Here is a 564399-nt window from a genome sequence, read left to right as displayed (position 1 = left end):
ATAAAGTTAAAATGGCGCGTTAGAACTCATTTTGTACGCATTCTGCCTACCATCGGCCATCTTACCTCTTTGATTGACTCAACCCAGAATAGAATCCGAGACTGCCAAAACATAGAGAACGTCAAAATATAGACGTAGCCAAATAAACTAGTATTTAATAAGCCTCGAAGTCAAAAGATTTAATTACTTGGAACATAAATTAGAAACTAAATTGGTCTTAAACAGTCTACTTGAAGTTTATATGCCACTATTTGGATCACATATTGCAAAAACAACCTTCCAAACGGTAATAAACCCTATTGGTTCAGTAATAAGGTATAGAATGCTTTGTCGGGAATCGAACCCTGAACTTTGTACGTGTCTTTCTTTATATGTTATCACCTGCGCTTGTAATTGACATTTTTGGGTGGTACTATGTGTTGTCTATTCGAACTCGATTGTATTTTTTTTTAAGAAAATATTAGCCATGCTAATCAGGACTAATATTCCCCTTTCCTCTCCAACTAAGCGTAAAGCTTGTGCTAGGAGTAGGTACGACAATAGTGCAACGGGCGGGGTTTGAACCGCCGACCTTTCTAAATTCAGTCCGCTCCTCAACCGTTGAGCTATTGACGCTCTAATTTCATCTCGATAGACGCATAAAGTCTGATTGTTTATAGTTTGAATAGGTATATATTTTAAAGTCAACAACCATTCATGAACCTCTAGAGTACTGAGTATAAGAAAATATTATGTTTGTCCCGAAAAATTGTCAATTAAAGACTTGTAATAAATTCACTTCATAAACAATAATCATAAATATTATTTACGCGATATTATAGGTACTTACTACTTCTATAGTTTTCAAAGGATGACAGATTGTGTATTTCAATGTACATAATTGAATATTTTGTGAATTCAAAAAAAACTAAGAGCGTTGATAGTCGAGTTTCATAATCATAATCATTTATTTTTTTTGCTTGGATATGGTACATGTATATTATTTCTTCATAATATACTCAAGGGAGTGTGAAGTCTGCCAATCTGCACTGTGCCAGCGTGGCAGACTTCTCTTTCTGAATGATCAGTAGCGACCCAGCGATGGGTTGATCATGATTATAATTATAGGTACTATATCTATCTAAGGTGTCACATCTTGCACATTGAAATCACATTTAAAGTTAAAATCGAGTTACTATCGAGTTATCGTCACTCTTCAACACGTGGTAAGGGACCCGTAATGATCGTGAGTAAAATGGAAGATTTAATTTGACGTTACGAAGACCTTTTATCGTTCAAAGTACTCTATGAGTTTAATAAGAAAGATTTTAGTATCAAGAAAGTATTTTAGTTCTAGTAATAAAAAATTTAAATTAAAAAGTATTCTAAATATAAAAGAAAAGCTGACTGATCTACGATGATGATACGCTCAGCTCGAACTACTGACGCGGACGGTTCAAACTACTGACGCGGACGGTTCAAACTACTGACGCGGACGGTTCAAACTACTGACGCGGACGGTTCAAACTACTGACGCGGACGGTTCAAACTACTGACGCGGACGGTTCAAACTACTGACGCGGACGGTTCAAACTACTGACGCGGACGGTTCAAACTACTGACGCGGACGGTTCAAACTACTGACGGTTCAAACCCCACCCGTTGCGCTATTGTCGTATCCACTCTTAACAACTTGATAAACACTATTAACAATGCGAAATATTCCTTGTAAAGAAAAAACCGGCCAAGTGCGAATCAGACTCGCGCACTGAGGGTTCCGTAGATCTAGATCTCGTTCAACCCAATTTTCGGTGGAAGTTTGCATGGTAATTTACATCATATATTTTTTTTTAGTTTTATCATTCTCTTATTTTAAGAAGTTACGGGGGGGGGGGACGACAACGACACATTTTACCACTTTGGATTTTCGAAGTGTCTCTCGCGCAAACTATTCAGTTTATCCCTTATTAGGAACCCTCGTAGCTTTAGTTTTAAGTTTGCGTAATAATTAGAAAAAAATTATCTAAGAAACCTCAATATCATTTTTGAAGACCTATCCATACATACCCCACACGTATGGGTTTGATAAAAAAAAAATTGAGTTTCAGTTCTAAGTATGGGGAACCCCAAAATTTATGGTTTTTTTTTTTCAATTTTTGTGTAAAAATCTTAATGCGGTTCACAGAATACATCTACTTAACAAGTTTCAACAGTATAGCTTTTATAGTTTCGGAGAAAAGTGGCTGTGACATACGGATGGACAGACAGACAGACATGACGAATCTATAAGGTTTCCGTTATTTGGCTACGGAACCCTAAAAAGTTCGGTTCACCTTTAAAAAAGGACCGTACTTTTGAGATGACAGTCAACATGGCGGGTGAGAACTCATTTTGTACGCATTGTACCAGGCGTCCATAAGACACAAGAAGTCGTAGTTAGGCGGGATTTGTGGGTCTTCCTACACTATTGATCCAGTTATACTCACACGTTCTACACTCGTGTGTGTGTCGACCCCGGCTTAGCTGGTACGTCTTTGTACTGGCTCCTTTGATGAGCCTTCTTTGCGGATGCTAACAAGGGTTCCGTATGCCAAAAGAAATAAAAAAACCGGTCAAGTGCGAGTCAGGCTCGCGTACCGAGGGTTTCGTATTACAATCGTATTTTATCGACGTTTTGCACGATAATTCAAAAACTATTATGCCTAAAAATAAATAAAAATTTGTTTTATAGAAGCAGGCGTTACTTTGCGGAAGTCCAAATCAAACCAAAACCTTAATTTGCTATAATCCTGAAACAGGATTTTTTTTTTAGAAGAAATTTTCTTTGCAATTGCACTCCACCACTCCACTCCAGCTCCGCCCACTTCCGTTGCAGGTCGTTAATTGGTGCAAATATGAATCCGCATCCGTAAAAGCTCCGCATTAATTGATGCGGATGCGGATGTTCCGCATTTGCGGATGCGGATGTGAATATCCGTAACACCCCTGCAGGGCGATTCAGAACCCTTCGATAACATACCGTGTCGATACGATTTGGTATCGATCTCGTATCGAAATTTTTTTGTCGTGCAATTCAGAACGTTTGATAGAAGGATACGATTCGATGTCGATTACGGTATCGTTATCGATAAAATACAGTGCGATTACATGAGCATTTACAAAGTATGCTGTTTTACCAAAATTTTACTTGTTTTTAAATTCATGTTAATCATTAATAAATTACTTTTCATCCTGAAGGCAACTAAAGTCATAATTTAAAATGATAACCTAATAAATTGTTGATTTCAAAAGAAAAACATCGAAATATAGTTACTACTACAGTTTTAAGTTTTTATTAAAGCTATCCTCGTAAATACCACACAGATGTCAAACATCTGTCAATCAATTTTAAGTTTGAATTGTAAATTTTTTCGGGCGGTTTTTAGAGTTCCGTACCCGAAGTGTGCCAACGGGATTTTATTACTCCACAGTCCGTCCGTCTTTCAGCGGTCTGTATCTCGTGAACTATAATAGGTAGAGAGTTGAATTTTCCTTGAATGTGTATTTCTATTGCCACTATACAACAAATAATATAAATTTCAAAATAGTCGCCATGAAAATCTAAATATATAAAAGAAAAAGGTGACTGACTGACTGACTGACTGACTGATCTATCAACGCACAGCTCAAACTACTGGACAGATCGGGCTGAAATTTGGCATGCAGATAGCTATTATGATGTAGGCATCCGCTAAGAGGATTTTTGAAAATTCAACCCCTAAGGGGGTGAAATAGGGGTTTGTAATTTGTGTAGTCCACGCGGATGAAGTCGCGAGCATAAGCTAGTTAAAAATTAATAAAAACTCTAGTACGATGGGACGGAAGTTCCGTACCATTCCACGGAACCCTTCGTGCGTGAGTCTGATTCGCACTTGACCGATTTTTTTATTTTTGCATAATTATTAAAGTCTCAGAAGACTTGTATAGTCTTCGTTTCATCTTCTTAAGACTCCTTAAAATTGTGGCCCCGAACATTTTTTTTTACGAAATAGCAATATCTAACGCGGTACGTAGGATATCCGATGCCCTGTAGCTTTATAGAATAGAATAGAATAGAATAGAATAAATTTTATTGCATTAACTGTGTAGGTACATTAGGTGTTATACTTGTTATAAAGTTCTAACAGTTTGCCACTTTGTGGCGTGCAATACTGGTTACATACAATTTTTTATTATTACAATTTTTAACTATTTTGTTTACTAAACTAAAAAACACTACCTAGGTACTTACATACTATACTTACATCAATAATTTTCATAAAAATACTCATTAACATTATAAAAGGCCTTACTAATTAACCAATTTCTTAATTTATTTTTAAACATATTGCCTTCTGTTTTTTTAATATTGAGTGGTAAATGATTAAAATTTTTAATACCAAATGCAAATGCGCTTTTTGAGAAAGTGTAGCAGTTATTTTGGGGTACAATTATGTTGTATTTATATTTTGTACGCAAGTTGTCTCTTTTTGTGTTATTTCCCACAAAATACTCAGTGTTGTTTCTAATAAATATGCATAGTTCCAAAATATATATACAAGATAAGGTAAGATACTTTTTATCTATAAATACATTTCTAACAGATTGATCAGATTTTATGTTATAAATAATTCTTAAACATTTTTTCTGTAGAATAAAGGTGGACTGTACATTTACAGAGTTTCCCCAGAATATAACGCCGTATGTTAATAGAGGGTATATATAACCATAATAGCCATTTTTTGTAATTTGTTCAGATGTAATATTTGATAAAACCGATAGAGCGAAACAATAACTTGATATTTTTTTGTTAACTTTTAGAATATGGGCTTTCCAGTTTAAATATGTATCTATTGTCATTCCAAGAAAATTTATATCTGTTATTTTATCTATTTTATTAACGCCATGCGTAACTTCTAGATTTAAAGGACTTTGTTTATATTTTAAAAATTGGATCACGTTTGTTTTCTCTAAATTGACTTTTAAATTGATCGATGATAGCCAGTGTACTAGTATATTTAACGTATTTAACTTTCGATAAGTAATCATCCAAAATTATCGGACGTTCGGATAATCTTATTCGATTAAGTTGTTGTGAATAGCGTTTGATAGTCGTAATCGTACGATATCTACGTAAGTTCGATTCGGTTTCGGTTTCGACAACTTTACTGTCGATACGGTTATTCTGAATTGAAAATACATCTTATCGTACGACAACTTACCGAATCGATCGGTAATTATGTTATCGAAGTGTTCTGAATCGGCCTGCTGGACTCCAAAGTACTAGACACTCATAAACCATAAGCAATACCTTGTAAGTTGTACATAACAGTAACTATGACTCAAGCTCGTACAATACCGCAAAGCACGTGCCATGTATTTGGCAACGGCCGACGCCGTAGCGTCGTAGCGTGTCTACGCAACTGCTACGACACACGCTACGTTATGATACCATGTACTACATGAACATGTGCGTTTGATTTAATAGCCACAGGTTGTGAATAAAGTAAACTCAAGCGGTGATATCCTAGGACCTAGTGGCGTCGGAAGAAGATGGTGATTCGGGAGGTCAGAGATTCGATCCCGGCCACGCACCTATAACTTTTCGGAGCTTTGCGCATTTTAAGCAATTAAATATAATTATTCTTGCTTTAACGGTAAAGGAAAACATCGTGAGGAAACCTGCATGCCTGAGAGTTCTCCATAATGTTCTCAAAGGTGTATGAAGTGAAGTTTAACAATTCGCACTTGGTCAACGTGGTAGACTATGCCAAACACTTCTCATTCTGAGAGGAGACCTGTTCTCAGTAGTGAGCCGGCGATGGGTTCATGGTGATGATGATGATGATGATGAATGGTTTCATAAAAATCCTGTGATATGCATACTAATGTATAGTATATAGAGTGTATATTATTCCATATTCATACTAATATTGTAAATACGAAAGTGTATTTGTCTGTCTGTCTGTCAATCTGCTAGCTTTTCACGGCCCATCCCTTCAACAGGTTTTTATGAAATTTGGTACAGAGTTAGCTTGCATCCCAGGGAAGGACACGGGCTACTTTTATCCCGGGAAATCAAAGAGTTCCCACGGGATTTTTAAAAACCGAAACTCACGCAGACGAAGTCGCGGGCATCAGCTAGTAATTTATAAATACGAAAGTGTATTTGTCTGTTAACTTTTAACAGTCTGCTTAACCGATTTTGTCGTTTGAAATTCCTCCTTTTTAGGAAGTCGGTTCAAAATAACTCTAGAAAGGCTCTAGAGATTTCCCTACGTGCAAAATAGGCAATTTTAAAATGTCCTTACCTTACACAGCATTGCCAATAGATGGCGGCATTAAAATTCATGAATTTCTACACAATTTCAAGGGTTATATGCATAAATAAGTACACTCGACAACTTCCTGTTTACAACTAACATATCTCACGCAAATCTCACCTTTATCACTTATGTATAAGGACTAAAATTGGTTGAATCAGTATTAAATTCAAGTGTTCTTCACCGGTTTGAGATGTTCCCGATAGATGGCGTTGTATTTAAGATGCGGTGATAATACGCGTACACTTAAAAGTGATTTTCGAACACTTTTGAGTTTGTCTCCTGAACTTGAAGATTATGAGAAGTACGTTCTTCTACGTAAAAGAAAGGGCCTTTTATATAGGAATTAGGGCTGTTTGTTTTCAACTGAAGAGATTAAATATAATAAAAATTACTTCAAAAATCGATTCAAGTGCAAGTAGAGTCTCGCTGTTTTAAGGTTCCGTACATAATTATGAACAATTAAGTATTATTAATTTCCCAGCTAGACATCGCAACAGACGGTAAAAGAAATGAGAAATTTCATTTAATTTTTTTTAATGATTTTCTAATATAATTTTTTCTTATTGTATTTCAGTCGTCGATATTTTTTTGTTCAGATGCAAGTTAGTCCTTGACTGCAATCTCACCTGTGAAAAAACACCACAAACACAAACATAAGTAGAGTTAGTGCATTGTCTATGTGCGCAGTGCGCAGTGTGGTGGACACTCGATCCGGCCACATAAGTGTACTTAACTATACTTACATATGCAAGTAACTCGACACGTCATACAAGGCTGCGCAACGAACGGACGCGCAGGTGGACTGCTAGTATGTTATATGTATTATATTATGTTAAATGAGGTCATCAGGTAGGGGTCAGATCACGTGAAATTCTCATATTATGATATTTTCTGGTTGGTGGCTTCGGCCATAGCTAGTTACCTACCGGCAAAGCCGTTCCGCCAAGCGATTTAGCGTTTCGGTACGATGCCGTGTAGAAACCAAAGCGGTGTTGGTTAAAATAATAAAATATCCGCCATACACCTTTCAGGTTAGCCCGATTTCATCTTCGACTGCATCATCACTTACCGCCAGGTGAGATTGCGGTCAAGGGCTAACTTGTATCTAAATGAAAAAATTGATATTCAGGCTTTTGAGCAACACGTGCCGTGTTTCAGGATTTATGGAAATTGACCACCCTCTCACCGATTTTCAAAAATTTGACTCGAGTTAAGCGGGGTGAGCCAACTAGTATGTCAGCACCGATTCCTTTGTCTTTCTAATTTTAGAGTATTCGCATCCTCTTCTTACTAATGTAATATGAAAAGGACAGACGCAGTTTGACAGTTCTAAATTTAATTTTTAGATGGTAAAACCCGTGATTTTAGCGCGCAGTCGCGAACCTACTGTTTAAATTTGTATTGTGCACTAAAATTTAGAGTCTTTAAAGTCATGTTCCGTTCCTTTTTTAGCATTAGTAAAAAGAAAAGGATGCAGATACTCTAAATTTAGTTTAGAGAGAGACTAGAGAATCAGGGCCATAATCTGGTTATGACATATCAAGTATCATTAATATCAGAGCACCATGACACCACGGTGGTGGGTGTAGTCGGTGGCGTGTCGGTGACGGGTTCATTGATTTTGATATATTTGTGGGGTCGGGGGTCGGGGGTCGAAGCTTTGTGACCTGCGTTTGATAAATTAGGGTGCAAACTTAGTTGACCGGGAAATATGCTCACTTTACTGGAATGCTGAGCCTTCGGGAAGGCTTTACTATTGTTTATATACACATATACAGTTCTTGCAACTCACGAAGGCGAGTGAACTTTACTTGTGGTTCCATTTATGGGCATTGCGTACAGCACGCGGATGAAAGTAATGTACATCGACCTTTAGCAAATTTGTAGAGCACTGTCTCTGTCGCTGAGACCGACAAAACGTCATATAGGTATGAGTGACAGAGACAATGCTCTACAAAACCGAAATGTCATTCTAAAGACCGATGTACATTAATTTCGGCTGCGTACTGTACCCACTGATTATTAGTTCAATGAGTGTACCCCCATATTTTGGCAGGATTTGCCGTTCCAGTTTAGACTTTTAAATCAAAATCAAAATCAAAATCAAAATCTATTTATTTGTTGAAATAGGTAGGTATATGTAAGGTGTTGGTACAATTTTTATGTCACTCTATTTCATGCCTATGTGAGGCGTACAAATTTTTATGTCACTCTATTTCATGCCTATGTGAGGCGTACAAATTTTTATGTCACTCTATTTCATGCCTATGTGAGGCGTACGAATTTTTATGTCACTCTATTTCATGCCTATGTGAGGGGTACAAATTTTTATGTCACTCTATTTCATGCCTATGTGAGGCGTACAAATTTTACCCTTAAAACTATAAAACTATACAATTAGGTACGTCGACATAGGTTGCGCTAACAATCAACTATATTATTATAATTATTATACATCTAATCTATAAGCTAACATTAGTTTTAAATTAATTTTAACTATTACTTTAATATTTACATACTTTAATTAATTTTAACACGCGCCTGTGTTTATAACAGGCCGCGAGCCGGATAGCGGGTAGCGGGTAGCGGGTAGCGGGTAGCGGGTAGCGGGTAGCCGGATCTAGAACTAGCAGCTATCTGCTTCACGAGCGATACATTATGCAGGGCTTCACCTTCACGGCGCGGGCAGCTTTTTGTTAGGGTTCCGTAGCCAAATGGCAAAAAACGGAACCCTTATAGATTATATATATTCGTCATATTGTCCGTCTGTCTGTCCGTATGTCACAGCCACTTTTTTCCGTAACTATAAGAGCTATGCTGTTGAAACTTGTTAAGTAGATGTATTCTGTGAACTGCATTAAGATTTTCACACAAAAATAAAAAACAATAATTTTTGGGGTTCCTCATACTTAGAACTGAAACTTAATTATTTTTTTCATCAACCCTATACGTGTGGGGTATTTATGGATAGGTCTTTAAAAATGATATTGAGGTTTCTAAGATCATTTTTTTCTAAACTGAATAGTTTGCGCGAGAGACACTTTCAAAGTGGTAAAATATGTGTCCCTCCCCTGTAACTTCTAAAATAACAGAATGATAAAACTTAAAAAAAACACATGATGTAAATTATCATGCAAACTTTGAAAAATTGGTTTGAACGAGATCTAGTAAGTAGTTTTTGATTTATCGTGCAAAATGTCGATAAAATACGATTGTACCACACTTGGCCGGTTTTTTTGTTTACACAGAGTTGGTACACAGTGGCGTGCAACTCATAGAGGCATAAAAGCGCTGCTTACCCAAGAAATAGTTAACTCGGTTGAAATTGCTCAATGCTCATTATTCTTTGACTTGCTTACCTAACAACTGCTTACCCTGGCTTTAAACCCTATGCACGCCACTGATGGTACAGCTGGTGAACTAAGTGCTGTTAGATAGGGAGCGGGGGACCTAGACTAGATGTTGTCTATTGTATTTGGAGGCTCAAAGGGACAACCCTCCACCTCTCATGGCCCCACCAACCTCTCGGTTATATGGTGAATCGCGGGAGGGCGCCCGTTCGCTCTTGGCGTTTTCCCGGGACACCTTCTTGACCAATTATTTGTCTCCTCCTTGTCCCCTTTGCTCACGTCACTGGCACAGCTGAGACCCCCGCTGGTGTCCTCCGCGGTGCCGCTTGGCACCTGCACGCTCCGAGCTGCTTCGCCTCTTGTGCCAACGGTGCGCGAATTCCCGTATCCACTTGTAGACCTCAAAGGGACAATAAAACGGCCAAGTGCGAGTCAGACTCGCGCACCGAGGGTTCCGTTCCGTACCTACTTCATTTTTTCTGTATTGCGTGTAAGTACTATCCTACACACCTAGTTTCTCCTTTCACCAAAGGTTGCCTGGTAGAGATTGCTGTGAGCAATAAGGCCGCCTTTGCATACAATTATTTTTTAGTTTTAGTTTTTTGTAATAGTTAGGTATGTAATATTTTTTGTGTGCAATAAAGTATTTCTATCTATCTATCTATCTATCTACTCGGGTATTTTTTGTATTTTGTACGATAAATTGATCCTCAATAGCTCAACGGTAAAGGAGCGGACTGAATTCCAAAAGGTCGCCGGTTCAAACGTCACCCGTTGCACTGTTGTCGTACCCACTCCTAGCACGAGCTTTTCGCGTAGTTGGAGGGGAAAGGGGAATGTTAGTCGATTCACATGGCTAATATTATTTTTTTTTTTAAAAAAACTATTATGCATAAAAATAAATTAAAACTTGTTTTAGAATGCATAAAGCCCTTTCATATTTGTGATACCCACTTGGTATAGTTATGCACTTGGCGGCTCGGCTTTGCCGATAGGATGGTAACTATAGCCACGGCCGAAGCCTCCCACCAGACTGCTTCTTTTGTAATATTTTTCTTTTGATTTTTCAAAAAATTGCAGTTCAAATACCATTCACTCTATATTCTATCCAAATATCGGTCAAAAATGGCGCCGCGATCCACACAGGAGCATGTTAGTTTTAGTGTATAAGGCCTACCCCCATCCCCCCCACCCCTCCCCCCACATTAGGCGCCCGCTCTCTGGTATTGATCCTCTAGTGCTAAACTTATTTCTCTATTTTTACACATTTACTACGAAACTAAGAGAAAAAGACTTTATTTTTAGGTTACCATACCAGTCATAATATATTATAAGCTGTCTGAGAGTTCTCCATAATGTTCTCAAAAGTGTGTGAAGTCTACCAATCCGCACATGGCCAGCGTGGTAGACTATGGCCAAAACCCTTTTCACTCTGAGAGGAGACCCGTGCTCTGTAGTGAGCCGGTGATGGGTTGATCATGATGATGATGATGATGAATTACATTGCAAAGGTACTTATTGTGACCGGACCCGACTGGAGTTTTATGAATTATAAAATTCTAAATCCCTACCGGGAATCGATCCCGGGACCTCTCACTAATAAGACCACAGCGCTTACCGCTGCGCCAGAGAGGTCGTCAACTATCTAGATAGCTGTAATATCTAGACCTAGAAAATATAACAATACGCAATATAAGAGGTACCGTTGTTGCAAGGAGTTATGGGACCTCTCATGGTGCTTTGTCGTCGGTTACTGAACCATATTTACGGGTCAAAAGGTCATCATCATCACTATCACATCACTACAGTAGATCGCCTTTATAATAGGAGTGCTCTGAAGAGTTGTTTGATCTCATTCCACCCTCCTTTTTCTACAACCGCACCGCACGCCACCGCAAACAATTTCACCCTTACCACCTGGGTGTCTGGTGCACTTCGACCGTCCGTTGCGCCAGATCCTATTTTCCACGCACGTGCAAACTGTGGAACCAACTCCCATCGGCGGTGTTCCCACTAGATTATAACATGGGGTTATTCAAGGGGCGGACCAACAAATTCCTAAAAGGCCGGCAACGCATCGGCGGCTCCTCTGGTGCTGCAAATGTTCATGGGCGGCGGTAATCACTTAACATCAGGTGACCCGCTTGCTCTTTTGATCGCCATTTTTATTTATAAAAAAAATTAATTGTGTTTAATTAATATGTAAAATATGAAGTCGTAACTTTTTTTGAACCAACTCCTCAGAAGATCTTTTTAATTATAAGTCCCGCAAATTGCTATTGCGCCAGAACCAAGTCTCATTAACATCGAAACGACGTCATTTTGAAGTCAGCCGAAAGAAAAATATACCATCAGCTCGAAACTTCAGTCTAGTGCTGACGTCACTAAAATGGTGGCCACGCGCTTAAGCAATTTGCGGGACTTATACGTAAAACACTTATACGTAAAACACTTATACGATTTCAATAGGGAAATGAAATGATGTGTGGGATGACACTATTTAGAAAGATCCAACTAGTTACTTACTAGTACCAATGCCACAGGTAGGCAGCCTACCTACGTTTCTGCAACAAAAGTGCTCGTTAGGCGCAAAGCACACCTCCAGAGGGGAGTGGAGACGAGGCGCCGCATCCTTTACCTATTGCAACTTAAATTGAACTAAGCCTTCCAAATGTCATATACCTGTCAGTGTCAAGTCAAGAAGTGAATAGGCATGTTCTAGGCATGCGCGCTCCATCTTATGCTGCATCATCACTTGCCAGCAGGTCTGATTGCAGCCAAGCGCTTGTCTGTAAATTAAAAAAAAACTTCATTTACTTTGTAAAATCAAAATCTTTATTTATCGCCATTTTTTGAAACACGCCCGTATGTATCAAAAGACCCAATATATTATGTGTAGGTACAGTACGTCCGGCGCTTCTTCTACTTGAGGTCTTTTGACTTTACTACTCAAGTATTAGAGGCGCCGCCGCGGCCGGGATAAGCTAACCAGTTCTAACTGGTAATGTGTGGTTTTTTCTTTCTTTCTTCTTTACGCGGTCGAAAGTATGTAGGTACATCGACCTTTAGAATGACTTTTCGGCTTTATAGAGCGTTGTCTCTGTCACTCATACCGACGTGTTGTCGGTCTCAACGACAGAGACAGTGCTCTACAAATCTGCTATCTCCTGCTAAAGGTCTGTGTTGCTAGGTACGCGTATGTGTCTACGAATTTGTCTTCACTTTTTAAAATATATTTGTATGAGCTTTGCCAAAGTATCTGGAGTTTAATAATATCTTTGGTTTATGTAAATAATTATAGATCCGTAATAAAGAGATCCGTTTCCACTGTACTCGGTAGGTGTGCGTCGAGCTTAATGCAAGTTTACGAGCACAGGGCCTGTGTGTGATTTGGGCGCGTGTTGACATCTGCCGATTCGGTCGCGAATATATCGGTACGATAAGAGAAATTACACGTGTGTATTTTGCAGCTCTTTATAAATGATACGATAAGTCGTACGATACGAGTATCGAGTACTAATCGTATGTCACTTAAAGCACAAGCATAATATCATCATCATCATCAACCGATAGACGCGCATTGCTGGATATAGGTCTGTTGACTTCCACACGTCTTGCACCGCCGCCGTCCAGTGACTTCTGCAGATTCGTTTGATGTCATTATGAATGAATGAATGAATGAATGAATGAAATAATTTATTTGTGTGAATATGGGAAGACAAGGTGTTTACAATAGAGAGTTGCCAACATATCCAGTCAGGAAGCCCTGACGTGCAAATGTTTTGACAAAGTAGGCAGTACATCAGATAAGAATATCATATTGTGTCAAAGATATAAATGTCAGTCAATAATATTAATAACTTAATCAAATTCATTCTAATTCTTGTGCTTAAATTCTAAAAACTCACCAACAGAATAAAATACATTTTGCGACAGCCACTTTTTTAATGCATTTTTGCATTTGTTTACTGGTAGTGCAGTTACAGATTTAGGAATTGCATTATAGACTTTTACACACATGGCACTACAATTCTTTAAATACGTGGCTGTCCTGGGCGTCTTGTTTAACATCAGCCTTTCCCTATTTCTAGTTCCGCGCGGAAATACCTCCCTTGCAGTCTTGAAAAGATGCATGTTGGTTTTAAGTCTACCTAGCGCAGCGGGGGAGTCTTCCAAGGCTGCGCTTTCCGGTGTGAGGTCGTCATTCTAGCACGTAAATGATAAAAAGCATGGATTTTATTCGCTGCAATACAATACGGCATAATTAGCTAATGCCCACGACTTCGTCCGTTAGGAATTAAATTTTTTAATATGGGTAATGATGTTATGGTAAAATGAACATTTCAAAAGACAACCGCTGAGTATTTTGGTGGTTCTTCTCGATAGAAATGGCATTCTGAACCAGTGATAAATTCAATAGTAAAAGTTTATTTGAATAGAATATCCTTCTAATCTATTCTATTCATCATTGTCGTATTCATATCGTGTCGTCGAGTACAAAAGCGCTCGTAAGAAATTTTTCCATTTGTCGTGTGACTGGGGTGTTACGTTCCCATCAAGGCAAGGTTTATGGTTATCGAACTGCTGAGATAGCATGTGATCCTGGCACATGAAGGGTAAAGCCATGGGAAAGCTCGCTGGATATACACAAAAACACGTAGATTTTTGTGTACCTATATACAGCGACACACACAAAAAGACGTAGGTTTAAATATTTTTTAATCATCATGACCATCATCCCATCATCCCATCATTCCATCATCCCATCATTCCATCATCCCATCATCCCATCACCCCACCTCTGAACGACCTTCCTGACGCAGTGGTGAGCGCTGTGGTATTGCAAATGGGAGATCCTGGGTATGATTCCCGGGCAGTTTGGGAATTCCTAAATAGTCTCCAGTCCGATCTGGCGGGAGGCTACGGCCGTGACTAGTTACCACCCTGCCTGCAAAGCCGAGCCGCCAAGCGATTTTAGTGTTCCGGTACGATGATGTATAGAAACTGATAAGGACTGCCACCCCTTCCAAGGTAGCCTATTTTCCGGTTAACAGCCTCACCTGGTGACAGAAAGGTTGACCAACAAACCAACAAACAAACACATTTTCGCATTTATAATAATATGGGTACTGATTTTCAAATTTGCAAGTTTGGTTTTGGTTGTCAGACGTTAAATCTTAAGCTCCTGCAATATTTTTTGTCGCCATGACGCCAGTTAACGATGGTTTAACGCCAGAATATAAAGTACAATTAATTTGTAATCGCCAACTCCTAAGTCCCGAGCTAGTCGCCAGATGATGTCTTCATTAAATACTCATTAGAGTTGCCACTGTGACAGACTTCAGCCCTTATATTTATGTTGCTAATGTTTTACTTTCCAAGTTTATTCATGCCTGACAAAAATAAAACCAACTAATTGCGAGTCGGATTCGCGCACCAAGGGTTCCGTACTATCTTCTAAATATATAGAAGGAAAAGGTGACTGACTGACTGACTGATCTATCAACGCACAGCTCAAAAAACTACCGGGCGGATCGGGCTGAAATTTGGCTTGCAGATAGCTATTATTAGGCATCCGCTAAGAAAGGATTTTTGAAAATTCAACCCCTAAGGGGGTGAAATATGGGTTTGTAATTTGTGTAGTCCACGCGGACGAAGTCGCGAGCATAAGCTAGTATACAATATAACTCATTTAGTTATGAAAATATAGATAATAAGCATAAAAAGCTCCGTGAATATAATTCCCCCCCACAGTAATCTGTGGACGAGCCAAAGCACGATAACATTGGATTGGCGCAAGTTTTTCACGAAGCTTTCCACACGCCACGCCGCGACGTCTCCGCCTCCTCGCTCCTCGCTTCTCGCTCCTCGCCTAGATGGAGATAGTATAGCTAGCGTAGGCCGTGAGTCGGCAGGGAGATATTAGCAGGTTTTTGAACTATCCTATAGATAGTTCAACTCAGTTGTGCGCGCGGCCCCATGTGTGCGTGGCCTTGTAAATATACAACTTTCATTCGTGTGGCAGTGACGCGGCAGTCGTCGTCCGAGCAAGACGTGTTCTTATCGCTTTTTCTTACGGGTACAGTCGTTTACGAAAATGTCTAGGTCTTCACGGAGAAAATGTGGCACGGCATGACATCCAAAAACTACAATTTTCCTACCTAAAAAAATTACTCAGATACCGTCAAGAAAATCGGTGTATAGTATATTATACAGATGAGAGCTACATCTTAACTAATCATGTGCAAAACAAAGGATGGGGTAATAAAGATGGACCACCTTTAAAGAGCAATCTCTCTTCGAAAGGACAAAGAATTATCATTGTGCATTGTCGACTTGTACAAAAGAAAGAAGAAGAATATTATAGACATTTTGACATGGAGTCAGAAATCCTATTTAACCTTGGTGAGAGCAGCGAATCCGAAAATTCATCATTTGATTTTTCAAGTAACGATTCAGAATAATGTTCAATAAATAAACATTAAATTACGAAATAACTGTTTTTTTTAAAAACCCGTGTATAACCCGTAAATAACTATATTTGTATTTGTACCCGACTGTACCTCTTGTCACGCACACAAAGTCACTGTATATGTACAAGGTGTACACACACATAGGGCCGCGCGCACAACTGAGTTGAACTATCTGTACAGGTTTTCGCTTGGCTGCCATCACACCAAAAAGGAGACAATACAGCCATAAGGCCACAAGGTGCATAATATTCTCACTTCTTTTATCATACGTTTCTGGGGAGTGCTCTGAAGAGTTGTTTGATCTCATTCCACCCTCCTTTCCACCGCACCGCACGCCACCGCAAACAATTTTACCCTCACCACCTGGATGTCTGGAGCACTTCGACCGCCCATTGTGCCAGATCCTTCTTTCCACGCACATGTAAAGAGTGGAATCAACTCCCTTCGGCTGTGTTCCCACTAGATTACAACATGGGGTTGTTCAAGGGGCGGACCAACTAATTCCTGAAAGGCCGGCAACGCATTGGTGGTTCCTCTGGTGCTGCAAATGTTCATGGGCGGCAGGTGGGTCGCCTGCTCATTTGCTTGCCATTTTTGTTATTAAAAAAAATCACACTAATATTATAAAGGCGAATTCTAACTCGAACTCAAATTATATGTATATTCAGAATACTTAGGTAAAATTTTACGCTTCCTGATGGTCAAAATAGTTAATTTGTAAGATGATATTATAGTTGTGATATTTAATATGTACTTAAAACTAAAGCTACGAGTGAGTGAGAGGTCCGAAAGAATGTACATGTGTGATGTGTGTATGTTATTTGGATGAAAACAATGAAGATTGTTTGAATGTTGATTTGGGTATTTATTATAAGATATTTATGTAGTTTATTAGATTCTAGTACCGTAGACCTATTCCACTTCTTGATACGCCACTCACAACCTTGAATGGGAAGCTGGAAGAAATCTCTGTTTAGAGATAAGCATTTCCAATGTAACTTAATTTATTATTACTTTGTAACTACAATTTTGGTACATGAAAAATAAAAATAAAATAAAATAAATAAAGTTTTTTTTTTTTAAGAATATAAGCCATATTAAATGACTAATATTCCCCTTTCCTCTCCAACTAAGCGTCAGGCTTGTGCTAGGAGTAGGTACGACAATAGTGCAACGGGCGGGGTTTGAACCGTCGACCTTTCGGTTTTCAGTCCACTCCTATACCGGTTGAGTTATTGAGGCTATAAAATAGCTGATACCCTAGCTTAGCACATACCTACTTAGGTTACTGTTTATCCTGGAAAATCAAAGAGTTCTAGCGGGATCAAATCTAGTATTTTAAGTTATGATTATAAGTTATTGGTAGATAGGTTGTAATTTCCCATTACTTCTTAGCCTATAAACTCGATTATCGATTCAATAATTAATAAAGCAAATCCAGTAGAGAGCCGAAACGTCACGCAACCTTTCATTTGTACCGCTATATACTCAGCTATCATTTATACCGCTATGTACTTAGCTATCATTTATACCGCTATGTACTTAGCTATCATTTGTAACATTCAGGTATAATTCAAAATTAATGGGTTATTCACTCGCGAAACTACAAAAATTAATGCAAAAAGTTTCGTTAAAGAAAAGCTGCAGTTTTAAATACTGCTCAAAAACTTTGAATAAACTTTTATTAGTTAACAGATTTTATTAAACCCTCGCTGGGCGGTACGGCTATGTCGGTAGGGTGGTAATTAGCCACGGCCGAAGCCTCCCACCAGTCCAGACCAGAAAGGAAAAATTATAAAATTCCAAACCCCTGCCGGGAATGGAACCCGGGACCTCCCACTAACAAGAGCACTGCGCCACGGAGGTCGTCAAAATAACAATCAATATTATCACAGTATAGACGGAGCGTCGCCTCTATATTTGTTTATCATTGCTCCAAGTAGGCCGGCGACACAGAACTCTAGAACAACCTAATAGAATTGGTGGTCTCAATAAGTGAGAGGTCCCTGCGGGAGCTACCCTCCTACTCCCATGGCCCCACCAACCTCCACCAACCGAACCAGAGGTAAATTGTTTTGACGATTCATAAGCACTTGAATAAAAATATATTCTACTAGCTTATGCTCGCGACTTCGTCCGCGTGGACTACATAAATTTCAAACCCCTAATTCACCCCCTTAGGGGTTGAATTTTCTAAAATCCTTTCTTAGCGGACGCCTACGTCATGATAGCTATCTGCATACCAAATTTCAGCGCGATCCGTCCAGTAGTTTGAGCTGTGCGTTGATAGATCAGTCAGTCAGTCAGTTACTTTTTCCTTTTATATATTTAGATTCGGTTATACAGACCGAATCGCGGAAAAGCCCCCGGTACTTGCTCTTGACTTGTTTTCTGAGGACATCTTTTTGACTCCCTACTAATTATCTGTCCTTAGCCCAGAATGGAAAGAGTGACATATTATCAAGGAAGCAGAAAGAAAAGAAGTTATAGGGAGTCAAAAATGCCACCGCAAAGAATTTAAAGCAATCAAAATCCGGAGCGGAATTAATTCCGCAGTGCGCGTACTTACCTATATGTAGTTCTATAGTTCACAGATTTGGTGGAGCAAAAACGTATACAGAAAATTACAGTAGTGCGCGCTAGCTCTTCGTCCACTATTTCTTTTTCAATACTACTTCTATGTAGCTTCAGTTATTCCTGAGTTTTGCGCATATTGCCTAAAGTCTGTTTGTGACAACAACGCGCACTGGTGTATCACTGCACATCTGTGCGGGCAGCTTTACCACTTCTATAACGATTGTAATTTCTGTGACCGGAGCAGACCTTGAGACGTGAGTGCCATTTGATACAACAACTCTATAGGGCTCACGATCTCATTTCATCTAAATCCATACTAATATTATAAATGCGAAAGTGTGTCTGTCTGTCTGCTAGCTTTTCACGGCCTATCCGTTCAACCGATTTTGATCCAATTAAGCGTAAAGCTTGTGCTAGGAGTTGGTACGACAATAGTGCAACGGGTGGGATTTGAACCAGCGACCTTTCGGTTTTCAGTTCGCTCCTTTAACCCTTGAGCTATCGAGGCTATAAATTACTTACTATACTATATAATAGGTCGTTGTGCTCCGTTTCCGTCACATTTGCAAGGTTTATTTACTGTCACCCTATTGGTCAGCCTCCACAATCCGAATCAGTACTTAGCCATAAAAATATATGATCTGGGGATGTGTGGCGTCCACGTGGCGTCCACGTGGCGTCCACGTGGCGTCCTACACAATCGATACCAGGCAGACTCGGTGGCGACGCCTTGTTTATCTGCCTCTCATAATATAAAGGCTTCTTAGGGATCCGTTTTTTTTGGGCAGTCGTGTAAAAATACGGGAAGTTTTAGTAGAAATAAAATGGATAGAATTATGGATATCTGAGAGTTCTCCATAATGTTCTCGAAGGCGTGTGAAGGCTCCCAATCCTCCGTGGAGCATCAGCGTGGCGGACTGTGGCCTAAACCTTTCTCAATCTCAGAGCCTCAATAGCTCAATTGCACTATTGTCGTACCTACTCCTAGCACAAGCTTGACGCTTAGTTGGAGAGGAAAGGGGAATATTAGTCATTTAATATGGCTAATATTCTTTAAAAAAAAAAAAAAAACTGAGAGGAGACTTGTGCTCAATATTGGCCCGGTTGTGGGTAGAGTATATTAAGAGGGTACTGTAACAACTAACATAACTAGGTATTAGGAAACCGTATCGTATTAAAGAGTTAACAAAACTAAAAAACTCTTGGTGGAAAGCAAGGAAAAATGAAAACTCCGGGAAAAACTCATTAATCCATCGTCAAGCTAACTACGCGTTTAAATTTTCCCGCCAAAAAGGTAAAAATTTAGCCGAGCAATTTGTCAAAACCTTCGTCGGTACCTACCTAGTACCGACGCCGCCTGCCCTTGATGGGTTAAATATTCAAATGTTCCACATTAATCACGCTTCGGTCCCTCACGGAGGACATGTGACGTCACCGGGAACACGTGGTAATGTGACTTTCAGAGGACATCACAAAAATTAACGTTCTAATTTGGCAATTTGCTTGCAAAATTGCGTAAAGGTTAGCCTACTGCTATAAAATGTGCTGGCAAGTTAAAAATACATATCTAAGTATATCATCATCAATCCGGCTCACTACCGAGCACGGCTCTCCTCTCACAGTGAGAACCGCCACGCTGGCCAAGTAGGTACTCTTGATGGGTTAAATATTCAAATGTGGCACATACATCACGCTTCGGTCCCTCAGGGGCACGTGTGACGTCACCGGGCACACGTGGTCATGTGCCTTTTGAAGGACATCGCAAAATTTTAACGTTTTATTTCGGTAATTTGGTTGCAAAATTGCGTAAAGGTAAATTACTCTAATATTAGCCCACTCAAGCTGCTATGAAATGTGCTGGCAAATAAAAAATACTGTATATAGGTACCTAAGTTTATCATCAACGCATATCGGCTCATACTGAGCACGGCTCTCCTCTCAGAATGAGAAGGATTTAGGCCGTAGGCCGCCACGCTAACCAAATGCTCTTGACGGGTTAAATATTCAAATGTTCCCCATTAATCACTGTTTGGTCCCTTTTGGGGAACTTGTGACGTGGATATAATGTGCTTTTTAGAGGACATCGCAAAAATTAACGTTTTAATTGAGCAATTTGCTTGCAAAATTGCGTTACACCTGATATTAGCCCACCGAGCTGCTGGAAAATGTGCTGGCGAGTTACATGTACAATATACCCAAGTATATCATCGACCCATCACCGGCTCACTACAGAGCACGGATCTCCTCTCAGAATGAGAAGGATTTAGGCCATACTGGGCTGCCACGCTGGCAAGTGATTTTTACGGGTTAAATATTCAAATGTTTCACATTAATCACGCTTCGGTCCCTCGCGGAGGACATGTGACGTCACCGGGCACACGTGGATAATGTGCCTTTTAGAGGCGTTTTACATCGGTAAATGAACGTCACCGGCTCACTACTGAGCTCCTCTCAGAATGAGAAGAATTTAGGCAATAGTACGCCACGCTGGCCAAGTGCGGCTTGACAGAATTCACACACCTGTGAGAACATTATGGAGAACTCTCAGGCATGCAGGTTTCCTCACGATGTTTTCCTTCACCGTTAAAGTTTAATTTGCTTTATTTAGGGGGTTAAAACAAGGATTGAATTTTGTATAAAAAATCGTAATTGTTCAAGTTTCATCTGAAAATTGGTATTTGGGCTATTCTAACAATGAAGAAGTAGGTACATACGTGTTTCAGGATTTTTGAAAGTTTCACCCCCTAACCGTTTTTCAAAAAATCCACACGAGTGTAGCCTTAAGTAAAGCCTGTAGTGAAACGGTGACCGACTCACTGACTGATATCTATCAACGCACAGCTCAAACTACTGAACGGATCAGGCTGAAATTTGGCATGCAGATAGGCCATTATGAAAATACAACCCCTAAGTAAAATAGGGGTTTGAAATTTGTGTAGTCCAAGCGGACGAAGTCGCGGGAATAAGCTAGTACTAATGAGACCCCAAATCGTAGTAAATCACGAGCACAAGTCACACAACTGAAAGCTAGATGTCTAAACAGCCATAACTCTGGACCTAACGCCAATAAGCTAACTCACGAGCTGCTCGCGGCGACCGAACAAACAAACAAACAGACATACTAACAGCTATCGTAAATCCGGCCGCATTATGCGGCGCGGCGTGCAGTGTGTACGCTTCTTTATCCTCCACTAGCGACCCGAGCCGGCTTCGCATGGCCAGAGATTATCTGGACATATACAAAGACTGATCAACCTGGTGCGACCTCCCCAAGGGGGGAGAGTGAGCGTAAGGGACAAGGAAGAGACAAAATAGTTTGTCGGGAGTCAAGAAGGCGCCCCGAGATAACGCCAAGAGCGAGTACCGAACGGGCGCCCTCCCGCGATTCGCCATATAACCGAGAGGTTGGTGGAGAACCGTCGTGAGGAAACCGGCATGCCTGAGTTCTTCATAATGTTCTCAAAGGTGTGTGAAATCTGCCATGCATGGCCAGCGTGGTAGACTATGGCCAAAACCCTTCTCTCTGAGAGGAGACCTGCGCTCCGTATTGAGCCGGCGATGCAGAACCGATCATGATGATGATGATGATGATGATGAAGATGATTAACCCATCGCCGGCTCACTACAGAGCACGGTCTTCTTTCAGGATGAGAAGGCTACGCGTAGGCCATAGTCTACCACGCTGGCCCACTCCCAAGAACATTATGGAGAACTCTTAGGCACGCAAGTTTCGTGTGATATTTAATAATATTATGATAAAAAGACTTGTCCGGACTGACTGACTGACTGACTGACTGATCTATTAACACACAGCTTAAATTACTCACTGGAGTTAGAAACTTGAAATTTTGACAGTAGGTACTTAGGTTTCTTTTCATTTTAACGTATTTTTTTGAAAATCCTTCCCCTAAGGGGGTTTAGGTACTAGGGGATGAAAGTTTGTATGAAATACAATATACGGAAAGCGGAGCGTAGACCCCCACGAGTTGGCGAGAATCCCTACAACACGGTCTATGTCCAGCCGTGGACGTCTATTGGTTGACAATGATGATGATTACACATGTGTCTGTCTTTTACCTCCACACGGCCTATCCGCTCAACCGATTTTGACGAAGTTTAGTACAAATATAGCTTTCATCCCGAAGAAGAACATAGACTAGGTAGGTACTTTTATCCCGACTAATCATATAGTTTCCGCGGGATTTCTAAAAAACTAAAATTCACGCGGACGAAAAGCATGGAAAACTCTAATTCATTTTTTGTAAGCTCTGAATTTACAGACCTACCGTTTTTTACCTACCGTAGGTACTACCTAGAGGTACCTACCTCTACCTATAACCTACCCAATACATAAACTATCATCATCAATGTAACAGCTACCATTCAATATCTTCGTAGTGGAATGAAAATTCATTAATGTAAGTAGTAAAGTAAATAACTAATAGACTTTGCTCGTAACAAAACTTTTTACATTAAACTAACTTCAAGTAAATTGTTTTCTATAAATTCTTATTAGTGCCGTCTCAACTCGATGAGAAAATCAATAAACGCCGTTTTCTAATATAATTTATATAATTAAAACCTTATTTATAGCGTAACAAAGCCTATAATACTTTGAACGATGATATTTTAAAAGGAAGTTGTGTCTTTGGTAATTGATTTGGGCGATACCTAGCGGTATGTGGTGGTACTAAGACACTTCTTCCTTAACATGCTTCCGTTTACTCACCAATAGATGGCGTTGTAATTAATTTATTGTATTTTTGTTTCAGGTACCTAAAACTTGGTCCGTGGTTTGTGCGGTGCCCATAATGCTATATAAAAAGAAAAGAAGGTATTTTTGTTAAGTTAAAATAGTCCGTAACTATTATAAAAAAATTAACTAAGAGTTTTTACTTTTCATTACTTTTATCAGGTTTTTTTGATAATTTTAAAAAAAAATCTTGACCCGGTTATTAGGCAAATACCACACTAACGACAAAAACATCTAGAAAATGAAGTCACATTCATAATGACAAAGTTATGCGGAAGCAATCTTGGAAGCAATGCTGAGCTTTCAGTTGATTAGTAAATTGTTTGGTAGGTATATTATTATTGAAAATATTGTAACTTTTTATGATTTGAGGAGAGTAGCTGCTCAGTTTCTTGCTGGCTCTTCTCAGTAGATCTGCTTTCCGAACCCATTGAAGAGATATGCTACACTATTATTCCACATGCAATAGGTAAATAAAATAAAGTTTTAAGTTCTTTTGTAAAATTGTGATTATTGACCGACTTCAAAAAAGGAGGACGTTCTCAATTCGTCGGGATCTTTTTTGTTTAATACACAGCTGAGTTGTGTTTATAATTTAATCATACTTATTACAATTCACACATTAATACATTGAGAAGATTTTCTTAAAACTTAAATAAAAAATACCTAAGTTAATTTAATGGTTGTAGAATAAATGGCTATTTTATTTTATATTTTATTTAATAAAGCAAAGTTTCAGAGGCCAAAATGGTGACATTTTCATGTAAAGCTGGTCGCCTGCAAAAACTGAATTAGGACAATAAATAGAACCTTGTTAAATACGCCGAAATGTAGGTCAGAGACGAAACTAAGAGACAATTTCCATTCATAACTCCCAAATGAGGTGCAAAGCTCAAATCAAATACTCAGTAGCTAGAGTTTGCAAGACTTCAGCTTTGCTAAATCTATAAAACTACGTAAATTTTTAAACTTTATAGGACAATGACAGAATTTCTATAGAACCGTAATCCATTTTCTAAATATATAAAAGGAAAAGGTGACTGACTGACTGATCTATCAACGCACAGCTCAAATTACTGAATGGATCGGGCTGAAATTTGGCATGCAGATAGCTATTATGACGTAGGCATCTGCTAAGAAAAGATTTTTGAAAATTCAACTCCTAAGGGGGGAAATAGGGGTTTGAAATTTATGTAGTCCACGCGGACGAAGTCCCGAGCATAAGCTAGTTATTATAATATATTTAACTTGATGATGCTCGCGATTTAAAATCCCGTGGGAACTTTTTGATTTTCCGGGATAAAAGTAGACTATGCCTTCCCCGGGAATCAATCTATCTTTGTACCAAATTTCTTCAGAATCGGTTGAACGGATGGGCCGTGAAAAGGTGAAAAGTTAGCAGACAGACAGACAAACTGACACACTTTTGCATTTATAATAATATTAGTATGGATGGATAGCAAAATATTCTTCTGTTCTTTACCTAATAATCATAGACATTTTTTTATACAAATGTAATTTCAAAAGGCAAAGGATAAGTTCCTATACAGCAAAATAAATTTTACTGCAATTTTCTATTAGTTTTCTTTATGTAAAGAAAGTCGTTGCCTGTTGTTCAATATTCTGGAGCAGGATGCTCTTTGCCTGAGGCCCCTGAGGGCATCCTTGGGCTCTGTAAGGACTGTATGAGTCAGCAAAAGATGAAGGTTTTTCACTGCGAAGTTTCTATTTTGCCTTACAATGGCCCGTGCCATATTTACAACGCTTCTATGACGACTTACTTTTAGATAGAAAATGTTTGGCCCTAAATACCTAGGTAGGTACTTTTACGTAAAATTGTACCTTATTTAAATAATATCGTAGAAGCTTTTGTCTTATTTTTTTGGTATAAAAATCAAAAATAAAAATAAAAAAATTATTTTAAGAAGAATGTGCAAATTAAGCTCTAAGTTTGGAAAAGCATTATTTACAGTAGAAGAAGCTGTGACAGACGGACGGACGGGTGAACGGGAGACCGATTTTTACCGTTTCGGTACGGAACCCTAATGATGTGTCAAGTACATTTCTTTAATATTTATTTGAAATCTCCTAAAATCTCCCTAAACACTGAAAGGGCGGACACTGCCATAGATTGATAAGTACTTAATATTAATGATACCTTGCAAATGTGTGCAGTTATTGTGCCAACTGTTGGCAGAATCCATTAGAGTCAAAATAATAATGTTTGATTATAAAACTCCACGTAAAACTCAGCAACAACAGACTAAAAAATCTTTTGAGTGAAATAAAACAAAATGGGAAATATTACAAAATGTATTGCATTTCACATTTCACAGTTTGCTTAGGTAGGTATCTACTTAACATTAAAAAATTCAAAATAAGTATAACAGCCACACTCAGAGTCGCTAATCATTACTTACTTAAGATTGAGTTAAAACGAGACAGATTTATGTGAGAGATATATAGCTCTGTCTCGTTTCAACTAAACTTAAGTAACGATTAAGCGACTCTGAGTGCGGCTGTAAAAGATAGTTTAAGGTAGGAACCTAATATTCAAACACTAGTTACAATGGTAAAACTAACTGATGCGCGACTTTAGATTTAACATTTTTAGAGAAAAACTCACCGCGTCGATGCGTTGCTCCATTGCGACGTGATTGAAGGACAAACAAACACACTTTCGCATTTATAACATGGGTTGGGGGATCTGGATCTACTCGTGTCCAGAATGCAAGATCTCTGGCCACATTTTGTCTAGATCTGTTCAGTGTAGCCGCGACAGACACACTTTCGCATTTATAATATTAGTTAGCATAAATAAACACAAATTAGTAATAAAGCAAGTTATTAATACTTGTGGCCGTGAGCTAATAACTCTGCCACAAACTAGAAACGCCGAGTATCATCGCTAAATAAACTCCCACGACGATAATGGTCTAGAATAATTAATTACCTAACTAACTAAACTATGCACTATATCACAATACTAGCTGACCCGCCCCGGCTTCGCTCGAGTGGAACGGAAACCCAAAACCTTTATTAGTTTTAAATGTAATAATCAATTTAAAATAATCGATTAAACTAAAAAAAAGGACGTCAAATGATTGTGACGTCACATGCCGGGATTTCATAGAATCTCGCATGCTTGAAGTTTCATAAAAAGTTACCAACTGATTTGACTAGTTGTCAAATACCGTATTGGGCACAGATAATTTGTCCAGATGTGGTCCAGATATATATGCAACTAGTTACTAGCATGGCCCCCTCAGTACCTCTCGCTCAAGCTAGAGGTACCTACTTACTTGTGAAATGTTATTCCGTCTATTTTACGTTCGCTTCGGCTATTGTAGCCTAGTTACTAGTATACTGCAACCCACCATTGCACAATAACTTCAAAAACGACAAAACAAATTAATTATTTCTTTAAAATACTTGAGTCAACATATTAACCTCACTTCGCGTTGTTTGCCAAAGTCTCACGTACAAATACATTTTGGCAAACAAAAAAAGTGGCCAAGGTGATAAGGACAAAACATAATCATTTTGTCACGTTCTAATAAGAGCTTAAATGCATTTAGCTATCTCGCTCTAACAGTAAGTGTCACAATAGGGCTACTTCGAATAGTCCTTATTCTGAGGTATTGGGTATGAGGCGACGCGACGCCCGCACGTCTCCCGCGCCATCTCGCACAGGGATAGTGCGGGGCCTGTGCGGGTTCCCTTCCTGATTGCCATTTGGACTTGTCGCGTACTATACTTCATCACCATCATCATCAGCCTGTGGACATCCACTGTTGGACATAGGCCTTCCCAAACCACCACACCGGCGCGGGCGGGATGATTACGTATCTCGTATCGTAGGCGTAAATCTCGCGATCATTGCTGTCAAACGTCCGGCTAGAGTGAGACAGCAATAGCCACAAAGCAAAATAAGAAGAAGAAGAAGAGAGACAGCAAATGAACTGTCGGATTGCTACTGCTGTCGCGTTGCTGTCGCTACTGCAACGTTTTACGTAATCACCCCGCCGGTCCTCAGCCACTTCCCGCCAGCCTCTTTATATCGTCAGTCCACCGTGCTGGAGGGCGTCGCACACTGCGCAGTCTCCACTCAAGGACTTTCCGGCTCCAACTATACTATACTTAGTAGGGCAGTAAATAGGCGTAGAATTTTTTTCCCCTAATATTCCCCTTTCCTCTCCAACTAAGCGTCAAGCTTGTGCTAGGAGTAGGTACGACAATAGTGCAACGGGCGGGGTTTGAACCGGCGACCTTTCGGTGTTCACTCTCCTTTACCGGTTGAGTTATTCAGGCTCAAATTGCTGACCTCCTCCTTTTATAAGTGCAATAATGAATGAACCCAACTGAGGCAGTATAAAAGAGCACTTTATCATGAAGCCCGCCCGCCCATCGTCACCAACAGAAACAAAAGACATTCTCGGCACTTTTTGCTGTAACCGCCCTAACTGAAGCCTGCGTTTTATGACTATTGAGACCCAGAATATACTTATCATAATATGTTATACTTGATAATATCTGCGTTTGATATTCGGTTTAATGGCTTGGATATAACCTGCGAGTGGCTTTCGACGCCGTATCGAATGCGTCAGTTAGGGTTCCGTACCTCAAAAGGGAAAAAGGAACCCTTATAGGATCACTTCGTTATCTGCTCGAAGAAAACCTATAGGGTACTTCCCGTTGACCTAGAATCGTGAAATTTGTTAGGTAGGTAGGTCTTATAGCACAAGTAAAGGAATAAAAATAATAAAGGCGCAAGACCGTGGCGTGTGGAAGTCCCTACAAGAGACCTATGTCCAGCAGTGGACGTCTATCGGTTGATGATGATGATGACAGTTAAAGACCTACTTTTTATAACGGAAAAATCAAAGAGTTCCTACGACCTAAATCTACGCGGACAACATCGCGGGAATCAGCTAGTTACCAATTTATAAAAACACGATTGGTTCCGAAACCATTAATGTAATAAAAACTTATAAAAAAAGGTCATTAGGTAGGTACACAAGAAACGTCGCATCATGATCGAAAATGTGCCAATAAATGGGCGCTGAATCTCCCGTCGTAAATATAAGAACTTCCAAATCGCTTGTGTAAAATTACATCAGTTGCCATTACGTAAATTGACAGCGTCATTAGTCCACAGTCCACCACCATCCCACAGTCGATGGAGCAAATCAATTCGATTTCACTTCTCATGCTCGTAAAGTTCTTCTTTAAGCTGCGTGCAAGCGGACTGAAACAAGTTCTATAGTGTCTGAGCCTAGCCTCCTATGCTCGTATGCTCTCCTGGTACTTTATTCTTGTGAGCTACAGTCGGTGTCGCGTCAAAGGGTCTCTGACCTTGAACTTGCGCAGTGGGATATTGATGTTTATGATATTATGTTTGTTATTCACTCCAGTAGTCAGTATTAAAGCGACGGTTAATGCCATCTAGATTCTAGTAGTGACACTTTGCAGTTCTATGTATCGAATTTATGTTTGACTAAGCTGACCCGCCCCGGCTTCGCTCGGGTGGAATTTAGAAAATCGAGGTGGGGGATGAATTTCCAAAAATCCTGGAACACGTATTTCTTCATTAGTGACCGAAAACCCAAATACCACAATATTCATGCAAATAACTTGAAAAATGACAGACTTTCATACAAACTTTCATCCCCTATTTAACCCACTTAGGGGTGGAATTTTGATAAAATATTTCTTAGTGGATACCTACTCTTTACAATGAACACACCCTCAAAATTTCATGTCTCTAGGACCAGTGGTTTAGGCTGTGCGTTGATATATAATATGTCAGTCAGTCAGTCAGGACTTTGAATTTTATATATATCGATGTATGTATTCAAAAATTATTTAGATACCACATGTCATCTGAATCGTCCCCTAAAGAAGCCCCTATGTTGACTATCAGCTCCAGTGTTACCTACGGGCACGCCCTTATCAATTTGCGTCACCGACATGACTCGATAGTTTCAATAGTCTCGCTCAAATTGATGTCGCCATTCGCCAATGTAGACTAATGAACTCCGAAGAGATCGCTCGGCGGGGAAAAAAGGCAAAAAATACCGGCCAAGTGTGAGTCAGGCTCGCGCAACGAGCGTTCCGTACTACAGTCGTATTTTTTCGACATTTTGCACGATAACTCAAAAACTATGATGCATAAAAAAAATAAAAATTGTTTTTAGAATGCACAAGTGAAGCCCTTTCATATGATACCCCATTTGATATAGATAATTTACTTCGAAAATTGAAAAAACTAATTTTTAGTTCATGACCAATTTAATAAATCAATGAATAAAAGGGCTGAAATTTGGCATGAAATATGACGTAGGCATTCGCTAAGAAAGGATTTTTGAAAATTCAACTCCTAAGGGGGTGAAATGGGGGTTTGAAATTTGTGAAGTCCACGCAGACGAAGTCGTGAGCATAAGCTATTTCTTAACTTATGTGCTAAGTGACATCCCTAGCTGCCTGTCAAGTCGATAGCATTCGTAGAATCCTGAAGGCTGAAAAACCAAGTGACAAGAACAGACAGATAGATTGACAGAGTCGCACCACTTTTTTATCATTTTGGGTACACGGAACCCTAAAAAGACTTAAAAAGAGCAAGTGGGATGACAAAAACTATTGCGTGTAACGAGACGCGGAAACTGTAGACTCATCTGGGGGACACTTTTCCACTATCAATCAGGATTTAAGCGAGATTTTCCTTTTTCTTTTGTAATGCAATGAGGAGGTTTCGTAGATAGATCTACGGGAGGTTTCCAGGCAACGTTCGAGAAAATTTTCATAGATGGCGGTGAATACTACCACCACTAAAGATGAAAAATAAATACCTAGGTATATCTATATGATCTATGCTTTAAATTTTTAAATTTAAATCGGATGCGAAATTAATTAATTATTTACTATTATAGTTCACAGATTTTGTTGGGAAGAAACGTAAGGTAAAAATACTTTTCATAGCTTTCTTTTTTCTGCTACTATAGTAAGTAGACGTCCTTAAAAAGTAGGTTAGTATAGTACGCGACAGGTCGAGATGGCAATCAGGGGTATGAGGCGGGAGGACGCCCCGCACACCCGCATGTCACCCGTGCTATCCCGCATCGGGTGAGCGCGGGGGCTGTGCGGGTGTGCGGAGCGTCCTCACCCCGATTGCTATTTGGACTGTCCTACCTACTATACATATACTTTTTAGGGTTCCGTACTTCAAAAGGAAAAACAGAACCCTTATAGGATCACATTGTTGTCTGTCTGTCTGTCTGCCCGTCTGTCTGTCAAGAAACCTACAGGGTACTTCCCGTTGACCTAGAATCATGAAATTTGGCAGGTAGGTAGGTCTTATAGCTGACATTTGGGGAAAAATCTGAAAACCGTGAATTTAGGGTTAGATCACACAAAAAAAATTAATTGTGGTCATGAACTAATAATTAGTATTTTCAACTTTCGAAGTGAGTGACTATATCAAGTGGGGTATCATATGAAAGGTCTTCACCTGTACATTCTAAAACAGATTTTTATTTATTTTTATGCATCATAGTTTTTTAATTATCGTGCAAAATGTCGAAAAAATACGACTGTAGTACGGAACCCTCATTGCGCGAGCCTGACTCGCACTTGGCCGGTTTTTCCTTTATCTACTCGATTATTGTAATAAAATCATGAATGATTTTTCTATGGATTTTACATAGGAGAGGATCCATCTTTAAAATTGATTGTTTTTTTTTCATTTTCGAAATCAAAATTCATTTATTTAATATAAGACTGAGGACAACCTAATATCTCTTAAGCTTATTAACCGACTTCTTTCATATGATTTCAAACTACGGGATTAAAGCCCGGACAATATTGGCGTTCCCAACATTCGTGCCAATTTGTTTAATTCGTACCAATTTTTACTCTAAAAATTAGTACGAATAGTGTGAAATAAACTTTATGCTACGTCTGTGACCTCAGAACAACTCTACTGGTGTGACCCAACCACTCGGTTCGGAATGTCGATTCTATTGAGAAGAGCCAAAAACTCTTGACTTTATTATTAGAATCATTTTAGAACTTTTCAAAATGCTTTTCATTAAAATAATCGGGGGCTAAATAGCTAAATTGATATTATTATTGATGGTACCTACCTATTGCGGTGGCTGTATTCGTAGGTATTGATCTTAAAATTTTCTCCATCTTTATCTCACTCCATACTCTATGATACTTATTCCTATGACGTTACACGTTACCATAGAGAGCATAGAACGTAACGTGCATCGTAGAACAAAAAATCGCATCTTCATACAATTACAATAATAACATTGTAAAATAAATATTAAATTAAATTAAAAATCGGTCATCGTACAAGATGTACCTACTTTTTATTTACATGGCGGCCATTTAGAATTTTCATTATTTGTTATAACAGCAACAGAAATACCAACTCTGTGAAAATCTCTGCCTATTACGGTTCATGAGATACAGTCCGCTGACAGACAGACAGATATACGGACGACGGACAGCGAATGCTCAATAATAGGGTCCTCTGCACAGACAGTAATTTATAAAAGAATGTTGTATGTAAAGTAATTAGCCATATTAATTTCTAACTTTGCTTTGCTAAGTAACTCGGATCGATTCCCGAGCGGAAAATTTATGGAACATGGCAAATGTTTGCAGAGAGGGCGTGTTCCCTCGTAGCTCCTCAACATAGCTACTTACCACTTACTTTGAATTCGTGTTACATGTTACATTTCAGCCCTTCATTGTTTAACTTAGTTACAACATACACTAATGTTTTCATAAAATATTTATAAAGGTGACATGAGTACGGGCTTATATTTGACTTGAGACTTATGTGTCAAAATTTACATTTGGTTGGTGCTAACTCTGCTATCTCAATTTTGTTAAGACATGACTTGTGTATAGAAACTTTAAGTAGACCTTGGAAATAGTAGTGGAAGGTTTTGTTACTACAGTTTGAAGTTCTTCGTAAGTAGGTAATACTATTTCGTATACCTAAGTTATTTATTTAGAATATCATTCAAACTAAAACTAGTTTTACAAACGTTGTAAGTATCTTGAAAAAATTGTAGTTAGTTGCTAAAATGCCATTGGATTGAGTTGAACAATTTACTAAAACATTTATGTTTGTATTTAGCTAATACTTCCTTAAATTATAATTAAGTCTTTTTTTATGTTTTCAAACATTTAATATTCAGAGTTGCCAATATAATATACCTGACTAAAAATGCTAAAACGAATTCTAAAATCTATAATAATTCTTTAAAAATACGTTTGTTTTATAAAAAAACCTATCAAAGGCATTCAAAATAAAAAACGAGATAAAATAAGTGAAATTCCATCACAATGAGATCTTATTGTGGGTGATCCCATGGTAACAAGCTGAAAAAAGTGGGGAGAGTTAACATAAATTCGCACGTCCACCCCAAAGGAAGGAAAATGGCCGTGGCGCCGTCGGATGCAGCCAAAGATGGCGCCACGCATGCGCCCTGCGCCGCTCGATACATGCACCTTATGGCTGTTAAACCCATAAACCATTAACATCACTATGGTCTCATTTATAATCCCATGGAATAATATATTGCTGTAATGTGAAGATACAAACTTTTTAAACAGCGATTCAAATGATTGAATATAACAAAAAATTAAGCCTTATCCAAATCGAAAATCTAAGAGTATAATTTAACTAAAAACGAGCTTTTCTAATAATTTGCAGGTCCACACTAAAGTGGTATCTACGACATTGACTCCATGCAATTAATCAAACTACACGGTAGACAGTAGACACCCAACCCATCAAATCAACATAATACCAGAACAAAGCATGCAATAATGTATTAACACTGGCACATTGAAGCAACCACTAACACTCATATCATGCACTATAACACTATAAGATCGATCGGAGAGCCTGGAGTCCGCTGCTCCCTAAAACACCAGACAGACCTGTAAAAATAGCACACAACACAGAAATTTGTAATAAAGCAGTTTGAGCAGGTCAGGTGATGTAAATCTAACACTCATGCACTGTAACACTCGAAGATCGATCGCTATGGAGTCTGGACTCCGCCGCTCCCTAAAACAACAGTCAGCCCTGCGAAAAGACAAAACACGGCACGGAATTTTTTGGAATTTGACAATTCGGTCGTAGCTGGTGGGTGGAGATGCAACGTCACCACCGGCTTGTCCCGGCGCAGCAGTAGAATGCACGTACTGCTGTGACAGGACAATATGGCGGGGACGCGCGACGGTTGCGGCGGGCGTCGAACAGCGTGTGACTCGAAGCAGCGTGACCGCCGCGCCCCGCCGCCTCGCGCGTGCGCGGAACCCACCCCGACCCTCCCGCGACCCTCCGGCAACCCCCTTCAATGAACGCCACCCTCAATCAACTATCGATTTTCCACTACAAAAAAATGTTAATTCATTATCTGTGCATCTTTTCACACCTCAATCCCACTCGTTTTGATACCTTCGCCGACTGCGAGACACGAATCCTTGTCTATGGCCAGCATGGCCGCGGACTGGGAATTAGGTTATAGGTCATCGACCCCCGTCGATCCTCCCGCACGAGCGAAGCGATTTGCGAGCCCGTTGTCATGAGTTTCGTCGAGTGGATCTCGCTGGTATTCCGCTTCAAGTGAAGTGTAATTCACACTACAGTCTGGCTGTAAAAGCTACTGAGCTTCGGCACTGGAAAATTGCTTAACCGGGCATTATTTTGCAATTTTCTGCAACTACGACAATTGTAACAGTGAAATTAAAAACATAATCGTAAGCGAGAGCATTATTAAATTGTTCTTTAACAAAACATTTAGCGGCCGGTTTCGCTAAATAGAGCATTTAAACAGTTACATAGCGACAAAAGCACGGAAGTGCGGAACAATTAATTTTGTACCGCTTTTCCTTTTCCAGCTTTTGATAGGACTCCCATGTGAGCTGATAACCATCTATTGTATACGGTCTCGATTGTTAAATATGGCCAAGTTTCCAAATATAACCCAGCTAAAACTCAACACCCGCATACAATTTGAAATCAAACTAAATAATATTATCTTCTTTAATATTATCTTCTTTAACTAAGATATTGTTAAAACTATGATATGGGGCTATTCAAGTGGTGGTTCTTTTGAAACAAATTCTTTAAAAAGCCTTCTATAAGCCGGAAACTCATTCTTCTTAGTTCCACTGATGATGTTGATATTCACTGTCAGTGGTCGATGGTAAACATCAGATAAGACTCATCTACTGGTTTAGTATTTATATTTTAAAAAATCTGAGCAAGACCGAGAGAAAAAAATGGGTATTTTTAAATCACGCTGCTCTATTTTTCCAACCAACGCGGGTATAATTATTTCCTTATTAATTTAAACCGAATGTTGACATCATTTCGTCGTTAATTAAAACGTGTTACGTGTTCCAGGTTTTTACTAATACCAAACAACGGTATGAAAAAAGGATAAAAATTCCGACTTTAGATGTTTAAATAAACTACAGCTGTTTTTTGAACTTTTGGACTGATTCGGAGTGATAAAGGTCTGTTGAATAGTTTCAAAATGTATGGGATCAAATTCGAATCGAATTAAAAATAATGTACTTTGAATTATAAATGAATTTATTTAACTCTGTCAAGGCTCTACCACCCATTTTGGACCGAGAAGAACCGGCAGAATCTCAGCAGTTTCTCTTTAAAAAACAATATTGGCCAAGAAATGAACGTACAATATCTGATTCATTTTCAAATTAGTTACCTTCTGCTGAATTTTTTGTCGGCTTTATCATAGAGTCTAAACATAATATATTACGACAGAGACAGACTAGTTATGTACGTGAAATAAACAAATATTTTTCACTTTATGTATTTCTCACAACTTGTTCCTTTTCCTTTTGTTTATTCCTTTTTTTAACAATTTAAAAGTAATTCTTGATAATATGTAATTTTTATTTTATAAAAACACTAGCTGATGCCCGTGACTTCGTCCACAAGGTTTTACATTTTTCAAAATCTCGCAGGAACTCTGATTTTCCGGGATAAAAAGTGGCCTATGTGTTAATCCAGGGTATCTCCATCCCAAATTTCATTCAATCAGTTTTTGCGTGATTGAGTAACAAACATCCAAACATCCACACTTTCACATTTATAATATTATTAGGATTAGGATTACGATTTTCAAGCAATTCAGTATTCAAGTGAAACAGGCAACGTTATTGAGGTGACAAAATAGGTTTCCGATGCCAATCGTTTACGTCACAAATTGACTAATCTCGAACGCAACGAATCACTTGGCTCAATGAAATCAGTCAGAGGTGAAACTGGAAGGCAATTTGTTGTAGACGGATTTGTAGAGGTATCGATCTGTAACTTTGTTTCACTGTTTACTAATTTAAATTTAGACATAATTCAGCTTTAAATGTGAGCTACTTACAACTTTTCTGTTAATTTTATCTGTAATGTAACAATAGCTTCGAATTCTTAATAGACAAATCTAAGATTCACATAACTAATTGGAAAATAAATTATTTTTGTTAAATTATGAAACATTTTGTTTAATCAAATCATATGTACTAGATACAGGTACTTTTACTCTACTCTTACTTTCTCGATTTTTTCTTTCATATGAAAATATTTTTTTTAATTTTGTCAGCTTGAGAATTGTTATCTGGCTCATCATTTTTCACGCTCATTGTTTTTATAATTCCATTGAAAACGCTGGAATAGTCATTATATTTTTATCACAAATGGTTGGAAGATATTTTTTTGTTCTTGAGCACTTAATTAGTCCTTAATAATTAAACTAAAGTTCTTCAAAAATGTTACCACCTGGAAGATTTTGAAGCTTATTTTTCTTAATTATGTAGGAATAAAAATCAAGATTCACTTGACTTTAATATCTTTCCTAATCTAGAGGTAGGTACTTATTGCATTCAATTCAAAGCGTGGTAGGGCTCAAAACGAAATGAAAGATTCTCTCCCACATTACTTTCAGAAAAGATAAATGGCTCGCGTCCGCACTGATTTATGGTCGGAAAAGGAATTCCTAAAGAAAAGATCTTTCACTGCCGGGACATCTATCAACCAAGTTTGTGAAGGCAGATTAAGGGTGGAACCACACTTCAAACCTGAGAACACAGCGCGTTGTATATTAGTACTCTTAATGTGATTTTGTAACAGGAAGTACTATACGATTTAATTTTTAAAAAAATATTGACCATGTTAAACTTGACCACTTTACCCTCCAAGTAAGCATTAAGCTTGTCCAGTATAGCTTCCAGCAAACATCCCCGATTGGTGGTTGGGACAACACAGCTCTAATTGGTTGCGAATAGCAAGTGCATGTGTTTGGTGAATACGGGAAGCAAATACCGACTTCCTAATCGTATTATTCACCCATTTTTCCCACTTTACCGCATTGTGCTTGAGTTATTTGCCAAGGTGCCCTAAGACTTGGAGCCTTAAAGCTTAAAACTTCTACTTAACTCTCTGGTAATGATGTAACAGCCCATTTGACTGAGCATTATATTTAACAACATCCGTGGTGTTGGAATGTGGTGTTATCTTCAAAGTGAGAAGGAGAGGAAGTCAGGTGGTTCTGGGTGCAATTCAATTTAGGAATTCATAATTTCTAAATTATCTCCGTGTCATGGTCTGGTCTGGTGGGAGGTTCGAATTAGATGCCATCCTGCTGGCAAAGTTGTGTTACCGTTTAGCGTTCTGGTACAATGCCACTTAGAAACCGAAAAAGAAAGAGCAACCGACGAGTTTCTTGCTGGTTCTTCTCTGGAGGAACGGTAACTAGTTAACGATTCAAAAGCACTTATAATAAGTCTACTTGAATTTTAAAAAAAACCAATAAGAGTTGGGAGAGAGAGGGTTGAATAATAACTGCCATAACCTTCCAAGTCTATTTTTTTCATCTTAGACTGCATTATCACTTACAACATAGGATTAACTTGTCATAGAATTTTGAAAATATCCATCCGAGAAAAAATACACAAACAAATTACTGACAATACAGGCCAAACGGCCTTTAAAAAAAGATTTTTCACTGTCTGTACATCTATCAAGCAAGTTTCTGACGGCAGATTAGCGGACCTATTCTTTGCTTTCACGGATTCATGTAAATCCCTTGAATTTTAGCAGGTGCGCCGTTTCTACTTGAATAAGTACTTTTAAAGGCCTGCTAACAATATTTTATACATACTTATTGTTTGTATCTTGTTTTTAGTTATTCATCTTTAGATTGTTTCATTTAGACCTTAGTAAGTAATTTATTTCATCGTCATCATTAGGATATGAAGATTCCTGTTGGCCAATACTCTCCTCTAGGCTCTATCATAGAAAAATAGTCTACATCTAGTGGTTCAGCAGCATAATATAAATCATAATTTCTAGGGTCAGCAGGTTGCAACAAAAGTGTGTTAGGTTATTGATCAAATAATAATAATTATTATTGGATGTTTTAGATCAAGCAAAGCGGGGGCGACAATGTAAAAAGCGAAGTGGGCGGCAAATTTGTGCCTTAATCTAAGAAGAAAGCGGACTCCACCTAAGTGGGACAACGCTAAATCGAAGAAGTACCTACAAAGAAGAAAATATAGGAACGAACCACGCAACACAATGTTTATTGAAATAATAAACACCTAAACTGTAGCACATAAACGTGTAGGTAGAACGTAACCATCCAGAACGTAATATTGGATTTTGTGTACGAAACAACAATATATATTGTAAAGCAAACATTACAAACATTCTTTAAACAAATAAAGTCAAATATTTAAAGACCGAAACCGCACGTAAATATGTACTAGGAGTTCATACAGACAAGAGAGTTCACCCACTCTTCCCTTTTGTAAGCGAGAGGGTGTTAAGATACCCTACGAAAAACAAGGCGAGAAAAGGAGCGTTATAGGTCCAATGTGCAAATTCTTCGTGAGGAAAAAAGATAGAAACAGCCCCATCCACCCGGTGAAGATGAAATGCGCAACATAGGAGGGTAATTTCTAGGGCTGCCTATAGTAATTAATATGTACTTTATTTTGGAAAAACTTATTTCCATGTGTTAAGAGACATGAAACTACTTGATTTTCTGTATTTTTATGACCATTTATTGGCTCTGTACTTGTAATATCTCCTAAACTACTTATTATTTTATTTGATGAATGTATCATTGACTGTTTCTTAGCATAAAGGACATACCTACAGGTGTCACAGAGCGCCGCACAGAGCACACCACATAATTGGGGTCGAAACGTAATGGAACACACATGACAATGAAATACACAAAGAAATAATAAAATTAAAACAAATATACCGACACATCACACAAACAAATAATACCTATACCTGAAAATATAGATTCAATTTACCTAGTTAAAAATAAACCATCTTATTTATCAAAATCTGATTGTTTTTGGAGATACGAGAGCACAGACAAACAAATCATTTAAACTTCAGATATCTACCGTAATCAGCTAACAATTACATTTATCCCTCCGAAAACAGTTGGCAACCCTTGTAATTTCTGTAGAGCATCTGGACTTCACGGGAACAAGTTTATTTTCAATAAAATAACGACTTTTCCCGGCGGCGCTGTTTCCATTACATGGGCTTTTGAGTAGGAACTCATTTTCCGACATATGCGGGGATCTTAATAAACATTCACAATATGGAAACTCCCAAGTTAAGTCCCAAGTCTACTGTTCCTTTGAACGAGCAAAGTTACGTGGAAAAAATATCTGGATCTATTTAGACGGGACTCTAGATATTTGTACAGACGCTGGCATTCTCAGTAAATGTACCTAGGGCTTACAACTTAGAACATAATATAATATATGAATATGAAATATTGCTAACTAATATATTTCAATTTTTCTATTAAGTAGGTTAGGCTTTCTGTGAAACCATATAGGTACCTACCCCTCATATACCATTATTTAAGGTACTAACTGGCATACCCCAGCTTCGCTCGGGTGTAGTGTTTGAAAATCTTAACAAAACCCACGTAAAAAGTTTAAGCTTCACCGCCCGGTTCAATATTGTATGTACATTAATATAGGTAGGTAGGTATAAGTAATTAGTTAATTTTACTTATAATTCATAAAATTAAATATCAATAAATAATTAGTTATTAAAATGTAAGAAAAGCTGTTTGATTTACCTATTTTATTCCCCGTGGACCCACCTGTTGGTCGACGTAAAAAGTTACATTCTATTGTAATTATACCTATCAATGACACTTGAGTCTTGACCGCTCCCCGCTCCGCTCGCCGCACTTGACAGAAACAAGTGTCGTGCAAATCAAGTGCAAATCGTGATCAAAAACAATAATTTTGTTTTATTTTTCTGCACAGGTCTTTTTTTTGTTTGTTTTTAAATGGATGAATCTGTTGCCACCCCGGAGGATAACGCAAATCCCTTACAATATCCATATTATCTTTTAATTCAGGTTTCAATTTTAGAAAATAGGTATGTACGTTTATGCATAGAGTTACCTACCATTAATTTTGAAGTTTTTAGTAAGATTGTTTTAGATAGCTATCAGCTATGTCAAAGAAGTTTCTATTACAAAGGTGCTGGCCGTTCAGAAAAAAAACGTAAACAAAACAAATACCGTTCGATTTTCAAATTTGAAAGCGCGAATTGCAAATCGAAATCGACGCCAACTCGTCCGTAAAGAAAACACAATTGGTGTTAGAAATTACGTAAAAATTGTCAATTTACCGTTGGAATCTTAGTTCTTATACCTCTTAGTGGTTTTATAGTGTTTAGGAAGTGTAGTTGTGTTGTTTTGTGGTGTTAAAATGATGATGTATTCCAGCGGCGCGCTGGGCGGTTTGGAGGTGGTGGAAGGCGGGCTGGTGGGCGGTGAGCTGGCGCACGTGCTCAGCGCTCAGGCGGCCGCCCACGCCGCAGCCGCTCACCAGCAGCAGCAGCACCAACAGCAGCAGCAGCAGATTGCTGTGCAGCAAATCAGTGAGTAATTTGACCACTTTTACTGTTATCCATATTCATTCTATTGTTATTATAAATGCGAAAGTATCTTTCGGTCTGCTAGCTTTTCACAGTCCATCTGTTTAACTGTGTTTGATGAAATTTGGTGCAGAAATAGATTACATCCCAAGAAAGAACAAAGGCTACTTTATGTCCCGTAAAATTAAACAGTTCCCACAGGATTCTTAAAGCCCTTAATCTAGATGGACTAAGTTTTATTTGGTACAGAGATGCATCATGGAGTCAGGCATAGGTTTTATTTGGTACAGAGATGCATCATGGAGTCAGGCATAGGTTTTATTTGGTACAGAGATGCATCATGGAGTCAGGCATAGGTTTTATTTGGTACAGAGATGCATCATGGAGTCAGGCATAGGTTTTATTTGGTACAGAGATGCATCATGGAGTCAGGCATAGGTTTTATTTGGTACAGAGATGCATCATGGAGTCAGGCATAGGTTTTATTTGGTACAGAGATGCATCATGGAGTCAGGCATAGGTTTTATTTGGTACAGAGATGCGTCATGGAGTCAGGCATAGGTTTTATTTGGTACAGAGATGCATCATGGAGTCAGGCATAGGTTTTATTTGGTACAGAGATGCATCATGGAGTCAGGCATAGGTTTTATTTGGTACAGAGATGCATCATGGAGTCAGGCATAGGTTTTATTTGGTACAGAGATGCATCATGGAGTCAGGCATAGGTTTTATTTGGTACAGAGATGCATCATGGAGTCAGGCATAGGTTTTATTTGGTACAGAGATGCCTCATGGAGTCAGGCATAGGTTTTATTTGGTACAGAGATGCATCATGGAGTCAGGCATAGGTTTTATTTGGTACAGAGATGCATCATGGAGTCAGGCATAGGTTTTATTTGGTACAGAGATGCATCATGGAGTCAGGCATAGGTTTTATTTGGTACAGAGATGCATCATGGAGTCAGGCATAGGTTTTTTTATCTCGGAAAATCAAAGAGTTCCCACAGGATTAAAGAAAACTAAATCCACACAGACAAAGTCACAGGCTTCATCTACTTGTTTATTGCCTGTGCTAGAACTAATTATACTACCAATAGTAACACAGGTAATTTGATTACCCTTCTTAATCAGTATTTTAAGAGGAGAAACTATTGACTGATAATATTATGTTAAGTTAACATACAGCTCAAATTGCTAGATACATGAAATTTCTCATGTAGGTTATCTAAATATATGAAATAAAAAAGTGACTGACTGACTGACTGATCTATTCACGCACAGCTCAAACTACTGGACGGATCGGGCTGAAATTTGGCATGCAGATAGCTATTGTGACGTAGATATCCACTAAGAAAGGATTTTTGAAAATTCAACCCCTACGGGGGTAAAATAGGTGTTCGAAATTTGTGTAGTCATGGGCATAAGCTAGTTTCTTATAAGTATACAAGAAAAAAAAGAATTTGAAAAATTCTAATGGGATTTAAAAAAATCTAAATCCACACAAAGTGATGGGTATCAGCTAGTCTATCATCATCATCATCATGATCAACCTATCGCTGGCTCACTACAGAGCACGGGTTTCCTCTTAGAGTGAGAAGGGTTTGGCCGTAGTCTACCACACTGGACATGTGCGGATTGGTAGACTTCACACACCTTTGAGAACATTATGGAGAACTCTCAGGCATGCAGGTTTCCTCACGATGTTTTCCTTCACTGTTAAAGCAAGTGATATTTAATTAATGGAAACGCATATAACTTCTCCATAATGTTTTCAAAGGTGTGTGAAGTCTACCAATCTGCACATGGCCAGCGTGGCCTATAACCCTTCTCATTCTTAGAGGAAATCCATACTCAGTAGTGGGCCGGTGATGTGTTGGTCATAATGATACTTGATACAGGAACCAGCCAAGCTATGCTAGTAGCATATGTAACTAGACAGTATCTAGCCTCTCACCAAACTAGACCTGAGCTAATCTAGAAATTATAAATTCCTTACTGCCCCTGCCTGGAACCAAACCAAAGACTTCCCAATCTCACTCATGCCAGGAGGCATAGATTTTAATTAATTGCTCCTGACGATCTCCCTGGTGCAGTAGTCAGCGCTGTGGTCTTATTAGTGGGAGGTCCCGGGTTCGATTTCTGACAGGGATTTGGAATTTTATATTCTCTAAATTTCTAATCTGGTCTGTGGGAGGCTTTGTCCGCGGCTAGTTATTACCCTACCGGCAAAGCCGTGCCGCCAAGCGATTTAGCGTTCCGGTACGATGCCGTGTAAACACCAAAGGGGCATAGGTTTATTAAAAACTGCCTTACCCCTTCCAGGTTAGCCCGCTTCCATCGTAGACTGCATCGTCACCACCACGTGGGATAGCAGTCAAGGGCTAACTTGTATCTCAATTTAAAAAAAAGTATTAATTTTTTTAACCCTTCCTAACCCCACTATTCAGTACAGGACTTCTCTCAGAATGTGAAGGGTTTAGGCTATAGTCAACAATGTTGGCCCAGCATGGATTGTCAGACTTTACACACCTTTGAAAACAATATGGAGAACTCTTAGCCATGCAGGTTTCGTCACAATATTTTTCACCTGATGTTAAGTGATTACCGCCGCCCATGAACATTTACGGCACCAGACGAATTGCCGACGCGTTGCCGGCCTTTTAGGAATTTGTTGGTGCCCCTTGAATAACCCCATGTTGTAATCTAGTGAGGACACCGTCTTATTATTGACCTATTATTATCTCCTCACCAGAAAACTCTCCATCATCAGGGCGGTCCACCCCCGTAGCGACCACAGCAGGCACCACATCCCCATCACCGTCGAAGCTGTTCGTGGGAGGGCTGAGCTGGCAGACCAGCTCGGAGAAGCTCAGGGAATACTTCGCCATGTTCGGGCCCGTCACAGATGTGCTCATTATGAAGGATCCCGTCACACAGGTGAGGCGGCGCTAGTTTAGATAGTCTGCTTATATAAACATTTGGGTTTTATATAATAATTTTAATCAACTTTAAAACAGAACTGTAATCATTTTCCAATATGACTACTCATGTGCAGGTCATAGAGACATAAAAAAGCGGCCAAGTGCGAGTCAGACTCGCACAGCGAGGGTTCCGTATTTGGGTATTTTTTCCGACATTTTGCACGATAAATCAATATGCATAACAGTAAATAAAAATCAGTTTTAGAATGTCCCTTTCATATGATAGCCCACTTGGTAAAGTTACCTTACTTTGAAAGTTGAAAATACAGTTTAATTTTTTTTGTGATGTAACCACAAATTCATGGTTTGTACCATACATTTGTTTGTTTAGACTTTAGGCGGGAACCCTCGGTGCGCGAGTCTGACTGGCACTTGGCTGGTTTTTTAGGGTTCCGTACCTCAAAAGGAGAAACGGAACCCTTATAGGATCACTTTGTTGTCTGTCTATCCGTCTGTCTGTCTGTCTGTCTGTCTGTCTGTCTGTCTGTCAAGAAACCTACAGGGTACTTCCCGTTGACCTAGAATCATGAAATTTGGCAGGTAGGTAGATCTTATAGCTGACATTTGGGGAAAAATCTGAAAACCGCGAATTTAGGGTTAGATCACACAAAAAAAATTAAATTGTGGTCATGAACTAATAATTAGTATTTTCAACTTTCGAAGTGAGTGACTATATCAAGTGGGGTATCATATGAAAGGTCTTCACCTGTACATTCTAAAACAGATTTTTATTTATTTTTATGCAGCATAGTTTCTGAATTATCGTGCAAAATGTCGAAAAAATACGACTGTAGTACGGAACCCTCGTTGCGCGAGCCTGACTCGCACTTGGCCGGTTTTTTTTTATTGTATAAAATCTATGATATATGATTCTTCATATGAAATATGGATGGAACAGTCAAGTAGTTTTAATAATAACTAGCTTATCTGCCCCGGCTTCGCTCGGGTGGAGTTTAGAAAATTGAGGGGGAGGTTGAATTAAATTTTTCTCTCCGTGTAGTGAACCATCCTCGTACTTCAAGGAATATTATAAAAAAAGAATTAGCGAAATCGGTTCAGCTGTTCTCGAGATTTGCGATGAGCAACACATTTGGCGATTCATTTTTATATTATAGATATCCTGGTTTTGAAGTTGGTTAAAACAATTACTTTGGTTTGAAAAATGGGTGTACACAAAACTTAATCGATAAAATAGTAATAACCTGCCTAAGTACTATTTAAAAGTTTAATTTAATTTCTAAATTTTTGTATGCAACCAAAGGACCAATGCTGAAAAGAAATAAAAAATAAATAATGTGGTCAATTCTCTTGAATACAATCTCTAAACCAAATTAAATTGACGGATCAAAATGTATTGCTATCCCGCTCGTAATGCTCCCAGCAGAACAGTATAGCACTAGATATAGACCTGTAAATTTTGTTTAGTGCAGAGATTGGGTACAACAGAATTAGCCACATTGTGGCTGTTAAATATTCAGGATGTTATTAATTTCCTGATAATTTAATCCAGTTTTAATTTTTTTTCTAATACATATTCATATTAATATGATAAGTGAAATATGCTTTTCCATATAATTTGCCAAATAAATTTGATGTTGTACAAAAAAAAATTTCTTTCTACTTAATTTTGAGTAATTTTTAATTCATAAACAATTTTAAATATTAAAAAAAATATTTTTCACATGTTCTCAACTCGATTCATTAATATTTTGAATTAAAAATTACTTTGAATTAATAATATTCAACGTTTCACGTTTAGAAAATAAGTTTAAAAAACAAAAATATATGATCAACTTATAGGCGGCCATATTGAAAGCACAGATAATAAAGTGTTGTTTCTCCAAAGACAGCCATAGACTAAACGAAGCCGGAGCCATGTTGGGTCAGTGTCTAGATTTGATTGTCTTTTGGACTATCGGTTAGGTTAGGTAGATGTAGGGTCTGCGAGTGGTTTGTGTACCATAAACAAAATGCTATTTTTTACTTTTGAATGTAGGGTAGTTGTTTAAAATAAAAGCACAATTAATAAAATATCAAGGAGAAAATATGTATCAATTGGTCAAATTTTTATTGATTTTATCTAGCATATTTATTTAACTTTTAGCATTTTTTTTATTTGAGAAAAAAATACTAAATTATTTAACTACCCATCAGTGTCTAAGGGTGCATGTCCATTAAATCGAAGTAACGCGGAGATGTGTTTATTGTTTTAACAGAATATCAACATTAAAGTAGAAAAAGTTTTCTTTATTTCTTTTTAATATGTTGATTGGTCTGCTGAACACTCTCCACTCTATTCTGCTTGAGTTGACAGGCATCCTAAGTTCAATTTTCATAAATATATATAATTGTCCAAATCTTGATACATGATAAAAAGATCTTCTATTTTTTTTATAATGTATGTAAAATTTCTACTTTTTTGTCATTATAAATGTCAGGAGAGAATAATAATAATAATAAGTGTTTTTTTAACATATTTATTTACTGTAGGCAAATTTCTTTTTGAAAAATTCCTGATGTTTTTCAAGTACTTAATTTTTTTTTTAATGTAGGCAAAATTTCTGTTGTTCAACAGTTATATTTTTAGACCAGTTAACCAAAGGACCCAAGGCTTCAAACATTTAAGTTTTCGCACTACACTTTGAAAAGCAGGTGTCTCTCTATTTGTCTTTGGTAAGGAAACGAGAAAAACAGCTATTTCTTTGAAATTTTGTTTATGGTACAGTAGACAAGTAAACAATAGTTGGGCTATGGTTGAAATGACGTATTTATGTACACTAAAATATACATGAAATAGTCTATAATGGCATGCTAGACTCACTAACATTCTAGAAATTGTTAGGTAATAGACTAATCTTTCTAACCTCTTGACCTGTCTCTATATATACAATTTGACGTCTACGGTAGATTCCCGTTTTGTAAGTTAGTGTTGCCATATTGAAAAATCAATATTCAATGTAGCTTTTTTATGTAAAAAATATCATGAAATTTTTAAAGTAGATTGTCGAAATTGTAAATCAATCCTTGTTTCTGTTACTTTAAGTACTTGTTTTTATTATAGTTTTCTTTGATTTTCGCTAATTATAATCATAGAACGAAAAAATTACCTCAATCATTCTTTAACTTTACTAATTTGCATGTAGCAACACTAACTCCAAAATTTCTGTGTTTAAAAGGTGTACATTTCACTCATTAGAAATATAGCTAATTATTAAGCAGGTTGTTAATCTAATACCAAAATAGTAATAAAAAGTACTTTTAGTATAGCAACACGGGGGTAATTTTTAATAATACTTCCAAATTGGTAGAAATTTGTGACAATATGGGTGATATTGCTTGGTAGGATTTTAGACAATTTTGCTAGCTAAATAGTTCTTTCGTCGGTATAATATTGTTTTGGGTTGTCATATATAAAAATTACCATATGTATGGTAGTAATTTAATACCCGTTTGTCGTTTTTTATTACAATTGTATAACATTTATTATAACAAGTAAATCTTTGTTCTATAGTATTAAAAATAACCGTATGTTTACGTCCTCTAGTAAAAGTTTTAGTAACTAAACTAATAACTAAGCATGAAAGTAATCTGTTATCATATCCCGTAAAGATCCCTGACTTTGAAAATTTTAACCAGTATGTAGGTTATTGTAGGTAACTTCTGGTTATTGAACTAGTTTTCTATTAACATTATAATTTTTGTTGCTCCCAATATTACCTTTCAGTCATGCAAAAATTTTTGTATCCCTTTTCATTAAAAAACACTACTTAATGAAGTAATTTTTCTGAAGCCGAGAAGTGAACTGAAATTTTACAAAAAAAAAAAGGTGAAATTTAAAAAAAACTGCATTACAATATTAATAACCTGTGAGCTATGTCCGATGTTTTTGTGTTAACTTTAAATGCAGATTTTTCTTTAATACTTTTCACTTTACACGTTTCTTTTACTAAAATTCCCTAAATGGAATAACATTCATTTCTGGCCTCGCAGCCAAAATCTTATCGGTATATGCGAAATTCGATCTGGATTTAAAATATTCAATTTCAGTATCACATCAAAAAAATTGAAATTACCCTCCCAAAAATTTTTGCATGCAAAGTACCCTCGACTGGAAAACTGAAGGTCGGCCGCGCGCAGCGTTCGCGCGGCTTCGGTTTCATCACGTTCCAGGAGGCCGCGTCCGTCGACAAAGTGCTCGCGGTCCCCGTGCACACGCTGGACGGCAAACGCATCGACCCCAAGCACGCCACGCCGAAGAGCGCGCCCAAACCCGCCAAAACCAAAAAGATATTCGTCGGCGGAGTCGGCCAGGACACTTCGGCCGACGAGGTCCGCGCGTACTTCTCCCAGTTCGGCCTGGTCGAAGATGCCGTGATGTTGATGGACCAGCAGACGAAGCGTCACCGAGGATTCGGCTTCGTCACCTTCCATTCCGAAGAAGCGGTCGAACGCGTGTGTGACATACATTTCCATACGATTAAGAATAAGAAGGTGGAGTGTAAGCGCGCTCAGCCCAAAGAAGCGGTTGCCGCTGCTCCTTTAGCGTTGGGGAAGAGGTTGGTGTTACGTCCCGGAAGAGGTTTGGTTTACGCAGCGGGTGGGGTCGGGGCGGTGCCCACGGTCGGGGCGCACGCGTACAGGTATGCCCCGTACGCTCTCCCGACCGCGGCGACTACGACGACCCTGGTGGCCCCGCCTGCCCCGGCCCCGGCGCCCACTTTGCCCCAATTCGGTGCGGCGTATTCCCTAGCAGGAGTCGACATGTCTTCTTTCCAAGGCGTCGACTGGAGTGCGATGTACGGGGTCCCCATGTACATCTAAGCGTCGCCGCAACATCCCCCCGCCTGAAGAAGTAAAGAAGGTCAGCTCACTGCGCTCGCAGCTATTTTTTTTCTCTCCGAACAGTTCCTATATGATTGTTTTCGAAAACGTCTTGCCACGTTAAATAGACGCGCGCGTGGTTTTCAGTATTTGTAACTTAAGGCTCATCGACATAGGTTAAGGTCAATTTCTCGAAGCAATATTTTTTGGCCCGCTAACGGTCTGAAGCAAAGATACGCATTTTTTTGAAATAAATACTTAATTAACGTAAAGTTAAGGCGAAGATCTCAGATAATTTAGTTTGTCCTTGATATTACGAAGAAACAAAAACGTTTTTTTTCTCTCTCTTATATTAATTACTTATTGGTAGGTACTTATATTACTTGACTTGGATTTATTTTGTAATTGTAGTGATTAGTTAGTGCACGATCGTTGGCAATATGATGATTATTAATAGTATCAATATAATATATATGTAATTATTTATAGTGAAGTTGTGGGGAGTGTACACGGTGAATCTCATTGCAGCTCTGTATTGTTATTTTTTTTTAATAATAATTATAAAAATTACGTATTTTACGAACGCCGCGTGACGTGTTGAAAACTAAATTATTGACAAATATGTAAATTATATATACGTACTTGAATCAGTATTACAAATTTCGTGCCATTTATATACAAATTGTGCCAAATCTCGTTTTCCCAACAACTTGCGACGTTTTGCGCCATTCATGTTGTTATTCTGTCAGCTGGCTCTGATTTCTTAAATCCCTTTGTATTATCAAAAAAGTATATATTTATGTCCCCTTATAACTTTTTGTCTGTAATATCTGTCAGTATATACGTAAATACATAATATTATAAAATGCGTTTGCAATGGAATTAATATAACCGGGAATGCTAATTTATAAATTATAATGTTATATGTAAATCAAAAATACGCCCATTAAAAATATGTAACAAAAGGAGCTACCCACAAAATTAGATTTAAAATAAAGTCATATTTGATCCTAATTCCAGACTCCCAACATACGTTTATGCCGATTGGCATGAACGTAAATAACGATTGATTAATCGTAAATTTCTATTAAGAAAAGCTAGCTCAAATGATCCAAAAGGATGTTTACACGATCTAAAAGTATATTTATGTCAACATGACATGTTTATGTCAAACCGAACGTATATTTACGTCAACGCAACGTATACAGGCTGTAACCAAAACAATCATTTGCCAATAACCATTTGCCTTATCTTGTAGTTTTTGTGATTTAGTATTTTTCAAACCCGCAATGTGTAGCGTGCAAAACTCGGGTCAATGCCCCACCTACGACGCGGCATTGACTCCGTGTTGCCTATTTACGTAACGTTCGTTGACCTCTAGCGTCAGTCAGATGTTTTATTTGCAATATATAGTGAACTTTTAAAAATTTTGCAAATCGGTCCAGAAACCTCGGAAAAATCAGTGTACATACATAAAAAAAACAGGCCGAATTGAGAACCACCTCCTTTTGGAAGTCGGTTAAAAATACAGGATTTCTAAAAAAACGCGTTTTTTGTGGTATCTTATCAGTAACCAAAATCATCAGTACTATCACCTGTCTTCGATTTGGGCAGCGTTCTGGCTACACCCTGTATATGAACGTAGTTAGACGTGACGTCACGCGGCGTCGGCAGCTCGCTCATGATACATATCTAAAGTCTAAAGCAATCATTACTACTGCATTGTATGACTCTTGTATGTATGAACTGTAGATTTGTATGACGTATGGACCCGGGGTTGCAGCGCGTTTTGAGATTTTCTACCAATAATAGTACCTATAATCTTTTAAAAAAGCGAATTTTTTTAGTTATTTTGTTTTTTTATAACTATGGACTTAAATAATATGGCTAATCATGTTGTATACAATCTCCCGGAACCAACCGGAAGGAAATATTACATATGGAACTTTAGAAAGAGATAACGGTTTTGTAGAGTCTGTGGTTGAGACCGACAAAATCTCGCATAGCAATGAGTGAGAGACAACGCTCTACGAAGCCGAAATCACTTTCTAAAGTTCGATGTGCAATATTTCATGCCGGGTACTGTAAACTAAAATGGAAGGTCTAAATATTTTCTCTATCCCTTTCGGACATTATAGTTTAGTTGAGAAATTGTGTACAACGGAGTTAGCCAATTTAATTAGTCATAATTTCTAGTAAATATTTGAAATAATGACTTCAAAATATATATTGTACAATCACACATATATACATGACTTTGATTTCAATTTGAATGGTTAAAACGTTTTATAATTCTATGAATATTTAATAAAATAAAATTAATGTATATTTTACTGTATTCATTACACGTTAATTTTTAATATTCAAAATACATTATAGTCATTTTTAAAAAAAAATTGAATATGTATTATGCATTATGTTTCCCTTCCTCATAACTCACAGACACAATGAACTTATTTTTTTGACATAAGAATTCAAAGTCCTTTTTCAATCCACCGTAACTGCACAAATATGTTATATATCGACGCAAAATATACAACATATTTAAGATGTATACACAAAATATTCTCGTTAACATACAAATATACAATTATACATGTATATATTTGGAAAACAAAGCGTAAAACAAAGAGGCTCGAGTGAGTAAATCTCAAAACCGCTGCAATCACCACGATGCCGCGATAACACACATCCATATATATGTGGAGAACAAACGAATATATACCTCAACTGTATGAAACTAGAGTTGGGAATCGTTTGGCTCGACAGATTGCCCATATATGTCGGGAACAAACGAATATATACCTCAACTATATGTCACTAGAGTTGGAAATCGTTTGGCTCGACGGCTTGCGAGTGAACCATCAAACCGCCCGTTTTGGCGGAGATTAGAACTCTTCCGATTTTACGATGCCATTACTCCTTTTATTTCTAGAATTTTCCGCGGAAAAATAAGCTTGGGATATTCTGCGAAATCCATTTTTATGCAAATCGAACTAAATGTACGGGTTTACAAAATATCAGGTCGTGTTTTACATTTTGGGAGGAATTGTACTATTTACGTGTATAGTAATTCCCAACGAGTCACACTGTAGCTTGGGTGTGACTCGATGGGATATTTTTTTTCGATGGATTCCCAACGAGTCACAGTGTGACACAATTCAGTGTGACTCGTTGGGAACCCATCTTTCTAACCTGTCAGTTTAATTTAGAGCCTATTTCTCAATAGCGTGACGAATTTTGTACTTAAAAAGACTAAAACGTGGTTTGATGGTTGCGTGGCATCGTCTATGGGGTCATATTAGTGCGTATATATATAGAGCGTACAAAATGACTTCTCACACACCATCTTAATTCTATGGGTCAACTGTCATGTCAAAAGTACGGTAAGTAAGGACTAAAATCGTACTTTTGACATGAAATCTGACACATAAAGTTAAAATGGCGCGTGATAAGTAATTTTGTCTGCATTATACTTAATTAGTTTAGCATATTATAAGGGAATGCAAAACTAACACCCCCCGTGTATCAGACAATAAGCTATATATTAAGCAGTTGAAATTGCCGCTTGTCTATGCCTGGATTCCTTGCTTCCTGGGCCCCGATTGGGCGCCAGTTGTGTAGAAATTAATATTTATCTACCCCCCTTTAACTAAAAAAACCTTTTATTTATAATTTTTATGATAGCGTTTTACCTACAATTCAAAAATTATAAACAATTTTAAATAGATATCAAAAGTTACGGAACCGGCAGGATTCGAACCTGCGTCCCCCTCGGTATCGCGCCCGGAGCGCCTTGACTACTAGGCCACAATTCACTTACTAACTCGGCACTCAAGCGACTAGTAATGCCATCTAGTAGTGGCACTTTGCCGTTATCGAAACAACTTTCAAAGGCCTATATTTCAATACAGCTCTTTGAACGAGAAAATAGCTAACACATGGCACTGGGGCATTAAATGAACCGTGGCCTAGTGGTCAAAGGCGCCCCGGGTGCGATACCCGGGGGAGACGCAGGTTCGAATCCTGCCCATCCGCGATTTTTCAGATGCATTTAAAATTATTTGAAAAGTCCTCTTCACCGTTCTACGACGTATAACCTAAATACCTTCATGACAAGGTAAAAAAACTTTTCTTAAACTTTAATAATGCCTTGGTTTTGAAACATGTGACCCTTTATATGAAATTGTAAAACATATTGTATGGCTATTGTAGTTTGTAACAAAAATGGGTATATTTATCATTATTTCGTATATTATACCAAAATAGCGTTGGTAGTTTTCCGGCATGACATAACACCGACCGCATATCATCAGAATTTGTCTGTCAGAAAAATCTGACGCGCTCTGGATTCAACGAGACCGACCAGTTTTGGGCACAGTTTTGTTGCAGAAAAAAAAAATTATTGAAAAAAATTCTTCATTTTATGATAAACTAAAATCACAAAAAATAATTTGAATTTACAGTTGCTAAATATAGAAAAATATTAAAGGAAATGTCTGTGTTTTTGTCGAGATTATTACTTGTATTGTGGGATGTTGCACAGTAGGATTTGATATTATTATATTATGTTGGATGTCCAGCAGTGGACGTCCATCGGTTGATCATGATGATGATGATGATGAAGAAATAATTTATTTTTGACATAGTTATCATATCATAGATAGTAGGTACAGTCAGCAACAAAGCTAGGTATGCACCTGTCCATAGTCGCTTGTACTGGCGAGTGCATACCTAGGTTTGTTGCTGACCCTACGAGTATATGGAATGAGTACTATATAATAATATAGGATGCGTCAGAAAGTTTTCTGACAAAAAGATTCTGATGATATGCAGCGGGGTTAAGAGTGATCTTTGCAGCATCTTCTGAATAGCAGTGTGTTTGAATGCAGCTGCAGCTTGTAGGTAGGTACTTGTCTTTGTTCGGGAGTAGCTGCTAGCTGCTAGCTGGTGCGGGGCGAGTGACCCAGATTGACAGAATGGAGGCTGTATGCGCTTTTTACACTTCCATGCTTCAAAAGGAAAAATCAGTCAAGTACGAGTCGAACTGCACGCGAAGAGTTCCGTACCATCATAAAATAAATAATGCTTTATCTTATTTTATTTAAATTTTCATTTCGAAATTCTTATTATTTGTTGTTATAGCGGTAATAGAAATATACATTCTGTGAAAATTTCAACTGTCTACCTATAACGTCGGTTACGCACTCATCCGATCCGATCCGAGTCCGAGAAAATACGTTCCTTTTTGTTTTGTATGGGAGCTTATGACATATGTCGTAGATAATCGCTGGTATTGTCACGGATGACGGAAATGCAGTGCGTAATCGCTCTTATGGTTTACGAGATACAGCCCGCTGACAGACAGACGGTTGGACGGACGGACAGCGGAGGCTTAGCACCCTTCGGGTATAGGAACCCTTCAAGGTACTTGCCGTTGACCTAGACTCATGCAATTTGGTGGCAATAGCACAAGTAAGGATAAAAATCCGAAAACCGTAAACTTGTGGTTCCATCACAAGAAAAAAATTAAAATGAGTTCACAACACGAACAAGTAATTAGTTAACTAAATCACATTATAGATGGCGCTGTCCGTAATTAACTTGCAGTGTTGCACATAAAATGTTATATTATCTTGTACATGATACGGAACCCTTCGAGTCAAACTCGCACTTGACCGGTTTTATCCTAACACGTCGTATTCTGCATCACGAAGATAATGTTTTGTTTGAAGACGCGAGCTACGAAGGCATCTGTTTGTCTCTATTGCTCACCGGGTGCTGCGAGTTTGTGAAGTGTCAGTCAGTTATTTGTATGGAAATGTGTTATTTTTGACCTATTTCAAAAAAAACATGATACAACCCTTCTTCTTAAATCTTTGGAACCTCTCGCACTGCCAAGGGTCACTGGTAGAGGTCTCTTATAGAGATAAGTGCTTCCCTGTCCACTTTTACTCTCTTTTTCTCTTTATTGTAAACTAGCTGATGCCCGCGACTTCGTCCGCGTGGAATTAGGTTTTTTAAAAATCCCGTGGGAACTCTTTGATTTTCCGGGATATAAAGTAGCCTATGTCACTCTCCAGGTCTTATCGATACCCATGCAAAAAATCACGTTAATCCGTTGCACCGTTGCGACGTGATTGAAGGACAAACCAACAAACAAACACTTTCGCATTTATCTGTAGTCTGTCCGTATGTCCGCTTAAAACTACGCAACGGATTTTAATGCGGTTTTCATCAATAGAATGGTTTATATGTATAGTTTAATATTGCTTTGGGTTAATTTGTTGAAATATGACGATAATTGTTCAAGATGTCTGAACAAATCAAACCGACTGAGAGCCTTATATATAGCTATACTGCCTTATTATTTTGAAATATAACAAAACTAGCTTATGCTCGCGACTTCGTCCGCGTGGACTACAAAATTTCAAAACCCTATTTCACCCACTTAGGAGTTGAATTTTCAAAAATCCTTTCTTAGCGGATGCCTACGTCATAATAGCTATCTGCATGCCAAATTTCAGCCCGATCCGTCCAGTAGTTTGAGCTGTGCGTTGATAGATCAGTCAGTCATTCAGTCAGTCAGTCAGTCAGTCACCTTTTCCTTTTATATATATAGATAGATAACCATAGTGGCACTACATCAGTATCTGCGTGACGCCCGTGCGAAGCCGGGGCGGGTCGCTAGTGGCATATATATCTAGACTGACATAATTACAAACAAGAGGAAGACTTGATTACAAAGAAAAGGTAGTAATTGGACAGGATGAAAGGGGAAGCCACTGGGGTGATTTGCCAAATTACAGTTATATTTTTATCCCTTTCTACCCTTAGGATGGATACATACTTTTAACAAGACGCGATTTGAAAAAACCCGCCAAGTGGCCGTCAGCCTCGCGCACCGAGGGTTCCGTACTCAGTCGTATTTTTTCGACATTTTACACGATAAATCAAAAACTATTATGCATAAAATAAATTAAAACCTGTTTTAGAATTTACAAGTAAAGCCCTTTCATAATACCCCACTTGGTGTATTAATCTTACTGAAAGTTGTTCATGAACACAATTTAATTTTTGTCTCGATAGACATAACACTATTGTTAAAAGTATGTTTCCATTATGTTTTCCCAGTAGGCTTCAAGTTTAAGTTTACACAAAAAGGTACTTAATTTTTCATTCGCATTAGCGTAGGTTAGGATTCTCTAAAAGCAATACTCGAATCTTTATTCTCTGTGATTAGAAAGTATTAATAACTATTAATTATTATTATTATAATATAAAAGACGATTGATGGTTGTGTTTGTGCAATTCCTAGTTTTTAAGACGAAATTTTTCTCCTTTAGGACCTGGTCCTTTGATTTTATATGATCTGAGTACTTAATAAAACTGAGGGTAGTTTTGAAATGATTGACATTGCTATAACTTGCTTACGATGAGTTTCAAATTATTTATTTTTAAGCTCAAAAGGGCTAGAACCCAGAGCCGAAAAGCCAGTTAAAAAATATTTTCATAATGTAAATAACGGGTACTTAACTCGTTGATTTTGAATTATCGATATTTCGAGCCAGTTGCACGAGTCGTGGTCGCGACGGGACTGCACTCTGCGGTGCTGCGAGAGATGAAGTTCGAGCTGTCACGGGCAGTATTGAACTACCCGCTTTCTTGTTCTTTTCGCTGGAACTTTACTGAACTAGATTGAAATATCGATAATTAAAAATCATATTAATAGTGCGTAACCGTTATTTCCATAACCGTAAGCCCGTAAATACGTGTAACCGATGCGATTTGACCAGTAGGGCGATTGTCTAAAACCTGCATCAATCATTATTACAATCTCAATTGTTCTGATTGGCTGAATTTGTGCGATTCTTGCTGCAACAATGCATTGTGGCCAATAGTGAGCGAGCATTAACCAATCCGAGATGATTGCGATCGTGACATTGTAGCTGTCAAACAACCGCGGTAGAGCCACTGGAGTTGTTTTGTACTCGTAACTGATTCATTTCATTGTCATTTCGCGGTGGCTACGTCAAATGGGCCACTTGTTGTTGAATCTTGTTTACCTTTTAGGTCAGTTAGGAACAAATAGATTATATTTTATTTAAACAAACTCTGTTGGAAGGAATTCTTTTATCGCAGTTTTTGCATAAAATTTTGCTGAAGTCATAAGTGAAGTTATAGTAATGACAATACTTGTACTTAGATATTATGAACATTACTTGCCATTTTATTTACAATCCCACGCAAAGACAAGCGGCAGTACTAGTAGAGCTAAATGCATGCGGTAGTTTGGCCGACCTCATTCCCGCCCGGTCGGCTCACTTCATACCCCGGCTTGTAGTTTACATATTTCTAGAATTTCCGGCTTTCGGGCGATACCGGGCTTTTCGATATCGTTATAATCACACAACGTTATTTTGTGTATCTAGGCTTAAAACTTAACGATAATAACGATAACATAATATCGTTAAATAGACCATCTAACGTTGCAATAACGGTATACGCTTTATTGCGTTCCGATATATGAATCGTTATGGTATTTATAACGATATACACCGGTTTGAATCGGTTTTTTGCATCGATATGAAGACCTGGGGCGAAAGTTTTGCTTGATATAGAATATTGCTCTCTAACTTTGAAATTGCGGGTATATTTGAAATCTGCAAGCCGGGGTGCCCGAATGCTATATCACATTGTATACACATCCCTTTATTATTATTATTATAGCAGTATTCTTTATAATATTTAAGTAGGTTAGAACCTTCTGAGATTGCCCGCGCATGCCGCGTATTCTATGTCTGAGATTCCTTTGACTGCTTTTCAAGTCTAAAGTTGTCACTGTTTTTTTTTGATATAATGAGAGTATCACGTTTTGTTTAACTTGAAAGTGTTTTAAATAGTTTATTTTTTGTGATTTAATACGGAAACGCGGCATGCGCATCGCCCGTTCGATAACACCTTTTGTATATTAGCATTTTTTCCTAAATTCTCAGTATTAGATGGTTGGATTAATATTAATTGTGATGTCTCACTTAGTAACTTAGAAACCCCTCCGCGGGCAGCCGTGCGTCTTGCCAAAGTACTGATGCGTCGGCCACGCCCTCTAGTTATATGTACTTAATTTTTTTATACCTACCCACATGTATATTCGAAGTTTCAACGCCCGTTTCGGGCGATGAGACTTCAAATGCTAACAAGAATATATTTATATTTTTTCTTTTTATAAAACACTGTATTAGTTTGGTAACCAGGCCGGTAAGTGGTGACTGATCTAGGGACCTAACTCCTATGACATTTTAGTGGTAACTATACTTTGTCTGCGGAAAGGAGTTAGTATAGCGCTCTCTCTGTTTCGTAATCCCATACAAATGATAGAGGCAAAAATATCAGTGGGCGCTAACCATTTTGTGTCACCAACCAATCACAAACGAAATTATGTTTTCTAATTTAATTTCGAATGTTTTTTGAAAATATATTTGTGATTGATTGGTGACGCAAAATGGTTAACGCCGACTGAGATTTTTGGATATATCATTTTTATGGGAATACTTGACAGAGCGCTATACTAATTTCTTTCCACGGATATTCGCCAGTATACCCTATACTGGCGAAAAAGTTTTCACAAATGTTATAGGAAGGACCTAGGTCTGTCACGCAGGCTGGCTTTTAGTAGTAGTTTTGTATTTAGTGGTGTTAGTGTTTGTCCGTACATAATGTATGTAATGGAGCACCGACTAGTAGATACCCGATGTCATTACATGGATAATATTAGAACAATAAATGTGTGTTTTATTTCTTAGAACCGTTTTTTGGGAATAGTTTGGCTGGGTTTTTACTTTCACGGAATCCTTTTAGCTTAGAGTGCACGTTGATTACCTTTTTTGACGTAGATTGAATGGCGGGCCCGGGTTGGGCGCCAAATGCTTTCTTCGGAATGGGGTTTCTTGAAGAGATGGTAAGTCGGCGTAGAGTACACGGTGAAATTTTAGTGGCTGCAGAGCCGTGGCTGAGTGAATCGCCTGAAGCAGTGCTATCGACTACACTTGTAAACCACACTTTTTTTAGACAAAAAGTATATCTCTATTCTCGACACAAACTCGAATCTGTGAGAAGCATTAGTAGTAGCCGAGCGCCACGTAATAACCGCGCTGTTCTGAGACAGATTGACGCGGCGGGGTACTACTACTGGTTCGCGAATTTTACCGAACAATAATTTCTCGCCTCAATTTTTTTTTAAGACTAGGGTCAATATATACTGCTTTAGGCGTTTCTCCTAGCCACAGTTCGAAAACCATTAAAATTTCACCGTGTATGGTTAGTAGTTACACTCATGCAGGCATGTGTACCTACCCATTTGAACAGTAGAACTCGTGACTAACAAAAATCTCAATTTCAACAGGCATGGTTGGCATGCAATATTCATACGTAAATACATACATATATCTTCCAAATTCACTGTCAATTGTTTCAACAGGCGTTTGCCACACGTTGGTTGTGAAACGTGCTATTACGGTGTTTGTCTCGAGGCCAAGCGCGTTGGTTGCGAGACAAATATCAGGGCCCTCGCTCTGTGTGATGTGAAAATCGAAACTACCCGCTAAAAAAATATTTGCGACGGTGTTAAGTTTGTCGTTACAAATTGTATACCCTATAAAGAAGTTATTATAGCGCTATTTCTGTTATGTAATCCCATACAAATGATAGAGACAAAAATCTTAGTGGATAGTAACCATTTTGAGTTTTCAACCAATCACAAACGAAAGAATGTTTTCTAATATCGAATTTCGAATGTTTTGTGAAAACATGTTTGTAATTGGTTGATGCCTCAAAATGGTTACCGCCCGCTGAGTTTTTTGCCTCTATCGTTTGTATGTGATTGCGTAACAGAGAGCGCGCTATACTAACTTGTTCCGCGGATAGAGTATAATGAGGGGTGGTTTAGATTAGAATGTCACATGGAAGGACCCGTGACCTAGACACGTAGTGTAGCCCTTTGTAGTGACGCTTCGCTTGAGGCCTACAGTCTTCCTGGTTTGACTCTAATTTGCCAAAAATAGGCCAAAAGTTTGCATTGTTTGCTCAAATTAACAAATCTTAAGTAAGGCCGCTGCCTTAGATGAGAGATTAGAAAAGTTGTTTGGCGGTTGTTGATCGCGGCCATTTTGTGATAGAATCAAAATGGCGGACGGCCGCGACGAGGTGGATGTGTGAAGGTCTAAGAACTGGTAGAAAATTTTGAGGAATTCCTTTATAAAAGTTGGATTTTATAACTTATAACTAAATGCTTATAATATAATAACTTTGGCAATCTACTGCTAACTTCACTTACAGTAAGGTTGTAACATTGGCAAATTGTTATACTATATCTATATCCACAGAGAGAAGGTAATTCTCTGTGGATAAAGTATAGGTTCTACGTAGTCCCATAGAAATGACAAAGACAAAAAGTCAGTGGGCGTTAACCATTTTGAGTGACCAACCGGTCATAAACGAGCCTATGTTTTTCGTACTAACTTGTTTTCGTGGATGGATTAGTACAGAAAACAGAGGCTCGTTTGTGATTGGTTGGTCACTCAAAATGGTTGACGCCCACTTAGTTTTTTGTGTTCTTCATTTGTACAGGATAACGTAACCAAGAGATCGCTATGTTAATTTCTCTTGGTGGATAGATTATAGTAAAGTTTACGGAAGGTGTCAATGTCATACTTATGGTATTTGGACGGCGTAATACCTCTACATTCCTGAGTATTTGAATCTGGAATCTGAGCAGTGGATTCTCAAAACTTTTTAACAAGTACCCTCAAATTTTTTGACCGGCTTCCCGGCCGTCATAGGTGTTAGCTAACAAGAGCCCGCAGTAGACCCGAGTAGTTTAAGGATAAGACAATAATAAAGGGAGACGTTGCCAACTAAGACGCTACTATTACTAATTTTACGCGCAATATACAACGCGAGCGAAGTGAGCTGGACATTATTAAATGAAAAGACTTGTTGCAATGTCAGCTAACTATACCCTATCCGCGGAATGAAGTTAGTATAGCGCTCTCTCTGTTACGGAATTCCATATAAATGATAGAGGCAAAAATCGCAGTGGGCGGTAACCATTTAGAGTGCCAACCAATCACAAACACAAACAGAAAACATTGTTTCGTTTGTGATCGATTGAAGACTCAAATTGGTTACTATCCACTAAGATTTTTGCCTTGTATCAAATTGTATGGGAAAGAGAGAGCGCTATAGTAACTTTACTCCACATATAGGTTATAAAGCTTAGGTTCTTTCGCGTTGGACATTGCGCTTTACGCCATAGTCGAAAAAAATACATTCCTCTCTAGTCATTTTAATAAGTTAAGATTCGAAAGTTGTATGGAGAGAAATTCTACAAACTATCTTGCTCAACTTATTCTCGCCTAATGACCGAGGGCCCGCGGTGAACAGATCTACGTTACTGTTTCTAATATCGTTACACTGACATACAGTGCGACAAGGCTATCTTGGCGCGTGGTGAAAATCGGAACTAACGTTGCCGTCAAGTGTCCCCTTTGTTCTTGTTTGAATATTCCAAGCATTTGTTCTCCAACAGCGCCCCCCTGTCAATGTCATTCAAGTGCCAAGAGAGCCTTGTCGCATTGTAGGTAATATTTTACTGACGTCGATAGAATTCTAGTGTCAATATGTTACAAGTGTTAAAGTAAAATGGATCTTAAACACATTGTTTTAATGCTCAAGTTTGTCTATACATCGGAAATGTTGCGAAATTAAAGTCGGTACTAAATTTTCGACTGTAAATCAAAGCCGTTTAGGTTTATTTTACTTCGATGTTGTTGTGTTTCGACACTCGAATTCTATCGCTGGTAACTGTAGCGATATTCGCGAGCTCTTGGTCCAAAGTTGTAGTCTGTCTCTATTCTATGAAGAAAAGCTTAAGCAGTAGTGATGTGCCATACACGATACATGCCATAGCACGGCAATAACGTCGCACGAGGAACGTTCCCACAATATCGTTACACGGATACGATATAACGAATAACGTTCCCACATTGCTTCGCGATTCCAGGTTCACTGGACCAATGTACTTAAACAGAAGTAAATATAAAAGTACTTATATTCTTAATTAAATGATAAGGTTACAATATATACATGGATTAAATATACAACTTTTGGATTGGTATAATATAAAGTATGTTATGAAAAAAAAATACGTTGTGTGTTTTAAATGTACGACAGAAGCTAGAGTAGTGACGTAGTGTAGTGATTTTGAAAATTTACATATTATATGATATTATTAAACATAAGTAAACTAACCGAAAAGCAATAACATTTATTATTATATTATTATTATAATTAAAACAGCACGCGCGCGCTGCGGCTATGACACTGTATGTTGAGATAACTAAGTATATAATATACTTAACATATTATGCTCAGGGCCATGGCTTTGCCGTATAAGTGACATTGCGGTGTGACAGGCGATAAACAAATAGAATATAAAAGGTGTTAGATAATGTGTGTAACATCCCGGCAAGCTGAGTTTAGGAGTTAGGACCAGTATAGATGTCAAAAAATAAAGGAGCCTCGTAGCGTGATACCCGTGGGATACATGAGAACTTAAAGAATTTGTTTAGAACTCCAATGTAACAACCCTGCAGACTGCTGATCGCGGAAACGCGCTCGTAAACAACTTGAGTGTACTCGAAGGACCGTTTGAACGTTTTTCAAGTAAGAGAGACTGACAAACTGCTGTATCACCTATAAAACGTGTACCAATTGCAATAATAAATTGTGATTATGATTAAGAATCTACGGCACTAACTATTTGGTACTACATGCCTCATTTTGTAATGGTATATAGTCCGTACAGAATGACTCCTCACGTGCCATTTTAACTCTATGGGTCAACTGTCATGTGAAAGTACAGTATAAGGACTAAATCGTACTTTTGACATGAAATTTAACACAAAAAGGTTAAAATGGTTCGTGAGGAGTTACATTTTACGCGTTATATGAATGTATGAAGCCACGACTCGGCGAACGTATGCCGCTTTTCGCGTGGCAAATAGCCATGGCCCTTAGTTTAAGTAACGTTGCAACTTGCACTCTTTCAAGCTAAAACTAAAAGATGGCGGACACGGCAGCGCGCGCAAATACATGTTAGATTATTATTATACACACATGCATACGAAATATTACAATATTTTTGTATAAATAGGATTGGTGTATTCAGTAGTGAGTTGGTATTTGTATTTTTAAAGGGTTAATCGTGATAATTATTCGGTATCGGTATCGGAACGTTCGATAATCGATATTTCGATACACTTGTTGAATAAGTGATGTGATTTAATGAGGATTCAATGTTTTAAAAACGTAGTGCGTGGGAATGCGCAGCTTGAGGCGTGCGGCCATGTTTTTTTTCGACCATAGACTACAGGCTACGCGTACTTTTATAGCACAGATAAATAACCCCAGTTTAAGTAAGTAGTAATGAAGTCTAGCTATGCCTAGGCAAAAGAGGCATTTTATAAATAGCATATTATGCTTATATGTTGGTACATTACGCGTGCATATTAATAGTTATATAATATGGGCGCGCATTTTGATAACGTTTAGTAAAATGCTATTGTGTTTTTCCGCGAAAAAATACGTCTCGATATTACAAGAGTTTTACGATAGTTATAACAGTATCGATTTTTCATTTGAATGATTGTGACAATATGACGAAAATATGTATATCTAAGTACCTAGTTAAATTAATTTCGAGTACTCAAAATTTGGATTTATCGACATTTGAAATCTATTACCACCAATTTTGGCTTTAAAATCTACTAATTGACAAAATCAATTTATCGATAGGTACTACTTTAGTGCTATTGTTACTAACAATAAATTCATACTTGCTTAACCAATTTAAAATTTTGACGAAAGCTACAGAGATAGCTTGTATTTCGGAGATGGACATCCCGGAAAATCCCCCGGAGTTCCCACGCGAACGAAATCGGGTACATGATCTAGTAATAGTATACAAGTAGGTATAACTATATGCTATCTTGTGTTCAAAATTAATTTAAAAAAGTAATAAGGTAGCTCTGGGTCACCCGGTTACACAAAATTGAAGTCTAGAAGTCTAGAAGTGGCTGTTTAAAAGTCAAGAATGTCATAGTATGTACGTGAGAGTGTAAAAACGTGTTAAATTACGACCATCTCACTGTCGTAGTGTGAGTGTGGTGAAAAATAAAGCCTCATTTACATAGAGGAGAGAGTGTCTAGGACGTCGTCGGTTTGTTGGCGAGATGGTGTAAGCTTTTGTCATACCTACCTCAGTAATAACCATCAGAATGTCATCCGAGTTTCAGTGGAATCTGATTTGTATTTCGGATATGAATGTGTACTAACGGCCGATATTGATAATCAATCCTATCTGTGATCTGTCGATAAGTTGCTTAGCAACGTCGTTATTTGTCGATGTTGCTAAGTAACTGACTGACAGATTACAGATAGATTGATTATTAATTCGGCCGTTAATAGATACGACACATTAATGTTGTGTTGTGTGTGAATCACTTTCAAAGGTCCGTAATAATTAAGCTCTTTAAACGAGAAATGACATATTGTTTAAACTGAACCTTATAATTTTTATTTTGTTAGTGTTTTAGCGGTTTATCCTACCGGTCAAAAGTGCTCAGGGCGCGATACCCAGAAAAACGTAAAGTTCGAATCCTGCTGGGTCCGCAATTTTTTTTAGTGTACTTATTCAAAAATTATTTCAATAAAAGCTAATTTCCTTCGACGTGTAGGTACACTACAACAAAATAAAAATTATAGTCTTTTACTCTCTTTACGTAAGTAAGCCTTAAAATTTCGCGGCGAGGAAATGTTTTCGTATAAACAGAGTTTAAAAGACATCACACAACTATCGTAAAACCCTTTTATAGAGGCTGGATTGACATTCCTTTTATGTATATTATTATTTGGGATCTTCCATTGATTACGTCATACGAATTTTGCAAAATTTTTATCTCGTCCCGATGATATTAAAAGTAAAAAAGATGTAAGTAAGTTGCATAACTATATGAGTCTAAATTGAAAGCTTAAAACAATCGCATTTGAATGATGTTTGTAGATTGCTATCTCTTCTACTCTCGTGCGTTTTTGTATTTTGCGTCTTACTCATAAGCGAGACCGCATTTTATACACCAAAGTTATAGGATCGTAATATATATGGTATTATATCATTGCTCGAACCTAGTTACATATTTAAGACATGAATTGACGACCTTTGTCGTATTGTATAGTTTTAGGACAGTCCATTTCTGTTATTGTGGTGTCATTTATATTTTTTGAAATCTTTTTTAGGAATTTTCCGAAATCAAATGACGTAATCAGGGAATGGTCCCGGGTTGATTGCATTTTACGGTAGCACCTATTTAAAAATAGATATCCAATAGACAACGTAGATATGGGCTGTTATTTTAAATCACAGACTGCTAATAGAAAGAAGATTGTGCAATATGTAATGAAATTTAATAGTGGAGTTTTTTGTGTAATTTGTAAAGAGGATGCCCCGTAGTTTGGGATTTGTAGGGTATTTTATATTTTGTAGTTAAGGGTAGTAGTATATTTTTTTCTTATAAGAGAACTAATTCAGGAGCATAGACAATGTTTATTGTTATTCTTAGTGCAATATTAAAAACATTAAATTTTTAGCTTTCCAAAAGAAAAAGATTGAATATGTACACAGTAAATAAAACAATAAGAAACTGTTGCTGTCGATTTTTCGGTGTGTCTATGCGAATGCAATATAAAAGTTCTTACTTTGCTTACTTTGCAGAGTAAAAATAATACTGAATGTTTATAATATAATAGCTATCCAGTATAATCCATATTATATTATGTAGATTTGTATGTATTTCTTGGTATTGCGTATTTATTGGTAGTAATGTGTTTCGCGCCCTCATACATTATAAAGGACTTTGGAGAATGTATAGACAATTTGGTCATAGATGGTCGTATTTAGCTAGTGGACGCTGTAGATTGCGTGTTCGCAGGTCGCGCGCCTCCTTCAACGCCTTTAAATATCTATGGTTCATCTACACTTAGTCGAAAATTAGAAATAAATGGTAAAAAACACAGCTGATCTTTCATTTATCGCTTTTTCCCTACATTTTTTAATTAGTATTCGAATATTTTTTACGATTCGAAAGTAGTCTTAGAAGGAGCTTTAGGTCCCGAATTGGGTGCCAGTATTTTTTGATTTCTTTATTAGTTAGTTTCATGAACCCCAGTTTTTTGGTAGACCTTAGATCAATGGATAGTTTGGATTTTTCAACCCCCTACGGATATAGATGCATGTGACGAAACGAAGCAGTTTTAGCGGTGAAGTGTGCATGAGTCGGTGTCTTCGACTGAGCGGGACTGCGTGCCTCGGAGAAGACTCGAAGATCCACAGTTTCCGTTCCGTAGTGTGAGACAATACTGATTTTCTCGTCAACCTCTCCATGAAAGTTTGTACCGTTATCGGAACCACACTCGGAGAGGACTCCTCGCCGACCAACAAATCTTCGAAAGGTATTTTGTACGTAAATCTCAGTATTGTCTTTCATACTCCACTGCTGTTATTTGCTTAGTTTTTATTTCTAGTATTAGTACCCTTTCTAGTAAAGTGCATCCCAGTATATAGTTACGTAGATCATAGACGAACGTGGTTTTGGGTGCTGGGTTTTTGGATTTTTTAAAATCGTAATGTAGTTGAATGGTTTATCTAGTCAGTTTTTTCTTTATTACATAATTTAATTAAAAAAATGTGATGATATAATAAAGTAATTGGAGATGCTTGTAAAGAATTTATTTTTCAAATCTTGTAGACGATTTTAGAAACGTAGTTTAGATGGAAAATATCGAGCATATCATCCGTGTAAACCAAAAGACACAAACGCATTTGTGCCTTAAACATTAGGTTTTTGATTTGTGTTGAAAATAAAAAAAAGTTGTTTTTGTCAATAAAAAAGCTAGCATTTTAGAACGTAGAATACGGACCAATGTTAGTTTGGGAAATGGAGACAATATTTTTTGTACAATTTTATTTATCCCGTTGAATTTTGAGATGTGATCGAGGTCTTTGAACCAACGAATTAGCTCTCATCGGTAGTGTATGTTAGTGAACTTATACTAAAACAAAAATATATAGAGAACCCCTTCTGTAGAAGTACAAAGTATGAAATAAGTGTTTTGTAACATTTGTAATGTCATTGACATGTCTTCCTTGACAAATGATAGACTGATATTTAGTCACCTGTTATGTAATTTCTTTTAGTTTTCGAAGATCCCGTTTCGCTGGGATGCACTAGATTTCGTTTAACACAACCTGTAAGGGCACTTGTTTAGATTTATCTGTCAGCCGCCATTAAATTGTCAATGAATTTATGAGCTATCAAAGTTGGCGCCATTTTGGCTTTTGACGTGAATTTAAAGATGATTTGTCTAAAAAAGTGCTTTTTCAAAGTAAAAAAATATTATAGAATGTTTTTCTGATGTAGTGTAAAGTGTGTTCAGTAGTTTAAACCTTTGTAACATTACATTGAAAATAAGCTGAGTGCCTCGACGTGTGACAATATCTTAATATCACACTAATTTTCCAATGCATTTTTAAACTATATCCAGTATTATTTTGAAAATATAACCTTTCCTTAACTCATAATGTTTGAATTTAATGCTCTTATAATCTGTGAGAAGTTATTTTGAACGCTTGTTATATAGTCTAGTCAACAAATGAATTGTTATTTATGATATTTTGTTTTTGGTAACCATAGTTTAGTTCGTAATTTTTACCTACGCATATTTTAACGGTTTGCGCGATTCCATTTTTGAATCATGACCATGAACAATTTTTTTTGAATTCGCGTAAATATTAATTACATAGGTACGAGTTTTTTTAGTTAGATTTGACTGTAAATAAATAGATTAAGATTGTTATTTAAATTATTGTGTGTATTTTAATGTACCTTCTTCGTAGGGTTTTAGATTAAATCTTTCTCTTATTTCGTCGTGGAAAATAGTGATTTATATTGGTAGACTCTTGAAAGATGATATTTGTGTTTGCTAGCAAAAACAACTTCATTTTTTTTAAATGCTCTTTTGTTTTTGCTGTCAAAATAATTCTTAAAAATTTGTTTCGTCTTTAAAATTTGCTATGCATTTGTTTCCATTGTTACATAACGTGATTATTCACGTTTATTTCATATCATTGGGAATTTTATAATTCCCAATGATAATTATTAATTATTATTTTTTTAACTGTCAAAATATTTTTATTAAGATCTGTTTTCGCTAGCAAACGCCAGTTGGCAACTGAATTGATATTACAAAAAGTGCTCTACGAATTTGTATAACATAAGTAAGCTCATTATAATCAAAATTAACGTATTTACATCTTATGCTGACTATACATTACAGCATGCGTCGCAAATAACGCGTTTTAGTTTGACGCAGCCGATGTAGCCGACGCGTTTGTATCTTCACCACAAAAATGCGTTACGTTTGACGCGTACTGTTGTGTACAATCAGCTTTAGTAGTAGTTTGGATTTGTATTTCATACATTACCCTGGAATGTATAGATTTTTTACAACATTAAAATATGGTATATACTGGCAACACAGTTTAAAACAATTTTAAATCTTTAAAAAAACTTAATTATAGCTATAAATTATCAACAATAAAAAATCTTCGAAATATTTCTTATAAAAACTTTTTTATACAAAGTTAAGTATGAAATTGGATAAATCGAAGGGGTATTTTTCAAAACTGTGTTGCTATATGAGGAATCGTGTGCAACGACCATTTGACAGTTCTCGGTACTGGCAACTCTACAATAAACTATACAGGGATATGGCCTAACGATAATAAGCAACAGAATAGAACCCACTACGTGTCTAGGTCAATTTTTAGTAATTCTTGACTATAATAAACTAAATATTAGGTATCATTAATAATAAATAATAATAATTAGTCACTCTCTCAATAATTAATAATGTCAAGTGATAACATAACTTTAATATTATAATATAACACGTTACGCGCCGCGCGGCCGTTAGCTTCAAATTCTTATCACATTTTTAACCGACTTCAAAAAAAGGAGGAGGTTCTCAATTCGTCGGAATCTTTTTTTTTAACATCTACCCTCATTTGAAAATACCCGCTAATAAAAAAGTGCTTGAATTTTGAGTAGATACAATAATCAAAAGTCATAGGAAAGAATGTTTTTTCCTTTTTAATACAATAGAAAAACAAGGAAGCAAGTTTGTTGGATTGTCAAAACTATGTTTTAAAATTTCAAGTCTCTAACTCATCGGGAAGTTAGCTTAAAAACAATTGCAATATTGATTATTCATTGTGCCGAATAGAAAAACAAACGGACCGACAAGAAAGCGATATAATAAATACGTGTTACAATTAAATTAAATTGTGAAAGTACAGTACAGTTGGTATACAGTTAGTTACTGAGAGATTCCTCTAAAAAACTGAGACAACAACAGGGTTTTGAAAATTGAAATAAATCTAAAAGGAATATTACCTCAAAATTCTAGCAGGGTGACTTAATAAAAATTCCATCTAAGTAGCTTACAATATTCAGTATACAATTATATAATGTGTACAAAATGACTCCTCACGCACCATTTTAACTTTTTGTGTTACATGTCAAAAGTACTATTTTAGTCCTTATTTTAAAGGTGGTTCGTACTTTTGACATGACAGTTGACCCAAAGGGTTAAAATGGCGCGTGTGGAGTCATTTATACGGACAACAACTACAAGGGACAAAATCTAAACTTACCTAAAAACCTGAAGAAAACTGCATACTTTTTCGATGACTATAATCATTTCTTAACTACCCGCATTTATATAAAAGTAGTTTCCTTTTTAACCTATTTTGAAAAAAAATAATGGTCCTTTCACATGATATCCGTTAATTTAGTCGACGGTAGTTTTTTATTGTGACAAAGATATTGAATGTACTTATTGAGAGTTACTTAGCTTCGATAATATTATTTATTCGACGAGACGCTCTGTGGTGTGGACGAACTAAAAACTAAACGGTTTTAAATAAATGGTTTCGATTTCATGCTGTGGTTTTATTGCTGCGCTGTTTCGGGGAATCCCCGGCCTTTTTATCCAGCCTTTGACTTCTCTTGATGACCTGTATAGGTATAATGCATACATTTAGAGATCTCACTCGTCATTTTAGCTCTGTGTCAACTGTCATGTCAAAAGTATGTTTTTGGTCCTTAATGTAAAAGTGAACTGTACTTTTGACACGGAGATAAAATGGCGAGTAAGATCTCTATATTTACGTACTATAACAGCGATCACGCACTCATCCGATCCGAATCCGTGAAAATACGGATATAAAAAATATCTACGATGTCATAAGCTGCCACACAAAACAAAACGAAACGTATTTTCACGGACTCGAATCGGATGAGTGCGTAACCGTCGTAAGAGTAATCAACGTACCTATCTAAAGGTGTCTGTCAACTAAAGTGGATACGGAACACCGCGCACCAATCAGTTAACTTGATAGTCCGTACAAAATGACTTCTCATGCGCCATTTTTACAGTTCAAGTTTAGTTCATTATGGACTAAAATCACACTTTTGACATGATAATTGACACAAAGTTAAAAAGGCGCGTGAGAAGTCATTTTGTACGCATCTTTTTCTATTTAATAATGTAAGGTTCCACGCATGCACGCTCCACCGCACTTCAGTGGACTGCAGACACCCTACATGCTGAAGTGGTTTGACAAGCCCGCTGGTTGCTGGGAAGAGGACGACGACCGCTGAAGTATCAGTATTTCTATTTCCTAAGTATTTCTACCGTAAGTATGATATTTGATGACAAGCTAATCTTTGTATGAAACAACCTCATTGGCGCAGTGGTGAGCGCTGTGAGGTGTAGGGTTCGATTCCTGGCAAAGGCAATTTCGTAATTTCTAAATTGTCTCCCCCTTCCAAGTTAGACTGCGTCATCACTTACCACCAGATGAGGTTGCAATTAAGGGCCTGGGATGGATTTTTTAGGGTTCCGTACCGCAAAAAACCTATAACCCGTTGACCTATAGAATCATGAAATTCGGCAGGTAGGTAGGTCTTATAGCACAAGTAAAGAAATAAATCCGAAAACCGTGGATTTGTGGTCACATCACAAGTAATTAGTATTTTCAAAGAAAGACAACTATACCAAGTGGGGTATCATATGAAAGGGTTTAGCCTGTATATTCTAAAACAGATTTATTTATTTTTATGCATAATAGTTTTAAATAATTTAATATATAAATGCGAAAGTGTGTTTGTTTGTTGGTTTGTCCTTCAATCACGTCGCAACGGATCGACGTGATTTTTTGCATGGATAATATATATAGTTTACGACCTGGAGAGTGACATAGGCTACTTTTTATCCCGGAAAATCATCATCATCATTTCAAACCTAAATCCACGCGTACGAAGTCGCGGGCTTCAGCTAGTATATCATAATTGCTTACAGTATGAGCATTCGCAAACATCAGCGACGCATTGTAGAACCTCGGCAGCAGCAATCTGAATACATTATCTATATACCTATATAAAAATGAATCGCTGAATGAGTTGCTGATCGCAAATCTCGAGAAGAGAATCTGAACCGATTTCGCTAATTCTTTTTTCATAATATTCCTTGAAGTACGAGGATGGTTCTTACTAAGAGAAAAATTGCCTGAAAAGAATCGACTGTTAGGCGGTACGAAGTTCGCCGGGGCAGCTAGTTTTTTATAAAAATTAATTGTTGAAAATAGGCTGCGGGTTGTACTGGGCCCGTAATGGTAACTATGGATCTACAAGCATCTACAAGCTTTGTTGAAAAAATCCAATTACCCTCACGAGCGTTTAATATTTGTTAGAAAACAAAAATGTGTTTGTGCCGGGGAAGCATAAATCGCTGAAATAATTCCGAGCTCTTAATTGCTCTGAGGTAAAAAAATCAAAGGACATTCGTATTTCGTAGTACGTGGGAACAATTCAAATCGCGTCGTTCGGGCGCAGCGCAAAATAAGAAGTATTTGGTTGGCCCGCGTGTAGCCGCGGGTTTCCATTAGATGACGGCAAACGGCACGGCATTTCTGCCAACTAAAAAGCAACGAACTCGTCATGCCAGATTTTCACGTGCCGGCCCCACGAACTTGAATACTTTAATATTACCCTTTACAATAAATTCAAAAGTGTGTTTGTTTGTTTATGTTGGTTTGTCTTTCAATCAGGTCACAACGGAGCAACGTATTGACGTGATTTTTTGCATGGGTATAGTCAAAGACCTAGAGAGTGACATAGGCTACTTTTTATCCCGGAAACCCAAAGAGTTCCCACGGGATTGTTAAAAACCTAAATCCACGCGGACGAAGTCGCGGGCGTCAGCTAGTGTTATAAAAGTCACAAGTTGACTCAGAATACATACCAACAGGCTCTATCAGTTCTGCACTAAGACCTTTTATTGATAAAATTAAATTCTGCATAGGTACTTAGTTAATAATTTTTGTTTTTTTTTAAAATTCAGATATATAAGTTAGCCTTTGACTGCAATCTCACCTGTTAACCTGGAAGGGGTACGGCAGTTTTTTAATAAACCCATGCCCCTTTGGTTTCTACACGGCATCGTACCGGAACGCTAAATCGCTTGGCGGCACGGCTTTGCCGGTAGGTTGGGAACTAGCCACGCCCGAAACCTCCCACCAGACCAGACCAGAAATTTAGAAATGATAAAATTCCAAACCCCTGCCAGGAATTGAACCCGGGACCTCCCATTAATAAGAGCACAGCGCTTATCACTGCGCCATGGAGGTCGTCAATCTTATTAATACCCATACTAATATTATAAATGCAAAAGTGTGTCTGTCTGTCCGTCTGTCTGTCTGTCTGTCTATCTGCTAGCTTTTCACGGCCCATCCGTTTAACCGATTTTGATGAAATTTGGTATAGAGATAGCTTGCATCCCGGGGCAGGACATAGGCTACTTTTGATCCCGGAAAATTAAAGAGTTCCCACGGGATTTTTAAAAACCTAATACCACGCGGACGAAGTCGCGGGCATCAGCTAGTAAAATATAATGGAACCGCACCACCCGCATGCCGCTCACGACATTTTAAAAATATTAAAAACCACGCCACCGCCATTACGGTGTATGTTCAGAAACGGGACGACACCTGTATCATACATACGTACATACACAATGAGACGTCGCACGCAGCACGCTGTGGAGTTTAATTGTTTTGTTTCATTTCGCGGCGAGATTTACTTAATTGTTGGAAAAAACGTTGAAAAACTGTTATATTTTCAGACAAACTCTTCGCTTTTATATATTTCAAACTCGTTTATTCTCTAGTCACCACCCATATTATAAAACTAGCTTATGTTCGCGACGATCGTCCGCGTGGACTTCACAAATTTCAAACCCCTATTTCACCCCCTAGGGGTTGAATTTTCAAAAATCCTTTCTTAGCGGATGCCTACGTCATAATAGCTATCTGCTCCTGTCCAGTAGTTTGAGCTGTGCGTTGATAGATCAGTCAGCCTTTTCCTTTTATGCATTTAGACTATTTAGGCGTCGGTTTCTTCGCGACGTTAAATTATTTAAGTAATATAAATTAATTCCTCAAAACGCTTTAGACATACAACTCGAGATCGAACCCCCGACCTCCCAAAAGAAGGCCGACGTCTTAACCACTAGGTTATCACCGCTTTTCCACTACAAAAAAATATTCAAACATCTATTGAGTAAAACGTTATCTATAAATACTATCTGTCCCGGCTTACTCACGTGTGTAGTCGACGTTAGCCCGACTAGTTTCGAACCCATCCGGGGTCCTTTTTCAACGGAGTCCGTCCGCGCACGCGCCGCGGTTTTGACTGAGACCGCGAGTCAAAACCGCGGCGCGTGCGCGGACGGACTCCCTTGAAAAAGGACCCCGGATGGGTTCGAAACTAGTCGGGCTAACGTCGACTACACACGTGAGTAAGCCGGGACAGATAGTATTTATAATGGAAATCACTCACGGTAGTTTAAACGCTAAAATAGTTATCTATAAAGTTGAAATAATCGTAGAGCTGATAAATTGATAAATAAATGACAAAGAAAAATTGTCAATGTCCCCTCTCTCCGCCATGTTTCCGCAACTCGACCACGAAAAGGAAAAAAACCAATTTGTTTCCTGACATTGACAGTTGCACAATTTTTCCCGCCGAGAGCGCAGTGCTGCCAACCGTGAAATGTCGTGTCGCGAGCAAAACTACGCGCTTTGAATTATTAGCTAAGAGCGAAAGCTTTTTATTTCTGCATTACAATATCAAATGGAAATACTATGGCTTCTGAATAGGTACCTACTTAGAAGAAGAATACTTTGCGGAATCCCATGATATACAAGGAACTACATAACTTAGCAGGAAATATTGTACATCGAACTTTCGAAAGAGATAGCGGTTTTGTAGAGTATTGTCTTTGTCGTCGAGACCGACACAACGTCACATAGGTATAAGTGACAGAGACGATGCTCTACGAAGCCAAAACCAGTTTCTAATAGTCGATGTACAATTTTTCATGCCGGTTAATGTAGAAGCTTCAAGTTTGGTACAGCTGGATATAGGTATCTTGTCGGGACTTCCACGCGCCACGTCTTTGCGCCGCCGCCATCCAGCGGCTCCCTGCGATTCGTTTGATATCTAGTAGAGGGTCTTCCTACGCTGAGATTTCCTGTGAGACCCTAACGTCTATCGGTTGAACGAACTATGTGCCCTGCCCATTGCCACTTCAGCTTCGCAACCCGCTGAGTTATGTCAGTTACTCTAGTTCTCCTACGGATCTTCTCATTTCTGATTTGATCTAGTAGAGAAACTCCAAGCATCCGCCCGCTAAATGACTCGGTTCTACATACATGAAATACTCAAATTCATTTTAGGCGCACTGTTATTTAGATTTTTTAAATACTTATAGGCAATGATAAAAGCCGTTAATTCAAACTTTTAGTTAATACCATTAACCGATATCTATTGGTGACTGCCGCAGGTCATCGCGACCGTTTCCCGCGGAACATAACTCATAAATTAGCACATCATTTCGCGTTATCTGTTCACGCGCCATTTAACTAAATGTGGCTAAATGTACGACGGCTACATTTACCCCGCGTTATTACAGGGTTAGCTATTGTAGGGTGGAGATTATAAGGAAAGACCGCCATTTTAGAGTCATTTAGCCTTTGTTTATTTCAAGTCTTCACGAATATTTTAAAGAAGTAGGTAGGTACCTAATGTTTGTAAATTGGATGTCCCTACATAAGTATTATATTGGATACTAGCTTTTGCCCGCGACTTCGTCCGCGTGGACAACACAAATTTTAAACCCCTATTTAACACCATTAGGGTTACCCACCACCAGTCCAGTAGTTTGAGCTGTGCGTTGATAGATCAGTCAGTCAGTCAGTCAGTCAGTCAGTCACCTTTTCCTTTTAATATAGATTAAAAAATTTCGCAATTCTAATTTCAAAACTGACAGAGTTTCATACAAACTTCAAACCCCTATTTTAATCCTTTAGGGGTTGAATTGAGAAAAATCCTTTCTTAGCGGATGCCTACATCATAATGGCTATCTGCATGCCGAATTTCAGCGCGATCCGTTCAGTAGTTTGAGCTGTGCGTTGATAGATCAGTCAGTCAGTCAGTCAGTCAGTCAGTCACCTTTTCCTTTTATATATATAGATTTGATGACTAACTACTTAACTCTCTGGAAATACCTACTTAAGGATTCCATTTTGAAAATTATTTCATTGATAGACAGCTACATTTACCCCAAGTGCTATAAAATGCAAAAAATGTCCCGAGTAAAAGCTAGTTATTCATAAAACATCATTTCACGTTATCTGTTCACACGCCATTAAACTGAATGTTGCTAAATGAAAGATGACAAGTATAAAATATGCGAAAGAAGTCGCGGAAAAAAGCAAGAGGAGAAACTGACTGACTAACTGACAAATCAGCCCCCAGGTACAGAAGGACATTCTGCAAAGATGTTAAAATGAAAAACAATAAATTGGGATAAAAATATTAAGTACGTTTTGTATTAATTTTCGTAAGATTTTTGTTCGTGATTTAGTACAGGCTACTCACTGTAAGGTAGGTATTTTAGGTAAGTATACAAAAAGGCTTTATACGTAATTTTTCTTAATGTATTTGTGAAATGTATTTCTATTCTATTCTAATATATAAATCGTCAAATGGCACTCATTCTGAGCACAACCTAATTTTAGAGTGTTCGCATGCTCTTCTTACTAATGTAATATGAAAAGGACAGACACAGTTTGACAGTTTTAAATTTAATTTTTAGATGGTAAAACCCGTGATTTTCGCATGCACTCGCGAACCTACTGTTTAAATTTGTATTGTGCACTAAAATTTAGAGTCTTTAAATGTGAAAGTCATGTTCCGTTCCTTTTTTAGCATTAGTAAAAAGAAAAGGATGCAGATACTCTAAATTTAGTTTAGAGAGAGACTATAGAATCGGGGCCATGGCTAACTAAAAATAAGAGTAAGTACAGTACGCAGCAGAAAGTAATGTACATCGAACTTTAGAAGGAAAAGGTAGATTTTTAGAGCATTGTCTCTGTCGTTGAGACCAAAAAAAACGTTATGGTACGACCGTATGAGTGACAGAGACAATGCTCTACAAAGCCGAAATGTCATTCTAAAGGCCGATGTACATTACTTTCTGTAGCGTACTGTTAACTACTCATCTAGTAGCATAAGGTAATCTAAGGTAGCTAAACTCCGTAATCTTGTATAATATTAGACGATTTATTACCCAAAGCCCAGTCAGGTGCGCCGTCCGTCCGTCCGTCACGCCGGCTATCCGTTACTTGCGATGATTTATAATGCCCTGGTACCTGCATAATTAAGATAGCCCTAATAGCCTAGTGGTTAAGACTTCAGTCTGTTCGGGGTTCGTCTGCCCCAGAAAGGGGAAAAAGGCAAAAAGGGACAAGGAAAGGATAGAAATAATTTGTAGGGAGTCAAGAAGGCGCCCCGGGAAAGAGTCATCGAGCAAGTACCGAACGGGCGCCCTCCCACGTTTCGCCCCATATAACCACGAGGCTGGTGGGGCCATGGGAGGTGGTGGGTTGTTCGGGGTTCGATCCTGGCACGGGTTCTCTCTTAGGATGAGACCGGTTTACCACCTGGCCAACTATAGATTACTAGACTACTAGGCTTGCTTGCTTTAATTTTATTTATTTACTAGCTTATGCTCGCGACTTCGTCCGCGTGGACTACAAAATTTCAAAACCCTATTTCACCCCCTTAGGAGTTTAATTTTCAAAAATCCTTTCTTAGCGGATGCCTACGTCATAATAGCTATCTGCATGCCAAATTTCAGCCCGATCCGTCCAGTAGTTTGAGCTGTGCGTTGATAGATCAGTCAGTCAGTCAGTCATTCAGTCAGTCAGTCAGTCAGTCACCTTTTTCTTTTATATATATAGATTTATAATGTATTTTATATACATAGATTAGCATCCAAAACAGATTACAATAATTATAATTATAACCTAATTCCACAATACGACGTTTCGTTCTTATTGTAACCCTAAATGGTTGCACAGCTTAGCCAGAGTTTAAAAATATAAATATACGCGCGTGTATTATAAATAAAAATATAAATAATAACCTAATAATTAATTTAATTAAGTAACATAATTTAACTTTAACAGCGAAGGAAAACATCATGAGGAAATAGTAGGTATAAAGGTTTCCTTCCGTGGGAACTCTTTGATTTTCCGGAATAAAAAGTAGCCTATGTCACTCTCCAGGTCTTTAATTAACTATATCCATGCAAAAAACACGTCGATCGGTGTCTCTGTTGCGACATGATTGAAGGACAAACCAACAAACAAACAAACAAACACACTTTCGCATTTATAATAAGGGTAATGATAACCACACTGACATCGTAATTAGTATCTACATAGCACCCGTGCGAAGCCGGGGCACGCCGGGGCGGGTCGCTAGTCAAGTAATAATACGTTTTAAAAGGGAAAAGACAATAAACATTCTTAATTATACCCGATCTTTATGTGTAGCTATCCGGTGGCCGTTTGTTTGTACCTCGAGCCGCCATTCCGTGGCGCTGTGCCACAGTTATACCGCGACGAAATGGCCGCGGGAAATGACCCGTGAACTGATAACACGCGGCTGTGAGTACGCTGACGAGAGGAGCGGACCGACATATACAAGGTGTTTAACCAAAACGCTAGCAAAATCGAAGACAGATGATAGTACAGTGGCTCTACCGCGGTTGTTTGACAGCTACAATGTCACGATCGCAAACATCTCTGATTGGTTAATGCTCGCTCACTATTGGCCACAATGCATTGTTGCAACAGAAATCGCGCAAATTCAGCCAATCAGAACAATTGAGATTGTAATAATGATTGATGCAGGTTTTAGACAATCGCCCTGCTGATGATTACTGACATGATAAATACTTAGTAATATTATGTGACTAATTTTATCAAAACGATGTACACATTGTTAGGTATATCATAACATATTGCATGCTAATAGGCAGAATTTGGCTCTACCTTTTTGTTTTGTAATATAAGCACTGTTTACCTACCCATATTCGCAATAAAGAAATTTGAATTGAATTGAATTGATAACACCAAAAAAACCTCGAAAAAATTCTTTATTTTGTAAAAGTTAATGATATATTGCAACTAAAACATCTGACTGACGCTAGAGGTCAATAAACATTGCGTAAGTAGGCTACTCGGAATCAATGCCGCGTCGTGGGCTGGGCATTGACCCGAGTTTTGCACGCTATACATTGCAGGTTTGAAAGATACTAAATCACTAAAACTACAAAATGGGGCAAATGGTTATTGGTATAGGATTGTCTTTAGGTAGTATAACAAGAACGCTAAGTTTTTGCTAGTGTTCTGGTTACACCCTGTATATTAAGAAGAAAGACACTGGGGCTAATTTTGAGCACAACCTAATTTTAGAGTATTCTCATGCTCTTCTTACTAATGTAATATGAAAAGGACAGACACAGTTTGACAGTTTTAAATTTAATTTTTAGATGGTAAAACCCGTGATTTTCGCATGCAATCGCGAACCTACTGTTTAAATTTGTATTGTGCACTAAAATTTAGAGTCTTTAAATGTGAAAGTCATGTTCCGTTCCTTTTTTAGCATTCGTAAAAAGAAAAGGATGCAGATACTCTAAAATTAGTTTAGAGAGAGACTAGAGAATCGGGTAGTCCTACTCTGTGCTGTAGTGCTCTCAAATCGCGCTAAGAGAAATTTTACTTCAAAAACTTTTTTACAAATAACATCCGCCCCGCTCATGTACCGTGTCCTCGGGCGAACAAAGGAGCGATTCACTGGTTTTCTATTAGCACTTATCAGTCGGGTTAAATGGCTTGTTTCGTCGCCTGCCGATGTGCTGACGCGCCAAACTCCACACGCCTGTCAGTGTCACACCAACATGATCCTAAAACACGAGTAGGTATCTACCCAAGTACCTACCGAACCAATAAAGTAAGAGCAGACCAACAAAACGGTGTACTGAACGAAAATAATAATATCAGCATTCTCTCTCCGTATCTCGCACTGACGGCAAGTGAACCGCTCCGGTATACCGAGGGGGACGTAGGTTCGAATCCTGCCGGTTCCGCAATTTTTGATATCTGTTTAAAATAACAATAACGCTAACTATGGGCCTCATAAGAAAGCTCAGTCACTCAGCGCGCCATGGAGAGAGCTATGTGCGGAGTTTCTCTACGTCATCAATGAGGAAATGAGGAGATCCGTAGGAGAACTAGAGTAACCGACATAGCTCATATCCGTATAACGGGTTGCGAAGCTGAAGTGGCAATGGGCAGGGCACATAGTTCGTACAACCGATAGACGTTGGGGTCCCAAGGTGCTGGAATGGCGACCTCGTACCGGAAGACGCAGCGTTGGAAGACCCCCACTAGGTGGACGGAAAACATCAGACGAGTCTGCGGGAGCCGCTGGATGGCAGCGGCGCAAGACCGTGGCGTGTGGAAGTCCCTACAAGAGACCTATGTCCAGCAGTGGACGTCTATCGGTTGATGATGATGATGATTTAAAATAACAACTATTTACAAATTAGCTGATGGCCGCCACTTCGTTCGCGTTTAGATTTTTAAAAATCCTGTGAGTACTTGGGTACAATCATACACAGGTTCCTCAAACAATATACTTATATTGTACTAGCTTATGCTCGTGACTTCGTCCGCGTGGACTACACAAATTTCAAACCCCTATTTCACCCCCTTAGGAGTTGAATTTTCAAAAATCCTTTCTTAGCGGATGTCTACGTCATAATAGCAATCTGCATGCCTAGCCCGATCCGTCCAGTAGTTTGAGCTGTGCGTCCATAGATCAGTCAGTCACCTTTTCCTTTCATATATTTAGATGTATTATAAGGTCCAAGACCGGGAGCCGCAGCAGAAACAGCTGAAAACGGCAAGCGGCGCAAGTATGCCTCTCTTATCAACAGTTACATTTTTGTTCCGTTTGCTGTGGAGACCCTGGGGCCATGGAGTCTGAGTGCAAAAAAAAATTCACCGCGATTAATAGCCTCATCTGGTGACAAAAGGGCTGGCTCATTTTTTGCGCAACGGATCAGCCTGGCTGTCCAGCGCGGAAATGCAGCCAGCACCATTCTTGGCACCATTCCACGCGGGCAAAGGCTAACTTTAAGTTTTATTGTAATATTTTCATTAAAAAAAGAAAAAAAAATAAGGTCCATAGAATTAAATAAAACACAATATTTAAATTAAATAACATTTTATTTGACAACACACTTTTCACTATATTCTACATTAATTTTATTTTTAGTCTGTTCGTGTAAAGTAGCCAATAGCTCGTGAATGTCCAATATCTGCGGCGCCCGGGGAGCTTCGCCCCCGGCGCTCCGGTACAGCTCATAGCGGGGCGGAGTCTCCAGTGCGGAGCGGCCGCACACTATGATGTAGGGGTAGCCCATTCTGTTAACAAAAATTTTAAAATCTAAAACCCGTAGATATATATTAAAAATTTAAAACACCCTTATTCTAAATATATAAAAGGAAAAACTGACTGACTGATCTATCAACGCACAGCTCAAAGTACTGGGCGGATCGCGCTGAAATTTGGCATGCAGATAGCTCTTGTGACGTAGGCTTCCGCTAAGGAAGGATTTTTTAAAATTCAACCCCTAAGGGAGTAAAATAGGGGGTTGAATTTTGTGTAGTCCACGCGGACGAAGTCGCGAGCATAAGCTAGTATAGTATAAAACGAAAAGGTCTGACTGACTGATCTATCAACGCACAGCTTAAACCACGGGACAGGCCGGGCTGAAATTTGGTATGCAGATAGCTATTATGACGTAGGCATCCGCTAAGAAAGGATTTTTGGAAATTCGACCGCTAAGGGGGTGAAATAGGGGTCTAAGATGTGTGTAGTCCACGCAGACGAAGTCGCGAGCATAAGCTAGTTTAACATAAAAGGTACCCCCATTCAACCAAACTTACCTGTCGGCCATCATGAGTCGCTTGCCGATGGTGAGAGAGTGTCTATCGTCGATGATGACGTCATCGCGGCCGCCATTTTGTTCTATCTGTCGCGCTATTGATTGAACCTTGTCGAAGCCATGTCCGATCCACTCTTTTGAGCCTTCCTGGTAAAGAAACAAGCTGAATTGAGATCTTAGAATAATTTGGAACATCCGAAATGTATTACATGGGGCTAGTAAGTCAGTTAACGTGACCTACCTTAGGTCCGATGACGACTGCAGCGTAGGGTGCGATAGCTTTCGGCCATCTTATCGACTTGTCACTCGATAGCGATTCTATGCTGGCCGATATTAACCTGAAATCATCACATCAATATCTATATTTAACTGTTAAAAACCGGACAAGTGTGAGTCGGACTCACACACAAAGGGGTCCGTACGATCGTACAAGAAATACCTCACATTCTTATGTAGAACACTGCTGTTGACTTTACTTGTGCTAATTTCATGATTCTAATCCAACGGGAAGTACCTATTCTAAAGATTTTATTGAGAGACAGACAAAAAAAGTGATCCTATCCTTTTTTTATTTTTGAGGTACGGAACTCTAAAAACTGGTCAAAATATTATATACAGGGTTATATCAGTAATCATCAGTACTATCACCTGTCCTTGTTTTTGTTAGCGTTCTGGTTACAACCTCTATATATATTTTTGTTAGCGTTCTGGTTACAACCTCTATATATATTTTTGTTAGCGTTCTGGTTACAACCTCTATATATATTTTTGTTAGCGTTCTAGTTACAACCTCTATATATATTTTTGTTAGCGTTCTGGTTACAACCTCTATATATATTTTTGTTAGCGTTCTGGTTACAACCTCTATATATATTTTTGTTAGCGTTCTGGTTACAACCTCTATATATATTTTTGTTAGCGTTCTGGTTACAACCTCTATATATATTTTTGTTAGCGTTCTGGTTACAACCTCCATATATATTTTTGTTAGCGTTCTGGTTACAACCTCCATATATATTTTTGTTAGCGTTCTGGTTACAACCTCTATATATATTTTTGTTAGCGTTCTGGTTACAACCTATATATATTTAATTTAATTTAATTTAATTTAATTCTTTATTTAATAAGGCAACAAAGACCCATATTTTGTTAGTACACATATAATGCTTAAAAAACTATGTTAGTATATTTTGTTAGTATAATGCTTAAAAACTATGTTAGTATAAACATTTTATTATTATTTTATTTTTACAACAGCTATCCTAATAGGGCGCAAACAATTAGACTTTGGGATCACTTTCAAGCCCTCGTCCGGTCAATACTCTGCGTATTTACTGGACGAGAACTTGAATGAAATGCTGGAGAATTGGCGTATCCAGCTTTCCCGCCATCATATTCAGGATACTGTTGGAGCTCGAACGCAGCCTTGCCAGGATGGATGACGTCCTTTTCCTTATTATGGCATAGAAATCATCCGTTCGTGCTTCTGCAAACTTGCCTGACGCCGAACAAAACCGCGGCAAGCCCAACAGTATCCTGAAACCATTGTTGTATTGCACCCTCAGCGTGTCGAGTGCCTTTTGAGTGTAGTTAGTCCACAGGCCCCCCGTGTAGAAGGTTTGACAGTAAGCTTTAAATAGCGTAAGTTTTGCTTCCTTACTACATCGGGCGAACCTGCGGGCCAACATATTACACCTTATATATATTTAACACCTTAATATATATTTTTGTTAGCGTTCTGGTTACAACCTCTATATATATTTTTTTCAAGTCAATGATAATAATGACATAAATGAAACTTACCTAGTAACCCCAATGCCGTAACAGCCCATGTGCAGCGGCACGCTGGAAGAGTTCTGAGCTATGAAGTTAGCGTGCAAAGGTTCACTGTAGCGTGTGCCCAACACGAATGTGTGACCCACCTGCCAATTCAATCAAACAAATTTTTAGGGTTCCGTACCAAAATGGTAAAAATGGAACCATTAAGGTGTGACTTTCTCCGTCCGTCTGTCTCAAACTCAAATTATTTATTCAGAATAGGTAAAATTTTACGCTTACTGATGGTCCAAATTGTTAATTTGTAAGATGATATAGTGGTGACTAGCTTACGCCGCGTGGACTACCCAAATTTCAAACCCCCTATTTCCCCCCCCCCCCCCCCCCCTTAGGGGTTGAACTTTCAATAATCCTTTCTTAGCGGATGTCTACGTCATAATAGCTATCTGCATGCCAAATTTCAGCCCGATCCGTCGAGTAGTTTAAGCCGTGCGTTGATAGATCAGTCTGGATCTGGCACAATGGACGGTCAAAATGCACCAGACACCCAGGTGGTGAGGGTGAAATTGCTTACGGTGCGGTAGTAGAAAAAGGAGGGTGGAATGAGGTCCAAAAGCTCCAGAGCACGCCCCATTATAAAAGCGATAGAACACGCATAGAGAGCTAACGTCTCTCTATGCGTCTCCAGGCTTTCCAACGAGCCGGTTAGTTTGAGATCATCCACAAGTCGATTTAGGCTGTGGCAGTTGCCACAGTTGCAACTAGATGGCGCTATTTAATCGATAACATTACATGACGTAGTCCCGAACAAATGTACCGCCGACAGTACTCGCACTAACGGAGTTTTCTGCAATCTGGACTATATTAAGAAGTTTCAAGATACAACCGTCGGCCCAGCTGGCGCTACCGAGCACAACCAACCGCTCGGTGGGAGATCTCCCTTTGGTACGGTCGAATCTACACCCCCCGTACAAGGCTATTGATGATGATCGATGAATATACCTCTATGCTGTTGACTACATCTGTCCCTCTCCCGCACTTCTCGCAAGTACGACTCTGGTTGGCGAGTGCGGTGTGCGAGCAGGACGCACACACGGCGAGAGCGTCCTCGCCGGCCGCCGCGGGCAGTTGCCACTCGTGCGACAGACTACCCCCCATTTCACCCGTTGGCGCTTGCACTACAAAAAAAATACGAAAAATTCAACCCATAACTCTATTATATTTTACTAGCTTATGCTCGCGACTTCGTCCGCGTGGACTACACAAATTTTAAACCCCTATTTCACCCCCTTAGGAGTTGAATTTTCAAAAATCCTTTCTTAGCGGATGCCTACGTCATAATAGCTATCTGCATGGCAAATTTCAGCCCGTTCCGTCCAGTAGTTTGAGCTGTGCGTTGATAGATCAGTCAGTCATTCAGTCACCTTTTCCTTTTATATATTTAGAAGAAGACTAGCTTATGCTCGCGACTTCGTACGCGTGGACTACACAAATTTCAAATCCCTATTTCACCCCCTTAGAGGTTGAATTTTCAAAAATCCTTTCTTAGCGGATGCCTACGTCGTAATAGCTATCTACATGTCAAATTTCAGCCCGATCCGTCCAGTAGTTTGAGCTGTGCGTTGATAGATCAGTCAGTCAGTCAGTCAGTCAGTCAGTCAGCCACCTTTTCCTTTTATATATTTAGATTAATTTATTTGTACCAGAAACATATAGGTACATGTTATACTAGCTAATGCTCTAGTGGACTAAACAATTTTCAAACCCCTATTTCACCCCCTTAGAAGTTGAATTTTCAAAAATCCTTTCTCAGCGGATGTCTACTTCATAAGTAACATAGGCTAATTTTTATCCCGGAAAAACAAAGAGTTCCAGCGGGATTTTTAAAACCCCAAATCCACACGGACGAAGTCGCGGGCATCAGCTAGTCACCTATAAATCAAACTTACCTCTGTGTACAGGTAAGTCCAAACTTCTGAATATCTTCCTATAAGCTTCACTCACAATACTGTAAGTGTTGGTCGCACACTCGTCGGAGGAATGTATACTATACGCATCCAACATGCTGAACTCTCTGGCACGGAGGAGGCCATGCTTGGGTCTATGCTCGTCGCGGTATTTGTTGCCTATCTGAAACAATTAGCTGTTTAACCAATGTCAAAGTCAAAGTCAAAGTCAAATGATTTATTCAAAATAGGTAATAAATTACTCTTATTGATGGTCTGGTATGGTGTTAGATTTGTAAGATATAGTGGTGATAATTATTACGCAAACTTAAAACTAATGCTACGAGGGTTCCAAACGCGCCCAGGTCTGAGAAGAGCCCACAACAAACTCAGCCGGGTATTCTTTTTATTATCACCACTTTACAAAATTATTGAAACTTATTAGAACTATCACAAAGTCGTTAAGCAACTCATTCCCAAGCTTGCTTATCATTTAAATAATCCTTTACATTGTAATAGGATTTTTCAATTAGTTTACGTTTTATGAAAACTTTGAACTTGTTGAGAGACATCTCCAATATGTCTTCTGGAAGCTTCAACTGTATGTCCAAGCAAATAAAGCGTAGTTTGATTTGTTATAAAAAACTTACCTGATACAGTATGAAAGGTAACTGTTTGTACGACAACGGACCTACATCTGCCAATAGATCTGCTATTGCTTCCTCGTGAGTCTGAAAACAAATTCATTTTATTTATCACTTAGAATATAACTACAATGCGACAAGGCTGTCTAGGCGCGTGGCGAAAATCGGAACTAACGTTGCCGTCAAGTGTCCCCTTTGTTCTTGTTTGAATATTCTAAGCCTTTGTTCTCCAACAGCGCCCCCTGTCAATGTCATTCAAGTGCCAAGAGAGCCTTGTCGCACTGTAAAGATGTCATTTCTCGTTCAAACACCTGCGTTGTAATATGGACCTTTGAAAGTAGTTTCGATAGCTGCAATGTGTCGCTACTAGATGGCATTAAGAGTCGCTTCAGTACTGAGTGCACATACATATGACAAACGTCACTGGCAGCAAGCGAACCGTGGCTTAGTGGTCAGACGTCGGGCGCTATCCCAGAAGACGCGGGTTCGAATCCTGCCCGTCTGCATTTTTTATGTATATAAAATGATTTAGAATAAAACTGATTTGGAATGCCTTCATCAACATCGTGATCACAGCATCGCCGGCCCACTGCCACGGCCACAAACCTTTCAAGATATTATGGAGAACACTCAGGCATACCCAGACTATGGCCTAAATTCTTTCTCCTGCTATATCTATAACCTATTATTTTATTTGGCCAGCTAGCTTTTCACGGACCATCCCTTCAACTGATTTTGATGAAATTTGGTACAGAGATAGCTTGCCTCGGGGAAGGACATGGGCAAGATCAAAGGATTTTTAAAATCCTAAATTCACTCGGACGAAGTCGCAGACATTATCTAGTATCCTACAATGCATAGTTTGGGAGTTATAAGCAGACAGATGAACGTAATGAATCTACTAACGGGTGCTAGTAAATACTTCTTCCCATGGCGGTCCTCCACCTTGACGAGTTCTGGTCCAATGTCACCCAGTCTGCCACTCCGCTCCCACAGCGCGGCTGACGTCACACACGGCAGGGACAACCTCTGACCTCCCACCTGGAACCAACCATCTTCTACTACATCTTCTGTTCTTTTTTTTCTTCACTTTGTTTCTTTTATAAGTTGTTAGTTTTAAGTTCTTTTACACAACTAGTGCCAGGTTTCGGAACTCGCTATGATCTCATTAGCTATTGATTCAATAAAGTTATGAATAGGATAAACATCGGGACAAGGTCGGGATCGAACCCCCGACCTCTAATAAGAAGGTGGATGTCCTAACCAGTAGGCTATCACGGCTTTCTACGTACCTCCTCCAAACAGCTGTGTATTATGTTCTCGAGTTTGGTGATGGCTCTTCGTGCTAGAGGCAGGACGGTGAAGAGTCCAGAGCTGGTCGGCCTCACCAGACCACATTCCAGGAGCAGCTGGAATTTATAAACAACATTTGTTAGTCTAATACGAATGTTTTAAGTCTTTAGGACTAATATTAATGGGTCAATTTATTAACGATTTATTGAAGAGGAGTATTATTGTAACTTACTTTCTGGCTTTTACACGTTATTTCTGTGCTCTTTATCTTTGCGCCCTTGGGTATTGTGATGATCGGCTGAAATATTTGAGATAGAAATCTCATTTTACACCAATTTTAACACAAAATCACTGTTTGGTTTGTTATTTTTCAGTATTTTCGGTTAGGAGAACAATAGAATAACACCACAATAACACAGCGATCGATTTGACTTTGACAACCTACAACATTGACATTTGACAATTCTTGCGTTTTGTAACTGCAAAATACACAGACCCAAGGATTGCACCCGACTATTAAAACATAATAATTTTTCAACCAGATTTTTCAATTATTTATTACCTAAATAAGTCTAACTATACTTAAAAGAGAATAAAAGAATCTTACCAATTAATAAATGTATATCTAAAACGCAATTCCTGGACTGGTTCGTTTAGACTTTAGTTACCTACTTATTTTTCTATTTCACAGGTAGGTAGGTATAACACGTACCTATTAACCCAAGGAACATATTTAAAACATCTCACCTCATGCGCCATTCATAGACCTAGAAATAACTTTTGTGTCAAAAGGTAGGATCTTTAGGCAAGGTTGTAAGCACAATCGGAACACAAAAAGTGTCGCCTTTCACCACTCCTCTACACTTGTTAGGCAACTAACGGTAAAGGCTGTGGGATGTCAGTTGTCACCATTCCATGTACTCTCGTGGGAAACAACTAACTGCTATAGCAAATTTTAGACTTGCCTTTACACAAGTTTAAAAAATGTGTTAAAAGTATGCTCCAAAAAAAACATATTAGGTATACTGTCGAAGACTATGTAAATGATAAAAAAGCTTGGATTTGACTCGCTCCAGCAATGCACGGGGCTGCAATGACTTGTATAGTATGGTATAATAACATTGTAAATTGAAAAATTAAAAAGAGCAACCGCCGAGTAAGCTGGTTCTTCTCGGTAGGAACGGCATTCCGAACCAGTGGTAAATTAAAATTACCTGACGATTTATAAGCGTAAAAAGTTTACTTGAATAAAACATTATTCTATTCTAAGTATTCTATTCTAAAAAATAGATACGTGACGTGAGTAAAAACATTCAATTTGCGAGAGTGGTACTCGACGTCATAAGCTAGTGGTTACGACGTCCGTCTCCTATTCGGGATATCGGGGGTTCGATCCCGGGCATGCACCTCTAACTTTCCCCCGATCCGTCCAGAAGTTTGAGCTATGTGTTGATAGATCAGTCACTGACCTTTTCCTTTTTACTTTTTAGACTCAAAATTAGTATTTTAAATTTTCGAAGAAAGATAACTATATCAAGTGGGGCACTATATGAAAGAGCTTGACTTGTGCATTCTAAAACAAATTTTTATTTATTTTTTTGCATCATAATTTTTGAATTATCGTGCAAAATGTCGAAAAAATACGACTGTAGTAGGTACGGAACCCTCGCTGTGCGAGCCTGACTCGCACTTGGCCAGTTTTTTACATCTATATTTAGACTAGCTAATGCTCGCGACTTCGTCCGCGTGGACTACACAAATTTCAAACCCCTATTTCACCCCCTTACGGGTTGAATTTTCAAAAATCCTCTCTTAGCGGATGCCTACGTCATAATAGCTGCATGCCAAATTTCAGCCTGATCCATCCAGTAGTTTGAGCTATGCGTTGATCGTTAGATCAGTCAGTCAGTCAGTCACCTTTTCCTTTTATATATTTAGATTACAATGGGAAGTACCGACCTACTTTACTTTCACCGAAATATTATAAAGTTGCAAACGTGAAAGATCTAGTTATTTATTAAACTTTCACTTCCTGTGTAATAATATAATTTAATATTTAAAATTATGATAATAACCATAAATTAAACTAATTTAATTTAAGTAGACTAGTCTCATTTCTTTTTCCCGTCTAACATCTTCATCATCATCATCAACCGGTAGACGTCCACAGCTGGACATAGGTCTCTTGTAGGGACTTCCACCTGCCACGGTCTTGCGTCGCCATCCAGCGGCTCCCTGCGACTCGTCTGATGTCGTCCGTCCACCTAGTGGGAGGTCTTCCAACGCTGCGTCTTCCGGTGCGAGGTCGCCATTCCAGCACCTTGGGACCCCAACGTCTATCGGTTGTACGAACTATGTGCCCTGCCCATTGCCACTTCAGCTTCGCAACCCGTTGAGCTATGTCGGTTACCTACTCTAGTTCTCCTACTAACATAGCAACACACAAAAGGAAAAACGGAACCCTTATAGGATCACTTTGTTGTATGTCTGTCTGTCTGTCTGTGTGTCGGTCTGTCAAGAAACCTACAGGGTACTTCCCGTTGACCTAGAATCATGAAATTTAGGCAGGTAGGTAGGTCTCATAGCTGACATTCGGGGAAAAATCTGAAAACCGTGAATTTGTGGTTACATCACACAAAAAACAAACTAATAATTAGTATTTTCCATTTTCGAAGTAAGATAACTATATCAAGTGGTGTATCATATGAAAGGTCTTCATGCATTCTAAAACAGATTTTTGTTTATTTTTATGCATTATAGTTTTTGAATTATCGTGCAAAATGTCGAGCCCTCGTTGCGCGTGTTGACTCGCACTTGGCCGGGTTTTTTTGTGATGTAGCCACAAACTTGTGCTGACCTACCTACCACAGACAGACAGACAGACAACGAAGTGATCCTATAAGAGGCTGCTACATGGATATGTACGAAGTTTAGATTGCAATAATATAATTTACAATCAACGTTAAAAGGGTAACGTACGCAATACGTACGCACGAGCGAATTAACGCTCTTATTTACCTACCGTACCGTGGAGTACGTTTACATTATAACGTCACGATCATAATATTCAGCTAGTCGGAAACGGAATCGCTGCGTCAACCAGTCATCATCACCACCCATCGTCAGCTTACTACAGAGCACCGGTCTCCTCTCAGAGTAAGAAGGGTTTGGCCATAGTCTACCACGCTGGCCATGTGCGGATTGGTAGACTTCACCTTTAAGAACATTATGAAGAACTCTCAGGCATGCAGGTTTCCTCACGATGTTTTCCTTCACCGTTTTAGCAAGGGATATAGGTATAATTAGTTAAAACGCACATAGCTCCGAAAAGTAAGAGGTGCGTGTCCGCGATCGAACCCCCGACCTTCGACTAGAAGGTGGACTTCCTAACCACTAGGCTATTACAGCATGCATCAACCAGTGCTACCATTGAATTAAATAAATTATTACCTATACTAAGGCCATTACGAACATGCGAATGGGGTCATAAATCATTACGATTAAGGGTTGTATGCCGCAGAAGCCGTTATCGATAAAGGTGTGCCGGTTGTATAGGCACGATATAATGTAAACGGTCTACATCAATCTACAATGCGTTTGCACAAGCACGCTGATTACACAAAACTAAGCTCTAATTCGTTCTATATAAGATCTAAAATTCATTGTAAATTAACAAATGGCCAAGAACTCTCAGCGTGAGTTGGTAAATGACCAGTCGCCGACCATCTCGCAACCGTTGCTCGCGTATTCAGTTCAAATTTTAAAAAAGTAAGTGTCAAATTCAATTATTTTTTTAAATATTAAAGCTGGACGTGCATTGTTTTTTATAGTGTTTTCTAGTGTTATTTTTAATTTACATTTTATTTTTATTGTAACTTTTTTTGAACAAATGTAATAAGTAAATAATAATTAAACATTTATTAAACAATAATCTACATGAAATGATATTGCGATACTATTAGGTCAACGTTTTGGTTGTATGTCCATTCTCCCATGTTTTTTTCCAAGGCTGCCCATTGTTAAACTGCTATAAGTGCTTTTAAGCTTTTTTTCCTTCATGTAAGTACTAAGTTTAGAGCGCGTTAAAAACCGGTACCTACTTGGTATTGCGAAGGTGAGTTTTTGTACTTTTTAGGGTTCCGTACCTCAAAAGGAAAAACCGGCCAAGTGCGAGTCAGGCTCGCGCACCGAGGGTTCCGTACTACAGTCGTATTTTTTTCGACATTCAGCACAATAATTTAAAACTATGATACATTAAAATATTTAAAATAAATAAAAATCTGTTTTAAGAATGCACAGGTGAAGACCTTTCATATGATACCCCACTTGATATAGTTATCTTACTTCGAAAATTGAAAATAATAATTATTAGTTCATGACCACAATTTATATATTTTTGTGTAATGTAACCACAAATTTACGGTTTTCAGATTTTTTCTTCTTATGTCTGCTATAAGACCTACCTACCTGCCAAATTTCATGATTCTAGGTCAACGGAAAGTACCTACCCTGTAGGTTTCTTGACAGACAGACAGAAAGACAACAAAGTGATCTTACAAGGGTTCTATTTTCCTTTTGAGGTACGGAACCCTAAAAAGGAACCCTTATAGAATCACTTCGTTGTCTGTCTGTCTGTCGTGTCTGTCAAGAAACCTATAGGGTACCTACTTTCCGTTGACCTAGAATCATGAAATTTGGTAGGTAGGTACTAGGTAGGTCTTATAGCAGACATAAGGGGGTAAATCCGAAAACTGTCAATTTGTGGTTATATCGCAAAAAAATTAAAATGTGTTCATGGACAAATATTAGTATTTTCAACTTTCAAAGTTAGATTGCTATACCAAGTGGGGTATCATATGAAAGGGCTTTACCTGTTCTTTCTAAAACAGATTTTATATATGCATAATAGTTTTTGATTTATCGTGAAAAGGGTCGATAAAATACGACTGTATTACGGAACCATCGGTGCGCGAGTCTGACTCGCACTTGGCTGGTTTTTGTAGGTACTAATTTACGCTTGGTATAATAATTACTACGTTCAGTACATATTTATCTACTTTGTTCATTTGAATTTTAATTAAGCAGGGACCTATAACTAGGTAGGACTTTAAAAAAATATATTATATTATTTTAAAGCTGTAGCATAAAATTTATGTGTTATAGGTACCTACATAATATATAATATTATAATCGCTTTATCTGCGGTTAGGGTAAGAACCTAGCGAGTGCGTCTTAATTACTAAGTCAATTTGTGTGAACCTTTGTGCATTCTTATTGATATATAGGTACCTACTTAACGATTTATCACGAATTATTAAAAAAGAAGTAAGTAGGTATCTACCTAAGTACCTTCTAAATAGATGTTGTAATTTTTAGGGTTCCGTACCTCAAAAGGAAAACGGAACCCTTATAGGATCACTTAGTTGTCTGTCTGTCTGTCAAGAAACCTACAGGGTACTTACTACTTCCCGTTGACCTAGAATCATGAAATTTGTCAGGTAGGTAGATCTTATAGCTGACATTTGGGGAAAAATCTGAAAATCGTGAATTTAGGGTTAGATCACACAAAAAAAATTAAATTGTGGTCATGAACTAATAATTAGTATTTTCAACTTTCGAAGTGAGTGACTATATCAAGTGGGGTATCATATGAAAGGTCTTCACCTGACCTGTACATTCTAAAACAGATTTTTATTTATTTTTATGCATCATAGTTTTGAATTCTCGTGCAAAATGTCGAAAAAATACGACTGTAGTACGGAACCCTCATTGCGCGAGCCTGACAAGCACTTGGCCGGTTTTTTTTTGTGAATAAGTATAAGATATACCTAATGTCTAATACTGATTTTGATTAAGAATCGCCGTATATAATTTGTAAACCTTCAAAGCGCGAGTAAATAGGCATCATCAAGGCAAGCGAGGCCAGCTTAGACCTCATTCATACTTCCCTTGGAGTGTAGTTTGCAGCCAAGGGCAAGACTGACACGAGCTCAAAATAATCAAAATATTAACAAACACATAACCCTCCTTTGGGCTTCGCTGCAGTCGGGTAAAAACCAAGTTGAACTCTCGCACCTTAGATAATCAAATTACTACCTACTAGTATAAAGAAACTGTGATAGCCTAGTGGTTAGGACGTCCGCCTTCCAATCGGAGGTCGGGGGTTCGATCCCGGGCACGCACCTCTAAATTTTCGGAGTTATGTGCGTTTTTAAGTAGGTAATTTAAACATCACTTGCTTTAACGGTGAAGGAAAACATCTTGAGGAAACCTGCATGCCTGAGAGTTCTCCATAATGTTCTCAAAGGTGTGTGAAGTCTGCCAATCCGCACTTGGCCAGCGTGGTAGACTATGGCCAAAACCCTTCTCACTCTGAGAGGAGACCTGTCCTCTCTAGTGAGCCGGTAATGGGTTGATCATGATGATGACTTAAAAACATGGCGAGGAAACCTGCATGCCTGAGAGTTCTCCATGATGTTCAGTCCTCAGACGTGTGAAGTCTGCCCATCCGCATTTGGATAGCAATGGTCTAAGTAAACACTTCTAATTCTGAGAGGAAACCCGTACTCAGTAGTGGGCCAGCGATGGATTCAGATGATGATGAGGATGAAGTATAAATACCTAATGTTGTCTATAAAATTTTTGACTTTGAAACTGACTTGTAGAATAACAAAAATCTTTTACAATTGGAAAGTGGAAACCATTTGAGATCAAAATAAACTTTGATGTCTATATAGGAACATTTTAGGTATAGGGTTTATATTACATTACATAATACATTTTAGGTATTTATATATACAGGGTTTTCCTAGTGCAGAGGGTAGGAAACTTGTTTCTTGTGTCTAAATTCTAAATAAATTATTCTTATTCTTATTCTTATAGGTACGTGGTACCTGCTTGATGTAAAAAACATACATTTGCAATTGCTTTTAATGCCTAATGCGCATGATTGTTATAACAGCATAGCATAGACATAGCATACATAATATTATGTATTACAATATTTACTATTTACATATAAATCACTAGATGATGCCCGCGACTTCGTCCGTGTGGATTCAGGTTTTAAAAATCCCGTGGGAACTCTTTGATTTTTCGCGATAAAAGTAGCATATGTCCTTCCCCGGGATGCAAGCTATCTCTGTACCAAATTTCGTCAAAATCGGTTGAACGGATGAGCCGTGAATGGCTAGCAGACAGACAGACAGACACACTTTCGCATTTATAATATTAGTATGGAAGTATAGATTTATATATATTTTTATTTTCATAAAAATTATTGTGTGTGATTTTTGGCAGGTATATATAAAGTGACTTTTTCCCCGAGAAATCAAAAAAGGTATATAAAATATAAAGTGACTTTTTCCCCGAGAAATCAAAAAAAAATCATGAAATTTTATCAATTAAAAGCAGGGTGAAGTCGCGAGCAGCGTCCGTTTTCTGAAAATCCTTTCTTGGAATAGGTCTAGGTTATCTCAAGTTTCTAGACAGCGGTTTGAGCTGTATGTTGACGTCAGTCAGACAGTCAGTTTATCCTTTCAATTGTATATTTATATGTTGAGTAATTACCTGGCTGGTATGTGCCATACGAGATGGTATGTAGGTATACAAATACATATATATTATGTTCAATATGATCGAGTAACAATCTACACGTGAGTTAGGAATGTCGCTCCTACCGAGAAGTAAGGACTATATTTGTTTTATTTTTTATTTATTAAATTAACTAACGGCTACTTACACTAATACATTTAAAGAAAAAACTTAATTCTGAAAATATTACTTACTAAATGTAGTCGCCAATTATAAGTTAATACAACATTTACAAACATAATATGTGACAAAATAAAAATACAAACATCAATAAGATTACAGATAATACTTCCTACTCAAGACTTCCAATATGCAAAGATCTTTTCCCGAAACCTATACAAAGAGTCAGAATTAATTAATTTTTTATACTTTTAAAATTATGATGGTTTTATATTTTTATACGAACAATCGGGGTTGTTTTGTCCGTTATAAGTCCCGCAAATTGCACATGCGCGTGGCCGCCATTTTAGTGACGTCAGCACTAGACTGAAGTTTCGAGCTGATGGTATATTTTTATTTCGGCTGGCGTCAAAATGACGTCATTGACGTCGATGTTCATGAGACATGGTTCCAGCGCAATAGCAATTTGCGGGACTTATACCTAAGTACTTTATCAAAATGTAACTTTATCATATTCACAATATTTTTACCAAAACAAAAAATCAAATCATTTATTTTTAGGGTTCCGTACCTCAAAGGAAAAAAGGAACACTTATAGGATTACTTCGTCGTCTGTCTGTCTGTCAAGAAACCTACAGGGTACTTCCCGTTGACCTAGGATCATGAAATTTGGCAGGTGAAAAACTGAAAGTCGTGAATTTGTGGTTACATCACAAAAAAAATTAAAATGTGTTCCTGGACAAATAATAATTAGTTTTTCAATTTTCGAAGTATAACTATATCAAGTGGGATATCATATGAAAGGGCGTCGCCTGTACCTACACTGTAAAACAGATTTTTATTTATTTTTATGCATAATAATTTTTGATTTATCGTGCAACTTGACGAAAAATCAAAAACTGTAGTACGGAACCCTCGGTGCGCCAGCCTGACTCGCACTTGGCCGGTGTTTATGAACACAGCAACAAAGCAAGCTACTGGGTTGATACGTCACGAGCCGCTACTTCGCTATCTCTTATCAGCTCAGGTCAAGGGTTAGGTCTTAATTTATTACTAAATGCAGCTGTTATCATAATATGGCGCTAAATTATCTTGGCGGAGCAATTTGGGATCATCATCAAAGTGGGGGGAATAAGAATAAAAACCGGCCAAGTGCGAGTCAGGCTCTCGCGCAACGAGGGTTCCGTACTACAGTCGTATTTTTTCGACATTTTGCACGATAACTCAAAAACTATGATGCATAAAAATAACCTTTCATATGATACCCCACTTGGTATAGTAATCTTACTTTGAAAGTCGAAGTTTGTTTATGAACACACTAGCTGATGCCCGCGACTTCGTCCGCGTGGAATTCGGTTTTTAAAAAATCCCGCGGGAACTCTTTGATTTTCCGGGAAAAAAGTAGCCTATGTCACTCTCCAGGTCTTTATCTATACCCATGCAAAAAATCACGTCAATCCGTTGCACCGTTGCGACGTGATTGAAGGACAAACCAACAAACAAACACACTTTCGCATTTATAATAAGGATACTAGGTTATCCCGTAGTGTGAAATAAGCTTGTGGTGTACACAGTGGCGTGCAGCTCATAGAGGCATAAACGCACTGCTTACCCTCATTGTAATAAATCAATGCTTATTTTTCATTATAACCTGCCGTAAAATAAGTTCATACCTAAATGCATACCCTGACTTGAACTCCTGTGCACGCCACTGGGTGTACATCATATTGCATTGGTTACGAGTTACGACATATTATATTATTATGACTCAACAACCGGATTGCTGTATAAATACCGAATCTAGTGCTTTTCGGTCATAATATTTACATACCTAATGGACTAACAGCCGCACTCAGAGTCGCTTAATAGTTAAGTTTACTTAAAACGAGACAGAGCTATATATCTCACATAAATCTGTCTCGTTTTAACTCAATCTAAAGTAACGATTAGCGACTCTGAGTACGGCTGTAAGAGTCAGCCCGTGCCAGGCTTTCGTTATTATATAAAAGCTGAAAGTTTGTTTGCGTATTGTCCCCAACACTGGGAGGGACAATCAGCGACTATGAAGTTTGGATAATGGGGGCTTTGGGAGATATCAGGTAATAAAAGTGGGCTAGCAATGGGTTGATGATGATTATTATTGACAAAGTAATTAACTGTATGTACCTACATTTAAAAATAAAACATCTTATTATTAGCATTAAGATGATAAAAAGAGTTAACATCCAACACTTCACTACCCATATTGTAACTACAAACGTCTGTGTAACTACCCAATATTTTATTTTTATTTTATTTTATTTATTAGGAACACACACAATACATTAATTTAACGCAAACTACGACACTTATAGACAAACACAGGCTGATAAATGTATCTATAAAATGTGTACACAGCATTTGCAAAATATCTAGACAAATAAAGAGAACTTAACTAAACAAATAACTTAGGAGATGAACCCACCGTAAAATGTTAAGAGCTTTTTTTTTGAATGCAGTAGCTGAGTCATGAAATATATCGATGCCAGGTATCTTTGCACATATACGCATAATTGGGGCTTGATTTCCTAGATGAGATTTGGTATCTATATATGTAAAAGGAAAAGGTGACTGACTGACTGACTGACTGACTGATCTATCAACGCACAGCTCAATGCAAGTCTGTCAGTTTTGAAGTATCTATAAAGAAGTTTTGTAGTTTATATTTTTGCAATTAGCAGTATGACACATTTTATTAAGCTCATATGTTAAAATCTCATTGTTAAAGTTCAACCCTAAGGGTGTAAAATAGGGGTTTAAAATTTGTTTAGTCCACGCGGACGAAGTCGCGGGCATAAGCTAGTTATAAATATGCGAAAGTGTGTTTGTTTGTCGGTTTATTGGTTTGTGGGTTTGTCCTTCAATCAAGTCACAACGAAGCAACGGATCTACGTGACTTTTTGCATGGGTATAGTTAAAGACCTGGAGAGTGACATAGGCTACTTTTTATCCCGGGAAATCAAAGAGTTCCCCCGGGATTTTTGAAAACCTAAAACCACGCGTACGAAGTCGCGACCATCAGCTAGTATACAGGGTGTAACCAGTAGTGTAGCAAAAACGAAGTACCTACTGATGATTACTGATAATGATAGCACAGAAGAAAACGTAAAAAAAAAATATTTAAAAAATCCTATATTTTGTGAAAGTTCACGATATATTGCAAATAAAACATCTGACTGACGCTAGAGGTCAACGAACGTTGCGTAAGTAGGCCACTCGAAGTCAATGCCGCGTCGTAAGCGGGGCATTGACCTGAGTTTTGAATGCTATACATTGCGGGTTTAAAAGATACTAAATCACTAAAACTACAAAATGAGGCAAGTGGTTATCGGTATTGGATTGTGTTTAGGTAGTATAACAATAACGCTAAGTTCTTGCTGGCGTTCTGGTTACACCCTGTATTTACAGTATAAATAACACTTCGATAAGAGAAGCTCAAGACAGTTGGGGTCAAATGCGAGTCAGTACCCCGACTGTAGTGTAGACGTTCATTTATTTAAATACTTGCTGTTCCAATTTTAAATTTATTAAGTGCAGTACGCGACCGAAAGTAATGTACATCGACCTTTAGAAGGGATAGCAGATTTGTAGAGCACTGTCCCTGTCGTTGAGACCAACAAAACGTCATATACAGTGCGACAAGGCTATCTTGGCGCGTGGCGAAAATAGAATTAGAATTTGTTTATTAATAACTTAGTACACAATCAATTAATTTACAAAAACCACTATAATAATTAATAATCATTAAAGTAATATGTGTAAACAAAAACAACACAAACGATAGAACTGCATTAGTGAAACACTGCGTCGCAATTCTATCGCCCATCCCTCGAGTATAGTAATAGAATAGAATAGAATGTTTTTTTATTCATGTAAACTTTTTAAAAGTGCTTATGAATAGTCAGGTAGTTTTAATTTACCACTGGTTCGGTATGCCGTTCCTACCGAGAAGAACCAGCAAGAAACTCGGCGATAGGAAATAGGAACCAACGTTGCCGTCAAGTGTCCCTTTCGTTCTTGTTTAATTAATATTCTAAGCCTTTGTTCTCCAACAGCGCCCCCCTGTCAATGTCATTCAAGTGCCAAAACAGCCCTGTCAGTTGTCGCAAAAAACAACGCTCTATAAAACTGAAATGTCGTTCTAAAGGCCGATGTACATTACTTTCAGCCGCGTACTAATTATAATATAGTAATAGTTACTGGAGTAAAATAAATCTGTTTTTTACTTGTGCCACTTTATTCAGAAGTTTAAAATTCCTAATGTAATTTGTTTATGTCACTTTTATTATTAATTGTATTATTTCTAGTGTTTTTTTAATTAATGTTTTCGCTGAAAAGATCACTAGTTTCGTTTTTGGGTTTAATTCAACGGGTAAGTCAGTTTTTTTTTTAAATTACGATCGCACGGTTTTTGGTCTAAGGCTGAGATCTATAGAGCGCACTTTAACTTTGGAGACTTAAGATTGAGTTAAAACGAGACATACAACGAGATTTATGTGAGATATACATCTGTCTCGTTTTAACTCTACCATAGATCTCACCTCACCCTAAGTCGATACAAAATTAATTTGCATCCATCATCTCAGCACCTGTAGTACGCGACAGGTCGAGATGGCAATCGGGGCATGAGGCAGGGGGACGCCCTGCACACTCGCGCTCGCCCGCACCGGGTTAACGCGGGGGCTGTGTGGGTGTGCGGGGTGTCTTCACCACGATTGCCATCTCGACCTGACGCTTTTCACTCTTTTCAGAGTGAGAAATATTTAGGCCACAGTCAACCACGCTGGCCAAGTGCAGATCGACAGACTTCACACCCCTTTGAGAACATTATGGAGAACTCTCAGGCATGCAGGTTTCCTCACGATGTTTTCCTTCACCGTTAAAGCAAGTGATATTTAATTAATCAAAACGCACATAACTCCGAAAAATTAGAAGTGCGCGCCCGGTAACGAAGCCCCTACCTCCGATTAGAAGGCGGACGTTCTAACCACTAGGCTATCACAGCTTCATTCAGCATTCTCGGTACGGTGTTGTTTAAATTGGCAGGTCACGCGCAGGGTCATTGCCTCATATTAGTATGCTGAAGAGAACATACATATATGCACTTAGGTACATATTATGGCCGAAACACGTATGTAATGTTAATAGAATAACTGTAATTCAGAAATATTGAGAACTGTGGTTATACCTGTTTACGCTGCCGTCCTTTTGAAAGTGGTAAAAAGCGATAACTCAAAAAGTAGTTTACTTAATTGAGTTATCGCCAAAGAAAATAAATCATGAGAATTCAGAAAAACCTGCCAAGTGCGAGTCAGACTCGCGCACCGAGGGTTCCGTACTCGGGTATATTAAATAAATAAATAAAATAAATAAAATGTTTTTATTTCGACCAACAAGGATCATATTGGTGTTAGTAATTACACGAAACTTAAACCTAATTGTTAGTAATTATTAATATTAGTGTTAGTAATTACACGAAACTTAAACCTAATTGTTAGTAATTATTAATATTAGTGTTAGTAATTACACGAAACTTAAACCTAATTGTTAGTAATTATTAATATTAGTGTTAGTAATTACACGAAACTTAAACCTATTTGTTAGTAAAAAATCTATAACTATTTAAATTAGGACAGGATCGATTTGCCAGCACGTGAATCATACAACAGTGATTCGAGTACTGGCATAATCCTAAATCCTGTCAGAAAATACCTTCAGGCCGTTGGGGCTGGAGCGGACTCTACGCAACAGGGATATTGTATACCCCGAATTCACGGTTTTCGGATTTCTCCTTATTCTTGAGTTTTGAGACATTGTCACCTGCCACATGATTCTAGGTCAACGTTTGGGTTCCTTTATACCTTTTGAGGTACGGAACCCTAAAAGCGAATAGTTCAACATGTTTATATTTGTAGTAGATAAGTAGTGACGACACACTTGACGGTGATGCTAATGTAGAAATCCAAGCGCCAAGTGAATGTGAAAACGCTTTGTTTAGAGAAAGCCATTCTACAAATCAATCTTCACGCAGGAACTTATCATAAAAAAGAATCACTAGATGTGTTGCTGATCGCAAATCTCGAGAACAGCTGAACCGATTTCGCTAATTCTTTTTTCGTAATATTCCTTGAAGTACGAGGATGGTTCTTACGGAGAGGAAAATTTAAAAAATTTGAATCGACTGTTAGACGGAACGAAGTTCGGCAGGGCAGCTAGTATAATATACATTTCTCGTATAGAATAGAATAGAAAACGTTATTTTCATTCATAATAAAACTAGCTGATGCCCGCGACTTCGTCCGCGTGGAATTAGGTTTTTAGAAATCCCGTGGGAACTCTTTTATTTTCCGGGATAAAAAGTAGCCTATGTCACTCTCCAGGTTTTTAATTACTATACCCATGCAAAAAATCACGTCAATCCGTTGCACCGTTGCGACGTGATTAAAGGACAAACAAACACACTTTCGCATTTACAATAAGGGTACTGATTTATTTGTTTGTCCCCAGAACAAGATGAAGTCGCTGGTGGCGTTCTGTGTCCTCACGTTCCTGTGCAGCGCGCTGGCCAAGAGCAAGCGAGACGACAAGGTAAACGTCCCCATCTGCGACCCCTGTACACTACGCGGCAGAAAGTTATGTACATCGACCTTTAGAACGAGATAGCGGATTTGTAGAACGTTGTTTCTGTCGTTGAGACCGACAAAACGTCGTATAAGTATGAGTAACAGAGAGAACGCTTTACAAAGCCGAAATGTCATTCTAAATACCGATTTACATTACTTTATCCGCGGAAGGATTTACTATAGCGCTCCCTTTGTTACGTAATCCCATTCCAATGATAGAGACGAAAATCTCAGTGGGCGCTAACCATTTTAAGTCACCAACCAATCACAAACGAAACTATGTTTTTGAATTGAATTTCGAATTTTTCTAAAAACATGTTTGTGACTGGTTGGTGCCTCAATTTGCAAATTTTTTTAATCAACAGACTAAGGGATGTTTCCGTGGTGGTCCCATAAAAAATTCTGGATCCAACTCCTCAATCCTGATGCGGCAGAGTTGTAATGGTTTTGGAAGTCGGTTTTTTAATAAAACATTTTATCAAATTCAACAATTCAAGATGGACTGAATGTCACAATTCACAAGGGGTCTGGTGATGTCTTGTCTAGTTACTGACACAGTTATAGACTGCGTCTTAATTATTCGGCATTTCGAACCAGTGGTAAATTAAACTAGTTAACGATTCAAAAGCACTTGTAATAAGTTTCTTCTTCTTCAAGTGCCATCTCCTACCGAAGGTTGGCAATCATTAAGGCTAACTGGATCTTGTTTACTGCTGCCCTAAACAGTGATCTTGTACTCATGTTAAACCACTGGCGAAGGTTCTTGAGCCAGGATATTCGTCTACGGCCAGGTCTACGTCTGCCTTTTATCTTGCCCTGTATTATAAGCTGCAGTAGATCGTATTTTGGGTTGCGCATAACATGGCCCAGATATTCGAGCTTTCTCCTTTGCACACATTTAAGTAACTCAGTGGACTTCCCCATTATTTGCAGCACGGTGGTATTGCGTACACGATCTCTCCATGAGATTCGCAACATTCGCCTGTACACCCACATCTCGAACGCCTCCAGCTTGTTGCTCATCGCTTGCGTTAAAGTCCAGGCTTCGACTCCATACAATAAAACTGAGAAAACATAGCACCGTGCCAACCGCATCCGAAGCGGTATTTTTAAATTGCGGTCACAGAGAACTCTTTTTAGCTTTATAAAAGCGTTTCTTGCCTGTTCAATACGGCACCGTATTTCCAGACTGTGGTCGCCGGTTTCGTCAATCATGGTTCCCAAGTACCTATACCGTTGGACTCTTTCCAAATTTCCATGGTTGAAATACAAGGAGGTGTTCTGCACAGGTGATCGGCTGATTATCATATATTTGGTCTTCTTGCAATTGATATTGATGCCGTATGAGTTGCTTGCAGAAGAAACTACATTGACTAATGACTGTAAGCCTTCTAGACTATCCGCTATCAAGATTGTGTCATCCGCGTATCGAATATTGTTTATGGATACGCCATTTACCGTTATTCCCTGGTCAATACCGTCGAGTGCTTCAGAAAATATTGCCTCCGCGTACATATTGAATAGCAAGGGAGACAATATACACCCTTGGCGTACACCGCGTAGCACGTCCATGTAGGATGATGTGTAACCGTCGACCCTTACATTGGCTGTTTGCTCCCAGTACAAATTCTTAATAAAACGGATATCCTTGTAATCTAGGCCAGCTCTCGTCAAAACCTCCATAAGCTTTGTATGACGTACACGATCGAAAGCCTTTTCGTAGTCAATAAAACAGACATAGAGATCGCAATTTATGTCTAAACATCTCTGCATTAAAACTTGAAAGGCAAATAATGCATCCCTTGTCCCCAAGCCATCCCTAAAGCCAAACTGTGTTTTTGATATTAGTTGTTCGCATTTTGGATAAATTCTCTTGTGTATAATTTTAAGAAATATCTTGAGAATATGGCTCATAAGAGATATTGTCCTAAAATCACTGCAAGCTTTCGGATTTTTAACCTTTACTTGTAATAGTAATACTAGTAATAAGTTTACTTGAATAAAAATATATTCTATTCTATTCTTATACCAAATTTCCTGATTCCAGGTGAAGATAGCGGTGTACTACGAGTCGCTGTGCCCTGACAGTAAGAAGTTCATCACGTCGCAGCTGGCACCCGTCTGGAGAGAGTTCCGCGGCCTCGTCAAAGTCAAGCTGGTGCCGTACGGCAAGAGCACTGTGAGTATAGAGCGGTGTGTATACGCGCGAGCGGGGTGCCACCGGAGGATAGGTTCCACGGAAAATTCGTTGTGAATTAATTAATTAATGAAGAAAAAAAATTCTACACTAGCTTATACCCGCGACTACGTCCGCGTGGACTACACAAATTGCGAATTCAGCTCGATCCGTCCAGTAGGTCCAGTAGTTTGAGCTGTACGTTGATAGATCAGTCAGTCAGTTTTTGAATGTTTTTTTATGAATTTCAGAATTGGTGTGGAGTATTTGTAGGCTGTGACTAAAGTGTGTGTTTTGTTGCAGCACGACAAAAAAGACAATAAATGGCAATTCACCTGCCACCACGGCGCTGACGAGTGCTATGGTAACAAGGTGTGTATTATGCGTAGGTACAAAATGACTTCTCACGCGCCATTTCAACTTTATGTGTCAACTAGCGACCCGCCCCGGCTTCGCATGGGTGGCAGTGTAGATACTTATGTAGTGTCACTTCCATACTAATATTATAAATGCGACCAGCGCCGCCTCCGTCTCGTTTTGTTGCGCGTCATATTTGTCAATTTTCGATGGAAGCTTGATTTCTTCCGACATTTTTTTCAAATATCGTCATATTTCAACAAATTAACACAAGCCAATATTAAACTATAGTACCTATAAACCTTTTTCTTGAACCACTCTATCTATTAGTGAAAACCGCATTAAAATCTGTTGCGTTACATACATACAGACGCGGGAAGCGACTTTATTTTATACTATGTAGAGATTGTCATGTCAAAAGTACCATTTTAGCCGTACCTTTGACATGACAACTGACCCATAGAGTTAAAATGGCGTGTGAGAAGTCATTTTGTACGGACTACATCCTAGAGTAACTTTATGATCTAGCTACAGATTGAAATAGGGTAAAGTCACCAAATATGGTCACTCAATATAAATGTATTATAACTCTATTACAAAATAAATTTAAATTCTTTATTCAGGTACATTAGTGTAATATTATTACAGTAATAGTACTAAAAAGTCAAGCTTATAGTTCCTTGCAAAACTACATAGTTAAATTGTACAATTTTGACACGAGGTTGTATCGTATTGTCAGATCCAGTCGTGCATCCTGAAGGACCGCAGCCTCCAGGACACGGAGAAGATGGAGCTGGTGATCTGCCTCATGTCGCAGGCGCATCCCGACAAGGCCTTGGATGTGGTAAATATTACATGCATTACTTTTTTTCAGTCTTTATTTTCACGCCCGAAGATGCCTCAATTTGGCTTCAAATAGAAATATTTCAACTACTTCCATCCATATTCAAAATGGACGCCAAACAGAACAGGTCTTTTAAGACCGTCTTTTATCGAGGTGTTTTAAAATATTTTTAAGTCTCCCTTCTTCTTGTCCTTATCCTACGCCATGTGGGGTCTTCGTCTTCCACTCACTTCTGTCCTGTCATACGTCAATGCATTATCCACCCCTTTTACACACATATCCTCTTTCACGCAATCCATTCACCTTTTATTTCGTCTTCCTCTCCTCGTTTTCCTTCCGAATACATTTTTAAAATATTTATAAGTAAGTATATACAAGGTGTAACCAGAACGCTAGCAAAAACTTAGGGTTTTTATTATATACTACGAGTAGGTACCTTAACACAATCCAATGCCAATGACTATTTGCCTTATCTTGTAGTTTTAGTCATTTAGTATTTTTAAACCCGCAATCTATAGTGTGAAAAATTCGGAGTCAATGCGCGCCCCACATACGAGAGGGCATTGGGGGGGGATTAGGAGTGGCCTATAGTAACGTTCGTTTGACCTTTAACGTCAGTCAGATGTTTTCTTTTCAATATATTGTGAACTTTTACAAAATACAGGATTTTATATATTTTTTTCGCGTTTTTTGTTGTAGTACCTTATCAGTAATCATCAGTACTATCACCTGTATTAGTTTTTGCTAGTGTTCTGGTTACACGTTGCATGTATAATTTGTTTTTCAGTGCTTGGAGCAAGTGAAGCGTCAGTCGGAGTCGGACAAGCTGAAGCGTTGCGCGGACGGCGAGCAAGGCGACAACTTGCTGGCGTCGTACGGCGACAAGACCGACACCGTGCAGCGACCGCTCAACTTCGTGCCCACCATTGTCATCAACGAGGTAAGCTGACAAGTGACAATAATAAAGGTAAAAGTTGTCTGGTGGGAGGCTTCGGCCGTGACTTGTTACCACCCTACCGGCAAAGCCGTACCGCCAAGCGATTTAGCGTTCCGGTACGATGCCGTGTAGAAACCAAAGGGGTATGGGTTAAGTAAAAACTGCCACACTCCTTCCAGGTACAAGTCTGAGATGGGCTGCAAACTGCAAGTGACACCACTGGTTTCTATGAATCAAAGAGTTCCCACGGGATTTTCAAAAACCTAAATCCACGCGGACGAAGTCGCGGGCATCAGCTACTAAATAAGTAAATAAAATGTTTATGAGGTCACATCTATCAGTACCCTTATTATAAATGCGAAAGTGTGTTTGTTTGTTGGTTTGTCCTTCAATCACGTCGCAACGGTGCAACGGATTGACGTGATTTTTTGCGTGGCTATAGATAAAGACCTGGAGAGTGACATAGGCTACTTTTTATCCCGGAAAATCAAAGAGTTCCCACGGGATTTTTATAAACCTAATTCCACGCGGACGAAATCGCGGGCATCAGCTAGTGTATTTCATATCCCTTACTAAGCGAGCGTTTTGACGTTTGATAAAAAGTCGCTGATTTGACTATTAATCATCATTGTGCATTGTGGATATTTTGGATTAGAATTTAGATGACCATCTAGTGGTCTAGCTTAGATTCTTGGGTTCTTCGAAAATGAAAAAATTAAGGTTTCGATTCTGTTTTTTTTTTTCAGAAATTCGACCAAGCGCTACAAGATGAGACGCAGACCGACCTAAAAGGCGTCGTGTGCCGCCTGTCGCCCACCAAGCCTGGTGGCTGCTAACCAGAGCACTTACCCTACTCTCACTCCTAACTTATAAGTACATTTTATTATAATAAAACTAATTAATTAATTAAACTTTTACTTATTTAATTTTGCTTTTTTATTTTCTTATTTAATAAGGTTAAGATAAGATAGGGAAATGTTTTTGAAGTGTCTTAATTTGATCCTGAAGTGATAATAAACTACCAAAAAATTACAAAAAAATATTCGATCTACCATGATCACCGCGCCGGCTCACTACAGAGCACGGGTCTCCTCTCAGAGTGAGCAGGGTTTTGGCCATAGTTCTACTATGTTGGCCATGTGCAGATTATTATGGAGAACATTATGGAGAACTCTCAGGCATGCAGGTTTCCTCACGATGTTTTCCTTCACCGTTAAAGCAAGTGATATTTAAGTTTTCTTAGTAAAATACATTAAAATTTCAATCCATGTGACGTCACAGTCGGAATTAACATGGCGGCTGCGGTATCATGCGTTTTGGATACTTGTAGAACAGATTAAAAAAGGAGAAAATATTATGTCAATCTGTGGCTCCATGATTGACGGACAAACCAACAAATAAACACACTTTCGCATTTATAATACGGGTCGCGATGGATCAGAAAATAAATAAAACAAAATATTTCAAATTTTGATGGAATTATATTTACAATTTATTTATTTACATTACACAGACTTACAAAAATCACTAGCGACCTGCGCATACAAAAGACAAGTTTTTTTTAAATTTGAATTTATTTGGAGGATTCACAATAGATTTACTGCCGCACTTAGAGTCGCTAATCGTTACCTACTTAAGATTGAGTTAAAACGAGACAGATTTATGTGAGGGATACAGCTCTGTCTCGTTTTAACTAAACTTAAGTAACGATTAAGCGACTCTGAGTACGGCAGTAAGTGCCGATTTTTCAATCGTCAAATAACCTTTATCCTTATAAATTTGACATTTTGAGAGATTGCCTATACAAAAACTAAAGTTTTATTATATGTGTAGATTTTAATTTTTTAAAATGATTTTTGCTCTCGTTCCGATAGCGAGTAGTTTGACATGTACGTAGAAACCGACAAACATACAAACACACATTTTATATACATTCTGCTGACTATTAATATTACACAGCCTAGCTATATCTTAGCTGAGTAAAAATAAACAAATACCTCACTTTGATTCATAACTCATTACATTACAAAATAAAACCAAAGCCGTATTTATAAATCAATCAATCAAATCAACTATACGAGCGCAGTGAGCGCAAAATCTTATTTCGAGGTAACTTTAGTGTATTAAATGTACAAAACAGTAGACCCTGAGTCACTGAACTCTACTAATACAAGCATGCTGGACCTGCAATTGCCGATTCATTTTGAAGCAACTAGATTTTCGCCATTTCCTTTAAGAATGTAGAGAGAGATAAAGCCCTTTCATATCATATATAATATGATACCCCACTTGGTATATAAGAGTAGTAATCTTACTTTATAGTTGAAAATACTAATTATTTGTTCATGAACACATTTTTTATTTGTGATGAAAACCGATTCAATCCGTAAACCGTGAATTTGTGGATACATCATTAAAAAAATTAAAATGTGTTCATGAACAAATAATTAGTATTGTAAACTTTCAAAGTAAGATAACTATACCAAGTGGGGTATCATATGAAAGGGCGTTACATGTACATTCTAAAACAGATTGATTTATCGTGCAAAACTTAAAAAAAATTAACCGAGTACGGAACCCTCGGTGCGCGAGTCTAACTCACACTTGGCCGGTTTTTTTTAATCAATTTCAATCCTCGGCACGCTCGCTGGCGCACGTTTGAATCGGCTTAAAAATTAATGACATTTTGTATGGAACACCTTTTCCAGCGTACTTGTACATATTATGTCCTGTTCCAGTCCCCCAGTGTAATACCTAGATGTGATGTTTCGTCTCACTTTACGTCATTATTCTCATTACTAAGGGTCGTCACTCCTTCCATAATAGCGACGGCTTTATTGTGATGATAGTGTGATGGGATGTCAAATCCTTCAGCAATTTACTTACAGTACGCGTTCGAAAGTAATGTACATCGGTCTTTGGAATGACATTTCGGCTTTGTAGAGCATTGTCTCTGTCACTCATACCTATATGACGTTTTGTCGGTCTCAACGACCGAGACAGTGCTCTACAAATCTGCTATCTCCTTCTAAACGTCGATGTACATTATGATATGGTCAACAGCCCCTACCATAGTGATCGTGAGTGACCCCTTCCATAGTACTTTTATTGGGATATTAATACGATGGGATCCCTCAAACTTCTGGAATGAAATCTCTCATTTTTGCGGGTCATGGTCACTTCCAAAGTGGTAGGGGTGTTATCGGATTAGTATTTACATCATTATGTTCACAGTTGCGGGTGATGATGCCTTCTATTTATCACATTTCGGTTTCTTCACCAGTTTGGCCCACGCGGGCGGTTCATAGTCGTCGTCTTTGTTACGAGAGTCGTGTTTCCTCTCCTTATGTCGCTTCAAGTCGCTCCGTCTGTCCGTCTCATAGCTGCACTTGGCACAGCTATACCTCTTGCTCTTCGACGAACATATCCGGATGTGTTTCTCCAAGCTCACTTTGTAGTCCGTCTCGAAATTGCACTTTTCACACTTAAACATTGTCATACATGAAATGTTCGGTTTCCTGCGATTTTAGATTGTAGATCAAACTCGTGTTGTCTCGCTTTGTACTGCACTTGGAAATATCAAGGGGGAAAGAGAGAGAGATATATCCTAGGGTGGTCATGGTCATTGCTAAGGATCGTCACTCTTACCATAGTGATCGTGAGTGACCCCTTCCATAATAGTTTTATTGGGATACTAATACGATGGGATCCCTCAAACTTCTGCAATGAAATCTCTCATTTTTGCGGGTCATGGTCACTTCCATAGTGGTAGGGGTGTTATCGGATTAGTATTTACATCATTATGTTCACAGTTGCGGGTGATGATCCCTTCTATTTATCAAATTTCGGTTTCTTCACCAGTTTGGCCCACGCGGGCGGTTCATAGTCGTCGTCCTTGTTACGAGAGTCGTGTTTCCTCTCCTTATGTCGCTTCAAGTCGCTCCGTCTGTCCGTCTCATAGCTGCACTTGGCACAGCTATACCTCTTGCTCTTCGACGAACACATCCTAATATGTTTCTCCAAGATCACTTTGTAGTCCGTCTCGAAATTGCACTTTTCACACTTGAAAACACTTTTGTCACTCACAAATTGTCCGTTGTCGTGGGATTTGAGATGGTATATGAGACTCATGTTATGTCTTGCTGTGTACTTACATAAGTGACACTTAAACAGTTTGTCTTCTTTATGTTTCCTCTTATGTCTGACGTACTGGTGTTTGCTGGAGGTGGTATAACTGCATATCTCACACACTTGTATGACTTGTGTGGAATGCTCCTTCATATGATTCCTCAGCGCAGCGCTACTGGTAGAAGTGAAGCGACATTCGAGACAGTAGTATTCACAGAGCCGCCCCCATAGAAGCTTCGTCAAGTTGTTTTGGGACATTATGTCGACGGATTTCTTCTTTTTCGGCGATTCGGTTTGGTCGGTCGGTTTGTCGACCAGTCTGACGAGCGGCACGTCGTCCTCGTCGGTTTCGTCGGAAACTTCGACCATGTCGTATTTCGGTTCTTCGATGATCAGTTCGTCTTCGTCGCTCGAAGTTAAAAGGCTGACCGGGTCTTCTTTTCTATGGAATAAAACGAGGGTTGAATTTTCAAAAATCCTTTCAAAGTCAAATTCAAAGTCAAATGATTTATTCAAAATAGGTAATTAATAACTCTTATTGAAAGTCAGATGTTGGATTTCTAAGATATAGTGGTGATAATTATTACGCACGTAAAACTAAAGCTACGAGGGTTCCAAACGCGCCCAGGTCTGAGAAGAGCCCACAACAAACTCAGCCGGGTATTCTTTTTATTATCACCACTTTACAAAATTATTGAAACTTATTAGAACTATCACAAAGTCGTTAAGCAACTCATTCCCAAGCTTGCTTATCATTTAAATAATCCTTTACATTGTAATAGGATTTTTCAATTAGTTTACGTTTTATGAAAACTTTGAACTTGTTGAGAGACATCTCCAATATGTCTTCTAGAAGCTTATTATAAAATCTTATAGATTTTCCAATAAATGAATTGCTAACTTTACTTAGCCTGGAGATGGGCGTTACAAGTTTATTTTTATTTCTAGTATTTACATTATGACAGTCACTTTTTTTCTTGAACTTATTTATGTTTTTATGGACGTACAATAAATTTTCATAAATATATTGATTATGCACTGTCATAATTTTAACTTCTCTAAATTTAGTTTCTTAGCGGATGCCTACGTCATAATAGCGATTTGCATGCCAAATTTCAGCCCGATCCGTCCAGGAAGTTCTTTATAAATCTCGTGGGATCACCACGATTTAAGAATGCAATTCCTTACAGCATCAGGGCTGAGGACTTGGGTCCTCGAATTCAAAAGGTCTTTACTTGGTAAGTACCTCCAATATCAATTTGTTTTGTAACCGACAGTTTCTAAATCCCATCCATTTTTGTGGTCAGGTCCCGTACAGCATCAGGATTCAGGAGTTGAAAACCAAATTTTTTATGGTACAATGTCGCAAAGCTTTTCTATCGATTAAAACAAAATTACTCAAATCGGACAAAGGTAGAAAGGACCAAATTGCGACTCCCAAACTGAGTATCCATAATCCTACTTTGTACATAATAAATGTAGTTTATGGGCAAATACATTGAAATTGAAAAACACAACTCCTTTTTGAAAGTCGGTTAAAAGAAAGCCTATGTTACCCTCTGATTAACTCTCTACTTGTCTGTGAAAGTCCCGTCAAAATAGGTTCAGCCGTTCCGGATTAACCCGTTCGAACAGACAGACAGACAAAAATTTTTAAAACGCGTGATTCAGTTAGGGTACAGTTCAAATAACTATATGAGCTTAATTTGAGGTTATTTCGAAATTACAGACAGACACTTCAATTTTATTTATTAACTAGCTTATGCTCGCGACTTCGTCCGCGTGGACTACACAAATTTCAAACCCCTATTTCACCCCCTTAGGGGTTGAATTTTCCAAAATCCTTTCTTAGCGGACGCCTACGTCATAATAGCTATCTGCATGCCAAATTTCAGCCCGATCCGCCCAGTAGTTTGAGCTGTGCGTTGATAGATCAGTCAGTCAGTCAGTCAGTCAGTCAGTCAGTCAGTCAGTCAGTCACCTTTTCCTTTTATATATTTAGATATAGAGTATAGATTAGATACCATTATAATAACAACAAGGAGATCACTCACTTCTCCCCCAAGTCGATGACATCGGAGTCCCCCCCCGAAGCATCCCCCGGGTCCTCTGGGGGGAACATGAGGCTGCTGGGGTCCACATCGCACTGGACGCTCTCCAGCAGCATCATACAGTCCTCATTGGTGGTCTCGTCCACCTCACCACCTGGACAAAATCATTTCTTTATACAACAACTTCTCTTCTGTTAACCAGTTCAACAATAAATTGGACAAACATTTGGAAAACTCCGAGCACTTCTGATAGCGACGCATCGCGAAAGCTGCTTAGTCTACTAAAAAAATTATAACTATCCGTACCCTTATATAAATGCGAAAGTGTGTTTGTTTGTTGGTTTGTTGGTTTGTCCTTCAATCACGCCGCAACGGTGCAACGGATTGACGTGATTTTTTGCATGGGTATAGATAAAGACCTGGAGAGTGACATAGACTACTTTTTATTCCGGAAAATCAAAGAGTTCCCACGGGATTTTTAAAAAATCTAATTCCACGCGGACGAAGTCGCGGGCATCAGCTAGTCTAATAATAAATTTAAAAAGGAAATAGGTAACATCTAAATATGCAAGCAATCACACACTCCCACTTACACACACACACACACACACACACACACACACACACACACACACACACACTGTTGTAATTTTATTATGGTATATATTATATACATTTATTCTAAATCTTTTCTGTTAAAATAGTTTTCATTGTAATTTTAAGTAATCTCTTGTGGCCTTCTGTTAAATTTAAATTAAAATAATAATTGGGGCCGATTCTCTTGTACACAATCTCTAAACTAAACTAAAATGACACGTCTAAATCTATTGCTATCCCTTTCATAATGTTGCTTGCGGAAAAGGATACCACTAGATTTAGACTTGTTAATTTAGTTTAGTTTAGATATTGAAACCAAGAGAATCGGCCCCATTATGTAATTACGCTGTTGATTACTTTCAAATAAACAAAATAAAAAATAACACTTTTGCGTGTCTTTCAGCCCGATCCGTCCAGTAGTTTGAGCTGTGCGTTGATAGATCAGTCAGTCAGTCAGTCACCTTATCCTTTTATATATTTAGACTAACTAATGCCCGCGACTTCGTTCGGGTGAATTTATGTTTTTAAAAATGCCTTGGGAACTCTTTGGTTGCGACGTGATTGAAGGACAAACCAACAAACAAACACACTTCGCATTTATAATAATACGAGGATATTATACAAGAATCTTACCTTTCCCAACCGCAACTTCAATAAACACAGGTTCAGCTACTTCATCCACATCAATCACATCGTCTATTTCCCCGTTTCTCCCTATTTCCCCATTTCTCCCTATTTCCCCATTTCTCTCCATTTCCATATCCGAGGCCAGGGGCACTTCGATCTCTATAGACACGTCTGGGGAGTGGCTGTCTGTCGGTTGGTGCAAGGGGCGGATCTGTTTGATTTGGTAATGTGTTATTATGTCTTCAATGTCCTTGTTGCTTTCCGAGTCGGTTACTGATACTGTATCTGGCTGTTTTCTGTAACAAAAGTTACTATTGAAACTATATCTGGCTGTTTTCTGTAACAAAAGTTACTATTGCAACTATATCTGGCTGTTTTCTGTAACAAAAGTTACTATTGAAACTATATCTGGCTGTTTTCTGTAACAAAAGTTACTATTGAAACTATATCTGGCTGTTTTCTGTAACAAAAGTTACTATTGAAACTATATCTGGCTGTTTTCTGTAACAAAAGTTACTACTGAAACTATATCTGGCTGTTTTCTGTAATAAAAGTTACTATTGAAACCATATCTGGCTGTTTTCTGTAACAAAAGTTACTATTGAAACTATATCTGGCTGTTTTCTGTAACAAAAGTTACAATTGAAACCATATCTGGCTGTTTTCTGTAACAAAAGTTACTATTGAAACTATATCTGGCTGTTTTCTGTAACAAAAGTTACTATTGAAACTATATCTGGCTGTTTTCTGTAACAAAAGTTACTATTGAAACTATATCTGGCTGTTTTCTGTAACAAAAGTTACTACTGAAACTATATCTGGCTGTTTTCTGTAATAAAAGTTACTATTGAAACCATATCTGGCTGTTTTCTGTAACAAAAGTTACTATTGAAACTATATCTGGCTGTTTTCTGTAACAAAAGTTACAATTGAAACCATATCTGGCTGTTTTCTGTAACAAAAGTTACTATTGAAACTATATCTGGCTGTTTTCTGTAACAAAAGTTACTACTGAAACTATATCTGGCTGTTTTCTGTAATAAAAGTTACTATTGAAACCATATCTGGCTGTTTTCTGTAACAAAAGTTACTATTGAAACTATATCTGGCTGTTTTCTGTAACAAATGTTACAATTGAAACCATATCTGGCTGTTTTCTGTAACAAAAGTTACTATTGAAACTATATCTGGCTGTTTACTGTAACAAAAGTTACTACTGAAACTATATCTGGCTGTTTTCTGTAACAAAAGTTACTATTGAAACTATATCTGGCTGTTTTCTGTAACAAAAGTTACTACTGAAACTATATCTGGCTGTTTTCTGTAATAAAAGTTACTATTGAAACCATATCTGGCTGTTTTCTGTAACAAAAGTTACTATTGAAACTATATCTGGCTGTTTTCTGTAACAAATGTTACAATTGAAACCATATCTGGCTGTTTTCTGTAACAAAAGTTACTATTGAAACTATATCTGGCTGTTTACTGTAACAAAAGTTACTACTGAAACTATATCTGGCTGTTTTCTGTAACAAAAGTTACTATTGAAACTATATCTGGCTGTTTTCTGTAACAAAAGTTACTACTGAAACTATATCTGGCTGTTTTCTGTAACAAAAGTTACTATTGAAACTATATCTGGCTGTTTTCTGTAACAAAAGTTACTACTGAAACTATATCTGGCTGTTTACTGTAACTAAAGTTACTAGTACAGTGTACACTCTATATAGCGAAATTGAAGGGACCCGCGGGGTGATTACGTGAAACGTTGCAGTAGCGACAGCAACGCGACAGCAGTAGCAATGCGACAGTTCATTTGCTGTCTCTCTTCTTCTTCTTCTTATTTTCCTTTGTGGCTATTGCTGTCTCTCTCTAGCCGGAAGTTTGACAGCAGTGATCGCGAGATTTACGTCTGTCGCAAGCCTGTCGCGAGATACGTTATCACCCTGCGGGTATTTTACTGACAATCTAATTCGTTAATACCTACTTGTATTAGGAATATACACACACTAAAGTAAAAATACTTATCATTGTCATTGCACATCTGGGAAGAGACTGACCCCCATGACACGGGTTAACCTAGTTTGGGGGTCGAGGGTAACGTTAAGCAAAATTGTATTTGGAACAAATAAATATTTATTTATTTGTTTATTATTTGTTTTAGTGCGTTATAAAGAGTTCTCGTCAAACGGAAAGTAATTTTTCAACAAAATTATAGCCAGCGTCACTCAATACCTATGATGTAAGGCTCCTAATGATAGCCCATACATCCTAATCTGTTCACTGTTCAGGCATTTAGAAGTTATAATGGAATAAAGAAACTCACATACATACAAGAATCTTGTGAACATTACACTCCTTTTATTGGGTAGTTGTGTAAAAAGACAAAATTTGTTAAAAAAAAGTATTTTTGAATCGTCAGATGCATCTACCACTGATTCGGAATGCCTTTCCTAAGAAGAACCAGCAAGAAACTCGGCGGTAGCTCTTTTCAAAGTTTTGATATACAATATTATGCCATGTATAAGAAAAGTATTTGGAGTCAAATTCACGCTTTTTTATCGTTTAGATAATCTTCAATTGTGTAATATGCTTTTTCCAGGAGCACACTTAATAGATTTTATAAACTTGTGTAAAGGCAAGTCCAAAATAGTTTGCGGGATTTTGTTAGTTTGTGAGTTTGGAAATCCGATTTTGAAAATTCAAAACACACTTTTATGCACTAGAGCATAAAAAGCAGTTTTAGTCCGCTTACAACCAGCGTAAAGAAGAACTTTACGAGCATGAGAAGTGAAAAAAATTGTTTATACCTTTTCACGATATCATCTTCTTTAACTCCATTTCTCAGACTACCCTCACTGTCCTGTCTATCCTCAAGTCTATGGTCTGGAGAGGGCTTGCTCTGTCCTGTATCTGCATTGTCTGTGGCGACGAATTTGACTTCTTGTAATGGAATTGAATCTTCACCATCACTGGATTCTGTTTTCTCTTTTTGTGGAGACTTTGGGTTTGTGATCTGAAATTGAGATAAAAAAAAAGGTTTTTATATTTGGAGGTTCCCGTATCTCCATAAAAAAACCAGCCAAGTGCGAGTCAGACTCGCGCACCGAGGGTTTCGTCCTACAGTCGTATTTTTTTGACATTTTGCACGATAGTTCAAAATATCTGTTTTAGAATTCACAGGTGAAGCCCATACATATGATACTCCACTTGATATAGTTATCTTACTTTGATAATTGAAAATACTAATTATTAGTTGATGACCACATTTTAATTTTTTTTCAGGATGTAACGACAAATTCGCGGTTTTCGGATTTTTCCGTTTACTTATGCTATAAGACATTGGTACAGTACCCGACAGGAAATATTGTACATCGACCTTTAGAAAGAGATGGCGGTTTCGTAGAGCGTTGTCTGTGTCGTTGAGACAGACAAAACGTCACACAGGTATGAATGACAGAGACAATGCTCTATAAAGCTGAAATCTCATTCTAAAGGTCATGTCGAATTTCATGATTCTAGGTCAACGGGAAGTACCCATAGGTTTTGATTGCCGTGTTCAGGGTCACCTTCACCGAGTTGGTGATCGCGTCCAGCCCCTTGCGGCGCAGGCTGTACTGTTTGGGTGGGCACCTAGAAGACACTGGTCTCACCTTATCAAACACGCTGGGAACTACTTTCGCCTTGAGCCTCTTTTTGCCGCGTATCACCTCATACTGGTGCGGCAGAAAGTGCTGACTGCAGACCGCCGTGTCCAGGGTCACCTTCACCGAGTTGGTGATCGCGTCCAGCCACTTGCGGCGCAGGGTGCGGCTGTTTGGAAACCTGGAATGCATTTATTTATATTTAAAAATAATAATCATTGTCATTGCACATCTGGGAAGAGACTGACCCCCCATTATTATTATTATTATTATTTATTTATTATTTAATTAGAACGGCCATAAAGCCAATTACACTAATTAAAATACGAGTACAAACTAACATAAACATACTTACAAAAATTAACAACTTAAAATTATAAATTTTAAAAAGCAAAATTATAAATTTTCACAAAAGTGCAAGATCTGACCCATGAGGTCAGCCCATTTGTCAGCAAATATGTCACAGCGAGGGGACTCCTTCAGCAGTGCGTTGAGCGCAGCCAAAGTGCGCGGTATGGGTGACCTGGAACGCGCTACCGTGCGACTAAACGGACTTACGAAAAATTTGGAGCGGTGGCGGGTGACATGACACGGGTTAACCTAGTTTAGGGGTCGAGGGTAACTTTAAGCAAAATTTTAATTGGAACAAATTATTATTATTATATATCAAATTATTATTATTTATTATACAATTTATTATTATTATATCGATATTGATTGTTGACCTTTAAACCATGTGATATTTAATTTCTTACATTTTATACTTAGTAATTATTTTACTTAGTTATACTTACTTACTTATTTACTTTTACTTACATTTATTTACTTTTATTTACTTTTATTTACGTTTACTTAGTTATTTTACTTAGTTTTAGTTAGTTTTACTGAGTAGTTATTTTACTTAGTATAAAATAAAGTCGCTTCTCGCTGTCTGTCTGTATGTATGAACGCGTAGATCTTTTAAATTAAGCAACGGATTTTAATGGTGCTTTCACCAATAGATAGAGTGATTCAAGAGGAAGGTTTATATGTATAGTTTAATTCTCAAAAAATTAGAGATCCCTAGGGAAATTGAAATAATGTGAATTAGGTCAGAAAAAATCCTCTCATTTGAGAGTTTCCGAGGCGTGCGCTGCATAAATGGTCAAAGTTACACGAAATAATATATGGTGAAATTTTTTCTCTTCTAAAGTTCTACAATAAAGTCCGCGATAGCATACATGTATCTATTAAGGTTGGCTCGCAATAATCGATTTTATGATTTTCAAATGTGATCTTGGAGGAGAAACCCTTGGAGGGTTTGTTTCAGATCTAAGGCTTTTGAGGGTGTTTTTACTGACATACTATTAATTCTTATCAAAATAAAATAGTTGATCATCTGTAATATTCAATTTAGATCAAAATTGCCCTTTCCATCATTTAATTTAGAATGCCATCTTAGGAGATACCACAAAATTAAAATAAGTAATACGAAATATCGTAAGACCAGCTTATGCTCGTGACTTCGTCCGCGTGGACTACACAAATTTCAAACCCCTATTTCACCCCCTTAGGGGTTGAATTTCAAAAATCCTTTCTTAACGGATGCCGTCGTCATAATAGCTATCTGCATGCCAAATTTCAGCCCAATCCGTCCAGTAGTTTGAGCTGTGCGTTGATAGATCAGTCAGTCAATCACCTTTAGAATAGAATAGAATTTATTTTATTCAAGTAGACTTATTACAAGTGCTTTAGAATCGTTAACTAGTTTAATTTACCACTGGTTCGGAATGCCGTTCCTACCGAGATGAACCAGCAAGAAACTCGGCGGTTGCTCTTTGCTTATGTTATTTAACTTACTTGAAGTAGGTAACATCCTCTGCTGTAGGATCACATCCATCCACACAGCATATATCAGCCATTTTTATTCTGTGAAAAAAATAACACAAATTATTTTTAGTTCAATAAACAGCGCCAGAGAAAAAGTTTACACAACTGCCCAAAGAAAATATTTTTTTTAAAAACCGGCCAAGTGCGAGTCAGGCTCGCGCAACGAGGGTTTCGTACTACAGTCGTATTTTTTCGACATTTTGCACGATAATTCAAAAATTATGATGCATAAAAATAAATAAAAATCTGTTTTAGAATGTACAGGTGAAGACCTTTCATATGATACCCCACTTGATATAGTCACTCACTTCAAAATTTGAAAATACTAATTATTAGTTCATGACTACAATTATTTTTTTGTGTGATGTAACCACAAATTCACGGTTTTCAGATTTTTCCCCGAATGTCAGCTATAAGACCTACCTACCTGCCAAATTTTATGATTCTAGGTCAACGGGAAGTACCCTGTAGGTTTCTTGACAGACAGACAGACAGACGGGAAAAAGAATATAGATTCCTTTTTCCCAAAAGGGAAAAAGGAATCTAATACCCCCAGGGAAGGACATAGGCTACTTTTTATTCCGGACAATTAAAGAGTTCCCATGGGATTTTTAAAACCTAAATCCACGTTGCCGAAGTCGCGGGCATCAGCTAGTCTAAACTAATATTATAAAGAGGTAAAGTTTGTAAGTTTGTATGTAGGAAGTAATCTCTGCAACTACTGAATCGGATTTTGAAAATTATTTCAACAGTAGATAGACAAGAACATTATTCCTGAGTGACATACTGCTATATTATATTTTCAAAAAAAATAGAGATCCCTACGAAAATTGTGATAAGCTACCCGTGCGAAGCCGGGGCAGGTCGCTAGTCTAAATATATAAAAGGAAAAGGCGACTGACTGACTGATCTATCAACGCACAGCTCAAACTACTGGACGGATCGGACTGAAATTTGGCATGCAGATGGTTACTATGACGTAGGCATTCACTAAGAAAGGATTTTTGAAAATTCAATCCCTGGAGGAGTAAAATAGGGGTTTGAAATTTGTGTAGTCCACGCGGACGAAGTCGCGAGCACAAGCTAGTGTTATACTATATATTAGTGTTTGCTTTATCCGATTGAGTTGAAACTTTATACAGTTGCTGTTGGCACTTGCGTGAAGGTTTCTGTTACAGTGGCGTCAGCGTACATGACGAGTTGCGCGAGTCGCAATGCATGTGGTGGGGGCATAGGGTTTGTTTAAAAAAATTGGTGAACCAATAGGATTTGAACCCACACCCATCTATCTATAGTTGTTATCACAGCTTGCTGCCTTTACTACTCTTCTAGCTATTCATTCATTCATCAACCTATCGCCGGCTCACTACTGAGCACGGGTCTCGTCAGGATGAGAAGGGTTTAGCCATAGTCCACCACGCTGGCCAAGTGCAGTTTGGCAGACTTCACACAGCCGAAAACATTATTGAGAGCTCTCAGATTATTGCATCAGATTTGATGTGTGAGATTATAAAAAAAACTTTATTTGAACTTTGTTTTATTCTTTTAGGTACCTAATAATTATTCTTTGCATATTTATTTAAAAAAAAAACTATTAAGTAAAAATTAATTTTTCAATGCATCAGTGTACCACCGCCTTTACATTCCCCATTATAACTTGTTCCGCGTCCTTACTCTGGTATTCCAATATCGCAACGGTATCAAATCCATTTCTCGACCTTATGCCTCTAAAAATAAGGTGCCAAATACAATATCAAGCGGCGATCTAACTTCGCAAGTTTACGAAGCGATTTCCAGAGTAGGACGCGCCAATAATCAATTTCGATCACATAAAACTTAACGAAAAAGCTAATAAATCTATGTTAAATAGGCAATTCAACTTAAAATTCATCAGAAAAACTTATTTCGCGCGCAAATAGTTCGAAAACAAGGTTAGAAACTGCGAAAACAAAAATTTAAACTTACCACAATTTCCGACTCCGAAATGCTTCCGAACCACTAAACATGCATTAACTAGCTATACCATATTTTTTTAAAACCTTATTTACTCCAATAATACAATAATTACACGAATAATCTAAAAATAAGAACGTAAATTATTTACTATTAATTTCCATAAATTATTGGATTTTTGACAACTGCTAGTGTTGGGCCTACGATTGCAAATAAGCCGATGCCGAATCGATAAAGCAATAAAGCTGTGACCACGCTAGCAATTTGTTAATACGATTAATAAATATCGATAATATTTTTTTTAACTATAACAAAAACATTTGAAACTAAACTCAGGACAAAAATATCTGAAACGTAGGGAAACAGCACGGAAACCTGAGACGGAAACAGTGAATTTCTCAAAACAAGTGAATTAGTTTCAAAGAAAAAGTTTTGTTATGTTGGCAGTAATCTTTTCTGCCTGGATCATAAATCCATGCCACTGAATAAATACCTTTAGAAGTGGCCCTAATGTGACTCTTACTGTTAAAACGAGATAGCTAAATGCATAAAGGCTCTTATTAGAACGTGACAAGATGATTAATTTCTGTCCTTATCACCGTGGCCACTTTTTTGTTTGTCAAGATGTATTTGTACGTGAGATCTTGACAAACAACGTGAAGTGTATAAGGAATGACATTTCACAAGTCACTTAGATACATCTGCTTGAGCAAGAGGGACTGAGGGTGCCACGCTAGTTGCATATCTGATGATCCATGCTGTTCTCTTATATGCGGTGTTGCTAGTAAATAATCTTAAATTCACACAATTTTTTTAAATATTAGCTCTTGCCCATATATTCGTGCACAAAGGATTCCGTACCATAATATATAAATAGGGCAAAAAATCACGTTTGTTGTATGGGAGTAATTATTAATTTATTTCTATTCTGCCTTTGTATTAGGTGTTATAGCGGCAAAAGAAATACATAGTTATTTAATCTGTAAAAACTTAAACTTTCTTACTATCACGGTTCATTAGATATCGCCTGGTGACATACGGACGGACAGCGGTGTCTTAGTAATAGGGTCCCGTTTTGTCCTTGAGTACGGAACCCTCAAAAGCAGACGTAAAATCAAGATGGTCGGCAATCGCAAGTCCAGCGAACTTATAATTAGTCTATAGAGGTCAGTGGCGTATTCGACAAATTCATAGCCATAGCCGAGCCCACAGACAGAACAATTATGTGTTATTGGTCTGTGATATTGAATACCCGCTGAGGCATCGCTGAGGTGTATTATCATTTACCATCACCATTATCTATGCCGCTGAGTGAGGAGGTGAGGAGCACAGAGTAGGTACTTTTTACATAAGGAGTGAAAAGTGAAATTATGTATATCAATGTATATCTGTGATGTATATTATGAGTTGCATGTTACCACGCATGTTACTATAAAAAATTTAATTTAATATTTACGTCTTTTTTTCTGGTCGGTGATTTATGTCGAGCTCACAGACTTTTATGTGCTCACAGAGTTTATAATACTGGTTCGGGCTTGAGTTTCAAGGCAAAACAATAAACATCGACAATGCGGTGTTGTGTGCCTTTCTGCCGAAATACTTCGGACAATGTATCAGAGGGAACAGGGAAGGAGATTAGTTTTCATGGGTGAGTATATCATATTTTGAGTCATAGTCATGATGATTTCAACTCGCAAGTAATCGTAACCATTTACCATAGTCGAGTTCTCACTTGTGTAGTCAGTTCTGTGCTGACTGCTGGTCTGAGCCAGTCTGAGCAGTAGTCAGTCAGTACAGATCAGCTAGTCACGCTGGTGCTCCTTGAAACACTGTCCTGCAGCCCACTTGCAGCAAAGTGGTTATCAAATGTGTTACAGTACTTACATAAAACATGAGTATGTATAGGTGGTTCTTCTGTGAAACACCAATACTATGGGTACAGGTTTGTTATGTATAACATAAAAGGCAATTTCCAGTTTCCCCAGTGAAGCGCATCTCCGTGCTGCTTGGCTCAGAGCCCTCGGCAAACAGGATAACCTACCAGGCTCTGCTGTGGTCTGCTCGCAGCACTTTCTACATGATGACATTTATGAAACGGAAAGTGGCTTACGGCAACTTTGTACTGGTGCTGTTCCTTCAACGGTGCAGGTAACTCATAATGTCATGTTATGTATTGTTAGTTGTAAGTAAATCTAGAAGTAACCAGTTACATATGTATTTACAGGTTTGCATGATATGCCTAGACACTGACGCCAAGCTGTTTCTAATGAATAAACACAAATTGGATGAAGCATATGAAAAGTTAACTGGACATCCTGTAAGTTGTTAATGTATGATGTTCTTATGTGTTGTATACACACACAGGATAGAGCCATGTATATTGTATACACACACAGGATAGATCCATGTATATTGTATACACACAGGATAGAGCCATGTATATTGTATACACATACAGGATAGATCCATGTATATTGTATACACACACAGGATAGATCCATGTATATTGTATACACACAGGATAGAGCCATGTATATTGTATACACACACAGGATAGATCCATGTATATTGTATACACACAGGATAGAGCTATGTATATTGTATACACACACAGGATAGAGCCATGTATATTGTATACACACAGGATACAGCCATGTATATTGTATACACACACAGGATACAGCCATGTATATTAAAGTTGAATCCCTAGATAGAACCTACCTCGCTGTACACTGTCAAATGCTTTAGATAAATCTGTAAACAGTGCACGACAAACCAGGATTATTTAAGGAATGTCTGATTACTTTAATTATGTGTTGTTTCAGCTGTGTGATCTAGGAAACCTAAAACAGACACTTTGTGTACAATGTGCTCAGATATTGATCAACTTTAGTAGATTTAGAGACAAGAGCTTGAGAGCTCGTGCACTGATGATGGACTTAGTTGGAAAACATGAATTAGTGAGTACTTAATACATAATGTGAACTTCTTAGTTCTGTATTTGCTCTTAAACTTGTGTTATTTCTGTTCAAGGATAACTGTACACGTTGAATATTTAACTTGTCTCTCAACAGATATCAAAACGACATATCCAAATGATAAATGGCACAAAACACCAACTAAAGAGTAATATGGTGTTGACAAAGCTAGGACCTGACAACTGTGACTTACACGTACTAGAACACCCCGCAGAAGACAAACAAACCGAATTAGAGGAAACAGGCCACCAAGTTGTAGTGAAAACTGAAGGAAGGGATGACTCTATGTCGGTTGATGAGGACATAGATATGGTCAATGAGGATGACAACAATGCAGACAATATCAAAGATGAGCTTGTAACTTGTAATGATGAAGACATATCCCACTATAGCATTATGGTGGAAGCAAGAGCAATTGATGAAGCTCTCTACAAAGCTCTCAAGATGAAACATATGAGTACAAATGGCGAGGTGAGATAGTTTTCCATTTTTATACGCTTTCATATAGTTCTTCTTTCTTTCTTCACTCTGGGCTGGTTTCCGCAACGTTTCCTTCCGTTGTGCGTGCATTGCCCCTGCCCGCTGAAGTCTTCACTCCAGCCATCCAAGCTCGCTCCAGAAGCCGAGTAGACCGTCCAGGTTGCCGAGGACTTCATGGAATGAGGTTGGGGAACCCAAATGGCGTTCGCGTTGTTCTGCCACGCCCGTGCACTCAAGAAGCACGTACTTTAATATACATATTAGCTTTTCTAATAGTGGAGGGGAATGAATTTTTGAAATGAAAATTCTTTAGATGCAACTTGAGAGAGATTATTTGAGAGTAATTCAGATCTTTTTTTGAAGTAACATTCATACATCACTTCTGCTGGAAATATAAACAGATCAGCTGTTTTCAGACCACCACCTTTTATTGAGGTGGCCTCAAGTAGTTAGTGCCATAGATTTTAATCTTAACCTACTTTTAACCTTTTCGAGCCGGACCGCAATATAAGTTATACTTCCATTGTGCTTTAAGGTATATTTTTTTTGTATTTGGCAGAACGGTGACAGTGATGCTGAATGTGACACGTCACAAGTATGCAAGCCTCATACAGCTGTGAGCTCCAGCTCTGCACACTCTTCACTCATCACTGGGAACAAGTCAGTATACCTGCCTACCAATAACGTTTAGTTCAAGTTACAGTTAGAATACACTCGTACTAGTATCAGAAATCATAATACTCTTTCCTTTTCTCTAACCTGCTATAATATGTAGTACAACTACTTGCTGGCTGGTGCTCCCCAGTACACTCTAGATACATTCTGATTATTTCACAGGCAGGCAGGCCCCAGCCCTTCGGCATATTCTGCTCAGACCTTAGGTAAGATACGGCATTATTCATCATTTGACATTTTACATATTTTTATAAACAAGGTAATAGTTAAAATGTTTCATTTCAGTCGTTCCTCTGCCCGCGAGTCTAGCGACAAGTAACGAAATAAAAGTGCCTTCAACTGAAGAAGCCGATACAACCGTCAGTTGCCGTTACAACAAATTAACTGATTGTTTTGTCAAATTATATGATGTTTTCTCCAAGAAAGTTGTACCAATACGAGACGGTACAGCTGTTAGGTCTTGTTTAAATCAAAACATTGCATCTGAAGATATCCGTTATCAGGCAAAAAGTCACGATGACGTCTCTACAAGAGAATACGTTCAACCAGGCCCTAATACAGTACAAGTAATTGTATCGAAAACTGTACAAAGTAAAACTCAATGTTCGTTACGAAATAGTTCACACACTGAAGAAAGAGGGTTAATTTGTGATTATTGTCAAAAAATATTTACACGAAAAAGTATCTTAGTTAAACACATAAAGACTCACGCTGAAATAAGATGGTTCACTTGCAAGATTTGCCAGTACAAATGTAAATATCCCAGTGATTTAAAGACGCATATGCAAATTCACACTGGCGATAAGCCATTTGCTTGCAAGGTATGCGATTACAGATGTACAACAAATTGTAATCTAGTGACGCACATGAGAACCCACACTGGTATAAAACCTTTCGCGTGTAAGTTATGCGATTACAAATTTACACAAAATGGCCATCTAGTGAGGCACATGAGAACCCACACTGGTATAAAGCCTTTCGCGTGTAAGTTATGCGATTACAAATTTACACAAAATGGCGATCTAGTGAGGCACATGAGAACCCACACTGGTATAAAACCTTTCGCGTGTAAGTTATGCGATTACAAATTTACACAAAATGGCCATCTAGTGATGCACATGAGAACCCACACTGGTATAAAACCTTTCGCGTGTAAGTTATGCGATTACAAATTTACACATAATGGCAATCTAGTGAGGCACATGAGAACCCACACTGGTATAAAGCCTTTCTTGTGTAAGTTATGCAATTACAAATGTACTACAAATAGTAATCTAGTGTCGCACATGAGAACCCACACTGGCGATAAACCATATTCCTGTAAGGAATGTGAATACAAATGTGCATATAAAAGTAGCTTAAGGAAGCATAATATGAGAGTTCACACTATCACTGGCGAATAGCCTGTGTGCGTAATCCCAGCAAAATAATGTCGAATTTCTGGATTTGAGTTGGATAGATTTTTAGTGCGTAACGTCGTGTAATTGTGCGTGAAAGTTTTAAATTTGTGCGTCCAACCAATAAGTAGATATTCGAAAAAAACGCGTTCTGCCAGGAATACGTCATCCCAGCTACACATTTTTTTCCCAATGGACGTACGAGAAAAAAAATAGGTCCATGAATTAGTGCGTTTTAAGAGGTAAATGTGCGTGCTAAAATTAAATTTGTGCGTCATAACACTTCGAAGATATTCAGTTTTTTGCTGGGATGACGTTTAACCATTTCTTATATCTCTTAAACGGTTAAACGTATAGATGTGATTTTTTTACACATGTTGCTATGAATTTGTGCGTAATGTTTGTAAAAACAGAATTAAAAAAAAAATTACCGTTCAGTTTTTATAATTAAAAAATAAAATCACGTTATTAGGTCCTAGTACTTTAAATATGACCTCTAAAGATAAACTTATACCGTTGATTTGTCCTTTATAACGGCTCACAGTATCTTATCAAGTTTCATTGGAGTATTTTAAGTATTTATTGAATTATGAAGAAAATTACTACGACAGGACACGATATTTTTAGACATTTAATTGGTCGAGTTTTTTATGAGTTGGCTAATTAAAATTTCTACCAATAATTAGTGCGTCAGCTCATTTATCCATCTGAAAAATATAGCCCAATACACAGATAAATTATAGAGATATAATCAAAAACCTATAAGATGCGCAATACAATGATAAACCGACAAAGTTTGAATAGCCACAAAAAAGCGACCGTGTCATATATCGTGCTAACCTTCCAAAATTGATAGTATTGTACCATTACTTTTTTAGCACTTAAGTACAGGTACGTACATAATAGTTAGTGAAAATTAAAACAACAGAACAGTTCAATATATTTTAGTTTACAAGTTACAAGTTTTAGTTGATCAATATTCTGACTGAATACCAATTGTAAATAGGTAAGTAGGTAATCTAAAATTATTGTATTAACATAATTTGTCATATTAACATAACAATAAAAATAATCAACAGTAACAAAATAGTAAAAAAATCTAGAAATAGAGATAAATCACGTTGAATCAACTAGTAGCTGGTGCAGTGCCCCATATTTTCCCTAACCTACCTAAGAATTTGCGTTACCTAAGTTACGTGCGAAAAAACATCTAGGATGGATCCCTCTAAAAGGGAACAGCTGTATAAACAGCGAGCGTCGTCAAGAACTACATCAGCAAGCCCAAGAAAAGGACAATCACAAAGGACAGGAAATAAAATAACTGTTAACTCTAATTATAATAGGAAATAAAATATCTATTAACCCTCATTTATGTTTTATTTTAGTGAAATAGTAGGTAGATCTTCAAAGTTTCAAACAAGTTTTAAGTTCCTACATTCTTACGAAAGACATACCTACTAGGTACTGCCTTACATTAAGTAAGTGGGCTGTATGTGGTCAATACGTAATTTCAAAAACTAATGATTTTATGTATTTGTAATGTAAGTAGGTGCATAGTGTTTGTAAATATAACTAGATACAGCCTATAGAAAGCTGTCCACTAGTACACTTGTAGCTCTATCGGTTTATGCCACAGATTCACGGCGGATCCTAATTGCGACGTTGCCAAACTTAATAGCATGGCTTGTAAGTAAAGATGGCTGTGGTCGGAACCTTTGGTACCTATTAGTTTTAAAATTCAGTTTTATTGCCGTGTTTTGAAGACGAACGGGTGGCTTAGTTTAACAGTTTCCAGAAAACTATATTGTTTAATTATGGCTTGTGACCAGACAATAGGACTGTTTGCTTTTGTTTGTTAAAATCCCGTGGGAACTCTAATATTTCGGAATAAATGTAACGGGTCACTTATGCAAAAATCACGTCAATCTGTAACTCTGTTGCGGTGTGATGGAAGCACAAACCAACAAACAAACATATTTTATAATAATGCTCGCATTTATAATATTAGTATGATTAATAAAAAGCTTAATAATTTTGTGCGCACATGTACCAGAAAAGAAATGGCACAATACTATCAATTTTGGAAGGTTAGCACGATATATGACACGGTCGCTTTTTTGTGGCTATTCAAACTTTGTCGGTTTATCATTGTATTGCGCATCTTATAGGTTTTTTGATTATATCTCTATAATTTATCTGTGTATTGGGCTATATATTTTTGCAGATGGATAAATGAGCTGACGCACTAATTATTGGTAGAAATTTTAATTAGCCAACTCATAAAATACTCGACCAATTAAATGTCGAAAAATATCGTAGTCCTGTCGTAGTAATTTTCTTCATAATTCAATAAATATTTAAAATACTCCAATGAAACTTGATAAGATACTGTGAGCCGTTATAAAGGACAAATCAACGGTATAAGTTTATCTTTAGAGGTCATATTTAAAGTACTAGGACCTAATAACGTTATTTTATTTTTTAATTATAAAAACTGAACGGTAATTTTTTTTTAAATTCTGTTTTTACAAACATTACGCACAAATTCATAGCAATATGTGTAAAAAAAATCACGTCTATACGTTTAACCGTTTAAGAGATATAAGAAATGGTTAAACGTCATCCCAGCAAAAAACTGAATATCTTCGAAGTGTTATGACGCACAAATTTAATTTTAGCACGCACATTTACCTCTTAAAACGCACTAATTCATGGACCTATTTTTTTTCTCGTACGTCCATTGGGAAAAAAATGTGTAGCTGGGATGACGTATTCCTGGCAAAACGCGTTTTTTTCGAATATCTACTTATTGGTTGGACGCACAAATTTAAAACTTTCACGCACAATTACACGACGTTACGCACTAAAAATCTATCCAACTCAAATCCTGAAATTCAACATTATTTTGCTGGGATTACGCACACGAATAGCCTTTATCATGTTCGTGAGCCGCATGTCTCACTCCGCCACCGAAAGTCCCTACAAGAGAGTTCGTCAGTGGACGTCTATCGGTTGTTGATGATGATGATTCTATTCTACTTATCCTAAAGTAAATACTTATCCTAAATATAAGTTTTAAAATATCGTACATTTGGTTTAATGTTGTTAGTTTATAAGTATTGTTATTTAGCTTTTAATAAGATATGTGTGACGTGTAGATACCTAATGTTAACGGCTTCGGTATACGGAAAAACTATGATCATACCTGAATTTGTGTAACCTGTAAATATTTTTTCTTAAATAAATATATTTTTTATTATTATTATTACTAGCTTATGCTCGCGACTTCGTCCGCGTGGACTACAAAATTTCACCCCCTTAGGGAGTTCAATTTTCAAAAATCCTTTCTTAGCGGATGCCTACGTCATAATAGCTATCTGCATGCCAAATTTCAGCCCGATCCGTCCAGTAGTTTAAGCTGTGCGTTGATAGATCAGTCAGTCAGTCAGTCAGTCACCTTTTCCTTTTATATATTTAGATTAAAGGTCAGAATGGGGAAAGTGACCCGATGGGGACGAGGAAGTAGAATGAAAAGAACTTGTAGGGAGTCAAGAAGGCGCCCCGGGAAAGAGCCACCGAGCAAGTACCGAACGGGCGCCCTCCCGCGTTTCGCCCCATATAACTACGAGGCTGGTGGGGCCATGGGTGGTGGTGGTTATCCTAAATAGAAATAGAAATAGTTTTTATTTGCTAGAATGTGGTACAATTTGGTCTTAAATCTATTTTGCGCCCTTGACATTCAACCAATAACTGTGTGCAAATTATTATAGTATACATTATCATAGAATAATAAAGTGTGAAAATTTACAGTCAATAATCTACTTAATTTATTTAAATTTAAATTTATCTACCTAGAAAGTACCTAATGTTAACAATATGATTTTATTTAATATAAAAAACGCATGTCAATGTCAATAATTATTTAAAAAAAAAGTATACATGTTCTTCAGTTAAAAAAATAGAAATAATAATCTCAGAATAACACCACAATAGTTAAGGTCATATCAATATCAATGAGTCAGTCATATCAATCATAAATTATTAAATATAAACATTTTATCCGCCTCTTTAAAATTAAAAAAGTCACTTATATGGTTTAAAGGTCACAAATAAAACTATGCACTATCATTAGTCTTTATCATATTTTTTTTTTTATGTTAAAACAATTTACACATTTCAATATACCTTATATTAAAGTAAAGCCCGACCAGACAAAACACATCGCCATATTAGAAATTTACGGAATTAAAGGTGTCCCTTTATCCTGGTTTAAAAGCTACCTAACAGCACGTCAGCAATGTGTGAAAATCGATGACGTCCAAAGTCTGCCGAGTGGAATAACGTTCGGCATTCCACAAGGCAGTGTCTTAGGGCCGACGCTGTTTTTAACATATATCAATGATCTATGTGACATGGAAATAGCGTCAGCTCGGATAGTAAGCTTTGCAGACGACACGGCTGTTATTTTTAATGGAGACAGCTGGGAAGCTCTTCACAATAGTACAGAAATAGGTCTTAAAAACATAGCTACCTGGCTCGAGAGAAATTTAATGACATTAAATATACCTAAAACAAAATTTATAGCTTTTCATATATCTAAAAAAACGGAACCTCCCAACAATTTCAATATTAGACTTCACAGCACCACTTGTTACATTGAAGCTGTTGGTTGCTCCTGTCCCTTTGTTGAAAAAGTACAGACGATCAAGTACCTCGGTGTATATATTGATCAAAAGCTAAACTGGAAACATCATATTCAAGCCCTAAAAAGTAAGGTCCGAAAACTGCTTCATATCTTCAAAAAACTCAAATTCTTGAAGAACAAGAGTGTTTTAAAAATGGTCTACTTCGCATTATGTAACTCTGTTCTCACATACTGTATAACCTCGTGGGGAGGTGCAGCAAAAACCATTCTGAAAGAATTGGAATGTGTACAGAGAGCGTCTCTAAAGGTTTTATTCGGCAAGCCTCGTAGATATTCAACTTATAAACTACATACGGAAAACTATATATTGACAATCAGACAGCAATACTATTTACAAACTATTCTAAAGTTTCACCAAACCACAGAAGTACTTCATAAATACAACTTAGACAAAAACTCAACTAAACGTACAATACTGTGGCCAAAACCAATAACAAAAACTTCTTTTGCTCAGAGATTCTTTCGCTACACAGCACCTTTTCTCTACACAATCGCTAACAAACAACTCAATCTATTACGCAAATCTAAATATACATGTCGCAAACTATTATCTAATTGGCTCCTCCAAAAATCCTACGAGGAAACGGAAAACATCTTAAGGCATAACAAAACATAAAACGGAACTAAATTACGCATGTATACATAGCAATACCTATACAGGAATATAACATATCTAAATAAAATAATGTAAATAATGAAAAATATAATAAATTAAATACACTTAAACAATCCACCAGCATCTCAATGTTTTGCATATACTACCACATTTACTTTGTGTGCGTGGAGTCGTCACTCCACTCACCTCTGGCACTATAGTTTCAACAGCTACCTGCCTACTTCTATGAAGGAATGAACGAAATCTTTTGAATTAGATTAACTAAATTATATTGTTATCCTCTAAGTACAACTAAGTATATTCAACTGGCTTCCCGTAGCTCAGGGAATCCTAGTTCGGGGGCCAGGAATATCGACTATTAATGTTTTTTTTTTGTCTCTCTTTTATATCTACCTACATCTAATAAGAAAACTACTTATTTGTTTTAATGTTTAGTTGTTAACTGTAATCTGTTTATGTAGGTATTTATAAGTAAGTTATTCACATTAATTGTACCTACCTATTTATATTCGGGCGAAAGACTGGCTTCCCATAGCACAGGGAATCCTAGTTTGGGGGCCAGGAACTTTGCATTGCTACTACCAGGGTCATGTACTTATATATACCTTGTAAATTTTTATCAAATAAAGATTATTTATTATTATTATTATTGCGGAAAACTCCTGTTAGTTAACGGATCTAAATCTAGTGCTATCCTTTTCCGCAAGCAACATTATGAAAGGGATATATAGCAATAGATTTAGACGTGTCATTTTAATTTAGTTTATAGTTTGTGTACAACGAAATTATCCCCAATGATAGATTTGTTTTCTCTATTTAAATGTTTTATTTCTTACTAGATGATGGATGTAGGTTTTTAAGGTTAGTTTCCTGTGGGAACTCATCAATTTTCCGCGATAAAAAGTAGCTATACCAAATTTCGTCAAAATCGGTTGAACGGTTGAGCCGTGAAAAGCTAGCATACAGACAGACAGACACACTTTCGCATTTATAATATTAGTATGGATATGGATTTCTTCTTTTATGCCCCAAAGCACTTTAAAACTTGTTTTATTTCATTTTATTTATTAATTTTACTAAAGTATTATAACTCGCCAACTTTATATATTCTATGCCACTGACGTTTGGTTAGTATAAAAATAAAATTTATACGAATAAAATTCATACGAATAAAAAAGATTTTCATTTTCATTTTCATTTTTTCATAAAAGGCGGTCACTGAAAATCAGCGTTGGGGCGTCTGGTACCTCAGATATTTGCTATAGAGGTTTGTGTCCCGCGTGTGAGGGGCCCGACGTCGACGTTGCACTGCTGTACAGCCTACACCATGTATATGATACCTCGAATAAACATTATTCTATTCTATTGTTTGGCTTGATCAAGCGGCTTGATGCGCCCATCAAGCAGCAAGAGGCACTTTCCCCATTTCTTCTTACGTGATCGAGGTTCTCATTTCTTATAGGTAGTCCAGAGGGGCATAGGTTTATTAAGGCAGTCAAGGGCTAACTTGTATCTGAATAGAAAAAAAGGTGGTCAAACAGGGATTTCTGCCAAAATACAAGGGCGATTTTATTTTCCAACGGCCTCACAGGAACTTGTTGATCCGCCTCTTGAATAACCCCATGTTGTAATTTAATGGGGAGTCCGCCAAAGCAAGATTATTTTTTCAATAAGAATATTAGCCATCTTAAATCCATACTTCCATACTAATAATGCAAATGTGAAAGTGTGTCTATCTGTCTGTCTGTCTGCTAGCTTTTCACGGCCCGGGTTTAACCGATTTTGATGAAATTTGGTACAGAGTTAGCTTACATCCCGGGGAAGGACATAGGCTACTTTTTATCCCCGAAAATCAAACAGTTCCGCGGGCATCGTCTAGTGACTAATTTCTCCTTTCCCCTCCAACTAAGCGTCAAGCTTGTGCTAGGAGTAGGCACGACAATAGTGCAACGGGCGGGGTTTGAACCGTCCACTCCTTTACCCGTTGAGCTATTGAGGCTCTGAAGTCTAGACTAGTTGGTCACCACGTCTGGTCTAGAACACTCTATCCTGGTAGCCGGAGTCCTGCGCGGGCTTGGGCTGCACCCCCGGCACGTGGTGGTGGTGCCGCAGGTGGCCCGGCCTGCGAGGAGGCGCCAGGTACTCGAACATGCTCTGCGTGTGCTGAGCCAGCATGCTGGCCAGGTCGCAGGGCATTGGGTCCGTCCAGAAGAAGTCGTGGTTTAGAGCTGTGTCTGCATCATACCTGCAACAAGTTCACTTACTAGGTTTTTATTTTTTTATTTTTAGGGTTCCGTACCTCAAAAGGAAAAACGGAACCCTTATAGGATCACTTTGTTGTCTACTACAGGGTAGGTACTTCCCGTTGACCTAGAATCATAAAATTTGGCAGGTAGGTAGGTCTTATAGCTGACATTCGGGGAAAAACTGAAAACCGTGAATTTGTGGTTATAATAAATAAAATAAATAAAATAAAATAGCCTTTATTCTCTGATACAATAATTATACATCTTATATTACTAACTAACCGTATTACTAATTTCTTATTTCCTATTATTTAATTATCCTATCCTATATAATTTATTCTAAAAATTGGTAACACCAGCAATTTACAGATCAGGTTGTCCTCTTTGGACATAGGCCTCCTCTAGACTTCTCCATTTTTTCCTATCTAACGCCAATCTGCGCCAACCCTTTGGCAGGTCATCCTCCCATCTCCTCTGTGGCCGTCCTCTCGCTCTCTTCCCATCTCTAGGGTACCAGTAAGTGACCTCTTTGGTCCATTTATCCCTTGGAGATCTGATCACATGGCCCGCCCAACGCCATTTAAGTTTCTTGATTCTTTTTGAGACATCTGTCACACCTGTGATCTTTCTAATTTTAGTCAGTCTCCACTTGTCTTTCAGTTTGATGTGCAGCATGCTTCTCTCTATCCCTTGTTGGCATACCTTTATTTTCTGATTGTGAGCTTTTGTCAGACCCCATGTTTGACAGCCGTAAGTATTGGTAGGATGCACATGTTAAATACTTTACGTTTAGTTGGCATTGGAATATCTTTGTTTTTAAGTATTTCTTTCAGCGACCAGTAGCGAGCCCAGGTGTTATTAATTCGTCTTTGCAATTCTTTGTCCATCTGTAAGTTTGGTGCAATTACTTGACCTAGATAGACGTATTCATTCACATACTCTATGTCCTGATTATTTATGTTAACTTTTTGTTGATGCCTATTGGTCATAACCTTTGTTTTGGTGGTGTTCATTGTCAAACCTGCTTTTTGACTCTCTGTAGCTAGTTGTTCAAGCATTTCTTGTAGAGTGACTGGGTCCTCGGCAAATAGTACCAGGTCGTCTGCAAACCGCAGGTGTGACAGTTTACATCCATTAATATTTATTCCCCACCCTTCCCAATCTAGATTTCTAAAAATTTCCTCTAACACAGCCAAAAAAAGCTTTGGAGACAGGGGATCACCTTGTCTGACTCCTTTTTGGATCTTAAATTCCTCTCCAAGTTTTTCTAATTGTACTTTTGCAGTACTGCTGCTGTATATATTATTTATAAGTCTGATGTATTTCCTTTCTATTCCCTGGTTGACCAAGGCTTTATATATGTAGTTATGAGAGAGAGAATCAAATGCCTTATTATAGTCTACGAAAGAAATATAGTATGGTTTTCCATACTCATTATATTTCTCTACTATTTGTTTCACTACATGCATGTGGTCTGCTGTTGAGAAATCAGCTCTGAAACCCGCCTGTTCTCTTGGTTGTTCTGCATCTAGTTGTTTAGTGAGCCTGCCTAATACAATTTTTGAAAAAACTTTGTATATATTTGTCATGAGACTTATTGGTCTATAGTTGTCTATTTTATCTTTATCCCCCTTTTTGTGAATCAGTATTATGGTTGTCTTTGTCCATTGTTCCGGTACAACCTCGCTGTCTAAGATTTCGTTAAATAGACTAGTTAGTGGTTTTAGTATTGCATCTAGTGACCCCTTTAGCAATTCATTGGTTATTCTATCTTCGCCCGGGGCTTTATGGTTTTTTTGTGTCAGTATGGCTTGTTTTGTTTCATTTTCTAGTATGTAAGGAATTTCCTCCTTGTTTGGGGTTTCGATTACTACTGGTAAATCGGGTGAACTGTATAGGTTTTTGTAGAAATTCGTAGCGATTTTGCTGATCGTTGTTCTTTTAGATGTTGTATATTCCTTGTTCTCTTTATTTTTTCCCTTCATTTTCGGTATCCAAGATGAATGATCCTTGAGTTTTTTCAGCGTTCTTTTGATTCCTCCTGTTTTTTCGATCTCCGATTGAATTCTGTTGAAACGTATTTCTTTCTTATGACCTCTTATACTTGATGTGATCTTTTTACTTAGTGCTTCTATCTTTTTAATGTTCTTTTTCCTGTCTACAAACAATTTTCCTCTTTCTTTTATTAGAGTTCTGGCGTTTTGTCCTATTTTGTCCATTTTGTTTAACTTGCTCATGTGTTTTAGTTCAGTTCCTAAATTGGTTAAAATTTTTTCAAGTTTATTGTACTTCTCTTGGACCGAATCGTCATTTACAATTTTGTTCATTTGTTCTTTTACTTTATTGAGGATGTTTTCTGGGATTGGAGTTGCTATTTGATCTGTAATGTTTTTTATGTGTTTCCTTGTTCTTTGTTTGCTTGTGATTCCTAAAGTACCTCTAACCATTCTATGGTTTGTACTGAAGTTTAGTTGGTTTACTATACCTACATCATTAAAGAAGCCAGGGGTGTTAGTTAATATGAAATCGATTTCGTTTTTGGTTTTACCATCCGGTGAGATCCATGTCCATTTCCTATTTGTTTTTTTCTTATAGTAGGTATTCATGATTCTTAAATTGTATTCGAGCGCAAGGTCAATTAGTTTTTGTCCATTTTTATTACGCCTACCTTGACTGTAGGGTCCAATGATGTTAGTTTCTCCATCTTGTTGGCTACCTATTTGACTGTTGAAATCTCCCATCACAATCTTGTTTTTATTTGTTTCTTCTATAGTATTACGTAATGATGTATAAAATAAGTTCTTCTCTTCGTCGGTTGCTTGCTCTGTGGGCGCATATACTTGTATTATGGACCATGGCTCTTTTCCATCTTGGATAGACAAGTCTAAGATGGCAATTCTTTCCGATTTGCTTCTAAATTGTATGATGGCCTCTTTTAAATGGCTTTTGACGATAAAACCTACACCATGTAACCCCTTCGTTTCTCCTTTGTAGTAGAATATATAATCTTTATACTCTCTCACTTCTTCTCCTAATCGTCGTATTTCGCTCAATCCTATTACATCACATTTTATTCTTTCTAATGCATATTCCAGTTCCATGAGTCTATCGTCTGTTCTGAGTGTCCTTGTATTTAAAGTTGCTATAAATAGTTTATTTTGATCTTTTCTTTTCATTGAATTTAGTAAATGTTTAGGTTTTGATATTTTTCCTGCTTGTGTTTCGTCTTCTAGAGGGTGTTGGTCTGACGTCCCAAGGTGACCAGCCTGGTTGGGACCTTTCTTTGTTGTTGTGTTATTTTCCGTTTGTGACTTATTAGTTTTCCGTTCGTTGCTGGTGTTACTTGATTGCTAATTCGCGCTGCTAGTTCCGCTAAAAGAGAGTGATCTCGTTTTGTCGAAATAGTTAATTCGGCTCATTTTAGTCTTGTTGGTGTTCTTTGTCGTTCTCGTCGTTTGGTGTGGTTGGCGACTTTGTAGGCGACCGCTTCCTTTTATCTTTCTTTGCTTTAATTACTAGTCGGTCGTAAACAATATATGCTTCATTGCCCTTGTCTAGTTCTTCTTTTAGTTGAGCTTTTAATTCTTTCCTCTTTAATAATACTTCTTTGGGATAATCCTCTGTTATATATACATTTTCTGGTAAATATTTCTTATTTCTTAAAAGCTCCATTTTCCGCCAGTATAAAGTGAGCGTCATGCATATGGGCCGCGTTTTACCCTCGATTTTCTTTCCGATTCTTTGAACGTTACTAATCTCCCATTTGTCCCAAGCTTCTATGCCTGCTTTGTCACTGACGACGTTCAAATCTGAGATGATATGTTTCAGTAAATCAGGAAAATTAGTTTCAGTTTCCTGCACACCATGTATGATTAGATTATTCTTCCTTGTTTGTCTTTCTAAATATTGTGTTTTTGTTTTCAATGTTTCTACGTCTAGTTTCAGTCCAACTATGTCATCCACAAGAGGTTTTAGCTTCTCATCCATGGTTGTAATCATATTTTGGTTTATAACAGCTGTTTGTTGGCTCATCTCCTCTTTCATTGTATTCCAAAGTAATTTAAATTGAGGATCCATTGTTGTTTACAAAAAACTACCAAATTGGTAGCTTTTCTTGGTTTTGTGTTTTGGCAACACTTACTCCAATGTCAGATGTCAGCCGGTATGTAACTCAATGTCACTGTCAAATATGTTTACTAATGGATTCTAACCTCTAAAAAAAACGGGGTAATATCTCGTTTATTTTTCAGTCTTCTCTTTTGTAAATTAGTTTTGATCACTGTGTAATCCGATTTCGTGTCAATTTCAATGTGTAAATTCACGGTATGTATGATGATCAATCGAGTTTTAAACACTGTTTTGGAATTTAAATTACGAGAGATCTCGTTACGCAGCTAACTGTTTGACAGCCGGAAACGGAAAACCGGAAACGGAAACGGAATTTGTGGTTACATCACACAAAAAAAATTAAATGGTGGTCATGAACTAATTAGTAGTATTAGTAGTTGGTTTGTCCTTCAATCACATCGCAACGGCGCAACGGATCGACGTGATTTTTTGCATGGATATATTTAAACACCTGGAGAGAATCAAAGAATTCCCCGAGGATTTTGAAAAACCTAAATCCACGCGGACCAAGTCGCGGGTATAAGATAAATGGTTAGAGTTGCTATTTATTTCTTGAAATTGCTACTAAACTCTTTAGATTTTGCTTAAGAATTAATTCTAAACCATTGACATTTTATTTGTAAACAGAGGCACGTCAAAATGATAGGCAAAATACTACAGACGTAACAGATAATATATAGCAGCTAATCCAAAGGTCTTACATGGTGAAATTGATTTTATTATATTTTAGAAGTAAAGTAATTGTAGATTTAAATAGAGTATAATGTGGAATTTTGAAGTGTATAAATTTAAAACTAAAGTTTAATCTCTATTGTCGACTCTATTGAATTTGAGTTTTATATGGTATCATTATACTTATGGAAAGGGTAGCCAAAGGGCTATAAATGGCTCTGCTTTGACGGTAGACATGATTAATTTTCCTATTTTTAATAAGAAGCTGTGACATACCTACAGGTACGAATATTGTTGATTTTATATTTCTATTGTTATACTATGTATGTTGTTTTATGTGTTGGTTAATGTGTAATTTGTTATACATCTGGTATTCCTTTGTAATAGTTTATGCTTATACCCTATGTGGGTTGGATATGTTATGGTAATACCTACCATAGTTGTATCTATTTTTCAATAATTGTGAATAGACACCGCCGAGTTTTTTCTTGCCAGTTCTTTCTCTCGGTAGATATGCTTTTTCGAACTGGCGGTAGATTTTTCTTAAAGGAAATAATAAATTATTTAATGATAAAGCAATAAGTAATGGTAAAGATAAACTTTGATTTGGAGGGAGTTTTTCCCTGAATAAAACAGTTTATTTCCTTATACAATCTTTTATTTTGTCTCCTACCTACAACCACGCCCTAGCTTATTGATAACGAACTAAGGTTTAGGCTCTCAGTAGGTTATTTCCTGACTCTATTGTCTCTATATTTACTGATGCTAATCTAGCATCAGAAGTGGGATACGATATGGCTGAATTGTGCCTTTTCTAATGCAGTTTGTACAAGTTTCAGAAATACCGGCGAATTCGGATGGCTTTGTGAAAAGCCATCAAAGATGTTCCAACAGGCGTTGTGATGACTGACGTCCACGAGAGGTACCACAATGGACATTGGATACCCTAAATCTGGAAATCTTAATATGAAAATATGGTATGAAAAAAAAAAAGTGAAAGTGAATTAAAACTTTTTTGCAAGACAATTTTTCAGGCAGGTAGGCCTTAGAAAGTTTTATTGCGTAATCATGGACCTATTAATACTCTGTGTAATGTAGTAACACAGTTTCATAGTACCTGTCGTCATTTTATTTGTTTTAAATCTAATTGTATTATAGAAATAAAGATGTGGGTACTAAATAAATAAAATTTTTGCGGGTAATTTTGTGTTCAGTATAGATGTTCTGTTTCAATGACTCAGATTAATGTTTGAAGGTGTTTAATCGCATGATGTCCCAGCTAGTAACACAAATCGATATTACGTAAATTAATGTTAAAAATTTGCAGGTAGTTAGTTGGTATGGAATTTTTATTAAATGATCATACGATAAAATGTGGTTAAATGTCAGACTGACCGAGCGGTGAAAAACTAAAGCAAGTTTGTCAGTAAATATTTACTGATGATTAATTTGTGTTCTATTTTAATTTACGTCTGACGTCTAGCCGTATATTCGTAATTTATATGATAGTGATGTTGACATTGAATCATTGAATATTGTTTTACGAGTGTTGAGTCATCTTACTTTTTTTTTAGTTATGTTCTTGAGGCATTTCCTATGTAAGTACTTCGAGAACGAAGTACTTTTCAGGTTGGCCGAATAGATGTATATAATTTATTTATGTGTTACATAATGACAGAGAGAAAAGAAGGAAAAAAAAGAACAAAAAAAAAAAAAAAAAAAAAAAAATTTTTTTTGTTGTAATTTTGTTTCAAATTAAGAACAATACAGAAATACATATTGCATCATTCGTTAAATATTGATGATTCATTGATCAGAAACGCGATTAGCGTGGCCATTTTTGTAAATTTGCTATTGACTTTGCATCGGAGTTCTCACTCGCGAAACGTAGAGATGAAAGATTTGTGATACCTACCTACAATAATTAAGAAATTTTGTTGGAGTTTATTTTTGTAGTTTTTATATAAGGATAGGTTAGGCTGCTGATGTCTTATCCTGTTGCTAAGTCTAGTAGCTACTGATTGTTTGATGTCATTGTTTTTTTATATATACCCACCGTTATGTAATGTGATGTAATGGAGCTGCCAATCCACACTTGGCCAGCGTGGTGGACTATGGTTAAACCTGAAACTTAAATTTAGAATATTGGAATTTAGAGATTATTGACTACCCACTTGTGTTTAATATTTTTTAATGCCGTATTTTGTTGTTTTGTTTGAATAATACTTTTGATTTTTTGACGTTTTTGATGTTTGAAGTGTTTAACTATTTTTGATATTGATTACTTCTTTGACGATCTTTTTAATGTAAATTATTTTTGTGGTATTTTTTGACATTTTAGTTTTTGATACCTACCTTTATGTTTTTATTTACGATCTTTTTGGATTTTTATATTTTATTGTGGAAAAATGTTTTGGTATTTATTTAAAAAGGAAGGTTGTTGGCACATCATTGGATGTGGGAAGCAACAAATGTTTTTGTATAGTCCAAGGACTGATTGCAGATAGACAAAAAGAGATTGAATAGAAAATATTTTTGAAAGTAAATAACGATAATTAGATAAGTTTACTCTTTGATTATTTTTACTTCTTCTAACATAGTAGTTAGTTTTGTTTTGATATATCTTACATATAATTACTTTTTATATACCTACTCTTTGTTTTTGACTTTGGTACTTTAGGAGTAAGAGTCGATGGTATTTTATTATTTTTGCAAAATTATTAACTTGAAATTGAAAAAAAGTTCTTATGATTTAACTTATTTTGAAATATTAATATTTTTGTAACTTTTTCATTTTGATGGTTCTTTTTTATGAAACATATTATTTTAAATTCTGATAATTTACAATTTGTTCAGTTGCAATTTTTCTTTGTTTAATATTCATCTCTATATTTTATTGGAATTTATTTAAAACTTTGATCAAATGTTCGATCAATGGAAAAATTGTATAGTGATATATGGATCAAAACCAATGGTGTTAAGGGACAATTTTATGATGGTTTACGATGTTGCCTTAAAACCAATGGTGTTGAAGGATATTTTGTAGATGATACTTTAAAACGTTGGAACCAACGGTGTTGAAAAGTATTTTTATAATATCGCTTTAATACCAGTGGTGTTAAAAATATTTTTTGATATTGGTTTAAAACCAATGGGGTTAAAGGATATCTTGTTTGGAAACATTTATGTGCTGTGGCGAGAAAAATATTTCTTGTATTTTTGAGAGTAAACTGTGTGGTAATTTTGTATGTCACACACATGTTTAAAATGTTTTTTTAAATTTTGTTGGAAGCCACAGACATGTTGTTTGAAAAAAAAAAAAAAAAAAAAAAATGTTTTGATGTTGTTAAAAATTTACTTTACGTATTGTTTGTTTTTATTTTGTTGCTTCGAGAACGAAGCAATTGTCAGTTTGGCCGTATAAGATAAATGGTTAGAGTTGCTATTTATTTCTTGAAATTGCTACTAAACTCTTTAGATTTTGCTTAAGAATTAATTCTAAACCATTGACATTTTATTTGTAAACAGAGGCACGTCAAAATGATAGGCAAAATACTACAGACGTAACAGATAATATATAGCAGCTAATCCAAAGGTCTTACATGGTGAAATTGATTTTATTATATTTTAGAAGTAAAGTAATTGTAGATTTAAATAGAGTATAATGTGGAATTTTGAAGTGTATAAATTTAAAACTAAAGTTTAATCTCTATTGTCGACTCTATTGAATTTGAGTTTTATATGGTATCATTATACTTATGGAAAGGGTAGCCAAAGGGCTATAAATGGCTCTGCTTTGACGGTAGACATGATTAATTTTCCTATTTTTAATAAGAAGCTGTGACATACCTACAGGTACGAATATTGTTGATTTTATATTTCTATTGTTATACTATGTATGTTGTTTTATGTGTTGGTTAATGTGTAATTTGTTATACATCTGGTATTCCTTTGTAATAGTTTATGCTTATACCCTATGTGGGTTGGATATGTTATGGTAATACCTACCATAGTTGTATCTATTTTTCAATAATTGTGAATAGACACCGCCGAGTTTTTTCTTGCCAGTTCTTTCTCTCGGTAGATATGCTTTTTCGAACTGGCGGTAGATTTTTCTTAAAGGAAATAATAAATTATTTAATGATAAAGCAATAAGTAATGGTAAAGATAAACTTTGATTTGGAGGGAGTTTTTCCCTGAATAAAACAGTTTATTTCCTTATACAATCTTTTATTTTGTCTCCTACCTACAACCACGCCCTAGCTTATTGATAACGAACTAAGGTTTAGGCTCTCAGTAGGTTATTTCCTGACTCTATTGTCTCTATACTTCTGAGGCTAATCTAGCACGGGCATCAGCTAGTCTAAATATATAAAATGAAAAGGTGACTGACTGACTGATTGACTGACTGACTGACTGACTGATCTATCAACGCACAGCTCAAACTACTGGACGGATCGGACTGAAATTTAGCATGCAGATAGCTATTATGACGTAGGCATCCGCTAAGAAAGGGTTTTTGAAAATTCAACCCCTAAGGGGGTGAAATAGGGGTTTGAAATTTGTGTAGTCCACGCGGACGAAGTCGCGAGCATAAGCTAGTTAACAATATAATTCAAAAGTTTATACTACCTCTTGGCAGGGTCCAGTTGGAGCAACTTATCCAATAGGTCACAGCCGTAGGGGTCCTTCACATAGGGTTTCAGTCTTTCCTGAAGTTAAACATAAACACCATTCATCATTTTATCAATAACATATTATCTAAATATATAAAAGGAAAAGGTGACTGACCGACTGACTGACTGATCTATCAACGCACAGCTTAAACTACTGGACGGATCAGGCTGAAATTTACGTAGGCATCCAAAAGAAAGGATTTTTAAAAATTCAACCCCTAAAGGTCCTAATTTAAATAGATATAGATATTTTACTAACAAATAGGTTTAAGGTTCGTGTAATTACCAACACCAATATGATCCTTTTGTTGGTCGAAATAAAAACATTTTATGTATTTATTTTTTTATTTAAAGGGGTGAAATTTGGGTAATCTACGCGGGCGAAGTCGCGAGCTAGTTCTTTTAAAAAAAAAATGATAACTTACCTTGACCTTCCTCTTCTGTCCCTTGGGCAGTTCCATCTTATTGTACAAGTCCAGGCTCTCCACCCCGGGCCACACGTCCGGGGTGCACGAGCCGCACAGTTGGGAGATCAGGATCAGTTGCTGCTGCTCCGTGGGACCCTGGAACAGGTAACGTGAATCAAGTCTTCATTTAAGAACAATTTCAGTTGTACAAGACATGACAAGAGTGGCCATTTAATACCCTCTAAACGAGCGGTCGTCACACTTTTTTGGTCAAGGGCCACATAGGACAATGTGAGATAGTACTGAGGGCCGTAAATGTTTATTTGAGATTTTATTAGAAAACATATTTTATTTTAAGGTACTTCAATAAAAAATAAAAAAGTGAACATTTCACGAATTATGATGTTGCATTTTTTTACAATTGCTACTATGTTCGCGTCTTTGGGACTACATGAAATAAAGTCTGTTCACTAACTTATGCAGGGGCATTTATTATTTTTATAAAAGGGGAGAACACCGATGCCTATAACACGAGTGTAGAACTTATTTTAAGCATCAATGGCTTAACCTAATCTTGGCTGTAAATTTTGGTGAAAAATAAATGAATAAATCATTTATTTTTCACCAAAATTTACAGCCAAGATTAGGTTAAGCCATTATTGCGTTATTACTAGATGATGCCCGCGACTTCGCGTGGATTTACGTTTTTGAAATCCCGTGGGAACTCTTAAATTTTCCGGGATAAAAAGTAGCATATGTCCTTCCCTAGGATATAAGCTAACTCTGTACCAAATTTCGTCAAAATCGGTTGAACAGTTGGGCCGTGAAAGGCTAGCAGACAGACAGACAGACACACTTTCGCATTTATAATATTAAGTATGGATTATTATTTATTATGAAAAGTTAAAAATATGCTGCAATAGGGATGGTGCCTACTAGTCAAAATGGCAACTTTTTATCAAACATCAAAACACTCGCTTCGTAAGGGAGCTTGTATGAAATACACAGATGGCATAGATGTGATATCATAATAGGCCGGCGGGTCACAACGAATTTGGTAACAATCACTCATCTTTCAGGCGCCATAAATACTTATAGCAACCACTCGACGCAGGGAGAGTAGCATATTAGGCTTCAGAAAGTTGCCCTCTATCCGTGCAATCTAGCAAAATCCATATCTGTGATGGTTCTTCTCTCTCTGGGCTGGTTTCCGCACTTAAACATTTACGTCTGTTGTGCGTGCATTGCCCATCTCCGCTGAAGTCTTCACTCCAGCCATCTGTGATGGTTACTGTCATGTATAAAAACCTACCTACATCATTTGTTTACCTTTTTATAATAAAAAGATAATACAAGTGGGTAAGATGAAAAATGATATTGTTGTACTGTCATGCTACTTAGCTCAATAAACACGTTCTCTGATTAAATATCGTATTATTTAACATAATAGTGGCGACGAGGCGCAAATTCGATTAAAATGGATCATAAAGCAGTGAAATTTGGTGAATTTAACCCTAAAATAGATATATGGGACAATTACATCGATCGATTGAAGTTTTGTTTTGAGGCTAACGGCATCATGTTGGATGGCGCAAAACGAGCCAATTTCTTTACTGTGTGTGGAGCAGAAGTTTTTGAAACATTTTTAGCTTTGATTACACCAAGAAAAGCCAGTGATGTGACATTTGTGGAAATTGAAGCTATTTTGACAAAACATTACAGCCCAAAACCAAATGAAATTTCAATGTCATACAAATTCTATACACGGAATCAGAATACAAATGAAAATGCATCCGAATATATTGCACAGTTACGAAAAATTAGCTCTAAATGTAATTTTATGGAATTAGAACGGATGTTACGCGACCGACTAGTGTGTGGCATGAAGGATCGTCGTCTACAGTACGAACTTTTAAAAAAAGATAACCTGCGTTATCAAGACGTCGTTGATGCCATGCTAGCAGCCGAAACGGCGGGAAAAGACTGCCACATGATTCAGTCATCTACAAGTACAGACAGCAGCTGCACAAGCTCAAACGGTGCAGCAGCCACTACAAATCAAGGTTCCTCAGTGGAAGCCATGGATATTAATGCAGTACAGACTAAGACAAACATACGATTATGTTACCGGTGTGGGGACCGTCATGGTGGGGAATGTAGATTTGTTAACGCCACTTGCCGATTCTGCAAGAAAATCGGTCACATTGAGAAGATCTGTTTATTAAAGAAGAAGTCTAAGAAGAGCATTAACTTCACCGATGATGAAATAGCTACACACTTGAATGGCCTTTACAGTATTCAATGTGATACTAAAGTAGCACCATTTGTGGTTGAAGTTTTATTGGAAGGCATACCTGTAATACTTCAGGTGGACACAGGCGCAAGTTTCTCAATAGTCAATGAACGCACTTGGAAGAAGATTAAATGCCAAAACCTACACATCATTCTGCAACCAGTGTCACTTACTTTACGCACATGGACAGAAACACCTGTCATGTTACTCGGCCAAACTAAGTTACAAGTTCAATACAAAGACATCAAATGTACCTTAAATATAATTGTAGCAAAAGGGGGTGGTCCCAATCTTCTGGGACGGGACTGGTTGACCCCGTTGAATATTGCACTAAATATTAATTTTATGTCGAATAGTGATCTTATGAACATTGACAAGACAATTTCTAAATACAGTGACATCTTCAGAGATGGTCTTGGCACATTTACTGGAGATCCTATTACTATACATCTAAAACCTGACGCTACACCTAGATTTTTAAAAGCACGTCCGGTACCTTACGCTATCAAAGCTAAAGTTGAAAAGGAAATTGACCGCCTGGTGGCAGAAGGTGTACTACGGCCATTGCCCTTTTCAGAGTGGGCGACACCGGTCGTACCAATAATAAAGAAGTCAGGTGATGTCCGATTGTGTGGAGACTATCGAAGTACTGTCAACCAAGCTACAGAGTCAGACACTTACCCTATGCCGACAGCAAATGAGGTATTTGCTACAGTTGCAGGTGCCAAGTTTTTTACAACATTAGACCTTGATAGAGCATACACGCAAGTAAAAGTTAGTGACAGCACATCAAAAATATTAACTTTAAACACATGCAAAGGTCTTTATTCAGTTCATCGGTTACCTTTTGGAGTCAAAGCTTGTCCTGGAATATTCCAAAGATTAATGACAGCATTGCTAGCAGGAATACAAGGAGTCGCAGTTTTAATTGATGACATTATTGTGAGTGGTCCGACAATGCTTCTTATGCAACAACGACTCGAAGCGGTTCTAAACCGTATACAGAAGGCAGGATTTCATCTTAACAAGACCAAATGTAAATTTGCTCAGGAGAAAGTTGAATTTTTAGGTTTTGTGATCAATGGAGAAGGTATACACCCCGCTCCGAGCAAAGTGGAAGCCGTCTTGAAAACACCTGAACCTAAAAGTGTACAAGAGTTACAGGCGTTTTTAGGATTATACAATTTCTATGAAAGGTTTATACCTCACAAAGCAACTTTACTGGAGCCGTTGCACAGACTCCTTGATAAATCACAAAAATGGCGGTGGACTGAACGTGAACAAGAAGCTTTCAGTAAAGCCAAACAAATGCTTACATTTAATACTACATTAGTTCATTATGATTTGAATAAACCACTAATACTCACATGTGATAGTTCAGAATATGGTGTCGGGGCAGTGTTATCACATGTGATGGAAGACGGACAGGAACGTCCGATCGCAATGAGCTCTAGGACGTTGAATACACATGAAAGACGATACTCACAATTGGACAAAGAAGCTACCGCAATTATGTTCGGCATTAAAAAGTTCCACAACTATTTGGCTGGGAGGTCTTTTACGGTGATAACCGACCACAAACCTTTGCTTGGAATTTTTGATCCAAAAAGACCTATGCCATCTATTTTATCGCCCCGTTTGACAAGAATCTCTATAGCATTAACGGCACACGATTACAATATTGCTTATCGACCAGGAACTCAAATCGCCAATGCAGACGGTTTAAGTCGATGGCCTCTACCGGTGCCTGAGTTAGAAGAAGAACCTTTATATGAAATACTTCTAATGGCAGAAAAACTAGAAGATTTTCCTTATTCTGCTGTTGAGATAGCATCTGAAACTAAAAAAGACCAAACACTCTCACGAGTTGTTCACTTTCTACAATGTGGATGGCCAAACAAGGTTACAGATAGAAATTTACGAACTTATTGGCTACATAGAACAGAATTGTCTTTACAAGATGGCTGTGTATTACTAGGATGTCGTGTTGTTATACCACAGCCTCTTCGACAAAACATCCTAAACATGCTGCACACCACACATAACGGCATTGTCCACACAAAGGCACTGGCCCGGAGTTATGTGTGGTGGCCACAGTTGAATGAAGACATAGATGAATTGGTCAGCAATTGTGCTAGGTGCTTAGAAAATAGACATATGCCTCCAAAGTCTTCACACGAGTGGGTCATCCCTTCAAGGCCATGGTCTAGAATTCATATAGACTTTGCAGGACCATTTATGAATAAGAATTTTTTCATAGTCGTCGATGCCTTCTCTAGATGGCCAGAAGTGTTAATGGTAAACAACACAAATTCCACAACAGTGATTCACCATTTAAGGAATTTATTTGCTACTCATGGCATATGTGAAACCCTGGTATCTGACAATGCCACTTCTTTTGTGTCCAGTGAAATGAAATCGTTTTTAGAATCCAACAAAATAAAACATGTGACATCCGCACCATACCATCCGGCCACTAATGGTTTGGCAGAACGTATGGTACAGACAGTGAAGGAAAAATTACGGAAGATGGAGGGACCATGGGAAATAAAAATTCCGAACATGTTGTTAGGCCTACGCGTTACTCCATGCTGCACAACAAAGAAAAGTCCTGCCGAACTGTTGATGAATAGACGCCTTCGCACGCTAATGGATACCCTACACCCTGATAATATACAACACAGAAGAATAGAAAACCAAATCATGAATAACGCCCAACAAAAAACCAGAGAAACTAATGTGTCACAAAAGGTCATGTACAGAAACTACTCAAGCGGACCGAGATGGTTACCAGGGCAGGTTGTGGAGAAAAGCGGCCCGTCTAGCTACAGGATACAAACCGGAGATGGTGCAGTGTTAAGACGACATATGGACCAAATAATCAAAATAAAAAACAGAGAGGAAACTCATGACAGAAATGACAAAGAAAAAGAGGATGGGTTAGAAGGAGAGATAGAAAATGACCCTGCTATAGAAATACCAAGCTCTGAGACAGGCGAAGGAGAAATAGAAAATGACCCTGATCCTATAATTGAAATACCCAGCTCAGAGAGATGGGAAGAGATATTAGGAATACCTAAATCAGCAGAAATAGACGTACCGGGGGGGAAAATTAGAACAAAACGAAATCTTCATAATAAAGTTCCATATTCTAGGCCCAGTGGTTCTAATGAGAATATTGATTGAGTTGATTTGAATGATTGATTTGTAAATTGTTTGTTTGTGTACTTAGTTATCAATTTAAGATGTTAAACTTTAATTATTGTGTATTACTTACTTAGAGGGAAGGTATGTCATGTATAAAAACCTACCTACATCATTTGTTTACCTTTTTATAATAAAAAGATAATACAAGTGGGTAAGATGAAAAATGATATTGTTGTACTGTCATGCTACTTAGCTCAATAAACACGTTCTCTGATTAAATATCGTATTATTTAACATAATAGTTACCATTGTTGTGACCCTCTAATCTATAAGCATTTGACATAATTTGACGTATTTTATTATATTGATAATTTTTTTTTTTTAAAGAATATTAGCGAAGTATATCATGCTGACTAATATACCCCTTTCCCATCCAATTAAGCGTGAAGCTTGTGCCAGGAGTAGGTACGACAATATTGCAACGGGTTTGAACCCGGGTGACCTTTCGGTTTTCAGTCCACCCCTTTAACCGTTGAGCTACTGAGGCTCAATTACTTAGTTAATTGGTAAACACCTGCATAATAGGCGACCTTGTCCACATTTCAGCCATGATACATCCAGCGCCCCACATGTCCACTGGAGGCCCGTAGTTGCGGTCACCTGAAATACATACCACTTGGTAAAAGTAGAGACCTCATTTTGACGCTTGTAACGTAGCGGGCTAGATCTAGCCCCACTAGGTACATAAGGGAGAAGGGCTCGAACCTCCGTCCCGTTAGCTATTCCTAACAGGGTTGTGGGAGATTAAATTAAACAGCAATGAACACACAACACACACACCCTCGGGCGTTTATTTAACTTCTTTTAAGGTCACGTTCTCAGACATAACGGTACCATTAGCTTCAGACCATCATGATGGGCTAAATAGAGAAAGAGAAGCATTGTAGAAGAAAAAAGTCAAGGAAAAGCTGACTGATTAATCTTTCAACTCACAGCTCAAACTACTGGTGGGATCGGGCTGACATAGGATTTATGAAAATTCAACCCCTAAGGGGGTGAAATAGGGGGTTGAATATTGTGTAGTCCACACAGATAAGCTTGCAAGCATTAGCTAGTATTAAATAAAAGAGAACTAACCTAACAAAAGTTCTGGAGGCCTATACCACAAGGTGACAACTCTGTTTGTATATTTATTGGCTTGCCCCGACTTTGCCACACTGAATGCTCTCGCCAAACCAAAATCAGCTAATTTCAACACACCGTTCTTAGTAATCAACACATTTGCTGCTTTCATATCTCTATGCAATATTTTATTACTGTGGATATAGTATAGGCCATTTAGAAGCTGTTGCATTACTCTTTTGATCTCTCCTAAGCTGAATTTTACGTTTACATTAGATAAAAGACCGGCTAAATCATGTTCGCAAAAGTCGAAAACTAGATAGAACGTCGATCTATACTTATTGTGTAAAGTTGCCTTTGTTCTGCAAATTTCGATTAAATTCACTACATTTTCATGCTTTAAAAGTTGTAATATCTTTATTTCTCGCAACGCTGTGATGGGAAAGCCTTCTTTTTCGTTGTCCATTAAAACTTTTTTCATTGCAACGAATTTTTTGCTACTATTCCTTGCGCGAGCTTTGAACACTTCCCCGAAGGTTCCTTGGCCGATTTTAGCTACTTTTTCGTATTTAGAAGACTCGTCGCAGAAGGGGAACTCGAAATCTTCAATGTACTTCTCTTTTTCCCTCATATTGAGGATGGTAGAGCTCGTGCTCATCACGGGAGCTGGGTCCCGCGGAGCGCTCGCACTCTGCATTTTGGAAGCAATTTTGACGGCTTTTCAGAAACTTCTCGGTTGAAAACTGTTTCTCCTGCGTCCTTCAGGCTTTAACATCTGATTTGCACGTAGGTAAAAAACCTAAAGTTGTAAGGAATTCATTAAAAACTGACTATTTTTTTGGTAAAAAATACACAAAGAAGAAACTTTTTTGCAACTTTTTTATAAACGTCAACAATCTTTTTTTAAAACTGGTTTTACGGCTCTGGGTTCTAGAGTCAGCAACACATCAACCACAGAGCATAGCAACTACAGAACACTATTATGATCTGAATAAATATCTGTGATACTCCCATTCCTAAAGGATATTGGCATAGAGGATATTGGTCTGTGCTTCTAAGCACATGTCTAAAATCGAGCAGAAAAAAAATACCGTATTGTCCAGGCTCGTTCCCACTATCAAGCAAAATGGATCGTTAAAAAAATCCGTTCCCATTATCGACATCTGCATCTCGCATCCCTAGTTCCTTCCATAGACAACTTAGCTCTTTAGATAGTCTATGATTGTCATTTTATTTTCGGTGATTTGTGTCAAACAAATGTGTCAAAATCAAAATTTTTAAGGAATAAAATGGAATTTTACTAATTTCGTGTATTAAAATTAAATGAGTGTAGCAATTCGGTGTTTATTTACGTAAATCAGGTAAGCTAAACATGTTTTTATTTATTACACCTATGTGTAACTTGTGAACTAGACAAATTTGTGTTGCATCGGTGCATTATCGATCCTTATTTAGTTAAATGGGGCGAAAAGAAAAGGCGTTTTTAAACTTTCGCCCACCTTTCTATTGTTATCGTACGATAACGAGCTATATATAAAGCAAACAAGCGATAAGAGCATACGCCCACTTTATTATTTATCATTAAAATTACATTGCAACAATTTGGTGTGAATATTGTTTTAAAAGTAAAATTATAATATTAGTTTCGGTCGTTTTTATAAAAAGTTTTATTGGGTAGCTAAGTACGTACCTAACTAAACAATGGAATTTTTATTCATGGGAGACTTGGGTCGTGGCTGGTTGTTAGCCTACTGACAAATACCTATTTATTTCGTGTTGGTATTGGTACACTGCCGCGACGAAACCCTTTAGTACCATTGAGTAGGTAGTATGGCATTATAAAGCCATAACTCATTCAAATCCATACTATAATTGACACATTTTAAACTGAGTCGTCGAGTTATCTGTCTGTTTCACTCGCACTTACAGGTTGTAGGTGCCAGAAACCTGTTAGTGTGAGCAAAACAGACAGATAACTCGATGACTCAGTTTAAAATGCGTCGGCTATAACTGTTATTGTTATCCATAATCCATACTATTACTATAAATGCGAAAGTGTGTTTGTCTGTTTGTCTGCTAGCTTTTCACGACCCAACCGTTCAACCAATTTTGATGAGATTTGGTACTGAGTTAGCTCATCCCGGGGATGGACAAAACCTTTTTATCCTGGAAAATTAGAGTTCCCACAGGATTTAAAAAACCTAAATCCATGTGGTCTAGGTCCCGGGTATCATCTAGTAATATTAATGTGAAAGTGTGTATGTCTGTTAGCTTTTCACAGCCCATCTATTAAACTGATTTTGGTGAAATTTGGTACGGCGATAGCTTCAATCCCTGGAATGGACACAGGCTAATTTTTATCCCAGAAAATCCAGAACTGGTGATGGGTTGATCATGATGATGATTATGTATTCTCTAGAATCTAGAATCTGCCAGTTAGTGAAGAATGTACCACTACAATACAATTCTTTATTTGCATATGTATGTAGGTACATAAGGTGTTAAATCTAATAAACATAGTCCAGCACATTAGCCATGTCGATTGTCGGCGTACAAATATAGTAGACAGTTGAGTTTATTAAGTATGAATATTTTTTTTATAAAATACAGACAAATCATAAAATTAAACTTAGTAAGTACGAGTAATAAATATACCATAACATTTTACATTTTTGATAAGAACAATTATTGTAAATGTCAAAAAACAAATAAATGTAGGCACTGTAATAAATTTTAATTTAAATTAATGTCCAACAATAAAATGTTAAAATCGCTTTTTATCATGTTGGAAAAATTCTTCACTGATTTGAAATACTTTTCCTACCAAGAAAAAGTATCAGACAGGTACCTGTATAAGGAAACTAAACTACTAACTTAGTACACTAAAGTACTTAGTTAGTTACATAATCTAGTCATTAAACATCTGAGAATAACTGACATGTAATTATCCAGTGAACCAATCAATGAGTCAGCTCTATTACTCATATGGCAGATCGTGAGTTATTTTTTTGCCTACTTATATCATTGCTAGCTGACGCCCGCGATGTCGCGTGGATTTAGCTTTTTCAAAAATCCTGTGGGAACTCTTTGATTTTCCGGAATAAAAATAAGCTTTATCTATACCCATGCAAAAAATCACGTCAATCTGTTGCACCGCTGCGACGTGATTGAAGGACAAACCAAAAAGCAAACACACTTTCGCATTTATAATAAGGGTACTGATAGCCATACTAGCGATGTAGTGAGTGAGGTAATGATGCCCGCGACTCTGTCCGCGTGAGTTTAGAATTTTTAAAATCCTATGGGAACTCTTTGATTTTCCGGAATAAAATCCGGAAAAAGGAAAAAGGAAAGTATCCTGTATCCTTCCCTGGGATGTAAGCTATATCTGTACCAAATTTCATCAAAATCGGTTTAACGGATGGGCCGTGAAAAGCTAGCAGACAGACAGACACACTTTCACATTTATAATATTAAAGTCTAAAGTCTAAATATATAAAAGGAAAGGTGACTGACTGACTGACTGATCTATCAACGCACAGCTCAAACTACTGGACGGATCGGGCTTAAATTTGACATGCAGATAGCTATTATGACATAGACATCCTCTAAGAAAGGATTTTTGAAAATTCAACCCCTAAGGGGGTGAAATAGGGGTTTAGAATTTGTGTACCACGCGGACGAAGTCGCGAGCATAAGCTAGTATAAGATAAAATGGAACTGTGTGTAGGTAATATTGCTGTAGAGTTATGGCCAGCGAGAGCAGTTCTGCGGTGCTGGAGCTCAACGACGCAGACACGGAGGCCCCCAGCGTGACGGACGACGCGCACGATGCCACTCCTCTTATCATGGAGCATGGATATGATATCGCTGTTAAGGTACTTCACTACCCATATTATTAATGCAAAAGTGTGTCTGTCTGTCTGTCTGCTTGCTTTTCTCGGCCCAACCGTTTAACCGATTTTGATGAAATTTGGTACAGAGATAGCTTGCATCACGGGGAAGGACATAGGATACTCTTGAACCCGGAAAATCAAAGAGTTCCCACAGGATTTTACAAATAAGTGGCGAGGTTAGACCCGACCCGCCAACAGGGGTCTTTCACAACCAGCCAACATAACCGAATCAAGCTTTTTATAATATAAACCAACATAACTTGTACCCCGCTCCTTATACAACACCTTCTATATTTGAGAGCTCAAGTCACACCGGTTATGGGGTGGTCTGGAATCGCCAATAAATAGCTACTGTCGAGAATTCAGCCTCCGCCTTAGTTATAAGATGTAATGTGGCTTCTTTCTTGTATGATGGTACGAAACCCTTCGTGTGCGAGTCCGGCTCGCGCTTGATCGGTGTATTGTGTTTGTTCCAGGTGGACGCGCCCATGAAGCAGCTGTCGACCCTAGAGACGTTTGTGACATATAGAGTGCGGTGTGTCTGTGCGCGCTGGAGCACGCCGCCCTACGTGCGACGAAGATATAACCACTTCAAGGTGAGTACCCACACCCAGTAGAGTCAGAGCCGTCTTTACCCGGGCGCGGGGGTTCAAGAGGTGTGGTGCACCCGGGCGCAGAGTCCTAGGGAACGCAAGGCGACCGCCATAAATTTCGATAGGTAGTTACTTATTGCACTGATATCACGCGAGCGGTGCCGCGGGCACAGCCAGTAGCGTAACAAGGCAGAATGCCACTTGCCCACCGACTAACAGCCCCACAGCTCTCGAAGGCCGGGGGCTACAAGAAAAATTCGTGCTTGTTTTATCTAATTGCGAATAACCTAGAGATATGATTTGGAAGTGTGTCGAAAAGTATGGCGCCTCCCACCATACATTGGTCAGAGCCTTCAACAAGAAGGCTGCCTGGGAAGTAGTGCGGGCTTTAACGGGGCATTGCGGGTTAACAGACACGTGTACAACCTCAAGCTTCAATGCTGTAAGAATCCTATAAGGGTTTCTTTTTTCCTTTTGAGGTACGGAACCCTAAAAAAGTGTTATATATTTGTACGAGAGTACGGAACCCTACGTGTGAGAGTCAAAATCGGACTTGATCGATTTTTTCCATTGCAGTTGCTACATAAACGCTTGTCCACGGCTCACCCGCTGGTGGCGGCGCCGCCCTTGCCTCCGCTGCACTCTGCGAGACAGCAACTAGACAGATACTCCCCCGTCTTCGTCGCTGTGAGATGTTTGGCCTTACACACGTTCCTTGGTAAGAACACGCCATCATCATCATCATCATCAAAATCATCATCATGGTCATCATGATCATCATTATCGTCAGTACATGAAGTTCCCACGGGATTTTTAAAAACCTAAATCCACGCGGACGAAGTCGTGGGCATCAGCTAGTCAGTACCCTTATTATAAATGCTAAAGTGTGTTTGTTTGTTGGTTAGTTGGTTTATTGGTTTGTTGGTTTGTCCTTCACACGTCGCAACGGTGCAACGGATTGACGTGATTTTTTGCATGTGTATAGATAAAGACCTGGAGAGTGACATAGGCTACTTTTTATCCCGGAAAATCAAAGAGTTCCCACGGGATTTTTAAAAACCTAATTCCACGCGGACGAATTCGCAGGCATCAGCTAGTTATTTATAAATTTCATTGAAGTGTAGGTAAAACACTAAATTATAAAACATAGTAAAATGTTGTGATTTTGTTTGTCAGAGCGCGTGGCCAAGCATCCGATCCTGACCCACAGCGACGACTTCCGGCTGTTCCTGACCACGCCCGACGACGAGCTGGACAAGGTATGTCATTGTTTACCCTGCAACTACCATCGCCGGCCCACTACAGAGCACGGCTCACGCTAGCACAGTTCACGACAGTTAGGGAAGCTGTGATAGCCTAGTGGTTAGGACGTCCGCCTCCTAATCGGAGGTTGGGGGTTCTATCCCGGGCACTAACTCTAACTTTTCAGAGTTATGTGCGTTTTAATTAATTAGCTATCACTTGCTTTAATGGTGGAGGAAAACATCGTGAGGAAACCTGCATACCTGAGAGTTCTCCATAATATGCTCAAAGGTGTGTGAAGTCTACCAATCCGCACATGGCCAACGTGGTAGACTATGGCCAAACTCTTCTCACTCTGAGAGGAGACCCGTGCTCTGTAGTGAGCTGGTGATGGGTTTATCATGATGATGATGATGATGATGATGATGAGGGAACTTGTAACAAAAAGTCGAGGGTTTGACATTACTGGCAGGCGTCCAATGTAGTATTTGACGCAGGTAGCCCTAAAGTATCCCTATTTTTCACGTCACCATGGCCTAATATTTGACACTAGCTTATGCTCGCGACTTCGTCCGCGTGGACTACACAAAATTTCGAACCCCTATTTCACCCCCTCAGGAGTTGAATTTTCAAAAATCCTTTCTTAGCGGATGCCTACGTCATAATAGCTATCTGCATGCCAAATTTCAGCATGATCCGTCCAGTAGTTTGAGCTGTGCGTTGATACTTGATAGATCAGTCAGTCAGTCACTTTTCCTTTTATATATTTAGATATTGTCGAACTACATCAAATATAAATTATTTCTCAGTGATTATTAAATAGTGGGTCTTCCAAAATACGTAAAATCCACGCCCTTTGTTGGTTTTAAGTGTAACAACCATTTTAAATTAGCGATTAAACTAAAAAAGTACGTCATTATGATGTGACGTCACACTCTAGTATTTCATAGAATATCGCACACTAAGCGCGCGTTTTGACGTTTGATAAAAAGTTACTGACTTGACTAGTTGTCAAATACCGTATTGGGTTAGGGGGCGTCCATAAATTACGTGGTGTTTTTTTTGAATTTTTTCTTTCGAAGGAATTAGTAAATGATCTTAATCGTATTACGATAACGTTAAGATAAAATCTTAAGCATGTACAATCTAGATTAAATGGACCAAAATAGTATAATTTTTTTTTTGTTTGAATCAGAAAAAAAATTGCGTGATATTTGCCGAAACCCCCCCTCTCTCCAACGTAAAATTAGATGAGATTTGACTCGACCCCCTCCCCCCTTAAACATCTCACGTAATTTATGGACGACCCCTTACAGGATCAAACCGACAGAACCCAAAAATGATTTGACTTTGACTTTGATATACTCTCTACCCAGGTGTTCAAGAGTGAGAACAGTGCACTGAACCTCTGGGGCTTCAGTGCTGCTCTGTACGGAGGCGGAGAGTCCAAGCCTGCCAACGGAGCCAGGTAAACACTATCCATACAATCCAATCCAATCCATCAGCCTGTTTGCGTCCACTGCTGGACATAGGCCTTTCCAAGAGCGCGCCACCAAACACGGTCCTCCGCCTTCATCATCCATCCGCTCCCCAACACCAATTCATCGGTCCAGCACGCTGGAGGTTGTCCCACACTGCACTTACCGGTACGCAGTCTCCACTCCAGAACACCTGCCCATTGCCACTTCAGCTGGGTTATTCTCGTTGAGTCACACCCCCGTGTGTAACACTGTTAGTCAACGGGAATTTTTAAAAATAGTTGTACCTTACTAATCCTTTGAGCTATGTCGGTCGCTTTTGTTCTTCTGCGAATTTCCTCGTTCCGACGAGGTGATTACGTATCTCGCGACAGGCGTAAATCTCGCGATCACTGCTGTCAAACGTCCAGCTAGAGAGAGACGGCAATAGCCACAAGGCAAAATAAGAAGAAGAAGAGAGACAGCAAATGAACTGTCGCATTGCTACTACTGTCGCGTTGCTGTCGCTACTGCAACGTTTAACGTAATCACCCCGCTGATTTTATCCCTGAGAGTGACATCCAACATAGCTCGCTCCATAGCGCGCTGAGTTTTATACTATCCATAATTCCATACAATTTTTAGGGTCCCGTACCTCAAAAGGAAAAACGGAACCCTTATAGGATCACTTTGTTGTCTGTCTGTCTGTCAAGAAACCTACAGGGTACTTCCCGTTGACCTAGAATCATGAAATTTGGCAGGTAGGTAGATCTTATAGCTGACATTTAGGGAAAAATCTGAAAACTGTGAATTTGTGGTTACATCACACAAATTAAATTGTGGTCATGAACTAATAATTAGTATATTCAATTTTCGAAACTGTAAGATAACTATATCAAGTGGGGTTATCATATGAAAGGTCTTCACCTGTACATTCTAAAACAGATTTTTATTTATTTTTATGAATCATAGTTTTGAATTATCGTGCAAAATGTCGAAAAAATACGACCGTAGTACGGAACCCTCAGTGCGCGAGCCTGACTCGCACTTGGCCGGTTTTTTAATTTTTTATTGACTATTTCAGAGTGAAAGACCCGGAATTTAGTTCGGCAGCGGACTACCTACAGTCTCTGCAGCAGAAACTGACTACCCTCTGCATGCTGACCAGCAAGCTGTACAAGGGCTCCGTGTCACTCAGCACTGAGCTCATGGGGTACGTGTCTCACCTTCACTACAATTGTACAAACTTGCTTTTCCTACATGTTTAGTATGGGGAGGACTGGTGACTGGGTTTGGTATAGGTTCATGAGCTGCCATGACGTCACACGGATTTATTTCTTTTTCTTAGAGGAACACATTACAACTACAATCCATATGACGTCACAGTCGAAATTCATCATGGCGGCTCCAATTTCGTGCGTTTCGATTTTTTTATTTATTTTTTATTTGGAAAACAAACAGCTATACATTTTACATGATTTTCACCTTTGTTTGTAGAACAGATAAAAAAAACGAAATCTATAAAATTCATTATATAATTTTATAAACTGAAAGTAACATTTTTCGATTGCTTATTGCTATCTTGTTATACATTTTTAGATTTTTTCTCGGCTGGTGTAAAATACCCTATTTCCCTTTATTCCAGTATGCGTCGTGTATGCGACGCGTGGGCGGTACAAGCGGGGGGTCGCTGTGGGGCTGCGGTCGCGGGCTGCGGGGTCGGCGCCTCCGCCGCCGCGACCCCCCGCGCTCGGGCTCCGCTCAAGTACCGCGCCTCTCTGCCGCTGCTGGCGGCCTACGCGGGCGCTCATCTGGACAAGATACGGAGTAGAGACACGCTACATGGTATGTATGGTCTTGCGACGCGTGGGCGGTACAAGCGGGGGATCGCTGTAGGGAGGAGGTCGAGGTAAAAGTGGGGGAGTCGCTGTGGGGTCACAACACGGGGTGTCAACAGGGTACAAGCACGGGGGTCGCGGTATAAGTGAGGGGTCGCGGTAAAAAACGAAGGGGTCGCGATACAAGCATAGGGGTCGATGTGGGGTTGCAATAAAAATAGGGGGGTTGCGGTTCACCGAGTGGTGGCGCTCAAGTACCGCGCCACTCTGCCGCTGCAGGTGGTCTACGCTGGGGCTCATTTCGACAAAATACACAGCAGAGATGTGCTACATGGTGTGTATGATGTCTTGGAACTTGTATATACAGTGCTCTGTAGGAAAAACTTCGTTAGCGCGATCCAGGATCGAGTGAGTGGCGACATCTAGTTGCTGTGTGTGGGCGACTGCCACAAGTGGCTTTGTTTATAAAATGCAGTTCCTCTTCTTGTACCTCTGTCGGTCGCGTCTCGTCTGTCATATAGACGTGCTGCCCAGCCATTAACTTGTGTTCTATTTTTACTTTTTCTTAAAATCTGTTCAGCCTTTGAAGATTATCAGCTCTTTTTTTTATTGTTCCAGCTGCCTACGTAGCTGGGAACAACGCCACAGATGAAGTACATAACCGGTATGGACCGCTCACTATAACTCCGTCATGTTGGCACCATTGCTGTCAGGTTTTTATCTGTGTGCTGAAGGTGACTGACTGACTGACTGATCTATCAACGCACAGCTCAAACTACTGGACGGATTGTGCTGAAATCATGCAGCTTTGCATGTCAGTCAGCTTTTCTTTTTATATATTCTATATAAATAAAAATTCTATATTTCCAGATTAGAGCAAGCCTCCGAAGCCCTACGTTCAGAGCTATCCGACTGGATCCCGAAAACTAGAACGGAGATCCGTTCCTTACTCCTGGAACTAGCTGACAGACAAGTGGCCATCCACACTCAAGCCCTAATGGGCTGGGAGCACGCCCTCAAGTTGTCCACCGAAGACATCTCCGAGGTGTTCAAAACAGTATCAAAATCGGCCGTGCAAAACCTATCGCCGACCAAATGTAGAAATCTGATGACACCCGAAACTGAACGAGATCTAGATGATATTGATATAGAGAACTATAGCAACGACTCTGACATACAGGATGTTTCGCATTTGGACGTTTCCAATATACAGGATGATTTCAAAAGTGATGTCGGTGAAAAAAGTGATTTGAACTGCGACAAAAGTGTCAAAAGTGAATTGAACAGTGACAAAAGTGTCAAAAGTGATTTGAATGGTGACAAAAGTGATGTGAAAAGTGTTGCAAGTGACCAGGGGGTGTCAAATGGTGAGGAGTTGGATTTAAAGGAAGAAAGTTTAAAATTTTCGGATCCGTTGAAGGATTTTTCGGAAGTGGACTTGTCGTGATTCTGCGATTCCATTTTTTGTAATATAATGAAAGATTTTTGATTTTTCATTTACTTATTATTGTATTAGCTGATGCCCGCGACTTCGTCCGCGTGGAATTAGGTTTTTAAAAATCCCGTGGGAACTCTTTGATTTTCCGGGATAAAATGTAGCCTATGTCACTCTGCAGGTCTTTATCTATACACATGCAAAAAATCACGTCAATCCGTTGCACCGTTGCGACGTGATTGAAGGACAAACCAACAAACAAACATACTCTCGCATTTATAATAAGGGTAGTGATAATTGACTACAGTAGGTACTACCATTTTTATAACTTGCTACTACACTAAAAAGACAACTCTAAAACCATCTTCGCATTATTGCCTTTCTAATGATACTTCCAGCACATTGGTTTCAAAGTCTATAATGGACACAGGTAGAAACATTTTTTGTTCCTTCTATTCTATTCTCTTCTATTTCCAAAAAAAAAAGTGATATTGGCTAGGACGTTCTCCTTCTTTTCCGGAGGTCGGGGGTTCGATCCCGGTCACGCAGCTCTGACTTCTCGGAGTTGTGTGTTTTAAGAAATATCACTTGCTTTAACGGTGAAGGAAAACATCGTGAGGAAACCTGCATGCCTGAGAGTTCTCCATAATGTTCTTGAAGGTGTGTGAAGTCTACCAATCCGCACTGAGCCAGCGTGGTAGACTGACCTAAACCCTTCTCATTCTAAGAGAAGACCCGTGCTCAGTAATGGGCCGGCGAAAGGGGTTGATAATGATGATCACAGACTACAGTGTATATAGGAGATAGACTGGTAAGTCGGGCCGTCAAGGCGCCCACTTGAAAAGCGCCATCTAGGAGACGGGTTTGGTACTAAATACAGCCAATACCCAGTATATATACCTACCTATATACATACTTTATAGTTTCTAAATTAGGTAGGAATGTGGTGTTTGATTTGCGGGAGTTTTGAATGGATAATGGTACTTATCTTGGCAATACTGATAATTACCAATATCACAATGGCATTTAACTCCCGCCAATCAAATTTAATTCAAAAATTAAACACAACTTATTATAAGTTATTTAAACTTTTTCAATTTATTTTTTTTATAATAAATATCAGCATCACATTTAAGTGGATCTCTTGCATCAAAAAAGTGAATTTTTCCATTTAAAATAAAATTAATATCTTTGCACCAGTTATTTATAAAAAAAATGACAGTTTCCTTGGTCAAAAAATTAATAATTTTGTCTCTATGTGAGCTACATGATATAAAGTTAAAATTTATATTTGATAATAGTATTAATTTTACGTACTCTTGTATTTTATTTTTATTACTTCTGTTTTTCAAAATTTCAATTACGTGATTTTCGATCTCAGCGAAGCAATCAAAAATGTTTCTCGTTGGATAACATAGCCATACTTTGTCATTGTATTCGCTAATTTTAATATGTTTATGAAAAGCCTCCAGTTCCTTACTTTTAAACACTTCAATGCATTCAGGACAACTTTTGAAAACTTTTTTTTGCACTTTTGTCACAAGCCATCCACTGCAATATGCTACTGCCGCACACCTCTCTACATCTGTCGGAGATTTGCCTTCAATTAGTTTATTTGTATTTATATTTTCAATGTTCAAATCATTAAAATCTATTTCTATATTTTCTGTGTTTTCTTCGTTACTCTTTTCGCTACTTTTAATAAGATTTTTTAAATTGTTTAGGCAAAAGTCCCCATCTTTTTCACAATTTGCCCCGACAGAATGAGGAGATGTTAAATTATTTACCATTAACGTCTTATATGCTGCTTGAAACCCATATGCATTTGGCATATTGTTTGAATGGCCCTGTGCTCTTATTGCACCAAAAAAGTTTTCCAAGGGGTCCTGATTTAAATGTCAACAAAAGTGAAGTTACATTGAGGGACTTTAAATGATTGATTAATAACTGGAACCCTTCAATTGTTTTTATCCAGCTCGAAATTGATGGAACAGAGGCTTTTCTCCCATCCTTTGTAACAAAGACCATGGACTTCAATACTGGCAAACTTTTTCTCCATAACTGGTGATGAGGAGATTTGGGAGTTACAGCAGTTCTATAAATTTTACCGTTTCTTATTTTGCTGTAACTCCCATTTACAGAATCAAATAATTGGTCCATCAATATTAACAAATCGGCCGTGTCTTTATTTTCAGCTGGAAGTTGCCCACAATCTAAAAAGAATAAAAGGACATGTTAAATACTCATAAAATAAATTATAATAAGTAAAAATTAAAATATTCTATTCTACTAATTAATAAGAATGGAACACAATACACAAATAAGCTGGATAGCCTAGTGGTTATGATGTCGTCTCCTACTCGGCGGTCACGGGTTCGATCCAGGGCTTCAGGGATCCAACGTGATAGACTGCCCAAAACCCTTCCCACTCTAAGAGGAGACCCGTACTCTGTAGTGACCCGGCGGTGGAGTGATCATGATGATCATGATGAAGTAGAAAACCTTGCATAAAGAGTAAAATCCACTAACTTTGACAATGGTAAAGAGCGCAATGTACATCAGTATACAAATCAAGTAGGTACCTGCCATATATCCAAGAGCAACGCCGACTGTCCGACTGAATACCTGAGTGCAGTGTTTCACTTTCATTTTAGGTATTAGTTTGGGCACAACATGTTGCGCCGTTAATTTAGGCACCAAGCGGACACCTTTATAACCTGGCTGCCTGTGGTACATTTCTTCTAAATGCTGCCATTTTGCAACTTTTTGCTTCCCATCTTGGGTAAACATTAAATTTTTGTTCAACAAATTATTTCTTATACCCTTCATCAGATGGGGTGCATCAAATAAAGGAAAAATCTTTTTTTTATTTAATTCAAAAAACCCACCAGTCCATTCTTTGTTGTCTCTTAAATATTCTATTCTAGTCTCATTTAGTAAACTGTTTATAGCAGCTCGGTTTGATGCCCCCGGTCACAAACAGTGGCCACAACTTTTAAACCTGTGGCTTCTACTTCTTTTATGACAGTTTTTATTTGTGCCTTAAGCTGTCTGCTTTAGTAGAGCCTCTACAAAATGTGAAATAAACTGGTTGTTTGAATTTTTTTATGATACCTCTCACCATAAACACCAAAACATGGTCACAAATTTGCTTCTTTTTTTCCTCACCGTCATCCACCATACCAATAATTTCATCATTTTTTCTGCAGTAGGCTAAATTTGGTGAAATTGCCATTTCATCAAAGATAATCGTACAAAACTTATGGTTGTCATTTAACTTTGTTACAGGTTTCTTTAATTCTTCAAATAATTCCACGGTTTTACCTGGCTTGAGGTTTATTTTTTGTAATAAAGTAGAAAGTGTTTTTCTCTTAGGCAAAACACTAAAAGAACTTAGAAACCTATATGCCTTTGGACTGCGCTTGTAGAATGCAAGGGCAAGAATTTTTTCTTTAATTGTGAAGCGTCTTCCTTTTGCTTTCTTTCCAAATTGAGTGACTTGCATAGCAAAAAAAGTTTTTGTCTCTTCACTCATATTTTTCATCAAAAGCTCAAATGCTTCGGTCTTTTTAAGTTTAATAGCAGCCTTCTTCTTAAAGTAGTCTTTCTGTATTCAACATTTTTTTAATTGATATCTCATATTTGAAATTTCTTTGCAGAGTTCCTTCTCTTGTTTGGTGAGAACCCACTTCTTAGCTGAAAGTAAATGACATCAAATATTAAAAATTGCTGTTCATTAAGTACCATCATGATTAATCATGGTTCGTCATTAAGTGCAATCGTATAACCATTATGTTAAAAAGCGGTGACAGCCTAGTAGCTATGACTTTTCGACAGGTTGGGGGTGCAATCAATTCTAACTTTGCAGAGTTATGTGCATTTTAAGAAATTAAATATCACTTGCTTTAATGGTGAACGAAAAAATATCTTAAGGAAACCTGCATGGCAGACGATGGCCTAAACTCATCTCACTCTTAGAGGAGACCTATGCTCAGTAATAAGCTGGCAATGAGTTGATCATGACTAAAGATATTATCAATGAGCAATAAATTCTTAGGATTATCAAAATAGAGCCTTTTTAACCGACTTCAAAAAAAGGAGGAGGTTCTCAATTCGTCGGAATCTTTTTTTTACTGTTATTCTGCTGCTAGTCTTTCTGACCGTGTATAATATTGTTGTCTTGAAGTCATATTATACAGAGTTATTTAGACAACCTGGCATTTTTGGGGCAGAAAAAATATTGATCCCAACTTGATATGCCTGAGACTTTGTCCACATGAATTTGTTTTTAAAAGTGTCTGCTACAGACAGAGTATGAAGCATGGCATGATCACCACAGTAAGTTATAATATTTAACTAAGCCAAGTAAGTTATAAAAACTTTTTAGTTTAAAACTAAGGATTCTGATATACCTTTTAAATTGTCCTTTGAGTTTAACTTAATAGCAACTGCAGGTACTGCTTTACTTGATGTTGCAACAAGTCCTGCAAAATACCAAAAATAACACATGAGATAATAATACGATAATCTATACCAACCAATTTTTAAAAAATCTTTTACAAGTAGAAATCTACATTATTCCTGAGTAACATAAGCTATATTTTATTTTCAAAAAATTAGAGATCCACATGAAAACTGTAATAAGCTACCCATGCGAAGGTAAGGTCACTAGTTAATACTAAAGCTACCAACAATGGAAATGAAAAAATGATGTTTGATTTGAAAGGTATCAAACTTTCACATCAGTAGTTCATTTAAGTTATACTACACTATTCTATTAGTATCTAATTAAATTGAAATGATATGATCATGTAAATCAAAAACACTATTTTTTTGCATTTCCTATTGTATGGCATATACATATCTGCCATGTTAAAAAATAAACTTAAAGGCGATTTAAAATTATAGGGTACTAGCTTATGCTTTCGACTTCGTCCGCATGGACTACACAAATTTCAAACCCCTATTTCACCCCCTTAGGGGTTAAATTTTCAAAAATCCTTTCTTAGCGGATGCCTACATCATAATAGCTATCTGCATGCCAAATTTCAGCCTGATCCGTCCAGTAGTTGGAGCTGTGCGTTGATAGATCAGTCAGTCAGTCACCTTTTCCTTTTATATATTTAGATTTAAGATTTATAATTACCTGGTGCCATTTCCATTTCATTTGATATGAAACTGGAGCTAGTATGCGGTTCAGAAACAATTATTGCTTCAGCAGCAGCCATATTCTCTAAAATAAAAATATCAATATCAAAACCATAATAAAGTAAATACATTGAGATATGAATTATTCACATTAGAGAGTAAGACTTGTCCATGTTTCTACATAAAAAGTTCTTTTAAATAATTAACTTGAAACCATAGCTATCTGATATTCTGTGACAAGTTACATAATATCTAAAATATACCAATTAGCAAGTGACAATATTTGCTAGTTACAAAGGTACTTTAAAAATGTCTAACCAACCTGCTAAACAGAGTGATGGGATGGCTAGGGAACACAACTTTGTTGGGTACAAATAAATGTCCTCAAAATGTCTACGACAGACCCTTCTGTTGCTGTAAATGTAATCTTTATCTAATTCCGCTACATGACCCCCAATCTTCTTCAGCCACACTTGAAACAAATCAATGTGCTGATTTGGGTTGGGGAAACGGTGCAGTGAGATACCTGGAAATACATAATGAAGTAAAGATATTAAACATCAAGCTTATCTAATTATAGTGATCCGACTAATAGCTTATTTCTATTGAGAAAAGTGCTAAAAACATTAAGTCACTGTTCAAACATCAACATTTTAGGGTTTAGTACCTACATCTCACGTTTGCAATTAAACAAAACTGTGGTGCTAGAGCTAACGCATCTTGTCAAAAAGGCATCCTTGCATCACTGCATCCTTGAAATGATAACTTTCAAGGGCAATCTTCCGATTGAATCAATTGAGTATATGAGGCAGCAAGCAATATTTTCTGATATAAAACAGAACGAATTTACTTACCATCACCTGCAACAGTTGAACAGCCAGGCACACAACATACTTTTTGAGACATTTTACAAATCTAAACTTCTAAACCACTAAACAAAATCAGATTGCAACAGAGTTCAGGGGGAAAGCCAAGTTATCGTTTACACAAGAAACAGTAGTCCAAAAAACAAGCCAAAATAATAAACGTAGGGATCGTCGGAGTCCGAAAGCAAAGCAAAAGTCGTGAAATCTTTAATATCAAATAAAATTACTCCCAAAACTGTAGAACCACCGTAGAATTTCGTTATGAAATGAATTCAAATTTCAAACTTTTCTGACACTTGTCACCAGTTTTCTTGACCATAGATATGAAAATGTAGAATTTGAAGAACATTTAACTATTATTTTAAAAATAAAGCTTAATTTTAGCAAAATTTATAATAATTGAATATTTCTTTTTTCTAAATAAAAAGAAAGTATGTTTTTAATTTAATTTTTCACAATATTGGAACTTGAGTATTTTTTATTATGTTAACACTGTCATTAAAAATGACTTACATGTTAACACTGGAACATTATTTCTAAATCCAGCTCCTAGATGGCGCTATTAATCTAGTTTAGCAGCAGAGTTCTAAGATAGCATACCATGATGATGATATATTTTCAAGATTTCCATCTGAAAAATTTATTTTGCATTTGGTAAATTGTATTTATTTTGGTGATTTAGTTTTAGCAATAAAGACATTTGCATAATATTGATCTTGTTTTGTGTAAATATAATCCATACTAATTATTATTTATAATTTACTACCTGATGCCCGCGACTTCGTCCGCGTGGAATTAGGTTTTTAAAAATCCCGCGGGAACTCTTTGATTTTGCGGAATAAAAAGTAGTCTATGTGTTAATCGAGTGTATAATCTATCTCCATTCCAAATTTCATCCAAATCCGTTCAGCCGTTTTTGCGTGATTGAGTAACAAACATCCAAACATCCACACTTTCACATTTATAATATTAGTAGGATAAATGCGAAAGTGTGTCTGTCTGTCTGCTAGGCTTTCACGGCTCAACCGTTCAACCGATTTTGACGAAATTTTGTACAGAGATAGTGCATCCCGGAAAAGGACATAGGCTACTTTTTATCCCGGAAAATCAAAGAGTTCCCACAGGATTTAAAAAATCTAATTCCGCGCGGACGAAGTCGCGTTCATCATCTAGTATTAAAATAAAGGATTGTATCTGTATATAAAGGATTTACATATTTATTGAAACTAACCCATGCAATAAGTCCCGTTGATCCGTCGCGGCGTGATTGAAGAACAAACAAACGCTTCCGCATTTATATGAGTTGCAGGTAAGAGTTTTTCGGCTGTGAAATTCTCTACTAAATAAGTGATTTACTAGTTTTTTTTTTTCATAATTTTTTGTACTTTAGGAATTCGAGTATCGAGGATTATAATCCGGGTATCTTTAAAACAAGAGTGAATAGGCACCTTCTAGGCAAACGCGTCCCATCTTAGGCCATATCATCACTTTCCATCAGGTGTGATCGTGGTCAAGCGTGCGCCTATAATGAATAAAAAAAAAAAAAAAAAAAAAAAAAAAGAGTAAAGCCAAATAAAAACTATTGTAATTTCCAAAAAATCATGCCCCAAAATAAATTATTAGGTATTTTGTTATATTTCAAAAAAATTAAATATAAGGCGTTTTTTTGTATATATTTGTTCAATATGTACAGTTGATGAATTAAATTATACCAGTATTAAAACGAGTTTTTTTTGTTCCCCCAAAAATTTTGTACTGTCGCAAAAGTTCGGGTCTAAGTTTTTCTACGCGGCACCGTACCGGAACGCTAAAACGCTTGGCGGCTTTGCCAGTGGGGCGGTAAGCAAAGACTACAGTGTATAAAGGGTAAGGGTAACTCTCTCACCAGCTGGTGATTCGCTAACTCAGTTTCTAACACTGAATGATAGGCACGAAGCTCATTTTTTATTCCGTTGAAGGTTTTCTACGAAAAAATATTTTAATATCATCCAGTGAAACAACAATGTAGAACTAACCAACCTCGGTAGATGGCTATCATTTAGTGTTAGACACTGAGTTAGTGAATCACCTAGATCAGAGACAATATAGAAATAATACGTTTTTAACCGAGAATAGAACCCGGAACTCTATAAAATACACTCGATAAGACTATAGATCGCTGCGCCCGAAGAATTATTATTGACGATCAATTACTTCATCATGATCAATCCATCGCCGGCTCACTACAGATCACGGGCATGTTGGTAAAAGGTAAAGAAATAGAAGATATCTCTTACATAGTATAAAATAAAGTCGTTTCCTGCTGTCTGTCTGTATGTATGAACGCGTAGATCTTTTAAACTACGCAACGGATTTTAATGCGGTTTTCACCAATAGATAGAGTGATTCAAGAGGAAGGTTTATAGCGACATTCTCAAAAATTAGAGATCCCTAGAGAAATTGAAATGTGAATTAGGTCGGAAAAAATTCCTCTCATTTGAGAGTTTCCGAGCCAATGACACCACATTAGTATCTACAGTCTACATTGCACCCATGCGAAGCCGGGGCGGGTCGCTAGTATAAAATAAAGTCGCTTCCCGCTGTCTGTCTGTATGTATGAACGCGTAGATCTTTTAAACTACGCAACGGATTTTAATGCGGTTTTCACCAACAGATAGAGTGATTCAAGAGGAAGCTTTATAGCTTTAGCTACATTCTCAAAAAATTAGAGATCCCTAGAGAAATTGAAATATTGTGAATTAGGTCAGAAAAAAATCCTCTCATTTGAGTTTCCGAGGCAATGACACCACATAAGTATCTACATTGCACCCATGCGAAGCCGGGGCGGGTCGCTAGTGTATAATAAAGCATAATTTATATGATAGCTCGTGCTGAGAACGTCCGCCTCCTAATCAGAGGTCGGGGGTTCGAGCCCGGGCATGCACCTCTAACTTTTCGAAGTTTTGTGTCCACACATGGCACCTTCTCATTTTGGCAAACTTCACACACCTTTGAGAACATTATGGCCAACTCTCAGTCATGCAGTTTTCCTCCACCGTCGAAGCGAGTCATATTTAATTACTTAAAACGCACATAACTCCGAAAAGTTAGAGGTGCGTGTCCGGAATCGAACCTCCGACCTCCCGAAAAGGAGGCAGACGTCTTAACCACTAGGCTATCACCGCTCTACCGAGGTTAGTAAGGAAATAAAAAACATTTTATATTGGCAGCTATTTATTAGTAACATCACAGAACTTAAAGTTCTAAATTGCACTTATATAGGTAAATAACCCATCAGCGGCCAGCGCACACTAGAGCGTTTGTGCACTTATTCGTATTCGTAAAAATACGATTCAAATGGCCGTCATACAAAACATACATATTATGCATGTGCACTCGTTTGATTCGTATTTTGACGGATCCGTATTGATACGAACCAAAAGTGCACAAGCGTACGTTTAGTTTGTATGACGGCCACTGCGAATCGTATTTTTACGAAAACGAATACTCATGCCCTAAAGGCGTTTGTGCACTCATCCGTATTCGGTTCATATTCGTGTTTTTATGTGAGCAAAAACACGGTGAGCCGTATTGTTGCCTATATATATATGAACCGAATACGGATGAGTGCACAAACGGCCTAACAGTATGATAGGCAAACTATATTTTTTCTAATAACATCTTTTAATATGAATATATTATATTATGTTATAGGACATTGGACAATAATGGTCTCACCATAAAAAAACTTGAACGGTACGCGGCAGAAAGTAATGTACATCGACCTTTAGAAGGAGATAGCAGATTTGTAGAGCATTGTCTCCGTCGTTGAGACCGACAAAACGTCATATAGGTATGAGTGACAGAGACAACGCTCTACAAAGCCGAAATGTCATTCTAAAGGCCGATGTACATTACTTTCGGCCGCGGATTGTACAAAGTGTTTGTTCGGCTAACGGCCGCAATTAATATCAATCTCTGTAATAAGGAAGAATTTTCATTTTAATAAAAGGTAAAATTAAGTGCGAAATATTATTTTCTCTCCTATAAAAATATTTTAATCGTTTAAATAATAAAATAAATAATATTTAAATATAAGTTACTTGAATATCTAAACTAAAATTTGAACTATCGGACGTTTTATTACTTAAGCTATACACCCACTGTACAGCACAAATTGTGTCATGTAAAATATTGAATCATGTCATGCCCAACACAAAATGACAAGTCGTATTGAGAAATTTACAAAGAGGAGTCCAATTCTCATTTCCGAGATTAGTTTTGGAAGGAAGGATTGAGGGCAAAAGGGCTCCAGGTTGCCAAAGACGCAAATGGTTGGACGATATAAGGGGGTGGACAGGGCTTAGTTACCCAAAGCTGAAAGAGGCGGCTTTAAATAGAGAAGCTTTTCGCATGATGACCTCCAAACTTCGTTTTGAAGAAGGCACGCGATGATGATTGAGAAATCATATGCATTTTGTAAATTGAATTGTAGCGCTATTTAAAAAATACTTGTACGATTTAACAGATTCAATGTTTGCGAGCACTTTGTTAAGACTATTTTCCAAATCTGACTAATCTATCAACGCACAACTCAAACTACTGGACGGATCGGGCTGAAATTTGGCATGCAGATAGCTATTATGACGTGGACATCTGCTGAGAAAGGATTTTTGAAAATTCAACCCCTAAGGGGGTAAAATAGGGATTTGAAATTTGTATAGTCCACGCGGACGAAGTTGCGAGAATAAGCTAGTCTAATATACTGAAGCTTTCGAGAGTTACAGTCTCTAAGCCATTTTTTTTTTGCTTGTGAAACATGATGTCATTGAACATGACACATTGAAACTTTATGGACAATAATTTTTAGTAACTCTGTCACTAGTCGTGAGTCATGAGTCATGACCAATATCACATTATGTCTAGTGAGTGGCAACCTTAAAACATTTTTAGCTTGTGCAATATGACACTAGTAAGTATGCTAAAGTTTTGCGTAATTTTTGCAACATGTCGTAGGTCATGAGTCATGACCTGTCACGTGTCTAGTGGGCGGTAACCTCAAGGTTTTTTTTATTCATAATAGGCAAACGCTTGACCACAATCACATCTGATGGAAAGTGATGATGCGGCCTAAGATGGGAATCGTTTACCTAGAAGATACTTTTTCACATTTTTAGGGTTCCGTACCTCATAAGGAAAACGGAACCATTATAGGATCTGCATTTTGTTGTCTGTCTGTTCGTCCGGCTGTCTGTCAGTCTAGATGCCTATTCACTCTGCCCTAGCTGGCGGCACGTGGCCCAGAGACCAGTGTCTGCAGTATAGTGGACGCATGGCTCCAGGGCACCACGGCACACTTGACCTGGGGGCTGGGGGACGCCAGGGTCTTCTGGATCAGGTCGTCCATGGGGAAACCTTTCCTGGGGAACACTATTGCCTGCAAACAAAAAATATATAACTAGCTGATGCCCACGACTTCATCCGCGTGGAATTAGGTTTTTTAAAAATCCCGTGGGGACTATTTTGATTTTCCGGGATAAAAAGTAGGCTATGTCACTCTCCAGGTCTTTATCTATACCCATGCAAAAAATCACGACAAACTAACCAAAACACACTTTCGAATTTATAAGAATATGGGTAGTAATGTTACCTCACATCTCTACTGCGATTCAAATACACCTAGCGCCATCTAGTTTAAAACAAGTCAGTTACTATACTCACGTTAGGGAGTAAACTAGTGGCGGGACAGTAGTCATTCCTGCCATCGCCCGCGTAGACTATTCTCTCGTACTCTCGCGTCTGCGGCCAATGCGTTAGCGCGAGTGACTTGCGCAAGTTGTTGTGACAGCGCGAGCATATCAACTGTCCTGAGTTTCTCTATTGGTAATTATAGGCCATATGTTACCTAAATAATTTTAAATACACATCAAAAATTGCGAACCGGCAGGAATCGAACCCGCGTCTCCTGGGATCGCGCCCGACGCTCTAACCACTAAGCTACAGCCCGCTTACTGCCAGTGACGAAATTTGTGATGTGTACATGCTCACTCAGTACTGAATTTGTTCGATTCTTGCCGGTTCGCAATTTTTGATGTGTATTTAAAATTATTTAGAAATTTCCTTCAAGTGTAGGTGAAACACTATAAAAAATTATAAAAACATATGTTACCTTACAGCGTCTTGTTTCATATGAAAATTTCTTTGCCGCGATTCAAATACACCTAGCGCCATCTAGTTTAAAACAAGTTAATTTACTCACGTTAGGCGGTAAGCTGGTCGCGGGACAGTAGTCATTCCTGCCATCGCCCGCGTAGACTATTCTCTCGTACTGCCGGGACTGAGTCCAGTGCGCTAGCGCGAGTGACTTGCACAAGTTGGACGGACAGCGTGGGCAAGTCGCCTGGCGCATGCAGGGCTCTATGTAGAGGCGGTCGTTGCGCCAGAAAGCGCGGTTCGTTATCACCTCCGTTACTGATTCCTGGGGGACAAAGATATCACTCATCATCATCATCAACATCAATAGAGCCTCAATAGCTCAACGGGTAACGGAGTGGACTGAAAACCGAAAGGTCGACGGTTCAAACCCCGCCCGTTGCACTATTGTCGTACCTATTCCTAGCACAAGCTTGACGCTTAGTTGGAGAGGAAAGGGGAATATTAGTAATTTAACATGGCTTTGAAAAAAAAACATCATCAACCGATAGACGTCCACTGCTGGACATAGATAGGTCTATTGTAGGGACTTCCACACGCCACGGTCTTGTGCCGCCGCCATCCAGCGGCTCCCTGCGACTCGTCTGATGTCGTCCGTCCACCTTATGTGGGGTCCAACACTGCGTCTTCCGGTGCGAGGTCGCCATTCTAGCACCTTGGGACCCCAACGTCTATCGGTTTTTCGAATTATGTACCCTGCCCATTGCCATATGAGGCCTAAGTAATATTTAGTGAGGACTAAGGAGATAAAAAGCGGTGGTAGCCTAGTGGTTAGGACGTCCGCCTCCTAATCGGAGGTCGGAGGTTCGATCCCGGGCACGCACCTCTAACTTTTCAGAGTTATGTGCGTTTTAAGTAATTAAACATCACTTGCTTTAACGGTGACGGAAAACATCAAAACCTGCATGCCTGAGAGTTCTCCATAATATTTTATATAGTTGGATATGTAGGAACTAGTATTTATAATTTTTTTTGTGAAAACTTCACTGGCTTAATGAAATTTCTAGATTAAGGTTAAAACTATGTAATATGTTTGTTTTCTAAATAAAAAAAAATGTTCTCAAAGATGTGTGAAGCCTGCCAAATCTGCACTTGGCCAGGCGTGGTAGAGTCTGTAGTGAGCCGGCGATGAGATAGACACGTAATTTAGCAGGAAAAAATAATTCGTTATGATTGAGTTAGTCATATTAGAACATAGCAAGCTGCAAGGTTTATCACGAGCCCTACTCGTGATTGAAAAATTATACGTAACTATATTAACACCAAGTCATGACTTTGTTCACAGTACGGAGTACCTACTTACGCAGTTAGATTACAATTAGATTTTTCCTGTTTTTTGGGTTCCGTACCTCAAAAGGAACCCTAAGAACTAGCCCGCACCGCGGTAAATTAAATTCCGTACTTTTTTCCCCGCAAAATCTGTGAACTATAGAACTACATAGAATTAATTCCGCACCGCAACTCGACGCACCGTGGTGTGCGCTAGCTCTTATAGGATCACTCCGTTGTCTGTCTGTCCGTCTGTCTGGCGTGTCTGTCATGAAAACCTATAGGATATTTTCCGTTGCCACATCCATACTAATATTATAAATGCGAAAGTGTGTCTGGCTGTCTGTCTGTCTGCTAGCCTTTCACGGCCCATCCGTTCAACCGATTTTGATGAAAGGAGATTGCCCATTTTCTTAGGAGTTTAGGCCCCTAATATTATTGTTATGTCATCATGGTTTTAATTTTATTTTGTAGACAAATAATTACCTCTTTATATTCTGCAAACGATTTCCATTTATTCACCCTGATTATAAAGAAATCTTATTTTTTATGTTGCCGATATTGAAGTTATATTTAATTAATACTTCTTCAAAATAAATGGATTTTTACGATTTTAACTGTAATTGTTGATATTTTCAATAATAGAGTGAAAGAAAAGTCGTAACGAAACATATAATCGTAAGAAATAACACATTTTTAAAAATTAGTTTAAGTTTTGACCCGGCGCGCCACAAAGGAGGGCCCGTTCAGGGCGATCTCCTTTGGTACAGAGATAGGATCCCGTATTGCATCCCGGGGAAGGACATAGGACATATATCCCGGGAAATCAAAGAGTTCCCACGGGATTTTTGAAAACCTAAATCCACGCGGGCATCAGCTAGTCTTAAATAATTAAGCCTGTTACATTGGATACTTACTGGCTCTTGCATCATCATCATCATCATCAACCGATAGACGTCCACTGCTGGACATAGGTCTCTTGTAGGGACTTCCACACGCCACGGTCTTGCGCCGCCATCCAGCGGCTCGCGCAGACTCGTTTAATATCGTCTCTCAATCTAGATTCTGGCTCTAGATGATGATGATGATATTTACCTGCAGGCCATGAGTGTCAAGCCAGTGGTTGACGAAGACACTGTTGGCGTCAGTCAGCACCAGCACGTGCCAGTTCTCTCGCGCCAGGGTCTGGATGAGCTGTGGCATGCCAGGGTTGGCACGCATGGACGCTATGGACTCCAGGATGTCCGACGGATGGAAACCAGCTGAGTACGCATGCTCGAACACCTGGGAACGAAAAAGGGAATGTTTTACTTACAGTGCGACAAGGCCACATCATCACTTTCCATCAGGTGTGATTGTGGTCAAGCGTATAAATAAATAAATAAAATAAAATAGCCTTTATTCTCTGATACAATAATTATACATCTTATATTACTAACTAACCGTATTACTAATTTCTTATTTCCTATTATTTAATTATCCTATCCTATATAATTTATTCTAAAAATTGGTAACACCAGCAATTTACAGATCAGGTTGTCCTCTTTGGACATAGGCCTCCTCTAGACTTCTCCATTTTTTCCTATCTAACGCCAAGCGTATACCTACCTATAATGAATTTTAAAAAAAGGCTCTCTTGGCACTAGAATGACATTGACAGGGGGGCGCTGTTGGAGAACAAAGGCTTATAATATTCATACAAGAACAAAGGGGACACTTGACGGCAACGTTAGTTCCGATTTTCGCCACGCGCCAAGATAGCCTTTGTCGCACTGTATACTTGACGACCTCCCTGGCGCAGTGGTAAGCGCTGTTGTCTTATTAGTGGGAGGTCCCCGGTTCGATTCGAGTTCGAGTGAGACTCGCGCGCCGAGGGTTCCGTACTTCAGTCGTATTTATTCTACACTAGCTGACGAACTTCGTACCGCCTAACAGTCGATTCTTTTTTTTTTAAATACTTACATATTTTTAAATTTTTCTCTCCGTAAGAACCATCCGCGTACTTCAAGGAATATTATGAAAAAAGAATTAGCGAAATCGGTTCAGCTGTTCTCGAGATTTGCGATCAGCAACACATTTAGTGATTCATTTTTATATGTAGAGATTTTGCATGATAAATCAAAAACTATTATGCATAAAATTAATTAAAACTTTGTTTTAGAGTGTACAGGCTTGAATGTAAAGCCCTTTCATATGATACCCCACTTGGTATAGTTACCTTACTTTGGAAATTGAAAATGATAATTATTTGTTCATGAACACATTTAATTTTGTTTTGTTGATGTAACCACAAATTCATGGTTTACGGATTTATTCCTTAACTTGTGCTATAAGACCTACCTACCTGCCAAATTTCATGATCCTAGATCAACTGGAAGTACCCTATAGGTTTTCTTGACAGACACGACGAACAGACGGACATAAAGACAACAAAGTGATCCTTTAAGGGTCCCTTTTTTCCTTTTGAGGTATGGAACCCAAAAACAAATTTTTCAAATTCTGAAATTGCTCTTGGCCAGAATCGAACCTGGGACTTTCACATATAAGAGCACAGTGCTTATCAGTTTCCACTATGACAGAGAGGATATGCAACAATACGGTATTTGACAACTAGGCAAATCAGTGACTTTTTATCAAACGTCAAAACGCGCGCTTAGTATGCGAGATTCTATGAAATACTGGAATGTGACGTCACATCATAATGACGTACTTTTTAGGGTTCCGTACCTCAAAAGGAAAAACGGAACCCTTATAGGATCACTTTGTTGTCTGTCTGTTTGTCTGTCTGTCAAGAAACCTACAGGGTACTTCCCATTGACCTAGAAATCATGAAATTAGGCAGGTAGGTAGCAGACATTGAGGGGGAAATCTGAAAACCGTGAATTTGTGGTTAAATCACGAAAAAAATTAAATTGTGGTCATGAACTAATAATTAGTATTTTCAATTTTCATAGTGAGATAACTATATCAAGTGGGGTATCATATAAAAGGGCTTCACCTGTACATTCTATAACAGATTTTTATTTGTTTTTATGCATCACAGCTTTTGATTTATCGTGCAAAATGTCGATAAAACACGAATTACACTTAAAACTAAAAAAGGACGTGGATTTTACGTATTTTGGAAGATCCTGTTTAATAATCACTTAGAAATAATGTATTTTGATATAGGTAGTCAAATACCCAATTGAATGTGGATTATGTGATACAAAGATACCTATGTGAGTTTGTCACGTTTCTGGCGATGCGCCAATAACCTTGACCAATCACCTTGCCACTGAGCACACTAGATATTAGGAGTTGCAATTTTACGAAATAAAGCAAAATTTGTATTTGCTTCAGCAGTTCTAGAATCAAATCAAAATATATAATAACTAGTTGATGCACGTGACTTCGTTCGCGTGGATTTAGGTTTTTAAAAACCTGTTGGAACTCTTTGATTTTCCAGGATAAAAAATAGACTATGTCCTTCCCTGGGATGTAAGCTAACTATGTACCAAATTTCGTCAAAATCGGTTAAACTGTTGGGCCGTAAAAAGCTAGCACACAGATAGACAGACACACTTTCACATTTATAATGTTAGGATGGATGTGAAAGTGTGTTTGTTTGTTTGTTGATTTGTTGGTTTGTCCTTCAATCAAGTCGCAACGGAGCAACGGATCGACGTGATGTTTTGCATGGGTATAGTTAAAGACATGAAGAGTGACATAGGCTTCTTTTTAGCCTGGAAAACCAGAGAGTTCCCATGGGATTTATATAAACTTAAATCCTTGCGGGCATCACCTTCTTTAACATAAGATTACGCAAACATTACTGTGACTAAAAGCCATCATAGGAACTTTTTGTTGCCAATTAAACTTTCACAATAAAAAATTCTAACCTAGTTATCATATAAACTAATTATACTACGGCTAAAATACGTTGTAATACTAAAAATACACTCGTTATTTTTAAAAAGTTTTGTCAATTTCAGATTTTTTTTTTTCAGAAATGATGCACGACTTTTTATACTTACATCGCTCATATAGGGGGTCCAGTCTAGACTTCCAGCTTCCCACTCGGGCGGAGGCTTCTTCTCACGCAGTCTGTTGATTATCGTAGCATCTGAATCATCGCTAACGATTGTACGATCGAAATCAAACACCGCTAAGGACGGTAGCGGAGCCATGGTTAAAATGCGCGCGCACACGGCTGCGGATGGAAATGCACTGCGGCAAATTCTCGCGGCGGACGCGAAATTGATGAGACAAGGGATCTGGCATTGGCAATGGCATGCTGTGATGGAGTTTTTTGTTATTTTTCCGCAAATTCCAACAGCTGTTCCTGCTTTGTTGACAAATTTTAAACGTCAAGCATTACGTCAAACTCAAATGACAAGTGAATGACAAACTGTCATTTGCTGTGGACAAACTTCTGACAACAAATAGAAGTACCTTGTACGAAAAAATGTGGATCCATAGATGATAGAGATAACAACAACGCGACAAGGCTATCTTGGCGCGTGGCGAACAGTCATCTGAGCGAATATTGGAACTAGCGTTGCCGTCAAGTGTTCCCTTTGTTCTTGTTTGAATATATCTCTATGCACTGTAGTATAAAACATTCAAGTGTGGATCTGTCAATATTAATAGCACTAAAGAAATAAATGTTTCTAATCTAAAAAGACTCAAACAACCCAATCTTACGGTTTTTTAACTAGGTAGGTACCTACAAGTATTATTATGCCGGCGCCAGACTCCAACTGTCTGGAGCCGAGATTATATAAAATGGTAAAAATGTTCTGCCCACCTTATCGAGATGCTGCAAGCCAACTGCAAGCGCTCTGAAAGTCGCAGTATTAACACTAATTGTAGGTACATGCCGTAGCCACCTGTAGTGGTCGCAGACGAAACTTGTTGTTGAAACTTGTTGACGAAACTTGTCACAGAAGCTTGTTGCGGAAACTTGTTGGCCAAACTTGTTGACAAAACTTAATAACGAAGCCTGTTGTTGAAACTTGTTGCGGAACCCCCTGTTCCGCAACAAGTTCCTGTCGACCTCCCTGGCGCAGTGGTGAGCGCTGTGGTCTTAATAGTGGGAGGTCCCGGGTTCGATTCCTGGCAGGGGTTTGGAATTTTATAATTTCTAAATTTCTGGTCTGGTCTGGTGGGAGGCTTCGGCCGTGGCTAGTTACCACCCTACCGGCAAAGCCGTGCCGCCAAGCGATTTAGCGTTCCGGTACGATGCCGTGTAGAAACCAAAGGGGTATGGGTTTAATAAAAACTGCCATACCCCTTCCAGGTTAGCCCGCTATCATCTTAGACTGCATCATCACTTACCACCAGGTGAGATTGCAGTCAAGGGCTAACTTGTATCTGTATAAAAAAAAAAAAAAAAAAAAACTTGTTGACGAAAGTTGTTGCAGAAACTTATTCCATACTTGTTGCAGAAACTTATGGGTTGCCCCTTAGTCCATAGACAAATTGACAACGATGACAGTTAATTTCGTGATAAAAATTGACAGCTAAAAATCCCATCATAACCAACCTCTTACGAGCACTTTTCTGAACACCGACCAGAAATAAAAGTTTTCTGAATCTTTAAAAGTTAAAAAAGCCCTATTTATTATTATTTAAATGGCTTCCTTAAAAGTGTATTCAGTGGGCAGGTTAGCGAGATATGTGACAGAATCATCGTTACGGAATATACGCAAGAATTTGTACAGGTAAGGTTGCGCAACTATGAGATGATAAAATCCCAACCTAAAAATTATATTTTCCGATAAACGTTTAAGTTTTCTAAGACAAAACTAAGATTGTATATTTAGGCCGAGTCTTTTGGATCGTCTAACGTCGGGTTTTCGGTTTTTAAAACAGTTTTGTTCATACAGAATTGTAATGAATTTACGCAATTTCATCATGTTTTTATATCTTCGTAAATAGGTCTTATTGAAAGTTTGTCTGTTAATAAAGCCGTAACATTTAGCTCATGTAAATTAGACTATATTTCACTTATTTTATTTATTTCTTTTATTTTTATTTAATGTATATCAGTTAAATGTGTTTTCTAGAAGTTCAGCAGCAAGATACAGCACAGAGGAGAAGGCAGCGGAGCCTGACGCTAGCGACAAGCACCTGCCAACCTCTATAGACGAGTGTCACAAGCAGATTGAGACCTTAACTAGTGAAGTGAGCAAGCTAAAGCAACAACTTAGTGATTACGAAGTGAGTCTATCAAGAACCTGTGAGCAGTGATAGCATAGTGGTTAAGGTGTGCAACTCCTATTCAGGAGGTCAGGAGTTCAATTCCAGGCATACACCTCAACTTTTCAGAGATATGTATGTTTTAAGGAATTAGTATACTAGCTGTGATAGCCTAGTGGTTAGAACGTCCGCCTTCTGATCGGAGGTCAAAGGTTTGATCCCGGGCACGCACCTCTAACTTTTAGCAGTTATGTGCATTTTAAGTAATTAAATATCACTTGCTTTAACAGTGAAGGAAAACATTGTGAGGAAAGCTGCATATCTGAGCGTTGTTCATAATTTTCTTCTCAAAGTGTGTGAAGTCTGCCCATCTCACTCTGAGAGGAGACCCGTGCTCTGTAGTGAGCCGGCGATGGGTTTTTTTTAATTCATTATAGGTATACGCTGGACCACAATCACACCTGATGGGAAGTGATGATGTGGCCTAAGATGGGACGCGTTTACCTAGAAGATGCCTATTCACTCTTGTTTAAGTTAGTTTGTTGTTAGGCTTTTAAATGAATCAATGAACTAAAATATAATATTGTTTCAGGATAAATACAAGCGGGCGCTGGCAGACAGTGAGAATGTGAGGAGACGGATGCTCAAGCAAGTGGAAGATGCTAAGTCATTTGCTATACAGAGCTTCTGCAAGGACCTGCTGGATGTGAGTCTTATTGTTCACAAGCTGAAGCCTGGGACTTTGTCCATGTGGGCTTAGGTCTTTCAACTCTTTGATTTTCCAGGAAAAGTCCCGACTTTGGTTTGCACCTTTTCATATTTTGCATTTTTAATTTTATTACTAGCTTATGACACATTCATATGCTAGATTACACAAATTTCAAACCCCTTTTTCACCGTTTAGGGGTTGAATTTTCAAAAATCCTTTCTTCGTGGATGCCTACATCATAATAGCTATCTGCATGCCAAATTTCAGCCTGACCGTCCAGTAGTTTGAGCTGTGCGTTGATAGATCAGTCAGTCACCTTTTCCTTTTATATATTTAGATTATTATTATTATACGAGCACGAAGAAACCAATATTGTAAGTGTTTTTATGTGTGGAAATAATAAAATAAAATGAATATTATTTATATTATCAAGTCAAGAGTAAATAGGCATCTTCTAGGCAAGCGCACGCCATCTTAGGCTGCATCATTACTTGCTGCCAGGTCTGATTGCTGATAAATTATTTAAAAAAAATTATTAGTAATACTATGGATTACTTTGTAGGTAGCGGACACCCTCTCCGCAGCGGCAGAGAGTGTGCCGGAGGGCGTGGAGGGAGAGGGCGCTCCGGCCGCGCTGCGCTCCCTCAGGGACGGGCTCAAATTGACCAAGGCGCAGCTCACACAGGTAACACATATCATCATCATCATTTAATCACCTCCCTGACGCAGTGGTAAGCGCTGTTGTTTTATTACTATGAGGTTCTGGGTTTGATTCCCTGCAGGGGTTTGGAATTTTATGATTTTTGAATTTTTCGTCTGGGGTCTGGTGGCGGCTTCGGCCGTGGCTAGTTACCACCCTACCGGCAAACCCGTGCCGCCAAGCGATTTAGCGTTCGGTATGATGCCGCGTAGTACAAACCAAAGGGGCATGGGTTTAATAAAAACTGCCATACTCCTTCCAGGTTAGCCAGCTTCAATGGTATGGCCATAGTCCACCACACTATCCCAGTGTGAATTGGTAGACTTTACACACCTTTGAGAAATCTCAGGCATGCAGGTTTCCTCACGATGTTTTTCTTCACTGTTAAAGCAACTGATATTTAATTAAACGCGTTTTAAACGCATAAAACTCCGTAAATAAGCGTTGCTTGCTCGGGATCGAACCCCGACCTCGGATTAGAAGGCGGACGTCCTAACCACTAAGCTATGACTAGGGGTTCGATCCCGGGTACGTACGGTGGGTGGGCAAAACCCTTCTCACTCTGAGAGTAGACCCGTGCTCTGTAGCGTGCCGGTGATGGGTTGATCATGATGATGATGATGAATATTTGCAGGTGTTCAGTCGACACGGGCTGGTGGTGGTGTCGCCGCTGCGAGAGAAGTTCGATCCCAACCTGCACGAAGCCTTGTTCCAACAGGTAACCTACAATCTAAAACCTAAATCCATCAATTTTAGGGTACTGACATACAGGCCTATTACAGGCACTATCATGATAGCATGTGAAAACACACACATACAGACACACACACACACACATACACGCACACACACGCACACTAGCATTATTAAGTGCTTTAAATTACTTGTGAATTCTGATTATTTAATTATTACTCATCTACTCTATTTCTATATTATGTCACAAAAAAAAAATTAAATGTGTTCATGAACAAATAATTAGTATTTTCAACTTTCACAGTAAGATAACTATACCAAGTGGGGTATCATATGAAAGGGCTTCACCTGTACATTCTAAAACCTATGTCTCTCAAGAATAATGTAGCTTTCTACTGGTGAAAGAATTTTCAAATATGGTTCTGTACTTCCTACAACGAAGCAGTGATAGCCTAGTGGTTAGGACGTCTGCCTTCTAATCGTAGGTCGGGGGTTCGATCCCGGGCACGCACCTCTAACTATTCGGAATTATGTGCGTTTTAATAATTAATTAAATATCACTTGCTTTAACGGTGAAGAAAATCATCGTGAGGAAACCTGCATGCCTGAGAGTTCTCAATAATGTTCTCAAAGGTGTGTGAAGTCTACCAATCCGCACATGGCCAGCGTGGTAGACTATAGCCAAACCCTTCTCATTCTGAGAGGAGACCCGCGCTCTGTAGTGAGCCGGTGATGGGTTGATCATGATGATGATGATAACTTCCTACAAACAAATTTACAATCTTTACTATGCTTTATGAAGAGCATAAGTATAGATTAGTAAGATAAGTCCGCGTGGATTTAGGTTTTAAAAAATCCCGTAGGAATTCTTTGAATTTCCGGTATAAAAAGTTACATATGTCAATTTCCAGGATGTAAGCTAACTCTGTACCAATCAAAATCGGTTGAACGGATGGGCAGTGAAAGCCTAGCAGACATACAGACACACTTTCGCATATATAATTTTTTTTTTTTTTTTTTTTAATATTAAAAAAAAAAAAAAAAAAAAAATTAGTATGGATTTGTATTAATTTGACTTTGTAGGAGGTGGAGGGCGCAGAGCCGGGCACCGTGGTGGCGGTGAGCAAGGTGGGGTACAAGCTGCACGAGCGCTGTGTGCGACCCGCCTTAGTGGGCGTCGCGAAGGGCTCCTCCTAGTGTGCACACGCCTTTATATCGGGTAGCGGGCTTTATGGACTGAACAAATACCACGTAAAACAAGTTCCACTACCCAGCAGGAAATATTGTACATCGGCCTTTTGGAAAAATAGCTCGGTTTCGTAGAGCGTTGTCTCTGTCACTCAATGTGACGTTTTGTCGGTCGCAACGACAGAGACAACGATCTATGAAACCGCTATCTCTTTCTAAAGGCAGATGTACATTACTTTCGGCCGCGTACTGTACATCGAACTTTAGAAAGAGATAGCGGTTTCATAGATCGTTGTCTCTGTTGTTGAGACCGTTGAGAAGGCGCAGAGCTGGGCACCGTGGTAGCGGTGAGTAAGGTGGGGTACAAGCTGCACGAGCGCTGTGTGCGACCGGCCTTAGTGGGCGTCGCGAAGGGCTCCTCCTAGTGTGCACGCGCCTTTATATCGGGTAGCGGGCTTTATGGACTGAACAAATACCACGAACAGTACGATTCGAACGTAAATGCGCCCCTGAAGTTTGCACAGGACGTTGCGCAGAACACACATGTTGGGTGTGGGAGGTCGGGGAGGCGGTGGCGTGCACAGGAGTTCAAGCCAGGGTATGCATTAAGAGCCCTCGCCAGCGGCGCCTTTCTGAGCAAATTGGTGCGCCCTTGCGGCAACGCCAGCAGCGGCGGCCTGCGCCTCCGCCACACGTACCGGTTCGGCACTCTAAGAGCCCTCGCCCACGGCGACTTTTTGTAGCGATACAGTAGCGATGCTGTCGCGCGTCCGCATCGATACAGTCGCGAAGCGGTCGCTGGCTGTGTGCCCTCGCCCACGGTCTCAGATTCAGTCGCGATGCAAACGCGATATTGTCACGCTTCTGTGTCGATGCAAACGAGAAAAAATGTTGCACTGATGCTCGGTTCTCTATTCACGCGCCACCCTCCCTCCGTTCTTCCCCCGATGTCATCCGACAAAGTCGCGCGTTTGCATCGATACAGTCGCGATGCAGTAGCACGTTGCAAATGCGACTAACACGCGTTAGTAGTGATGCTGGCGTGCGTTTAGTAAACGCGCGACAGCATCGCTACAAAAAGTCGCCGTGGGCGAGGGCTCTTAGGTATGAACTTGTTTTACGGCAGGTTATAATGAAAAAGTAAGCATTGATTTCTTACAATGAGGGTAAGCAGTGCGTTTATGCTTCTATGAGCTGCACGCCACTGCGGGGAGGGTAACAGCGCACGTCTCGCTCCCACGTTCCCGCCAGTTCCTTGATGCGTCTCTCTCTCGCTATACGTGTCTTGTTTGTTTGTACTGTCGAGTTGAGAATCGCAAAGCTAACTTCACGCAGACGCATTTAACTTTGAATTGTACTATAAAAGGAGTTACGTTACAGTAGCCGGCAGGAAATATCGTACATCGACCTTTAGAAAGAGAGCTCGGCTTCGTAGAGCGTTGTCTCTGTCACTCATACCCATGTGTTTTGTCGGTCTCAACGACAGAGACAACGCTCTATGAAACCGTTATCTCTTTCTAAAGGTAGATGAACAATATTACCTGCTGGGTACTGTAAAAGAATAAGAATATGCAGACTAAAGGAATATGATAGATTTAGATTAATGGGCGCTAATTCTTCCATACTAATATTGTAAATGTGTTTTTGTCTTGTTTTGCACGGCCAAACAGTTTAAACGATTTTGATAAAATTTGGTACATATTCAAACTCAAACGCAAATTATTTATTAAGAATAGGTAAAATTTTACACTTCCTGATTGTCAAAATTTTAACTTGTAAGATGATATAGTGGTGATAATTAATATGTACTTAAAACTAAAACCTGGGCGCGTTTGGAACCCTCGTAGGTTTGAAAAGAGCACACAACAAACTCAGTATTCATTCATATTCATTTGTCGTCACGACAAAGTGGAAACGCGCCTTACGCGTTATGCCTGTTGCATCAGAATAGGCTACTTGACTCATATCTAATTTCGTCCAATAAATGATTATTTATTATAGTATTTTGCTTAAGACAACGAAATATATCAATAACAATTATTAAAAACGCAGGATGGATATATAAATCCAATTTAAAAAAATACAATTTTTATTTTTATTTGAAACGCAGAAAACGCTGTCAGCCATGATGTGACAAAGTGTAAATATGTAAACAAAGAAATGTCATCCCTATGTTACGCGGGGACTAACGTAGTATCCATATATATAAAATTTAGAGTCCTGACTAACTTATATATCAACGCACAGCCTAAACATCTAAACAGCTGGTCCTAGATACATGAAATTTGGTGGGTGTGTTCTTTGTAGGTAAAGAGAAGGTATCCACTAGGAAAGGATTTTTTGAAATTCCACCCCTGAGTGGGTTAAATGGAGGTTTGAAATTTATGAAGTCCACGCGGGCGAAGTCACGAGCATAAGCTAGTTTTTATATATTTCTAAAAACTCATAGTAAACGTAAAAAAATATCGTTTTCTCGTTATAAATTGAATAAGTTATTAAGTAAGACTTACAACAAAGTGATCTTTGCAAAAATAAATTTGGGTTGAAGTCGTTAGTCATATAGGATCCCTTTAAGCAAGTCTTTGCGTGTTACGTATATTTATTTCACTGGGCACTCTAATCCACAACTTTCCTGTGGTCGTTATCGATGCGTTTTTTACATTCTTGGATGATACAATAACGATAATTACTATATTTTTCATGTAAACTAGTATAGAAGTCATGTTTATTAAACTTTGGGAGGTTATGCTGTTGTTTACAAATGCATGACGTCAGAGCACAGATAATCTATCGGCCAAACATGGCCGACAGTGTTTTTACCTGTCTAAGAAAAAAATATTTTTAAATTAAAGTTTTACGGTTTTTAGGGCGCAAAAAAATATAGTGTTAATTTTTTTGATATAATAGGACAAATATTAACCATTTAAGACCAACTTAAAAAAAGTGTCAAGTAGCCTATTCAGATATATCTATTTATTTCCTTTAGTCTGTGGCGAAATAATGACTCTAGTTTAAAAAAATCTATTTTGTTGTACATTTCTTACGAAAAGGTTGATTTAATGTATGTTTTGTCTCAACATATCAGCTAAAATAACTAAAGAATTCTTGTTTTATTTTATTTATTATAAACTAGCTGATGCCCGCGACTTCGTCCGCGTGGGTTTCGGTTTTGTAAAAATCCCGTGGGAACTCTTTGATTTTCCGGGATAAAAAGTAGCCTATGTCACTCTCCAGGTCTTTAACTATATCCATGAGTTCCCACGGGATTTTTAAAACCTACATTCACGCAGACAAAGTCGCGGGCATCAGCTAGTTAGCTATAATAACTTCTATTCCAAAAAAAGCATTTCAAGCTTTCAGTGATAGCGAAATAAGTAGTCCAATCTGAGCCTCGATAGCTCAACGGTTAAAGGACTGAAAACCGAAAGGTCGTCGGTTCAAACCCCACCCGTTGTACTATTGTCGCACCTACTCCTAGCACAAGCTTTACGCTTAATTGGAAGGGAAAGGGGAATATTAGTCGGCAATCAACTTGGATAATATTGTTATAAAAAAACCTGAAGTTGTAACATGGCGGCTTGCGCAGATCTTATGGTTCCCCTCTACTGTCGGGATTCGGCAAGTGTATTGTACCCTTTTTAGGGTTCCGTACCTCAAAAGGATAAACGGAACCCTCACCTTGTTGTCTATCAAGAAACCTACAGGGTACTTCCCGTTGACCTAGAATCATAAAATTTGGCAGGTAGGTAGATCTTATAGCTGACATTCGGGGGAAAATCTGAAAACCGTGAATTTGTGGTTACATCACACAAAAAAAAAATTGTGGTCATAAACTAATAATTAGTATTTTCAACTTACGAAATAAGATAACTATATCAAGTGGGGTATCATATGAAAGGTCTTCACCTGTGCATTCTAAAACAGATTTTATTTATTTTTATGTATCATAGTTTTTGAATTATCGTGCAAAATGTCGAAACAATACGCATTCTAAAACAGATTTTATTTATTTTTATGTATCATAGTTTTTGAATTATCGTGCAAAATGTCGAAACAATACGACTGTAGTACGGAACCCTCGTTGTGATGACGTCACACGGATTGATAAACAGCGATATCATTTAAGTTTAGGTGACATATACCTAGTGCTAAGTTTTTGGTTTTTGCTAGCGTTCTAATAACATCCTGTAAAAAATCCCGCGGGAAAGTTGTACCATAAAGGTTACATTTTTACCATTTTGGTACGGAACCCTAAAAATGCGCAGTCATTCGTCTCGTGTTCAGAGTGGACTACTTATTCTGCGCGCATTATACTATTTATATTTAGTAATGGAACGTGGATATATTTATAATGTAATTTGTTTTTTAATTCCAATATGTTAGTAGATTTAGTTAGTACTTAGTAGTTACTTTTGTGTGTCTGTATGTTTGTTTGAGAGCGCGCTTTGTATATGAATAGTTGTTACTAAATAAAGTGAACTGTTGATTAGTTTTCGTTTTGTTTATTTAATTCCTATAGCTATAAAGGCACAGTGCGCGGCCGAAAGTAATGTGCATCGGCCTTTAGAATGACATTCTGGCTTTGTATAGCGTTATCTCTGTCACTTTTTTTTTTTAAATAGATATAGCGAGCAAACGAGCAGGCGGGTCACCTGATGTTAAGTGATTACCGCCGCCCATGAACATTTGCAGCACCAGAGGGGCTTCCGATGCGTTGCCGGCCTTTTAGGAATTTGTTCACTCACACCTATATGACGTTTTGTCGGTCTCAATGAAAGAGAGAATGCTCTACAAATCTGCTATCTCCTTCTAAAGGTCGATGTACATTACTATCGGCTACGTACCTAATACTACTTACTCAAACAAGTCTTAAAAAGTTGAGAGATTTTACATCTCACTAAAAATGATAGAATTCGATAGAACTATACACCGGCAAGAAATATTGTACATCGACCTTCAGAAAGAGATTTCGGCTTCGTAGAGCGCTGTCTCTGTCACTCATTCCTATGTGACGTTTTGTCAGTCTCAATGACAGAGACAAAGCTCTACGAAACTCTTCTTATAGTTAAATAATTATAGCTACAGATATTTTGTAAAACTAAAAAGTAAAATAAACGTAATTTTTTTTAGGATTTAGGTTTTTTAAATCCCGCGGGAACTAAGATTTTCCGGGATAAAAAGTAGCCTATGTCACTCTCCCTGGTCTTTATCTATACCCATGCAAAAATCACGTCAATCCGATTCTCCGTTGCGACGTGATTGAAGGACAAACCAACAAACAAACACACCTTTTCATTTATAATATGGGTACTGATTTAAGTTACTAGAGTAGAAAAGTAAATGAAACACAATATAATCTTACATAGTATCTTTATTCCACATACACACATTATCACTTAGTTGTTTTTGAGTCCGCTTCAGAACAGCGCAACACTCGGCAGACTTTCTCAAATATATCTAATCAAAAAAACTTTAATAATAAGAAAATTAGACATTTTCGTTAGTTAAATAATTATAGCTAGAGATATTTTGTAAAACTAAAAAGTAAAACAAACGTAATTTTATATATTTTTTAGGATTTAGGTTTTTTAAATCCCGCGGAAACTCTTTAAGATTTTCCGGGATAAAAAGTAGCCTGTGTCACTCTCCAGGTCTTTATATATTCTATACCCATGCAAAAAATCACGTCGATCCGATTCTCCGTTGCGACGTGATTGAAGAACAAACCAACAAACAAACACACCTTTTCATTTATAATATGGGTACTGATTTAAGTTACTAGAGTAGAAAAGTAAATGAAACACAATATAATCTTACATAGTATCTTTATTCCACATACACACACATTATCACTTAGTTGTTTTTGAGTCCGCTTCAGAACAGCGCAACACTAGGCAGACTTTCTCAAATATATCTAATCAAACAAACTATAATAATTATAAGGAAATTAGACATTTTCTAACACTTCTTATATTTAAATAATTATACAGCTATTTTGTATAAACTAAAAAGTAAAAAAGACGTACGTTTATTTATTACTTGCTGATGCCCGCGATTTCGTACGCGTGGATTTACTTTATTTTTTAATCCCGTGGGAACTCTTTGATTTTCCGGGATCAAAGAAGCCTATGTCACTCTCCAGGTCTTTATCTATACCCGTGCAAAAAATCACGTCAATCCGTTGCACCGTTGCGACGTGATTGACGGACAAACCAACAAACAAACACACTTTTGCATTTATAATAAGGGTACTGATAGTCGATAGTTGGTGGTATTTTTAAAACAATGCGGGAATGTTGACCCGGGATTTTATTTTGATGGTCCGGTACCGGGTCGCGACCCGGCTAATGGGAAACGCTGGTCTAGACACATGCCTGGTGCGAGGCTAGAATAGGTAGGTATAGAAGCCAGGCCGAACAGATCTGGTGGGTCCAAGCTTGTTGAGATGTGCAGGTCTAGATAATAGGCAGGATAGGTCGAACATAATGTGGGTCCTAGGCTTGTTACAACTAGCCGGTCTAAGTGGCTGGCTGACAGGTCTTTTAGGCCTGGTGGTAAGTTTAGAAGCCCTCCTGGTAGGCTTTGGAGTCAAGACGCGCTTGCAGTAGCTCGAGTTGTTGTCTCTCCTCATACTATAGGAAGGGCTGGCAGGTCGAACAGATCCGCGGGGTGATAACGTATCTCGCGATCATTGCTGTCAAACGTCCGGCTTGAGAGAGACAGCAATAACCACAAAGCAAAATAAGAAGAGAGACAGCAAATGAACTGTCGCATTGCTACTGCTGTCGCGTTGCTGTCGCTACTGCAACGTTTTGCGTAATCACCCCACCGGTGGGTCTAGGAAGCTAGTTGAGTTGTGTAGTGCTAGATAATAGGTAGGCTGGGTGGAACAGAGTGTACGTCGACTTGTTACAAGTAGCAGATCTTTGAACCTGGTGGCAGGTCTAGAAGCCCTCGTGGTAGGCCTTGGAGTCGAGAAGCGCCTGCAGCAGCTTGAGTTGTCTACTCTCACACTATGGGAAGAGCTGGCAGGTCGAACAGACCTACTAGGTCTAGCGAACTTGTAGAGATGTGCAGGTCTAGATAATAGGTAGGCTGGGTGGAACAGAGTGTACGTCTAGGCTCGTTACAACTAGCAGGTCTAGAAGCCCTCCTGGTAGGCCTTGGAGTCGAGGCGCGCCTGCAGCAGCTCGAGCTGGCGCCTCGCCTCGCACTGCGGGAAGTTGTTGAGCTCGTAGTACTGCGGCGCGATCCGGAGCAGCCACTCCGCTGGAGACAACATCACAACATGGGGTTATTCGAGGGTTTCGCCCCTCCATTTAAAATAAATAATAAATAAAATAAAATAAAATAAAATTTCTTTATTTCAGACCGTGGTCCATATGGTGTTAGTAAATAGTAGTAATATTTAAAGACTTAAAACTATGTTAGTACGTATAACTTATGTAATTTAAAAAAAAAAATTAAAAACTACTCGTAAAATAAGGGTTTGAAAGGGGAATGCCAGGTGGCGGATGGCCATAGTAGGGCCTTAGGTGCCCCCCAAAAACGAAGTATTGAAGTCAGTCATTGAAGCTGTGATAGCCTAGTGGTTAAAACGTCCACCTTCTATTCGGAGGTCGGGGGTTCGATCCCGGGTACACCTCTAACTTTTCGGAGTTATGTGCGTTTTAAGTAATTAAATATCACTCGCTTTAACAGTGAAGGAAAACATCATGAGGAAACCTGCATGCCTGAGTTCTTCATTATGTTCTCAAAGATGTGTGAAGTCGGTCAATCCGCATTTGGCCAGCGTGGTGGACTATGGCCAAACCCCTTCTCATTCTGAGAGGAGACCCGCGCCGCGGGGTGATTACGTATCTCGCGATCATTGCTGTCAAACGTCCGGCTAGAGAGAGACAGCAATAGCCACAAAGCAAAATAAGAAGAAGGAGAAGAGAGACAGCAATCGAGCTCTAGTTCACCATTTATCGGACAATCTATGAACTGTCGCATTGCTACTGCTGTCGCTACTGCAACATTTTACGTAATCACCCCGCCGTGCTCTGTAGTGAGCCAGCGATGGGTTGATCATGATGATGATGATGATGATGATGAGATACTCACGCTTGATGTCGGTGACGGTGCGTATGTAGTTCTTGGTGGTCAGCACGAACTCGTTGTAGATGACCCAGTCGGGCTTGTGGTCCAGGCAGGTGGACGGGTGCAACTGGACCACTTGGTTGTCCTTCACTGTGAGGTAGTGGCCCGTCCGCTCTAAGTGGGCCACCTAACACAAACAACCAAATATGTATTCAAAGGTATCCAATATTCAGTCTAATTTCAATATTCAAAGTTACTTCTGCACAATATTCAATCTCATTTCTGCATAATATTCGATCTTATTTACACAAGAATAGTTAACCGTATTTCGGCATAATATTCGACCTTATTTCTGAAGAATATTCGATCTTATTTCTACAGAAGATTCGATCTTATTTCTGCAGAATATTTGATCTTATTTCTACAGAATATTTGATCTTATTTCTGCAGAATATTCGACCTTATTTTTGCTGAATATTTGACCTTATTTAGGTAGAATACTTGAATGAATGTTTAATACATTGAAGTATATTAATTACCTGCATAAAGAATCCGTTGACGAGTGCTTTCCTAATGTTAATGTAGTAGTCTTTGCTCGTGAACTCTGTACTTGTCCTTTTTAGGTTAAACCTGGAATAACAAATGAGTCACTTTTACAATAGAATAGAATAGAAATATGTTTTATTCAAATAAACTTTTAAAAAAAGGGTCAAGTGAGAGTCGGACTCGCATATGATGGGTTCCATACCATTGTACAAGAAATAACACTTTTTTTTCAAGGCAGCCATTTTGAAATATTTATTATTTTTTGTAATAGCGGCAATAGGAATACATATTCTTTAAAGATTTCAACTCTCTACTAAACGAAGGCGTGCGAGGGGCAGGGGCGCGGGGTGCCAGAGCCTACGCATTTTACTTCACGTTGCGATGCGAAGCATTCTCGGTGCAACGGGCGCACAGAAATCACCTACTATTTTTCGTTTCGTTAAACATTACTAAACTAAATAATAAGCCAGTGCTAGCAATATACTGCTTTACTATAAATACCTATAGTCCAGTCATACACAAGGCGCACCACCATTTTTGGTCCTTCGAACCGTATCTACGGCTAAACTGGCTTATTTAGTTTAATGCTTGCCAGCAATATACGGCTTTACTTTAACAAATACTTAATCTAGTCATACACAGGCGCACCACCATTTTTGGTCCTTCGAACCAGATCTGAACCAGTGACCTACGGTTCACGAGATACAGCCTCTGACGGACAGTCGGACGTTGGCACCTGGGTACGGAGCCCTAAAAACGAACATGCAAGCGTTGAGGTTACCTGTCCATAATCCGGCTGAGTTGTTGTCGCACGTTGTCTCCGGACTTCAGCGATCTGTAGTTGATGAAGTTGTCATAGCACCAGTGCGGGTCCTCCATGTCTGTGGAACCATATCATAACCTCATTAGTTTATTGTACTGCGACAATAATAGGGTTTTGGACTGTAGTAATAAAATGATGTTTTTTTGTATAGTGGTAGTTTATAGGGTGGTTTGGTACATCCAGCCGCGAAAATTCAAACTTTAGTTAGTTTTCGAAAAAGTAGACTAATTCATACATCGAAGGTTTATGGTAATGAGTTTTGCGGGCATAACATTTATGCATCTACGTTTTTCCATAAAAACTTTGGTCAAAAATACTCATTTACTTCATATTTGTGCAAATCTGGGAAAATTCAGAAAATTATCTGTAAGGAATTCCGTTGCACTATTGTCGTACCTACTCCTAGCACAAGCTTCACGCTTAGTTGGAGAGGAAAGGGGAATATTAGTCATTTAACATGGCTAATATTCTGTATTATTAAAAAAAAGCTGGGTAAAAAAGTGACTTACTCTGTTTGAAAGCGTGGTACACATTGAGAAGCGTGAGATGGTCGCCGTCGATGTGAGCGAAGCGCATCTTCGCTTCGTCCGCCGCCTTGCGCGCTTCGTTCGGACGCACGAAGCATTGAGGCACTGGAACAGAAGCGTTCAACATATTTAACATAGGGTTCATTAAAATTAGTTTGATATGTTTTGACTTGTGTTTTGTTGATAAGTATTAAATTATGAATTTTGAGTTACATGTTTTGAGTAATACATTCAAGTCGAGGTGTTGAATTCTACATTTAGAGTTGTGTGTGTTTTAAGGTGTGTTTTAAGTAGTAGTTTTGCACGTCTTATTTAATTTAAAACAACTTTATTGTAAACAAAATTACAGAGAGTACAATAATACAGGATACATTTAAAAAACAAAAGGAGACCTTATCACGACAGTGATCTCTTCCAGAAAACCCATACTTAAGAACTTATAGAACTGTAACACGGGGAGTCCCAATGAACATCTATTTTTAGAAGGTTATTTTGGACGATACATTTTAATTTCTGATTTATATATTTCAAGTTATGGTTTGAACAGGTGTTTTGAGTTGTGCATTTCGAGGTCCATATGTTTTTTTATGTTTCGACCTGCTCATTTTGATTTTGAGTTGAGTTTTAAGTTGTGTTTTTAGTGTCTCACCAGACAGCATGGCAATGATGGAGAGGGGAAAATCTACCACCACTGTACTTAGGTCTGTCCCGAGAAGGTGTTTTGAATTGTAGGAGTATGTTTAAGGAGTATGTTTAAGTTGGACGCTTGCTTTGTATTTTGAGTTGTGTGTTTTGAGTTGTGTGTTTTGAGTTGTGTTTCGAGTTCTATTTCTAACCGACTTCCAAATAGGTGGTTCTTAGTTCAGTCCGTTTTTTTAATGTATGTACACCGATTATTTCGAGGTTTCTGGACCGACTTGTGACATGTGTGATTTGTTTTAAGTTATGTTTCTTTTCAATTTGTTTTTGAAGTTGTGTGTTTCGAGTTATATTTTGAGTTGTGTGTTTCGAGTTATATTTTGAGTTGTGTGTTCGAGTGTCTCACCGGACAGCATGGCAGTGATGGAGAGGATCTCGTTGGAGCAGTTGTGGTTGCAGCTGGCGATGAGCATCTTGGCGAGCTGAGGGTCGAGGGGAAACTCCGCCATCACGGCGCCCAGGTCTGTGAGGTTGCCGTCGTCGTCTGCAAGTTGAGAAAACTATTGTTAACTATACGTCTCTAGACGTCTCCTGAGAAAGTTCTGGTGTCCGAGTGAAACATAATATTATGTTGACTGCTTTAAAAGATTACGGTCTTGGACCGTTGTATGAAAAGTATCTCAGCCGAGAAGCCTTTGTGTTTTCTCTAAGTTTACGCGATTTTGGCGAAGTGAATTGTGTTAAAAGCGACACAATAAACAACAACAACGAGTATTGGTTACATAACTAAAATGCTGCTAAAAATAATTTACTGCAGAAATTACTCTATTTTTATGATACAAAATTTAAAAATATTCATTTATCGCCTTGTGACGACGATCACTATAGATCGGCAATGGTCAACGTAACACAGGGTCTGGATCAACCCTGCACAGCTGCCACGTCAAGAAGAGGAAGAAGGCCACTCACCCAGTGCAGCCAAGTAATTGAGCAACTCTAGCGCGCGCATCAGGGTCTCCGGAGCGGGCGGGTCCATGAAGTCAAAGTGCACCAGGTCGTCGATACCCAGCTTTTTCAACTGCAAAACTACAGATCCTAAGTTTGATCTGCAAAACGCAACGCGGGTGGCATTAGGGCACAGCTTACTACTACTAGACCGTATGGTCTACCGCTACTTAATACTACAATCACACCCGTATTCACAATCATTACTGTAAAGAGCCTTGATTACTAAGTAGTTAAGACGTCCACCTCTTGTTCGTGCGGTCGTGGTTTTGATCCCAGGCTCGCACCTCTAACTTTTGAAATTACCACTATCACCTGCTTTAACAGTAAAGGAAAACATCGTGGGGAAAGCTGCATACCTAAGTGCTGTCCATAATGTTCTCAAAGTGTGTGAAGTCTGCCAACACGCACTTGGCAGTGTGGCAGATTATGGCCTAAACTTGTGTCATTCTGAGAGAAGACCCGTGCTCATTATTGAGCTGGAAATAGGTTGATGATGATGACTTTAAGTCTCACAGTGCGTACGAATGCATAATATAAGTTCCACCAATCAGATTATTGAATAACGAAGTGCCACGTCAATTTCCAGTAATCTGATTGGTGGAACCTACATGACGCATTCGAATGCACTGCATGACTTCACATAATGATTGTGAATACAGGTGTCATTTTTATTAATTTATAACCAATGATCTCTATATACTACACAGTACACACTGGTCTTCCAAACAAGAATTTTTGATGAGTTATCTTTTTTATAACTTGATGACCAGATAAAGTGCTTGTGGAGACCAGCTTGTGGAGCACGATTTTTGTTTAGAATAGCTGTTTTATTACAATTTATTACAATGAAAATTCTACTAAACGTGTGGTGTACTGGAGTGACAAGAATTTCATTTTGGGTATATGGCTTACCCAATACGGCAGTGTCTGATCACGGTCCACAATTCAATACTTATTATTTCAGTTAAAGAAAAGATCGTGTGTTGTTTAATAAAATTATGGTTAAACAAACAAAAATAGCTGAACTCTAAATGATATTGACAGAATCGTTAAAAGTAATATGAAATATTATATTTTTCATCAAATAGCAAGCTAAAATAAGTAGTTTGTAAGATAAAAGGTAAGTATAATAAAAGGATACTTCACAAAAGTCAAACCTCAAAATCTCCGGATAGGTATTATCTTGCATTTCATTCTTGTACGCCTTTTCTGTATAGAGCCTGAAGCATTTCCCCGGACGCGTCCTGCCAGCCCTGCCCGCTCTCTGCTGAGCCGAGGCCTTACTAATAGGGGACACCAATAGAGACTCCACACGAATCCTAGGGTTGTACACCTTCTGTTTTGAAAACCCAGTGTCTATGACAAATACTACACCGTCTATGGTCAATGACGTTTCTGCTATATTAGTTGAAACTACAACTTTTCTACCAATGGCTCCATTAGCTCGATTCGGAGGCGCCGGTTCAAAGATTCTTTGTTGCAAATTCGGTGGTAAAGTAGAATATAACGGTATACATTTAAGTTCGCCCACATCTGGTCCCAAGTTATCTATTTCGCGCTTAATTCTTTTACATGCATCCTCAATTTCTTCTTGTCCAGTCAAGAACAGTAAAATATCACCAGGAATTTCCTCACAGATATGTATTTGAATTACTGTACGTATTGCCGCTTCCAAATAATCTCTTTCTGGCTGGGGTGTGTAAAATATTTCGACAGGATGTGTTCTACCAGGCACGTTCATTAGAGGAGCATTATCAAAATACTGCTGAAACTTCCCTGCATCTAAAGTCGCAGACATAATAACTAGTTTCAAGTCTGTACGTTGTTTAATAACCTCCTTCAGTACACCCATGAGTATATCAGTGGCTAACGTCCTTTCGTGAGCTTCGTCAAGTAAAATCACTCTGTACTGCTCTAGCATGGGGTCAGACATGGCTTCACGGAGTAACATACCATCCGTCATGTATTTTAGTACCGTTTGTGGTCCTGAACAATCCTCGAAACGGATGCTGTAACCAACTTGCTGACCTAGAGCCACATCCATTTCTTCAGCCACTCGTTGAGCTACGGACATGGCTGCTACTCTCCTGGGTTGGGTGCAGGCTACGCCGTGAGACTTTCCAGCGGTTACCGCCGAGAACTCCACACACCATTGTGGAATTTGAGTGGTTTTCCCAGAACCGGTCTCACCGACCAGGACCACACATTGGTGTGTGCTGAGGAGTCTCATGAAATCGTTTTTGTATTCCCACACGGGCAGGCCGAGACGACGGCGTAAGAGTTCATGGTAACGCGTTGAGTGGGGGAGCCCTGTGGACAAAAACCAGTAAACCATTTAGTTTTGAATTTTTTATGGAACAATCTTTTTTTTAAAATTCATTATAGGTATAAGCTTGACCACAATCACACCTGATGGAAAGTGGTGATGTGGCCTAAGATGGGACGCGTTTAACTAGAAGATGCCTATTCACTCTTGTTTTAAAGATACCCGGGTTCTTCTAATCTAACCCTCGCGTACATTGCAAGGACTCATTTGTTTAAAGGACTCGCGCGTCACGTATCGTATGTTGATGTTATAAGTCCCGCACATTGATAATGCGCGTGACCGCCATTTTAGTGACGTCAGCACTAGACTGAAGTTCCGAGCTGATGGTATCTTTTTATTTCGGCTGACGTCAAAATGATGTCATTTCAATGTTCATGAGACATGGTTCCAGCGCAATAGCAATTTGCGGGACGTATACTATGTTGGATAAGTGTCAAACATTACATAAATATAAATGCATCCATCCTAAATTACACATAATAAACACATGATGCAAGGCATCAAAAGAACTACCATCTAGTTTTAAAGATCTACATCTAAAGACATCAAAAAGTCATCAAAAGAATCTACTACTAGTCATCAAAAGGCATCAAAATGATAAGTAATCAAATGAATCTACTACTGGTCATCAAAAGAATCTACTACTGGTCATCAAAAGTCATCAAAAGTCATCAAAAGAATCTACTACTGGTCATCAAAAGTCATCAAAAGAATCTACTACTGCTTCAGAATGCTCTTCCTACTGAAATTAAAAACTAGCAAGCAACTTGGCAGTTGCTCTTTTCAAATATTCAATTTACAGTATTATTAGGCCATGTTTCATCATCATCAACCGATAGACGTCCACTGCCGGACATAGGCCCTGTTTAAGTAATCGTAATCAGGAATATGATGTTAAATCTTAACATGCTAGTCAGTAGTATATCAAACCTGTGTAGGGATTAACCCCCGGGGTGCTGGTGGCGGTGGGTGGGGGCGCAGTCCCCAGCGTCGCCACAGAGTCCGACGACTCCCCGCCGCCCGCCTTCGCTAACGCTGCTGCCTTTTCTTCTCTGTGAACAATACATTTGTGTTGATAATAATACATCCATTATCTAAATAAAAAGAAAAGGTGACTCACTGACTGATCTATCAAGCTACACCTCAAACTACTAGACGGGTCGGGCTGAAATTTGGCATGCAGACAGCTATTGTGATGTAGGCATTCGCTAAGAAAGAGTTTTTGAATATTCAACCCCTAAGGGGGTGAAATAGGGGGTTTGAAATTTGTGTAGTACACGCGGACGAAGTCGCGAGCAATGTTTTCAAAGGTTTGTGAAGTCTATCAATCCACACTTGGCCAACATGTCTACCCCTTACAGCCTAAAGTCTAAACCCTTCTCATTAGAATAGAATAGAATAGAATGTTTTTTTTATTCATGTAAACTTTTTAAAAGTGCTTATGAATAGTCAGGTAGTTTTAATTTACCACTGGTTCGGAATGCCGTTCCTACCGAGAAGAACCAGCAAGAAACTCGGCGGTTGCTCTTTTTAATTTTTCAATTTACAATGTTATTATACCGTACTATACAAGCCATTGCAGCCCCGTGCATTGCTGGAGCGAGTCATTCTGAGGAGACGTATTCTCAGTAGTGGGCCGGCGATGGGTTGGGATGACGATGATGTTACCGCTTTTTCGGGTAACATGTGCAATTAACCCAGAAACTTAGCTATATTTTTAGGTCTAATTTTACAGGTTTTTTTTTCTGTTTATGTGGCAAGTTGCTCTCTGCTCAAAATATTAATGCTACTAGTGTTTTTATTAACTTAAATAAAATGCTTTTCGGTAAATAAGTGAATTTGCTGGCTGATCAATGAATATTTAACCGCATATGAATTTAACATCATAAAATCACGCATTGATTCACAAGCAGAATTTTGTTTACTAATAAGTAAAATGGCTATTTAACTCACAGAAAACAGTCCCTATGCGAATAAGATAAATTTCTGCTGTAAAATATAGATTTATTGAATAAAACAAAGAAAAAACAAGGCATGGTTTCAATGAAAAATCGTAAACAAACAGTTCAAACCATTTACATACCTCTTTTTCTTGATGAAAGGATCCATCACTTCAATCCTTCGTTTAGACATAGTTATTTAAAATCATATAATAACAAACAATCACACGCGAGAAATTTTATTCAATTTTCAGTAAACTTGCGAGGCAGGCAACAAAATGGCGACCACCGACCAGAAATGTAATAGACAACAGAAAATCATACCATAAATCACAAAATTGGATGTTGGTGATGTTGATAGTGCGGAAATGACCTTAGCTACGAATACGATCATTTGTACGCACTTGAATAAAGAGCCTTTTGAAAAATATTTGTTGAAAATTTTATTTATTTTACAGTAAATTAACAGAATGTTATCAAAAGTATAAGTAGTAGGTAGTTTAAACAAAAGTCAAATGCTTTGTGGTTTTAAATCAAGAAGAAATCAATTAAGAATTTAACTCACTACTAAAAGTCAACATAAATATCGCGACAGTCGAAAGGAACGTTATCAAATAAAAAAATGTCACATTAAGGAACTGCGTATTTTGGCTGAAGTGTTAAATATTTGTAAAAATATGTGTAAAATATTTGAAAACAATTATGTACAAGCATTTAGCAATTATCAAAAACGTTTGTAAATAATGTAAATTGTTTTGTGTGGGATTTTTAAACCTGTGGAAGTGGGAAGTGGAGATGAACACAAATCGACTAGAACCGCGAATTTGGTGTGGAATTAAAACGAAAACAACGAATATTACGACAACACTTTATTAAAATAATTAGACGTGAGTATTGAAAGTTTTAATCGATTTAAAATTATCCATTGGAATTGAGATCATTCTTCATGATCATTTCAAGATGGCTGCCTGATAGGTTTTACGATTTATTTTGTAAACTTTAGTGATTCTAGATAACTTCGTACTAAAATTGAAGCTATTTAGCCATGAAAACTCCAAATTACTTAATTTTTCGATAATTATTGCAGCTTTCTGTATTAGGTCATTTGAGGTTATTGAACCTGTTGAGACAAGACTGTATTTGGTGCAGCTGAACTCAAGTTTATTTTGAGCTAGTATTACCAAATTATTGAGCAATAAATAAAACTTTTGTTGTACCATAAAACCTTTGTTGTACCTCTTGTAAACATCAAACTAAACCAAAATGTGTAGTTGTAAAAAAAGTTGTGCAAAAGTGTTTAAAGATTGTGGACAGCAGAAATAGGAACGAGGAGGTATTCCCCCTCCCTCCCCCCCCCACTTGGCCAGCGTGGTAGACTAGCCAAAACCCTTCTCTAAAAGGAGACCTGTGCTTGGTAGTGAGCCATCATGATGATGAATTAACCTGACTCCACGCAGTCTCGTGTGTCCCACCCCTAGAGTGTTTTTGTAAACCAACCAGGCATTCCAAACCAGTGGTACATGCATCAGACGATTCAAAAGTACATACTTGTGAAAGTTTACTTGAATAAAGATTTTTTTCATTCATTCATTGATTCATAAAGCGTGAAGCCAGAAGCTCGCAAAGGAGGCCTTGAATGAAGCAAGGCCCCCCCCCTCAATTCCCTCCCACGTGAGCGCAATACTACAGCTTCATCATCATCATGATCAACCACACCTTTGAGAACTCAGGCGTGCAGGTTTCCTTACATTGTTTTCTTTCACTGTTAAAGCAAGTGATATTTAATTACTTAAAACACACATATCTCTGAAAAGTTAGAGGTGCATGTTCTGAATCGAACCCCCGACCTCTGATTAGGAGGCAGACGTCTCAACCACTAGGCTAATCACTAAAACTTAACCTTAAACAATGTTGGTCATGCAGTATATGAGGCTATCAACGACGTAATGACTTTGTAGTGTTAATTGATACCAATTGTACCCAATTCAAATGTATCAGAATGTTGTACACTTTTACACTAGATCATGAATCATGCTCACTCGTCGCTAAATTGTCTAATTTTCTTTGTTTGGACTCACTTTTAGTTTCATTTAGTGTTCCTGTAAAGTTGGTTTAGTTTATCTGTGAATGAAATTTTGGTGAGAATTTTTAAGATATCTTTTATCTCTACATAGTATAAAATAAAGTCACCTCCGCTGTCTGTATGTATGTATGTATGAACGTGTAGATCTTTTAAACTACGCAACAGATTTTAATGCGGTTTTCACCAATAGATAGAGTGATTCAAGAGGAAGGTTTATAGCTATATTATAATTCTCAAAAAATTAGAGATCCCTAGGGAAATTGAAATAATGTGAATTAGGTCGGAAAAAAATCCTCTCATTTGAGAGTTTCCGAGGCAATGACACCTCAATGACACCACATTAGTATCTAAATTGCACCCGTGCGAAGCCGGGGCGGGTCGCTAGTCTAAATTTATAAAAGGAAAAGGTGACTGACTGACTGACTGATTGTCGACTCAGTCAAAGTCAAGCCGAAATTTCACTCTAAATGTAGACGTACAATACTTGTTGCTGGCTACTGTAATGCTAATGTGTTGTTTGCAGATGGTAGTTCGCTCGGCGAACTGTTCATAGTTGGCACATCCAGCAGCATGGGACAGCAGGCCTCCAGCAGAAAGAGTGAGTTCTCTCTTTTTAAATCACTTCAACAATAGCTACTCAATTTGACACGAATTTTCTACTGGCAGTGTTACTTCATAACACCGTCAAATCTGAACCGATTTCTTTCTTAGTCTACGAACTATTTAACAGTTTCATGTTTTTTTTGTCAAATTCTGACTTACAAGAGATTATTCATCACAGAGGCTTAAATTATTGAGAGTAGTTGGTAGTTTTGAAAGTAACTAACCAATCTTTTTTTTTTTTCATGTACCAAAACAGTAGTTACAAAGTAATAATAAATTAACTTACATTGGAAATGCTTATCTCTAAACAGAGATTTCTTCAATAGAGATTCAAGGTTGTGAGTAATTTTATCTGTATGCTGGAGGTGACTGACTGACTGATCTATCAACGCACAGCACAAACTACTGGACGAATCGGGCTGAAATTTGCCATGCAAACTATTATGATGTACACATCCGCCTTAGGAGTTCAATTTCCAAAAATTCGTTCTTAAAAGGATTTTTGGAAATTCAACCCCTAAGGGAATTAAATAGTGGTTTGTGTATCCACGCGGATTAGTATAGTTCGGGGTATGAAGCGGGAGGAGACACACGCCACGTCGACCTGTCGCGTACTATAACTTTGTATTCATAATAAGCTTTGGTGCAGCGGCTGGCGAGTGCGGCTGCGGCGCGTGGGAGCGGCGCCGCTACGCCGAGTCGCCCAGCAGCGTGCAGCGCTACGTCAGCGCTGTTACCGACAGGTAACTTTCATTTATTACTTTTTTAGGGTTCCGTACCTCAAAAGGAAAACCGAACACTTATAGGATCACTTTGTTGTCTGTCTGTCTGTCTGTCAGTCAAGAAACCTACAGGGTACTTCCCGTTGACCTAGAATCATGAAATTTGGCAGGTAGGTGGGTCTTATAGCTGTCTTTAGGAGAAAAATCTGAAAACTGTGAATTTGTGGTCACATCACACATGGTCATAAACTAATAATTAGTATTTTCTATTTTCGAAGTAAGATAACTATACCAAGTGGGGTATCATATGAAAGGGCTTTACTTGTACATTCTAAAATATATTTTTATTTATTTTTAGGCATAATAGTTTTTGATTTATCGTGCAAAATGTCGATAAAATACGATTGTAGTACGGAACCCTCAGTGCGCGAGTCTGACTCGCACTTGGCCGGTTTTTTTACAATATTACTACTTTATAAGTTATGTCGATATCATCATCATCATCAGTCTCGTCGGTCATCATCATTACGGTCAGTCATCGGTCACTCACACTAATGCAGATGGCGAACGCAGGGTGCGGCGCGTGGGCTGGTGTGTTCCGCTCCCTCGCGTCGCGCCCCACTGACTTCTAAAAAATGCTATTGAAATGCGTCTTGTGGTTAACTTCAAGAACAACTATTTAATTGGCGTGTACTATAAGCAAAGAGTAGGACCAGAGAGGAAGCTTCATACAAGCGGCTGTAGGTACACTCAGTCATAGCGCTACTCACGCACACCGCGACGTGTCACGGACGCTCCGTGTGCGCCCAGTTCGATGGCGAACGGCAGGGCTGTGGGGCGTGCGCATTAAGTTGATACGTAGCGAGAATATTTATATATTACTTCCGAATTAGTTACGTGTAAATTGTACAAAAAATTGACTTATTATAGATTTAAGTGCCTAGCCATTGTTCAGTATGTTTCAGTTCGTCTAGAAAAAAAAAGGATAATAATCAATTGATGACGTCAGTAAAATGGCGGCATTAGCAATTTGCGGGACTTATATTTATAGTAATTTTTTTTCTTTAAATTTTTCACTTGCACCAGATGACAACCCTATGAGAATAGGTATAAAATTTTGAACGGTATTAGGAAGCTTCCCCTCTGTAGGGATATCTACTCGTGTGCTATAAGACAGCCACACGTCCCCGATCCCCATAATATTATGTAATACTAGTATATGTGGCGTGTGTTCAGATGGACGGGGCGGGAGTGCGTGTGCAGACGTCGGCGCTGGCGGCGCCCGGCGTGCGTGTGCACAGCCTACAGGCGGGTGAGCGACGCGTGCCACGATGACGGGTGAGGATACTGACCGACTTCTTAGGCGCTTTGACTTAGCTTACACTTATCTTCTACTAGCTGATGCCCGCGACTTCGTACGCGTGGATTTAGGTTTTTAAAAATCCCGTGGGAAACCCTTTAATTTTCCGGGATCAAAAGTGGCCTATGTCCTTCCCCGGGATGTAAGCGAACTCCAAATTTCATCGAAATCGGTTAAACTGTTGGGCTGTGAAAAGCTAGTAGACAGACAGACACACTTTCGCATTTATAATATTAGTATGGATCAGGCATCTTGTTTTATTTTATTTTTATTATAAGAGCCTCAATAGCTCAACGAGTTATAGGAGCAGACTGAAAACTGAGAAATAATTTATTTTTGATGTAGTCATTTACCCAATTATAATGTTCCAGTTTGGCAGCCGTGCTGACTCTGGGCCGAGACCTCCGCCGGGAACTAGATGCCATCGTCTTGAACAGTGGTACGTAAATAATTATACTCTATCCACCGAGAGAAGTTAGTATAGCGCTCTCTCTGTTACATAATCCCATACAAATGACAGAGATGAAAATCTTAGTGGGCGCTAACCATTTCGGTCACCAATCACAAACATGTATTCAAAATTCAAGCCAAGTGCGAGTGAGACTCGCGCTCCGAGGGTTCCGTACTTGGGTAGTTTTATCGACATTTTGATTGAGATGACAATCGGAGAGCGAACGCCCCGCATACCCTGTGCGGGAATGCGCGGGTGTACGGGAGCGGTGTGCAGGCTCGACCATACTAAAGGGAGATCTCCCACTGAGCGGTTGGTTGTGCTCGGTAGCGCCAGCTGGGCCGACGGTTGTATCTTGAAACTTGTATCTTAATATAGTCCAGATTGCAGAAAACTTCGTTAGTGCGAGTACTGTCGGCGGTACATTTGTTCGGGACTACGTCATGAAATGTTATCGATTGAACAGCGCCATCTAGTTGCATCTGTGGCAACCGCCACACGGGAGACGTGGGTGTGCGTGCCGATAACTTATGGCTGATATTTTTCGCACTGATTTGATTTCTTGAGCATTTTATTTCATTGGTTAGGCATATATTGGCACCGATTCTAAGCACAACCTAATTTTAGAGTATTCGCACCCTCTTCTTACTATTGTAATATGAAAAGGACAGAAGCAGTTTGACATTTCTAAATTTAATTTTTAGATGGTAAAACCCGTGATTTTAGCACGCACTCGCGAACCTACTGTTTAAATTTGTATTGTGCACTAAAATTTAGAGTCTTTAAGTGTGAAAGTCATATTCCGTTCCTTTTTTAGCATTAGTAAAAAGAAAAGGATGCAGATACTCTAAATTTAGTTTAGAGAGAGACTAGAGAATCGGGGCCATTGTTACGATGGTACGGAACCCTTGGTGTGCGAGTGCGACTGGCACTTGACCGGTGTGTCCCTGTTTCAGACGGTGACGCGAGCCGGGATATGAGGGAGTCCACGGCCGAGCTGTACGTGCTGTCCGTGGAGCCAAGTCGCGCGTACGTACTTCATGTGCCTGAGGGCGTGTGTGGAGTCCACCTAGTGGGGGGTCGCCATTCCAGCACCTTGGGACCCCAACGTCTAGCCGTTTGTCAACTATGTGGCCTGCCCATTGCCACTTCAGCTTCACAACCCGTTGAGCTATGTCGGTTCCTCTAGTTCTCCTACGGATGTCCTCATTTCCTCATTGATCACGTAGAGAAACTCCGCACATAGCTCTCTCCATCGCCCGCTGAGTGACTCTGAGCTTTCTTACGAGGCCCATAGTTAGCGACCATGTCTTAGTTCCATATGTCATCACTGGCAACACGCACTGTTCGAAGACTTTGGTCTTCAAGCACTGAGGAATGCTGGACAAGGAGACATCTTGAAGCTTCCTGGTTCCTGAACGCTGCGCAACTCAGTTGGGCAGCGTTCAGGAACCGTAGTTGAGTATAGATGTTTATAATAATTTGCAGGGAGGGTGAGTCTTCAGAAGGGGCCAGGAGGAGGGAGCGCGCTCAGGCAACCGACCGCGCCATCAGGCGGTTCCAGGTGCCCACTCCAATATTATATTGTTTTTAAAATTAATTATTTTATTATGACTATAGTCGACGCATTTTAAACTGAGTCGTCGAGTTATCAGTTCAGAGTGACCAACTGTGTCGCATACGTGTCCCTGAATCCAACAGTAATCTTCGTCCACGAAAAAATAAACTTTTCGTGGTCCCACATCATCGCACTGTTGCTAGATCTATGTCACCTATACCCCGTTCATTAGCATCATTCAACGCGCATTTGGACAATAATGCTCAATGGGACCCATTTAATGATGGGTCTATAATACTGGTTCAGGAGTTACTGAAGTACGCTGAGAGCATTGCATGAATATGTCATTCAATGTTCTCAGCGTACATATTCAAAATTCTTTGATCTTTTATCGTTTTGTATTTTATGTCTTTTTTCTTGTACCTTTATTTGTATTTAAATTTATTATTAATCATCTAGTTAGTGTAAGTGGCACTGCCGTTCTAATTAGATATAAAATAAATAAAATAATAATAATAATAAATAATAATCAGTCTGTTTCGCTTGCACTTACCTACGACCTATAAGTACGAGCGAAACAGACAGATAACTACACGACTCAATTTAAAATGCGTTGACTATAGATGATGCCCAAGACTTCGTGGATTTAGGTTTTATTAAAAGCCCGTGGGAACTCTTTGATTTTCCGGGATAAAAAGTAGCCTTTGTCCCTTCCCCGGGATGCAAGCTATCTCTGTACCAAATTTCTTCGGAATCAGTTAAGCGGATGGGCCGTGAAAAGCTAGCAGACAGATGCACAGACATACAGACTCACTTTCACATTTGTAATATTTTTTTAAGCATTATACTAACATAGTTTTTAAGCATTATCTGTACCTACTAACAAAATATGGGTCTCTGTTGCCTAATTAAATAAATAATTTAATTTAATTTAATTATTCCCGCGGCGTCGTCCGCGTGGATTACACAAATTTCAACTCCCTATTTTAACCCCTTAGGGTATGAGTTTTCAAAAATCCTTTCTTAGCGGATGCCTACGTCATAATAGCTATCTGCATGCCAAATTTCAGCCTGCTCCATCAAGTCATTTGAGCTGTGCGTTGATAGAACAGTCAGTCAGTCAGTCACCTTTTCCTTTTATATTTATGCACCTGCACCTGCATGCCTGAGAGTTCTCCATAATGTTCTCAAAGGTGTGTGAAGTCTACCAATCCGCACATGGCCAGGGTGGTAGACTTTGGCCAAACCCTTCTCACTCTGATGGTCAGATGTATAGAGCGCACTCTAATTTAGCTTACACTTAAGACAGAGTTAAAACGAGACAGCTATATCTCTCACATAAATCTGTCTCGTTTTAACTCAATCTTAAGTCTGAGCAAAGTCAAAGTGCGCTCTATAGATCTCAGCCTTAGAGGAGAGCCATGCTTTGCAGTGAGCCGGCGATGTGTTGATGATGATGACAATGGTTTGGTGTATATTTCCCAGGTGGTGTGTGGAGGGGAGCTCCGTGCCCTGTTGCTCCGCGCGCCGCCCTTGGAGCACCTGCCTTCACCCCCCACTACTGTACACACGCAGGTACGTAAAACGTTGCCCGTTTCTCTTTTTTCTCACTCAGAAGAGATTTATAGTCGACACATTTTAGAGCTATCTGTCTGTTTCGCTCGCACTTACATACAACCTGTAAGTGCGAGCGAAACAGACAGCCAACTCGACAACTCAGTTTAAAATGCGTCGACTATAGTAATGAATTGTTCTTCTTTTAGAGCTTCAATAGCTCAACGGTTAAAGGAGCAGACTGGAATCCGAAAGGTCGCCGGTTCAAACCCCACTCGTTGCACTATTGTAGTACCTACTCATAGCACAAGCTTTACGCTTAGTTGGAGGGGAAAGGGCAATATAAGTCGACGTTAATTGTTACGCGGTTAGTAGTGGACGCTTCATCACGCAGGTGCGGAAGAGGCATTACATAAAATGACCATAGAGTTAAAAAAATGACACTCTTCTACAGAAACTTAGTTTTTCCGGGATAAAAAGTAGCCTATGTCACTCTGCAGGTCTTTATCTATACCCATGCAAAAAATCACGTCAATCCGTTGCACCGTTGCGACGTGATTGAAGGACAAACCAAGAAACCAACAAACAAACACACTTTCACATTTATAATAAGGGTACTGATTATAGTATATTAAACTAGCTGCCCCGCCCCCGGCGAACTTCGTTCCGCCTAACAGTCTATTCTTTTTCAAGCAATTTTTAAATTTTTATCACCGTAAGGACCATCCTCGTACTTCAAGGAATATTATAAATAAAGAATAAGCGAAATCGGTTCAGCTGTTCTCGAGATTTGCGATCAGCAACACATTTAGCGATTCATTTTTATATATAGAGAAGATTATTATTTCAGGTGGACTACAAACACTGCTTGGTACCAGACTTGCAAGAGATCACAGCTTGCTCCTTCTACTGGGGCAAGATGGACCGGTACGAGGCCGAGCGACTGCTCGACAACAAGCCTGAAGGTGAGGGAATAGAGAGCGGTGGGGGGGGGGGGGGGGAAGGTTCCACCCAGACCTTTAATACTTTACCTTTAATACTTGTCATCTCCCAAAGTCACCATGATCCAAACTTCTTTAGCTTTTATAAAATAACAAAGGGTCTGGCACGCGCTGGCTCTCGATAAGTTTTGCAAGGACTCAGGAGTTCTTTGATAAATTCTAGCTATGTATTAGTATCATACATACGCTATCCAAAAATTTTTCTAAATTGACTCAGGTCTGATAGAGTTATACCGCCTGGCCAGCTTATAGCACGCCTTGAGCTATTCGAACCAGCGCGAAGTAAGTTTTTACAACGCCATCTGTTTTTGTGGAATGGAATTAAATTGACTTGATAAAATTCTGTGCGGCGCGGCGGTGCGATCGTCGCCTGCAGCGCAGAGAAGAAACTGATGTACAACTAGCCCACTGGGCCCATAAGCCAAGATGGCGGGCCCTAGCCGGTGGAATCCCGGCTAAAAGATCTCCACCAGGGTACAAAGTTGCCCTGCGCCTCACTCGGGTGAGGAGGCCATGCCTCGAGGCCCGTAGAAGACCCTGTCCTCGATTCTGTTATCAATTGATTAGGTCCATGTTAAAGGGATGAGGGTTCCATCCACGTTGGTAACCAATTTTGCGTAACCCGTGGCCCTACCGCGGTTGTTTGACAGCTACAATGTCACGATCGCAATCATCTCTGATTGGTTAATGCTCGCTCACAATGCATTGTTGCAACAAAAATCGCAAAAATTCAGCCAATCAGAACAATTGAGATTGTAATAATGATTTATGCAGGTTTTAGACAATCGCCCTACAGCTACAGTAACTGCTGCTCGATTGCGGTAGAATGACAGCTACAATGTCACGATCGCAATCACCTCTGATTGGTTGACGCTCGCTCACTATTGGCTACAATGCATTGTTGTTGCAACAAGAATCAGCCAAGCCGGATTCGTAACAGAATAAGATTATAATTAGTTGTTTCATACCTGGTTAGGTTAATACATCCCTTACCTATAGGGATAAGTTGATATATTTCCACTCTTACCCACCTTGATACCTTGGGGACAAGTGAAACAGACTGTTTCACTTGTCCCCAAGTAGCGCGTGTATCAAGTATTAACGCAATGTCGACTTGCCGCGTACTATATATTCTGTCCTTCATTCACACCACTGTCCAACGTTGTCCTCAGGCACATTCCTGCTCCGCGACTCGGCGCAAGAGGAGCACCTGTTCTCGGTGTCGTTCCGCAAGTACGGGCGCTCGCTGCACGCGCGCATCGAGCACTACCAGCACCGGTTCAGCTTCGACTCGCACGACCCGGCGGTGTTCGCCGCGCCCACCGTCACCGGCCTCATCGAACACTATAAGGTGATCCACCATTTTTTTTTTCATTTTCAAGTAAACTAGTGAAACATCATTTTGGCCGAAAATGGCCGCCAAACAGAACAACTGTTTTGAGGCTTCAATCTTTTATCGAGGCGGTACTAATTCGGATTCATTACATCACGTGACATGAGAAATTTACCTACAGCGCGGTGGCGCGCCCCTGTGTCTCCGGCACTTGCCTAATTCTTACCTCATCTAAATATATAAAAGGAAAAGGTGACTGACTGACTGATTGACTGATCTATCACCGCACAGACTACTGGACTACTGGACGGATCGGGCTGAAATTTAGCATGCAGGTAGCTATTATGACGTAGGCGTCCTCTACGAAAGGATTTTTGAAAATTCAACTCCTAAGGGGGTAAAATAGGGCTTTGAAATTTGTGTAGTCCACGCGGACGAAGTCGCGAGCAGAAGCTAGCAAGAGATAAAATTAACAGTACAGCAGAATTTTTGAATGACTTCCAAATTCGAATCTTGCTATTCTGAGACTAGACCCGTTCTCAGTAGTGAGCCGGCGATGAGTTGATGAAGTATCCTGTGCTAATAGGTAGTATTTTTGACCCCTCCCCCAGCAGGACCCCGCGTGTGTGATGTTCTTCGAGCCGATGCTGACGGCGCCGCTCCCGCGCAGCGCGCCCTTCTCGCTGCAGCAGCTGGCGCGCGCCGTCATCGTGTCGCACGTCAACTACGATGGTGAGTGTCAAAACATAGCCCGCGATAGTTTCACCGTGCCCCAAGCGTACGCCGTTTGGGGCCCGATGGAGTTATGTATTTTATTTTGCCCGCGAACCGTGGCCTAGCGTCAGGGCATCGGGAGCGATCCCAGAAGACGCAGGTTTGAATCCTGCCGGTTCCGCAATTTTCGATATGTATTTAAAAATTATTTAATTTAATTTTTAATTTATTTCGTATTTAGTAAAATCTTTTATTTTTTATCGGAAACAGTAGTTAATTCAACAAACAATTAAATAATAAAACTACAAATCAAAAATATCATCTAAACCATCGTGACAAGGCAGGGTGCCCAGAACTCTGGCTGCGTGACCTCGTTAAATTAAATTAAATTTCCTTGAAGTGTAGGCAAAAACATTATCATAAAAATCATAAAAAGTTGTGTATCGCTTCAAAGCTTGGAACGGGAAATAATAATTTAATTATTGAATATAATTAATGTGAGCGTCATTTGTTTTACATAAAAGACGCATACTCATAATAAAAGCGATCAGGATCCTTTTTTAAGTTTTGTGGAATAAATCAAATCATTTATTGTTTCAATAATGTTTTGGTCGAAATTAGGTCACTGATGCCTATAATAAGTTGTACACATGCGGTGTACATTGTGGCTAATTCCGTTGTACACAATCTCTAAACTAAACTAAAATGGCATCTATTGCTATCCCTTTCATTTATTATTATTTATTATTTTATTTATTTTATATCTAATTAGAACGGCAGTGCCACTTACACTAACTAGATGATTAATAATAAATTTAAATACAAATAAAGGTACAAGAAAAAAGACATAAAATACAAAACGATAAAAGATCAAAGAATTTTGAATATGTACGCTGAGAAAATTGAATGACATATTCAATGTTCTCAGCGTAATTTTGCTTGCGGAAAAGGATAGTACTAGATTTAGACATGTTAATTTAGTTAAGTTTAGAGATTGTGTACAAGAGAATCGGCCCCATTGTACAACTTATTTTAGGCAAAGGTGTTATAGGCATCAGTGCCTCAGTGCTCATAGATTGGATGTGTACAAATAAATGTTTTGTTGTATCCAGGTGTGGAGCAGCTGCCGCTGCCGTCGCGGCTGCGCGCCTACCTCAAGGAGTACCACTACCGGCAGCGCGTGCGCGTGCGGCGCCTCGAGCCCGACGCCTACGAGCCGCACATGTAGCAGGTACAGCTGTACTACATCCCGCGGGTCTGCTACAACAGCGGCCTGTGGCGCGTCGTCTTGCACGAGAACCAGTGAAACTGGGAACTGATCGTCGGGGCACGTGAAGTGACTGTGGGGCACGGTGAAAACAAGTGGGGGCAATTGAAAATTTATTGTGGGGCACAGTGAATATATTGTGGGGCACGTTGAAATTGAATTATATTAAAATGAAAAGTTTGTGATAAGCAGTGAAAATTGAAGTTCGGGCTTGGAATTGCTAAAAAGAAGCATCAAGTGTGTTACATATAAAATATCACACCCTAAGGAAACGGTATACAGATACACCACAGAATATACATCACAATCTTACATTATCATCACACCTTAGTACAGTATGCGGCAGAAAGTAATGCCTTTAGAATGACATTTCGGCTTTGTAGTGCGTTGTCTCTGTCGCTCATACCTATATGACGTTTTGTCGGTCCCAACAACAGGGACAATCTCGGTGTGGCATTACTGAAAGCCACAAAGCAAAATAAGAAGAAGAAGAACAGGGACAATGCTCTACAAATCCGCTATCTCCTTCTAAAGGTTGATGTACATTACTTTCTGTCGCATACTGTACATATCACTAATCTGTGTGCAACAAATATTAATGGATGCAGTCGGTTTGCATTTTAGCGGCCCGTGGAGCACAAAAATACAACAAAAACAATCACTAGTGACTGAGGCACGGTAATTGAGTGTAGGAACAGTGAAGTGACTATGGGGCATAGTGAAAATCCGTTTGGGGCACATTGAACTTGACTATGGGGCATTGTGAAAAGGAGTTTGGGGCACATAGAACTTGACTGTGGGGCATAGTGAAAATAAATTTGGGCATAGTAAAATGATTGTGGGGCACACTTAAAAATGACTATTGGGAAAATCTGTAAAACCTGTGAAGTTTATTGGGTAATAATTAAAACTGGATAACTGTGTAAATTGTTCATCACAAATATATGTATGTATTTCTGTAAAAAATGACTCCTCACGCGCCATTTTAACTCTATGGGTCAACTGTCATGTCAAAAGTACTGTTCATTTTAAAAACAAGGGCTAAAATTGTACTTTTGACATGAAATTTGACACCAAAAGTTAAAATGGTGCGTGAGGAGTTAAATTGTATGTGTTATATGTTTTTGTTTATAATTCTGTCTTCTACAATACATCATAATAGTTCTAGGTTTAACGCAATATAATATTTATATAATTATTGGACATATTTTCTGGAAAATGTTTCAACCTACATCAAATCAAACTTACAGTCATATTAACCATAGTATTTATTTATTCCATAAAATATCATATATTTTTATATTATAATGATTAATTATTTAAAATTATTCATTATTGTATCTACTTAAAATTGAAAACTAATATAAAAAGTTCCAAAAAATTTACGACTTTCTTGTGATTAATATTATGTAAAATATTACATTATTTTATTGTTAAATAAGGACTACTTAATATTAAAATTATAATTAGTTCCAAATATGTACTGTCACATTAATTAAATGTAACTGTTTCTTTACATAATAATGAAATTGTAAATAGAATGTGTTAATGTATAATTCAAACATTTTATTTTAATAAAAATTGTTTTAATAAATATATTCAGTTATCTAGCATTTCATATTTCAAGATTTTTCTACAGTATGAAAATAATTCAAATTACAATGCCTATTATAAGTCCCGCAAAGGAGATTGCCCGTGAACGGGCCCTCTCTTGTGGCATCGTGTCAAAACTTAAATTATTTTTTTAAAAATGTGTTATTTTTTACGATTATATGTTTTATTCGACTTTTATTTCACTCTGTCATTGAAAATGTCCACAATTACAGTAATAATCGTAAACATTTATTTATTTTGAAGAAGTATTAATTAAATATAACCTCAATATCAGCAACATAAAAAATAAGATTTCTTTATAACCAGGGTGAATAAATGGAAATCGTTTTCAGAATATAAAAAGGTAATTATTTGGCTACAAAATAAAATTAAAACCATGGTGACAACAATTATAATTGGGGGCCCAAAGCTCCTAAGAAAATGGGCAATCTCCTTTCTAATGCGCGTGGCCGCCATTTTAGCGACGTCAGCACTAGACTGAAGTGTCAAGCTGATGGTATATTTTTGTCGGCTGACGTCAAAATGACGTCATTTTGATGTTAATGAGACATGGTTCCAGTGACTTATATTTTAGGTGAATGGAAAACTTGAATTAAAGTTACAATATAAAAGTGACTGATGAAATGATAGTTGACATAAATTATAAAACATTGTTTAGTATAAGTCCCGCAAATTGCTGTTGCGCTGGAACCATGCCTCATTAACATCGAAATGACCTCATTCTGACGTCAGCCGACATAAAAATATACCATCAGCTCGAAACTTTAGTCTAGTGCTGACGTCACTAAAACGGCGGCCACGCGCATTAGAAATTTGCGGGACTTGTATGTCTTATTTTGTATAATTTTTAAAGCTTTTATATAAATAACTTTATTTATGAGCCTACTTTAAACTTTCCTATTGTATATGTTTTATGTTATTAACTATAGGTACTGTCCTGGAGAACATGGTTGTCGAATTGAAAATTGACTAAAATGAATGTTTAGTAAGTAATTATTAAATAATAATTGTATAGTCATAAGTGCTTACATTTATAACTACCTAGAGCTTTGTTTTTGATTTGTCATTTCTGTTTGGTTAATACTTAATAGCTATATTATACTAGATTACATTAAGCATTGCAAAGCTTACCTAAAGTTGCAATCAGAATTATATTACTTATTTTTTTAAATAAACCAAGTGTAGGTCAAACCATCAACCATCACAAACTACATCATCAACCATCACAAACTACATCATCAACCAACACAAACTAAACCATTAATCATCACAAACTAAATCAGTAACCCTCACAAACTATATCATCAACCATCACAAATTAAATAATCAACCATCACCAAACTAAATCAGTAACTCTCACAAACTATATCATCAACCATCACAAATTAAATAATCAACCATCACAAATAATATCATCAGCCATCATCGACCATCACAAACTAAATAATCAACCATCACATACTATATCATCAACCATCACAAATTATTATCATCAACCATTACAAACTATGTATATTATCATCAACCATCACAAACTATATATATCAAAAATTACAAACCATCATTAACCATAAAAAGGACAAATAAACTTTAATTTAATACTGTCTAGACAGATATAAATGTAACTTTAATTATAATATTAGTCAATAATATTACTAATTCAGTTGTATATAAAACTAACTGAACTAAATTGATAAGACTAAAATCTCCTAGATCTCTCTGAAAAAGGATGCATGAAATATTGCCATCCTTTTCAAATTGTTCTGTACGGAAAGAGGCGGCAATATTTTTAGTCATGCCAATTTAGTTTTGAATTTATGAGCAACGGAATTAGTGTAGAATGTTTGTATAGTAATAAATAATAATTAATTATAATGTGTATAAATATGTCTAATAATATTTTAGGGCGGAAACAAACTTACGACATTTGATCAGACTCGATGTTGCATAACGCGTGTAGAATCAAACCCATACAGTTGATTGGGTTGAGTATGAGATTTTATATCACTCATCGCATTGATATAATTCGAGCGTTGAAACATGGAAACGTACTGATACAGTTCACGGCAGTTATGAAACTTGTAATGAGGCGTCAAATGTTACCTATAAAACGACTAGGTATCTTTGATTTTACCTCAAATATTAGCCCTAGCCTAATCTTTGAGGAGGGTCTTTTCAAAACCTGACTATTCAACTTTGTGTTTTTGCATATTTTGAGAAAATACTTTTTTAGGAATGTAACTACATAATTATGTATTTAACCAGATTTTTTTGTCGATTCAGTATCAAATCGAGAGTTTCCTCACTCTAGTTCACTCTGGTATAGTCCATGCAAAATGTGCTCACTCGCCACTGTGTAAACTGTCATGTCAAAAGTAAGGACCCTTAAAATAAGGATTAAAATCGTTCTTTTGAAATGACAGTTGACACAAAGTTAAAATTGCGAGTGAGTTCCCATTTTTTACGCATTATACTGACGTAAAGTTGTTTCTTTATATACGTGATTTGACTCAACAAACGTCGCGTCGCATCTTGTCTGAGCGCGTGTCGCCTTTACGTTAATTTACCCTCATGTATTATGTCGAAGGCGGGAGTAGATCGCGCAAAGCGTACAAATTATATTGACAAATAAATATATGTATTTTAAAACTATTTTGCGTTTTGTTTTGAAATCCTAATTCTTATTACGAATGTGTTACGCAGTTCCCTCAAACGGACGGGCGCAGTCGCGCGAATTCGCTCGAATGCGCGAGTATACTCGAGCATTCGAGCGAATACGCGCGCCTTCTCGCGTCATGAAGCGAAATTGACGCTTCCATTCCATTCGGTGTTGTTGTTCGGCGGTGTATGTTGAGCCTTTTTTACGACTTTATACTTTGACTTTTAACAATGCCTTAAGTCTGAGCAAAGTCAGTGCGCTCTATAGATCTCAACTCTAGTGTCACTCAGGAAGGTTGGAATGCTTTATTGAAAAATATTCACCCCCGTGATTAACACTGAAAAATTGGAAAAAAAATCCCGTTGAGTCACACCCACATATTGCGTGTGTTGACTGAATATGCACTTTTCCGGGATGCTGAATTTGATAATGACATTTATTTTCAAATTAGTGTGACTCAACCGGAAGTTTTTCCAATTTTTTCAGTGTTACTCACGGGGGTGTGACTCAACGGGAATGCTGTGCGCTGATAGATCAGTCACCTTTTCGTCTACCATATTTAGGTTAATTGTGATGCAAAATAAAACTGCAATACTATCTAACATCCTCTTTTATTACATCAAATAAATTATAAAGTATAGACAATATTATTACTTTTACTTTAATAATAAGAAGCGCATGCATAGACGTTCGCTGCAACCGATCTATGTAGGTAGGTACTTAACTTAAAGCTTAAGTTTATGTGTAACTTACTACATGGGAGATATTATCTTAAAAATCCTTTGTTTTTATCAAATAATTGTAAGTAAACATTTAGGCTCAGATTAAGAAAAAAAGCAGACGAAAAAATTAAAATGCTTCCGGAGACGCTGAATTCGAAAACAAATTGATAACTTATTACCTAAAATCATTGACTTGTATATTACTTCGTATGGACAGGGTTATTGAACAAACAAAATGGCACCGACTCGTTGGTGCTTATGCACCAATGCAACCTCAGTGACGTCTGGATTTGAAACGGGTCGTTCATTAGTATCTAATAGGTGGCGCTGATTTATTTGGTTCCAAAACCGTGAAAAATTTTGTTCGCTTGGGCATATCTTGTCATTTATATCGATGCCTAGAATAGGAATCATAAAATCTTCATTTGTACAACTCAAAAGGTGGTTCGTGTTTGGGATTGATTTTTATTCGAATTCGAAAATTATCGATTTACTAGGTGTGGTGAAAAGCGTTTGTTTTGGTTTTATTTTTCTCTCCGGTACAAAATTTGATCGAGGCAACGATTGTTGTTCATCATAAAACTTTTTCAGATTGTCTTGTCCATTGGACCCGTTTTTCGTGGCACGTTTCCGTTAAAGGCAATTTATATAACTTAATATATATATATAACATAAATAATTAGATAATTATTTGTGCAAAGAAATATAGTTTTAAGATGTACAGAAATCTCCCTATAACAAAATAATACTGAAAAATTAAGGTCGTTAAATGCAATGTTGCCGTTGCAATGAAATATCTACCAAAATGGTAGAAAATAAATACGGAATGCTTGTAAATCAATGTTAAATAAAATACCTAAACAATAATCGTTCCTATACAATAAACCTTAGCTACAATTTACAATGGATAAGCCTATGCTACGACTTTTAGCAACAAAATTGCAATAAATATAATAAATCTATTTTTTTTACAAAAAGGACCTTCAGTCGTACTCCTATTTTATTATTATGGCTCGCAATATTTATAACACATAAGTATGTTAAGAATCGAGTTTATTCGGGTGTACCCATTGCCTTATAAAAACAAAACAATAGAAAAGGGCCCCGTTTAACCTGGTACAGTAATAAACTCTTTGTTGCTTAGGTATGTGCTACAGATATTACTAAAACTATATAAAATATTATTATTATTTCATCCTTAAACTATTTTTACTTGCTAAAATGTGTTGCGCACACATCTACAACTGCTGACGACATTTGATTCGGCAATAGACTGTCATACTAAGCGCGCGTAGAGTTAACACGAGACAGTCTGACGAGAACACGACGCACGTGTCTGATATAAAGGACCTTGAGTAATTCCTCAAAATCTCTCAACAATGTTCGTTCAAACGAAGGCTTTTGGGGCAATTTATTTCATACTATGGCGGTGCAGGCAAAATCATTTTTAAAACTGAGATAGCATAAATGAATTAAAAAATGTAATTAGTTTAACACTCTATTTCGACTTGGAGATATTTTAAGGAATTGGAGAACAATTGGTCTACACATTTTGCCCATGGTCTTTTGACTCTTTTGTCTCGTTTTAACTCTGAAGTCTGAGCAAAGGCAAAGTATACTCTACCTCCGCTTAAAACATCAAGGAGTCGCGTTAACACTTTGCAGTTTGCACTTTATGTTTCAGTCCGAACTTAAAATGCAAAACCACAAAATGTGCATATTAGATGTCCCTTCGCCGGCCCACTAATAAGGGTGATATCTTTAGAGCGCACTCTGACTTAGCTTAGACTTCAGACAGAGTTAAAACGAGACAGAGCTATATCTCTCACATAAATCTGTCTCGTTTTAACTCAATCTTAATCTTAAGATCTATAGATCTCAGCCTTAGAGCACGAGTCTCCTCGCAGAGAGAGAAGAGTTTAGGCCATAGATTGTACGCCAAGATAGCCTAGTGTGGATTGTCAGAATATTACATGTTAGACAAAGCTACCTGTTTTGAGAAGAATTAAATTTTTCATTCGATATGTTGGCTTAAATTAATTTTTAATTTTAACACGAAAAATGGCAAGAATTCTGCTTTTTATAAAATATTCAGATACAAAAGTGTTTAAAATAACTTTCAGCGTCCTAAAACTAACTTGTCCATACAAAATACTTAATAAACATCTAGATAATCAATCAATCATCAAATATAATTATATTAATACTAAATAGTACATCAAATGAACACATATAATATTATTTAAGGTTTTTAAAATTATAAAATCAGTAGGTATCAAAATGGCAGTTTTAAATTAAGTTTTTTTTTAAAGAAAATAATAATTCTAAGCTCTTCTCGAAGACGATATATAAAATAAAAATAATTAGGTATTAGACTTCATCAACTCTAGCAGTTCTATAATATGAGAACCTAGGAGTTAGGTCCTAGGTGAGAACATTAGCTTTTTGACAGCTCCATGCTAGGGTTACTAGAGTAAAAAATGTGCTCACAAAAAAGCTTTCAATGGTAGAAAGTTAAAAAAAAAGTAAAAAAGCCTCCAGGGCCAGAATATACAACGGATAAATTATATTTTAGGGTAATATTACTTATTGCTTACCCTTATTTATATAAATGTAAACTCAAAGCGTAATATCCACCACGAATAAAAATACGCTAGTGTCAATTAACAGCAAAAATAAATAAATAATAATCAATCTATCTGTAATCAGTCGGTAAGTTACTTAGCATCGGCATTTTTGTCAAAAATATTATATAAGTAGTCCGTACAAAATGACTTTCACGCACCATTTTAACTGTATGGGTCAACTGTCATGTCAAAAGTACCTCACCTTCACAGGCTCACCTTTAAAATAAGGACCGAAATCGTACTTTTGATATCAAATTTGACTCATAAAATTAAAATGGCGCGTGACGCATTATACAACTTTTTGAAAAATAATGTTGCTAAGTAACCTAACGACAGATTACATATAGGATTGATTATTATTATTAATTTCTGAACGTTCCACCTGTCATAAGGACATAATATAATCACATAATGTGACGTCATGTCACATTCAACATGGTGGGCAGGACAAATTCAACATGAAGGGCATGACAAAAATACAATGTGAGCTAAGTTCTAGCTTGGCATAGCTCACGATGGAAACCACGCTTACGCTGGCTGTTAAATAAATGCAATAATCCTTAACTTGGAGTATATTTATGTTTTAACTTAATAACATATTATAGTGTAATGGGGTATATTATTAGGTCTAGGTTTCGTACATACAAAATCTCTATAAAAACGAGGTCTAAAGTTAGACCTGTCTGTAGAGTCTGTTATTTTAGGTCGTCTTTTTTTAATAAATCATTTTCAGGGTTAAGTATTTATTTTTTATATTATTTAATTTATACTTAGGTTTATAGCTAAATGATTGAAAATTATTGCGAATTAGGCCGGTGTTTAATGCGGTAGTAATAAATGAATACGGGGTAAAAATACCCTTTGTGTTGCCATATTAAAATTTCCATTTACGAATTTTGTCTATATTTTTAATGCAATAAAAGATTTAAGAAATGTTATGAATTATTGTCTATTGGAATTTCGTTGATCGTTTATACAAAATATTGGTTATTATGTACTTATGTAAGTATTGTTACTTTATTCGAAATGGATGGATACTATATGTTACAAATCGTAGCTGTATGTTATTTTTAGCATATTGCAATTTGTAACGGTCTGTATGGTTTTGTATGGATGATAAGATTGGATGTATTTGTATGGTTTATATATCGCATAATATAATTGTTTACGAATACGAGTACCTATATTTGTATGATAGCTACTATAATACTTAGGTACTTATTTGTATGGTACATTACACTTGTATGGCGCGTTTGTATGGATTCAGTGCAAGAAGGGAGTGTTACGAGGGCACTTCTTGCCGCACGCGCATTTCCTCACTATCTCTATGTCTTTGGTGTAGCGGGTGCCGTCCGCGCAGACCAGGCGGATCTGAAACGAAATAGATAGATCAATAAATAGATAGACAGATAAATAGATAGACAGATAAATAAATAGATAGACAAATAAATAGATCGTTAGATAAATAGATAGACAGATAAATAGTTTTATAGATAAATAGATAGACAGATAAATAGATAGACAGATAAATAGATTGTTAGATAAATAGATAGAGAGATAGATCAATAGATAAATAGAAAGTCTTTACTCTACACAAAACTGGAAAACAGGAAGTTAAAAACTATACCTTTCTCACGGAGTCGAGCTAAGATGTATAGTACGCGACATGAGACGGGAATCGGGAGGGAACGCCCCGCACACCCGCGAAGCCCCCGCGCCAACCCGGTGCGGGCGAGTGCGGGTGATGTATGGGTGTGCGGGGCGTTCCCCCGCCTCATACCCCTGCCATTTCAACCTGTCGCGTACTATAGGTAGGTATAACTGCTCTCTCTCGCACAATTATTGTAAAATGAAAAGTACGTACTATGGTTGTGATTGGTTAGTGGGTGTAACCATTCCCTAAAACTGTAAGACACGAGCCTTCTGTCATAACTCGGTCGAGAGGACCTTATGTGAGTACATTACCTTCCTCTTCTTGGTCTTCCTCGGCGCGCAGCATGCGGCCTTGCCGCACGAGTGCCCACTGGTGGACAAGCAGCGCGCGCCGCGAACCGCGCGCCGACTTCGGCACGAGCCTTCTGTTATGAACTCGCGGGTGGCTTCCTGGAATTATTATCATCATCATGATCAACCCATAGCCGGCTCACTACAGAACAGGTCTCTTCCCAGAGTGAGAAGGGTTTTGGCCATAGTCTACCACGCTAGCCAAGTGCGGATTGGTAGACTTCACACACCTTTTAGCACATTATGGACTCTCAGGCATGCAGGTTTCCTCACGATGTTTTCCTTCACCGTTAAAGCAAGTGATATTTAATTAATTAAAACGCACATAACTCCGAAAAAGTTAGAGTTATGCGTGCACGGGATCGAACCCCCGACTTCCGATTAGAAGGCGGACGTCCTAGCCACTAGCCTATTACAGCTGGAAAAATAGTTGGATCTAAATATTTATAAAAGTATACAGTGACTGACTGACTGATCTATCAACGCACATCTCAAACTACTGGACGGATCCGGCTGAAAGAATAGTTTGAAAATTGAAAATACTAATTTTTAGTTCATGACCACAATTTAAATTATTTGTGTGACCACAAATTCACGGTTTTCAGATTTTCCGCCTAATGTCACCCATAAGACCTACCTACCTGCCAAATAACATGATTCTGGGTCAACGGGAAGTACCCTGTAGGTTTCTTGATAGACCGACAGACAGACAACAAAGTGATCCTATTTCCGTTCCGCTTTTGCTTTTGAGGTACGGAACTCTCAAAACGATAGTTCAAACGCTCAAATACTTCATGATTGAGTATACTTATTTGACAAAACTTACTTTTCGACAGTTTAAGCTATAACAGAATGGGAAGTTAGGGATGGCTCAAAGCGGAAAAGGGGTAGACAAAGGAAACGCTGGGTAGACGATATAAAGCAGGCAGCGGGATCACTATGGACAAGAGAAGCACAAAACAGACTCTTATGGAAAAACCTAGAGGAGGCCTATGCGTCAGAAGACGCGCTGATCGGAAAGAACTAGAGTGCGAGATTTAAATTATGTAATTTATTATGTAATTTTTAAATGTAAATATCAGTAATAAAGGTTTTATTTATTTACTTTTCGACAAGCCGGTCCGTTGGGTGGTGGTTGCGCAGGAGTCTCTTCGGGATACTGCTTCTGTGGCGGCGCGGCTGAGGAACAAACTACGTTAGCTAGCAGGTATTGTATTCAATTAATAAAATTTTATTAATTGAATACAATTAATTCAAAGGGGTAATGGTGCCAGCATCTTGGGTACAATGCCTCGCTGCGGTGGTCTCGATGAGGTTTTAGATTTAATTTAATTTATTTTAGTTTTAATTTAAAGTTTTTTTTTTTAGATTTAAGTTTATTAATAGTTTATTTAATAAATTTGTTATATAATTAAATTCTGATTGAACAAAAAAAAAAAAAAAAATTAATAAAACGATGAAAGTATAAAATCTAAATATATAAAAGGAAAAGGTGACTGATTGACTGATCTATCAACGCACAGCTCAAACTACTGGACGGATCGGGCTGAAATTTGGCATGCAGATAGCTATTATGATGTAGGCATCCGCTAAGAAAGGATTTTTGAAAATTCAACCCTTAAGGGGTGAAATAGAGGTTTGAAATTTGTGTAGTCCACGCGGACGAAGTCGCGAGCATAAGCTAGTCTATTTATAAAAACAAAAGCTAATATTATGATCATCATCATCATCAACCGATAGACGTCCACAGCTGGACATAGGTCTCTTGTAGGGACTTCCACACGCCACGGTCTTGCGCCGCCGCCATCCAGCGGCTCCCTGCGACTCGCCTGATGTCGTCCGTCTACCTAGTGGGGGTCTTCCAACGCTGCGTCTTCCGGTGCGAGGTCGCCATTCCAGCACCTTGGGACCCCAACGTCTATCGGTTATACGAACTATGTGCCCTGCCCATTGGCACTCAGCTTCGCAACCCGTTGACAACATTATGATAAAAGGGAAGTATTAAACCATTGCCGTGTGGTGTCGGCAGATATGTACCCGTAGTACAAGATTTTACGTCTCACCAAACCAAACCAAATTCGAGAGTCGAAATACTTCCGCGTTACAGTAAAATGGACCTAAACAGCCTTGAATTGAAGTCAAATATTCAATGCCACTGATTTTAATTTCGCAATGTATCCGCTTGGAGCGCTGGCTGTAGAAGTGTAGACAAACTTGAACTTTAAAACAAGGCATTTAAGATCCAGTTTACTGTAACGCGGAAGTATTTCGACTCTCGAATTTGGTTTGGTTTGGTGAGACGTAAATCTTGTACTACGGGTACAGACTGATTAGTGACAGAGACAACGCTCTACAAAACCGAAATGTCATTTTAAAGGCCGATGTACATTACTTTCGGCCGCGTACTGTAAATACCTACCTAGATTGGGTATAAAGAGAAGATTACCTGGCGACGCTTGCACGTTGCTGATGATCTGTTTGCGCGGCGGCAGTTTCCCTTGAGTTATCACGGGGGCGCCACCTGGAGCATACAAAATATTAAGTATGTATATGTTAAAGCGATTTTTTAAGAATATTTTTTATGTAAAACGTCACGTGCGTGAATATTTTAGCTTGTACACATCAAATGCATTTAGTGTGAACACATATTATTTTAATGTAGATAACGGATAGGTACATACCATGATTAATTTGATGTTATTATTTGTCGATATTTCAACCCAATTGCACGGGACTCGACGGCCGGGACGGGTCCCATCGTGGTCACCCGTCGAAATTGGGTTGAAATATCGACAAATAAAAACATCAAATTAATCGCGGTATGTAGCCGTTATCTACATTAAAACCACGAAATAAGCTTAAAATCATTAGTATGAAACACGTCAAATGCATTTAGCGTGAACCGAGGTCCCACAAGTACTCACCGATAGAAGTGCGCAGTTCACACTGGGCTCCAGCAGTGCCGGCTCTGCAGCGGCACGTGTAGTCAGACCTGGATCCAGCTTCTCTCACGCAGCGGCCTCCGCGGGCGCAGGGGTTGGGCACGCAGGGGTCCTGGCGATTGGGATACAATGATTAATAACATTAATATAAAGGAGGAACAGAAACGGTCCTAAAATGGAACCTTGTGGGACCCCTTTTTTTACAGGATCCGCGAGACCGCTTTCCATTCACGTCTAACTTTCGTGTCCTATCATTGATGTAAGAACTCATCAACTCCAAAGCTGCACCCCTAGTTCTGTAGTAGTGCAATTTCCTGACTAATATTTCATGATCAACGCAGTCGAAAGCCTTTGATAAATCACATATTAACATATTCGGAATCTCAATAGTTTAGGAGTGCTGTATCATGCATCATCAGGATTGAGGAGTTCGGACTTGGAGTTCAATCATGACGTCGTTGCTAGGTACTTACAATATCAATTCGGCTTTGGAGAAGTCCACGCGCTTGTAGATGATCAAATGAGATGTGTGGCACAGTTTGTTAAATAAACGTCTTTTCTTTCTTTCTTTCTTTCTGATCACACCCTACAGTAGCTTACCGGCTCATGAGCGCCGTCTTCCTGTAGCGCGTGCGGAACGAGCAGAGCCGCACTGTGTGTTTGTGCGGAATGAGAATCGCCCGCACCACAGCCCGCGCCCGTCCGCACGCTACGTGCGGCGTTCACGAAGTCCACGCGCTTGTGGTTGATCCACGCTTCCTTCAGGCAACCTGCACGAATAGGACTTTCTAAAAGTTGCGTCTTCTTCTTCAATTTAGTCTAAACGACAACAGTCCACTGCCCAGCCAGGGTTTCGGAAAAGCTACAGCGCCGGAGACCACATCCACAAGCTATGGCAGATTATGCAGAAAACCCAGGAGTATAATCTGCCCTTCTGTCTAGCATTTGTGGACTACGAGAAAGCCTTCGACTCCATCGAGAGCTGAGCTGTTCTGGGTTCACTGCAGCGATGCCAAGTCGACTGCCACTATATCCAAGTATAGAGATGAAGTATGATGTCGCCACGATAACCGTCAAGTTAAGACCAGCAAACTAATCCGATTTCCACACGAAGAGTAAGACAAGGAAATGTTATTTCCCCAAAACTTTTTATTTGCGCCATAGAAGACGAGTATAAGGCATTGGTTTGGAAAGATCGAGGCATTAACGTAAATGGCAATTACAAGTCATACATTTTTTGTGTTCTGTGTTATTGTTTATGGATGTGTAGAGGCACACCTTTGAAGCTGGTGATGTTGCGCAGGTGCCACTTGCTGAACGCGTCCCTGGCGACGTCCTCCGGCACGCCGCCCACGAACATCGGCCGCTCGAGCCGCAGGTACTCGTTGCTGCCTGGAAGTATATAAACAATACAGGAAAATTGGAGCAAAACCCTTAAAATTTATTGTCAAACATAAAAACATCATCATAATCAACCGATAGACGTCCACGGCTGGACATAGTTCTCTTGTAGATACTTCCAATTGCCACAGTCTGGCGCCGTTTGAATCCCAGCGGCTCCCTGCGACTTGTTTGTCCACCTCGTGGGGGGGTCTTCGAACGCTACGCTTTCCTGTGCGAGATCGCCATTCTAGCACACTGGGACCCCAACGCCTATCGGTTTTTCAAACTATGTGCCCTGCCCAATGCCATTTCAGCTTCGCAACCCGTTGAGCTATGTCTGTTCCTCTGGTTGTCCTACGGATCTCATTTCAAATGTGATCACGTAGAGAAACTCCGCACATACCTCTCTCTATCGCCCGCTGAGTGACTCATGAGCTTTCTTATGAGGCCCCCATAGTTAGCGACCATGTCTCTTATCTCATCACTGGCAATACGCACTGTTCGAAGACTTTGGTCTTAATTTCAGATTACCCTACCCTTTCTACCCGTTCTACTTAATATGTTTTGGAAAAATACCTTCATTGATGATAGATCTGGCGGGTCCGTCGTCAACTCGTAGTGTGAAGTTTTTCTTGACGGCCAGCAGTTCCGCCTTGTGGTAGTTACCGTCTGAGACCATTTCGAAGCTGAAACAATTTGATTAATTTTAATAATTGTGGTTAACATTTATTAACTTAGTTAAAAGTAGCTTGTCATAGATAAATCTAGATTTTTTTAATGAAGAATATTAGCCATGTTAAAAGACTAATATTCCCCTTTCCTCTCCAACTAAGCGTCAAGCTTGTGCTAGGAGTAGGTACGACAATAGTGCAACGGGCGGGGTTTGAACCGTCGACCTTTCGGTTTTCAGTCCACTTCTTTACCCGTTCAGCTATTGAGGCTTATTCGGATTGAACCCCGTTAACCTAAGTTTGTAACATTAATTAACAAGAGTTAATACTAATTAACCACGTTGAACATTGGATAATATGGATAACATTGGTCCAGCTATAGCAAAAATGATCAACTGAGCTTTTAATTATTGAATAACCAAAATTAACGTTGGTTAACCACGTTAAAAATCGGTTAACTTGGTTAAAATTAACTATTGCTAAGACAGCTTCGCACCATTAGTTAACAAGTATTAACTACAATTAACCACGTTAAGCATTAGTTAACCTGGTTAAAATTAGTTCACCTAGCGTAATAATGGTTCACTAAGCTTCAAACCATTGATTAACCAGACTTAACGACGATTAATCACGTTAAACATTGCTCAACAACGGTTAACATTGGTTAATCGAGCTTACATCGCTCTACAACATTAGTTAACCAGAATTAACGACTATTAACCATGTTAAACATTCATTAACCTACCTGTACATGGTAGAAGTGGGGTGGTTTCCGACATCGTAGCTGATGCGTATCCTGCCGTTGAAGAGTTCGACCGCCAGATGCTCGTTGTCGCCAAAATACATGAGTACTCCGTGTAGTTGTTTTGTGCTGAACACTAAACAAGAAAGTGAGTTATTTTAACATGGTTCTACGGTTCTGAGTTCTAGCCCTTTTGAGCCTACAAGAAAGCGAGTTATTATTGCATTTGTCATCCAGTTCTGAAGCCTCTAGTTAATCTCGAGTTTTGTCGACAAACAGGCTGACAAGAAAAACTAATATTTAAAATTTCAAGGATTTAGATCACCGGGAAGTTCGCTTAAAATTTATTAAGTACAAAATTTGGTCCGAACACACAAACAAACAGACGGACAAGAAAGCGAGTTACAAAACGTGTATTCTTTTTTTTTTTTTTTTTAAACACGGCCGACGACAAAGGCAAGGAAAGGAATGTTATATGCTTAAAAAGAAATGATGAGGTTTTGTTAGAGCACTTACCAAGAGTAACATTGGCCTGTGGTACTGTCCGTAGTGGTTCCAACTCCACCAGGGAGTCGTTGTGATTGAACATGAGGGACGTGAGGTACTCGCAGAGACGACCTGATAGATAAATTATAATCAGACACAGGGCTAAAATAGCTATCTAACAAAGAGTAGTTCAGAATCCAGCAGGACGAACTTTGAAATTCATCGAAGGCCCGCAAAATCAAGTTACCAGGAATCAATCAAAACCGCAATGTGATTTGAAGACCAAAGTCTTCGAACAGTGCGCGTTGCCAGTGATGATATATCCGATTCATGGTCGCTAACTATGGGCCTCATAATAAGGCTCAGTTACCCATTCCAGCACCTTGGAACCTTTTTCGAATTATGTACCCTGCCCATTACTACTTCAGCTTCGCAACTCGCCGAGCTATATCGGTTACTCTGGTTCTCCTACGGATCTCCTCGTCTCTTATTTGATACGTGGATATAGCTCTCTCAATCGCTTGCTGAGTAACTCTGAGTTTTCTTATGAGGCCCTTAGTTAGAGAGGGTAACATAGAGGGTAGTTACCGGAGTAGCCAGGCGCACACTTGCACAGGTAGTCGGCGGGCGGCGCCAGCAGCGGCCGCTCCATCATAATGTCATCCTGCGAACCAACCACTGATATTTAATTACACTACCGTTTGCTAACAAACCGTGGTTTCTTTTTAACTTATTGACTTAACGCTTGGCTGCAATCAGATCTACTGGCAAGTGAAGATGCAGCCTAACATGAAGCGCGCTAACCAAGCTAGGCAACGACCTGAAGAACCAGACCTGCGTCTGATTGCAGCCAAGCGTTAGTCAATAAGTTAAAAATAAAATAAAATTTGCCTTACTCTGATACCAAAATAAACCATGATTTTACCAAAAAAGCGGTAATAGTCAAGGTGTTCGATCTCCTATTTGTGGGGTCTGGGATTGAATTTCAGGAACACACTTGTAACTTTTCGGAGTTAGGTATGTCCGTATTTGCAATTAAATACCACTTGCTGAAAACGTCGTGAGGAACTTGTACTATTGACCTTCACGGTGCGGCCCCACAGTAGAATGGCGAGGAGGGAACTACGTAGATCAAATAGTTCCTTAGCACACTCTCCGAAATAATTCCTGTAGAATACCGACAAACAGGCAAGATCCATTTTTTCCACGCACATGCAAACTGTAGAACCACCTACCTTCAGCGGTTTTCGAACTAGATTACAACAGGGGGTTTTTCAAGGGGCAGATTAACAAATTCCTGAAAGGCCGGCAACGCATTGGCGGTTTTTCTGGTGCTGCAGGTAATCTCTTAACATCAGATGACCCCCCTGCTCGTTTGTTCGGTATTTTTATTTAAGAAAAACCCTGGCGTCGATGTTCCAAAGCTAAAGGTGTAACGGTACGCACGTGCACCGCCAAGTAGCACACGCCGTGCACGCAGTCGTGGTGCGCGCACGGGGACGTGCCGAGCGCGGCGTGCGGCGCGGCCTCGCAGTAGCGCCCCGCGTACCCCGGCGTGCAGGCGCAGCGGTACTCGTCCAGCCCGTCCACGCACGTCGCCCCATTCTGTACAAAACAGAAGAACAAAATATAAGTTTACATTCCGGAAAAATTTTGGCACCCACTCATTGGCACCGATTCTAAGCACAACCTAATTTTGGAGTGTTCGCACCCTCTTCTTACTATTGTAATATGAAAGGGACAGAAGCAGTTTGACATTTCTAAATTTAATTTTTAGATGGTAAAACCCGTGATTTTAGCACGCACTCGCGAACCTACTGTTTAAATTTGTATTGTGCACTAAAATTTAGAGTCTTTAAATGTGAAAGTCATGTTCCGTTCCTTTTTTAGCATTAGTAAAAAGAAATTTAGTTTAGACAGAGACTAGAGAATCGGGGCCAATGTCTCCATGTCCAAAAAAAATCAAGAACTATTCGATTTCAAATTTTTAGTATCGACTCTCGAATTCCCATACTAAGAAATTTTGTAAGAGCATTTTGAGACTGCACAGTATCGTAACGGAATATGATTTTTTCCGTCCAAATACGTTGCTAAGTAAGCTGCAAAAGTAAGCTTTGATGCAGGAAAACTTTCATCCCAAGTCCTCTTTCCCAATTAATTTTAAAATTTTCATGATTTCAGGATATTAGTTTTGGACTCTCGAACTCCCATACTACAGAGCTTCCGAGACGGTCAATCTGTTTGATGTAATTTTGTTTTGCTTGCTCAAGCAGCTTGATATGCTTGTCAAGCAACGTTGCGTCAAGCAAAAATTATAACATCGCATTAATCACGCTCAAGCACGTAAATGCTTGGCTCAAGCAAACATTGTAAACGGTCAACATGCTAGGCTCCAGCAAAAATTTATGTGCTTGTCATCAAGCCGCTTTACTGTCTCTGAGAAAGCCCTTAAGAAATCATATTTAAGAGAGAGAATCGCAACGGAATCTGAATTGTTCTAAAGTAACACGTAGGAATATTTTGAGAGCATGACATGGTACTGGAATATACACTACCACTGTCACTCATACCTATATGACGTTTTGTCGGTCTCAACGACAGAGACAATGCTCTACAAAACCGCTCTCTTTAGGTCGATGTACATACATAATTTTCTGCCGCGTACTGTAAATTATTTTGCAGGGTTCAGATTCAAAACTAAGAACATGTTAAGAAGGCTTTTTTGCTGGAGAACATAGTTAGTAATGGAACTGAAATAAATGAATTATTTGGCAGTTGTTGCAACCCATGTTCCATCAAAATAAAAAATACCAGAATCTTCTGCGATCTAAATAAATTTTTCGAAAAACAAATCAAACTCTAAAATACTTGAAGTTAGAACCATTTGTTAATTACCTGGCACATGTGGTTGATGCAATCATCAGCGTTGATAGTGCAGTTCTGCCCTGAGTAGCCCTTAGGGCACGAGCAGGTGTAGTGGCTGGTGTGGTCCACACAGGTAGCTCCGTTGGCACAGGGGTTAAACTCTGAACTGCAGTAGGGGATTTTCTTCTCGCAGAATTCGCCTGGGAAAGAGTTTAAGGGATAATTCAATCATAATCATATAGTTTCTGCATTCTACGAGAGCGAGTGGCTCATGCTTGTGTTTAAGTCGTAAGGTAAAGTAAATGTGTGTGTTTGCGAGCGTTTGCTCGCGACTGATTGGTCCGACATGCACGCACACTAACGCAATTACCATGTAAACGACGTAACCAAAAGTAAAATTCACTCGTCTTCGTGTTTTTTTAAAGAATATTTGCCACGGCCCTTGACTAATTCCTCTCCAATTAAGCGTGAAGCTTGTGTTGGTTTGAACCGACGACCTTTTGAATTTCAGTCCGTACCTTTAACCGTTGAGCTATCTTATTTCTTGCACAATTGCATGGAAATGAAGATGACGCACTGTGGTTGTGATTGGTCAGTGGGTATGACCATTCTCTAATAAGGCTCCGTATTTACCCTTTGGGTATGGAACCCTAAAAATGTAAGGGGTTGATATAGTTACCCATATAGCCAGGCGCACACTTGCAAGTGTAGCCCTCGAGGTGGTCGATGCACGAGGCGTTGTTCTGGCAGCGGTGCGCGAGGCAGTCGTCGATGTTGACCTCGCAACGCACGCCCGTGTAGCCTGCGTGGCACGCGCAACTGCAATAGAACATTATGTACTAGCGCTTGGCTGCAATCAGACCTACTGGCAAGTGATGATGTAGCCTAAGATGAGCGCGCTTGCCTATTCACTCTTTAACTTGAACATACTTATCACTACATAGTATAAAATAAAGTCGCTTCCCGTTGTCTGTCTGTATGTATGAACGCGTAGATCTTTTAAACTACGCAACAGATTTTCATGCGGTTTTTACCTACAGATGGAGTGATTCAAGAGAAAGGTTTATAAGTATGGTTTTATTCTCAAAAAATTAAAGATCCCTAGGGAAATTTAAGTAATATGAATTAGGTCGGAAAAAGTCCTCTCATTTGAGAGTTTTCGAGGCGTGCGCTGCCTAAATGGTCAAAGATACACGAAAACAATGTATGGTGAAATTTTTTCTCTTAAAAAGTTCTACAATAAAGTCCGCGATAGCATACATGTATCTATTAAGGTTGGCTCACATTAATCGATTTTATGATTTTCAAATGTGATCTGAAACAAAGCCTTACTTTCGAGTGTGATTTACTGACATACTATTAATTCTTATCAAAATATAAGATTGCAAAATAATAATAATTGATTAAGTAATTATAATGAATAATATGTTAATAATGAGATATTTGAGCTACTGTATTAATAAATAATTGTTGTGTTGCCTATTGTTGTAGTAAGGATTCCTATTAATAATTCTATTTGTGTACGTACCTATTCAAATTTGCACACCATAGTATGGTAGATTGTAGCTCGAAACAAAAATTGTAATTGACAACTTATAAATGTACCTACAATCAGCAAATAAATAATTTGTATTTGTATTTGTATTTGAATAAAATAATTTAGACCAAAATTACCCTGTACGTCATTTAATTTAGAATAATATCTTACGAGATAACACAAAATTAAAATGATATGAAATATCGTAGGATTAAAACTAACGCGCAACAAAAGGAGATAGAGGCGGCCGGGCGGCGGGAGGTGACGCGGCGCCTATAATCTCCTCAATGACACCACATTAGTATCTTAAATTGCACCCATGCGAAGCCTGGGCGGGTCGCTAGTGTTTATTAAAACAATAAGCACGAGCGCAGCGAGCGCTATATTTATATAGCACCTACCTAAACCGTCCTTCCTCAAGCAGTTGACACACCCCATGGGCACAGGGCGAGCCGTAGCAGGCATCGATCTGGTGCTGGCAGGTGTCGCCGTGGAAGCCGCGTGCGCACGCGCAGGCGTAGCCGCCGGACGCCGTGGCGGAGCAGACCCCGCGGTTGAGGCAGGGGCTCTTGTAGCAGCGGTCGCACTTCGACACCACTTCCGCTGGGGGGTCGCCTGGAAACCAAAATCATTTTTTTTTTTTTTTTTTTTTTATTGGTTTGCCAACAGATAGTACACATATTATAAAATAACACAATTCACAGAGAAAAAATTTAGAGTGTACACCCAATTACTGGCAAACCGACATGCATTTTAAAAGTTTGCAAGTGCGGGATTACCAGTTAACTTAAAGCTAAAAATACAAATATGAAAAAATAAAAAATAAAAACACTGCAATTTACAATAGTACTAAATATTAAATACTAAATATTACATAAAACAAGAAAAATAAGAAAAATTACGAAGAAGCATACGAGTTTATAAATTAATTATTGAAGTTAAAGGTCTTTAAGGTGGATGGATTGCGTGAAAGAGGATATGCGTGAAAAAGGGGTGGATAATACGTTGACGAATGACAGAAGTGAGTGGAAGAAGACACTTTATGCCGACCCCACGTAACGAAGGATAAGGTAAGGAAGAAGAAGAAGATTATTATGCAGACATCCGCTAAGAGAGGATTTTTGAAAATTCAATCTCTAAGGGTGTTGGATCTTTTGCCTATATATGGATAGGTAGTTCTAAGTTGTACTAATAATAATAATAAATATCGTTTCTTGTTTCATTATTGCTAGTAGTAACTATGTACAATGTTTTTATCTAATATTATATCTAAACTAATAACTAACAATATACAATAAGGTCGCAAACTCAGCATAGCCGAGCACCGCTCACACTGCTCAGCGCTGGTTTTCAGTTTGCGCCATAATTTACATTGATTAATAAAGACGCACCACGCCCGTTGCGTTATCAAGCAATAAAAAAAATTGCATAAACTACAATAAAAACAGTGACATAGAAAAAAGAGCGAAATCTAGAAATAACAGTTTAAAAAAAAATAAAAAAAATAAAGTATAAATATAAATATAAATGTCCCTTCCCAGCTTGTATTTACATTGGTAAATGACAAGTCGGCGCCTGCGCAGGACAGTGGCGCCACCAATATAAAAATCACTTGCGTTGCGGGTGTGAACGAAGTAGGAGCTCGCATTTGTGTTTCCTATCACTTCCCAAGGATCCACGTGGAATGTTTCCTCGAGGATTAAACAAGTCAAAGGACTCTCTGCCTACATTGTGAGTGTGTGCTTACCAGCTCAAGTGCGCCGTGCGTGACCAGAGGGATGAAGCATATGCTAAAGAGGATATAAGGTTAGTACAATACTTTCCTATCTATTTGGGCAAGAGATTTCTTCATATTTCCTAACAATTATACAGTCCACGAAGTAATCTATATATATAAAAGGAAAAGGTGACTGACTGACTGACTGAATGACTGACTGACTGACTGACTGATCTATCAACGCACAGCTCAAACTACTGGACGGATCGGGCTGAAATTTGGCATGCAGATAGCTATTATGACGTAGGCATCCGCTAAGAAAGGATTTTTGAAAATTCAACTTCTAAGGGGGTGAAATAGGGTTTTGAAATTTTGTAGTCCACGCGGACGAAGTCGCGAGCATAAGCTAGTAATAATAATATAACCAGTGCAACATTCAAATTGCGTGCAAAAACCACACAAAGGTCTACGCGAACGAAGTCGGAGGCATAAGCTAGCCATAATAAATAAGGCTTACCTCTACACAGGAAGGCTTCGGAATGCGTACTCAGCACCAACTTATCCCTCATGGGGGGTGGTTCTGCGCAGCGCGCGATGCCCGCTTCCACGTACTCCCCAGCCACCTTCACCCACTCGGACAGCCAGCGCGCTCGGCAGTCGCAGTACAGTGGGTTGGAGCCCAGGGCGCTGTGGACAAAATCACAGAATTAACAACTAAGGATAGGGGGACGGGCGCTAATGTGGGACGCAACTTGACTTGTGTGGGACTGTAGAGGTGCAACCTCTACCGTTACTTGGCTGGCAGCTATTAGGAAAACTTCGCAGCTGCCACACAACAATATTCAAATTTGGAACGCAGCGGAGAATCCTCCTGGTCACGCACGTTACAAGATTCCAGATTCCCTATCATCCGCTCGTCACGTCAACATCTTCTACCATTGTCTAAATATATAAAAGGAAAAGGTGACTGACTGACTGACTGACTGACTGAATGACTGACTGACTGACTGATCTATCAACGCACAGCTTAAACTACTGGACGGATCGGGCTGAAATTTGGCATGCAGATAGCTATTATGACGTAGGCATCCGCTAAGAAAGGATTTTTGAAAATTCAACTCCTAAGGGGGTGAAATAGGGGTTTGAAATTCGTGTAGTTCACGCGGACGAAGTCGCGAGCATATGCTAGTATTATATAAAGCTCGCGAGCCCGTCTGTATTGTACATAACATATCAATTGTAAAGTGTAAAATAAACATCATTATATGTAGCTGGTTCTTCATTGCACCAACCCTTCAGCTACAGGACACATTGGCCCCGTGTCATATCAGGGAGACAGCATCAAGACCGGGAGCCGCAGCAGAAACAGCTGAAAACGGCAAGCGGCGCAAGTATGCCTCTCTTATAGAGAGTTACATTTTTGTGCCGTTTGCCGTGGAGACCCTGGGGCCATGGAGTCTTAGTGCTAAAAATCTTACGAGACATTTCACCGCGATTAATAGCCTCATCTGGTGACAGAAGGTCTAGCCGTATAGGCATGACGTGAACCTAGCATTTTACGAGACATTGGCGAAGTGTACTTATAATTGTGCTGGTGTGGCACAAGTCACAACTAAAAGCCGTAAAGCAAATAAGATGGGTCTAGCCATAAAATATTTATAACTAGCGACCCGCCCCGGCTTCGCATGGGTGCAACGTTGTTACTAATGTGGTGTCAGTACTTGCTAATAATTCAGCTTTCTACAGGTGAAAGAATTTTTAAAATCAGTTTAGTAGTTTTTGAGTTTATCCTACTTTTCTCTTATAAATTATAATATTTGTATAAATTTTCGATGGAAGCTTGATTTCTTCTGACATTTTGTTCAAATATCTTCATATTTCAACAAATTAACACAAACCAATATTAAACTATACCTATAAACCTTCCTCTTGAATCACTCTATCTATTGGTGAAAGCCGCATTAAAATCAGTTGCGTAGTTTAAAAGATCTACGCGTTCATACATACACGGGAAGGGACTTTATTTTATACTATGTAGAGAAGATGCATATCACTCACGCTAGTTTAAACTTTAAAAGGCCTGAGTATAAACAAACTAAATGGTAACTCACACGTGGGAAATAGACTCCAGATCCCGGAACACGCCGTCGGCCAGCATGGAGATGTTGTTACCATGCAGAGACAGCACGCGCAGCTGGGTGAGGCCTTTGAGGGCGTCGCGCTGAAAACGTACGAAAAATGCTTTTATATGACCTCTGGTCGTTTTCAGCTTTCTGGAGTTCCATTGGGTGCATTTTTTTTAAGAAAAGTTTTTAGTGTAACAAAATTTCAAGGTCGCATCATCGCCTTTTTATCTTCTAAATATATGTACTTAGGGCGTTTGATAAAACATAGTTATATAAGTTATACGAACAGATTAGTTACCTATATTATATATGTCCATCAAATTGCTAAAGCGCGTGGCCACCATTTTAGTGACGTCAGCACTAGACTGAAGTTTCGAGCTGATGGTATATTTTTATGTCGGCTGACGTCAAAATGACGTTATTTCGATGTTAATGAGACTTGGTTCCGGCGCAATAGCAATTTGCGGGACTTATACATCTACACATCGGTCCTAATCTCAGCGTACTGCAATGCTATGTTGCAAATATTATCTAACACTTTGTGTAAGACGAAAAGCTGACTGACTGACTGATCTATCAACGCACAGCTCAAACTACTGGACGGATCGAGCTGAAAATTGGCATGCAGATTGCTATTATGACAGACATTCTAAGTGTGACATGACTAAGAAAGAAATACTTGCACACATCTAAGTAACAGATAAGTGTTGATAACTTAGTCAAGGCTTCGAAAGTGTTGTTTGATCACACACACACACACACACACACACTGATCTTGTTGTTGGAGTGTGTGAGTGAGATGCGCTAGGTAATTAAGTACATGAGACAGAGAGAGAAAGAGTTACCTGCACACATCTGAGGCGATTGTAGCTGACGATAAGTGTTGATAACTTGGTCAGGGCCTCAAAAGTGTTGTTGGATAGCACACTGATCTTGTTGTTGGAGAGGTCCAGACGAGTCAGTTGGGAGAGATGGCGGAGCTGCTCGGCCGATATGCTTGTTATTTCGTTGGATTCCAGGTATCTGCAAGAGAAGATGTATGGTTTATGTTTCATCGGTCTCAACGACAGAGACAATGCTTTACGAATCTGCTATCTCCTCCTAAAGGTCGATGTACATTACTTTCTGCCGAGTACTATAGCTTATATTCGTCGTTGGGATGGTGACGAACATAATTTTAAGCTACTTTTTGTCCCGGAAATTAAAGAGTTCCCTCGGGATTTTTAATCTAAATCCACGTGAGCAAGTTCTTAACATCATCTAATATGGACACACAGGTCAGTGGTGTACATCTTGTCCGTGGTTATATAGTGCGACAAGGCTCTCTTGGCACTCGAATGACATTGACAGGGGGGCGCTGTTGGAGAACAAAGGCTTAGAATATTCAAACAAGAACAAAGTTGCAACGTTAGTTCCGATTTTCGCCACGCGCCAAGATAGCCTTGTCGCACTGTACATTGGCCGCCATAGATAGAATAATAGGTAGATGTAACCGCGTATGAGACAGCGATAGCACGACGTAACGATGAATAACACGACAATTATTACCATTGTTTAGTAGTCAATATTTGTATTAACCGATCAACAATATTTGTATTAAACGTTTTTTATGTGAAAACAAGTAAATAACTCATGAGAAATACAATTACGCCACGAATTCTCAAAGTTTGTTTTGCAACTTCTTGTATGTATTTTTGAAAAAAAAACAGTTACACGATAAGGGACAAAAAATAGGTTAGCTGCGTCTCTGTTTATCACATTAGTAACTTTATCTGTGCTCTCTTTTTAGTGCGAATGAGAAAGCAAACGTTCCTGCATCTACCTTTATTACTTCTTGAATCCTTGAATGCTCTCATAAAAATCTGATAAAAGTCCATCCAATGACTGATTGCAGATAGCTTTGAAATATCAAAAAAAAAACCTTTATTACTCCATCTACGTTGGCCGCACTTTAATAGAGAGAACCCTATATTAACTTCTCTACGGGGATAGAGTAAAGTAAGGCGCAACTCACAGCTCAGTGGTGTAGGGCGGTATCCTGGAGGGCAGCGCGTTCAGCTTGGCGCGCGCGCAGCGCACCACGGTGCCGGCGCAGGTGCAGCCCACGGGGCAGTAGTCCTGTGGGAGGCAGCCCTTATCCTCCGCTGGAACAAACATAATCCCTCTTTACAGCGGCCTCCTCAGTCCTCATTGCAGCATCAGGTCACCCGGACGTGAACTCATGCCACGTTCTCGGGGACGGACTAATCAAGGCTCCACCTTCTAGGCAAGCGCGCTCCATCTTAGGCTGCATCATCATTAGCCACCAGTGGACGTCCACAGTTTTTTTTTTCTAATTTATTTATAATCAAATAACTATTTAATATATTATTTAAGAAGAATTAATAAAACGAATACATAAAAATTACAGATCGAAAATATCATTTAAACCACCGCAACGAGGCAGGGTGCCCAGAGCGCTGGCAGCGTTACCTCGTTGAATGGCCACACTAATATGCTGACCGAGGTACTGCCAGCCCTCCGGTCCCCCGTGGATTCCGCGAGACGGGATGAAAGGTCCTTAAAAAAGGATCTAGCATCCTCGCCCCACGAACCCATGGTCTCCACCCCAAAAAGCACAAATATGAAACTATTTTCTATATTCTCATATTTGCGGCTCTTGGCCCTTTCTGTCTTAGTAGCCGCCGCTGCGGCCGCCACGGAGGTCGCCTGTACGTGTGACAGTGTGGATAATCAAATAGGATACAAGATATTAACATTTTCTGACTCTCGCCAAACTGGTGAGCCAGTTTGTTGGCGAGCTGGCGCTCCTTAAAAATTAGTAAGTAATAACTGATTCCTACATTATATGAATCCTACATTACTAAACTTATATTCTAACTTCTTCATGTACTCTTTCACTAAGAAAATTCCTTTTAGACAAAGTGACGTCATCACGGCTTTACAAGATGGCCGGCTAACTTACGTACCTACTTATATACTCAAAAGTCAAAACACTAAACAATTAAGGATAAACTCACATGTACACTTGAAGTCAGCAACCTCCAAATGTTGCACCTCGGTTCCCCTCAGGGTGGCGGGGTGCGCGCACGCGGCGCCGGTCGCCAGGCGACGGTTGCGCAACCAGTTGGGCACCCACGATATGTGGCACGTGCACTGTAGGGGGTTGTTGCCGAGGGATCTGTTTTAAAAGTAATAAATCAATCAAGCAGAACTTGATAGACTGGGTCTTATAAATATAAATCTTGCAAAGTTTTGTTAAAGTAAAAAAATAATAATAATAATAAATCTAGTATCAAAACCAGATGTTTTAAAAACAACATGTGTCATTTTCCAGTGTGGCAGGTTTCTAAAGATTCATATCATCAATATAACTTTTGTGGAATCTTGGATTAAATACTCACAAAGTGATAAGCATATTGAGATGGTCGAAAGAACCCGGTGTGATGCACCTAATTTTGTTGTCTGTCAGAGATCTGCAAAGAAAAAAATAGTTTATAATATACATACGGCGCCAAAAACTAGTGGTCATTCAAATAAACCTTTAGAATAATAAATAGGCCTTGGTTATATAGAGAACGTGCTAAGTCAAAAAAGATACAAATATGAATACTTACAGAGTACTAAGACTGTGTAGACCGAAAAACATTTTGTCTGTGACGGTTTGGAGCAAGTTTCCATCCAACAATAGTTCCTGTATGGACGCCGCGCCGTCAAAAGCATTGTCTTCTATCACTGTTATACCTGGAACAGAACGAAAATATTTCTGTGCAATCATTCAGTGAATACACCAATGCTGTTTTAGCTGAGGCGTCAAAAGCAACTCTTGCTTATTTTTGAGCGCGCATGTTTTAAAAATGCCTATTCACCTGCCTATTGCCTTGAAGATATACGTGGCAGGAAACACAGACGCCAGAAGGGTGTTCTACACCTTAGCAGGTTGTATCAGAAACGTTAAGCAAAAACGTTTCGTGCGAGTTGTTTGCATTTCGACCACATAAGGATGCCAACACTCACAGTTTCTTGTTGTTTTGTGGTAGAATAGGAGTGAAGGAGAAATATTGTGGATATTTTATGACCGTGAGTTTTATATGTAGGTAGATTGATTTGTTCAAATCAAATAATTGATTCAAAATAGGTAATAAATTAATTTTTTTTATTGCCAGTTGGATTTGTAAGATATATTTTAGTGATAATTTTTACGCAAACTTAAAACTATCCAAACGCGCCCCTAAGAAGAGTCCACAACAAACTAAGCCTGGTTAGAATTAAAGATTCAAAACAGTTTCTTGGTTTCTTACCATTATTTCTGAAGTCCAGTTTGGTGAGGTCTGGCAGCCTTCCGAATAGTCCGTCGGATTTGATTTGACCCAAATTGTTGTCTGGCATTATACTGAAAACAAGAAATAATATTTGCTCCATCTAAATACTTAAAAGGACAAGGTGACTGACTGACCGATCTATCAACGCACAGCTCAACCTACTGAATGGATCGGGCTAAAATTTAGCATGCAGGTAGCTATTATAAGGTAGACATCCGCTAAGAAAGGATTTTTGAAAATTCAACCCCTAAAGGGGTAAGATAGTAATAACAAGGATAAACTCACAGTGCAATGGTAGAGATGGGCAAGTCTCGGGGCACGTCAGATAAGCGAGCACGTGCGCACGCCACACGTACTCCGCGGACTAACGCACGCGAGCACGCGCACATATCCGGACAAGGGGGCTCATCACCACAGGCTTCTGCTGTTTCTTCGCCAGCTGCAAAAATAAAATATGAATAATTATGCTTATACTCTATCCGCGGAAAGAAGTTTGTATAGCGCTCTCTCTGTTAGGTAATCCCATACAAATGACAGAGACAAAACATGTTTTCAAAAACATTCGAAATTCAATTCGAAACATAGTTTCGTTTGTGATTGGTTGGTGCCTCAAAATGGTTAACGCCCACTGAGATTTTTGTCTTTGTCATTTGTATGGGATTACGTAACAGAGACAGCGCTTTACTAACTTCTCTCCGTGAATAGAGTATAGTGTTACTTTTAGCGGGCTTTATTAAAAATATTTAAAATATAGCCCGTAAAAATCAGTTCTCACGCGACATTTTAACTTTATGTGTCAACTGTTATTATTTTCGACATGACGCTGACACGTAATGTTAAAATGGCACGTGAACTCATTTTGTACGCATTATACTTACGTTTGCATTTGAAGTTCTCTTCTCTTAACGCATCTATTCTCTTTCTATTCATTCTCTTTGGTGAGTCACATTTAGCACCTGAAGTTTCTATAGGGTTCTTGCGTAGATACGCCGCGAGCCAGCGCAATGAGCAATCGCAGGAGAAGGGATTGCGACCTAGATGCCTAGGGAATAAGGTTCAAAGTCAATTATTTACTGATACCAGCTGACACACGATGAAATTATAACCTTATTGTGCAAGGAATAAGGTTGAATTTCCATTGTACATAAACTATCTCGATTTTCTTATAGAAAAAATATATTATGGAATCAATATCTGGAAACTTCTTTTATTTGAGTACTTACAAAGTCTGGATTCCAGTCAAGGAGTCGAAGGTTCCATTTGGTAAAGATCTGATATTGTTGTCGTACAGAGATCTGGAAAAAAGTTTAAATATTTGCCCATTGACAATTTTTTTATTGGAAGTGTCTAGAAAACTACCAACGGTCGTTTAATTTAAAAGATTATACGATCATACAGTACGACAAGGCTATCTTGGCACGTGGCGAAAATCGGAACTAAAGTGTCCCCTTTGTTTTTGTTTGAATATTCTAAGCCTTTGTTCTCCGACAGCGCCCCCCTGTCAATGTCATTCAAGTGCCAAGAGAGTCTTGCGCACTGTACATTGTACTCACAATAATTTGAGACTCTGTAGATCTCGAAATGTATCTTTACGGACGCATGTTATTTCATTTGAGTTAAGTAACCTGAAAACAGAAAAAAATTATTAATATTTGACTAATTTTAGGATTTTCTCCGCTTTTTAATAAGTATTCGTGAATTAGAAGTAATTTTATTCGTTCATTCAAAAGTTCTGAGGCTCTGACAGATGGACGGACAGACGACGGACAAATGCAAATTCAGCTAAATAGAATCAAGGACCCTTAGATTACAAGATTTGAGAAGGAATACTTTTTTTAGGGTTCCGTACTTCAAAAGGAAAAAGGAACCTTTCATGTTCTGTCTGTCAAAAAACCTACAGGGTACTTCCAATTGACCTAGAATCATGAAATTTGGTAGGTAGGTAGGTCTTATAGTAGGCCTAAGGGGTAAAATCTGAAAACCGTGATTACATCATTAAAAAAAATTAAAATGTGGCCATGAACAGATAATTAGTATTTTCAACTTTCAACGTAAGATAACTAAGGGCCGGTTGTTTCAACAAACTTTGACGGACACGTAACCTTTAAATATGGCGCTAACGAACGTAAGTAAAGAAAAAGCGTTGATTCAGCATCTATTAGCGCTAACGTTCGTTAAAAAGTTACGTTTACGTTAACCAGTGCTGGCGCCATTGGTGATCGTCAAATCAGTTCGTAACTTCATACTTCTTACAAACGGAATGTTTTATTTACAAATTATAACGGAATCAATTTAATTCTTAATTCAAGCTTTTAATGGTAGTTTTTTTGAAGATGAAAGAGAATTTGTAAGAAAGAAAAAGTGTTTAAAATGCGAAGTAGCAATATTAATAACTATGTATATAATTTAATATACTTAAAATGAAATAAAAAAAGGATACGGAGAAGTAAGTTAATTTTTAGGGTTAGTTTTGCAACCAAAATAACAATGACGAACAGTTTTTTGTACAATGAAGCAACGCACTTAAATTAACAGATGTTAAAGTTCGTCTACGTCTGTTAAATTTTAACGAACGTATCTTACGAAGACCAATGGTTTGAAACAACCGGCCCTTAGTATATCAAGTGGGGTATCACATGAAAGGTCTTTATTGTACATATTCTAAAACAAATTTTTATTTATTTATTTTTAGGCATAATAGTTTTTGATTTATCGTGAACAATGTCGAAAAAATGCGACTGTAGTATGGAACCCTTTGTGCGCGAGTCTGACTCGCACTTGGCCGGTTCTTTTTTTGTTAAGTCGATATAAAATGGTCAGCAAACTTAAAACTAATATAACACTATTTTACGAAGTTTGGAAGTCTCTATATTCAATAATTACTAAAAAATAATTTATTGTTGACACGTAAGCACCATCCCAATTTAAACACTGATCTCGGAAGAATATTCCAAACTCTAGCCATGCGTGTAAGGAATGACGACTTACAGAAGTTGTAGTGACGCTAGGCCGTGGAATATTCCAGAAGGTAGATCTTTAATTTTGTTCCCATAGAGAACCCTGGAAAGAAAAGTAAAGATATGGTAAAATACTATGTTTCTGCTAGAATTCGAAATACCTCTGCATTATCTAGGCAATCTGCAAGTTAACTACAGGAAGTAGAAGTACTTCCTGAAGGAAAAAATGTATTACTTACAAAGAAGTCAAATGCGTGAGTCCGTTGAAGGCGTCGGCGGCCATCTTGGAAATCTTGTTGTTTGACAGGTCGATGCGAGCGACTCGCTTCACTGCAGAGAACGCGCCGGCTCCCACTTCTGTTATCTCGTTCTGTTCTAACCGACTGGAAAGAGATGGATATACATATTATTTTAATAAGATTCACAGGTTGTCGAATCGTCATAAATCTGTCTAGTGGGAGGCTTCGGCCGTTACAAGTTTCCACTCTTAGCTCAATAGTGAACCAGCGATGGGTTAATCATGATGGGGAAGGATTTGGGAACCCATTCGAAGAAAACTTCTACCACACTATGTAATTAATGGAATAATATAGAGGCTCACATCTCAGTGGCTCTGTGCGGGATGCTGGGCAGATCTGTGAGCAGCTTCTCGCGGCAGTCAACGGTGCCGTCGGGCGAGCACCTGCAGGGCGGCGGGCAGCGAGGCTCGGCCGAACACTCCCCGGTCACCGTCGTTGTGGGACCTGGAGTATTAAAAAAAATGAATTTAGATTTTTTTGTATTCCGTGGAAACTCTTTGATTTTCCGGAATAAAAGTAACTTGCAATGCATGTACATACCTACCATATTCTGGCTAAATAAATGATTATGATTGTATTGAGTATACGTCCCGCAAATTGCTATTGCGCTGGAACCATGTCTCATTAACATCGCAATGACGTCATTTTGACGTCAGCCGAAATAAAAATACACCATCAGCTCGAAACTTCAGTCTAGTGCTGACGTCACTAAAATGGCGGCCACGCGCATTAGCAATTTGCGGAACTTATACCTATGATTAAAAAGAAAAATGGGATGTAAGCTAACTCTGTATGGAATTTCATCAAAATCGGTGAAATTGTTGGGCCGTGAAAAGTTAGACAGACAGACAGATAGACTCGCATTTATAATATTGGTGTGGATGGATAATATGGATATATGAGTATTGATTTTAACTCCAATCCAATCCATCAGCTTGTTTGCGTCCACTGCTGGACATAGGCCTTTCCAAGAGTGCACCACCACGGTCCTCCGCCTTCCTCATCCATCCGCTCCCCACCACCTTCCTCAGGTCATCGGTCCAGCGGGCTGGAGGTCGTCCCACACTACGCTTACCGGTATAGTTCTTGCAATTGTGGCAGTCCAAACAACAACATCACCCCTAAAAAACCACACACCTAAAAAACTATATCACTTGATAAATCTATAATAGCAGTAACATACAAATAAAGAACACAATTTTGACCTATTTTTATTATTTTATTTTTATTTTAAGTTTAATTTTAAGAGGTAATAAATTTATTAAATAAACTATTAATAAACTTAAATCTAAAAAAAACAACATTTTAAGTACATAATAAATAATGTTGCTAATAACTAGGACTTCCCTCGTTTGGGCTCGAACTGAAAACCAGCGTTGTGGTTTCATCGTGTAACATTCAGCTGAGTTCGGGCCTTTTCGTTGGCACGACACATTTTAGACACTAGGTACCTATATTTTCGTTTGAATTAGATTTTAAGGAATGTTTTTTTTGTAAATATTTGTGTTTGTGTTTATAGTGTGCTGGATCAACCAATAAATTGATTTCTATTCTATTCTATTCTATTCAATTCACGAAGGCGAGTGGACTTTAGTTGTGATTACGTCGTATACACGGGCATTGCGTAAGTGTGCGTGCATGTCGGACCAATCAGTCGCGAGCAAGCGCTCGCACACGCACACATTTAGTGTACCTTACTGTTAGCGCACTTATAATAATTAATTATCTCTGACAGACGTCACGTGATGTGTTGCATCACCATCTTGAATCGATTGGTATAAAAGCGAGTATTTGATGATTCTTAAGGCAGTCTGTGTTCTACCACTGACTCATTCGACTATTAAATGCTTTTGTGTTTAGGTCGCCGTTCTGATTAAGTGGTTTCAATAGCAATTGTGCCCTAATCAAGTTAATATTGCAGTAAGGTTATTATGAAAGGCAAAACTCTCGATGAGCCGCTGTGTGTCGTGGTTAATATTTAACTTCACTTCTGGTATGTTTATATTACTTATACCGATACGACTTAAACACAAGCATGAGCCACTCGCCCTCGTGAAATGCAAGAACTGTACGAGGTCTCCCCCATCGGCTGTCAGTTCTGCGACAGACATGACCTGCTCTTCAGCTTGCCAATCCTTTGAGCTATGTCGGTCGCTTTTGTTGTTCTGCGAGTTTACTCACCATTGCATATTAGCTCGTGTGCTTCGAGCTCGGTGAGCAGGGCGCCCCTGAGGGCGACGGGGGCCTGGCATCTGAAACACAACAAAAATATCATTTTACTTCCTAGGTCTTTTGCAAGTTTTACTTTGTCTGGATTCGGCCCTGGCTAATTACTTACTACACCCTACCCGAAGTTATATTAACGGTATAGTTAATACTTAACTATACCGTTTACCGTATAGTTATACCGTAGACAAAGACAAAATGCGTCAAATTACTTATATAGTTATTATTTTACTAGGTTTCACTAATTATTTTGCATGCCTAATATGTAAGGCGGAACATTCCTACTGGACAATTTTATGTAATAACATCTCATTGTAAAATGTTTCCGCAAATAAAGAATCTTTGAACCTTTGAACTAGCTTATGCTTTGTCTTTCCGATCTTTAACCCTACCCCTCTCTCTATCAGTTAATACTTGATACACGCGCAATAATATGTATTTTTGTAGGTGTGACACAAGGTGCCAACAAGTTCAAAAAATTCCCGTTGTGTAACAGTGTTACTCAACGGGAATGTTTTGAAATTGTTGGCACCTTGTGTCACAGTGTTACACACGGGGGTGTGACTCAACGGGAATAACCCTTCTATGGGTTCTATACGCGGCTGAAACGTAGACCATAAGACAAACCGACCGGCGAAAGATCGACACTCTGGAAATGTGGTGCTGGAGACGCCTCTTAAGAATACGTCCACGCGTGGGCGTTCCCCCAACTACGTGGACGGACTTAAACCGATCCGCAACAAACACGCCTGTCTCCGTGTGTGCCCATAATGCCAACAACAGAAGTCGCTGGAGGGAGATCGCACGAGCCGCAGTGAAGAACTCATAGCCACCACCACTCTGTCAAGAGTGAACGATTGAGAAGAAGAAGAAGCTTATGCTCGCAACTTCGTCCTTGTGGACTACTTACACAAATTTCAAACCCCTGTTTCGCCCCCTTAGGGGTTGAATTTTCAAAAATCCTTTCTTAGCAGATGCCTACGTCGTAATAGCTATCTAGTACATATTTGCATTCCCAGCCCGATCCGTCCCATAGTTTGAGTTGTACGTTGATATATCAGTCAGTCAGTCAGTCAGTCACCTTTCCCTTTTATATATTTAGATTCTGGACCCTTTTTGAATTGAAAAAAAAACTTAGTTTCTATACCTGGCGCCAACTCCGAGGATGCCGGCGGCGCGTACAGCCGCCGACAGACGCGCGACGCGACAGTCGCAGACGATCGGGTTGTCCGTCAGTCGCAGCGTGTGCAGACGTGCGACCGACGCCGCCTCCAACGACAAGTACGTCAGATTGTTGTTATTAAGAGTTCTGAAAAGAAAAACAACAGTTTTTAAAGTAGAGATATCTCTAAAATTTAAGGTATTCCGGGGTATGGTAGCTAATAATTATGGGCCTAATAGCTAAAAAAGCTCAGAGGCATTTAGCGGCGATGGAGAGAGCTATTCTTAGAGTTTTTCTACGTGATCATCTCAGAATTCACTACGTGATTAAATCAGAATTCTCTACGTGACCAAATCAGAATTCACTACGTGATCAAATCAGAATTCACTACGTGATCAAATCAGAATTATCTACGTGATCAAATCAGAATTCTCTACGTGATTGAATCAGAATTCTCTACGAGATCAAATCAGTGTTCTCTACGTGATCAAATCAGAATTCTCCACGTGATCAAATTAGAATTCTCTACGTGATCAAATCAGAATTCTCTACATGATCAAATCAGAATTCTCTACGTGATCAAATCAGAATTCTCTACAGGATCAAATCAGAATTCTCTAAGTGATCAAATCAGAATTCTCTACGTGATCAAATCAGAAATGAGAAGATCCATATATTATTATGTCATCACTGGCAACAACTGGTTCAAAGACTTTGGTCTTCAAGCACTAAATACTTACAGTACTTCTAAACTCTTGAGGTGTTCCAGCGCCTTCTCGTCGATACACTTGAGCTGGTTTCCGTCCAGGTGGAGGCTCTTCAGTGCAGTCAGACCGCGGAAGGTTCGCCGACTGATCGCAGTCAGCTCGTTGCGGCTCAGATCCCTGTCAAAGTTGGATTTTAGAGTTAATTTGAGTACCTAATTTGTTTTTACAAACACGTAGTTCGAAAACCCGAACCAAAAACGTTGGGGTCCCAAGGTGCTGGAAGAGCGACCTCGCACCGGAAGACGCAGTGTTCTAGGTAGACAGACGACATCAGACGAGTCTTCGGGAGCCACTGGATGGCGGCGGCGCAAGAACGTGGCGTGTGAAAGTCCCTACAAGTATTGAAACTTAAGTACTTTGACCCAATACGTTATCTAAATATATAAAAGAAAAAGGTGACTGACTGACTGACTGACTGACTGACTGACTGACTGACTGACTGATCTATCAACGCACAGCTTAAACTACTGGACGGATCGGGCTGAAATTTGGCATGCAGATAGCTATTATGACGTAGGCATCCGTTAAGAAAGGATTTTTGAAAATTCAACTCCTAAGGGGGTGAAATAGGGGTTTGAAATTTGTGTAGTCCACGCGGACGGAGTCGCGAGCATAAGCTAGTTTTATACTAAGCGAGAAAAAATCTCTAAAAATGTAAAAACAGGATAGTATTAGTAATTAGCAATAAGATTTCGAAAAATGTCACTTTCAGTTTATAAAATAAGCCAAGACGACTTAGAAGTTTCCTAAATGTCATGAACTGTGGTTTCGGCCTTCGGGTAAAAATAGTGAAAACCAAGCGTGAAGTCCACATGTCGGTTCCCGCCATTTGCTGGGCACTCGACAAAATGGCGCTAATGCACCTCTCAGCTTTGCGGCGAAACAATACGCTTTCGACCTTTTGTGAGCCGCTTACTGCGATTTGCGACTGACGATGGATTTGTTTTTTTTTTACCCGACTACTATGGCAAAGCCAAAAGAAAGGGTTATGATTTTGACAGTCTATGTATGTAGGTATGTTTGTATGTATTTTTGTGTCTGTGTGTTCCACTGTAGCGACTAAACTACTGGGCCGATTTTGATAAGTGAGGTGTCAATTGATTGTTGTTATAGGCAGGGTGACATATATAGGCTACATTTTATACGAACATTTATAATAAGGGTAGGTACTGATATTTAACAATATTTTAATTACCTAAGTACATAAATAAATGAGGAATATTAGATTGGTACGTGGAGAGATTAGGTTTCAAGCCTCGGTTTAGTGGTCGGTGGTTTGAGGTCAGCGCTAGGTAGAGTCCCTCAAGACACGCAGCTGCTACAGAACAGTAGGGCAAGTGTTGCCTCATTAGTGAAGAAGGGTCGTGTCTTTACCACATAATACTCACTTGCCAATGCGTAATGAAATACGAAAACTTGCGCAACAAAACTCAGATAACTGTATGCTCAGATGAAAACTAACATTGAACGTTCAAAAATTAAAACTCGCCCATAGATAAGTATTTTAAATCGATGGCTTTACAGGAGAGTTTTTTAAAGTTCAGATAATACTTATGCATACCACAAAAATAGTAGATCATTTTAATACAGTTTAGTCGAGAGTAGATCGTGACAGAGAGTATTGTTGATGACTAGGTGCTAAACTGTATAGAAACTGAATAACATGAAAACATCGTGAGGAAACCTGCATGACTAAGAATTCTCCATAATGTTCTCAAACGTGTGTGAAGTCTACCAATCTGCACATGGCTTGTGGCGTGGCGTATGGCTCTTCTCACTGTGAGAGGAGAGTGTGGCAGCGTTGGGGGTTGATGATGATGAATTTATTTATTTAATAGCTTATGCCCGCGATTTCGTCCGCGTGGATTACACCAAACCCCTACTGTACCCCTTAGGGCTTGAATTTTCAAAAAGTATTTCTTATCGGATGTCTCTCTACGTCAAGTAGCTACCTCAGCCCGATGCGATACGTGCAGTAGTTTGAGTAGATCAGTCAGTCAGTGACCTTTTCCTTATATACATAATTACATATATAATATACAGATTATTTTGGCTGATATAGGGTTATCATTTAATTTCCTTGAAAATAAAGCGTTTCATTTCAAAATGAAGCCACGAAATCGTGAAATGGCGTCATAAAGCTAGAAGAAAATGGCAAAATAATACTAATAATTCGCCCCTCAGGTCCTGCGACAAAAAGGTTTCTTATGTCTCAAGTGACATAAAAACTAACAACTGGGGGCGAAGAGTGAAAGGTTGTGTTTACACTGTGTACCTCGTTTCAGGCTTCAGTGCGAAATTGCCTGTAAAATTCGTGTGTTTACAGCTTACAAAGGGAGTAATTGTATCTCTATTCTCTACCAAGTTTCCTCTTATCTCTACTTCATCATGCATACCTACTAATATTGTAAATGCGAAAGTGTGTCTGTCTGTCTGCTATCCTTTCAACTGATTTTGACGAAATTTGGTACAAACTTGCATCCCGGGGAAGGACACAGGCTACTTTTCATCCCGGACTATTTCAACGCACAGCTCAAACTACTGGACGGATCGGGCTGTTTGGCATGTAAATAGCTATAGTATGCATGTAGCATGTAGATCCGTCCAGTAGTTTGCGCTGTGCGTTGATAGATCCGTCAGTCAGTCACCTTTTCCTTTCCGAGCGTCAATAGCTCAACCGGTATAGGAGTGGACTGAAAACCGAAAGGTCGACGGTTCAAACCCCGCCCGTTGCACTATTGTCGTACCTACTCCTAGCACAAGCCTGACGCTTAATTGGAGAGGAAAGGGGAATATTAGTCATTTAATATGGCTAATATTCTATTTAAAATATTTAGATTGAGTTTAAAAAGGAAAATAGGAATTTCCTCAAAGAAACCAAAAGAATTTTAAATAATTAGACGTAAAAATGACCTAGTTCTGCGCGCACCTTTATTCTTACAAATTGACATTTCCAAATCCCCAACATGGCCGCTGCAAAATGGCGGATTTCGCGCCAAAACAAAAGCCTGACATTTTATGATTGCGGTCTTTTTATTGATAAATTAAATATTTTAATAAATTAAATACTTTAATATATTAAAGAGATTAATTTTAATGTGCACAGGTGTGTGCATATCCCTCTGCGTTTCTGTGTATTCTTATACAATGGAATATGTGAATGGATTATTTCAAAATTGGGTATTTGACTCCAATTTTTTTATTACCTTATTATAAACTAGAGTAAAAATAATGACGTAAACTGAAAAAACTAATTAAATCGATCAAATAACAAAAAAGTTATAAGCATTTAAATATTTCTGATTAGACAGAGATAGCGATACAGCAGTTTGACGTCACACCTACTAATGCCATAGTAGCTTCGTGCGGTTTCATACAAATTTTCGTTTTGCGAGAAAGGGATAGAAGACTCTCCCACTCCAAAATTAAAATGCCTGTAACTTTGTAAATCTTTGTTGGATTTTAATATTTTTTTCAGCGTACGTCATTATTTTTATCCTAGTTTATAATAAAGTAATAATATTTATCAAATTCAAAAGTAGGCAAATAACCAATTACAATGTCTTCCGTGTAGTCAGCCATTGTTATAAGTATTTTACGCGTTCGTTGATTCAGGGGGTAGGTAAATATTTAAGTGTAATTTTGACAGTTTCATAGACACGATTTTAGTTTGAAATAAGTAGCATTGTTATTCGTAGCAAATAGCCAACAGTTGTTCTGTAGTTACGTACTGATTTAGTTCAATACACGTAACTCCGGCAATAGGTTTAGATAACTGTAAATATTAAACAGTAACTGCAACCTTTCATAACTATTGGTTCAAAGTAGTTAGTAAGTCATACTTACGTTAAACAATACCAAATAATTTCCACTATTTACAGTTTACAAAGAAAGGTGATATGTTACAGCATATATCAGCTTTCTTGTAGTCGGAAACTGCAACTGTGTTGCCTAGGTCTTATACTGAAGTGCTTTTTTTTTGTTCTTCTTCTGGCTTTACACAGATTAGCCAATGTCAGGTTTGTTATCTATTGAAACTAAAATAAGCTAGCTACTCCTGCGCTCCGCCTCTGGAAGTCCGCCTGGGAAAGTCATTTGTGTGAATGAGTGTAATATTTTATAATAAAATTCCACAAGCAATTTTAGACTTGCCTTCACACAAGTTTAAAAAATGTGTTAAAAGTATGCTCCTAAAAAAAGCATATTATACAGTCGCAGGCTATGTAAACGATAAAAAAGCTTGGATTTGACTCGCTCCAGCAATGCACGGGGCTGCAATGGCTTGTATAGTACGGTATAATAACATTGTAAATTGAAAAATTAAAAAGAGCAACCGCCGAGTTTCTTGCTGGTTCTTCTCGGTAGGAACGGCATTCCGAACCAGTGGTAAATTAAAACTACCTGACTATTCATAAGCACTTTTAAAAAGTTTACATGAATAAAAAAATATTCTATTCTATTCTATTCTATTAAAGTTTAAAGTTAGGGAAACTATGGATAAAATTGAAAAATCGGAATTTGGAATTTGAAAGGAAAAGGATAAGGTTTTCACTAATAATAATATACCCACATATACTATAACTTGATATCATTTTTTTTATGGAATAAAGCTAGAACTTTATAAATATTTGAAGAATTAGTATATACTAATAAACAAACTATAGATGTAGGAAATGGTATATGCAATGATTCGAGATGAGCTCCGAAGTACTTTTTTTTTCAGATACAAGTTAGCCCTTGACTGCAATCACACCTGATGGTAAGTGATGGTAGGGTGGTAACTAGCCACGGCCGAAGCCTCCCACCAGACCAGACCAGAAATTTAGAAATTATAAAATTTCAAAACCTCTGCCAGGAATCGAACCCGGGACCTCCCACTAATAAGACCACAGCGCTCACGACTGCGCCAGGGAGGTCGTCATATACTTATACCTAACTACATACTTCCATTTTTTTTTTTAATTCATTATAGGCGCACGCTTGACCAAGATCAAACCTGATGGAAAGTGATGATGTGGCCTAAGATGGGACGCGTGACTATAGCCATAGCGCATAATAGTACTGTGATAGTATGCAACAGGTTGAAATGGCAATCGAGGAGGGAACGCCCCTCGCACCCGCAAAACCCAGTGCGGGCGAGCGCGGGTGACGTGCGGGGCATTCCCCCGCCTCATACGTCGCTTGCCATCTCAACCTGTCGCGGGCGCTACTTTATCTCGAAAAATCAAAGAGTTCCAACGGAATTTTTAAGAAGCTACATCCAAGCAGACAAAGTCGCAGGTATTATCTAGTACGTATACGTACTAGCCGATGCCTGCGACTTCGTTCGCGTGGACTTTTTAAAAATCCCGTGGGAACTCTTTGATTTTCCGGGATAAAAAGTAGCCTATGTCACTCTCCAGGTCTTTAACTATACCTATGCAAAAAAACACGTCGATCCGTTGCTCCGTTGCGGTGATTGAATGACAAACCAACACACTTTCGCATTTATTAATATGGGTGGTGATTGAAGGAGAAATCTACAAAACTATCTAACAACGAAACCAAAAGTGAAACCAAAAAAAAGAAAGAAATTCTAAAATAGAAGTAATAGAACATCCCCAAACAAAACATTTCTACACTCAAAAGAAATGAGGAGCTCATTAAGCGAGGGCGGTTTCCGGAATCAAGATGGCGCCGCATCCGGTCCCGCGCAGTCGACGTCTGACTGCCTTCCGCTGCGGACGTGCGCAACGGTTCAGCTAATATGACGCTGAGATTATAAATTAGGTACTGACTATTGTTTTCTTTGAAGGGATGAGTTGGTGTGGAACAGGATTTTACTTTTGAGATATCAACACTGCATCCCTTAAATAAGTTCTCTTGGGTGTTTCATCATCATGATCAACCTTAGCGGATGCCTACGTCATAATAGCTATCTGCATGCCAAATTGTAGCCCGATCCGTCCCGTAGGTAGGTAGTTTGAGCTGTGCATTGATAGATCAGTCAGTCAGTCAGTCAGTCACTCACTCACTCACTCACTCAGTCAGTTTAGATAAAAAATAAGCATATCTTAAAAAAAGCCTGGATTTGACTCGCTCCCTCAATGCACGGGGCTGCAATTGCTTGTACAGTATGATATAATAATATTGAATACTGGTCACTTGGAAAATTCAGCCGCCGAGTTTCTAGCTGGTTCTTCTCGGTAGGAACGGCATTCCAAAACAGTGGTAAATTAAACTAGTTGACGATTCAAAAGCACTTGTAAAAGTTTACTTGAATAAAAATATATTTTATTCTATTCTATTCTACGGCAACAGCGTCAAAATTTAATAGACACTTTAATTAAAATGCGACTAATTAATATGAATGAAGTGTCACATTTCCCCGCCATTTTGTGGTGTACCACAGGAGGCAAGATGGCGGGTCCATTAACGTTACTTGAGTCTTATTAGTTGAATTAATTACCCTTCTAATGTCGGGGGAAATTGTAACTTGAGGGAAACTTCACTTAATAAGTTACTCGAGCATTTCCAAATGTTTTTAGATAGATAAAGTTAGTAAAACGTATTCAACTCTTATCTATCTTTTGATTTGAAATTATAAGTAACATTAAATTAAATCTAAAATAAATTTAATTAAATCCAAAACCTCATCGAGACCACCGCAGCGAGGCATTGTATACCCAAGAAAATTATAAATTGAAAATTTTAAGTAAGGGAGCGCATATCAACAGACTTTCTAAATCTTTTAGGGTCAGAATTTCCAAAAATGCTTTTTTAGAGGACGCCTACTTTATAAAAGGTGCACCTGTGCGTCGATGGATCAGTCAGTCAGTCAGGAGTCAGGACAAGTCTTTTTATATATGTATAGACCAGCTTATGCTCGCGACTTCGTCCGCGTGGACTACATCAATTGCAAACCCCTATTTCACCCCTTTAGGAGTAGAATTTTCAAAAATCCTTTCTTAGCGGATGCCTACGTCATAATAGCTATCTGCATGCCTTTCAGCGCGATCCATCCAGTAGTTTGAACTGTGCGTTGATAGATAGTCAGTCAGTCAATCAGTCACCTTTTCCTTTTATATATATTTAGACTACGAATAATTTATTATTATTCGTACTTAGTACTTATATAGATGAACCCTTATGTAAATCGAAGTGAAAGAAAAGCTAGAAGCAAAAAGAAAACCAACTTAAACTAATATTCCGCCTTTCAAAGTTTATTACAATATAAAAGGAGCTAGGAAAATACACAAAGCACACCCTCGCCTACCTGCCGCCCGCCCTGCCGCCCTACGCGAAATTAAATGCCCTTCGTGAATTATATAACGCACCGTCTGTATGTCACGGTATGCCGCTAGGGGGACCATGGTTTGCTCAGAACAAATACCTGTAGAAGTAGCCCTTATGCGACTCTCTGTTAAAGGGAGATAGCTAAATGCATTAAAGCTGTTATTAGAACGTGACGAAATGATTATTTTTTGTCCTTATCACCGTGGCCACTTTTTTTTGTTTGTCAAGATGTACTTGTACGAGAGATCTTGACAAACAACGTGACGAAGTTATGTTGACTCAAGTATTTTAAAGAAATAATTGATTTGTTTTGTTGTTTTAAGGGTTCCGTAGCCAAATGGCAAAAAACGGAACCCTTATGGATTTGTCATGTCGAAAGGATTTTTGAAAATTCAACCCCTAAGGGGGTGAAACAGGGGTTTTTTTTAAATGTATGTTTCGCTAGCAATCCTCCGACATTCGGAGACTTTGTATAGCTTAACACGGCATGTTTTTTTACCTTTTTCTTTTTAGATTTTTGTACTGTGATCATTTTAATAAGATTTGATGACGTGTGGCACAATTTAAGAAATAAACGTTTTTCATTGTTTCTTTCTATGGCCACCCTACCCGGTCCGGTATGTATGAATAATTCCCATGCAATTCAGACGGCGAGGCCTCCGGGGACTCGATCGGGAACACTGGGAGGCCCCTCCGTTATCTATTCACACCTCGCCAGAAAACACCCGTTTTTGGGTCGCGTTTCAGAAAATAAAACCGTCCAAGTGCGAGTCCGGCTCGCGCAATGAGGGTTCCGTACTACAGTCGTATTTTTTCGACATTTTGCACGATAATTCAAAAACTATGATACATAAAAATAAATAAAAATTTGTTTTAGAATGCACAGTTGAAGACATTTCATATGATATCCCACTTGATATAGTTATCTTACTTAGAAAATTAAAAATACTAATTATTAGTTCATGACCACAATTTAATTTTTTTTGTGTGATCTAACCCTAAATTCACGGTTTTCAGATTTTTCCCCAAATTTCAGCTATAAGTCCTACCTACCTGCCAAATTTCATGATTCTAGGTCAACGGGAAGTACCCTGTAGGTTTCTTGACTGACAGACAAACAGACAACAAAGTGATCCTATAAGGGTTCCGTTTTTCCTTTTGAGGTACGGAACCCTAAAACACAATTCCGTGTGTAAAGTCTCCATTACGAGTGTAGTGGTAACCGCTTCCCGAGCCTTTGTTCGCACATCGCGTCTGAAAGAGCAACTCCGGGCTAAAGAAACTACTTTACACTCACAGACAAGTAAAGCAATACGTTGCGATATTTAAATAAAAAGCTGGTTAAAAAAATATCGCAACGTATTGCAAGTAGCACATCTGACAGACGCAAGAGTTCAACGAACGTTGCGTGGATAGGTGTCGCGGGGTCACTGACCCGAGTTTTGCACGCATTGCGGGTTTGAAAAACTCTAAATCACTAAAACTAAAAGTAACGCAACTGGTTATTGAAATTAGGTTATGTTTAAGTAGTATAATCATAGCGCTAAGTTTTCTATAGCGTCCTAATTACAGCACGTATTTGTTTTATTGCTCCTCAAGGTGTACAGTTATTTTGGCCCGCAGTGTAGCCATCTCGCCATCTCGCGCAACGCGAAGTCGAGTAACTCTCAAAGGGTTCAAAGCGCCGCGGGGTATGTGGTAGTTGTTGTGCCCGGTTTCACACGAACTGCCTTTTGAATACCTACTGTTTTCGTGCACTTTACTGTAATAATTTGCTTTCCCTAGTTCCTTTCAAACGTTGTAGTTAGGTTACCTTTACCTAAGACTAATAATAAGTATGGAACTAGAACATGTTCATATATCTTAGCAAATATAATGAATAACTTACCTTCAACTCTGCAAAATACCTACAGTAAAAGAGCGATTTTTATAAGAAATAGGTGCCTCTTTGGATGCCTAGTCTAGGTCTAGGAAGTGTTTCATGTAACGATATTTTATATGTACAAATATGCACTAATTAACAGCTTTTATTTTTATAACAGTTTTTTACCTAGATTTTATTAAATTTGTATACTTAACGCGAACTCGATATCCTCACATAAACTTTAACAGTTTCTAGAGGATGGCGAACTGTTTATTTTAAAATGTATAATTGAAATTTACGTGATCAATAAAAAAAAAAAGGTAGCTAACACTAACAAGCTATATAGACATAGCTATAAGGTATATTGCCTTCTTATTATGCTTGGAGTTTCTCTACGTGATCAAATCAGAAATGAGGAAATCGGTAGGAGAACTAGAGTAACCGACATAGCTCAACGGGTTGCGAAGCTGAAGTGGCAATGGGCAGGGCACATGGTTTGTACAACCGATAGACGTTGGGATCCCAAGGTGCTGGAATCCTCGCACCGGAAGACGTAGCGTTGGAAGACCCCCCACTAGGTGGACGGACGACATCAGACGAGTCGCAGGGAGCCGCTGAATGGCGGCGGCGCAAGACCGTGGCGTGTGGAAGTCCCTACAACAGACCTAGGTCCAGCAGTGGACGTTTATTGGTTGATGATGAGGTATTATAATATCTGTATTCTGTATATATAAAATTCAAAGTCCTGACTGATTGACTGACATATATATCAACGCACAGCCTAAACCGCTGGTCCTAGAGACATGAAATTTGGAGGGTGTGTTCTTTGTAAACAGTAGGTATCCACTAAGAAAGGATTTTTCGAAATTCTACCCCTAAGTGGGTTAAATAGGGGATGAAAGTTTGTACGAAAGTCAGTCATTTTTCAAGTTATTTGCATGAAAATTGGTATTTGGGTTTTCGGTGACAAATGAAGAAATACGTGTTTCAGGATTTTTGGAAATTCAACCCCCACCTCTATTTTCTAAATTTTACCCGAGCGAAGCCGGGGCGGGTCAGCTAGTTTTTATATATTCTAGCCTAGATCATAAATATCTAATCTAGGAAGTCCTTTAACCTAAATCTGTGCGAGTAGCGCAAGTAGGCAGTAAACGTAATTTTGTCGTTCACATGGACATATATCATGCTGTCAGTAGCTACATCACAGGTCTTAAGTACACAGATATTTGGTTACTAGTGATGTGCGCTCTATGTAAATATCGATATCGATAAATAAAAATAATGGCCTTCCCGACCTACCTACCTGCCAAATTTCATGACGACAGGAGCAATTTTTTTTTCTATATTTTATTTAGGACTTTTCTTTAAAAACCCGGCCAAATGCGAGTCAACCTTGCGCACCGAGGGTTCCGTTTTTTTTGACATTTTAACATTTACAAAACACCGACAAAAACTATTACGCGTAAAAATAAATAAAAATCAGTTTTAGAATGTACATAATATATTCCACTTGGTACAGTAATCTTTCTTTGAAAGTTTAAAATTATGTTCATAAACCCCTTTAAAATTTATTTGGTGATGTAACCAAAAATTCACGATTTTCACATTTTTTCCTTAACTTGTGCTATAAGACCTACCTACTTGCCAAATTTTATGATTCTAGGTTAACGGGAAGTTACCCTGTAGGTTTTCTTGACAGACAGACAATGAAGTGATCCTATAAAGGTTTATTTTTTCATTTTGAGGTACGGAACCGAAAAAATCTAATGTGTGTCTGCCTGTTACAAACTTTCCACGGAAAAGAAAATCTATGCTGCAAAGAAATGATTAATTACACAGCTAAATCTAAATATATAAAAGAAAAAAGTGACTGACTGACTGACTGGCTGACTGACTGGCTGACTGACTGACTGACTGACTGACTGATCTATCATCGCACAGCTCAAACTACTGGACGGATCGTGCTGAAATTTGACATGCAGATAGCTATTATGACGTAGGCATGCGCTAAGAAAGGGTTTTTGAAAATTCATCCCCTAAGGGGGTGAAACAGGAGGAGAAGTCGCGAGCATAAGCTATAGTCGTATAAATAAAGTTCAATGAAGTCGTAAAACAAACACTACGTTATTTAATTAAAAACTGCAGATGCTACTAAGTACTAAGTTTATGTTTCCGTTGTGTAAATGAATTTGTCTCGCAACAATTCAGGCAGTTTATCTTACTTCTTTATTAAATCTCGAGTGTGCAGTAAATTGTGTTCGTACTCATTTCGTTGTAACAAAATGTTGACAATTTTGTCTCTAGTATACCTAAGATGAAATTCCCTTTCATAAAGCCGTGGGAATCCTTTGATTTTCCGGGATAAAAAGTAGCCTATGTCACTCTGCAGGCCTTAAACTGTACCCATACAAAAAATCACGTTGATCCGTTATTCCGTTGCAACGTGATTGAAGGACAAACCAACAAACCAACAAACAAACACACTTTCGCATTTATAATATGGGTAGTGATCTATTTAAAGTTTGTAAGATTTTTCATCATCATCGTGATCAACCCATCGCCGACTCACTACTGAGGACGTGTCTCTCCAGATTGAGAAGGGGTTGGCCCTAGTTCCTACGAGATTTTTAAAAAACCTATATCTATACGAAGTGACGGGCATCAGCTAGTGCCAATATAAATAAATCTTGAAGCAATTAAAAGATGCAGATGCCATTGCACGCTGGCTTTGTAAAAATTTATTCGTCTCGGATCTAAGCTCGTAGATAACGAGCAGTTTCTTAATTAAAGACCAAGTCTGGGAAAATTCTAGACAAATTACGAGCAAGACGCTGTGAAACAAACACAAAGGCTAGAATGCTTAGCATTGCGTTCGTCTTCTGTAAAGATTTTTATTTTATTTTATTAAAAAATTTCGTAGGTAAAACTTAACTCACACACACACATCTACACGTCTCCCAAATATACGTCAATCAGTACCTACCCTTATTATAAATGCAAAAGTGTGTTTGTTTGTTGGTTTGTCCTTCAATCACATCGCAATGGTGCAACAGATCGACGTGATTTTTCAGGGTTTAAGACCTGGAGAGTGACATAGGCTAACTTTTATCCCGGGAAAACAAAGAGTTGCTACGGGATTTTTTAAAAACCTAAATCCACGCGTACGAAGTCGCTGGCATTAGCTAGTCTAAACATGTACAAAAGTATTTCAAACGATCGTCATTCCTCATCCTCGTACAAACATCACAGTCATTGAATAACATTCAATAACACAGAAACCCCGATGTAGAAGGCCAATAAATCAAAGCACAAAACATGAAAGGCATAATATTCTACGACACTGTTTATCGACTAATCCTCCAATAAAAAGAAATAACACTTTTATCGACACACGTCAATCCCTGCTCTAGAGTGGTTGTCACGTATTTGAACATGGAAGCTCTGTCTGCCTCTCGCTCACACAGTATGTCTATCCCACTCTCACAGTAAGGTACGATCAGCAAAAAAAAATCAAAAAACCCAAATTGTTATGTTATGTATATAAAATTAATATGGACAACATCTAGGTTTAGGATATAGGTATTTATGAATTGTTTTTAAGCTTATTTCGCAGTTTACCGACGTATTGTATTAATGGTGGTATTTACCCGTTTTATACAATACACTATTTGATTGAATTGTGTTGAACATCGCATTTCAAAAACCCATAAATTCACAAATTGTTTTTAAAATAATGTTGTGCTGACTGACCGATCTATCAACGCGCAGCACAAACTACTGAACGGATCGGGCTGAAATTTGGCATGCAGATAGCTATTACGACGTAGAGATTCGCTAAGAAAGGGTTTTTGGAAATTCACCTTTTCCTTTTATATATTTAGATGAAGCATAATTAATTAAAACATTTTTTTATATAGAGACGTAGATTATGCTTATTTGCATCATCTTGTATTTGCATTTCTCTTATCATTGCATGCCGCAAGGTAGAATTTTGACGTACATTTATCATATCTTTAAGATCTGTAAACTAACCCAAATTCGCAATAAAGAATTTTTTGTGCTGACGGTACATTTACCACGGTCAATCACATTCTTTACAATCGTCATCACAACCGGAAAATACATAATTCAGTTTCATCGACAACACAATAAGGTAGTTTATCGACAAATCCCCTCACTAGAGGCGTCGTCACGTACCTACGGCCCTACGCACGGCATTGTGGGCCAGTTGATACTATAGTAAGTTACATCCGGTACACATTTGATTAATACATTAGTTAGGTTAACTGACCAGTGGTACAGCGGAGATGTAGCACAGCGATTTGAACGATATAGCATTCGATGAAGAAACTAAGGGATTTTGTGCACTCATCCGTATTCGGTTCGTATCCGTGATTCGCCGAAGTGGCCATCACACAAATACGTAGGTACATTCGATTCACATTTTTTCACGGATCCGTAAAATCACGGATAAGTGCACAAATGCCCTAAAGGTATAGTCCGCAACAGGTCGAGGATCGAGATAGCAACCAGAGTAAGAGGCGGGGGGACGCCCGCGCCCCGCAAACCCGCACTTGCCTGCACTGGGTTAGTGCGGTCCCTCCCCTATTGCCATTTCTACCTGTCGCGGCCTATACCAACCTTAGTTAGGCTGGTTGGTGACTAATAGCGATGATTTACCTAGCGATGCTATCTTCGACGACAGTGAGAGAAAAGGTTTTTGTTACTTAGTAGGGTTTTTTTTGATTAAAATAATAAATTTTCGATACTTATTTCAAAGTTCAACTTAAACTATACACATATTTTATTTACAACGATAAATTATATTTAACCTGTTTTTAGTATAGTTCTTACGCTAAAATTATCTTAATAACTAAATCTAGCTTACGCCTAGTTTATTTACAGTACACATAAAGCTAGTTTACCCGGGAAGCTCATCTTGTACCGTGGGGTAAGGAAGCCCATGAAATGAACCTATGGGTTTGTTAGACGGACGGTTTACCCCATTTGTGAATAAAAGAAACCAATAAAATAAAAGACAAAAAATAAACAAAGTTGACAGGACTAAAATTCTGCCTGTACTAAAAAGCCATTAAATGCAAAAAAAATAGGATCAGCCTAGCTGTCCAGCGCGGAAATGCAGCCAGTATTCTTGGCACCATTCCACTCGGGCATGATTTATATAGTATAGTATAAGACTAGCTTTAAGTTTTATTGTATTATTTTCATTTAAAAAAATTTATTTACCACCTAAAAATGTGAGAACTTACAAAAACTGATATTTCTGAATGAGAATGCTTAGGTTTTTAGTTAGATTTAGTTTGGTCTTACGTATCAAACTTTTATAGAAACATCCGTTTTTCTAAAATTCCATATGTTTTGGCGATAATTTTTAAACCATTGTTTGCATTTAAAGGCTTTTTAAGTAAAGGACGGCAGAAAATATGTCATCGCGGTTAAAGGCGCTTAAAATTAATAAATTTTTCGTAGTTATTATTACGTGGCTATACAAAGTAACAAAAACAACAATTGAGCTATAAAACGCGCTTTACCTTTCAGTTATTCGGGTAAGTGGGTAAAATCATTAAGTACTCAACAAAAAAATGAGCACTGTGATAGTTAATTGTAAATGCAATTGTCAGGTAATTTAAGGTGCTATTTTTATCACTTCTTTCAACGAGTTTTTAATTTTTTCAATTCAATTCTATTTTTTCAGTCCAGTATTTTTGTAATCGTTATCTTTTCTTTTATTCACAAACAATTAACCCATTTCAAAGACGTTTTTGGACCAGCGAAGGGTACAGGCAAATTAATACAGTTTAGATGTTGGTATGAGTTGATGGGTAGTAGTAATTAATGTTTGGAAGAGAAAGAACCCACTAAGCAGGGGTAACTGGGGGTAACAGGGGGTAACTGCGAAGCGGGGTAACGGGTATTATGAGATTCAAGCACCGGGGTACCTACAGACGGCCTGTGGTCGAATTTGAAAACAAAACCAAAACTTTTAAAAAATATAGCTCTACCAACTAATTTTGATACTTGGTTTCGAAATTCGACCAGTAAATGCTGTGAATTGTTGTTTTGGCGATTCAATTATAGTTAAACTTTAATTTAATTTTGTCTATCTAGAATCTTTATAGAAATGAAAAACACTCAGGTATAACTTAAGGTGGATAAGTGTTATCTCACATAAACAATATTAATATAGTACGCGGCAGAACATAATGTACATCGTCCTTTAGAATGACATTTCAGCTTTGTAGAGCGTTGTCTTTGTCACTCATATTATGACGTTTATCGGTCTCAATGCCAGAGACAATGCTATACAAATCCGCCATCTCTTTCTAAAGGTCGATGTACCTTATTTTGGCCGCACACTGTAGTAATTAATTTTAATTAAAGTAAAACATCAAAGTTTTAATTAGAGTTCAAAGTCCAAAGTTTAAAAATCAAGCAAATCAAAATCTTTTGTGGCAGATCAAAATCATTGAAACCATGGAAAACTAAATACTTAGGAATGCCTTATATTGTTTTTTAATCGCTTCAAAACCCTAAACCACGGCATTATCGGAAGGTGAGTTTGCGGGTATACCACACCATTGGCCGGGGGACATCCCATACCAACTACTCACAAACGCTGCAGGTGCCTCAACCTCACAAACAGGCCGTCAGCCAAGTGGCCCAGACGGTTATTGCTCAGTTTCCTGCAAATTCAAAACAATACACAGTGCGACAAGGATCTTTTGGCACATGGCCAAAATTGGAACTAACACCGCCATCTTGTGAATGTAGTGTTCTATGATGTAGAATACACAAGGAAAAACCACCTTATTTTGTATATATTTTGTGTTATTATCCACTATGTTCCAAGTGCAGGTGGTGATAAAAACCCACCAAATTGGGAACCTCCTCCTTTTTTGTAAGTCGGTCAAAAAACTTGAGAATATTCGAAATATTGAAATTTTTATTAAAATATAAACAAAATAAGGCAGGATTCCCTTGTGTACAATACTACACTACAAAGTCATCCCGTGCGTCGAATCATCCCTAGGATTGGTCAATTTTAAATTTCGAACAGATACATCAGTGAATAGAGTAATTTTATCAGGGCGTATTTTAATAAATAGGTATATTTGTTACTTACAGGCGTTCAAGTGTATTTAGCTCCAGGAAGGCATCTCGTTCTATTGTGTGGATTTGGTTTTCAGATAATTGCCTGTAATAGAAAAAAAAATTGAATTAAATTCTTTATAGTTTCTGGTTATACGATCATCTTTAAGCCATATTTTACTTGCAATATTTAATTTCTGTTTAAAGATCAGTAACACATTAGGCGTGGCCAAAAAGTTAAATTTGAACACCACAAAAAAGTAAATCGAGTTAAATAAAACCGGTCATGTCCGAGTCAGACTCGCACAGGAAGGGTTCCGTACCATCGTACTTTTTAATTATTTTTAATTTGTAATTCGTACTTTTTCGACATTTTGCACGATAAATCAAAAACTGTTATGCATAAAAATAAACAAAAATCTGTTTTAGAATGGATAGGTGTATAGCCCTTTCATGTGATACCCAGTATAGTAATCTTACTTTAAACGTTGAAAATACTAATTATTTGTTCATGAACACATTTTAATTTTTTTTTGTGATGTAACCACAAATGCATGGTTTTCAGATTTTTCATCTTACTTTTGCTATAAGATCTACCTACCTGCCAAATTTTATGATTCTAGGTCACCGGAAAGTACCCTGTAGGTTTCTCGACAGACAACGAAGTGATCCTATAAGGGCTCCTTTTTAACCGACTTCATTTCCTTTTGAGGTGTGAAACCCTAAAAACAGGCTAAATTGAGAACCCCCTTTTTTGGAAGACGGCTTAAAATGTAACTTCAACTGTTTCTGTTTCAACTTATTCTGTTTTTTTTTTTTTTTTTTTAAATATTACAATAAAACTTAAAGCTAGCCTTATCTGTTATTCTGTTACATGCAACCACTCCTGTAAATGCTTTTATCCAATAACTTAGTTTAGTAGTAGCTAAGTTAAGTTTGTAGTTAGTCAGGAAAGCCCGTACAATAAGTAATAGTGAGTCATACGCCACGTGGCAATGGCCCCGTAACTAGGAAATTATTAAATCGATTCGTGTTTACATTCAGTACGTAGAGTAGGCGTCGATTCTGATGTCTTTAGAGTATATCTGCATCTTTTTACGGCGATCACATTTTATAGATACATTTATCAGCCTGTTTGTTTATAAGTGTCGTAGTTTGTGTTAAATTAATGTATTGTGTGTGTTCCTAATAAATAAAATAAATAAATAAATAAATTACGCACTGCACTTCCGTCATCCGAGTTCTATCCGTCATCCGTGAGAATACCAGCGATTATCTACGACATAATATGTCATAAGCTCCCATACATAACAAAAGGAACGTATTTTCACGGACTCGGATCCCAAAGGAACCCTTATAGGATTACTGTGTTGTCTGTCTGTCTATCCGTCTGTCTGTCGTGTCTGCCAAGAAAACCTATAGGGTATTCCCGTTGACCTATAATGATGAAATTTGACGGATAGGTAAGTCTTATAGGACAAGTAAAGGAAAAATCCAAAAACGTGGTAACATCACAAAAAAAATGTGTTCATGAACAGATTAATTAATTAGTATTTTCAACTTTCTTTACTTGTACATTCTAAAACAGATTTTTATTTGTTTTTGCGCATAATGGTTTTTGATTTATCGTGCAAAATGCCATCAGGATTGGTACCAGCCCTACTAATATTATAAATGTGAAAGTGTGCCAGTCTGTCTGTCCGACTGCTAGCTTTTCACGGCCATCCAGTTTAATTATTACATATATTGTACATCGAACTTTAGAAAGGGATTTCGGCTTCGTAGAGCATTGTCTCTGTCACTCATACCTGTGTGACGTTTTGTCAGTCTCGACGACAGAGACAACGCTCTACGAAACTTATCGATTTGCAGAGGTCGGTACAATATTTTCTGCCGGGTATTGTACAAAAATAGCTTGCATCCCGGGCTAGGACATTGGTTACTTTGATCCCGGAAAATTAAAAAGTTCCCACGGGATCTTTAAAAACCTAAATCCACGCGGACGAAGTCGTGGGCTTTATTTAATTCTCTAAAGTGTACTTACAATATTTTGAGGTCCTTCAAGTTCTGGAAGTCACTCTGGAATATGATGCTGATGTTGTTGCCTTGCAGGTCTCTGGAACAAAGATAAGGATTGATGATACAACGCATTGATTCTCGGCCTCCTTATCGAGGGTCCGGGGTTCGATCCCAGGCACGCACCTCTAACTTGTCGGAATTGTGTGCATTTTAAGCATTTAAGTATATCACTTGCTTTGACGGTGAAGGAAAACATTGCGAGGGAACCTGCATGCCAGAGAGTTTCTCATAATTATATTATTCTCAAAGGTGTGTGAAATCTGCCAATCCACACTTGGTCAGCGTGGTGGACTATGCCGAAACCTTTCTCATTGTTGAGGTCTAAGTTTGAGCGCACTTGCCTAGAAGATGCCTATTCACTCTTGCCTTGAATGTATCTAAGTTATACGTGGCGGAAAACACCGCTCCTTAGCGGATCGTATCAGAAACGTTAAGCAAAAACGTTTTGTGCGAATAGATTGAATGTCGATTACAATAAGGATGCCAAAGCTCACAATTGTCCGCTTTTCTGTGGTGACTTGTGCGGTATTTAAACTATTATATTTCAGATATTAGTTGACGTTAGTTGCTCTACGAGGAGCAGTAAAGGTTTTGACTTTTGAAATCGGTTACCCATCCACATGACAGTTAAGTACTGCTTATTTAACCGTGCTTGTTAAGATGAGTTTACACAAATCGAGTTAAAACTACTTTTTTTTTTTTTTTTTTTTTTAATTATTACTACAATAAAACTTAAAGCTAGCCTTATCTAATTACTATATAAATCATGACCGCGTGGAATGGTGCCAAGAATACTGGCTGCATTTCCGCGCTGGACAGCCAGGCTGATCCGTTGCGCAAAAAATGAGCCAGCCCTTCTGTCACCAGATGAGGCTATTAATCGCGGTGAAATGTCTCGTAAAAAATTTTTAGCACTAAGACTCCATGGCCCCAGGGTCTCCACGGCAAACGGCACAAAAATGTTAAAATCCATTGATATTCTCACAATTTTAAAAAATTAGTAAGTGCAAGTATCAAGACCCATTAGTCTAATAGCCCGCGTCCCCTTTACCCCGCGCAGTGTGGAATGTAATTCACTTATGCGAAGCGAAGTGTTTCAAGTGTTCTAAGTGATCGACGCCGCAGTTAACTTGAGAGCCACTTTGCTCTAGCTACTACATATTCATAGTTCAAACTTCGTACAAGTTATTAGTGTAATATAGCTATAGGCTAAAATTATTTATGGGGTAAAATGTTTCGAACATCAGGGGGTAAAATTCTTTGTGGGGTAAACGATGTCGTAATGTAAAAACCAGGTAAAGATCGTTCGTTAGTAAAATAATAGGGTTTTATAACTACAGGCCAAGTGGCCTGTAGTTATAAAATGACGAGATATAAGTATATAGTGATAGTTTATTGGGATTTTTATTCATTTTTAAAACAATTAATTACTAACGTCAAGCTGTACGGAAAGCAATTAATGACGTCACATGGCGTAAACGACAAATATTTTTTAATTTTTTAACATAGAAAATATTTTCCCGCAGAAATCACTTTTTTGTGATAATTTTTTTTTGAAATCGTTGTTTATGGATTGTGACGTCATTATTCGTATCTTGCGTATAGCGTTCATGTTAAAATAAAAAAAACCGGCCAAGTGCGAATCAGACTCGCGCACTGAGGGTTCCGTACTACAGGCGTATTTTATTGACATTTTGCACGCTAAATCAAAAACTACTTACTAGATCTCGTTCAAACCAATTTTCGGTGGAAGTTTGCATGGTAATGTACATCATATATTTTTTTTAGTCTTATCATTATCTTATTTTAGAAGTTACAGGGGGGGACACATTTTATTACTTTGAAAGGGTCTCTCGCGCAAAATATTCAGTTTAGAAAAAAATTATATAAGAAACCTCAATATCATTTTTGAAGACCTATCCATAGATACCCCATACGTATGGGTTTGATGAAAAAAAAATTTTTGAGTTTCAGTTCTAAGTATGGGGAACCCCCAATTGTTTTTTTTTTGTGAAAATCTTAATGCTGTTCACAGAATACATCTACTTACCAAGTTTCAACAGTACAGCTCTTATAGTTTCGGAAAAAAGTGGCTGTGACATACGGACGGACAGACGGACAGACGTGACGAATCTATAAGGGTTCCGTTTTTGCCATTTGGCTACGGAACCCTAATAAACATGATTTTTGAAATTATTCTCTTTAATAATGAATTCTAGCCCCATAAACTACCGTTATACTAAAAAATCACTTCATTTTATTACCCTAGACCCTATTCGGCGCGTTTTTTTGAAGATAAGGTACCTGTACATAATATTGTGTAAGATACAAGATGTTTTACATTTCTTTCCAAACGTTTTACAATTATCGTAATTTAGAGCTATTTGCCTGCAATAAAACAGTAATAAAACGGTATCGAGTGTCCTAATTCGGCATTGACGGTAATCAAAATAAATTACTGACGATTGAGTCGTAATTGTGACTGCCAGCTGGTCCAAGATGCACAGGGTTGTAATCAGATCTTATAGCTGACATTTGGGGAAAAATCTGAAAACCGTGAATTTGACTACAGTTCTAGACCCTATTATAGACCCATTCCCCTAACAGTAGTGCAATATAAATTAGCTGCGAGTAATTAAATATCGATATAAATGACACCACTAGATGGTGGTATTATAATTAATTCGTTTTATTAATTAACACCCGAGATTAAGTGTTAGGTAACTATCTTTTTATGATTTATAATTGGCATTCGGAAATGGCTTGATAGACACAAAGACAGACGGGAATAAATTCATATTAAGTATAGTCCGAAATTCCTCAGTGCTTGAAGACCAAAGTCTTCGAACAGTGCGTGTTGCCAGTGATGACATATGGATCCGAGACATGGTCGCTAACTATGGGCCTCATAAGAAAGCTCAGAGTCACTCAGCGGGCGATGGAGAGAGCTATATGCGGAGTTTCTCTACGTGATCAATGAGGAAATGAGGAGATCCGTAGGAGAACTAGAGTAACCGACATAGCTCAACGGGTTGCGAAGTTGAAGTGGCAATGGGCAGGGCACATTCGAAAAACCGAAAGACGTTGGGGTCCCAAGGTGCTGGAGTGGCGACTCGCACAGGAAAGCGCAACGTTGGAAGACCCCCACTAGGTGAACAACCGCCAATACTTTGACATGACAGTTGTCACATAGAGTTAAAATGGGGAGTGAGTTCTCATTTTGTACGAACTATACCTAAGTGCTGATAAACTTGTGCATTCACTTGTAATGAGCATTCGTGCGAATGTTACATCACAGAAGAATACGAGAACATTTTAGCGAGCATTCTATCGAGCGTTCTGGCGAGCATTCTAGCGAACACACGCGACCGTCAAGTCTGACATCTTCATGAAGAATAGACGAGCATTCGCTAGAATGCTCAAGATGTTCGTAGCAATATTTGGCTCTATGCTTGGCTCGGCTCGTTGTTCAGTTCGACAAAAATAAAAACGGCGAATGTTCGATGTTCTGTTACAAGTGAATGCTCAAGTTTATCAGCACCTTTACACGAATCGCGCTGTAATCTGAGAAGTAGTAATTTATCACAGGCATTACGTAGGTCCATAACTTTAGCGCAATGCTAACTCGCAAGCTGTGAGAAACAGAGAAACTTGGCGCGTTTCAACGAAACACACCACACGTACTGAAGTTATGAGTTGTACACTGTGAACGCGCGTGGTCTGTTTGTGAGATGCCGAATATGCATTGTGAATGCTGCTGTCCCACTGTCGACGTAGAAGCGACTAGAAACGTACAGTACCTTTAGAAAGAGATCGCGGTTTTGTAGAGCTTTGTCGTTGCGTGTCGAGCGTTGAGACCGACAAAATATCACATCACAGCTTTTTACTAGGCTATCACAGCTTTTTTACTAGGCTATCACAGCTTTTTTACTAGGCTATCAAAGCGTTTTTACTAGGTTATCAAAGCTTTTTTACTAGGCTATCAAAGCTTTTTACTAGGCTGTCACAGCTTGTTTACTAGGCTATCACAGCTTTTTTACTAGGCGATCACAGCTTTTTACTAGGTTATGACAGCTTTTTTACTAGGCTATCACAGCTTTTTTACTAGGCTATCACAGCTTTTTACTAGGTTATCACAGCTTTTTACTAGGTTATCACAGCTTTTTTACTAGGCTATCACAGCTTTTTTACTAGGCTATCACAGCTTTTTTACTAGGCTATCACAGCTTTTTTACTAGGCTATCACAGCTTTTTTACTAGGCTATCACAGCTTTTTTACTAGGCTATCACAGCTTTTTACTAGGCTATCACAGCTTTTTTACTAGGCTGTGAAAGCTTTTTTACTAGGTTATCACAGCTTTTTTACTAGGTTATCAAAGCTTTTTTACTAGGTTATCACAGCTTCTTTTAGCATCAGGCGTGCCGTAATCATGCATTACCTAAATACTGTGACTATGCTAGATCGTTAAATGTAATTCCAGATTTTTACATGTAAAAGATTCGACTTTTATCGCCATTTTGGAACCGGATGCAACTAAAGGCGATATAGCAAGTAAAATATGAGTCGATGACCATACGAGTCTACTATAAAGGCAATATGGGCGATAAAGTGCATGTTTTATAACTTTATAGCTGCACTAAACTGCACCATGTTTTACGTGGATTCAAGAACTTCAATGAGATTAAGACATTTCAATACAGTGTTTATTTTTGGTATCCTCTGGTGTAGCGATTCTGATTCATAAATACTTAATTCAAATCCATACTTCCATTATATTTCTAAGATATATAGAGGGATGGGTTGCAATCAGTGGCGTGCAGCTCATAGAAGCATAAACGCACTGCTTACCCTCATTGTAAGAAATCAATGCTTACTTTTTCATTATAACCTGCCGTAAAACAAGTTCATACCTAAATGCATACCCTGGCTTAAACTCCTGTGCACGCCACTGGTTGCAATGCAGACATAATATATTGGCGCAGGTTAGTCTGTGTGCCCCGGAGAGATACGTGGAGCGCCCTATTTCACCCCATTAGGGGTTGAATTTTCAAAAATCCTTTCTTAACGGATGCCTACGTCATAATAGCTATATGCCTTTCAGCCCGATCCGTCCAGTAGTTTGAGCTGTGCGTTGATAGATCAGTCAGTCAGTCAGTCACCTTTTCCTTTTTGCACTAGTGCGGAAAAGCGTTAATTATTTTTCGTTGAGAATCGTTTAATTCGTACTCACGTGGAAGAGGGGAAACTTCTTGAACTATTAGAGGTACGCTATCTGGCCGAAACTTCGCGGTAATTAATTTCAGTCTAGTAGCGCACAAGTGCTAAAATCCATTCTGATATTATAAATGCGAAAGTGTGCCTGTCTGTCTGTCTGTCAGCTAGTCTTTCACGGCCCATCCGTTCAACCGATTTTGACGAAATTTGGCACAGCGATAGCTTGTATCCCGGGATTCCCGGGACCTTCCCCAGGATTTAATGTCGAGGGGTCGTATCTCCGTAGGGATAAAAAGTATATCCTTATATAGGCTACTTTCTATTCCGGAAAATCAAAGTTGCCAAAAATCCACGCTAGACGCTAGTAAATAATGTGCACAAATGTACTGAAAAGCAACCGCTTCTCTTCTCAGCACGAATACTAATAAAACGAGCATCTTCAAACTCACTCGGAGCAATTAGACTAACTTAGACCAGAACATGACTAGAATTGAACGACTAAGCACGGCCCACGGGTCTGGCTTAGACCATAGTTTATTGCTAATTCTAATCAGCATGTAGTCCCGTTATCCTCGTTAACGGGGACATCGCGATTTGAATAAAATTATTAAAAACTTATCCCGTTGTCCCCGTTGTCATTTCCGTTTAACGGGGACATCGGGATTTGAATAAAATTATTAAAAACTAATCCCGTTGTCCCCGTTGTCATTTCCGTTTAACGGGTACATCGGGATTTGAATAAAATTATTAAAAACTTATCCCGTTGTCCCCGTTGTCAATTCCGTTTAACGGGGACATCGGGATTTGAATAAAATTATTAAAAACTTATCCCGTTGTCCCCGTTGTCATTTCCGTTTAACGGGGACAAGGTACTCACGACACAGGACTACCTAGACTGGGTACCATCAGACAATGTAAAAATTGACAAAACTGTTATGTTCAATAAATATTTTTCATTTTATCATATTCCGCATCACGTTAGCCAAGTGCGAACTGTGGGTTGATATACTATATGTCACAAACCACCTTTCAAACAAAAAGAAAACTAAATCAAAATCGGTTCATTCGTTTAGGAGCTACAATGCCACAGACAGACAAACACACGTCAAACTTATAACACACAACCCTCTTTTTGGGTCGGGGGTTAGTAAAATAGGTACACAATACCCTCAAGTTTCTCCGCGTAAGTTTCATGATTGGTCAGTCTTTTATTTTCCGGCATAATTCTAATTTTACAAATGCGAAAGTGTGTTTGACTGTCTGTCTGTCCGTCTGTCTATCTGTCTGTCTGTCTGCTAGCTTTTCATGGCCCATCCGTTCAACCGATTTTGATGAAATTTGTTACAGAGATAGCTTGCACTCCGGGGAAGGACATAGGCTACTTTTGATCCCGGAAAATTAAAGGGTTCCCACGGGATTTTTAAAAACTAAATCCACGCGTACGAAGTCGCGGGCATCAATAAATATCCTTCCGCAGAATGCAAGCTATCTCTGTACCACGTTCAAAATTTGGATTTTTGGTGAATTTCGAGCGAAATCCATCACGTTTTCAGGTGAAATACTATCAAAGGAAGATAAAAAAGATAAAACCCGTGCAATCTGTATTGTGCGCTGCGCTGGCGGGGCGCCAGCGCGCAATGCGGGGCGCGGACAATTTCATTTACGTTTCGGGCCGCGCTTGCCTTTTATTGAACGTGTAACGGCTAATTGAACTGCTATTTCCATGTGGATACATCCATGGAGCCTGAGAAATTATATTTATATACACTATAACCAATTATAAATTACTTGACCAATTATAAAATGCTCGCGACTTCGTCTGCGTGGACTTCACAAATTTTAAATCCCTATTTTACCCTCTTAGGGGTTGATTTTTCGAAATTCCTTTCTTAGCGAATGTTTACATCATAATAGAAGAAAGAAAGAAGAAAGAAAGAAAACTTTTATTTGATCACAATACTACAATAAACCTTAAAAGCTAATTAAGTCAATCTACATAATTAAACTGATAACAAAAAATTATAATAATAAAAAATACTACCTATATATATACGAGTACGTGTGACCAAATATAGGTCACACCAAAAATAGCTATCTGCATGCCAAATTTCAGCCCGATCCGTCTAGCTCAGTCTAGCTAGTGAAACTCAGCCGGGTAGCCGGTATCATCACTATAACCTATAAATTACTTGACCGATTATAAAATGGCGCCGAGACGTGGACACTGACAGTTGGCCTTGTCCACAAGTTCAAAGTCGCTCAGCGTGCTATGGAGCGAGCTATGTTGGGTTGCTCTCTGAGGGACAAAATCCGTAACGAGGAAATCCGTCATAGCTCAACGAATTAGCCAGCTGAAGTGACAGTGGGCAGGCCACGTCTGGCCACTGTGGCAGACGTGTTTTGGAGTGGAGACCGCGTATCAGCAAGCGCAGTGTCGGACAACCTCCTAACCCGCTGGAATGACGACCTTAAGAAGGTAGCGGGAAGTGGGTGGATGAGGAAGGGAGAGGATCAACCCACCACCTCCCTTGGCTCCACCAACCTCGCGGTTATATGGGGCGAAACGCGGGAGGGCGCCCGTTTGGTACTTACTCGGTGGCTCTTTCCCGGGGCGTCTTCTTGACTCCCTACAAATTCTTCCTATCCTTTCCTTGCCCCTTTTTGTCTATCTCCCTTTTCTGGGGCAGACGTACACAAAACGCAGATCCCCGCGTGCCCCGCGGTCCGGATCCTTCCTCAAGCACCCACTGGTCCACGATCACGGTCCGAGCTGTTCCGCCTCTTGTGCCAGTGATGCGCGAACTCCCGTAGCTTGCCGAAGTTTTTCGCCGAAACAACGACGTCCTGGTAGTAAACTGGACCCTCTTCCTCGCGAACAATCCCGTCCAGCAGGGCGCACCGGAGGTCCTCATACAGTGCACACTCCCACAAGACGTGGTGGAGGTCCTCCTCCGCCAGTCCGCACAAGCATGCCCCACTCTCCACGAGATACATGTCTCGCAGAGGATCGTGTGTGGTGGCGGGCTCTTGGGAAGGCCTATGTCCAGCAGTGGACGCAAACAGGCTGATTGACTGAGACACCCAACATAGGCCAACTGTCAGTGTCACGTGTCCAGCTGCGCGATTGCGGGAGAATGACAGCTACAATGTCTCGATCGCAATCATGTCTGATTGGTTGACGCCCGCTCAATATTGGCTACAATGCATTGTTGCAACAAGAATCGCACAAATTCAGCCAATCAGAACAATTGAGATTGTTTTAGACAATCGCCCTACAGTTCCTCTGGTGCTGCAAAATCAAAGAAAGATAGGGCTACTTTATACCTGCGTTAAATACTTCGAAGCTTCAACGTTTTCTTACAAGTTGCCTAAGTAACTGTCGTGAACTGCGCCAAATATTACATTACAAGCTTTAGTATTATCGTGAGCATTTAAAATCGTTTCATGTTTGAGGGTTATAGGTTGTATTCTAGTCTAGGTTTAGTATGCAGGTCTAGACGGAACCAATAAACTCGACGATGGAGATAAGCGACACGTTTTATGAGTTGCCGTTGTTTTTATTGACTGAACGCAAGAGGAATTCCACTTGAACTCAACTCAGATAAATATGTATAGTCCTCATCGATTCTTCTTTATTATATTTTTTAACTAGCTTATGTTCTCGACTTCGTCCGCGTGGACTACACAAATTTTGAATCCCTATTTCCCCCTTTAAGGGTTGAATTTTCAAAAATCCTTTCTTGGCGGATGCCTACGTCATAATCGGCATGGCAACTTTCAGCCCAATCCGTCCAGTAATTTGGGCTGTGCCTTGATAGATCAGTCAGTCAGTAAGTCAGTAAGTCAGTCAGTCAGTTTATAGAAGATAAAGATAATATCGTGAGCATTTAGTCAGGTTGTAAACCACGTTTGAGGGTTATGGGTTGTATTCTAGTCTAGGTTTAGTATGCAGGTCTAGACGGAACCAATAAACTCGACGATGGAGATAAGCGACACGTTTTATGAGTTGCCATTGTTTTTATTGACTGAACGCAAGATTAATTTTCCGAGGAATTTCACTTGAATTCAAGTCAGATAAAATATAGTTTCATCAATTCTTTTTATTTTTTCTCTACTCTTAATAACGACGACCTCCCTGGCGCAGTGGTAAGCGTTGTGATATTAGTGGGAGGTTCCGGATTCAAATCCTGTCAGGGATTTGGAATTTTATAATTTCTAAATGTCTGGTCTGGTCTGGCTGGCTTCGGCCGTGGCTAGTTACCACCCTACCGACAGAGCCGTGCCGCCGCGATATATATTGGTATTTATTAGAATAGAAGAGAATATATTATTTTTATTAAGGTAAACTTTTATCATCATCATGATCAACCCATCGCCCGCTGACTACAGAGCACGGGTCTCCTCTCAGAGTGAGAAGGTTTTGGCCATAGTCTACCACGCTGGCCATGTGCGGATTGGTAGACTTCACACATTTGAGAACATTATGGAGAACTCTCAGGCATGCAGGTTTCCTCACGATGTTTTCCTTCACCGTTAAAGCAAGTGATATTTAATTAATTAAAATGCACATAACATCGAAAAGTTAGAGGTGCGTGCCCGGGATCGAACCCCCGACCTCCGATTAGAAGGTAGACGTCCTAACCACTAGTCTATCACAGTATGTGTATAGTCTCATAGATTATTCTTTATTTTATCTCTACGTACCTACGAGATATTTATTAAAATAAAAATGAAAATGAAAATCTTTTTTATTCGTATAAACTTTTACAAGTGCTTACGAATAGTCGGATGCATCTACCACTGGTTCGGAATGCCTTTCCTGCCGAGAAGAACCAGCAAGAAACTCGGCGGTTGCTCTTTTCAAATATTTGATATAGGTACAAGATTATGCCATGTATTAAATAGTATTTGCAGTGTTGTGCGTTGCTGGAACGAGCTGCAGGTCAAATCCACGCTCTTTTATCATTTAGATAATCTTCAATTGTATAATATGCTTTTTTCAGGAGCATTTTTTAGGGGGTGAGGGGGTTAATAAATACCTCCATATCGTCTTAAAGCAATAAGCACCAGTAATAATAATGAAGTGCACGGTATTGGAGGGGCGCGAGTGCAACTTGGCAGGGTTCCCTAGTAAGTGAATTAAACTGCGAACTACGACTGAGTGGGAATCCAGTTCGTTGATAACTAACTAACTCTCAACTTTTGGCAACTGTAACGCTGAAGTGGATATTTTTTAAGATATTAACTAGAATAAATTATGACTCTAAATTTTTGAATTTATTCGAAACTAGAATATGCCCGAAACTTCGTCCGCGTGGATTTAGGTTTTTAAAATCCCGTGGGAACTTTTTGATTTTTCGAGATAAAATGTAGTCTATGTTCTTCCCTGGGTTGCAAGCTATCGCTGTACCAAATTTCGTCAAAATCGGTTGAACGGATGGGCCGTGAAAGGCTAGCAGACAGACAGACGGACTGACAGACAGACAGAAAGACACACTTTCGCATTTATAATATTAGTATGGATTTAGATTTAGAGCAAGGCACTGCCGCTTGGCGTCACGTAGCGCAGTGCAGCGCAAATGCGTTTGGACCCTAATTGAATTCTCTGTGGACCCTAATAAAGGTGCAAACAATGAACTGTAACGGTGCTGTCAGCTCATCTCTTGACAAATGGCGCTGACAAATACATCCTGACAAATAGGCGCCCCCAGCGGCAGCTCGTATTCACTGAGGGGAGGTGATATGAGTTCCGCGCGATTATACTAATTATCCTATTAACTTACTAAAAGCAGAAGACAGAAGGGCTGGCTCATTTTTTGCGCAACGGATCAGCCTGGCTGTCCAGCGCGGAAATGCAGCCAGTATTCTTGGCACCATTCCACGCGGTCATGATTTATATTGTAATTAGATAAGGCTAGCTTTAAGTTTTATTGTAATAATGAAAAATAAAAAACATTAAAAAAAAAAGTTAAAATAAAAAAGAATAGAGAATTAAAAAAAAAAAAAAAAAAAACTTACTGAAAAGGGTGTAAAAATAATAAGTAATTGTTATGGTAATTTTTTGAATCTAAATATCATCATCATTAACCGATAGACGTCCACTGCTGGACATAGGTCTCTTGTATGGACTTCCACACGCCACGGTCTTGCGCCGCCGACATCCAGGGACTCGTCTGATGTCGTCTGTCCACCGAGTGGGGGGGTCTTCCGGTGCGAGGTCGCCGTTCCAGCACCTTGGGACCCCAACGTGTATCGGTTGTACGAACTATGTGCCCTGCCCATTGCCACTTCAGCTTCGCAACCCGTTGAGCTATGTCGGTTACTCTAGTTCTCCTACGGATCTCCTCATTTCTGATTTGATCACATAGATAACTTACTTGGAAAGTTTTAAGTTTCTAGAACCAGCGATTTGGCCAATTCTTGTAAAGAATTCTGTCGTGGTATGCAACGCCTTTGTGCCTGTATGCAGCTCGCAGGTAATAAGAAGTATATCATTTTTGATAACGTCTCTACGAAGGAATTGCCGTGGGCTACACTTTGTGGTAGTAGGGGGACAATGCGTGAATATTTGTCTGGGATTATCTTAAATCCTAATAAAAAAAAGTTATGAAATAACTTTTTTCATAACTTTTTCATAACTTAGACGTCCACTGCTGGACATAGGTCTCTTGTAGGGACTTCCACACGCCACGGTCTTGCGCCGCCGACATCCAGGGACTCGTCTGATGTCGTCTGTCCACCGAGTGGGGGGGGGGGGGGGGGGGCGGTCTTCCGGTGCGAGGTCGCCGTTCCAGCACCTTGGGACCCCAAACGTCTATCGGTTGTACGAACTATGTGCCATGTCCATTGCCACTTCAGCTTCGCAACCCGTTGAGCTAGGTCGGTTACTCTAGTTCTCCTACGGATCTCCTCATTTCTGATTGCCTTTGTGCCTGTATGCAGCTCGCAGGTAATAAGAAGTATATCATTTTTGATAACGTCTCTACGAAGGAATTGCCGTGGGCTACACTTTGTGGTAGTAGGGGGACAATGCGAGAATATTTGTCTGGGATTATCTTAAATCCTAATCAAACATACCAAAGTTATTTCATATATCTCAAAAGTTATAAGACTCTGACAAACGGACAGACGGAAAAGTGTAAGTTCACTCAAGTAGACTCAGAGAGCTCGCTTCGCTCGGTCAACTATCTTATGCCCGCGACTTGGTCTGCGTGAACTACGTTGGACGCCTATTTTACCCCCTTAGCGTCATAATAGCTATATATATATTTTTTTAATTCAGATACAAGTTAGCCCTTGACTGCAATCTCACCTGGTGGTAAGTGATGATGCAGTCTAAGATGATAGCGGGCTAACCTGGAAGGGGCATAGCAGTTTTTGTTAAACCCATACCCCTTTGGTTTCTACACGGCATCGTACCGGAACGCTAAATCGCTTGGCGGCACGGCTTTGCCGGTAGGTTGGTAACTAGCCACGGCCAAAGCCTCCCACCAGACCAGACCAGAAATTTAGAAATTATGAAATTCCAAACCCCTGCCAGGAATCGAACCCCGGACCTCCCACTATTAAGACCACAACGCTCACCACTGCGCCAGGGAGGTCGTCACAATATGAATAGCAAAGTTCAGCACCATCCGTCTAGCGGTTTGAGCTGTGCCTTGATAGATCAGTCAGTCAGTCACCTTTTCCTTTTATTTATTCAGATATATCATGGGTAGAATATACCATATCTGCAATATTTCCTGGCCACCCTAGCCCTTTAAGTTTGAAGTGAGGTTTCAAGCTCGTTGGCCGCTGCGCCCGATCTACCTAGATTCTAGCCTTTAGGCGATACTTGAATAGACTCACACTACTTGCAGAAAAACCAGTTTTCACTGTACCCGACGACCTCTCTGGCGCAGTGGTAGGCGCTGTGGTCTTATTAGGAGGTCCCGCGTTCCATTCCTGGCAGGGATTTGGAATTTTATAATTTCTAAATTTCTGGTCAAGTCTGGTCATCTGGTGGGAAGCTTCGGCCGTGGCTAGTTACCATCCTACCGACATAGCCGTGCCGCCAAGCGATTTAGCGTTCCGGCACGATGCCGTGTAGAAATCAAAGGGGCATGGGTTTTTTAAAAACTGCCAAACCCCTTCCTTGCCCGCTTTTATCTTAGACTGCAACGTCACTTACCACCAGGTGAGATTGCAGTCCAGGGCTAACTTGTATCTGAATAAAAAAAAGTACCCAGTCCTAGCATAAGTTTGAAGCTTAGTTTTGGTTTACACTAGATTTCAACATGGGGTTATTCAAGGGGCGGATCAACTAATTCTTGAAAGGCCGGCATCGCATTGGCAGTTCTGGTGATGCAAATGTTCATGGGCGGCGGTAATCACTTAGCATCAGGTGACTGCTCGTTTGGTCGCTATTTTTATTTTAAAACAAAACAAGAATTTTAGCCATGTATCACCATCATCGTGATCAACCCATCGCCGGCTCACTACAGAGCACGGGTCTCCTCTCAGACTGAGAAGGGTTTTGGCCATAGTCTACCACGCTGGTCACGTGCGAATCGGCAGACTTCACACACCTTTGAGAACATTATGGACAACTCGCTCGCAAAAGTTAGATGCTTACTAAAATTTTATTTTATTTTTATTTTATTTAACAGGAAAACTTACAGCTAATATGAAAAAATGAATAGGTAAAAACAAAAGAAGATGAAAGCTAATGACAAGTTTTCACAGATAGAATAAACATAAGAATAACAAAAAAACTCGACTGGGGGAGAGAAAATTCAGGGAAAAGTAATAAAAAAAAACGAGATCTGGCCAACGAATTATTTAACTGAAGTATGAGCGTTAAAGAGTTCATTGGCCAGAGCTTTCCAAATAGGTCCAAATTATTGCCATTTTTACAAATTTTATTAAACGACGATTTTATTTTTAAAACAAAAATTGAACCCCAAAAAGCCGCAAAACACCATGGGACTCATTGAAGACAATATCATCACCACAATTTGCCCTACCGTGTATTATGGCTGCCCCATGGCAAGACTAACCTATACCGTCGTTTTATGGGGGCGGTTTTCCATTTTCCGGAGGTCGACTTCATGGTGTAATATTATGTTATGGGGAGTGCACAGAGCAGCTACGAATAGAGACATCGATAGTATAGGTAAATGAGATCGGCAAACACCCGTGTATTATCGGTACTGATTCTGAGCACAACCTAATTTTAGAGTATTCGCATCCTCTTCTTACTAATGTAATATGAAAAGAACAGACGCAGTTTGACAGTTTTAAATTTAATTTTTAGATGGTAAAACCCGTGATTTTAGCGCACAGTCGCGAGCCTACTGTTTAAAGTAGAGTCTTTAAATGTAAAGTTCATGTTCTGTCCCTTTTTACCATAGTTAAAAAGAAAAGGATGCAGATACTCTAAATTTAGTTTAGAGAAAGACAACGGAATCGGTGCCATTTGTCGCACTTAGACTTCGCGTACGTTAGTAGAAATATTTTTAAAAGAAGATCTATTAAAAGAAAAGGTAATTACAGCATAAAATTTTTTAAATAGGGTTTTAATATAAAACGAAGTTAAAAAGACACCTATTAGGTTAAGTTTGGGTAGGTACGTTCTATGTCAACTATTACTGAGCGGGCCCCAGAAAATGGGTTATCTGATAATTAAGAAAAAAATCCCAATACCGTGAATTTGTGATTACAAAAATGATTTTTTTAAAAAGAATATTAGCCAAGTTAATTGCTGACTAATATTCCCCTTTCCCCTCCAACTAAGCGTAAAGCTTGTGCTAGGAGTAGGTACGACAATAGTGCAACGGGCGGGGTTTGAACCGGCGACCGTTCGGTTTTCAGTCCGCTCCTTTAACCGTTGAGCTATCGAGGCTCCGAATCTGTGTCTGGATTGCTCTGTGCGTCTCATACTGAGCTCAATAAAGCAGGGGTGGCGTGTAATACAGTGTACGCAATAACTTGCCTCTTCCGCTCGGGAGACGTTCAAAACACAATATTGGGTTTATTGAATACGTATTTGTACCTAAATGCTACATTTCGGCTTCATTTTTGGCGAAAGAAAAATTGAGGAAACTTGTTTAGCTTTTGATGTGACCGCAACATTCAGGAAACTTACTAGGTATCTCAAGAATACCTTTAGATGTGTCCACACCGAAGATTTTTTTTTCGATATTAGGTAACTAGTGCGTGAAGCGATTGAAATTCGCAAACACCAGAATTTCAATCGTAAGGATGGTTTTAAACTAGCAAGTATGTGGAATCCAGTGGTAGAATTATGCAAACCAGGACACCATCGAACGACATCGAAAGTTAATAGTGACGTTGTGAGTGTATTTTGCCGGACAGCTCGTGAACATGATATGACTTTTGGAGTGAACTCTATGGCCTATGCCATATTGAGGATGCATCAACGGAAGCGAACAGAAAAGTTTGTTGCATTATCACATATAAGTAGATGTAGTTAGCATCTCCTAGATATAAATCAAATAAATGCTAAAAGAAAGACAGACGACGGTATCAGAATCCTAAAACACTCAAATAACGGTGAATTGGGTTTTCTAGTCGTTAACAAAAAGTTGCGGTATCCCAAATCTAGATTAAGCTTGATTAAACCAATCTATTGGGGAGTTATTTCCAGCAGTTGCACACGCAACTGTCGGCCGTTCTTTAGTGACAGTTCCAGAATCATAACAAGAAGCGAGGATAAATGTTGGAATAAAGTAGTAGACTCACAGTCGATGCGCGTCGGTGGGCAGTCGTCTAGGCGCATGCAGCAACGCCCTGTGCGCGCAGTCTGCCGCATTGGGACGGCACGAGCAAGCCCAGGGGCATGCGACAGCAGCACCGAGCAGCGCCACCAGCAGCAGCAGAATCGCGCGCCGCATGACTCCTTGTGCTGCGCTTAAGTCATCTGCAACAAATAACTCAATTTAAAATAATGTGCAACAAGTTTTTTTACCTGACTGCGGCGAAATCCAAAAAGATCATATAAATGTGACCTGTATGTATGTATGTCCATTCCTGTGTTCACTTGTAACTACTTAACGGTTCAACCGATTTTAAAAATGGTACGTCACTAGATTCGTCTTGAAGGTGCGAGTTTTGCTGGGTATTTACATAAAATTCTTATAAAATCAAAATGGCGGATTTCAGGCGATTAAATGTGCGGGCTTATACAGAATAGGTTATGATTTATCTTTCAAAATGTCGAAATAAATATCCAAGTACGGAACCTTCGGTGCGCGAGTTTGACTCGCACTTGGCCGGTTTTTATTCAGATAGATTCTATTTCTGTAATCATTTTAAGACAGTCGGACTGTAAATCATAAAAATAGCACTCGCGCCGTCCGAGTGCGATAACCTGTAAGTGCGGGTTCGATTCCGGAGCGCAGCTTATCTCAAGGAGCTCTGCGCTTTATCATAACGACTTGCAACTGCGCCGGGCTTGGGTAATAGCCATTAAAAGCGGAAATATTTTGTTTAAACACACCTGTACACTAAAATTGTGGTACATAAACCGGCCAAGTGCGAGTCAGGCTCGCGCATCGAGAGTTCCGTACTACAGTCGTATTTTTCGTCATTTTGCACGATAATTCAAAAACTATGATGCATAAAAATAAATAAAAATCTGTTTTAGAATGCACAGGTGAAGCCCTTTCATACGATACCCCACTAGATATAGTTATCTTACTTCGAAAATTGAAAATACTAATTATTAGTTCATGACCACAATTTATTTATTTTGTGTGCTGTAACCACAAATGCACGGTTTTCAGATTTTTCCACTAATGTCTGCTATAAGACCTACCTACCTGCCAAACATGATTCTAGGTCAATGGGAAGTACCCTGTATCGTGGGAATCAGCTAGTAAATAATATACTCACGAAGGTGCGTGAACTCTGCTAATCCGCACTTGACCAGCGTGGTGGACTATAACTATATTGCGTAACCCCTTCTCATTCTAAAAGGAGACCCGTGCTCAGTAGTGGCCAGTGAATATTATACTGTTTTTTTTTTAAGTTCAGAATTGTCTTTCGCAATCAAAACTTCAGTAATCAGTTGTAGGGACAGGTTTCATACACGGCGTAATTAAACTCATTTTACGCGTGTACTCATTAACAAGGACGTTCCCACGCTAATTACCAATCAACCCAATTAATTAACGCGCATGAAAACGCAAGCCTCCCAGAGCCTCGATTTCACCGCACTCAAATTAAAAAAAAAACAAAGAACCGGCTTCCAAACCAGCCAAAATGAAAAAAAGAAAAAGCATTGAGCTGTCATAGCCCATTGTTCGAAATTTGAATTCACACCTGAATGCCTTTGTGTCAGTGTCACAGATAATTGTGGCAACTGTCAAAATAGCGCCACTCGAAAATGTAATTTAGAGAGTTGAATATAGGATTTATTTTTGTTAGTTTAGTTGACGTCCGTTATTAGAGTTCCGTAAGGATAAATAGTGTGCTCAGGAACTCTACAATATTGTTCCTCCTTTACCGTTCTACCAATAGGACAGCAAGAAACCATGAACAATGGCATCCTTAATACGGTATTTGACAACTAGTCAAATCAGTAACTTTTTATCAAACATCAAAACGCGCGCTTAGTATGCGATGCGAGATTCTATCAAATACCGGCATGTGATGTAACAATCATTTGACGTGCTTTTTAGGGTTCCGTACCTCAAAAGGAAAACGGAACCCTTATAGGATCACTTTGTTGTCTGTTAAGAAACCTACAGGGTAGGGTTGACCTAGGTAAGTCTGAAATAGCAGACATTAGGGGAAAAATCCGAAAACCCAAGTGACACATCACAAAAAAAAATTAAAATGTGTTTTAAACAAATTATTAGTATATTCAACTTTTAAAGTAAGATTACTATACCAAGTGGGATATCATTATGAAAGGGCTGTACATTGTAAAAGAGATTTTTATTTATTTTTATACATAATTGTTTTTGATTTATAGTGCAAAATGACGAAAAATACGACTGCAGTACGGAACCCTCATTGCGCGAGCCTGGCTCGCACTTGGCCGTTTTTTTTAAATAGTGACGAATAAAAGAAATGTGCCTACGGGACTCTGTATTTAAATTTTGTTCACTCTTGTCTTTTAATAGATCCGAAATGGAACCCAACGAGTTTTTACGAAAATAAAAGGATTTGTTTCGTAGATCCGACATTTCAATTATAAAAGTGCATAATATGTTTTCTCGGAATCCGTCTGTCTGTCTGTCACGATCGGTCACTCAATGTGGGCCGTTTTGGAAAGCTACCGGACGGTTTTGTTAATTTTGAAAAGCAAATAATAAAGGTGTGCAAACAATGACGTTTTATTTTTGGGATGAAAGATTTCGGACTTGTATTCGCAATTTTTTTATTAAAAAACCGGTCAAGTTCGAGTTGGACTCGTACACGAAGGGTTCCGCACCATCGTAAGTACAAGGAATAAAACTTTTATATTCTTGTGATGTTACCACAAATTCACGGTTTTCGGATTTTTCCCTTTACAGTACGGGGCCAAAAGTGATGAACATCGATATTTAGAAGGAGATAGCAGATTTGTAGAGCACTGTCGCGGTCTTTAGGACCGACAAAACGTCATATGGGTATGAGTGACAGAGACTCTACAAGCCTGAAATGTCATTCTAAAAGCCGATGTTCATCACTTTCGGCCGCTTGTATACTTGTGCTATAAGACATTGCAACCTGGCTTTCACGCTTGGTTCACGTAGTATCTATATTAATCAGTGGTTCTAGGTGTACAGAAAATACCCTATAGGTTTTAATTCCCTTGACTGGTCTTCCCTAAATCGAAAAATGGTTTTCACACTCTCACTATATTTTTGAAAGACCCATCCATCCAAGGAGAGCAAAAAAAAACCGGCCAAGTGCGAGTCAGGCTCGCACACTGAGGGTTCCGTACTACAGTCGTATTTTATCGACATTTTGCAGGATAATTCAAAAACTATGATGCATAAAAATAAATAAAAACCTGTTTTAGAATGCACAGGTGAAGACCTTTTATATGATACCCCACTTGATATCTATCTTGATAGATATCTTACTTACAAAATTGAAAATACAAATTTTAGTTCATGACCACAATTTAATTTTTTTTGTGTGATATAACCACAAATTCACGGTTTTCAGATTTTTCCCCTAATACCAGCTATAAGACCCACCTACCTACCAAATTTCATGATTCTAGGTCAACGGGAAGTACCCTGTAGGTTTCTTGACAGACAGACAGACAGACAGACAACAAAGTTATCCTATAAAGGTTCCGTTTTTCCTTTTGAGGTACGGAACCCTAAAAATCATCCCCACTGTAGGGGAAAAACTTGTTTTTTCAAAGTTCTCGGGATAGCCACATCACTAATGGCTATAAAACTTTATAAATTACTACATGATGCCCGCGACTTCGTCCGCGTGGAGTTAGGATTTTAAATATCCTGTGGGAACTCTTCAATTTTCCGGTATAAAAAGTAGCCTATGTCCTTCCCCGGGACGTAAGCTAACTCTGTACCAAATTTCATCAAAATCGGTTGAACTGTTAGGCCGTGAAAAGCTAGCAGACAGACAGACACACTTTCGCATTTATAATATTAGTATGGATTATATTAAGTATATTCTTTATCTGTTTTTATCTTTTTTATGTACATTCTATCTGTTGCATCGATTGCATCCGCCATTTTGTTTCCCATTAAACGAATCGCAAAGAGGCGGACTTCAATTTAGCGTCTGGTAATTAAAGGAAACCATAAGAAACTCCATTACCAGTAATTTGTAATTGCTTTCCCTTCAATAAAGACACGATTACATCCGTAAGTAGCTTACGTAATTAAATAACAACAAATTTACTAATGTAAACATTACATGCTTCACACCCGGCTTTACTCACGTGTTTAGTAGACGTTAGCCCACCAGTTAACTTTTTCACCACCGTGTTTTGGGTTTGGTGGTGGTGCGTATTGCTTGCCTGGTGAATGCTTTTTCCTGCATGTTTAGCAGTGGGAGGGCGGGCGGTGCATGTCGCATGCTGCATGTCGCACCATACATATTCGGTCTGTTTCAGCGGATTATAGCAAACTAGCTTATGCTCGCGACCTCGTCCGCGTGGACTACACAAATTTCAAACCACTATTTCACCCCCTTAGGGGTTCAGTTTTTAAAAACCCTTTCTTAGCGGATACCTACGTCATAATAGCTATCTGCATGCCAAATTTCAGCCCGATCCGTCCAGTAGTTTGAGCTGTGCGTTGATAGATCAGTCAGTCAGTCACCTTTTCCTTTTATATATTTAAAGATTAAGCTTTTGGTTAATTGTATATCATGGATGCTTGCTTCTATAGGTACAACAATTTAGAAATTATAAATTCCCCAACCGGTAATCGAAGCCGGGACCTCCCACTTGTAAAACCACAGAGCTCGCCACTGCGCCAGGGAGTTTAACCCTAGTCCCGTGAGAAAACTTTTGAGGACTCAATAGTGCATGAAATACTTGCACAATAGCATTGAAAAGATCAATTATTAGTGAGTTTCTCACTTAGGAACGAGCACTTCGATTCGAGTGCACTTTCAAAAATTGCACCTTTCCCGAAGAGGGAATCGAACTTTGAACCCTTTTTGTATATTTGAAGATGAAAGGTATTACTTTTAACCGACTTTTAAAAACGAGGTGGTTCTCAATTCGGCCCATTTTTTTTAAAGTTTCTACAGTTTATGTATGTGGAAGTCGGGCGAGCATAATGAAAGAAACTAGAAATCAAAGCGTGAAGCTCGCCCGACTTCTACATACATACACGTGTAGAAACAAAAGTTATTTTTTGGGTTCCGTACCTCAAAAGGAAAAACGGAACCCTTATAGGATCACTTTGTTGTCTGTCTGTCTGTCAAGAAACCTACAGGGTACTTCCCGTTGACCTAGAATCATCAAATTTGGTAGGTAGGTAGATCTTATAACTGACATTTGGGGAAAAATCTGAAAACTGCGAATTTAGGGTTAGATCACACAAAAAAAATTAAATTGTGGTCATGAACTATTAGTTCATGACCACAATTTAATTTTTTTTGCAAGCATAATGCGATGCAAATTGCGAGCATAATGAAAGAAACTAGAAATCAAAGCGTGAAGCTCGCCCGACTTCTACATACATACACGTGTAGAAACAAAAGTTATTTTTTGGGTTCCGTATCTCAAAAGGAAAAACGGAACCCTTATAGGATCACTTTGTTGTCTGTCTGTCAAGAAACCTACAGGGTACTTCCCGTTGACCTAGAATCTTGAAATTTGGCAGGTAGGTAGGTCTTATAGCTGAAATTTGGGGAAAAATCTGAAAACCGTGAATTTAGGGTTAGATCACACAAAAAAAAGAATTGTGGTCATGAATGAACTAATAATTAGTATTTTCAACTTTCGAAGTGAGTGACTATATCAAGTGGGGTATCATATGAAAGGTCTTTACCTGTACATTCTAAAACAGATTTTTATTTATTTTTATGCATCATAGTTTTTGAGTTATCGTGCAAAATGTAGAAAAAATACGACTGTAGTACGGAACCCTCGTTGTGCGAGCCTGACTCGCTCTTGGCCGGTTTTTTGAAGTTTCTACAGTTTATGTATGTTGAAGTCGGGCGAGCATATGAATGAAACTAGAAATCAAAGCGTGAAGCTCGCCCGACTTCAACATACATACACGTGTAGAAACAAAAGTTATTTTTTACTTTGTAGTGGTTTTGGAAGTCGGTTTTCATTACCAAAGACTACTACGCAATACTAGCTTATATCTGTAAGTACCTGCGACTTGGTCCGCGTGGAATAAAAAAAAGAACTCCTCTTAGAGGTTGTCATAATAGCTATCTATCTGCATGCCTTTCAGCCCGATCCGTTCAGTAGTTTGAGCTGTGCGTTGATAGATCAGTCAGTCAGTCAGCTTAACCTAAGATTTTATAACCATTACGACCTCTATTATAACTATGCACAAGAAATCGGAACAATTTGACAACCTCCCTGGCGCAGTGGTAAGCGCTGTGGTCTTATTAGAGGGAGGTCCCGGGTTCGATTCCTGGCAGGGATTTGGAATTTTATAATTTCTAAATTTCTGGTCTGGTCTGGTGGGAGGCCTCGGCCGTGGCTAGTTACCACCCTACCGGCAAAGCCGTGCCGCCAAGCGATTTAGCGTTCCGGTACGATGCCGTGTAGAAACCAAAGGTGTATGGGTTTAATAAAAACTGCCATACTCCTTCCAGGTTAGCCCGCTCCCACCTTAGACTGCATCGTCACTTACCATCAGGTGAGATTGCAGTCAAGGGCTTTTTTTTTTCCCATGCAAGTTTAAACTCAGGTTCCTCGGACGTGGCACCAATTCATCCCTTATCCCGCACCAGGTTAGCGCGGGGGCTGTGCGGGTTTGTGAGGCGTCCCCACCCCATTGCCATCTCGACCTGTCGGTACTATACTATATTGCACCCGTGCGAAGCCGGGGCATCTCGCTAGTTAGAATAGAATAGAATAGAATGTTTTTTTTATTCATGTAAACTTTTTAAAAGTGCTTATGAATAGTCAGGTAGTTTTAATTTACCACTGGTTCGGAATGCCGTTCCCACCGAGAAGAACCAGCAAGAAACTCGGCGGTTGCTCTTTTTAATTTTTCAATTTACAATGTTATTATACCGTACTATACAAGCCATTGCAGCCCCGTGCATTGCTGGAGCGAGTCAAATCCAAGCTTTTTTATCGTTTACATAGTCTGCGACTGTATAATATGCTTTTATATTTATATATTTCAGAGCCTCAATAGCTCAACCGGTATAGGAGTGGACTGAAAACCGAAAGGTCGACGGTTCAAACCCCGCCCGTTGCACTATTGTCGTACCTACTCCTAGCACAAGCTTGACGCTTAGTTGGAGAGGAAAGGGGAATATTAGTCATTTAACATGGCTAATATTCTTTTTTTTTTTTTTAAAGTAAGATTACTATACCAAGTGGGGTATCATTATGAAAGGGCTGTACATTGTAAAAGAGATTTTTATTTATTTTATTTATTGGAGAGGAAAGGGGAATATTAGTCATTTAAAATGGCTAATAATCTTTTTAAAAAATATATATATATAGTTATATAAGTACCTATAGGTACAGTAGATAAGTCTGTTTCGCAACGGGTGCTGCTTGGCACAAATAGTGGACGTGGACGAGAGGGTTCCTAAGTGAGATGGACGCAGCACACGCGCGGCTGTTGTGGGGACGCTCGTGGACACAAGTGCGTCTGCTTCACTTCAAAAAGCTTTTATAAAGGACTAGCTTACTCCCGCGTCTTCGTCCTCGTGGACTAAACAAATTTCAAACCTTTATTTCACCCCCTTAGGTGTTGAATTTTTAAAAATCCTTTTTTAGTGTATGCCTACGTCATAATAGCTATCTGCATGCCAAATTTCAGCCCGATCCGTGCAGTAGTTTGAGCTGTGCGTTGATAGATCAGTCAGTAATGTCAGTCACCTTTTCCTTTTATATATTTAGACTAGCTGATACCCGCGACTTCGTTCGCGTGGATTTAGCTTTTCTAAAATCCTGTGGGAACTCGTTGATTTTCCGGGATAAAGAGTAGCCTATGTCACTCTCCAGATCTTTGACTATACCCATGCAAAAAATCACGTCAATCCGTTGCACTGTTGCGACGTGATTGAAGGACAAACCAACAAACCAATAAACCAACAAACAAACACACTTTCACATTTATAATAAGGGTACTAATTATCACTAACTAAGACTCTACTCGCGTCACTCGGCGCGCTCGTTCTGCGCTGAGTTTGTCACACTTTTGCCATATAAGTCCTCATGAAGTTTCACTTCACAAAGCTCTGAGAAGCGCTTGTGTTGGCGAGCGTCCGCTAACACAATACAGTTCTCTGATTGCCCGCCGCATTCACTTAATTGTATCCCACTTGTGTGTTCCGACAACCCCACATACCTACCGCTACCCGATACCGATAGCTGTACTCGTTGGATTTAGCATTGCAATTCTACGAGCACTATATGTCTTTAACAATGAAACATTAGGGACAAATAAGAATTAAAAGAACCAGACTAGGCACCGATTCTAAGCACAACCTAATTTTAGAGTATTCGCACCCTCTTCTTACTATTGTAATATGAAAAGGACAGAAGCCGTTTGACATTTCTAAACTTAATTTTTAGATGGTACGTACGATGGTAACTTAATTTTTAAAACCCGTGATTTTAGCATGCAGTCGCGGACCTACTGTTTAAATTTGTATTGTGCACTAAAATTTAGAGTCTTTAAATGTGAAAGTCATGTTCCGTTCCTTTTTTAGCATTGTTAAAAAGAAAAGGATGCAGATACTCTAAATTTAGTTTAGAGTAAGACAAAGGAATCGGTGCCAATTGTCGTTGTAATTGGTAGGAAACACGGGTCACGGAAGAGTATTCCAAATCTTAGCCATGCCTATGAGGAATGATGACTCAAAACGACGACGAAAACGACGACGAGACGAAACGTTTTGCGTCATCATTCCTCATACACATGGCTAAGGTCAGGAGCTCGTTTTATTACTCTTCCATGATATGAAGAGAAATAAAACGACCGGACTATGCACACGCCCGTTTCATCATCATCATCATCAGCCTGTGGACGTCCACTGTTGGACATAGGCCTTCCCTAAAGAGCGCCACCACACCCGGTCCTCAGCCTTCCTCATCCAGCCACTTCCCGCCAGCCTCTTTATAACACACCCGTTTATTACTGACTTATTATTTACAGTTGCAATATGATGGTTGCATAATGCATATTTTCCCACCAATTACAACCCGGGTATCTTTAAAACAAGAGTGAATAGGCATCTTCTAGGTAAACGCGTATCTTAGGCCGCACCATCACTTCCCATCAGCTGTGATTGTGGTCAAGCGTTTGCCTATAATGAAAAAAAAAACATTTCGTGCGTGACCCGTTGGGAACCCATCCTCAAAATCCTAAGCTTTTAGTGCACGTTACAAAACACTCCGTCATCTGACGACTGTCATAAATCACTCGCAATCTTGTCGCGACTAGATAAGTGCCGGCGATGACGGATGGGGACCCGGGTTCGATTCCCGTCACTGTAAACTGTCATGAGTGTCACTTTTACAATCAGAATCTTTCCTAAATACGGATTAATCGTCTAGAAACGCTGCAGCATTAATCGATCGACGGTTTTTAGGGTTCCATACCCGAAGGATGCTAACGGGACCCTATTATAAGCCTCCGCTGTCCGTCCGTCCGTCTGTCTTTCAGCGGGCTATCTCGTGAATTGTAACAGGTAGAGATTTGAAATTTTCACAGAATGTGTATTTCTAGTGCCGCTATACTCCCGACTAATATTATAAAGGCGAAAGTTTGTATTTGCATGTGTGTTTGTGTGTGTGTGTGTGTGTGTGTGTGTGTGTGTGTGTGTGTGTGTGTGTGTGTATGTTTGTTACTCCTTCACGCAAAAACTACTGGACGGATTTCGCTGAAATTTGGAGGGGAGATAGACTATACCCTGGATTAGCACATAGGCTACTTTTTATCCCGGAAAATTAACGAGTTCCCACGGGATTTTGGAAAACTTAAATCCACGCGGACGAAGTCGCGGGTAAGTAACAAACAAATCCAAATGGCCGCCATGAATACGAAAAAAATATAACTGATGTCCGCGACTTCGTCTGCGTGGAAAGTGTAAGAGCGAGTTACGAAACATCCCGTCCGTTGACACAATGAATCACCGCCATCTTGCATAACAGATAAGTGACGACAATGACGGATGGGGAGATCCCTTGCGGCTCGCCTTAGTAGGTTAACTGCCTTGGGTACTGATTCTAAGCACTAAAGAGCATTCGCATCCTCTTCTTACTAATATAAAATGAAAAGGACAGACATAGTTTGACAGTTTAATTTAGAGCTGTCAAACCTCGTCACTTTAGCTGCCAGTCGCGAGCGTATCGTTTACATTTGTAGCGTGCACTAAAATTTAGAGCCTTTAAATGTTAAATTCATGTCCCTTTTTAGCAATATTAAAAAGAAGAGGATGCAGATTCTCTAATATTACTTCAGCGAAAAAAAATAGAATTGTAGTACGACCTTCCTGGTGCAGTGCTAAGCTCTGGCCGCTGTGGTCTTATTAGCCGGAGGTACCGGGTTCGATTCCCAGCAAGGGTTTGGAATTTTATGAAAATAATAAATAAATATAAAAATCTAAACTTCTCTTTTTTGGTGATTTCGTGATTTCGGTTAGATTTTTATATAAAACTAGCTTATGCTCGCGACTTCATCCGCGTGGACTATACAAACTTCAAATCCCTATTTCCCCCCTTAGGGGTTGAATATTCAAAAATCCTTTCTTAGCGGATGCCTACGTCATAATAGCTATCTGCATGCCAAATTTCAGCCCGATCCATCCAGTAGTTTGAGCTGTGCGTTGATAGATCAGTCAGTCAGTCAGTCAGTCAGTAACCTTTTCCTTTTATATAGTATATTATGTCTTTCTAAAGACCGATGTACAGAACGCGGCCGAAAGTATTAAGTAATGTACATCGGCCTTTAGAATGACATTTCGGCTTTGTAGAGCGTTGTCTCTGTCACTCATACCTATATATGACGTTTTGTCGGTCTCGACGACAGAGACGGTGCTCTACAAATCCGCTAACTCCATCTAAAGGTCGATGTACATTATTTTCTGCCGCGTGTTGTCCTACATTACGGCATTCCGAACCAGTGGTAAATTAAAACTAACTGACTATTCACTATACTATACTATACTATACTATACTATACTTGTAAAAAGTTTACATGAATAAAAAAACATTCTATTCTATTCTATTCTATTCCTACAGTATAAACATGGGGTCACTTTCTATTTTATTACTTGTAGGTAAACCATAAAAGTCAGGTGTGAACTGCATGGTTGTTCCCACGATACATGGTGTCGAGGTAACTATCGATAGTCGATAGTCGATAGAGTCAATAGTCGATGGTTTATGTTCCCACGTTGATTCTACGTCTAATGATGTTGTTGCTCCAAAACAACACTTTATCTCTTAAATGTCGACCTCCCTGGCGCAGTGGTGAGCGCTGTGGTCTTAATAGTGGGAGGTCCAGGGTTCGATTCCTGGCAGGGGTTTGGAATTTTATAATTTCTAAATTTCTGGTCTGGTCTGGTGGGAGGCTTCGGCCGTGGCTAGTTACCACCCTACCGGCAAAGCCGTGCCGCCAAGCGATTTAGCGTTCCGGTACGATGCCGTGTAGAAACCAAAGGGGTATGGGTTTAATAAAAACTGCCATACCCCTTCCAGGTTAGCCCGCTATCATCTTAGACTGCATCATCACTTACCACCAGGTGAGATTGCAGTCAAGGGCTAACTTGTATCTGAATAAAAAAAATAAAAAAAATGGGTACAACGCAAAGACCGTAATATAAGTCCCGCAAATTGCTATTGCGCTGGAATCATGTCTCATTACCGTCGAAATGACGTCAGTTTGACGTCAGCCGAAATAAAATATACTTACCTACCATCAGCTCGAAACTTCAGTCTAGTGCTGACGTCACTAAAATGGCGACCACGCGCATTAGCAATTTGCGGGATTTATACAGACGTGAGGATGTCGGCAATAGAGTCGTCCTAAAACAAACCAACTTGTTTAAATAACAATCATTCCTCGTGTACACTCACACGCATTATACTTGTTAAGTTTCTCTTGTATAAGTCCCGCAAATTGCTATTGCGCGTGGCCGCCATTTTAATGACGTCACACTAGACTGAAGTTTCCAGCTGATGGTAGGTAGGTATATTTTCATGCCGGCTGACGTCATTTCGACGGTAATGAGACATGGTTCCAGCGCAATAGCAATTTGCGGGACTTACCTATATTAATAACTAGCAGTTGCCCGTGACTTCGTCCGCGTGAAATTTCTGGTTTCTCATGAGATTAGAAATTTTCCCGCTGCAAAAGGGATTTTTACGTCGCTAACTTCAAAACATAGGATTTTCATATAATCTTCCAACCCCCATTTCACCCCCTTTGGGGGGGGGGGGGGGCACTTTCGTAAGATCCTTTCTTATCTGATACCTACCAAACTTCAAACTTCAAGTAAAAATAACAATAACTAGGTAAAACTTTTCTATAAAAACATCCCCCCTATTTTACCACCCTTAAGGGGGGGAATTTCTTACATTGACTTATACCTACAGATTTTAATTACTTAAAGCTGATAACCTAAATGACGATTTTTACGTCTTACGAACTTCAAAAACATAGGACTTTCATACAACCTTCGACCCCCTCTTTCACGTCCTTAGGGGGGGATTTCGTCTCTGTTTCTTAGCTGACACCTACATCCTAGAAAGAATCTACCTTTCAAATTTCAAGTTTGTAGGCTTTATAGTTCCTGAGATTTCGTGATTAGTCAGTCAGTCAGTGAGATGAGTGGTATTTCGCTTTTATATATTTTTAGATTATTCTTTTCTTCTTTTTAAAAATAACATTAGTCAAGTTATCATGATGACTAATATTCCCCTTTCCCCTGCAGTATCAAGAGCGTATCAAACTAGCACGGTACAGGATGCAGCTTTCCCGTGGAAACGCCTATCAAACTCGCGCAGGATTACCGTAATCTGTGCAGCCCTGCTTTAGCACTGATTTCGTCGTTATGAGATTATTATAGTTAGGTATAATGAGCGATAAAATCTCATAGACCGTATTTCTTTTCAGTGGTATCTCTATTTTTAGGGTTCCGTACCTCAAAAGGAATAAGGGAACCCTTATAGGATCACTTCGTTATGTCTGTCTGTCAAGAAACCTATAGGGTACTTCCCGTTGACCTAGAATCATAAAATTTGGCAGATAGGTATGTTATATAGCACGGTAAGGGGAAAAATCGGGGAAAAACGTGATTTTGTGCTTAGGTAGGTACATCACAAAAAAATTTAAAATTATGTTCATGAACAAATAATTAGTATTTCCAACTTTCAAAGCAAGATTAATATACCAAGTGGGGTATCATATCGAAAAAATACGACTGTAGTACGAAACCCTCGGTGCGCGAGTCTGACTCGCACTTGGGCCGGTTTTCAAATCAAATCAAATGGTTTATTCAAAATTATAATATTACATAGTATGGATAGGTAATAAATTACACTTTTTGAAAGTCAGTTGTTGCATTTGTAAGATGACTAGCTTATGCTCGCGACTTCGTCCGCGTGGACTACACAAATTTCAAATTCAAACCCCTATTGCACCCCATTAGGGGTTGAATTTTCAAAAATCCTTTCTTAGCGGATGCCTACGTCATAATAGCTGTTTGCATGCCAAATTCGTTTTGTGCCCGATTCGTCCAGTAGTTTGAGCTGTGCGTTGATAGATCAGTCAGTAATGTCAGTCACCTTTTCCTTTTATATATTTAGACTAGCTGATACCCGCGACTTCGTTCGCGTGGATTTAGCTTTTCTAAAATCCCGTGGGAACTCGTTGATTTTCCGGGATAAAAAGTAGCCTATGTCACTCTCCAGATTTTTGACTATACCCATGCAAAAAATCACGTCAATCCATTGCACTGTTGCGACGTGACTCAAGGACAAACCAACAAACCAATAAACCAACAAACCAACAAACAAACACACTTTCGCATTTATAATAAGGCTACTAATTATCACTAACTAAGACTCTACTCGCGTCACTCGGCGCGCTCGTTCTGCGCTGAGTTTGTCACACTTTTGCCATATACTTAAGTCCCCATGAAGTTTCACTTCACAAAGCTCTGAGAAGCGCTTTTTTTTTTAAAAAAAAAAGAATATTAGCCATGTTAAATGACTAATATTCCCCTTTCCTCTCCAACTAAGCGTCAGGCTTGTGCTAGGAGTAGGTACGATAGATTTAGATATAGTGGTGGTGATAATTTTTACGCGAACTTAAAACCTAAAGCTACGAGGGTTCCAAACGCGCCCAGGTCTGTGAAGAGCCCACAACAAACTCAGCCTTTCTTATTTTTTCACCAATACGAGTTCTGTGGGCGACTGTACCACGCAACGGTGGTGGTAACCTAATTCATCATCAAATGTTTGCACTAACGATTATGATATTATGCATAATACAAGCTTCGCATCCGGCGTGCCTTGCAGGTATGACGACCTCCCTGGCGCAGTGCTGAGCGCTGGTCTTACAAGCGGGAGGTCCTGGGTTTTCAAACTGCTTCTGTCAGGTATCGAACCCGACGGAACTAATTTGGAGGAATTAGGACCTCTTTTTTAAGAAAACTAAATATATTTTTCTTTCTTTCTTTTCTGTTTCACTGTGTATCGATGATAAGTTTGACGACCTCCCTGGCGCAGTGGTGAGCGCTGTGGTCTTAATAGTGGGAGGTCCCGGGTTCGATTCCTGGCAGGGGTTTGGAATTTTATAATTTCTAAATTTCTGGTCTGGTCTGGTGGGAGGCTTCGGCCGTGGCTAGTTACCACCCTACCGGCAAAGCCGTGCCGCCAAGCGATTTAGCGTTCCGGTACGATGCCGTGTAGAAACCAAAGGGGTATGGGTTTAATAAAAACTGCCATACTTCTTCCAGGTTAGCCCGCTATCATCTTAGACTGCATCATCACTTACCACCAGGTGAGATTGCAGTCAAGGGTTAACTTGTATCTGAATTAAAAAAAAAAAAAAAAAAAATATCGAACCCGACACAAGTAATTTGGAGGAATAAGGACCTCTTTTTTAAGAAAACTAAATATATTTTTATTTCTTTCTTTTCTATTTCACTGTCAAAGTCAAGTCAAAGTCAAAGTCAAATGATTTATTCAAAATAGGTAACAAATTACTCTTTTTGATAGTCAGATGTTGGATTTCTAAGATATAGTGGTGATAATTATTACGCAAACTTAAAACTAAAGCTACGAGGGTTCCAAACGCGCCCAGGTCTGAGAAGAGCCCACAACAAACTGTGTATCCACTACCCATGATAAGTAATTATCATAAACTAGCTGATGCCCGCGACTTTGTCCGCGTGGATTTAGGATTTTCAAAAATCTCTCTTTGATTTTCCGGGATAAAAAGTAGCCTATGTCACTCTCCAGGTCTTTAACTATACCTATGCAAAAAATCACGTCAATCCGTTACACCGTAGGCTTATTAAAAAAAAAAATTTTTGCGACGTGATTGAAGGACAAACCAACAAACCAACAAACAAACGGCCGTACTGATAAGGCCGTAGGACAGATAGTAATGTTTAGGCTCGCAGGAGGTGGATGGAAGAAAACTAGTCGGCGATAATATCCTTATAATAATTATATTCAAAGTTACATTTAAATGAAAAGACTAAAAACTAGTGCTTATCTCTAAGGATGAGAATATTCTAACTTAATATTACGATTCCCACATCGCGCGGGTTCTGATATTACGCCGCGTCAGCTATACGGGTCGTATTCGTACGTGGGAATGGGAATGCATGTTGCGCTGGCTCACTATGTATCAGCCGCTGACTTCGCCTGCGTAACACCTCCCCCATCAGATCGGCGCATATGGAACACCTTGGCTGTGAATTGCGCCGAAAGGTCATCGGATGAAGAACTCAGAATTTTGGTTATGTTTCTTAACTGCAAGGTCTTCGTGCGATGTATTTTCTGATAAACTGTAATGAGTATATTCAGTCTGCAGATTCCAATTAATATGGCGTATGGTAATGATTGTGTGATAAATAACTCCATGGTCCGTACTTGGAGGTAGAGTGATAGGCGTTTGAGATGAAACCTTTGCACTTGCATCATGTAGGTGATCCAGTTTTGTGGACTTCTATTATTCATAATGTGGAGATGGTCTTGAGTCAAAGGATTCTTCTTTAGGTAAAACTATAACTTGGATGGCTATGTCTTCTTCTATTCTGGGTAAGTGTAAATCTATAAGCATCGTATATCGGCATATTATAATATAGATAACCTTTGCTGGTCTTCGGGCATTCAGCCTCTATGTACCTGTATTCGTTCAAGCTTATTGCAAGGAATGGATAATAAGTGACAAGGATATCATGATGCGTATGTGGTAATGGGAAATTAATACATAATATACTTAGGTTAAACTAACAGGAAAATTTTAAACTATGAAAAACAAAACGATATCATTTCTTACATAATACTAACCTAACACTATAATATCCTAACACTATAATATCCTAACTCTATCATGTTGGATCTACTGCAGTCAAAGAATTTCCATGATGCGTACTAAATTTAAGTAATGCTTGAACTACACTGACTGCCGCGCTGTCTCCTAAGAAATATGCTTGAGCATATTTGGAGAAAGAGTCGACTATTGTCAGAAACTTACAGCTTTCTACACTTAAGAGGTCTAAGTGCACAAGCTCAAAAGGTTTACTGGGTGGTGGAACTACTTGAAATTGCTGTCGGATCGGATTACGGTCATACTTAGCCTGTCTGCATACTGCACAGTCGTTGATAAATTTTGAAATATGCTCTCGCATTTTAGGCCAGTAAAATTTTCGAGATAAAGCAAGAAAGCATTCATTGATACCGCGGTGGTTTGTCTTGCCATCATGGTACTTATCTATAATTTGTTGCTGCCTTAAATATTCTCGAACATTTTCTACTTCTGTTTTAGCTAAATTGAGTGTCATTGACGAATTTTTAAAGGTTTTCTGTATTATTGGAATTATCTTATACATAGCCAATGGTGGATTGATTAATAAACCGGCTTTAATTTTAGGTTGAATAAATTCTTTAACAGCATTGATGACATCTTCTTCTAAATTAGATTCAGATAATTGAACAGCCGTACGCTTATGGTTTTCAAAAGGTTTTGTAGTGACTGGTTTGGTTTTAATATCACCTACAACGTTAAAAACGATTTGCCTAGTAAATTTATTCAATGGATCTTCTGTAATCGGGATTTCCAAGATGGGGCTTTCGTCATCAGTATGGACAGTTGCTGTTCTAGAACCATCTTCAGCCTCCGGAGCTGAGAGAGTTCCAGAGTCATCTATAGAGGGAGCTCCGTCCGATTGATTTAAAGCAATCGAACTTAGCTCTTGCACATGAACTTCAATGCGCGATAATGCGTTCGAGTTATAATCTTCTTTCATTATAGGACTCGGTTCAACTTTCGAGGAGCTTTCCTCATAGAAATCATAGCATTCATCCGGAAATTGTTCGTAATTGTCATAGTCATAATCGTAGTTATAGTCATAATCATAGTCATAGTCATAATCATAATCATAACCATAGTCATAGTTATAGTAAAGTTCATTAAAATTGACGTCGCGTGATTTCATATAATTAGTTGGTGGTGGATTACCAAATTTACGCCAATCATGTCCCGATGGTGGTAAATGTCTAGGGGTGAAATGACTCACACCGCTCATGGGACGTGGGAAATTAGAATTGTTAGGCGGTTGGTGTCGATTTGGTAATTTGAAAACGTTGCTCTTCGGGTTATAATTCGGTGGAGGAGCGCGAAACATTAATTGGGTACGGCTAGGACCACGCGGATGCATTGGAGGGTTAGGTTTCCAACCAGGTCTAAAATGCATAGGTTGTTGACTCTGAGGTGGTCTAAAATGTATAGGCTGCTGCCAAGATGGCCCAGGCATAGCGAAACCTTGTGACCTTGAAGGACCTGTGTAATTTGATACGGAAAATTTATGTCCAAAAATTTTCTGAGAAAACCCGCCTTCATTTCGTTGTTGTATATATAGGGTGTTAAGTTCCTCTTGTACAAATTCGAGGGCTTTTTCCATTGACACTGGCCGCATGCACCGTATCCTTGAGCCTAGCGGGTCTTTTAGACCACGTAAATAACACTGCAGGGTTAACTTTTGGTAAAGTTGCCGTTTAGCCTCTATTGTGGTAGGTACGGATTCATGTAGGGAAATGTAGGTCATAATTGTGCTAAACAGGTTTTGGCACTTTTCGTAAAATTCTTGTGGGGTGCTAGAGCCTTGTGTCTGTAGAGACAAATCATTGTATAAAGCGGTCTCATCGCGATGGTCTGCGAAATTATTAATAAGGGCATTTCGTATGCCATTCCAACTATCTGGGATACCGTTTGCATTAATTAACCTAGCCGCGGAACCTGTCACTTTATTTAATATTCCACTAATTAATGCCGAATTTTGTAACTCATGTCCCGGACTAATGTCAAAATGGGCAATCACTAATTGGTCACACAAATTTATAAACCGTGTTAACACATGGGGATTTCCGTCAAATTCGGGTAAAAATCTAATAGATTTATAGATAGTATCTAAATCGTTTGATGCCATGTCTTCTAAGTTCCTAGATTCGTCTACGGCTCTTGACCTATTAACCGAACCTACGAAACTACGTCCTGACCTTGGATGAAAAATCTTGACGAATAAAAATTAAACTAACACACACAAAAAGACACTCAAAAAAAAACTTTTATATAAAAATGCACTCAATAAAAAAATTAATTCCCTAAAGTTCACGTAAAATTATATTAAATAGGTCTATAGATTTTGTATAAACCTAGATTATAAAATTTTAGGAATAAGGACGATATATAAATGAGGATTCAATAAACGTACGATTTAAAAAAAATCAATTAAAAAAAAATTAAACACAATACCTCTTTTTCTTGTTAGTCGGAAAAGGATAGGTAAAAGGAACTTGAACGATTGAAGTACTTACCGCATCGCCGATCTATTTCTTTCCACGAATCGAAGTTTAGATTCTCCACTACACTGCGGCCTCCGAATGGTAGGTTCTCAGGATAAGTTGTTCTCCGTCACAGTTGTCCGATACAGCTACAGGTACAGCTTATCCTACCCCGTCACTGCGCCAGTAATGTTTAGGCTCGCAGGAGGTGGATGGAAGAAAACTAGTCGGCGATAATATCCTTATAATAATTATATTCAAAGTTACATTTAAATGAAAAGACTAAAAACTAGTGCTTATCTCTAAGGATGAGAATATTCTAACTTAATATTACGATTCCCACATCGCGCGGGTTCTGATATTACGCCGCGTCAGCTATACGGGTCGTATTCGTACGTGGGAATGGGAATGCATGTTGCGCTGGCTCACTATGTATCAGCCGCTGACTTCGCCTGCGTAACAAGATTTTAAATAAAACATTTGATTTGATTATGACAACTTATGTCAGGAAAAGCCAGGGTGTGTCCATAGTGTCACATTACATCGAAGAAAGCAACATGGAGATCAAGTAGAGGATTATATTATTTTCTTACACTTGAATGAGTACTATAAAGAATGCGTTTAAACCCTTCCATTGAAATACCACCTTTAAATCTATGTAGCATTAGATCTAAAATCCCTTGTAAAAACAGTTCAAGGAATTAACGTTTTAATGCATACGATTTTAAACCTTAAAGATAATGTATTAAGGTTGAATTTTGCTTGTATGGTGATAGGGCAGTATTGGGTGCTTGGGTCAAATCTATGGGCTAACGAATGCCTTCCATCTGATCTACGCGGCCAGGGATCGACAACAGTTGGAAAAAAACATTTTTATCTTGTAAATATTAAATAAAATTTATTTTTATTTATTTATTTTTATTTTTATTATTCATGTACCAAAAATTGTAGCTTAAAATTATAAAGTAATAATAAATTAAGTTACATTGGAAATGCTTATCTCTAAACAGAGATTTCTTCCAGCTACCCATTCAAGGTTGTGAGTAAGTTAAGACTGAATTTAAATAGCACTATGGATTAAAATCATTGAAGTTATCTGTCTATTTAATGCACTGAAATAAAAGTTTAAAAAAAACCTGACTGCGGTTTGCATTATTGTCTCATATCTGACATGTGAGTATGGGTTGCCTGGAAGAAATCACTTTTAGTGTTCTACAATCCATACAGTCATCATACGGCCCCACGGGATGATGTAAAGATTTCGAATGATCCTATCAGTGGCGTGCACAGGATTTGAAGCTAGGGTAGGCATTAGTTAGGTAGAAACCTGTTTACTGACAGGTCATAATGAAAAATATGCATTAAACTATTACAACTGGGGTAAGCAGTGCATTTATGCCTCTATGACCTGCACGCCACTGATACCTATACATCCAAATTTGTTCAGGCATTTGATTTATGATTTATGATGATGATGATGATTTATTTAGAAACCTTTTACATAGAAAACATTACACTCCTTTTTTTGAATAGTCTCGTAATAAGCTTTTGGTAACCCTGAACTAATAAAAACCGACTTCGTTACACAAACACTAAAAATTGAAAAATAATTTAATTTATTACCGAATATATTCTGTATACAAGAGTAAATATAGTTCCATAATAATATTTTTTGGTGCCGGTGCCAATTAGCTTTAGCTGCGCGAATCGTCTAGACTTCATATTTTTATGGGACTCCACAATGGCACCTCATTGGCACCGACCCCAAAAAATATTATTATGGAACTATATTAACTCTTGTATACAGAATATATTCGGTAATAAATTAAATTATTTTTCAATTTTTAGTGTTTGTGTAACGAAGTCGGTTTTTATTTTTTTTGTAAAAATTTTTTATTTCACAATTTTTAGTGGCCCCATGGAATTATGCTATGACTGCTTAAAAATCTACTGTTTACTAAGCTATTACACTGATCGCGAGCCATTTACTCTTATCCGTTGAGGAGTTCCAGTATCTATCTTCGAAGATGTTCATCAGATCTTCACCAAATTGAAATGGGACCAACTTTGAAGTATACCCTTTCAAACAAAAAAAGAATTTTCAAAATCGGTCCAGGCGTTTTTGAGTAATCGGGGAACATACATAAAAATAAAAAAAAAATAAAAATAAAATAAAAAAAGATTCCGACGAATTGAGAACCTCCTCCTTTTTTTGAAGTCGGTTAAAAAGAAATCAAAAAGAACTATATCGCACATTTGTCAGAAGCAAATTTGTATTCCAGGTGGTCGCTCACACACACACGATACAAGCAAGTCGTGACACACGCTCTGCTTTTTGCTTTCTCAAAACGTCGAGACAAACTGTTGTCACGTTCGGACGCTTTTACGACGAGGATGCTAAATAAGAAATATTTATAGACTAGCGACCCACCCCGGCTTCACACGGGTGCAATGTAAACTCAAACTCAAATTATTTATTCAGAATAGGTAAAATTTTACGCTTCCTGATTCTCAAAATTTTTATTTGTAAGATGATATAGTGGTGATATTAAAATTAATACGTACTTAAAACTAAAGCTACGATGGTTCCAAACGCGCCCAGGTCTGAGAATTAGGATATTAGCGGATGCCTACGCGGATGCGTATGCCAAATTTCAGCCCGATCCGTCCAGTAGTTTAAGCTGTGCGTTGATAGATCAGTTACCTTTTTCTTTTATATATATAGATTTAGATTAGGATACTAAGGGGCGGACCAACAAATTCCTGAAAGGCCGGCAACGCATTGGTGGTTCCTCTGGTATTGCAAATGTTCATGAGCGGCGGTAATCACTTAACATCAGGCGGCTCGCCTGCTCGTTTGCTCGCCATTTTTATATAAAAAAAACTATATCTGTTTAAGTGTCTGTTGTTGCTGTTGTTCTGTCTGTCGTGGCTTTACTCACGTATTTAGTCGACGTTAGCCCGACTAGTTTCGAACCCATCCGGGGTCTTTTTTCAAGGGAGTCAGTTCGCGCACGCGTCGCGGTTGTGACAGCCGGTGACAGATATTGTATATAATGGAAATCACTCACGATAGTTAAACGCTAAAAAAAACTATTTGGGAGTTACGAGGGAACCGACGAACTAACATCCAAACAAAATAACAGAGAAAAACGTTGCCAACCCCTGTCGGCAACCCGAGCCGCACTTGATGCTATAAAGTCGGCCATCATAGCTCGTTGGGAACATTTTTTGTGGTTTATTTACGATCATTACGCGCCCAAACTGACTGACTATTATTATTTTTTATTGCCTTCTATTGTGTTGCCGCGATGACGGACACACAGACAGATAAACAGACTACTGGTTGTTATTTTCTTTATTTTTTTCTTTATTGGGTTTACCAACAGCTTAGTCATTCACAAATACAGTCGCAAAAACAATTTTAACTATTAAAAATACATTCACAAAATGACAAGCTTATTATAGGCAACCACAGCATGCATAAACTTATCATACATTTCCTAAAGCTAATTAACAAAATTAAATTAGATTACATATTAAATACAGATTAATGACAGATTAATGATTATTATTTACATACAAATATTTATGTGTATACTTATTTATTTAATTATTTTTAATCGTCACTTCGCACCTATTGCTTAATACTATATCTAGAAATTTTCGCCTAAACTGAGCATAACTAGAGAATATGTCTATTTCACTCTGTTGACGCACGCTGTTGTTTGTCTTTAGTAAAGGGATGAAATTGTTATGACAATAATAGAGAGTAGACAGAGTCACCCAGCGGGCGATGGAGAGAGCTATGAATAAATAAAAATAATAAATAAATAAAAATATCTTTATTTAACACAACGCACACGACTGCAAATACTATTTTATACATGGCATAATCTTGTACCTATATCAAATATTTGAAAAGAGCAACCGCCGAGTTTCTTGCTGGTTCTTCTCGGTAGGAAAGGCATTCCGAACCAGTGGTAGATGCATCCGACTATTCGTAAGTGCTTGTAAAAGTTTATACGAATAAAAAAGATTTTTATTTTATTTTATTTTTAACAAAAACAAGTTACTAGTGGTCTCCACACTAGGTTAAACCTGTGACATGGAGACCATATATATGAGTTCCTATGTGCGAAGTTTCTCTACGTGATCAATGAGGACATGAGAAGATCCGTAGGAGAACTAGAGTAACCGACATAGCTCAACGGGTTGCGAAGCTGAAGGCAATGGGCTGGGTACATAGTTCGTACAACCGATAGACGTTGGGGTCTCAATGGCGACCTCGCACCGGAAAGCGCAGCGTTGGAAGACCTTCCACTAGGTGGACGGACGACATCAGACGAGCCGCAGGATGGCGGCGGCGTAAGACCGTGGCGTGTAGAAGACCCTACAAGAGACAAAACAAAACACACACCTTTAACTTTTCGGAGCTATGTGGAAGTGGAGGATAGTGGAGAATATGAAGGAAAACATCGTGAGGAAACCTGCATGCCTGAGAGTTCTCCATAATTTTCTCAAAGGTAAGTAAAGTCTAACAATATGCACATGGCCAGCGTGGTAGACTATGACCAAAACCCTTCTCACTCTGAGAGGAGACCTCTGTAGTGAGCCGGCGATGTGCTTATCATGATAATGATGATAGAGCAACCGCCGAGTTTCTTGCTGGTTCTTCTCGGTAGGAAAGGCATTCCGAACCAGTGGTAGATGCATCCGACTATTCGTAAGTACTTGTAAAAGTTTATTCGAATAAAAAATACTTTCATTTTCATTTTCATTTTCAGTAATAAGGTCCCGTTTGCAACCTTCGGATAAGTACTTACGGAACCCTTAAAACATGATTCCATAGGAACAAAGGTGATTCAAAATGGTGGCCATCTGCCGCTAGTCGCTACCAGCTACCACTAATTATAAGTACAAATCGTTTAACACTCATCCCATAAGTATTTCAACCCCACGAGAGCTAAACGAAGCGAACCGGAACCGTGGACGACGTAGTGATGTACCCTCATGAATATATCGATAAACAACAGTGAATATATCGATAAACAACAGTGAGTATATCGATAAACAACAGTGAATAGGCATCTTCTAGGTAAACGCGTCCCATCTTAGGCCACATCATCTCTTTCCATTAGGTGTGATTGTGGTCAAGCGTGTGCCTGTAGTGAATTAAAAAACGACTGAGTGATTGATCTGTGACTGAACCACTGGACAGATACACACACACACAGATAGCTATTATGACGTAGCCATCCGCTAAAAAAGGATTTTTGAAAATTCATATCCTAAGGGATTAAAATAGGGGTTTGAAATTTATGTAGTAGTAATATAGTCACCTATAAAAGAAAAAGAGGAAGAACTTTTTATCGAAGATGTTTCCAAAAAGTTTTGAGAAATAAGTTTTCAGCATAACTTCTCAGTAGGTATTAAAAAGTTTGCTTATTTCCTAATTAAAAGGTAACAACCAATAGACGTTGGGGTCTAAAGGTGCTGGAATGGCGACCTCGCACCGGAAGACGCAGTGTTGGAAGACCCCCCACTAGGTGGACGGACGGCATCAGACGAGTATGCGGGAGCCGCTGGATGTCGGCGGCGCAAGACCGTGGCGCGCGTGTGGAAGTCCCTACAAGAGATCTATGTCCTGCAGTGGACGTCTATCGGTTGATGATGATGATGATGATGATTATCACAATTTTTTCGTTCGATAAAATTCGCCTACATATGTTGCCAGATATCGAATTTTGAGCAATAATGTAAGAAAGAACATTGGCTGCCAACGACACGTTGGCAGCGTCCCATTTATCGGGCACGTGCCAAAAATCGGCTGCAGCAGCCGAGTCAGCTCAAGAGCTTAAGCGCCGTAAATACTCAGTCATTAGTAAGGACTATGTATTTGCGGCGCTTGCGTTTGAGACTCTGGGCGCATGGTCATCGGACACGAAAGCTTTTATAAACGTCGTGTCCCAAAAGCTGATCCACGCGTCTGGTGACCCAAGAGCTGGTGCTTATTTCGCTCAACGGTTGAGCCTTGCCGTTCAGCGAGGTAATAGCGCCAGTGTTTTGGGCACAATGCCCATAAATTAGGTACCATTTGGACGGCGTATATTTTTTGTAAAAATGTAACATGTACTTTTAAATATTATGTTTTAGTCATTGATAGTTTTTTACAAGTAATAGTTTGTACAAACAATAATCTCAGAAAGAACATAACATTTTTAGTAACCATAAGCATACCGATTGCATGTCCCAAATATGAATTGAAAAAGAAAGCTTTTTTATTCACATAAACTTTTACAAGTACTTTTAAATCGTCAAATGCATCTACCACTAGGTAGGTAGGTCTGGAATGACAAAAAAGCCCAAAAACCTGGCTACTTAGAAGTCATCATAAATATATCGACAAACATTTCACCGTGTCACAGCACTAGGTGTTAAGTGATTTACGCATTCCTTTGTCTCCTTTTGTCGTGGATAAATAAAAACAAAACCACATCAGTAGGGCACTATGTACAGTACGCGCCCGATAGTTATGTACATCGACCTTTAGAAGAAGATAGCAAATTTGTTGAGCACTGTCTCTGTCGTTGAGACCAACAAAACGTCATATAGGTAGGAGTGACAGAGACAACCCTCTACAAAGACGAAATGTCATTCTAAAGGCCGATGTTCATACATTACAGCCCGATCCGTCCAGTAGTTTAAGCTGTGCGTTGATAGATCAGTCAGTCAGTCAGTCAGACCTTTTCCTATTCCATATTTAGATTTTAGTAAATAGTATGGCTGCGGAACCCAACCTTTTTCTGTTCTGACACACACTTAACCAGTGTTTTCATTAAAGGTCAAATTCCATACCACTCGAGGCACACCACAGCAAAGCAGCGACTTTATGTGCCTTATAACATTAAAGCTGTAAAGCCCTGGACACTTACAAATAGCTAAGCCTTTCCCGGGGTGACAGACGAGATAAATAGCTTCGACTTACGCTGGGCCACGACTTTGTGGCAAACGCGACGTTTTAGCGCTGAGAAAACAAATGTATTATATGTATTATTTGTATATGGAAACCTCAATACTACGTTGACGCGCAGACAGACAGACGGACAGACAGCAGAGTGACATTAATATAGGGCTGCCATACGTCCCGGTACACCGGGACAAGTCCCGGTTTGAAGCGTTGTGTCCCGGCGCGGTGTCCCGGTCAGTAAGTTAATTGTCCCGGTTTGGCAGTTAGGGCGTTTGTCCACTGCACCGCCGCCTTCAACGCGTCGTCAACGAAAAACAAGATTATTTTGGACGGAGTTTGGAATGACGTGTGTCATTCCATCATCTGTCATTGAACTCAACTCACATCAAAAATTTCGCGCTCGCTTCGCTCGCGCTTTTCTTCTGTGTTGGTTCTTGAGTTATGCCTGCAACTTTTTCCGCATAGATTCAGGTTTTCAGAAGTCTTATAGGAACTCTTTGATTTTCCGGGATAAAAAGCCTATGTCTGTCTTAGGAATGCAAGCTATCCATGAATAGTGCCTGGTTAAAAAGATAGGCCGTAAAAAGATAACAGATAGATGGATATACAGACACACTTTCGCTACAGATTTTTCCGTAAATATATCAAAAAAAATGCGCTCGCTTCGCTCGCGCTTTTTTTTTTACATGACTTAATGCCTGTAACTTCGTCCACATGAATTTAGTTTTTTAAAAATCACGTGGAAACTATTATTCTGGGATAAAAAGCCGTTTCCAAGTGCAGACACACAGACTGACACTTTCGAATTTACAGTATCAGTATGCATATGGATGAATGTCCCGGTCGTCGATTCAGCAATTATGGCAGCCCTGCATTAATAGCGCTCCGTTTTACCTTTTGGGTACGGAACCCATCGCAGCAAGATTCGTATCAAAGGGGAGCCACGATCTTCAAAGTTGAGAGAGTGACGCAGGAAGATGCTACAAAATCATGCTTCATAGACTTCACTATGCTGTCGCTCATGATACAAAGTCATGGCCCCGCGCGGACAGCTTTCATTAGCTTTAAGCCCAAAAGCGGTAAAGCGTGAGCTGCTTTTAGTTTTATTTTCCAAAAAACGACAGCGCATTGACGATTGCTATAAGCTTTTTAAGGGGTGTACCTATAACCTTCGATACATTATCGGTATTCAATAAAATACTTACACTAAAATAAGATTAAAATTCGACTCTTTTAGACAACCGCATTGATATGCTCTTGAAGAATTGTTATTTATGCAACTGTTGTATAATACCTAACCTAATTACCAACAGTTGCACTTGCAACAGTTACAGTTGCAGTTGCACTTTATTTACATCGATAATAATATGAATCCTCTATAAATGGAATCTGTAACAGTTAGCTTACTGCCAACATTAAAACACCCAGTCCTAGTAACCTAATATCAACAATTACAATGTCATACACGGTACATAAAGAAACTACGTTCGCTATAACTTGTCCCCTGCCATCATATTGGCACTATTGCTATGTTTGCTTTATTCCGTAGAACATACGGTTTATATTATTGTGTGATTTGCAATGGTGCCAACATTACGTCACGGGATAAATTAAGTGAACACTCCGTACAGTGCGACAACGCTATCTTGGCGCGTGGCGAAAATCGGAACTAACGTTACCGTCAAGTGTCCCCTTTGTTCTTGTTTGAATATTTACGAATTTTTATTGTTACGAGATTTTTTATACAGCGGTAGTTTAAAAATCATAATTTTTATTAATTTTTAAAATTAATTACTATTAGAAACGCTGTACGGAAAGCGATTAACGACGTCACATGGCGTAAACGACAATTATTTTTTCAATTTCTTAAAATTAAACATATTTTCGCACAGAAGTTACTTAGGTATGTTAAAAAAATTAAAAATTGTCGTTTACGGATTGTGACGTCATTATTCACCTTCCGTACAGTGACGTTCATGGTAAAAATAAATGAAAATTATGATTTTTTAAATTATTGTCTTTAATTATGAATTAATTCTAGCCCCATAAACTACAGCTGTCCGCTATACAAAAGACCACTTCATTTTGTCACTACAGTCCAATACCCTATTGTTTCTCGTTTCAATTTTCTTCAAAACTCATTTACTGGTATTTCAAAGTCCAACTAGTAAATGGTTATTTCAATGTAAATGGAAATCGATAAAATAACTCGCAGAATGTCGATTACGTATTTTATCGAGTTGACCCCATCACTATTGTGTGGAATGGAAAGCGCGTGCGCAGGTATAATACGCGAACGGTCGAGATGGCAATCGGGGAGGGGACGCCCCGCACACCCGCACAGCCCCCGCGCTAACTCAGTGCGGGCGAGCGCGGGTGACGTGCGGGTGTGCGGGGCATCCCCCCGCCTCATACTCGGACTGCCATCTCAACCTGTCGCGTACTTGTCTACTGGTCGAGAACCGAGGTTTTGAGTCTAGACAAGTTTACATTTTGAAATGCGTTCACTATTTAGATTTTAGAGCATATATTTAGTATCAAGGGTGGTAGAATAGAAGAATAGAATAGAACAGAATAGAATATATTTTTATTCAAGTAGACTAATTACAAGTGCTTTTGAATCGTTAACTAGCTTAATTTATCATAGTAGAAAGTAGAAACCAGTTAATTTAAAGGAATTATAACCTAATGCAAAAGTGTGTTTATTTTGTTAGTTCGTTGATTTGTCCCTCATTGTCTGGACGAAGCAACGGATCAACTTGATTTTTAGGGTTCCGTACCCAAAGGGTAAAGGAGATTGCCCGTGAACGGGCCCTCTTTTGTGGCGTCGTGTCAAAACTAAAATTAAATTTATAAAAAATGTGTTATTTTTTACGATTATGTTTTATTATGACTTTTTTTTCACTCTATTATTGAAAATATCCACAATTACAGTTAGAATCGTAAACATGCATTTATTTTGAAGAAGTATTAATTAAATATAACCTCAATATCAGCAATATAAAAAATAAAATTTCTTTATAACCAGGGTGAATAAGTGGAAATCGTTTGCAGAATATAAAGAGTTAATTATTTGTCTACAAAATAAAATTAAAACCATGTTATTATACACAATTATATTAGGGGGGGGCCAAAGCTCCTAAGAAAATGGGCAATCTCCTTTGAAAGCCGTGCCGCCAAGGTATTCAGCGTTCCGGTACGATACCGTGTACAAACCAAAAAACTGCCATACCCTTTTCAGTGGCGTGATTCGCTAACTCAGTGTCCAATGATTAATGATTGTCTCCGAGCTCATTTGACATTTATTTCTAATCCATTGAAGGATTTCTACGAAAAATTATTTTAATATCACTCAGTGAAGCAGCAATGTAGATTTTTTTAAATTTTTTTTTAATTCGTTATAGGCGCACGCTTGACCACGATCACACCTGATGGGAAGTGATGATGTGGCCTAAGATGGGACGCGTTTGCCTAGAAGGTGCACTCTTGTTTTAAAGATACCCGGATTATAATTGACTAACTAACCATGTCAAATGAGCTCTGTGGCTGTAATACATCGTTGGACACTGTGTTAGCGAATCAGTAGGCAAGTTAGCCCACTTTCATCTTAGACTGTATCATCACTTATCACCAGGTGAGATTGCAGTCAAGAACTAACTTGTATCTGAATTAAAAAAAAACTGTTCAGGCAAATGCAGCAAATTATGATGGAATAAAAAAACAGACACCCGAGAATTGAACCCGGAACCTCGAATGAGGCGGCCATTGACCAAAGGTTAAAAGCTACTTAATCCAATATCCAGAGTGTTTAGAGATTCAATAGAGTTACCCCATACTTAATAAATTTATTAATGCAGGTCAATGACCGCTTCCGAGTTGAATCGAGATGGATTTTGAACTTTATTTCTTATGTTGTTAAGATTCATTTTTGTACTTGATGATGTAAGGCCCGCAAATTGCTAATGCGCGTGGCCGCAATTTTAGTGACGTCAGCACTAGACTGAAGTTTCGAGCTGATGGTATATTTTTATTTCGGCTGACGTCAAAATGACGTTATTTCGGTGTTAATGAGACATGGTTTCAACGCAACAGCAATTTGCGGGACTTATATAGAAGTAAGCACTTGTGTAGAATTAATTATTAAAGTGTAGATTAGGCTTTACCATCTCTATTCTTATCTGAGACATGGTCGCTAACTATGGGCCTCATAAGAAAGCTGAGAGTCACTCAGAGGGCGATGGAGAGAGCTATGTGCGGAAAATACTAATTAATTATTTGTTCAAGAACACATTTTAATAATTTTTTTTTGTGATAAACGGTTTTCGGATTTATTTCTTTACTTGTGTTGTAAGACCTACCTACATACCAAACTTCAAGATTCTAGGTCAACGGGAAGTACCCTATAGGTTTTCTTGACAGACACGACGGACAGACGGACAGACAGACAACAAAGTGATCCTAAAAGGGTTCCTTTTTTCCTTTTAAGGTACGGAACCCTAAAAAGAACTCTCATAGGATCACTTCGTTGTCTGTCTGTCTGTCAGGAAACCTACAGGGTACTTCCCGTTGACATAGACAATTAATTCACCGCGATTAATAGCCTCATCTGGTGACAGAAGGGCTGGCTCATTTTTTGCGCAACGGATCAGCCTGGCTGTCCAGCGCGGAAATGCAGCCAGTATTCTTGGCACCATTCCACGCGGTCATGATTTATATAGTAATTAGATAAGGCTAGCTTTAAGTTTTATTGTAAAAACATATATAAAAAAAAATAAAAAAAAAATAGTTAAGTTTATCCATATATGATTGCATTACAGCGCTTCATCTTATTCAGATGACAGAGATTTAGACCGGCTCAGTGTCAGCACCGAATAGAATCATGCCAATTTTGCCAGGTATGTATGTCTTATAACACAAGTGAAGGAATAAATCCGAAAACCGTGAATTTGTGGTTACATCACAAAAAAAATTATGAAAATGTGTTCATGAACCAAACAATTAGTATTAAACTTTCAAAGTATGATAACTATACCAAGTGGGGTATCCTGTATCAGGCTACCTGTACATTCTAAACAGATTTTTATTTCTGTTTATATATTATGCATAATAGTTTTGATTTATTGCAAAATGTCGAAAAAAATACGACTGTAGTACGGAACCCTTGTCGGACCACATACCACAAACCACAAGATCCCATACCAAGATGTTATCTTAAAATGTTTTAAGAACGAACAAATAATTAAAACTCATAACCGCAAAAACCAAAGCAAAAAGGGGTCAACAGGTGGCTCTTTCGTTTAACCCTGGTCGGATAGGGATAGCGATAGGGTCAATTCTACCCCACAATCCACGGGCCTTTGATAATGATCGCTTTTATTTTATGAAAAACTAGCTTATGCTCGCGACTTCACATGGACTACACAAATTTCAAACCCATATTTCACCACTATTTCACCCCCTTAGGGATTAGTACATTATAATTCAATGTATTTCACCCCCTTAGGGATTGAATTTTCAAAAATCCCTTCTTAGCGAATGCCTACGTCATGATAGCTATCTGCATGCCAAATTTAAGCCCGATCCGTCCAGTAGTTTGAGCTGTGCGTTGTAAGATCAATCAGTCAGTCAGTCAGTCGTCAGTCACATTTCCTTTTTGTATATTTAGATTTAATATTCGAAAATAATGGAATTTAAAAGTACCGCTGTGATTTGTAGTTAGAGTAAGCTTTTATAATACGTATACTAATTACTAGATGATGCTCGCGATTTCGTACGCGTGTTTTTTTTTTTTTTTTTTTTGATATTTCAAAGCTATCTGCAATCAGTCATTGGATGGACTTTTATCAGATTTTTATGAGTGCATTCAAGTGCGTGAATTTAAATACCGTTAATTTTGAAAATCCTGCGAGAACTCTTGCATTTTCCAGCACAAAAAGTCTTCGAAAATTCAAGAGTCGTCGAATTCATACCCGGAATGCAAGCTATATAGCTGTAGTGTGCAGGAAATTTCGTCAAAATGGGTGGTAAAGAGATCTTGACAAACAACGTGATATGAGGTTATTTTGACTCAAGTATTTTAAAGAATTAATTCATTATTGAATACAATTTTACTTTTTGAAATTATTGTGTAATGGTGGTTTGCAGTATAAAATCAAAAAATCAAAATCAAATATTTTATTCAAAGTAAGTACATACGGAGTACACTTTTTGAATGTCATTACAAAAGTAAAATCACAAAAATAAAATAAAAATAGTATAAATCAGTTTACAATAATAAAATAAAAATAGAATAAATCAGTTTACAAATTTAAGGTACCTACTTAAGTAATTATTGTAAAAAATAGTAATTAAATTATCAAATAGTAAGTCATAAATTTCAGTTACAATTCAACGTCAGAATTAACAAAAAATAACAATAAATAATAAAACACTTAATGTTAATATGTAACATTACTTCAATGTATTAGAGCCTAGAGGAGTTGTCCAAGCGTCCTTATCCGATATATAATCGTCTATACTAGGTTACAAATTACAATAGACGAAGCGAATGTAAAATAGAAGGAATAACATTTCACAAGATAATTAATAAGATAAGTCATTAATATAGCTGCAGCAAAAACGTCTTTTTCTCGCAATCAGTACACCAGAAAATCTGCACATCTCTACAATAAAATCAACAAAATTCTCAATTTCCACAATAGTAAACAGTTTGATATTAAAAAAACATTGTCTAAGTGGTTACAAGAAAAAACGTACGACGAAACAGAATTACTTGTAGGAATATAAATAGGTAGGTTAAATTTGAAATTTGTTATTTGTTATTAAAAATATACACATGTACACACTCCTACACACTCACTCACACTCACATACAATACACACTGATACACATATGTACACACATACACTCATACACACACACACACACACACACATATTTTTAAGTTTCATATTCATATCATATCACTAAATTTAGTTTTGTATAAGTGTTTATTTGTTAATGATGGAGGAGGGAGAGCGGGGACCCTGAGATACAGGTTTTGCAAACTTACTTCAGGGTCCCTGGCACAATTTTAAAAAGACCTTTTAAAACAAATAAATCATTTCATTTCATTTCATTTCACAAGAAAGTACTCTTCTTGAGCGAGAGGGACTGAGGCGGCCACGCTAGTTGCATATCTGTAAGTATTTATCTGTGCCGAGCACCCTATTTTAACCGTCATTTCATCCCTCATCAATTAAAATTGACACGCCTTTCCATTAAATTCCTAATTCCTGTACAAAGATCCATTGTCTCACATAAAACTAGATCTAAATCTCTAAATTCCCGTACTCTATCGGTCACTCAATGGGAAACAGCACGTGTTCACCCCTAACGCCGCCATTTTGAATTGTTTCAAAACAATTTAAACTCTATTCTTACGTTTTAAAGGCTATTTTAACACAAATCTACGTTTTAACTAAACAGTTTTAGATATTAGACGATTTTAAACACTATTTTTTGAAAAGTAAGAACTAATTTTCAATAGCGTAGGGTATTTTTTACCCTTGGTTTGTAGTAGTAGGGTTAAATGAATATGAACGCTATGGTGTGTTAAAAAGAGCTAATTTTCAGTGACATAGGGATTGATTGAGTAAGGGGTCGGTTCGCGTAGGGTTGGGGGTTCAAGTGGTTTTTGATTTTATACTCATGCAGGGTTAGAAGTAAAAGCGTGTCTAGCCGGGAGGCAGAACAGGCATGAAATTGCTTGAATTATTTATGCATTGCAGTTTAGTACATGTGCGAGTTGAAGCTGTGATAGCCAAGTGGTTAGGACGTCCGCCTTCTAATCGGAAGTCGGGGGTTCGATCCCGGGCACGCACTTCTAACTTTTCGGAGTTATGTGCGTTTTAATTAATTAAATATCACTTGCTTTAACGGTGAAGGAAAACATCGTGAGGAAACCTGCATGCCGGAGAGTTCTCCATAATCTCAAAGGTGTGTGAAGTCTAGCAATCCACACATGGGCAGCGTGGTAGACTATGGCTAAAACTCTTCTCACTCTGAGAGGAGACCTGTGCTCTGTAGTGAGCCGGCGATGGGTTGATCATGATGATGATAATGACATGTGCGAACGATGATAGCCTGACTGAAAACGCACACAGCTTCTTTGTAAGCTCTTAAGTCATTAAAGGAAGATACCTACTGTAAAATCTAAATATATAAAACAAAAAGGTGACTGATTAGACTGACTGACTGATCTATCAACGCACAGCAGCAACTACTGAACGGATCGGGCTGAAATTTGGCATGCAGATAGCTATTATGACGTAGGCATCCGCTAAGAAGGGATTTTTGAAAATTTAACCTCTAAGGGAGTAAAATAGGGGGTTGAAATTGGTATAGTCCACGCGGACGAATCGCAGGCATAGCTAGTCTTTCTATTCTAGGACGTAGAAATGACGTAAGCAATAAAAAATTCAAAATCCAAATCCAGTAAACCGTTACCCCGGGCCCTTTCCATCACAATACAATACATTGCGAACTGCGCACGCGTAGGGCTGACACGACAGACTCAAGTCCCGGAAAATTTAAATAGTCCCGATTTTCTTAAGCTATGCGATTCTCGCGATCTTGGAATTTCCGGGACAAAAAGTAGGTAGTCTACGCCCGTCCCTGAGATGCAAGCTATCTCTGTACCTTCTGTCAAAATGGGTTAAACAGATGGGCCCTGAAAAGCTAGCAGACAGACAGATAAGACACTTTCGCATTAAAGATATGACGTAGAAATGACGTAAGCAATAAATAATTCAAAATCCAAATCTAGTAAACCGTTACCCCGGGCCCTTTCCATCACAATACAATACGTTGCGAACTGCGCACGCGTAGGGTTGAGACGGCGGACAAAAGTCCCGGAAAATTTAAATGGTCCCAATTTTTCAAAGGTATTAATATTTTCTTGAGCTCTCAAAATGTTCTGTCCCAATTTTATACTGTTCCGAATTTTCAACAAAGAGAGCTGTTTAGCCGACGCGACGCGACGGTTTGTCGGGCAGGATTGCAAGTGACCGTCGTTAGACTTGTGACGTTGTAAATTTTGAACTACTAACTGGCGTCTCGCTTTTAATTAAAATCTATTTTGTTCAAAGTATGTTGGTGCCACCTAGCATCAAGGTGCAGAACTACGCGTGGGTCGATTGTTCAGAGTTCATTCGAGCCACAATAGATGGCGTTTGCTTCGTTGTAAATTGTCGTAAAAAAATAAAACAAAATAATTAAATAAAACCATAATATCATTTGTTTATTGTTAAGTCATTAACAAAACGGTTCTTATAATATATCCTTAGGTTCCGCAAATATTCAAATTTTTCTGGAGTCAACATGTGAAGACGAATTTTTTTCGTTCCAGGAAAATCTCACTCTTTTTCGCCCATGGCTTCGCCTGGGAAAATACAATAGTTATAAATTTAATCATCCTAACGTATTTCAATGTTTCATCAATTATGGTGAGTGAAAAATCAAGTAATGTGGATTCGACAAAATGGCGGTTTGGTTAGAGAAAATCCTAATTTCATGATTTTCCCTTTCAGTTCCAGTTATTTTACCTTCCCAAATAAATGAGGATAATGGGTTGTGGGGGACTCCTGAAAACCATTGGTGGCCAGGAGTTCAATAGGGTTTCCGTTTTGCGTTTCCGTTTTCCGTTTGCGTTTCCGTTTTTAGTTTTCGGTTTTCGTATTTATTTCTTTTGCACATTCACGTTGGCAACTTAATTTCTATGGATAAGACTTGGTGAAAATCTTTGTAATGAAACATTTCGGTTGTGAAGAATCAAATAAATTGAGTTTTGGATCTTGGCCGATGCCGTCCAGCTACCTTGCAGTCTTCGCACCTACAAGTAAGCAAATGTTTGTATCCTGGAACAGTTTAGTGAACCTTCTTAGTGTATGTGTACAGTAAGAACCCTGTCTTTACTACTGAGCTTTTATTTTGAAACAATTTTATGAATTTTACTGTGTCATTGTCTATTCCATGCCAATGGCATCTTAAATTTAAAACATAGATCTTATGTACTATCTACCTAAGTCATTCTAATGTATCTAAATTAAGTCTTGGCATTAAGCTAGAATAACTAAGCATTATTAGCCATCACTATGTATTAAGCGACCCCGGTAAAAGTTACATTAAAAACAATTTTGCCTAACATCTAGCAATTTCATTTATAACACCTCATATACATTACAAGGGAGTCGACGGCTAGCTTCTATTCTTTACTAGGTAGATAGATCAAGTAAAGTAAATTATTATTTTTTTCCTCTAATCTTTGTAAGGTGGTAGATTATTCCGTATCCGGGTATATTTCTATTCCGTCCAATTTATCACCTTACAGACTGTCATAGAGGTCTGAACACACTTGCACCAAACAGGTAACATTAGGCTTTCAGGAACCTTTTATACTAACAAACATAGCCCCGATTTCTACAATTCAGATTTTTTTATTTTGCTTTATTGCACAACAAATAAGTAACACAAAAGGCGGACTTAATTATCTGCCAGTCATAATATCCCGATTTTTGTCACGATTTTTTTTAGTGTCCCGGATTTTCTGTCCCGATTTTCGCTGGGCATCACTACATCGCTCGCAGAGAGCAAATGCAAATATGCCTTGTGTAACAAAGGGAGCTGATTAGCCGACGGTTTGTCGGGCGGGACTGTGAGTGGCGACGCGTGCAGCAGTACCGCTGTAAGGGCCTGTACACACTAGCAGCAAATCATCATCATCATCATTATCTCTAAATATATAAAAGGATTGACTAACTGAATGATCTATCAACGCACAGCTTAAACTACTGGACGGATCGGGCTGAAATTTGGCATGTATATAACGTAATATAACGTAGACATCCGCTAAGAAAGGATTTTTGAAAATTCAACCCCTAAGGGAGTGAAATAGGGGTTGGAAATTTGTGTAATCTAAGCGGACGAAGTCGCGAGTATAAGCTAGTCAACTAATAAATGTCCACTACTGGACATAGAGGTCTCTTGTATGGACTCAAAGTCAAAGTCAAATCATTTATTAAAAATAGGTAACATTCACACGTCCACCGACGTCCACTTCTGGACATGGGTCTCTTGTAGGGACTTCCACACAGCGCGGTCTTGCGCCGCCGCCATCCAGCGGCTCCCGCAGACTCGTTTGATGTCGTCTGTCCACTTATTTCTCTCTTCCGTGGTCCACGGGGATCTTCCCACGCTGCACTTTCTGATGCGAGATCGCCATTTTAGCACATTGGGATCCCAACGTCTATCGGTTGTACGAACTATGTGCCCTGCCCATTGCCACTTCAGCTTCGCAACCCGTTGACCTATGTCGGTTACTCTAGTTCTCCTACAGATCTCCTCATGTCCTCATTGATCACGTAGAGAAACTCCGCACATAGCTCTCTCCATCGCCCGCTGAGTGACTCTGAGCTTTCTTATGAGGCCCATAGTTAACGAATTCGTCAAAAATGTTTCGAAATTTTTACACTTTCCGATTCTTGGAAATAGGAAAATTGGGTAGCAGACTTACGGCCTTATGAGAGGGCGCCACAGCGCCACTGTTGACATCGTACTCGTACCTAAATAAATCAAGTTTAAAAATAATCAAGTGCATTTAAAGTAACGAAAAAACACAGGACAGTAAAAAAAACACATTTTATAAGCAATAAATACAGTGAAAAAGTGCAAAATAAGACTCGTCAATAGAATTACTTAATCAGTGTAAAATTATATTGTTGTGCGAATTGTTAAGTCACAATCCGAACAAAACTGTGAAAAGTGTGCGTGCTGTGAAAATAGACTTACCTAATACGAGTATTTTATTTTCAAAATGAACCCGTAGAATAGACTGCTTTTATCTCAAAGTAAACATTTTGAGAGACAAACTAGAAGCCAAAGTAAATACGAGTTGTACCTACCTATTAGTTGAGATATGTCTGCGACGACATACTGACGGATAACTTCCGAGAAAACTCTTTATTTTGGAGGGAAAATATTTCAGCGGGTTTCAATTAAAATAATATTATTTTGTGAAAGGAGGCTAAAGGTACGATTTTGAAGTTGATCGCGGGCGGTCAAATAACTCAGCTGAGAGGCTTCGGCCGTGGCTAGTTACTTAACAATAGTAGTAGTTTACCTACCGCAAAAACCATGCATTTTATATTATACTAGATGAAGCCCGCGACTTCGTCCACGTGGATTTAGGTTTTTAAAAATCAATAATATTTTTTTTATTTTCCGGGATAAAAAGTAGGCTATGTTCTTCCCCGGGTAGCAAGCTATCTCTGTACCAAATTTCGTCAAAATCGGTTGAACGGTTGAGCCGTGAAAAGCTAGTAAACAGACAGACAGACACACTTTCGCATTTAATATTAGTATGGATGTAATTTATGTGTAATTGGACTTTATACCCGTTCTAATTAAATAATAGTAATAAATAAATAAATAATAAATAATTATAAAATAGCTTATGCTCGTGACTTCGTCTACGTGGAATACCCCTATTTATTTATTTTTTTATTTATTCACAACTTAAAACTATCATTACAGGCTAACCTAATGCGATAGCTAAGTTAACTTATATATTATTTATATCTACTTATTACCTATTAGGTACATACTTTTTACTATTTACAACTAACTGACTTAAACTTAAATAACCCTACTTCATTTAAAAACTTAACAAAAACGTTGTGGCCCTTATGAACTCGCCCAGTGAGCAGCTGAACAGGTCGATGTGTTCAGCGACCGAATTGAGCGTGCAAGTCGCGCGCGTGAGTTTTACCCCCTTAGCTGTATAATTTTCAAAAATTCTTATCGCTAAGAAAGGATATTTGAAAATTCTGTCTCTAAGGGAGTAAAATATGTAGCATACTATCATTGTCATAGGTTAGTATCTGTGGTCAGCACTCGCTCTATGGTCTTGTGAGTCGAGAGTACTCACTAAAAATGTTCAATTGTTAAAAGTGACCTAATAAAATACAATATTGTGAGAATGTCTCTTTTATTTGTTTAAATAGTTACATGTAATTAATAAGTGTGATACAACATGATGCAAAATAGGGGTTTGAAAGTGACACGCGGACGAAGTCGCGAGCGTAAGCTAGTTTTACATAATATTTGGTGATGAAGGTGGGAAAAAGATTAGAAAACAACAGTTTGGGAGAAATGAGCGAACGTAATGTAAACATACCTACAGAGTGTATTAAACACACAAACACAATAATTAGTGTAGTAGTGCTAATTATGTGCTTTGTTAGATAACATTTGATGGTGTAGTTAGTTACAGGTGTGGTATGGGAAATCGGAAGTACATAGTACGCAGCAGAAAATAATGTACATCGACCTTTAGAATGAGACTAGCTTATGCTCGCGACTTCGTCCGCGTGGACTACACAAATTTCAAGCCCCTATTTCACACCCTTAGGGGTAGAATTTTCAAAAATCCTTCCTTAGCGGATGCCTACGTCACAATAGCTATCTGCATGCCAAATTTCAGCCCAATCCGTCCAGTAGTTTGAGCTGTGCGTTGATAGATCAGTCAGTCAATCAGTCAGTCAGTCAGTCAGTCAGTCAGTCAGTCAGTCAGTCACCGTTTCCTTTTATATATTTAGATTTCAGCTTTGTAGAGCGTTGTCTCTATCACTCATATTAAGGAAATGTAATAATATAAATAAATTTAAGAATAAATTGCATGATTTTTTAATAGACAAGACATTATATAACATTAACGAATTTTTTTCAACTTGGACATTTTTAAATTTTGAATTTTACCATAGACAAAGACAACGTGCGTCAAATTACTTATAGTTATTGTTTTACTAGGTTTACTAATTGTTTTGCATGCCTAATATTTAAGGCGAAACATTTCTACTGGACAATTTTATGTAATAACATCTCGTTGTAAAATGTTTCCGCAAATAAAGAATCTTTGAACTCATACCTATGTGACGTTTTGTCGGTCTCAACGACAGAGACAATGCTCTACAAAACCGCTATCTCTTTCTAATGGTCGATGTGCATTATTTTCTGCCGTGTACTGTACAATTATTAATAGAGATGGGAATTTTTCCCACTTTTTAGGGTTCCGTACTAAAGGGTGCCAACAAGACCCCATTACCACGGTTTGGCTGGTAGGGTAGTAACTAGCCACAGCCGAAGCCTCCCACTAGACATAACAGTAAATGATAGCTACGAAGGTTGGTTGGTTCTACATTGCTGCTTCACTGGGTGATATTAAAATATTTTTTCGTAGAAAACCTCCAACGGCCAAGTGCGAGTCAGGCTCGCGCAATGTGGGTTCCGTAGTACAGTCGTATTTTTTCGACATTTTGCACGATAATTCAAAAACTATGATGCATAAAAATAAATAAAAATCTGTTTTAGAATGTACAGGTGAAGACCTTTCATATGATACCCCACTTGATATGGTCATTCACTTCGAAAGTTGAAAATACTAATTAGTAGTCATGAGACCACAATTTAATTTTTTTTTGTGTGATCTAACCCTAAATTCACGGTTTTCAGATTTTTCCCCAAATGTCAGCAATAAGATCTACCTACCTGCCAAATTTCATGATTCTTGGTTAACGGGAAGTACCCTGTAGGTTTCTTGACAGACAGACAACAAAGTGATCCTATAAGGGTTCCGTTTTTCCTTTTGAGGTAAAAATGAGCTCTGTGGCTATCATTCAGTGTTAGAAACTGAGATAGCGAATCACCCTGCAGGAACAATTTAGAAATTATAAATTCCCCTGCCGGGAATCAAACCTGGGACTTCCGACTTAAGAGACCACTGCGCCAGGGGAGGTTGCCTAACAAATAAATAAAATAAATAAATAATCTTTATTTCCTCAGACATCAAAGGCCCACAATATTATGTTAGTAACCATCTTAACCTATGTTAGTAACTATATTATAATATAATGTATGTTAGTAAGGGACTTATTCTATGTTAGTTAATATAATTAATATACTTATTAACTAATGCAGACATCCAGTGCGCCTTGAGAGCGCTGTCCTGTCTGTCTGCTATCACCTTCAGGATAATGTTAGGACTTCTCTCCAACCTACTTTTGATTGAGGCGATCCTTTTCCGTATGATTGCGAAGAAGCCGTCTACACAGTTATCCGCAAACATACCGGACGCGCTACAGTACCGAGGCAGTCCCAACATTATTCTGAAGATGTTATTATACTGGACTCGGAGGGCGTTTATAGATTTTTGGGTATAGTCAACCCACAGACTGCACGTGTAGAAGCTCTGACAAAAGTGTGGCTGTCAAACTCGTCAAATCGTACGGTTTCGTTTTTATAAGGTTTCCAGGCTTAGACCTAAACCCTTTCGCCCTTTGCGGTTAACCGAGGTTTTACCCTTTACGTCGTAAAGTTAATTTTGTTTTGAAATTTGATGATCCTGCATAATAAAAAAAATGTATTTAAATGCGCCTCGATAGTTCAACGGTTAAAGGAGTGGACTGAAAACCGAAAGGTCGTCGGTTCAAATCCCACCCGTTGCACTATTGTCGTACCTACTCCTAGCACAAGCTATACGCTTAATTGGAGGGGGAAAGGGGAATATTAGTCAGCAATTAACTTGGCTAATATTCTTTTCAAAAAAATGCGAGTTTATTTTGTTAGCTTCTTCTCAGACCAGACTTCTTCGTTCAGCACCCTCATAGGTTAAGTTTATCATTGACATGATTTTTTTAGAGTTCCGTTACTCAAAAGGAAAAAGGAACCCTTATAGGATCACTTAGATGTCTGTCCGTTGTGTCTGTCTATAGGTTACTTCCCGTTGACCTAGAATCATGAAATTTGGTAGGTAGGTAGGTCTTATAGCACAAGTAAAAGAAAAAATCCGAAAACCGTGAATTTGTGGTTACATCACAAAAAAAAATTAAAAACCTGTCAGGCATGCAGGTTTCCTCATGTTTTCCTTACCCGTTAAAGCAAGTGATGTTTAATTACTTAAAACGCGCATAACTCCGAAAAGTAGAGGTGCGTGCCCGGGATCGAACCACCGACCTCCGATTAAAAGGCGGATGTCCTAACCACTAGACTATGACAGCTTAGTCAGTAAGTTTAGGTGTAATTATTTCTTTATTTTATGAGTATCTATGCGTTGTCAGTCGACAGTCAGTCAGTAAAAAAACAAGAATAAAAATTGCTCAAAAATGTCTTAAGTTCATTAGAGTAAAAATGAGCCCACCTAATCCGTTTTTTGCCTCACCCGGGATCGAATTCCAGACCGACATCGACATGTCTAATGTCTCGGGTTACCACAAAAAATGTTTGATGTTATTGAATTCAGTCAAGTTAGAACTATTTAACGGAGTAAAATAATATGTATTAAATTAATATTAACCAGACATGGTTGCTAACTATATGGGCCTCATAAGAAAGCTGAGAGTCACTCAGCGGGCGATGGAGAGAGCTATGTGCGGAGTTTCTCTACGTGATCAATGAGGAAATGAGAAGATCCGTAGGAGAACTAGAGTAACCGACATAGCTCAACGGGTTGCGAAGCTGAAGTGGCAATGGGCAGGGCACATAGTTCGTACAACCGATAGACGTTGGGGTCCCAAGGTGCTGGAATGGCGACCTCGCACCGGAAGACGCAGTGTTGGAAACCTCCCACTAGGTGGACGGACGACATCAGACGAGTCGCAGCCCGCAGGGAGCCGCTGGACGGCGCAAGACCGTGGCGTGTGGAAGTCCCTACAAGAGATCTATGTCCAGCAGTGGACGTCTATCGGTTGATGATAATGATAATAATAATAATAATAAAAACCTTTTATTCAGCCAAATTTACAAATAGGTAGAAACAGGTAGGGTGTCGTAGTCCCTGGGGAACCAAGGAGCCGACCAGTGTCCGTGCTCCCTGGTTCCCCAAGACCCAGGCACCCACTTCTTAAAACTAGCTTACTGTCTATCTTGGCCGAACGGGGCGCTGCCTCAGCTTATTGCTGCAGCCGGTCGACTGCAGCGCTGATTTTCAGGCATGGCCCCCAGTGATATCACGGGCCGATCGGGAGCGCGAACATCCCGTGCCTATTTTATATTGACACATGCCGAGTTACTTGCTGGTGCTCTTTTGGTAGTAGGTAAAGCAATTTCAACCCAATACATATATCTAGGCTTTAACGAATCAGATCTCTATCTATTTAATCTATTCTATTGAATATTTTACATTTATATCTATTATGTCTTTCTATCTAACTACTTAACTATCTATTTATCTTTCTACCTATCTATATAACTAATCCATCGAATTACATATGATGATGAACTATTTACCAGTGGTAGATTCTGTGTTGAGATGAAGCGATATCTTAGTGACGATGCCGCTAACTGAAGAGTTGACGCAATGTTACAAATACTATTTCAGTATATATATATTTTTTTTTTAAAAGAATTTTCCTCTCCAACTAAGCGTCAAGCTTGTGCTAGGACACACGACAACGACAATAGTGCAACGGGCGGGGTTTGAACCGTCGACCTTTCGGTTTTCATTCCACTCCTTTACCGGTTGAGCTATTGAGGCTTTGAGGAATTAAACCCCTACCCCTAATCTTTTAAATAGCCTCAATAGCTCAACCGGTAAAGGAGTGGACTGAAAACCGAAAGGTCGACGGTTCAAACCCCGCCCGTTGCACTATTGCCGTACCTACTCCTAGCACAAGCCTGACGCTTAGTTGGAGAGGAAAGGGGCATATTAGTCATTTTAACATGGCTAATATTATTTAAAAAAAAAAAAAAAAAAACTGTTTCGTCCCAACTCCCAGTGGTACAATATAATTGTCAAAACATAATTACCAGTATTGTGTGGTCGACTCAATTATGTCCGACGGAGAGAGGATCTCGTAAAACAACAGGGCACTTAAATCTGTTAAGGCGAAGTCTCCTTTAACCGACTATAAACATAATACACTATACAAGTAATGTCATAATAACATTATTCTGATCGTATTTTCGCAGCATGCCCGAATGCAGAAGAAGACCGAGCTAGTAAAAAACATCAAGCACCGTAAGATCTCGTACCTGGGCCATATTTTGCGACACGATAGGTACCGCCTGCTGCAGAAAATTATGATGGGTAAAATAGCTGGAAAAAGAGGGGTGGGAAGAAGGAAGAAGTCATGGTTACGTAAATCAGGCATACAATGCATTGTAGCCAATAGTGAACGAGCACCAACTAATCAGAGGTGATTGCGATCGTGACATTGTAGCTGTCATTCTATCGCAATCGAGCAGCTGCTGCGCCTTGCAACACGAATTCAGCCAATCAGAACAATTGAGATTGTAATAATGATTGATGCAGGTTTTACGAAACAGACCTACTTATATATTCGCGCCAACCATTCACTTTTTTTTTTAAATTCAGATACAAGTTAGCCCTTGACTGCAATCTCACCTGGTGGTAAGTGATGATGCAGTCTAAGATGATAGCGGGCTAACCTGGAAGGGGTATGGCAGTTTTTTATTAAACCCATACCCCTTTGGTTTCTACACGGCATCGTACCGGAACGCTAAATCGCTTGGCGGCACGGCTTTGCCGGTAGGGTGGTAACTAGCCACGGCCGAAGCCTCCCACCAGACCAGACCAGAAATTTAGAAATTATAAAATTCCAAACCCCTGCCAGGAATCGAACCCGGGACCTCCCACTATTAAGACCACAGCGCACACCACTGCGCCAGGGAGGTCGTCGTGGTCACGTGAACGCGAATTTGCTGAACGATACGATAGCCGTCGGCCACACGATTCGAGATGTTACGAGTCGTATTTTGCCGAATCCCAATGGTGTAGCTGGACCATGCATAAAGCACGAAGGGGTGTAGTATTCGCCTTAACGGAACATGTTTATCCGTGCAGTGTACACCCACGGCGTGTCGTGAGCTCGCCAGTCGCCACTCGCCATCGTCGCGAACATTAAACCACTTTCGTGTTCTCGCTTTTGCTTCACTTCAGAAAAGCTTCTTTATTCCAATGTGCCATTTAAAATGTGCCTTAGCCTAGAATAGAATAGAATAGAATGTTTTTTTATTCATGTAAACTTTTTAAAAGTGCTTATGAATAGTCAGGTAGTTTTAATTTACCACTGGTTCGGAATGCCGTTCCTACCGAGAAGAACCAGCAAGAAACTCGGCGGTTGCTCTTTTTAATTTTTCAATTTACAATGTTATTATACCGTACTATACAAGCCATTGCAGCCCCGTGCATTGCTGGAGCGAGTCAAATCCAAGCTTTTTTATCGTTTACATAGTCTGCGACTGTATAATATGCTTTTTTAGGAGCATACTTTTAACACATTTTTTAAACTTGTGTAAAGGCAAGTCTAAAATTGGTTGTGGAATTTTATTATAAAATATTACACTCATTCCCACAAATGACTTTCGCACCTTCCAGAGGCGGAGCGCAGGAGTAGCCAGCTTATTTCTGTTTCTAGTTTGCCTATCATAGGTTATTGCCTATCTAGTGGTTAGGACGTCCGCCTTCTAATCGAAGGTCGGGGGTTCGATACCGGGCACACACCTCTAACTTTTCGGAGTTATGTGCGTTTTAATTAATTAAATATGAAGGAAAACATCGTGAGGAAATTTGCATGCCTGAGAGTTCTCTATAATGTTGCCAAAGGTGTGTGAAGTCTGCCAGTCCGCACTTGGCCAGTGTGATGGCATTCTGAGAAGAGACCCGTGCTTTTAGTAATGACTAGACCATGATGATGATGATGATGATGAAAACCTTATCGAAACATCGAAAGCTATAATTGACTTAACTACCGTGTGCCTAGCTAGGTACTTAGTTAACCTATTGACTTGATTGGTCTTATTTACGACCATAAAATATGACTACATTAATTTATGAGATACTTACCTAAAATAATAGTAATTTTATTTGCCTTTACCATTATTAGGTATAATGAGTGTTTTATTTCTGTCGAGAGATTCAATTGATCATATTTTGACGATTTATTAGGCGATTTTTAACTGCCGATATTTCCACTCAGTTGCATGAGTCGTGGTCAATACAATACAAATATGTCGTTAAACGACGAAATAAGCTTAAAACCAAAAATATTAATTTTTAAATGATATATCTACACAAAGCATTCGACGGTGTTGATCAGAATATTTCATCAAAACGGATAAATCATAGTTTATTAGTCAACGCTCAGTTAAAAGGCGTTTATCTCAAATTTATGATCTAACTTTTTGTAGTCACTTAATTTACATCGTATGGTTACATGATTTATTGCGTGGGAGTGCGCCAGGGCATTTCGAGACCTATACTATTAAATAAGTATTTTATTTGTATTTTGTTTTTGAAACTAACATTAATGACACACAAATTAGGGAGGGGGGGTCAGTGGTTGATTATGCCCTTCCGGAGTTATGGGCAGATTACACCTACCGAGTAGTGAAGCGAGACAGTAAAATGTCACTTGGCCGAGACAGTGCTGTGGCTGAGAAATTGCGGCGAAATTGCACTCGTTAATGTGTTTATACCAACCGAGTACTCGGCTGAGGACACTGACTCGCCACTGTACTTGGTAGGTGTAATCTGCCCATTAGATTGTTTAGAGTTACACTTTTACTAAGATTTCGTAAAAATACAAGTTCTACCAGGGTGTTTTGCTACACCAATATAAATAAGCGAGTGATAATCATTTTTAAATCAATAAAACACTTCAGTTTTGTAGAAAACCAGAAAGAAACTTATAAGAATACTTGAGCGAACATAAAAAGATCACTACCCAATCCATAACTGACCTGATATCGAGCCAAAGAGAAGCTTTCTCCGGTATCCACATATTTCTAAAGGCATTTTTCTATGATTTATCGTTTAGGGGTGCGCCAGGGTACGTTTCTCAGGCCTTTATATTGTTAATTATAGATACCGATGACTTACTTAATTATTGTAGAAGGATTTCATCTAATGTTTAATTATTAATTATTATATTATGTTCGTACAATATAATGCTCCTGAAATGTTACATATACATCGAAGATCGGCATGCAGATTGCAGATACCTAATATTGACATCCGCTAAGAAAGGATTTTTGAAAGTTCAACCTCTATAGGGGTTTGAAATTTGTGTAGTCCACGCGGACAAAGTCGCGGGTATAAGCTAGTGTTCACATAAATTAGAAGCACATTTTTCTATGATTTATGGTTTTGGGGAGCACCAAGGCGCCTTCCTCGGGCCTTTATGTTTAATTATAGATAGCGATGACTTACTAACTAATTGTGGGCAGGTTTCATCTGATGTTTATCTAAATTCGTTGGGTTATCAATGACTTGGGATTCGGTGGGAATTCGTAGTAATATTGAGAGATTTCAGATAAGCTTTTTTACAAAGAGCAACTAAGTATAATTTCAAAGTTATTGTAGTTTTTGTTTAACTTGTCGTTTTTGTTTTTGTAAAAAATTTTAGCTGAAGTATTACCACTCTAATAAAATTGAAGGTTTTTGATAGCTTACTGACAATACCTCCAAAAGTGATATTTTTACAGATCTGTATCTCAAAAGGAAAAACGGAACTCTTATTCACTTCGTTGTCTGTCTGTCTGTCTGTCAAGAAACCTAGAGGGTACTTCCCGTTGACCTAGAATAATGAAATGTTGCAGGTAGGTAGGCATTATAGCACACGTAAGACAAAATCCGAAAACTGTGAATTTGTGGTAACATCACGAAAATAAATTAAAATGTGTTCATGAACAAATAATTAGTGTTTTCAATTTTCGAAGAAAGATAACTATATCAAGTGGGGTATCATATGAAAGGTCTTCACCTGTAAATTCTAAAACAGATTTTTATTTATTTTTATGCATCAAAGCTTTTGAATTATCGTGCAAAATGTCGAAAAAATACGACTCTCGTCTGCTTGTCTGACTCGTAGGTCCGGTTTGTCTATTTGGCATTTCAACGTTCAATTCAAGGTGATATAAGTTATAATGTTATAACCCATTTCTTATCTAATATGGAAATGAAAACAAGTCTACCCTTTCTGGAATTTAACATCTTCAAAAAAATATCCTTTAATATTTATCGACGTCATGTTATCGAACCGGAAAGAGGGTATTGTGCTGAAGCTTCATCGATATGGTGGTCAAATGTTTGCTCAGCACCAGCACGATAAACCGACCTTCAACCGTGCCTCAACTATCGACACTCGACAAACACGCTCGTGTCACGGCACTATAGCCCGAGAGGTAGCCGGAGGATTTACCATTTTCTGTTTTTTTTTTCTTTTTTAATAAAGAATATTAGCCATGTTAAATCTAAATATATAAAAGGAAAAGGTGACTGACTGACTGACTGATCTATCAACGCACAGCTCAAACTACTGGACGGATCAGGCTGAAATTTGGCATGCAGATAGCTATTATGACGTTGGCATCCGCTAAGATAGGATTTTTGAAAAGTCAACCCCTAAGGGGTGAAATAGGGGTTTGAAATTTGTTTAGTCCACACGGACGAAGTCGCGAGCATAAGCTAGTGACTAATATTCCCCTTTCCTCTCCAACTAAGCGTCAAGCTTGTGCTAGGAGTAGTACTGCAATAGTGCAACGGGCGGGGTTTGAACCGTCGACCTTTGGGTTTTCAGTCCACTCGTACCCGTTGAGCTATTGAGGTTCGGCCGTAGCTAGTTACCACCCTACCGGCAAAGCCGTGCCGCCAAGCGATTTAGCGTTCCGGTACGATGCCGTGTAGACACCAAATGGGTATGGGTTAAATAAAAAACTGCCAGACCCCTTCCAGATTAACTTACATCCATTTTAGATTGCGTCGTTACTTACCACCAGGTGAGATTACAGTTAAGGGTTAACTTATATCTGAACTAGCTTACGCTCGCGACTTCGTCCGCGTGGACTACACAAATTTCAAACCCCTATTTCTCCCCCTTAGGGGTCGAATTTTCAAAAACCCTTTCTTAGCGGATGCCTTTGTCATAAAAGCTATCTGCATGCCAAATTTTAGCCCGATCCGTCCAGTAGTTTGAGCTGTGCGTTGATAGATCAGTCAGTCAGTCAGTCAGTCAGTCACCTTTTCCTTTTAAATATTTAGATTTTAAAAAAATGTTTTACAACCCCACATAACTTTTCTGTCGTCTCCCACACTATAATCGTGTCATCAGTCAATATTAACCTGTCATGTCGAGAAACGAGTCAGTCAGTACATTGATGTCTTTATTTCTGAGTGACTGACAACATGGGATGGAAATTTCGGCTCTTATGTGCTTATATGCAACGCAGTTAGTAACACAGCACTGAGGTCTGGAAATGAAATTAAATACCTTTAAATACTAATGCCACTTATAGTACAGTCATCATGATCAACCCATCACCGGCTCACTACAGAGCACGGGTCTCCTCTCATAGTGAGAAGGGTTTTGGCCATAGTCTACCACGCTGGCCATGTGCGGATTGGTAGACTTCACACGCAGGTTTCCTCACGATGTTTTCCTTCACCGTTAAAGCAAGTGAAATTTAATTATTTAAAACGCACATAACTCCGAAAAGTTAGAGGTGCGTGCCCGGGATCGAACCCCCGACCTCCGATCAGAAGGCGGACGTCCTATCGACTAGGCTATCACAGCTTATAGTACAGTACGCGGCAGAAAAGTTTAGAAAGAGATAACGATTTTGTAGAGCGTTGTCTCTATCGTTGAAAACGATAAAACGTCACATAGGTATAAGTGATAAAGTGGGTTTGTCATCACTTACCACCAGTTGAGATTACAGTCAAGGGCTAACTTCACTTTATCTATGGCTAACTTGTACCTAAATAAGTAAAAACCTACTTTCTTGGGAGTCGTGTAGTAAAAGCTCGCCTCGATATCTCAACGAGGAGCGGACTGAAAACCGAAAGGTCGCCGGTTCCAATCCCACCCGTTGCACTATTGTCGTACCTACTCCTAGCACAAGCTTTATACTTAATTGGAGGGGAAAGGGGAATATTAGTTAGCAATTAACTTGGCTAATATTCTTTATATTAAAAAAAAACCGGCCAAGTCCGAGTCAGGCTGGCGCAATGAGGGTCCCGTACTACAGTCGTATTTTTTCGACATATTGCACGATAATTCAAAAACTATGATGCATAAAAATAAATAAAAATCTGTTTTAGAATGTACAGGTGAAGACATTTCATATGATACCCCACTTGATATAGTTATCTCATTTCGAAAGTTGAAAATACTAATTATTAGTTCATGACCACAATTTAATTATTTTTGTGTGATCTAACCCTAAATTCACGGTTTTCAGATTTTTCCCCAAATGTCAGCTATAAGATGTACATACCTACCTGCCAAATTTCATGATTCTATATCAACGGGAAATACCCTGTAGGTTTCTTGACAGACAGACGGACAGACAACAAAGTGATCCTATAAGAGTTCCTTTTTTCCTTTTGAGGTACGGAACCCTAAAAATGAAGATTCTAAGCTTATTTAGGAAAGGTCCAAATGGGGGTGGAGTAGGAACGTAGTTTCGTTTCTTTTCCGTTTTTCCTTTTGAGGTACGGAACCAAACACACTCTAGGTCAAGTTAGAGCCCGTGATACAGCTTGACTGGAATTTCAAGCGAAGTCGGGGGCAAAAGCTATCACTACAACTATTAACTTTCATTATATCGGTGGAGTATAATATTGTTATTTCCACAATACATCAATAAATCATCGAACAGTAATTAATTTCAATTTACTACAATAAAGTCAGCAACAGAAATTATGACCAATTAATTATCTTGCATAATATAATCGGGCACAGGAAACAAAAGGTTATTAATTAATTACCCAATGTTATTATTATTAAAGCTGTGATAGCCTAGTGGTTAGGACGTCCGCCTTCTAATCGGAGGTCGGGGGTTCGATCCCGGGCACGCATCTCTAACTTTTCGGACTTATGTGCGTTTTATTAATTAAATATCACTTGCTTTAACGGTGAAGGAAAACATCGTGAGGAAACCTGCATGCCTGAGAGTTCTCCATAATGTTCTCAAATGTGTGAAGTCTACCAATCCGCACATGGCCAGCGTGGTAGACTATGGCCAAAACCTTCTCACTCTGAGAGGAGACCCGTACTCAATAGTGAGCCGGCGATGGGTTGATCATGATGATGATTATGATGACGTAGGCATCCGCTAAATGATGAAGCGTTGAGATGATTGGATGAGTGAGGACCCTATATTAAGCGCCAGGGGTCAAAATGACAGTCAAAGATTTGCGAAGCGCTAATAAATAAATTGCCTGAGTAATTTTAGGTTAGACTTAAGACAGAATTAAAACGAGACAGAGCTATGTCTTTCACATAAATCTGTCCCGTTTTAACTCACTCTTAAGTCTGAGCAAAGTCAAAGTGCGCTCTATAGATCTCAGCCTTAGTGCTAGAAAATTCTTACGAGACATTTCACCGCGATTAATTAGCCTCATCTGGTGACAGAAGGGCTGGCTCATTTTTTGCGCAACGGATCAGCCTGGCTGTCCAGCGCGGAAATGCAGCCAGTATTTCTTGGCACCATTTCACGCGGGCATGATTTGTATAGTAATTAGATAAGGCTAGCTTAAAGTTTTACCTAATAAAAAAAACAAATAAATCATTTCATTTCATGATGAAGCGTTGAGATGATTGGGGTCAAAATGACAGTGTCAAAGATTTGCGAAGCACTAACAAATGCCTGAATCATTTCCAACGTAACTCATTCAGCTTTATCAATTGAGTTGACGGCGCTAATTAATATATTAGATCGGGTCCCGGGTTCAATTCCCTGCTCGTGTAAAATTACAGCTCTGATGTTGATTTGTAACTTTTGACTTTCAATTGGAAATTACTTCGATACTTACATTGAATGACAAATTTGAAGCTGTGATAGCCTAGTGGTTAGGACGTCCGCCTCCTAATCGGAGGTCGGGGGTTCGATCCCGGGCACGCACCTCTAACTTTCAGAGCTATGTGCGTTTTAAACAATTAAACATATCAGTTGCCTACGGCGAAGGAAAACATCGTAAGGAAACTCCATGCCGGAGAGTTTTCCATAATGTTCTCAAAGGTGTGTGAAGTCTGTCAACGCGCACTTGGCCAGCGTGGTAGACTATGAATAAACACATTACCCTCTTTTTGGGCTTCGCCGCAGCAGTCGGGCGGAAATAGGTTTTAAAAAGTTAGTAACAGTGGTAAATTACCTGACTATTCATAAGCACTTGTAAAAAGTTTACATGAATAAAAAACATATTCTATTCTATTCTATTCTATTCTAGTAACTAGTAAAACTCTAAACTGTTAGCTCTGTTGACGCGAGCGAGCTTCAAGCGATCGATAGGACAGGATACAATATTTACTGTACTAGTGTTGTACTGAACATATTGCTGATGGATATCGATGTCGATAATTTCATTTGTCTGATACGAACCGCTAAGTTGTGGGATGCCCTTCCGGCGTCCGTGTTTCCTGTCACGTATAACCTAAATACCTTCAAGGCAAGAGTGACTAGGCATTTTCTAGGGTTCCGTACCTCAAAAGGAAAAACGGAACCCTTATAGGATCACTTTGTTGTCTGTCTGTCTGTCGGTCTGTCAAGAAACCTACAGGGTACTACGAATTTAACAATTTACGATAAAAAGTGTGCAATAATAATCGATAATGTACCTATTTTGAACACATGTTGAGAGTTCTTGTATCACTACCCATATTATAAATGCGAAAGAGTTTGTTTGTTGGTTCATTCGTTTGTCCTTCAATAACGCCACAGCGAAGCAACGGATCGATGTAATTTTTCGCTTGGTTGTAGTTAAAGATCTGGATAGGCTACTTTTTATCCCGGAAAATAGAATAGTACCCACAGGATTTTTAAAAACCTAAATCAGCGCGGACGAACTCGCGGGCATCAGCTAGTTATGAATGATTGCTTTGAGTTTGAGTTTTTGAGTTTGTTTTTGAATGTGTTATAAATCCGTCGATATCGATATTTCCCGCAGCGAGCATCCCTACACATACGAACAGCTAATAAACGTGACGTGACAGTTACACTATTACTAGCGCCGCCATCTTTACGATGAAATAAAGCTTTATTTTACGACGTGTGCTTACTTGGATGACTTTTGAGATTTTTCGAAAATAATTGGGGAATTTTGACAGGTGGGATAAAGTGTTTGGGTTTTAAGTACCATTGTGGACTACGACTAAACGCTAAGGGATAAGGTGTGAAATACTATGAAAAACCGGTCAAGTGCGAGTCGAACTCGCGCATGAAAGGTTCCGTACCATTATCTACAAAAACGGCAAAAAAAAAACACGTTTGTTGTACGGGAGCCCCTTCCCTTACATATTTGTTTTATTTTAATTTAATTATTTATTTTTAAAGTGAATAAGTATATTATAACTAAATATTCTGTGAATATTTCAAGCGTCTACTTGTTGCCGTTTTACCGATTGGGTACGGAACCCTAAAAATGAGAACCAGATTTTCTTTAGACAGCTGAGGTCTAGTTTTATAAATTATTATTAACGTTTAAGGGTGTTTGGCGGGGGTTCCCACATACCTGTTATCTCCCAAAGCCACCTTGATGCAAACAAACATCCAAACAAACGTTCTTCCCAATGTTGGGGACAGTACGCAGAGAAACTTTCAGCTTTTATAAAATAAGGAAGGTCTGGCACGCGCACCTTTTCTTTTTATATATTATTTAGATGCCAGATCTAAATAATATATAAAAAGAAAAGGTGACTGACTGATCTATCAACGCAAAGCTCAAACTACTGGACGGATCGGGCTGAAATTTGGCATGCAGATAGCTATTATGATGTAGGCATCCGCTAAGAAAGGATTTTGGAAAATTCAACCCCTAACGGGGTGAAATAGGGGTTTGAAATTTGCGTAGTCCACGCGGACGAAATCCTGGGAATAAGCTAGTCTCTCTATGAGGGAAGATTTTTATAATATGCTTGTCTAATTAAAATTTAATTTGGACGCTACTAAATCCCAGGTAAAGACTGTACCTCCGTGATTGTAATTTGAACCATTAATGGGTTATAAAGTATATTTTATTGCCATTAATGACTCCACCGCCCCACGGGGAGCCCTGAGTGATTACTATTTTATACAGAGTCATTCCGTACTGACTTAAAAACCGGCCAAGCGCGCGTAAGATAACTATATCAAGTGGGGTATCATATGAAAGGTCTTCATCTGTGCATTCTAAAACACTTTTTTTTTTATGCATCATAGTTTTTGAATTATCGTGCAAAATGTCGAAAAAATACGACTGTAGTACGAAACCCTCATTGCGCGAGCCTGACTCGCACTTGGCCGGTTTTTTAATTACTTACTAGCTAGTAATATTACCTACCACCTTGACCTAGTAAGTTTGACGTGTTACAAGTTAATTTGTACCGGACTTATGTAAGAACCGACGTTTTAACACAAAACGAGATTTTATCCGTTTTTAAAGCTAAACTTGATTTTGAGAATCACATAATATAAGTAAGTAATGATTTCAGGAAAAATCCATACTAATATTAGAAAACAAGTTGTTGTTTATTTTAGTGGCTTTTTGTTGAGCCACACAGGCCACAGCCAGCAGTATGAATTTTTTGTTTTAGTTGCTATCATCTCTCTCTAAGGATATAAGAAAGGATTTTTGAAAATTCAACCCCAAAGGGGGTTTGAATTTTGTGTAGTCCACGCGGACGAAGTCGCAAGTATAAGCTAGTTAAAATAAATAATTTGTCATCTTCACAGCGTGGGGTGTGGTTGTACAAGTTTTGTAACGTATACATTATAATCAATCATACGTGTGACAGCGCGCGAAGCTTGTATGACAGAGTATCGATAACATTTCACTCGAAACATCACTAGCGCGCGCTGCAGCGGGAAGATAACCTATCCAAATAGTGATGCGCATTCAATCTACATAAATTATCGATTAAGCTCAAATACTGATAACGGTACCGAGAGCTGGCGGAAGCTTTTGAGTAAATACTTTTATTTTTTATTTATTTAATAAGAAACACTTACAATATACATGTAGGAGTATCGATTTTGAAGGGATTTTTGGTATCATGGAATCCATAAAAAAGGAACGTTTTATGAAAAGAGTGAGGCACTGACATGCGTTGTTGCATGGAAACCTTGCATGTGTGAAGTGTTAAGACTAGGCTAGCCAGGTTAGAGTGAGATGAGGGGCCGCTGTAAGGGGTGGTTGGAGGCGACGTAGGTAGGGTTAGGTTAGGTTAATCTGTAGGGCGATTGTCTAAAACCTGCATCAATCATTATTACAATCTCAATTGTTGTGATTGGCTGAATTTGTGCGATTCTTGTTGCAACAATGCATTGTGAGCGAGCGTTAACCAATCAGAGGTGATTGTAGATCGTGACACTGTAGCTGTCAATCTCTCGCAATCGCGCAGCTGGTTGTGTTGTGCTGATGATCAAGTCCCTCATCAAACATTGCCACCAGTTTTCCGACTATAATGTATGAATACCTACATTATAGAGGGAGTGGGAGATGCTTAATGGGATTTAATTTAAATTCAATAGTGTTTTATGTTTTAGTAAAAGCAATCGCCACTTTTATTGACAATAAACTTTTAACGAGCAGTTTTGTGAAGATTTTGTAGTTGAAACTACAAATACAACCATCATCATCATGATCAACCCATCATATTGCTCCAGATGTTACAAGTATGACGGTATGACGCTCGTGAACAGGTCGCTTTAGCTGCATCTAAATCTGCTTTCCGAACAGATGGTAAATAAGTGCTCCTTATTTTACTACTATGGAACCCTAAAAGGTTTTTTTTTTTAATAGATATAGCGAGCAAACGAGCAGGCGGGTCACCTAAAGTTAAGTGATTACCGCCGCCCATGAACATTTGCAGCACCAGAGGAGCCCGCCGATGCGTTGCCGGCCTTTTAAGAATTAGTTGGTCCGCCCCTTGAATAACCCCATGTTATAATCTAGTGGGAACACCGCCGATGGGAGTTGGTTCCACAGTTTGCACGTGCGTGGAGAGAAGGATCTGGCGCAGCGGACGGTCGAAGTGCACCAGATAAAAGTGGTCGAAACTAAAATATCCGCAGACCGCGTTTCGCAAGGAAAATTGTTCTTTCTTAATTTCCTGTAGTACCTACGTAGGTACTTGTTCTGTCTTTTTTTTAAATGTAAATATTACAATGTCTTGTAGTATGAATCTATCATACCTCAGTTCAGAAGTCAAGTACTTCAGAAGTTTATCCCTGATTCGGGGACAATTTTATCCTCGACATTAGACGTGGGTTTAAGTTTATTCTCATAGAACTTAAAAAATCAAAACATGTCTCTCTTGGAGAGTGGATAAAGCTGTCGGAGGGGATAAAGATTTTATCCTTTCCCCGGGGAGAAAATTATATCCCCGCCCATGCTAACCCTGCTGACATAGAACAAGTACTTAGTTACTTATATCTAAGATAAGAAAATATAAACAGCATCCTTTGCCTGCATCCCAGTTCCTTAGTAAGTAATTTCCTGTCTAGACATCGAGGTGTCTTCAGGTTTTATGTCAGTAAAAAATCAGACAAGTGCGAGTTGAACTCGCACACAAAGAGTTCCGTGCCGTGTACGATGGCACCAATAACTTCTATGAAGTCATTGGTGCCATCGTATAGTTCTTGCATTTCACGAGGGCGAGTGGTTCATGCTTGTGTTTAAGTCGTATCGGTATAGGTAAGTAACGGAATTAAATGTGTGCGCTTGCGAGCGCTTGCTCGCGACTGATTGGTCCGACATGCACGCACACTTACGCAATGTTCATATATACGACGTAACCACTAGTAAAGTTCGCTCGCCTTCGTGAATTGCAGGAACCAAGAAAATCACTTTTTTTTTCGTGGCCATTTTTAGGGTTCCGTACCTCAAAAGGAAAAACGGAACCCTTATAGGATCACTTTGTCTGTCTGTCAAGAAACCTACAGGGTACTTCCCGTTGACTTAGAATCATGAAATTTGGCAGGTAGGTAGGTCTTATAGCTGACATTTGGGGAAAAATCTGAAAACCGTGAATTTAGGGTTAAATCACACAAGAAAAATTAAATTGTGGTCATGAACTAATAATTAGTATTTTCAACTTTCGAAGCGAGTGACTATATCAAGTGGGGTATCATATGAAAGGTCTTCACCTGTACATTCTAAAACAGATTTTTATTTATTTTTATGCATCATAGTTTTTGAATTATCGTGCAAAATGTCGAAAAAATACGACTGTAGTACGAAACCCTCATTGCGCGAGCCTGACTCGCACTTGGCCGGTTTTTTTATGTTATAGCAGCAATAGAGATTATTAGAGATTACACATTCTGTGAAAACTTTTACTCTACCTATTACGGTTCACGAGATACAGTCCGCTGACAGACAGACAGACGGACGGACAGCGGAGGCTTAGTAATAGGGTGCCCCTTTGGGTATGAAACCCTAAAAATCAGTCAGTGTTATCATTCCTATATGTAACCTAAACTAGGTACTTATTAGAATTAGTTTATTATAATATTCAAATTAAAAGTTAATTAATTAATAATTTAAACTAAAACTAAAACCTTAAAACCTTAGTCTCACACGGTACTTATATTTTATATAAGAACGAACGATTCCCACGAAAAATAAATTTATAGATATAAGTATTTGTAGATAGATATACAAAATACAAATAAGTATTTACAGCACGAAGATAAAAAAATACGCGAAATGTGATTTGTCACATGAATATTATATTATTACTAGATGTATACTATATTATTACTATACCACGTGGATTTAGGTTTTGTAAAAATCCAGTGGGAAGTCTTTGATTTTCCGGGATGAAAATTAGCCTGTGTCCTTCCCCGGGATGTAAGCTATCTCTGTACCAAATTTTGTAAAAATCGGTTTAACGGATGAGTCGTCAAAAGCTAGCAGACAGACAGACATACTTTCGCATTTATAATATTACTAATTTACTAGCTTATGCTCGCGACTTCGTCCGCGTGGACTACACAAATTTCGAACCCCTATTTCACCCCCTTAGGGATTGAATTTTCAAAAATCCTTTCTTAGCGGATGCCTACGTCATAATAGCTATCTGCATGCCAAATTTCAACCCGATCCGTCCAGTAGTTTGAGCTGAGCGTTGATATATCAGTCAGTCAGTCACCTTTTCCTTTTTATATTTCAAAACTAGATTATGCCAGTGACTTCGTCCGCGTGTATTTAGATTTTTAAACATCGCGTGGGAACTTTTTGATTTTCCGGGATGAAAAGTAGCTTATCTCCTTTCCCGGGATGTAAGCTATCTCTGTACCAAATTTTGTAAAAATCGGTTTAACGGATGAGCCGTTTAACGGGTGAACAGACAGACAGACACACTTTCTCATTTATAATATTTGTATGGATTGTATTTAAGCAGATATTAGGTAATATACCTATTTACTAATTGGATGAAATAAAAATATAATCCTATTTCGCAACTTCATTGGTTTCTAATGTTTTGTTTGTGATTGCCAGATTTTACACGAGCGGTTGGTTCGTCAAATGGATTTTAATTTTAAGGGTGTTTATCACTGAAAAGGAGCGGAGATAATGGCCCCGATTCTCTAGTCTCTCTCTAAACTAAATTTAGAGTATCAGCATCCTTTTCTTTTTACTAATGCTAAAAAAGGAACGGAACATATTATGACTTTCACATTTAAAGACTCTAAATTTTAGTGCACAATACAAATTTAAACAGTAGGCTCGCGACTGCGCGCTAAAATCACGGGTTTTACCATCTAAAAATTTAATTTAGAACTGTCGTATGTCAATACGATTTTAGTACGGAACCCTCGTTGCGCGAGCCTGACTCGCACTTTGCCGGTTTTTTAATTTTTTTATTCAGTAGGTATAGGCACGGTACACGTTTAACCACAATCACATCTGGTGAAAAGTGATGATGTAGCCTTGAAGCGTTTACCCCTTCGAAACCGAAACAATATTATAATAACTACTCCTATTATAAATGTGTGTGTTTGTTTGTTGGTTTGTCTTTCAATCACGTCGCAACAGAGCAACGGATCGACATGATTTTTTGCGTGGGTAGTACCTGGAAAGGGACATAGGCTACTTTTTATCCTAGAAAATCACAGAGTTCCCACGGGGTTTTTAATTAAAAACCTAAAGCGGGAATCAGTTAGTTGTGAATAAAACAAACAATACTTTTTGGCTTTCAAACGTTAATTTTCTGCCAAAAATGTAAACAATTTGTCCCAAAATAAGAATGATTTATTCGTACAAACAGACAGACAGAACATTTTAAATTTATTGTATGTTTCGTTTCAGTACACGACACAATATTGTGCTGACAGAAAATAAATTAGTTAGGTAGGTGTTGTTTATTTTATACTTACTTAGTTCTTTTTAGGGTTCCGTGCCAACAGGACCCTATTACTAAGCCTCCGCAGTCCGTCCCGTCCGTCTGTCTGTCAGCGAGCTGCATCTCGTAAACCGTAGGTACTATAGTTACCTAATAGAATTGAAATTTTCCCAAAATGGTATATTTCTGTTGCTGCTATAACTACAATTATTAATAACTAGCCCGCCTATTGATTATTTAATAATAAAAAAATTAAGATTTAAAGTATACCCCCCCCCCCAAACTCTGTGATACGGTCTAATAAAAAATATGATGCATTACCCCCCCAAAAACTCTGTGATACGGTCTAATAAAAAAATATAATGGATATTTTTTTCTTACTTATGTAGGTAGATACTTACAATAATAAAATATATAGATACATATTTGAGATAAAAAAATATTATATTTAGTTTTGTTCATTTGTTTTCTAATTTCATCATAAAACAATGGTTTCAACCTCAGAACAAATACCTAACATTAGTTTTATGAAGAACCTGAAGAATATAAATTATCTATACTTAATTATCTGTCAAATAAATATTAACTTTAGGGTGGCGATTCTGAAAAAAATCTCCCTAATTTTCTTAATCAATAAAAAATCATTTTTTTAATAAACCAGATAACGGGCAAAGATCCATTATATCCATTCATCCTACACAAAAAAATGTTCTAAGCGGAGAAAAATAAATCCCTATTTCTAGGAACCTTTTGATTAATATTTTGACAACGCTAAAAGCACGAGCGAAGCTACGCCACGATATTTAATTAAAGCCTTCAAATAAGTTCAATTGGAAACCAATATTTGAATAAAGAATACCACTTACCCTTCAGAAAATAGGCGGAAAGAGATCTCAGTTGGTGCTTAATCACACTAAACACTTGTAAAACACTGAAAACACACTAGATACGTATTATAGCACGTTGGGACCGGCTCGGGATATACAACTTTCACGAGTAAAAGCTGACCGCGTACTGGGGGCAGGAATTTTGTTTAGCGGAGACTTTGGGAGCCCGGTGTGGCCGTGTAGGGACGCCAGTCGTCCCGAATTTTTATCCCTAAGCTATCTCTCTTTGCGACGTATTTCTCATTGCTGAGGGTAGTGACCCCTTTCAACCTAAGATTTCGGCCTCCTGTGACAATTTCGGGCATGCACAACGCATTGGCAGTTCTTCTGGTGCTGCAAATGTTCATGGGTGGCGGTAATCACTTAACATCAGGTGACCAGCCCGCTCGTTTGCTCGCTATCTCTATTTAAAAAAATGCGCCTTTAATTTTTGGGATTTATGTGCGTTTAAGCAATTAAAATATGTATATCACCTGCTTTAACGGTTAAATAAAACTAAGTGAGCAAACTGCATGCTTGAGAGTTCTACGTAATGTTCGCAAAGGTTTGTGAAATCTGTTAATCCACAATTGACGAGCGTGGTAGACTATAGCCTTAAGCTTTCTCATTCCGAGAGAAGACCCGAGCTCAGAAGTGGGCCGGCGATATTTGAGATATAAGCATGATGATATTAATTAAAAACCAAAAAAACTGTTCACTATAATAATTATTTATTGAAAGTGCGTTGAAAGAGGTATGCCATACAAAATATTGTCAATTATTTTTTGTGCCGATTCAAAACGCCACCCGAGCGTATCGGAAATCAAAATTAACACTGTGAAAAAATATGATCTTCGTGTTGACCCTATGCTGACAGATTATATAACGCGTGAACTCCTCACGCGCTATTTAAACTTTGTGTCAAATTTCATGTCAAAAGTACCTACGATTTTCGTCCTTATCCGAAAAGTGAACCGTACTTTTGACATGACAGTTGACCCATAGAGTTAAAATAGCGCGTGAGGCATTATTTTGTACGGACTATAATTTCGAGATGATACCTACGCTCACAGACGCTTACTGCTGCTATTTAAAGCGTCAAAATCATGTTGCTTCAAAACAGGTCAGCGAATGCAAGTCCAACGTACTTGTATTAGTAGAGGTAGGTGACTTATTACAGGCGATTTACCCCTAAACTGGGGAAAACTTCACTACTGCAACACCAATAATATCATTAATTATTTTAGATTTATTTTAATTTGATACAGACCAAATTACCCCAAATTTAGGGGAAATTCCCTCAACCGCAACCCAAGCAATGATACCTGTATTACGCACACATGCCCGATCCTTTCACAAGGAGTCGTGTTACATCAAAGGGCGCTACTCACACACGCATACGGCCATAGAGGTGGTATATAACTAGAGCATGTAATGCAATGTCCTCCCCGATTTCTAACGTCACCCGGACGTGGACTCACGCCACGGCCTCGGGGACGTGCGGACTAACCTGTAGTCCAACAACTCCACCCATCCCAACGTTATCCTAAGCCGTGGTCCGAGCCTCACAGGAGGCGCCCTTAGGAGGACGTTGCCCCCCGACCTCTTAAATTAGCTATTTCTTCGAGCCCTAGGGCTCACCTCCAGGCGTAGCTTCGCACTCGACGTTGGGATGGGTGGAGTTGTTGGACTACAGGCAGTGGCGTGCAGCTCATAGAGGCATAAACGCACTGCTTACCCTCATTGTAATAAACCAATGCTTATTTTTCATTTTACCTGCCGTAAAATAAGTTCATACCTAAATGCATACCCTGGCTTGAACTCCTGTGCACGCCACTGACTACAGGTTAGTCCGCACGCCCCCGAGGCCGTGGCGTGAGTCCACGTCCGGGTGACGTTAGAAATCGGGGACCTCGTCTTCGCCGGCGAAGACGCTGTGATATGATGATCGTCGGAATCGTTAAGGACGTGCTTAGGGCGCCTTTTATCAGGGGGGTGTCTGGTCTACTTCTCCATAAAAATCATCTCACTGTACCCAATAAAGAAAGAGACGGGTAGACTGATTGACTGACTCTCGTCACTCCAAACGGGTTTGGGTTCGATTCTCACGTTAGGAACTATTTCCGGGCGTTTTCTTGTACTGGTTCAATTCGATTTTGTAATGTGAAGCGATAAAAAGTATAATTATATTTAACTAGATGATGCCCGCGACTTCGTCCGCGTGGATTTAGGTTTTTAAAATCCCGTGTTAACTCTGATTTTTCCGGGATAAAAAGTAGCCTATATCCTTCCCCAGGATGCAAGCTATCTCTGTACCAAATTTCGTCAAAATCCGTTTGAATGGTTGGGCCGTGAAAGGCTAGCAGACAGACAGACACACTTTCGCATTTATAATATCAGTATGGATTACGTAATACGCACATAACTCCAAGAGGATCGAAGCCCCGACCTCAGATTAGGATGCGGACGTCCTAACCACTAGGCTATCACAAGCTTCAGTATGAGGTCTGCTTCTCCACAAATATCATCTCACTGTACCCAATAAAGAGAGAGACGGGTAGACTGATTGACTGACTCTCGTCCTTGTCTCGTCACTCAAAACGGGTTTGGGTTCGATTCTCGCGTTAGGAAATATTTCCGGGCGTTTTCTTGTAACTACTGGTTCAATTCGATTTTGTAATGTGAAGTGATAAAAAGTACTTTCTTATTACTGGTTTGATCAATAATCGGCTTTTGTAACTTTAGCTATTTTATAGCGCTGACTTCAAATTGTGCGGCGATAGCCTTTTTTAGGGTTCCGCACAGAAATGTCAACCTCAAGAGTACGCATATATTAGTTTAGCATGAAAACAAAATCGTAAAATGTTGGCGGGGGACAGGGGAGAATGCTTTGTTGTGATTGGTGGACTCAAAGGTTTTTTAAAGTCAACCAATCCGCACTTGGCCAGCGTGGTAAACTATGGCCAAAACTCTTCTCACTCTGAGAAAAGACCCGTGCTCTGTAGTGAGCCGGGTCTTCGGTACAAAGCCGAAATGTCATTCTAATCTAAAGGCCGATGTACATTACTTTTTGCCGCGTACTGTACCTAATCTAAGGCCCGGTATCCACCTAAGCGGATCGGAGCGGAGAGGAGATGTGTTCAGTCGACCAATCAGAATTTTAAAAGATGACGTAATAATTTATTCACATCATCTATTAAGGCCCAAAATTCAAGTATAATTTGGTTTTTCACAATTTGTAAACTAATGCGACAAAGTAGACTGATGGCATTCAAATTTCGCCCCTAGCGATATCATCTTCACAGGTTTATATAAAAATCTTCACTTGAAAATGTCCAGTTTAAGAAATTAGTCAAAATAATGACTAATTTGTGAGTAGCTCACGTCAAACTCATTATTGTAATTAATTTGGCCATAAGCCTACTTTGTCGTATTAGTTTACAAATTGCGAAAAACCAAATTAAATTTGAATTTCGCGGAATCTGATTGGTCGATTGAACACATCTCCTCTCCGCTCCGCTTAGGTGGATACCGGGCCTAAGGTCGGGCTACTGTGTTTTTTAGGGTTCCGTACCTCAAAAGGAAAAACGGAACCCTTATAGGATCACTTTGTTGTCTGTCTGTCTGTCTGTCAAGAAACCTACAGGGTACTTCCCGTTGACCTAGAATCATGAAATTTGGCAGGTAGGTAGATCTTATAGCTGACATTTGGGAAAAATCTGAAAACCGTGAATTTAGGGTTAGATCATACAAAAAAAATTAAATTGTGGTCATGAACTAATAATATTAGTATTTTCAACTTTCGAAGTGAGATACCTATATCAAGTGGGGTATCATATGAAAGGTTTACACCTGTACATTCTAAAACAGATTTTTATTTATTTTTATGCATATAGTTTTTGAATTATCGTGCAAAATGTCGAAAAAATACGACCGTAGTACGGAACCCTCATTGCGCGAGCCTGACTCGCACTTGGCCGGTTTTTTTAACACATATTATCGTATCCCATCCTATACAAAACACTTTACCCTACTTTTCTCCGCTTCAATCAGTCAACGTCATACGCAAGCTAGCATTATTTAAATATTATGCGATATTTATAATATACGAGATGGTGTTAAGGTTTTTTGGCTCACATAAAGCTTTTTAGAGATTCGTAGTCGAATCGAAAACCTTTAAAAGTTATCCGTGTCCGTCCGTCAGTCCGCGGCTTAACTCAGAGACTACCTAGTAGCTAAACTAGTCTTTCTAGTAGTGGGAGGCTTCGGCTGTGGCTAGGCTAGTTAGTAGTAGCCGAACCGTGCCGCCAAGCGATTTAGCGTTCCGGTACGATGCTGTATAGAAACCAAAGGGCATGGGTTTAATAAAAACTGCCATACCCATTCCATCTTAGACTGCATCATCACTTACCACCAAGTGAGATTGCAGTCAAGGGCTAACTTGTAGTATCTGAATAAAAAAACTAGAAAGCTAATTTAACTAACGTATTTCTAGTTTTTTTAATTAAACTTTTACAAGTAAGTATATACTTTTGATAAAGCTGTGATAGCCTAATGGTTAGGACGTCTGCCTCCTAATCGGAGGTCGGGGGTTCGATCCTGGGCACGCGCATCTAAATTTTTGGAGTTATGTACGTTTTAATTAAATATCACTTGCTTTAAGGGTGAAGGAAAACCTCGCGAGAAAACCTGTCTGAGGGTTTTCCTTAATGTTCTCAAAGGTGTGTTAAGTCTGCCAATTCGTTTTTTTTCTAAAGAGTATTTATTAGGCAAGTTAATTGCTGACTTATATTCCCCTTTCCCTCCAATTAAGCGTAAAGCTTGTGCTAGGAGTAGGTACCTACGACAATAGTGGAACGGGTGGGATTTGAACCGGCGACCTTTCGGTTTTCAGTCCGCTCCTTTAACCGTTGAGCTATCGAGGCTCTAATTTGGTCATTTGGTCATGCAGCGTGGTAAACTATGGACAAAATCCTTCCCACTCTGAGAGGAAACCTGTGCTCTGTAGTGAACCGGCGGCGATGGGTTGATCATGATGATGATGATGAAAATATATTCATAAAATATTTATCAATTCATATGAATGCGCTATTAATGCGTTTTCCCCATATATTCCACACAAAGGCGAAACGCTTTCGCATAAATTCGTAGCATACATTTTTATGGTAGCCATAAATCGTACCAAAATGGCCGCCACACGTCAACTGTCAGAGACAGCGCGCGAAAATGTTGGCTCGATAACTCAGGCTTTACGCAGTACGGTATTTTTGGACAAATAGCTCTGAATTTTCGTACACCTATTATGTTAAGCTTTCCTAACGTGCTCCCAGCGCTTTCCATACACACGTAGGTACCTACCTAGTTCGGTTTTCATCTAAAATAATAACCACTTATAGTCCAATCATTTAAGCTTAAATTAGGTAAGAATCTCGGAATTCGAGATACCTGAAATTCTTAGTGAGAATAAAGTTCTTTACCCGTAAAATTTGTTACCTCAGAATAAATATCTGTAGAAGTAGGTCTATTGTGACTCTTCCTGTTAGAGCGAGATAGCTACATTTAAGCTTTTTTGTCAAGATGTATTTTGTACGTGAGATCTTGACAAGCAACCTGAAGTGAGGTTATGTTGACTCAAGTACCTATTAAAAAAAACAATTGAATTGTTTTTTGTTTTTGAGGTTTTTGTGCAATGGTGAGTTGCAGTATACTAGGCTACAATAGCCGAAACTAACGTAAATAAGAAGGAATAACATCTCACAAGTAAGTACCTCTGATCGATTATCTAAATGATAATCGATTACAAATGTATCATGTTGTATCACATGAATCAATTAGGTACCTATGTAACTGTTTAAACAAATAAAAGAGACATTCTCACAACCTTGTATTTTATTTGATCACTTTAACTACTTAATTGCTGAGAACTAAGATACTTTATCTTAGTTCTCAGCAATTTGACATTTTATGTAACTAAGTACTTACTCTCCGCTCTCGAGACAAGAGCGAGTTCCGACCACAGATCGTTTTATACACCGTCGACTATCTTATATGCTACAAAAAACGATCATATTGATAATTGATTAATCGATTATTGATAATCCACTCCGCACACCACTAATCCATTTTCGACTCATTGACTATTCTTCTTTGACTGTAGTGTACCATAGATAATATACTACGGTTACGGTAGGCCGTAGGAGTAATATATGTTCTGTGGTTGTGTTGTGTACTTCATAATATCGGTCTGTGTTCCAGTATATATAACAGTAGGTATATATAATGTACCAGTATATATAATGTACTCTGTGTAATGTACTCCACAGAGTACTTTTAACATATGGAAATAGAGTAGGTAGGTACTATCTCGCGAGCTAATAGTGGCAACAGCTTAGTAGCGCCATCTGTATCTGACGAACGGAACTAATATTCATAATATGTACATACCTACCTATATATATAGACTGCTTTATAGGTTCATACCTATACATATAATACATACATATAGGACTGCTATGGAAGGTAGGATTGTGTTCAGATTAATTATTTATTAATATTTGACTCCCTTACAATTTAACATATCATGTAAATTTAAAAAAAATCTATAATAATTAATCTGAACACATATTTTTAAATAATAGAAATTTTTGGATTCTAATCTTTATTTTTACCAAAATTAATCCTAATCACTCTTCCTTATCCTAAAACAGTTTATAAAGTTGCCTGAGGACTGGGGTCTGGTGCCGAGTAGTTTAGTTTCAAGATATCAATATTATGAATCCAGGTCATAAAAAGATCCAAATCTTTTGCACGATTTGGAAATTCATGCAGGACATTTTCTAAACCTGAAAAGTAAAAATATGAGTATCTTAGTATGGTCACAAGTTCATAACATGTTCACTAAATCTGACTCAATTAATCTAATCACATCTAATCTGAGGTTGGGGGTTCAATCTAGGGCATGCACCTCTAACTTTTCGGAGTTGTGTGTTTTAACTAATTAAATATCACTTGCTTTAACTGTGAAGGAAAACATCGTGAGGAAACCTGCATGCCTGAAAGTTCTCCATAATGTTATCAAAGGGTGTGAAGTCTACCAATCCGCACATGGCCAGTGTGGTAGACTATGACTAAACCCCTTCTCACTCTAAGAAGTGACCCGTGCTCTGTAGTGAGCCAGCGATGTGTTGATCATGATAGGAATTTGGTCTAGAAAAACTAAAGAAATACCTACTTCTTTATTCAAATAAACTTGTAAATAGGTGCTTTCGAATCGTCAAGAGAATCTATCACTGGATCGGAACGCCCAATACTTAAAGAAAAATCTATGCGTGAACCATATTGTCATAAAGTTCAAGGAATTTAATAAAAATTGCATTCAAGGATTAAAGTAGATACCTATGACGGTATTACAATGGCATTTACAAACCTGCAGTGAACCTGAACAGCCTGGAATACAGCCCCTCTTGTAAGAAATGTTCACTAAACTTAACTAGTACCTAACTACAACTATACTGGAGTCCTGTCTCGTAAATAAACACTGGAGTTCTGTCTCAAAACACTGGAGTCCTGTCTCAAAACACTGGAAGTCTCTGTTTCAAACATGGGTACGGAAAACTTAAAATTTCTTTGGTCTCAAAACACTAGAATCTCTGACAGCTTACTTAGCGTGGGTTAGGTTCACTGGTTTGCTAAACGTATCGTGAAATCACTAAAAACTGGCTTTAAATAGTTACAAAAGGTATTGAAAATAGCAAAATCAGAAAACATTACGACCGCCAGCACAGACCAGGTTGTTTGCCCAATTTCTACCATATCAATAGCAAAAAATTGTCTCACAATTTTATTTTCAAGAATATTTATTAAATTATACATACCAAAGGTAGAACCAAATAAAATATTGGTAAATAGAAATTAATGGTTAGAGAATATTTTTTTCTTTAAAATACAAATATGTTAATGTAAACTAAACTACCAATTTGGTAGAAAAATTAAACATGGGATGCCTTGACCACAGAATAATATATCGAATTTGTCCAGTCACAGTAGCGCGGTCTGCTATTGCCTTTTGGTACTAAATGAATTGAAGTACCATGCTATTTGTTCTAAGATTGATGACCCTGATGTACTCTGTGTATATAATGTACTCTGTGGCCCTGTGGGTCTGTGTTCAAAATCATTCAAAATGGTAGATTGATAGGTATACCTATTTTGTTCTATTATTGTTTGATTGTTTTCTATGTTCTCTAGCACAGACCCTGTTCTCTAGTTTTCACCGACCTGGCCAAGCCTTTTAAGGAAAATCGATAATCCTAGAAATGCGGTGCTGTGTGCCCTTCTGCAAAACCACTGCGGAGGTCGTCTCCGAATCCGAGGACATTACATTTCACGAGTGAGTGTTTCATTGAAACCTTAGTTATATAAGTACGTATACCGTAACCTAGACGCTCGGGGCTGTGCCACCGTGCTGGTTGGCAGGGAGGTCACTGACCTGAGCCACCTTATTGCCCTGCCTCTTGCCAACCCAGGCTGATCGCAGCACAGGTCACAACTGCGCGTCCACAAACCGAGCGAGTCGGTATCCAACTCTAGAGCTCCCCTCCAGGCAGAGCTATTTGCCTTTTGTTTAATTATGAGTTGCACGTTACGGAAGCTCCGTGTTAAAGCACAGGGTGTAATTTGCAGGTTCCCCAGAGAAGAGCATCTTCGTGCTGCTTGGCTCAGAGCCCTCGGCAAACAAGACACTCTCCTGCCAGAGCCTGCTGTGGTCTGCTCGCAGCATTTTCTCAAGGATGACATGCATGAAACGGAAAGTGGCTCAAGGAGGGTTCGTACTGGCGCTGTCCCCTCACCAGTGCTGGTAACTCCTACTTAACATTGTAGCTTTCATTTTAAAATCTGATGCATACTCTTGTCAGTATTTAATAGCCCTTTTCAAAGGCTAACCTTAGTACATAATGTTTACATTTCAAGTTCATTGTAGTGAATAGAAACATTTTTCTACTAGATGATGCCCGCGACTCTGCAGTGTGAAAGGTTAGCTTATTAAAAATGCAGTTGGAAATCTTTGATTTTCCGGGATAAAAAGTAGCCTATGTCACTCTCCAGGTCTATAGTCTATACCTATCTATACGCATGCAAAAAATCACGTCAATCCGCTGCACCGTTGCGACGTAATTGAAGGACAAACCAACAAACAAACACAGTTTCGCATTTATAATAAGGGTACTGATTTAAATAAACTTTTTCAAGTAGGAATCTGATTGGTCGACTGAACACATCTCCTCTCCGCTCCGCTTAAGTGGATACCGGGCCTAAGGTCGGGCTACTGTGTTTTTTAGGGTTCCGTACCTCAAATGGAAAAACGGAACCCTTATAGGATCACTTTGTTGTCTGTCTGTCGGTCAAGAAACCTACAGGGTACTTCCCGTTGACCTAGAATCATGAAATTTGGCAGGTAGGTAGATCTTATAGCTGACATTTGGGAAAAATCTGAAAACCGTGAATTTAGGGTTAGATCATACAAAAAAAATTAAATTGTGGTCATGAACTAATAATATTAGTATTTTCAACTTTCGAAGTGAGATACCTATATCAAGTGGGGTATCATATGAAAGGTTTACACCTGTACATTCTAAAACAGATTTTTATTTATTTTTATGCATATAGTTTTTGAATTATCGTGCAAAATGTCGAAAAAATACGACCGTAGTACGGAACCCTCATTGCGCGAGCCTGACTCGCACTTGGCCGGTTTTTTTTACACTGTGACATGACACATATTATCGTATCCCATCCTATACAAAACACTTTACCCTACTTTTCTCCGCTTCAATCAGTCAACGTCATACGCAAGCTAGCATTATTTAAATATTATGCGATATTTATAATATACGAGATGGTGTTAAGGTTTTTTGGCTCACATAAAGCTTTTTAGAGATTCGTAGTCGAATCGAAAACCTTTAAAAGTTATCCGTGTCCGTCCGTCAGTCCGCGGCTTAACTCAGAGACTACCTAGTAGCTAAACTAGTCTTTCTAGTAGTGGGAGGCTTCGGCTGTGGCTAGGCTAGTTAGTAGTAGCCGAACCGTGCCGCCAAGCGATTTAGCGTTCCGGTACGATGCTGTATAGAAACCAAAGGGCATGGGTTTAATAAAAACTGCCATACCCGTTCCATCTTAGACTGCATCATCACTTACCACCAAGTGAGATTGCAGTCAAGGGCTAACTTGTAGTATCTGAATAAAAAAACTAGAAAGCTAATTTAACTAACGTATTTCTAGTTTTTTTAATTAAACTTTTACAAGTAAGTATGTACTTTTGATAAAGCTGTGATAGCCTAATGGTTAGGACGTCTGCCTCCTAATCGGAGGTCGGGGGTTCGATCCTGGGCACGCGCATCTAAATTTTTGGAGTTATGTACGTTTTAATTAAATATCACTTGCTTTAAGGGTGAAGGAAAACCTCGCGAGAAAACCTGTCTGAGGGTTTTCCTTAATGTTCTCAAAGGTGTGTTAAGTCTGCCAATTCGTTTTTTTTCTAAAGAGTATTTATTAGGCAAGTTAATTGCTGACTTATATTCCCCTTTCCCTCGAATTAAGCGTAAAGCTTGTGCTAGGAGTAGGTACCTACGACAATAGTGGAACGGGTGGGATTTGAACCGGCGACCTTTCGGTTTTCAGTCCGCTCCTTTAACCGTTGAGCTATCGAGGCTCTAATTTGGTCATTTGGTCATGCAGCGTAAACTATGGACAAAATCCTTCCCACTCTGAGAGGAAACCTGTGCTCTGTAGTGAGCCGGCGGCGATGTGTTTATCATGATGATGATGATGAAAATATATTCATAAAATATTTATCAATTCATATGAATGCGCTATTAATGCGTTTTCCCCATATATTTCACACAAAGGCGAAACGCTTTCGCATAAATTCGTAGCATACATTTTTATGGTATTATTATTATTTATTATTTTATTTATTTTATATCTAATTAGAACGGCAGTGCCACTTACACTAACTAGATGATTAATAATAAATTTAAATACAAATAAAGGTACAAGAAAAAAGACAAAATACAAAACGATAAAAGATCAAAGAATTTTGAATATGTACGCTGAGAACATTGAATGACATATTCATGCAATGCTCTCAACGTACTTCAGTAACTCCTGAACCATATATATATGTTGTGTTTGTTGCAGTTGTGTGCTCAAGGAAAGCTCAGAGAAACGCTGTGTGTGCAATGTGCCCAGAGACTGGTGAACTTTAGCACATTCAGAGACAAGAGCTTGAGAGCGCGCTCCCTGATGATGGAGCTGCTTGACAGACATGAAGTGGTGAAAAATGTTTAATGCACTTTATTGTTAAGCTCGCGGCTTCGTCCTCGTGGACTACACAAAATTCGAATCCATTTTTCACAGCCTTAGGGGTTGAATTTTCAAAAATCCTGTCTTAGCAGATGCCTACATCATAATAGCTATCTGCATGTCAATATTTAGCCCGATCCGTCCAGTTGTTTGAGCTGTGCATTGATAGATCAGTCAGTCAGTCACCTTTTCCTTTTATATATTTAGACTAGCTTATGCTCGCGACTTCGTCCACGTGGACTACAAAATTTCAAACCCCTATTTCACCCCCTTAGGAGTTGAATTTTCAAAAATTCTTTCTTAGCGGATGCCTACGTCATAATAGCTATCTGCATGCCGAATTTCAGCCCGATCCGTCCAGTAGTTTGAGCTGTGCATTGATAGATCAGTCAGTCAGTCACCTTTTCCTTTTATATATTTAGATATATGAAACAGAATGTAAGAGTGCCCCCTGTCAGTTGAGCGTAGTGTACCACGTTACAATGTGAGCATTGGTCTAGTCAGTGTGACATGTTTAGCAGACGCCGTAACATACACGCTCGTTGCGAATGTTACGCTACGATGACATTTCAGGTCAGTCGCCACCTTTATGTGCTCAAAGCCACGAACTCGTTTCAGATAACAATACGTCATGTCAAACTGATAAGTCGCGTCAAACACCAACTACAGTCTGACATTGTCTCGGCGGTGTCGGAGCCCGACTACTGCGATGTGCACATAGCACACTCCGACGCGGACGGACGGACAGAACTAGAGACTGCCGCGACTGATGAAGTAGGTGCAGTGAAACGGGAACATGATGAAGATGAGCCAGTCGCGGGCGAGCCGAGCCAGCCGTCGGGAGACTGCCATCAAGCTTTGGGTAAGAAAACTAACTTTTCTCCCACTTGCTCGGAATGGGCTACTTTATTCAAGAAAGTATCTCACTACAGAGGACTGTTATTGGGTCTTTACTGGCCGCACGTCAACGATTTCCAAGAGGACTGTAATGGAAATGCTGGACAGTTTTATACTGATGACGAGGTTCTTTATAGTGTAGATTAAAATAATTTTTTTAATTAAATTTTTCCTGTGATTTCAAAAAAAGGTTTCTTAACAAGATGATGAGCCATCGTGATTTAGGTTTTTATATATCATGAGGGACCTCTGAAGTTTGTAGGATAGACAGTAGTCTATGTAAAACTCCGAGATGCAAAGTATGCGAGATGCCAATGGGCTCTAAAAACGAAACAAACAAACGGACATACAAACACACTTTTGCATTATTATTATTATTAGTATGGAAGTATGAACTGTTGTTTTGTTTCAGTTGCTCCTTCGGTGCTCGCGACCAATGACGGAGACGAAGAACATCCGACTGATACAGACGACGAGTTGGATATATTGTCTTTCGAAAATAATACAAACATTTTTGAATATTCAAAGAGATCCCAGGACTCCGTACTAAAGCCGAAGGAAACGTTGGCAAAAACAAGTGATAATATCAATTTGCGAACAACGAGGCGAAATGATGTTTGTAAAAACAAACACAATTCCCAGGAGATACTCGGGACACAGTTAGGAAACTATACTGACCAGATACAGTATATCTGTGACGTTTGCCAAAAGATATTTCTACGGATAAGTTCCTTAGTTACCCACATTAGGGCGCACACTTACGCAAACACTTTCTCATGTAAGTTAAGAGAGCGCGTCACTCAAAATAGTACGTCATCGAGCCCCAGGAGGACTCACACTGGCGATAAGCCTTTTGTGTGTAAGTTGTGCAATTATAAATGTGCAGTAAACAGTAATTTAGTGAGTCACATGAGAACTCACACTGGGGAAAAGCCTTTTGTGTGTAAGTTGTGCAGTTATAAATGTTCACAAAATGTTCATTTAGTGAGTCACATGAGGACTCACACTGGCGAAAAGCCTTTTGTGTGTAAGTTGTGCAATTATAAATTTTCACGAAATGATAATTTAGTGAGGCACATGAGGACTCACACTGGCGAAAAGCCTTTTGTGTGTATGTTGTGCAATTATAAATGTATAGCAAACAGTAATTTAGTGAGTCACATGAGGACTCACACTGGCGAAAAGCCTTTTGCGTGTAAGTTGTGCAACTATAAATGTACAGCAAACAGTATTTTAGTGAGTCACATGAGGACTCACACTGGCGAAAAGCCTTTTGTGTGCAAGTTGTGCAATTATAAATGTACAGTAAACAGTAGTTTGGTGAAACACATGAGGACTCACACTGGCGAAAAGCCTTTTGTGTGTATGTTGTGCAATTATAAATGTATAGCAAACAGTAATTTAGTGAGTCACATGAGGACTCACACTGGCGAAAAGCCTTTTGCGTGTAAGTTGTGCAACTATAAATGTACAGCAAACAGTATTTTAGTGAGTCACATGAGGACTCACACTGGCGAAAAGCCTTTTGTCTGTAAGTTGTGCAATTATAAATGTTCAGTAAACAGTAGTTTAGTGAGTCACATGAGGACTCACACTGGCGAAAAGCCTTTTGCGTGTAAGTTGTGCAACTATAAATGTACAGTAAACAGTAGTTTAGTGAAACACATGAGGACTCACACTGGCGAAAAACCTTTGGTGTGTAAGTTGTGCAATTATAAATGTACAGTAAACAGTAGTTTAGTGAAACACATGAGGACTCACACTGGCGAAAAGCCTTTGGTGTGTAAGTTGTGCAATTATAAATGTACAGTAAACAGTAGTTTAGTGCAACACATGAGGACTCATACTGGCGAAAAGCCTTTGGTGTGTAAGTAGTGCAATTATAAATGTACAGCAAACAATAATTTAGTGCGTCACATGAGGACTCACACTGGCGAAAAGCCTTTTGTGTGTAAGTTGTGCGATTATAAATGTTCACAAAATGTTCATTTAGTGAGTCACATGAGGACTCACACTGGCGAAAAGCCTTTTGTCTGTAAGTTGTGCAATTATAAATGTTCAGTAAACAGTAGTTTAGTGAAGCACATGAGGACTCACACTGGCGAAAAGCCTTTTGTGTGTAAGTTGTGCAATTATAAATGTACAGTAAACAGTAGTTTGGTGAAACACATGAGGACTCACACTGGCGAAAAGCCTTTTGTGTATAAGTTGTGCAATTATAAATGTAAAGCAAACAGTAATTTAGTGAGTCACATGAGGACTCACACTGGCGAAAAGCCTTTTGCGTGTAAGTTGTGCAACTATAAATGTACAGCAAACAGTATTTTAGTGAGTCACATGAGGACTCACACTGGCGAAAAGCCTTTTGTCTGTAAGTTGTGCAATTATAAATGTTCAGTAAACAGTAGTTTAGTGAGTCACATGAGGACTCACACTGGCGAAAAGCCTTTTGCGTGTAAGTTGTGCAACTATAAATGTACAGTAAACAGTAGTTTAGTGAAACACATGAGGACTCACACTGGCGAAAAGCCTTTGGTGTGTAAGTTGTGCAATTATAAATGTACAGTAAACAGTAGTTTAGTGAAACACATGAGGACTCACACTGGCGAAAAGCCTTTGGTGTGTAATTTGTGCAATTATAAATGTACAGTTAACAGTAGTTTAGTGCAACACATGAGGACTCATACTGGCGAAAAGCCTTTGGTGTGTAAGTAGTGCAATTATAAATGTACAGCAAACAATAATTTAGTGCGTCACATGAGGACTCACACTGGCGAAAAGCCTTTTGTGTGTAAGTTGTGCGATTATAAATGTTCACAAAATGTTCATTTAGTGAGTCACATGAGGACTCACACTGGCGAAAAGCCTTTTGTCTGTAAGTTGTGCAATTATTAATGTTCAGTAAACAGTAGTTTAGTGAAGCACATGAGGACTCACACTGGCGAAAAGCCTTTTGTGTGTAAGTTGTGCAATTATAAATGTACAGCAAACAGTAATTTAGTGAGTCACATGAGGACTCACACTGGCGAAAAGCCTTTGGTGTGTAAGTTGTGCAATTCGCAATGCAAATGCAATCCGTTGCGCAAAAAATGAGCCAGCCCTTTTGTCACCAGATGTGGCTAGTAATTGCGGTGAAATGTCTCATAAAAATTTTTTTGCACTAAGACAAGTATTTTTTGGTAAAAATATAACCCGTAGTAAAAATGATTGCAATCGATTCTGTTACTGATTCTGAACAAACTACTTTCAGGTTTTGCGTGTACTAAAACTACCGGTAGGTATAAGTCCCGCAAATTGCTAATGCGCGTGGCCGCCATTTTAGTGACTTAAAGAGGTACTTTAAATAACACAAATAAACGCTTTCTGTATATTTTTTTTATTAATTTCTAATTATCCTTATCTATAAACAATAAAAATTCATTTCATATGGAATCTTTGAAACAAAATAAATATAATTACACACAAAATATGCCACAATTTTTTTATTACTATAGTAAAAACTCATTTTTATATGACCATTTTAAAACGTCAGAATTCGGTACTGGGACTTAATATGTTTACAGTTTACGCGGCCGAAAGTAATGTACATCGGCCTTTAGAACGACATTTCGGTTTTGTAGAGCGTTTTCTCTGTCACTCATACCTATTTGACGTTCTGTCGGTCTCAACGATAGAGACAGTGCCATCACCTTCTAAAGTACGGTGCGTACTGTAGGTAAGTAGTTTAACAAAAAAAAAATGAGTTTACAAAAATCATAACCCTTTTGGCTTTGCCGTCGTTGGGTGAAAATAGCAATGATTGGTCAAAATATTGTTATCTTTGTTACGCAAGCGAAGCGAGCGGCTGGCACATAGTGAGCCAGCGCAACACGCACTCCCATTTCCCACGTACGAATACGACCCTTACAGCTGACGCGCAGTGGCGTGCACAGTGTTCGAAGCCAGGGTAGGCATTAGTTAGGTAGGAACCTGTTTACATGCAGGTCATAATGAAAAATATGCATCAGAGCTATTACAACTGGGGTAAGCAGTGCATTTATGCCTCTATGATCTGCACGCCACTGCTTGCATCCTAAAGGGACAGAGTTCTAGCAGGATTAGATAAAACTAAATGCACGCAAAGCTTCGGGCAAAATCAAGATCTTTTAAATCTATTGAAAATATTGTTCAAATTTCTTTTTCATTTATAATACTCTAGCTGATCCCCGCGGCTTCGCCCGCGTGGATTTAGGTTTTTAAAGATCCCGTATAGCCTATGTCACTCAGGAATAATGTAGCTTTCTATTGGTGAAAGAATTTTTAAAATCGGTTCAGTAGTTCCAAAGATTACCTTCTACAAACAAACTTAACGACATTACCTCTTTATAATATTAGTATAGATATATTATATTTATTTAATTTAACATTGAGGCCGATTCTTTTGTACACAATCTCTAAACTAAACTAAATTAACAGATCTAAATCTAGTGCTATCCTTTTCCGCAAGCAACATTGTGAAAGGGATAGCAATAGATTTAGACATGTCTTTTTAGTTTAGTTTAGAGATTGTGTACAACAGAATCAGCCCCAGTTACTGTATATATTTAACTTTTACTCTAGTTTGCATTTTACTTGAATAAAATTAGTGGTGGGGGTACCCCTCCTTTCATAAAACGCATGCGTTTTATTTTATTCAATGTGCTTATAAAAAACTTTTCTTTTTTGAGTAAATATTACTTATTTACTACATTCACAATGTGCGTATTTTCGCAGTAAACATGAATTAAATTATTTTAAAAAGTGAGCAAATTATTTACTGTTGTACTTCATTATTACTGTTGTTTTAACTTAATACTTATATTTGTTTTTTACTAAAATTCGCTAATATTGTGCTTCCGTTTCCGTCGTAAAGTAAACATTATCTTTCATACATATAGTATATCTTTTATTTACCTTTATGACTTTTACAACAGTTTACAGAAGCCGGCAAGAAATATTGTACATCAACCTTTAGAATGACATTTCGGCTTTGTAGAGCCTTGTCTCTGTCACTCATACTTTATTTATTTTTATGACTTTTACAACAGTTTACAGAAGCGGGCAAGAAATATTGTCGACAGATACAACGCTCTACGAAACCGCTATCTCTTTCTAAAGGTCGATGTACAATATTTTCTGCTTATACTGTACAGTGGTATTTTATACCATATTAAGTTTATGTTCATATAGAAATTTATTTTGTTATTTACTATTGTTTTGTAACTTTACTGTTACTATAATTATTAATTACTTTTCCTACAGTTTACAGTGGGCACCCTTCCGTGGTATATTGGTGAACGGAGTCGGGTGCGGGTATAGTCGCCGGCGGGATTTGAAGTCTACGAGATCTTGAATTTTCACCGGCTGCAACAAAAAGCAATAGGTAAATTACTAAAAATTAACAGATAAATGATAAAAACACCAAGTTCATAATTAATAAGTAAAAATTAACAGATAAGTAATTAGCAGGTAAATGGAATAAAAAGTGGCAGGTAAATAAAATAAAAAGTGGCAGGTAAATGGAATAAAAAGTGGCAGGTTAATGGAATAAAAAGTGGCAGGTAAATGGAATAAAAAGTGGCAGGTAAATGGAATAAAAAGTGGCAGGTAAATGGAATAAAAAGCGGCAGGTAAATGGAATAAAAAGTGGCAGGTAAGTGGAATAAAAAGTGGCAAGTAAATGGAATAAAAAGTGGCAGGTAAATAAAATAAAAAGTGGCAGGTAAATGGAATAAAAAGTGGCAGGTAAATGGAATAAAAAGTGGCAGGTAAATGGAATAAAAAGTGGCAGGTAAATGGAATAAAAAGTGGCAGGTAAATGGAATAAAAAGTGGCAGGTAAATGGAATTAAAAGTGGCAGGTAAATGGAATTAAAAGTGGCAGGTAAATGGAATTAAAAGTGGCAGATAAATGGAATAAAAAGTGACAGGTAAATGGAATAAAAAGTGACGTTAAAAGTAAGTAAATATTTCAATTGGCCAGCGTGGTGTGCTATGGCTAAACCATTCTCTGATTGTGCGAGGAGACTTACAGCCGCACTCGGAGTAGCTTAATCGTTACTTAAGGCAATCTTATCCATACTAATTAATGCCTTAACTAACGATTAAGCGACTCTGAGTGTGGCAGTTAGTGAGTCAGGTATGGTTAATGATGATTAATGATCAAATAAAGCTGAGGCAAGTCATATCAAAGCTCGCTCAGCGGGCGATGGAGAGAGCTAGCTATACGTCGAGTTTCTCTACGTGATCAATGAGGAAATGAGGAGATCCGTAGGAGAACTAGAGTAACCGACATAGCTCAACGGGTTCGGCACATAGTTCGTACAACCGATAGACGTTGGGGTCCCAAGGTGCTGTAATGGCGACCTCGCACCGGAAGACACAGCGTTAGAAGACCCCACTAGGAGGAAAGATGACATCAGACGAGTCTGCGGGAGCCGCTGGATGGCGGCGGCGCAAGACCGTGGCGTGTGGAAGTCCCTTCAAGAGACCTATGTCCAGCAGTGGACGTCTATTGGTTGATGATGATGACGATGATGAAAAAGTTATATAGAAGCAACAGGTTCTAAAGCATACCTCTCTTGTGTTCTCTGTCTTGCTCTGAGACTCGTACTGTTTCCCGGCGCCGCCTTCCGCTGTGGACACTACGTACACTGACAGCTTCTGTCTGTCCGTTGAATCTGGACTGACGTGTTTCTGGAACAAAATCGTTTCATACAGTATATATTTATAGAGTCTTCTCTATATATATATATATAGCCAGCATGACGACCTCCCTGGCGCAGTGGTGAGCGCTGTGGTCTTAATAGTGGGAGATCCCGGGTTCGATTCCTGGCAGGGGTTTGGAATTTTATAATTTCTAAATTTCTGGTCTGGTCTGGTGGGAGGCTTCGGCCGTGGCTTGTTACCACCCTACCGGCAAAGCCGTGCCGCTAAGCGATTTAGCGTTCCGGTACGATGCCGTGTAGAAACCAAAGGGTATGGGTTTAATAAAAACTGCCATACCCCTTCCAGGTTAGCCCGCTATCATCTTAGACTGCATCATCACTTACCATCAGGTGAGATGCAGTCAAGGGCTAACTTGTATCTAAATAATAAAAAAATAAAAAAATAAACTCGGCGGTAGCTCTTTTTTTAAAGATTCGATTTACAATCATATTATGACATACTAGATTATTCCTGCGACTTTGTTTGCGCGGATTACAGACTTCAAACCCCTATTTTACCCCCTCAGGCGTTGAATTTAAATCAAAAATTCTTTCTTAACTATTAGCTATCTGCATGCCAAATTTCAGACCGATTCGTCCTGTAGTTTAAGCTGTGCGTTGAAAGAACAGTAATATTTTATAATAAAATTCCACAAGCAATTTTAGACTTGCCTTTACACAAGTTTAAAAAATGAGTTAAAAGTATGCTCCTAAAAAAAGCATATTATACAGTCGCAGACTATGTAAACGATAAAAAAGCTTGGATTTGACTCGCTCCAGCAATGCACGGGGCTGCAATGGCTTGTATAGTACGGTATAATAACATTGTAAATTGAAAAATTAAAAAGAGCAACCGCCGAGTTTCTTGCTGGTTCTTCTCGGTAGGAACGGCATTCCGAACCAGTGGTAAATTAAAACTACATGACTATTCATAAGCACTTTTAAAAAGTTTACATGAATAAAAAAACATTCTATTCTATTCTATTCTATTCTAGTCAGTTAGTCAAATGTTAGTACATTTGACGCAGGTAGCCCTAAAGTAAGTAAATTTGACATTTTTGACTCTAATATTATTTTACATTTATAACTCGATTGTAATACCACGATTAAAACATCTCGCTTCGGGAAAACAACCATCAAAATTTCAGCGTGTACAGATTTAGTCTTACCTTGAAGAATTCAATAAGTTGTTGCTTGGTGACCGTGTTGAGTTCATCGACCTCCACGTGCGGCCGGTCGAAGTTGTACACCTGAAAAAAAATAAAAAAGGAGAGATTTTAAATTCTTTTCAGTTTCATCTCAATTATAAAAATTAAATTACTAATAAACAAATATACAAAAAAAAAAACAATCGTAATTTTAATTTAATCCAATTTTATTTTTTTACAAACACACTTTGGAATTTATAATACGGCCTACCCGTATTATAAATTCCAAAGTGTGTTTCTACTACTAGTTCACTCTCGTACGCGGCAGAAAATAATGTGCATCGACCTCTAGAAAAAGATAGCGGTTTTGTAGAGCATTGTCTCTGTCGTTGAGACCCGTAGTTTGGGTAGGCCCGTACACAACACGTACCCAAACACACTTTGGAATTTATAGTAATTATAAATTCCAAAGTGTGTTTGTTTGTTCGTTTATTAGTTTGTTGGTTTGTCCTTCAATCATTCATTTTATCCCATAAAATAAAAGAGCAACCGCGGGATTTTTAAAAACAAAATATATACAATACCTGCGCAGTGATCTCACTCCACAGCTGCGAGGCTTTGCTGGAGAGTCGCTTGGGCCTTTCCAGCCTTTGTGCCGCCAGGGAGGCGCGGTGCTTGAGGAACTCTTCCTCGGTCATCTTCTCCAAATATTCCTGCACAAAATAACGTACCAACCCTCAGAACACCTAATAATGACCCGGATGAAATACGACAGACTTTCATCCCCTATTTAACATCCTTGGGGACGGGATATCAAAAAAAAAAAAATTCTTAGAGTATGCCCACGTTAAAAAAGGATTTTTAAGTTCCCACGAGGAATTAAAATAACAATATCCACGCGGAACAAGCCGCGGGTATCAACTAGTAGAATCGCTGAATGTGTTGCTGATCGCAAATCTCGAGAACAGCTGAACCGATTTCGCTAATTCTTTTTTCATAATATTACTTGAAGTACGAGGATGGTTCTTAAGGAGAGAAAAATTTAAAAAAAACTCCTGAAAAAGAATCGACTGTTAGGCGGTACGAAGTTCGCCGGGGCAGCTAGTCTTAAATAAATATAATGTTTCTGTCCATTTGATTGAGTTGAAACTTTTAAATTTCTAAATTTCTGGTCTGGTCTGGTGGGAGGCTTCGGCCGTGGCTAGTTACCACCCTACCGGCAAAGCCGTGCCGCCAAGCGATTTAGCGTTCCGGTACGATGCCGTGTAGAAACCAAAGGGGTATGGGTTTAATAAAAATTGCCATACCCCTTCCAGGTTAGCCCGCTATCATCTTAGACTGCATCATCACTTACCACCAGGTGAGATTGCAGTCAAGGGCTAACTTGTATCTGAATAATAACAAAAAAAAAAAAAAAAAAAAAGGATTCGAACCAGCGACCCCTCGATGAAGCTCTCTATCCTCTCCTCCAGGTAGGCGGGGTGTCTGTCACTCTGCACTATGATCCTCAGGCCCTGGACGCCGTTGGACCTCCTCACTCCGCTGAAAACTATGTAGCCGAGCTGCTCCTGAAATAATACTTATTTATGTTACAAGTGCGCAAAGTAGGAAATTATAGTCAAGTGGCATATAAACCCGAGCCGGAGACGAGGGTTTAAAATCAAATCAAACGGTTTATTCAAAATGGGTAATAAATTACACTTTTTGATAGTCGGTTGTTGCATTTGTAAGATGATATAGTGGTGATAATTTTTACGCGAACTTAAAACTAAAGCTACGAGGGTTCCAAACGCGCCCAGGAAATGGATCGAGTCACACAAAAATTAACTAACCCACAAATTGTCAAGAAATGAGTTTTACATCCACTAAATTTTTTTGAATTCATTTTATCCAATGTTTATAGAGTGAAAAGTCTGAAAACAACAATGCTACATTCTGAGCGCAACTAGATTTTAGAGTGTTAGCATCTTTTTCTTACCTAGCCGCGAGCCTATTTCTTATATAAGATGGAGCAGAGTATCAGCAGTGGATTACGAGTACATCAGTGCATTCTATATTATTAAATACAAGAAACCAATTTTATAAATTAATTACGCCTTTTTATTTTCGTGACAACCTAATAACATTTGACATGGTATATTCTCCATCTCTGTTTCTCCTTTACCCTTTTCTAATTTCAGACCAGCCTCCATGGGCGTTGACACTGGCTTACATTCAGCCATGTTAAATTTATTTATTAAATTAGTTTCTTGTATTTAATAATATAGAATGCACTGATGTACTCGTAATCCACTGCTGATACTCTGCTCCATCTTATATAAGAGGTTATGGACCCATAAACGTGATTAAAAGAAAAAAAATGAGTCATCACGTGCACATAGAGCCATTGAAACGTGAAAATTACGATACATGGAGGATCCATGCAAAAGCGCTATTGTCGAAACTTGGCCTTTGGAGATATGTTTCCAATAAAATTGTAAAACCATCCCAAGACGGTGATGAGTTAACTAAATATTTAGAAAAAGAAGGATTAGCTTTAGCCGAGCTACTACTAATAATACTACTTTTTACAAATATAAATCCAATTACTAAAACCATAATTAGCAAATTGGATTCGGATCATTGTGGACAGTTGATCCAGTTTGAAAATTTGAAGAAAAAAAATTCTAAACGTAGAATAACCTTTGTACCAGTAACGTCTGACCGAATTGAGAATATGAGACTAAGCCTTATAAAACACCTTCCATTTTTGTCAAATGGGTTTAGTCCTGATGAAATGTATAATACATTTTTTAATATATTCAATACTATATTTAACTCAATATTCACCAGTAAATCGGTCTTGACTACTAATGCAAAAGTTTTTAGTGAATGGGCAACAGTAGAACTACATAAAAGTAGACAAAAACTATATGAATTGTATGCGGAGCGACAATATGATACTGGTGACGAATTCAAGCAGTACGTTCAACTGTTTTCCAAAAAGTTTAAGAGAGATTGCATTGCAGCCAAGTCAAAATATATCCAGGCAAAAATTAAAAACAGCTCCAATGTAGTAAAAACTACCTGGAAAATAGTTAACGAAGAAACAGGAAGAGTGACACATAAAACTTGTAATTTTGAACTAAAATATCATGACAAGTTGATTACGTCAGACCCCGAGGTTGCAACCGTTTTCGAGACCTTCTTTACAGATATTCCTGTTTCTACTACAAAATCATTGAACTCTTCAGCAGCCGCCGCTCTCTCACTATTGGAGGATAACGTGCCTGAATGTAATAAAATGTTTGAATTCAGTCACGTTAGTTGCTCTGACGTTATCAAAGCTTTTAAATTAATTAATAATAAGAAAACAAATGATCTGTGGGGCATTTCCGTTAACGTTGTGAAATCATTAATTGATATTGTTGCACCCGAGTTAGCATTAATATTCAATAATTGTGTTGACTGTGGTGAGTTTCCAGACTTAATGAAACATAGTAAAATAATTCCATTATTTAAATCAGGTAGTACTAGTGACCCCACTAACTTCAGACCGATATCTGTACTACCCACTTTTAGTAAAATCTTTGAAAAAATAATTTTAACTCAACTGCTTAATTTTTTCAACATTAATGATTTATTTCACACCAAACAGTTTGGTTTTACACGGGGTCGCTCAACAACCGATGCTGGTGTTGAGTTAATACTAAATATATTTGAAGCCTGGGAGGAATCACGTGATGCGCTTGGCGTTTTATGTGATTTATCCAAGGCTTTCGACTGCGTTGATCATGAAACATTGGTCGCGAAATTGCACCATTATGGAATTAGGGGTGCAGCATTGGAATTGATGAGTTCTTACCTAAATGATAGAATACAAAGGGTAGACGTGAATGGAAAGCGATCTCCCGGATCCGTTGTAAAAATGGGGGTGCCACAAGGTTCCATCTTAGGACCTTTTCTGTTCCTTATTTACATCAATGACCTTCCTTACCTCGCTAAGGACAATTACGGGATAGTCTTGTTTGCTGATGATACATCACTTTTATTTAAAATCAATCGATACTTAACAACTTTTGATGAAGTAAACAATTCTCTCACCAAGTTAGTACAGTGGTTCGAAGCTAATAACCTGCTTCTCAACGGGAAAAAGACAAAGTGTATTAAATTCACTTTACCAAATGTTAAGCAGGTGAAAACCACTGTGCAACTTAATAATGAGGAATTAGATTTAGTGGATACCGCTATTTTTCTTGGAATAACGTTAGATGCAAAACTTCAATGGGGCTCTCATATAAATAACTTATCGAACAGACTTAGTTCTGCCGCATATGCGGTAAAAAAGATTCGCCAGTTGACAGACATAGAAACTGCGAGACTAGTATATTTTAGTTACTTTCACAGCATTATGTCATATGGTATATTATTATGGGGTAATGCTGCTGATATTAATTCTATTTTTGTGCTGCAGAAAAGGGCTGTTCGAGCCATATACAGTATGGGGCCACGAGAGTCGCTGAGAACTAAATTTAGGGAAGTTAAAATTATGACAGTGCATAATCAATATATTTTGAAAATTTACTGTACGTACATAAAAACATAAATAAATTTAAAAAAAAAAGTGACTGTCATAATATAAATACTAGAAATAAAAATAAACTTGTAATTCCCGCCTCTAGGCTCAGTAAAGTTAGCAATTCATTTGCTCGTAATTCCATACGTTTCTATAATAAGCTTCCAGAAGACATATTGGAGATGTCTCTCAACAAGTTCAAAGTTTTCATAAAACGTAAACTAATTGAAAAATCCTATTACAATGTAAAGGATTATTTAAATGATAAGCAAGCTTGGGAATGAGTTGCTTAACGACTTTGTGATAGTTCTAATAAGTTTCAATAAATTTGTAAAGTGGTGATAATAAAAAGAATACCCGGCTGAGTTTGTTGTGGGCTCTTCTCAGACCTGGGCGCGTTTGGAACCCTCGTAGCTTTAGTTTTAAGTTTGCGTTATAATTATCACCACTATATTATCTTACAAATCTAACACTATACCAGACAATCAATAAGAGTAATTTATTACCTATTTTGAATAAATCATTTGACTTTGACTTTGACTTTGAATATCACCTAGCGAATTAAAGCAAGTAAAAAATTGTCAAACAAGCAAAGATGTTTGGAATACGCTTGAAAGCATATATTATAGCAAAGGTCCTGCAAGAAAAGCAAGTCTATTAAAAGAATTAATATTGAGGAAGATGAAAGATGATGATAATATTGTCGATCACTTGAATAAATTTATGGATATCGTTGATAAGCTAGCAGATATGGACATACCAATTAACAAAGAGCTACTTAGCATAATGATGCTGTACAGCTTACCTCAATCTTTTGAAAATTTTAGAATTGCAATAGAATCTAGGGATGATCTACCAGATCCAGACAACTTGAAAATAAAGATAATTGAAGAAGCTGAAGCAAGAAAAAATATAGCTAGTACGAGTGAACAAAACTCTGAACAAGAGGCGCTATATAGTAGACAACGTGGCAAAAATAAGAAACATATTGTTAAATGTTTCAAATGCAAAAATAAAGGGCATTAAGCTAATGAATGCTGGTCAAAAGTGGACCAAGGTAATAAAAATAATGCAAATCTATGTTGCTCAGAAGAAACATGCCTAAATACGTATGATAATAAAGAAAAAATGAAGAAGTGGTGTCTTGACAGTGGCTGTACGTCACATATGAGTCATGAATCGGAAAGATTCATTAATATGGAATGCACTGATGTACTCGTAATCCACTGCTGATACTCTGCTCCATCATATATAAGACTATTGTATGAAGCTTGCACTAAAATTTAGAGTCTTTAAATGTATAATTCATGTTCCGTCCTTTTTTAGCAATATTAAAAAGAAAAAGATGCAGATACTCTAAATTTAGCTTAGAAAAAGACAACAGAATCGGCGCCAATATCAAACGAGTCTGCTGGAGTGGTACAAGACCGTAGTGTGTGGAAGTCCCTAAATGAGACCTATGTTCAGCAGTGGATGTCTATCGGGTTGATAATGACGATGATGATGGTAAGGGGTTATAACCCTCAGCAATGAGATATAAGACTTTAAAGAAGACGTGTCTATTACCTGTGTCCGTAGTACGTGGAAGCAAGGTTCGCTTAACGCTTGTGCTAGCAGTTCTAGAACAACATTAGTACGAGTCTGTCGCACTCCGCACGCATAATACAAGGAGGCGCAAGACGACTTGTGCACCGAGTTCTCTATTTCGCGGAGATACCAAGAACCTGTGGAAAAATAATTATTCGGTAAGCAAAATATAAAATAATATTCATTTATGTTGCATGTGCGCAAAGTAGTAAATTATAATCTAAGCGCCTGCCTGGACTATAATGTTCTACTTTGCGCACTTGCAACATAATTTGACAAGTAGTTAAGTCAGTTCACAGTACCCGGCAGGAAATAATGGGGTCGATTCTCTTGTACACAATCTCTAAACTAAACTAAATTAACATGTCTAAATCTAGTACTATCCTTTACCGCAAGCAACATTATGAAAGGGATAGCAATAGATATAGACGTGCCATTTTAGTTTAGTTTTGAGATTGTGTACAACGGAATTAGCCACATTGTACATCAACTTTTAGAAAGAAAGAAGAACTCTTGTCTTTGAGACCGTCACATAAGTATGAGTGACCGAGACAACGCTCTACAAAGTCGAAATCTCACTCTTAAGGTCTATGTACAATATTTCTTGTTACTGTACATTATATTTTTGACAGTATAAGAACCACTTTATGAGCGAAATTAAACAATTTTATAATTTTTATTAACAGAGGGGACAAGCAAAGTCATATAGCAAATGTGATAGTGAAATGGTTGCTTACTGACGCCTGCTTGGACTATAATGTTCTACTTTGCGCACATGCATCATGAATGGACAAGTAGTGAATTTCACTTTGCTTACCCTTTTCTATTTCGACTTCTCGGTATAACATGAGTTGTTGTGCTAACAGAGGTGTCGCGTCTTTTGGTAATCTGCAAAACAATACAGTTACTTGAAAGCTTCACTTATCATTGTAGTAAACACGTCTTGAAAGCTAATTTTACCGCACAAGTGCGATTTTTTCTAGTCTGCTTTTCTGCGCAAACGAATTTTGCCGATGCAACTTAGGGGCGTGTGGCCTAGTTGTGACAACGCATGTGGACTGCGATTGTTAGCTGGGCCGACGGTTGTATCTTGAAACTTCTTTATGTAGTCCAGATTGCAGAAAACTCCGTTAGTGCGAGTACTGTCGGCGTTACATTTGTTCGGGACTACATCATAAAATGTTATCGATTGAACAGCGCCATCTAGTTTCTACTGTGGCAACCGCCACAAATTTAAAGGGGTCACGACCCTCAGCGATGAGGATCTACCACTTACTTGTTCTCTATGGTGTCGGCAACGGACAAGGCCCTCTCTCTGGTAAGATTGCCGAACATAAGTCCCTCCACATGCACCTTGCGCACCAGGTGCCCTGTGAACTCGTCCAGTTGCTCCGGGGTTACAGCTGACGAACAGACATACATGTTAACCGTGAAGTGACACTTCATCATCATCATCATCATCATCAACCGACAGTCGTCGACATATTTATTTATTTCGACATACAACTTGTATATCAGCAGAAGTTTGTTCATGTCCGAGCACTTATTTTCTAATTTCATATCTCTACTCGGTACTCAGTGGAAGATACAACAAGTTTGTATAAAATTACAAATCTACATTTTCTGTAATGAGATCCAGAACAAAACATAGGTCACTTGTAGGGACTTATGTTATATTTTCGCATTTCCGGAAGCCCTCGCACCGGAAACCGCAGCGTTTGGAAGCAACTCCCCCCCCCCCCCCGCCACCCCTCCCCTTTAGTCGAATTATACGTTTTAATATTAGCTAATGTCAAATCATAAAATAATCTAAATATATAAAAGCAAAAGGTGACTGACTGACTGATCTATCAACGCACAGCTCACACTACTGGACTGGAAAACCTAATTCCAAGCGAACAAAGTCGCGGGCCTCAGCTAGTACAATCTTAATATTTGTAGGATTCTGTCAATATCATTTAGAGTTCAACTATTTTTGTTTGTTAAGACGACTTTAAAAAAAAGGAGGAGGTTCTCAATTCGTCGGAATCTTTATTTTTTAACCATAATTTTTTAACACAAACAACACACGATCTTTTCTAAAACTGAAAAAATAATAAATATTGAATTGTGGACCGTGGTCAGACACTGCCGTATTGGGTACACCATATACCCAAAATTAAATTCTTGTCACTCCAGCCTTTAGTAGAATTTTCATTGTTATCTTCTAAACTTCTAAATATATAAAAGGAAAAGGTGACTGACTGATCTACCAACGCACAGCTCACACTACTGGACGGATCAGGCTGAAATTTGGCATGCAGATAGCTATTATGACGAAGGCATTCGCTAAAAAGGATTTGAAATAGGGGTTTGACATTTGTGTAGTCCACACGGATGAAGTCGCGAGCATAAGCTAGTAGAGATATAAATAGTATAGTGCTTACTCTCAGCCGCATCAACTAGTTGACTTCGGGTCCACACCAAATCTGAAAGGCTGAGGGCTTGTTGGTACACTGCATGCTGAAACAAAATTATATTTTTGTCCGGTGGGAGGCTTTGGCCGTGGTTAGTTACCACCCTACCGGCAAAGCCGTGCCACTAAGCGATTTAGCGTTCCGGTACGATGCCGTGTAGAAACCAAAGGGAAGGTTACACAGCTCATTCGATTTTATAGTCTTACAACAACGGTGGGAAGGATGACGTAATCGGTCGTTGAGCAGTGTTTACAATAAAACGACGGCGCTGCCGTCATATGCATATATTTCGTTGTACTCACTTGCTGCTTGTCGTCGTAGCCGTCTATCTTGTCAGTCAGTCAGTGTCTCCTTGTAGAATTGCTCACCTGGTACGGCTGTTCGGCCTCAAAGTTCTTAATGGCGCGGATGTGGTTCTCCTTCATGATCTCGAAACGTTGTGGGTCCGCTTTGAAGGTGACGATGTGGTCTATTATCTTCTCCAGTAACACGTGCTGCTTGTCGTCGTAGCCGTCTATCGTTATCTGAAAGTTTCACCTATTTAGGTTTCTTCTCTAAAGTCGTACTAGCTTATTGCTGCGACTTCGGCGGTTCGCAAGTTCATAACGCATTGGCGGTTCCTCCGGTGCTGCAAATGTTCATGGGCGGCGGTAATCACTTAATATCAAGTGACTTAGTAAGTTGAGGGTGATTACGTAAAACGTTGCAGTAGCGACAGCAACGCGACAGCAGTAGCAATGCGACAGTTCATTTGCTGTCTCTCTCAAGCTGCTGTTATGAGTGAAATTGGACTGCAATGATCGCGAGATACCTAAAAAAAACTACATGAACCTTGATTCCCTATACATTCCCTTTTTTGGGAGTCTTGTAAAAAACGAAAGCGAAGCGAGCGTACAAATCTTGTTTTATATATTTAAAAATAGCATATTTTGACTCACACTAAGTCCGTATTTAGCGTTGCCCACACTCCAGCGCAGCCCGGCTAGTTCTGCCGCGTACGCGAACTGCTGCAACGAGTCCCTGAGCAGCAACACCCAGATGGAGGTCAGGTTGCAGTTTACAGGGTCCGCGTACGCTAGGGGGCTAAAAAAAAAAAAAAATTAATGGTCTCACGTTCTTATTAACTCGCTTTCTTGTCTGTCTGTTTATTTTGGTGAATTTTTTGTGCGGGGGGGGCAAAAAAAATTCACCAACTGAGTTGGTACTGCGGGTACCTTTGGAAAGGTGTAACATTATGAGTTGAGTGTTCAGTAGATTTAACTATATAAAAACCGGCCAAGTGCGAGTCAGGCTCGCGCAACGAGGGTTCCGTGATACAGTCGTATTTTTTCGACATTTTGCACGATAATTCAAAAACTATGATGCATAAAATGAATGAAAATCTGTTTTAAAATGCACAGGTGAAGACCTTTCATATGATACCCCACTTGATATAGTTATCTTACTTCGAAAATTGAAAATACTAATATTTATTCACGAACACATTTTAATTTTTTATCGTGATGTAACCATAAATTCACGGTTTTCAGATTTTTTCCTTTAAGCCTGCTATAAGACCTACCTACCTGCTTAATTTCATTATTCTAGGTCAACGGGAAGTACCCTGTAGGTTTCTTGACAGACCGACAGACAGACACACTTTCGCATCTATAATATTAGTAGGTTTTTAAACTCACCTGACTAAATCCAAAGTAATGAAAGCCTTTGGCAGTAGGAACTCGTTGTCCCGCTTATACCATAGCCTCATCAGAGGAGTATCCTGAAACAGAAAACCTTTGGTAACGACTTCGGTTGCCGGTTCATCATCATCATTATCAAAGTCAAAGTCAAATGATTTATTCAAAATAGGTAATTAATAACTCTTTTTGAAGGTCAGATGTTGGATTTCTAAGATATAGTGGTGATAATTATTACGCAAACTTAAAACTAAAGCTACGAGGGTTCCAAACGCGCCCAGGTCTGAGAAGAGCCCACAACAAACTCAGCATGAGCAACCCATCGCCGGCCCACTACTGAGCAATGGCCTCCTCTCAAAATAAAAATGGCCATAATCAGCACGCTGTGGCCCAATGCAGTTTGGCAAAATTCACACACCTTTGAGCACATAATGGAGAACTCTCAGGCATGCAGGTTTCCCCACGATGTTTTTCTTCACCGTTAAAGCAAGTGATATATAACAGCATCAGCTAGTTTACTATACATACTATAGTAAACACCATAGTTACCTTAATAATGGTGGGGGCTATGGCATCAGCGGTGGGGTCTGGGCTGGTCTCCAGGTCCAGCTTGGTGGGGATGAACTCGTTCGGGGGAGGGAGGTGCAGCTCCTTCGTTGGGGTGACTGACTTCCACTCCTGAAGATAAAGGTACTTTTAATATTATAGTTGAGTCATTACGATCGTGCGAACTGAGTCATAAAGCATTGTGGTCATAGAGTTGTGGGAAAAAACCGGCCAAGTGCGAGTCAGACTCGCGCACAGAGGGTTCCGTACTACAGTCATATTTTTCCGACATTTTGCACGATAAATCAAAAACTATGATGCATAAAAATAAAAAAAAATCTGTTTTAGAATGTACAAGTAAAGTCCTTTCATATGATACCCCACTTGATATAGTTATCTTACTTCGAAAATTGAAAATACTAATTATTAGTTCATGAATACATTTAAATTTTTTTTCGTGATGTAACCATAAATTTACGGTTTTCATATTTTTTCCTTTAAGTCTGTTATAAGATCTACCTACCTGCCAAATTTCATGATTCTAGGTCAACGAGAAGTACCCTCTAAGTTTCTTGACAGACAGACAGACAAACAACAACAAAGTGATCCTATAAGAGTTCCATTTTTCCTTCTGAGGTACGGAACTCTAAAAACCGATAGACGTTGGGGTTCCAAGGCGCTAGAATGGCGACCTTACACCAGAATACGCAGCGTTGGAAGACCCCTCCACCAGGTGGACAGACGACATCGACCGAGTCACAAAGCACCCCTAATGTGGAGTGGAAGTCCCCCCCATATTTCCTTTTGAGGTACGGAACCCTAAAAAGAAAAAAAGAAAAAAAGAAAACCTTCAGTTTCGCCTCCTCGATGTCCTCCTGCAGATACTTGGTTCCGTACCACGGCTCTGTTTGAGTGCATTTCTTCTCGAAGCATCTGCAACAGTATTTTCTGTAGGCAACTTTTTGTCCGGTGGGAGGCTTCGGCCGTGGCTAGTTACCACCCTACCGCCATGCGATTAAGCATTCCGGTACGATGCCGTGTAGAAACCAAATGGGTATGGGTTTAATAATAACTGCCATACTACTTCCAGGTTAGCCCGCTATCATCTTAGACTGCATCGTCACTTACCACCAGGTGGGATTGCAGTCAAGGGCTAACTTATTTTAGCGTTTAAACTACCGTGAGTGATTTCCATTATAAATACTATCTGTCCCGGCTTACTCACGTGTGTAGTCGACGTTAGCCCGACTAGTTTCGAACCCATCCGGGGTCCTTTTTCAAGGGAGTCCGTCCGCGCACGCGCGACGTTGCACGTTGAGTCAAAACCGCGGCGCGTGCGCGGACGGACTCCCTTGAAAAAGGACCCCGGATGGGTTCGAAACTAGTCGGGCTAACGTCGACTACACACGTGAGTAAGCCGGGACAGATAGTATTTATAAGGGCTAACTTGTATCTGAATTTAAAAAAGGCAACATTAAAAACCAGCCAAGTGCGAATCAGACTCGCGCACCGAGGGTTCCGCACTCCGGTATTTTATACGATAAATCAAAAACTATTATGCATAAAAATAAATAAAAATCTGTTTTTGAATTTACAGGTATGATATATGATACCTCACTTGGTATAGCTATCTTACTTAAAAAAAATAGTATCTAATTTGATAAGTTTTCGACAAAAACAAGACAAAAACGTACTAACTTGGCCACGATGCCCACTCGCACGTTCTCAGGCGTGAGTAGAGACAGTAACTCGTCTATGAGGTCCGGTCTCCACTCAGTCAGCAGATAGTATGCGCTGAGTATGTCCTGCATTGGAAACTCCTGAGGACAAATAATAATTCTATTATAATAATAATAAATTTATTCATAAGAATGCAGGTGACATAACATGGTTATAAAATTAGTTGGCGAGCCTTATGCATTCTACCTTAGAATATTGGTGTATGAATATTTAAATAGAATAGAATAGAATAATGTTTATTCGAGGTATATAGGTGGTACATGGTGTAGGCAATATCGTCCTGTACAGCAGTGCAATACCTCGAACAGGTAGGCCACTCAGCTTGTGTTGAGACGTCGGGCCCCTCAGACACACACCTCTAGAGCAAATATCTGAGGTACCAGACGCCCCAACGCTGATTTTCAGTGACCGCCTTTTAAATATTACCTAAACGTCAGTGGCATAGAATATATAAAGTTGGCGAGTAAATGGATAAATAAAATGAAATAAAGTGTTTACAGTTTTTAAATTTATTAAGTGATATAGGACATAAAAGAAGAAATAAGAAATAATACATTGAAATAGATGTTGTAAATTGTAAGAATAGGAAAATTGTACGATAGTTTTTTTTTTTTTTGTAAGTATAATAAAGAAAAAATAAAATAAAATAAAATAGCTCGCAAGGTGTGGATGAGAAAGTAAAGTTTGGTAAGATAAATAAATTAAATATTACATTACAGTTAAATTTTAGAAACATGAAGTACATATAAATTACAAAATCTTTAAAATTACATAATATTTCAGAAAGTAAATTAATTAAGTCATACAAAAACAAGAGAAAAAAAAAATAGAAATAAAAACAGTCATTTAAATTTTACATGTCATACAGAGGGGATACCTAACTATTGCACTCCAAGATCATAATTTATTTCAGTCATCTAATCTAAGTCATCAGATTTACATTATTTAGATATTATTTTAGACAAATTATTTGAGCTCATCAATCAAAAATTCCGAGATGTTGTAATAACATTTATTTATAAGCAGCTCATGAGTTTTCCTCTTATATGCAGGAAGCATCGAGACCAAATCTAAATATATAAAAGGAAAAAGTGACGCTGACTGACTGACTGATCTATCAACGCACAGCTCAAACTACTGGACGGATCGGGCTGAAATTTGGAATGCAGATAGCTAATATTATAACGTAGGCATCCGCTAAGAAAGGATTTTTGAAAATTCAACCCCTAAAGAGTTGAAATAGGGGTTAGAAATTTGTGTAGTCCACGCGGACGAAGTCGCGAGCATAAGCTAGTGTTTATATACGGAACGCTAAAAATAGCTAAAAATGAAGAAAAACTAATGATTTTTTGATTGAGATCCTTTTGCTCTTCCCATATCCAAAGTTTTGGACGTTAGTGTCAGTCAGTTAGTTCCTCCTAAGGATGATATGTTACCTGCAACAGATGCACGTGCCCGACGACCAAAGCGCGCGGCTCCTGAGCATCTTTGAAACGAAATTCCATCGCCATGAGATCCTTCTGCTCTTCCCATATCCAACGTTTTGGATGTTAGTGTCAGTCAGTTAGTTCCTCCTAAGGATGATATGTTACCTGCAACAGATGCACGTGGCCGACGACCAAAGCGCGCGGCTCCTGAGCATCTTTGAAACGAAACTCCATCGCCATGAGATCCTTCTGCTCTTCCCATATCCAACGTTTTGGATGTTAGTGTCAGTCAGTTAGTTCCTCCTAAGGATGATATGTTACCTGCAACAGATGCACGTGGCCGACGACCAAAGCGCGCGGCTCCTGAGCATCTTTGAAACGAAACTCCATCGCCATGAGATCCTTCTGCTCTTCCCATATCCAACGTTTTGGATGTTAGTGTCAGTCAGTTAGTTCCTCCTAAGGATGATATGTTACCTGCAACAGATGCACGTGGCCGACGACCAAAGCGCGCGGCTCCTGAGCATCTTTGAAACGAAACTCCATCGCCATGAGATCCTTCTGCTCTTCCCATATCCAACGTTTTGGATGTTAGTGTCAGTCAGTTAGTTCCTCCTAAGGATGATATGTTACCTGCAACAGATGCACGTGGCCGACGACCAAAGCGCGTGGCTCCTGAGCATCTTTGAAACGAAACTCCATCGCCATGAGATCCTTTTGCTCTTCCCATATCCAAAGTTTTGGACGTTAGTGTCAGTCAGTTAGTTCCTCCTAAGGATGATATGTTACCTGCAACAGATGCACGTGGCCGACGACCAAAGCGCGCGGCTCCTGAGCATCTTTGAAACGAAATTCCATCGCCATGAGATCCTTTTGTTCTTCCCAAATCCAACGTTTTGGACCCTCGGCCTTCAGCATTGCTATGTACTGTCAAACAAACGTTACAGAATATAAACAGACTATATATATATATATATATACGCAAGCCTGACTCGCACTTGGCCGGTTTTTTTTTAACAGAGATAGCGAGCAAACGAGCAGGCGGGTCACCTGATGTTAAGTGATTACCGCCGCCCATGAACATTTGCAGCACCAGAGGAACCGTCGATGCGTTGCCGGCCTTTTAGGAATTTGTTGGTCCGCCCCTTGAATAACAACATGTTGTAATCTAGTGGGAACACCGCTGATGGGAGTTTTTTTTTTTTTTTTTTTAAAAAGAATATTAGCTATGGTAAATGACTAATATTCCCCTTTCCTCTCCAACTAAGCGTCAGGCTTGTGCTAGGAGTAGGTACGACAATAGGGCAACGGGCGGGGTTTGAACCGTCGATCTTTCGGTTTTCAGTCCACTCCTTTAGCGATTGAGTTATTGAGGCTCTCCACTTGGAGTTGATTCCACAGTTTGCTTGTGCGTGGAAAGAAGGATCTGGCACAACGGGTGGTCGAAGTGCTGTAGAAACCCAGGTGGTGAGGGTGGAATTGATTGCGGTGGCGTGCGGTGCGGTTGTAGAAAAAGGAGGATGGAATGAGATCAAACAACTCTTCCGAACACTCTCCATTATAGAGGCGATTTATAGCTCTGTTTCGTTTTAACTATGTCTTAAGTTTAAACTGAGTCAGCGCTCTATAGATCTCATCCTAAGATGCTAGCAGGACAAACCCCCGTTCAAGCGCTCTAGGACGGCCCACTACTCACGTCCGATAGTTTGTACAGTTTACTGTACATTTTAACCGATAATTGGGAAGTTGGGGTCCCAAGGTGCAGGAATGGCGACCTCGCACCGGAAGACGCAGCGTTGGAAGACCTCCCACTAGGTGGACGGACGACATCAGACGAGTCGCAGGGAGCCGCTGGATGGCGGCGGCGCAAGACCGTGGCGTGTGGAAGTCCCTACAACTTACAAGAGACCTATGTCCAGCTGTGGACGTCTATCGGTTGATGGTGAAGTCTAAGCTAAGTCAGAGTGCGCTCTATAGATCTCATCCTAAGATGCTAGAAGGACAAACCCTCGTTCGAGCGCTCAAGGACGGCCCACTACTCACGTCCGATAGTTTGCCAAGTTTTTTTTTTAAAGAATATTAGCCATATTGAATGACTAATATTCCCCTTTCCCCACCAACTAAGCGTCAAGCTTGTGCTAGGAGTAGGTACGACAATAGTGCAACGGGCGTGGTTTGAACCGGCGACCTTTCGGTTTTCAGTCCACTCCTTTACCGGTTGAGCTATTGAGCTATTGAGCTATTGATCCGCCGCGTGCGATAATTAGTTTCCGGCTTTACTTTACCTGGAACACGAGGTCAACGATCTCGTCGATATGCTTGACCCCGTCCTCCGTGAGGTCAACTTGCACGCCGAAGAAGCCAAACCCGCGGGCGCCGATGCGAGTACCGCCCACTAGACTGGAAATTATAAAAAACTAGATGATACCCGCGACTTCGTCTGCGTGGATTTAGGTTTTTAAAAATCCCATGGGAACTCTTTGATTTTCCGGGATAAATAGCCTATGTCCTTCCCCGGGATGCAAGCTATCTCTATACCAAATTTCGTCAAAATCGGTTGAACGGTTGGGCCGTGAAAGGCCAGGAGACAGACAGACACACTTTCGCATTTATAATATTAAGTATGGATATAATAAAAAGCAAATAATGGGGCCGATTCTCTTGTACACAGTCTCTAAACTAAACTAAATTAACCGGTCTAAATCTAGTGCTATCTTTTTCCGCAAGCAACAATATGAAAGGGATAGCAATAGATTTAGACGTGTCATTTTAGTTTAGTTTAGAGATTGTGTACAACGGAATTAGCCACAATATCTTGCAAAATGCATTTATTTGTTGTTGGTGTCACAGATAAAAACAAAGTACAAGTGTAACATTTTCATCTGTGACATGCCACATGGGTGTACGGCTCAGTGTAATGTCCTGCATCATATGCGTCAACACACATAAGATGCAGGAGGCTGATTTTCATCTGTGACATGCCACATGGGTGTACGGCTCAGTGTAATGTCCTGCATCATATGCGTCAACACACATAAGATGCAGGAGGCTGATTTTCATCTGTGACATGCCACATGGGTGTACGGCTCAGTGTAATGTCCTGCATCATATGCGTCAACACACATAAGATGCAGGAGGCTGATTTTCATCTGTGACATGCCACATGGGTGTACGGCTCAGTGTAATGTCCTGCATCATATGCGTCAACACACATAAGATGCAGGAGGCTGATTTTCATCTGTGACATGCCACATGGGTGTACGGCTCAGTGTAATGTCCTGCATCATATGCGTCAACACACATAAGATGCAGGAGGCTGATTTTCATCTGTGACATGCCACATGGGTGTACGGCTCAGTGTAATGTCCTGCATCATATGCGTCAACACACATAAGATGCAGGAGGCTGATTTTCATCTGTGACATGCCACATGGGTGTACGGCTCAGTGTAATGTCCTGCATCATATGCGTCAACACACATAAGATGCAGGAGGCTGATTTTCATCTGTGACATGCCACATGGGTGTACGGCTCAGTGTAATGTCCTGCATCATATGCGTCAACACACATAAGATGCAGGAGGCTGATTTTCATCTGTGACATGCCACATGGGTGTACGGCTCAGTGTAATGTCCTGCATCATATGCGTCAACACACATAAGATGCAGGAGGCTGATTTTCATCTGTGACATGCCACATGGGTGTACGGCTCAGTGTAATGTCCTGCATCATATGCGTCAACACACATAAGATGCAGGAGGCTGATTTTCATCTGTGACATGCCACATGGGTGTACGGCTCAGTGTAATGTCCTGCATCATATGCGTCAACACACATAAGATGCAGGAGGCTGATTTTCATCTGTGACATGCCACATGGGTGTACGGCTCAGTGTAATGTCCTGCATCATATGCGTCAACACACATAAGATGCAGGAGGCTGATTTTCATCTGTGACATGCCACATGGGTGTACGGCTCAGTGTAATGTCCTGCATCATATGCGTCAACACACATAAGATGCAGGAGGCTGATTTTCATCTGTGACATGCCACATGGGTGTACGGCTCAGTGTAATGTCCTGCATCATATGCGTCAACACACATAAGATGCAGGAGGCTGATTTTCATCTGTGACATGCCACATGGGTGTACGGCTCAGTGTAATGTCCTGCATCATATGCGTCAACACACATAAGATGCAGGAGGCTGATTTTCATCTGTGACATGCCACATGGGTGTACGGCTCAGTGTAATGTCCTGCATCATATGCGTCAACACACATAAGATGCAGGAGGCTGATTTTCAGATGCGACTGTTGAGATATTCTGAGGAATTAGAGGAGTCCATGCATTTTTGGCCACATTTTCCTCACCTGTTACACCAGCCTCGGACCTTCAGCGTGGACAGCAGACTGCCGGGACCCTCGTGTCCCAGCAGGTGGGATATATAGTGGCCTGGCTAGAAGAAAACACAAGCGTAAGACTAACTGAGCAATATTTACTTGTTTGTCGGGCAGACTGCTTGCGACTGTCTGTGACTGTCTGACCAACTGACTGCGACTGTCTGACTGACAAATTGCGACTGTCTGACCGACTGTCTGCATATTTATCTGTGACTGCCTGACCGACTGAATGCGATTGTCTACAACCGCCTGCTACTATCTAACTGACTGCCTACAACCAGTGGCGTGCACAGAGTTCGAAGCCAGGGTAAGCATTAGTAAGATAGGCCTTAGATACACCTTATATAGACCTACTGAATGGCAGGTCATAAAGAAAAATGGGCACTGGTCATTTCAAGAGGAAGATTATCTAAATGAGAAAAGAGCGTGGATTTGACCTGCAGCTCGTTCCAGCAACGCACAAGACTGCAAATACTATTTTATAGATGGCATAATTTTGTACCTATATCAAATATTTGAAAAGAGCAACCGCCGAGTTTCTTACTGGTTCTTCTCGGCAGGAAAGGCATTCCGAACCAGTGGTAGATGCATCCGACTATTCGTAAGCACTTGTAAAAGTTTATACGAATAAAAAAGATTTTCATTTTCATTTTCATTTTTTCAACTAGGGTAAGCAGCACTTTTATGCTTCTATGAATTGCACGCCACTGCCTACAACTGTCTAACCGACTGTCGCGACTGCGACTGCTGTTTTGACGCTGGCATCAATTATCTGGCAATAATTATATATATATATAGGTTGAAGAATTTCTATACATTTATGAAAGATTTGGTAGGAGTTATTAAAAACATCATTAATTGCTGGAATTTTGATCGGACTGGACTTAACGGTGCCAAGCCAGATCTGGTCCAAAACAGTTCAGATTTTCTTAGCATTTTTCGCTTTAAATGCAGTTATAGAAAACTCTCGATTCAAATTAATTCAAAAATACTTGTAAAAGTTTAATTAAATAAAAAATATTGTTATTTATTTATTTATTTATTTAAGGTTAGCCAAAGGTGCCCATAATATTGATAGTTGTAATAGTACTAGAATTATTTGTAACCAATTTTGAATTATTATGAACTAGCTTATGCTCGCGACTTCGTCCGCGTGGACTACTAAATTTCAAACCCCTATTTCACCCCCTAAGGAGTTGAATTTTCAAAAATCCTTTCTTAGCGGATGCCTACGTCATAATAGCTATCTGCATGCCAAATTTCAGCCCGATCCGTTCCGTAGTTTGAGCTGTGCGTTGATAGATCAGTCAGTCAGTCAGTCAGTCATTTAGTCAGTCAGTCAGTCAGTCACCTTTTCCTTTTATTATTATGAATGTAGTTACAATTTAGCGTATCAAAAAAATAATTTAAAAAAAATAAGCTGCAATAGACTCACCCCACTCTTGTAGTGTTTCCTGGTGTCGGGTATGGGGAAGTCTATGGAGAGGGAGCGGAGGTCTTTGACGGGGGTGCAATACGCCCTCTTGCGCCGCAAGGCGGGAGGGAAGGGGTGCTCTGGCCATGAGGGGGCGGTCACTGAGCGGTCCTCCACTGCTGAGAACAGCTTCACCACCATCGCTTCGAGTTCATCCAAGGATTCTGGGGGAAATCCATACTAATATTACAAATGCATTTGAACATATTTAAAAAACATATTTATCAACATTTTGCCATCTTCTCCATTTTAAGTATATTTTTCATAGTTAATTTTCTTGTATTTCTTTTTTCTGTGTTTTTATAAATTGTATCTTATCAGTTAGTTAGTGCATATATTTATTTAAGAATTATTGTGTACACATATTAAGGGTTACCGCTTAGATCTTAATCTATTGTTTTTTATTTTTATTTGGACCATTTATAGCTGAAACCTGTTTTGTGTGCCTTTATAATAAAATAAAATAAAATAAAATAAAATAAAATAAAAAATGCGAAAGGAAAATTAAAAAGTTCCCACGGGATTTTCAAAAACCTAAATCCACGCAGACGAAGTCGCGGGCATCAGCTAGTACAATATAACTATTGAAAACATACATTTTGACAAACGCTCTTCATATACAGGCTATAACCAGGCTGTACCTCATTGATATAAATGACAAGACATGGTCAAGGTCAATTATTCACGGTTTTGGAACCAAATAAATCAGCGCCACCTCTTAGATTTTTTTTTTTTATTTTTTTTTATTCAGATACAAGTTAGCCCTTGACTGCAATCTCACCTGGTGGTAAGTGATGATGCAGTCTAAGATGATAGCGGGCTAACCTGGAAGGGGTATGGCAGTTTTTTTTTTTTTAAACCCATACCCCTTTGGTTTCTACACGGCATCGTACCGGAACGCTGAATCGCTTGGCGGCACGGCTTTGCCGGTAGGGTGGTAACTAGCCACTAGATACTAATGAACGACCCGTTTGAAATCCCGACGTTACTGAGGTTGCATTGGTGCTAAAGCACCACTGAGTCGGTGCCATTTTGTTTGTTCAATAGCCCTGTCCATACGAAGTAATATATAAGTCAATGCAAAACCTACGTATTTTTTTCTTTTGTAACCGAAACCCTGTATACCAATTTTCATCGATTTAAGTTCAAAAATGATAGACTTTCATACAAACTTCCATCCCCTATTTACCCCCCTTAGGGGTGGAATTTCGAAAAATCCTTTCTTAGTCTACTACTACTACTACTAGTTTCTTTCCTACCTGCTCTTTACAAAGAACACACCCTCAAAATTTCATGTCTCTAGGACCAGCGGTTTAGGATGTGCGTTGATATATCTATAAGTCAGTCAGTCAGTTAGGAGTTTTATATATCTAGAAGATAACATTTTAGAGCCTCAATAGCTCAACCGGTATAGGAGTGGACTGAAAACCGAAAGGTCGCCGGTTCAAACCCCGCCCGTTGCACTATTGTCGTACCTACTCCTATCACAAGCCTGACGCTTAATTGGAGAGGAAAGGGGAATATTAGTCATTCAACATACCTAATATTCTTTTTTTTTTTAAACTGTGCAAACTATTAGTTATATATTTATGTTAGTTTTATATGTTTATGTTAGTTTGTACTCGTAGTTTAATTAGTATAATTGGCTTTATGGCCGTTCTAATTAAATAATCTAATAAATACTAATAAATAATCTAATAATCTAATAAATAATCTAATAAATTTAGTTTAGAGTATCTGCATCCTTTTCTTTTTACTAATGCTAAAAAAGGAACGGAACATGACTTTCACATTTAAAGACTCTAAATTTTAGTGCACAATACAAATTTAAACAGTAGGTTCGCGAGTGCGTGCTAAAATCACGGGTGTTACCATCTAAAAATTAAATTTAGAAATGTCAAACTGCTTCTGTCCTTTTCATATTACAATAGTAAGAAGAGGGTGCGAATACTCTAAAATTAGGTTGTGCTTAGAATCGGTGCCATTAGTCATTTAAAAAATGACTAATGTCATTTAAATGTCATTTAAAAAATGACTAATATTCTTTAAAAAAAAAAAAACATTAGGATGAATATGGATTAGACAAGGCTAGTTTCTGATACAACAAGTGTACAAACCTTTCCCCATAACGACGAGGGTCATGATGTTGGAGGAGTACCACTTGTTGTGAAACTTCAGCAGCTCCTTCCTCACGTCGATGCCCTTCTCTTTAGGTATTCTTTCTAATGTATCCCTATTGCCTGGAGGGACAAATAAAATTTTGGTTTTTAAAGGTCATAGCTCATTAGAGCCACCCGGCACCCGACCTGCACCGCCTCACATACGACAAACGCTCTCTACATGAACTCCGTAACGTCAGCGAATTATAATGAGTGTATGACATGAGATTTGAGATTTACTCCTGCGCTCCGCCTCTGGAAGGTGCGAAAGTCATTTGTGGGAATGAGTGTAATATCTAAATATATAAAAGGAAAAGGTGACTGACTGACTGACTGACTGACTGATCTATCAACGCACAGGTCAAACTACTGGACGGATCGGGCTGAAATTTGGTACGCAGATAGCTATTATGACGTAGGCATCCGCTAAGAAAGGATTTTTGGAAATTCAACTTCTAAGGGGATGAAATAGGGGTTTGAAATTTGTGTAGTCCACGCGGACGGAAGTCGCGAGCATAAGCTAGTTTTATAATAAAATTCCACAAGCAATTTGAGACTTGCTTTCACACAAGTTTAAAAAATGTGTTAAAAGTATGCTCCTAAAAAAAGTATATTATACAGTCGCAGACTATGTAAACGATATAAAAGCTTGGATTTGACTCGCTCCAGCAATGCACGGGGCTGCAATGGCTTGTATAGTACGGTATAATAACATTGTAGTAGTAGTTGGTAGTAGTTTTTTTTTCGCGGGTAGGAGGTAAAAGTTGACGTGTTTTACTGCTATCAATTATTTTTAATTGTTTAAACAAAGTAAAAGTATTTATAATGTACCTGTGACGTCCCAGCTCCCGCCAGCTTGGTCTGATATAATAATCCAGAACAACTGTTAGTATTGTTTTCAACACACCACACTTTCATAACCTCAATTATGGAATCTATTAAAAAATCCATTGAAGATCTAACGCAACACTTCAACTTGAGGATGGCTGACTTCCAGACAGAGTTGAGGACTGCAACTCCTGCGTCGAGTCCAACTTCAGACATCAACCATCAGTTCAACTCATTCCGATCATTTGTTCTAACTGCTCTTGAGAACCTGCAGCTGCAAGTTGAACTGTTGACCCGGCAACATGATGACATGGAGATGAGGTCTCGGAGGAAGATTCTGTTGGTACACGGCGTAGCGGAGGAGAAGAAGGAAGACACATCTGCTTGCATTGTCAAGGTATTGTCTGACCGCTTGGGAGTTTCCGGTATCTCTTCTGAGGCCATTAGCCGGTCCCATCGGCTGGGTCAGCCTAGTGGTGACAAGCCCCGGGCTATACTAGTAAAATTCAAGGACTTCTCTGTGAAAGATAAGGTATGGCTTGCGAAGAAACATCTTAAAGGCTCCGGAATCACATTGTCAGAATTCCTGACCAAAAGTCGGCATGCCTTATTTCAAGCGGCACGCCAACGCTTCGGGGTCCCCAGGTGCTGGACAAAGGATGGCACCATCCTGGTATTAGGACCTGACCAGACGCGGCACCGCATCGGCTCTAGACGTGATTTGGATGCTATTCCGAGTACTGAAGTGGTGACGCAGGCCTCGTCTGCTGCAGCAGTAGTCGCAAGTGCGGCAATGGATACCAGGCCTATTCAAATGCGTTCCAAGAGAGTTGTTAAAAAATGAATTCTATTTGCTCGCTAGCTGTGTACATCTAACATGTCACATGTATGTCGATCTAAGCGTATCTGTATATATATTTTTTTCTGTACTAATTACTAAGCTCAAAGGTTTATTTTATCATAATCTTAAAATACTGATTTGTTAGCCCGGTTTCTAAATTTATTATTCGTATTTACAGATTGTAATATGTATTATGATTTTCAACTCTGTGATTGACACCTGACAGTGACGTACAGACATTGACGGATTCACGGCTTGACTTTGACATAGCAATAGCGTTCGGAAAGTGGTATCTATAGTCGGTAACGTCACTTAAAAACTCTCATACGTTCCGGTAGTGTAACGTTATTTATAACAGATACTTATTTGTAATGTGATTTTAGTTTAATTTTTCTTTTTTCTTTTTTTGGCTTGTTTTGATTTAAATTACCTAGACCGTACGATAATTTTAATCAATGTTTGTAAATAATTAAATTTTCTTTTTTTTTTTTTTGTCCTTTTTTATTCTGATATTTCTGTTGATTAATTTTTATACTTAACTTCTATACTTATGTAAATCTCTTTCAGACAACTGGCGGGTGAGGGACCTTTGTATGTATTTGTTTTAATTTTGATATTTGGTTTTTGTTTTTATTCTTTTATTTATTTTATTTATTTATTTTATTTTTATTTATAATTTATGTCGTTAGATAATATAAGTATTACTTCTGATGATTCTGGTGATTTCTATTCTTTGCCGTCAGTTATCGATTCATCTAGTGAGGTTAGCTTTCACAGTACAATATCTTCTATTCCACTTAATGATGCCCTTACTTCGTACTTCTCAGATTCTCTGAAAAATTTCAATGTCATTCACTTGAATGCACAAAGCATTCCGGCTCACTACTCTGAAATGCTTGCGTCTTTTGAATCTCGTAACATTCACGCCATTCTTGTCTCTGAATCTTGGCTAAAGCCCTGCTTACCCTCCACTTCTTACTCTTTACCAGGGTTCGTTCTTATACGCAACGACCGTATTGGCAGGGTGGGTGGAGGGGTGGCGATTTACCTTCGATCTTACATTCCCTTTGCGGTCGTGAGTTCGTCCACTCAGCCTCCTCCCTCTAATGCGGCCGAACATTTATTCATTGAAGTTACACTGTCCCATACTAAAATTCTTCTTGGCGTTTGTTATAGTCCATCTCTACACATTGATTATTTCTCTGCCTTTGAACGTTTACTTGAAAATTTGACCCCGTCATATAGTCATACCATTGTAATGGGTGACTTCAACACTTGTTTACTCAAAGGCGACAATCGGTGTAAAAAGTTACAGTCGGTTACCGATGCGTGTAATCTACATATATTGCCGCTCCTTGCTACTCATAATAAACCCGATTGTGTCCCATCTTTGCTTGACTTAATTATTGTTTCCTCACCTGAATTCGTTCTGAAGCATGGCCAGCACGAGGCTGATGTTTTTTCTCACCATGATCTTTTATTTCTTTCATATAAAGTCCGTCCACCAAAAGCAAAATCGAGAATCCTTCTGCAACGTAGTTTTAGTGGAATGGACAAAGAACGTCTTGTTGAAGATGCTCGCCTTTTGGACTGGTCTGCTGTTATTAACGCTGCTACGGTTGACATGAAAGTCGAATTATTTAACTCCTTTCTCATTCAGCTTTACGACGTTCATGCTCCGGTTAAGCCTATAAAAATCAAACATTTACCAGCACCTTGGCTAACAGATGATCTCAAAAAACTTATTATGAATAAAGGCTTTGCGAAAAGTAAACTTAAGGCCGAAAAGTCTGATAAAAATCAGCGGAATTATAATAAAGCTCGGAATCGCTGCAATACATCGTGTAGAGACGCACAACGACGCCACATTCACAAATCTGTCGAAAACGGCGACCCTGCCAAAGTTTGGAAATTTCTAGAATCTCTTGGAGTTGGTAAAGCATCCCCTAGTTCGCCTCATCAGAATATTGATATTGATCTCCTTAATAAACATTTTACTTCAGCTAGTACAATCGATAACTCAGATAAGGATCGCACTCTGAGTATTCTTTCATCTATGCCAGCTCCTGATTATCAACCGTTTAATTTCAATCCTTTCACTGAATGTGATGTTAAAAAGAACATATTATCAGTCTCGTCTAATGCCGTGGGTGATGATAGCGTTAGTCGTAATATGATCTTACCTATCCTTGACGTTGTTATTCCTGTTCTAACACATATTTTAAATGTATCTATCTCAACGTCTAAATTTCCTGAAGCTTGGAAAAGTGCTCAAATTATTCCTCTCCCAAAAAAGGCTCATGCCTCACATTTTTCTGAATTTCGCCCTATTTCAATTCTCCCATTTCTATCTAAAGTTCTTGAGAAGCTAGTTTTCCACCAATTGTACCTATTCCTAAACAGAAATTGCCTTCTAAATCCCCTTCAGTCTGGTTTCCGGTCGGGCCATAGTACGACTACAGCGCTAGTAAAAGTCACCGACGACATTCGACGGGGCATGGATAATAAACAGCTCACTGTGTTGGTATTGCTGGATTTTAGCAATGCATTTAATTCCGTCGATTTTGACATCTTGCTGAGTCTGTTACGTTCCATTAACATATCTCCATCAGTGGTTGGTTGGTTTCAGAGTTACCTCAGTGGGCGGCGGCAGCGTATTCGCATCGAAGGTATGTTTTCATCTTGGTGCGAATTGCGTGCTGGGGTTCCTCAAGGTGGCGTGTTGTCTCCTTTACTCTTTGCTATCTTCATTAATTCAATTTCCCAAATCATTACTTCTCTCTATCACATGTACGCAGACGATCTCCAAGTGTACACTCAGTCAACTCTCGAAGACTTGCCCTCTGCTATTTGTACTATTAATAGGGACCTGGCGGCTGTCAGTGAATGGAGTAAGAGTTATGGTTTAAAAGTGAATCCTTGTAAATCCCAGGCTATTATTATTGGTGGTGCTGGCTTGATTTCGAGGGTTGATTGGGATAATCTACCAATACTTACATTAAATGGTGTTGTTATACCTTATAGTGCTACTGTGAAAAATCTCGGTGTCTACTTGGACACTACTCTCTCGTGGTCTCATCAATTAAAGGAACTCAGTAGAAAGACCTTTGCTGCCATGGGTTCTCTCAGGCGCCTACGTTCTTTGCTTCCCATTCCTACTAAGATTATGTTAGCTCAATCTTTACTGCTCTCTATTCTCGATTATGCAGACGCAAGCTACATTGATTTAACCGAGGACCAACTTAATAAACTTGAGCGAATTCAAAACCTTGCTATTAGGTTTATATTTGGCTTGCGCAAATATGACCATGTCTCCGAATTTCGTTCAAAGCTCAAATGGTTACCCATTCGCTTTCGCCGGAATCTGCACATTGTTTCTCTTCTGTACTGTGTATTGTTCAATCCAATGACTCCAAGTTATTTAAAAGAAAATTTCAAATTTCTAGGCCATGACAGACCAGATAGAGTTTTACGATCAGCGGGAAAACTCATTCTAGCGCCACCTACACATCGGACAAAATACTTTAAGAATTCCTTCACGGTCACTGCTATCTGTTTATGGAACGAGCTTCCCTCGCAAATCCATCGTGCTGAATCCCTTAACAAATTTAAAATTGACGTCAAAGATCATTACCTATCTCTTTGCTATCATCAGTAACGGCATAGTTTATTATTTAAATCTATATGTGTATATATATCTATGTAGTCTTATGTATGTCTATTATACTTTATTTGTATGTATTAGTGTATTAACAATATGTATTTTATATTCTTATTATATGGTTTAGTTTATTTAGCTATTGGTATTTAGGTTTATTTTACACCACCTCCCATTGTCCATTTGTTCGTTTTTTCCCTAGCGTTAAGGTTGTCTGGAAGAGATCGCTATTTAGCGATAAGACCGCCTTTTTGTACCTACTTATTAAGATTTCTTTTTGTAACCTGTCATTTGTGTTTCTGTGGTGCAATAAAGTATATACATACATACATACATACATTGTAAATTGAAAAATTAAAAAGAGCAACCGCCGAGTTTCTTGCTGATTCTTCTCGGTAGGAACGGCATTCCGAACCAGTGGTAAATTAAAACTACCTGACTATTCATAAGCACTTTTAAAAAGTTTACATGAATAAAAAAACATTCTATTCTATTCTATTCTAAGAAGTCAATATAAAGAATACTAACGAATAGAAAAATGGATTTCACGTCTAGAATCCATTAATAAATATGGATTTCAAGTATGGAATTTCATTAAGGATATAGAATTGTTGGAAACTCACCTCTGCACCCTTTCCAACAATTCTTGCCTAAGGAAAACACTTATAAAACTTGGACTCAGCACCATAGAAAGCAGGCGAAAAGAGGCGATATAATTGAAACTTATAAAATACTACATAATTATTATAATGTCCCAAATCTTGGGAGTATGTATTCGAGAAGAAGCAATCCTAGATTTAGGGGACATGATATGAAGCTACAATATCAATTGCCATCGAAAAATCCATTAAAACACTTTCTGACCAACAGAGTTGTTCACATATGGAATAAATTGCCTAAGGATGTGGTTATGTCAAGTTCTGTTAACCAGTAGGGGGATTGTCTAAAACCTGCATCAATCATTATTACAATCTCAATTGTTCTTATTGGCTGAATTTGTGCGATTCTTGTTGCAACAATGCATTGTGGCCAATAGTGAGCGAGCATTAACCAATCAGAGATGATTGCGATCGTGACATTGTAGCTGTCAAACAACAAATTCAGCCAATCAGAACAATTGAGATTGTAATAATGATTGATGCAGGTTTTAGACAATCGCCCTACAGTTCAACAATAGATTAGACAAACATTTGGAAAACTTAAAGCACTTTTGATATAGACGCATCAGCGAAAGCTGCTTAGTCTATTAAAAATAATAGTGAGATTTTTTCATGGATATGAAGAAGCTTCAAATATTGCCACGAGCGCAGCGAGCACGAATTCTGCTTACCAGTGCCAAACTTGTGGAAGGGATGATCTTTGTGAGCGGTGCTTTTGTTCAGCTGGTCGAGCCGCCACATGTCCGAGGAAGTATTCTTCTCGTGCTCCGAGTTGACTGCACTCAGCTCTCGGCCGGTCGCCGACTCCGTGAACAGCGGGGATATGAAGAATTGGGCGAAACTGGAAAAACGAACGAAACCAAGCTGTGATAGCCCAGTGGTTAGGACGTCCGCCTTCTAATCGGACGTCGGGGGTTCGATCCGGCCACGCACCTCTAACTTTTCGGAGTTATGTACGTTTTAAGTAATTAAAACTGTCATGACGATATAATTGTCGCACGTATAATAAGTACATAAATAATAATGTCACCTGTTAAAATATATGTGTATGTGCATGTGTGTATATCCATATATGTATGTATATACATATATGTGTATATATGTATATGTATTATATGTTCTTTGTTTTTAACATTAAGTTACTATATTATAATATAGTAATAGTATTATTTCTAATTTTGTTTTATGACTAAGTAGGCATGATGTAATGCGCAGACGTACGCATTGAGGGTCAAACCTCTGTGGTTTTTTTACAATGCGTACTACCTATTGTATGTAAATTTTCTTGTGTGTTAATAATTAAAAAAAAAAAAAAAAAAATAACACTTGCTTTTAAGGTGAAGGAAAACATTGTGAGGAAACCTGCATGCCCGGGAGTTCTCCATAATGTTCTCAAAGGTGTGTGAAGTCTATCGCGTAGGCATCCGCTGAAAAAGGATTTTTAAAAATTCAACACATAAGGGGTTGAAATAGGGGTTTGGTATTTTGTAGTCCACGCGGACGAAGTCGCGAGCATAAGCTAGTATTATACAAATAAAAGGAAGGTGACTGACTGACTGATCTATCAACGCACAGCTCAAACTACTGGACGGATCGCGCTGAAATTTGGCATACAGATAGCAATTATGACATAGACATCCACTAAGGAAGGTTTTTGGAAAATTCGACTCCTAGGGGGGTGAAATAGGAGTTTGAAATTGGTGCAGTCCACGCGAACGGAGTCGCAGGCATAAGCTAGTTATATTATAAGTACTACATACATGTCCAAAGCCCTGGCCAAGTGTGGTGGCAGTACGTCGAAGTAGTAGGTGGTGTGATCTGACGACGTCGACGCGTTTGACGACCCGCCGTGTTCCGACAGGAACTTGTTGTACTCGTTTTCCTGAAAAATAAGTAAATAATAAATAAAAGTTTATTTATAACAAAAAAAATAAAACCGACTTCAATAACCACAGACACTAAAAATTAAAAATTAATTTAATTTATTACCCAATATATTATGTATATACAAGAGTTATTGTAGTTCTATAGTAACATTTTTTGGAGCCAAAATAAAACATATAGATTATAGTTATTAGTTTATAGTCTTTAGTTCTCAATATTGAGAACCACCTGCGTATATTTCATGAAATGAAAAGTTTTTAGTCAGTTTAGGTGCATTTGGTTGCATCACTAACATACAGAATCACGTCGTTGACTGTCTGTACTCTGTATGTCTGTTGCGTCTGTCAAGACCTGTCAAGTGTCAATGATATCAAAACCTTTAAGGTATGATTCCGAACCACGCTGCACGCAGCACGCACCAGCTGTCACACAGCTGTTCCGAGCAAGGCAGCAATGTCGCAGCAGCAATGTAGCGAAACATTGCTGCCTAGCTCGGAATATAATGTCATATAAGCTTATGGAGATTGTATGGTGACCAGTAGTGCCGCGACAGCACTGTGACAGCTGGTGACAGCACTGTTGAGGCAGCACTGCAGCGTGCAGCGTGGTTTGGAATCATACCTTTAAAAAGTATGTCATGGAAGGAATCCAAGAACCAAATTACATTTACAACATTGTTTTCTCCACTGAATTGACATTGGCGGAATTATTGTGGACTACAAAACGGCAGTACAAAAAGCCATAGAGAAGAAAAGAAGAAGAAGAAGACGAAGATTTATAATTACAAGTAATTAGAGAAATAATTAGAGGTAATTACCTCTGGGTATTTTTCAGTGCCCAAAAACAGCATGTGTTCACAGAAATGGGCCAGGCCTGGCAGCTCATCGGGGTCGCTGAGGTAACCTGAAAATAACTAAATTACAGTACACCGAAACCAATGTACATCGACCTTTGGAATGACATTTCAGCGCTGTAGAGCGTTGTCTCTGTCACTCCTACCTATATGACGTTTTGTCGCTCTCAACGACAGAGACAGTGCTCTACAAATCTGCTATCTCCTTCTAAAGGTCGATGTACATTACTTTCAGCCGCGTACTGTACACACTTACTTCATTTTGTTCAGAATTATAGGTATATGGCTAACTTGTAATTGAATTGTAATTGAATAAAAATAAAGTTTTTTTAAAGGACATATGATTTATTTAAAATAGGTAATAAATTAGTCTTTTTGATTGTCAGTTGTTGGATTTGTAAGATATAGTGGTGATAATTATTATGCAAACTTAAAACTAAAGCTACGAGGGTTCCAAACGCGCCCAGGTCTAAGAAGAGCCCACAACAAACTCAGCCGGGTATTCTTTTTATATCACCACTTTACAAAATCATAAATTAAACTTATTAGAACACTAGCTGATGCCCGCGACTTCGTCTGCGTGGAATTAGGTTTTTTAAAAATCCCGTGGGAACTCTTTTATTTTCCGGGATAAAAAGTAGCCTATGTCACTCTGCAGGTCTTTATCTATATCCATGCAAAAAATCACGTCAATCCGTTACACCGTTGCGACGTGATTGAAGGACAAACCAACAAACCAACAAACAAACACACTTTCGCATTTATAATAAGGGTACTGATTTAAATAATCCTTTACATTGTAATAGGATTTTTTAATAACTTTACTTTTTATTAGGTAACTTGTAATCAAAATGGTTTGAACATTGTACAAGTTACCTGGTGGTAAGTGATGATGATAAAAAGCTGTGGTAGCCTAGTGGTTAGGACGTCCGCCTACCAATCGGAAGTCGGGGGTTCGATCCCGGGCACGCACCTCTAAGTTTTCGGAGTTATGTGCGTTTTTAAGTAATTAAAATATCACTTGCTTTAACGTTGAAGGAAAACATCGTGAGGAAACCTGCATGCCTGAGAGTTCTCCGTAATGTTCTCAAAGGTGTGTGAAGTCTGCCAATCTGCACTTGGCCAGCGTGACGTAGACTCTGGCCAAAACCCTTCTCACTCTGAGAGGAGACCTGTGCTCTGTAGTGAGCAGGTGATGGGTTGATCATGATGAAGTGATGATGCAGTCTAAGGTGGTAGCGGGCTAACTTTGAAGGGGTACAATGGGGGGGAGACGCATCAACATTCTACATACCCACGTTGACGTCCATTGCTGCAGCTGACTTGTCCGTGGTGGGGTCACTCGCTAGTAACACTTTTAGATGATTTGCTAACTTCAAGCCTCTGAAACAAATTAATCATAATCAACATCAGTACCCTTATTATAAATGCGAAAGTGTGTTTATTTGTTGGTTTGTCCTTCAATCACGTCGCAACGATGCAACAGATTGACGTTATTTTTTTTGCATGGGTATAGATAAAGACCTGGAGAGTGACATAGGCTACTTTTTATCCCGGAAAATAAAAGAGTTCCCACGGGATTTTTAAAAAACCTAATTCCACGCAGACGAAGTCGCGGGCATCAGCTAGTGTTCTAATAAGTTTAATTTATGATTTTGTAAAGTGGTGATATAAAAAGAATACCCGGCTGAGTTTGTTGTGGGCTCTTCTCAGACCTGGGCGCGTTTGGAACCCTCGTAGCTTTAGTTTTAAGTTTGCGTAATAATTATCACCACTATATCTTACAAATCCAACAACTGACAATCAAAAAGAGTAATTTATTACCTATTTTAAATAAATCATATGTCCTTTAAAAAAACTTTATTTTTATTCAATTACAATTCAATTACAAGTTAGCCATATACCTATAATTCTGAACAAAATGAAGTAAGTGTGTACAGTACGCGGCTGAAAGTAATGTACATCGACCTTTAGAAGGAGATAGCAGATTTGTAGAGCACTGTCTCTGTCGTTGAGAGCGACAAAACGTCATATAGGTAGGAGTGACAGAGACAACGCTCTACAGCGCTGAAATGTCATTCCAAAGGTCGATGTACATTGGTTTCGGTGTACTGTAATTTAGTTATTTTCAGGTTACCTCAGCGACCCCGATGAGCTGCCAGGCCTGGCCCATTTCTGTGAACACATGCTGTTTTTGGGCACTGAAAAATACCCAGAGGTAATTACCTCGTGATTACAGACGTGATTTGCATGGGTATAGATAAAGACCTGGAGAGTGACATAGGCTACTTTTTATCCCGTAAATTCAAAGAGTTTCCCACAGGATTTTTAAAAAATCTAATTCCACGTGGACAAAGTAGTTCCTACGGTATTTAAAAAAACTAACTCCACCCAGACAATGTCGCAAGCATCATCAGTATTATATAAAAAATATTTTTACCTGTACTCCCTTTTGTCTTCCTGGCTCTTAACAATATCATTGTATTTCTTGACCACCCCAGTGGGGCTGTCGCTGCCAGAGCCTGGGCGCGCCTCCACAGGGCTTTGCCCCCGGCCTGGCGCCCGAGGGACGCACTGCGGCACCGTCATGCTAGAGTATTGACGTTTATGCACGTAGATATAGCTGGAAAATAGAGTTTACTTATTCAACCGCCATTCATCGTCATCATGATCAACCTATCGCCGGCTCACTACAGAGCGCGGGTCTTCTCTTAGAGTGAGAAGGGTTTTGGCCATAGTCTACCACGCTGGCCATGTGCGGATTGGTAGACTTCACACACCTTCGAGAACATTATGGACAACTCTCAGGTATGCAGGTTTCCTCATGATTTTATCCTTCACCGTTAAAGCAACTGATATTTAATTGCTTAAAACACACATAACTCTGAAAAGTTAGAGATGCGTGCCCGGGATAGAACCCCCGACCTCCGATTAGAAGTCGGACGTCCTAACCACTGGGCCATCACAGCTCGCCGCACAATAAATATTCTACCGCCATTACAATTCATTAACTCAACACAGTCGCTGAACTTTTTATAAAAGAATATTAGCCATGTTAATCATGACTAACATTCCCCTTTCCCCTCCAACTAAGCATAAGGCTTCAGCTAGGAATCGGTACGAGTATAATGCAACAGGTGGGACTTGATCTGCCAACCTTTCTGAATTTAGTCCATTCCTAACCATTGCGCTATTGAAGTTGTAAACAATTGACATGTCTTAACTCATAATTTAGTGCTATCTTTTTAAGTGGGGAGCTTACTGAAAGAGATAGCAATAGATTTAGAACCTGTCTTCAATATAATATAAAACATGATTGATACTTTAGTTCTATTAATCTTACCTTCATGAATAGAAGTAAAAACTACGAAAAATTAAATAAAGCACTTCTACAAAGATAAATAGCAAAATGCTAACCACACTTAACTTGATTAGTAATGGAAAAAAACAAAAAACACAATAATTTTTAATCAATATACGAAACAGTTGTTGCTAAAATCCTAACCTATTGAAGCTGGCTCGATACGAAACGGGAGGTGAAAAACTGTGGAATCCAATCAGTAATAACCTTCTGGATGCCAGCTTGGATAATTTCACTTAATTTACTATTAAATAATTTAATAATTCGTAATAAATTAGCTTAAAAATAGCAATGACTGGCAATGACGAAATGTACGATTTACCAAATTTGACATTGATAAGCTGACAGTGACACTTGAACTTGGACATTTTTTCACAGATAATACAACACATGTTTTTGTACCATTTTTTTGTTCTGGATTCTAGCATTTTAATCATTTGCAAGTAGATTAAGTACGGCAAAATGTCCAATCAATCCATACGATACCTACTTGATTCTAAAATCTATCAACGTCTGTTTTAATGTCTAGCTTATTTTGTAAATCCATAATGCATCAGCCATGGCCATTAAAGATTTAAATTGAAAAAAGCAACTAGATGGCCTTAAAAAACTTGCATCCAAGGCCGTACATAAATTATAAAAAATGCAGCTAGATCGTGAACGTTCGGGAATGTTCGTTGAAAAATGGGACAAGGACTGGGATACCAGCACAGCACTACCATTAAATCTCCCCACCTTTGCAAAAAATAATAATTTGTAATTATTAGAATACAATATAATTTTTTATTCAAATACACTTTTATAAGTGCTTTTGAATCGTCAAAATAATTTAGCATATTAAAATGTATACTTTACTATTTTGTTACCTATCACAATAACAACTTTTTTAAATAATAATTGTGTGTTAATGTCTGACATAAACAATAGGTAATTCCTTTTTAACAATTAAGAGCATTAACGTTTTAAACTATTAAAATTTAACTAGAACTCTATTAGGTAGTGACGTCTTATTTAGGATTAGATTCTCCGTATTCCGATTAGATAGCGTAATTCTTAACGCTGGAGAATCTAATAGAGTTAAGTTTACTTATGAGATCCGATTGTAATACTTATGGTCTGGGCTGTATATTATATTAAATAGTTGTTCTAGAAGTTAACCGCAAGGCGCATCACAATAGCATTTTATAGGCGTCAGTCTCAGTGAGGAGCGCAATGCGAGGGAGCTGAACACACCAGTCCGTGTGCCACACCGCACCCCACGTTCACCATCTGCATTAGTGTGAGTACTACATCCGTATATAGTACATGAGTGCGTGAAACAATACCTGCGTGAGTTCGCACTCGCATCGTAGGTCCGACGCGACTATTGAACTGCCGGGAACTACACCTATAGTATTATTACTTTACTAAGTTGTGCGCCCTTATAGCCCTTCACACTTCGAAGGAAGTACTTAAAGACCTTAGATAGATTACTGTTTGAACACATTACGTCTTGTTTGGTTACCTTGGTGTAGGATAATCGTGAGTTTTTATTACTCTAAATGACTGGAAAAAAAACACCTGTAATTAATGCCATGATTGAGGAGAGATAGGTACGTAAAAATATATATTTTGTAGTATCTTCAAAAAGCTTTTGCCAAATAAATAAAACTTAGTTCTCGAGCATCAGACTGAGAAAATCGTGGTTTCAGGATGATCAATGAGGAACAAGCATGCATCAATAGCAAATTCCAACTTTAATAAAAAATTTAAAATACCTTCTTATTTAAAACTAGTAGATCACACACTCAACTTTTTTTTTTTTAAATGAAAATATTACAATAAAACTTAAAGCTAGCCTTATCTAATTACTATACAAATCATACCCACGTGGAATGGTGCCAAGAATACTGGCTGCATTTCCGCGCTGGACAGCCAGGCTGATCCTGAACTAAGACTTTCGAGGAGGTTTGACTTTTTGAGGTTCGATTCTGGGCATTCACCTTTAACTTTGCGGAGTTTTGTGAGTTTTAAGCAGTTAAATATCACTTGCTTTAACAGTGAGAGAAAACATCGTGAGGAAACCAGCATGCCTAAGAGTTCTCTACAATGTTTTCAAAAGTATGTAGAGTCTGCCAATCCGCACTGGGCCAGCATGGCAGACTATGGCCTAAACCCTTTTCATTCTGAGAGTAGACCCGTACTCAGTAGTGAGCCAGCGATGGGTTGATAATGATGATGACGATTACTTCAAAACTTAAAATATTAACTCAGTAGGATTGGTGAGATTACTGTATCTATTTTAAGACTCTTTTCAACACTTGTACATCAAAATGTTTGAGAAATGATTCAAAGTTGAAATCTCCAATATTTCTTGGAGATTCACTAGCTCTGGCAACATTATAACAATAGGCTCCGCCCAGTACGTTTGACAATGGTTTGACAGAACTAGGACGCCATTCTCATTGGTTAGTGTCACTTATTTGTTATCTCTGTCTGACAGACTTAATTCATATATTGTTGTTCTTATCTTTGTGTTTTCTGCGCACTCATTGGTCGGATAAAACGATGTCTCTAGAATTGTCTACGACAATGTCGAATTCTATTGGTGGATTGGGGTCATTTCCAGAATTTTCTCGAATAATCCTGGCAAGGGTAGGCTTACTATATAAGCGGCCGGTTTGCCCGCCAAAGCATCCTCCCGATAAAAGACGCCCTAAGCATGTCCTTAACGATCCCGACGACCAGATAATGACCGACAATGCCCCCTTTTTCGAAGGGTTACACAAAACAAAGTTACAGCGTCTTCGCCGGCGAAGACGAGGTCCCCGATTCCTGACGTCACCCGGTCGTGGCCATGTGTCACGCCCCCGGGGACCCACTGACCAAAACATCAGATTAACAGCTCCTCCCATCCCAACGTTACCCTAAGCCGTGGTCCGAGCCTCGCAGGAGGCGCCCTTAGGATGGCGTTGCCCCCCGATCACTCTGAATTGTTCTTCGAGCTCTAGGGCTCACCCCCAGGCGGAGCTTCGCGCTCGCCAACCCCCCCGGTGACGCTGTAGCGGCCAGTAGGGCCTACGCAGCATAGTCAATCCGAAACAACAACACACCGCCAAAGCATGTATTACTCAAATAAACGAAGTGAAGTGAAGAAGTGAATTCGGTGAAAACACTCTACCAAAACAAAACTATTATACGTTTGTGTGAACTTTTAAAAGTGAAATAAAGTGAAAATGCCAGCAATTGGAATCGATCTCGGTACGACGTATTCTTGTGTCGGTGTGTGGCAACATGGAAACGTGGAAATCATCGCCAATGACCAGGGAAACCGAACAACACCATCCTACGTCGCGTTCACGGATACGGAGCGACTTATCGGCGATGCTGCGAAGAACCAAGTCGCTTTGAACCCGAACAACACCGTTTTTGATGCAAAGCGACTGATCGGAAGGAAATTCGACGATCCGAAAATTCAACAGGACATGAAGCATTGGCCTTTCAAAGTTGTTAACGACTGCGGCAAGCCGAAAATACAGGTCGAATTCAAAGGTGAAGTTAAACGTTTCGCGCCGGAAGAGATCAGTAGCATGGTGCTGACTAAGATGAAGGAGACAGCTGAAGCGTATTTAGGAAGCACAGTTCGAGATGCCGTTGTGACCGTTCCAGCGTACTTCAACGATTCTCAACGTCAAGCTACAAAGGACGCGGGTGCTATCGCCGGTCTGAATGTCCTACGTATCATAAACGAACCCACAGCAGCCGCATTAGCGTATGGATTGGACAAGAACCTCAAAGGGGAACGGAATGTATTGATCTTTGATTTGGGAGGCGGGACATTCGACGTTTCGATTTTAACCATCGACGAAGGATCCCTATTCGAAGTGAAGGCTACAGCCGGTGACACTCATTTAGGAGGTGAGGACTTCGACAACCGACTGGTCAACCATTTGGCTGATGAGTTCAAGCGGAAATACAAGAAGGATCTCAAAGGGAACTCCAGAGCTCTCCGTCGGTTAAGAACTGCTGCTGAAAGGGCCAAACGTACATTATCTTCGAGCACGGAAGCTACAATAGAAATCGATGCTCTTTATGAAGGAATTGATTTCTACACCCGAGTATCTCGAGCGAGATTCGAGGAGTTAAACTCTGATTTGTTCCGTGGAACTCTGGAGCCGGTTGAAAAAGCTTTGAAAGATGCTAAGCTGGACAAATCCTCCATCCACGACGTTGTCCTGGTGGGAGGTTCGACACGCATCCCGAAGATCCAGAGCATGCTCCAGAATTTCTTCTGTGGAAAGAAGCTGAACCTGTCCATCAACCCGGATGAAGCAGTAGCATACGGAGCTGCAGTGCAAGCTGCTATACTAAGTGGAGAACAACACAGCAAGATCCAGGATGTATTACTAGTCGATGTAGCTCCGTTGTCCCTTGGAATCGAAACCGCTGGAGGCGTCATGACTAAAATCGTAGAAAGGAACGCCAAAATCCCATGTAAGCAGAGTCAAACCTTCACAACATACTCGGATAACCAACCAGCTGTCACCATCCAAGTTTTCGAAGGTGAACGAGCTATGACCAAGGATAACAATCTACTTGGGAAGTTTGATTTAACTGGTATACCTCCAGCGCCACGTGGAGTACCAAAAATTGATGTCACATTCGATTTAGATGCCAACGGTATATTGAATGTGTCGGCCAAAGAAAATAGTACTGGCCGCAGCAAGAACATTGTAATCAAGAATGATAAGGGAAGGTTATCCCAAGCAGAGATTGATAGAATGCTCTCTGAAGCAGAGCAGTATAAAGAAGAAGATAGCCGCCAAAGAGAACGGGTCACATCTCGGAATCATTTCGAAACTTACATATTTGGTGTGAAACAAGCTATCGATGAAGCGGGAGATAAATTGAGTGAGCAAGAAAAAGAACAGGCAAGAAGAGAGTGTGATGATGCACTGAAGTGGCTTGATAATAACTCCTTAGCAGAGAAAGAAGAGTATGAGGATAAGTTGAAGGGTTTGCAGAGGATGTGTTCACCGTTGATGAGCAAGATGCATGGTGCTGGAGGAAACCCTGGTTACCAACAAGGAGCTAATGGTTATCCTGGACAGGGAGCGCAAGGTGGCTTCCCTGGTGGACAGGGTGGCTTCCCTGGTGGACAGGGTGGCTTCCCAGGTGGACAGGGTGGCTTCCCTGGTGGCTTCCAGCAAGGTGGACCGGGTGGCTTCCCTGGTGGTTTCCAGCAAGGAGGTGGTGGTTACCCAGGTTACCAACAGCAACAGCAGTCATACTCTGGACCGACAGTAGAAGAGGTCGACTAAAATCATAATTATTGTGGAATTTGTATTTTTTTTTCGACTGATTAGTTCCTAGTACCTAATAGACTGATTAGTTTTATAATTTTGCTTAATTATAACTTATTGTGTTAATTCCTTAAAATAACTGGTGATTTTGTATTCTGTGTTCAATACTCAATAAATAGAAAATTAAAATTAATTTTGTGTTTTTTATTTTTCTAAGTAAGTTAACTAATTAATAGTCGACGTATTTTAAACTGAGTCTTCGTGTTACCTCGACGTAACTCGACGACTCAGTTTAAAATGCGTCGACTATAACTATCTGCCGCACTCAGCCAATTAGTATGGATAAGGAATGCCTTGAGTAACGATTAAGCGACTCTGAGTGCGGCTGTAAGCTTAGTTTTACTTTTATACTTAGTAGGAAGGTATCCACTAGCAACAAAAGTTGCACTGTAAACACTTGTAGTAAGGCACTTTCTGCAATTTTTGTATACCTATGCCCTGTTTATCAAACATTACAAGTCTACAAGCTCACAAGTTACAAGTTACAAGAACTTTTTTACAAACTCTTGTAAATTATGTTTATCAAATAATTTCACAAGACTTGTAGGATTTTACAAGACTTGTAGAACTTGTATTTTTAATTTATACACTTTATTTTTGCTAAATTGCAAAATAATTTTTCAACCGTAATAAAATGTCGATAAAATAGAAATTACGGTACCATAACTAGTCAAGTTATTGTTAAAAATAAAACTTTTTTCAAATTATTTAATTTTGTGTTAAATAACCTATTTGCAAAACCTATTGCTTCTTATTTTATTTACCTACCTACTTTTATTTATTCTATTTCGGTACCTACACCAACAGGAAGTACCTATACTATACATTATTTTTCATGAATTAAGGTTAGACTTAAAATTTGGAAAAATAGATAGACTTTAAAAATTTTCGCTAGGCGAATTACATCGCAAAAAATGGCAAAATCTGATGCGAAAGTTACAATTATTCTTCAATTAAGTAATTCGTGACAAAAAAGATATTTTATTTGGCGCATTTACTGATAAATTATCTAAAGACCAAAAAATAGCAGAGTGGAAAGAAATACTATTGCTATGTCAGTCGCTTGGACTTGTATCTGCCGAAAAAGATTATGCCAGCATACTCGTATGTACATGAGACACGTTTTGGTCAAATTTAAGAAGAGCAACATGGATAAGTTTAATAAAATTACACCTTTGAATTATTTTATAGTTATTTTACCTATTTACTACTAGGTACTAGATAATTTAATTATTCTTTTATACAATATCATACTTGCATACAACTTGTAAAATAAATTAAGAGTCAATAGAGGCTCTCCAACTTTTTCGTTACAAGTTACAAGCTACAAGCTACAAGCTATAAAGGCATTTTTGATGAACAAAACCACAAATACAAGTGTGAAAAACACTTGTATTACAAGTGATATTACTCGTAGCTTGTAGTTTACAAGTGTAGTTTTGATAAACACATTCTTGTAAAAATGCTCAAATTTACAAGAGAAACGCTTGTAATACAAGACTTGTAACGTTTGATAAACAGGGCACTAGTCTACTATACTTTGACTTGCTCAAGTGTTCACATGCAAGTTGCTTGTCAGAGCAGACTTGTGCAAGTTCTAGTCAACTTAACTTGCTCAAGTGTTCACACTGCAAGTGACTTGTCAGAGTTGACTTGTGCAAGTTTTATTGCTTTGGAGTAGTTGCTAAGTAAAAAGCTCTGGGTTCGATTCCCAGTTGAGCTGTAGTAGGTAGGTAGGTAGTGCAAAACTTTATAGCCTGCTTAATTTTGAATTGTGTAGTGTAGATTGTGTTGTGGCTAAATAGATACAATGCATGCAAATAATTGCATTGCCTGTAGGAAAAAGTTTTCGGGTTCGATTCCCAGAATCCAGATGTTAATTATGAAAATAAGCCAGTACAAGACTCGTTTTGTAAAAGCCAGAAGATTTAAAAAAAATTACTCGTTATAGCCCAGATTTAGGCCGACCGCATACTATTGGATATTTTGTCTGTCGGGGGAAAACTTTCTGACGCATAGCGTACAGCACCTCGATTGCGGGAAACCTGCATCAATCATTATTACAATCTCAATTGTGCTGATTGGCTGAATTTGTGCGATTCTTGTTGCAACAATGCAAACAAGCCATCGCACGTATTTTTCTGATAGACAATTTCAAATGATGTGCGATCAATCTAATATGTAATTTAGGCAAAGAAGTCAAAAAGTTTTGACAATTAGCTCTTGACATTTGAGTTGTTTTGACCTGCGTTTTGACATATTTTTGTTGTACCCAGCCTTTACCCAGCTAGTCACAGACTACAGTGTATAGCTAGTGCCGGCCGGTCTAATTTTCGTGTTTCCACATTAAAATATGTAACATTATAGTTCAAGCGATTTAAATACGTGAATCATCCGTTGATATCAATATTTGATCCACCAAAAATCCGTAACTCCTCATGAGTGCAAAATGGATGAGTGGGAAGTGATAATACAAAGTTATCAAGACGAAAGTGATCCGAAAATCTTGAGCAAAGTCTTGCAAAGCGCTGAAAATGTGTTGGCTGAGGATTTAGCACCATTTGAGACAGGTGATTTTTATTTATTTACTAGCTTATGCTCGCGAACTCGTACGCGTGGACTACACACATTTCCCCCCTATTTCCACTCCCTTAGGGGTTGAATTTTCAAAAATCCTTTCTTAGCGGATGCATGCGTCAATGGACAATTTCTTAGTATATATAACCCCCTAATTTCTTAGTATATATTCCCCTATGAACAAAGACTTAAAAAACTTGAACTCAGCACTCTCAAAAGCTGGTGAAAAAGAGGCGATCTACTTGAAACTTACAAAATACTAAATAATTATTATAATGTCCCAAATTTTGAGAGCATGTATTCGAGAAGGAGCAATCCTAGATTTAGGGGACATGATATGAAGCTACAATATCAATTGCCATCGAAAAATCCATTAAAACACTTTCTGACCAACAGAGTTGTTCACATATGGAATAAATTGCCTAAGGATGTGGTCATTGCAAGTTTTGTTAACCAGTTCAAGAATAGATTAGACAAACATTTGGAAAACTCGAAGCACTTCTGATAGAGACGCATCAGCGAAAGCTGCTTAGTCATCATAATAGTAAATTTTCAATCTTTCAGAATGGATCCTATCAACTCTGCTGCACAAACCAGTGCATCTTCTAGAGGTTGTAGCGAACAAACGTACAGACAGCAGCTGGGACGTCTTTGTCCGTGGGGCCCTGAAACTGTTGGGTGACATTGTCACTAAGCATGCATCTGCTGAGAAATATTATGATGAAATTGTACAGGTACAAAAGTAATTTATAATTTTTATGATAGTGTTTTTACCTACACTTCAAGGAAATCACTACCCCTATTATAAATGCGAAAGTGTGTTTGTTTGTTGGTTTGTCCTTCAATCATGTCTCAATGGAGTAATGGATCAACTTGATTTTTTGCATGGGTATAGTTTAAGACCTGGACATAGGCTAAAGCTAAGGGTTCCAAACACACCTAGGTCTGAGTAGAACCCACAAACTCAGCTAGGTATTTTTTTTTTGAGTAAGTGGTGATACACTTTCTAGAACTAGAATTTATGATATAAAGTTGTTAAGTAACTCATTCCCAAGCTTTCTTATCATTTAAATAATCCTTTACATTGTAATAGGACTTTTCAGTAAGTTTACGTTTTATGAAAACTTTGAACTTGTTGAGAGACATCGCCAACATATCTTCTGGAAGCTTATTATACAAGCGTATATGTTATGTATACAGTAGGGTAGCTACATACTTCTTACGTTGTTGTATGAGTAAGTGGGTAGATTGCAAAAGTGTATGACATTGGGGCTGATTCTCTTGTACGCAATCTCTAAGCTAAACTAAATTAACAGGTGTACATCTAGTGTTATCCTTTTCCGCAAGCAACATTATGAAAGGGATAGCACGTGTCATTTTAGTTTAGTTTAGAGATTGTGTACAACGGAATTAGCCACAATCTCAGTTCATGTTGAACTCAAGTGTTTGATTTACTAAATAAATAAATAAAATAAATTAAATTAATAAATAAATAAAATAAATAAATAAATAAATAAAATTTACTAATCCAAACATAATAATATTATGTACGTTTTAAGAAATTAAATAGGTATTTTTTGCTTTAACGGTGAAGGAAAACATCGTGAGGAAACCTGCATGCCTGAGAGTTCTCCATAATGTTCTCAAAGGTGTGTGAAGTCTACCAATCCGCACATGGCTAAGCCTTCTCACTCTGCGAGAAGACCTGTGCTCTGTTGTGAGCCGGCGATAGGTTGATCATGATGACTCATTGAAAAGTTTTTAATATTTCTCAGCTATGTCTGCTACATTACGAGCCGCTGGTAAAGCAGCAGGCTCTCTCATGTGTGACGAGGGTGGCGCGCCGGTCGGCCGCGGGCGCGCGGGACTTCGCCAGACACGTGTCTGCTCTGCAGGAGACCACCACTTGTAAAGCGCCCCTCGCTGTTTTAGTGGGTAAGCATTCATTGAACTAAAATAGTACCTATAGCAGAGACATTTCAAATAAAAATCGAGTTCTAGAAAGGTGTTATGACCTGTTACCTATACTACTATGTATTCTGAGGTAGTAGGTCATCATCATCATCATCATCATCATTAACCGATAGACGTCCTCTGCTGGACATAGGTCTCTTATAGGGACTTCCACACGCCACGGTCTTGTGCCGCCGACATCCAGCGGCTCCCTGCGACTCGTCCGATGTCGTCCGTCCACCTAGTCGGGGGTCTTCCGACATTGCGTCTTCCGGTGCGAGGTCGCCATTCCAGCACCTTGGGACCCCAACGTCTATCGGTTGCACGAACTATGTGCCCCGCCCATTGCCACTTCAGCTTCGTAACCTGTTGGGCAATGTCGGTTACTCTAGTTCTCCTACGGATCTCCTCTCCTCATTTCCTCATTGATGACGTAAGAAACTCCGCACATAGCTCTCTCCATCGCGCGCTGAGGTAGTAATTAGTTACTAGTGTCAGAATATGAAACCTGTTGCAGGTACAATATGTGAACACCACCCGAGCGTGGTGGCGGATGACGTCACAAAAATATGGCGAGTTTACCTGAATTTACTGGATTCTAATAAATACACTGTGAGTAGACGTCCTTTCAAACAAGTTTAAAAAATCTATTAAAAGTATGCTCCTGAAAAAAGCATATTGCACAATCGAAGATTATACTACACAAATTTCAAACCCATATTTCACCCCCTTAGGGATTGAATTTTCAAAAACGCTTTCTTAGTGGATGCCTACGTCATAAAAGCTATCTGCATGCCAAATTTCAGCCTGATCCGTCCAGTAGTTTGAGCTGTGCGTTGATAGATCAGTCATCGTCAGTCAGTCACCTTTTCCTTTCATATATTTAGATGACAAGTCTACTTACTTAGTGACTTTGTAGTGATGAATGAACAAACGAAATGAGCAAAAATTCATAACTTTTGATTTTTTTTACTTTTACAGTGCGTTTTAGTATAAGTCCCGCTAATTGCTATAGCGCTGGAAGCATGTCTCATTAATCGAAATGACGTCATTTTGACGTCAGCCGAAATAAAAATATACCATCAGCTCGAAACTTCAGTCTAGTGCTGACGTCACTAAAATGGCGGCCACGCGCATTAGAAATTTGCGGGGCTTTTACAAAATTTAACTTTAAATTTTTAAATAATATTAGCCATGTTAAATGACTTATATTCCCCTTTCCTCTCCAACTAAGCGTCAAGCTTGTGCTAGGAGTAGGTACGAGAATAGTGCAACGGGCGGGGTTTGAACCGTCGACCTTTCAGTTTTCAGTCCACTCGTTTACCCGTTGAGCTATTGAGGCTCTAAAATTTGTACATTTAATTTATAGGTCACCGTGACGAAAGCAGTTCTAGAAGGGATATGTGGTCTATTCAAGCACTTTGGGATGGAGCTGCCCACTATGGAACTGAACGTATTGTATGACCAGCTGGTGACTTGTCTGGACCTGCCCAGGTGTGAGGAAGGTAGGTGGTTGACTAATATGATGAAGCAGTGGGTATAAATAAAAAACCGGCCAAGTGCGAGTCAGGCTCGCGCAATGAGGGTCTGTGCTACAGTCGTATTTGCACGATAATTCAAAAACTATGATGCATAAAAATAAATAAAAATCTGTTTTAAAATGTACAGGTAAATCCCTTTCATATGATACCCCACTTGGTATAGTCACTCACTTTGAAAGTTGAAAATACTAATTATTAGTTCATGACCACAATTTAATTTTTTTTTGTGTGATCTAACCCTAAATTCACGGTTTTCAGATTTTTCCCCAAATGTCTGCTATAAGATCTACTTATCTGCCAAATTTCATGATTCTAGGTCAACGGGAAGTACCCTGTAGGTTTCTTGACAGACAGACAGACAGACAACAAAGTGATCCTATAAGAGTTTCGTTTTTCCTTTTGAGGTACGGAACCCTAAAAAAGAGCAAAGCAGTACAATCACACTAATTTATTTGCAACTAGCTGATGCCCGCTACTTCGTACGCGTGAATTTAGGTTTTTAGAAACCTCGTGGGAACTCTTTGATTTTTCAGGATAAAAAGTAGCCTATATCCATGCAAAAATCACGTAAATCCGTTGCACTGTTGCGACGTGATTGAAGGACAAACCAATAAACCAAAAAACAAACACACTTTTGCATTTATAATAAGGATACTGAAGGGTACTGATTATCACTACCCCTATTATAAATGCGAAAGTGTGTTGTTGGTTTGTCCTTCAATCACGTCGCAACGGAGCAACGGATCGACGTAATTTTTTGCATGATTATAGTTTAAGACCTGGAGAGTGACATAGGCTACTTTTTAACCGACTTCCAAAAAAAGGAGGAGGTTCTCAATTCGACTGTATGTTTTTTTTTTGTATGTTTCTTACGCGATTACTCCGTCAATTATGAACCGTTTTTGATAATTCTTTTTTTGTTTAGTAGGACATACTTCAGAGGTGGTCCCATTCTAATTTGGTAAAGATCTGATGAATATCTTCGGAGATGGAGAACGTAACTCCTCAATTAATAAGCGTAAATTGCTCTCGATCAGTGTAATAGCTTCGTTCTTACGTTACGTTATACGTTCTTAAAGAACGTTTTGAGTACCGATGTGATACACACTCTTTTTCTCTTCGTTCTCAAAATAATCTACACCTGAAAATTCCTACACACTCCTCTTCTTATCATGCTAAATCATTTACTGTTACCGCTATACTGCTATGGAATTCTCTCCCCTTGGATATCAAACAGTCTCAATCACTATCAATTTTTAAAACAAAATTGAAGCTATTTTATTTATCCTCCATTTGATGTGTTTATTTATTTTTACTTTTATTCCACTTATCTGTTGTCTATTCCTCTCTTATTTACTGTTGTATTTTCATTTATATATATATACGTATATTATGTGTATTTACTTTATTTAATTAGTACACCCCTTCCGCTTTCTTTAATTTTTACAATATGCTCTACCCTAAGGGTGCCTGGAAGAGATCGCTATTTTAGCGATAAGGCCGCCTATTGTACTTGCTGTATTTGTTATATGTCTATTGTTTTTGTTTTGGTGTACAATAAAGCATATTTTACTTTGCTTTTACTTACTTTAGCTTTGTAAAAAGTGGTTTTTTCGTTTCAGTTACTCTAAAAATCTTCGGAAACTACGCACACTTGTTCCGCGAGCGCATATCTGGTGACAAGCGCGTTCGCACACTGGCGTGGTGCTGCGACGGTGTGTGCGCACGACCTACCATACTAGCGATGTATAGAGCCGTGCTTGGCTCTATCACTGATGTGGATTCTATTCAGGTACTAGCTTATTCCCGCGACTTCGCGTGGACTACATAAATTTCAAACCCCTATTTAACCCCCTTAAGGGATGAGTTTTCAAAAATCCTTTCTTAGCGGATACTGCCACCACACTTGTCCAAAGGGACATGTATGTACTTATATCACTAGCTTATGCCTGCGACTCCGTTCGCGTGGACTGCACCGATTTCTAATCCCAATTTCACCCCCTTAGGGGTTGAATTTTCGAGTTAGCGGATGCCTACGTCATAATAGCTATCTGCATGCAAAATTTCAGCCCGATCCGTCCAGTAGTTTGAGCTGGGCGTTGATAGATCAGTCAGTCAGTCAGTCAGTCAGTCAGTCACCTTTTCCTTTTATATATTTAGATTATGAGTAAAAAGCTGTGATAGCCTAGTGGTTAGGACGTCCGCCTTCCAATCGAAGGTCGGGGGTTCGAACCCGGGCACCTCTAACTTTTCGGAGCTATAGATAGATAGATAGATAGAAATACTTTATTGCACACAAAAATATTACATAACTATTACAAAAAAACTAAACCTAAAAAATAATTGTATGCAAAGGCGGCCTTATTGCTCACAGCAATCTCTACCAGGCAACCTTTGGAGAAAGGAGAAACTAGGTGTGTAGGATAGTACTTACACGCAATACAGACAAATGAAGTAGTATAATATTATATAATATAATGTGCGTTTTAAGTAATTAAATATCACTTGCTTTAACGGTGAAGGAAAACATCGTGAGGAAACCTGCATGCCTGAAAGTTCTCCATAATGTTCTTAAAGGTGTGTGAAGTCTACCAATACGCACATGGCCAGCGTGGTAGACTATGGGCAAACCCTACTCACTCTGAGAGGAGACCTGTGCTCTGTAGTGAGCCGGCGATGGGTTGATCATGATGATTATGAGTATATCCCTATCATCATCATCATCATCACCTCAGCTCATAGCCGACTCACTACTGAGCACGGGCCTCCTGTCAGAACGAGAAGGGCTTAGATCATAATATTATAGTGCATCACGCTGTTCTCAAAGGTGTGTGAAGTCTGCCCATCCGCACCTAGCCAACATGGCGGACTGTGGCTCTTCTCACTCTGAGAGGAGACCCGTGCTCTGTAGTGAACCAGCAATGGGTTGATCATCATGATTTGCTGGCGACATTTTTGTACGATAGATCAAAAACTATTATCCATAAAAATAAATAAAAATCTGTTTTAGAATACACAAGTGAAGACCTTTCATATGATACCCCACTTGATATAGTTATCTTACTTAAAATATTATTTGTTCTTGGACACATTTTAAGGGTTTCGGATTTTTCCCTTTACATGTGCCATAAAAACTACCTTTCATGATGCTACGTCAACGCGAAGTACCTTTAGGTTTTCTTGACAGACACGACGGATAGACAGATAGACAACAAGAGGTACGGAACCCTAAAAATTCAGATGAGTAATGTTCTTGTTCCAGAAAATTCTAGAAAGTGAAATCTACCCCCGAATAAAATCATCCCGCTTCTATGAGAGGTTCACAGCGTTGCGTGTATTGACAGACGCACACACACGCAGTATTGTGAGTGATCTGAGCGAGTACGTGGACCTGCAAGCTCTGGAGAGCCATTTGAGGAACGGAAACGTGGACTATGAGACCTGTGAAGCCGTAAGTAGTTTTAGTACGTTTTGCCGTGTACGATATCGTCCCCGTGTACGATATCGTAAGCCTAGGTGTTTTTTCAGTGTACGATATCATAATCCTAGTAAAGCAGTAGGCATTTCTTTTCGTTTATTAAATCATCGTGGGTTGACTATACCCAAAAATCTATAAACGCCCTCCGAGTCCAGTATAATAACATCTTCAGAATAATGTTGGGACTGCCTCGGTACTGTAGCGCGTCCGGTATGTTTGCGGATAACTGTGTAGACGGCTTCTTCGCAATCCCAACATTATCCTGAAGGTGATAGCAGACAGACAGGACAGCGCTCTCAAAGCGCACTGGATGTCTGCATTAGTTAATAAGTATATTAATTATATTAACTAACATAGAATAAGTTTCTTACTAACATACATTATATTATAATATAGTTACTAACATAGATTAAGATGGTTACTAACATAATATTGTGGGCCTTTGATGTCTGTGAAATAAAGATTATTTATTTTATTTATTTATTAAACCAAACCGTGAACTATATCGTCCCAGTATACGATATCGCAAGCCTAGGTGTTTTGTCCACTCAAAGAAACCGTGCACGATATCGTCCCCGTATACGATATCGTAAGATTAGAGCCGTGAATGTTTCCTACACTAAAAGAAGCCGTGAACGATATCGTCTCTGTGTACGATATCGTGACTCTAGCTGCAACTCCTTAGCTCTTTCTAACACACAGAACACACACTCACACACACACACACAAACACACACACACAAACACATACACATACACGCACGACACACTGCATGCTAATTGTTTAGACTTAAGTATTTATAGTTTTTGTTAACACAACTATTATGTTTGAGACTGAGGAGGAGGAGTGGGGACCCTGAGACACAGGTTTCTTCTTCTTTTCTTGTCTATGGCTCTATGTACTGCGGTTTTGTTGTCCGCAAGAATTCCGCCAATGTCAATTCAGTGGAGAAAACATCGTTGTAATTTGGTTCTTGAATTCCTTTCATGAGAGACTTTTCTTTCTAACCCACAGACTACAGTGTATATAAACCTTTGTTAGACCTACACATCACAAGGACAACACAAGTTGTTAGTTTATACATTGGACAATTAGTATGATTTTAGTTTAACATAAAGGAAATATAACAATTAATAATATAAAACATTAAACATTGATGTTAGAGATACATTATAATTTAATATCATACAAATTAATATAATTGCATAGACATCTTAGGATCGAAGGGTTAGGAAAAGAGAGGAGATAAGGGAAATGAATTGGGCGAGGGATATTATGGGGTAGAAACTCGTACAAAGATATGGGGTGGTTAGTACAGTTGAAAAATATGTGCTCGACTGTTCCCTCATCCAGACCACATTCACAAAGCGAGCTATCTCTCACCCTGATTCTATTTAAAAACACTGGAGAGCATATGTGACCTAATCGTAGCCTACATAGAACGGATATTGTGGCTAATTCCGTTGTACACAATCTCTAAACTAAACTAAAATGGCACGTCTAAATCTATTGCTATCCCTTTCATGATGTTGCTTGCGGAAAAGGATAGCACTAGATTTAGACCTGTTAATTTAGAGATTGTGTACAAGAGAATTGGCCCCATTGTCCTTTTATTTAGTTTTTTGGATTTGAAAAACCAGGGTTTGCGGGGAATATTGGGCTGGATATATCTATAGTGTTTGGCTATGTTTAATTGGGTAGTATTCCATCTTACATTCCAGTCCTTATGCATGTAAGTTTTAGCCAGAGGGATGAGGTCTCTTGGGAAGATACAGCTACAGGTTTATCAAACTTACTTCAGGGTTCCCGACACTAAACTGTAAACCGACATTGTGGCTAATTCCATTGTACACAATCTCTAAACTAAACTAAAATGGCTCGTCTAAATCTATTGCTATCCCTTTCATGAAGTTGCTTGCAGAAAAGGATAGCACTAGATTTAGACCTGTTAATTTAGTTTAGATTAGAGTTTGTGTACAAGGGAATCGGCCCCAATGTTGTCATAAATAAATTTTCATTTTCATTTTTTCGTTTTTCTTTCGTCCACTCAACCAAGCCGTGAACGGGTTTGTATACGATATCGTATGATATATTCTCCCACTGACTTTCATCTATTAATTCGTCCCATAGATATCTTGGAGCGTGCAGTCTAAAGTGCCATTCAGCGATCGCCTGTTGCAGTCCGCCATTTTGTTCTACGATCGTTTTCCCGCCAACAAGAGAAAGGACGTCGTTATTTACCCTTTATTACAAGCTGATAAAGAACTGAGGATTGTAAGTATAACTTTTTACCTACAGTTTACCACCATACCATTACCACCATTTCACCACCGAACCGCAAGACGTCGGGCGAGTTTCCATCCTTATGTCGTCGACATACCATCTACACGCACGAAACGTTTTGCGTCATCATTCCTCATACGTATGGCTAAGGTTTGGAATACTCTTCCGCGATATGTGTTTCCTACCAATTACAACCCGGGTATCTTTAAAACAAGAGTGAATAGGCATCTTCTAGGTAAACGCGTCCCATCTTAGGCCGCATCATCACTTCCCATCAGGTGTGATTGTGGTCAAGCGTACACCTATAATGAATAAAAAAAAAAAAAAGGTCACGAAGTTACAGTACACAGCAGTAAATAATGTGCATCGACCTTTAGAAGGAGATAGCGGATTTGTAGAGCGTTTTGAATTCAAATTTCTTTATTGCGAATCTGGGTAAATAGTGGAGATGTTACAAAAACAAAAAGATACAGCCAAATTCTGACTATCAGCATGCAATATGTTATGATATACCTAACACACGTGTAGATAGTTTTGATAAAATTAGTCACAAAAAAATACAAATTTCAATTATAGTATTTACTAGCTTATTCCCGCGACTTCGTCCGCGTGGACTACATAAATTTCAAACCCCTATTGCACCCCCTTAGGCGATGAGTTTAATCCTTTCTTAGCGGATGCCTACGTCATAATAGCTATCTGCATGCAAAATTTCAGCCCGATCCGTCCAGTAGTTTGAGCTGGGCGTTGATAGATCAGTCAGTCAGTCAATCAGTCAGTCACCTTTACCTTTTATATATTTAGACTAGCTTATGCTCGCGACTTCGTCCGCGTGGACTACAAAATTTCAAACCCCTATTGCACCCCCTTAAGAGTTGAATGTTCAAAAATCCTTTCTTAGCGGATGCCTACGTCATAATAGCTATCTGCATGCCAAATTTCAGCCCGATCCGTCCAGTAGTTTGAGCTGGGCGTTGATAGATCAGTCAGTCAGTCAGTCAGTCAGTCAGTCACCTTTTCCTTTTATATATTTAGATTACGAATGTCAAAAATTAAAATAAAACTAAAACTTCTCTAGAAGGTAATCATTAATCTTTAATCTATATATATAAAAGGAAAAGGTGACTGACTGACTGAATGACTGACTGACTGACTGACTGATCTATCAACGCACAGCTCAAACTACTGGACGGATCGGGCTGAAATTTGGCATGCAGATAGATATTATGACGTAGGCGTCCGCTAAGAAAGGATTTTTGAAAATTCAACTCCTAAGGGGGTGAAATAGGGTTTTGAAATTTTGTAGTCCACGCGGACGAAGTCGCGAGCATAAGCTAGTCGAATAATATGTCTTTACTAACAGTGAAGTTTTTAAATTCTCGCGTCTCAATTATATATTTGGGCAAGTGATTTTAGAAGAGTGGGCCAGTGGAGAAAAATCTTTTTTTTTTTTTTTTTTTTTTTTTTTTTTTTCATTTATTTGGATCACTAACAGCTAATCATATACATCAAATACAAATTTAACAATACAAAAGTTTTAAGAGAATTGAGCGGTTCTACTGGCGGCGGAGGGTGCCGCAGTTTGAGCAGATGCCTTTTACATTTGAGGTTTTCATATAAACTTAAGTTTTGTTTAATGAAAATGATAGTCTCATAAATATATATACATGGCATAGTCAAAATTTTTTTTTTTTTTTTTACTCAGATACAAGTTAGCCCTTGCCTGCAATCTCACCTGATGGTAAGTGATGATGCAGTCTAAGATGATAGCGGGCTAACCTGGAAGGGGTATGGCAGTTTTTATTAAACCCATACCCCTTTGGTTTCTACACGGCATCGTACCGGAACGCTAAATCGCTTGGCGGCACGGCTTGGCCGGTAGGGTGGTAACTAGCCACGGCCGAAGCCTCCCACCAGACCAGACCAGAAATTTAGAAATTATAAAATTCCAAACCCCTGCCAGGAATCGAACCCGGGACCTCCCACTAAAATTATATTTCTACATTCATTTCATATATGGAAAAAATATTATTTTAAACGTAAAATAGGTATGAGTGACAGAGACAACGCTCTTCAAAGCCTAAATGTCATTCTAAAGGCTGATGTACTTTGTTTTCTGCCGCATACTGTACACATAAAATATGACAGAAAAAGTTTCGCTTCAACTTTATTCAAGAACCTAAATCCACGCGAACGAAGTCGCGAGCATCAGCTAGTTTATAATAAGGGTATTGAAGTACTGATTTAAATTAAATTTCTATGAATATATGTAAAGAAAACCACTTTACCCATGGACACCTATTTAGTGCTTTTCTTTAATTTATTACTTTGTCTTTGGTGCATAAAAGACATATCCTGAAGTCTGTGGACTTAGCTTGTCAAATGTCACTACTGACAGTTATGTCAATTGAATCTGAAGTTTTGTCGGTGTTTTGAAGTAAACGGACAATGGGGCCGATTCTCTTGTACACAATCTCTAAACTAAACTAAATTAACAGGTCTAAATCTAGTGCTATCCTTTTCCGCAAGCAACATTATGAAAGGGATAGCAATAGATTTAGACGTGTCGTTTTAGTTTAGTTTAGAGATTGTGTACAATGGAATTAGCCACATTTTGTGTTTATAATTAGAAAGATTAATTGTTAAAACCATAAATAAAGGCTTTAAATGTTGTTTCTGTAGTTGTATAGAAACGCAATTAAGTCTTGGTTTCATTCCCCGAATCCACTCAAGAATAAAATAACATTATATATAGAGAGGAGAGAAGTCCTAACATTATCCTGAAGGTGATAGCAGACAGACAGGACAGCGCTCTCAAGGCGCACTGGATGTCTGCATTAGTTAATAAGTATATTAATTATATTAACTAACATAGAATAAGTTTCTTACTAACATACATTATATTATAATATAGTTACTAACATAGATTAAGATGGTTACTAACATAATATTGTGGGCCTTGATGTCTGTGAAATAAAGATTATTTATTTATTTATATATATCAAATATTTGAAAAGAGCAACCGCCGAGTTTCTTGCTGGTTCTTCTCGGTAGGAAAGGCATTCCGAACCAGTGGTAGATGCATCCGACCATTCGTAAGTACTTGTAAAAGTTTATACGAATAAAAAAGATTTTTATTTTATTTTTTTATTTTATATTTCAGTCAATAACCAGTTTCCTGATCGCTGAATCTCTTCAGCCCGCTACGAAGGAGCAGTGTATGAAGCTATGGCAGGACTTGTTCGACACCAACAGTAACACGGACAACATTGTCCTAGAGAACTCTATATACATAGCACAAGATGTTATAGAGTATGTGACGCGAGTAGTTCACACGTTTCTAGAAGGAGATGAAGTGGTAAGTACTTTTTAAGGTTCCGTACCTCAAAACCTGTGGTAGCCTAGTGGTTAGGACGTCCGCCTTCCAATCGGAGGTCGGGGGTTCGATCCCGGGCACCTCTAACTTTTCGGAGTTATGTGCGTTTTAAGTAATTAAATATCACTTGCTTTAACGGTGGAGGAAAACATCGTGAGGAAACCTGCATGCCTGAGAGTTCTCCGTAATGTTCTCAAAGGTGTGTGAAGTCTGCCAATCTGCACTTGGCCAGCGTGGTAGACTATGGCCAAAACCCTTTTCACTCTGAGAGGAGACCTGTGCTCTGTAGTGAGCCGGTGATGGGTTGATCATGATGATGATCATCATGACCTCAAAAGGAAAAACGGAACCCTTATAGGATCACATTGTTGTCTGTCTGTATGCCAAGAAACCTACAGGGTACTTCCCGTTGACCTAGAATCATGAAATTTGGCAGGTAGGTAGATCTTATAGCTGATATTAGGGGAAAAATCTGAAACCGTGAATTTGTGGTTACATCACACAAAAAATAATTAATTGTGGTCATGAACTAATAATTAGTATATTCAATTTTCGAAGTAAGATAACTATATCAAGCCAGGTATCATATGAAAGGTCTTCACCTGTGCATTTTAAAACAGATTTTTATTTATTTTTATGCATCATAGTTTTTGAATTAACGTGCAAAATGTCGAAAAAATATGACTAGTGCGGAACCTTCGTTGCCCGAGCCTGACTCGCACTTTGTCGGTTTTTTTTCTTTTGAGGTGCGGAACCCTAAAAATTGCAAATCGGCCCAGAAATCTTTGTACATACATAAACAACGATCCGAATTGAGAAACTCCGCCTTTTTGGAAGTCGATTAAAAAGATAAATTATTTTATTCCAGTCGCTTCCCGAAGCAATGCCCCAGCTACTGTCCCTGCTAGTGGCCGTGCTGTGTTTGAACTCGGCCAGCGACTTGCCTTGCTCGCGACTCGCGCGAGTGCTGCGTCGCTGCGCGAACATCCACTCTGAAGTGACACCGGCGGCCATTTTGTGTGGCTTGTACTCGGGTGAAGTTTATGAGGTAGGTTTATAAGAATTTATACCATACTAGCTGATGCCCACGGGTTCGTCTGCGTGGATTTAGGTTTTTAAAATCCTGTGGTAACTCATTAATTTTCCGGGATAAAAAGTAGCCTATGTCTTAATCCAGGGTATAATGTATCTCCATTCCAAATTTCAGCCAAATCCGTCCAGTAGTTTTTGCGTGAAGGAGTAACAAACACACACACACACACACACACACACACCCATACGAAATAACCCACACACATACAAACTTTCGCCTTTATAATATTAGTCGGGATTTATTTCAGGATATCTCTTTCGCTCAGTGTGACGATGAGGACATGCTGCTGGAATGCGCGCTGGCACTGTTGGGCATGCCGGATGACGTCACCAGTAAATGTCTGCCCAGGGACATGATTACAGCGCTTGAGGTAAATTAAAACTACCTGACTATTCATAAGCACGTGTAAAAAGTTTACATGAATAAAAAAACATTCTATTCTATTCTATTCTATTCTATTCTGAGGTGAGGATTACAAGACACGCCCTTACTAGCTATGCTCCATAACAACTATGAAGCTAAAGACTGACTTGTAACATTATAGCGTTTTTATAAGTCAAACTAAAGACAGACTTGTAACATTCTAGCGTTTTTATAAGTCAAACTAAAGACAGACTTGTAACATTCTAGCGTTTTTATAAGTCAAACTAAAGACAGACTTGTAACATTCTAGCGTTTTTATAAGTCAAATTAAAGACAGACTTGTAACATTCTAGCGTTTTTATAAGTCAAACTAAAGACAGACTTGTAACATTCTAGCGTTTCTATAAGTCAAATTAAAGACAGACTTGTAACATTCTAGCGTTTTTATAAGTCAAACTAAAGACAGACTTGTAACATTCTAGCGTTTTTATAAGTCAAACTAAGGACGTCAAACTAAAGACAGACTTGTAACATTCTAGCGTTTTTATAAGTCAAACTAAAGACAGACTTGTAACATTCTAGCGTTTTTATAAGTCAAACTTAAGACAGACTTGTAACATTCTAGCGTTTTTATAAGTCAAACTAAAGACAGACTTGTAACATTCTAGCGTTTTTATAAGTCAAACTAAAGACAGACTTGTAACATTCTAGCGTTTTTATAAGTCAAATTAAAGACAGACTTGTAACATTCTAGCGTTTTTATAAGTCAAACTAAAGACAGACTTGTAACATTCTAGCGTTTTTATAAGTCAAATTAAAGACAGACTTGTAACATTCTAGCGTTTTTATAAATCAAACTAAAGACAGACTTGTATCATTCTAGCGTTTTTATAAGTCAAACTAAAGACAGACTTGTAACATTCTAGCGTTTTTATAAGTCAAACTAAAGACAGACTTGTAACATTCTAGCGTTTTTATAAGTCAAACTAAAGACAGACTTGTAACATTCTAGCGTTTTTATAAGTCAAACTAAAGACAGACTTGTAACATTCTAGCGTTTTTATAAGTCAAACTAAAGACAGACTTGTAACATTCTAGCGTTTTTATAAGTCAAACTAAAGACAGACTTGTAACATTCTAGCGTTTTTATAAGTCAAACTAAAGACAGACTTGTAACATTCTAGCGTTTTTATAAGTCAAACTAAAGACAGACTTGTAACATTCTAGCGTTTTTATAAGTCAAACTAAGGACGTCAAACTAAAGACAGACTTGTAACATTCTAGCGTTTTTATAAGTCAAACTAAAGACAGACTTGTAACATTCTAGCGTTTTTATAAGTCAAACTAAAGACAGACTTGTAACATTCTAGCGTTTTTATAAGTCAAACTAAAGACAGACTTGTAACATTCTAGCGTTTTTATAAGTCAAACTAAAGACAGACTTGTAACGTTATTTCGCAATGTGTAGGTGTCACAAATAAATTTAATTTTAACTAGGTTACGCTCGCGACTTCATCCGCGTGGACTACACAAATGTCTAACCCGTATTTCACCCCCTTAGGGATTGAATTTTCAGAAATTCTTTCTTAGCGGATGCCTACGTCACAATAGCTATCTGCATGCCAAATTTTAGCCCGATCCGTCCAGTAGTTTGAGCTGTGCGTTGATAGATCAGTCAGTAAGTCACCCTTTTGATTTGAGCCTCGATAGATCAACAGTTAAAGGAGCGGACTGAAATCCGAAAGGTTAAGGTTCAAACCCCGCACGTTGCACTATTGTCGTACCTACTCTTAGCAGAAGCTTTACGCTTAATTGGAGGGAAAAAGGGAATATTCATCTAGGACTAGTCATCGTGATAAACTTGGCTAATCTAAATATATAAAAGGAAAAGGTGACTGACTGACTGATCTATTAACGCACAGCTTAAACCACTGGACGGATCGGGCTGAAATTTGGCATGCGGATAGCTATTATGACGTAGGCTTAAGAAAGGATTTTTGAAAATTCAGCCCCTAAGGGGGTGAAATAGAGGTTTCATATTTGTGTAGTCCACGCGGATGTCGTGGAAATAGGTTAGTATTATTTAAAACTGAAAAAAAATCATAAACACTACTGTTCTGTAAAATTTACTTTTAGATAATATTCTCAAGCAACAATATCGAGTCGTCCACACTAAGCAAGGCTGTGCAGGAATTGGACAAACTCTTGCAGGAAAATAGAGAGTTATACGACAAGTGTCTCCAGGTTGTACAGAATGTAGTCAAACTGTCGCAACGAACAGACAAGAAGAGCAGAGCTGATAGAGTCTTGTATCGGGATATTGTTATGTTTTTAGGTATGTTACTTTTTAACCATGTATTCACTGAGTTAGGGCGTCCGCCTTCTAGTCGGAGGTCGGGGGTTCGATCCCGGGCACACACTTCTAACTTTTCGGAGTTATGTGCGTTTTAAGAAATTAAATATCACTTGCTTTGACGGTGAAGGAAAAGGTGACTGACTGACTGACTGACTGACTGACTGACTGACTGACTGACTGACTGATCTATCAACGCACAGCTCAAACTACTGGACGATCCGGGCTGAAATTTGGCATGCAGATAGCTATTATGGCGTAGGCATCCGCTAAGAAAGGATTTTTGAAAATTCAACTCCTAAGGGGGTGAAATAGGGTTTTGAAATTTTGTAGTCCACGCGGACGAAGTCGCGAGCATAAGCTAGTATATTATAAATGCGAAAGTGTGTCTGTCTGTTTGTCTGCGAGCTTTTCACGGCCCAGCAGTGCAACCGATTTTGATGAAATTCGGTACAGAGTTAGCTTACATCCCGGGGCTACATATGCTACTTTTTATCCCGGAAAATCTAGGAGTTCCCACGGGATTTTTAAAAACCTAAATCCATGCGGACGAAGTCGCGGGCATCATCTAGTTGTATATAATTTTCAGGTAAATATGGAATGCAGTACGATTATGAAGATCAGATCACAAATTCTGAAAAGTTACTTATATACAAATTGAAGAATACCCTCATTTTGGATATACCTCATGACGACGGAATGTTAAAGGTAGAGTATTAAAAAAACCGGCCAAGTGCGAATCAGACTCGCGCACTGAGGGTTCCGTAGTACAATCGTATTTTATCGACATTTTGCACGATAAATCAAAAACTACTAACTAGATCTCGTTCAAACCTGCAATTTTCGGTGGAAGTTTGCATGGTAATGTACATCATATATATTTTTTTAGTTTTATCATTCTCTTATTTTAGAAGTTACAGGGGGGGGGAGGGGGGAGGGGGGGGGGGACACACATTTTACCACTTTGGAAGTGTCTCTCGCGCAAACAACAGTGTAGCTGAATACCTAAATAAATAAATTAAATATCTTTTCAGAATAAAAAAAAAAAAAAAAAAAGGAGGCGGTTCTCAATTCGGCCCGTTTTTTTTAAATCTAGTTGGTGGTGCATGGTACAGCTGCCTATAGACAATTTGATCATAATATCTAATCTAAGCTCTAATTTGTATTACAATAGATGAAATTTGTAATTTTAAGGAATATAATATGTTAAAAATTAAATTATTTTACTATGTACTAATTTTGCATGCCTGATTATTGTAAGGTGAAATATTTATACCGGATTTTTTTATAAACATCTCAGTGTAAAAATGTTTCTGCAAATAAAGAATCTTGAATCTTGAATCTTGAATCTTGAATCTTGAAACTATTCAGTTTAGAAAAAAATTATATTAGAAACGTCAATATCATTTTTGAAGACCTATCCATAGATACCCCACACGTATGGGTTTGATGAAAAAACAATTTTTGAGTTTCAGTTCTAAGTATGGGGAACCCCAAAAAAATTTTTTTTTCTATTTTTGTGTAAAAATCTTAATGCGGTTCACAGAATACATCTACTTACGAAGTTTCAGCTCTTATAGTTTCGGAGAAAAGTGGCTGTGACATACGGACGGACAGACAGACAGACATGACGAATCTATTAGGGTTCCATTTTTTGCCATTCGGCTACGGAACCCTAAAAACCTAATTGCAAGTTGATCATCGTCATTATCAACCGATAGACGTCCACTGCTGGACATAGGTCTTTTGTAGACTTCTACAAAAGACCTATGGATTGTGTTTAGGTAGTATAATCAAAGCGCTAAGTATAACTTGTGCCGCGAATAAAATTTACAAAGGTGTTTTTGCGTTATTTTTTTTTTGAAAAATTAAAAAGAGCAACCGCCGAGTTTCTTGCTGGTTCTTCTCGGTAGGAACGGCATTCCGAACCAGTGGTAAATTAAAACTACCTGACTATTCATAAGCACTTTTAAAAAGTTTACATGAATAAAAAAAACATTCTATTCTATTCTATTCTATTTTTAAAGTATGACGCTCGTACCGTGGAAGATGGGCAGGTCGCTTGTTTGGGATGCAACTTGTGTAGACACTTTAGCTGCATCCCACATTCAGGCGACCTCCTCTATGGCGGGTGCAGCGGCCATCAGCGCCGAACAGGCCAAGAGGCGCAAATATGAAAACCTCGATGGGAGCTTCGTATTCGTGCCTTTTGGTGTGGAGACCTTGGGGCCGTGGGGCCCGGGGGCTCGAGCTCTTTTTGAAGAAATTGCAAAAAGAGTTGTCGAGTCAACCGGGGACCCGAGAGCTGGCAGCTACCTTGGTCAAAGAATTAGTTTGGCCATCCAAAGGGGTAATGCTGCCAGCATCTTGGGTACAATGCCTCGCTGCGGTGGTCTCGATGAGGTTTTAGATTTAATTTGATTTATTTAAGTTTTAATTTAATGTTGTTTTTTTTAGATTTAAGTTTATTAATAGTTTATTTGTTAACCATTGATAATAAAATATTAAGTAAAAAAATAAACCAAACCGAATCATTTTTTAAAGTAAAAGTTTTTTTTCAGATTAATTTGCAAGGAATTTTTTATTCAGCCATAAAGCAAGAGGACCCGAGTGCCTTAAATATGCTGTTAACTATTATTTCTGCTAATTGTAAGTATATTGTAATAACTCATGCCCCGCGACTTTATCTGCATGGATTTAGGTTTCTTAAAAATTCCGTGGGAACTCTTATCTAATTTTCCGGGATAAAATAAAATAAAATAAAATAAAAATCTTTTTTATTCGAATAAACTTTTAAAAGTACTTACGAATAGTCGGATGCATCTACCACTAGTTCGGAATGCCTTTCCTACCGAGAAGAACCAGCAAGAAACTCGGCGGTTGCTCTGTTCAGATATTTGATATAGGTACAAGATTATGCCATGTATAAAATAGTATTTGCAGTCTTGTGCGTTGCTGGAACGAGCTGCAGGTCAAATCCACGCTCTTTTATCATTTAGATAATCTTCAATTGTGTAATATGCTTTTTTCAGGAGCATATTTTTAATAGATTTTTTAAACTTGTGCAAAGGTAAGTCCAAAATAGTTTGCGGGATTTTATTATAAAAGGTAATACCAATACCCACAAATGACTTTTGGACTTTCCTGATAAAAAGTAGCCTATGTCTTTTTCCTAGTCTTTGACTATACCCATGCAAAAAATCACGTCAATCCATTGTTCCGTTGCGACGTGATTGAAGGACAAACCAATACACTTTCGCATTTATAATAGGGGTAGTGACTAGCGACCAATCCCGGGTTCGCACGTGTAGCTTATTACAATTTTCGTAGGGGTCTCTATTTTTTTTTGTGAAAGAATTTTCAAAATCGGTTCAGTAGTTTCAGAGATTACCTATTCCCTACAAACAAACTTACAAACTTCTTATTTCTAAATATTTGTATCATATATTTGGACCATACTTTTGTTAATATTTTAAATTTTTATTTTATTTATTTCAGTAGTAACAAGAAAAGACCCAATCTTGCAAGCAGCACTAGTGAGAGTGGTCCTGTCTCTTTCGCACTTTGATATAAATTCGGACGTTTTGTATACAGCTATCTCTCTCTGCGACGGGAGTTGTGCTAGTGATTTAATAAGGGTGAGTTTTCCCTTCCTTAACTTTTTTTTAATTTTTTTTATTTTTTTATTCAGATACAAGTTAGCCCTTGACTGCAATCTCACCTGATGGTAAGTGATGATGCAGTCTAAGATGATAGCGGGCTAACCTGGAAGGGGTATGGCAGTTTTTATTAAACCCATACCCCTTTGGTTTCTACACGGCATCGTACCGGAACGCTAAATCGCTTGGCGGCACGGCTTTGCCGGTAGGGTGGTAACTAGCCACGGCTGAAGCCTCCCACCAGACCAAAAGTTTACTGAGATATAAGTGACCAAAACTGAGATATAAGTCCCGCAAATTGTTATTGCGCTGGAACCATGTCTCATTGACATCGAAATGACGTCATTTTGACGTCAGCCGATATAAAAATATACCATTGCATCGGCGCGAAACTTTAGTCGTGCTGACGTCACTAAAATGGCGGCCACGCGCATTAGCAATTTGTGGGACTTATAGTTCGTTCCAATGATGGAACGAATCGAAAATGGTGGCGTTAATCATTCTTTCTCACTTACTCATTATACCTGTAGTCCGCGACAAGTCGAGATGGCAATCGGTGTATAAGGCGGGGAGACGCCCCGCACACCCGCACGTCTCCCGCGCTATCCCGCACCGGGTTAGTGCGGGAGCGGGTGTGCGGCGCGTTCCCTCCCCGATCGCCATCTCGACCTGTCGCGTTCTGGTCGGGCTTATTTTCAAAAATCCTTTCTTAGCGGATGCCTACGTCATAATAGCTATCTGCATGCCAAATTTCAGCCCGATCCGTTCAGTAGTTTGAGCTGTGCGTTGATAGATCAGTCAGTCAGTCAGTCACCTTTTATATATTTAGACTAGCTTATGCTCGCGACTTCGTCCGCGTGGACTACGCAAATTTCAAACCCCTATTTCACCTCTTTAGGAGTTGAATTTTCAAAAATCCTTTCTTAGCGGATGCCTACGTCATAATAGCTATCTGCATGCCAAATTTCAACCCGATCCGTCCAGTAGTTTGGAGCTGTGCGTTGATAGGTCAGTCAGTCAGTCAGTCACCTTTTATATATTTAGATTAATTAATATTTCAGTACATTGCACTAGAAAAGTCGCATCGATCTCGGAAGCTGCTTCTAGGAGCTATAGAAGTGCTTCTGAAGGACGATGGCCAGATTTTGGAAAATATTTTGGAATACGTCGTTCCTAATGAAAATGACTGTAAGTATCCAATGACAATTTTTTTGGTATCGCACCGGAACGTTTAATCGTTTTTAGGGTTCCGTACCTCAAAAGCAAAATTGTACCCTTATAGGATAAAAAAAAAAAAAAAAAAAAAAAATTTATTCATGTAAACTTTTTACAAGTGTTTATGAATAGTCAGGTAGTTTTAATTTACCACTGGTTCGGAACGCCGTTCCCACCGAGAAGAACCAGCAAGAAACTCGGCGGTTGCTCTTTTTATTTTTTCAATTTACAATGTTATTATACCGTACTATACAAGCCATTGCAGCCCCGTGCATTGCTGGAGCGAGTCAAATCCAAGCTTTTTTATCGTTTACATAGTCTGCGACTGTATAATATGCTTTTTTTAGGAGCATACTTTTAACACATTTTTTAAACTTGTGTAAAGGCAAGTCTAAAATTGCTTGTGGCATTTTATTATAAAATCATCACTTCGTTGTCTCTCTCTGTCTTTCTGTCTGTCTGTCAAGAAAACTTATAGGGTACTTCCCGTTAATCTAGAATCATGAAATTCGGCAGATAGGTAGGTCTTATAGTACAAGTACAGAAAAAAAAATCGAAAACTGTGATACGCCCCGCCAGACACCCTTACACTTTTAAACTTTAAGGGTGTCTGGCGGGGTTCCAACGATACTAAGGGCCGGTTGTTTCAAACCATTGGTCTTCGTAAGATACGTTCGTTAAAATTTAACAGACGTAGACGAACTTTAACATCTGTTAACTTAAGTGTGTTGCTTCATTGTACAAAAAACTGTTCATGTTATTTTGGTTGCGAAACTAACCCTAAAAATTAACTTACTTCTCCGTATCCTTTTTTTTATTTCATTTTAAGTATATTAAATTATATACATAGTTATTAATATTGCTACTTCGCATTTTAAACACTTTTTCTTTCTTACAAATTCTCTTTCATCTTCAAAAAAACTACCATTAAAAGCTTTGAATTAAATTGATTCCATTATAATTTGTAAATAAAATATTCCGTTTGTAAGAAGTATGAAGTTACGAACTGATTTGACGATAACCAATGGCGCCAGCACTGGTTAACGTAAACGTAACTTTTTAGCGAACGTTAGCGCTAATAGATGCTGAATCAACGCTTTTTCTTTACTTACGTTCGTTAGCGCCATATTTAAAGGTTACGTGTCCGTCAAAGTTTGTTGAAACAACCGGCCCTAAGGGTGAGATCTATTCAGCGCACTCTGTCTTAGCTTAGACTTAAGACAAAGTTAAACGAGACAGAGCTATATCTCTCACATAAATCTGTCTCGTTTTAACTCAATCTTAAGTCTGAGCCAAGTCAAAGTGCGCTCTATAGATATCAGCCTGTGTGTCTGGCAATAAATGACGTGATTTCTAATACTATTATATTCCAAAGAAAATGTAAAAAAAATTAGACTTTACAATTTGAGCGTTCAATAAAGGACCCCGGACGGGTTCGAAACTAGTCGGGCTAACGTCAACTGGACACGTGAGTGTAGCCGCAGAAATGTACTATTTATAATTTGACGTAAGACTTTTACACCTTTATTGCCTACTAGCTGATGCCTGCGACTTCTTTCGCGTGGAATTAGGTTTTTAAAAATCCCGTGGGAATTCTGATTTTCCGGGATAAAAAGTAGCCTATGTCACTCTCCAGGTCTTTGACTATACCCATGCAAAAAATCAGGTCGATCCGTTGCCCTGTTGCGACGTGATTGAAGGACAAACCAACAAACCAATAAACCAACAAACCAACAAACAAACACACTTTCGCATTCATAATAAGGGTACTGATTCCCAAAGCTCCAAACAAATGTTTCTCCCAGTGACAATTAAAGATAAACTTTCAGCTTTTATAAAATGACGAAGGACTGGCACGCCCTGGCTCTTGGTCCGTATTTGTATTTATGTATTTCGATTTAGACTTATACAAAGCGCTCACGAAAGTCAGATAAGCATAGTACAAACAATAACAAAATAAGTGTACAAAATATGGCATAGAATCTAGAAAATACTAGTTAAAAAAGATTCCGACGAATTGAGAACCTCCTCCTTTTTTTGAAGTCGGTTAAAAATACGTATAGACATAGGTCCAGAATGCTAAAAATAAATGAATTGTAATTTTTTCGTTTTATTTTCAGTACAAAATCAATCACAAGTAGACATCACGGAGTTTTTACTGAACAAACTAAAAGATAATAATTCACTATGCCAGAAATATCTACCAAAGATAATTTCGAAAATTTTGAATGCACAGACCCGCCATCACAGCATAGTTAAGGCAGCGTCAGACTTATTCGTCGACAAAATAGAATTATACACGACGAATGACGTTAACGAAATAATAAACAGTGTGTTCAAAACATTAAATTCGTCGAAAAACAAAAACACGACGAGCATTAACACCGCTGTCGAGTTTGTCAAAAAAATTTTGGAAATCAAAAATGATGGTGTTAAAATGGAGGATATTTTGGATTTATTTTTGGAAATCGTCGCAAAGGATGCGAGGAAGGTTAATTTGAGAGTATTTATGGCGGTTACTAAAATATTTGAGGTGGATAAAGAAAGGTACGTATTACGATCATCATTATTCATTACTAGATGATGCCCGCGACTTCGTCCGTGTGGATTTCAGTCTTTGAAAATCCCGTGGGAATTCTTCGATTTTCCGGGATAAGGAGTAGCCTATGTCCTTCCACGGGATGCAAGCTATCTCTGTACCAAATTTCATCAAAATCGGTTGAACGGATGGGCCGTGAAAAGCTAGCAGACAGACAGACACACTCGCATTTATAATATTAGTATGGATCAACCGATAGACGTTTTTTATCCAGATATGATAAATCTTAGGTTTTTTTTAAAGAATATTAGCAACTAGCGACCCGCCCCAGCTTCTTTGGTTCTTCTTCTTCTAATTTTCGATGGAAGCTTGATTTTTTCCGACGTTTTGTTCAAATATCGTCATATTTCAACAAATTAACACAAACCAATATTAAACTATACCTAGAAACCTTCCTCTTGAATCACTCTATCTATTAGTGAAAACCGCATTAAAATCCGTTGCGTTGTTTAAAAGATCTACGCGTTCATACATACAGACAGCGGGAAGGAACTTTATTTTATACTATGTAGAGAAGATGCTCACTAATTCCCCTTTCTACTCCAATTAAGAGTTAATCTTGTGCTAGGGGTAGGTACGACAATAGCGCAACGGGTGGGATTTGAACCGGCGACCTTTCGGTTTTCAGTCCGCTCCGTTTGGCCGGTTTTTTCCGAACTATGTGTTCGCAACCAGCTTCGCAACCCGTTGAGCTATGTCGGTTACTCTAGTACTCCTACGGATCTCCTCATTTCTGATTTGTTATTCTTGTAGGATCGAGAAAGAGTTTTTGGAAAACAATTTGATGGATAAAATCTTAAACAGACAATACTACCTGTCAAAAAACGAACATGAATATTTCGACACTGAAACACAATTGGACCTTTATATCGAATATTTTGACGTCATTTGGACCATAGACCATGGGGTATGTACGAAAGAAAGAAAGAGAAAGAAAGAAAATGCATTTATTTGTTGTTGGTGTCACAGATAAAAACAAAGTACAAAAGTAACATTTTCATCTGTGACATCCCATATGCGTTAACACACATAACATGACCCGGGTATATTATACGTACAGTTCTTGCAATTCACGAAGGCGAGTGGACTTTACTTGTGGTTACGTACGATACACGGACATTGCGTAAGTGTGCGTGCGTGTCGGACCAATCAGTCGACGACCTCCCTGGCGCAGTGGTGAGCGCTGTGGTCTTAATAGTGGGAGGTCCCGGGTTCGATTCCTGGCAGGGGTTTGGAATTTTATAATTTCTAAATTTCTGGTCTGGTCTGGTGGGAGGCTTCGGCCGTGGCTAGTTACCACCCTACTGGCAAAGCCGTGCCGCCAAGCGATTTAGCTTTCCGGTACGATGCCGTATAGAAACCAAAGGGGTATGGGTTTAATAAAAACTGCCATACCCCTTCCAGGTTAGCCCGCTATCATCTTAGACTGCATCATCACTTACCACCAGGTGAGATTGCAGTCAAGGGCTAACTTGTAACTGAGTAAAAAAAAAAAAAATCAGTCGCGAGCAAGCGCTCGCACACATTTAGTGTACCTTACTTATACCGATACGACTTAAACACAAGCATGAGTCACTCGCCTTCGTGAAATAATAATAATAATCATCTTTATTTCAGATATTACATCCATTTTGTTAGTAATAAAATTAATTTCTAATGACTATATTTAGTAAGTAGGCTCTTTTATGAACCATTTTATTTGTCTATGAATCTACCTAGGAATCTATGAAAGGCATTCCGAACCAGTGGTAGATGCATCCGACTATTCGTAAGCACTTGTAAAAGTTTATACGAATAAAAAAGATTTTCATTTTCATTTTCATTTTCATTTTCATTTTTTCATTTTACCACCCATGAGACACTGAGAGTGCATGTGCAAACCAACTCTGTGTCTCATAAATGGATTATCTAGTTTCCAGATAATCCATTTATGAGACACAGAGTATTCCAGATAAGGTTTTCAGAATACTACTACTTGGAACTATAACTAGCTTATGCTCCCAACCAGTGGCGTGCACAGGATTTGAAGCCAGGGTAGGCATTAGTTAGGTAGGAACCTGTTTACTGGCAGGTCAATGAAAAATATACAACTGGGGTAAGCAGTGCATTTATGCCTCTATGACCTGCACGCCACTGCTCCCAACTTCGTCCGCGTGGACTACGCAAATTTCGAACCCCTGTTTTACACCCCCTTAGGGGCAAAATTTTCAAAAATTCTTCCTTAGCGGACGTTTACGCCATAATGGCTTTCTGCGTGCTAAATTTCAGCCTGATCCATCCAGGAGCTGTGTGTTGATAGATCAGTCAGTCAGTCAGTTACCTTTTCTATAATATTTAGAAGATTGTGTGATAAAAAAGTAATCCATACTAATATTATAAATGCGAAAGTATGTCTGTCTGTCTGCTAGCCTTTCACTGCCCAACCGTTCCACCGATTTTGACGAAATTTGGTACAGAGATAGCTTGCATCCCGGGGAAGGACATAGGCTACTTTTTATCCCGGAAAATCAAAGAGTTCCCACAGGATTTTTAAAAACCTAAATCCACGCGGACGAAGTCGCGGGCATCATCTAGTATTTCTATATTTCAGCAATGGTTAAGCAACCTACTGTCAGAGCTGACACCCCAAAATGTCATAAAGCTTGACAGAAAACTGTCAAAATGCCTATCTCTAGTGGAGCCCAAGTACTTAAACAGAATGACAGATTGGTTCCACAATCAGCCCGTGACGGAAATAACACAAAGTATAGAGAAATATTTATTCGAGTCAAAACACGAAGTTTTTGTTCAAGTTTTGAAAATCATGGTTAACATTTACAAGGGTAAGTATTTTTTTGATTTTTTTGTGGTTCCGTATTAAAAAAACAAATCGTTATACAAATAAAGTTCTCCACAATGTTCTCAAGGTGTATATTGCCAATCCGCACTTGGCCAGCGTGGTGGACTATGGCCTAAACCTTTCTTATTCTGAGGAGACACGCCGTAGTTACATCACATAAAAATTAAAAAGGATTATTTCATGTTTAACGACCTCCCAGGCGCAGTGGTAAGCGCTGTGGTCTTATTAGTGGGAGGTCCCGGGTTCGATTCCCGACCGGGGTTTGGAATTTTATAATTTCTAAATTTCTGGTCTGGTCTGGTGGGAGGCTTCGGCCGTGGCTAGTTACCATCGTACCGGCAAAGCCGTGCCGCCAAGCGATTTAGCGTTCCGGTACGATGCCGTGTAGAAATCAAAGGTGTATGAGTTTAATAAAAACTGCCATACTCCTTGCAAGTTAGCCCGCTTGTATCTTAAACTGCATCATCACTTACCACCACATGAGATTGCAGTTAAGAGCTAACTTGTATAAAAAAAAGTATGATAATACGGAACCTGCCGTGTTGGAGTCCGATTCGCACTTAACCGGTTTTTAATTGGGTATTTGACTCCAATTTTTTTATTACTTTATTATAAACTAGAATAAAAATAATGACGTAAACTGAAAAAACTAATTAAATCGATCAAATAACAAAGAAGTTATAAACATTTAAATATTTCTGATTAGACAGAGATAACGTTACAGCAGTTTGACGTCACACCTACTAATGCCATAGTAGCTTCGTGCGCTTTCATACAAATTTTCGTATTGCGAGAAAGGGATAGAAGACCCTCCCACTCCAAAATTAAAATGCCTGTAACTTTGTAAATCTTTGTTGGATTTTAATATTTTTTTCAGCGTACGTCATTATTTTTATCGTAGTTTATAATAAAGTAATAATATTTATCAAATTCAAAAATAGTAAAATACCCAATTACGACTTGTTTGAAATTTTTTCTAAATTACTTTTTAATTTCAGGTAAAGGAATGGCTGTACCGATTTCGATAGAGTTCTCTACATGTATAAAACGCTGGGCGGACTGGATCGCCAAGTTGAACGCGTCTAGATATATCGAGAGGAATCTCAAATCCAAAATGGCGTTTTTGATGGATTTAGTTGAAGTCTCTATTGCCTTTTTGAGTGATTACGAATTTGTGGCGATGCTGAACGAAGGTAACCTAAATATCTAAAGTGAACTGACTGACTGATCTATCAACGCACAGTTCAAACAACTGGACGGATCGAGCTGAAATTTGGCATGCAGATAGCTATTAAGACGTAGGCATCCGCTAAGAAAGGATTTTTGAAAATTCAACCCCTAAGGGGGTGAAATAAGGATTTGTAGTTGTGTAGTAGTTTGTAGTTGTATCATCATCATCATCATCATCATCATCATCATCATCATCATCATCATCATCAACAACAACAACAACAACAACAACATCATCATCATCATCATCATCATCATCATCATCATCATCATCAACAACAACAACAACAACAACAACAACAACAACAACAACAACAACAACAACATCATCATCATCATCATCATCATCATCATCAACATCATCATCATCATCATCATCATCAACAACAACAACAACAACAACATCATCATCATCATCATCATCATCATCAACATCATCATCATCATCATCATCAACAACCCATGGCCGGCTCACTACACAGGAGCACGCGGGGTGATAACGTATCTCACGACAGGCGTAAATCTCGCGATCATTGCTGTCAAACGTTCGGCTAGAGTGAGACGGCAATAGCCACAAAGAAAAATAAGAAGAAGAGAGACAGCAAATGAACTGTCGCATTGCTACTGCTGTCGCGTTGCTGTCGCTACTGCAACGTTTTACGTAATCACCTCGCGGATGAGTGCGTGACCGCTCTAACAGGCAGAGAGTTGAAATAACATATTTTTGTAGGAGACTCGGAGAAAGTGAAATTCTTACAAGACTTCATGCCAGCTGCATACGAACGGCTGGTGAAGAAGCCCTACCTACTGTTGCAACGGAATATGGAAAAGTGCTGTACCATTTTGAATGATGTTGTAAGACACGCAGTGAGGAGAAATAGGCAGGGGGATATTTTGGAACTCGTTAATTTGGTAAGTCGAAAAGTACTAGTGATTCTGATGGCAACTTGTCTGTGAAAGTCTCGTCAAAATAGATTCAGCTGTTCCGAAGATTATCCCGTTCAAACAGACAGACAGACAGACATACAAACAAAAAATTACGAACGTCTGATAAAGAAGGCCTACCTACTGTTACAACGCAGTATGGTAAAGTGCTGTACCATTTTGAATGATGTTGTGAGACACGCAGTGAGGAGAAATAGGGCGGGGGATGTTTTGGAACTCGTTAATTTGGTAAGTCGAAAAGTACTAGTGATTCTGATGGCAACTTGTCTGTGAAAGTCTCGTCAAAATAGATTCAGCTGTTCCGAAGATTATCCCGTTCAAACAGACATACAAACAAAAAATTACGAACGTCTGGTAAAGAAGGCCTACCTACTGTTACAACGGAATATGGAAAAGTGCTGTACCATTTTGAATGATGTTGTGAGACACGCAGTGAGGAGAAATAGGGCGGGGGATGTTTTGGAACTCGTTAATTTGGTAAGTCGAAAAGTACTAGTGATTCTGATGGCAACTTGTCTGTGAAAGTCTCGTCAAAATAGATTCAGCTGTTCCGAAGATTATCCCGTTCAAACAGACATACAAACAAAAAATTACGAACGTCTGGTAAAGAAGGCCTACCTACTGTTACAACGGAATATGGAAAAGTGCTGTACCATTTTGAATGATGTTGTAAGACACGCAGTGAGGAGAAATAGGCAGGGGGATGTTTTGGAACTCGTTAATTTGGTAAGTCGAAATTGCTATAGTCGACACATTTTAAACTGAATCGTCGAGTTATCTGTCTGTTTCGCTCGCACTTACAGGTCGTAGGTAAGTGCGAGCGAAACAGACGGATAACTCGACGACTCAGTTTAAAATGCGTCGACTGTAGTGATTCTGGTGGCAACTAAATTTTAGAGTATTCATATCTTTTTTTTAAAGAATATTAGCCAAGTTAATTGCTGAATAATATTCAGTACATTAAAGGTAAATTAAAACTACCTGACTATTCATAAGCACTTTTAAAAAGTTTACATGAATAAAAAAAAACATTCTATTCTATTCTATTCTATTATATTTTATTCTATTCTATTCCCCTTTGGAGTGGACTGAAAACCGAAAGGTCGCCGGTTCAAACCCCGCCCGTTGCACTATTGTCGTACCTACTCCTAGCACAAGCCTGACGCTTAGTTGGAGGGGAAAGGGGAATATTAGTCACTAGCTGATGCCCGCGACTTCGTCCGCGTGGAATTAGGTTTTTTAAAAATCGCATGGGAATTTTTTGTTTTTCCGGGATAAAAAGTAGCCCATGTCACTCTCCAGGTCTTTAACTATACCCATGCAAAAAAATAACGTTAATCCTTGCACCGTTGCGACGTGATTGAAGGACAAACCAACTAATAAACCAACAAATCAACAAACAAACACACTTTCGCATTTATAATAAGGGTACTGACTCATGATAGTGTTTTACCTACACTTCAAGGAGTTAAATAATTTTAAATACATATCAAAAATTGCGTAACCGGCAGGAATCGAACCTGCATCTTCTGGGTTCGCGCCCGACGCCTTGACCGCTAGGCCACGGTTCGCTTGCTGCCAGTGACGTTTGTGATATGTATGTTCACTCAGTACTGAAGCGACTGTTAATGCCATCTAGTAGCGACACTTTGCACTTTGCAGTTATGCAATGATTAACAATAGGCTAACTAGAAACAGAAACAAACTTGCAGCTCCTGCCTTCCGCCTCAGGAAAGTCCAAAAGTCATTTGTGGGTATTGGTATTACTTTTTATAATAAAATCCCGCAAACTATTTTGGACTTACCTTTGCACAAGTTTAAAAAATCTATTAAAAATATGCTCCTGAAAAAAGCATATTACACAATTGAAGATTATCTAAATGATAAAAGAGCGTGGATTTGACCTGCAGCTCGTTCCGGCGACGCACAAGACTGCAAATACTATTTTATACATGGCATAATTTTGTACCTATATCAAATATTTGAAAAGAGCAACCGCCGAGTTTCTTGCTGCTCGGTAGGAAAGGCATTCCGAACCAGTGGTAGATGCATCCGACTATTCGTAAGCACTTGTAAAAGTTTATACGAATAAAAAAGATTTTCATTTCATTTTCATTTTCATTACTTTCCAGGTGTGGCCCAAGTACGAGCAACAGTCTACAATGGACCAGAAATGCTCGCTTCTATTGGACCTGTGTCCAATAAGCACGAGTCTTCCTCCGCACTCCAATGTCATGCGATGGGTGATGGAGACCCTCAGATCTGATGACGTGAAGCTGGAACACAAGATTCGATTGTTTGGGATACTGCCCGCTGCCGACGAATATAGGTATGCCATAAAAGGGTGCCAATGGGACTTTAGTACTATACAGGGTGTAACCAGAACGCCAGCAAAAACTTTAGCGTTATTGTTATACTACCTAAACACAATCCAATACCAATAACCATTTTGCCTGTAGTGTCAGTGATTTGGTATCATTCAAACCAGCAATGTATAGCACGCAAAACTCGGGTCAATGCCCCGCCTACGACGCGGCATTGACTCCGAGCGGTCTACTTACGCAACGTTCGTTGGCCTCTAGCGTCTGTCAGATGTTTTATTTGCGATATATCGTGAACTTTTACAAAATATAGGATATTTTTTATTTTTTCGTTTGTTTTGTGGTATCATATTTTGATAATTACTTAATTATTGAACACACACACACACACACACACACACACACACGCACGCACACACACACACACGCGCACACACACACACACACGAACACACACTGCTCAAACACAATACTATGTACATACACACCCGTACACACACACACACTATCTTAGCACACGTACTCGCACCCCGCGTGCGAGTACGTGTGCTAAGAAAGTCACAAGCATTTGACCTTGTAACCATCTAGACACTGTCTTATGATTTATTACTATCCTTATAGTTTTTTCTGTTCTCAGCCCCGCCTATAAGGTCCTGTGTCCACACCTGCCTTCGCGATTGAGTGAGCTATACGCACTGTCATCGTGTTGCTTCCAAGCCGTGCTAGATTGTCTCGCCGACAGTCGCGACGTTGACTGCGACAGTCGCGTTGCGGAAAAACGCGACATACTTCTCGACATCGTTATTACGTTGGCTGCGAGTGAGTTCATATACTACTAGCTGAACCGCCACGATTTCACTCTAATAAAATTTTTGAAAATCCGTGAGGGGGTGAAATTTCCTAAAACCTTGAAATCTTGGGGTTTTTGAACCGTAAGCCGAAATATCAATTTTCAGGGATATAATCTGAAAAATTATGAACTTTCAAACAAACTTACATCGTTTATTTAGTATCTTTAGGGGTCTAATTTCTAAAAATCGATTCCGATCGCGCCTACTTCATACCTATTGTTAATGAATTTCAAGTTTCTAACCCCAACGGTTTAGGTTGTGCCTTGACATATTAATTAAAAATATTGTTGCCAACAGGTGACAATACGAAAGGATGGTGGGACGACGCGACAGACGCGTGTATGTCTGCAATAGCGGCGAGCGCAGACGCGCGACTGTCGCGTGTTTGTAGCGCGGTGTACGCACGATGCTTCGAGGGCAGGAGTCTCGGAGTGTGCACACGTCTTATGCTGCCCTTACTGAGGTAATATTGCGACAGTACAGAAGGACGGTGGGACGACGCGACAGACGCGTGTATGTCTGCAATAGCGGCGAGCGCAGACGCGCGACTGTCGCGTGTTTGTAGCGCGGTGTACGCACGATGCTTCGAGGGCAGGAGTCTCGGAGTGTGTACACGTCTTATGCTGCCCTTACTGAGGTAATATTGCGACAGTACAGAAGGACGGTGGGACGACGCGACAGACGCGTGTATGTCTGCAATAGCGGCGAGCGCAGACGCGCGACTGTCGCGTGTTTGTAGCGCGGTGTACGCACGATGCTTCGAGGGCAGGAGTCTCGGAGTGTGCACACGTCTTATGCTGCCCTTACTGAGGTAATATTGCGACAGTACAGAAGGACGGTGGGACGACGCGACAGACGCGTGTATGTCTGCAATAGCGGCGAGCGCAGACGCGCGACTGTCGCGTGTTTGTAGCGCGGTGTACGCACGATGCTTCGAGGGCAGGAGTCTCGGAGTGTGCACACGTCTTATGCTGCCCTTACTGAGGTAATATTGCGACAGTACAGAAGGACGGTGGGACGACGCGACAGACGCGTGTATGTCTGCAATAGCGGCGAGCGCAGACGCGCGACTGTCGCGTGTTTGTAGCGCGGTGTACGCACGATGCTTCGAGGGCAGTAGTCTCGGAGTGTGCACACGTCTTATGCTGCCCTTACTGAGGTAATATTGCGACAGTACAGAAGGACGGTGGGACGACGCGACAGACGCGTGTATGTCTGCAATAGCGGCGAGCGCAGACGCGCGACTGTCGCGTGTTTGTAGCGCGGTGTACGCACGATGCTTCGAGGGCAGGAGTCTCGGAGTGTGCACACGTCTTATGCTGCCCTTACTGAGGTAATATTGCGACAGTACAGAAGGACGGTGGGACGACGCGACAGACGCGTGTATGTCTGCAATAGCGGCGAGCGCAGACGAGCGACTGTCGCGTGTTTGTAGCGCGGTGTACGCACGATGCTTCGAGGGCAGGAGTCTCGGAGTGTGCACACGTCTTATGCTGCCCTTACTGAGGTAATATTGCGACAGTACAGAAGGACGGTGGGACGACGCGACAGACGCGTGTATGTCTGCAATAGCGGCGAGCGCAGACGCGCGACTGTCGCGTGTTTGTAGCGCGGTGTACGCACGATGCTTCGAGGGCAGGAGTCTCGGAGTGTGCACACGTCTTATGCTGCCCTTACTGAGGTAATATTGCGACAGTACAGAAGGACGGTGGGACGACGCGACAGACGCGTGTATGTCTGCAATAGCGGCGAGGGCAGACGCGCGACTGTCGCGTGTTTGTAGCGCGGTGTACGCACGATGCTTCGAGGGCAGTAGTCTCGGAGTGTGCACACGTCTTATGCTGCCCTTACTGAGGTAATATTGCGACAGTACAGAAGGACGGTGGGACGACGCGACAGACGCGTGTATGTCTGCAATAGCGGCGAGGGCAGACGCGCGACTGTCGCGTGTTTGTAGCGCGGTGTACGCACGATGCTTCGAGGGCAGTAGTCTCGGAGTGTGCACACGTCTTATGCTGCCCTTACTGAGGTAATATTGCGACAGTACAGAAGGACGGTGGGACGACGCGACAGACGCGTGTATGTCTGCAATAGCGGCGAGCGCAGACGCGCGACTGTCGCGTGTTTGTAGCGCGGTGTACGCACGATGCTTCGAGGGCAGTAGTCTCGGAGTGTGCACACGTCTTATGCTGCCCTTACTGAGGTAATATTGCGACAGTACAGAAGGACGGTGGGACGACGCGACAGACGCGTGTATGTCTGCAATAGCGGCGAGCGCAGACGCGCGACTGTCGCGTGTTTGTAGCGCGGTGTACGCACGATGCTTCGAGGGCAGTAGTCTCGGAGTGTGCACACGTCTTATGCTGCCCTTACTGAGGTAATATTGCGACAGTACAGAAGGACGGTGGGACGACGCGACAGACGCGTGTATGTCTGCAATAGCGGCGAGCGCAGACGCGCGACTGTCGCGTGTTTGTAGCGCGGTGTACGCACGATGCTTCGAGGGCAGTAGTCTCGGAGTGTGCACACGTCTTATGCTGCCCTTACTGAGGTAATATTGCGACAGTACAGAAGGACGGTGGGACGACGCGACAGACGCGTGTATGTCTGCAATAGCGGCGAGGGCAGACGCGCGACTGTCGCGTGTTTGTAGCGCGGTGTACGCACGATGCTTCGAGGGCAGTAGTCTCGGAGTGTGGACACGTCTTATGCTGCCCTTACTGAGGTAATATTGCGACAGTACAGAAGGACGGTGGGACGACGCGACAGACGCGTGTATGTCTGCAATAGCGGCGAGGGCAGACGCGCGACTGTCGCGGGTTTGTAGCGCGGTGTACGCACGATGCTTCGAGGGCAGGAGTCTCGGAGTGTGCACACGTCTTATGCTGCCCTTACTGAGGTAATATTGCGACAGTACAGAAGGACGGTGGGACGACGCGACAGACGCGTGTATGTCTGCAATAGCGGCGAGGGCAGACGCGCGACTGTCGCGTGTTTGTAGCGCGGTGTACGCACGATGCTTCGAGGGCAGTAGTCTCGGAGTGTGCACACGTCTTATGCTGCCCTTACTGAGGTAATATTGCGACAGTACAGAAGGACGGTGGGACGACGCGACAGACGCGTGTATGTCTGCAATAGCGGCGAGGGCAGACGCGCGACTGTCGCGTGTTTGTAGCGCGGTGTACGCACGATGCTTCGAGGGCAGTAGTCTCGGAGTGTGCACACGTCTTATGCTGCCCTTACTGAGGTAATATTGCGACAGTACAGAAGGACGGTGGGACGACGCGACAGACGCGTGTATGTCTGCAATAGCGGCGAGGGCAGACGCGCGACTGTCGCGTGTTTGTAGCGCGGTGTACGCACGATGCTTCGAGGGCAGTAGTCTCGGAGTGTGCACACGTCTTATGCTGCCCTTACTGAGGTAATATTGCGACAGTACAGAAGGACGGCGGGACGACGCGACAGACGCGTGTATGTCCTCAATAGCTAAAAATCTCTTTCCTATAATTAAAATAAAATTTATTTCCGTAGGTATTCAACCCCATCGTTCTGCGAAGAGTTCTTCTCGAAGGTTCTAGAAGAGTTAGTGTCGGTACTGAAGACAAAGCCGCGGGAGGCGACAGCACATTATAGCTACGAGAAATGCGTTCTCGACTACGTGCGAGCTCTTTATATACTGCAAGTTGTGTTCCAGAAGGTAAGAGTTCTTCTCGAAGGTTCTAGAAGAGTTAGTGTCCTTATTGAAGACGTACTGTGCCTCGTATCCCTCATCATCATCAGCCTGTGGACGTCCACTGTTGGACATATGCCTTACTAAAAGAGCCACCACACCCGGTCCTTAGCCTTCCTCATCCAGCCACTTCCCGACCACTAGGCAAATTAGAAAAACTAAAAAGTTCATAGTATTATATTATCTTGCACGATGGTACGGAACCCTTCATGTGCGACGCCTACTCACACTTGAACGGTTTTTTTTATAAATGTATAATTTCCAGGTGCCCAAAGAGCACATAGAGTCCCCGCGCTCTTTGCTGTACAGCAAGATGGCGGTAGGAGACACACGTGCGTACGCCGTGAGCACGGTGTGCAAGCTGTGCGTCACGCTGCGGGCCGGTGTGACGTGTCCCTCTCCAGCGGATGACAGTATGAAGGAGAGCTGTAGGTGAGACCTATGGTGCTAAGGTGTTATAAAATTTTTGCGCTCGCTACGCTCGCGTTTACATACCTCGGCCTCACTGGCGCAGTGGTTGACGACAATCATGCTTAAAAGAACACTAGGTTGGAGCGTGCTTGCCTAGAAAATGCCTATTCACTCTTGTTTTGAAAGTATTTAGGTTATTCTTCTTCCTCGTCTTAGCACTCTTGGCAGAGCGGTCGTGGTCATCGCGTCTTTAAGGGCAGATGTTATACGCCTCACGAGCATTCGCCACTTCTCCCTGCTGGCTGACAGCCTGGTACACTCGTGCAAAGGACAGTCCACAGACTTAATTTGGTCGGTCCATCGCATGGGCGACCTTCCTCGCCCTCTGGTGCCCTCCACGTTGCCCTGCACGATAAGACGCTCGATAGAGTCACTCTCACGCCGGAAGTCCGAAGAATTTTAATATGCGACTCTGTACTAACGCCGTTAGTCGTTATTTAGTGCCGAGTTCTTGGAGTATAGAGACGTTGGTACGACATTCGGTCCATTAGACTCCTAGTTTATACTTAGCAGGAAACACGGACGGACGTCGGAAGGGCTTTCCCACAGCGGTATCAGAAACGTTGAGCTAAAACGTTTCCTTCAAGTGCGGCGCCTCAGCGGTGCCGCTGCGTCATCCTACATAGGCATCGCTGTACCAAGCCACACGATGCGTTACGACGTCGTGCGGCGCCGCACCGCACGCGCAACGGACTTGGGAGAGACAGAGAGACGAGGCGGGGAGGGGTGTTGCAGTGAAACGTCATACTCTGTACCAGAGCGGCAACGCAGTGCCCGTGTGGCACCCAATACGCACCGGAAACGCATCGTGTGGCCTCAGTCTTAGGATGTTCGCGTTTCTTGCTGTACTGTGGTAGAATGAAGATTATTCTGTTGTTTTTTCATATTTTTTTATGATAGTGTTCTTACCTACACTTCAAGGAAATTTCAGTACTGAGTGAACATAATTTCGTCACTGGCAGCCGTGGCCCAGCGGTAAATGCGTCGGGCGCGAACCCAGACGACGTAGGTTCGAATCCTGCTGGTCCGAAGTTTTTGATATGTATTTGTCGGGAACAAGCCCGCTGCCTTCATAATGATGATGATGATTAATCGGAATAAGTCAGGATTACAACATATTAGATTAACCGAGCCTTCGTGGGCGCACTAATAATATTCTCGAACTACGAGAGACAACACAAACTACCCTCATTTATGAGTCATGACAACAACGTCTCCTATGACTAGACAAAGCTAGCTAAACCCTACCTAGATCTGCTCCTCCATCCCCAATACCGATCCCAGACCAACCAATACCTAACTATTACAACATCAACTAGTCCAACCAACAGGACCCCAATTGGGTTACAACAACAATTATAAAACCTACACTTACAGTATGACACCCCGTGCCTACTGAGAACTGCCTCTGGCCGAAGTCAAACGAATAATGTCCCATGACGCACTGCGCGTCCGATTTTATAGCCTTACAACGACGTTGGGGACGATGACGCGATGTTCAATGAGCAAGCTATTTACAACTAAAAGACGGTGCTGCCGACATATTTAAAATTATTTTGTTGTAGGTTGTTCTACTGCGCGAACTACAACTGTCTAGCCGCGGCGATCTGCTGCACGCAGCTCAAGCCGGCGGTGTGCGCCACTGTCTTCAACAAAGACGTATGGAATCATTTGATTGGAGATGCAGAAATTAAGCTACCTTTGAGAACCCAGTGGGTAAGTAAATCCTTGTCCTGAGTGGGTCCAAGAACGTTTTGAACTGGTCCCTCTTTCACCTTGCTACTATCGTACCTGTAGTGTAATAATTACGAGGGTCATTCAATAAGTAAAGAGACAAATTCTATAATTTTAAAACTATTCAATGAATGTCTTTTCAGGGGTGTTAGTTGGCAATCTTGGGATATGCTCTGATCAGCTGTTTCATCATTTTAGGTCAACATAACCTCAAAATTTTTAATTCACCATGGCAAGTCCACTAGAAGAATGCACCTTAGAAGAGCAGCGCTCAGTCATTAGATTTTTAGTCGCAGAAGGTGTAAAACTAAGTGGAATTTTTTCCAAAATGTTGATACAGTACGGTAAAAGTTGTATAAACCGTGCGAATTTTTACAAGTGTGTTGATCGGTTCAAAAGTGGCCGAACAAGTTTCTACTAAGATTTGCTAACAATGAGGAAGTTAAGGTAGCGGTGCAAAAGTGGCTTCGGGGTAAATCGAAAGAATTGCGAGTCGCCATTATTATCACTTTAGTTGTTCATTGTATAACCATATCAATAAAATCCTACACATATATCCCCTAACTGCGGCGAGAGTTAAAAAGATATGTACTAAATGGCTTTTAACTCTTTCTTACGATCAATCAGAACAACTTATAAAGGCTTGGCATTGTGATTAAATCTAATTCACATAATATAACATTTCCACACACACACACACACACACACACACACACACACACACACACACACACACACACACACACACACACACACACACACACGCGCGCGCGCGAAGATTATTTTATTTATTTATTTATTTATTTAATTCTTCGCCAAGGGAATTAGGAGGCTGCAAGAAAGATGGGACGAGTGCATAACTGTGGGGAGTGATTATGTTGAAAAATAGCCTTAATTTTGAAAAATTGAAATAAACCGTTTTTGAGCTATAGCCATTTGTCTCTTTACTTATTGAATGACCCTAGTATATTATACATGAAGGTATTCATAGAATAAAGTCAGTTGTGTGTCAGCCAGCCTCGTTTCATTTCATGGTGGCAGCGGTGGGATCGTCAAGGTACCCGTACGTAGTTGAAATTCTACGGACACGTACGAAGCGATTTGCCTGCCTCGTTTCTAATTCGAACCACTAGATATGTTCCGCCCTTTCGGCATCACTTTTATACTCAAAGTTTAAAAAAAAACTACGGTTTATGAAATAAAACTGCCAAAAATTTGCCACTAGCATGACTAATTATGGGACCTTAAGTTAGGCGTGTTCTAAAACTCAAACTCAAATTTACTTAAAAAAAATATTTTAAATATGATGTGTTTTGTAATATGTACGAATTGTCAGTTTAAACGTAGCATGTTCATATTAGCTGTAACATAAAAATGCAACTCCTCAATATATCGAAGTAGGTTGCCTGCACATCGGATTGAAAGAGAGGTGATGCAAAATTATGTGGGTTAAGTAGTTAAGCAATACGATTAAGACAATAGTATGTAAGATTTCTTTATTGGTATTGTTAGTCCATAAGCGAGAGTAGATCATAAGCCGGCTCTCAATAAACATCTTTCACCGTTGCCGCATTTAATTATTACCATACGGCCACAACATATCTCAACACGTACGAAGCGATTTGCCTGCCTCGTTTCTAATTCGAACCGCTAGATATGTTCCGCCCTTTCGGCATCAGTTTTATACTCAAAGTTTAAAAAAAAACTACGGTTTATGAAATAAAACTGCCAAAAATTTGCCACTAGCATGACTAATTATGGGACCTTAAGTTAGGCGTGTTCTAAAACTCAAACTCAAATTTACTTAAAAAAAATATTTTAAATATGATGTGTTTTGTAATATGTACGAATTGTCAGTTTAAACGTAGCATGTTCATATTAGCTGTAACATAAAAATGCAACTCCTCAATATATCGAAGTAGGTTGCCTGCACATCGGATTGAAAGAGAGGTGATGCAAAATTATGTGGGTTAAGTAGTTAAGCAATACGATTAAGACAATAGTATGTAAGATTTCTTTATTGGTATTGTTAGTCCATAAGCGAGAGTAGATCATAAGCCGGCTCTCAATAAACATCTTTCACCGTTGCCGCATTTAATTATTACCATACGGCCACAACATATCTCAACACGTACGAAGCGATTTGCCTGCCTCGTTTCTAATTCGAACCGCTAGATATGTTCCGCCCTTTCGGCATCAGTTTTATACTCAAAGTTTAAAAAAAAACTACGGTTTATGAAATAAAACTGCCAAAAATTTGCCACTAGCATGGCTAATTATGGGACCTCAAGTTAGGCGTGTTCTCAAACTCTTTATTAAAAAAAAAACATTTTAAAAATTATGTGTTTTCAGATTCAACGCAACACTCGCCAAGCAGTGTCAATCGAGGTGACAGGGTCACTGATGTCTCTGCGCACATCAGCGACGTTGAACTCCGTGCGCACACCCGCGTTCCTGCGCACACTCTCCGAGAACCCCTTCCTGTACGACTTGGTGCAACAGAACGAACAGGTGAGTTAACTAAGCTGTGACGTCACGACTAATCCAATATGGCGCACATGACATACAAATTATACAAATGCATCATTGGCCCCGATTCTCTAGTCTCTCTCTAAACTAAATTTAGAGTATCTGCATCCTTTTCTTTTTACTAATGCTAAAAAAGGAACGGAACATGACTTTCACATTTAAAGACTCTAAATTTTAGTGCACAATACAAATTTAAACAGTAGGTTCGCGAGTGCGTGCTAAAATCACGGGTTTTACCATCTAAAAATTAAATTTAGAACTGTCAAACTGTGTCTGTCCTTTTCATATTACATTTGTAAGAAGAGCATGCGAATACTCTAAAATTAGGTTGTGCTCAGAATCGGTGCCAATGTGGCTAATTCCGTTGTACACGAACTCTAAACTAAACTAAAATGGCACGTCTAAATCTATTGCTATCCCTTTCATAATGTTGCTTGCGGAAAAGGATAGCACTAGATTTAGACCCGATAATTTAGTTTAGTTTAGAGATTGTGTACAAGAGAATCGGCCCCATTTTGTGGCTAATTCCGTTGTACACGAACTCTAAACTAAACTAAAATGGCACGTCTAAATCTATTGCTATCCCTTTCATAATGTTGCTTGCGGAAAAGGATAGCACTAGATTTAGACCCGATAATTTAGTTTAGTTTAGAGATTGTGTACAAGAGAATCGGCCCCAATGTCACAATATAAAAGGATTTTCTTAGGCTTCGGTACCGTTTGAGCCGCCTTACATGTGTGTCACACAGGCTATGACATCATAAGCTGTGTGACGTCATTACGAATCCAATATGGCGGATATGACAAAACCAACAAGGCGCAAATCGGCGGCGTTAAACTCTTCCAATACAACTTTAGTATAAGAGGATAACAAGATGAGCTAATCCTTGTAGCCTAAGCGTTTGTCATGACGTCATGATTAATCCAATATGGCGGATATTACCAAAAAAAAAACAAAAAAAATGTTGATGGGTTTATCTTTTAGTTTGTAAATAAATGTGTAGCTAGTAGATGTCTAGAATAAATTATATATTTAACTAACTTATGCTCGCGACTTCGTCCGCGTTGACTGCATAAATTTCAAACCCCTTTATGCCGTTAGGGATTTAATTTTCAAAAAATCCTTTTTTAGCGGATGTCTACGTCATAATAGCTATCTGCATGCTAAATTTCAGCCCGATCCGTCCAGTAGTTTGAGCTGTGCGTTGATAGCTCAGTCAGTCAGTCAGTCAGTCTAGTAGAACATTGGTATTTTTCAAAGTAATTTCGTATGTTACCCAACTTGTTTGTTTTCTAAATAAGATTTTTGTACTTATTTATTTCCAGCCTCAAACCCAGGACCTACAGCTAACGGATAACTACCTCAATCAACACGAATGTGCTGGCACTTTGACCGCCTTACTCAGTAGAGTAAGTGCTCTCGAGAACGTGCAGTGGAGAGATGCTCTCGTCGCCGCTCTTGAAGGAGAAGTGAGAGGGAACGTCAAATGGCTGCTGGCACAGGTATGTAACTAATCGCCTTACTCAGTAGAGTAAGTATTATCGAGAACTTGGAACTATGCCATGCCCATTGCCACTTCGGCTTCGCAACCCGTTGAGCTATGTCGGTTACTCTAGTTCTCCTACGGATCTCCTCATTTCCTCATTAGATCATGTAGAGAAACTCTAAGCTCTCTTCATCTAGTATAGTATATGTTGTTTCCAGGCTATATACAACAGTAAGGAGGACCTCAAACCGCACGCTAGTGCTCTACGCCCGGCGTTGCTCGCGGTCATCGTCAAAACTGCCAAAGACAAGAAATTAAATGGGCTACATATTGATATTGTAAGTTATCTTTATTACTTTCATTTCGGGACCCCAATACTAAGCCTCCGTCCGTCCGTTCGTCCGTCCGTCTGTCAGCGGGCTGTATTTCGTGAACCGTAATAGGTAGGGAGTTGAAAATTTCAAAATGACCGCAATGAAAATTACGGTACGGAACCCTTCGTGTGCGAGTCCTACTTGCACTTGACCGGTTTTTATAACAAACAGGGTGTGACCAGAACGCCGCTAGCAAAAACTTAGCGCTATTGTTATACTACCTAAACACAATCCAATACCAATAACCATTTGCCTCATTTTGTAGTTTTAGTGATTTAGTATTTTTCAAACCCGCAATGTATAGCGTGCAAAACTCGGGTCAATGCCCCGTCTATGACGCGGCATTGACCCCGTATGGGCCTACTTACGCAACGTTCGTTGACCTCAAGCGTCAGTCAGATGTTTTATTTTCAATATATCGTGAACTTTTACAAAATATAGGATTTTTTTTATTTTTTTTTCGCGTCTTTTTTGTGGTGTCATATCAGTAATCATCACTATTATCACCTTAGTGTTTGTTTTTGTTACACCGTGTATAATTGTATGAGTTTTGTCTATTTCGAGCTGTACAATACTAGCTGATGCCTGCGACTTCGTACGCGTGGATTTAGGTTTTTAAAAATCCTCGGTTTTTAAAAATCCTGTGGGAACTCTTCAATTTTCCGGGATAAAAAGTAGCCTATGTCCTTCCCCGGGATGCAAGCTATCTCTGTACCAAATTTCGTCAAAATCGGTTGAACGGTTGAGCCGTGAAAAGCTAGCAGACAGACAGACACACTTTCGCATTTATAATATTAGTATGGAGAAGTACGCTGAGAGCATTGCATGAATATGTCATTCAATGTTCTCAGCGTACATATTCAAAATTCTTTGATCTTTTATCGTTTTGTATTTTATGTCTTTTTTCTTGTACCTTTATTTGTATTTAAATTTATTATTAATCATCTAGTTAGTGTAAGTGGCACTGCCGTTCTAATCTTTCTAAATATATAAAAGGAAAAGGTGACTGACTGACTGACTGACTGACTGATCTATCAACGTACAGCTCAAACTACTGGACGGATCGGGCTGAAATTTGGAATGCAGATAGCTATTGTGACGTAGTCATCCGCTAAGAAAGGATTTTTGAAAATTCAACCCCTAAGGGGGTGAAATAGCGGTTTGAAATTTGTGTAGTCCACGCGGACGAAGTCGCGAGCATAAGTTAGTAAGATATAAAATGAATAAATAATAAATAATTATTATTAGAATTAAACATCAGACAATAGTATGGATCAATATTAAAAACGCCGAGTCACAAAACGAAGTTCTATGGCAACTCATTCACTGTGCGAGCTGTTGAACTTTGGAATGCACTACCATTGACCATACGGAAATCAAAGTCACTAGACTCCTTTAAAACTGCAGTGAAGAATCATTATCTTACAAATTGAAGACGATAATCTTATTTATTTCTCCTTAAGTACGTTTATAGAGTATATATTAGTCTATTTTATTAGTATATTGGTATTATACATATTATTTAATACATGTATTAGTGGTTTATGTATTAGTATGTATCAGTTATTTGAATGTATGTTTATTAGTAGGTATATTACACACCACCTGCAGTCTAATTTTCCTTTTACTTTCCAATCTTTAAGGTTGCCTGGTAGAGATCGCTAATTAGCGATAAGGCCGCCTTTTGTATCTTCCTTCTGTCTGTGTTTTTTATTCTTTAATGTAATCCTTCTTGTGGTTGTGCAAATAAAGTGTATTTTATTATTTTTTATTATCTTTGGTTACAGCTGGACACATTAATATTTTGGAATGAAGGCATACAACCATGCCCCGACTTGAATTGCACCATAGAGTGTATAATATCCACGGCCATAGACTATAGACTGAACAAGAACCTGTACTATATGATTTTGGACAAGTTGACCAAAATGTTGGACAGATGCGTCCAAGTTCAATGGAGTTGCTTCGAGAGGTATCTAGCAGGTAATATATTTGTACAAAGAACTTCTATAAATAATCCATCCATAGAAAAAAAGCTGTGATAGCCTAGTGGTTAGGACGTCCGCCTTCTAATCGGAGGTCGGGGGTTCGATCCCGGGCACGCACCGCTAACTTTTCGGAGTTATGTGCGTTTTAATTAATTAATTATCACTTGCTTTAATGGTAAAGGAAAACATCGTGAGGAAACCTGCCTGTGAGTTCTCCATAATGTTCTCAAAGGTGCGTGAAGTCTACCAATCCGTACATGGCCAGCGTGGTAGACTATGGCCAAAACCCTTCTCACTCTGAGAGGAGACCAACAAATTCCAAAAAGGCCGGCAACGCATGGGCGGTTCCTCTGGTGCTGCAAATGTTCATGGGCGGCGGTAATCACTTAACATCAGGTGACCCGCCTGCTCGTTTCCTCGCTATATCTATTAAAAAAAAAAGAAATGCGCTCTGTAGTGAGCCGGCGATGGGTTGATCATGATGATGATGAATCCATCCATACTTTTGGATGCTCCTCATTTCTGTTAGCGACATTGCTTTGCCTACAGTTAAATTTAAAAAAAGAATGACGAGGAGATGTAAAAATGGCGGCCATAAGAGCGGGAGCTATTGATTTGAAGCAGGGAAAATTAGAATTTATAATTATGTCTTGAAGTAGTTAACAGGTTAGAACTAAGATTGAAGTTTATTAAGTACTAGCTGACCCGGCGAACTTTGTTCCGCCTAACAGTCTAATTTATAAAATATCCCCTTTCTAACAAAAAAAGAATGAATGAAATCGGACTACGCGTATTGAATTACAACTCAGTATACATTTTACCTTTCATCCCCTCTCCTACAGGAACCATGCTGAATTTCGGGATAAAAAGTATCCTATATTCTTCCTCATAGTATGACCTCAAATCGTACCAAGTTTCATTGGAATCCATTCAGTAGTTTCAGCGTGATGCGCGGCCGTGATACAGACAGACAGACAGACAGACAAAAATGAAAAAAATTACAGTTTTGTGTTCAGTATCGATTATAGAGTGCCCTCGAAAAAAAATTTTCAAAATATCTTCAATGTACAGAATTTGACCTGTTACAGTTTCATTATAAGTATTGATTGATGATTGATTGATTGTCTAAATGGAATACAGTCAGTTCCTATAAGTTGAGGATATTTTTATTATTTCTAATTCGAACCGCCAAGATTTGGAACGCCCTCCAGCATCAGTTTTCCCACTGAACTATAATATGGGTACCTTCAAGACAAGAGTGAATAGGCATCTTCTAGGCAAGCGCGCTCCATCTTAGGCTGCATCATCACTTGCCAGCAGGTGTGATTGCAGCCAAGCGCTAGTCTATAAATTAAAAAAAAAAGTGTGTGTCTGTCTGTCTGTCTGACTGCTAGGTTTTTACGGCTCATCCGTTTAGCCGATTTTGATGAAATTTGGTTCAGAGATAGCTTGCATCCCGGACACGAACATGGGCTATTTTTTGTCCCGGAAAATCAAAATGTTCTCACGGGATTTCTAAAAACCATAAATCCACGCGGATAAAGTTGCAAGGATTATCTTATATACTAACTAGCTTATGCTCGCGACTTCGTCCGCTTGGACTACACAAATTTCAAACCCCTATTTCACCCCCTTAGGGGTTTAATTTTCAAAAATCCTTTCCTATCCAATACGTAAGAAACCCACATTTTGAAAAATCTCACGTGAGATTGGAGGATGGGGGAGGGGGTTGAATAAAATCTCACCAGGGAGGGAGGGAGGAACAGAAAAAAAAAACCTCACGTAATTTATGGATGCCCCCTTCCTGTGCGAGTCCGACTCGCACTTGATGGATTTTTTTTGTATTTTGACTTGTTTTAGATCTTAAATCAGACGCAGCACCCTGCTGCATAGATATTCTGACACGCTTAGCAAAATGCAACGTGTATATACCGGAGTTACTACCCGCTTTGACCGAAACTATCGAGACCAAGCGGTCAATGTCCAAACTGACTACTCTATTCGCTCTCGCTTTGACCGCTTCTCGAGATAGAGGGGAGAACGATGGCGAGTGGCTAAAGAGGTAAGATTACAGTAATTAGTGTAAAGCATTGTACAAAGTGGTGGACTATGGCCTAAAGCCCTCCTCATTCTGAAAGGAGACTTCCTCAACTCATCGCCGGTTCACTACTGAGTACAGGTCTCCACGCTAGACCACGTCGGTGGCCAACTGCGGACTGGAAGACTTCACACACCTTTGAGATTATGGAGAACTCTCAGGCATGCACGTTTCCTCACGATGTTTTCCTTCACCGTTAAAGTGATATTTAATAATTAAAACGCACATAACTCCGAAAAGTTAGAGGTGCGTGCCCGGGATCGAACCCCCGACCTCCGATTGGAAGGCGGACGTCCTAACCACTAGGCTATCTAGAGTAACCGACATAGGTCAACGAGTTGCGAAGCTGAAGTGGCAATGAGCAGGGCACATAGTACGTACAACCGATAGACGTTGGGGTCCCAAGGTGCTGGAATGGCGACCTCGCACCGGAAGACGCAGCGTTGGAAACCTCCCACTAGGTGGACGGACGACATCAGACGAGTCGCAGGGAGCCGCTGGATGTCGGCGGTGTTGAGTGTGTGAGTTAGAGGTGCGTGCCCGGGATCGAACCCCCGACCTCCCGAATAAAATCAGTTAAACTGCTGGGCCGTGAAAAGCTAGCAGACAGACAGACACACTTTCGCATTTGTAATATTAGTATGGATTGAAATATTGTCGTATGTCCATCAGATACCGAAGTGTGCTGGACAAGCTGCGCAGGAGTGACCAAGCTGAATATATCAAGCTGTTGCACGCAGCACAGAAAGTCTTTGCTGGATGCTGCGACGAGACTCATTTCAGGTGACTACCTATTATTATTTTTCACTAGCTGAATAGAATAGAATATATTTTTATACAAGTAAACTTTTACAAGTGCTTTTGTATCGTCAATTAGTTTAAATTACCACTGGTTTTTATTTTAGCGTTTAAACTACCGTGAGTGATTTCCATTATAAATACTATCTGTCCCGGCTTACTCACGTGTGTAGTCGACGTTAGCGCGACTAGTTTCGAACCCATCCGGGGTCCTTTTTCAAGGGAGTCCGTTCGCGCACGCGCCGCGGTTTTGACTGCGGGACGCACGTGCCGCTGCCCGTAGAGCCCGTTGTGAGGGTGGCTGGGGTGGGGGGGAGACAGCTGCCGATCGTCTCCCGACAGTTCCTGCTGTTCTTCATCACTGGAACCGTCACCGACATCCAGGCACGCGGAGCTAATGGTGTCCCGTCCCACGACTGAGGCCCTTGTCTTAGCGTCAAAAAGCGGTTTCCACGCCTGAGGGTAGCATCCATCCATTGTCACGATTGAAATTCGGGTGGCGACTAATTTCGATCGCTTCCCGTATCTTCCGCGGTACTAGGACCCCGGATGGGTTCGAAACTAGTCGGGCTAACGTCGACTACACACGTGAGTAAGCCGGGACAGATAGTATTTATAATGGTTTTTATTTATTTATTACTTGTCACTATGACAAGTGCCACCGCACCCCTTTCCGCAAGAGACTTTTTCAGACTTTATTAAATTCAGAAATACAATAATTTGTTACAATTTACTTAATTTTATTCCTTCTACTTTATTTAATTTAATTTATTGACAGAAGTGTCATTTTATGCAAGGTGAAAGGAACAGAACCATACAATTTCCGTTCATGTTAATTTTAGTATTCCTATAATAGTAAACAACATTGGGCCTTTATTAAATGGTAAATTAAAACTACCTGACTATTCATAAGCACTTTTAAAAAGTTTACATGAATAAAAAAACATTCTATTCTATTCTATTCTATTATCTGGTTCTGTTCCATGTATGCTTATGTAACAGGGAAGGCACTGGCTCCCATGACACAGTTTTTACTTCTTTGGGAGCCAGTGGTCAAAGTCTTATGTGTCAAACCTTTTTTGCAAATAAAGATATATGTTATGTTATGTTATGTTCCTTTTAATTACTATTCTCGCTATTTTCAAGCAAAATGCCAAGAATATTTCCACTGGTTCGGAATAAATTCTGATGCCCGCGTCTTCGTCCGCGTAGAATTAGGTTTTTAAAAATACCGTGGGAACTCTTTGATTTTCCGGGATAAAAAGTCTATGTCACTCTCCAGGTCTTAAACTATACCCATGCAAAAAATCACGTCAACCCGTTGCTCCGTTGCGACGAGATTGAAGGACAAACCAACACACTTTCGCATTTATAATGTGGGATCTCACTTGATCGGATTTTTTATTTCAAAACTTATAGACTGGCTGCAATCACACCTGCTAGCAAGTGATGATGCAGACTAAGATGGAGCGCGCTTTTCTAGAAGATGCTTAAAATTTGGGGGGACTGATGCTGGAAGGCGTTCCATATCCCAGCGGTTCGAATTAAAAACGAGGAGGGAAATAGTAGGGTGAAGGAGGAACTTGATCAAAAAGTGTTGGCCACATTCTCCGAAATATATGCCAACTTGCTTGCTTGGAAATGGCTTTATTATTTAAAAAGACTTGTCAATTAGTTTATTTTTTATTAGTTTGTAAATTAGTTTTTTTTAAATGCCGCGCGATATTTATGTTTTTCCGAAAATTTAACGTCGCGAGCATCAGCTTTTTTTAACCGACTTCAAAAAAGGAGGAGGTTCTCAATTCGTCGGAATCTTTTCTTCCGAAATATAATATGGCAACTTGCTTGCTCGGTAATGGCTTTATTATTTAAAAAAAACTTGTCAAATGCTAGTCGGGCGGGATTTCTTGTACGATGGTACAGAACCCGTCGTGTGCGAGTCCGATTCGCACTGACTGTTTTTTTTCGTAATTTTCAGATCTATAACGGACCTGACGCCCAAAATCACCGGCCGGCCCAAGACGCAGTGTTTAGAGATCCTCTCTACGTACGTAGTGGACGCGAAACGCAACGAACATGTTACGACCATGTTCGATACTATAGGACTCCTCGATATTATCAACACAAAGGAAGCTTTATTTCTGGTAAGATATTGGCACCTGTTCCGTACTTTTGGTATTTTATTAGCCTACAAATACAAATAAATACAAATACAAATTATTTATTTGCTGATTGTAGGTACATTTATAAGTTGTCAATTACAATTTTTGTTTCGAGCTACAATCTACCATACTATGGTGTGCAAATTTGAATAGGTACGTACACAAATAGAATTATTAATAGGAATCCTTACTACAACAATAGGCAACACAACAATTATTTATTAATACAATAGCTCAAATATCTCATTATTAACATATTATTCATTATATGCACCCATATTCCTAGCACATATTATTCATTATATATTATTCATATTATTCATTATAACATATTATTCATTATATGCACCCATATTCCTAGCACAAAACAGTTCCCCCTTTTCCAAATTTTTACTACATTTCATTATTACAATCGGTCGGGGTTTACCAATGTGGCCGCTTATCAAAAGTGGCAACACTACAGTGCTGTCAACTGTCAGTCGAAGTTGACATACATACCGCGAAGGCTCCGCGCGAACCGTGACGCGAGAAACAAGCCTCTAACGGCTATCGCCGACAAAAGCCGATATTATAGACGCGAAATTCATCAAACTTGGACCAGAGCATCAACCCTGAACCCTTACCAGCGCATCTTGAGGGCCCCCAACATCGGAGCGCGTTCCCGTATCCGGTAAGTGACTGCATTACAAACACTGACCGTCCATTAGCTTTTTTTCTAAACAGCACCGATTCTAAGCACAACCTAATTTTAGAGTATTCGCACCCTCTTCTTACTATTGTAATATGAAAAGGAGAGAAGCAGTTTGACATTTCTAAATTTAATTTTTAGATGGTAAAACCCGTGATTTTAGCACGCACTCGCGAACCTACTGTTTAAATTTGTATTGCGCACTAAAATTTAGAGTCTTTAAATGTGAAAGTCATGTTCCGTTCCTTTTTTAGCATTAGTAAAAAGAAAAGGATGCAGATACTCTAAATTTAGTTTAGAGAGAGACTAGAGAATCGGGGCCGACACCGATTCCGTTGTCTTTCTCTAAACTAAGTTTAGAGTATCTGCATCCTTTTCTTTTTAACGATGCTAAAAAAGAAACGGAACATGACTTTCAAATTTAAAGACTCTAAATTTTAGTGCACGCTACAAATTTAAACAGTAGGCTCGCGACTGTGCGCTAAAATCACGGGTTTTACCATCTAAAATTAAATTTAAAACTGTCAAACTGCGTCTGTCCTTTTCATATTACATTAGTAAGAAGAGAATGCGAATACTCTAAAATTAGGTTGTGCTCAGAATCAGTACTACTGTGATTTTATCTATATGGTTAATTAAATCTGTGGTGTAGTGACAGCAGAGTGCCGTGTGGTGACAGCAGAGTGCCGTGTGCACACTGTGACACACTTTCCCAGTTATAATATTAGTATGTATAGTATATTGGATTGTCATAGTGGAAATAGAAATATACACTTTGAAAATGTCAACTCTCTACCTATTACGGTTCACGAGATACAGCCCGCTGACAGACAGACGGACGGGCGGACAGCGGAAGCTTAGTAATAGGGTCTCGTTGGCATCCTTCAGGTATGGAACCCTAATAATTTGAGTTTCTTTTTTAATTCCACGGGATATTTGTTTTTCTGAAAATTTAAAAATGCGATATTTTGTAATAATATCGATGAATTTTTAGGCTAAAAACGGTCTACATCTGATGGAAGAACACCTCAGAGGCTGTATAGTACGTCACGTGGCTAGCAATTGTCAGCAATTGCCGGCCAAAGTGAGAAGTGAGGCCTACGGTGTACTGGTCAAAGCATTCGAATGTAAGTAGTTTTCTTTTAGCTAAAAACGGTCTACATCTGATGGAAGAACACCTCAGAGGGTGTATAGTGCGTCACGTGGCTAGCAATTGTCAGCAATTGCCGGGCAAAGTGAAAAGTGAGGCCTACGGTGTACTGGTCAAAGCATTCGAATGTAAGTATGTATGGAACGCCCTTCCAGCATCAGTTTTTCCCTCCTTCGCGGATTGGATTGGCGGATTGGATAAAAGCAATAATTTTTGTCTGGTGGGAGGCTTCGGCCGTGGCTAATTACCACCTTACCGGCAAAGCCGTGCCGCCAAGCGATTTAGCGTTCCGGTACGATGCCGTGTAGAAACCAAAGGGGTACGGGTTTAATAAAAACTGCCATACCCCTTCCAGGTTAGCCCGCTATCATCTTAGACTGCATCATCACTTACCATCAGGTGAGATTGCAGTCAATGGCTAACTTGTATCTGAATAAAAAAAAAACAATGAATGACAATCAAAAAATATATGCAGGCGTGCCGCCATTTAATTGTAAACACTTTGCTCATTGAACATCACGTCATCGCCCCAACGTCATTGTGAGATTATAAAAGCGGATGCGCAGTGTGTCACGGGACATTATTCGTGTGGCTCTTGCCGAGGGCGCTTCTCCGTAGACACTATGTGTGTCGTACTGTAGGTTATTGTAATTGTTGTTGTGACCTAATGTGGTTTAAGACGTTGAGATTATAGTGACTGCTAGGTTGTGGTGTGCTAGGTTAGCTGGTTGGTCTGAGACCGGTATGGGGATGGAGGAGCCGGTGTAGGTAGGGACCTAAGTAGTGTGCGAGAATATTGTCAGTGCGCTCACGAAGTCTCCGTTAATCTAAAGGTTGTAATCCTGACGTATCCGGTTAACCGTTATCTTAGGTTACTTTAAGTGGTTTAGTCTTCAATCTCAATCATAATAACATACTTCTGGTGGTGACGAGCTTGCATATACAATGGTATCTGCTCGTTTATACTATTGTTGTGAACACAACAACTAGAAACAAATAGATCATAGACATGGCACTGGGTCTGTGGTCTACTCTAAAGACATTGACAGTGGCAGTGATACGACATATAATGTGACAGCCTGACATTAGGCAGGAAACGGACTAACGAGCTTCAAATTCATTCAACACGTAACTTTAACGGACTTTACATACATCGATTTCAAAATATAGCACTGCACAAGCTATTCAACGAGCTAGGATAATAAATATAGCACTGCACAAGCTATTCAACGAGCTAGGATAATAAATATAGCACTGCACAAGCTATTCAACGAGCTAGGATAATAAATATAGCACTGCACAAGCTATTCAACGAGCTAGGATAATAAATATAGCACTGCACAAGCTATTCAACGAGCTAGGATAATAAATATAGCACTGCACAAGCTATTCAACGAGCTAGGATAATAAATATAGCACTGCACAAGCTATTCAACGAGCTAGGATAATAAATATGTACTTGTGTACTTGTAATATAACATTTGATTACATTTTATGATTATGTTGACATGAAGATTATGTACTTGCTTGAGTACCTATCTTTTTCTTTTTTTATAGTGCATTTATGTCATTTTTTTACAAAATACAAGGTGCTTGAGTAACTTAATAATTTTTATGCCATCTTTAACTAGTATTATCTAGATTATAATATGCCATATTTTGTACAATCATTTTATTATTGTATTGTTCTATGCCGATCTGACATTCGTAAGCGCTTGTAATAAGTCTAAATCGAAATAAATAAATACAAATACAAATATAAACACACAAGTTAATAAAGGAAACTCAAGATTCCACGAAAACCAACCGCGACAGCCAAGAAGAACGAAGTTTCGAAACTTACCAGCGCCTAACCAACAGCCCAAGGCACAAACAACTATCTACCCAGTTTGAATAACATTGTTGTGGGGCTCATCTCAGACCTGGGTGCGTTTGGAACTCTCGTAGCTTTAGATTTAATAGTTAACGTAACTAATTATGGCTAGCTTTAAGTTTTATTGCATTAAAAAAAAAAAAAAATTATGACCACTATATCATCCTAAAAATCTAACTGACTAAATCCCTGCGCTCATTGAGCCGGCAGGGATTAGTCGGGATGATGGCAAGAGACCTGATGGATTGACGCTGGTTCCCTGGGAACGGGGACGGGCGCTAATGTGGGACGCAACTTGCGTTGACACATTGGCCCCGTGTCATATCAGGAAGACAGCATCAAGACCGGGAGCCGCAGCAGAAACAGCTGAAAACGGCAAGCGGCGCAAGTATGCCTCTCTTATAGGTTTGCCGTGGAGACCCTGGGGCCATGGAATCTTAGTGCTAAAATTTTTTTACGAGACATTTCACCGCGATTAATAGCCTCAACTGGTGACAGAAGGGCTGGCTCATTTTTTGCGCAACGGATCAGCCTGGCTGTCCAGCGCGGAAATGCAGCCAGTATTCTTGGCACCATTCCACGCGGTCATGATTTATATAGTAATTAGATAAGGCTAGCTTTAAGTTTTATTGTATTAAAAAGAAAAAAAAAAACGGACTATGAAAAAGTACATACTTTGAATAAATGATTATACTTTGACTGGACTTTAATATGATATTTTATAAAAATCATAAATTCTTTGTTTTAGTGCTCCTTTCACCAGAACCTCACGAACCGGCCGCAAAAAGGCGCGCCCGGGAATCGAACTCCCTACTTCTATCGTCTAACAATACTCACACTGAAATCGTATGCACCGCAGTGGCACAAGGTTTGGTGGAACGAGACGGCGATATATCCAAACACGTGAGGGAGGGAGTCGGTAGATGTCTTAGTACAGATTCTGGAGTTAGGTGAGTTGCCACCTTCATATACCTACTCATTTCTGAGGGTATATGAAGACAGGTCGTGACAAGTCGAGATCGCAATCGGGGTGGGGACGATTCCCACACCCGCACAGCTCCCGCACAACCCGATGCGGGCGAGCGCGGGTGACGTGCGGGTGTCCGTGGCGTCCCCCAGCCTCATATCCCGATTGCCAATCTGTCGCCGACTATACGATACAGAATCATCATCATCATCATAATCATCATCATTACCTATCATTATCATCATCATCATCAGTGGGCACCTAATAATAAGTAGCTGTAACGTACTGAACGCTTAGCACTGGCGGGTAAGTAGGTATATCTAACAAGGTACGTGCGACTACTTAAACTTAAAGACTGATTCAAATTAAGGTCCACTTTATTGTCCACTTTTAGAATAATCACAATTAATATTTTCAATTTACTAAATACACTTAACACTTATAATATTCACTATTCACTTAAGAGCGTTCACTGTTCTGATTCGCACTCTTTCCACTGTAATACAAAACTTGCCGCGTCGTCGAATTCGTCCGCTTATATACGATTTCGGGGCTATGTCCGTCCCTTACTATCTTATACGCCCGTCCCTTTCACAGATTATTCGAGAAATCTCGAGTGGGTCATAAATTACGCAGACAATAGATGTTTACGCTTTTTCGAAGCTAGCCTATTGTTTGGCGTAAACACAATGGCCCTTTTTTTTTGCACGTATTTTGACTTGACGACGACGGATCTTTCTCGAAGTAATTAATACGGAATCATCGCGAACAATCTCCCCGCGGTGCTAAAGCACCTCTTCACAGTCTAAAGCGATGATGCCGTGGGAACCACCACGATGACCCGACGGCTAGGACGTCTTAGAATTCCTCCGGTAGTCTTCACGTCTACGATTCTCGTTCTGCCATCTGGTCCAGGATACAATTTTGTCACTTTTCCCCGTGGCCAAGTATTTCGTGGAAGTGTTGAGTCTACAATCAAAACAATATCACCTACTTGTGGGTCATTTGTTTCCCTCCCAGTTATTTTCCTTGGCATTAAGGTGGGTAGATATTCGTCAATCCATCTTTTCCAAAAATGATCAGTTAGTCTCTGAGCAGTTCTCCAATTCGCTTTTCCGACAAGTTCTTGGTCATTGAACTCTCCTGGGCTTTTTGTTCCACATGATCTCCCTAAAAGAAAGTGATTCGGAGTCAAACTTTCTTCGTCGTCTGGGTCTGTACTGAGATGTGTAAGTGGTCTCGAGTTCACTATGTGTTCTACTTCCGTTATCAAGGTGTGCAAGACTTCTTCAGGTGGGTTTCTTTCATTTAAAACTGCGGCCAAAGCTGTTTTTACTGATCGAACCATCCTTTCCCAGGCACCGCCCATATTTGGAGTTCCAGGAGGTATGAACTTCCATCTGATTCCTCTTTCTGCAGCAGCTTCTTCAAGTTCCTTGCTGGCTTTAATGAAGTTTGTCGCATTATCACTTATGATAGTTTTAGGCATCCCACGCCTTGCCGCCGTTCGACGTAATGCCATTATCATCGAGCTTGCCGTTAGTGATGGAACAAGTTCCAAGTGGATAGCTCTGGTCGTAAGACACGTAAACAACGCTCCCCAGCGTTTCTCAATCCTTCTTCCCACCTTGATAGTCATTGGTCCAAAATAATCCACACCTAAGCTTGAAAATGGATATTGATGGCACTGCATTCGTTCAATTGGTAAATCTCCAATTGGTGGTATTTCTGGCATGCTTTTCTTTACTTTGCACCATTGGCATCCGTGCGTAATCCCTGTAACGGTAGATCTTAATCCCAGGATCCAATATTTTTGTCTGATCTCATTCATTACCGTTAATGTATTTGCGTGCAAGAATCGTTTGTGATAATCTTCAATAATTAGACGAACAATTTTATGTTTTCCATCCAAAACTGGTGGGTTGGTTTTTCTATATGAGAATTTTCTTGTTCGACTTCTTAGCTTAATTATCCCGTTACTGTTCAGGTAAACGTCTATCTTCTTTAATCGGCTGGAATTTTCTAACGGTATCTCCTTTTTCAAGTATGCCATTTCTTTATCAAAACTTTCCATTTGACTTCTTCTTATCAAAAATTCTTCCGCCTGTCTTAAATGTTCTTCTTCTAAAGGAATAAAATATATTTTCTCTTTCTTCTTTGTTTCAAAAATTATTCGTTCTTTCTTTTTCTGGGGTTTTGGGTTGGGTCTCCATATTTCTTCCTTGCGCCTGGCAGCGTTAATTATTTTATTCTTTCTTTTTCTTAACAGATTCAAGAATTGAATAACTCTCGCAGTAGTTCGAAGCAACTTGGTCCAACTTGAAAACCTTTCTGGATCTGGTAACTCAATCGTCGGTACTTTCAGCGTTGCAACTTGTTGTCTTATTTCTTTTTCTTCCTGGCTTTCATTTGTATTTTCAAATCTTCTCACGGGCCATTCTTCTTCGTTTTTGCGCAAAAAAGAAGGGCCTTGGAACCATCTTGCTGCTTGGTCAAAGTCGTTTGGTGTCCCTCTTGTCGCATCGTCGGCTGGATTTTCTTTAGTAGGCACCCATCTCCATTGTCTTATTTTCGTTGTTTCCTCGATTTCGGCCAGCCGGTGAGCTACGAAAGTCTTAAATTTTCGAGGATCAGATTTTATCCATTGCAACACCGTACTTGAGTCTGTCCAATATGCTTTCCTTAGTACACGTAGATCCATTTCACGTTCTATTGTCGCTGCTAACCTGGTTCCTAGTAAAGCAGCCTGCAGTTCTAGTCTTGGGATCGAGATGGGTTTTGTTGGGGCGACCCTTGCTTTTCCTGCAATTAGGGTTACGTGTATCTTTTCATCAGATCCTATAGTGCGCCAATACACGGCTGCAGCATAAGCTTCCTCGCTTGCGTCTGTAAAGGTATGTAGTTCTCCTTCTTGTGTGTACGGTGAGATACATCTCGCGATTTTCAATTCTTTTAGAGTAGATACTTCTTCCAAATACTTAAACCATAACTTCACTTGTTCGTCCTGGATTTTTTCGTCCCAGTCAATGTTCGTTCTCCAAATATCCTGTATTAATTTCTTCCCCTGAATTAAAACGGGTGTCGCGAATCCTAATGGATCGAATGTTGACATAACAGCGCTCATTACTTCTCGTTTGGTGGGAATCTTCTTCCCATTCATGAGTTCTTCTGATGTATTCCGTAAACCAACATTAAAAGCCAATGCGTCTTCTTTTATCAACCATCTTAAACCGAGAGTCTTTTCTTCTTTCATGATTTCTAAACAATCATTATTAATCTTCCCGGTGAATTCTTCAATTACTCTTGGTTCGTTGCTAGCCCAACCTTTCAGGTGAAAACTTGCCTTTTCATGAATTGCTTTCACTTTTGCTGCTGTTTGCTTTGCTTCTTCAAAGGTGCTGAAACTTTGCAGATAATCGTCCATATAATGGTTCCTTTCAATTGCTTTCACTGCTTCGGGATAAGATTCTCCGTATTCCTTAGCATTTTTATTCATGACGTATATGGCGGTCGCTGGAGATGACGCAGCTCCAAAGATTACCGAAGTCATTCGATATTCCTCAGGTTTCTTATTTCTATCTTCTCCACGCCATAAAAATCTCAAGCTGTCTCGATCTGCTTCTCTTATCTTTATCCTAAGAAACATCTCTTGAATATCAGCCACCACTGCTACTGGACCCTCTCTGAATCGTAATAAAACGCCAAACAGAGATTGAAGTAAATCTGGTCCTGTTAGTAGCGCATCATTAAGGCTTTTCCCTTCAAATTTTGCCGCTGCATCAAACACTATTCTTGGCTTCTTCTTGGTTGGATGAACGACTGCAAAATGGGGAAGATAAAAGGTTCTTCCACTATTCATATTTTCTGGGGCCTTTTCTGCGTAACCTCTTTCCAACAAGGTATCTATTTGCGTTGTATAACATTTTTTCAATGTGTCGTCTCGGTCTAACTTTTTCTCAATATTCATAAGTCGTCGAAGAGCTTGATTATAATTATTCGGTAGAGTTTCGTCCTCTTTTTTCCATAAGAGTCCTGTTTCGTATTGATTGTTTGGCAGTTTCTTTGTGGTTTTCTCTAGAACTTCTAAAGCTCTTCGGTCGCTGTCATTACTTGGCAGATTAGGTTGAATTCCCAATGACTCCAGTTTAAAATGTTCTGTGACAATTTCTTCTACTTCATCTTCCCTTGTTCGGCAATGGTTAATGAAGTTAACTACAGCATTGGCACTTGTATCAAATCCATGCAGAACCCATCCCAGTCTAGTAAGTGATGCTACAGGTTTGGTGGCCTTTCCTTTCAATAGTTTCCTTGTGATAATCAATCCCCAATTATCCTGTCCTATAAGAATCTTTGGCTTTTCACCCGCGTAAATGAGTTCCTTTCTGATTTTTACTAAATGGGGACAGTTGCTTATTACTTCCGCGTCAACTTCTTGTTCTGACAACTTCAAATCGTCTATTGTCCTGGCTTCCATTGTCATTATTTCTCTACTGTTGACGCCCTTTATTTTCAGCTTGACCCTTGAGGAGTTATTTTTCTTCAATTCTTTACCACCAACCGTTTCTATTGTCAATGGTTCTCTCTTTCCTTCAACTCCAATTTTCTCGGCAATCGAGGAATCTACCAGTGTAATGGTAGATCCTTCATCCAACAATGCTAACACTTGGACCTGTCCTTTAGGGCCATATAGGTTCACTGGGATCATCTTCAAATATACCTTTCCATTAGACATTGCTGCATTGATGGACGCAATTTTCTCTTCTGGTTCTTCATAGAAATATTCATCTTCATCATTATATCTATCATCCTCGAAGTCAACATTATTGCACGACTCTCTCTTCTGCTGGATTGCTGGTGCGGGTCTTTCAGAATGAAGAGTAACATGGTGGTATCTCCTGCATCTTCTACAGGGTGGGGCCTTGCAGTCCAGCCTCAGGTGTCTGTAACGAAGGCACTTGAAACATATTTTAGCTTTCTTCGCAATTTCCCATCGTTCATCTACGCTTGCTTCTCTGAATTTCTTGCATTCCAATAGGCCATGATTCTCATAACATAAAGTACATGCACTCCTAGCTGTGCGAATGGCTATTTCTCGACTTGTCGATGGTGATTCTTCCTTTCCGTCTTCTGGCTCTAGCATAACGTGAACTGTCCTTCTTGTGCTCACGTATTGCGGCTTTATGGTATCACTAATTTCAGGTGGAGCAAAAACTCCATAATTCTGTATTTCTTCGGTAAGGAATAAATCCATTATTTCTAAATCAGCTATTTCCGTGTCTCTGTACCTGCTATAGAAGGCGACATATCTATCGAACATGTTCACTGACATTTTTTCCTTTATGCAATTGGAAGTTTCCGGTGAGTGCAGATACTGTGGTTTCTTCAAAGTTTTGATGACAGAAATAGATGCCTTTACCTGACTGGCGAATCTGCAAATATCTCTTGGGTCATTTCGCACTGGTTTTATTCGTTTCATTTTTTCTAACTCTGCTAATGCTAAAGATCCAGGTCTACCAAATCTATCTTCAAGGTGCCGTATAACAATCATTGGATCATCAACGCTATTCATCAAGCTTTCCACTGCCTCCTTGGCAGTTCCTCGTAGAGCCTTGCGAAGACGCGCTCGGTTCATTGCGTGGGAAAAGTTCTCAGCAGATTCAAAATAAGCCTTCTTGAAATTTATCCACTCTGAGCTTGCACCACTGAATGAAGGCAACTCTATGCTATCTTTATCTTTTGCGTTTAACTTCTTGATTTCCTGTACAAGTAATTGTACTGTCGATATTTCGTCTTGCCTTGATACCTGGTGGTAGCTTTTATCTTGGATTTCTTCCGAATTCTGTATAACCCATTCTTCAACATGTTCATAAATTTCTTCTTCGGTTTCCTCTTGTTCCTGCAGTGCCAACAGTTTTGCTCGAGCCAGCTTTTCAGCGGCTTTGGCAGCTTCATACTCTCTCTGCGCTATCTCTTTTTCAATTTCTGACCTCTTTTTCCTCGGCAACGGGTGCGCGTTATCCGCACGCGTAGTCTTATAAGGGTTCAAAGAAGTCCTTCGTAGGTCCAGCGCTTGTTGACGTGATTCTTTAGAGCTTTACTCTTCGGTCGCTGTCATTACTTGGCAGATTAGGTTGAATTCCCAATGACTCCAGTTTAAAATGTTCTGTGACAATTTCTTCTACTTCATCTTCCCTTGTTCGGCAATGGTTAATGAAGTTAACTACAGCATTGGCACTTGTATCAAATCCATGCAGAACCCATCCCAGTCTAGTAAGTGATGCTACAGGTTTGGTGGCCTTTCCTTTCAATAGTTTCCTTGTGATAATCAATCCCCAATTATCCTGTCCTATAAGAATCTTTGGCTTTTCACCCGCGTAAATGAGTTCCTTTCTGATTTTTACTAAATGGGGACAGTTGCTTATTACTTCCGCGTCAACTTCTTGTTCTGACAACTTCAAATCGTCTATTGTCCTGGCTTCCATTGTCATTATTTCTCTACTGTTGACGCCCTTTATTTTCAGCTTGACCCTTGAGGAGTTATTTTTCTTCAATTCTTTACCACCAACCGTTTCTATTGTCAATGGTTCTCTCTTTCCTTCAACTCCAATTTTCTCGGCAATCGAGGAATCTACCAGTGTAATGGTAGATCCTTCATCCAACAATGCTAACACTTGGACCTGTCCTTTAGGGCCATATAGGTTCACTGGGATCATCTTCAAATATACCTTTCCATTAGACATTGCTGCATTGATGGACGCAATTTTCTCTTCTGGTTCTTCATAGAAATATTCATCTTCATCATTATATCTATCATCCTCGAAGTCAACATTATTGCACGACTCTCTCTTCTGCTGGATTGCTGGTGCGGGTCTTTCAGAATGAAGAGTAACATGGTGGTATCTCCTGCATCTTCTACAGGGTGGGGCCTTGCAGTCCAGCCTCAGGTGTCTGTAACGAAGGCACTTGAAACATATTTTAGCTTTCTTCGCAATTTCCCATCGTTCATCTACGCTTGCTTCTCTGAATTTCTTGCATTCCAATAGGCCATGATTCTCATAACATAAAGTACATGCACTCCTAGCTGTGCGAATGGCTATTTCTCGACTTGTCGATGGTGATTCTTCCTTTCCGTCTTCTGGCTCTAGCATAACGTGAACTGTCCTTCTTGTGCTCACGTATTGCGGCTTTATGGTATCACTAATTTCAGGTGGAGCAAAAACTCCATAATTCTGTATTTCTTCGGTAAGGAATAAATCCATTATTTCTAAATCAGCTATTTCCGTGTCTCTGTACCTGCTATAGAAGGCGACATATCTATCGAACATGTTCACTGACATTTTTTCCTTTATGCAATTGGAAGTTTCCGGTGAGTGCAGATACTGTGGTTTCTTCAAAGTTTTGATGACAGATATAGATGCCTTTACCTGACTGGCGAATCTGCAAATATCTCTTGGGTCATTTCGCACTGGTTTTATTCGTTTCATTTTTTCTAACTCTGCTAATGCTAAAGATCCAGGTCTACCAAATCTATCTTCAAGGTGCCGTATAACAATCATTGGATCATCAACGCTATTCATCAAGCTTTCCACTGCCTCCTTGGCAGTTCCTCGTAGAGCCTTGCGAAGACGCGCTCGGTTCATTGCGTGGGAAAAGTTCTCAGCAGATTCAAAATAAGCCTTCTTGAAATTTATCCACTCTGAGCTTGCACCACTGAATGAAGGCAACTCTATGCTATCTTTATCTTTTGCGTTTAACTTCTTGATTTCCTGTACAAGTAATTGTACTGTCGATATTTCGTCTTGCCTTGATACCTGGTGGTAGCTTTTATCTTGGATTTCTTCCGAATTCTGTATAACCCATTCTTCAACATGTTCATAAATTTCTTCTTCGGTTTCCTCTTGTTCCTGCAGTGCCAACAGTTTTGCTCGAGCCAGCTTTTCAGCGGCTTTGGCAGCTTCATACTCTCTCTGCGCTATCTCTTTTTCAATTTCTGACCTCTTTTTCCTCGGCAACGGGTGCGCGTTATCCGCACGCGTAGTCTTATAAGGGTTCAAAGAAGTCCTTCGTAGGTCCAGCGCTTGTTGACGTGATTCTTTAATTTTGTCTTTCATCCTGAATAATCCAGAAGGCTCAACATTAGGTGAAACGTCGTTAGTACCAGAAGTGAATACCGGAATGCCCCCCTCTGTGGGGGCAGGGTCTGTATTCCCACTGATTATGTCCCCAACCTGTCGCGCCGGGGATTCCACTGTTCTGACGTTTACACAGGGCGGAGGCGTCCTTAGCGTAGATTGACTGGTAGTTGATGTGTCAGTAGTCTCGATTGGCATACTGACACTCCCACCATCATCCCTTGCCGTGGTTTCCGCCATAATCTTTGAGCGTAAAGATTCTGATCTTGTAGTCGGCATCCTCACCTGTAGGTAATACCTATTACAGTAACCCGATCCGGCTCGTCGAAGGACCAATTGTAACGTACTGAACGCTTAGCACTGGCGGGTAAGTAGGTATATCTAACAAGGTACGTGCGACTACTTAAACTTAAAGACTGATTCAAATTAAGGTCCACTTTATTGTCCACTTTTAGAATAATCACAATTAATATTTTCAATTTACTAAATACACTTAACACTTATAATATTCACTATTCACTTAAGAGCGTTCACTGTTCTGATTCGCACTCTTTCCACTGTAATACAAAACTTGCCGCGTCGTCGAATTCGTCCGCTTATATACGATTTCGGGGCTATGTCCGTCCCTTACTATCTTATACGCCCGTCCCTTTCACAGATTATTCGAGAAATCTCGAGTGGGTCATAAATTACGCAGACAATAGATGTTTACGCTTTTTCGAAGCTAGCCTATTGTTTGGCGTAAACACAATGGCCCTTTTTTTTTGCACGTATTTTGACTTGACGACGACGGATCTTTCTCGAAGTAATTAATACGGAATCATCGCGAACAGTAGCCTATGTCCTTTCCCGGGATGTAAGCCAACTCTGTACGAAATTTCATTAAAATCGGTTGAACCGTGAAAAGCTAGCAGTCAGACAGACTTTCGCATTTATAATATTAAGTATGGATTTTGTTTTCAGATTTTGCGAAAGTTTCCTACTAGCCATCGTTCTGCCATTGAAGAACACATCGAATTATCCCGAAAGTTCCAACTTGGCGGCCATGTTGGATCTGTTCTTTCAACGGATACGAGCTCAAGATCAGTTTCAAAAGGCTAAGTTGAGGGATGAACCTATAGAAATAAGGTAAATATTTATTTAGCCTACTGAAATGAAATGAAATGAAATGAAAATGAAAATGAAATGAAATGAAATGAAATGAAATGAAAATCTTTTTGAAATGAAATCTTTTTTATTCGTATAAACTTTTACAAGTGCTTACGAATAGTCGGATGCATCTACCACTGGTTCGGAATGCCTTTTCTGCCGAGAAGAACCAGCAAGAAACTCGGCGGTTGCTCTTTTCAAATATTTGATATTTGATACTGGGAAAGGTGTATGGTATGGTGCTAAAATATGGTGATAAAAATGATAGTATGGAATTTGATTGCACAGCTAATTTGAGAGCAGAGGCTGAATTAGCAAAAAACCGGCCAACTGCGAGTCAAGCTCGCGCAATGAGGGTTCCGTACTACAGTCGTATTTTCTCGACATTTTGCAGGATAATTCAAAAACTATGATACATAAAAATAAATTAAAATCTGTTTTAGAATGAACCTTTCATATGACACCCCACTTGATATAGTTATCTTACTTAGAAAATTAAAAATATTAATTATTAGTTCATGACCACAATTTAATTTTTTTTGTATGATGTAACCACAAATTCACGGTTTTCAGATTTTTCCCCTAATGTCTGCTATAAGATCTACCTACATGCCAAATTTCATGATTCTAGGTCGACGGGAAGTACCCTGTAGGTTTTTTGACAGACAGACAACAAAGTGATCCTATAAGGGTTCCGTTTTTCTTTTTGAGGTATGGAACGCTAAAAATGTTTTTTTTTAAATTTACTAGTTAATTTATTTTGAAAAGCACTTACATGCGTCGACCGGGAGTGCCTTTCTGGCCTCGTGTTATAGACGTCGAGGACGCGTCCTCGCCAAGGCTCGGCCGTCTAACTCACACTCTACCAGAAAACGCTTACTTCCCGGTCTCGTGCAGTAATGTACTATATTCATAGTTATTACTGTATTGTTCGTAGGCAACTCATATCAGAGACATCGACAGCTAAAACATTGACCCTGGGTAATCAGCTGCGAAATAAACAAGGTAGGAAATAAAACTTAATGTTTATAACGCGTAAAATATAACTCCTCACGCGCCATTTCAAATTTTTGTGTCAAATTTCATGTTACAAGTACGATTTTAGTCCTTCCTTTAAAGACAAACCGCACCTTTGACATGACAGTTGACCTATAGAACTAAAATGGCGTATGAGGAGTCATTTTGTACGGAACTGCACATAAGTTTTCATAAAGATTTATTTGAAATTAGTGTCATGAAAACTAGTTTATTTTAAAATTTTGATTTGGTCCATTTTTCAGAAACGTCTACAGTCAGTTTGGATGTTCAAATGTCGCTGGATGATTTGATGAAATCATTGCTATTATACTTAGAGGTGAGACAGAGAAAATGATATTTTATAATATCATGTAACCATAGTTGAATCAGTACCGTTATTATAAATGGGAAAGTGTGTTTGTTTGTTGGTTTGTTTCAATCACGTCGCGACGGTGCAACGGATTGACGTGATTTTTGCATGGGTATAGATAAGTCACGCAAATTGCTAATGCGCGTGGCCGCCATTTTAGTCGTCAGCACTAGACTGAAGTTTCGAGCTGATGGTATATTTTTACTTAAATATACGTCAAATGACGTCAAAATGACGTCATTTCGATGTTAACGAGACATGATTTCAGCGCAATAGCAATTTGCGGGACTTATAAAGACCTGGAGAGTGACATAGGCTACTTTAAATCCCGGAAAATCAAAGAGTTCCCACGGGATTTTTAAAAACCTAATTCCACGCGGACGAAGTCGCGGGCATAAGTTAGTCTAGATATATAAAAGAAAAAGGCGACTGACTGACTGACTGACTGACGGACTGATCTATCAACGCACAGCTCAAACGACTGGACCGTTCGGGCTGAAATTTGGCACGCAGATAGCTATTATGACGTAGACATCCGCTAAGAAAGGATTTTCAAAAATAGGGGTTTGTCTTATAATAAACATAAATTTATGTTTTTTTATAACAGAAAACCCCATCAGCAGCCACATCCGTCATCGTGCAACTAATAAAGACGTACAGAACCAAACGTCCCGGGTTCGATTTCGACTCCACAATGAGCGGGAATGTACTACAATGTCTGACTATACCATGTTCTATCACGCCATGGATATTGGAGATGGCCAGAGAAATTGACATATGGGATTCTTCCAAGTTAGTTTTTTATCACTAAAAATTACCATGTGAAAAGCTGTGATAGCCTAGTGGTCAGGACGTCCGCCTTCTAATCGGAGGTCGGGGGTTCGATCCCGGGCACGCACCTCTAATTTTTCGAAATTATGTGCGTTTTAATTAGTTAAATATCACCTGCTTTAACGGTGAAGGAAAACATCGTGAGGAAACTCAAAGGTGTGTGAAGTCTACCAATCCGCCCATGGCCTGCGTGGTAGACTATGGCCAAAACCCTTCTCACTCTGAGAGGAGACCCGCGCTCTGTAGTAAGCCGGTGATGGGTTGGTCATGATGATGATGATGATGAATTACCATGTACAGTACGCAGCCAAAAGTGAAGAACATCGGTCTTTAGAAGGAGACAGCAGATTTGTAGAGTGTGACGTTGTAAATTTTGAACTACTAATTGGCGTCTCGCTTTTAATTAAAATCTATTTTGTTCAAAGTATGTTGGTGCCACCTAGCATCAAGGTGCAGAACTACGCGTGGGTCGATGTTCAGAGTTCATTCGAGCCACAATAGATGGCGTTTGCTTCGTTGTCAATTGTCGTAAAAATAAAACAAAATAATTAAATAAAACCATAATATCATTTGTTTATTGTTAAGTCATTAACAAAACGGTTCTTATAATATATCCTTAGGTTCCGCAAATATTCAAAAATGAATTGGCTTCATGATCAAACTAAATGAGAGCGGCTACACTCGGGTTGCGTCAGGCAACACCGATTGGTGAGATTTTAGAATTTTCCTGGAGTCAACATGTGAAGACGAATTTTTTTCGTTCCAGGAAAATCTCACTTCTCTTCGCCCATGGCTTCGCCTGGGAAAATACAATAGTTATAAATTTTAGTCATCCTAACGTATTTCGATGTTTCATCAGTTATGTTCCAGTTATTTTATCTTCCCAAATAAATGAGGATAATGGGTTGTGGGTGGACTTCTGAAAACCATTGGTGGCCAGGAGTTCAATAGGGTTTACGTTTACGTTTACGTTTACGTTTACGATTTACGTTTTCCGTTTTACGTTTTAGTTTTCCGTTTTAGTATTTATTTCTTTTGCACATTCACGTTGGCAACTTAATTTCTATGGATAAGACTTGGTGAAAATCTTTGTAATGAAACATTTCGGTTGTGAAGAATCAAATAAATTGAGTTTTGGATCTTGGCCGATGCCGTCCAGCTACCTTGCAGTCTTCGCACCTACAAGTAAGCAAATGTTTGTATCCTGCAACAGTTTAGTGAACCTTCTTAGTGTATGTGTACAGTAAGAACCCTGTCTTTACTACTGAGCTTTTATTTTGAAACAATTTTATGAATTTTACTGTGTCATTGTCTATTCCATGCCAATGGCATCTTAAATTTAAAACATAGATCTTATGTACTATCTACCTAAGTCATTCTAATGTATCTAAATTAAGTCTTGGCATTAAGCTAGAATAACTAAGCATTATTAGCCATCATTCTGTATTAAGCGACCCCGGTAAAAGTTACATTAAAAACAATTTTGCCTAACATCTAGCAAATTTCATTTATAACACCTCATATGCATTACAAGGGAGTCGACGGCTAGCTTCTATTCTTTACTAGGTAGATAGATCAAGTAAAGTAAATTAAAATTATTTTTTTTTTCCTCTAATCTTTGTAAGGTGGTAGATTATTCCGTATCCGGGTATATTTCTATTCCGCCCAATTTACCACCCTTACAAATGGCGCCCGAACGTTTTTTTATATAGTTATTTCAGTATATTTTGAGAAATTTTGTGAATTTTATGAAATGTACTCCGCTGATTGTACAATTTTCTAAGTAGTGACACATTGCAAAGAGCACTAAGCTGTTTTTTATGGTTAACTAACTAAATAATAACTAATAGTTAGAAATTTTGTTTGATAGTTTAAGTAATTTTCTGAGTATAGTCCAACATTGGTTTTTTCTTACTTAATCAACACTTTATAAATGGTGCTTATGCCGTTTAATTATGTTATCGACTTACCTTGGAGGTGTATAAGTGAATGTTTGCCTTCAGTTTAGTAATAAACATTGCTTAACTGAGTTGTTGTTGGGTATTGCTTTCAATAGTAAGTGCATCTTATGTTTGAAAATTCCGGTAACTTAGTATAATTAAAGTTTTGAAACGCTATGTCCTGTTAACTAGTTACACACATACATTTATAAATACTAAGAGTTACAACTTGTGAAACTAAATATATAAACTATATTCAGAGATTACATTAAGTTCAAGTAGGAAGTTATGAACAATTTTTTTTCAGTGACTTGATACTTCATTATTTTGTTGAAATTTTGTTTAGAGCTGTGTTAAGGTTATGATAAAAGCTACTTCACACACAAAACATGTTAAGTTTAATTGAATGCTGGTAGTTTAAAGTGACATTTAGAAACAGATTTTGTTGTATTTTAGGTTATGTGTTAAAAGTGTAAAGTAACAGTCATCAAACCATTGCACAATCTCTTTGTTTTTTTTTGAAAGATAATATGCTAGTGAGAGTTCATTGCAACTTTGTTGCCTGTTTACTTTTGTAATTGTAAAGGTTGTAACACACTGTGTACTCATAAAGGTGATACTGCACCTTACAATCATTTATTCAATTTTGGGCAGTTTTATTTTGTTATATTTTGTTTACTATAGTAATAATATGTGCTTGTATTATTAACAATATTTTGGAATAGGAACATAATTGATAAAATAGGTTAGGATAGACTTAAGAATATTGTTTTTGTTGTGTATTTTGCTTGTGTATATTTAATAGTTTAAATAACTTCTTTTGTGTTTGTGTTTAACCAATTTGTATAAGGCTAAACATAGACAGTTACACAAGCTCGATATTTTGTTAAATGTGTTTTGACTTAAAACAATGGAACAGACTTTTGCCCAGTTTCATTCACTTTTGAAGGACGAATTGTGTTATGAGGTATCCATTCGTTCCGAAACCCCAGCACCTACAGTGCTAGGTTTAAAGAAACAGTTAAAACAATTAATTCAGGAAATTCCTTCTGAATCAATTTTAGAGACGGATTTCACTTCTGAAAGTGAGTTAGGGGTTATTACTAAAAAACTTCAAGACTTAGAAGATTTATTAAAAAAGTGTTCTGACACTAAAGATAGACATGCCCTCTGTAGGTCTAAAGCTTTAGCTTCACATTTGTACTTTAGAATTTTGAGAATACAGTGTTCCGAACTCAGCTTAATAAGTAGGAAGAGTGAATTACATACAAAGTTGCAGAGTTTGATTTCCAGATTAGATGCTGACAATGAGTCGTCTCACGACGAATCACTGGATTCCGAGAGTACCGCCGTTGACTGCACTGGTGATAAAAATGTTGCCAAGTGGAAGTTAAATTTCAACGGACAGGGTGATCCGCGCAGTTTCATCGAACGCGTTGAGGAATATAAAAGATCTTATGGCGTTTCAGATGGAAAATTATTTGTTTCTGCATTTCATCTTTTTACAGGCCGAGCATTGTTATGGTACAGAGGCAACAAATGTCAAGTTTCGTCTTGGTCAGAATTGAGAACTTTATTTTTAGAGGAATTTGATGCAGTAGATTATGACTACAGGTTGCTAGGTGAAATTCGAGCAAGAACACAAGGCTCTGAAGAACCTGTGTCTATCTATTTCGCTGTAATGTTTGGCATGTTTTCAAGGTTGTCAACACCACTTTCCGAAGAACAAAAGTTACAAATTTTATTACATAATATTCGCCCTTTTTACTCAGAACAATTAGCTCTTGTTGACATTAAGTCTGTCGCAATGTTGAAGGAAAAGTGTCGCAAACTAGAGGCTGCGAGGCAGCGTTCCGCCTTATTTTCTGAGCCTACTAACAGTAAGGCAACTTTAAGTTCAGAGTTTGCTTACAAACAAGTGACAAAACAGATAAACACACTTTCAGTCACACCTGCACCTAAGGTTGATACAAGTAAAGGCACTGATTTTACGAAAACAAATAAACAACTATGTTACAAGTGCGGCAAGGGTAACCATTCCTTTAAATTTTGCAGGACAGTTCCGAAATTTATTAGATGTTTTTCGTGTGGACGTCAGAACTTTACAGTAAAGACATGTCCAAGTTGTAGTAAAAAGGCGACTAGTAAACCCGCTCCGGACAAAAATTCAAAAAACTAATTAGTAAGAACTGTGCAGAGACACAAGTAAAGAACTTGGTCATTAACAACAAAACATCCCTTTTACCTGACACAGTTCTGTATTCAGTGGATAAACGAGACTTTAGGCCACATTTAAAGGTTTTTGTTGACGGTTTTGAGATTACAGGTTTACTAGATTCCGGTGCTTGCGCGTCAATTTTGGGTAACCAGGCGCACAAGGTTTTTTTGAGATTCGGTTATAAATTGCATAGCAGTATTGATACCACATTTTCAGTGGCAAATGGAGACAAACTTGATTGCATGGGTTATATGTTTATTCCGATTACTTATAATTCCGTAACTCACATAATAAAATTTTTTGTAGTACCCTCTATAATAGCGGATGTTATTTTTGGTTGTGACTTTTGGAAAACATTTCAGTTAGCCCCTGGAATTTTTGATAATTTAGAATTAATTAAGGCACCTTCTCAATTTTACAATATTTGCGCGATTGATAATAAACAAATTCATACCATCACTTCTTTTGAAAACTTATCATCTCAACAGAAAGAATTAGCCCAGTCTGTAGTAAATAAATTTTTAGATATTTCCTCAGAGAAAATTGGATTGGGTAGAACAAAATTAATTGAACATGTTATTGACACCGGTGATGCCTTGCCAATAAAAATAAAACAATATCCACTTTCTCCCGAAAAGAAGGAAGCTTTAAGTAAAGAGTTAGATAGGATGCTGGAAATGGACGTAGTTACTCCGAGTGAAAGCCCTTGGAATAACCCAGCAATTTTAGTGAAAAAGGCAAATGGAGACTGGAGATTTTGCCTAGATTGCAGGAAATTAAATTCAGTGACAAAGGGGGATTCATACTCAATACCGTACATTCCACAAATTCTAGATAGCTTGAAAGAGGCAAGGTTTTTATCATCGATTGATTTAAGTTCAAGTTTCTGGCAAATTCCGTTAGCTAACGACTCTCAGGAAAAAACCAGTTTTACAGTTCCTGGTAGAGGGTTATTCAAATTTAAAGTCATGCCGTTTGGCCTATGCGGTGCACCAGCACGACAGCAGAGGTTAATGGACCAGTTATTTAATCAAAATTTTTGTAGTGATATTGAAAATGGAATAGTATTTTGTTATATAGATGATATTGTTATTTGTTCTGCTGATTTTGAAACCCATTTAATTTTATTAAACAGAGTTCTGGATAAACTAAAAATGGCTCAACTATCCATAAATTTTGATAAATGTAATTTTTTTCGAAACTCTTTGAAATATTTAGGGTATATAGTGGATGAATTTGGTTTACGCACAGATCCTGGAAAAGTTGCCGCAGTTTTGAACTTTCCGACCCCAAAAACTGCACAGGAGGTAAAGATTTTCCTAGGCACTTGTTCTTGGTACAGGCGCTTTATTAGGAATTTTTCAACCATCGCTGCACCACTCAATAGACTAACGAGTAAAGGAAAGAACGCACCTAAATTTGAGTGGAGCGAACAGGCAGAGGTAGCATTTAATACATTGAAGAATGCGTTGGTAACCGCACCTGTTCTTGCGGTACCGAATTTTGAAAAACCATTCAAAATACATTGTGATGCTTCTGCATATGGTGTTGGCGGTATGCTAACGCAAGAAACCGATGGTTGCGATCATCCCATTGCGTATGTCAGTAGGAGCCTAAATAAAAACGAAAGGAATTACAGCGCGACGGAACGCGAGGCTCTAGCTGTGATTTTTGCAGTGGAGAAATTTCAGGCTTATTTTGGTTCCAAGCCAGTCACAATTATCACGGACCATGCATCCCTAAAGTGGTTCTTAAATTTAGAAAATCCCTCAGGACGACTCGCCAGATGGGGTTGTAGATTATCACAGTATAATTTTGTTATCGAACATAGGAAGGGTTGTGATAATGTAGTTCCGGATACCTTGTCGAGACTCATACACGTAGATGTAGTGGGTGATCGTGATGATAACTCTAGTCAACAAGTTTTGGTAGATGACTGGTATGACAAAACATTTAATGGCTGTAAAATCAATCCAGCAAATTTTCCGAATTTTTGTATTTTGAACGATAAACTATATCGTTACAGTAAATGTAAATACCAGCTTCTCAGTGAGTTCGACTGGAAAGAGGTAGTCCACAAGAACGACATCCTTAGAATTATGCAACAAAACCATGCAGATGCAACTGCAGGTCATTTTGGTGTGTTCAAAACTCATCGCAGATTATCCCTCAGATATTTTTGGCGTGGTATGTATAAGGACGTGGTTGAGTACGTTAAGAATTGTGATACTTGCTCTGCGTATAAACACACGACATCAGCCACTCCAGGTCTGCTAGGGAAGCCTAAAGTCTGCGAGAGACCTTTTCAGGTCATTTCGGCTGATTTAGTCGGACCTTTGCCTAGGTCTAAATCAGGATTTACATTTCTTTTTGTGGTGACGTGTTGTTTTTCGAAATATACAATGTTGTTTCCGTTACGGCGTGCCACAGGTGCCGCTGTTGTTAAAGCGCTAGAGAATTTTGTATTTTTGAACCATAGTGTTCCAGAGACTGTGATTGTGGACAATGGGTCCCAATTTACAGGATCTGAATTCCGTAATCTCATTAAGCGTTATAATATTCCGAAATTACACTACACACCACTGTACACTCCGCAAGTTAACCTTGTTGAGAGGTACAATAAGGTTGTTATGACTGCTGTAGCCGCTTTTGTGAAAGATAACCACAGGTCCTGGGACGAAAACCTGTACAAGGTCCAGTTCGCCATAAACAGTGCGGTTAATGAATCCACTGGATTCTCCCCGTTCTTCCTTGTCCACGCTAGAGAACCGGTTTTAAATGGTTCCTTCTATAAGGACACGGATAAGGAGTACGAGGCCGGAATTCCAAGGGAGGAATACGCAGGAAAGTTTGGAACTTTGGAGGACATATTTGGTCAGGTTAGGAGAAATTTGTTTCAGGCTCATGCAGAGTATGCAACGCATTACAACTTAAGGCGTAGGTCTGCAAGCTATTCTGTTGGGGATATAGTGTGGAAAAAGACCTATCCACAAAGCGACGCTACAAATTTTTTCGCAGCTAAGCTGGCACCTAAGTATGAAAAGTGCAGGGTTGTCAAGGTTTTGTCACCTTTGGTTTACGAACTAGTTAGAGTAGCTGACAACCACCCAATAGGCACTTGGCATATTAAGGATATTAAGAAGTAGATATTTGCCATTACTTAGTTTGGTCTAAACTGTTTGAATATTTAAGTTATCAATATTCAATTAGGAATTTGAATGAGTGTAGTGATGTTCTGAGTTAACAGTTACATTACCATGGTTCAGTTGAGGATGAATGTAGTGGATGTATGTAGGGATGAATATGTGATGATGGGAATGCTTGTGGTAGACCAACCGGTTGAGAAAGTAAAAATGCAAATATCGTACTTTGGGGATAACGAAAAGGGGGGGTTTTGTGTTTTGTTTTCGTTTTCCTTCTAGATAATGGATCATTTCTGTTATTTTTCCGATTCTGTTCCGAGATCTATTTTCTAGGAGAGTTATTTCGTTTTTTTTTTCTCATATTCCGATTTTGATTCGGTTTTATTTTTCCGAATGGGATAGAGAACGGTTGCCATATCAGATGGACCCGTTCACAACCAGATTTTCCGTATTTGTTGAGTAACAAATATTACGATGGTAGTTTAAAAGAGTGAACCACCGTAGGCCTAGACGCATTCTATCAGTCAGCTGAAGAATGATGCCAAGATGTTTCCACTCAAGTGTCTTAGACACCATGAAGTTTTTTGTATATATTCTTTTTAGAAGTTAGGGTTGTGTAGTTAAGTATAATGTATAAAACCTTACACTGTTTTCAGTATATTTATTTTGTTAGACAATTTTCCTTGTTAGTAGTAGATGTGCGTTCACGCGTAACTTCTGTGTTTTTTTTGTTTGTTTGTTTCAGGCAAATTGTTAGTAGTTGTTGGATGACGCTGAGGGCAGCGTGGTTCAACCTGTTGAACCTTTTCGTAGGAGGGGAAGTATTGTGACGTTGTAAATTTTGAACTACTAATTGGCGTCTCGCTTTTAATTAAAATCTATTTTGTTCAAAGTATGTTGGTGCCACCTAGCATCAAGGTGCAGAACTACGCGTGGGTCGATGTTCAGAGTTCATTCGAGCCACAATAGATGGCGTTTGCTTCGTTGTCAATTGTCGTAAAAATAAAACAAAATAATTAAATAAAACCATAATATCATTTGTTTATTGTTAAGTCATTAACAAAACGGTTCTTATAATATATCCTTAGGTTCCGCAAATATTCAAAAATGAATTGGCTTCATGATCAAACTAAATGAGAGCGGCTACACTCGGGTTGCGTCAGGCAACACCGATTGGTGAGATTTTAGAATTTTCCTGGAGTCAACATGTGAAGACGAATTTTTTTCGTTCCAGGAAAATCTCACTTCTCTTCGCCCATGGCTTCGCCTGGGAAAATACAATAGTTATAAATTTTAGTCATCCTAACGTATTTCGATGTTTCATCAGTTATGTTCCAGTTATTTTATCTTCCCAAATAAATGAGGATAATGGGTTGTGGGTGGACTTCTGAAAACCATTGGTGGCCAGGAGTTCAATAGGGTTTACGTTTACGTTTACGTTTACGATTTACGTTTTCCGTTTTACGTTTTAGTTTTCCGTTTTAGTATTTATTTCTTTTGCACATTCACGTTGGCAACTTAATTTCTATGGATAAGACTTGGTGAAAATCTTTGTAATGAAACATTTCGGTTGTGAAGAATCAAATAAATTGAGTTTTGGATCTTGGCCGATGCCGTCCAGCTACCTTGCAGTCTTCGCACCTACAAGTAAGCAAATGTTTGTATCCTGCAACAGTTTAGTGAACCTTCTTAGTGTATGTGTACAGTAAGAACCCTGTCTTTACTACTGAGCTTTTATTTTGAAACAATTTTATGAATTTTACTGTGTCATTGTCTATTCCATGCCAATGGCATCTTAAATTTAAAACATAGATCTTATGTACTATCTACCTAAGTCATTCTAATGTATCTAAATTAAGTCTTGGCATTAAGCTAGAATAACTAAGCATTATTAGCCATCATTCTGTATTAAGCGACCCCGGTAAAAGTTACATTAAAAACAATTTTGCCTAACATCTAGCAAATTTCATTTATAACACCTCATATGCATTACAAGGGAGTCGACGGCTAGCTTCTATTCTTTACTAGGTAGATAGATCAAGTAAAGTAAATTAAAATTATTTTTTTTTTCCTCTAATCTTTGTAAGGTGGTAGATTATTCCGTATCCGGGTATATTTCTATTCCGCCCAATTTACCACCCTTACAAGAGCACTGTCTCGGTCGTTGAGACCGACAAAGCGTCATGTGGGTATGTGTGACAGAGACAACGCTCTACAACCCTGAAATGTCATTCTAAAGAACCCTCCAATGTCCAATGTCCATCCATCCAATGTCATTCTAAAGAACACCGTTTGGAACCCTCGTAGCTTTAGTTTTAAGTTTGCGTAATAATTATCACCACTATATCTTACAAATCTAACACTATACCAGACAATCAATAAGAGTAATTTATTACCTATTTTGAATAAATCATTTGACTTTGACTTTGACTTTGACTAAAGGCCGATATGTCCATCACTATCGGCCGCGTACGTATAATCATAGCGTTTAGAGATGTACCATTTCACAGATCATCATCATCATGATCAACCCATTGCCGACTCACTACAGCGCAGGGGTCTCCTCTTGGTATGAGAAGGAACATAGATCATCACCATCATCATCAACCGATAGACGTCCACTGCTGGACATAGGTCTCTTGTAGGGACTTCCACACGCCACGGTCTTGCGCCGCCGCCATCCAGCGGCTCTCTGCGACTCGTCTGATGTCGTCCGTCCACCTAGTGGGGGTCTTCCAACGCTGCGTCTTCCGGTGCGAGGTCGCCATTCTAGCACCTTGGAACCCTCAACGTCTATCGGTTGTACGAACTATGTGCCCTGCCCATTGCCACTTCAGCTTCGCAACCCGTAGAGCTATGTCGGCTACTCTAGTTCTCCTACGGATCTCATTTCTGATTTGATCGCGTAGGCCTGGACAATAATTTACAATTAATTCTTGTTTTTTCTAAAATTTATGTTTTTTTTCAGTTTAGACCAAATTCTAGACAACTTGGTACAGAATACCAAAAACACGGAAGGCGAAGGTATATGCAAAGTTTTACTCGAAGATTTTAAGATACGAAGTTACGGGACTGAGCTGTTTTTGATGGCCAATGGGTGAGTATCTAAATATATATTATAAAGGTGACTGACTGACTGATCTATCAACGCACAGCTCAATCCACTGGTCGGATCGAGCTGAAAGGCATGCAGATAGCTTTTATGACGGAGACGTCTGCTAAGTAAGGATTTTTAAAATTTAACCCCTAAGGGGGTGAAATAGGGGTTTGGAATTTGTGTAGTCCATGCGCGAGCAAAAATAGTACATGTATAAGGGATGTTTTAATTGCTTACAATGAACTCCCTCCCCTCCCCCCTCTTGACGACCTCCCTGGCGCAGTGGTGAGCGCTGTGGTCTTAATAGTGGGAGGTCCCGGGTTCGATTCCTGGCAGGGGTTTGGAATTTTATAATTTCTAAATTTCTGGTCTGGTCTGGTGGGAGGCTTCGGCCGTGGCTAGTTACCACCCTACCGGCAAAGCCGTGCCGCCAAGCGATTTAGTGTTCCGGTACGATGCCGTGTAGAAACCAAAGGGGTATGGGTTTAATAAAAACTGCCATACCCCTTCCAGGTTAGCCCGCTATCATCTTAGACTGCATCATCACTTACCACCAGGTGAGATTGCAGTCAAGGGCTAACTTGTATTTGAATTTAAAAAAAAAAAAAAAAAACTGCTCTGAAAAGTTGAGGTGCGTGCCCGGGATCAAACCCCCGACCTCCCAGTAGGAGACGGTTGTTTTAACCACTAAGCTATCGCGGCTCTAAAGTGACGCATGATTATTATTGTTACAGAGTATTGCACAATGACGTCGATATGTCTGAAGCCTCCCTAACATTTTCCTTGAAAGGTACGTTAAATTATACAGGGTGTAACCAGAACGCGCAAAAACGAATACAGGTAATACTACTGATGATAACACCAAAAAACCGGCCAAGTGCGAGTCAGGCTCGCGCAATGAGGGTTCCGTACTACAGTCGTATTTTTTCGACATTTTGCACGATAATTCAAAAACTATGATGCATAAAAATTAATAAAAATCTGTGTTAGAATGTACAGGTGAAGCCCTTTCATATGATACCCCACTTGATATAGTTATCTCACTTCGAAAGTTAAAAATACTAATTATTAGTTCATGACCACAATTTAATTTTTTTTGTGTGATCTAACCCTAAATTCACGGTTTTCAGATTTTTCCCCAAATGTCAGCTATAAGATCTACCTTCCTGCCAAATTTCATGATTCTAAGTCAACGGGAAGTACCCTGTAGGTTTCTTGACAGACAGACAGACAACAAAGTGATCCTATAAGGGTTCCGTTTTTCCTTTTGAGGTACGGAACCCTAAAAAACGCGAAAAAATCCAAAAAAAAACTATATTTTGTAAAAGTTCAACCCCAACGTCTATCGGTTTTACAAACCATGTGCCCTGCACATTGCCACTTCAGCTTCGCAACCCGTTGAGCTATGTCGGTTCCTCTAGTTCTCCTACGGATCTCCATATTTATGAGGATCTCATACGGACCCCATAATGATTATCCTCATATGTACATATATTTCATTGCAATTGGGTATTTGACTACATCAAAAATAATTTTTTTCTCAGTGATTATTAAATAGAGGGTCTTCCAAAATACGTAAAATCCACGTCCTCTGTTGGCTTTAAGTGTAATAACCATTTTAAATTATCGATTAAACTAAAAAAAGTACGTCAAATGATTGTGACGTCACACACCGGTATTTCATAGAATCTCGCATACTAAGCGCGCGTTTGACGTTTGTTAAAAAGTTACTGATTTGACTAGTTGTCAAATACCGTATTTCCAGATATAACGTCGTGTTTCGGCAAGCTGTCGAGCTGGGACGACCTGACGTCACAGGAGCAGAGATCTGTCCAGTCCACTCTGCCGGCGATGTGGACCAGTCGGACCAACTTTGATGCTTGTATTCAGGATTATGACTTTACAGGTACAATGTGGCTAATTCCTTTGTACACAATCTCTAAACTAAACTAAAATATCACGTCTAAATCTATTGCTATCCCTTTCATAATGTTGCTTCCGGAAAAGGAAAGCACTAGATTTAGACCTGTTAATTTAGTTTAGTTTAGAGATTGTGTACAAGAGAATCGGCCCCAATAGCTTATGCTCGCGACTTCGTCCGCGTGGACTACACAAATTTCAAACCCCTATTTCACCACCTTAGGGGTTGCATTTCAAGAATCCTTTCTTAGCGGATGTCTACGTCATAATAGCTATTTGCATGCCAAATTTCAGCCCGATCCATCCAGTAGTTTTTTTTTTTTTTTGTGTTTCGCTGGCAATCCTCCGACATGGTTATCGGAGACTTTGTATAGCTTAACACGGCATTTTTTTTTTACCTTTTTCTTTTTAGATTGTCATGAAACAGGTTCTTTTTTTTGTACTGTGATCCGTCCAGTAGTTAGAGCTGTTTGTTAGATCCGTCAGTCAGTCATTGACGTTTTATATATTAAGTAACTAAGTATGTTATTTTTATTAGTGGTTTGGGAATGTGTTTGTTTATCAATACAATTTGCAAGCTGCCCAGCCTGGGTTAATGCGATGGTCTCCACATACAGGAACAACCGATTGTCATCTCGACCTGTCGCGTACTATAAGGTGGTAGGTGGTGGCCAAAACCCTTTTCACTCTGGGAGGAAACTCATGCTCTGTAGTACCTGGTGATGGGTTGATCATGGTGATGATGATGATGATTTCCAGGTTGCCCTGGCTGGGTCAACGCGCTGGTCTCCACATACAGGAACAGCGAGAGAAACATAAGGATCATGGAGTTGGACAAGTGGCCGAGAAAAGCCTTTGATATATCAGCCGTGAGTATTGAGGTGTACATCTTCTAGGCAAGCGCGCTCCGTCTTAGCCTGCATCATCACTTGCCACCAGATCTGATTGCAGCCAAGCGCTTTAAATAAATAAAAAAACAAAAGTTTTGGACTTTGATGATTTTTTTTTTATTGGAGATCCGGGGTTAGATCCCGGGTACGTACCTCTAACTTTGCGTTTTAAACTGTTAAATATCATTTGCTTTAACGATGAAGGAAAACACCGTGAGGAAACCTGCATGCCTGAGAGTTCTCCATCTTTTTTTTTTATATATATTCAACACCTTATCTAAATATATAAAAGGAAAAGGTGACTGACTGACTGACTGACTGATCTATCAACGCACAGCTCAAACTACTGGACGGATCGGGCTGAAATTTGGCATGCAGTTACCTATTATGATGTAGGCGTCCGCTAAGGATTTTTGAAAATTCAACGCCTAAGGGGGTGAAATAGGGGTTTTAAATTAGTGTGATCCATGCGGACGAAGTCGCGAGCATGAGCTAGTCTAAATATATAAAAGGAAAAGGTGACTGACTGACTGACTGACTGATCTATCAACGCACAGCTCAAACTACTGGACGAATCGGGCTGAAATTTGGCATGCAGTTACCTATTATGATGTAGGCGTCCGCTAAGGATTTTTGAAAATTCAACGCCTAAGGGGGTGAAATAGGGGTTTTAAATTAGTGTGATCCATGCGGACGAAGTCGCGAGCATGAGCTAGTCTAAATATATAAAAGGAAAAGGTGACTGACTGACTGACTGACTGATCTATCAACGCACAGCTCAAACTACTGGACGAATCGGGCTGAAATTTGGCATGCAGATAGCTATTATGACGTAGGCATCCGCTAAGAAAGGATTTTTGAAAATTCGAACCCTAAGGGGGTGAAATAAGGGTTTGAAATTTGTGTAGTCCACGCGAACGAAGTCGCGAGCATAAGCTAGTATGTTATATATGTCATGTTCTGTGGTCTAAACCCTTCTTATTCTGAGAGGAGATCCCGTGTTCAGCAATGGGCTGGCGATAAGTTGATGATGATGACGATGTCTACGGAACCCTTTTTTTTATCGCCGGTAAATGTAGGTACGCATCCCCCCACTCCTCCCCGCTGTTGGGGGTGGGTGACTCCTACATCCCTTCCCTTGTTGGTCCGCCCCTTGAATAACCCCATGTTGGAATCTAAAGGGAACACCGCCGAAGGGGGAGGGTCTGCTTCTTGAGCAGTTTTTGTATTGTTTCCAGCTAGTGGAGTGCACAGCCTGGGATCGAATCCGGGACACTTGTGACGTCACAGAGCACGTTTTGCCGGACTACATACGCCCTTCCGACTGTCTCGCTGAGTGGGCCTTCAGGATTATGCTGAGGTATGAAACAACTGACTGACTGACCGATCTATCAACGTACAGTTCAAACTACCGGATGGATCTGGCGTACTATTATGACGTAGACATCCGCTAAGAAAGGATTTTTGAAAATAGGTGAAATAGGGGTTTTTTTTTTTTGCTGTCCACGCGGACGAAGTCGCGAGCATAAGCTAGTATAATATATACATAAATTAAAACAACTTACATAAACATACATACATATTTTTCCTACATCTATATATATAAAATTCAAAGTCCTGACTGAGTGACTGACATATATATCAACGCACAGCCTAAACCGCTGGTCCTAAAGACATGAAATTTGGAGGGTCTATTCTTTGTAAAGAGTAGGTATCCACTAAGAAAGGATTTTTCGAAATTCCACCCCTAAGTGGGTTAAATGGGGGATGGAAGTTTGTATGAGAGTCCGTCATTTGTCAAGTTATTTGCATGAAAATTGGTATTTGGGTTTTCGGTCACAAATGAAGAAATACGTGTTTCAGGATTTTTGGAAAATTCGCCCATAAGGGTGGTAAAATAGGGGATAAAAGTTTGTATGGGAAGTTTTAATTATTGATATTATAATTAACTTGAAATTTGGAAAGTTGGTTTTTTCTTGAGGTTAGGTGTCAGCTAAGAAACGACTATGAGAAAATCCCCCCCCTAAAGGGGTGAAATGGGGGTTGGAAGGTTATTATTCGGTGCTGTTCAGAGTGCGCGTCCTGATGTTATAATGTTTGTTTCTGAAAAAAAAAATGCCATTTGTTTCCTGTAGGCCACGCGAGCGAAGCCGCGGGCAGAATCTAGTTTTAGATATAGAAAATATTCAAAGATTTTCAATTTCAGATCAAGTTACTTACAATCTCTAAACGACAACTCAAATGAAGAGATCGAGAAGCTATCTCGCTCGCACGAACTGTTGTGGTGTATAAGTGCGAATGAGAGAGGCTTACATAAACAGGCGCTAGAGTGCTGCAAACACCTCGAGTAAGTATCATCATCATCTTTACCCATCGCAGAATAATTAAAAAAAAATTATCGACTGACTGACTGACTGAACTATCAACGCACAGCTCAAACTACTTGCCGGATCGGGCTGAAATTTGGCATGCAGATAGCTATTATGACGTAGATATCCGCTAAGAAAGGATTTTTGAAAATTCAACCCCTAAGGGGGTGAAATAAGGGTTTGAAAATTGTGTAGTCCACGCGAACGAAGTCGCGAGCATAAGCTAGTAACCTATATAACACTGTAATTTTTGGCTAATCGTACTTAAGATTGAGTTAAAACGAGACAGATTTATGTGACAGATATAGTTCTGTCTCGTTTTGCCTAAACTTAAGTAACGATTAAGCGACTCTGAGTACGGCAGTAAACAATGTATTTTATTTAAAAAAAAATACTTTTCAGTGCACTGTACGAAAGTGAAACGTTGAAGTGGTTACATCAAAAAGTGTTAGCTCTGAGAGCCATCGCAGTGCAGAAACGCGATGGCGATGGTTTGAAAGAAGCTCTTCATTTTGCAGGTAAATTACATTCTTTATATTGTATAGTATGTACCTATTAGAGTGTATGTTTATGTATGCCTATATATCTATGTATATATATATATATATATTTATAGCTACATTGCGACTCCCCGTCTTACAGTTCTATAAGTTCTTAAGGGTGTTAAGGGTTGCCTGGAAGAGATCACTTTAGTGATAAGGTCGCCCTTTGTTTTTTAAGTGTATCCTGTATTCTTACTCTCTGTAATTTTAGTAACAATAAAGTTGTTTTTAATTAAATTAAATTCTTTATTTATTAGGTTAGGTACCAGAAGGGCGATTGTCTAAAACCTGCATCAATCATTATTACAATCTCAATTGTTCTGATTGGCTGAATTTGTGCCATTCTTGTTGCAACAATGCATTATAGCCAATAGTGAGCGAGCATTAACCAATCAGAGATGATTGCGATCGTGACATTGTAGCTGTCAAACAACCGCGGTAGGGCCACAGGTTTCGTACCTCAAAAGGAGCCTGGAGCACCGCAGAGACGTTTTTTTTTTTTCTTTAAAGAATATTAGCCATGTTACATGACTAATATTCCCCTTTCCTCTCCAACTAAGCGTCAGGCTTGTGCTAGAGTAGGTACGACAATAGTGCAATGGGCGGGGTTTGAACCGTCGACCTTTCGGTTTTCAGTCCACTCCTTTACCGGTTGAGCTATTGAGGCTCTAAGATTTCTAGTCGTTAGCTCTCTAGTCTTCTATCGCCTGTATAATGGGGAGTGCTCTGAAGAGCTTTTTGACCTCATTCCACCCTCATTTTTCTACAACCGCACCGCGCGCCACCGTAAGGAATTTCACCCTCACCATCTGAGTGTCTGGTGCACTTCGACCGTCCGCTGCGACAGATCCTTCTTTCCACGCACGTGCAAACTGTGGAACCAACTCCCATCGGCGGTGTTCCCACTAGATTACAACATGGGGTTATTCAAGGGGCGGACCAACTAATTCCTGAAAGGCCAGCAACGCATCGGCGGTTCCTCTTAAAAGCAAAAGTCAGAAAAGCAGGTTAAATTTAACTAATTTTATAAGTTATTAAAATGTTCCCTCATATAAAGCTTGCACGTGGATATAGATCGCAACGCGTAGAGGCTTATTGAGAGATTTAATCTTTATAATAACGTAACTGCAATATTAACTTGATTAGGGCACAATTGCTATTGTAACCACTTAATCAAAATATCGACCTAAACACAAAAGTATTTAATAGTCGTTGAGTCTCGAGTCGGAACGAGACTGCCTTAAAAACCTTCAAACACTGGTATTTATACAAATCGATTCAAGATGGCTTCCCCGCCACAGATCGCGTGACATCGGATGAGTCAAATATTGTCTAATTCATTAAACTAACTTCAATAAGCTAACACTCTGGTGCTGCAAATGTTTGCTCGCTATCTCTATTTAAAAAAAAAGGAAAAATTGAACCCTTATATAGGAACACTTTGTTGTCTATCTGTCAAGAAACTTATAGGGTACTTCCCGTTGACCTAGAATCATGAAATTTGGCAGGTAGGTAGGTCTTATAACAGACATTAGGCAAAAATAGCTGAAAACCGTGAATTTGTGGTTACATCACACAAAAAAAAATTAAATTGTGGTCATGTACTAATAATTAGTATTTTCAATTTTCGAAGTAAGATAACTATATCAAGTGGGGTATCATATGAAAGGGCTTCACCTGTACATTCTAAAACAGATTTTTATTTATTTTTATGCATCATAGTTTTTGAATTATCGTTCAAAATGTCGAAAGAATACTCTTTTTTCGACATTTTGCAGGTTAATTCAAAAACTATGATGCGTTAAAATAAATAAAAATCTGTTTTAGAATGTACAGGTGAAGACCTTTCATATGATACCCCACTTGGTATAGTCAACCCCTCGGTGCGCGAGCCTGACTCGCACTTGACCGGTTTTTTTAAACTTGACATCTATTATATCGAAGTGGAAGGATCGGAGGGAGGCCTTTGCCCAGACGTGGGACAGCACAGGCTGATTTAGATTAGATTAGATTAGATCTATTATATCTATTACGTGTATTTTTTTTAGAATAGAATAGAATAGAATGTTTTTTTATTCATGTAAACTTTTTACAAGTGCTTATAATAGAATGGTCAGGTAGTTTTAATTTATTATTTGCAGAAATGTACCCAGGGAAGTTTGCCGACAAGTCTCGCTTCGATGACGTGCTCGGTACGAGCGAGGTCACACTGCGCTTGAAACGTGACCTCCAATGTAAGTTGACCTTCCTCATATACAGGGTGTATCTAGAACTATTATCTGAATGATAAAAATGCGTGGATTTGACCTGCAGCTCGTTCCAGCAACGCACAATACTGCGAGCTAGGAGACTCATAGGCGAAGACTCCCCTTTACTGGCGAAACTACAAAGTCTCGATCACCGCCGCAAGGTCGCCGGCTTATCAGTGTTTTATACGATATATTTCGGAGAGTGTGCTCAGGAACTTTTCGATCTTGTCCCCCCTTCACCATTTCACCACCGAACCGCAAGACGTCGGGCGAGTTTCCATCCTTATGTCGTCGACATTTCATCTACACGCACGAAACGTTTTGCGTCATCATTCCTCATACGTATGGCTAAGGTTTGGAATACTCTTCCGCGATATGTGTTTCCTACCAATTACAACCCGGGTATCTTTAAAACAAGAGTAAGTAGGCATCTTCTAGGTAAACGCGTCCCATCTTAGGCCACATCATCACTTCCCATCAGGTGTGATTGTGGTCAAGCGTATACCTATAATGCATAAAAAAAAAAAAAAACTTTTATTTTACATGGCATAATATTGTATGTCAAATATTTGAAAAGAGCAACCGCCGAGTTTCTTACTGGTTCTTCTCCGTAGGAAAGGCATTCCGAACCAGTGGTAGATGCATCTGACGATTCAAAAGTACTTGTGAAAGTTTACTTGAATAAAAAGTATTTTTATTTATTTATTAATTTATTTAGAACGCTAGCAAAAACTTAGCGTTATTGTTATACTATCTAAACACAATCCAATACCAATAACCATTTGCCTCATTTTGTAGTTTTAGTGAATTTGAATTTTTCAAACCTGCAATGTATAGCGTGCAAAACTCAGGTTAATGCCCCGCCTACAACGTTTGTGCGTCCTAGCGTCAGATATTTTATTTGCAACTAGCTTATTCCCGCGACTTCGTTCGCGTGGACTACACAAATTTCAAACCCCTATTTTACCGCCTTAGGGGTTGTATTTTCAAAAATCCTTTCTTAGCGGATGCCTACGTCATAATATCTGCATACCAAATTTCAGCCCGATCCGTCCAGTAGTTTGAGCTGTGCGTTGATAGATCAGTCAGTCAGTCAGTCACATTTTATATATTTAAAAAAAGAAATCAAAACAAACTCACCCGGGGTTTAGTTTTCAGACTTTGTCTTGTTTATTTCAGTATTAAAACATGAAGATGTTAACAAGTTAAGGAATGATATATCAAGGAAATTGAGCGAAGGAGAGATTGTACCAGGAAATATATCAAAATCGACTAAAAGATCTATGGAGTCAATTTGTGTGATCACTTTGAGTTACTATAATGGACTCTGGGATTCGTGTACATGTAAGTACTTAGAATAGAATAGAATAGAATAATGTTTATTCGAGGTATATAGGTGGTACATGGTGGTACATGGTTCTTGCTGGTTCTTCTCGGTAGGAAAGGCATTCCGAACTAGTGGTAGATGCATCCGACTATTCGTAAGCACTTGTAACAGTTTATACGAATAAAAAAGATTTTCATTTTCATTTTCATTTTCATTTTCATGGTGTAGGCAATATGGTCCTGTACAGCAGTGCAACATCTCGAACAGGTAGGCCACTCAGCTTGTGTTGAGACGTCGGACCCGCAGACACACACCTCTATAGCAAATATCTGAGGTCCCAGACGCCCCAACGCTGATTTTCAGTGACCGTCTTTTATACTACCCAAACGTCAGTGGCATAGAATATATAAAGTTGAAATAAAGTGTTTAAAGTTTTTAAATTTATAGTGATTTAGAGCATAAAAGAAGAAATAAGAAATAAAACATTTAAATAGATGTTGTAAATTATTAAATATTAATATTAATTAGGTTGTGTGTGTTGTGGACATAATTCTTTATTATAAGTGTTAATTTCTCATTGGAGACTGCTTTGGTTTAAGTGTTTATATATATATACTATCTAGTTAACTAATTGTAACTGTTTGTCTCTACAAAATAAAATAAATTAAATTAAATTAAAAATTTAATTTAAGTTTAAACCTAAGTTTATTCCAACTTCCAACCTTACCCGTAACATATCTATTGCCGCTATAACAACAAACAATAGGAAACCAAGATGGCGAATTTCAAAATGGCCACCACGTAAACAATGGTACTAGTCCGGCTCGCAGTTCTTCAGTTTGTTTATATTATAAGTCCCGTAAATTGCTATTGCGCTGGAACCATGTCTCATTAACATCGAAATTACGTCATTTTGACGTCAGCCGAAAGAAAAGTATACCATCAGCCCGAAACTTCAGTTTAGTACTGACGTCACTAAAATGGCGGCCACGCGCATTAGCAATTTGCGGGACTTATACATCGAAATACCGTACATCGGAAAAACTAGATTTAGTTGTTTTATTTCAGGTGTTAAAGAACAAAGTGACCTATTATTGCACATGTCAGGAGTTCTAGATCTTTTCGCGAAGCTTGATCTAGGTTGGAAAGGCAAACTTTTGGCAGACATGGTCCTAGACAGAGTGGATGACGTCTCTGGTAGTTTGAACACAGAACTTTCTGGAAAACTCTTGAATGCGGTAAGATAACTAATTTTTGAAGTAAAAATTTTTGCAGCAGAATCCAAAGAGTTTAAGCTCGAATAAGAATATCAGTGCCCTTATTATAAATGCGAAAGTGTGTTTGTTTGTTGGTTTTTTGGTTTGTCCTTCAATCACGTCGCAACGGTGCAAAGGATTGACGTGATTTTTTGCATGGGTATAGATAAGGACCTGGAGAGTGACCCGTTTATCCCGGAAAAACAAAGAGTTCCCACGGGATTTAAAAAAAACTAATCCCACGCGGACGAAGTCGCGGGCATCAGCAAGTAATTAATAAATCAGTAATTTAAAAATTCCTTTTAGAACACCTTCATCGTTAAAGCAAGTGATATTTAATTATTTGAAACGCACATAACTCCAAAAAGTTAGAGGTGCGTGCCCGGGATCGAACCCCCGACCTCCGCTTCATAACTGGGAGTCGGAGGACTTCCGATTAGGAGGCGGAGGTCCTAACCACTAGGCTATCACAGCTTGTGGACCTCATCATCATCATCATGATCAACCCATCACCGGCTCACTACAGAGCACGGGTCTCCTCTCAGAGTGAGAAGGGTTTTGGCCATAGTCTACCACGCTGGCCATGTGCGGATTAGCAGACTTCACACCCCTTTGAGAACATTACGGAGAACTCTCAGGCATGCAGGTTTCCTCACGATGTTTTCCTTCACCGTTAAAGCAAGTGATATTTTATTACTTAAAACGCACATAACTCCGAAAAGTTAGAGGTGCGTGCCCGGGATCGAACCCCCGACCTCCGATTGGAAGGTGGACGTCCTAACCACTAGGCTTGTGGGCCTCACTGATTGCTATTTATTTTTGTTTTAGTTCAAGTTACTAAGGCACCAACTAGACGAGGTATCTATCAGTCAGTTAACATCCAACAAATCCAAGTTCCCTCACCACCAACATGATATAAAGGTGCTAACACACGAGACAGAGATGGGCAAATACAGACAGTGCCTGAGTTTGTTGGCGGACCCGGAGTTTTTGCTGCTGCAGTATTGCAGGGCATTAAGGAGTGCCTTGGAAAAGGATGGTACGTATACATTTTTTTAAAAAATATTTTACAAGTATAAATACTATCTGTCCCGGCTTACTCACGTGTGTAGTCGACGTCCTTTTTCAAGGGAGTCCGTCCGCGCACGCGCCGCGGTTTTGACTGCGGGACGCACGTGCCGCTGCCCGTAGAGCCCGTTGTGAGGGTGGCTGGGGTGGGGGGGGGGGGAGACAGCTGCCGATCGTCTCCCGACAGTTCCTGCTGTTCTTCATCACTGGAACCGTCACCGACATCCAGGCACGCGGAGCTAATGGTGTCCCGTCCCACGACTGATGCCCTTGTCTTAGCGTCAAAAAGCGGTTTCCACGTTTTACAAGTATTTTTGAATCGTCAAATGCATGCCATGCAACCACTTTGCGTTCTATGTTCAGAAGTTAAAAACGGCACACTCATCCAAAAACACACCAATATAGAGAAACACACCAATATAGAGAAACACACCAATATAGAGAAACACACCAATATAGAGAAACACACCAATATAGAGAAACACACCAATATAGAGAAACACACCAATATAGAGAAACACACCAATATAGAGAAACACACCAATATAGAGAAACACACCAATATAGAGAAACACACAAATATAGAGAAACACACCAATATAGAGAAACACACCAACATAGAGAAACACACCAACATAGAGAAACACACCAACATAGAGAAACACCAACAAAGAGAAACATACCAACATAGAGAAACACACCAACATAGAGAAACACACCAACATAGAGAAACACACCAACATAGAGAAACACACCAACATAGAGAAACACACCAACATAGAGAAACACACCAACTTTTCAAAAGTAAAACCTCTTTTTAACGCGACTTCTTAGAGTAAGTCAGATATTTATTGACGGAAGTAATGTCCATAATCTTTATTTTCGCTAAAAACGGCCGCCAAACAGAACAGCTGCTTTGAATAAGTTTCATATATCAAGATGATATAAAGGCGCTAACACACGAGACAGAGATGGGCAAATACAGACAGTGCCCGAGTCTGTTGGCGGACTCGGAGTTTTTGCTGCTGCAGTATTGCAGGGCCTTAAGGAGTGCTTTAGAAAAGGGTGGTACGTGTCCATTTTAGGGTTCTGTATTCAGAAGTTAAAAACACACCAACATAGTGAAATCACATCAACATATAGAAATCACACCAATATATAGAAAACACACTAATTTTTTTAAAGTAAAACCTCTTTTGACACGACTTCGAGAGTAAATTAGATAATTGTTCGGATGGAAGTAATTTTCATGCTTCATACGCCATTTCTGCGGAAAACGGCCGCCAAACAGAACAGCTGTTTCAAATCCGCCGCTATTTTAAAGTTGCAAGTAACAATTGCCATAGATTGAAAGCTTTTTTGATTAGTTTTATTTAATTCCAGACGGTAGACAATTCTCCCGCGTGTTCACCAATATGACGTCAGCCATATTCGACAACCCGTACGCCGGGCCCGACTATCGAGTCCTCTTCAAATATAAGAAGACCTTAACCGACTTGATTGGAGAAGGTATCTTATAGTCCGTACAAAATAATTCCTCACGCGCCATTTTAACTCTATAGGTCAACTGTCATGTCAAAAGTATGGTTCATCTTTAAAATAAGAACTAAAATCGTACTTTTGACATGAAATTTGACACAAAAAGTTAAAATGGCGCGTGAGGAGTTTTTTACGCATTATACATCTTATTATCCACATATATAGAAGGAAAAGGTGACTGACTGACTGATATAGACAATTCTATCGCGTGTTCACCAATATGATGTGAGCCATATTCGATAACCCGCACGCCGGGCCCGACTATCGAGTCCTCTTCAAATATAAGAAGACCTTAACCGACTTGATTGAAGAAGGTAACATCTTACTTCTTACTAGCTTATTCCCGCGACTTCGTCCGCATGGACTATACAAATTTCAAACCCCTTTTTACCCCTTTAGGGGTTGAATTTTCAAAAATCCTTTCTTAGTGGATGTCTTCGTCATAATAGCTAACTGCATGCCAAACAGCCCGATCCGTTCAGTAGTTTGAGCTGTGCGTCGATAGATTAGTCAGTCAGTCGTTTCTTTTCTTTTTATATATTTAGATTATATTATTTACAGATATCTCCAAGGAATCTAAACGCCAAATACTATCATCAATTCAATCAGAGTTAAAAGATACAAGAAAGGACACGCTGTATCTCTCGCATCTCTGTCCCGCTCTAACACACGAGCTGGAGAGAGACGACAACATATCAAGGTTGTTGTGCTTGAAGAAAGGTGTATATGTCGCTAAGTTTGAGGAAAAGGTATGAAAATCCAAAGTTTTTAAAATTCCGTCGTGACCACGACCCCTGCAACTGGATCGAAACTAGAAATATTGTTGCATCATCTAGTACGTTAGTTTTAGTATAAGCAAAACCTAAAAATAATTTGTTCGTATTTTGACCAAAAAATACTTTAAAATCCTGCAAGTTTGGACACCTAGTAATAGTTGAATGACCGCATGCACCAGCTGATTCGAGCCGCGCGAGCGAGAGCGCGCACATTCGACGCCAGCCGTCTCGTTCGCTCACAGCCGCTCGCTTGGGGTGACCATGTTTTTGCGAGGACAAAGACCCAACACAACAAGCTTATAATTTCGTAAATTTTCATTGAATACCTTTAAAATTTTGTATATATATTCTTTATCTAAAAATATTCGACACGTGTTTCGGTTTTTGCTTAATATACTAAAACCAAAGTTGCTTTATTTAACTCTACCCAGATATCAGTATTCGTGGACTCGATCCGTCGGCCGACGTTAGTGCGATGCCGACTGTCGGACGGATCGGTCGCGCGATGCATCGTGAAGTGCGGCGAGCGCAGTCACCCGCACTGCGCGGCGATGCGACTGCTCGCCACTGTGCAGCCACGGACAGACAGACGAGTCCGCGCTGGATACTATGTGAGATTCATTCATCTATATATATATAAAAGGAAAAGGTGACTGACTGACTGACTGACTGACTGACTGACTGACTGACTGATCTGAAAGTGTATCAACGCACAGCTCAAACTACTGGACGGATCGGGCTGAAATTCGGCATGCAGATAGCTATTATGACGTAGGCATCCGCTAAAAAAGGATTTTTGAAAATTCGACTCCTAAGGGGGTGAAATAGGGGTTTGAAATTTTGAAGTCCACGCGGACGAAGTCGCGAGCATAAACTAGTTCATTCATATTTTAATTGAAGGATGATTTTCGTTGATCCCACTTCTGATGTCTTTACGATACAAGATACCGTATCCATCGCGATATATCCACTATGATGACATATGATTGAATTTCATATTTGTCAATTTTGTTAGATTTAAGTCGTACCTAGTTTTAACTTTTAATATGTAACTGGCACTGATTCTGAGCACAAACAAAACTATATCACTGATTCTGAACAAAAAAAAATGTATTGTGCACTAAAATTTAGAGTCTTTAAATGTGAAAGTCATGTTCCGTTCCTTTTTTAGCATTAGTAAAAAGAAAAGGATGCAGATACTTTAAATTTAGTTTAGAGAGAGACTAGAGAATCGGGGCCATTGTTTACTGTCCAAATAAAATAAAAATAAAATGATGTTACTCTCTAGATGGCATTGCCTGGAGTTCAATCGCGGTAACAAAGTTTTCATAAGTTAAACATACTATGTACTATACAAGTACACACACGGCGACCCAGCACTGGATTAGTAAAATATAGTTAGAACAATGGCGCAAAATTTTATAGAACCGCGTCTAGTCATATAGCAAGTTTTGTTTTAATCGGCACTCCAAGCACTATTTTTTTTTTTTTTTTTAAAGAATATTAGCCATGTTAAATGACTAAAATTTCCCTATCCTTTCCAACTAAGCGTCAGGCTTGTGCTAGGAGTAGGTACGACAATAGTGCAACGGGCGGGGTTTGAACCGTCAACCTTTCGGTTTTCAGTCCACTCCTTTACCGGTTGAGCTATTGAGGCTCTAAACAACTATTAATATAAGCATGTCGGTGACGCGATCTTGAAGTTTTTACCCGTCTCAGCGCGCCTTTCACTTGAAAAATATTTGTTTGTCAGGTAACGCCGCTAAGTGAGGACTGCGGCCTCATCCAGTACCTCGAGGACTACGAGCGGTTCAAAGCTCTCATAAATACTACGTGCGATGTTGACGGTAAGTATAATTGGTCTGGTCTGGTGGGAGGCTTCGGCCGTGGCTAGTTACCACCCTACCGGCAAAGCCGTGCCGCCAAGCGATTTAGCGTTCCGGTACGATGCCGTGTAGAAACCAAAGGGGTATGGGTTTAATAAAAACTGCCATACCCCTTCCAGGTTAGCCCGCTATCATCTTAGACTGCATCATCACTTACCACCAGGTGAGATTGCAGTCAAGGGCTAACTTGTATCTGAATTAAAAAAAAAAAAAATATGCGACAAGTCGAGATGGCCGGTCTTCTACACGGACCTCGTCTCATCGGCGGGGAACTACAACCGGCTACGGGAATTCTCGCACCATTGAATTTAGCTCATCATTGGCGTATAATATATTTAGCAGGGCTAACAAAGATATCAAAATATACCAAATAAATAAATTCAATTTCACCAAAGCAATTAAAAGCTGGCTGGCATCCAAAGGCTATGAAGAAACAGAAAATATTTTAAAAATAAGAATATAGTTTGCGCGCGCGCCCACTCACACACACACACACACACACGCACGCTCACACACATATATATACACACACACACATACAGAAAACACACACGAACACACACTCACTCTTATCTATAATTTTAGTTTAACATTAGGTATAGTATTAGGTGAAGTATAATATTAGGTTAGTTTTTAGGAAACTTGTAACTGCCTTTCTGCAACACAGGTTTTTTCCTAGTGCAGAGGGTAGGAAACTCGTTCTCTTACCTATAATTTTAGTATAATATAAGATATAATATATTAAGTCCTTAGTTAAAAAAAAAAAAAAAAACTTGTAACTGCCTTCTGCAATACAGGGTTTTCCTAGTGCAGAGGGTAGGAAACTTGTTTCTTGTGTCTAAATTCTAAATTCAAAATTCAAAATAAATTATTCTTATTCTTATTATTCTTATTCTCCAAGGGGGGAGAGTGAGCATAAGGGACAAGGAAGAGACAAAAATAATTTGTAGGGAGTCAAGAAGGCGCCCCGGGAAAAATGCCAAGAGCAAGTACAGAACGGGCGCCCTCCCGCGATTCGGCCCATATGACCGAGAGGTTGGTGGGGCCATGGGAGGTGGAGGGTTGTCCCAGAAGTCGAGATGGCACTCTGGGAGGAAACGTAAAGATTATACTCGTAATGTAAAGGATTATTGAAATGATAAGAAAGCTTGGGATTGAGTTACTTAACAGCTTTGTGTTAGTTCTAATTGGTTTAAGTGATTTTGTAAAGTTGTGGTAGTAAAAAATGTATCCGGCTTAGTTTGTTGTGGGCTCTTCTCGGACTTGGACGCGTTTAGAACCCTCGTAGCTTTAGTTTTAAGTACGTAATTAATTATTACCACAACTAGCTTATGCTCGCTCGCGACTTCGTCCGCATGGACTACACACATTTCAAACCCCTATTTCACCCCATATTTAGGGGTTGAATTTTCAAAAATCCTTTCTTAGCGGATGCCTACATCACAATAGCTATCTGCAAGCCAAATTTCAGCCCGATCCGCCCAGTAGTTTGAGCTGTGCGTTGATAGATCAGTCAGTCAGTCAGTCACCTTTTCCTTTTATATATTTAGATGTGGCTAATTCTGTTGTATCACAATCTCTAAACTAAATTAAAATGGTACGTCTAAACTCTTTAAATCTATCGCTATCCCTTTCATAATGTTGCTTGCGGAAAAGGATATCGCTAGATTTAGACCCGTTAATTTAGTTTAGTTTAAAGATTGTGTACAAGAGAATCGGCCCCAATATAATCTTTAAAAATTAACAATTGCGACCATCAGTAAGCGTAACAAGTTACCTATTCTGAATAAATAATTTGACTTTCACTTCTTATTCTGTGAGGATTTCCATGCTCAGTAGTGGGCCGGCGATGGGCTGACAATACTAGTATGTATGTATTTAAAGAAAGAAAGAAAAGACGTTTATTTAGCAAACTGTGGCACACATCCAGTGGCGTGCTGGTTATAGAGGCTTAAATGCACTGCTTACCCCAGTTGTAATAGCTCAATGCATATTTTTCATTATGATCTGCCAGTAAACAGGTTTCTATCTAACTAATGCCTACCCTGGCTTCCACACGGTGCACGCCACTGCACACATCACATGTTATAACTAAGAGTTGGTTGTTCCGGCGCCTCCTCCACCTGAGCACGGTATTTCAGGTCTAGCGTCAACAATACGTCGCTCGACTGACGGCGAGCTCATTCTGTCTCCAAACAACGCCCACCAAACGTTCGAGCAGCTGTGCGCTAAAGTGCCTGCTTATCTACTGAGGTAAGCTTATCCATACTAATGTTATAAATGCGATAGTGTGTCTGCCTATCTGTCTGCTAGCTTTTCACGGCTCAACCATTCAACCGATTTTGATGAAATTTGGTAAAGCGATAAGCTTGCATCCCGGGTATAGGCTATTTTTTATCCCGGAAAATCAAAGGGTTCCTACCGGATTTTGAAAAACCTAATTCCACGAGGCATGCTCTAGTTGAAAATAAATGTAAGGGTTTCGTTGCGTTTTAGAAATAGTATTAGAAATCACGTCATGCATTGCAAGACACTTAGAATCTAAGAGATAAACTTTCAGCTTTTATAAAATAAGGAAGGTCTGGCACGCGCTGACTCTTAGGGTGAATTCTATAGAGTGAATCCAGACTGCTTAGACTTAAAACAGAGTTAAAACGAGACTGGTGTATATCTCTCACATAAATCTGTCTCGTTTCAACTCAAGATAAGTCTGAGCAAAGTTAAAGTGCGTTCTATAGATCTCAGCCTTAGTCCAATACGGTATTATCAGTAACTTTTTATCAAACGTCAAAACGCGTGCTTAGTATGCGAGATTCTATGGAATACCGGTGTGTGACGTCACAATCATTTGACGTGCTTTTTTTAGTTTAATCGATAATTTAAAATGGTTATTACACTTAAAACCAACAAAGGACGTGGATTTTACGTATTTTGGAAGACCCTTTATTTAATAATCAATGAGAAATAATTTATTTTTGATGTAGTCAAATACCCAATTGTGTTTAAAGTGAATTTTATCTAGTGAGAAATATATCCTACAGATTCAAAACAGATAACATGTGTTATTTTGTAGGTCCGCCATTGAAGCCACATGCGTTACTCTACAAGACTTCATAGTTAAAAAGAAGAACTTTCTGGAATCGCTGTGTGATATGACTGTGCTCAGCTATTTATATGGTAAGTAGAGTTTAGGGCTGAGATCTATAGAGCGCACTTTGACTTTGCTCAGACTTAAGATTGCGTTAAAACGAGACAGATTTATGTGAGAGATATAGCTCTGTCTCGTTTTAACTCTGACTTAAGTCTAAGCTAAGTCAAAGTGCGCTCTATAGATCTCAGCTACAGATCGTAATGTTTGAAGCATGCTCGAAGATGGCACCTCCCGAGTGCGTGAACCTGATATTTGTTTTGGTCTGTCATATCCGCCATATTGCATTTGTCATGACGTCATATTATAGCTTTAACACACAAAAACTAAGCGGTTTACCAAGCCGTCGGACAACCCTCCACCTCCCATAGCCCCACCAGGCTTCACCAACCTGGTTATATGGGCTGAATCGCGGGAGGGCGCCCGTTCGGTACTTGCTCTTGGCATTTCCCGGGGCACCTTCTTGACTCCCTACAAATTATTTTGTCTCTTCCTTGTCCCTCTCATGTCTATGCTCCTATGTCCTCCTTGTCTATGCTCACTCTCCCCCCTTGGGGGCTAGACGTCACTAGCACAGCTGTGATCTCCGCTGCTGCTCCTCCGTGGTGCCGACCTGGCACCTGTACGCTCCGAGCTGCTTCGCCTCTTATGCCGTCGGAGAGACTTATAAACGATTTTAAAACGCGGGTTCGATTCCTGCCGGTTCGCAATTTTTGATATGTATTTAAAACTAGCTGATGCCCGCGACTTCGTACGCGTGGATTTAGGTTTTTAAGGATCCCCTGGGAACTCATTGATTTTCCGGGATAAAAAGTAGCCTATGTCCTTCCCCGGAATGCAAGCTATCTCTGTACCAAATTTCGTCAAAATCGGTTTAACGGATGGGTCGTGAAAGACTAGCAGACGGACAGACAGACACACTTTCGCATTTATAATATTAGTATGGATTATTTTGAAATTTCCTCGAAGTGTAGGTAAAACACTAAAAATTATAAAATATAGACTTATAAACGAGTTCACGTAATGTTTGTGTACAGGTATAGGAGACCGTCACTTGGAGAACATGATGTACAGCGTCCAAGATGGCGGCGCGTGCCACGTGGACGCCGGCGCCATCTTGCAATATGGCGGCACTGAGCTGCCGCCTGCGCGCCTCACGAGGAATGTGCTCGCCGTGTGTGACGTCACAGGTAAGGTAATGTACATCGGCCTTAGAGCGTTGTCTCTGTCACTCATACCTATATGACGTTTTGTCGGTCTCAACGACAGAGACAACGCTCTACAAATCTGCTATCTCCTCCCAAAGGTCGATGTACAATTGCGGCCGCTTACTCTATTACAGCTCTGCTGTGAAGCTCTGATAGCCTAGTGGTTAGGACACCTGCCTAATCGGAGGTCGGGGGTTCGATCCTGGATACGTACCACTAACTTTTACGAGTTATGTGCTTTTTAAGTAATTAAATATCACTCGGTTTAACGGTGAAGGAAAACATCGTGAGGAAACCTGCATGCCTGAGAGTTCACCATAATGCTCTCAAAGGTGTGTGGAGTCTGCCAATACGTACTTGGCCAGCGTGACAGACTATGACCACTCTGAGAGGAGAGCCGTGCTCTGTAGTGAGCCGGCGATGGGTTGATCATGGTGGGTGCCACTTCACCAGTAATATTTACTTGTTACAGTAATTGAAAGTAGGCTGCAGAGAATGCTGTCATCTGTTCGCGACTCGCGCGAGTTACTTGTGCCAGCGATCACTGTCTCATTCAAGTGGATGGAAGATAGCGTATATATGGACAAGGTATATATAAGATAAATAACCAGAACGCCAGCAAAAACCTAGCGTTATTGTTATACTACCTAAACACAATCCAATACCAATAACCATTTGCCTCTATTTGTAGTTTTAGTGATTTAGAATTTTTAAACCAGCAATGTATAGCGTGCACAACTCGGGTCAATGCCCCGCCTACGACGCGGCATTGACTCCGAATGGCCTACTTAACTATACCAAGTGGAGTGTCATATGAAAGGGATTTGTCTGTACATTCTATAACAGATTTTTATTAATTTTTATGCATGATAGTTTTTGATTTATCGTGCAAAATGTCGAAAAAATACGATTGTAATACGGAACCTCTGGTGGGAGGCTTCGGCCGTGGCTAGTTACCACCCTACCGGCAAAGCCGTACCGCCAAGCGATTTAGTGTTCCGGTACGATGCCGTGTAGAAACCAAAGGGGGGGGGGGGGGGGGGGGCTTAATAAAAACTGCCATACCCCTTCCAGGTTAGCCCGCTTCTATCTTAGATTGCATCATCACTTACCACCAGGTGAGATTGCAGTCATGGGCTAACTTGTATCGGAATAAAGTAAAAAGAAATAAGTAATAAATAACCCTCGGTGCGCGAGTCTAACTCGCACTTGGTCGGTTTTTAGGGTTCCGTACCTCAAAAGGAAAAACGGAACCCTTATAGGATCACTTTGTTGTCTGTCTGTCTGTTAATTTATTTAATCACGATTTGTTTTTGATATGTTTCTAGCTCGCTCACATCAAAAACTTGATAAACGGTTCGACATTATCATACAAAGTGACAATGGAGGTTATATCAGCGTCGAACTACAAGTATAAGGAGAAATATATTCAACTATTACAAGAGGTTTTCGCCGACTTTGATGATAAACAAACATACAGTGTCGAAGAACAAGTGAGTACAGTCATCTTCATCATCAACCGATAGTCCACTGCTGGACATAGGTCTCTTGTAGGGACTTCCACACGCCACGGTCTTGCGCCGCCGACATCCAGCGGCTCCCTGCGACTCGTCTGATGTCGTCCGTCCATCTAGTGGAGGGTCTTCCAACACTGCGTCTTCCGGTGCGAGGTCGCCATTCCAGCACCTTGGGACCCCAACCATGCCCTGCCCATTGCCACTTCAGCTTCGTCACCCGTTGAGCTATGTCGGCTACTCTAGTTCTCTAGGTAGTAGAGAGATCTATACGAAGTTCGTAATTCCAGGTGTCGAGTCTTTTGCGGCAAAGTACAGACCCTCGGATACTCAGCGTCACCAGATCTGGCTGGGAACCATGGATTTGAGCTGATTAACTATTAATAATGAAAATAAATACAACTACTGATTCTGACCACAACTAAATTTTAGTGTTTGCATCCTCTTCTTACTAATTTAATATGAAAAGGACAGATACAGTTCGACAGTTTTAAAAACTTAGAGTTGTCAAACGTCGTGACTAGCTGCCAGTCGCGAGCGTATTGTTTGAATTTGTAGCGCGCACTAAAATTTTGAGTCGTAAATTAATGTAAAATTCATGTTCTGTCCTTTTTTAGCAATATTAAAAAGAAAAGGATGCAGATACTCTAAATTTAGTTTCGAGAAAGTCAACAGAATCGGCGCCAACGTGCCTTGATTCCTAAAATTGAGTTAAAAACAAAGAGAAAATGATAATACACTGTGATCAACAGAAACAAGAAAATTGTGTTTTCTAAATTGTTTAAAAATACTATTAATTATTGTGAATGTAAAAATGTGATTTTGATAGAACTTAATTGAATAAAGTTTACTTTCTTAACTATTGTGTAGTCATTTTCAATTCCTAGTAGGTGTCTAGTGAGCCTACGGCCTAAATCTAAATATATAAAAGGAAAAGGCGACTGACTGACTGACTGACTGATTAACTGATCTATCAACGCACAGCTCAAACTACTGGCTGGACGTATCGGGCTGTTTGGCATGCAGATAGCTATTATGACGTAGGCTTCTGCTAAGAAAGGATTTTTGAAAATTCAACCCCCAAGGGGGTGAAATAGGGGTTTGAAATTTGTGTAGTTCACGCGGACAAAGTCGCGAGCATAAGCTAGTCTGAATATATAAAGGAAAAGGTGACTGACTGACTGATCTACCAACGCACAGCTATACTGGACGGATCGGGCTGAAATACGGCATGCAGATAGCTATTATGACGTAGGCATCCGGTAAGAAAGGATTTTTGAAAATTCAACCCCTAAGGGGGTGAAATAAGGATTTGAGATTATTATTATAATTCAAAAATAGAAAGTAAAATAAAAATTATAATTATTACATCAAAATTATATTTTTTTTATTATAACAAGTATAACACCTAATGTACCTACACAGTTAATGCAATATTCTATTCTATTCTATTCTGGGATTTGATAACGTCCGTCCCAAATATGATTTTGATAAAAGGCAGTTATTTTGAACACATAATTTAAAATGTTTGTATGAATCAAGGAATGGCAAAGGCAAGTCATTCCAACGTTTGCGTTTCACTAAATAAAGTCGTACACGGCAGGCCCAGTGAAAAACAGACCTTCGAGTCTTCGAGCGGAGTCGAGCCTATTTGATAACAACTTAAACTCAGCTTTATCGACATTGAAATAACGTTGAAATTGACATATTGGAAACATCGATATAAATGACAAGAGGTCAAGCGAACAAAATTTTTCACGGTTTTGGAACCAAATAAATCAGCGCCACCTCTTAGATACATAGAACGACCCGTTTGAAATCCAGACGTCACTGAGGTTGCATTGGTGCTAAAGCACCACTGAGTCGGTGCCATTTTGTTTGTTCAATAGCCATGTCCATACGAAGTAATATAAGTCAATGATTGAAAATAAAACACTACTCTGTGTGTTAAATATTCGCTAACTCAGTGATCATTTATTTTTAATCCATTGAAGATTTGCTACGAAATGTTTTTTTTATATTGCTCAGTGAAGCAGCAATGTACAATCAACCAATGTCAAATGAGATTAATTTGACGGCTTTCTTAGCGATTACTGGTAGAGTTAGCGAATCACCCCGCAGGTTATGTTACTCTAGGGCCAGACAACGCTTTCGATCCAGGGTACATAGTGGATGACCCGGGTATAGATGCCGGGTTCGCCCTTGACCCCGCAGGCGCGGCCGAAGGACGTCAACCCCACCACTGTGTACATGCAGTCGATTTGCTTGTGTTTTAGCTGGAGGGGGCCGCCGCTGTCACCCTGTGAAGAAAAAATTGACATAAGCTTACTGAAAAACATAGTCCCTCCCAAATCTTGGATTTACGGATGATATTTACGGGGATTTTTTAAATTACCATTGCAGCATACTGAGTAGGTAGGTATAAGCTGTGATAGCCTAGGCCTTCTAATCGGAGGTCGGGGGTTCGATCCCGGGCACGCACCTCTAACTTTTCGGAGTTATGTGCGTTTTAATTAATTAAATATCATTTGCTTAAACGGTGAAGGAAAACATCGTGAGGAAACCTGCATGCCTGAGAGTTCTCCATAATGTTCTCAAAGGTTTACACCACATTTAGCTCAATGTTGTTAGTTTATATTAAGTAATTGTTAGTTAGCTGTTAAGTATTAAGTATACCAATAAATTAATGTTACGTGTAGGTACCTATCGCCTGTCGACGGCACTGGTGTACGGAAAAACTTATTTAAAGTTTATGAATGCACCAAACTTGTTGTAAACTGTAAATATTCTTCTTTAATAAATAAATAAATACAAATACAAATACAGGTGTATGAAGTCTACCAATCCGCACATGGCCAGCGTGGTAGACTATGGCCAAAAACCAGTCTCACTTTGAGAGGAGACCCGCGCTCTGTAGTGAGCCGGTGATGGGTTGATCATGATGATGATGATGGTGCTAGATCAATAATAATTCATTCCCCTCAGGAAAGGCAAAGGTGGTAGACCATACAGCCTGGCAAGTATTGCAGCATACTGAATGACGTTTTGACATTTGGCTATGATCAGGGCCATCTTTAACCTATTGGAGGCCCTGGGCACATTAGAATAATTGGGCCCCTATGACTTTGACAGAGTAGTGGGTCGGGAGTAAACAAGAAGGATCGAATATAAGTCAGTCTTGACTATAGTTAACTATCTCTATGGTCCTTTGTTCGATTGGGCCTTTTTGACCTTTGATATTATCGAAATAAATATGTTTTTCGGTAATAAAATATCGGTCGGTCGGTTATAGTTTGGTGATCTGGCAGGGACTAGTGGGCCCCTATATATCGTGGGACCTGGGCACGTGCCCAGAGTGCCCAGTGGGAAAGATGGGCCTGGCTATGATTGAACCATTGCCAATTTGAATTAATGACAAACAAACAACATTGAATTTTTCGGGCCGTTTTTTAAACGCTTATCGCAAATCTAGTACTGACTATTCTTTATCAAAGGTTTTAGAGCATTGAAAAGGGGGAGATGAACCGATATATGGCTTTTGTGTTAAATTTTATGTCAAACATGGGTAGCCCCGTACTTTTGACGTGACAGTTAACCCATAGACCTAAAATGGCGCGTCAAAAGTCATTTTGTACGGACTATAAAGGCGTACAGCATTATGCTGAGTTGGGACCTTTGTTTTCGGGTTGACACATGACATAGTATATTCCGGCGCTTCTTCTGCTTGAGGCCTTTTGGCTTTAATGCTCAAGTCTTAGAGGCGCCGGCATAACCAAACCCTTGTACAACTGGTGGTGTGTGGCAAAACTTTCGAAGAGAATTAAACTTTTTTTTTTAATCTTTAAGTCGACGTACCTGGCAGGTGTCCTTCTGCGCGTTCTTGTCTCCGTAGCAGATCTGCGTGTTGGCATCGAAGCCCTCCATCATGAGGCGATGCGGGGGGAACATGCTGGTACACTCCGCTGTCGTGAACTTTTGCAGGATCACCTGAAATGTGATTAGAGAAAATTTTGTTAGCATGATTCAGGCCGCAGGTTCTATTTGCACTTTGAAGATATTCGTGACGTCATATAGCGCTGTGAGGTGCTTTCTGTCTTAGGTTCGTGACTCGTGTCCAGAGACGGATTATCCCTAAGGCAAACTAGATACGTTCCTAGGGGCGCGAGGTTACGAAGGGGCGCCCGGGATCATATAGAGTTCCATTACCTGGCCTACCTAATTATCCGTACTAAGTAATAATTTCTTGGAGTAACCGAAATTGCCTCTTCTTTAATATAGCAAAGTGTCATGACGTGATGTTCTTCACTCGTTTACATAAATAAATATAATCACCAACTACCAGCTATACAATGAGACGATTCCTCGTATTTTCGAAGTTAGTTAGTAAAAATTTTAACATGGCGCCTATGGGGTGCTTGCCTAGGGCGCTCTCGACATTTAATCCGCCTCTGTTCGTGTCAATGTGTGGCGACCGCAACAAACTGTAGTTTAATGTATCAATCAGATACCTCAGACCTGGGCGCGTTTGGAACCCTCGTAGCTTTAGTTTTAAGCTTGCGTTATAATTATCACCACTATATCTTACAAATCTAACACTATACCAGACAATTTAGAGCCTCAATAGCTCAACCGGTATAGGAGTGGACTGAAAACCGAAAGGTCGACGGTTCAAATCCCGCCCGTTGCACTATTGTCGTACCTACTCCTAGCACAAGCTTGACGCTTAATTGGAGAGGAAAGGGGAATATTAGTCATTTAATATGGCTAATATTCTTTAAAAAAAATAAAAAAAAATCAATAAGAGTAATTTATTACCTATTTTGAATAAATCATTTGACTTTGACTTTGACTTTGAATCAGCCAGTTTTTCTTATGATAGTCGAGCGTACCTTCTGCAGCTGATCAGCAGTGGCGCCCCGGTTCTGCGTGGCGCCCCAGCCCGTCGCCAAGGCCTGTTGGTAGTTGTTGGGGGCGTCGGTGTCCAGGCACGCAGGCACCGCGAACTGACCCAGGGTCATCCTGGAAATGGGAAGCAGGCAAACAGACGTTACTTTTATAATGGATAAGGAAGATTTCATACGATTTATGACATTTGTTAAGTATAAAATGTATATCGCGATACCCGAGTTCGATCCCGACGAAATCATATTAGACTCTAATTAATATTTTGTAATTTGTTCTATAAAATAGTGAAGTTTGAAGGTCACGGTCGGCCATTACGATTTACGACATTACCGATCAGCTGTACAACGCAACAAGACGTTCTGTGTACCTACGGAAATAATGCGTGTGTGACGCAATAATTGTGTTAGTTTTGGATATTTTACGATTTATAGAAATCTTTATTAATTTGCGATTAGCAAATAATGTATCTGCATCAAATTCCAGAAGGGGTGAGTTGCACAGTTATTAATATCAGGTTAGGCATCACTTTAGCCTTTATAGTGGTTTTTAAATGTTAATTTCTCGATTGTCGTAGCCTCACGGGAATGCCCTTCTTGGACCCTGACCTTTACAAACCCTGAATACAGCTAGCCGAGGTCTGGTTTTGGCAGAGTTCCGGTACAAAATTAGTAAAAACTCTCCTGGCGCCTAAAATCTAGGATAAGACTTAGCCTAAGTGCATGTTTTGTATAATAAATAATTAGTTTAAACAGTTTTGTGTAGCATTATTGAAGCTGACCCGTAACACTTTGACGACCTCCGTGGCGCAGTTGTAAGCGCTGTGGTCTTGGTAGTGGGAGGTCCCTGCCACGGGTTTGGAATTTAATAATTTCCAAATTTCTGGTCTGTGCTGATGGGAGGCTTCAGCCGTGACTAGTTACCACAGTACCGGCAAAGCCGTATCGCCAAGCGATTTATGCTCCTAAATGAAAATGAAAAAATGAAAATCTTTTTTATTCGTATAAACTTTTACAAGTGCTTACGAATAGTCGGATGCATCTACCACTGGTTCGGAATGCCTTTCCTGCCGAGAAGAACCAGCAAGAAACTCGGCGGTTGCTCTTTTCAAATATTTGATATAGGTACAAAATTATGCCATGTATAAAATAGTATTTGCAGTCTTGTGCGTTGCTGGAACGAGCTGCAAGTCAAATCCATGCTCTTTTATCATTTAGATAATCTTCAATTGTGTAATATGCTTTTTTCAGGAGCATATTACACAATATAACATAAAAAAAGCATATTATACAGTCGCGTTCGCAAACGATAAAAAAGCTTGGATTAGACTCGCTCCTGCAATGCACGGGGCTGCAATGGCTTGTATAGTACGGTATAATAACATTGTAAATTAAAAAATTAAAAAGAGCAACCGCCGAGTTTCTTGCTGGTTCTTCTCGGTGGGAACGGCGTTCCGAACCAGTGGTAAATTAAAACTACCTGACTATTCATAAGCACTTGTAAAAAGTTTACATGATCAAAAAAACATTCTATTCTATTCTATTCTATTTAGCGTTCCGGTACGATGCCGTGTAGAAACTAAAGGGGCATGAGTTTAATAAAAACTATAGACGTTGGGGCAGTGGCGTGCAGCTCATAGAGGCATAAACGCACTGCTTACCCTCATTGTAAGAAATCAATGCTTATTTTTATTATAACCTGCCGTAAAATAAGTTCATACTTAAATGCATACCCTGGCTTGAACTCCTATGCACGCCACTGCGTTGGGGTCCCAAGGTGCTGGAATGGCGACCTCGCACCGGAAGATGCAGTGTTGGAAGACCCCCCACTAGGTGGACGGACGACATCAGACGAGTCGCAGAGAGCCGCTGGATGGCGGCGGCGCAAGACCGTGGCGTGTGGAAGTCCCTACAAGATACCTATGTCCAGCAGTGGACGTCTATCGTTTGATGATGATGATATAGATGTTTACTCACTCTAACTCCGTCTCGACCAGGGCAATATCGTTGTATCTGTGCGGCGAGTTATATCCAGGATGCTTCACGATTCTCTTGACCCGGTATACCCGGGAGATGTCCAGCGGGTCGGTGCGTTTCAGCATTCCGATTCGCACGTAAGTTATTTCGCCACTGAGGAAAGAAATAAAAGATAGAATAGAATAGAATAGAAATCATTTTATTGGTTGATCCAACAAATGTCACCTATACCCCGTTCATTAGCATCATTCAACGCGCTTTTGGACAATAATGCTCAATGGGACCCATTTAATGATGGGTCTATAATACTGGTTCGGGAGTTACTGAAGTACGCTGAGAGCATTGCATGAATATGTCATTCAATGTTCTCAACGTACATATTCAAAATTCTTTGATCTTTTATCGTTTTGTATTTTATGTCTTTTTTCTTGTACCTTTATTTGTATTTAAATTTATTATTAATCATCTAGTTAGTGTAAGTGGCACTGCCGTTCTAATTAGATATAAAATAAATAAAATAAAAAATAATAATAATAATAACACACTATAAACACAAACACAAATATTTACAAAAAAAAACATTCCTTAAAATCTAATTCAAACAAAATATAGGTACCTAGTGTCTAAAATGTGTCGTGCCAACGAAAAGGCCCGAACTCAGCTGAATGTTGTGGTTACACGATGTAACCACAACGCTGGTTTTCAGTTCGAGCCCAAACGAGGGAGTTCTAGTTATTAGCAACATTATTTATTATGTACTTAAAATTAAACTTAAAATAAAATAAAATAATAAAAATAGGTCAAAATTGTGTTCTTTATTTGTATGTTACTGCTATTATAGATTTATCAAGTGAAATAGTTTTTTAGGGGTGATGTTGTTGTTTGGACTGCCACAAACTAGCTTACCGACTTTTGAATATTTAGTAGGTGAGTGAGATAGATAGGTAATAAATATGTATTAGTTACTGAGAGTGGACAAAAGATTTTTTTCAATTTACAAACCTGTAGGTCGATTCCTAAAAACCTGCATCAATCATTATTACAATCCCAATTGTTGGGATTGGCTGAATTTATGGTATTCTTGTTGTAACTATGCATTATAGCCAATAGTGAGCGAGCGTCAACCAATCAAAGGTAATTGCGATCGTGACATTGTAGCTGTCATTCTACCGCAATCGAGGAGTCTCATTGTCACGATCGCAATCATCTCTGATTGGTTAATGCTCGGTCACTATTGGTCAAAATGCATTGTTGCTCATTGTTGCAACAAGAATCGCACAAATTCAGCCAATCAGAACAATTGAGATTGTAATAATGATTGATGCAGATTTTAGACAATCGCCCCGCTGATTATCTAAAGGTAAAATACGTCATAGCATTCCTATGACTTAACCGGGTTGTAATGTTGTACTGAAATCCATTATGTAACGTACTAATTTGAATTTACAACATCCCGCATTGAAAGCAAATAACTATTCTTTGCATTTCTACGCTGGACAGCCAGGCTGATCCATTGCGCAAAATATGAGGCAGGAAGATTTTCATTTTATTGTCTCGCGACGTGTGAAAACTAGAGTAGGTATTGAACGCGGAGTCGCGTCTCCGCTGCCGCTCCTCTTCACTCTAATGGACAGGCAGCTTACATGACTCAAAGTCAAAGTCAAATGATTGATTCAAAATCCCTACTTAATATTATAAATGCGAAAGTCTGTCTGTCTGCTAGCTTTTCACGGCTCAACCGTTCAACCGATTTTGACGAAATTTAGTACAGAGGTAGCTTGCAATCCGGGGAAGGACATAGGCTACTTTTTAACCCGGAAAATTTAAGAGTTCCCACAGGAATTTTAAAAACCTAAATCCACGCGTACGAAGTCGCGGGCATCAGCTAGTAGGTAATAAATTACTGTTTTTGATGGTCAAGATGTTGGATTTCCAAGATATAGTGGTGATAATTATTACGCAAACTGAAAACTAAAGCTACGAGGGTTCCAAACGCGCCCAGGTCTACTATACCAGGAACTTTAGAGCCTCAATAGCTCAACCGGTATAGGAGTGGACTGAAAACCGAAAGGTCGACGGTTCAAACCCCGCCCGTTGCACTATTGCCGTACCTACTCCTAGCACAAGCTTGACGCTTAATTGGAGAGGAAAAGGGAATATTAGTCATTTAAAACATGGCTAATATTCTTTAAAAAAAAAAAAAAACTTAGTAGCACAGAGAGGAGTAGCACTACTCACAGGTTCCTGGTGAAGGTGCAATGGCCTGCCGTCAGCACGAATCTCTCACTCAGCAGACTCCCTCCGCACAGCCACTGCACTGAGTTGATGTCGCCACCGTAGCCTATCAGAGCCTGGAAATATATTCAAAGTCAAAGTCAAAATTTTATTAAAAATTTTGATTTGTAATAATAATAAATAATAAATACACTTTATTTGCACAACCACAAGAAGGATTACATCATCAATATACTTATAATAAAACTGTAACAGGTCAAATTCTGTACATTGAAGATATTTTGAAAATTTTTTTTCGAGGGCACTCTGTAATCGATACTGAACCCAAAACTGTAATTTTTTTCATTTTTGTCTGTCTGTCTGTCTGTCTGTCTGTCTGTCTGTCTGTCTGTCTGTCTGTCTGTATCACGGCCGCGCATCACGCTGAAACTACTGAATGGATTCCAATGAAACTTGGTACGATTTGAGGTCATACTATGAGGAAGAATATAGGATACTTTTTATCCCGAAATTCAGCATGGTTCCCGTAGGAGAGGGGATGAAAGTTAAAATGTATACTGAGTTGTAATTCATTAACGCGTAGTCCGATTTCATTCTTTTTTTTTTTTTAGAAAGGGGATATTTTAAAAATTGTTCCGTAAATATTTCAAGGTAATCGGTTTTTAACCGACTGTCAAAAAGGAGGTGGTTCTTTTTTCTACATCGATTTTTTCGAGGTTTCTGGACCGATTTGCAATTTTTTTTTTAAATCAACAAAAAAAGTTTTCGTGGTGGTCACATAAAAAATTCTGGATTCAACTCCTTAATCCTGATGCTACAGGGTTACTGCCCGCCTGAGTTATCAAGATTCAGGAGGTGTTCATAGTGAATTCATATAGTAGGTACCAAGCAACGACTTTATTCTCACACTTCAAGTCTCAACTCCTCAACCCTGATGATGTAGGGTACAGCACTCTTAAACTATAATGTTTCAGGAACTGCGGTTGATGCAAAATTATTTTAGGTACCAAGCATAGGCTACATCATTGAACTTCGGATCCTAACTCCTCAATCCTGATGCTGCAAAGTACTGAAGTCCTAAATCGTGGGGATTTTCGAATTTCTGATAGTGAATTGATATTTAAAAAAAAAAAAAATTTGAATCGACTGTTAGGCGGGACGAAGTTCGCCGGGTCAGCTAGTTAAATAATAAAAAAACACAGACAGAAGGAAGATACAAAAGGCGGCCTTATCGCTAATTAGCGATCTCTACCAGGCAACCTTAAAGATAGGAAATTATAAGGAAAATTAGACTGAAGGTGGTGTGTAATTTACTAATAAACATACATTCAAATAACTGATACATACTAATACATAAACCACTAATACATGTATTAAATAATATGTATAATACCAATATACTAATAAAATAGACTAATATATAATCTATAATCGTACTTAAGGAGAAACAAAATATATGATTGTCGTCTTCAATTTGTAAGATAATGATTCTTCACTGCAGTTTTAGAGGAGTCTAGTGACTTTGATTTCCGTATGGTCAATGGTAGTGCATTCCAAAGTGCATTTGTAAGATGTAAGTAGTAAGATGTAGGTACGATATAGTGGTGAAAATAATAAAATTGCATGGTGGTCACTCACCATGTGAGGGAACTCGTCCTCAGAAGCAGCCACGCCTCCCACGATGAGATCCTTGGCGTTGTGCTTGCAGCGGTTCGTCCGCGCCTTCTTCCCGGTCAAAGCCACGCTCTTCAGACACGGGTATACGTACTTCTCCTGGTATTCTATGCATTCTGGAAAAACACAAAACTAAACATGCAAAAAAACGGTGATAGACTAGTTAAGACGTTGGCCTTCTTTTCGGGGAATGCTCACCCCCGATATAACGATCCCCCCCGACAAAAGACGCCCTAAGCACGTCCTTAATGACCGGACCGGAGATCGACAGTAATAGTCGGTCATGATATTTTGATCGTACAAGACAATACATGTGTATTGTCTTGAGATGTCTCAAGTCTCAACCTCTGCACGTCTTCACCGGTACACCACGGTACGGTACGGTAGTCCACTTTTAACTAGGTACCTTCAAGTCGACAGTCGATAGCCATCTTTTCTCCATCACTGCATCATGAGCAACTCACAACGAGCTCACTAGATGGCACCACAAGCATCTTCAATCACGCTAAGACTTTGACCTCTCTTCGCGGTGTAAAGAGTTTACTTCATCAACCTACTGTCGAAAGCCTTGGAGCCGGTCTTGGGCACAGTCTGGTTGGCGAGGAGGGGCTCGCACTCGTCCGTCACCTTCTGCCCCCCGGTGTTGAGCACGTAGTCGTACACAGGCGGCACGTACTCCGTTGTGTCCGAGGGTCTGGAAACACAAACAAAAAAGTTAGAGCCTCAATAGCTCAACGGTTACAGGAGCGGCCTGAAATCCGAAAGTTCGCCGGTTCAAATTCCTACCCCATTGCATTACTGTCAACAAATCAAGTTAGAGCCAACAGTTACAGGAGCGGACTGAAATCCCAAAGGTCATTGGTTCAAATCCCACCCGTTGGACTATTGTCTAACCTACTCCTAAGACAAGCTTTACGCTTAGTTGGAGGGAAAAGGGGGATATTACTCTTGATAAACATGGCTAATATTAAAAAAAGTTATAACTTCATAATATAAATCATCATCATCGTCAACCGATAGATCTCCACAGCTGGACATAGGTATCTTTTTCTTCTTTTTTACTTGCGAGTTTTCTTTTTTGCACATATTTTATTCAGATACAAGTTAGCTCTTGACTGCAATTGTTGCGGACGGGAGCTTCATGCCACGCGCAGCGCTGGCAGTGACTAATGCTGATTGGACGCCCGCCGACACCTCCGCGCCCCGCTACGACTTCACCACCCGCGATCGCCTTGTCTCCCGCTCGGCACGACCGTATGCGCTTGCCGAGTGGGAGAATTAGATATAAGTTCAATTTTTAATGTATAGCCTCACTTCGGATTGGCTACAGTCGTACACAAGCGCACGTGCCCCACACCTTCTGAAACTGCCCTGGGTTTTTGTGGAAAAACCCCACCCAGTTTCGCCCGCGCGCTCTGTCTGCGCGGAGGAGAGGCCTTGCACCCCTGAGATGCCCGATCTCACCAGCCGGTGATCGATTGGGCAGCGCAACGACTGCTCCCACGCGCCGCTAGAGCCGCGCGAGGATGGACAACCGTCCATCCACCTCCAAAGGCCCCTCCCAGGGCCAACAACGCGATCCACGACGAGCGAGAAGGCAGCAAGCCTCGACGCAGGAGCGAGCGGACACCTCCGCCCCCCGCAGACCGGCTGCTGCCCCCCCTCGCCCCGCCGCGCGCAGCTCCCTCCGGACGCCCGACGTTGCAGCCCCGCCAACCGTGGCGGTCGGCTCCGTCGCGCGCGCCCCCGTCGAGCCCGCCGCGGCACCGTTAGCTGCGCATGCTTCACACGTCGCACCCGCGAGTGCGCTAGACGTTGTAGCCCCGCATGGCTCCGTCGCGCGCGCTCTCGTACCGCACGCCGCGTCGCCGGCCGCGCACACACTGCGCGCCGCCCCCGCGCCCGCCCGCGCGTCCGCCGCGTTAACCGCCGCGTTAACCGCCGCGCCGCGCCCGCTGTCGATGCCGTTGCTCGACGACGACAGCCCGATGCCACCGGCCCAACCACCCAGACTCCGGCAGGACGAAGCATATCACGCCGCGATCCTGGCCCTGGAAGGATTGGATCGCCGTGCGCTCCCTAGTCGCAGGCAGCGCACCGACTCCGAGGAGGACGCGCCCGCCGAGGCGAAACGGTTCGCCAAGACGGCTCCCCCTCGCTCCAAGACGCCGACGACCCAGGCCCCGCCGCCGGCCCCGCGTTCCTACGCAGACCGTGCAGGAGCAGCGCCGTCACCGAAGCCCGCCGCCGCCGCCGCCCCTTCCGGCGGCGCCCCACCGAGCACGCCAGCGCCTAAGAAGCTGCGTTACCCGCCGCTCATCGTGGAGAACCTGCCTAACTGGACCTTCCATTTCAAGGAAATTAAAAAACAGTTAGGCAGAAACCCCGCAGCCCGCCCTTTCGGAAAGGGCATAAAATTCACGCCACAAGAGGACCAGGAATTCCGTCTAGTCCAGCGGTACCTTACCGCCCTGGAGAAGGCGGAAGGAATCTCCTGGTTCTCCTACTCACTGCCGGCCGAGAGGAGTTTGAAGATCGCAATCCGCGGTCTTCCCATAAACACCGAGCCGGCGGAAATCGAGGAGGAACTCCACCAGTTGGGGTTCGAACCAGAATACGTGCGCCAGATAAAGGCGAGGAAAGGCAGGCCAGGCTGCCTCTTCTTTGCCACTCTCCGGCGCACAGCGAACACGATCCCCGCCATCTACGACGTCAAGGAGCTGCTCTGCATGCCGGGAGTCCGCATCGAGGCCTGGAGAGGGAAGAAGGGCCCCTCCCAGTGTCATAGATGTCAGGGTTTCCGCCACGCATCAGTAAACTGCCACAGACGGCAGGCCTGTGTAGCTTGCTCTGGAGAGCACAGCGCAAAGGACTGCCCAAGACCACGTGAGACGCCGGCGACCTGCGCAAACTGCGGAGGCAGCCACCCAGCAAACCACGTCGGCTGTCCCGTGTTCCGGAAGGAGGCACGGAACAGACGCGCGGGCACCGTGGCGGCCACAGTCCCCGGACCTCCGCCGCGAAATGAGTCGACTGGCGCCAGAGTACGGACGCCAGCAAATGACCCGAAGCCCCGAGAGGCCACGGAGAGAGCTCCCGGGAGGAAGAGGAGAGGCCGCAGGCGCAGGAGAGCAACGTCGCAAACCCGCGCCCCATCTCCACCCGCCCAGAGACCCAGACCTGCCGAGGGAGTCCCGCCCCAGCCCGTGAGGACCGCCGAACCGAGCGTCGCGGCCATCAAAGCCGTGGCGTTCGAGGCTCTAGAAGCAGTCTTCCACGCAATCAAAAATGGCGAGGAAGACCCACTCCTGCGCATCCTGGAGGGACTGCGACGACTCGCCACCTTCACCGGCGAGACCCAGCCTACCATGGACGCCAGAGAGGAAGACGAGACATGCGCCACATAGATGCCCCGGAGCGCGTCCTCCGCACACGTCGACCACCTTGCTGGGCTTCCCACAAGCGGGTTCCACCCGGCAAGGACGGCTCACGACGGCGTGAGGACCGCTCACAGCTCTCTCTTCCTCACCGAGGGAGAAAGCCCATAGGCCCATGGGCCACCCCAAGGACACTGGCGTAGTCACGCCAGGCGGCAGACCCCACACGCAGGAGGCCATTGCCTCGGACGTGTCTCTCCCGCGCCCTTGCGGGCGCGCGAGCTAACTTTAGGATAGCCTCACTTCGCCTCTTGCTTCCGAACGAAGAAGACCTCAGAACTAGAAGTACCGTGAACCATTGTGAACCTAGAAAATTGTGAATTAATGTGATCAAGAAAGAAATACAGTCCACTGAACCCTCCGAGGAATTGTTTTGAATCCCTCCCCAACATCTTTGGTCCATCGTGCCGGATCAAGAACCAGAAGAACCGAAGCCTCAAGATCCGAAGTCTCAAGAACCGAAGCCTCAAGAACTGAAGGCTCAAGAACCGAAGCCTCAAGAACTGAAGGCTCAAGAACCGAAGGCTCAAGATCCGAAGATCAAGATGGTTCGAACTAGGAGTCAAACCTCACAACATGAAGATGAACACGACGAGCACGTTGCGTCGCAAGAACCGACCCCTCGCGCGACGAACCCAGCTCGCCCTGTTCAGATTCACTTCATGGAGTCGTCTCCATCAACTAGTGCCGGCCCACGGCAAGAACCCATTGTTGAGACACGAAGCACTGTGGTAGAACAGACCCATCGTGTTCGGCTTCCTTCACCGACGCGATCAACCCGATCTCAGCGCTCCACAACAAGCACAGCTGCCCGTGTCAAGCAGGCAGAGTACGAAGCGGCAGAACGACTAGCTGCCATTAAAATGCGCCAAATGCAAGTTGAAGCTGAACTGGTGCAGAAAAAGTTAGAGGCTGACTTAGCTGCTATACAAGACGACGACCAAGGGAGCACACGAGGGCCTGAGGAAGCAATCAATACCAAGCAACAGATGGAAGATTGGTTGCGTCACGCCGATCTTACACGAGGGGAGCCACGCACCGACCGGCTTCTTGCGCGAGAGACCCGAACCCCTCCCGCCGCTGCCCCTGTAAGACCTGGCACGAGCATCACCGAACCCCGATCCGAACACTATTACGAAGATCGCCGAGCCCGCTCTCCAACGCCGAATCGCTCACGAAACCGAAGCATAGAAGCCCTGGTGGAAAGCTTCAACCGAATGAGCCAATACCGACCACCACCACGATCATCCACAGAGCTACCTACTTTCAACGGATCCGAAAATGAGTGGCTGCCTTTCAAAGCATCTATGCGAGACTCGACGCGCCTTCACAAGTTCTCACCAATTGAAAATATGCAACGTCTGCGCAACGCGTTGAAAGGAGAAGCCCGAGACGCCGTCGCTTCGCTTCTATACACGGCTTGTGACCCGACGGAGATTATGGAAGCTCTCGAACAGAGTTTTGGTCGTCCAGAAGCTTTAATTGACAAGGCCTTAGAAGAGATCAAACGTTTGCCTCGCCTGGGACCGACGACGACCGAATTGAACGTCTTCGCCGTCAAAGTTCGAAACATCGTGGCTACAATTACCAACGTCGAAGGCCTTGATGGGTGTCTACAGAACCGCATGCTTACCAGAGACATCGTGGATAAGTTACCTCCTGACTTACGAAGAAGTTTCGCCAAGTACGCATCAGAAAACCGGCGCCCAGGAGAACCACACCATCCTGTGTCATCCTGTCTCGCTTCTTAAACAATGAAGCTACAATAGGCTTAGAGTTCACATACTCGAAACCTACTACGCCAGCTGCATCAACTCGGAAGGAACCAAACTCAAAATCTTCAGGAACATTTCAAAGAACGAAGAAAGTCCGAGAAGCCAGCGTATTCACAGCCATCGAGAAAGAACAATGCCAGTGCTGTGGTGGTGACCATGAACCTCCACAGTGCAAGAAGATAAAAGAAATGACCATCAACGCCCGCTGGGAGTGGGCCAAAACGAACAAAATCTGTTTCAAATGTCTGACAAAGAAGCACCGGCGTGCAGCTTGTAAGGCGAAGCAATGTAACATCGATGGCTGCATACATTCACATCACCCTTTGTTGCATCAACAAAGCCCTGAGAACCCCGATGCATCACGTCAAGACCGATCAGAAGAGGTGGTGGCATCGACTTCTACTAACATGGATACGGGCAACAAAGTGATGCTGAAAGTGTGTCCGATTGTCGTCTCGAACTCTGACGGCATCGAGATCCAGACTTACGCCCTTTTTGATGAAGGTTCCACCATCACACTTATTGAAGAAGATCTGGCTGACCAGTTGAACCTGGAAGGGCCTGCTCATGCCCTTAACATCCATGGGGTGAACTCCACACAAAGAGAAGGAACCAGCAGGATCGTCCGACTGAAGCTAAGGGGCAAGAATTCAAAGGCCTCACATATCATACGAGCGAGAACAATACGAGACATCCAGCTATTGAACCAAACCATACCGATACAACTTCTACAGTATCCGCATCTCCGAAACTTAGAACCAAGCAGCGTGTGCTACGAACAAGCTAGACCACGTTTACTCATCGGCTCTGACAATTGGGACCTCATTGTGTCAAAGCAGCTACTAACTGGACTTCGTCACGAACCTGCAGCATCACGCACTGAACTTGGCTGGGTGATACATGGCTCTGCATCACGTGCCACTCTTAGTCGCAACGAAGATCATGTCCTTCATATCCGAAGCGGGAAGCCGACAGAACAATCCAGCGAAGACAAACTCGACGCTTTGGTCCGCTCCCACTTTGAACTCGACGCCATCGGCATTTCTCTCAATACGAAGACCCGAAAAGAAGACGAGAGAGCTATAAAAATCTTCGAAGAAACAGCTCGTAGAGTCGATGGCCGTTTTGAAGTTGGCCTGCCATGGCAGAGCGATGACGTCACTCTACCATGCAACTACGCAGAAGCCTTAACTCGATTAAGAAATATTGAACGCAAGATGGATCGAGATGAAAGCTTCAGGGAAGAATACAGCAAACAAATAGCTAACCTGTTGAACAAAGGTTACGCTGAACCTTGTGATGGTTCCGAAGACAGCAATCGCCGGTGGTTTCTACCTCACTTTGCAGTACGAAACGCAAACAAGCCTGGCAAAGTGAGATTGGTTTTCGACGCAGCAGCCACGCATCAAGGAACAAGCTTGAACGACAAGCTTTTGGATGGTCCAGATCAACTGAAGTCACTGCCCGGGATTCTATATCGATTTCGAGAACGCGCCGTAGCAGTCACCGCAGACATAGAAGAGATGTTTCTGCGAATACGCATTAGAAAAGAAGACCAGCCAGCGCAACTCTTTCTATGGCGCGGAAACGATCGACGTAGCCCACCGACCCAATACAAGATGGTTTCACTGATCTTCGGGGCCCGAAGCTCGCCGTTCCTTGCACACAGTGTACGAAATGCAAATGCACGTGACTTCACCCAGACCCACCCAAGAGCACTACGAGCCATCACAGAAAACCATTATATGGATGATCTTGTCGACAGTTATGACACCGAACAAGAAGCCATGGAAACCGCAAAAGAAATAAACTTTGTGCACGAGCAAGCCGGGTTTACTCTGCGTGGATGGAACTCGAACAGTCAACGAGTCCTGGCTACGATCCCTAACCAACTTCGAGCCCCAGCACCAACACGTCTGGGAACTGAACACCACAGCCAAGAAAAGACTCTAGGCCTACTGTGGTTACCCACTGAAGATACACTTGCATTCAACACAACAATGAATCGAGTTCCAAGAGAAGTTTACAATCAGAACCGCGCACCAACCAAGAGAGAAGCTTTGAGTGCAGTTATGTCCATTTTTGATCCGCTCGGACTACTGAGCCACTTCACGATAACAGCAAAGATCATCCTGCAAAGTCTATGGCGCCTACAAGTCGGGTGGGATGAACCAGTACCCACCGAAATCGCTGATGACTTCAGCGCATGGCTTAAGAACTTGGAAGAAATAAAAGAACTTCGACTTCCCCGCCACTACAATACGAGGGGAGCGCGATCCATGGAACTACACATACTCTGCGATGCCAGCTCTCAAGCCTACGCCGCTGTAGCTTACTGGAGAATAGAACGCTACAATGGCACTGTGGACCTCGTGCTAGTTGCTGGCAAAGCCAAGGTAGCGCCATTGCGAGCGCAAAGTATCCCGCGCATGGAGCTTCAAGCAGCACTCATCGGAGCCAGGCTAGCAAAATCAATTTTGGAAGAACATCGTGAGAAGCCCGACCGAGTTATTTACTGGTCGGACTCTAAAACCACGCTACAATGGATTCGCAACGGAGCAAGACGCTACACTCCTTACGTAGCACACCGCCTGGGCGAAATTGCAGAACTCACCGACGAGAACCAATGGAGATGGATCCCGACTGATCTCAACATAGCCGACGATGCGACTCGCCTGAACTACCAGCCCATAAAGCAAGAAGATCGTTGGTTCACTGGTCCACCTTTCTTGCTTAAAAATGAAGACGCCTGGCCTAATGAAGATCCGATCATTGAAGATAGTCTCGAAGAAATCGTCGCACACATCACTGTAGCCACAGACTGTTCATCGAGCCTGCCAGATATTAGCAGATTCTCATCCTACGAGAAGCTAATAAAAACAACAGCGCGACTATTAGCATTCGGTGATATATGTCGCAAACGATCCACAAGCTTAGAGGTTCGTCACCTCAAGCTAGCCGAGAACCTATGGCAACGTGCTGCTCAACAAGAGAACTTCACAGAAGACTTGAATCATCTGCGTGCTGGTCAAGCCATCCAAAGATCAAGTCGCTTGGCCAAACTTGACCCAGTTTTGGAAGACGGCCTGCTACGAGTCCGGGGTAGAATAGACGCTGCTAGCGTACCCAACTCAGCAAAACGACCTATCATATTAGATGGCCACCATCCATTCACAAGACTGCTGCTCGCACGTGAACACTGTGCAGCGGGACATGCAAACAACGAAAGAGTCGTGAATGACGTCCGGCAGAAGTATTGGGTGACAAACCTGCGACCAACAGTGAAAAAGGTGGCACGCGATTGCCTATTTTGCCGTCTTCGCCGATCTACACCGAACATACCGGCAACTGGAAATCTGCCTACAGCACGCCTAGATCCATTTCATCGCCCATTCACCAACTGTGGAGTGGACTTCTTTGGCCCTATGTTGGTTGTAGTGGGACGCCGAAGAGAAAAGCGATGGGGCGCACTCTTCACTTGTTTGACGACGCGCGCCATCCATCTTGAACTAGTGGCATCATTGTCTACGGATTCCGCAATCATGGCAATCCGACGTATGGCTGCGAGGCGTGGATGGCCTGCCACTATGTTTAGTGACAACGCGACGAACTTTCGAGGTGCCGATGCTGAACTAAAAAGGGCATACACAGAATGGGAACCTGCTCTTCGTGACTTAGGGCTATACCACCGTATGGAATGGCGCTTCATACCTCCAGGAGCACCAAACCAAGGAGGAGCTTGGGAGCGCCTAGTCCGCTCTGTCAAAGTGGCCCTCAACACTGCACTACGAGAGAAGGTGCCAAAGGAAGAGGTACTTGTAACGTTGCTGTCGGAGGCTGAGTACAGTATCAATGCTCGCCCCCTGACGCACGTGTCAGTTGATCCCGCTGACCCTGAAGCCCTAACCCCAAACCATTTTCTGTTGGGGTCATCAACTGGCCTGCCACACACCGGGCCCTGCGAACCAGCTGATCGACGCACTTGGCGAGCTGTACAAGCACTCGCTGATAGCTTTTGGCGTCGCTGGGTACACGAGTATCTCCCTACACTCGTACCCCGCGGGCAACCTGCTTCGACCAAACGCCAGCTCCAGGAAGGAGATCTAGTGGTAATCGTGGACTCCACTCTACCGCGAAACGTCTGGCCACGCGGTATCATCGAACACGTTCATCCTGGACCTGATGGAGAAGTGCGCAGTGCCACCGTGAGAACCCGAGGTGGCTTGTTTCATCGGCCTACCAGAAAGCTCGCCGTCCTGACCACTGCTGAAAAGGAAGCTACGCGGGAGCTACGCTGAGGGGAGAAATGTTGCGGACGGGAGCTTCATGCCACGCGCAGCGCTGGCAGTGACTAATGCTGATTGGACGCCCGCCGACACCTCCGCGCCCCGCTACGACTTCACCACCCGCGATCGCCTTGTCTCCCGCTCGGCACGACCGTATGCGCTTGCCGAGTGGGAGAATTAGATATAAGTTCAATTTTTAATGTATAGCCTCACTTCGCCTCTTGCTTCCGAACGAAGAAGACCTCAGAACTAGAAGTACCGTGAACCATTGTGAACCTAGAAAATTGTGAATTAATGTGATCAAGAAAGAAATACAGTCCACTGAACCCTCCGAGGAATTGTTTTGAATCCCTCCCCAACAGCAATCAACCTATATTGAATTTCTTTTGTATGTTGATAAATGATAATAATGATAATAATAGCCTCAATAGCTCAACTGGTATAGGAGTGGACTGAAAACCGAAAGGTCGACGGTTCAAACCCCGCCCGTTGCACTATTGCCGTACCTACTCCTAGCACAAGCCTGACGCTTAATTGGAGAGGAAAGGGGAATATTAGTCATTTAACATTTAATATTCTTTTTCGTAGAAACTCGTTTATGCTTAGATCTGCCTCATCGTTTAATAAAATTTGTAAAAATGACAAAAATTTGGACCTATTCTGCATCACTGGAACCACTATTCGGAAAGCTCTGGCCAATGAATTCTTTAACGCTCATACTTCAGTTAAATAATTCGTTGGCCAGATCTCGTTTCTCATTTTTTTATTTTATTACTTCTCCCTGAATTTTCTTTCCCCCAGTCGAGTTTTTTTTTTTTTGTTATTCTTATGTGTATTCTATCTGTGAAAACTTGTCATTAGCTTTAATCTTCTTCTGTTTTTACCTATTCATTTTTACATATTAGCTGTAAGTTTTCCTGTTAAATAAAATAAAATAAAATAAAATAAAAAAGAAGAAAAAAAAAAGAAAAAAGAACCTTTGAGTGGATGTGGTAGCGACGGGTATTCTGGCAGTGGTGGGCGGGGCCCTGTCCATGCAGCATACCACTGGATCGCTGCTCGCGAACGAGCATAGCTGGAACAAACAGACACACATAATCATTCCAGCGGTTGGGGTTTGTTTTGCGTAATACTCGAGATTTTCAAAATTGTTACACGATAAAACTGCTATTTGACGCTTTGGTTCGTGCCAAGCTAGAAACCAGCGCTTGTATTTGGAATCCATATGAAAGCACTTACAAGACCTTGCTACTTGAAAAGGTTCAAAAAGCCTTTCTAAGGTATTTATATAAAAAATTGCACGGGTATTACCCATTTATGTATCCCACAAAATTTCTCCAAGGGCACTTGGGTTTCCACTCGCTCAAAACCAGAAGAGACTGCGACCAAATTGGTACAATTTGCAAGATTCTTAGGGGTGTGATAGACTGCTCTGAACTACACAACAAGCTCTGCTGCGTTTATGCACCCTCTAATTACAGCTATCTCCGCCACCGCTCCAAATTTTTCGTAAGTCCGTTTAGTCGCACGGTAGCGCGCTCCGGTCAGTGGTCACCCATACCGCGCACTTCGGCTGCGCTCAACGCGCTGCTGAAGGAGTCCTCTCGCTGTGACATATTTGCTGACAAATGGGCTGACCTCATGGGTCAGATTTTGCACTTTTGTGAAAATTTATAATTTTGCTTTTTAAAATTTATAATTTTAACGATTTTTGTATGTATGTTTATGTTAGTTTGTACTCGTAGTTTAATTAGTGTAATTGGCTTTATGGCCGTTCTAATTAAATAATAAATAAATAAATAATAATAATAATAATAATATTACAGTACGCGACAAATAAATAAATAAAATAAAATAAAAATATTTTTTATTCAAATAAACTTTTACAAGTAGGACTTTTGAATAGTCGAATGCATCTACCACTGGTTCGGAATGCCTTTCCTACCGAGAAATATTAATGTACATCAACCTTTAGAAAGGGATAGCAGTTTTGTAAAGCATTGTCTCTGTCGTTGAGACCGACAAAACGTCACATAAGTACGAGTGACAGAGACAACGCTCTACAAAGCCGAAATCTCATTCTAAAGGTCGATGTAAATTATTTTCTGACGCGTACTGTACCTACTACCTATATATCCAGATTCTCATATGTACTGAGAATAAGCCGTGCTCTGTAGTGAGCCGGCGATGGGTTGATCAATTTTCCCACAACATCCCACTGTAAAATACTAAATAATAATATTATAAATGTGAAAGTGTGTCTGTCTGTCTGCTAGCTTTTCACGGCTTAACCGTTCAACCGATTTTAACGAAATTTGGTACAGAGGTAGCTTGCAACCCGGGGAAGGACATAGGCTACTTTTTATCCCGGAAAATTTAAGAGTTCCCACAGGATTTTTAAAAACCTAAATCCACGCGAACGAAGTCGCGGGCATTAGCTAGTCATCATCATCATGATTAACCCATCACCAGCTCACTACAGAGCACGGGTCTCCTCTCAGAGTGAGAAGGGTTTTGGCCATAGTCTACCACGCTGGCCAAGTGCGGATTGGTAGACTTCACACACCTTTTGAGAACATTATGGAGAACTCTCAGGCATGCAGGTTTCCTCACGATGTTTTCCTTCACCGTTAAAGCAAGTGATATTTTAATTACTTAAAAACGCACATTACTCAGAAAAGTTAGAGGTGCGTGGCCGGGATCGAACCCTCGACCTCCGATTGGAAGGCGGACTTCCTAACCACTAGGCTACCACAGCTTTTATTAGCTAGTATTACAATAAAACTTACGTTTACGTTTTTTGCTGTGTCTAAATTGTAAACCTTCGTGGTTTTTTGCTGTGTCTAAATTGTAAACCTTCGTGGTTTTTTGCTGTGTCTAAATTGTAAACCTTCGTGGTTTTTTGCTGTGTCTAAATTGTAAACCTTCGTGGTTTTTTGCTGTGTCTAAATTCTAAACCTTCGTGGTTTTTTGCTGTGTCTAAATTGTAAACCTTCGTGGTTTTTTGCTGTGTCTAAATTGGATTTGTTAAACATTCTTTATGTTGGTAATTTAAAAAAAAAATATATATATTTAGGTTTTAAAATATCCTGGGCAATCGGCTATGCCACTCTCCTATATCCATGCAAAAAAATAACATCGATCAGTCGTTGCTCCGTTGCGGCGTGATTGAAGGACAAACCAACAATCAAACACACTATCGCATTTATAATATGGGTAGTGATTATAGTAGGTACATTATCATTACGCACTAATTACCAAATGGCAAGTGGAAATGATAATTAGGCATAAACTTCCACATAGCAGGGTGGAAAAACCCTTGCAAGTCATTACTGTGTTGTGACAGTCGATGCTTGTGACTCGTAAAATGTAGAAACTGGTTTCAAATAATAATTTAAAACTTTAAAGAGTAGATACCTACCTATATGGTTGACACATTCAATAAAAACGGAAATTTAAAAATAAAAAATCGGCCAAGTGCTAGTCAGACTCGCGCACTGAGTGTTCCGTACTACAGTCGTATTCTTTCGACATTTTGCACGATAATTCAAAAACTATGATGCATAAAATTAAATAAAAATCTGTTTTAGAATGTACAGAGGAAGACCTTTCATATGATACCCCACTTGATATAGTCACTTAGGTACTTTGAAAGTTGAAAATACTTACTAATTATTTGTTCAAAACACATTTTAATTTTTTTGCGATGTAACCACAAATTCACGGGTTTCAGATTTTTTCCCTAATGTCTGCTAAAAGACCTACCTACTTGCCAAATTTCATGATTCTAGATCAGCGGGAAGTACCCTCTAGGTTTCTTGACAGGCAGACATACAACGAAGTGATCTTATAAGGGTTCCGTTTTTCCTTTTGAGGTACGGAACCATAATAAAACCTCGATAGATAATACCAATTAATGTAGTTTAACCGTCGTTGGTATTAAATATAAATTAAGTGGTCATTATAACAATGTTTACTACAGATTTAACAAACGAGGAAGGATAAAACTAACTAGGTCTTATCTTTACCTAGTGGCTAGTTACTTACCTACTTAGGTTATAGGCACTTAGTCAAAGTCGCCCTTCCAAGCGATTTTCTCGACAGACACGACAGACGGACAGACAAACAACAAAGTGATTCTATAAGAGTTCCTATTTTAGGGTCCGTACCTCAAAAGTTAAAAGGAACCCTTATAGGATCACTTTGTTAAAATAAATAAAACTAAAAATAAAAATCTTTTTTATTCGTATAAACTTTTACAAGTACTTACGAATAGTCGGATGCATCTACCACTGGTTCGGAATGCCTTTCCTACCGAGAAGAACCAGCAAGAAACTCGGCGGTTGCTCTTTTCAAATATTTGATATAGGTACAAGATTATGCCATGTATAAAATAGTATTTGCAGTCTTGTGCGTTGCCGGAACGAGCTGCAGGTCAAATCCACGCTCTGTTGTTTGTCTGTCCGTCTATCTTGTCTGTTAAGAAAACCTATAGGGTACTTTCCGTTGACCTAATCATAAAGTTTTGTATAGTGTGTGTAGTTTAGGTAAATAGGTCTTATAGCACAAGTAGGAAAACATCCGGAAAAAAAAAAATTAAAATGTGTTCATGAACAAATAAATTAGTGTTTTCAATTTTTAAAACAATTTTCCCGCAAACTATTTTGGACTTTCCTTTGCACAAGTTTAAAAAATCTATTAAAAATATGCTCCTGAAAAAAGCATATTACACAATTGAAGATTATCTAAATGATAAAAGAGCGTGGATTTGACCTGCAGCTCGTTCCGGCGACGCACAAGACTGCAAATACTATTTTATACATGGCATAATCTTGTACCTATATCAAATATTTGAAAAGAGCAACCGCCGAGTTTCTTGCTGGTTCTTCTCTGTAGGAAAGGCATTCCGAACCAGTGGTAGATGCATCCGACTATTCGTAAGTACTTGTAAAAGTTTATACGAATAAAAAAGATTTTTATTTTATTTTATTTTCAAAGTAAGATAACTATGCCAAATGGGTGTTATATGAAAGGGCTTTACTTGTACATTCTAAAACCGATTTTTGTTTATTTGTATGTTGTTTGTTTATGTTTATGTGTTTAATCTATCGTGCAAAATGTCGTAAAAATACCCGAGTACGGAACCCCGCACTTTACTGGTTTTATTTCCTTTTCAGGTAAAAATCATAGCTTACTTGCGGGGTCCCCTGCTTATTCCGTATGGCATCGATGGCAGTTTGACACCTTCGTATGTTCAAGCAGACCCCCTGCATGCCAGTACTTCTGTCGGTACATTTGTCACCTGCAACCATAAATAGAATTAAAATACAATAGAATAGAATAGAAATAAAGAATAGAATTAAAGTAAACTTTCACTCTTGTTTTAAAGATACCCGGATTATAATTGGCAGGAAACACTGATCTCGGAAGAGTATTCCAGACCTTAGCCATGCTTATAAGGAACTAGATGATGCCCGCGACTTCGTCTGTGTGGATTAAGGTTTTTAAAAATCCTGTGGGAACTCCTCAATTTTCCGGAATAAAAAGTAGCCTATGTCCTTCCCCGGGATGCAAGCTATCTCTGTACAAAATTTCGTCAAAATCGGTTGAACGGTTGAGCCGTGAAAAGCTAGCAAACAGACAGACAGACACACTTTCGCATTTATAATATTAGTATGGATGATGACACAAAGCATTTCGTACGCGTAGATGGAATGTTGCGACATAGGGGTGGAAACTCGCCCGGTGTCTTGCGGTACGGTGGTAGAAAGTTGAGAGCGGGACAAGATCGAACAGCTCCTGAGCACACTCTCCGAAATATATCCTGTAAAACACCGATAGGCCGCAACCTTAGAGCGGTGATCAAGACTCTGAAGCTTCCCCAAAAGTGGTAAATCTTCGCCTAGAAGTCTCCTAGCTCGACTACGTAAGCTACGACTTTACGTACCGAGGCTGAGAAGAGCAGATTTTGATAGCGATTATAAAAAAAATTTACAAAAAAAATAAAAACCGACTTCGATACACAAACACTAAAAATTGAAAAATAATTTAATTTATTACCGAATATATTATGTATACAAGAGTTAATATAGTTCCATAATAATACTTTTTGGTGCCGGTGCCAATTAGCTTTAGCTGCGCGAATCGTCTAGACTTCATATTTTTATGAGACTCCACAATGGCACCTCTTTGGCACCGACCCCAAAAAATATTATTATGGAACTATATTAACTCTTGTATACATAATATATTCGGTAATAAATTAAATTATTTTTCAATTTTTAGTGTTTGTGTATCGAAGTCGGTTTTTATTTTTTTGTAAAAATTTTTTATTTCACAATTTTCAGTGGTCCCATGGAATTATGCTATGCCTGGTTAAAAATCTACTGTTTACTAAGCTATTACACTGATCGCGAGCAATTTACTCTTATCCGTTGAGGAGTTCCAGTATCTATCTTCAAAGATGTTCATCAGATCTTCACCAAATTTAAATGGGACCAACTTTGAAGTATACCCTTTCAAACAAAAAAAGAATTTTCAAAATCGGTCCAGGCGTCTTCGAGTAATCGGGGAACATACATAAAAAAAAAAAAAAGATTCCGACGAATTGAGAACCTCCTCCTTTTTTTGAAGTCGGTTAAAAATAGAGTGTGGGCGAGTTGGAATAAGGTTTATTTTTACATTTCACCTCTTTTGTTATTGAGAATGCTTGAGAGCAAACCTTACGCGCTTAGTGTGAAATTCGGAGCCCTAAAAATAAGAGGAGCCGACCGGCTACCTCTGATGACGAGCTTTTCCGCTCTCGCACATTCTAACAGCTTCTCCTTGCGTACTCTTTCGCGCTTTCTCCGACCAGTTCCAAGGGTACACGTGTGAAAAGAAGAGTGCCGTCCGATGCTCTCCGAGCCGGTCTGTGTGAACGGACACAGACTTTTATCGGATCGACGGATAGACGACAGCATAAATTATAACCCGCGGGGCGATTGTCTAGAACCGGCATCAATCATTATTACAATCTCAATTGTTCTGATTGGCTGAATTTGTGCGATTCTTGTTGCAACAATGCATTGTAGCCAATAGTGAGCGAGCGTTAACCAATCAGAGATGATTGCGATCGTGACATTGTAGCTGTCATTCTCCCGCAATCGCGCAACTGGTCAAGCAAGTTTGCACCTCGCGTCGATTAAAAATTAAAAAAAAATAGAAACTCAACAAGTGGCATACAAAAATTCGTAGTATGTTCGCATCTTTGTCACTGATACAGGTACTACGAGTTTTTGTCTGTCACTTGTTGAGTTTTTAATTTTTTTTTAAATTTTTAATTAACGCGAGGTGCAAACTTTTTTTTTTTTTTATTCAGATACAAGTTAGCCCTTGACTGCAATCTCACCTGATGGTAAGTGATGATGCAGTCTAAGACTTAGCTTGACCGGGTAGTGAGTATCACATTTTATAACGGTTATCGTAAGGTCAGCATAATATTATAATATGAAGATGCGTCGCGTTGGTTTATTTTATCAACAAGTTTTCGCACGCAGAGAGGTTCATTCGCTCCAATTAAAAAAACCCAGCCAAGTGCGAGTCAAACTCGCGCACCGAGAGTTCCGTACTACAGTCGTACTTTTTCGACATTTTTATTATGCATAAAATTAAATGAAAATCGGTTTTAGATTGTACAGGTAACGTCCTTTCATACGATACTCCACTTGGTATAGTTATCTTACTTTGAAATTAGAAAATATATATTTTTTTTTTATTCAGATACAAGTTAGCCCTTTACTGCAATCTCACCTGGTGGTAAGTGATGATGCAGTCTAAGATGATAGCGGGCTAACCTGGAAGGGGTATGGCAGTTTTTATTGAACCCATACCCCTTTGGTTTCTACACGGCATCGTACCGGAACGCTAAATCGCCTGGCGGCACGGCTTTGCCGGTAGGGTGGTAACTAGCCACGGCCGAAGCCTCCCACTAGACAATAATTACCAGATAATAATTTTCTTGAATTTTTAAAAAACACATTTTAATTTTTTTGTAACGTAATCACAAATTTACAATTTTTCTTTTACTTGTGCTATAATACCTACCTACCTGCCAAATTTCATGATTCTAGGTCAACGGGAAGTAACCTATAGGTTTCCTTGACAGACACGACAGACGGACAGACAGACACACACCAAAGTGATCCTATAAGGGTTCCTTTTTTCCTTTTGATGTACAGAACCCTAAAAACAAGATGCGAATAAAACTTGTTTGCTAGTGGAGAGTTCCACCATATTATGGACGGTACCACTACCTATACAGACTAAGAGTCCCGCAAATTGCTAATGCGCGCGGCCGCCATTTTAGTGACGTCAGCACTAGACTGATGTGTCGAGTTGATGGTATATTTTTATTTCGGCTGACGTCAATATTATGACGTCATTTCGATGTTAATGAGGCATGGTTCCAGCGCAAAAGCAATTTGCTGGACGTATAGGTAGGTATTATAAATATGAAAGTGGGTTTATTGGTTTGTCTTTCAATCACGCCGCAACGAAGCAAAGACAACAGCTAACAGACAGACTTTTGTATTTATAACTAGTTGATGCCTGCGGCTTCAGGTTTTAAAAAAATCCCGTGGGAACTCTTTGATTTTTCGGTAGCCGATTCGATTTCCAGTTATGTTGAGTTAGCTACGTACCTTCGTCAGTTTGTCCTTCAGCATAAGCCACAAAAAACACTAGTAATAATAATTTAAATGCCATTTTGAGTAAAATTTTAATTAAAGTATATAATCTTTAAATTAAAATGCAGTAAGATCACTAAAAATTAACTTATTTACCAACACAATACAAATTAGGCCATCACGTTTGTTAAAAATCTAACAATTGTATGAGAAAACTAAAAAAAAAAAGATTTTTTTACAGTCAGTTAGTTGATACGTCCTTCTATGCCGTATCCAACTTTGAACTGAGCTACGTTTCCTTATATTTATTTACACTACTATATTATGGTCTTTGAAACTGAGTCATGTTTGTTAATTATATTCATTTATGTTACCTATAAGCGGTGATAGCCTAGTGGTTAGGACGTCCGCCTTCTAATTTGAGGTCGGGGATTCGATCCCGGGCACGCACCTCTAACTTTTCGGAGTTATGTGCGTTTTAAGTAAATAAATATCACTTGCTTTAACGGTGAAGGAAAACATCGTGAGGAAACTTGCATGCCTGAGAGTTCTCCATAATGTTCTCAAAGGTGTGTGAAGTCTGCCAATCCGCACTTGGCTAGCGTGGTAAAGTATGGCCAAACCCTTCTCTCTGAGAGGAGACCCGTGCTCTGTAGTGAGCCGGCGATGGGTTGATCATGATGACGATAGGATTTAAAGTTTTAGTACAGCACGCGGCAGAAAATAATGTACATCGGCCTTTAGAATGAAATTTCGGCTTTGTATCGAGCGTTGTCTCTGTCACTCATATGAGGTGTGACGCTTTGTTGGTCTCAACGACAGAGACAATGCTCTACAAATCCGCTGTCTCCTTCTAATGGTCGATGTACATTATTTTCTGTTTATTGTATAGTACGGGATTTTGTTTTGTGATGTAACCACAAATTCACGATTTTCAGATTTTTCTTTACTTGTGCTGTAAGACCACAGATTATAGAAGTAATATTACAATGCAACCAATCTGTGGATATTGTCGCAAACAATAAACAGGAAATGTTGCGGAAAATCATAATGTAATAGATATGTAATATAATAAAGGCGGTCATAGCCGAGTGGTATAGACTTCAGCCGCCCATTCGGGGTTCGGGTTCGATCCTGGGAACGCACCTTTTACTAACTAGCTGACGCCCGCGCTTTCGTAGTCGCCCGCGTGGATTTAGGTTTTTAACAATCCCGTGGGAACTTATTGGCTTTCCAGGATAAAATGTCTAAAAGCCTATGTCACTCTCCAGGTCTTTGACTATACCCATGCAAAAAATCGGGTCAATCCGTTGCACCGTTGCGACATGATTGAAGGATAAACCAACAAACCAATAAACTAACAAACAAACACACTTTCGCATTTATAATAAGGTACTGATTATTAACAACTGACATTATTAATGCGATCAATAAATAAAATTAAAATAATTTAGATTTTAAATGATTTACCAATATAATTACCTAATTAAATCTATTATACTATAATGTAATATAATGTAATACGTACTTAGCTTGTATGTAATTGTATAATCCATACTAATATTATAAATGCGAAAGTGTGTCTGTTTGTCTGTCGGTCTGCTAGCTTTTCACGGTCCATCCGTTCAACCGATTTTGATGAAATTTGGTACTGAGATAGCTTGCATTCCGGGGAAGGACATAGGCTACTTTTCATCCCGGAAAATCAAACAGTTCCCACGGGATTTTTAAAAATCTTAATCCACGCGGACGAAGTCGTGGGCATCATCTAGTCTTAAATATATAAAAGGAAAAGGTGACTGACTGACTGACTAACTGACTGACTTACTGATCTATCAACGCATAGCTCAAACTACTAGACGGATCGGGCTGTCACGTAGACATCCGCTATGACAGGGTTTTTGAAAATACAACCTCAAAGGGGGTAAAATAGGGGTTTGAAATTTGTGTAGTCGTGACGATGAAGTCGCGGGAATAAGCTAGTAACTAGTTTATCCATATCCATACTAATATTATAAATGCGAAAGGGTGTCTGTCTGTCTGTCTGCTAGCTTATCACAGCCCAACCGTTCAACCGATTTTGATGAAATTTGGTACAGAGTTAGCTTATATCCCGGGGAAGGACATATGCTACTTTTTATCCCGGAAAGTTGAAGAGTTCCCACGGGAAAAACCTAAATCCACGCGGATGAAGTCGCGAGCATCATCTAGTGTATAATAATACGAACCGTTTGTTCGTGTCAATATTTTAAATAGCATGTTTTGGGTTTGAACTTTACTTATCTTGTTTATTTCTACTTATTTTCCTCAAAATTATTGTACCTACTTACTTAGCTTACAAAACAACATTGTTATGTATGTACCTACATAATATATGTACAGTACATATACACTACTTCAAACCAGTCAGTATAATAATATTGTAGTCTTTGTGGTCAGTATTTACCTACAACTTGGGTAGGCATCACGCGTTTCAACATTATAAATATAATTATTTTAATAAACATTCATATTCCTTGATAATAATTATCACTAAAACTAAGTAAAGTTCGATTATTATTATTTAAAAATGTTATATAAATACGACTAAGTAATCGGTGGGAAAAATCCAGAAAAACCCGTTATGTGCTTGGCATAAGCTAATAAGGAAAATAAGTAAGTTTATAATAATTTTAACTAAGCATATTTCAAGTAAGCAAATCAGTGATAGCCTAGTGGTTAGGACGTCCGCCTTCTAATCGGAGATCGGGGGTTCGATCCCGGCCACGCACCTCTAACTTTTCGGAATTATGTGCGTTTTAATTAATTAAATATCATTTGATTTAACGGTGAAGGAAAACATCGTGAGGAAACCTGCATGCCTGAGAGTTGTCCATAATGTTCTCAAAGGTGTGTGAAGTCTACCAATCCGCACATGGTCAGCGTGGTAGACTGTGGCCAAAACCCTTCTCGCTCTGAGAGGAAACCCGCGCTCTGTAGTGAGCCGGTGATAGGGGTTGATTACGATGATGGTGATATTTCAAGTAAATTAACGTAAACTCCAGAGTGTTAGAGCCTCAATAGCTCAATGATTAAGGAGCGGACTGAATTCCGAATGGTCGCCGATTCAAACCCCACCCGTTGCACTATTGTCGTACCTACTCCTAGCACGAGCTTTACGCTTAGTTGGAGGGGAAAAGGGACTACTTATTAGTCATAACTAGCTGATGCCCGCGACTTCGTCCGCGTGGAATTAGGTTTTTAAAAATCCCGTGGGAACTGGGATAAAAAGTAGCCTATGTCACTCTCCAGGTCTTTATCTATACCCATGCAAAAAATCACGTCAATCAGTTGCGACGTGATTGAAGGACAAACCAAAAAACAAACACACTTTCGCATTTATAATAGGGGTACTGATTTTCATTAAAAAGAAAGTTGAATATCACTTGCTTGAAAATGTCATGAGGGAATCTGCATGAGAGTTTTTTTTAAATAGAGATAGCGAGCAAACGAGCAGGCGGGTCACCTGATGTTAAGTGATTACCGCTGCCCATGAACATTTGCAGCACCAGAGGAACCGCCGATGCGTTGCCGGCCTTTTAGGAATTAGTTGGTCCGCCCCTTGAATAACCCCATGTTGTAATCTAGTGGGAACACCGCCGACGGGAGTTGGTTCCACAGTTTGCATGTGCGTGGAAAGAAGGATGTAATGTTTACAAAGATGTGATGAACTATGGCCTAAATATGGCCCTTCTCATTCTGAGAGGAGATCAGTTCTCAGTAGTGAGCCCGCCAGCTTCAAATTATTCAAATACATTTTCACTATTTCGTTCTAGGTTTGAAATAATCTCAAATATGAGGCCAATGGTGTTGCCCAGGTAAATATCTTTTAAAATCTGTATATGTGAAATTCAAAGTCCTAACTGCCTGACTGACCGACTAACCTATATATCAACGCACAGCCTAAACCGCTGGTCCTAGAGACATGAAATTTGGAGGGTGTGTTCTTTGAAAAGAGTAGGTATCCACTAAGAAAGGTTTTTTCGAAATTCTACCCCTAAGTGGGATAAATGTACTGTCCTTCAATCATGTTGCAACATTGCGACATGATTCAAGGATAAACCAATAAACCAACAAACAAACACACTTTGTGAATGAATGAATGAATGATTTGTGCGCAATAAAATATTTCTATCTATCTATCGGTCACAGGTGAAAATCAGCCTCCTGCATGTTATGTGTGTTAACGCATATTATGATGCGGTAGGGCGATTGTCTAAAACCTGCATCAATCATTATTACAATCTCAATTGTTCTGATTGGCTGAATTTGTGCGATTCTTGTTGCAACAATGCATTGTGGCCAATAGTGAGCGAGCATTAACCAATCAGAGATGATTGTGATCGTGACATTGTAGCTGTCAAACAACCGCGGTAGGGCCACAGGACATTATGCTGTAGGGCGACTGTCTAAAACCTGCATCATTCATTATTACAATCTCAATTGCTCTGATTGGCTGAATTTGTGCGATTCTTGTTGCAACAATGAGCAACAATGCATTGTGGCCAATAGTGAGCGAGCATTAACCAATCAGAGATGATTGCGATCGTGACATTGTAGCTGTCAAACAACCGCGGTAGGGCCACTGAGCTGTACAGCCATTTGGGGTGGTGTCACAGATGAAAATGTTACTTTTGCACCTACTTTGTTTTTATCTGTGACACCAACAACAAATAAATGCATTTTCTTTCTTTTTTTCTTTCTTTCTTTCTATATCTATCTTATTTTTCCAGGATGGCGACATTTCTGTTTGTGTTGAACACATGCATCTTGTACACAAAATCGGACGGAACGGAAAAACTTGATGAACTCTATGCAGAAACTGACTGTGAGTGTAAACTTTAATCTGTATACTGATGCCATTACGTATTACTGTAGTGTGTAGTAACAACGCTAAGTTTTTGCTAGCGTTCAGTACCCGTAGTATAAGATTTTACGTCTCACCAAACGTTGCTAGAATTCGAGAATCGAAACACAATAACATCAAAGTAAAATGGACCTAAAGAGCCTTGAATTGGAGTCAAAAATTCAATGCCACTGATTTTAATTTCGCAACGTTTCCGCTTGGAGCGCTGGCTGTAGATGTGTAGACAAACTTGATCTTTAAAACAAGGCATTTAAGCTCCAGTTTACTATAACGCAGAAGTGTTTCGACTCTCGAATTCTAGCAACGTTTGGTGTGACGTAAAATTTTATACTACGGGTACTGTATACAGTAACATACTACATTTTAAACTTTCTGCGTTGGTAATTTTGTTACCTCGTTTCAGCAAAAAATATTACAAACGCCAGTTTAAAGTGCGAGGGGATAGAAGGACGAGTGGCAGAATGTTCGGAGTGCTACACCTGCGACCACGAGGCCGTGGCCCGCCACAGAGACCTCAAGCACGAGATCACCGAGCTGAAGTATGTTTTTTTATGCAACAAGACTGTTGGACCAGTTTTGGACCCAGGTCCAAAACTGGTCTCGTCTAGCATAATGATGTAGACGTTCGCTAAGAAAGGATTTTTGCAAATTCAACCCTTATGAGGTAAAATAGGGCTTTTGAAATTGGTGTAGTCCACGCGGACGAAGTCGCGAGCATAAGCTAGTTATCTATACAGTGTGTAAGTGGAACGAAGACACGTTATAGACTATAGTACTGTTGATTACTGATAAGATAACATGCCACAAAAAAGCACATATAGACAACAAAAGACACTAGAGGTCAACGAACGTTGCGTAGATAAGTGCCGCGGTCGTACGGTACCCTAAAAATCTATATTTTTCAGGTTGAACGATGCGAACTGCGGCGCAAGCGAGACAATATGCTGTATATCACAAAAGGATCTGAAATTCCGGTGAGAAAGAGATTAATTATTACATCGGCTATAATGTACATCAGCTTTTGAATATAATTTCGGCTTTGTAGAGCGTTGTCTCTGCCACTCATACCTATATGACGTTTTGCCGGTCTCAATGACAGGGACAACGCCCTAAAAATCTGCTATCTCCTTCTAAATGTCGATGTACATTAGTTTCTGCCGCGTGCTGTACCTAGTACTTATGCAAGTTCTAATCTAACTCATTCTAAGCGTGTTCTCAAAATGGGAGTCAAGGAACCACAAGCTTGTGGAAACTCGATTAACCGGACTAATTTTTGTCGTTAGGGATTCGGATTTAATCGAAATTCTGGATAATCGAATGTATGAAGATAAGCGGGTTTTGTGCATATATTATGTAGTTCACTATAATAGTATTTTCAATTTTCAAAGTAAGATAACTATACCAAGTGGGATATCATATGAAAGGGCTTTGCCTGTACATTCCAAAACTGATTTTTATTAATTATTTTTAGATTTATCGTACAAAATGGCGGAAAAAATACCCGGGTATGGAACCCTCGGTGCGCGAGTCTGACTCGCACTTGGCCGAACAATTTTTGGTTGGTAGTCCGGATAATCGCGAATCCGTATAACTGAGGGCCGGATAATCGAGTTTCTACTGTACTATAAAATAATGCGAAAGTAAGTCTGTCTGTCTGTCTGTCCATGTCTGTGAAAATAGGGGTTTGAAATATTCACTACTAACTGATCCCCGCGACTTCATCCGCGTGGTTTTAGGTTTTTACAAAATTCCCGGGGGAACTCTCTGATTTTCCGGGATAAAAGTAGCCTGTGTTACTCTCCAGGTCTTTATCTATACCCATGCAAAAAATCACGTCAATCGTTGTACCGTTGCGACGTGATTGAAGGACAAACCAACAAACGCATTTATAATAAGGGTACTTAAAGTCCATGCGGACGAAGTTGCGAACATAAGCTAGTGGTTAGAACGTCCGCCTTCTGATCGGAGGTCGGGGGTTCGATCCCGGGCACGCACCCCTAACTTTTCAGAGTTATGTGCGTTTTATGTAACTTTGCTTTAACGGTGAAAGAAAACATCGTGAGGAAACCTGCATGCCTGAGAGTTCTCAAAGGTATGTGAAGTCTACCAATCCGCACATGGCCAAACGCTTCTCACTCTAAGAGGAGACCCGTGCTCTGTAGTGAGCCGGCGATGGGTTGATCATCATCATCATCATGATTTGACAACTCGCACTGATCCTACTGTTTGTTCCCAGGGAGAGTACCAATGCGGACCGCCTCTCCTGCGGCCGCAGCAACCCGGAGGGCTACCCTCGCGCGCTGAGGGCCAGCATCCGCTCCGTGCTGCAGGGGGAGTACCCCTGGAGGGCCTGGATATACTAGTAAGTAACAAATAACGAAGTGATCCTATAAGGGTTCTTTTTAGGGTTCCGTACCTCAAAAGGAAAAACGGAAACCTTATAGGATCACTTTGTTGTCTATCTGTCTGTCAAGAAACCTACAGGGTACTTCCCGTTGACCTAGAATCATGAAATTTGGCAGGTAGGTAGATCTTATAGCTGACATTTGGGGAAAAATCTGAAAACCGTGAATTTAGGGTTAGATCACACAAAAAAAATTAAATTGTGGTCATGAACTAATAATTAGTATTTTCAACTTTCGAAGTCAGTGACTATATCAAGTGGGGTATCATATGAAAAGTCTTCACATGTACATTCTAAAACAGATTTTTATTTATTTTTATGCATCATAGTTTTTGAATTATCGTGCAAAATGTCGAAAAATACGACTGTAGTACGGAACCCTCATTGCGCGAGCCTGACTCGCACTTGGCCAGTTTTTTCTTTTTGAAATACGGAACCCTAAAAAACTACCATACCTACCCCTGCCAGCTTCCATCATACACTGCATCATCATTTACAACCGCGACATTGCAGTCATTGGCTCCCTTAGGGGTTGAATTTTCAAAAATCCTTTCTTAGAGGAGGCCTACGTCATAATAGCTATCTACATGCCAAATTTCAGCCCGATCCGTCCAGTAGTTTGAGCTGTGCGCTGATAGATCAGTCAGTCAGTTACCTTTTCCTTTTATATAAAACTAGCTTATGCTCGCGACTTCGTCCGCGTGGACTACACAAATTTCGAACCCCTATTACACCCCTTCAGGGGTTGAATTTTCAAAAACCCTTTCTTAGCGGATGCCTACATCATAATAGCTATCTGCATGCCAAATTTCAGCCCGATCCGTCTAGCAGTTTGAGAGTTGTGCGTTGATATATCAGTCAGTCAGTCAGTCAGTCAATCGGTCACCTTTTTCTTTTATATATTTAGACTAGATGATGCCCGCGTGGATTTAGGTTTTTTGAAATCCCGTGGGAACTCTTCAACTTTCCGGGATAAAAAGTAGCCTATGTCCTTCCCCGGGATATAAGCTAACTCTGTACCAAATTTCATCAAAATCGGTTGAACGGTTGGGCCGTGAAAAGCTAGCAGACAGACAGACACACTTTCGCATTTATAATATTACTAGCTTATGCTCGCGACTTCGTCCGCGTGGACTACACAAATTTCAAACCTGTGTTTCACCCCCTTAGGGGTTGAATTTTCAAAAATCCTTTCTTAGCGGATGCCTACGTCATAATAGCTATTTGCATGCAAATTTTCAGCCTGATCCGTCCAGTAGTTTGAGCTGTGCGTTGATAGATCAGTCAGTCAGTCACCTTTTCCTTTTATATATTTAGAAGATTAGTAGTACAAGTTTTTTTTAATCTAATCCATACTTCCAAGTATGGATTAGATTAAAAAAAACTTGTCCGCAGCTGGCAGGACCCCAACACGCCGCTGTGCGCCGCGACCTACATCAACAAGGAAGGCCGCACGCTGCTGACGTCAGCGTCGTGCGTGGAGGGACGCAGAGCGGACGCGCTGATCGTGCGCTTCAACCGCGACCCTGAGCGCTACCACCCCGTGTCTGTTAGAAGGATTGACGTGCACGAGCACTATGACAAAGGTATATCATGATCAATCCTCAGAGCCTCAACAGCTCAACCGGTAAAGGAGTGGAACTGAAAACCGAAAGGTCGCCGGTTCAAACCCCGCCCGTTGCACTATTGTCGTACCTACTCCTAGCACAAGCCTGACGCTTAATTGGAGAGGAAAGGGGAATATTAGTCATTTAACATGGCTGATATTCTTTAAAAAAAAAAACCATCACCGGCTCACTACAGAGCACGGGTCTCCTCTCACAGCGAGAAGGGTTTTGGCCACAGTCTACCACGCTGGCCATGTGCGGATTGGTAGACTTCACACACCTTTGAGAACATTATGGAGAACTCTCAAGAATGCAGGTTTCCTCACGATGTTTTCCTTCACCGTTAAAGTGATATTTAAATAATTAAGACGCACATAACTCCGAAAAGTTAGAGGGTGCGTGCCCGGGATCGAACCCCTGACCTCCGATTAGAAGGCGGACGTCCTAACCACTAGGCTATCTAGAATAACCGACATAGCTCAACGGGTTGCGAAGCTGAAGTGGCAATGGGCAGGGCACATAGTTCGTACAACCGATAGACGTTGGGGTCCCAAGGTGCTGGAATGGCGACCTCGCACTGGAAGACGTAGTGGTGGAAGAACCCCCACTAGGTGGACGGACGACATCAGACGAGTCGCAGGGAGCTGCTGGATGGCGGCGGCGCAAGACTGGCGTGTGGAAGTCGCTACAATACAAGAGACTTATGTCCAGCAATGGACGTCTATCGGTTGATGATGATGATGATAATTGTAATATGATTTTTCGTTGCAGCCACCCTCGTGAACGACATAGCAGTGCTGAGCGTGGAGTCGGTGCCGCCATGGATGCAGAGGGCCTGTCTCCCCATAGAACCAGTGCTGCTCGGCACTGCCTGCATCGCCGTCTCGGACAACAATTTATATGTAAGTACTAGCTTTTGCTCGCGAATTCGTCCGCGCAAACCCCTATTTCACCCCCTTAGGGGTTGAATTTTCAAAAATCACACCCTTGAGAACATTATGGAGAACTCTCAGACATACAGGTTTCCTCACGAAGTTTTCCTTCACAGTTAAAGCAAGTATTCAATTACTTAAGACGCACATAACTCCGAAAAGTTAGAGGTGCGTGCCCGGGATCGAACCCCTGACCTCCGATTAGAAGGCGGACTTCCTAACGACTAGGCTATCACAGCTTACTAGGCTATCACGGCTTACTAGGCTATCACAGCTTACTAGGCTATCACAGCTTACTAGGCTATCACAGCTTACTAGGCTATCACAGCTTACTAGGCTATCACAGCTTACTAGGCTATCACAGCTTACTAGGCTATCACAGCTTACTAGGCTATCACGGCTTACTAGGCTATCACGGCTTACTAGGCTATCACAGCTTACTAGGCTATCACAGCTTACTAGGCTATCACAGCTTACTAGGCTATCACAGCTTACTAGGCTATCACAGCTTACTAGGCTATCACAGCTTACTAGGCTATCACAGCTTACTAGGCTATCACGGCTTACTAGGCTATCACGGCTTACTAGGCTATCACAGCTTACTAGGCTATCACAGCTTACTAGGCTATCACAGCTTACTAGGCTATCACAGCTTACTAGGCTATCACAGCTTACTAGGCTATCACAGCTTACTAGGCTATCACAGCTTACTAGGCTATCACAGCTTACTAGGCTATCACAGCTTACTAGGCTATCACAGCTTACTAGGCTATCACAGCTTACTAGGCTATCACAGCTTACTAGGCTATCACAGCTTACTAGGCTATCACAGCTTACTAGGCTATCACAGCTTACTAGGCTATCACAGCTTACTAGGCTATCACAGCTTACTAGGCTATCACAGCTTACTAGGCTATCACAGCTTACTAGGCTATCACAGCTTACTAGGCTATCACAGCTTACTAGGCTATCACAGCTTACTAGGCTATCACAGCTTACTAGGCTATCACAGCTTACTAGGCTATCACAGCTTACTAGGCTATCACAGCTTACTAGGCTATCACAGCTTACTAGGCTATCACAGCTTACTAGGCTATCACAGCTTACTAGGCTATCACAGCTTACTAGGCTATCACAGCTTACTAGGCTATCACAGCTTACTAGGCTATCACAGCTTACTAGGCTATCACAGCTTACTAGGCTATCACAGCTTACTAGGCTATCACAGCTTACTAGGCTATCACAGCTTACTAGGCTATCACAGCTTACTAGGCTATCACAGCTTACTAGGCTATCACAGCTTACTAGGCTATCACAGCTTACTAGGCTATCACAGCTTACTAGGCTATCACAGCTTACTAGGCTATCACAGCTTACTAGGCTATCACAGCTTACTAGGCTATCACAGCTTACTAGGCTATCACAGCTTACTAGGCTATCACAGCTTACTAGGCTATCACAGCTTACTAGGCTATCACAGCTTACTAGGCTATCACAGCTTACTAGGCTATCACAGCTTACTAGGACTACTATTATTGAGTTCGATTCTGTTTGTAATTGCAGTTAAACCAAGTGGTACCACGGCAGTCCAAGTGCAAAGAAAACGGCATCCTGGACAACTCCCTCATGTGTAGCGCCACCCTGAAGGACGACTATATCCCTGAGCTAGGGGGCGGCATGTACTGTTTAGATGAGGTAAGGTGCCAGAAGCTGTGGACTCAACTCATACAACCCCAGGGCGAGAGGTGGTGAGGCCCTAGACAAACACCTCATAGGCGCCTCTTTATAACAGCCATATTAAGAACTAAATAAGAAGAAAATATTCGGTATCGCCGGAATGCGCACGTTCTTGCCTGTCTCTATGGCATTCTCAATGACCCATGTTCTCCTATATACCTGAAAGAACGTTTTAAACCCTTTGGCTCCTTAGGTCGCGTTCAGCGTTCCTCAAATATAGATATTCTTGCTTACCCGAAACACAACTCGGCGCTATATTCAGATTCCTTTACTGTTACAGCAATCAGGCTATGGAACGCCCTTCCTCAGCAGGTACGACAAGCTCCGTCTCTTAACGTTTTCAAGACTCGTGTATATAAACACTATCTAAAATGTCAGAACCCTTCTATGTAATTACACATTATTAAATATATTATCCTACAATTAAAACATCAATATTACTCATAATATTATTGTTGTATATTTATTATTCATCTATCACTATATTATATATTAATATATGTATATATATTATGTATTATATATGTACCTGTGTATATCTTTATCTATATATTATTATTAAGGCATTTCTGTGCCTATTAATATACATATTACTTATATTATAATTATTATCTTTATGTTCCCTAACAACTTACGTACACCTTAAACCCAGTTTTCACTAGCCCTTAAACCCTCTTCAACCTAGTTGCCTGGTAGAGATCGCTTCACAGCGATAAGGCCGCTGATTGTATGTTCTTCTTTTACATGTTTCTTTTTGTGTCTTTTCTTTTTGGTGTACAATAAAGAATATTAAACTAAACTAAACTAAGAACTACGAAAGAACGAGAAATCGTCTCATTGCATAGCTAGTAGTATTTCTTCTTCTTCTTCTTTGGGCCTATACAGGTCCTTGATATCCCTGAATCACTGCGACCATTTCCGATGTATTGTGTTCGCCTCCACTTCACACTTCCTGTGGCTGCCAAATACAGCAGCACCTTCTTGACTGGAATTGAAGTAACGTCCTCAGGGTAAATGGTATGACTCCCTAGGTGGACGCTACGTTTGTGCATCAGGGCAGGGCAGAAGCAGATAATATATGCATCGGATCAAACAAATGGCATTTTTTTTCAGAAACAAACATTATAACATCAGGACGCGTACCCTGAACAGCACCGAATAACACATATAACCTCCCAACCCCCGTTTCATCCCTTTAGGGGGGATTTTCTCATAGCCGTTTCTTAGCTGACACCTAACTGTACGGGAGCGGTCTGCAGGCTCGACCGTACCAAAGGGGAGATCTCCCACCGAGCGGTTGGTTGTGCTCGGTAGCGCCAACTGGGCCGACGGTTGTATCTTGAAACTTCTATATATAGTCCAGATTGCCGAACACTCTGTTAGTGCGAGTACTGTCGGCGGTACATTTGTTCGGGACTACGTCATCGATTGAACAGCGCCATCTAGTTGCTAGTGTGGTAACCGCCACATAACCTCAAGAAAAAACCTACTTTCCAAATTTCAAGTTAATACCTATCAATAATTAAAACTTTCCCATACAAATTTCATCCCCTATTTTACCGCCCTTATGGGCGAATTTTCCAAAAATCCTGAAACACGTATTTCTTCATTTGTGACCGAAAACCCAAATACCAATTTTCGTGCAAATAACTTGAAAAATGACGGACTTTCATACAAACTTCCATCCCCCATTTAACCCACTTAGAGGTGGAATTTCGAAAAATCCTTTCTTAGTGGATACCTAATCTTTACAAAGAATAGACCCTCCAAATTTCATGTCTTTAGGACCAGCGGTTTAGACTGTGCGTTGATATATATGTCAGTCAGTCAGTCAGGACTTTGAATCTACACTAATATTATAAAGAGGAAAACTTTGTTTGTTTGTTTGTTTGTTTGTTTGTTTGTTTGTTTGTTTGTTTGTTTGATTGTACTGAATAGGCTCAAAAACTACTGGACCGATTTTAAAAATTCTTTCACCATTCGAAAGCTACATTATCCACGAGTAACATAGGCTATATTTTATTTTGGAAAAAAATAGGGTTCCGTAAGATATTTGGGTTTTTCGGACACAAGGTGTAAAAAATCAACCAGAAAAGTTACTTATTTTGCGTACGCTGCCTAAACTATAAAAGATAGAACCATAAAATGTTCTAATTAATTGTAGATCTTATAAATATCTACAAAAAAGTCCGCGACACACTATACCCATCTATGTCGAGTGAGGCACAGCAACCATTTTTTTATTTAAAAATCTTGAATTTTTTTGGACTACATTTAAACGCGTTTATTTTACTCATGCTATTAATCCTTATCAAAATAAATGATTTCATCACTAAGAACAGTTTATGGAGATAATATTTGGTCTTTGAATGATTAAAATTGGACGTTTGGTTTTGAAGTTATGGCGAAATTAAAATATTACGATTTCTGCTGCACGGCCCGTTGCGAAGTGGGCGTCACCAAGGCGGGGGTGCGCGTGCGGGAGGGGAGTTTAGATCTATGAGTAAGGTATCCGCGCGGCTCTATAATATAAAAATGAATCACTAAATGTATTGCTCATCGCAAATCTCGAGAACAGCTGAACCGATTTCGCTAATACTTTTTTTATAATATTTCTTGAAGTTCGAGGATGGTTCTTACGGAGAGAAAAATTTAATTCAACCTCCCCCTCAATTTTCTAAACTCCACCCGAGCGAAGCCGGGGCAGGTCAGCTATATTATATAAAGAGGTAATGTCGTTAAGTTTGTTTGTAGGGGGTAATCTTTAGAACTACTGAACCGATTTTAAAAATTCTTTCACCAGTAGAAAGCTACATTATTCCTGAGTGACATAGGCTATACGGGATCTTTAAAAACCTAAATCTACGCGGGCGAAGCCGCGGGGATCAGCTAGTTTTATATATATAGATGGAAATCACTCACGATAGTTTAAACGCTAAAAATATATATATTTTGTTTTCAGCAATCGAACGCAAACATATACACAGTGTACGGAGTGTACCTCACCAACTCTACCAACGGACTGGCGGCCCTCTACACCAATGTGACGCACTTTTCTGAATGGATCATCAATAAGACCGAGAAGCATAGGAATATATAAAAAAACCGGCCAGGTGCGAGTCAGGCTCGCGCAATGAGGGTTCCGTAGTACAGTCGTATTTTTTCGACATTTTAGACGATAATTCAAAAACTATGATGCACGAAAATAAATAAAATCTGTTTTAGAATGTACAGGTGAAGACATTTCATATGATACCCCACTTGATATAGTCACTCACTTCGAAAATTGAAAATACTAATTATTAGTTCATGACCACAATTTAATTTTTTTTGTGTGATCTAACCCTAAATTCACGGTTTTCAGATTTTTCCCCAAATGTCAGCTATAAGATCTACCTACCTGCCAAATTTCACGATTCTAGGTCAACGGGAAGTACCCTGTAGGTTTCTTGACAGACAGACAGGCAGACAACAAAGTGATCCTATAAGGGTTCCGTTTTTCCTTTTGAGGCACGGAACCCTAAAAACTAGCTTATGACACAAATTTCAAACCCCTATTTCATCCCCTTAGGGGTTGAATTTTCAAAAATCCTTTCTTAGCGGATGTCTACGTTATAATAGGTAACTGCATGCCAAATTTCAGCTCGACCCGTCCAGTAGTTTATTGAGTTGTGCGTTGATAGATCAGTCAGTCAGTCACCTTTTCCTTTTATATATTTAAGATGATTTAATATAGTTAATGAAACATGGTTGTAGCGCAATAGCAATTTGCGGGACTTATAATATAATATTAATTTTTGCTAGCATTCTAATTACACCCTGCGTTTCTATTTTTTATTTCTCAAATAAATATTTTTACGTGGAAAAGTTTTATTCATTTTGTACAAAATCCCGTTTCACCAGAGTGAACTAGAGTGATGGAACTCTCGGTTTGATTCTGTAGGGCGATCAATCATTGTTACAATCTCAATAAAATTGTTGTGATTGGCTGAATTTGTGCGATTCTTGTTGCAACAATGCATTGTAGCCAATAGTGAGCGAGCGTCTGCCAATCAGAGATGATTGCGATTGTGCGATTGCGGGAGAATGACAGCTACAATGTCACGATCGCAATCATCTCTGATTGGTTGACGCTCGCTCACTATTGGCTACAATGCATTGTTGCAACAAGAATCGCACAAATTCAGCCAATCACAACAATTTTATAGAGATTGTAATATGGTCTCCGTGGTTCCGTTGGACCATTGCGACGTGATTGAAAGACAAACCAACAAACCAACAAACAAACACATTTTCCCATTTATAATAAGGGTACTGATTAATTAATTATTGATTTGTTGGTTTGTCCTTCAATCAGGTTGCAACGGATTGACGTGATTTTTTGCATGAGTATAGTTCAAGACGTGGAGAGTGACATAGGCTACTTTTTACACCGGAAAATAAAAGAGTTCCCACGGGATTTTCAAAAACCCAAATCCACGCGGACGAGGCCCGGACTTCTAATTTAAATCTTCTTTTTCGAAAAGAAATTTCTAATCTCATGAAAAACAAGAAATTTTACGCAGACGAAATCGCGGGTAACTGGTAGTTCCTATATATTATCGTTTTATGTTTATGTCACTGTATCATTAGGGCAGATCGTTTTGCTAAACAGCGATAGGCACCTATATAAAAGTAAGTAAATAGTTCTTGTTAATGCATTTACGGTGTTGGCACAGAATAATAGTTGAAAGCCTTCGGGCATTCAACGTGATGGTGTTTTCATTCGACGACCTCCCTGGCGCAGTGGTAAGCGCTGTGGTTTTATTAGTGGGTGGTCCCGGGTTCGATTCCTGGCAGGGATTTGGAATTTTATAATAACTAATTAATTTCTGGTCTGGTCTGGTCTTCGTTTTTGCTAGCGTTCTGGTTACACCCTGTATATTAGATATTTAGGTAATTATGAATATTCGAACATTTGACGAGTTCTTAATTTTTCGACTTCTACCGAGTCTAGTTTTCCGTTTCAAAATCTAGATCTAGATGGTGTTCCAGTGCCTGAGAATCCTCAATATTGGGTTCCTTTTCGAAGTTAGGTTTCGAGTTGATTTGGACATTCTCCACTATAACCTTAATATTATTTTGTAACTTTTCTTTATCTGTAAAGAAAAACTTCTTTTAATTGACGACCTCCCTGGCGCAGTGGTGAGCGCTGTGGTCTTATTAGCGGGAGGTCCCGGGTTCGATTCCTGGCAGGGGTTTGGAATTTTATAATTTCTAAATTTCTGGTCTGGTCTGGTGGAAGGCTTCGGCCGTGGCTAGTTACCACCCTACCGGCAAAGCCCGCCAAGCGATTTAGCGTTCCGGTACGATGCCGTGTAGAAAACAAAGGGGTATGGGTTTAATAAAAACTGCCATACCCCTCCCAGGTTAGCCCGCTATCATCTTAGACTGCATCATCACTTACCATCAGGTGAGATTGCAGTCAAGGGCCAGGACTACACCCAAGGGCTAACTTGTATCTGAATAAAAAAATAAAATAAAAAAATAAGAATCTCCTCACAAGAAAGCTCAGAGTCACTCAGCGGGCGATGGAGAGAGCTATGTGCGGAGTTTCTCTACGTGATCAATGAGGAAATGAGGAGATCCGTAGGAGAACTAGAGTAACCGACATAGCTCAACGGGTTGCGAAGCTGAAGTTTTTTTTTTTTTTATTCATTATAGGTATACGCTTGACCACAATCACACCTGATGGGAAGTGATGATGTGGCCTAAGATGGGACGCGTTTACCTAGAAGATGCCTATTCACTCTTGTTTTAAAGATACCCGGGTTGTAATTGGTAGGAAATGAGGGCAATGGGCAGGGCACGTTTCAAACCGATAGACGTTGTGGTCTCAAGGTGCTGAAATGGCGACCTCGCACCGGAATACGCAGTGTTGGAAGACCCCCCACTAGGTGTACGGACGACATCAGACGAGTCGCAGGGAGCCGCTATTACATCTGCTGGGGCGATTCAAAGAAAGAAAGAAAGAAAGAAAACTAGTTTATTCATCTTATGCCTAAGGTAGGTACAAACAAACTTAAAATTAATGGTTAGTAGGTAGTAGTTAGTAGATAATAAGAAGTATTTAATAATTAATTAAATCTAAAATGAGTTCTTGCACCCACTTGGCACAAGATGAAATGGCCCCAGCTCAGCATTAATGCTGCAGGTTTTAAGAATAAAACCTGAGCGCTGGTATTCTGCCGGGACCAACAAGAGTGACGTGCACGAGCTTAACAGTCTTCACCAACATCTGTGATTGACAGGATGAGTTCGATTGAACGGAGCTAAAATAAAAAATAGTCATTGTGTGTATGAGTATGGCGTGTATGAGTATTTGCATGAGTATGGCGTGTAATGAAAAATCTTAAAAACTTGCCGTTTTATATAAAGGTAATAGAAAGGCAAAGAAATAAATACAAATAAAAGCATAATTAACATGTATGATATGTATGGTATTGACATGAGTTATCTGCCGAGATAGTATTCAGCCAGTTGTTCGTACCTGGCAGACAGTCGGAAGAACAGGGGCATATGGTGGACACATCAGGCGTCGTGATGCGGATGTTGGCGTACGAGTGCTTCAGCACAAACTTGTCGCTGTCGCAGCCGCACTTGCCGCACGGCTTCTGACGCTGCACCACCTCCTTCGTGCTGTGGAACCCTGTAAATAAAAGCCATGAAACGCTCTGGGTTACGCTCTCCTCACTCAAACCTCAATAGCTCAATAGCAAATCGCAATGGCGGCCCAACAAATTCCTGAAAGGCCGGCAACGCATTGGCAGTTCCTCTGGTGCTGCAAAATTGTTCATGGGCGGCAGTAATCACTTAACATCAGGTGACCCGCCTGCTCGTTTGCTCGCTATTTCTATAAAAACTGGCCAAGTGCGAATCCTACAATCGTATTTTATCGTCATTTTGCACGATAAATCAAAAACTACTTACTAGATCTCGTTCAAACCAATTTTCGTTGGAAGTTTGCATGGTAATGTACATCATATACTTTTTTAGTTTTATCATTCTGTTATTTTAGAAGTTACAGGGGGGGGGGGACACACACAAACCTCAATATCATTTTTGTTACGGAAAAATGTGGCTGTGACATACGGACGGACAGACAGACAGACAGACAGACAGACATGACGAATCTATAAGGGTTCCGTTTTTTGCCATTTGGCTACAGAACCCTTAAAAAGACGTCGCTCTCTCCCCCCGTCCATAACGACGAGTTATTTACCTGGTGGATCCTTGCTGAAGCTTTGTTGCATTTCACGACTTCCCTGGCCCCAACTTATAATACCCTTTTTCCTCCCACTCAGAGCACCGAAAACCTTTTTGACAGATGCTGTAAACCCTTTTTTGACTTCAGGAGGGCTTAAAATAGAGCAAAGGCATTCATCCGCAGGTCCAGACCCTTCTGTAAGTCTTCGAAGAGATTCTTCGTCTAATTTCTTTATTTTTGCGTAATATGACATTTTAGGTTTCCTATGTTAAAGGCATTTTTAAGCCAACTTTAAGCACATTTTAAGTAGTTGAAACACTTGTCAGACTTTTGGGTTTGAGCCATGTTTGAGCTGATTTTGGTTCCACATCAATTTAAGCCATTTTGAAGCAAGAGTTTAAGCATCTTATCTTTCTTGATTGATGAACATGGTCGAAGTTATTATTGATTTTTAATCATGGTTCTAATTGTAAAAAAAGTCATTTCATTTTTCGACATGATTCACTTGTATTTTTTAAAAAGTGAAAATATTAAAGACTTTGATGCTTTTATGTACAACATTATCAGAGTTATAGTCCGTTAAAAATGACTCCTCACGCGCCATTTTAACTGGGTCAACTGTTATGCCTAAAGTACGGTTTCGTGGGTTCACCCATGGTTCACATTTAAAATAAGGACTAAAATCGTACTTTTGACCTGGAATTTGTCAAAAAAAGTTAAAATGGCGCGTGAGAACTCATTTGGTACGCATTATACACTATTCTATAATGTCATATTTTTTGACAATTCCAGTTTTTGTTATCAATCCCACGAATGTATGATCATATGAAAATGTTTCTACCTGTGTCTGTAGATTTAAAAACCATCCAACAGATGTGTACGTGAACACCCAAACCGGTTTCATTATACAGGCAATAATGCGAAGATGGTTTTAGACCACTAAAAATAAACAATGTATTTCTTTTTTCAGCGTAATAGCACACGCAGGGTATCCACTAGTTAACTAGTTTCTAACCATTTTCTAACACCATAAAGGTCTGTACGCACCTGAGCTGCGTTGCGCTGCACTGCACGTCGCCGCACAGAGCGTCAAAATATTATTTCCTATCATTTTGTATGGCGCATATCGCACTAGAGCGGCGCTGCACAGCTTTTCACCACGCGTTGCTGCGCGTCGCGGCTGGAGAGCATATTGTGAAGCGCTGCGCAGCGACGCACAGTGCAGCGACGCTAGTGCGACATACCCATCGACGCGTTGCGTCGCTTTAGGACGATCTCGAATAAGACACACGCGCATCGTGTGAGGAGGAGGACAGGCATGAATCATGATAGACCTCAAAATAAATAACGTAGTTATAATTTTTGACACATGACGCCCTTATGATCTTAGAAGAATACCCTCAAAAGTCCCAATTTCTAGAATGTCAGCTTCCCCGTTTCTTCTTCACTGTCGCTCATCTTGCGACGCTGTTGCTACTACGCGAACTGCTATAGAACTGACACGCAAGTGACGCGAGCTGCCGCTTACTGCAGTCGTAGTGCGATAGGTACCGACGCGCGGCCTGAAGTGACGCGCCCTGCAGTGCAGCGCAGCGCAGCTCAGGTGCGTACAGACCTTTATTCTTGAGGCTATCACATTTTTATAATAGAAAATGGGAAGAAAATGTTTTGTGGTCAGTGAAAGCGACAGGTTTTAAAATTAAAATAGTTCTTTTTTTTATTTTTTTTTATTCAGATACAAGTTAGCCCTTGACTGCAATCTCACCTGATGGTAAGTGATGATGCAGTCTAAGATGATAGCGGGCTAACCTGGAAGGGGTATGGCAGTTTTATTAATTATTTTATTAGTTTTTTTTATAAATCAACTAGCTTATGCTCGCGACTTCGTCCGCGTGGACTACACAAATTTCAAACCCCTATTTCACCCCTTAGGGGTTGAATTTTCAAAAATCCTTTCTTAGCGGATGCCTACGTCATAATAGCTATCTGCATGCCAAATTTCAGCCCGATCCGTCCAGTAGTTTGAGCTGTGCGTTGATAGATCAGTCAGTCAGTCAGTCAGTCAGTCAGTCAGTCAGTCAGTCAGTCACCTTCTCATTTTATATATTTAGACTACTTTCAAAACCATGACATTGCTCAAAGATCTCTTTGACTTAGCAGTGTGAATATTCGCCTAGCAAAGCAGCATGTTGAACGGGTTCCGAAGCTGAAGTGGCGATGGACAGGGCACATATGGGCAGGGTACCATCATCAACCGATAGACGTCCACTGCTGGACATAGGTCTCTTGTAGGGACTTCCACACGCCACGCGGTCTTGCGCCGCTGCCATCCAGCGGCTCCCTGCGACTCGTCTGATGTCGTCCGTCCACCTAGTGGGAGGTCTTCCATCGCTGCGTCTTCCGGTGCGAGGTCGCCATTCCAGCGCCTTGGGACCCCAACGTCTATCGGTTGTAACTATGTGCCCTGCCCATTGCCACTTCAGCTTCGCAAACCGTTGAGCTATGTCGGTTACTCTAGTTCTCCTACGTATCTCCTCATTTCTGATTTGATCACGAATAGAAACTCCAAGCCCGCTGAGTGACTCTGAGCTTTCTCATGAGTCAATCTAGTTGGGTAAGTCCAATTTCGAGAAAGAGTTCAGCCGCCGAATCCAATTTGGTCGGGCAGCGTTTAGAAAGCTTCGAGATGTCTTCTTGTCCAAAATTCCTCAGTGCTTGAACACCAAAGTCTTCGAACAAATTGCCAGTGATGACATATGGATCCGAGACATGGTCGCTAACTATAGACTCGCACTTGGCCGGTCTAAATAGCTGTGACATATAGAAAGACCGACCGATAGTATTTAATCGATCTTTAACTTTCTTATCAGAATGTAAAGATAAGAGGAAATGGTAAACTTACCTACCTACACTAACTTTTACAGCTTTGTTTGTTAGGATTAAAGTTTAGAAGTGCGTAGTTCATGTCTTTTTATAGGACTTTTAAGAGGTACCTAAGTCCTAACTTAGATAAGTTAGGACTTCTAGTTACACCTTTTAAGTTGTTGCTAAGAAAACAAGATAAAATAATCTTTTCCTTGTAAAAACTTTTAATGTCCACCGCTGGACGTAGGTTTTTTGACTAGCCACATACTGTGTTATTGCCTTTATAAGTAAGTGGCCAAGTGCGAGTCGGACTTGCGTACCGAGGGTTCCGTACTCGGGTATTTTTTGCATTAACATTTTGCACGATAAATCAAAAACTATTATGCACAAAAATTACTAGTTATTTGTTCAAGAACAGACTTTGTATAGAAACTTTGTAGGTGTTACTTTGCGGGAGTACATGGTACACAATGAACCAAAAGCTTAATTCGCTATAATCCGCTGAAACAGGTCGAATCTGTATGGTGCAACATGCAGCATGCGACATGCACCGCCCGCCCTCCTACTGCTAAACATGTAGGAAGAAGCAGCCACCAGGCAAGCAATAATTTCTTGCCTGGTGTTTCAGCGGATTATAGCGAATTAAGCTTTTGGTTCATTGTGTAACAGATTTTATTTTTGTAGTCAAAATCACTAGTGATTGTGACTTCGATACGCAACTGGTTCCCTGTATTGAGTTAAATTCAGAGGAATAATATCTCCAAAATTTCAATATACATGAAATTATGCGAAAAATTGTCGATCTCCATAAAATATGACAGTTGTTAAGAAGATTGAAGTAACCGAACCGTTAAGGAGGGCGGTGATGGCATAGTGGTTAAGACATCGGTCGGCCTTTTGTATATGAAAGCAAAAGATGACTGACTGACTGATCTACCAACGCACAGCTCAAACCACTGAACGGATCGTGCTGTTTTGCATGCAGATAGCTATTGTGACGTAGGTATCCGCTAAGCAAGGATCTTTTAAAATTCAACCCCTAAGGGGGTGAAATAGGGGTTTGAAATTTGTGTAGTCCACGCGGACGAAGTCGCGAGCATAAGCTTATCTAAATAATTACAAAAGGAAAAGGTGACTGACTGACTGACTGACTGATTTATCAACGCATAGCTCAAACTACTGGATGAATCGGGCTGAAATTTGGCATGCAGATTGAAGATACCTATTGTGATTCAAAATTTTGAAAATTCAACCCTTAAGGGGGTAAATTAGGAGTTTGAAATTTGTGTAGTCCACGCGGACGAAGTCGCGGGCGTAAACTTGTAACTAATAAGTATAAAGGAGACATCATTAAATAATGATGATTTAACATTGACATTGAAAAAAAGAAACCGGCCAAGTGCGAATCAGACTCGCGCACCGAGGGTTCCTTACTCAGGTATTTTTTTCGACATTTTGCTCGATAAATAAAAAACTATATTGCATAAAAATAAATAAAAATTTGTTCTAGAATTCACAGATGCCCTTTCATATTATGATACGTCACTTCGCCCGGGTTAGAGCTAGCGCGCACCACGGTGCGCTGCGGTTTTTTTATTTTTTATTTTATTAATAAGGTTCGCTAGCGATTTTTACAAAAATGATCTTAAATTACATAAAGTTAATTACATGTTTTATGTAAAATCCATGAATTTAAACGTATCAAAATCTGGTGCGGAATTAATTCCGCAGTGCGCGCGCTTCCATATAGTTCTATAGTTCACAATTTTGCGAAAAAAAACGTACGAAAATTTACCGTGGTGCGCGCTAGATCTTAGCGCGGCAGCTGTGCGGCTGTGCGGGGCGTTTTCTCCCCGATTGCCACCTCGACCTGTCGCGGACTGTAGTAACGATATGTTATCAGTGTATGTAGTTTTACATCAACTGTCATGGCTGCCAGTTTTCGCGCGTTTTCGTGACATTGTGACATACGCGTGGTTTTAGATTTGGCCTATTTCCTACAAAAATTCCGTGATTAAATTCTTTTCGTTCACTCTGGTATAGGTACTTATAAATTACCTATACCAGACTAGCTTATGCTCGCGACTTCGTCCAAGTGGACTACGCAAATTTTAAACTCATTTTACACCGTTAAGGGAGGAATATTCAAAAGTCCTTTCTTAGCGGACGTCTACGTCATAATCTGCATGAAAAATTTCAGTACGATCCGTCCAGTAGTTTGAGCTGTACGTTGATAGATCAGTCAGTCAGTCAGCTTTTCCTTTTATATACTTAGATACCACTAGCTGACTCCGGCTTTCCACGGTTCTGATCTCTGATCAACCCATTACTCCTCTCAGAAGAAAATGGCCTCTTAGGCCATGGTCCACCACGCTGGCCAAATGCGGATCGGCAGATTTCACAGACCTTTATCATTTTTTTTTTTTAATAGATATAGCGCGCAAACGAGCAGGCGGGTCACCTGATGTTAAGTGATTACCGCCCTTATAATTATAATGTGATTATAATGGACCTTTATTTTACCTTTTTTTTTAAATGTAGGTCTGCAGGACTTATGTCCAGCAGTGGACGTCTATCGGTTGATAATGATGATGATCATAATGAATAGAATTTATCAAAAAAAATTAGCAAAAAAATTTAGGTAGCTTTAGCATGTAATTACACACCTAAGTATAAACAAATTTTGAAAACTTTTGAAAAGTTATTTTTGTAGGGTACCTTTATCGGATTTCTTTCGTATTCTATTACTTTTTAAAATAATATAAATAGATCTACTTGCTTATCGTTTTATTTTTTGTACAATCAGTAGGTACCTACCCTTATTATAAATGTGAAAGTTTGTTTGTTGGTTTATTGGTTTGTTAGTTTGTTGGTTTGTCCTTCAATCACGTCGTATAGATAAAGACCTGGAAAGTGACATAGGCTACTCAAGAGGAAAATCAAAGAGTTGCCGCGAGATTTTTAAAACCTAATTCCACGCGGACGAAGTCGCGGGCATCAGCTAGTTAAAAATAAACTTATTTCCGGTTTCTGTGGAAATTTGGAATTCAGAATTCTGCCCACCTAATGGGGGGTCTTTCAACGCTGCGCTTTCTTGTGGAAGTCGCCATTCTATCGCGTTGGGATATTTAATATGACGCAGCAACCGATCGACGTGATTTTTTGCATGGGTAGGTATATTTTAAGACCTAAAAAAAAAAAAAAAAAAATAGATCGAAAGAAAAAGAAAGAAGATCTGTTGCGATTGAGAAGGAAAATGCAGAGTTGGACCTTTATCAACAGCTAGAACTAGCTTCAGACACAGAGGTATATAAAATAGCTAAACACAGGCATAATAACATGAAGGATTTTAAGACTACAAAATACATCAAGGACAGCAAAGGCACGCTACTGACATCCGATAAAGATATCTGTAAAAGGTGGTACGAGTATTATCATATACCAAGAACACAAGGGCCCATAAATCAAATTACTATCACGGAAGTCAAAAAGGCCATTCTGAAAATGAAAAACCACAAAGCCTGCGAGCCTGATAACATACCAGCCGAACTATGGAAATCCTTGAAGGCAGATGGGGAAGTCTGGCTAGCTAATTTGTTTAATAACATCCTAACAACTGAAGAAATGCCAGATGCCTGGAGAAAAAGCATACTTGTCCCCTTCTACAAAAATAAGGGAGACGTTAGAGAGTGTGGAAACTTCCGGGGGATAAAACTCACATCACACACCCTTAACATCTGGGAACGAGTGCTCAGTGAACGTTTAGCATCTATAATCTCCCTAACGGAAAACCAGTTTGGTTTCACAGCTGGAAAGGGAACCATGGACGCAATTCATACAGTAAGACTGATTATGGAAAAAGCTAAAGAAAACGGTCAAAATCTGTGGATGGCATTTATAGACCTAGAAAAAGCCTTTGACCGTGTGCCAAGGACATTGATATGGCAGGCGCTCAGAGCGCACAGTATACCTGAATGCTACATACGCATCATTAAAGACATGTACAACAACGTCCAAACCTGCGTCAGAAGCGCAGCCTGCAGGCCGATTGCGAATCAACTGCATCTATCATTTAATGACAGCATCAATGTCAAAATATGGTTTTCCTATCACGGTTCGGTGAGACAGTCCACAAAGGATAGATGTGGACAAAAAAATGTTTTGACAGTTCATTTACACTATCGATAAAATTTATTGTATGAAAAATGCTATTGCGGACGCGTTTTGAAGTTTGATGTCATATAAGAACCTCGACAAATGTTACGTCAAATGAGGTTTTCATTGAAACAACTCGAGAGGTGTTTTTATCAGTGACATAAGCTATCCGCAAATCGTTTTACTACTCATATTAATTAAAATAAAGTTATGAAAGGGATTAAAAATGCTATAGTAATTCTTTTGCTAGATTAGAAATCAATTATTAATTTTAGAAGCTAGTATAATAGTATAAAAGCATTTTTAGATTAATATAAGTCTCATAAGTACTTTTAAAAGAATATGTGATGACTCTTTCATTAGTAGGTTTGATGCACAGAGTACATTAAATATAGAGGTATACTAACACTGAGAAATGAGAATCACAGAGTACTTTTTACATTTTAAGTAAATAATTAAATATCATTGCTTTAACGGTGATGGAAAACATCGTGTGGAAACCTGCATGCCTGAGAGTTCTCCAAAATGTTATCTAAGGTGTGTGAAGTCTACCAATCCGCATTTGGCCAGCATGGTAGACTATGGCCAAAACTCTTCTCACACTCGAGAGAACCGTACTCTATAGTGAGTCAGCGACAGGCTGAACATAATAGTATACCTTTGACTCCTTTGAGAACAATATGGAGAACTCTCAGGCATGCAGATTTCCTCATGATGTTTCCTTCACCGCTAAATCAAGTTAAGTATAATTAATTGTTTAAAACGCACATAACTTAGAGATGCGTACCTAAAATTGAACCCCCAACCTTCAATTATTCAGAGGTGGACATCCTAACCACTAGGCTCTTCGGGGGACTTCTAAAATTATTCCCCAAAGTAATGTCCAAAAGTCAAATCATTTTCTGATTTAATTGATTTAGCTTTGGAAATTACTTTGGAATTTAAATTATTTAGGCAAATAAAACAACAGTTTGATGATTTTTTATGTTTTCTTTTATTAAAGTAGATTAGATTCTGACATCTTAATTATATCACCATCTGCTTCTTATAAATCTAATCTGGCACCGTTCATTATTTTATTTGTCTCTGCACGGGGTCCAAGAGCTCCAGTTCACAACATATCCCAATCCATATCTTTGTCAGGATGAAGAAATGAATGCAGCACTGTATCACCTTTGCCTGAAAAAAAATTATGATAACTGAGTAAGTGACCACTGACTGTGTTGCTTAATCTATACCACTAGGCACTACCAGCTTCTGTTTAGGTATGACGTTGTCTGCGAAGACTTTAGAATCAGTGTATATGGTATCTTTATTACTAATTTAGCTAATCCAAATTGTTTCTTTAAATATTTGTGGTGCGAAGGAGTAAGAAACATCCAAACTTTCATATGAAGAGCAACGTTTTAGGCAGCTCTAGATACATAAGGAAACATACTCGAGAAAGCACTTGTAGTGTGGAGGTACTTACTATGAAGTCATAACCACCAGTAGCAATGGACTCAATTTGTATAATAGGTACTTTATGAAACGCTGTTAAAACTCCTCTAACTTTTCGGAGTTTAATACCATTGTAATTGTAGCGTTAAATTAAAAAAAATAAAAAAAAATATATAAGATTAGTGATTAGTTAAATTAACTACTTACCTAAATTTTGTACTTATGATAGAATATTAGAAATAGTGCTTTAAATGTAAAAAATATGTTTACAAGTGATAACCGATGTACTAAGGTTAGCATAACTAAATTTTTATCCTATTGTTGGTGTATTTATGGTGTAAATAGAACGTTAAAATATGAAGATGGTAAGTTTGAAAGGGGCGTCTTAGCCTGCCAAACTATGTTTAATTATATTTTATGTGTTTATCCTAGGTTAATAGGACATAAACTATGTATATATTTTTGTTAATTATTAATAAAGACATTTTTTTTAAACAACAAACAAAACAAACAATGAGGCCGATTCTCTTGTACACAATCTCTAAACTAAACTAAATTAACAGGTCTAAATCTAGTGCCATCCTTTTCCGCAAGCAACATTATGAAAGGGATAGCAATAGATTTAGATGTGCCATTTTAGTTTAGTTTAGAGATTGTGTACAAAAGAATTAGCCACAATACCATTGTAACAACTAAATATCACTTGCTTAGCTGTGAAGGAAAAGGAAGATCGTGAGGAAACCCGCATGAGAGCCTTTACTTGTATTGAATGATAACGTTTGTTAACTTACGAGTTCTAACTTCTACCACACATCGTCACACAACAACTTCTCGAAGCAGCCACAGTCCGTCAATAAGGGTCCCAATACTTAGGCAAATCAGTGCCCAGGCATTTGCGTATAAGTTCAGTGAGAAAAACTAAGTCTCCGGAGTCCGAGGAGCAAGCAAAGTTGCAGAATTAATCACAAAAAACAAAAAGGAAAAACAACAAAAATTGTACTCTGTGGTCTGGGGTTCTAAATAGTTAGGTACCACAGACTAACTACTTATTTGTAATAAGTAACGTAGCCAAATTTAGGAGACTGTTATGTCCATGTAAATTGCTAGATTACCAAGTGATTACCATAGATATTCGATTTAGTCGGGTTATAAATAGGTCCGTGCTACCAATACGTCATCAAAATGTCGATAATGACCAAATGCGATATAGTGCATTAGTCGTCCGCGATAGCAAATTTATCAACTGTAACGATCACGATTCTTAAGGATATTTCTATTGCGATGTCACATGTCAGTTTACGGCAATCGGCCTACGGTATATCTGACAGCTTTGATATAAAAGTGGGCGTTCATCAGGGCACTGCACTAAGCCCTCTGCTAAAGTCAAAGTCAAATGATTTATTCAAAATAGGTAATAAATTACTCTTATTGATTGTCTGGTATAGTGTTAGATTTGTAAGATAATATAGTGGTGATAATTATAACGCAAACTTAAAACTAAAGCTACGAGGGTTCCAAACGCGCCCAGGTCTGAGAAGAGCCCACAACAAACTCAGCCGGGTATTCTTTTTATTATCACCACTTTACAAATTTATTGAAACTTATTAGAACTATCACAAAGTCGTTAAGCAACTCATTCCCAAGCTTGCTTATCATTTAAATAATCCTTTACATTGTAATAGGATTTTTCAATTAGTTTACGTTTTATGAAAACTTTGAACTTGTTGAGAGACATCTCCAATATGTCTTCTGGAAGCTTATTATAGAAACGTATGGAATTACGAGCAAATGAATTGCTAACTTTACTGAGCCTAGAGGCGGGAATTACAAGTTTATTTTTATTTCTAGTATTTATATTATGACAGTCACTTTTTTTTTAAATTTATTTATGTTTTTATGTACGTACAGTAAATTTTCAAAAATATATTGATTATGCACTGTCATAATTTTAACTTCCCTAAATTTAGTTCTCAGCGACTCTCGTGGCCCCATACTGTATATGGCTCGAACAGCCCTTTTCTGCAGCACAAAAAATAGAATTAATATCAGCAGCATTACCCCATAATAATATACCATATGACATAATGCTGTGAAAGTAACTAAATATACTAGTCTCGCAGTTTCTATGTCTGTCAACTGGCGAATCTTTTTTACCGCATATGCGGCAGAACTAAGTCTGTTCGATAAGTTATTTATATGAGAGCCCCATTGAAGTTTTGCATCTAACGTTATTCCAAGAAAAATAGCGGTATCCACTAAATCTAATTCCTCATTATTAAGTTGCACAGTGGTTTTCACCTGCTTAACATTTGGTAAAGTGAATTTAATACACTTTGTCTTTTTCCCGTTGAGAAGCAGGTTATTAGCTTCGAACCACTGTACTAACTTGGTGAGAGAATTGTTTACTTCATCAAAAGTTGTTAAGTATCGATTGATTTTAAATAAAAGTGATGTATCATCAGCAAACAAGACTATCCCGTAATTGTCCTTAGCGAGGTAAGGAAGGTCATTGATGTAAATAAGGAACAGAAAAGGTCCTAAGATGGAACCTTGTGGCACCCCCATTTTTACAACGGATCCGGGAGATCGCTTTCCATTCACGTCTACCCTTTGTATTCTATCATTTAGGTAAGAACTCATCAATTCCAATGCTGCACCCCTAATTCCATAATGGTGCAATTTCGCGACCAATGTTTCATGATCAACGCAGTCGAAAGCCTTGGATAAATCACATAAAACGCCAAGCGCATCACGTGATTCCTCCCAGGCTTCAAATATATTTAGTATTAACTCAACACCAGCATCGGTTGTTGAGCGACCCCGTGTAAAACCAAACTGTTTGGTGTGAAATAAATCATTAATGTTGAAAAAATTAAGCAGTTGAGTTAAAATTATTTTTTCAAAGATTTTACTAAAAGTGGGTAGTACAGATATCGGTCTGAAGTTAGTGGGGTCACTAGTACTACCTGATTTAAATAATGGAATTATTTTACTATGTTTCATTAAGTCTGGAAACTCACCACAGTCAACACAATTATTGAATATTAATGCTAACTCGGGTGCAACAATATCAATTAATGATTTCACAACGTTAACGGAAATGCCCCACAGATCATTTGTTTTCTTATTATTAATTAATTTAAAAGCTTTGATAACGTCAGAGCAACTAACGTGACTGAATTCAAACATTTTATTACATTCAGGCACGTTATCCTCCAATAGTGAGAGAGCGGCGGCTGCTGAAGAGTTCAATGATTTTGTAGTAGAAACAGGAATATCTGTAAAGAAGGTCTCGAAAACGGTTGCAACCTCGGGGTCTGACGTAATCAACTTGTCATGATATTTTAGTTCAAAATTACAAGTTTTATGTGTCACTCTTCCTGTTTCTTCGTTAACTATTTTCCAGGTAGTTTTTACTACATTGGAGCTGTTTTTAATTTTTGCCTGGATATATTTTGACTTGGCTGCAATGCAATCTCTCTTAAACTTTTTGGAAAACAGTTGAACGTACTGCTTGAATTCGTCACCAGTATCATATTGTCGCTCCGCATACAATTCATATAGTTTTGTCTACTTTTATGTAGTTCTACTGTTGCCCATTCACTAAAAACTTTTGCATCAGTAGTCAAGACCGATTTACTGGTGAATATTGAGTTAAATATAGTATTGAATATATTAAAAAATGTATTATACATTTCATCAGGACTAAACCCATTTGACAAAAATGGAAGGTGTTTTATAAGGCTTAGTCTCATATTCTCAATTCGGTCAGACGTTACTGGTACAAAGGTTATTCTACGTTTAGAATTTTTTTTCTTCAAATTTTCAAACTGGATCAACTGTCCACAATGATCCGAATCCAATTTGCTAATTATGGTTTTAGTAATTGGATTTATATTTGTAAAAATATTGTCTATACATGTGGCGCTAGTTACAGTTATTCTTGTAGGCTCCATAAACATGTTGGATAGGTTGTAGGATTTGAAAAGATTTAATAATTTGCCATTTAAAGGGCTACTTTCCAAAATATTTACATTAAAGTCTCCGCACACAATCAGCTTTTTATTTGATTTTGAGATTTTGAATAAGACTTCATCCATTACCTTTTCAAAAAGATCAAAGTTAGACAAGGGTGGTCTATATACAGACACAACAATGAATTGCTCAAGTTCAACTGAGGATAGTTCTATTGTTCGCTCAACAGACAGGCTCTCTATGTCATTTCTATTTATTCAATGTAGTCATGAACTATCTGACGGCAAAAATCCAAAAACCAACCCCATGGAATCTCTTGTATGCTGACGACGTAGTTCTTATATCTGACAGTGCGCGAGAGCTGCAAGAAGACCTAGAAAAATGGAGAGAGTCACTGGAACAAAATGGCTTGCGCATAAGCAGGACGAAAACCGAGTATATGTTCTGTAACTTCAATCCCAACGCTTTACTGGACCCGGGCATCACGTTGGGAAGCACGGCCCTCCCTAGAGCTAAAACATTCAAGTACCTAGGATCCGTTCTCTCCGAGGATGGCTCTATAGAAGCGGACGTAACACAAAGAATGACATCTGGATGGATGAAGTGGCGTACTCTCACAGGGGTGCTATGTGATGCAAAAATGCCAAGAAAAATATATAAGAGGAAGCTTTAAAGTTGCACCCATAACCGACAAAATATCGGAATCAAGGCTCAGATGGTACGGGCACGTAATGCGTAGGCCCGACGATTATGTGGTGAAACAGTGCCTTTCCATGGCTACAAGAAAGAGGGGTAGGGGAAGACCACCAACTACCTGGATGACAAATGTCCAAAGGGACATGAAACGCCTCGGCCTCAACGACGAAGACGCGAATACGCGAACTACATGGCGCCGCATGATAAAAAAAGCCGACCCCGCGTAACGGGATAAGGCGAGGACAAAGAAGAAGAAGAGGTATATTTCAAGACCTGGAAAATGAAAGCCTCCTTTTATCCCGGAAAATCAAAGAGTTCCCACGGGATTTTTAAAAACCTAAATCCACGCGGATAAAGTCGCGGGCATCAGCTAGTGAGATCATAAGACACGTAGAGAGAAATTCAAGGGCAATAGTGGGAAAAACCTTTTTTTTAATTCAGATACAAGTTAGCCCTTGACTGCAATCTCACCTGGTGGTAAGTGATGATGCAATCTAAGATGGATGCGGGCTAAGCTGGAAGGAGTATGGCAGCTTTTTATTAAAGCCTTTGGTTTCACGGCATTGTACCGGAACGCTAAATCGATGGCACGGCTTTGCTGGTAGGGTGGTAACTAGCCACGGCCGAAGCCTCCCAACAGATCAGTAGGGCGATTGTCTAAAACCTGCATCAATCATTATTACAATCTCAATTGTTCTGATTGGCTGAATTTGTGCGATTCTTGTTGCAACAATGCATTGCAGCCAATAGTGAGCGAGCCTTAACCAATCAGAGATGATTGCGATCGTGACATTGTAGCTGTCATTCTCCCGCAATCGCGCAGCAGGCCAGAAATTTAGAAATTATAAAATTTCAAACCCCTGTCAGGAATCGCACCCAACTCCCACTGATAAGACCACAGTGCTTACCCACCAGTACAGTTACAGTGCGCCAGGGAGGTCGTCAAAACCTGGTTATTAGTGAAGTGGCGATTTTCTTAGGAATATTTTTGGGCACTATTACAGTTTATGGGTTATTGCAGTCAATAAGGTATAAAGCTAACAGTGCGTAGGCATAGAGCAGGCCCGCCACAGAACTGTGTAGCTACTTCGCACAGCGGGACGTGGCCTTAGGAACACGAGTGCTGTGGAGACGCCGTTGCTACATTACTCGTAGTTATGTAAAAAAAAATTTAGGTCAAAACTTTTTTCGTGTAACTTTTTGACGACCTCCCTGGCGCAGTGGTGAGCGCTGTGGTCTTAATAGTGGGAGGTCCCGGGTTCGATTCCTGGCAGGGGTTTGGAATTTTATAATTTCTAAATTTCTGCTCTGGTCTGGTAAGAGGCTTTGGCCGTGGCTAGTTACCACCCTACCAGCAAAGCCGTGCCGCCAAGTGATTTAGCGTTCCGGTACGATGCCGTGTAGAAACCAAAGGGGTATGGGTTTAATAAAAACTGCCATACCCCTTCCAGGTTAGCCCGCTATCATCTTAGACTGCATCATCACTTACAACCAGGTGAGATTGCAGTCAAGGGCTAACTTGTATCTGAATTTAAAAAAAAAAAAACTTACTAAAAAGGGTTGAAACTTACACCACAGAATATAGAGGGTGTAACCTACATATAAAAACAAAACATGCAAGTACAAACTCAACTATCCTGCCATAATGCCATTTGAAAGCTTCAGTGCCTCCCATCTTCATCATCAGTCTGGTTATCGTTGTATGGAAAAGGTAACTGACTGTGACTGAGGTGTTGTAAGAATAAGGTGACTGACTGACTGACTGATCTATCAACGTACAGCT

The 564399-nt window shown here is 39.3% G+C and overlaps 19 protein-coding genes, 1 long non-coding RNA gene and 1 pseudogene across 33 annotated transcripts in view; 12 read left to right on the top strand and 9 right to left on the bottom strand.

The window, feature by feature from the left end:
• Positions 1 to 52901, top strand: part of LOC117994208 (RNA-binding protein Musashi homolog 2-like) — a 110876-nt gene extending 57975 nt beyond the window's left edge. The window contains exons 1-4 of one of the 2 annotated variants that reach the window (XM_069507785.1): positions 39781 to 39956; positions 40309 to 40463; positions 43213 to 43397; positions 47579 to 52901. In XM_069507785.1, coding sequence (XP_069363886.1) covers positions 39865 to 39956; positions 40309 to 40463; positions 43213 to 43397; positions 47579 to 48262 — 1116 coding nt within the window. In that variant the 5' untranslated portion in view covers positions 39781 to 39864 and the 3' untranslated portion in view covers positions 48263 to 52901. Of the gene's footprint in view, positions 1 to 39780; positions 39957 to 40308; positions 40464 to 43212; positions 43398 to 47578 lie in introns of those variants that run through there. The other variant, XM_034982094.2, reaches the window with a different exon arrangement.
• A 27221-nt stretch (positions 52902 to 80122) lies between these two features.
• ProRS-m (prolyl-tRNA synthetase 2-like protein, mitochondrial) lies at positions 80123 to 86923 on the bottom strand. Of its 2 annotated transcripts, none has more exons than XR_011238272.1 (10): positions 86755 to 86923; positions 86522 to 86638; positions 86136 to 86270; positions 85236 to 85316; positions 84589 to 84769; positions 83642 to 83817; positions 82667 to 82785; positions 81105 to 81201; positions 80865 to 81026; positions 80123 to 80339 (listed from the first exon to the last, which is right to left on the bottom strand). XR_011238272.1 is itself a non-coding variant. In XM_034982177.2 (10 exons), exons 1-10 carry the CDS (start codon positions 86845 to 86847, stop codon positions 80141 to 80143), a joined length of 1344 nt encoding a protein of 447 aa, XP_034838068.1. In that variant the 5' UTR covers positions 86848 to 86923; the 3' UTR covers positions 80123 to 80140. The 2 variants fall into 2 exon arrangements, 1 of the variants encoding a protein (XP_034838068.1); XM_034982177.2 differs by having other exon boundaries at positions 80865 to 81010.
• A 1217-nt stretch (positions 86924 to 88140) lies between these two features.
• On the top strand, positions 88141 to 187520 carry LOC138404264 (uncharacterized). The gene is made up of 2 exons (XR_011238269.1): positions 88141 to 88177; positions 187100 to 187520. It is a non-coding gene; the product is annotated as an uncharacterized lncRNA (long non-coding RNA).
• Positions 90243 to 106137, top strand: LOC117994210 (gamma-interferon-inducible lysosomal thiol reductase-like). 3 transcript variants are annotated; one of them, XM_069507804.1, is made up of 8 exons: positions 97734 to 97749; positions 98582 to 98646; positions 100782 to 100862; positions 102945 to 103076; positions 103377 to 103445; positions 104170 to 104274; positions 105062 to 105214; positions 105958 to 106137. In XM_069507804.1, the coding sequence occupies exons 2-8, from the start codon at positions 98596 to 98598 to the stop codon at positions 106045 to 106047; spliced, it is 681 nt and encodes a 226-aa protein (XP_069363905.1). In that variant the 5' UTR covers positions 97734 to 97749; positions 98582 to 98595; the 3' UTR covers positions 106048 to 106137. The 3 variants fall into 3 exon arrangements, with proteins under 3 accessions (XP_034837991.1, XP_069363905.1, XP_034837990.1); XM_034982100.2 differs by lacking the exons at positions 97734 to 97749; positions 98582 to 98646 and adding an exon at positions 90243 to 90290; XM_034982099.2 differs by lacking the exon at positions 97734 to 97749 and having other exon boundaries at positions 98581 to 98646.
• LOC117994284 (uncharacterized) lies at positions 106673 to 120380 on the bottom strand. Of its 2 annotated transcripts, none has more exons than XM_069507754.1 (7): positions 120093 to 120380; positions 118098 to 118166; positions 116268 to 116439; positions 115425 to 115630; positions 112621 to 112910; positions 111394 to 111550; positions 106673 to 109781 (listed from the first exon to the last, which is right to left on the bottom strand). In XM_069507754.1, exons 2-7 carry the CDS (start codon positions 118157 to 118159, stop codon positions 109043 to 109045), a joined length of 1626 nt encoding a protein of 541 aa, XP_069363855.1. In that variant the 5' UTR covers positions 118160 to 118166; positions 120093 to 120380; the 3' UTR covers positions 106673 to 109042. The 2 variants fall into 2 exon arrangements, with proteins under 2 accessions (XP_069363855.1, XP_034838067.1); XM_034982176.2 differs by having other exon boundaries at positions 111394 to 111544.
• LOC117994282 (zinc finger protein 778-like) lies at positions 121506 to 125617 on the top strand. The gene is made up of 8 exons (XM_069507688.1): positions 121506 to 121728; positions 122057 to 122228; positions 122305 to 122397; positions 122906 to 123040; positions 123155 to 123529; positions 124098 to 124198; positions 124376 to 124419; positions 124499 to 125617. The coding sequence occupies exons 1-8, from the start codon at positions 121649 to 121651 to the stop codon at positions 125614 to 125616; spliced, it is 2118 nt and encodes a 705-aa protein (XP_069363789.1). The 5' UTR covers positions 121506 to 121648; the 3' UTR covers position 125617.
• Positions 132800 to 150517, bottom strand: Cdk9 (Cyclin-dependent kinase 9). Its single transcript, XM_034982093.2, has 5 exons — positions 149638 to 150517; positions 149075 to 149160; positions 143079 to 143216; positions 142610 to 142689; positions 132800 to 133176 (listed from the first exon to the last, which is right to left on the bottom strand). Exons 1-5 carry the CDS (start codon positions 150317 to 150319, stop codon positions 132966 to 132968), a joined length of 1197 nt encoding a protein of 398 aa, XP_034837984.1. The 5' UTR covers positions 150320 to 150517; the 3' UTR covers positions 132800 to 132965.
• Positions 150862 to 160856, top strand: LOC117994206 (sorting nexin-7-like). Of its 2 annotated transcripts, none has more exons than XM_069507762.1 (10): positions 150862 to 150983; positions 153353 to 153500; positions 153995 to 154114; positions 154688 to 154829; positions 155288 to 155370; positions 156730 to 156821; positions 157895 to 158023; positions 158456 to 158655; positions 159267 to 159312; positions 159519 to 160856. In XM_069507762.1, the coding sequence occupies exons 2-10, from the start codon at positions 153372 to 153374 to the stop codon at positions 160093 to 160095; spliced, it is 1518 nt and encodes a 505-aa protein (XP_069363863.1). In that variant the 5' UTR covers positions 150862 to 150983; positions 153353 to 153371; the 3' UTR covers positions 160096 to 160856. The 2 variants fall into 2 exon arrangements, with proteins under 2 accessions (XP_069363863.1, XP_034837982.1); XM_034982091.2 differs by having other exon boundaries at positions 150877 to 150983; positions 153368 to 153500.
• LOC117994211 (pyridoxal phosphate phosphatase PHOSPHO2-like) lies at positions 158484 to 177903 on the bottom strand. Of its 2 annotated transcripts, XM_069507801.1 has the most exons (5): positions 177575 to 177903; positions 174654 to 174842; positions 172336 to 172554; positions 171344 to 171513; positions 158484 to 158621 (listed from the first exon to the last, which is right to left on the bottom strand). In XM_069507801.1, exons 1-4 carry the CDS (start codon positions 177725 to 177727, stop codon positions 171358 to 171360), a joined length of 717 nt encoding a protein of 238 aa, XP_069363902.1. In that variant the 5' UTR covers positions 177728 to 177903; the 3' UTR covers positions 158484 to 158621; positions 171344 to 171357. The 2 variants fall into 2 exon arrangements, with proteins under 2 accessions (XP_069363902.1, XP_069363901.1); XM_069507800.1 differs by lacking the exon at positions 158484 to 158621 and having other exon boundaries at positions 167664 to 171513.
• Roe1 (grpE protein homolog, mitochondrial Roe1) lies at positions 179071 to 183627 on the top strand. The gene is made up of 6 exons (XM_034982104.2): positions 179071 to 179263; positions 179609 to 179762; positions 180334 to 180447; positions 181013 to 181135; positions 181785 to 181868; positions 182927 to 183627. Exons 1-6 carry the CDS (start codon positions 179175 to 179177, stop codon positions 183038 to 183040), a joined length of 678 nt encoding a protein of 225 aa, XP_034837995.1. The 5' UTR covers positions 179071 to 179174; the 3' UTR covers positions 183041 to 183627.
• A 1319-nt stretch (positions 187521 to 188839) lies between the features above and the next one.
• On the bottom strand, positions 188840 to 199230 carry Dhx15 (DEAH-box helicase 15). Its single transcript, XM_034982090.2, has 10 exons — positions 199066 to 199230; positions 197913 to 198034; positions 195814 to 196966; positions 194618 to 194754; positions 194055 to 194192; positions 192992 to 193114; positions 192441 to 192540; positions 191653 to 191743; positions 191138 to 191300; positions 188840 to 190300 (listed from the first exon to the last, which is right to left on the bottom strand). The coding sequence occupies exons 1-10, from the start codon at positions 199113 to 199115 to the stop codon at positions 190173 to 190175; spliced, it is 2205 nt and encodes a 734-aa protein (XP_034837981.1). The 5' UTR covers positions 199116 to 199230; the 3' UTR covers positions 188840 to 190172.
• Positions 199231 to 199530: 300 nt separating this feature from the next.
• Positions 199531 to 215834, top strand: LOC117994209 (suppressor of cytokine signaling 4-like). Of its 3 annotated transcripts, none has more exons than XM_034982096.2 (12): positions 199531 to 199809; positions 201529 to 201603; positions 202258 to 202351; positions 203567 to 203668; positions 204062 to 204129; positions 205098 to 205170; positions 205630 to 205705; positions 207185 to 207274; positions 208104 to 208218; positions 209427 to 209605; positions 210202 to 210319; positions 211414 to 215834. In XM_034982096.2, exons 2-12 carry the CDS (start codon positions 201576 to 201578, stop codon positions 211527 to 211529), a joined length of 1059 nt encoding a protein of 352 aa, XP_034837987.1. In that variant the 5' UTR covers positions 199531 to 199809; positions 201529 to 201575; the 3' UTR covers positions 211530 to 215834. The 3 variants fall into 3 exon arrangements, with proteins under 3 accessions (XP_034837987.1, XP_034837986.1, XP_069363889.1); XM_034982095.2 differs by having other exon boundaries at positions 210199 to 210319; XM_069507788.1 differs by having other exon boundaries at positions 202258 to 202352; positions 203571 to 203668; positions 210199 to 210319.
• Positions 215835 to 216436: 602 nt separating this feature from the next.
• sli (slit guidance ligand) lies at positions 216437 to 341948 on the bottom strand. Of its 2 annotated transcripts, XM_034982107.2 has the most exons (38): positions 341810 to 341948; positions 281683 to 281860; positions 265690 to 265761; positions 263680 to 263751; positions 263168 to 263239; positions 247370 to 247513; positions 246615 to 246776; positions 245423 to 245493; positions 243544 to 243685; positions 243182 to 243325; positions 242974 to 243045; positions 241539 to 241610; positions 241209 to 241280; positions 240864 to 241027; positions 240271 to 240424; positions 239965 to 240056; positions 239281 to 239407; positions 239068 to 239139; positions 238684 to 238844; positions 237678 to 237807; positions 236509 to 236686; positions 235649 to 235758; positions 234055 to 234224; positions 232222 to 232435; positions 230963 to 231102; positions 230314 to 230483; positions 228865 to 229023; positions 228007 to 228082; positions 227449 to 227550; positions 226936 to 227068; positions 226096 to 226205; positions 225415 to 225528; positions 224737 to 224906; positions 224119 to 224248; positions 223641 to 223715; positions 222300 to 222373; positions 221156 to 221293; positions 216437 to 220561 (listed from the first exon to the last, which is right to left on the bottom strand). In XM_034982107.2, exons 2-38 carry the CDS (start codon positions 281832 to 281834, stop codon positions 220454 to 220456), a joined length of 4518 nt encoding a protein of 1505 aa, XP_034837998.1. In that variant the 5' UTR covers positions 281835 to 281860; positions 341810 to 341948; the 3' UTR covers positions 216437 to 220453. The 2 variants fall into 2 exon arrangements, with proteins under 2 accessions (XP_034837998.1, XP_069363754.1); XM_069507653.1 differs by lacking the exon at positions 263168 to 263239.
• An 11063-nt stretch (positions 341949 to 353011) lies between these two features.
• LOC138404238 (zinc finger protein 271-like) lies at positions 353012 to 357536 on the top strand (annotated as a pseudogene).
• On the bottom strand, positions 357455 to 396385 carry Ide (Insulin degrading metalloproteinase). Its single transcript, XM_069507664.1, has 26 exons — positions 396028 to 396385; positions 395125 to 395307; positions 393979 to 394067; positions 392649 to 392734; positions 391708 to 391829; positions 390619 to 390788; positions 383920 to 384042; positions 381764 to 381966; positions 380299 to 380384; positions 378212 to 378326; positions 376716 to 376853; positions 374458 to 374579; positions 373608 to 373692; positions 372763 to 372891; positions 372214 to 372296; positions 371476 to 371620; positions 370906 to 371061; positions 370508 to 370583; positions 369358 to 369484; positions 368899 to 368969; positions 368061 to 368218; positions 363373 to 363507; positions 362524 to 362652; positions 361961 to 362041; positions 360661 to 360780; positions 357455 to 359449 (listed from the first exon to the last, which is right to left on the bottom strand). The coding sequence occupies exons 2-26, from the start codon at positions 395271 to 395273 to the stop codon at positions 359342 to 359344; spliced, it is 3006 nt and encodes a 1001-aa protein (XP_069363765.1). The 5' UTR covers positions 395274 to 395307; positions 396028 to 396385; the 3' UTR covers positions 357455 to 359341.
• Positions 396386 to 399142: 2757 nt separating this feature from the next.
• LOC117994525 (heat shock protein 68-like) lies at positions 399143 to 401520 on the top strand. Of its 2 annotated transcripts, XM_034982459.1 has the most exons (2): positions 399143 to 401143; positions 401207 to 401520. In XM_034982459.1, exons 1-2 carry the CDS (start codon positions 399261 to 399263, stop codon positions 401343 to 401345), a joined length of 2022 nt encoding a protein of 673 aa, XP_034838350.1. In that variant the 5' UTR covers positions 399143 to 399260; the 3' UTR covers positions 401346 to 401520. The 2 variants fall into 2 exon arrangements, with proteins under 2 accessions (XP_034838350.1, XP_034838349.1); XM_034982458.1 differs by having other exon boundaries at positions 399143 to 401520.
• Positions 401521 to 403702: 2182 nt separating this feature from the next.
• Positions 403703 to 438619, top strand: LOC117994281 (uncharacterized). The gene is made up of 30 exons (XM_069507392.1): positions 403703 to 403957; positions 404529 to 404698; positions 405740 to 405899; positions 406435 to 406529; positions 407287 to 407422; positions 409081 to 409250; positions 410721 to 410909; positions 413068 to 413211; positions 416384 to 416578; positions 417465 to 417644; positions 417937 to 418059; positions 420189 to 420387; positions 420995 to 421113; positions 422967 to 423054; positions 423904 to 424043; positions 425126 to 425252; positions 427400 to 427826; positions 428632 to 428785; positions 430469 to 430700; positions 431716 to 431910; positions 432678 to 432859; positions 435025 to 435221; positions 435851 to 436032; positions 436362 to 436527; positions 436717 to 436875; positions 437065 to 437223; positions 437413 to 437571; positions 437761 to 437919; positions 438109 to 438267; positions 438457 to 438619. The coding sequence occupies exons 1-30, from the start codon at positions 403837 to 403839 to the stop codon at positions 438617 to 438619; spliced, it is 5049 nt and encodes a 1682-aa protein (XP_069363493.1). The 5' UTR covers positions 403703 to 403836.
• A 186-nt stretch (positions 438620 to 438805) lies between these two features.
• LOC117994280 (uncharacterized) lies at positions 438806 to 502269 on the top strand. 3 transcript variants are annotated; one of them, XM_069507651.1, is made up of 38 exons: positions 438806 to 438963; positions 439596 to 439761; positions 440060 to 440226; positions 441831 to 441981; positions 444352 to 444510; positions 445855 to 446031; positions 446234 to 446353; positions 448177 to 448372; positions 450238 to 450439; positions 451148 to 451258; positions 453252 to 453418; positions 455270 to 455401; positions 457895 to 458096; positions 467209 to 467373; positions 468332 to 468399; positions 468675 to 468748; positions 469389 to 469573; positions 479882 to 480010; positions 480745 to 480800; positions 481776 to 481916; positions 482690 to 482799; positions 484059 to 484180; positions 485027 to 485167; positions 485592 to 485707; positions 487873 to 487965; positions 489160 to 489324; positions 490376 to 490545; positions 491392 to 491602; positions 493015 to 493140; positions 493732 to 493919; positions 494378 to 494557; positions 495700 to 495793; positions 497974 to 498085; positions 498906 to 499009; positions 500018 to 500170; positions 500661 to 500776; positions 501517 to 501681; positions 501993 to 502269. In XM_069507651.1, exons 1-38 carry the CDS (start codon positions 438842 to 438844, stop codon positions 502068 to 502070), a joined length of 5334 nt encoding a protein of 1777 aa, XP_069363752.1. In that variant the 5' UTR covers positions 438806 to 438841; the 3' UTR covers positions 502071 to 502269. The 3 variants fall into 3 exon arrangements, with proteins under 3 accessions (XP_069363752.1, XP_069363753.1, XP_069363751.1); XM_069507652.1 differs by lacking the exons at positions 438806 to 438963; positions 455270 to 455401 and adding exons at positions 439328 to 439485; positions 455118 to 455250 and having other exon boundaries at positions 453252 to 453417; XM_069507650.1 differs by lacking the exon at positions 438806 to 438963 and adding an exon at positions 439328 to 439485.
• An 829-nt stretch (positions 502270 to 503098) lies between these two features.
• On the bottom strand, positions 503099 to 530925 carry LOC117994221 (trypsin-2-like). Its single transcript, XM_034982113.2, has 10 exons — positions 530669 to 530925; positions 527183 to 527289; positions 522965 to 523062; positions 513047 to 513183; positions 512454 to 512605; positions 510819 to 510931; positions 508581 to 508733; positions 506592 to 506721; positions 505558 to 505689; positions 503099 to 504002 (listed from the first exon to the last, which is right to left on the bottom strand). The coding sequence occupies exons 1-10, from the start codon at positions 530730 to 530732 to the stop codon at positions 503835 to 503837; spliced, it is 1254 nt and encodes a 417-aa protein (XP_034838004.1). The 5' UTR covers positions 530733 to 530925; the 3' UTR covers positions 503099 to 503834.
• Positions 530926 to 533102: 2177 nt separating this feature from the next.
• On the top strand, positions 533103 to 546106 carry LOC117994279 (complement factor I-like). The gene is made up of 10 exons (XM_034982172.2): positions 533103 to 533308; positions 534469 to 534510; positions 535426 to 535520; positions 535963 to 536098; positions 536465 to 536533; positions 537796 to 537921; positions 539359 to 539549; positions 540342 to 540472; positions 542066 to 542197; positions 545202 to 546106. The coding sequence occupies exons 2-10, from the start codon at positions 534488 to 534490 to the stop codon at positions 545337 to 545339; spliced, it is 1041 nt and encodes a 346-aa protein (XP_034838063.2). The 5' UTR covers positions 533103 to 533308; positions 534469 to 534487; the 3' UTR covers positions 545340 to 546106.
• Positions 546107 to 547231: 1125 nt separating this feature from the next.
• On the bottom strand, positions 547232 to 549738 carry LOC117994278 (uncharacterized). The gene is made up of 3 exons (XM_034982171.1): positions 549501 to 549738; positions 548769 to 548927; positions 547232 to 547377 (listed from the first exon to the last, which is right to left on the bottom strand). The coding sequence occupies exons 1-3, from the start codon at positions 549736 to 549738 to the stop codon at positions 547232 to 547234; spliced, it is 543 nt and encodes a 180-aa protein (XP_034838062.1).
• Between the last annotated feature and the right edge of the window lie 14661 nt (positions 549739 to 564399).

The sequence above is a fragment of the Maniola hyperantus genome, chromosome 26, assembly GCF_902806685.2.
Source record: "Maniola hyperantus chromosome 26, iAphHyp1.2, whole genome shotgun sequence".
In the NCBI taxonomy this organism is placed as follows: Eukaryota; Metazoa; Arthropoda; class Insecta; order Lepidoptera; family Nymphalidae; genus Maniola; species Maniola hyperantus.
The sequence above is the reverse complement of the archived record's forward strand: the minus strand, read 5'-3'. Positions and strand labels throughout refer to the sequence as shown.

What these genes read in the sequence shown, in the direction of transcription:
- ProRS-m (XM_034982177.2), bottom strand. Translation starts at nt 86,847, where the DNA reads ATGAGATTTCTATCTCAAATATTTCAGCCGATCATCACAATACCCAAG. An exon ending in TACGGCATTGGGGTTACTAG is followed by an intron (nt 81,202 to 82,666) that starts GTAAGTTTCATT and finishes TGATGATTTCAG; the next exon opens with GTTAATATCGGCCAGCATAG. An exon ending in CGACTCATGATGGCCGACAG is followed by an intron (nt 80,340 to 80,864) that starts GTAAGTTTGGTT and finishes TTTTGTTAACAG; the next exon opens with AATGGGCTACCCCTACATCA.
- LOC117994210 (XM_069507804.1), top strand. Translation starts at nt 98,596, where the DNA reads ATGTTTTCGCTGAAAAGATCACTAGTTTCGTTTTTGGGTTTAATTCAA. An exon ending in TTTTGGGTTTAATTCAACGG is followed by an intron (nt 98,647 to 100,781) that starts GTAAGTCAGTTT and finishes GTTTGTCCCCAG; the next exon opens with AACAAGATGAAGTCGCTGGT. An exon ending in AGAGCAAGCGAGACGACAAG is followed by an intron (nt 100,863 to 102,944) that starts GTAAACGTCCCC and finishes TCCTGATTCCAG; the next exon opens with GTGAAGATAGCGGTGTACTA.
- LOC117994284 (XM_069507754.1), bottom strand. Translation starts at nt 118,159, where the DNA reads ATGGCTGATATATGCTGTGTGGATGGATGTGATCCTACAGCAGAGGAT. An exon ending in GAGGATGTTACCTACTTCAA is followed by an intron (nt 116,440 to 118,097) that starts GTAAGTTAAATA and finishes AATGCATTCCAG; the next exon opens with GTTTCCAAACAGCCGCACCC. An exon ending in TTCCCAGCGTGTTTGATAAG is followed by an intron (nt 115,631 to 116,267) that starts GTGAGACCAGTG and finishes TCTCAATTTCAG; the next exon opens with ATCACAAACCCAAAGTCTCC.
- LOC117994282 (XM_069507688.1), top strand. Translation starts at nt 121,649, where the DNA reads ATGCGGTGTTGTGTGCCTTTCTGCCGAAATACTTCGGACAATGTATCA. An exon ending in AAGGAGATTAGTTTTCATGG is followed by an intron (nt 121,729 to 122,056) that starts GTGAGTATATCA and finishes GGCAATTTCCAG; the next exon opens with TTTCCCCAGTGAAGCGCATC. An exon ending in TCACTCATCACTGGGAACAA is followed by an intron (nt 124,199 to 124,375) that starts GTCAGTATACCT and finishes ATTATTTCACAG; the next exon opens with GCAGGCAGGCCCCAGCCCTT.
- Cdk9 (XM_034982093.2), bottom strand. Translation starts at nt 150,319, where the DNA reads ATGCAGAGTGCGAGCGCTCCGCGGGACCCAGCTCCCGTGATGAGCACG. An exon ending in GCCTCCAGAACTTTTGTTAG is followed by an intron (nt 149,161 to 149,637) that starts GTTAGTTCTCTT and finishes TATGTATTTCAG; the next exon opens with GTGACCGCAACTACGGGCCT. An exon ending in GACAGAAGAGGAAGGTCAAG is followed by an intron (nt 142,690 to 143,078) that starts GTAAGTTATCAT and finishes GTTTAACTTCAG; the next exon opens with GAAAGACTGAAACCCTATGT.
- LOC117994206 (XM_069507762.1), top strand. Translation starts at nt 153,372, where the DNA reads ATGGCCAGCGAGAGCAGTTCTGCGGTGCTGGAGCTCAACGACGCAGAC. An exon ending in GGCCTTACACACGTTCCTTG is followed by an intron (nt 154,830 to 155,287) that starts GTAAGAACACGC and finishes TTTGTTTGTCAG; the next exon opens with AGCGCGTGGCCAAGCATCCG. An exon ending in ACAGATGAAGTACATAACCG is followed by an intron (nt 159,313 to 159,518) that starts GTATGGACCGCT and finishes CTATATTTCCAG; the next exon opens with ATTAGAGCAAGCCTCCGAAG.
- LOC117994211 (XM_069507801.1), bottom strand. Translation starts at nt 177,727, where the DNA reads ATGGCTCCGCTACCGTCCTTAGCGGTGTTTGATTTCGATCGTACAATC. An exon ending in TTGACACTCATGGCCTGCAG is followed by an intron (nt 172,555 to 174,653) that starts GTAAATATCATC and finishes TTTGTCCCCCAG; the next exon opens with GAATCAGTAACGGAGGTGAT. An exon ending in CGACCAGCTTACCGCCTAAC is followed by an intron (nt 171,514 to 172,335) that starts GTGAGTAAATTA and finishes TTTTGTTTGCAG; the next exon opens with GCAATAGTGTTCCCCAGGAA.
- Roe1 (XM_034982104.2), top strand. Translation starts at nt 179,175, where the DNA reads ATGGCTTCCTTAAAAGTGTATTCAGTGGGCAGGTTAGCGAGATATGTG. An exon ending in ATACGCAAGAATTTGTACAG is followed by an intron (nt 179,264 to 179,608) that starts GTAAGGTTGCGC and finishes TGTGTTTTCTAG; the next exon opens with AAGTTCAGCAGCAAGATACA. An exon ending in ACGAAGCCTTGTTCCAACAG is followed by an intron (nt 181,869 to 182,926) that starts GTAACCTACAAT and finishes TTGACTTTGTAG; the next exon opens with GAGGTGGAGGGCGCAGAGCC.
- Dhx15 (XM_034982090.2), bottom strand. Translation starts at nt 199,115, where the DNA reads ATGTCTAAACGAAGGATTGAAGTGATGGATCCTTTCATCAAGAAAAAG. An exon ending in CATCACTGCCATGCTGTCCG is followed by an intron (nt 193,115 to 194,054) that starts GTGAGACACTCG and finishes CTTCTGTTCCAG; the next exon opens with TGCCTCAATGCTTCGTGCGT. An exon ending in GTACCACGCTTTCAAACAGA is followed by an intron (nt 192,541 to 192,991) that starts GTAAGTCACTTT and finishes ATGGTTCCACAG; the next exon opens with ACATGGAGGACCCGCACTGG.
- LOC117994209 (XM_034982095.2), top strand. Translation starts at nt 201,576, where the DNA reads ATGGGACAGCAGGCCTCCAGCAGAAAGA. An exon ending in GCAGGCCTCCAGCAGAAAGA is followed by an intron (nt 201,604 to 202,257) that starts GTGAGTTCTCTC and finishes GCTTTGGTGCAG; the next exon opens with CGGCTGGCGAGTGCGGCTGC. An exon ending in TCCGTGGAGCCAAGTCGCGC is followed by an intron (nt 205,171 to 205,629) that starts GTACGTACTTCA and finishes AATAATTTGCAG; the next exon opens with GGAGGGTGAGTCTTCAGAAG.
- sli (XM_034982107.2), bottom strand. Translation starts at nt 281,834, where the DNA reads ATGCGGCGCGCGATTCTGCTGCTGCTGGTGGCGCTGCTCGGTGCTGCT. An exon ending in CCGCACAGAGCCACTGAGAT is followed by an intron (nt 243,326 to 243,543) that starts GTGAGCCTCTAT and finishes ATCTCTTTCCAG; the next exon opens with TCGGTTAGAACAGAACGAGA. An exon ending in TGTGCTACTTGGCGGTGCAC is followed by an intron (nt 228,083 to 228,864) that starts GTGCGTACCGTT and finishes GTTGGTTCGCAG; the next exon opens with GATGACATTATGATGGAGCG.
- Ide (XM_069507664.1), bottom strand. Translation starts at nt 395,273, where the DNA reads ATGACGGTGCCGCAGTGCGTCCCTCGGGCGCCAGGCCGGGGGCAAAGC. An exon ending in GCCACGTGCATCTGTTGCAG is followed by an intron (nt 374,580 to 376,715) that starts GTAACATATCAT and finishes ATTTGTCCTCAG; the next exon opens with GAGTTTCCAATGCAGGACAT. An exon ending in ATTACTTTGGATTTAGTCAG is followed by an intron (nt 371,621 to 372,213) that starts GTGAGTTTAAAA and finishes TTTTTTTTTTAG; the next exon opens with CCCCCTAGCGTACGCGGACC.
- LOC117994525 (XM_034982458.1), top strand. Translation starts at nt 399,261, where the DNA reads ATGCCAGCAATTGGAATCGATCTCGGTACGACGTATTCTTGTGTCGGT.
- LOC117994281 (XM_069507392.1), top strand. Translation starts at nt 403,837, where the DNA reads ATGGATGAGTGGGAAGTGATAATACAAAGTTATCAAGACGAAAGTGAT. An exon ending in GCCCCTCGCTGTTTTAGTGG is followed by an intron (nt 405,900 to 406,434) that starts GTAAGCATTCAT and finishes AACCTGTTGCAG; the next exon opens with GTACAATATGTGAACACCAC. An exon ending in CTTATGCTGCCCTTACTGAG is followed by an intron (nt 437,920 to 438,108) that starts GTAATATTGCGA and finishes ATATTGCGACAG; the next exon opens with TACAGAAGGACGGTGGGACG.
- LOC117994280 (XM_069507651.1), top strand. Translation starts at nt 438,842, where the DNA reads ATGTCTGCAATAGCGGCGAGGGCAGACGCGCGACTGTCGCGGGTTTGT. An exon ending in TACCTTTGAGAACCCAGTGG is followed by an intron (nt 441,982 to 444,351) that starts GTAAGTAAATCC and finishes ATGTGTTTTCAG; the next exon opens with ATTCAACGCAACACTCGCCA. An exon ending in TCAGCTGCGAAATAAACAAG is followed by an intron (nt 468,400 to 468,674) that starts GTAGGAAATAAA and finishes TCCATTTTTCAG; the next exon opens with AAACGTCTACAGTCAGTTTG.
- LOC117994221 (XM_034982113.2), bottom strand. Translation starts at nt 530,732, where the DNA reads ATGGCATTTAAATTATTATTACTAGTGTTTTTTGTGGCTTATGCTGAA. An exon ending in CGGCTCCAAGGCTTTCGACA is followed by an intron (nt 512,606 to 513,046) that starts GTAGGTTGATGA and finishes GTGTTTTTCCAG; the next exon opens with AATGCATAGAATACCAGGAG. An exon ending in TGCACCTTCACCAGGAACCT is followed by an intron (nt 508,734 to 510,818) that starts GTGAGTAGTGCT and finishes TTCTTTCCTCAG; the next exon opens with TGGCGAAATAACTTACGTGC.
- LOC117994279 (XM_034982172.2), top strand. Translation starts at nt 534,488, where the DNA reads ATGAGGCCAATGGTGTTGCCCAG. An exon ending in AGGCCAATGGTGTTGCCCAG is followed by an intron (nt 534,511 to 535,425) that starts GTAAATATCTTT and finishes TTATTTTTCCAG; the next exon opens with GATGGCGACATTTCTGTTTG. An exon ending in GCATGTACTGTTTAGATGAG is followed by an intron (nt 542,198 to 545,201) that starts GTAAGGTGCCAG and finishes TTTTGTTTTCAG; the next exon opens with CAATCGAACGCAAACATATA.
- LOC117994278 (XM_034982171.1), bottom strand. Translation starts at nt 549,738, where the DNA reads ATGTCATATTACGCAAAAATAAAGAAATTAGACGAAGAATCTCTTCGA. An exon ending in CTTCAGCAAGGATCCACCAG is followed by an intron (nt 548,928 to 549,500) that starts GTAAATAACTCG and finishes TTTTATTTACAG; the next exon opens with GGTTCCACAGCACGAAGGAG. An exon ending in TTCTTCCGACTGTCTGCCAG is followed by an intron (nt 547,378 to 548,768) that starts GTACGAACAACT and finishes TTTTCTTTACAG; the next exon opens with ATAAAGAAAAGTTACAAAAT.